The sequence below is a fragment of the Hesperophylax consimilis genome, chromosome 23, assembly GCF_061612785.1.
Source record: "Hesperophylax consimilis isolate HC1 chromosome 23, BYU_Hcon_1.0, whole genome shotgun sequence".
NCBI lineage: Eukaryota > Metazoa > Arthropoda > Insecta > Trichoptera > Limnephilidae > Hesperophylax > Hesperophylax consimilis.
The window spans coordinates 4,787,121-5,332,239 of NC_142858.1; the positions used below are offsets into that span (position 1 = coordinate 4,787,121).

Below are 545,119 nucleotides of genomic sequence, written 5' to 3' on the forward strand. Positions count from 1 at the left end.
GTTCGTTACCCGGATTCGGTGCAACAGGGGATCTGTTCAGAGTAGGTACATTTAGCATTTAGTCCAGATTTACTCTTGTTGCCAACTATACCCGGTCTCCCCTATTTAGTACCTTCCTACATGTGAAGAGGGGTGCATTCCATATACGCAAATAAGTACTGCCTACCCTACTTACACGCAAATTTTTTTTTTATTAAAATGTAGTGAAAGAAATCAATATATACTTTAAAAAAGTTCGCGCGAGGTTACAGCTATGAATGGCAGCGTTTCGCGCATCATACCGATCATAAGTTGTCAAAACAGAAACTAAGTATGCCAAATGTGGCTGATGTCAGAGTGTTCGATTTTTACATTATAATGTGATAGTGCTAATATTAAAAAAAAACATTGTTGATGTTTTTTTGTCATACAAAAAACCGAAATTTTAAAAGCAATAAAAATTATTTTGAACTAAACAACATCCATATAATAATAATAATAATGTTGGACAATTTGTATGGCGCCGCTTTTGTGAGATATCACCTCAGGGGCGATTATGTAGAATTATTAAAACTTAACACTCTATCACACTCACAAGTCATAAGCCGTCACTGCTTGTAATACGCATGGATGAATATTTTGGCTTTTGAAATCCCAACCAACTCGCACGAAAACTTACACGAAGGGAATTCACTGTTTTCCCTTCTGCCACCCTGATCTAAAATTCTGTGCACGCCACTGTACATATCGTTATGAATCATTTGAAAGATCGCACTTTTGAATGCATTTGTGCCCACCGGTAGTGGTTCAAATTTATTCAAAATATTTGTAATAACCCTGCACATCATTTCACCAGTAAGAATCTTTTTGTTTAGGTTTTTTAATTGAAATCCACCAGTGGAGTGGCGTGACAAATTTCAAGATAAAAAGTGATTACTTTGTGGTTAGACATTATATTTTTATATCACTTATCAATCATTTATCAATCACTTAGTATTTATATGTCTATATATATAACTATTTAACCATCTCTTAATATTTAGTTATTATTGAAGTGAAGCATGGCTTAAGCGAAACCGGTTGACGTTTAACCTTCCAGCGGGCACGCTGTCGTAAAATTTACGACAGACGCGCCTTATCGGTTACCCCACTCTTACCACTTAGTCGTAAGCATCAAGCTTTGAGCTATGCTATAATCAAATCAAATCAAATCAAATGTCAAACATTTACCGCAAGATAAAAGTGCTTTTCTCAAAGTGAATTACAGTCGGGAAGTTGAACCGATAACAGAAGAAGAAAACAGAAGCCTTCCAAAACGCGGTGTTTGTCGGTTATGTACACTGGATAAGAAAAGATCCTCAGCACCAATGAAATGTTGCCGTTGCCAGTCCTTTACATGCAAGAACCATTCTTCAGTTGAGGTGGTTTGTAACAATTGTAAGGATGAGAATATTGATTCTGACTAAATAGGTCGATAAAATATTTTGTTTTGAAATATTAACATGTTTAGAGTGTTGCTTCGTTTTTTTTTAAGAAAGTCAATTTTTTTTTAAAGTACTGTTTATTATCATTTTTCATAACCTTAAAGAAAATCCCTAAAATTTATATAAAGAAATCACCACTTACATGGAGAAAACTCGATGACGTAAAATTTACGACAAGCGTCCGCTAAAGGAAAATTTCTCAACGCGCCCGCTGGAAGGTTAAGAAAATACAGTTCGTGGTTAAATACTAAGTGCTTGATTATAAGGTGATGGTAGACTAGTGAAAAAGACACAGTGGACAATCGGTAAAATACTTTTACAGAACTTTCTATCTCTTTCACACTAGACGTCATTCGCACGGTCGTTACAGAAAGTTATACAATAAAACAACCGAAAAAATATTTTGCATGAAATAAAATTAAATACATAATATGAGAGATCACTCTTCCCATCTAAAATAGTTTCTCTTTGAAAAAATAGTATTCTTAGAAAACTGACATTTATGTTATTTTTGGGGATTGTAAAAACCGAAAATAAATTCACGGCACGTCTTTTCTATTGGATCTAAAATAAACTATTAGGTTTTTACCACTTCGATTTCGGCCACGCAAAATCGGATTTGAGCTCGTTTCGTACGTTACACTTTATTCTAGCATTTCGTTCTGATTTCATTACGCTTTGGTAAATTACCTATTAAAATGTTTGAAAAAACTGTTGATTTTTTGGTTGTTGAACATGCTTTTATCGCTGTGAATAAAAACAGTAACATCTTTTTTTATGATTTATTATTCAACTGTAAAATGCGGTCAAGGGGAACAATATTAGTAGATTTGATTATATAAACAATTCATCGTAAATCGTAATACATGTTTTCAGAGAATAAAATTGTACTTGATATTGGAAAATATCCCAAAATAAATATTATACTTAAGACAATAAAACATTCAATTGAACATTTGATTAAATAAAGTAGCCATTGGTTACAAAGTTTTCTGTCAAGCATCAAATTAGTCAGATTGTTCAACAATAGCCATTTTAAAGTATTGTGTATTTTTACTCCTAAAAATATATTCCTTTAAATTATTTGTTTAATATGTAAGTGAGCAAGTATGGACTTAATCATTAAAGAAAAAGGGTATACTTAATAAATTTAAACGAAACATGAAACAGAACAAGACATGTAAAATTAAAATGGTAACGGTCGCAACTGAGAATCGAACCCAGGATCTCGGTCTTATTGGGACAACGCCTTTAACCACTCGGCCACTAACATTAAGTAACATTTTAAGTATTTTTTTTTGCTTCGTATTTGAACTAAAATATCTGTGATATAAAACAATAATAACTTTCAGGAACAGCTTTTTCTTTTAAACTTATTTTGAAGGCTGTACCCTTAAATGTAATATATGATTGAAGAAGAAGACAATATTAATAAATCTAAATGAAACATGAAACAGAATAAGACACAGAAAAATAAAATTCCTTGTTGTCTGCTTCACGGAATTTAAATAATAACAGAACTTTTGGGAAATTGAAAATTAGCTTTGAAATTGTTCAAATTCTGTGAAATAATCGCTCCTAAGTTTAAAAAGATTTAATAATATTTTATAAATTATCTCTGATAATTTCATATTATCAGACATAAATTTTATATTTTTTCAATCATAACGTGCAATTCGTTAATTTGATCGTTTGCAACCATTGTTTATTTAATATTGTTTAAAACATCTTTTGAACCCATAGTCAAAGTCCCACGGGGTTATAAAAAGTGCTAAAAAAATACATATTTTGAATTATATGATTGTTTTATATTAAACTTTATGTCAAAAAACTACTTGAAAAAAACTACTTAAACTACTTAAACTACTTTAAAACTACTGAATTTTAATAAAATTAAAAGTTTGTTATTTTTTATAATTCATTGTCACTTATGTAATGCATTAAACTTTACTACCCATGCATACCTTTTGGAATAAATAATAATAATCGGGTTAGGAATAATTTGACAATATTTGGAAAACTACTACCGAAAAAAATTAAATACCTAAATATTTTTTTTAGTTTTATTACAATGAATAAAAATTGTAACTTGAAAATATTGGTTCTGAAATCAAAATAGCTATGGAAATTTTGTCAGAATTTGAAAGGTTTCGCTACTAAAAATAATGAAAGTTTAACTTATCTCATAATTATTTTTAACGTATTATGCATTTTATTAGGGCTTAACCATCACTATGGTAACTTGTTAGTCAGTTTATGCCTTAATATAAAGATATATTGATTTATCGCTACATAAAGTGAAGGTTTAAATAATTCACATGTGGGCGTCTTCTGGTCACAAAGAAATCAATTGTTCTCATACTAGAGCAGATATGTGTACATTTTATGCAGGTATCAACTTGTTAACTCTTTGACGGCCCATGAAAACGGTCAAATAGTTATGAGATAAATGTTGTGTCTCATGTCCGCCAAATGTCGATTGCTGTTGGCCCTATCGCGGTGATAAATTTAATGTTGGCAATAATAACAACTACTTAGGACGATTTGTTTCACAGAAATTCATATTTAACATTGTTATCAAATGGACATGCATATTAGATTTTTTGACAGTTGAAAAGTCCCCGTTTATTGCCAACAGAAGAGGATAACTATCGTGTTGTTAAGTTAGCCTACTTATTACAATTGGTTAGAAAGCCGAAACACGGAGAGAAATTAGTAGGGTGATTTATCAATAAAATGTGACTGCATGCCCATTTCCTAATAAAACATTCAGAATATTTCTGAAAGACTAATAAAAGCAAGTGGTCATGTTTTAAATACGAAAACATTATAATTTTTAAGAACACGTGTTCTGACTTCCCCTTAACATATTCGTGCTTTATTGATGATGTGTTATGAAACATGTCAATTCATTCGTTAAAGGCCTGTTTTTAACAGGAAAACGAATATTTTGAACAGATTTTGAATAAATAAACAATACTTTGCATTTTACATCAGAAAGTCTTCTCTGTGCATCTAGAATCGGCGTTAAACTAGGACATTTCAAAATACACAATAAAAACAACTACGGAAGAAGAAATTGACAAAATAATTAACACTTGAAAAACAATACTGGACCGGGAACAGATGAAACAACAGATTGCATTAAGAAAAAAATTGAAATATTAAAAGCTATAACACACTTGACCAACCTTAGTTTAACACATTTTATACACAAACGACCATCAATTATACATATACATATCGCAGAGCTTTTATAACTGCTTTAATTTTTTTTATTTGTTATGTTACTTTATTTTATTTCTTAATATTTCATTTAATTCCTTCAATTAACATAATTTCAATACAATTCATTTTTTATTTACTTACATAATTTGTCACAGAAAATTGTAAAATAAGGGCCGCAGCACGGGTAAAGCACCTAGTGAGGCTCACATTACCAAAACACATTTAAAAATATATATGTTGAAATGTATCTAAAAAAACAAATTGGCGCTGAATGGCTGAATTCAATTTGATGACTTTGTCACACGTGAATTTTTGTTTAACAACTGGGCCTCAAATAATTTTAACAATTCATCCAATTTCAAAGTTAAAATGCATGTTCTGTGACAGTTCTATCCGAGTTTAGTTATTACTTCATCATCGGCCGGATTTTTATAACAACAGAACTTTAATAGCAGAACTTTCGCAGTACTTGAATATTAAATTTGACATTTGATGAATTGTTCAAACAACTTGCACTCGGGACGGGTTGTTTCATAGAATTTGAACAATTCATCAAATTTGGAATATTAATATTCAAATTCTGTGCAAATTCAATTCACGGTATGTTATTATGTCAGTTCATTAAAGTAACTTGCCCACATAATAACAAAACTTGAATTGAACTTTCAAAGAACTTGATGAATTGTTCAAATTTATTCTATGAAGATTCTATTTAAGTTATTACATACGGCCAGCTGTTAAACTTAACTGAAATAGTAACATAACTTGAATAGAACTTTTACACAAATTGAATATTAATTTTGAAATTTGACGAATTATTTAAATTCTGTGAAACAAGTGGTCCAGCACTTTGCAGTGATAGCGGCTAGCTGCTGGCAGCGGCTAGTAGTAGAGGAGTAGTATACTAGTCTGTCTGTCTGTCTGTCTGTCTGTTGTCTCGCAGTCCGCACGGGCCAGTGTTCAGTGTTCAGTCAGTTCTCAGTTGTCAGTTTCTTGCGGTTTGCAGTTGGTCCACTGCTGGCTGGGCGAGCATCCACTATCCTCTATCGCTCTCTCCCCTCCGTGTTCGCACCATTTACCATTCCGGTACGCGCAACGCTACCGGCTAGTCGCGTTTGAGAACCGACCGCAATCCCTAATGTATCGGGCGCCGGAGTGTAAAGTCGCTTCGAATTAGGTTTTAAACTGGTGTTTTGTGAAGTGTTTTAAATTATTTTTTGTTCAGTTCATCGAGCAGGATGAGTAACCGCAAAGGGATAAGGAAACTGTCCTTCCTGGGATTCGGCACCGGCCTCGGGGTGAGTTACATTATTTACCATTCCGTGCTTGCCGACACATTCACGTATAATCAGCGCGTTTGTACCCTCAATCCAGACAATCTCACTTCATGTATAATGTATTTCGACGTTTACTTCAAACTAGAATCACAATTAAGCACTACAATAAATATAACCGTTAAACTCATATTACTAAAAACATGCTAGCACAAATTGTACTATCTACAACATAGATTTAGGGTTATACTACACAAAGGAAAAATATTTTTATTATTTATTTGTGTTTACAAATCAATATTTTTTTCGTAAGAATTGAAGAGCAGGTGTTCAATTTCAGTCATGGGTTCCAGTGACGTTTGCATACGGTTTTGTTTGTAAATCCCTAAACATCACAAGGGTTGGTCTAAGTTAATTAGTGGGTTTAGCGGGACATCCCTGGAGCCCATTTTAAACGAATCCGTGCCTTATTAAAACGTATCGTATGTAACTACTAAATGACCAATTATTGTTTACTGATTTTAAAAAGTCTACACAATTTTTAAATAAATATTCCACTCGGTGATAAATAAACATGTTTTGATAAAATCATATACATACAACAGATAGTAATCTTTTTTTACATGCAATATACCTGCCAGCTGCTTAGCACTTAAAAATCGGGCAAGTACCTACGAAAGGGACCTTTCTTCTTCTGTGAGACGAATAAATCATATAAACGACGTTTGCGTCTTTTGTTCCGCAAAAACTTTGAATGGTCACAATTATTATCTTGCGAAAAAACTAAATGCATATAAATTCATAGATAATATAGCACGAGCAACATGGGAATAAATATTTGTTTCTGTAATGAAAAATATTTAGCTTTCCCGTGAATACTTAAAATAAAAAAAAAATATTGATTTGATACTCGATTCTGTGATGCCTTTGATTTAAAACACCATTTATTTTTAAGCATTTTGCATTTCAATAAAATTTAAATCTTTTGGTAACGACTATTAGCAAATGACATTGTGCATTTTTGTGGCTGTCATCATGTTATAAATCTACTATTTTTGCTCGGGAAATTTCTTCATATCATTTTTTTCAAATTTAAATCATTTCTAAAATGTGCCGTCTTTTATATCATCGTAATTTATGCATTTTTTTGAAAAAATACATGAATTGGAAGATAACCTCAATATCATCCTAAACAAAGACCACCATCGAATTATTTGGTGACCAGATATGAATAGCCAGGTAATTCCCCACCTTCACCTTCCTTCTCTCCTTTCCTCCCTTCCACCACCACTACATTCAGTCACACAATCAAATAATATTTGTGAAAATAACTTTGTGTTTACATTCAACGTAACTAAAAAACAAAGATAATAAAATAATACGATAAAATCTAAATTTTATCAAAAAATTCCATTTATATCTATAACTTTGCTAACGCGGTTTTGTGTTGGTACCTACTTACTTAGTTCGTTTTAAACACAAATAAAATATATATCAAATGTGAGATACCTACCTAGATACTTATTTTTAAGTGTTAAGGCGATGCACTACGTCGTGTAATATTTTAAATTGAGCCGCTATCAATAACAACCCTTACGTAGATTGCGATAGGGTTTAATTTCCCGCTTAACACCATCCGCCTGTTTTTATTTTTGCAAGAAAAAAACAAGGCCAAAAAGTGCCTTTTATTTTATTTTGTGGATGTTCAGGGATAAATATTTAATTTTTTTCCGATAATTTTATAAATGACTTAATTTGCCACATTATACAATTAAATCATAACCGAAAATGGGTTCGTAAGAAGAAGATTTTGAACTTTAAAGCAGTTTTAGTAGGCCTATACATTATTTTTTTCTGGGCCTATAAAAGACTTATATTAAAAATACTCGATTATTTCAAAGGCCAAGATGTCTCGCAGTATTTAATTAAAGCATCTGAAACTTTTCTAGGCGATCAAATTTTCAAACCAAAAACACATGATTTTGCATTACTACGTATGGCATCGCCTTAATAGATATTTTTTACGGTAGTGATTTTACTTGAAAATTCCTTACTATCACTGAATTTTTACGAATCATTAAAGTAATAATGATTACAGACGGAGTGGCTATAATTTTTTTAATGACTTTCTTATATCAAATGAGTAGACAATGTTCACCTTCTCACTACTTACTAGACATGGGCAGATTCATTCACAATAATGAATCAATTCAGTCTTATTCACCTGGTCAAGTGAACTAATTCATTAAATTCATTCATTTAATTCCTTCATTCGACACTTCATTTTGGTTTTGTACCTAGATTGCTCACATTTAGGAAACTTAAAGAAAACAATAATGAACCATTTTTTCGCATTCACATAAATGTGTTCGTTTTGAAAAAAACATTTTAAATAAACACACAAAAAATATCAAATATAGGGATTTATTATGTACATTGCAGAAGTACATTTATAACTTTACTTAGAAAACCTGTATTTGTAAGCTTTACACTTTATAGCACAGAGTTCTTAAAGCGAGGAGAGCTTTGGAGTAACTTAAGTAAAAAAAGATATGTCGTTCCACAAAATAAACATGTTACAAACTTTTTAATAAATATGTTATTTTACAAACAAAAATTAAAAGTAATTTTACAAGCTACTAATAAAATCGTTAAAATGGGTGCCGCAAAGGAAACGGAAGGCGCAGGGCGCTGGACCTGGAGAGGAATAGTCGGATGTTTATTTTTTAACTGCCATTTCTAAATTGTGGAGCAATGCATCCCTCCATCTACTTCAGAAAAGTAACACCAAAGTTCGATCCTTTTTCTGGAATACATCTTGGCTATTCAATATGTTGCTTTTTCCTATAAAAAACTAAGGTAAAACATCATTAAACGATACCAAAAATAAAAAGTTCCACTCGATTTTTCTTTTTTTGCATAGAAAATTTTTGCTGGCAAACTGAATCCCAGAATAAAAATTATTATTATCTTTCTTCGTAAAACTATCTATATATTTACTACAAAAAGTAGGTACGTAGTATAACCTTTACATAAAAAAATATATTATTTTAGGGGCAATGAGATACGTTCTTAAAGCAATTATAAGAACTATATTATTACTATCCCACTTTTGTTTAACCGATCGGTTCACCTGGAATAAGCTTCAACCACATATATATTATATTTATTTATTTTAATGTTTGCAGGTACTTACCTCAATGGTAATTTTAAATCCATGCGCCAAATAAAAACTGATTGAACGTCTGAAATTGAGTGGCATACAATTCAGTACAAAAATACAGAAATCAAAACAAATTACTTGTTATCATCACCCATAATTCGACAGTCAACCGATCTCGTTTTACGTCTACAAGTAGGCAGGTACATAAAAAACATACTTATAAGAACAATAACGTAAATATCGTTTTGTTTCTAAGCGTATTGCATTATTTTCGCATGTGGAAAGGAGAAGAATACAGGAGATACTTTCGCTTTTTTACTAGAATTCAGATTGCGAAGTAGAAAGTTTTCACCTGACTAGGTACTAAATCGAAGGTTTAGCCACGCGGGAACTAACGACGAACCGATTGACAGCTGACATAGCGCAATGAATTAGGAACTTCTGACTAGTAAGTGTGTTGTGTCTATCTGCGACATTAATGAATTGCGTTCTTGCAGACGGTGCGGACGGACCTGTAACTAGTAAGGAAAGGGACTCGATTACGAATAGGGAATTGGGAACTCTGTCTCGAGTGTCACTGTCTCTGTCCTGTTTCACTTATTCCCTGAGATTGACCGCTTGTCCGGACAGACTCGGTACATGGGACATAGGATTTGTGTCACGACGCGTGACGTCACAACTGAAAACGGAATAAATTCGTTAATTCCTTGACTGGGGACTCGATGAAAAGAGTCTTTTGGATTACGGCGCGGGACGCGGGATACTAGATACGCGATTTAGTGCGACAGGGCACAGTACATATAAACTTCGCGGCGCGCCGCCATAGTACCGTAATAATATTTAATTAGATTTCTATGAAACACTATAATATTTAAATCATTTAAAGTGCACATCATTATTAATTATTACCTTATTATCATGAAATAATTTAATTGTAAAATGTTTAGAAAAAAATGCCAACGATAACGAATTAAGATTCAATTCCTTTTGAAAATGAGAATAAGATCGATTGTGTTACAAGATTGAATTAATTCATGGAATTAATTCAATCAATTTTGCCCACCTCTACTACTTACATAACTGTCCTTGAATTGTCACATTCAAGGACAGTTAAAATCTTGAATTGTCTTCATTTTGTGGATATACATAATAATATATACATATACATGCACAAAATTAATTGTGCACAGTAATCATAATTATTATATATTACTAGCTCAGGCCCGAGAAAAAATCACTGGACAGCCATAAAGGCACTATTGCGAAACGTATTCCACTAGCATAGTGATTTATTTTTGGGGTATTATGCCGTGTGGCGCTACCTCCTTCTTTAGCCAACGTTTCTATGTATTCCACTATTATTACGCGAGTAGCAGTGCGCGGGGACCAGATTCGGTAGTTTCCGGTCGTTCGGCGTTAGAGCGTAGGAAGTCAAATTGCACTAATTAGAGGTAAAAAAGTAGAACCATTTTTTTCACATCGTGTCTCATCTTTGGGGATAATCTGAATTCTCGACAAATCAGTTCCAATTTTGAAAACGATTAAAATAATTTTCTTTTAAATATATTACATATTCGTAACCGAAATTTTTATTTTTATTTAAGTATGTTCACTCTTTTGTATGTATTACAATTGGTAAAACCATGCAGGACTGTGTTCGAAATGTAGAGATTCGGAAATAATTTTGTCAATCGTCAGAATAATAGTAGAGTAGAAAAAATTATTTTAACATCTAATTATTTTTTTAAATCAGCGAAAATATTTCAACTTATGTTGAAAAATTACGATATTTACGTAAAAAAAATACGATATTATTTAATAAAAAAAATATTAAAAAAGATAAAATCGGCCACTGATAATTCTTGCATTTTTCTTACTTATCTTTTTTATTATTAATTTCAATATTTTATTATTACTTACTTTCATGACTTTATATAATTCAGCTAATAATCCCACACCAAACACAAGAGCCTTGTCTCTTTATGGAGAAGAATTGTTGATTTTATTTTCCTTTCTAACACGTAAAAATTGTATAGTTATTGTAAAAAATACAAATATTAAATAAAATAAAATATATTTAAAAAATGATTTATATAGGTGTAGTATTATTGCGTAGCTTGCCAATGCTAATAATTGATTTACCTAATCAAACGTGATAGTTATGGTTAAAATAGGTTTACCTTGCTTCATATGCTCTGCTGCACACGCGATTGTTCTACATAACAAGCAAATATAAAAAAATCATTTATTTTTAATTATTGTGTAAGCGTAGGTCTGATGAATTTGTTTTACCAAGTAATCTTTCTTTGAATACTGCCTTGCATGCGTACATACTCGTAAATATAAAAAAAATTGGGGTAGGTCATATTACGGGCTGCATTAAATACTGTGTATTAGATTTAAAAAATTACACAAAAGAATGAAGCAAGCAATTTATGTCTGAAAACCAGTAGGGGGTTCGTAGTCTAAACCTTTGAGAGTTCAACACATCAACATGCCATTTAACCTTCCAGCGGGCACGCTGTCGTAAAATTTACGACAGACGCGCCTTATCGGTTACCCCACTCTTACCACTTAGTCGTAAGCATCGAGCTTTGAGCTATGCTATAGTCAAATCAAATCAAATCAAATGTCAAACATTTACCGCAAGATAAAAGTGCTTTTCTCAAAGTGAATTACAGTCGGGAAGTTGAACCGATAACAGAAGAAGAAAACAGAAGCCTTCCAAAACGCGGTGTTTGTCGGTTATGTACACTGGATAAGAAAAGATCCTCAGCATCAATGAAATGTTGCCGTTGCCAGTCCTTTACATGCAAGAACCATTCTTCAGTTGAGGTGGTTTGTAACAATTGTAAGGATGAGAATATTGATTCTGACTAAATAGGTCGATAAAATATTTTGTTTTGAAATTTTAACATGTTTACAGTGTTGCTTCGTTTTTTTAAGAAAGTCAATTTTTTTTTAAGTACTGTTTATTATCATTTTTCATAACCTTAAAGAAAATCCCTAAAATTTATATAAAGAAATCACCACTTACATGGAGAAAACTCGATGACGTAAAATTTACGACAAGCGTCCGCTAAAGGAAAATTTCTCAACGCGCCCGCTGGAAGGTTAAAAAAGGAAAGAATTTCTTTATGACCATTTATTGAGTCTTCTATTTATTTCAAAAGTTGGTGCGGAGAGGACATATCATTTTTAGACAGCCTAGTAGGTATACATACGAGAAAAAGTTTAAAAAATATGTGTATTTGATATAATGAAAACACTTTTAATATGACCATTACAGTCTTTCACGTCAACATTACAGATTTTCACTTAAACTTTCAATTTGATATTTTTATAATTTGAAATCGCACAAGATCCCCAACTGCAGCCAGTGATACTATCTCATCCCCAATTGGGGTATGTTGTAAGGCTGAATGTAGTGTGGAGGGGAAGGAGATGGGTAGGAGGAAGGTACGGAAGTACCTGGTTAGTCAAGTTGCTTTGACAGAAAAACTTAATCGATCATTATTTGAACACATAATATACTTTCTACGGATGACCTTACTGATCACCGATCAATTATAAATATAAAAAATCTAATCCCGTAAATCTCCAGTGTGGAAGCCTTATCGATTCGCGTGCCACGGAGCAGCGGGGTTAGAGAAAAGTCAACGAATTATGTACCTACATACTTAATCATTGATATTAAAAGTGAATTATGGGCTAATATTTATCAGTCGCTGTTGACTAACTGTCTAGCTGTCGGTGACCGACCGATTTTTTAATCTTCGGAGTTGAATTTTTCGATTTGTTATTTTTTAATTCTGTCTGTGAAATTTATCAATTCTTAGTATTGCATTCATTTTAAAAGCCAATTTAGTAGCTTCGACATTTTAAAGTTTAACATGTAGCTGTGATAATCCAAGGGATGATTGATAACACCTCTTAACGATGTACACGTGGCCATCGATAATACATTACACTTATTTGGTCGATGTACGAGTAATTGATTGATACGAGTATAATTTCGTTGTGACATTCCCTGATGCAGCCTGCACAGTTTAGATTGCCCTTAAGATAACCAATAAATAAAGAACATCAGCAGATGAACCCTGCGTATCTAGTATGGTCGATCGATAAAACACCACACAAATCAATACGATATTGACAAAATTCACCTTCTGTGGTTAGTTGGCGATATTTGCGAGCACGGCCAGTATATGTGCTTCCGAACTGTCGATTATTAAATTTTTTAAATAAATTAGTTCGTCATGCAAAATTACTGGCGTACGTCGAACGGAGGTGAACTAAAGAAGCTCATAGAATTGAAAGAAGTTGTAGCTCGGAGATACTAAATTTTTAACTAATGAACTCCCCTTTTAGTACCGAAAAGAATACACGGACTTCCAATGTATATTAAAGTTTGGTATTTCAATTCTACATTGTCAAAATTTATTCATATTTTTAGGTTAATCCGCCAGTGGTTCAATATCAGTTTGGCTGTTGAAAGCGCGATTGTGCTCGGGATATCGATACAAAATTGCTGAATTGTTAAATAGTTATTGATTTGACTGCTAAGCCCCCTAGAAGGAGAAGAATAAATTACATTAAAATTGTGGCTGATTGATTTGGATGTTGAACCCTATTCCAAAAATTTCTTTGAAAACTTTTTATTTAAATGAAAATAAAGAGCTTTGCAACCGTCATAATTTGTCACAATTTCATAGATTTTCTCGAACAATACTGTTTTGAAACTGAGAATGTTATAAGCAAACAAGATTTTATTACATAATACTTATTTTCCCAAAAATCTTCCTAATAATAACTGAAGGATAATATTTTGAGATAAACAGATGTTTGTATTTTAGCTAACGATCGTTTTACTTAAATAATAGATATCTAGAGTAGAGCCGTAAAAATCACGGGATATTGAAAAGGCATATTATTATTGAAATTGTTTTTTTTATTTAAATTAATTTTCTTTTTGGGGAAGTACTACGGAGTAATACAAAATCATCGGTTTTTGGTTTGAAAATTTGATCTCTTAGTAATATTTTAGATGCCTTCGAATTAGTCGTCTAATTTTTTTATTTGTCTTCAAGCCCAGAAAAAATGTATCAGACTTGTAAAAATTTGTTTAAAGTTCAATATCTTCTACTTACAAACACTTTTTCGGTTGTTGTTTTATTATATATTGTTGAAAATGAAGTTAACCCTAGAATACTAAACATATTTTTTAGCCCATTAATGCTAAACTTCGCCTGTGAGGCGACTTTTATAAAAAAAAAAACATATTTTACTTAAAAAAAATACAACATATTAAAACAAAAACAAAAACACTTTTATTACATATTGGGTAACAAAAAAAAATAACACAATTCATTTTTTAAATACATTAAATATATTAAAAGCTTATTTTAAGATCATATATTTTGTTTCGTGGTATACAGAGATCTTTTACAAAAAAAAAAAAATCAAAAAAATTCACAATTGGAAATAAAAAAAAAACTTCTGGGTCTTATAGACCTGAGATGTACTAAGTCTATAAAAATATATTTCTCAGCTTACAACTTAAAAATATTCATTGAGACCAAAATAAAGTTTCGGTTTTTTCCACCTACTTTTTTTTGTCGCATTTGCAACAATTTGGAGACCGGTGTTCTAAGCAGTATGTTAACTTGCATTTTGCGCAGAAATAAATACTCATACGCCTCAATTTCGGGGGGCAGAAGTCACACATTGATCTTTTTCCCTTTTTTATGCATGGTTCATCTGAATCAGTGTCAGTATTATGACCAACCACGTCATGAATTGCAGAACGGACTCTTTTCTGCATACGTGGCCTTTCTTCCAAACGGATGGCGCACCAGTCGCTGCATAGGTTCTTGCTTAATATCTTGAGAAATTCTCTTCTTGACATTGGCTTTATTTTCAAAGCTTCGCAATTGGATACATAAATTACAAAGCTATTGAGTAGAGCCATATTCAACATTCCATAGAACATGCAAAGTGGCCAACGCCTAGTTTTACGGCTACAGCTTGAGTGACCACACATCTGGTCAAAAGTATCCACAGCACCTTTTGTTTCGTTATAAGAATGAATTATTGTCGGCTTACCGGAAACGGAGTCAACAGAAGGCTTGTCGTGCATCGTAGAGAGCAAAAGAACGGTCTTTTGAGGTTTTGGCTTGTAGCTAACAAGAGTGAGCTTTTCGTGGAATCCAAAAAGAGATGTCCCAACAGGGCGTGATGAATTATGTTTGAACTCTGGTGGAATTTCTTGCTTATTATTTCGAATTGTTCCAATAAGAGTAAGGTTGTATGGTGGTCGAAGCAATTGCTCAGCTAGCGGTATAGAAGTAAACCAGTTATCGGCAGTTAAATTACGATTTGTGCCATGTATAGTCTTTGTAAGCAGCTTACAATAGTAAGAGCCTAATGGTTCGTTTATAGCTGTACCGAGGTTTTTTCCCAAATACGGTGAGGCATCAAACATATATTTTGATCTAACATCGCACACTAAAACAATCTTTATTCCGTATTTGGCCGGCTTATTAGGAATATACATACGGAATGGACATCGTCCCCTGAATGCCAAAAGTTGTTCATCTATTGTCACGTATGAGCTTGGTTTATACAGATCTCTACATTGCTTGATAAAAATTTCCCAAATATTTCGGATAGGCGCAAACTTATCAGTTTTTTTTCTGTCGTCTCGAGTGTTACGATCATCGAAACGCAGACACTTTACAAGGAACTCAAACCGTTCACAGCTCATTGCAGCTAAATTTTGGGATCCACAAATCGTAGGATCAAACAGCTCATTTGTTGTCAAGTGATTATTTTTCAACGCTCCGCTCAAGATAAATATGCCAAGAAGCGCACGAAGCTCTTCTATTCTGACCTGTGATGTAGTAGTATTCTGAATTTTATACTTGGTAGCTGTTTGTATAATATATTCATTAGTCCGCAAAAGTACTTCGTCCATCAACTCCGAAGTAAAAAACAGTTCAAAACATTTCATGGGATCAACAATGCCCTTGGCGCCTTCTTTTGGGCCTGGCACAATATGGACTATGTTTCTCGAAGGAGTTCTGTTCGATTTTTGTTGTGACGAAGAAGGTTCTGAGGACCAAATATATTTGTTCTTTCCCCTCATAATCGATGCCGATGGCGTAATTATCCGATTCTCACAAGCCGGCTGCTCCCTATTTTGCGCCGTGGCTAAAGCTTCCTGAACATGAGTCGGTGTGGATTGTACATCGACATGAATTTGATTTGATACATGAATATTCTGCAAGTCATCGTCTAACTCAGTGACGTAATTGGGGTCATCCACACTGTCATCTGAATCAAAATCCGCTCCTAAATCGTCGTCCTCTTCACTTCCATCTACCGATATTTCCTCCAGCCATTTAAGTAGCTGCGCTTCAGACGTTGCCATTTCATAAAACTATAAAAATTATACTCAAACTTTAATTTTTAGCAAAAAATCAAAAAAAAAACCACAAACATATATGTACAAAAAAATTACCTTTAATGCTAAACTTCGCCTCACAGGCGCCACACGTGTCTGTATCTCAACAACGCAGCCGAGCAAATCCAAAAAACGTCTGTGCGCTAGCTCGTACAACACTCAACTGAGTTGGCGCGAGCGCATGCTTTGATACGAGTGAGCGATCAGGAGATATCACTCCAAAAAAAAATTGCTTCGCCTCACAGGCGATGTTTAGCATTCTAGGGTTAAAATAAAATAAAATAATGCAACACTTTTAAGCGCTGATTTTTTCTTGCACAAAATAAAACAGGGTGTTAAGCGGAAATTCAAAACTTATCGCCATTTAAGGTAGGTACCAACATAATCGTTTGTCTAAATCCTTCACACAAGCAGTTCCAATTTTGAAATTGATACTTAGATTCAAGGCAATTGTGAGTTCATATAATTAGATTTCACGGGAACAAGTAACCAGGTAACTGAATATACAAATTATATACAATAGTATTTTGATGATTTGTGCAGCTTCGTTTTCGTGAAAAAACACCTCAAGGGCACTATGCTTATTCCTATGAAAGTTTGCTCATGCAATTACAGTGGCTATCAAGCAAAGTCTAAGCCGCTGTGCAAAATACTTACTAGTAACTGTGTATTTCGAGAAAACGAAGAACGACTGTTATTCACATTTACTACTTTCCATTCAACCGTTGGTTTCGTTTGTACTTCCGCGATGCTTGTACCTAGATAATAATTTCCCAGACAGTGGTCAATAAAAATAACTTCTTTGTAAGGCTATAACGAGTCTGCTTTGAGGTATTCATAACTGTATTATGTGTACCTCCGTGAATAGTTTGAAACCAAATGTGGAATGAAGTTAAAGCAAATGGCTTATTACGCCATTTGTCGAAAGGGGCAGATGATTATGAGAGATGAGATGAGAGCACGATGTTACATAACTCCGTCTGGGCACAAGCCCTTTGGGATATTTCATATTTCAGTTCAATTACGAATAATATATATTTTTTAATATCACGAATCTAGGTTTTACAATTAATTAATTTATTATTATATTGTTGTCTAATTCTCTTCCATTAGAAGCGTTTGCTTGTGGATGCAAGTGGATTGTACAGTTCATTCCCATACAAAAGCCCCTAAAAACAGCGTTAGTAAAAAAATAAATATAGTTTTGTTTTTTGTCAATGTTGGTTACAAATTTAAGTACAAACTGTAATTTAACTGTAAGCTATTTTTAAAAAATATTCTTAATTAGACGGTAAACATTAAAAACATTATATTTAAGGGAACTTTATACAAAAAAAGATATTAAAGAACAACTTTTTTCGTAATGTAGTATATCACATGAAACAGAACAAGACACGGAAATAAAAAAAAGATAACAGTAACACCTATGAATCGAGCCCAAGATCTCTTGTCTTACCGGGAATGCGTCTTAACCACTCGATCACTGGGACCTAATTATTTTATGTCATATTTGTCGATCTCATATTTCAAATTCAGAATTAACAATATCATCTTGCAAACAATTTTTAACATATTTCTGGCAGTTACCTTTCTAAATTATCACAAAGCTCTAATGAATTGGTTTGTAACCTAGATAGTTTCTCAGATAATTTATATGGGATATCTATTGACTTTTCTAAAAGTCTAAATAAATATTTAGGAATAACTTTTTTGAACGTTAAACCTATCAATGTAATATATTATTATGTTTATTTGTCTTGTTCTGTTTCATGTCTCGTTTAGATTTGTTAGTATTATCTTCATCTTCGCTGTTATTTAAGTTAAAATGCGATAATTTTTATTTTTTAAGTGGATTCAAATTATTATTGGTAAAAACTCAATGATATTTTGTTGAAAAAGTGACAAACTAATCAAACACTACTTATATTTATGTGCTTAAAAACACATGCATCACATTTCATTATGTTTGCTTACACTCAATACATCATTGATAATAACAAAACTCTGGTTTTTACAAAATGTTTTTTTAAAGCTACGTCGATTAAGTGGGATTGAATTATAATATTTTTCTTAATTTTTATCTACGAAATTTGATTAAGAGAAACAGCTGCGGGCATTTTTCATAAATAATTTGGATTTGAGGTCAAAATATCCAACCAAACCGAATTATATTTTTTTACTCAAAAGATTTTCCATATATCTAGTAAAAATATGTGCTATTTTATTAATTTAATGTTTTAAATTATATATGTTTTCCATTAAAGAATTCATTTTTCTTTGATTTTAGAGGCAAATTTGACATCTTTTTATGAATTAATTGTAGTCATTGAAAAAATAATCTTACGTGACGTTTAAATACAATGAAAAATCAAAATAAAACTTTTGTAAAAATGTTGCTTTTTGGGCAGTAATTTTAATTTATATACACAAGTTCCAACGTAAATCCAATGTGTTTCAAATTTACGCCACTCAAAATGTTTTTTTTGTCGTTTTAATATTTTATTTTGTATTTAATCATGTTACTTAAATAATTTTAATCAGGCCTCAAAAAAGTTGGGCTTCTTGTACAGGGCTAGGAGATTCTTCAACAGTGACCAGCTGCTGACCCTGTACAAGTCTCAAGTCCGCCCAACTATTGAATTTGGGAGCCACCTTTGGGCTGGTGCCCCAAAATACTTGATAAACCTGCTTGAGTCTGTGCAAAGGAGAGCGATCCGTCTGATTGACAATCCGTTGTTAACAGACCGATTGCCTTCTCTGATGCATAGACGCAATGTAGGCATGATGTGTCTGTTCTACAGGTATTTCAATGGAGCCTGCTCCAAGGAGCTAGCAGCATTGATTCCTGATGCACCGGTGCACGTGCGCGAAACTCGACGGACACGAACTGAACACCCGTTCACGGTTGACGTTGGCTTCATGAGAACGGGCCGTTTTTACGACTCGTTTTTGTGTAAGTCGGCTCGTATGTGGAACGAGCTACCGGCATCTGTTTTTCCTCCCTCCTATAATCCGAGCCTCTTCAAGGCCCGCATTAACAAATCCCTTCCTACAGCCCCTACCTTACTCCGCGTCACAACGCCGCCCAACCGGGTGGTGACATAGTTCCCCTGTCTGTGCACTGCACAGGCAGGGACACTCTTGTGAGGTGTCACATAAAAAAAAAGTAAACAGAACAAAATAATTATTGTTTTTAATTAAACATTTTAATGACCTTTATTTTATAAATAAAAATCAAAATAACGAAAATTAAATATATCCGTACTGGATATTTTCTATAATTTGGATTAAAAAAGTATATATTTTCAGCTAGGTACGGTATTTTGGCTTCAAATCCAAATTGCAGTTTTGTATTTAAAGGGTCGTTCATCCGGGTCCAAAGTGAAATGATGCAACTTGACTACAATTTAAAATTACATAAATTTGCTTTAAATGGCTTTATTTTATTTCACAGTTGTATAGCGATAAACCTTAAAAAACGGATGGACTTTATTTTATATTAATACTAGTTTAATAATGATGCTTTGCCATTGCTAATGTCTAATTAATTGCCTGTTACTGTTAAAAAACTAAATTACACAGACTTTAATTCAACTCCCTATATTATTACGGTGCAGACAAATTGCGTTAAGTATTATTCGTGAGGCGTCCCCGAATTCTTATACCATTTAAATATCTCTAAACACTACTGGCACTAATAACAACATAGTTCCAAATTTTCAGCGATAATGGTCAACTACTTTTCTAGTTTTGCGAGCACAAATTTTATATATTAAGATTATAAACCAGTTAGAATTTAACTCAATCATTTTATATTATAAGATGTGTCTTTGTAGGGAAGTTAAAATTTGTGCTTGAAACTTTGAATTTTTATTTATTTTTAGATTTCGAGAACAGCACTTCCTATTTGATTCTAAACTATGATATATTTCAAGCTGGAACCAGCCATACGCATTCGGAAAATTTCATTGAAATCAGTTGGTCGGTTTCGGAGATTAGCGTGTACGAATTGATTTTTTATGTGATAACACATTTTCATTTAATATTTTTTACACTTAACTATCCCTTAGTAACTTCCTACTACGACTTCACGGTAATAATTCTTTCGTTGTTTATTTTTAAGCCAAGTTCGTTAAAAAATTCTTCTATGCTGCTCTTAGCTGGCTCCTCTTTGATCTTCTGTAAAAAAATTGTAGTTGGTGTAACTTTTTTCCTAGCAATGTCACTTCCCAAACCAAAAATTTAATTTTAAGTTCATTCAAACTGTAATGTTAAAATATTTTTTTGTTTTATAAAAAATAAGGGTCTTTCCTTCAGGCGTCTGCCCACTCTACTTTATTAAGTTTGTTAACTTCATAATACCATTATCTATTCTGGTATTATGTCGTCTTTGTCAAATCATACCCTATTATAGTATATACATCAAAGCAATAGTAAGAACATTAAAAAAATGTTTGGAACTTCTTTAAAATCATTATGTTATGAAAGATTCTCCCGGGAAAACGGAATTCTCACACCATATATTGTAAACAAATTCTATTATTAACGCCTCAATGAACGTCTGTTCACCTTTGTTCATTAACAGCCGTACACTGCCCGTGACTAGTTCGATCTTTTTGCCACATTTATTATCAAATATGGGCCATTTTTATGCTATTCACGTATTTAAATTTGTTCTTCAACCGGCGATATTTTGTTGTTTTTTGCCATTGTGTAACGAAAAATGCTAATGTTTTAATCAAGTGTCAAGACGTTTAAGAATAAACAATTGTACCTTGAAAAAAAATGGATAGTTTGTTTAAACACTTTTTCTACAAGTCATAACAGGCACTGAATAAAGATGGGTAGTTTCGTAGTCCTGAATTGAACTCACTTGACCAACAAGGCCAATGGCGGTTATCATATATATTTATAAAATCAAGTTCTCCATAAAACGGTTATGCACCCAATACACGAATATGGAAAAGATTGTAAATTTATGTTTATTGTAAAAAGAGGGCAGTTTTACTATTTTGATACATACGCCAAAAGGTGGTTGCTGAACTGTCTATAAGTTTTGTTTGTTATTTGTTTTTGGGGTGTTATGCCGTGTTGCGCTAACTCCTTCTTGAGCCAACGTTACAGTGTCCATCATCAGGGCAGATGTACAGATGTACAAAAACAAATAACAAAAATACTTTTGGCCGTGAAAATCTTAAATCATATTTGTCTGTAAGTTACCTTGAAAATGTCGATGGTCAATACAGAATAGTCAAGTAATAGGCACTTTCTGATAGGCAGAAGTCATCGCTTTCGAAACATAAATAAATGCATGGATTCTCCACTTGTTAGGCATTGCTGACCCTCTTACAAAATAGGTGAATTAAGTACGTAAGTATATTACGTTATTACCCAGCCGAATCAAATTCGGTTCGTCCACTACACTAAGGCACTGTAAAAAATCATTATTACCTTTTTTTGCTACTAATGAAAATAATAAGCAGAGTCAATGCAGTTATAATGTTCTACCATTTTGATGTGTGCATTTTTTTGTGAATCGCTTCAACAGGCAGTTTGATCATTTAAATTGAAGAAGAATCTGGCATTCAACAATTTAGCTTACCTAACTACCTATCTAGTTTTTGTTAGAAAGGAAACTTCAAAGTTCGAGATGGTAAACGGCATTTTGAGTTGAAAAGACTTGAGTGACCTGCAAATTTACAACTGGAAGCACTCACGTTTGAGAGAATCTAGTATAGATTTCCATTGTGAAATCATTAACATGTTTTGTTGTTGATGTTTATTTATCAGGGTAAATGTAGAAAATATAAAGTTAGATGAAAATATACGATGTTCCAGGTAGTAAATAAAACATTGAGTCAGGCCATACAAAATATTCCCAACATGACTTCCATTGAGATGCTTGGTGTAACTTTAAGTGACCAGCTCAGGCACGGAGGCTCCATTGAAGCCAGATTCAAGTTAGCTTCTCACAATCTGGGTGAACTGTATTACGGGTTTGAAGTGATTCGAGATCTCGTGCGCCTCGTTGACAGTTGACAGTTATTTCCTTTTCTCTACATTTCCGATAAATTTACTGATATTACTTGTAACTTTAAATGAACAATAAAAGTTCGATTATTCCAATAATTGTTTTAATTTATGGAGTCAGACAATCTATGGATATTATTGCTGAAGGTAAGCCGGCGATAACCACTTCTAACCCATAGTACAAATAGCAAGTGCGCCCAACTGTTGACTGTGCTCTCACTCCACCTCTGGTCTGGAGCCCCAAAATACCTGAAAAACATTGCAGAAACGGGCGGTTCGTTTGATAGATTCCTTTATCTTAACAAGCGAATTGCAACCTTTAGATCACAGATGCTATGCTATGCTGTCCTTGTTCTACCGGTATTACAGTGGAAGATGCTCCGAGGAACTATCGTTATTGATCCCTTCGGTACCGCTGTATAATCGATAAACACGTCAAATGCGCGCCCAACACATGTACACGGTTGATATTTGTCACATGAGAACGGGTCGCTTCTGCGATTCGTTCGTCGTTCTTGAGTCCAACAGCTCGTCTGTGAAACGATTTGCCGGCATCTGTGTTTCCTTCCTTCTACAACATGGGTCTCTTCAAGACCTAGGTTCACTTCTTCCTTTCCTCAAAAAGACCCTCCACACAGCATCCCCAGAGATGATATAGGCATTGAGGGAAATTATTTTCCTCAGGACCTCGTGTGGAGTTAATGTAAAAAAAAACCCACAGCGGCGGTCAACTATACAATAGTCTTAAGTGTCCGAAGCCAGGGAGAATATACGTAGGTATATGTATTCCCAATCAAGGTATATTGTGAGAGTGAAGAGAGTTATAAGAGGAAGAAGATGAGCTTAACGAAGGTTGGGAAGTTCCTAGCAATTCAAGCAATAACGTTTCGGTCCTCAATCATTATCTTTCACAAGGAAGATACTAAGAATATTAATTATTCTAGGGTTGTGGTTGTATAGAACAATGGTAATTTATACAAAAACTAGTTGCATTACGTTTCATTATTTCTAGCCCTGTAAATAAACTCAGAAATGGTTTGTTCATTACACCAATAAATTTACTTCGTTGTCTTCATAACAAAACTGAAGCAAAACGCACGTGATGTTTATTTTCGGATATTTCGGACGAAAGCCAGACTTAGCAACTTCACCCGGACTAAGCCGCTGCAATTTTATCAAGTCATCATCCATCATCAATAATTATATTATAATTACTTTAGAATCATCCATGTGCCACACGTCGAGATTTATAGTCGATCCATCAATGGATTAAAACATATATTAATCGATCATCATCATCGCTATCAGCAGACACAGTTTCATATATTTTTAAGGTTTTATATAAGCTTAAGCATGTCAATTTTTAGGAATATCATCATATGACTAATAATACATTTTTCATAAATGTATTATTTCACCCACAATTTCGATATTTCTAAAATTCTTGTAATCTTGTGATCTTATTAAATTGCTTGTAATCTTATGATATTTCCTTTTTTCTCTTTGTGTTTTTTTTACATTTGTTCCACACGGGATGCCATAAAGAAAATAATTTCCCTCAGTGCCTATGTCATCTTTGGGGATGCTGTGTGGGGGATTTTTTAAGGAAAGAAAGGATAGGAAGCTCTGAAGGAAAAAAAGGTATGAGGTATGGATAGGAATCTGGGGATAAGTATGTCCAGGAGTGACGGACGTGAATTTGAATTCATCCCTCCTATTGCGGTGCAAGACGATGGGTCGAGAGAGAGTCCGACTGAAAAGGTCAAAAGTTCTTCCTCAAACAGTTTCTCTCAATCCAACCCGCCACGCAGTAGGTGAGCAAATGCATCCTCCGCCAAGACCTAGACAAACCACACCCCATGAACCCGCGAACCCCTTCTAACTCACCAAACGTAGCGGACCACTTTCGATGACCTATGGCAGGGGTGTTGATTATCCAATAAATGGTTGCCGGGGCTGCGATACCCATATTGGACTCCCAAATTGAGTTTGAATTGTTTGCAATATTCATGTATTGTATCTTTTTCATTAATCTTTTAGCCGAGTATTTATATTTTGATTATTCTAACTCACGTGTGTAATTCACTCAATTGTAAAAATATAATAAATAAGTATTCTATAAATATATTTCCATTTCGATCATATTTAGAAGAATCATAATTAAGTCGTTTAGTAATTTATTTTCGTTTATTTCCAAAAGTAAAATATTATAATTAGTAGTCGGAATTCGATTTTATATGAGACTAGTGCAAAACAAACGACTAATGAAAATTTCTAAAAAAATATGCACATATATAAAAATTAAATATATTATCATTGCGACGGCCGATAGTCGAATTAACTGCTAGGCAACTATGCTGATCATTATACCACCGACTATTTTAAGATAATTAAGACCGCATAAATTCTAAATAATGAAAATCAAAGATATGTGTTTTTAAATAAGAATTGAAATGTTACAAAACCGAGATAATATTTTTATAATTATGGTTTCTAGACCAAAAACTTTCTTTACTTTGTTTTTTTTTTATAGATAAACAAGATTGAATCGATTTTTTACATATAGTTTATTTATTTGCGCCCCAGTGGGCTTTTGTTGTATTAAGTAAATGAAAGTAATATGATTGACTATTTTTTACGGTAACAATGGTAAAGCAAGCACATAGTATTGATTTGTAAAACAAGTAAGGCTACAAAGCATAACCCACGAGTTAAGCATGTACGAAATAATATGGAAAAACATACTTCTTTAAAGTAAGAAATAAGATAAGCAAATTAAATTAAATACCAGCCAGTGTAAAATATAATTTAGAAAAAATTTAAAATAGTTATCATGGAACAAAATATATGCACCGCGGAGTGGTAAAATGATAAGCCCCCGAATACCCAATTTATAACAAGTTTCTTGTTAAATCTACAAGTTCTTAAGTTCCAAAAAAATATTTATGTAAGTTTTTAAAATAATAACATTTGTTATGACGAAACGTTAATTGTATAAAATTCCCTCGATAGAAAAAAATTGGAAAGTAAGCACCGAAAATTATTTTAAAAAACTCGTTTCGTCTGTTATTCAATAAGTTATAGGTACGAAAAAATTCACAGTGTTTCTTTAAATTCAACTAATGAATTTGTGAAGATATTTTTGCTCTATTTCAAACGAGTCGTATTTTATTAAATATTTTCACAATTGTTGCTTAATTGTTATCGTTTTTTAATATTAGCGCGATCACTCTAACATTCGTATTTATATATCTCCCTTTCAGACCACCTTTGAACGCTTACTACGGGGCCTTAAGAAAAGTATTTTGAAGACTCCGTTTCTTCACTTACACGGAATCTCTAATGTCTACAAAATTCCCAAATCTATTACCAAAATTTTGCAGTCGATTTATAGATGTTCAAGCATGATAATTTATTTTGAAGTAAATTTTATTTTTCGCAAAAAATGTGGCATTTTGTCTCGTATTTCTGGCTGGTACCTACACATAACTTCATTTTAGCGACAATTTCAAAGCTGTCAATAGCATCATTAATAATTTTATTTAAGGAACAAGGCCAGAGTTAATCCGCTAATCTGGCAGCGTAATTAAATTCAGTTGTTTCATCGACGGACATAATTATTATTTTGAATTGGAATATGCAGCTTACAATTAATAAATCTAAGAAATTTGTGCTGTAACCTTTGTATTGTTGGAATGTATTACAAACAATGTGGATTAAAAAGACCATTTATACTCACCTGAATTCTTATGAAAGACGTGTACAGTGTTGTCAAACTTGTGAACTTGCAGTTCTGCATATTATAGATTATAGAACTATGCGTTTTTAAAGCTTTTGCGGAATAAATGTCAACCCTTCGTAAAATTTTATATGCAAGTCCCTGATTCGAGCGACTAGTGTCAATGTTGCAATATTTATTATATACATTATATGACTTTAAAAAACGAATTATTTGACACTTCTGAATATTAATGATTATTGGTTTCCAGAATTTGAACAATTCATGGAATTCAAAGTTGAAATTCAAGTTCTGTTGTGGGAGGGTTGTTTCACAGTAATTGGATAGTAAAATAAACTTGAATAGGCCTTTCACAGAACTTTAAATTTAACTTAGAAATTGGAAACAACCCGTCCTAAAAAATAAAGAATCCATCATGGACTAACGATATATTTTTATCTAAATTAAGTTGTAAAATATATTAATAATCAATTTTATGTTTTTTTTTAATATTTATTTTCAAATCATCAGCGAATAGTACAATTTTTAGATCCTATTTACATATACTGACAATTTCATTTATAAATATTTTAAAAAATTGACCCGATATTAGATTCTTGCGAAACCCCACTGTGGTTTCTAAATAAAAATTCTACTGAATTTATTTTAACACAAAGCTCTCATACACTAAGGTAGCTGTTAATCCAACTTAATAAATGGGCTGTTTTCTTGAGGCACACTTCTCGGCTTTGGAATGGAAACACCTTTTTTAAAATGCCAAAAGGTCTTAGTTTGTATAAAAAAATATATCGCTTAACTTTGTCAAAAGCTTTGGTAAAATCAGTATTTATCGAATCCACCTAATGTTTCAAGGAATTACATATACAATTTTAGTAAAATTATAAGTTACTCTGAGTAGAACTAACTGGGATGAAACCGGGCTGATTGGGTACAATTATATTATTGATTTGTTTTAACTAACGATTTAATAAGCTTGGGAATAGTGTACAATATACAAATTGGTCTGTAGTTTGACATATTGCTTTTATCTTCTTTCTTAAGGCTAGATATTAATAGCAATACAATAATTAGCATGTTGCAATTATTTATCATCGCAGTAAATCACATTCTCGAACTGCGTGATAACGTTTAGGAAACAATTTATTCAATTAAGTAGGTTATTATTGATTTTAGTAAATTATTGTCTGATGTGAGTGAACGATAACGGGATAATCGTGTGTTTGTGTTATCAAATTTTGTCTGGCATGACTCAAAAGCACGTGAGAATATATTGCATATTATTCAAAATGTTGTTATCTATATTTAAATATAATATTATTAGAAAAGCACATGAGAGGAATAATTTTATCTTACCAGTATATCTTCTTAAGGGTACGCAGGGCCGGTACGGTGCCAAACGGCACCTGGCGATAGGAAAAACTACAAGGCCGCTATATTATATGGTAGGTAGGCAGCGCCTTTGCTCCATGGTTCCTTAGCGCCTTGACAAGTCAGCGCCCGGAACGAACTGCTTCAATTGCGCCTGTACACGGCCAGCCCTGAAGACACCTTCCTAAATAGATGCATTTTACCCATAATAAATCTATTTAAATAAAGAATAATAAAAAGATTTGATTTTTATAAAAATCATCAGTTTTCCTCTATACATTTATACAATTAATCTTCAAAACGAGAAGAAGTCGTCAAGAACTGTCTAAATCTGATTCCTAAAAGCTTTGTATGAAGCCCGAACACGCCGAGCACTTCCGCTAGTAAATCTAATTTAGGTGGTGTAAGTGAATAGAAGTTATGTTTCTCACATAAAACTTTCCTGTGTTATGTATCTAACTAAAATTGAAATTTAATAATATTTAGTGCGCAAATAGATGCAGATCCAGGGATGTTTAAGGAAAATAAAGCATGCTGAGATGAATCAAATACATGTGTTGGATTATATCCAGAATCGAGTAAAGAGTAGTAAAAAGAGAGAATTATTGATACAATACAATGTATTAAAAATAATGAAGCAAAAACGAATGCCAGCACGTAAGTGAAGAGCGTGTTTGTGAAATGTAGCTAAGATTCCAGGGACATAGTTATTCAATTTTGATCAAAACAGTACTCTACAAACTTGTCCAAATATCATTGCCATTATATTGATTATATTAATTTCACGTGCAGCGTGCAGCATGGGAAAGCTGTCTGACAAAAACAAACTTCTCATGACCGTGTGCCACGAATGTTATTGGATGACTTTAAATTTTCAGCAACAGCTTCAAATGGTCGTGGTAGTGCAAAAAATATGCTCACACAGTTTGGTTAATTGCACCACAATCTATCGAACTGAACTATTACTACCGATGTGTAATCAATACAAATTAAAATTAAATTACAGTGAAAAAAGGCACTTCAATATTAAGTTTGCTGATAAATTTATATATGGTAGTTAATCCCAATAGTACTCATCAGTTTAATACGTTGAACATTATCAGAATATAAATCTACGATAATTAAGTTTTTTAAACATTTCTTGTTTTGAGTACATTCTCTATCAGACTTTAATTAATAATATTGAATAGTTTATTCTGTCTCTACAACTTGACATTACGTATGGTCAGTATTTACACAATGTATTTTAAAAGACCAAGTGTTAATGTTCAGCGGTTATCGCTATGTCAACAGTGAGCCACATTAACAAAGCGTACCTACCTAACTCTACCATCTGTCAATAATTCTATGGTAGATACATTTCAAAATAAATTTGTGGTGAATAACGTTTTTTAAATAGACTGCGTAAATAAAAATATGTCAAACCGAGACATTGAACTAGAAGTTTTGCATATACCCATTACACATTACTTGGAGAAAAGTAAATTCTGAATTTGAAAATATATAATGACGAAATGCGAAAATATTAAATTTTTTACTAACACGTTTTGCCACATCGTGATAATACATTCGAATTAAACTAAAAACTTATCAGAAAACCTATCAATGCATTCGTTACGGACCTGCAAACCCGTTTTATTTTTTGTGGGTACGGGTATATTGAAATGAATAAAAAAATTGTGAATCGTAGGGTTTAAAATCTAATGGGGGCTTTCTCTCTCTCTGGTTTCAATCCTGGGATTGGTTTGCAGCAATTTCATCTAATCTCCTCTTCCATTCTTCCCTGTCTTGTGCGGCTCTTTTGACTTCTGCATATGATGAGCAGAGCACGTCCACCAGTAAAAAAAAAGAAAAAAAGCAATCCGAATAATTTAGGAACAAGTTTTGATACCAATGAAAGACAAAGAAAGCTCTTCTTGTTTTATTTCTAGAATAATTTTTGGAATTCATTTCGTATTCGCCTATTGCCCTTTATCCAGGGTTGGTTAGCGAAGACCATGGGGCAAGTTGGCCGAAGCTTTTATTGTTTACTATCTGTCATGCATCTGACATTGCGTGACTTTTCTATACTTTCTACTAATATAATATATACTTATTTTATACACAAATCTTCCAGAAATTCTCTAAATGATAGTGAAAACGATATTAAAATTCGTCACGTAGTTTAGATGAACTAAGTGACAGTCAGACAGTCAGACTCGGATAGCGACTTTATTTTATACTATTTAAAGATTAGATAAAACATATATACATATACGTCAATTTACATGCCGTCAGGGCAGACCGGAAATTGGTCAAATAAGCGTTAACAATAATTTCGCGTTCTTCGGGTGTTCATCGTTCCATTGATTTTTGTCAACTAATTCTACAACATAAATGTCAAAACACAACGACATTTGACGTCATTTGCAAAAATTATGACACATTCACATTGTGACATTACTTTTGCCCCACCTTGTACTTATTCCACATATATGTTGACAAGTACCGAACCTACAAAAATCTTATTATTCTACGTTATTCTTTATCATTTAAAATCATAAATTTATAAATAATCTCGAATCGTAAGGTTTTCAACTAACGCGTGAGTTTTAGCAATCATGAATGTGCAAGCCAGTTCAAGAATAGTAACATTCATTCAATATGTTAAGGAATTGTAAAGTATATAAAATGATTCTGATTCATTGATGAAATGGTAATCACCTAACTTTTATAAATTAATACTGCACAGGTAAAGATTATAACATCATAGGTAATTAATTGTAATACATAAATATGTTATTTACACACATTATTTCGTGAACACAGACTTCTTATCAATGAAATTTCATGATGAAATTTTGTAACATGTTAGATTACACTTCTGGAAGTATAATATGCTTCATTCAATACATGAAAATCACGTGTCACTCTATTCGTACACGCTAATCTCCGAAACCACTCAACCGATTTCAATGAAATTTTGTGAATGTACCACCATAGGTTCTAGCTTAAAATATAGAATAATTTTGGACCCAAAAAAAATATATATCCACGATTTTTTTTCTGATGTCTCATCTAAAAATACATACGACCACAAATTTTAACTTCCCTACACAGAAGGCGGTCTGTGGCAGGACAACGTATTATATTATAAAATTCATTCCAAATGGTTGAGTTAAACTGGTTGCTAATCTTAATATATAAAAAAAGTTAGCCTGCGAATGTTAGTGAACGCAAAACTCGAAAAGCAGTCGACCAATATGGCTAAAAATTTCAAAGTTTTTTGTTATTAGTGACAGAAGTGTTTAGAGATATTTAAACTGTAGGAATACTTAACGCCATATCTTTGCACCTTAATGAGAGACGGAGTAGAATTATAGTCGATGTAATGTAGTATAACAAACGTAGTAGCGAATGGTGGAAGAATTCCAAGGCGCCCTAGAAAGAAATTAGCAATAGCGAAGCATTTAGGGGGATTCAATTGTAATTTTATATATTTGCATGTTTAGTTGTATTTATTAAATATATTTTATAATTGCAGAATTAGATAATACTAATAAATCTAAACGTATCATAAAACAGAACAAGACAAAGAAAAATAAAAAAAGGTAACAGTTTCAACTGGGAATTGAGCCCGGGATCTCTGTTTTACCGGAACAACGCCTCTAACCACTCGGCAATTGATCGATCTCATATTTATCCTGGTTATATTCCCAGTTGAAACAGCTTCCTTTTTATTTGCTTTGTCTTGTTTTGTTTCGTGTTTTTTATTTTTATTTTTTTCAATATAATTTAACTTACACTCTTAAAATTTATTGATTAAGCATTTAATTAGTTGTTTTAAAAAAAAGCTGGTATTTTATCACCTGAAAAGTTTATGCTTATTAATTAATTAATTAATTATTATTATTTTTTTTTTTATAAATTAATGTTTTTAAGACAAGATTTTATTTTATAAAAATAATAATTAATTAATTATTTATTTTATTTACATTCAACAAAAATAATGACTGCGGTGGAGTTAAAAAAATTCGAAGTAAATTTCAAGTTCTGTGAAAGTTCTATTCAAGTTCTGTTAATATTTCAGTTCTTTGAAGCAACTATCCCATTATGATATAAGTCAGAACTTGAATAGAATTTTCACAGAATTTGAAAATTAATTTAATCGGACATATAAAAGCGCTATATAAATTAGCCAAATATTAAATACCTACATGTTGGTGATTTATTTATTTTAAAAGTTTCTTTTAACCTTTTAGTTACGAAACATCTCATATTAATCCCTTTGAGATGTTTCAAATTAAAATTAAAAAAATATATATTCCAACTTCCTACTCGATTAACACGAAAACGAAAGCTCAAATAAAAAAAAAATTACAACATCTGTGAGTGGAACACATAAACATATTCCTTTTATTATATCTTGTGTTATAAATTATTATATTTTTGCGAATAATATATTTTTTTATCATCCAAAAGAGCTGCCTACGAAAAATTACAAACTCTGATCATCGGGATTCATGTAGACCTTTTTTTAAATCTCATTCTTCTGACAGTGTCGGACGTGGATATAATGGAGTTATGCCTGTTAGTTCGATAATATCTAGAAAAGTTTCCACAAAAAAACTCAATACATAAGCACGCAACAAGGTTCACAGAAAACTTATTAATCCCAAAATCAAACAAAACTATATTTCAAAAAGGACCACACTACATGGCCATTAAAGTATATAACAACCTTCCACGTAGCATCAAACAAATAACCGACATACTTAAATTTAAATCATCACTAAAAACATTTCTTTTAAACAAATTTCACTACACCTTAAATGAATACCTTACATAAATTAAATACTTCTGTTTTTTTTTTTTTTTTTAATCTTTACAAAAATTTGTCAACATGTAATTGTTGGGTTATGTAATATAATGTGTATTTGTTGGGTTAGCTGGAAGAAATAGGATGTATCCTATAAGTTATACCCTTTGTACTCTGTATTTTTGTGCAATAAATATTTTTTTGAATTTGAATTTGAATATCTTCATTTCGCGTCATTTATCGAATCGACTATTCCTTGTTAATTCAGTTGCCACACAGCTGACGTTCCTTATCTCTTGTCAATTATTCCCGGATTTGTTGTGTCTCATTTTATGAATGTTCCTACTCATAATATAATGTGTATATATTATCTAACACATTTACAATAGTAGGTAAGTGGTATGTTCGTTCAATACATTTTGCAAGCTGTAAGCTATAATAAAAACGTAGAAAAATTATCCTGTTAAAAAAGTGATACCATGCAAATTTTTTGATAAAATATTAGTTGTTCAGAATATATTAAGGCGATGCACTACATCGTGTAATATTTTAAATTGAGCCGCTATCAATAACAACCCTTACGTAGATGGCGATAAGGTTTTAATTCCCGCTTAACACCATCCGCCTGTTTTGATTTATGCAAGAAAAAAACCTGGCCAAAAAGTGCCTTTTAGTTCAGTAGCTTTTGAGTATATTATTATTTTATAAATATGTATGTATTAATTGCCAAAGTTTTTAGTTATTTCCCAGTATACGACAAGCGCATTATGTGACTGTCACAAAAAGTGGCGCTTTATTATTTATTATCTAAATATTATTATTGTTATTATATAGGCATTTTTATAACTTAATATACTAATTCATTTCCGATTAACCTGATCGATAAATCTAATATTATCGGTCATGGTTATTTATATCTCCGTACTTTGTCCACTAATGTGATTTTACTCACATGACCGGTCTAGATATCGATTGCTAATTCATAATTAGGTTAGATAACACACTCTAAATACGCCTATAGTTATTATCTAAAACCTATGTTAACTCTATTGGCAACACTGATTATATTCAGAAAATAACGTTATTTATAAGCCGACATTTTTTTCAGTCAATCAACTACTGAATTGATAAGCCGTGTGATTTATATTGGTTTATACTAAAATGAAAGAAAACTGATGTCTTCATTTCACATAAGACCTTTCGGCTTCTCGACCTTAGACAATCAGTTTGAACGGTAAGAAAGTATTTCGACGTTTCGACTGATTGACTTTTTTGGCGCGCCTAGGAGGGTATAATCAATTTTTGCGTAGCAAGCTTGGCAAGACGGGACGACACTATTGCGCGAAAAGATGCTTTGTCCGGCCAGCCTCGCGACTCGTCGGCTCTTTCTACCCGGCTGCCAAAACTCTGTGCGGTATATTTGCTTATGTTCTCACTAAAAATGGCAATATATCTATTCTTAATAATGATGAATTTATAATCTTTGCGTATCTCTAAATAGTATAAAATAAAGTCGCTATCCTCTATCTATTTGTGCTCTTAATTCTTCTAAACTACATATTGGATATTGATATTGTTTTCATCATCATTTAGAGATTTTCTTCCGAAAGGTTTATACATATAATATTGGCAAATTATATTTATAGAAAGTAGAGAAAATTTGATGTTTTGTAATATAGTCCTAGAAAAAAATACTCAAATATCTTAAAAAGACCTACAAAAAAATCTGCAATGGTATATGTCTATCTCCTAAGGATAACCTCCAGCAACCCCGGGTACACGTCAGCTACTATTTTAATAATAATAAAATAATCGTTTTGTAAAAGTAATCATCACATAAAAAATCAAACGTAAAAATTTGATGCGTGGTATCAAAAACATTACAAAAAATACGAAAGAAGGAAAAGAATGTAAAAAAAATTCAGTTTTGAAGAGCCATGTACACTTTAAAAAAGGTTCGTCCCTTTTCAGATATCCAATTCTAAACACCGACAGCAAATTGGGACAAAATACTGGATAACTTGACATCGGTGCTCGGTGCATTGAACATTCTGGAGGCGATGAACCAGAATTGATGTTTCAATGTGGTTCTTCACATGAGATCGCATCCAATGTTCGATGAGTAGCGCATCTGTCTTTGGTTTAGTGGAGCTTTATGGAGGTTGTTCGTCCATACACAGCACGGACTTATCTTTGGGATCTATTCTTATGTTGGGATGAATAATTGTTGCTGCACGGTACCCCCCCAGTAGGATGGGGGCATCCTACGATACCATTGGTTGCTACGGGTTGGAAGAGAGCAAAATAAACATTTAAATTAAGGGAAATAATAATTTGTTCTTCTTTTGTTCTCACGAAACACATGATAATTTTATCAATTTATTTCTTCAGTAAAATCAACTAACCAGTTTTTCGAGAGATTTGGGCTGTCTTCCGAAATTAAAGGAACATTTCGATTTCGAGAGTGGATTTTCAATTTTCCATGGCTAATATTACACTAGAAAATCATTAAAACTAGCTAAAAAATGAATTCTACTTGCGCCTTTTAGAAACAAGCCACAGGGATGTTGAAATAATGACGTAATAATTAAACGAAATCTTTAAATCCGAATACTTTCGTATATCATACGACGGATCACAACTTCTCACTAATGAGTTAAAATAAAAGCAATAACTTGAATATTATAATGACTTCATTTGGCTACCAATCTATCAATCATCAATAGAAGATTATAAATATTATTACTTGAATGTAATTTGTTTAACTAATTGGTGTGAATTTTTTTGCTGGATTAAGCTTTTGCTAAGGGGTTCATGTAAAAAATCTTGCATGTCGCATGAATGTAAAAATATTGAATCAAAACAAATTCAAGAACCAGTAATATTAACAAAGTTTGAAATAAAGATAAAAATATAGTTAAGGTATATTCACGTTTCAGAATGATATGTATTTTCAATATTAACTTTTTCAAATGAAATAAAATTGCACCGACAAACGTATATCTGCAAAAGAAGAAGTTTGCGTTTTTTGCTTAAGTGCTTGAAAATATATTGCAATTTTATGTCGCTGAAACAAGTTTTCATATAAAGCTACGCCAACTATAAATTGTTTTCAGTCATAGAATAAATAATGACAGTTGCGGGACCCACCTCATTCACGTCGTTTTATGAAATAATGTGATTAATTGATTTTTTGAAAAATTAATTTTTGATCAATTGATATTTTGATCAATTAATATTTTGATCAATTGATATTTTATCAATTAATATTTCGATCAATCGATATTTTGTTCAATTAATATTTTGATCAATCGATATTTTGATTAATTAATATTTTGATCAATTGATATTTTCTACAATTCATATTTAGATCAATTGATATACCTTGTAATTTAATCTACACGTTCTCCACAATGGTTACTCCTTTTATAATAAACACTAAAAATGACTTCCATTTAGATTTGAATGAAAACCGATGTCGCTACTGACTTAATATCTTTTGACTCTAGCCCATCTGTCGCTCTGTCACATGCCTGGCGTATATCGCCATCCCATTTAAATTTTATAATGATTATGATTCACAGTTTTGTAGTACGAAATATAAACAAAGAATGTTTGAGGTTTGGTATCGCGAAACAACAAAAGGCATTTCTTGTTTTCTTCTTTATTCTGACGCATATGAAATTCTAAACGCAACACGGGTACATTAATGAACGTTAGAGAACATTAATGGCTTTAGTTACACGACGGAGTTTGGTATTGAGCTGAGTAGGTATTTTATCGCTTGTCTTCTATATTTTTCACACAATCAGTTCCATTTTGAAAATTACGCTTAATTTCAGAGAAAATTTGAGTTCATTGAATAGACAATCAAAATTAGTATTTTTGATGATAATAAACATTGTTTAGCTCTCAGTAAAAAAAAACGCTAGTTGCAATGTGCAGGATCATCGATATAATTTATACTGTGTAAAATGCCCTGTCGGTAGGGTGAACACGTTACGAAAACGATTCATTCTATGACAACCAAAAGAAACCACAGTCCTAGAACCAGCTGGTGCGACTTGATAAGTCACAAAGGTAATGATATAAAGTCACGGAAGTCATAAAGTGATGAAAACAAACTAGGTTAGTTAAATTATTTTGGTTAGGTTAGATCACTTTTAATGAATTTATATAACTTTTCAAAAGAGTGTTGCCACTGTCCTGAGTTGCCATGGAACCGCCAAAACTTTTAGTAGCCAGATTTATGTGGCCAAGTTGCTTACCATCCTTCTTCCTTCCTTCTTACCTTCTGTCTTCCTTTCCATTTCCTACTGCTTGTCGTGAGATATGCGATAATATCATAGCATAATATTATAGTACAGTAAGCATGAATATTTAAACTGAAGACAGTGGCAATTCAAGACACATTTGTAAAGTTATATAAGGTCATTACAAGTGAATTAAAAAAGGCCAATAAACCTAATCAGTTTCATGACATTTCATCACGTTTCAAAAGTGTGTTGAAGTGTGAATTGCCACCGTCCCGAGAATAATATTGTCTAGAATTTTGAGCTTTAAATAGCTGTGCAGAACTGAAATTTTACATTAATTTAAACAACCTAATAAGGCTTATAAAAGGATTTTATTTAAAAATTATCCATGTTTGACTTATTACCACTTATGGTGGTTTTGAAGCTGGAGTCAGATAAATTAAAACATATAACATAAAAGTAATATCGAAACATTGTTCTTACCGTAAACAATCATAAATTGCGCTTTTAGTATCTATGTACACATTGTAACCCGATTCATCCCAGGATAAAAATTAGATACATTATACTGAAATATGGCTGCATGAACGAAAAGATTTAAAGATGGTTCGAATTGAACTGGCGCTGAAATAATCAACGTGGACCAATACATTTCAAAATTTAAAACCACTCTCGCCCGAAAACTAATTCAATTCTGATTTAAATAATATTCAATAACTTGAAAATGGCTTAACTGCTGGAGTAACGTATGCACCCCAATCCCTGATGCACTTTTTGTATAAATACAATGCAATTCGTTGTAATTTTAAACCCATGTCGTGGCCGCGTTGCGCTTGATGAAAACACAAACAAAATTAAAGGCAAGGGTAAAAAAGGTTTAAGTATATGAATGATTATTTTAAATACACATTAAACACGGTAATTAATGTTTGATGAATGTTCGTTGGGTAGTGTGGTCGTTGTTGGGATAGCCAACGTGCGTCCTTGGCCTCACTCCTTTAGGTACAAGGGCATCGTTCCGAAGGCCAATTCTCCGTCCCTTCTCTCCACCCCTCGACGATTCAGCGTATGTCCCCCTCTAACAGTGCTGTCTCCCTCTCGCAAGCGCATGCCTGGATGGCTGTTATCGTCGTTGCCAGAAGTTAATTTTATTTGATTTCTGCGAATGGGACTAATCTTCATTGGATAGCGCGGGTTGTTTTTGAATTTAATAATAATTAAAATACATCAAAAGATCATACACATCTGTACGTGTATAAATAAAGTAACCCTTAACCATAACTTAACGACTTTAGGGGTGATTCCGGTTCTTCTTAAAGATAAGAAATTGACCCTAACCTTAAAATGAATGACTTTTTTGTTAACTACGATTCTAGTTCTCTAGGATGACAACAAAAACATTTCAGAACCGGAATCGCACCTCTGGTAACGTAGCGTTTGACGTGGCAGGGGGTAGACAGGCCAAGATCTGATGCGCCTTCAGTGCAAGTTTGAACTTGCTAGAGTCAATTAGTGGTCCGTAACGATTGTTTCCGTGAACCAGATTTTTTCCAGTGCGTTCTGAAAAAGAGTGACAACTATTCGAGCAATGGTGCGCTATTAAGTTTTTTTATGCATAATGCAACAGTCAACAGATACGTTAGCAATTTTCTAACATCACTATGGAGATGTAAAGTTTTAAGATTTAAAGAATTTATTATCTTTATTTTAAGAAAATGATACTCTTGGTAAAAGACATTCAACTGCTACAAATGATGAAAATTTTTAATGAATCCAATAAATTTATTCGGTAAGATTGATCATTGAAGAGTTGAAAACCTGGTCCCTTGACAAAAAACTATCTCCCTAGAGATGTTACCTGACCTGACCTGTCACTGTAATATGGAATTTACATTCTGTGTGATATTGCAATTAGTATCGAGTTAAAACTCAACAATTACTCGCGCAATCACAACTTATACCACCTACGAAAAATTAATAGCCTTTAAAAAATTTCAAGATCTTTGCTAACATACAAAAATAAGTTATTACATTTTCGACGCGATATAAATTATATAAAAACTATTTGCACTTAATTTTTCACTATACTTTATTAATACATTTTTACAATTCGCGAGATTCGTGTGATTCTTGATTTAAACGTTTTCTTTTCATCTCTCCATACACACTTTCTTCTTATTTAGTACTTTTTGTTATGATTACTCATACCCACAATATTTACATCCCAGAAGAAATTACCAGGGCATATGTGAAATGTGTTTTAACTATGTTTAATTAAATATTCGGAACCTCATCACTTGCAGTAAAATGTACTGTGTTTGTCCTAATAAAAAAGTTAAATATAATATAAATAAATCAAAAGGATTGTTTTCACACTTAGACTTATAACTTATAACTAAGTTTCATAGCTAGTGACTTATAACTAGTGGCTTTTAACCAGTGGCTTTTAACTTACGAGTAGATTGATGTCGAGCGATTTACAACTAAGACTTTTAACTAATGACTTAAAACTATACAAATTTTTATGACCGATTGGGTATTTACACAATAACTAAGGGATAAACTAGAGATTTAAGACTAACATACATATATACGTTTACAAATATAGATTGTTATGATTTCTGCCCGTAGTGTCAGTGGTAAGGCATAAAATATTACAAAAGTAATTTACGCATAATAAATGGTTATTATAATATTAAAGTTGTCAATGAGAAAAATTCCCTGGACAGAGCAATGAAACGTTACTAAAAGAAAAAAATAAGGTCATTATTCTGGATACGACAAGTTGAAAAGGTGAGTCTTTCGTTTTGCTCTGAACTCAGATGAGCTGTCAATCTTTCGCAAATGTGAAGGGCGTTTGTTCCAAGCTGTTGGGCCTGCTACTTCAAAAGCCCAGTCTCCAAAATTGGTATTGGGATTGCGCATAGGCATAGGTACTGAGAGTGTATGAGAGAGGCTGTTGGAGATGCTGATTGCTTGTCTAATAGTAACATGGCTTGGAATGCACAGTTCCGACAAGTAGGGTGGCGTCATGTCATGTGCGATTTTGAAAACCATCCAGTAGAGTTTGAATTCTCTCAGAGAACTTAAGCCAGTGAGGAATGAATTGGGAACTGTGGCAATATTTGGAAACACTAGTTATTAGCCTTGCTGCAACATTGAAAACTAAATGAAGTTTGTCAGTGCATTAGATATACATTAGTTTATAAATATTCAAAGTTTCATTATAAAATTAACAAAAACAACAGTTTCCGGCAATGCTGGTTCTAAATAGGATTAAAAAACTAATTCTACATTGAATCAGTTGACGAACTATTTCTTGTGTATATTGCCACCCCTTCCTTGAAACACTTCAATGCGCCTTTACACGGATGTGTATAAACTAGAATAAAATAAATTTAAAAAAATACTATTCATTACATAAAAAGTTATTCTGTAACCCGTGTATTCAGTTAATTCGTTTATGATGTGCATTTTTTGTTTGGGTAAAACCACCACAAATATATCCGTATTGGTTGCTGATTGAATGCACTTATATGAAGAAGAATACAAGCCCCATCATCAGTGAGTCTTTATTTATTTTTTGCGGATCTTTCCGAATGGCATCCAATTATGTTTTATATAGAAAACATAGTGTAAACTATTTTCTCATTATGCTGTATAAAGGAGAAGGCTATTGGGGGTCCATTTTGTTCTACAAATAATTATGATTAGGCACCAATCTTCTGCAAAATATTATTAATGGTATTGATTTATTGATTGAGGAATGATTGACATTGAGATAATTATCAGCGGAAAAAACTCGCAAGCACGTGGGAAGCTTTTGGTAATTGCATGATGGTTTTCAAGGCAAAAAAATTCTTGTTTATGTAATTCTTTTGTATCACATTAAAATTACACATGTTCGTCTTTTATGGGTTTAATATAAGGACATCCGCATGCCAAAAGATTCGATTTTGACTTAGATGCACGTTTAGTTTTGTATTCGATCCGACAAGAGTCTCAACCTAAAACTACATTTCAAATACATAACACCCAAAATTAATTAAATGTCCGAATTATCATAGTCCATCGGTGTTTTCGTTGCAGTAAATATTTGTTATCGGTTATCATTTTATCGATGTTCCGTATCTCCCCGAGATTCCTATCAAAGAAGCGCTTGTCACCATAATATTATGATACACCAAACTTACCAGTTAAAAACACCGCGTGACATGACTGATACGCTGGTTTTAATAATTATAGAAAACACGCTTGCAACATAAGACCATTATTACCAAAATTTAATTTATAATAAGGTACTTAGGATATACATTAGAGTCCCAGTTGCAACTGTCATATTTTCTTTCGCTGTCTTGTTCCATATACATATTATAAATGAGAGTTGTCAATATTATTTTCAGTCCCTGTTTCCCCTTGCTCATATTCCATACTTAGGCGTTGTTTAACCACCGTAGTTAGTTATTTATTAGTAATTTGTAGATTATTTACTTTCAGTGTCAACAATTACAATACAATTATTAAGGTTAAACGCAATGCACGTTATAATCTACGAGTTCGCAGATGGCGTTAATTTAATTATTTTATTAAAATACACTTTTTCAAGTTGTGCTTTAGAATCTTAACACGAAGTTTTTGTGCCTGGACGTACGAATTATGAATATGAATAGATAGTTTTGTATTTTTTCGTATGTCAGGGCTTATGGACAAGTAAGTGACCATATTTTTACCTTTCTTTCAACTATTACAGTTTATATTTTTATAAAATATAGTAATATTTCACATACTACGATCAATCCATAGTTGGAGATACAATGTCAAAAGGTAAATTGAGTAAACTGATTTGAAAATAACTAAATATAATGGTTTAAAGGAAATATTAGAATTACCTGTATTGCCAGAAATTAGTTTACACATATAATTTTTATTCCAGAATGTAATTCAAATCGAATCTGTAAACTTATAAGTGAACCCAAAAAAACTCAACAGTGGACCTCGTGTCCAAAAAAGTATGTTTCAAATTTTTTCTTATTTAATACGAGACAATATCCTAAAATAACTCCAAAATCTTAACGACGTAAGTAAAGCAGCCGTGCACAAAAATATGCGACGCGCGGCCCTAGGGTATTTGACAGACCTGTGGTTGAATTTGCCCTATCAAATAAAGCGGGAATTTTAACGACATAAGTGATTAAGTCGCGCAAAAACAATATTCGGCGCGTGGCCCGGCGTAATATACGGACCTACAGTCGACTTTACCCCAGCAGGCCTAGAAAATCGATCTTCCCGTGGGGTTAATTTTTATTATTTCTGATGAACGTATTACTAAAATCTCAAATGGTTTTAGGCGGATCCTTCGGGAAGTCATTAAAAAATCTATAGAAAAATAAAGTCTAGTGCTTACCGCTAATTTTATAGTTGAAAAACGTTTTATAAAATTTTCAAACCGTTTTTCATAAAATATTTTAATGGTCATATTCTGTTTTAATTAATTTTAAATATAAATAACTCACATTTGTAGATATCCCTCTAGAAACATTTGAGATTTTTAGCAATATTTTCATCAGAAATAATTAAAATGTGAGCGTCGATCAAACCCCCGTTATTATTAATAAATCAAAATCAATCAAATCGGAATCATCAGATTTTAAGTAGGTACTTAGCTGTTAACCTACTTAATTGTAAAAGTATTTAAGTACCTACTTAATTATAAATTTTACATTTTATGTAATATTTTAAATATTTCAAATTTTCCATAAAAATGCCACTATCTTAATGACAATTGTTTTTCAAACTTTCTTCGGGCAGATACCATAGATGTGAAAACAAAACGAGAAAGTCAAGTGAAGTCAAGAAAAATAAAAGAAAGATGTGAGGATGCGCCTGCCAACTCGGCAGAGGTTGATTTGGATAGACCCTTTGACTTCTCCAACTTGTCTCTCGACCTGTCGCCTTCCGCCGCAGCGGGAGGGAAATATTTATATGTCACTCCTGGGCGCACTGATTCCAAGATTCCTACACGCCCCTGATAAATTTATCCTTCCCAGTACTTCCTCTACTTAAAAAAAAAAACTCCACACAGATGACTTAGGCCCTGAGGGAAATTATTTTCCGCTTTTGTATCTCATTGATGCTTGTATGCAAGCGAAACATCTATGTTAGTACGAATAAATAATAATAAATTTAAACTTTAAGGCGATGCCATAAGTAATGCAAAATCATGTGTTTTTTGTTTGAAAATTTGGTCGCCTAGAAATGTTTCAGATGCTTTCATTGAATACTGCGAGTAGAATACATCTTGACCTTTGAAATAATCGAGTATTTTTTATATAAATCTTTTTATAAGCCCAGAAAAAAATAATGTATAGGCCTATGAAAACTGCTTTAAAGTTCAAAATCTCCTACTTACGAAACCATTTTCGGTTATGATTTTATTGTATAATGTGGAAAATTAAGTTATTTATAAAATGATAGGAAAAAAAATATATTTATGCCTGAAAATCCACAAAATAAAATAAAAGGCACTTTTTTGCCATGTTTTTTCTTGGATAAATCAAAACAGGCGGATGATGTTAAGCGGGAATTTAAACCTTATCGCCATCTATGTAAGGGTTGTTATTGATAGCGGCTCAATTTAAAATATTACACGACGTAGTGCATCGCCTTAATTGTGAATGGACAAAAGTTTTGCATGTTATTTCTAGAGCTTCATAATATAAGTATATAGCGATGGAAACTATTATGTATTAAAAAATTAAAATAGCAAAAATTTCTATTTGAGAGTTTTCAGTGTGATATATAAAAATACGACTACTTATACCGTCTAATAACTAATACCTAATAACTTATAATTATTACCCACCATTTTAAAGTTCACTTCGGTCTCCAACTGCGTAGATTACTCGGAAAGTAGTATTAAATAATTAATTTTAGAAAAACTCCGGTAAAGAATTTCGAACGCAGCTGCGAAAGCCAGAACCGTATGATGAAATTTTCCAATAATAGCAATAATTATTATTGTCCCTGCCAAAACCCCAAGAAAGTGTTGAGAGCAGGTTGGGGGTATTTCTGATCTTTCACCAATGACGTGACTATTCATCACAAACAAATATTACCTAACAAACAGGCTAAATATAATCTTCACTGGTCACTTTGCACTATGTTGTTGAAGTTTTATTTGGCCGCGAATAAGTGATATTATTATAATACGCCATGTTAATGATTTTTCTGGGAAATTTCCGCGTAAAGAATTTAGATTTGGGCAACACCCACAAAATAAACAATATTTAGTGTTAAAAGAATCCGACAGAGGTGTCTGAATTCGTATTAGGAATAATTTTGGGGATTATTTAATATTTTAAATAACGAAATTAAATTACCGACATCTATTGCAATTTTAGAAAAACAGAACCATTTTTAGTTAGCACCGAGCAAATTACAACGAAGTCGAAATGAAGATGGTTCTCAAAATATGGGTTTTATTACGGATTTAATTAATTATTATTTTTTTTTAATTTTACAAAAAACATTTACGAAAGTTATTTGTATAGGTATACAAATTACTTTACTTTACTAAAATACTATTATCACTTTTATAAAAGTAATTTATAACTTTTATAAAATCAATAAATATATTTTTACATCAATAAGGTTTTTCTTATATGGTTATCTTTATAGGGTGTCCGGGGGTAAAGTGCTCAAACTTCAGGAGGTTATTCCAAATGCTAGAAGAAGTAAAAAAGAAATGGAAATTATTCGAATTTCCAAATTTTTTCCTCAAAAATGTATTTTCCGTAGAAGAAATTGTTTTTTTTTCTATACAAAAATTAAACTTTTTTACTCGAAAACTATCTTAAAACGTTGGAATTCCAAAAAAAGTTCTCTTTCTTTTTTACTTGTACTATCAATTAGAATCACCTCCCGAAGTTTGTGCACTTTACCCCCGACATCTTGTATAATATGCGCAATATAATATTTATACACGTGTAATATCTACTTTTGTACATTTATATAAATTATATACACGTTTACATTTTTATGCGCATCAAATTTGTTATATTATAAAGATAGATAGAAGGATCCTTAGTGCTTCCTGAGGACTTACAAATCAGAAGACTTTTTTGTAATTATTTATTTATTCATTTAAACAATTCAATAATTATAAAGAGTAATAAAACATGTAAGCAACATAAAATTACATTCAAAAATGTGAAAGGGGCTCTATTTATTTACATTTTTATGAAATTACTACTTTTAATAGTTTAAGCTTTCAGTGAACTTTCAATTTTATTTTTAACTTCTCTAAATATTATTTGTTTAAATTGTCAAATATAATTTAATCACAAACACAAGATTCACTCAAAATGAAAGATTGGTGGTTCCGAAATGTTCCCATAAATACGGTGAAAGAACCCTAAACATGCTTCGAGCGAAATGCGGATCTGGAAACCTTATCGTCAATCTGAGCAAAACATACCATGAACGTCAATATAGCAACAGCCTTTGTTCTGCTGCAGTTTCATTAAATGCCGAGAGATCCGTTTACAGTCTCCAAAAAGCAACACTGGGGCACAACCCTAGAAGCAAAGCTAAATGATTGGAATACAGAAAGATAAAAACACACCATTGTCAAAAACATCTTGGCCGTAAATGATTAAATAAAATTAGATTTATTCAGGAAGGCAAGCATTACGGTGATCGATGTTAAAAATCTAACATAGCCATAGAATAACTTCAGTATCTTTAAGAAACCTTTCTCTTAAAGCTCAGAAAAAAACTTTCCATGACAGTTAGATATACCACTCTACAACAAGACCGCGTACGGTAAAACTGTAAAAAAAAATAAAGTAATAAATAACAAAATAAATATTTCACAACACAATAATTTCATCGAAAATCTTAAATCCGTTTCACCTTTCTACATTTTCTATATTCCCCTTAAGAGTATAATCCTTAGATAATGCCTTTTTAGATTATTCGTGGAAGCTAGAAAAAAATAAAATCATTGATTATAACTGCACTTCAAGTGACCTTTTAAATAACAGTAAAGGGCTCAAATGATTTTATCATTACGTCCGTGCCTTTGCATCTTTACAAGACTTGGGCAAAACATTCTGTAGCGGAGTATAGATTTCACATCTGAAACATAATTAAAGAGTTTATTGAAAATAGAACACCAAGGTACGGTTAGTCAAAAAACGTACAATAAAGTTAATTCTGGGAAGAAATTGTACAGTTGACATTCAGGACAGGTTCACTCCCTCCTCCTCAAAAAAGCCCCTCTATACAGCATTCTCAAAGATGACACAGGCTCTGAGAGAAATTATTTTCTTCAGGGCCTCCTTCCGACATAAAAAAATAACATCACTGAACTAAATTAAATTCCCCACAGTTTCAGAACTTTCAATAGCTTCTTTCGCTCGCATGTTTATTATTTTTCTGGATTCCACGTTCGAGTATTGTTATTTGAAACAGATGGCCCATATATTATTATTACATCTTATATTATATTTCTGACATCGTTGCAGTGTGAATCATTAGAGCAGATGTAAAATGACGTGTGTATTTGTGTACGTAGAAAGTTAATTCACAAATAGGTAAATCACGATCGTATAGGTATTCCTCAACAAGAAAACTAAATTAATAAAAATTTACCCCGTAATTTCTAATGCATTGGAATTAGTTTTATTTCCCAAAGTACCTATTCTGAAAAAAATAAATTAGTAAATTTTTACTACACAATACATAAATAAAAATATGAATTATTAATTTTTATAGTAAATTATCGTTTATAATAAATATAAGCTTATAAATCAAATATTGTATTATTTTCTTCTCACCTATTAGATAGGATATAATTTTATGAGATATCATTTTTTCTTTGAAATACGGGATGTCTTTTGTGTATTTCCCATCTTTGAAAAAACAATATTTATTAACTGATAAACTTTACACGCTTAAAAATTATCTTTATAGATTCAAATATTTGCACGTAATCGCATCTCTGTAGATCATAAAACGTTGAACGACACGTCTGCCCCCAAAGCCCTCGAGTCGGCGAATGAAGTATTCAAAGAAAGATAGGTTAATCTTCAAGTCAGAGCGAGCGGGCAATAATAAATATGATTTAAAAGCAATAGGCGTAAGCGACAGTTGTGAAAATGTTTAATAAATCACGGCGTATTTCAAAAATAGCAAAAATCACGTTTGGGGTCTATTGAGTAGCATTAAAAAAAGGATTGTGATTTTTTTCATACATATAACTTGTAAAATAACAGAAATAAACGTGTTAATAATATTTTTCGGAGCATACTTTGCGATTTATTTCTATCGAGGGAATTTCAAATAATTACCGTTTCGGCTTTTGGAACAAATAGATACTATCTTAAAGAATAACATATATTTTTTTAAGAGCTTAAAAACTTCAAACTTTTAAGGAAAATATGTCGGAAATTGGATGAAATTCGAATAGTGGGCCCTTTTCGTCAGATTGTAATGTTTCGAATTTGGCACGGGAAGTAATTCCGCTCGTAGGGAATGCGTTCGTATTTTAAAACTCATATTCATGGTCAGAGAAAAGAAATCCACTTAATAGGTACCTATTAAGATATCCACTGTTTTCTTTTTGTTTAGTGATATTTTTTCGCGGTGAATTTTTTCCGCTGTTTATGTTCCGCGGTGAATTGAAAGCGTTTAATTTTTCGGATTAAGATTCGGAGTAAATTTTTGGCGCCCCTTGTCAAAACCTTTAGAAGCCTAGGTAGGTGATCACAGTAAGCAATAATTTTGGGATATAATTTGTATTTTGTGGTGCAACCGTTTTTGTGAAAATTAATCTTAACTGTTAGGTGTTAAGTATTATCAGCACTTTTGCGCCCTGGCAATTCGACGCCTGGAGCGGACTGCTTATGTAATTAAACATTAGTATTTCAATCTAATAATAATAATAATAATAATTGGATAATTTGTATAGCGCCGTTTTTGTGAGTTTAGTGTTAGGTGTTGTCAGTCACAATTCATAAAAAAGGTCGTATACATTCCAGATTCTAGGTCAAAAAGCCATGCCTCGTCGTTTGTGGCAGTTGTAAACGGGCGTTCAATGAATCATTTAAGTAAATTGTGATAGTGATTTCATTGAAGCGGGCATTGCGAAACCGCAGCCGGCAAGAACCAGAGGAATACTTATGTATTGGCAAATTAATATGTGAGCGATCGACCCCGTTTTACGGGCGCTATACGATGGTGTCTGAGGTTAATTAATAGCTCGGCGTATAGAGCAATCAAAAATATATGATCTAATCTCGTTTCAAACAAGATCTACTGGATATCCGCCATATTAAAAAAAATTAATCCTTAACTAACTTTGTGTGCTTTACTTTTATACGCGAACATGTGAATCGATTTGGGCGTAGCCGTAGCTTGGTCAGTGCGTAAAACCAATATTTATAAATTATATAATTACTTTTTTTAAAAACCTCTTTGATGGAAATGAAAAGATTTTCGTCATTTTTTTATATTTTTTTTATAGTGAATACCTCACAAGAGTCCCAACTGCTCCCGTCTGGAGCCAGTGAGACTATGGCATCCCCAATTGGGGGATGTTGTGAGGCTGAAGGTAAGTGGGGAAGGGAAAGAGGAAGGTGGGGAAGTACCTGGCTATTCAGATCTAGTCACTAAACACGGCTAAAGCCATTTGGAGCAACGTTTCAATTCTGAATGGTGGTCTTACACCAGGGCGATACTGGTAGTATCTTCCACTCTGGAACGTGCCGCAAATATACTATATATTATTTTAATTAATTAATTGTGAAATAACACAAATTAATCAAATAAAATTTATTTGCGCACGCCGGGTTCGAACCCGCGACCTTCGGAATGGCAGTCCAATGCGTTACCACTGGACTATGCCGGCCGTCATATTTGTATTCATCATCATTATAAAGGTGCTATATCCCTCTGTCAAAAGTTCTCACTTTCCTCTTCTTTCGCATCCAGTCATCCAGTTCTCGGTCCTTCCCGTCCTTCTCCAACCTTTTTCCTTAGCTTGCCTATGGGTCGCTTACATTGTTGAGGCACCAAATAATAGTTATTTTTGTCATGTTCGTATTATTAGAAATGTGTACAATGTTACAGTGTTTCATGTATTATTTTTTTTAAATTTACTTTCTAGCCATTTACAATCTTTTCTTGTAGGTATAAAAATGTTCAGATTCCCAACAAAATGAAATCCGACAATATACTTTCAATCTGCCCATATACAATCTCCTTTCCAATAGCATGAAAACAAAGAATAGCATGATCATATTTAAGAAAAAAAACTGAATTAGTGAGCAAAATAAATATGTATTTATAAGAGATTAATAAGTTACCTAGGTAGTAAATAATATTAATCAATTATTAGTAAATAATATTAATCAGAAGCGAGTCCCGGTACGATAAAGAGAGTTATATGGTGTGGTAGCCCTCTTTCCCCCATCCGTGAAGGAGGTTCCCGTTTTTACCTGAAGGGCGTGCTTTTAAAGATATAAGGGCTGGAAGTTTCACCCTACAGAAATTTCTAGAACAGTCCAGAACATTCAAGAGCATTCCACAACATTCCACAACATTCCACAACATTCCACAACATTCCACAACATTCCACAACATTCCACAACATTCCACAACATTCTGAAACGTTCGTTAAAAGTTGAGCAACGCAGGGTGTACGTCAGCTAGTAAATAAAAAAAAAATTAAAAGATCATTTGATGTGACTTTCAGTTTGATTAATTTTTTAACAAAATCTTTTGGTAGTAGGTAAATCTTTGTCGGAAAAAATAGTTTTTTTTTGTTCATTACTTGGTTTTATTGTGTATATATTAGAGGTCTGGTTTGTTTTTTTTTTAGTCTTGAGTAGGTGCGTTCTCACCTTCAATAGTTCAGAAAATATTTGGAATGCTGTATTTTAGGGAATTTAAAAAAAGTCATCTATTTTCATTTATGCTTATTATTTTAATTTTTCAATGTTTTTGAAGTGGAGGATGACAGTGGAGGTGAAGCCAAAATTTTAAACATACAAGACAAGCTTTCTGGTAGAACTGAACACGTTTTGGCTCTTGGCCAGAGTTCTTGGGTTCATAACCCAACAGAGATATTTATTTGTTTGTGGAAAATATGTATTTTGTCATTTTGCACTTATTTTCAAAATAGAAACAACGCAATTCAAATTGGCAGTAATAATAGTTCTTATCTTTAATTCGGAATGTGGTGAGATTAGTGCAATCCTAAAAATCTCGTATATAGTATATACAGAACTTATAATTAATAAAAAACGAGAAAAGTAAAAAGGTCAAAAGAGAAAATAGTCAATGCACAATAATATAAATTATTAATATTTTTAAAAATACATTATTATTATGCGCTTCTTAAAATAATGATATGAAAAACAGTGTAATTCCTAAGTGCATAAAAAGGCGCGTCTACAGCGACAACATTACCACAAACATTGAACCAACCGTTTTTGTGTTAGCCTGTGTTAAGAAAACATTCAGTGGCTTGTATATTTTAATATTTAACTTGGTCTCCAAGAGAGGAAATAGAGGAGGTATCATAAAAGAGCATTATTTATTAGAAATGAGTGGGCTTACATTATTAGGTTCTCCTACAATATATTTTTTCCCCAAGGATGATTGGTAAAAATGAATCTTTCATAAAATAAATGACGTCATTCGTGCTCGGCAGTAGTGGCTTTTCTCCATGCACCGGTACTGGGCCTCGATTCTCGACGAAGTCATTCCACTCGAACGATGAGTGGTTCGACCCACTCGTGAATTTTGGCGTTTGGCGTATGTAAGGATGTACCTTCGACGAGACTCAAAAATTAGAACGTCGACCAATGTATGTTCACTCAACGGCGATTCCGAGCGGCCTGAATTGGAGAATCGATACCCGAATAATTGATATCCGAACATGACGCATAAGTAAGGTGACCAGATTTGTTTGGCCTTAAAACGGAACCTTAATAGATATACGAGGAAAGGAGGTGAATCTGAATTTGGTTTTGACTCCCCCCCCCCTCCCCGAAGTCACCAGGACCATCTACATTTCGGATCCGCGATAACTACTAAAGATACAACACGGTGGAAGTGTGTTGTATGCCGAAGTAATGTCAATTTTACCTGAATCCAAGCGAACTAGATTAACGTTTAAAATATCGAAGTCTTTCTTGAATAGATACGCAAAATGTAAATGTCTGTCAGAGACCGAGGAGTCGTAAAAACTTATGGCTTATATAATTTTGGTACCTTCTTTATCGCTTGTCAGAATTGTTCCCACTATGAGTTCCAATTTCAAAAATACAAAATAATAATGAAAGCTGATAATCTTTATTTATAGGGTGTGTTATTATTGCCTTCTTGTAACTAAATTCCGCGCAGTTCAGCACACATACTATTTTTGAGAAAGCATTGCGAACTGCATGCATCTAGGTGCAAGCGAGTATCTAAATTACTCTGTAATAAACTGATATTGTTGTTGCAATGAAAAATAATTTTTGATTTTATGAACGTAATTAAGCTAAGTAAATCAGGGATGTCTAGAATACCATTAAAAATTTAAAAAAAATTAAAATAGACGGAAATAAGTCTATAATCTGAGAGTTTTATCATTTTAATTATTTCTTTAAATTGTTGTAATTTATGGTTTCTATCGGTAGGTAAACCGAGTTTATAGTTAATATAGCACGAGGGCATCAGCATAGTGTGGTTGTAGATAATTGACCCCTAATAAAAAACAGATATAAAAGACAACGAATAAAGAACTTAAAAAAAAAATTGTATCAATGTAAAATATGGGTAAAGTTAATTTTTGTTGTTTTGAGTTGCAACCCTATAACAATAAGCTGTGAGTCTAGGAGTCAGTCAGGCGATTGATAAGACGAGTTCGAAGGTACTGCAGCTGGTGATATTACAAGTTGTTGTTGCAAGCCGACCGACCTAACGCAATGCCAAAATTGATGATGGACGTCGAAAACTACTGGCCGATCACGATGGCTGCTGACACATGGACTATGTAAAGATGTTTGAACTGAACACATTCGGGATCAGTCACTCGGCCACTCCAAGAGTCGTCAAACTTAAACTGGCATGAGTGATATTATAGACACGGATTGTAAATCGTTGAATTATTAAATAACGCATTTGGACGTAATCTTTGCGAAACAGTTATAGTTACGGTAGACATAACTAGTATCTGATAATCATTAAGATAGTAATTATCTACTTGAGCGATTTTTGGCATATTATGTTAAGGCGATGCCATACGTAGTAATGCAAAATCATGTGTTTTTGGTTTGAAAATTTAGTCGCATAGAAATGTTTCAGATGCTTTAAATAAATACCGCGAGTAGAATACATCTTGGCCTTTGAAATAATCGAGTATTTTTTTCATAAATCTATTTACAAGCCCAAAAAAAATAAATTATAAGGCCTATGAAAAATGGTTTAAAGTTCAAAATTTCCTACTTACGAGCCAGTTTTCGGTTATGGTTTTATTGTGTAATGTGGCAAATTAAGTTATTTATAAAATGATCGGAATGCATTTAAATATTTATGCCTGAACATCCACAAAATAAAATAAAAGGTACTTTTTGGCCATTTTTTTTTCTTGCATAAATCAAAACAGCTGGTTGGTGTCAAGTGGGAATTTAAGCCTTACCGCCATCTACGTAAGGAGTGTTATTGCTGGCGGCTCGATTCAAAATATTACACGACGTATGGCATCGCCTTAAGTTTGCAAAAACGTTTTGAGAGATCACTTCTCATAATGTGCCAAATATATAGAACCTAAAAATATGGGATAAACAATGTATTCATTGGCTGAAGAAAAAAGTTTCATATGTTTCCAGGAATGGTATAAATTAAATTAAATGGTAATTGTGAATATGAGTTTAAATTATTTTTATACGACATCATATTTCGATTATTAAGTAACCTTGATTTGAGACTGTTTGTATTACAATTAATTAGGATTCTATGGAAATTGCAAAAGCGTAAAAGAGTTATTGCTGGTGAATGAATTTTAGCATTTACACACGATGCCCAACTGCTCCCAACCGTCTGGTGCCAGTGAGACTATGGCATCCACCAATGGAGGTATGTTGTAAGGCTAAAGGTAGTGAGGAGGGGAAGGATATGGTGAAGAGGAAGGTGATGGAGTACCTGGCTATTCATATCTGGTCACCATAGCCATTTCAAAAAACGTTTTAATACTGAATGGTGCTCTTACACCAGGGCGATACTGAAAGAATCTTTCTCTGAACTTTGAAGGGTGCCGCGAGTTGATATTATTTTAATTGAATAAAATGTGAAATAAAAAATTTACATATGCAAGCCGGGATTCGAACCCGCAACCTTCGGTTTGCTAGTCGAGATTTTACCCCTCAACCGTGGATGTAGATATGAGATTTATGAAGCGTATATCTGATAAATCTTTAACCGATAAAAGTTTCCGTTTTAAAAGTGAGGAGTTCCGGAAAAACTTAAACGTTAATGTGATGGTAATGGTTGATATTAAGAAATGGACGCTTAGATGGTTTAGGCATGTAAAGCAGATAAAAAAATAAATTAGTGTGAGTAGAATCTGTTATGATGCGGAAGTAAATATGATATACGAATACGAATGAAGTAAGCAGTGTGTGCAGATTCGCAGTTGTGTTATGGTTACTTAGTTCGTTGTTTAGTAAATGCGGAAATTAGTTAGTATGTGGTGGTAAAGTTACTTCATCTGGTATTTAAATTCAAATGTGGACAAATGAGACCAAACTAACAAACTGCACGTAACTCAGCTTTAGAACTGCGTTTGACTCCACTGTAATTACTAGTCGCGCGATAGTCGGTCGCAAAAATAAAACTCTCCTTTTCAAATGCAAGTGCACCCGTACGTGAATAAACAATTTGCACTAAATTTAAATCTAAATCTTAATTAATCGCAGTAGAGTCCAGGATTTAAAACATATCTTAGTGGAAGCCTTTCGAGAACATAAAACTGATTTTTAGATTCATATTTCCATTTCCACTTTATGCTTAGAAGATTTTTTATCGACATGGCCCTTGACGTGACATGAGAAAAGTTGGAGATAAAGTAATGACAAGTGTGAATGTGCCATAATTTTTGCAAATATTGTCAAATGTAATTGTGCTTTGACGTTTATGTTGTTGACAGATAGAGAATTAGGTGACAACAAGCAATGGAGCGATACACTCCTCAAACCGCGGAATTATTGTTACTCCTTATTTGACCAATTTCCGGTCTGTTGTTTTAATAATAATAAGAGTTTATTCCAGAATGTATGCAGGGGTAGTGCAAAGCAATATATTCCATATTTTGCAACGCAGATGGGCAAAAGTAATGTTGTAATGTGAATTGGCTGCCATTTTGTTAGAATTTTAAAAAGTCAGGCTCTGTTATTACGGAAAGTTTATTTGAAAGTTTGCACGAGGCGCTTAGCCAAGCGATTAATTTTTCACGCACATGGTGCAGGACTACGAGAAAAAAATCACGCTGCGTTAAGACAACAGACCGGATGTTGGTCAAATAAGCAGTAACAATAATTCAACGTTCTCCAGGTATATATCGCTCCATTGCTTGTCGTCAACTAATTCCATATGACTGTCTATCTGTTAAAGCCCAATGATATTTGACGCCGTTCGCAAACATTATGACACATTTACATTATGACATTACTTTCGCCCCACCTTATAGTAAATGTCTGAAGTGGTGGGTAGATCAGAGAGGTAGCTGAACACTTGACAACTTTTTTACTAATTTCGATGGTTGATACGAGTAGCTAAGTATCTGCGTTATGTTTACGAATAGTAATCACTTGCACACATGATATGTACATAATAATCAGCTCGATAGGAAGTAGTATGTCGGTATCCGCTGTGAGATTATTACCTAAACCGACTGACTCGTTTGCATGGCAATCCAGCCATCAAACTATGGTAAGTGCACCTCAATATTATATCTGTAAAAATATCTATAATAGTAGATACAAAAAAATAATATCCATCCATTCTGTACGCTTTGAAGTCGCGAGTTCGACCTCCGGATACACAATCAAATCAGTGATCTAATAACTGAACAACATTGGTAAAATCTATTAGCTAATACACCTAAATCCATTAAACTGATTCCACCACCAATAATAATTTAATTGAGAGACGAAAGCAATAACTATAAATATTATCGGCAATCAGACTTTTCGAGTCTCGACAAACCTGGGGCGAAGTTGGGCAACCGTCAGCCAGCCTTGGTTGTTGATTTTAATTCAAGTTATAAACTTTTCTGCGTCTGTCCACGGTCTGTGACGAACGCTCTAAATAATACCTTTTTTGGGCGATGTTCGCAATATCACATCAGACACTATCAATAATAATACGTCCTCTGGCTGCAATTGCACAAGGTCAAAATTACTCGTAGACGGTGGAGCAACGATTTATTTACTACAGATTGTTGTTAATGAAATACAACATTGCGTACGGTCTTGCACAGTGTTATGCAATATATGATTTATTAACTCTGTAGACACGTACTATAAAACTATTAACAAGTAGCATTTTACGGGAGTACATATTGCCAGACGGCAATTTCTTTAAATCTAACCAGATCATATTGGTCTTAAAAAAATAAAAAAGGAGCGTCTTTTATAAAGTTGAATATACGTGGAGAAAAACGAGTACTGTTAATTTATTGACAATCTCTTCAAATTAATAGTATATTAATAGTATAATCCGATTAAAATCGGGATTGCAGGCCTTACGAATAAATTAAAAGGTTTCCTTGAAAAATGTACATAAATTACAAATATATTTTTATTCATATATTATACGACCGTTTGGGCTTTTATGAACATGTGATAATTCGTGGACATTAATTCAGTGGAATAGTAAACAGAAGTTTAATCAAATATCACGATATTCGAACACATGTTCATAAAAATCCGAATATTTTCCGATTTCGTCATGATATATTATAAATTTAAATGCACGTGCATTTTTGCCTTGATAAAAAATTTCTTGCAATCTAATTTTTAACCGGAGTAACCAATAATATGAAGAGATTCTAAATAAATTAGAAATACTTATTTTTCGGCGTGTATAGGTAGTTATGTTATGTTAGCCATGTACGGAGGCATCATAAGGATTTCACTATTCCTGCATAAGTAGTTAACAATAATATTCAATGCCCAGTGTACCTGCGCGTTCAACACGCTCTTCTGTCCTGTTCAGGGTGGATCAATGCAAAACGAACTCTAAACAAAATTCTTTACTATTCAGAGGTGGATATTTTCAATTGCGAACTTACCAAATACAAGAGGTCGATAAAAGAATATTTTTCTGATGGTTTGTGAATAATGTTGTGTCTCTATTGTTTATATTTCCATTATGATTTTATTTATATCCTGAACCTCTATCCACGACTATAAATGTTTTGTTTTGTAACTAATTGTTTTATATAATCTTTTGTTTTGTATAAATTTTTGAATTCATATTCCTTTCTTACAAATTAAATTTACTTAATCCTTATTATGCTGTCCCAGGAGAAGTAAAGTCACAAGGAGGAAATCCATAATTGGTTTTATTTTGGCTGTATAATACTTGTGTACAAAATAAAATAAATGTAAATTGTCGATTTCCCAAAAATGAGTAAATAAATAATTTGTTAAAGTCGGAAGTACGGAAACGATGTTTCCGTACCCTTAAAGATCCTATAATATTTTCTATGAAACAGTTTTTTAACTTAGTTTTAAAAGTAACCTAACTACATCAAATTAAAAAATGTGACTATAAAAATAAATTAGAACAAAATCGGTGAAAAAAAATACCCCCTCGCAAGCGTTTAATCAAATTCATCAAATAAATATTTGAAAATAATATCTTGAAGTGAAATTACATGCTTCATTGAAGTGAGTACGTGAAATTGAAGTCTCATCTAAAACTAATAACTGGTGACACCAAGATTTATGACGAAGCAGTATTTTCGATAGACCAGACGGTTTGAATTAATTAATATTGGTACTAAAAATGCGTTGTAATTTCTTGTTCGGCTTGCATAAGGAAGGTATGAATAATTCGACTGCTTAAGTAATACTTTTCTAGTGTCGATTTACATAAAGTGAATTAATTCACGAAACGAAGTACAATCTTAATTAAGTAGGTACCCACCAACTCTCGATTTTCAATTGTAATGATTTGTTACCTCTGTAGCGTGAAGTATCAAATCTCTTGAATATTGAGGTATTGCGTCACGAAATTTTTTTGAACAGTTTGTTTAGGGTTTAGACTAAGGTATTTCAGCTCGAAAGAGTTATTTATCTAAAAAAAAATCGACATTTGTACGCATCAATTCTTTGAAATGCAAAATACGTCTACGTATTTTAAAGAAAACATAGGTCGAGAATTTACATTAGACTTTTCGACTACTGTTAACATAAAACAAACTGTTAAAATAAAATTTAACCGGAAGTAAAAAAAAAAAATTCGGCACACGGAGACGCCCACGTAACATTTATATCAATTTTTGTATTCAGCTATTTAGTATTCATAAAAAAAGCTGATGGTATTTATAAAAAAATATTACCTCAAGATATATACGCCTTTCGAAATAAAATGTACCTTTCAAAAAAAAAACAAAAGAAATACGCTTCGGTAATCAATAAAAATAAAATAGTTTCGGTACCTTCCTATTTATTATTAAATGTGGATGAACACGTAGCGATTATAATTTATCAGATCCAATTTTTAAAATTAAAACTACTCTAACTTGAATAATTTCACTTCACCCGAAAACCGAATTTAATGTATTTATTGTTTTTGTGTTTAATTCGTAGAACTCCATTTAATTTTAAAAAAAAAAACGAATTTAATGTGTTTCTAATGCATAAGTAGTAAGTAACTAGTGGTATATGACGAAGTTAACAAAAAGCTGTCATTTGTATTACAACATTGGAAATAAAGGTTCAATGAAGAAATATAAAAAGTGATGTTTTATTTAAATCTTGAAATAGATTTTTTTTTTCGAAGTATGTATATAACAATCCAAAGCTTTATTGTGCTGTTAAATTAATAATTTTATGAAAATATATGAAAAAGACAATGTGAAAAAATTTATAACAATTTTATTGTTTTTTTTTAATATTTCCAAAGGCAAAGTGGAAAAAACTATAAAAAAATTATTTCTTCTCTCCTTGCTTTCCTTCAGTAATCATTTAAAAATTAAAAATTTAAAAAAAACCACCTTTTTTATCAATGAATGTTATTTACTCAAAATATATATCCTCATATAAAAGCCATTTCTGGCCCAAAATGGGAACTGAATATTGATGTTGTGGTGCATAGTGTGAAAAAAAAATTAGTATGAATTCCGAATTCTGGCATATAATAGCCGCCCGAGTATACTCGGGCGTGGTCCTCAAGAGGTTAACATAATCATAAGAATTTTACTCGAAATTTTATCGGACAGTGTAAACATTTGTAAACAAAATTGCGGAATCTGGATTATAAAGATGGAGATTTCGAAAAAATTCAAGGCTGATGTAATAATCGTAATGATTAAGAATAAGAAATGGACGTTCAGATGGTTTCAGCGTGTACCTAGTAAATAGTGAAAAAACTGAGAAAGAAGTGTAAGGATAATGTATGACACAAAAGTTGTTGGTGGAAGAAGTCGGGGACGCCCGTGGAAGACGTGGCATGATCAATTAAATCAAATACTTGACTGTCCGTCACTCCTGGACATACTGATCCCTAGATTCATACACACCCATCAGACATTTTTGCTTCTCGGAACTTTCTCCTTAATTTCCTTAAAAATACCCTCCACACAGCATCTACAAAGATGACATAGGCCCTGAGGGAAATTATTCTTCAAGGCGTCCTGTGCAGGGGTTTATGTAAAAAAAAATTATAAAGAATTTTTGTTTAGATCAGCAAACTCTATACCACAAAGCCGATGGTACAAATGCGTTTATTTTTAGCGATTTTTGACTGTATAGACCATATAAGATTGAATGAGTATTATTTGCGGGAATTGTTTTCCAATTTGGTCATTATTTTTCTCTCTCTTTAAATTCCTTTGATAACTGGAAGGCTTTAGGTCAGTTTCCTCGTAACTAAATAGTCATGGTATTATGTATTTATATTACGTCCCCTCCTTGTCTCCAACATCAATAAGCTTAGTGAAGCTTATTTAAGCTTTGCTATTGATACCGTCTTCTTGTTTTGACCTTTTGAAAACATTTTTTTCCCTTTTGACTTTCATTCCAAGGTAAGCGAGAGTTTAATGTTTGTTTTTTTTCCCCTTGACTTCAAAATGTTCTCATAAGAATGGTTTTATATTTATAAATAAAAAATGCAGTAAATATATTTTTTTCTATTTATTTATTTACTATACGCCCATAAGAGCTTTTACAAACATTTGATAATAAAAACATAACAATTCAGTGAAACAGTAAACAATATTAAAATTTCCATTTAAAATTATATAGAACCTATAAAGAAGAATGGTATTATGTTAAACTTAATTGTTATTATAGCCTTATTGTAACTATATTCCGTGCAGTTGAACACATTTACAATATATTGATACTGATTGTAACTTCCACTCTGGAACGTTCTGCAAATATAAGTAGGTACTAAATATTATTTTAAATTCTGTAGTAAAATAAATAAATTAAATTAAATTTATTTGGGATTTGAAGCAGCGACCTCTGGATAGCTTGTCTTGTTGGCCTAACCCATCGACGCTACCCAACACGCTCTACGCAAGTAATGCATGCATGTATGTTCGACTCAACATTCACTGCGACACAGAGGTATAATAGGTTAAGTCATATAACTCACTCAGTAATAAAAATGGCCAATCTTAAGATAAAGATAATAAATTAGCACTCAACTTCGAAGGTTGTAGAAATAGCTGATGTATAGTGACCATCTGAAGTAATTAAATGTGCCGTTTATAACTGATTCGCGCGAATTCGTTAGAGTTTGTAATAATAATTAATATGTGGTTGAAGGTCCTACAATAAATAATATCAAACACGAACGGCGTAATGCTCATTGACCGATTGAACCGCTGCATGATATACATTTGATCGTTGGTATTCTAGTAGGTATCTACATATAGGCGGCGATACACATGCCTGTAAAATGGAACAGTAGCTTGCATGCATGTTAATGGCATGTACAAGTTACTGGCGCAATGAGAATACACATGCAAGTTAAACTTGCATGCAAGTTGCGTCTTGCCTTGCATGCCTGTATTTGCAAGACGTATACACATGCCAGTCACTAGACAGTACGTGTCTCAAATCACTCTGAGACTGAGTAGTCTCAAGCTTTTTGGCAATGGAAAACATTCGAAGTGAATTAAATATCATCGTATTGCAATTGGCAGTACAATGTGTGGCTAATTTATAGCCGGGAATACACATGCCTGTAGCTGGCACACTTGCATGCAAGCTCCTTGCACATGCCAGCTACTATCATGTGTATACGCTAACTTGCATGCCTGTACCTGCCTTGCAAGTAGATTGCACAACATTTGATTTACTGGCATGCAAGTTGAGGGAGGGGACGAGGGGGGCTATGAAACCGGCATGTGTGAACGTCGCGACAGGTACGGGCATGCCAGTACAGCATGCCATACGCTAACTTGCATGCCTGTACCTGCCTTGCAAGTAGATTGCACAACATTTGATTTACTGGCATGCAAGTTGAGGGAGGGGACGAGGGGGGCTATGAAACCGGCATGTGTGAACGTCGCGACAGGTACTGGCATGCCCCCCTCGTCCCCTCCCTCAACTTGCATGCCAGTAAATCAAATGTTGTGCAATCTACTTGCAAGGCAGGTACAGACAGGCATGCAAGTTAGCGTATACACATGATAGTAGATGGCATGTGCAAGGAGCTTGCATGCAAGTGTGCCAGCTACAGGCATGTGTATTCCCGGCTTATCAGTAGCGGCCAGTTAATAAAGGTTCCCGAGCGCCGAACAACCTACACAATTTCCGACATGGCTAACCACAACGCGAAACTCGGTTCAGTTTTAATAGCATCTCACAAAGATCTCATACAAAAATGCCTACTAAGAGTGCGTAACTTGCAGAGTAACTGTACCTATGTTCGTTTTCGATTGCGATCCAGAATTTTACTACTTTCTTTGCATATTCTGTGAAAAATCGAAAGCGTGGGTAGGTACATATATTTTTTTCCCAATTAGCATATCGCGGACGGCGTCCGAACTTTTACCACCACATCGAAAGGAACGATTTGTTCAGTAACATGTTTAATGGGAACGCGTTATGTGTCATACTTTGTCGATATTGTGTCTTCAATTTAACATCTACTCTTGTTCAAAATACCAACATGTCATTATGCTATGAGTGATTAGTTTGCAGTGATGCTATGTCTAGGGAGAAGTCCCCTGATCTGGGGGTTTTGAATTTTCAAGAGATAAAGGGAGTTTTTTTTTTTTTTTTTTAAATATAATCATATATTTTGTACAATGGCCATATGTCAATAAGAGGGTCATAGAGATTTTTCGTGACAAAAGAAGCGGGGAGTAGAGCTTCTTCATAAATATATATGTAGTAATAGAAAGTATTAATTTATTGTTTGACTCTGATGAACCCACGGATATTTTGATCACCGACCGCCACTGCTACATGTATTATGTCGAAAATACATTTATCATTTCAATATTATATCATTATTTACATCACAATCGGTGAAAACAGCATAAATTTAATGATCGTGGTTATTTTACGTCTTTCACTACTACTTTAATTTATCATTGAAGAAGACAATAATAATAATAAATCGAAATATTCACAATTTTTCAATCTCAATAATAATATTAAATTGAAATATTCACAACAATTCTTCATATTATTGTTAAAAACGGGATTGCAGGCCGTCTCCTGATAAACTTTGAGTAAATTCCTAACATTTCGGAACAAGTGTTCTTGCACCTTCTTTTGCCTTGATATCAATGACGAAATGCGGAAATGTTAGGATTTTTATGAACACTTGTTCCGGCAATCCATTTTACTAAAAATTTACCAGGAAACATTCGTTTCTTTCGTTAAGGGTCTGCAATCCCGTTTTTAATCGGATTACGAATAATTTTAAGAGATTATTATTAAATTAAAAATATTCAATATAAGTAATTGTTCTCTTTTGCCTTCAATTTGTTCTCAATTGCCACAACAGAATAATAAGAAAAAATAAAAGGTATCGGTCTCAATTGCGAATCGAACCCACAATCTCGTCTTACCGGGACAACGCCTCTAACCACTCTTCCATTGAGACTTGGGATCTAAATAGTTTACGTTTCTTTTTCGATCTCATATTTCAAATTCAGAGCTAACAATATTGTCATCAAATTATTTATCCAATATTTTTGCCTGCTATCTTTTTTAATGTTCCACAGAATTTGTTTGTAACCTCGATAGTGTCTCGGATGAACATATCCAATTTTTATTTATACGGGACACCTATTGACTTCAACTAAAAGTCTAAATGAATATTCAATGAAGTTTTCTTTTGAAATTATTTTTTTTTAATTGTTTGCTTGGTCCGAATTTTATTACTCATAACGAACAAAAACCTGATTCTGCCGATATTGATCATTGTTATCAATTGTCATATGACAACGGTTCGTTTCTACAACTCGTTCTTGGGTTAAACAGCTCGGCTGTAGAACGATTTGCCGACCTCTGTGTTTCCTCCCTTCTACAACATGGATCTCTTCACTACCCACTACTTTCTCTTCTCAAAAAGACCCTCCACATAGCATCGCCAAAGATACCATAGTTTCAGAAGGAAATTGTTTTCCTCAGGGCCTCCTGTCTGGAGTTAATTTAAAAAATTGTTTCAAGAACAATACGTTAACGCAGTCTTATTGTAGAAATAGATAGTATTAATTATGTTCCCATAGCCGCTGTGCCCACATGGTGCACAATTGGGTCTTGAAGAGTATTTAGCCTTAGATTTATTATTTTTCTTCGTTTGAGTTCCAACACCGTATTTTTGATTAAACCGTTCAAAATATTGACTAAAACATATATTGCGTCTTGCATGGAATTTTGACTGTCATGGAATATTTTAAACTCAATAAAACATGATGAGAAAGACATTGGGAGTATGAAAATAAATGTGATGACCTACAAATTCCAGACAGAGATATAACCAAGCCAGAGCTTACTGTTCGAGAATGTTTTAATATCAGATTCTCTGCTTGTTATTTTCAAGATGACAGTCAATCAGGTACCTAAAAATCGGTGATTCAACATTTATTCATCTAGGTTGCTTACTTCAGTAACTACTTCTTTAAAAAAATAGTTCTGGTCCATTTAGTTAGATACGCACGTAGAAGTTTCTGCGAATTGCTGCTCGGCAGTGGTCACGTTGAAGTTGGTGACTTAATAACATCGAGGACAGAGCACCAGAAGATTTGTCACGAGACTAGCAGCCACTGGTCAAGGGAAACAATTATCAAGGTCGATCGTGACTTATTATAGACGGGCGCCTGCATAAGGGCGTATGGACTAAGGATACTTAGAAACAAAACGATTGCAGAGGACATGGATATGGTGGTCTTACATCTTTCAAAAAAAATCTTGATTTTAGAGTGCAAATGTAAAAACAACTAAATAAATATTATATTAAAGGTACTATATTTTTTTCTTTATTTAACCACCCCTGTTTTCCTTACATAATTTATAATGCTCACGCACTGACTTCGCTTTTGTGGAATTTTTTTCGTCACTGTCTTATATTTTGTATAACTATATATGTACCCTTATGTATCAAAAAACTTTAAAAGTGTTTTTATCCTTTGAATGGATTTTGAGTCTGGTCATGTAACCACAAATACGGGTATTGGGAAAAAAGTTTTTGATAATTAATTTACTGCTTTGTAAAATTAAAGACTTCGTATGTATAACATTCACAAGAGAGTAAACAAGAGCGAAGTAGATGATATTTTTATACACGGTAAATGAGAATATAGGTTCATATAACTTATTTAACTTTAACTGACTAGACTCCCAGACTGGTCTCACACTGCTACGGGCATCGGCTGACGAGGATAAAATACCACAATTAAATTATAAATTAATCCCCCCTCCCCCTCGATACTCGTCCCTTTCTTTCTCACCGTCTCAAGGCAGTGGGACCCTAGTCTCTAGTGCGTCATTTACTTGATCAAATCCCAAGGAGAGAAGTGTAGACATGAAGAGCAGACGCAAAGGTAGGTAGTGTACAGACGTTTGCGTACGCCATAACCCAGTTTTACGGTGAAAAAACCGGCCGTCGCCGAAGAAATGCGCAGAATACTCTTTATATCCATTCATTATGATCACGAGTGGCTTTGGAGTTATAAGTCACACTAAATACATTGTACGTATTTAGTACCTACTCTTACAAAAAGTATTACAACTGGCCAAAAAGTTTGAGCACGAACCTGCGGAGGAATGTGACAGCGAACCCATTTTTTACAAGACGAATACGATCGTATCTAGTTCACAGAACCTGTCACATGCTTCTAATCATTACTTGCTCAAAATGCAACATCGTCGCTGCACAGGGACGAAACTTAATAGTAATTGCATTTTACATTGACCTAGGTATATACTTAGATCTAGGTATATTCATGCAGCTACAGTAAGTAGGTAACTCTTTCATGAAATACATTTCGACACTCTGCTCATTACGTTGGCACATCTTTTAACGATTATGTTTAGCTTAGCAAGATTTACTTGGTTAGTGTAAAAGCGCTATGAGCAGAATTTCGGACAGGTTTTGCCATACTTTCGAATTTAGTATGGATTTTTTGGATTATGGGATTCGGCAAACCTGCCCGGGCTTTTGTACGTGACTGTTAGCGAAAACATGATGCTGTACTGGTAATGTTATTCATTATATTACTAACTGGTATGATTTGATTTTTCACGGCTAAAAGTATTTTAGTGATTTGTTTTTGGGGTTACGCCGTGATTACGCATCTGCCCTGATGATGGACACCGCAATGCTGTCCGAAACTTTGGCTAAAGAAGGAGGTAGCGCCAAATGGCCCATAATATAATACCCCAAAAACAAATCACTATAAAATTACTAACTGTTCGTAATTTACTCACATTTCTGAATAAACTATTATGTTGTTTAATATACACGCTACTACAAGTACCTTCCCAGTGTCATAATCAAATACTGAGAGATCTCCTCGTTAAGACAAATAAAATAGACAATGTACGGTGTACTGTTACTTTCCTTCTAATTAGAAATACACTTGGGAGACTTTCATAACACTGCGGTTCGTCGGAAATGACTAGTTTGTTTATTATGGTGACGCATTTACAATGAATATCTACGTTCTATAGGATGATCTAAGCTATTCGGAAGCGGGAGGATCGCTTCCCGAAAACGCTCGTCTGTAGATCGGCTAATATCGGCTATTTTCGTATCTGACACCTATGGAGACACCTTAAAAACAAATATAATATATGCTAACTTAAAATTACATACTCTAACGACGTTTGTTGAGCGGTATTGAAACAACGTATATATTTACAAACAAAAGACCTAGTAATGATAATCTTATTGATTACAATTCAAAGAATTCGAAGAATAATTTTCAATAAATTGACTAATAGTTGAATAACAATTTTGCGTGTGGTATTGAGCTCGGATAAAACAAAATTAATATTATCAATCTTTATTATGTTTTTATATTTAGTATTAATTATTATTTTTTTTTGAAAAATTAATGTTTTTAAGACAAGATTTTATTTATGCATAGCACAAATAAAATAATATAAAAATAATATTTAGTATTGATTCAATGTTAGGTCCTGAACAGTTGTACTTCTCCAAGCAGTCAATACAAATAAATACGACTAAACCTTGAGAATATATCCATTCATCGTTCCCATTCAGACTTACTACATAACATTACGTGAGTTTTAATATTATAACATAGGTACTTTGCTTGAGTTTTACAGGGTTAATCGCCGCCTGCATTTCTACTCACGGTTCGAGAGCACAAACACTATTTAATAGAGTAAGGGGCCTTTATTATAATATTTGTTAATGTTTCTTAACATTTTTTTCCGCTGTTTTTTTATGTATGAAATGTGTACATTAGTAAATCAGAATGAGTTTTCGTTTAGTTGGTAAAAATGGATCGAATTAATGTTATATAATAATAGGGTATTTTTATTGTTCTTTTATATTCTCAAAACAACATTATCCTTTTATCCTTGAATTCGGCGGAATTGACGACACTCCGGGTGACGTTGAGGACAGCCGCCTTACCAGATATTGATGTTTTCTACGCCATAATGACGTTGTTGCCAGTCGAAACGGTTTCGGAATGTGCTGTTTTAGATCGTTTTTGAAATCAATGATTTTGAATGAAAAATGCATATTTACGATATTCGTAATCATAAAATTACTTCGACTCTTCCACGCATTTGTAACCGGATTCATACGTTGTGAAAATACCCCATTGGATATATTTTATAGTGCTGTTTTTCCAAAAAAAAAAATGCCAATTAAATTAATTACCTGGAAAGTATTTCGGTATTTGATAGTATTCGATCATTTCACCCGAAGAAGTATAAACTTGACTTTTGAAGCGTCAGGCAAACAGACACGCCCACAACATATTTATCGGTTTATCTCTTCAGTATTAAATATACAGTCCGGGGGTAAATTGTGATCACTTCGGGAGGTGATTCACGATGGTAAGAGTAGAAGTAAAAAAATAAATAATTTTTCGAAATTCGTATATTTATTTTCCTATACAAAAATATTTTTCCGTAGAAGAATATTTATTTTCCCCTACAAACAATTCAACTTTTTAGGCCTTAAAACTTTGAAATTTCTAAAAAAGTAAAAATCTTTTTTTCTTCTAAAATCATTTAGAATCGCCTCCCGAAGGACATATATATCCAGACACGATAAAACACACTGCAAAGAAGTTCAAAACGGTCCTTTTATGAATTCTGAAAATTCAAATGGAAAAAGATATTTTTATGTGTTGTAGAAACAGATAATTTCCCATTTATTGTTTTCTACAAAATAAACCAATATAATATTTAGGTATGAAATTTGTTCATGTATTTAACAACAAACATACTCTTTAGATGAGATATTAACAAATAAATGTATTGAAAAATACTTTTTGATAAGGTGTTATAATAATATTTATTCATAATCAAAATAAAACCTTGGTGAGAAGTAATTATTAAAGGCGGTTAGTTTAGGTTAGGTTTAATGAACCTTAATATTTTAAACACTTTTACGGTTATTAAACGTAATAAAAACATTCTGAAAAAGTTAGTAGGTACCATACTTTATTCCATTAAAACAATTATTTCAGTTAATTTATTTACAGCGTTTAAAAAAGACCAGTGTTATTTTTGGAATAATGAACGAAATCGATTATGTTGTTTATAGCCTTGCCCCAGTAACATAAATATTTTGTTAAAAAATGGAAACTGATCAATAATAAAGATAACCTTTTAGATGAACCAAAAAAACTTTTTTCTCACATTTAGTGGTTGATGATTATTTTCGTTTCGGTGGAAAACAAATCATTTTAAAATCTCCGAAGCCGACAAAACTATTTGCTTAACTAAACTCGCTCTTTTATCTGGATTGGGAGGTCTGAGGTAGTGACATTTGCACAACTTGTTTTTATTGTGTTTATCGTACAATGCAACTGTTGAACTGAAAAGTAGTTTATAAATAATTAACTTAAATTTTCAAATCAATGCGGTGGTTCCACAAGGATCTGTGCTATCTGACGGCCGGCGTGGTCTAGTGGTATACGCTTTTGACTACAGATCCGAAGGTCGCGGGTTCGAACCCGGCGTGCGCAAATAAATTTTATTTGATTAATTTGTGTTATTTCACAATTAATTAATTTAAAATAATATATAGTATATTTGCGGCACGTTCCAGAGTGGAAGATACTCTCAGTATCGCCCTGGTGTAAGACCACCATTCAGAATTGAAACGTTGCTTGAAATGGCTTTAGCCGTGTTTGGTGACCAGATCTGAATAGCCAGGTACTTCCCCACCTTCCTCTTCCCCATCTCCCTCCCCTCCCCAATACCCTCAGCCTCACAACATACCCCAATTGGGGATGCCATAGTCTCACTGGCTCCAGACGGGAGCAGTTGGGACTCTTGTGCGGTATTACTGTAAAAAAAAAAAAAATCTCCGACACGGTTTTTGTTCCTCATCAACGATGTCGTTGAATGATCTGAATCTGATCTTTTTGACAAGCATCCTGCCACTTTTCACGTTCGAACAGCTCGGGAAATGTTGAGACAAAACGTTGACCACCACCCCGAGAAGGTTTTTGACTGGGGTAGGGTCAACTTGGTCAGTTTCAACTCCTCAAAAACCTAAGAAGTGTCCATTTCACCAAAGATATCAGTTACTTTCTGGTACAATTTAGAGGAAGCAATAAACCGAATAAATACTCTTCAAGTACCTTAGTACCTAAATATCTCAGTCAAGGCGTCTTGCATACTATTAGCAGATTCTTCAATATTAACCAGCTGATCACCCTGTGTAAATCTCAAGTAATTTAATTTGGAAGTCACCTCTGGGCTGGAAACCTAAAACACCTGATAAACCGACTCGATTCTGTGCACACGGGGCGGTCCGTCTAATTGACCGTTGTTGCCATCCTTAATGCACAAACACAATGTAGGCAGGCTGAGTCTGTTCTACGGGTATTTTAATGAAGCCTACTCGAAGAAGCTATCGGCATTGATCCCTGCACATCGAAACTTGACGGACGCTAGCGGAACACCTGTTCACAGTTGATTTCGGTTTCATGTGGAACGAACTGTCGGCATCTGTTTTTTAATATTATAACTAGTGGCGGCTCGTGAATTTTGAGTGTTCAAGATTGCAAATATTACAAAAAAATCATTATTAATGTTGTTGAAGTTTAAAATACATTTTTGAAATTAAGTTTTTTTGTATGAAAAATTTCAGGAAATTTCAGTGTAGCTATTGAAAATTTTCATCGAATTATCGAAAAAAAAAAAAGTTGTTTTCAGCTACAGCATCATCAATAATGCCATAATTTGTAATATTAGCACTCTAGAACAACCAAAATTCACGAACCGCCACTGATTATAACCCAACTGTCTTCAAGCCCGGTATTAATATTCCTACAGCCCCTACCTTAATCCGTCTTACAAAGCTGACCAACTGGGTGGCGATATAGTTTTCTTGTCTTTCCATCATGCATACATGGGCGCTCTTGTGAGGCGTAATATTTAAAAAACGTTTATTATTTACTTTTAACTAATTTCAATTTTTTTTTCTAATTTCAGGTGAGCATTGTATTTTTCTTTGGACTATGACGGGAAGTAACTGTAAGTTTTTCTAATAATTTAATATAATAATAACTGAAGTGATTTTTTGGCTTATTTTTCCAATATGTGAAAAAGTTTCTAGAGATCGCGCAATATATATTGAACCTTAAAATACCAGGAAAAACGGCGAATTCTAGGTGGATTCATTCGCTTTAAAGCGCAGTAAGTAATTCCATGTTTTCATTTTAATATTATGAGGTATGGTATTAATCAAATAATATGGTAAATCCGATGGCGTAAAGATTTAAAAATTATTTTCAAATTTTTTTAATCTTTTGTAAAAATATTGCTCTCTAGTTTTTCGGCAGCAACCAGTAGGTAACTAAAATTATCATAAAGTGACAAACAGCAATTTATTTTCGATTGAGAAGCTTTGTTTTTGAAATCACGAAATGCACATTGCTGTCAGGAATTTATAGGCTAACTCAACATAGGGTTTTCCTATAAGAGGTGTTATTTTGAATAGCCCGCTATTTCCGTAATGTTACTTTTGAAGCTATCATTTTTAATTTATATACATAATAAAATAAAAGAAGTGATAAAAAGGTGATAAGAAAGTGATAAGAAGTGATGTGTAGTTTGTGGAAAATTTGTGTTTATGTATATAAAATAAATAAAAATTTAATTTATACACATAATAAAATAACACCTCTTATTGGAAAACCCTGTATATTAAGCTCATGTTGTTGAGTAATAATGATGGCAATGCAAGTCAGATGGAAACGAGTAAGATTATAAGATTAATACATGCAGAGCGGGTGAACAAAGAAGAAGGGATAATACTTATAATGGTATCAGAAGTCGGGGACTCCCGAAGATAATATCGAGCCGGGTTATGTCAAGAATCAGAATCATCTATGCTAGACTATGTATGAATGTGACTGGAGCAAGGAGTGTGTGTGTCAATACCGAGTTGTTTGCGTGTCTTTTCATCTGAATACCCCTTTTAGGGAAACGACGTTATAGTTAGTTAGTTATATTTTTAACATGCGATGTGGAGTTTTGCACTCTAACTACGAAAAAAAATCAATCCATTATTTAACTTTAATACTACTATTTTCGATTATCGACATGGTTGTGCATTGGGCCGGCTAATGGTTTATTTAAAAAAAATTGTTTTTGGTTTGACTGAGGAGTGAACTTTATTCCTCATGGACTGACTCTTAAACTGCTGTGAAACAATCTACCTCCCTAAGGACAAGAGTCAACCGCGCTAACAACTGCGCAAAACCCCCATTGGGTAGGACAGATATGTATTAACTGCTGAAATGTCTTCAAATATCAGAGAAATGCGTATATGCTCGTGCCACCAAAAATTGCATTGTCATCGACAACGAGTCTATCTGCCGTATTTCAGCTCGATTGGATGTCGAGAAGTGGGTTAATTTCCACTTCCAAGATTTGCATTCTTTCAATTACGAAAACAAAATCGAAATTCAAATAAGACATGCGGCATATACATTATACACCCATAGACATTCTTCTGACGTCAATGGGTATACTGGATAGAGAAACAAATAAGACATGCGGCATATACATTATACACCCATAGACATTCTTCTGACGTCAATGGGTATACTGGATAGAGAAACAAATAAGACATGCGGCATATACATTATACACCCATAGACATTCTTCTGACGTCAATGGGTATACTGGATAGAGAAACAAATAAGACATGCGGCATATACATTATACACCCATAGACATTCTTCTGACGTCAATGGGTATACTGGATAGAGAAACAAATAAGACATGCGGCATATACATTATACACCCATAGACATTCTTCTGACGTCAATGGGTATACTGGATAGAGAAACAAATAAGACATGCGGCATATACATTATACACCCATAGACATTCTTCTGACGTCAATGGGTATACTGGATAGAGAAACAAATAAGACATGCGGCATATACATTATACACCCATAGACATTCTTCTGACGTCAATGGGTATACTGGATAGAGAAACAAATAAGACATGCGGCATATACATTATACACCCATAGACATTCTTCTGACGTCAATGGGTATACTGGATAGAGAAACAAATAAGACATGCGGCATATACATTATACACCCATAGACATTCTTCTGACGTCAATGGGTATACTGGATAGAGAAACAAATAAGACATGCGGCATATACATTATACACCCATAGACATTCTTCTGACGTCAATGGGTATACTGGATAGAGAAACAAATAAGACATGCGGCATATACATTATACACCCATAGACATTCTTCTGACGTCAATGGGTATACTGGATAGAGAAACAAATATTTTATGTTGATAATTAAAATTGAAAGAGGTCGTGACATATGTCTACAATTTCACGGCTCCAGTGAATTTTCCAAAATGGACTCACTGCACTTCTGAAAACAACTGCAGTTAATATTTGATAGAATATTGATCTATCATTTTTATGCACTGCTACAGTTTGTTACAAAAGGAAAACGCTTAATTCGTCAAGAGCAAATTGGGCTCTAGCGTCCTCAAAAGTGTTCAAATAGAGATAAATAAAACAAGTATTCAAACAGAGTTAATTTAATGAAAAGGGTGCATAAAGTGTTTTATCCTTTAAAAGTACCACCTCTGTGGTGGTGTACGACCTTCCATGAAAAAATAGAACAGTGATAAAACAGAACATCGAAATAAAGTTATGCAAGAAAAGTAAATACAAAATAAATACATACCTAACCTGACTTAACTTAATCTACGTTCACATAACCTAACCTTCTAACCAAAACTAACCTAACATACTTCAACATAACCTCACATTATCTAACCTACTTAATCTAACCTACCTTAACATAACCTAACTTTACCTTACCTAACTTAACCTAACCCAACTACACCTAAACTAACTTAACCTGTTATAGGTTTTGTCACTGTTCTGATTTATCTTATAACCGGTTTGCGAAGGTATGTACATAATTTTTTTTACAAAGAAACACTTCAGAGGTACGAATAGCGTGAAACTATTTAAAATTTTCTACACCTATAATTAAAGCGGAGAATGTTGCTTATGCAATGATGGAGGAGCTATGTTCAGAGGATTTAACTCGCGACACGACCTGAACTATTTGTATTGTTGCTCGCCTGATCTCTTATAGTTATAATTTAATACATCATTGTGAATGTCAAATGTGCATTGGTAACATCACCAGCTGTTAAAGTACGACATTTTTAAGGCTTCGTGCAATATTTTAACCCCTTTACTAACACCCTTTTAAATTAATGCATCTATGTCAAAGTTAATTTATAATTGAAACTTAACAAAAGTAGGTACTCCTAAAAATAGACCAACCATGTGTAAAAAAATGGATTTCGGATGACGAAAATGATCTATTTCACACCCTACTTATCTATGCGATGATATTCTATTTCATGACAAACAATAAAATATTTATATATATATATTTTTTTTAATGTCAATATCATTATTCGTTTATGACCTAAAGTCAGCACTTCCTAGAAGAAAATTCACAGCGGATTAACGCAGGTCTCTTTCTTAAAGTAAATTTATGCTTGAATTAATTAAAACGTGAGCAATGACTATTATGATAATTGAATAAACATAACACCTGTTTATATTATTCACTTTACTGTCTAGAGCTAGGGGGGGTGATCCATGGTGTTAGATTTGGCATTATTTTTTAATGATAAACTAATATTTATATGACAAGGTTTTTTATTCAAAGCACAAAGGATAACAAATTATTATAAGCATTAATTAGTCGCCTGAAATATTTTTATTTTTACTCGGGAGATATTTTCAATTTGTATGGATATTTCAGGCGACCAATTATTGCTTATAATAATTAGGTACTTTTTCGTTTAGTTAATATAGTATTTTTCAATCATGCACGGAGAAAACTTACTAATGTGAAATATTGTTATTTTTTTTATAAATTTGGTCAAATTATTCGTCTACCTGTTATAAACGGGACTGGAGGCCTATAGCGAATGAATTGACGAATTTCATAACAAACTATCAGTAAAGCAAGAATATGTTATGAGGAATCATTTATTTATTTATACATTCCACCTGCATGAACACGTGTAGAGATATATTCTGAATAAATAATATTGAAATAGAATGGGAAAGGGTCATGTACCTAGTCACTTTTTTAACAGCATTGTAACGTATGCAATTTTAGGTAGGTACATTCCAATGTTTAAAAGGAAACGGTAGAGCAGAGATCTCATCTCATGATTGTGGGATTAATTTCCTGTCAAGTAAGTTGGGTGATCATAAATAATAAGAATGAATTCTTAATGGAAAATATATTGAAACATCAAGAGTTACAACAAAGCAGTACAGATGATAAACATTGTAACCATAGAAATAAATATAGGCACATACCCGATGGACTCCTGAATCAAACTAAACTAACTTAACGTGAAACGAAAGAACGACAACGGATGGCGAACGAAGACTTGCTCTCGGCAGCGGGGAACGGACCCGAGTCGAAAGCCAGGACATCCTTCTCTTGGAGGAAGCAGGAGGACGCAACTCCTTCAATGGACGCCTGCAGGGGCATCAGGCCTGCAGCACGTGGTAGTCGACCAGACTCTTCAACGGAGCCAAGACAGCAATCCGTATCCTTAGTGGCAGCGGGAGAACGCAGCTCCTTCAATGGACGCCTGCAGGGGCATCAGGCCTGCAGCACGTGGTAGTCGACCAGACTCTTCAACGGAGCCAAGACAGCAATCCGTTCTCTTGCGACACGGGGACACTCCGCCAAGAACAACCAGCCACAGCTAGGACCAAACCAATCTCGGTTTCAAGTCCGAAACACGAGCACTCCGACATGACCACCGGCCAACACTCAATAAAAGCGGGATTCCATATTCCCCACTAAAATAATAACAAACACGAACTGTTCGTGAATGGATAAACACCCCGCGCCTTTTTTAAAAGAAATAATAACTCCTATTCACATGATTAACTCAGATTGAAGCCCCTTTAAAGGAGAGTGACTGGATCCACCGATCCACCGGCAAGGCAGGCCGGGGAGGAAGTGACCATAAACAAAACTGTACTTCCTTCCTTCAAAATATTGCCAGAGTTTGAGAAAAAACACCATAGACAAAATAACCCCAATTAAGCAAGAACTAAACTTGTCACAAAATATTTATGTGACAATTCCCCCCTTCCCACAAAATGTTTGCCCTCAAACATGAACAACTAAGACCACTAATAAACTAAACTATGAGTCCATCAGGTGTCTAGAAAAATGAAAACATAAACAATAATTAGTAGTTATAATAACAACTTAGAATTAAGTTTCTTAAAAACTAAATTTCTTAAAAATAAATTTCTTAATAATAAAGAAAAAAAACAAGATCACTTTTCCTTGCACAGGAAATCAAGGCCAATTTGGCTTCACTTTAGGGTGGTTAAACAGCCCTCACTTACACTGAATTTACGCTATAATTAAATAGCAAAATGAGAAACCTATCTAACTAAGTCCATCCGGTTTAACAGTCTTATGACAAAAATCTTATGACAACATTCTTATGACAAAACTTAAAATTAAACAATCATAGATAATGAAAATATCTTTATAGATATACATTTTTTTTACAATTCAGAACAATGCAGTTCAAAGTAGGCAAAATTAGTACACAAGAAAATACTTTTCTGTGTTATAAGTAATATAGAATCAGTTTACAAACTGTCTATCAGACGTGACCAGAGTAGGGGTTTGTATTGGATTATTTATCCATCATTTTTTATCGTTCGTTATTGAACCAGGATTTACAATTCCGAAGAAATACCAATAAGTAACAGAGTCGTCAAACAAGAATAATATTCAAATTATCCATTTTGCGAAAGTCAAATCAGGTCAGGTTTATAAAACTATAAATACCTGCCGATCAAGGTGGACAGAATAGGGTTTACATAACACAATACCTATCTATTTATCAATCAGTTCATGACCAAAGTCAAATGGTACTAAAAAGCAAAACAGAAACTAGTAAGTTAAGCTCATACCTTAGGATATACAAAAATCCATATAACAATCTGCAGCAAACACTCAACAGAGTGACATTGATTGTAAAAGAAAAGAGACCAAGGCAATACCCAAGCTGGCATTCCTTAAAAAACACTCCAAGTGTAGACAAAACGTCAGCATTTCTTGTACAAACAAAAAAAAATTGTGTGGTCAACTATGGCTTTCAGTGAGCTGACACTATTCGAGGGGTGATCAATCCAAAATTTAATGAATGACACTAGTAATACTTAATTTATAGTCTAATACTGGTATTAACAGTAAGACTCTAATGTTTATCACATTTAGACTTAAAAACTAAACAGAAACACATTTTCCTGTATTAGAGGCAAAGTGATAATTCCAAAAGAATTAATTACTAGTTAAGCACGCCAAAGCAGTACTAACTTTGTTAGAGACAAAACAACTCTCTTATGAACTAAGACTTATATAAAGAACTTTTAGGAAAGCTATACCATACTTAAAGTTTATGAAATACAAACTATCAATAATAGAACTAACAGAACTTTTGTGCATCAGAAAGTAGCTCAAGTCTCTGAAACACAAAATTCCAAGATATACATTCTCAAGTTCCCTGGAGGTTCAATGGGCCGAAAAAAGGGCCTCCAGTGGACTAAAGAAAGAAGGGCATAAACTTTAAAATAAAAGTATTACAACATAATCCGTTATACAGACGGAACCAATAAATAAATAAATCAATGTGTGTGCATGTATATAACTAAGTGTATTATAACCAATATAATCAAATATTTGAAACTACCAAAATCTCGAAACTAGTGTATGTTATTAATAACAAGAAAAAACATAGTAACGAAGAAAAGAAAGACTTAACTAACAAAATTTGGGCGCCAGTGACCACAAGGATCACGTTCCAGTTTACCGAGGGTAAATAAACGGTTTATCGTCGATAAACTAGATTTTAGTGTCCGTACTGAGCACAAGAAATGGAGGTACCAAACTCCAAATCATGAGAACAGAACAGTCACAAAAGAATTATAATATATATTGCAATAATGTGAAGGCTTTGGTAGGCCTACACACTAAAACATTAGCCTCCTTAAAAAAAAACAAAACTAATCTACCTGAAGAAAAAACAAATTCTTCATTTTAATATTAATAAGTGGTCTAATAACTTGTCCACAATGAGATAGCGACACACATGCGTCCATGTTGTGTGTTGTAAACTTATATTTATTACTAGTAACTGCTGACGACCCTTTATCACCCCTGTACACAGAATGCAAAAGATCGTTGGCTTTTTGAATTATACTTAACAATAACTTAATTTAACTGGGGAAAATGATAATTAGAATTTTAATAATTATTCTTCAATAAGAATATTATCACTTATGTAATAATGAAATATAAATAATAATTTATTTATAACAGATCAATTACCAAACACCCTATACAAGTCAACTCGAAAAGTAGAAATTGTTTACACTAATACGCGTAAGAACAGTGCCGCCAACGTATTCTCCAAATAAATCAGTGCCGCCAAGCGACGATATACGAGTACTCCAAGTACAATTAAGAATCAAGGACAACTACTTTATTGTAATTTAATCAAAAAAAAACAATTATCCAAATTGTTATAATAATTGAAAAAGAAGAAGAAGATGCTCTTTAATAGAAATAACACGTCGTAAATTTCGATTAAATATCCTTCAAAACAGTTGTCAATGTTTGTAAACAATGTAGTAATTACTAGTATCAAATGTCAGATGACATTAACAACAACAACTTAATTAAGAATGACAGATGTTGGTAGTACATAATATTATGTTTGACACTACATTGATATTACTTTCAATAATTATGATTTGTTTAAGAATGACTTGTAACAAAGTATTTCGAAAGTATCAAAAGGAGATTTAAATTGTGTTTACGTTGGAATCTGTATTTACCCAGGAACGTAAACAAAACTACATATTATGATAACACAGAATATACCGAACTATATTTTGTAGCAAATAATAATGAAAGGTTTTACTAATCATTATTCAATTCGCATTGCGTATAAACAAAGATGTTTAATCAAGTTATTATTAATCAGTATGACAGGTACGAAACAAGTTTTAACCTTCAAAATTTTGACAACTAATCTTGTTCATAGATCAACAAGAGAATCATAGACAATCGATATTATATTTTAAGAAAAAATAATAATTAATTTACTCAAACACTCGAAAACTTCTAACTTCATCAGTAATAAGTTGTCTATGGTCAAACAATGAAAAGTTCTTTGCAATACAATGACATTTCAAAATGCAAACAACATAATTATTATAGGTTATGTATGAGGATACATGAACATAACATTAATATTAAAGGTCAATAGTAGACATTATGATGTGAATGTAAGTATGGAAATGCTAAGTGCACACACATTGATTCAACTCTAATATTATCAACTAGTATTAATGAAAACCCAACTTGACATGACAGAAAAAAGGATACTGCACCGAAAACGAAATATTTTAAACGTTGAGCGCCAAATGTAATGTAAGGAAAAGGCTGGGTCGCCAAATGCAATGTATATTGTTGTTACATTCCAATGTTTACAAAAACGGTAGAGCAGAGATCTCATCTCATGATTGTGGGATTAATTTCCTGTCAAGTAAGTTGGGTGATCATAAATAATAAGAATGAATTCTTAATGGAAAATATATTGAAACATCAAGAGTTACAACAAAGCAGTACAGATGATAAACATTGTAACCATAGAAATAAATATAGGCACATACCCGATGGACTCCTGAATCAAACTAAACTAACTTAACGTGAAACGAAAGAACGACAACGGATGGCGAACGAAGACTTGCTCTCGGCAGCGGGGAACGGACCCGAGTCGAAAGCCAGGACATCCTTCTCTTGGAGGAAGCAGGAGGACGCAACTCCTTCAATGGACGCCTGCAGGGGCATCAGGCCTGCAGCACGTGGTAGTCGACCAGACTCTTCAACGGAGCCAAGACAGCAATCCGTATCCTTAGTGGCAGCGGGAGAACGCAGCTCCTTCAATGGACGCCTGCAGGGGCATCAGGCCTGCAGCACGTGGTAGTCGACCAGACTCTTCAACGGAGCCAAGACAGCAATCCGTTCTCTTGCGACACGGGGACACTCCGCCAAGAACAACCAGCCACAGCTAGGACCAAACCAATCTCGGTTTCAAGTCCGAAACACGAGCACTCCGACATGACCACCGGCCAACACTCAATAAAAGCGGGATTCCATATTCCCCACTAAAATAATAACAAACACGAACTGTTCGTGAATGGATAAACACCCCGCGCCTTTTTTAAAAGAAATAATAACTCCTATTCACATGATTAACTCAGATTGAAGCCCCTTTAAAGGAGAGTGACTGGATCCACCGATCCACCGGCAAGGCAGGCCGGGGAGGAAGTGACCATAAACAAAACTGTACTTCCTTCCTTCAAAATATTGCCAGAGTTTGAGAAAAAACACCATAGACAAAATAACCCCAATTAAGCAAGAACTAAACTTGTCACAAAATATTTATGTGACAGCATCTTGACAAAAAATCCTACCTCCTCATTTTCTTGGTATGTGCGAAGATAATAAATTCTTCGATATTGTTTATCATATTTTAAAGATTTCTTTATAAATTTTTGTTACACGGAGAAAACTTACGGAAATAAAATATTGCAAATTTATTAAAAATCTGATCAAATTATTCGTATTTCGGTTAAAATCGGGACTGCAGGCCTTTGACGAATGAATTGACAGACTTTCTAACAAAAAACTTTCTAAAAACGCGAATGCGTTATGAAGACTACAAGACGACAAAAAATTCTAAAAAACACAAATGTAGTCGCATTTTGTCATTATATTTATCAGGAAAAGCACATCTTCATGTACACGTGTTCTATATATATATAGAACACGTGTACATTTATTATTAATTTTACATTCTATTCATGATATATTCTAAATAGATTTTTATAAATCAGCCATACTCATTTATCTTCGTGTATAGTCTATCGATGATTCCATGAAAGTCAACGCACCATAAACGTAAACATGTTTTATATTTAACCAAGCTTCAAATCCTTTAAATTTATTAACCTTATCACTGCTACCTTTGCCTCGAGAGTGAGTGGTATGTCTTCCTAGCTGCGCATTTCATCTAGCCTGTTTATCCTATAACCTACACATTTACCTAAAACAATGTAATATTTATAATTATGAACTAACTAAATAACTAAATGAAGCGTGGAATATGCTCGGTATGCTTGCATGACGTCATCAAAACAATAGAAGCTATTGACGATTTTTAAATTATTCCATCATCCGGTTTGCATGGCCGCCAGGCCAAAGAGCTTTATGTTTTAACTTGCAAATGCCGCCCATTGATGGGTATAAGCAGCCAACAATTCGAGGTCAATTGTCCCGCTGTAACAATACGAAATGACTTTATTCTATCCAATGACTAAAGAAAATACCCTAAACCAGGCATACCAATCAAAATTTTGTCTAAACGGTAGCACAAAAATGGCTGCTCAGATGGCGGAACCATGTTTCCATGGTTCATGGGACACTTGAAGGAAACAACAACGACTTTAAGTAAAACGCATTTTTGTACAATACTATATGTAAGTACGATATTTTTTTGGCAATTCTAGATCTCTGTCAAGGAAATCATAATAATGATCAATTAACAAAACGTGGATACATTATTGTTCATACTGTGTATTTATTATTCATTTTTAACTCCATAACCTAATACAATTAATTATACCGACACATTATGTTGTGAGAACTACTTCATCCATCTAGTTAAGTGAAATGTTCTATCGACGAAACGTTCTCCAAAATGCATTTTTTTCACTGCTACGGGCAAACCTGAAAAGTGCACTTATATAAAAAAACATGTTATACATATTAAAATGGCAGGTACTAAAAAAAATATATCGTAACGCAATTTAGGTGGGAACAATCACCATCTTTCAGCCTCATAACTTTGTCTTAGTCCTACTGAAAGCAGTGTTTTTTTCATGGATCTGCGTAATTGTACAACTAAACCATATTTGAAAAGGGGTTCAGAAGTAGTAGATTTGCACTTGAAAGCATTGTTTGTAGACCTGATACTACATTTATGTATAAAAAGAAAAATAACTCTATTTAAGCAATTGCCAAGATGTTTTATATTCGAATTCAAGTATTAAAATATTTCAAATTGACTTTAGCTCTTATTTGCTCGACGTGAATTTTACAAACAGTATAATTTTACATCATATCAGCATTTGGGTAAGTGACTCTTCAATAATTGTTTTAGGTCGTTTAAAGAACAGTCATTTACATCCAAATTCTTTGCTAGTTCGTTCAACAGCACCACTCCCCTCGTCATGCTATGCTTTGCCAGGACGTCGGTTTTGCCTTTTGGTACTCTAAATAAGTCATGGTATCGACTTCGGCTGTAGTGGTCTGGTACATATAAATCATAGCATCCCAAGAGGAATGGGCTATCAATAAAATTGTTCCAAATTTTGAAAGATATAGTGGCTAGGCTTGCTTTCCGCCTAGTTTCCAGACTCACAGAATTGGTTTCCTCAAGTAAGTCGATATGGTGCATGAACCTGGGATAGGTTCCATGCGTCCGCATATAGACATACCTGAGGAATTTCTTCTGGATTTGCTCTATCATTTCAATGTACTTCTGGTGGTACGGTGCCCAAACATCGCTCGCATACTCCAGCTTGCTTCTCAGTATGCCATCGAACAATGCTAACATAGCATCTTGGTTATTGAACTGCTTGCATGTCCTAATGACGAACCCAAGAAGTTTGTAGCAAGACTGAGTGAGCTGCGATATATGGCCAGAGAATTTCAGTTCGGGATCAAAGACGACACCGAGATCCTTTACGGAATTTACACGTGATAGTGTTTCGCCCTTTATCTTATAATCGTAAAGTATAGTGTTTAAAGAGCGAGTGTAAGACATAGTGACACATTTTTTTGTATTGAAATCTAATTTGTTTATCAACGACCATTCAGATAGTGCATCCAGATCAGCTTGCATTTTAAGACAGTCTTGTTGGGAGCTTATTTCCATTAGAATTTTAAGGTCATCTGCAAACAGTAGACATTTACTATTCTTAACATAGTTTTGGATGTCATTTATTAGTATTAGAAATAACAGCGGTCCGAGGTTAGACCCTTGAGGAATTCCAGATTTCGCTGAGAATTTTTTTGAATTATGTCCATTAACCGAAACAAATTGTTTTCTGGATTTTAAATATGATGAGAAAAAGTTTAGTGTTGGTAGGTCGAAGCCTAGTTTAAACATTTTCCTCAGTAAGATATCATGGTTAACACGGTCAAATGCTTTGGCAAAGTCGGTGTAAACTACATCTGTTTGGTGCCTTAAGTCTAAACCGGTGGCTATCAATCTCGAGAAAGTAAGCAGATTTGTGACTGTTGATTTCTTTGGAAGGAAACCGTGTTGATTTTCTCCAATGAATGGCATAATCTGGAGACTTAATTTGTCACAAATCATTTTTTCAAATAGTTTTGGTAGCACTGATAATACGGCTACCGGTCTGTAGTTTTTGACGTCTGTCTTGTCACCAGCCTTGAAAATGGGACTGACTCAGGTCAGTTTCCATATCTGGGGGAAAGTAGAAGTCAAAATACTGGTATTAAATATATGACAAAGAGCTTCACTTATCATTGGCGCTATGCTAATGATAGTACTGGAAGGGATTCCATCCGGCCCTGTAGCCTTGTCAGTCTTCAGTTTACGGATATAAGCTTCTACCTCTGTCGGGCTCGTTAATCTTAGGGAAATGTTACCTACGTTCCATGGGACCTCTGTTCGCGTAAAATCTGTACTAAGATTAGGGGTTTCACTATCATACACAGATTGAAAGTAGTCTGCAAATTTCTGACAGATAGATTCTGAGTCCGTTATAAATTTGTCTCCACTATTCAGGCCGTTATGTGACCTGGAGTTAGCTTTCTGTGATTTTATAAAATCCCAGAAGCATTTGACATTGTCTTTAATCCCGTCCTGAATTCTGTTTAAATATTGTCGTTTAGTTATGACAATATCTTTTTTGAGCTCGGATCGCATCGCAGAAAAAAGTTGTACTAGCACGGCGAATATTTGTAACGTGCTTACAGTAAGCAAGTACTCAAGTCGAATTTTCAAACCTAAATCACGATTTTGCATTACTTTGCATTGCATCGCCTTAAGGCTCTGTAGTAAGCGTTCAAAAATTAAAAAAAGAAGATGGTTTGAAAGGGATATTCTTCTTCTTTAATGGCGCTACAGCCCATTTCGAGCCTTGGCATCCTTTAACATGAGCCTCCACCGCCCTCTGTCCTCGGCCGTCGTCTTCCAATCTGCAACATGGAGTAGTCCTCTGGCATCTTTCCTGACATCGTCCTCCCATCTCAGCCTAGGTCTGCCCGCCTTTCGTTTGCCTCCCGGGTGTCCTGTTAGAACCTTCTTTGGTACACGTGTGCTTGGCATTCGGTGCACATGTCCGGCCCATCTTAGTCTTTGGAGCCGTATATGAGTAGAGAGTCTGGGAACTTGGTAGATGTCATATAGCTCCTTATTGTGGCGGATTCTCCATGCCTCTCCCTCTCGCACCGCTCCTAAGATTCTTCGAAGTACCTTTCTTTCGAAGGTGTCCAGCCGTTCCGCAGACTTTGCTGTCAGTGTTCCCGCCTCACATCCATGGGCCAAGACCGTTCTAATAATTGTTTTATACAGGGTTATTTTGGTTTTCCTATGGACGTTTCGGGATTTTAACACTGGCAGCAACGCGAAGTAAGTGTTGTTAGCGGCTGTGATGCGCTTTCTTACTTCTACTGGGTCTTCGTTGTCCTGCGTTATGATGGAGCCCAGGTAGGCAAACTCTTCGACCACTTCAAAGTTATAGGAGTTTTTAAAATTCACTTTATCTTTTATTCTGCGGTGTGGGGTTCTGGTTTGCATCATGATTTTAGTTTTGTTCTCATTGATTTGCAAGCCCACCTCTCTTGCTGCAGTCTCCAAAGGGTCAAACACCTCTCTTACAGCCTGTAAGGATCTTCCGACAATGTTAAGGTCGTCTGCATATCCAACTATTTGATTGCTTTTGTAGCAAATGTTTGAGTCGGTAGCAATCATTGTCTTCCTCACGACGTGCTCCAGAACAAAATTGAAAAGAGTGGGAGCTAAGCCATCACCTTGTTTCAGCCCCTGGGAGACGTTAAAATCCTCCGTTGTTTCACCTCCTATCCTTACTCGACATCGTGAACCAACCATCGTTGCTTTTACAAGCTTGACTATTTTGGGCGGTATACCAAAATTTAGGAGTATTTCATATATTTTCTCCCTATCTATACTGTCATATGCCTGTTTGAAGTCAACAAATAGTTGATATATGTCGATATCGAATTCCCAGCATTGTCAGGATTTGTCGAGTAGTAAAGAGTTGATCAGTGGTGGATCTCCCCCTCCTAAAACCTGCCTGATACTCTCCCAGCAAGTTCTCTGAATGACGTTCTAGTCTTTCTTTCAAAATTGTTGTGAAGATTTTATACGCTGTACAAAGTAGCGATATTCCTCTGTGATTTTCACATTGCAATTTGTCTCCCTTTTTATGTATGGGGCATATTATACTAGTTTGCCACTCTTCTGGTACTCTTTCGGCGGTCCATATTTTTACAATAAGATTGTGTAGCAGGTTTTTCAGATGTTCGTTTCCATATTTATAGAGCTCTGCTGGGATATTGTCTCCTCCCGGTGTTTTATTGTTTTTCAATTTATTTAGGGCAGCCCTTACTTCTGCCACCGATGGCGCTCTAGTCGTTTCATCATTATTTAGCTCATCCGGAATGTGAGTTGGTTCGACTGTCAGGTTGTTGTTGGGATTCAAGAGCTGTTGGAAGTATTCTTTCCACCTAGTCTTAATCGAAAGGGATATATATATATATGTAAATACAAATGTTAGAGGGAGCGCGCTAATATAAAAAAAGATTATAATTAACAGGCGTAAGCGAAAACATTTAATAAAGCTTGACTCATTTTTGACTTGATTTTTTATTTGATTAGATATATTATATTAAATAACAGATTCAGTGTTTTTGTAATTTTCGGAGCATGCTTTGCCATTTTTTTTCCAACGAATTACTTTTTTAGCCCGGCTAATGTATGGAGATTATCTTTAAAAAAAAGTGGGTGTGTCAAGCCTACGCAAGACAGAAGTGAAACTTCTAGTATTCCTCTCTCTCTATTTTCATTTCATCATCTCTATTTTCTCTCTTAGGTTAGTTTGAAAATTAGAGGTTAAATAATTCAACGACGAAGCATGGATTTGCTTTTTCTAATATTTTCTTATAGATGAATGACGTTCGATTAATGTATAGTTCCAAAAATTTTCAATTTATTCACAAGTATACAATATTACATAAATAACAATATTACAATTAAAAATTACAAAGAAATTACAATGACAATTTACCAATCATGTGCCATTTTCATTGTCAATTTCATGAATATCATTTCCTAATGTCGTGATAATTGGGTTATGGTAACTAAAGTGCGAGATATATACATGAGCACTTAAATCCTTAATGAATCGTGCAAAAACTGCATCGATTGTTGTCCCGTGTCGGGAGAGAACGTTCGTGAGCGGCTCCCCCACCTCAACAAGCGCATATGGTGAGAGAGGGACAGTGAACGGTGAGCGGTGGTGGGGGTACCCGCATTTTCGTGTCGATCCTGACTCGGTTTTACTCCGTCCCCGAATTACGCGCCTAAAGAAGTTTCACTTCAAAAACATATTTTTTATGAACCTAAAAATTAATGTGTTCATAGACAGTATGTTAATAATAAGTTGGTAAAAATTCTTAATTTGTGGTCAAAGCAGGCAACGCAACAGAGCTGATTACCTACCCCAAAAGTTGCAAAGAATAAACACTTATTATTTATTGATAATGTATCGATATATTGCTATTCCACATTTTTTAGTCACTATGAAGATTTACTAATCGTTGCAGTTTTGTAAGGTTACTAAAATATATTACAATGTTATTTGATTTTGATGTGTCGCAAGACGCGAGAATTGACAGTGTGAACCAACCGTTAAGGCGACATAAAACTCTAATAAAAGGGGTTTGCTCCACGCTCACATTTTAATTATTTCTGATGAACGTATTACTAAAATCACACATGTTTCTTTATGGATCCTTATGGATGTAAATAATTTATATTTAAGATTAATAAAAACAAGACATTGTCATTAAAATATTTTACGTAAAACGGTAAGAAAATATTTAAAATTTTTTCAACTATAAAATTAGAGGTAAGCAACATTTTGTTTTTTTTTTGAGGGATCCCTCTAGAAACATTTGAGATTTTAGTAATATGTTCATCAGAAATAATCATAATGAACCCCACGGAAACAATGATTTTGCTAGGGAAAAGTCGACCGTAGGTCCATCTATTACTACGGGCCGCGCGCCGAATATTGTTTTTACACGACTTCATCTTCATGTCGTTAAAATTCTTACATTATTTCAGAGATTTGATAGGGAAAATTCTGTTTGTCCAATACACAAGGCCGCGCGTCGCATATTTTGGTGTGCGGCTGCTTCACTTACGTCCTTAAGATTCTGGCTTTATTTTAGGGTATTGTATCGTCTTAACATTTAATAACAATCTCATCGCTGCTGTCGGCAACCAATAAATTATAAATTGTTTTTATTACTTTAAATGAACAGTGGAACGTATCGATCGGCCGTTAGCGTTGAATTCGTCTTCAGAATTATAACTCATGTCATCGTTGACGACTTTTCGGAAGGTTCATTTTGTTACCAGTTATTGTGTCTTACATAATTATCATTATTACAATTGCGTGAAGCAAACCATGAGAGTTCATGTCGTCTATAAATAAATATATAAATATTCTACGCAACAAAACAGGGAAAATTTCAAAGTAAGAAATCTGTGTGCGACACAGCAAAACTGAATCGAACGGTGAATTAGCATAACTTTGTTTGTCTGGAATATTTAGGCCGGCGCAAATTCTTATAGCTAATAATGTCATTTCCATGATGATCTATGGAATTTAGAAAAATATACGCTTAAGTTTTTGATAAATAATTTCTTAAAATATACAAAGAATTCCATTTTTTTTCCTTTACTCCAAAAAAAAAAGATTTTAAAAATAGATTTTTTTAAGCTCCGATGACGCCCTGTGATAAAAAAAACACATAAAATATAAACACAATCAATGTAAGATTAGGAAATACGTATAGATTATTAAAATAACCCATAATAACACCCCAAACACATATTTTGTGAATGTTTACCTAAACCCCTGACTCAAATAGTTGTCTCCATTAGATATTTAAGTTGAAATCAAGTGTTGTTTGTTTTTAAAGAGCCATTGTATGTAGCGGAAATTGACAAATTTACCAAATAAGTTTTTTATAAAATGTGACATTACCTAAATCATTTTTATGTTATCAAAACCGTCAATTGCTTTTATTTTTTTTATTTAAATATTAAGTCATGTTTTTTGGCTTTCAAATCAAGAACAATAACAAAAAACTACCTTGAATGTGCGCGTGTGTTTACCATCAAACTACTTTACTTCCATTATATTTGGTACCTAGCCAATTATAGACACAGACATTAAAAAAATCGACGTTTGTAAATGCGGTCAAATGTAACTCTGCCGTAGTACAGTAGAAATAGAAAAACAAACAGAAAATGAATGTAGATTATGTATTTTATAGGTTAGGAAAATTTACGTAGAATCAATAGAGTTTTTAAATTTTCATTGCTTGACAAACAGATCCAGGATGGATTCATATTCTCTCTTTCAAAATGTTTGTCACTGCCAAATGGTCGAACAAGAATTTCAAAAACAACTTTTAATTTTCTTCGGCAATTTTTTTAATAACATGATTATGTCGTCAAAAAAATATTTCGTATAACGTGTATTTTAAATACATTTATCTCTAACAGGATTTTTAATTAGGTAATTAAGTAATATTGATTTTCTACATTTCAAAGAACGAAGTTTCCACTCAATGTTTTAATTAAAATGTAGGTCGCTTAAACAGATATCATCTGAAACTTATTAAACTTCTTAAATTTGTCGCTAGATGGCCAACATCTCACGACATTGGTTAAGATCTTTGCTTCTGAAACCGGACCTTGGCTAACGTAGATCCTATAAAAAACAAAGATTTGAAAAAACTTTTTCAGCCAGTCACTTCGTATTTTTTCTTTTCATTTTTTAGTAAGGACGATTTTCTATCGCAAAACTATTAAAATTACAAACATTCTGAAAAGGTTTTAAACGTTATTATTGGATTTTATGTTTTGTTACAGTGAAATACATTAATACTTTTAGATTTTGTTATTTAAAATATAAATATATATTTAAAATATACCGTGTAAATCATCACGTATCTTAGAAATTTCAAGGTTAGATCTTAGGAAGGTCAATAATTTTATAGTGAAAAAAAAATATTGTTTGCTTATTTTAGTAAAATTATAACTTGCGTCCATCCTGAGTCAAAAAGTGCAAAACCTTTATATTAGCTTTCTTTTATTTATTGAGATCGTAAAACAAATAGGTTAAATTAGAGTGCCTAAAATATTGGTTCATGGGAGTAAGACAATGATGATTGTTGATAGCCCGGTTGTATTGTATTGTAAGTGAGTATTAGTGTGAATGTCGCAACGGGTACCGACTTACGCCTTTCGTGTTATTCAAAGTTTGTTAGTTAAAAAGCCTATTTTACATGTCTACGGTTTTCTTTAAAAATTAGTACAAAACTTCCATGCTTTTGTTTTCTTTCAAATTTAAACAACACAAGTATTCAGATTCAGATGGTTTCTGTAAAATGTTTTTTTAAAAATATTCTGAAACACAATATGATGGTCCATCGCGTTTGTCATGTTCAGAGATGTGCTTTATTTCAAATAAATCCATTTCAAATGGAAATGCAAAATGCAAATTGGGTATTTTCCATTTTGCATTTTAAATGCTTTTCTAAAAACCATTTTGCATTTTGCATTTTAAATGCTTTTCTCAATGCATTTTCCATTTTAAATGCTTTTTTGCAACATTCTTCCTGTTATCTCCATTCATCTTTTCATCATAGGCCCAGTATATCAGTCGGTCCTCAACCTCGCTATGAGAGATAATTTACGTCTGTCAAGTTGCTACCTGGTAGGAGCACTGGCAATTAAGTGATGCCATTAAAAAATACAGATTCAAATAGTGAACACGGGGCCATGACGCTGTAATATTAAATTTTAGATAGCATTTTTTTTTTTTTTAACATTATTCCCTCGCAATTTTTTTTGCGTTTTCAATGGTTTCATAATCTGTGATCGTGGTGTTTTTGAATTGAAAATCATGTAAGTACTGTAATTATTATTATTATATCTCATGTCGAACTATCTACCTATGCACGCTTCCTAAAGAAAACCAATATATTATGCTAGAATTGTAGAATGCTATGTTAGTATATTCAGTAGTTTAAGAATATACAAGTGAAGATGGATTTGGATGGATAATTTGAATGGCATTGCTTATCTTATTTCATTATATAAATATATGTACGAACTGCATTTTAACCAAATATTTTTTTTTTTGAGAGATATCAATACATTACCACAAATATGAAGTATTTGCTACAAAGATGTTACCATCATTGGCAGCATTGAGAATGGAAATGTTTCGGCCACTTACTCAACTTGTTCAAAGGTTTTAAAAGGAAGCATGGTCGCTACTACGAGTACCTAGAATTCGTGCTACAGTGTCGCATCCATTTTTTAAAATGAAGTACCTACACACCTAAAGAACAGAAGGACAGAGTCCGTTCAGTGTTTTTACTACAAATAAGGAAATTAAAAGAAAGTACCAAAAATGTTATGTATTAATCCACAAAGTGGAACTAATAGTACAAGATGAATCTTATTTTTTTCGAAGATAATGAAGATTTATCTGATTCTTCCGCAGCAACAGCAGGAACTCCAGATTTAGAAGCCTTGCAATACCTTCAAGACAAAAGAACCGATTTTGAAATGTTTCATGACTACCCTACTGTTAAGCACATGTTCATCAAATGCAATACTTGTCTTCCGAGTTCAGCACAAGTTGAATGTCTCTTTTCAAATGGAGGTATAATCATGAGACTTCATAGAAGAAAGATGAGTGATGATGTTTTTGAGAAGGTCGTACTTCGAAAATCTAATAATGGCTAAGGCTACATAATACCTACCTAATATAGAATATATATTGGTTTTCTCAAAGTTGTATTATATTATCTGTGGGTTTTCTAGTGCGCCTGCTTGGAGTTTTCTGTGACAATCTATGGTCAAATAATGGGTGCGCACTAGAAAACAACATTTTATATTGTCTGATTGTCTCACTGTCCTGTATTTCTTTATTGTTCACTGGTGGATGTCCCCTCACTAGAGAGTTACTACATAAATGATGATGGCCCTAGGAAAAAAAACATTAAAAATGAGAATATTTAGTTAATAATAGATTCTATTATATTCCACTCAAATTCAATTGTTTTTTACACAGTACATATCAGTATGTATGATTTGTTATTCCACAAGTTGTTCTACATTGATGTCCATAATTAAATGACAAAGTTTACAATTTCAATAATTATTTTAAACCTGAGAAACCATTTTGCATTTTCAATGCATTTTGAAAATAGGTATTTTGCATTTTGCATTTGAAATGCTTTTCTAAAAACCATTTTGCATTTTGCATTTTCAAATGGAAAAGTTTTGACCCATTTCCATTTTGCATTTCAAATGGTTTTGGATACCCATTTTGCACATCTCTGGTCATGTTATTCCAGGTAACCCTTTCAATACAAATTGACTAGCAAAAATCCGAACACCGAATGGAATTTCTGCGAAAAAAGACACAATAATTAATAAATACAGGGAAAATAAATGAGAGTTGATGTTTTATTTCATGCTTGTATGTATGTTGCCTAAACGACAAAATTATGCATGCGCGACTTCTCATTTATTCTGCCAGATTTTAAAAGTTTTGGCGGGCTTTAATATTTTAAAATTTATTTGAGTTTATGAAAAGAAAAACATCAAATTAGTCACCGGAGATCTAATTTTTATGCAGATTATTTTCTCCAAAGAACGTCAGGAATCACCGGTTTAAAATAAATCAAATACGTCCTTTAAAACTCTGTCTAGCTTGTCCTTTTCTGCGATCTGCAATTCACATTGCGTTCCAAGCGCCCTCAATACGTACATAAGTATTCTCAATCACAAAAAGCGCAACAAGAGATAAACATCGCCACTCACGACTTGTACGCTATAAAATGGTCAGTATAAATAATTTAAACGAACTTCAGCGTATGCTGGAATGACAGATTGTAATTCGAACCTAATTAAATCCGACTTCGCTTCGACGGCATTTAACGATAGTAGGGTGCTTGCTTGCTGGTTTTTTATTTCAAGCTCAGTTGATTGCATTTTTGAAGTTTTTTGAGCCATATCACGGGAAAAAATAAGCCTTTTGATTATATATTAAAAAAACGATCGACGATAGTCTAAGTTGACTTTCGTTAAATAATCGGTACACTAAAGATATTTGGAACCGGTTTTATTACTCCACACACAATTTACTATTAAAATCTAAACAAATTCAAAAAAATCAGCTAGGATGAAATAAAAAGATTTATATATCACCATGTAAAATGGTAAAGTTGAGGGTTTCAACAATTTTGTTTCCTAATACGGAGATAGTAGAATAATTCTCAGATGATTGTGAAAATTTTTTAATCAATGTTTAGGGGAGGGTTACACGCCATTAGATTAGAGAAGGGCAGTGACCATACCGGCAAAGGTAAAGAGTTACGTATGGAATGTGAAAATTATATGGCTGCTAAGTTCAGTTGTCAAACTGTATGGTAGAATAAAGAAAGGTTAAGAATGGAAACATAGGTCAAAATATGGGATGTGGAAGATGCTTTTATGAGCCAAAGGGGGTCATGGATCAGATTTTATTGATGCGTATGCCTACTGAGAAGTTTCTGGTAAAAAAAAGTAAACAGAAGCTTTTCGGGGTGTGTTGTTTCCTACGAAAAGCATACGATCGAGTCGATTTGAAAAAGCTGTGGAAAGTGTTCTACAAATATGAAGTGAATACGAATCTAATACAGGTTACGTATGAAGAAGTTTTTTTATGTATAAGGGTGAACAGTGGTTTTACAGAGTGGTTTGACATCAAAAACGGTGTTAACCAAGGCTTTATAATTTTGCCGTAGTTATTTCATCATTACATCGATGCATGAATTGAAAGAGGTGGGATTGGACATGAAATTGAGTAATCTGAAAGTATGTTGCTTGTTATATTCTGATGAAATATTTGGTGCTGATTTCTAACAGTGTGGAAGATCTACAGTCTCTCGCGTCTAGGATGAACGAATGTGAATGAGGCAAGGAGTTTGTGCCAAGACCGAGATGTTTGGTGGTCCGTTATCTCTGTCTATCCCTGCGGAGAAATGGCATGATGGTCGGTTAGTAATTGTTAGCTAAGTAATTAAAAAAAGTCTCGCTTGTGTCGAGTTGCTTCTTGTGCGCACCTCCACCGCATTGCATTTTAACGCAGCGAAGCAACTGTTGCCCGCAACTAAAAAAGTAATCATGTGCGCCTTGACAAATAATTATAATTTCAATTGAAAAAACATCTGACCAGAAAATTCACGAAGTGTTTAGAAAATAAACTTTAACTGCGGGTTGGCTTTATAGACGCTGCTTAAGTTCTTCGCAGTTCTAATCACCACCGCTATAATACTAAGCCTCTGCTTCTCATCACCTCGTCCCAATCAGCTAAGGTACTTTTAACTTTACATTAATAGTCGCACGTAAAGATGCCGTCGGCTTAGATCAGTCGAATCCTTTGGTTTTATGAAGGCATCTTCGTTTGCTGAGAAACGACACCTATTAAAGAGTGTGTTGGTTTATAGTTTCTCCACAAAAAGAAACACTGAATTTCGTCTAAATTTAAGCTCGAAGTTTGCAGTTTCCACTCATATTGGCGAACTAGTTACAGGCTTCTTGGTTGTTTCTTGTTATTTGAGTGAAGCTGTAGAAATAAGATCTCTGAGGCATATGTGTGCTAAAACCATGTATAATCATGTTATAAATTTGGAAATCCGCAAATAATGCAGGGCTGATGCTTATATGTAATGAGTAAGAGTAAGAAAGGACGCTCAGATTGATTGGGCATGTATAGCGAATTAATGGAAAAAGGAGTGAATGAGAATATATGACGCAAATGTGAATCAAATACTTGAATCGGGCCATGAAAAGAGTCAGAATGATAGAAGAGTATGTATGAGACGATGTATGGCAAGGAGTGTGTGCCAAAAAGGTCAGTCCCTCTGCCTGCCCCTTCAGGGAAACGACATTATGGTTAGCTAGTCCGAATGGATTAAATAAACAATGTTTTATAACTCGGCCTCGAATTCAACAGGGAAATGAATGTCATTAAAAGTAAATCAGTAATATGATACTTGTTAATTAATTCCACTCAATTTCCCCGGAGACTTGAAGTTACTCGTGGTCTGTGGTCTAAAATATGCGCACGCCCTTACCTAAGTCTTATTGTTATTATGCAGTGCACTGTTGAGAAACGGATTATTTAATCAACATTATCGATAGCTCCAATTCAATATTATTATTATTATCTGCACTCTCAACATAATTGTAACGACGCTATATCCCAAGGTGATCTATATGGCTCATACTTATTTTAGTACATACTTACAAATCTGATGTTTTGAAAGGAATTTCAGGTTTTGGAAAAATAAAAAAATTAAAAAATACTGTTTTGGATGCGAGTTACACTGTTCACAGAACTACTAGTTAAATTATGATTTTGTAACATTCATAACATCCAACCTTGTCACTGCCAAAATTTTGTTAGTTGATCCAGTTGGTTAGAAGGAGATTGGCGGGTGTGGGTTGGGTATGGTAAGGAGCCACGATAGCCATGTAAGTTCGCCCTTCGCCCTCCACAGAAGCGGGTCAAGCGGTGGGAAGTCCAATCAAGATTAATCCAACTAAACGGCTGCGAAGGGGGAGATATCTCTCTGCACTTGAATTTTATCAGAACTTTAACAAAGTTATTTCCTAATTATAATACTCTGTACCTAGTAGTTTTCAGTGACCTCAGTTACTTTTACCATTTTAACCACAGTGTTATACAGTTGCTTGTTGGCTTTTTGCGTATTGCAAATCAAAACAAGACAAGATGCCTACGACTTGAAATTCGCATGGCCAAAAGCTTTATCGTTTTGTTTTGATGTTCCTTTTTTAATTGACGACCTCCGTGGTCGAGGGATAAGGCTCTCGACTAGCAATTCGAAGGTCGCGGAATCAAATCTTGGCTTGCGTAAGTAAATTTTATTGGATCATGTTTGGTGACTCCCCCACCTTCCCCTACCCACAACTTTCAGCCTTACAACATACCAAAATCGGGGATGCCATGGTCTCACTGGCTCCAGATGTTGAGAGCAAGCTCTTATGTGGTATTCACATAAAATAAATAAATTAGAATAGGTAAATGAAAGGTATTGTACAGCACGTATCTGGAGAATTTTAAACAGATTTCTGAGCATATCTGGAGTAAAAAAGTACACGTCATTTGGCTGTCCAATGATATATTTCAATTAAAAAAAATCTATTAGACGTCGCTGAATAATTTCAATTCATTATATTATTTCATACATATTATTTATAGAGCTTTTTAACATCAATAGCTGTGGAGCAAAAAACTTATTATCTTTACTTAAGCTCTCAATTAAGCAATGTTTACACTACAATCTTCAATCGTTAAATCTGTGAGAAATAGTTAGGATGCAGGCAAATTCTCATGTTATTGTTTTACAAAATTATCTTTTAATTACTGTCTTTATCTGTGTTTTCTCCTTAGATAAATAAATAAATAAAAATAAATATTGACTGTTTCCTACCGTTTCCCACCCAGGGGTAGTGAGTTCAATTCCTCGGCTGGCTAAGTCCTCCATCACGATAAAAGCAACATTTCCGACGAGTGTGATTGAAGTAGAAGATTTTAAAATTTTGTCAGGTTATAATTGTAACCATAGAATTTTTGTAATTCAAAAATAAAAATCATAAAATATTTCCACTTGTAAAGGGAGTAATAAAGAGATGTTTATTTTCAATATCCTTTTTCTACCCATTTCATCTTGCATTGTCCCGAGATCGCCTGCAGAGCATTATCATAATTTGCAAATCTCCGTACACAGTGATTTCCGACAGAATGCAATTCAATGCTTAATTTTCCGCGAAATAGGCCGGTATTATGTTCAGAAACAAGTTTTCATAAGTAGTTCAACTAATGGAGTATTTTAAATGTAAAAATATGTTTATTTGTTATTTAAGATTTCTAACTGCGATAAAAATACCACACAAAAGTTGCCACGTGGCGGCTTATCTGCTAGTTCTACCTTTTTTTCACAATATAATTGGTAACTAAAAATATTTAAAATATAATAAATGAAAATAAATTATGTATTTGTCTCGTACATCTCTCTTTAACTGATTTTACAGGAGAGATTTTGCTAGACATTTGTGGTAAACTTTGTGCTTCTGTTCAATGTTTTACTCAATTTGCCATTTGTTGTGTTTCGATTAACAAACTTTATTACGAAATAAATTTTAAAAATTCATTAGCTTCCGATTGCGCATTATCCTTCAAGCAACTCACTCAAGGACGATGTGCCCAATGACATTACGGTATGCGCATACAAAACATCAAAAAATACTCCACTAACACGAGTATCTTGAATTAGTGCTATAAGTGGTAACAAAATACCAACCTTTAAGTGTCTGTATGTCTATAACACTTACAAATGCGCCACCTTGTTACTATTGACGCAACTGTACGCATCTCCGCTTAACTTATGTTCCTGCATTCCTCCACCCAACTACCCTTTACTCAATTACCTGACCCTGTCTGACAGTATGGAGTACCTGTATGAGTGAAATTGCAACAATTTATCATTACACCAGTCTGTTAAGAAAACCGTGTTAGTGCGTTTAATTTCATTATACTACGGAGGCTTGTGCAGTGATATCCAGCAGTGTCCCTCAAACTAATACAATAATATTTGGATGATTTTTATAGCGCCATTTTTGTGCAAAATTACCTCCAGGGCACTGTACAAATATCGTTCCAAAAGGTTAAGGATAAGTCAGAATCCTTTTCAATTCTCATAGTTACTCCAATAGTTGTGTCAAATATTGGAGTAACAATAAAATCATAAACTGATTCGCATACAATATTGCGACTCCAGTCACAATATGTAAGCAATCGCATAAAGCAAAAATATGAACGTAACTCATTTTTTAGATACACCAGTTTGTCAGCAGACCGGCGTACTGGGTAATAAATAGCTAACCGCCTAGTAAAGCACCCGATATTTCTCTCAGCAAATTGCAAGTTACTACCAACTAGAGATTACATAATCACTCTATTTAGTTTGTACGAGTAAAAATAATTAAGTGATGCTGCAACAGCGTTATTAGATACTTCTCGATGCCAGTGGAACTGTGGTACCTCTTTCTAAGGAGTTGGGGGAGAGAAGGATAAGTGGAGCTGTTGCCATTTAATTTAAAATCTCTTCACACTATTGGTAATCCGGTTATAACCTGGATTTCAAGCCGTTTCCTAACAAACTTATAGTAAATTCGTAATTGTGTCGAAACACATGTTCATGCACCTGCATTTGTCTTGAAAATTTATAATGATTTTTATGAACACCTGTTCCGACATCGTGAAAATACATTGGTATTTTACTACTAGTTTATCAAGAAACCTATCAATTCGTTCGTTAAGGGCCTGCAATCCAGTTTTAATAAATGAGCATTTAATACATTTTTGTAAGTAATTTTCTCCTTGTATGGTTACAAACATACAAGGAGATATATACAATATACATACGTATCTCTGCTGTTTTGTTATTTTCTTCTGCAAGCTGTTTTTGTATCTTGTGTTTCAACTTTGTAGTAATATGTTGTTTCTTAATTTACAATGTTGTATTACCGTAATGAGTTCTTTCTACCTCATTCGATTCGAATATTTTATGAACAGTATTTTTTTTTAATTATATAAGTAACCAATTTAAATAAGTAATTAAACAACCTTTTAAATGATAATCTGTTACGATGTTTCCATATCTCCCAAAATGTTACGTTAAATTTATCCGAAAGAAAATAACAACAAAACACAAATATGTTTTTTTTATTCGTTTCCGACATTAAGTTGGACAAATAAGCATATTAACTCGATCTAATAGAATCGAATCTACAACATATTGATTGATCTCATAATATAACTCACCTTTATTAGTTTTCGCGTCTCCAGCCTTGGACTTAGACATCGCTCAAATTTCTTAAAAATTTTACGTCTTGTCAGTTTTTTTCAAGCGGTCAGTCTGTTAACTCGTCATAAATGACCTTTCATCTCATGTACTTATATACTATATACCATACAGTTGTCAAATACAGAGATTATTCAAACCTTCACTACTTCAACACTGAAAGTTCACTGGACCGTTGTGCTTTTATCGTTCATAACTTAAGCTTGACATTGAAGTGTAGAGGCAGACTGTCTTGATAGCGGTTTCCATCTTCCTGCTTGCAAGTTCCCTCGTTATTTTATTTCCTCGCTCACTTCGTTAAGTTTAACGATAATCTGTCTAGATGCTATTTTCGGAATTGCAATGGACAGTTAATTTAACGTCCCGGCGAAAGAGAGAGAGTCTACTTAATATAGGTCTACTTATTATAATGGTACCTTTCACGATGAAAAGAATTTTCTTCTGTATTCGATTCGGATATTTGTTTATTTTATGGATGATAAATTGACTTTTTTCACTTTTTTCTTCCAGTTAACAAAATAAACCAAACGAATCGTTTAAATCGCATAAATGCAGCAACAGTTTTTTTTTGAGCTTTTGCACACAATACGCTAATAATACTAAAGGTATGCCTGTCTTTTTCCCCTAAAAAGGGTGCCCCCTACTAATTGAAGAATAAATTTCCGTCATCGCGACTTGAAGCACGCCGTCACCTACTCCCGGCCTTGCTTGCAACTAGAACCCCACTCGAGGCAAGGTGTGCGATACAATTCCCATGTCAAGAGCGCTTCGTTTCACGACCGGGCTTCGTATTGGTACAAGGGTTCGGCATTGGCCTATCCCCCTACCCGAGCATCTCGCTAAGGTCATGGCCAAGAGGAATCAATATTCGGCTCAGCATCCCCTCTCGCCTTACCATCTGCTCGTCTAACCTCGGCCGATACACGCTCGACATTCGAAAGGAAACCTAAATGTTTTAAACCACGATTAAATCAACTGAAATAATCTTACCTTTCTACGTATTGCCTGTCAAGGTGGGCGCCTGGCATCAAAAACAAACAAGCCGGGATCACAGCGGATCCACGTTGTTCATCACGTGCAAAAAAGACGGCAAAATAAGCCTTTTCAGCGAAATCGCGAAGCGTTTAACCATCTTAAAACTCAACAATTAAAGATTTTTGTGTTGAAAATTTTGTACTAAAATCAATTCGGTATAAATTTGAAGCAGATTCTCTGGTGTAGTTATTTTTAACAGCAAGTCATTTCGCGTATCAAAATAAGCCATTGTTAGAAACGTGCGGTTTTATTTTCGAGTATTTTGAAACTACTTGCTTAACTTGCGGTAAGTTTAACATTAAAACATTTTGTTGCAAACATCATCCACTCTTCAGGGCAGACATATAACTTTACTTTTAAAAAAAATTAGTATCTCCCACTTCTTCGTGACGTGAAATTTTATTTTGAGTACATATTTTCATTGTATGTATTATGGAGGCAATATCGGCATCGTTTATTTCTATTCATTCTACCCTCATATTATTGTCCTCAAATGCGTGACAGAATTAAGTTTTCACAACATTTATTGCCGCTTCCCACGTAAAACCTACCCTTTGTACGCTCAAGCCATTCACATGTATGTTTACACCTGAATGAACCACGTTTCGTCCCCTTTCGATCTCTACAAAGACTATTTTACAAACAAATTCTAGGTATATTTATCTAAGCTGATATTTCTGTGAAAGTAATATATGAAATCGATGACACATCAATGTAAATTCTTAATTAATGACACAAAAGAAAATCCGCCCAGGGTCACAAGAATAGTTTTTCTCATGAATAATGTAATGTCACAAGTGGAACAGACAAAAACTAACACATCATTGTAAATGTGTGTATTGGTATTCATCCTACTCACATAACAGAAAACCACAAACTTCCAGGCCCCATATAAATCTTTTCAAAAAAGAGATATGAAATTAAAAATAAAGGACAATTTTCACTAGAAGTTGGTAAAATTTAACCTTACTTCTGACACACCGGACACGTCTAAAATATGATCCATCGGTTTATGTCTTTAGTGATTCTGGCCGACGAAAATTATTCAACAACAAACATCATGTATGATCTACCATCAGGTCAAACATTGGGGAAGTCAGAAACGAAAGCTATTTTTAGAATAAGTGTTTATGAAGGATTATTAAAATATCTGACATGTCCGGCAATTAGTGTCACATTTGATGTTTTCTTTTTAGTACCGAGTCACGATGTTTTTAACGAGTTGGGTAACTTTTTTGCAATACACTTTTGCAAGGTGGTTTTTGGAACTTCTAATAATCGTAGGGTAATACTGAAATGTAAACATTAACTTATCACTTTTGTTACAAATAATAGAAATAATATACGTGTTAGTTAATGAAAATGTTCTAAATGAAAAATAAACTTTGTGGATTCATTCGTTTTATTTTTTTGCATAAAATCTTATTAATATGTTTTGTTTTTATTTCTAATCTTATAAATTAGAAATCAGTTTTTGTGAAGCATCAAAACAGACGAAAGAAGAGCTCTGACCCCATAAAATTTGCCCATTTTTCTGTTTCGAATGTCGATTCAACTGTCACAATAAAACAATGCCTTTTTTAAACGCATATAAGTTTTCTTGAATGAATGAATGAATGAATAAATAAATTAATTATTAAAATTGTATCTTGGAAGTAGATCCAGTTCCTGACATCCAATCGAACTGAAACTCATCAGATAGTTTCGTTATAGATGAAAATGCATTATTTAGACTTTTAGTGGCAATCACATCCACACCAGCGGACATTTACGCATTTCTCTGAAATTAAATAACATTACAATTTCTTAATTAAAAAAAAAAATTTTTTTGGTCTTAACCGATTGGCACTTGGCGTGATTGTTAGCGCGGTTGTCTCCAGTACTTGTGAGGTACAATCCTTTACTATTTTTTATTTATATTCTCTGCAGTTTAAGAGGAAGAACCTCGGGGAGGAAGTTTCAATGCTAAGTAAAACTAAAAAAAATCTTTGAAACAAGCTACTAGCCAGATCAAGAGATGACGCAACTAGGTCGAAAATTGAAAATAGATGAATTATATTTTCCAGTTTTGACTGTCTATTTAACTGTCACAATAAAACGAGATATTATTTTATATCCATATATCTAACCATCACAGCGTCACCCGCAAGAATATGATGCATAAAATGTCCACATACTTAAAACCAACTATCTATATGTAAAATATTTAATTGAAATAAAATTTGGGTTAACACTGCCTCCTCCAATTTGCGGCCACAATTTGTGATTTGTTCTGCCATCGCTAAAGGTCCGTCAAGCTAGGCAACTGTTTTCTTACCAGCAAGGAAGCACTTTATTTTCATTTAAATTTGATCCTCACGCTGTATGTAGCATAGGGTTCAACCATGGTTCAACATAAGAATGAAGATACAGAACACAATAATGAAGATATTTCTTCCGGAAGTACTTGCATGGCCCATGGCGATCTATCATTAAATATTCACAAACTATTTTAACAACGAAACATTAGCAGTAACTAGTGAAAACGAACCTTCATCGCATCAGAGTGTCTCGATTCACTTCACAGAATCAACAAATTACTCGGATGAAACTCATTATGTTTTAAAAAGGATACAACGTAACGTGTAATTATGTTCATTATACAAAAAAGACCGTTCGTAATATTCAAACACGTGATTGTAGGTTCGATTTTCACATAATGTCTGCGTCGAAAAAATGCTGTTGCGCAGTGTAACTTAAATCTACTAATTTTCATATAAACATTCTACAAAAAAATTAAACTGTTTTTTGTTCGTTTTTATTTTGTGTCTAGATTATATTACTGTGTAAGCATTTTTAAACAAGTTAATCATTAGTTTATTTGTAATTGAATATACAAAAGTTTACTTTTCATTTTCATATTTTGAAATATTTACGAACTTGAATTTTCCGTTGAATAGCGAGAGAGACCGAAATAATTGTTGGTCGGAACGGTCAATTATTCTTCCTGAATCCCCAGAAGGTTCGGTGGATTAGGTTAGGTTTCTGTTTACGGTTCAATTATTTTCATGTACTATTGTAGATATCTACGTTTTTTGAGATTTGAAAGTCACTTTACTATAATAATTAAATTCATTTAATTTTTCGGCAATATCGAAGAAATTTGGAGAATAAATGATAATGTTTGGGCCAGTTACGTGAAAAAAAAAGAATGACTTGGAAAGTTCAATAAGACAATTAGTAACATTTAGATTTTCTTATTTTAATATTACTATTTATTTATCAATGTTGCAACCTATCGCCTAATATTTGGCGGGGTTACATTTGCAAGTGCGGGGTGCCAAGGAAGAGAAGTAGATTTAAAAGTCCCGCTGATGGTTCGCATTGTCGCATTACATTGTACATTGACCATCGAAGTGTGGGCGCTTCTAGCCCATACTAGAACACAGTATTCAGCTGTTGATAAAACCAGGGCAATGGATGCCGTTCTTTTTGCCTCGGTTGGTTAGTTACTTAGTTTGGAAATACTTTACCAGAAACGATTATTCCAAACTTCTATCCACCATAGAATATAGTTTCATACAGGAAGTGTAGAGCCGATTTGAAAGATACCTGTTTTACTTCAGACGTTTCGACCCCGAGGTTGCAAACTGTTCGATGAAGTTATATTCATTTGACACTTTTCAGATTTCCGTAGGTCATATTTAACTGTATTATACTTCGAATAAGAACTAAAAATATTATCATTTTCTTAATGCATATTTTTATTGGCTGCTATCTTTATAATTATACTATTTAATATATACCTGCAATGATCCATCTTATTACCTTATTACTAACTATATACAAGACAAACAATTATCAACTTGTGGCTAACAGTGTACATCCACCGATTCGTCGATAAAGTTATAATAAATACACGAAGAAAAATACGTATTACTAATTAATTAAAACTCTCTTGAAATAATTAGTAATCTGGTTAAAAACGGGATTGGAGATCGTTTCCTGATAAAATTTTAGTAAATTCCTCATATTTCGGAACATTATGTTAAGAAATTCCAATTTTCATACACATGCATTTGTCTAGATAAGATATAATGACGAAATGCGAAAATATTAGGATATTCATGAATACTTGTTCCGATATCGTGATAATGCATTCGCATTTTAGTAAAAGTTTATCAGGAAACCTGCTAATACATTCGTTATGGCCTGCAATTCCGTTTTTTGCCGGATTTAATTTTAAGAGATTCTCAATTAATTATCAATACTCATTTTTCTTAGGACGGGTTGTTTCGGAGAATTTGAACAATTCATCAAATTTCAACGTTTATTTTCGGGTTCTGTGAAAGTCCTATTCAAGTTCTGTTATTATATCATTGTAGGCTAGTTACTTGACAAAACTGAAATAAAAACAGAACTTGAAAAAATCTCTCACAGAACTTGAAAATGAACGTTGAAATTTGATGAATTGTTCAAATTCTCCGAAACAACCCGTCCTTAGTGTATATTTATGTAAAAACTTTTTCAGTTTAAATAACATTCTGATTAAGCTTGACTGAAGCGAAACCGGTAGATGTGAAAATTAATAAAAACCCGTGGTTATTAAACAAAGTATTTTATTTAAATATAGAATGTCTAATCACAAAGTAATTATTGTTAAATAAAAAAAAAGTGTTTCAAACATAGACATATGAATATTAGTAGACCTGCCCTAAGTGATTAAAAGCGTATTATCCCCACTCCCCATACCGGTTCCATTGGAGCCGGCTGTGCTCGCGTATGGCCTCAAGTGAAATTTGAAAACGTGACGTCATCATTCTTGTGCGAACTATGGTCGAGGCATCATCGGTTCATTTTACGAAATAACACGGCAAAATGTTGACTTGTACTATGAAAACTTGTAAAAATAGATGTGAAAAGGAGAATAAACCCAATTGTCGTATTACATTCCATATATAAGCATTATTTTACTTTATTTTAAGCATATTCACATCGTATAATATAGATCAGTTTTAGAAACATATACTATCACATCGAGAAACGTCTGGACGCGAAACACAAAGCTGGTTGGTTGCTGGGAAGTAAATTATGAACATTTATAAAAGTGTCTTAACTAAATACTTAAACGAAATATTCGACTCTGAAAATAGAACCGAATTTTTTTGCCGAATTTGGACTTCGCAAATTTGTTCATAACGTGGCGAGTAATTTGCGCTCCCATGTAAAAATGTCTATTCATTCAAAAGCAGGTTTTACTTTTAAGAAGTAAATGGTGATATTATAATGCGAGATGCCTATTTACTGTCAGATTGATTTATTGACGAATCACAGTCAGCTTCACTCCCTTCGTTCTTCAACAGTTGATTTTACCCCTCGCCATTATCTTCTCGTCTATTAATTCCTATGTCTGTGGTTTCATATATTTAAATAATCCAGTTTATTATTGTTCCCGCAGGATACATCACTAATTAGGTATTTCTGCAAGATCTTTACCAATTTGTTTTTCACATTGCCAGCCTTGATTCCCCGATGTTGTTTGTTTGTTCAAAGGTATTTTTAATGCAAGTCATATTTACATTTTCCATGAATTTGCATGAAATCAACCCAAAAATTTGACTTGCAAATTGACTGTCGAGAATATAACGTGTCCTTGATTGGTGACTTAATTCTTCGCTAGGTAAATGTCAACTTTCTCACGGACAAATTAAAGTGGATTAAAGCGAAATTTTAATATACTCACAGGAAACACGCGGATTTAATATAAAAACCACAATCGTAGATACCGTAGATCAGTGGTTCTCAATTAATAGGGTCGTACTCCGGGGGTACGTGACATAGCTCGAAGGGGTTCGTATTTCATTCGCTATGTGATTTTCATTTTATATTATTATTAAATATCTGAGTTTCTTTATAATTAGAATTGGCATGCCATTAATAAGCATTAAGATTTTAAAGTTATGGCGACATAAGACTCTTGTAACGGGGATTTGCTCGACGCTCATATTTTTTGATAAGATTTTTCGATAATATTCTCACTTTATTTTAGAGATTTGATAAGGCGAATTCAACCTCAGGTCTGACGAATACACCCGGGCCGTACAGGCATATTTTTGCACACGGCTGATTTACTGACTTCTTTAATATTCTGACTTTATTTTAGGGTATTGTCTCTTCTTAATATGTGTAGAAAAACAATATTTTTATTATTAAATATTTGGCAAGAAGGGGTACGCGAGTTTGGCATCTTTTTGATGAGGTATACTTAGGAAAAAACTATTTGGGAACGACTGTCACATTTAATAAAAAGAAACGAAGATATGACAGATCGATTATCGCTGAGCTACGCCAGAGCCAAATTTAAGCGGTTCATTTGTAGGTAAAAACTAAGGTGGGGCGCCTCTAAACCTATACACGGATTTCAGTAGCATGGGTGAACGATGTTGGGGCACGCAATATGCATATGACAGACAAAGCTATAAGCCAGCTATAATTTTTCGTGGCTTGGCGTATTTATTCCCATTGGTAGTGTAATGTGTCGCCTACCTTTATGCGCGCGGTTTAGTACTATTAATGGTTTATGGCCAATCTCCCTAATGTCTATTTTCTGCAATTTGCTCGAAACTCAAAGAAAGCGACACCAAGCTCTTAAGGCAAATGCTCATCGTTGCTTTGGTGACATAAGGTTCAAATGCGGATGTAACGAAAATATTCATTGGAATTATTTTTCTTCTATATAAAATTCGGCCAAAGATCGTTCTTCAGTAGGTACTGTTACTCTTTACCTAAGCACTTATTATCAATATTTTATAAGTGCACGAAGCGATCTCATAAAATGAAATCTACTGAATAGCATAACATATTTCAGCTTCGGGTCTCCCTCTACAATATAAACACGAAAGCGTGCCTTTATTACGAAGTTTCTGCATAAAAACACATCACAAAAGCTTGTGACGATCAAAGGAAATATTTTATACTGGTAGATAAAATAACTTGTGTAAATAAAGTTGTCAATTTCGTGAATTTCTGCTGGGTGTTTATTTTTTCAAATTAAAGGCGCGGTTCTTAGAAACTGAAAACATTTACTTTCTACGCTTTCCATTGCCTTTTGTGTTGATATCAATTGATTTTATTTTAAGAATGTAAATCTGATTTTCTTTCAGATTTCTATACTACAGGTAATAACAATTACATTTTAAGAATGAAATTAATGTTTTAACATGGATTTTGTAAAAACTCAACTTTTTCGCTTTGATTGAGGATAGATTCTTCCTACGCAGGGGAGTCAACACCGCTAACACCTAAGCCAAATCCTTCTAGGATATTTATTTCCTATATTAACTGCTGTAAATCTTAAAATATAATGTCATCCAACCTCAGATAAAAGCGTGTGTTAGTGTGTGATCTTGCGTGAGTGTAATATAATGAATTGTCATAGACAACGAGTCGATGTGGATTCATTTCTACTTCAGAGATTCCATTTAATTAATTTATTCATTTAAGAAAACAAAATCGAAATTTAGGTCCTAATTGTTTTTTGAACTAGATTAATTATTGTGTACCATTTTTTTACGTGTCTCAACTGCTCCCAATTGGAGTATGAATTGAGGCTGATTGTAGTGGGGAAGGGAAGTAAACGTGAAATAGGAAAGTGGGGAATTATCTGGAAATTCATGTTAAAAATTCAAAACACGGCCATAGCTATTTCAATCAATGTTTCTGAATGGTAGTTTTTCACCAAGGCCTTTCGACATGCCTTCCATTGCTATGCTTGGTGTAACTTTAAGAGATTAGACCAGTCAAGTTAGCCTCTCAGAAGGTGTCAGGTATGTATGCTGTGCTTCTTCTACAGTGCTAGATGCTCCGAGGGACTAGCGTCATTAATTCCTTCAGCACCGGTGCATAATCGGAAAACACGCCGAATACGTGCCCAACATATACACGGTTTGTTACTTGAGAACAGGTCGCTTCTACGACTCGTTTTTGAGTTCAACAGCTCGGCTATGGAACTATTTGCCAGCCTCCTTGTTTCCTCCCTCCTACTACATGGGTTTCTTAAAGACCCATGTTCGCTCCTTCTTCTCCTCGAAAATATCTTCCACACAGCATCCCCAAAAATGGCATAGGCCAGGAGGAAAATTATTTCCCCCGTGGCCTCCTGTGTTTTTTTTTTTTATATTAACTCCACACAGGAGGCCCTGAAGAAAATAATTTTCCTCAGGGCCTATGTCATCTTTGGGGATGCTGTGCGGAGGGTCTTTTTGTAGAGAGGAAGGAGTGAACATGGGTCTTGAAGAGTCCCATGTTGTAGGAGGGAGGAAACACAGAGGCCGGCAGTTCGTTCCATAGCCGTGCTGTTGAACTTAAGAACGAATCGTAGAAGCGACCCGTTCTCATGTGACAAATGTCAACCGTGTACAAATGTTGGGCGCGCGTTTGGCGTGTATCCCGACTACGCACCGGTGCCGAAGGGATCAATGACGCTAGTTCCTCAGAGCATCTTCCATTGTAATACCGATAGAACAAGGACAGCATACCTACCTGACGCCTGTGCTCTAAAGATTGCAGTCCGTTTGTTAAGATTGGGGAATCTATCAAACGGACCGCCCGTTTTTGCACAGAGTCAAGGGTTTTTTTCAGGTATTTAGGGGCTCCGGACCAGAGATGGCTGCCAAATTCGACAGTAGGGCGCACTGTGTGGAGTTAATGTAAAAAAAGGTTATCAAGAAAGTATTTACAACTCTTGAAAAACGTTGCAAAAACACCATTATATTATTTTTGATGAATAAATTGTATTATAACACAAATTAATCAAATACAATATTCTTTCCCTACATGCATTAAAACGCGACCTCCGGATTCTTAACCACTCAATAACGAAAGCCGTATCAAAAAAGATACATTTAGAAAACCAGGTATATTTGTAACTACGCAAGTACAGTAAATTATATTCTTATTGCTTAATTGTTTATCAACAATCTATATTTATATCGTTTAGTTTATGTTGAGCACTTTTTAATTAAACGTTTTATTATGAATATGTCACATAAAAGTTATAATAATAAGAAAAATTATGGGTAAACTGTTGTTCAGTGTCATACCTTCCGCTAAAAATAACACAATGAGTTAATGATAATGAAAAAAATTATGAAAATACATTATTTCATATATTTAATTACTTTAAGTGATGGGTTATCTATCATAGATTAGTTACTACCTGACGTGTACCCGGCGTTACCCGGGGTTATGGATGGTTTTGAGTAATATTTTGAGGATGTGAATTTAAGTGTTTTGAATTGAATTGAAAATGTTTTTTTTAATTGATCGTACCATGACTTCCTATCATCCAATCATTCACTTCCATTTCATCACACCCCTTTCTGCGGTCATTACTTACGCCTCATTTTACAATGCCTAAGTTTTTATTTCCTTTAATCGTGCCTTTCACAGGCGTCTTTGACTCCTTCTACCATTCACATCCATGTCAGACTTTGTCGTGACACTGTTCATCACATACGCTACATTTAATAAACAGTAATTATTTGATTGATTCGGTTGTGTCGTTCTTCCTCGAGCGTCCAAGACTTCTTATATCATGCAAACCACTCCCTATACACCCTAGCACAAATTATAAGAACAAACTTTTAAATTTTTAGCTAAATCGGTCCCGTAGTTTTGAGTTTATAAGGCGCACACAAACGGACACTTTTATACAGGTAAGGCAAAAGTGGTGACCGGATAAATCATCACAATGATAATTCATCACATCTTTAAAAAGCATGGACAGTTATGAAACAAAAACTTTATTAACTGAGTTAAGTAGGTTTAGTTAGGTTAGGTTAAAAAAAAAAATTCATCGTTTCTAATGACTTTATATCACTTTTTAAAAGTGTGTTGAATTGTCACTGTGTTGAGTTATCATGGAACCGGCAAAAGTAATCACCCGATATTCTTTTGCTGTAATTTTTTTTATGATAAACTTTGGTACTGCTTGTGAAATTTGTTTTTTTTCGGTAAACCGATTCATGTCTTGTTGATTTGTATTCTGCGTTTGTTTACTTTACAAATGTTATAATCGAATTGACATTTGACTCCATTTGCAAAAGTTATAGCGTTTTTCAATAGGGTGATTACTTTTGCCCCAACCTGTGTGTGTAGATAGGTGACAAACATAAATTTTAAAATAAAAATAAACCGTGTGTCATAAAACAGGCAATGGATAATACAGTTTATTTACTGATGACGATTTACTTGAGAATTATGTTTAAAATAACGCTTATAAACATCAATGCAAAATGCATTTGTGTCACGCAAACTTTGAGAAACATAATCCCGTCTTGTTATTACTTAAGTTAGTGACAAGACGGAATTTTTAATTTCATTGTATTTCTTTAACGCAACTATGTAATTTCTAGATATTTTGATTTCAAAGAGCATTATTTTACAATTTAAATTTATTACTTCCACACTATGTTATTAATAAGTTTTTTTTCAGGGTTTCCACACTTATTTATTGTTTTCAAGTATTATTTTTAAAACTTCAATATTATTTAAAGTTTTTTTTGTCACAAAGCAAAAAACCTGTCACGCGCAACAATAATTACAAAGCATAATTTTGAATTTTTAATGAAGTTAATAATTTAGTTAATTCATTTTTATTACTTCATAATTTTTAATTAAGCGAAACAGCTATAACAATAACAAAAACCAAAAAATACTTGCAGAACTTAATAATAATATTATTAAATTTGATTTACATTATTAAAAAAAAAAAAACAAAATTTTGTTTCTAAATAAACTGAAAATCAATTAAATAATGATGTTAGACATTAAATAATAAAAAATATATATAAAAAAGTACTTCTTACTTGTCATACAAGTGTACCTAATTTTTTTCGCACCGCAAAGAGAAACGTAAGTAAACCGTGATGCTAGTTGCTTGAGATAATAAATTGAAAAATAGGAAATTTCCCCGGTGCTTTGCGACCCTATTAAAAACTATGTTATATTTATACATTAAGGGAATTAGTGCTCCAGAAAGCCCACTGTTTGACTTGCTAGGGTTTGGTTATCCATTTTTTTCAGGAACAAATATGATCCGATAGTTTCGATAGATGGAAAAATTGAACAAGTTTTATTTACATCCCAAGTGCTAAGAAGTGTTGTTAAATAGTGGTAGTAATTTAATCGGAATAAACTTTTCATATTAAAACAGCTAGGTAGTACCTACCTATACATAAAGTAACTGCTCAGACAGAAGAATGTATACATGAAAAATATTAAAACATTTTTTTTTGTTTTTGAGGTGTTATACCGTGTTGCGCTAACTCCTTCTTTAGCCAACGTTTCGCACAACGTCACGGTGTCCATCATCGGGTCATATGTGTGGCACATCAAGCACGTTGTCAGACTTTTAAGTTTTTTTTTCAATATTGTTTCTTCCATCTATCATCACTATATACTCAGCTGAATAACCAATTAAACCCTTAGCCCGACTCTTAACTGTCCAATATCTACTAATTTTTGTAATGTTTTTATTATAAAAAAATAAAAGCGATGGGCGAAAATTATATTTAAATGTTTTAAAATAATGTTATGAATCACTTGTCAAAGTAAGTCAAGTAGTCCCTTAACACCTTGTACATCATTTACCGAATAAAATTGATAGATAAGAGAGAATAATAGAAACAAATAATTAAAAAAAAAAACAACAACACCTACAACTATGATAATATACATGACAATATATGTAATATTTCTAGTAGTCCTACGATGGAAGAATGCGTCAGAAGAATTTGTGCTTTGTGGTTTTAAGCATTTATATTAGAAAGGGTCGGTTAGAGTGAGTGAGTAGTTATACCGATACGTAATTCTGACAAAAAAAGATTTTTTAAAGTTATTCTTTACACCAAATACCCTTGAAGTTCTTTCTTAACTTTCATTTACAAACATTTTAATTTAATATTTAAAAAAATAGTTATGATAACTTTTTATCTTCGTACTCGAAGACGTGTTATACTTTCATAACCAGCAAACCGCCTAGGACAAATGATGAAAAGTGGAGGCCATATTCTACAAACAATCCACGTTTGATATAAAATGGCAGTAAAATAAAAATAATGGTATATATATATGCAAAATGTTACAAGTGTTCCAGTGTAAGTAAGTAGTAGAAATTTCACAAAAAAAACATTGCTTAGCTCAAATTAATGTCAATTTTACTTATTTTTTTTCTTTTTTATTATGAATTCTTAACTTACTATCCGGAGCAAGCGGGACTAAGGCATTCCCAATTGGGGTATGTAAAGATGTTGAATGAGAGTCGGGTTGGGAAGAAGACGAGGAAGAGGAAGTTTGGAAAATACCTAGATATTCAGATCCAGTTACAAAACACTGATTCGTAAATACAGCCGTTTTTGGTTAACAATCCTAATTCTATGATTAGTATTATTTCAAAGTTCACATAAACCTGGTCGATATTTAAAATCTTCCAATGAACTAGAGGTGGGCGTTTGAATAATTTTAGAAATAACTGATACAGTTTCGGTTTCTCGTGGTAAATAGTTACTCGAAACTAAAAATTATGTTATAATTCGAAAAAAAAATCCTTATGTTTACATAACTAATTAATACTTAAATAAAAATAAAATAATCCTTTTAATCGCTATACTGTACCTAAACTACGTTTTTCATTAATTGCAATCATTGTACTCGTGTAATATGCCGTAATTCAATTAATTACTTAACAGCAAGATTTTTTATAGTTATCTTGACACAGAACGCTCTGGGAAAATAATTTCCTCTGGGGCAACTTTTCTCGGTAAACGTTCGCAGCGAAAGCGTCTCACGCGATAGGGTTTCCCTCGGCCCGCAGGACCAGGAAAAACCTCAAACAAACCCCCGCTAATTCATCAAACGGATCGAACCACTTGAGGTGATCTATGATGTAGGTGTTGGTTATCCAATGAACGGTTCCAGGATCAACGGTACCCATATCCGTTATGTGTAGTTTACATATTTTTTAAAACCATCATCCCAAAGTCTGCAAAACTGCTGCGACCGTTTTGGAACTTAAACGGTTATGAAAAAACTATTTCACTTTATTTTACTCACCCCTAAAAGAAACCGCACTAGTGGATTATTCTATCGACAGTGAATCAATTTGTACTTTTTACATAATGTTGGAAGGCCTCTGTTTCACTTCAGGTGCGTAACATCATTAAATTACTTACACAATTATTACACAAATATGAAAAAGACTCAGTTTATTCGGCAGTCGATGTTCCGCAGGTGAAATAATTTGTAGGTATTGTGTATCAAGTGTATGGTGAGTGTTTTTTAAGGTATATCAGTGTATTGTGGTGATATTTTCACTTTATTTGTTTTTTTACTGTGTAACAGTTTTATGGCGATCTCGTGGTGTTGGATTAAGTGTGGCAGGCGATGTTTCATGTTCATAGGTGCGTTCATTGTATGTGCGGTTCAATCGAGCACTGCATTAACTGTTTTTAGTACAACTTGCAAATAATTAATTACACGTAATTACTTAAATGCGTTTCGTGGATTTCTTTGGAAATAATCGCCATTTTGCCAACTCTGGGACTATCTTCTACCCTGGTTTTATTTGCCCACGTCGAGTTTCGAATCAGCTACTTCTGAGTTCAGAACTAAGGATTTTCCCGTTCTGACACGGAAGTGTTCTGGTTGATAACGGTAATTAATCATTTTAGAGATAATAAAAATAAGAATTGATATTTAATTATATAAATAAGTCGCCTCAACGTGGCCTAACCACAGTTTGAAAATGGCCATGAACGCCGAAACAGCTGTCACAAAAATATAAACTTAAATACTTGCAGAACTTAAGGCCCCGTAGTAAGCGTTCAACGATGGTTTGAAAGGGAGATACGTAAATACGAATGTAAAAGGGAGCGCGCTAATATTAAAAAAACTATAACAATTAAGTGAAAATATTTAATAAAAGACTACTTCTTTTGAAATAGAGCAAAAATCTCTCGACAAATGCTAGTTGCATTTAAAGATACCTGTGAATTTTCTCATACTACCACAGATCACTTTGCTACTTTTATTGCGCCCCAATTTTGCGCCTCTTCCTCTCGATTCGCGATAAAACAAAAGCGTGCGCGCGCAGTGTGAAAAGCGCGCGAGAAAGTTTACGATTTGAACCCGCCAAAAGATATCCGCGGGAAAGTGCCGTCGTTGTGAAAGTGCGGGCAAGCAATCGATAGCAGCGCGCGGGAACACACCGCGGCAGGTCTCCTCGGTAGGGCTCGCGGCGGGGCAGGCGGGCATCAAGAAGCACCCTCAGCGCCCCCGGCGGGTGGTCAGACTCTTTTACTCGGAGGCTCTACTGAGAGCGTCGCGACGCGCTGCGGCTGAAGGTTATGGCAACGATTGCCGATTGAGGGATATTCCCAGGTTCAGGGTAAATTTCACCGAAGTTAAACGACCGACAATCTTAAAACTATAAGTTTAAATGAAATCAATAACATTTATCACCGTTTTATTGTTTGACTTTAACAAAATAATTATCAAATTATAAATGGTTGAAGTATTTTTACCAGATTTTGAGAAAAATAGACAATTTTCAAATTGTGTAATTTCAATCATTTAAACCTCAAAATTCAATGCAGTGATTAGAGTTCCCATTTTAAAATATTACAGTTAAATTTTATAAACTAAGAAATTTATTGGAATTATGTAATTTTTTTCTACCTATTTAATTACAAAAACTAACCAAATCTTAATTATAAAGTCGAACTATAAAATTTCTTTCTTGCCGAATCGTTGGAAATAGACATCTGTTCGTTTCAAATTTAGGCTTCTCAGCTTTATTGAAAATAAGATATTTTTTTGTATGTTCATGTTCGTTGTATCGTTGTTTTTTTGATAAATTTACCCCAATAACCAAAAAAAAAATAGTTCGCGTGGGAAATAGTTCCACCATAAGCCGAAAGCTGGCGTCGCAGCCGGGGCGCGGAGGATCACCGTCACCACTGCCAGGCTCGTATAGAGGCTGCGCTTCGCAGTGCGGCTCGGCACCGCGTACCCGACGGACGTGCGTCCCCTACCACTTGGCGTCGCGACGCGCCAGTACCCTACCCGCTCGTACTACCGCACTACAACACCTCAAGGTGCCACTAGCTTTGCTCTCGCAGAAAAACACTAATCCGCGCTGGAAGACCAGGTAATTCATGAATGACACAAACACTCTCAAAACTAAAAACATTTAAAAAAAACATCAAAACAAACATTCTTAAAGACGAATTTAAGCGATTTTATAATATAATGAATTTTTTTTGAAAATATCTGTAAATAAGTAAGCAATTAATTTAAGTTCTTAAACATAAGCCAGCCACCCAATTATCGTTAATCGTATTTTTGCGTTTTTAAGTTTCACAATGTTCTGCATAAACATTGAAATTTTTTATATAAATTAACGATTATTAAAATCTATTAATTTAAGTGTAAAATTATATGTCAACATGTAGATAAATATGGTTAAAAGTTCGTCTTCCTGTCATCCCGCGCAATCCCGTGTCCCTGTGTCTGTATTTCAAGGGCACCCAGAGTTGTTTGCAAAGCGGGAATGTGAATCGCGCTGCGGCCTAAGGGATGGGGGGATGCGAAAGCACGCAAGCTGCTTGCGACACTAAATCTCTCGATGGAGTTGCTTTCGGAACTAACAGGAATAATTTATTTCTACTATGGTTTATTTTTATAAATTAATGAGTCGCAACAAATCTTAAGTACAGCTTATTATAATAAACCTCTATTATTTCCAAGATTTTAAAATTAATGTTGTCATGTTTTGTTCATGATCGCAATCATGAACAAAACTTGATCATTTTTAAACGTTATTGAGAGCTTTTAATTATTCTTTACTTACCTTTTAAGCTTTTGCGCTCTTTTTATGTTCAACACTGCTGTATTTTTTTACGTTCTACGAATCTTGGCTACGAAGGAGAAAATATCCGAATTTCCCTTCTATCTGAAATTTATAAGTAACTAGCTAACGTTTACCCAGAGTTTTTTTGGGTAAACGTCAGCTGGTTACTTATAAATTCTTCTAAAATTTATAAGTAACTAGCCAACGTTTACCCAGAGTTTCTTTGGGTAAACGTCAGCTGGTTACTTATAAATTCTTCTAAAATTTATAAGTAACTAGCTAACGTTTACCCAGAGTTTCTTTGGGTAAACGTCAGCTGGTTACTTATAAATTCTTCTAAAATTTATAAGTAACTAGCTAACGTTTACCCAGAGTTTCTTTTAGACTTTACATTACTTTCTATAAATATAATATGCATGTATTATATATATAAATGTTTCGGAAGAAATTTTATGGTTTATAGTGAAAACCTTATCAACATCCGTTGCGTAGTTTAGAAGAACTAAGCGCACAAACACACAGACGCTCATAGCGACTTTGTTTTATAATATTTAGAGATATCTATATAGAGATATCTATGTGGAGTTATCTACGTCAATCTATACAGAGATATAGACTGAAATTTGAGAATAAATTTTCTAACAAAATATTTTTATTTGTTCTAGTTTGTTACTAATGATTGGTTACAAAAATGTATCATTTTAAAACAGTCATCAGACCTCAATGTTATAATCCCTTCCTTTCTTTCTAAGCTTTGCGTTGTTTCTATATTCTTCACCATACTATTTTCATTTACGGTCTACTTTGGGATGCAAATATTTTCAACATGTTCACAAAATAATTTCTTTCTTCAGCGTTAGAACTATAAAATATCCAATTATCTTCAAAAATTAACAAAATGTTATAAACAATATACAATGTTTGCAACACGGCAATACCTGGTAGCAACTACTAGAAATGTAAAAAGTTTTTTTCGAAAAAATATACATTAATATTTTTCTCATCTAAATGTAGGTTTACAATATTATTCTACAGTGGCATGTTTAAATAAAATAAAAAGCCATATTTACTCAACTACTTACATAACCATTACTATTTCAAAGCGTAAGGTCAACACGCACAACTTTAAATCGTGCATATAAAGTTGAAAAAATGTATGCCATTTACGTACGACCCCAAGTGCAAACAATTATAAAAAATCGCGGCTAAAATTCCATCAGTTGTATAGTTACTGACCGCTTCCTATCTCTTGTTGCGAACGCAACTGTAATGAATGGACCATAATCTAGTATCCGTATTTAAAAAAGGGGGTCGGAACACCTTCGACAACTTTCAAGGTCAGTTTTATAGATGCTATCCTAGCACAAGCGTGTGCTAAATCTCTCCCCGAAATTGTTGAGAAATGGCGTCAATCAAAACAATGGGATAACTAAAAAGAATGTAAATGTATTAGGAATGCGTATAGAACAATGTGGATAATGTGGACCTCAGTGGGTATTACCCGTGCTGAGGCCCCAAATTTAACAGCTTAAAAATAATCAATAAAAGGATGATATGAAATGAAATAATAAATTGAAAATAAAATAAAACAGAGCTGAAATAAAATAAAATACAGATAATCAAGGCGGTAATGAAGAACAAAAAAAAGTTTGTTTCCTTCTACGAGGTACGGTTTGTGCATAATAACAAATTGTGTATTGCGACGGTGTTCTGTAATATGCATATATGTTGTGATTTTTTTGTAATGTTGTCTTTTTTGTTCTGTAATCCATCTTTTTGTTTTATCTTTAAAACGTTTTATGCTGTCCTCGTTTTTTTTTTTAAATATCTAATGGAATATTGTTGTACGCTATTATTGCCTGGTGTTTGTGGTTTATTGTATTTTATTGTTTTTTATGTTAGATTGATTTTTTGACTTTAGTACTTTTTTATAACGAACATTTATTTTTGATTTGAATAATACTATTATTGAATATACTTTATAAGAAAAACACAAAAGAGATAACAAAATAAAGGAGTAATTTGGACACGTGGAGTTGATACACGGGAAAGGATTCAAAGTAGAAATTGAACGCTATAAGGATTTGGAAACTTCCGGGGTTGTATTGGGACGCTCACGAATTGTTGAATCTAATACTCAAATAATGGATCATGTCAACACTTTCAGTAACAGAGACGTATGTTCGAGTCAAATGATGGCTCCTGTCAACACTTTCAGTCACAGAGGCGTATGTACGAGTCAAATAATGGCTCATGTCAACATTTTTAGTAACAGAGGCGCAGTACGTATAGAAGAATATAGCAAGGAGTGTCTGCAAAGACAAAGTTTTGTGTCAATCTATCATCGTGATGGTTAGTTAGTTACAATAGTTAGTACTGTACTAGCATTCATCCAACCCTAAAAGTCCAACTTTGGGGTGACGATATAGGTACAAGCTTCATTATTATTATCACAAAAATAAACCATGCACAAAGGGTTTGGTCGTTTATTTATCACAGCTAATAAAAATAACTTATAATAGACCTGTAAAAAATATATTTTATTGATAAAGAAGCAAGTTTATTAGGATTAGATTACGTTTGCCATGTAATGAGTACATGACAGATATTAAATCTGTGGTTCAGACATAGCCGTCTATTATTTATTTGTTTCAATCATTTTGTCTGAGATCTTAGACGTCGCTTCTATTTTGTGACAAATTTTATTGTTTACAGTAAAGAGAGAACATATGTGTTATGCATTTACAAATTTGATATAATCAGTATTATGAATTTTAACTTAACTTAAATAAAAGACAGACGGTACAATAATAAAATCTTTATGTACCTACATTTTTACCAAACTTGTAGCCCAGTTTTGGTGAAAAATCATTTTTAGAACCAGGAAAGAGTATAAGGATGTTATCACACCCTGATTGGAAAATGTTGGATGGCTTTGGTGGGGAAGAAAGTGTGGAAAATTAATTGGAAGTACATTACTAAAGGTTTAGTTACGTAGGAAGTCAACTTGAGTACAATTCTCCTGTCCCCACAACCCACATTATAATATACATGTAAAAGCTGTTGAAAGAATACAAAACAAATTCTTACGTTTTATAACTAGAACTACAACACTCTGATAAATTATATTAATATGCTCAAATCGTCAGACAGTTGAATTTTTACTGATTTGGTATTTCTATATGAAATTCTAAATGATTTAGTTGATTGATTGATTGATTTGAATTGATAAGCTTTCGGATTCCACAACGTAATACTAGAAGTCAGGATTTATTTCAGTGCAGATATTCTGGGACTAACTACCATATGTATTCCTCTTTGCCCAGAATACTAATGGAGTGAAACAATTATACCAAGTCAGCGGACATCTTCAATTTATCTTTAAACAAATATAAAATGTTGTTAATGAATCAATTCAGTTGAATAAATAATGTTCCTTAATATTCATATGTAAAAACCCCGAAAAGAGCCGTTAATTAATAAATAAATTAAACAAAGGTAGAGCCATTTCTAACAGGGTTTCAATTCTTATACATCTTCTCACAATCAGGATATATCAGTATATTCCACTAACGTCCGTGAAGATTTTATACTATGATTCAAATTTATACCACGAGTTTCCTCTTAGCCTCCCGTGTAGAATTCTGGAGGAGGCCCACCACTTCCCCGCCCTGTTTTAGGTACTGATGGTACCCCTTCAGAGCTCTCTCAAGGACGCTAATTTTTGTAGAATGGGTAGAATTCCCGTGTAGAATTATAAATTTCTTATAACTTCCTACCTTATTATGGTACTATTTTTCCGGAGCCTCAAACACGGCAAATTGGAGGTATATTGCAAGTAGCCACGTTGGAATATTATAATTAATTCTAGTAATAAGGATTTTTTGCCGCAAGTTTTCGGTCGTTATAAATTCTTATAATATCGGAAGTTTACTTATGGGTTGTTTTAGAGAATTTGAACAATTCATCAAATTTGAAAGTTCTGTGAAAATTCTATTAAAGTTCTGTGAAACAACTAGCCCATAGAACTTTCAAAGAACTTGAAAATGAACTTTGAACTTTGATGAATTTTTCAATTTCTGTAAAACAGCCCGTCCTAAATTTCTGTTTTTTTCATGAATTGTCGTATTCTAAATAACAATTTTCCACAAATAAAGCAAGATCAGTCACTCAAATTTAATATCGACAATGATTTAATCAAAACAACCCTCTCACATAATGTTTAACTCCATATCCACTATTACCACATATTGCTTATAATTATTTGTTAATAAAGCTTTCGATAAAATTCTTTCTAATTTCTCTTTTTTCTTCTCCCCTTCTGGATGTTACCGTAAGCGCAGCATAATTGCGGTTTTTGACGCAGTTTTTTGTAAATTTCTATATTGTTTATAAGAAAATAATATTATGTTTTGAACAGATAATTTATTCTTCTAAACAATGAGAAAACAAAACGCTTTAAAATTTTTAAAACAATTGCGTAAAAAAATATTTACAGAACCTCTATAAATAGCTTTAAGTTCGATTATATCCTTTAATTCTAAATGCAGAAGAATTTTAAATAAATACATTATCACCACGTCAATGTTGTCTAAACGATGAGAAAATAAAATTATTTTGAAAAGCATTAAAACAATGCTTAAATAAATAAAAACAGTTTTTTAATACTAAGATATTGTTCCTTGTATCACCGCATTATATAAATCACAACGCAAGTTATTTATCTTCAGTAACCGAGGTGAGTTCGACGTGAGAGCACGTTTCATTTTACAAAAAATAAATACGTAAATGTGTAGGCACATGAGAAAAGAGATCACACTAAAGGCTAGTCGTTATGTTATTATGTATCATTTCTAGCCCAAGTTGACTTTTTACTATAAATCTCGTTTTATGCAACACTTGGCCATCTGGCTGACTACCAGCGGCACAGAATATTAGAGAGTGCCCCTTCACTAGAATCGTATTCCTAGTTTTATTTATTCACGCCCTACTGTGCTTTTACATAAATTTCTAATTATACAGTTATATTAGTTGTAACAATAATTTATCTAATAAATTATGGTAAAATAAAATGAGTTTTTTATTAAGGAGTGGCATTCTCTTATATTTCAATAATTCAAGTGTTTGTGAAGAGTTCGTTTCATTACTGATACGGAATCCAAAAATAAATAGACAACATTCTCAAATTTATAACCCAGATTATGCCGTCGATTTATAGGTGTGGTAGTTAGTTTGAAAAAAAAAACACAGGTTATAAACTTTTTTGGATTAACTAGGCAAGATCAAAATGGAGTTAGTGGATAACACTGTCACTAATAAAATCGCTTTTGATTAACACGATAGTTAAACTTTTTTGATATATTTCGACATCACGGATTTTTTTAAAACGTATCAAATGATTAGTTTGACAGACCGCGTCGTTACTTCTAACATGTAGGTACGTTCATCATCTACAAATAAATACAAAAACCGACCTATATAATCCTTAAATCTTTTTTCCAGAGGTTACTAATTGTTTAGAATGGGCAACAAAGAAAAGAAGAACAGGTATTCGCTAGTAAGTAGGGCTGATGGTTTGTGAATAATGTTTATGTCTTTATTGTTTATATATGAATTGTTATTTGATTTGAAATCTACCACCTCTCTCCATGGCTATAAATGTATTGTTTTGTAAATTTTTCGTTTTATATAATCTTTTGTTTTATATAATTTTTTTAATTCATATTTCTTTCTCACAAATTTAAATAACTTATTCCATATTATGCTCTCCCAGTTAAAGTCACAAGGAGGAAATCCATAATTGGTTTTATTTTACTATATAATACTTATGTACAAACTGATTAAATGTAAACTGTCGATTTCCCAAAAATGAATACGCTCTAATGGGCTTTTACAAAAACAAGTAATACAGTTGTGTTAGGTACATAGTACTATATAGTATATTATACTCTCGGGCACGTCACCATAACATATTATATTGCCGATTGAGTCGTACAAATCTGTACCCGAATTCGCCCGTGGGAAGAGCGATACGCTATTTAAATATATTAGATAAAAATTTCGACATATTCTTCGGAAAATTCAATGAGTTTGTAAGGTTTTTGGCACTACATTCTCACTGTGAAAATGGTACTTTTACAATTAATTAGATAAAATATCTGTAATGTTGTTAAAATATTTGTACACAAATAAAATAAATAAAATTATATATAGTGTACAATAAATAATGTTTTATGATGAAGTAAATTAAATTTAATAGTGTGGATTATGGAAAGCAAAATATGTATCAAGAAAGATAGAAATATAAAAATAAAAGTGTATTCACTACGGAGTCGTGAATTCATACATCTAAGTAAAGTGATTAAAAATATATCGTTTTATAACTAATACGGTATATTTAAACATGTCTAAAATATTCCCAAATATATTGCCAAAATGATGTAGTCTATTTATAGGTGTATGAGCTTCATAGTTGGTTTTAAAATTGGCAAAGAAAACGGTAGTTCTTTGCCTCAAATTTCTGGTCGGTACGTAAAATTTTATTTTGGTGAGAATTTCAGGGTTGTCAATGCAATTATTAATAATTTTATTTAATATTACAAGTTCAGAGATGATCCGCTTATCTGACAGCGGTATTGTTAAGTTGTTTCATCAAAAGGACATAGTTAATATTTTGAATTGGAATATTCAGTTTAAAGTTAATAAATCTTAAAAATATGTGCTGTACCCTTTCTATATTGTCAGAAAGCGTTTTATACAATGGGGATCAAATAGGCGAATTATACTCTACCTTTTTTCTTACTAAAGAAGTGTACAATGTTTTCAAACATTCAAGTGACTTGAAACCACTCGCTGTTCTGCATATGAAACCAAGCATTTTTATAACTTTCTTTGTTATATCATTTACATGCAGATTAAATGTTAACTTTTCATCAAATATAACCCCCAAGTCGCTGATCTGAGCGACTGATGTCAATAGTACATTATTTAAAGAGTATTCATAAGTAACATGACTTTGGATTTTACGAAAACGAATAACTTAGCACTTTTGAATATTAAGAAATAATTAGTTGATCACACACCAATGATACAATTTACAATTTATCCAAATTAGATTGCAAAATATGGCAATCCTCTATAGTACGCATCATTCTATATATTTTCAAATCATCAGCGAAGAGCAGAACTTGTACATCTTTAAATACACCAACAATATCATTTATAAATAATAAAAACAGAGTTGGTCCGAGGTGAGATCCTTGGGAAACTTCACATATGGATTCGAAGATGTAAGATTCTACAGAATTTATTTTAACACAAAGCTTTCTTTTACTAAGGTAACTGTTGATCCAGATTAATAAGGTTCCTTTAATGCCCAAAAGACTTAGTTTATACACAAGAATATGTCTCCTAACTATATCAAAAGCTTTGGAAAAATCAGGGAATATCGAATCCACCCGATGCTTGTGGATAAAGGAATCAGTTACTTACATATTTTTCATAAATGATTAAGTTACTGAAAGTGTTTCTATCTGTGATAAAGCCGTGCTGATTGGGAACGATTATATTATTGATTTGTTTTGTAATGACATCTAGTAAATTATTTTTACTATTCCTAACTTATAAAATAATAAATGATGGTTTTTATATAAAAAATTGAATCTTATGCTTTTTACTTTTTTTTATTTTTAACTTCCGATTTAGTTGTCCGGGTTAAGTCTTCCCCAAAGGAAAAACTTAACCCTTCCACTCACTTTTCCACAAATGATCAGCTAGTCAATCAACACTATGTAAGTGCATTATATAAGTAAAATAAATACAAAACAATACAAGAACAACAACACGTCAAATCACCAGATATCAAATGGGAAAAAAAATTCACCGTCTCCAGATATTTTCATATCAGAGGGTTCGGCTCGGTAGAACTTCTAACAGGGCCTATAAATCCTACTGATCCCTCAACATAAATATTTAAAAAATCTTTTGTTATCCTACATGTATTCAAAATGACCGACTTTTGCATATTTATATATAAATTTTTTGATAGATCTAATACGCCTAAATTTTTAATTAGAGAGCTAGGTATAATGCCAGTAGCCGAAATAACGAATGGTAATATTTTTATAGTCTGAGAATGCCAAATTCTTTTTATTTCATTTCCTAAATCTGTGTATTTTCTTATTTTTTCACTAACAGATTTTTGAATATTACAGGAATTTGGAATAGCAACATCAATGATATAAGTTATTTTTTTAATTTTGTCATGTAAAACTATATCGGGTCTATTATGACTAATCGCTCGGTCTGTTAGTATAGTTTTATCATAATATATTTTATAAAATTCGTTTTCTAAAAATGAATTTGGTTCGTATTCATAATATGGTACTACATTACGGCAGTCAATCAAGTTATGTTTAATTACCAAATTTTGGTGAATTATTTTTAAAACTTGATTGTGCCTAAATGTATACTCGGACGGTGCTAATATAGAACATCCCGATATAATATGTTCTATAGTTTCCGGAAAAGCCAAACATTTTCTACACAAATCATCAATTTGATTTGTATCTTTGATTATATGCTTTCTATAATTTTTAGTATTAATGACTCTATCCTGAATTGCAAGCATAAATCCTTCTATTTCTGCGCTCAACTCTCCAATACTCAACCATTTGTTTGACTTAATTTTGTCAACATACGTTTGGTTGAGATAATTGAAGTGTTTTGCGTGTAAAATTTTATTTGACCAGGAATCTAATAATTCCTGGTTGGGATTTATAAAAATGTTGGCATTCTCATCGTATAAATTTAAAGGTGTAATATTTCTATCTGCCTTGCAAATTATTTTGTGCATTTCTGAGCTATGAGCTTTCCTATGGAAAAAAGTTCTTAGCATTTCTACCTGATTATGTTTCAAAGAAGTTATTTTGACTATACCTCTACCTCCTAAATTTCTAGGTAAATTAACTCGTTCTATATACATAATTATTTGTTTTACGTAACTTTTTTGCAAAAAATAATAATAAATATTGAAAATGACCGATATTTTATTTATCTTGCCAATATATTCAGATATAATTATGATCAGATATTATGAAAATAAATACCGTATTGTTTTGACATCTGTCAATGAAGAACACGTCGGTTACGAGACATAAGGTACTACTTACCGTCTAGCAGTGTAGTTGATAGTATCGATAATTTATCAAACAAGTTTGATAGAAATCTGATAATCTCATCTAAATCTCATAAAATCATGAGCTCCTTCTGCAATTCTTCTATCGAAATTTACCTAAAAAATGCAAACTCAACTTAATAAACTTTATTTGAAAGACGCTCATTATTAAGCGTTTCATGTTCAAACCTTACTCATGGGTACCATCTAGTGGATTTCATCGCTGCCGCTCGAACTGAGTTGACCAGCGCACGTCGCCGCGTGTTCCCCGTTCCAACTTACTTCATTCTTCTCCGCCCCGAAATATTATTTCGGTTTTTGCAAATACCCCCTTAACTGTTTCGCAGTTTGCCATTTTCACTTTTAATATTGTGGATAATTCTTTATCATACTTTTTGTTGTATTTATTTTATGAATATCGCTAGAACTGTTCTAAAGGATGTATGGTTATGTATTTGACTAAATTTATCTGCATTTAAGATTTTTTCACAATGATTAGAACTTTTACCGTAAAAACGTAATAAATACCAATTGCGAAAATCCTTAAGAGGAAACCCGGGCGCTGAGAAATTTGAACAATAGGTATTTTAAAAATCACTTGCTATTTCACTCTGCTCAGCGAGCGCGCTATCGATGTGTAGGTACCCACCCAACTAAGAGTGTGTGTGTGCATGTTACGCTCGCCTATTATTATTACTCCCGCCCCGCATCTCCCGTCTTCCGTCCTTCGTCATGTGTCATGTATCTTTCCGACTTATTTCTCCGTTACTGTTTTTGTCTCGGCGTATAATCTCTGCGAAATGGATTTTGATAGGATTTTCACTATCATTTAAAGATTTTCTTCCGGAAGGTTTACATACGTAATTTATAAATATGTATTATATTTATAAAAAGTAGAGGAAAGTCATTGTATAATCAATTGATTGAAAATATATTTTCGGGCGCTTAAATTGCTAACGCTGGCTAAACCTTGTGAGATACATCAAAATAATGTACGAGTACTACTTACTAATTAATTGTATTGCTCTTACTTACTTGACCGGTCAGTGGCTGAGTGGGCATCGCGTTTGGGTCCCACCCGGGCGTCCCATGTTCGATTCCTCGGCTGGCTAAGTTCTCCATCACAACACAAGCAATACCTTCCGCTTAGTGTGGTGGTAGTAGGAGTTTTTCAAATGTTAGGTTATTCGTAACCAGGGAATGTTTGTCTTTCTTTTAAAAATTAAAAAAAATCTTACTACCCATATAGGTACACCTACTAAAATATGTAGGTGCGTACATTTGAACTGCCTCCGTGGTTGAAGGAGTAAGGCTCTTTGCTACGAATCCGCAGGTCGCGGCGTGCGCAAGTAAATTTTATTAAATTAATTTGTGTCGTTTTGCTAAATTAATCAATTAAAAATAATATAAAATACTTGTTTGGACAGATAGTTATCTTTTTTGTTTATCAAAACTTAACCAAACCATTCAAGTTGTTTGAGAAAGGGAAAAGTATGAAAATAAAATATTTATTTTTTATTTTAGTAAAATTCCTGAAATCAAGAGGTTTTAATTCCCTTGCGATGTTTATTTGGCCAAAAGACCAATTTTTACCACATAAACATCGCAAGTGACAAATTTTCGATATAATATTGCAATTTTTCGTTCACTATTTTGTTTTACGAATCTTATTATTGTGTTTTGTTAATAGAGCCAACGCCAATGCTGTAATGTTTTTAACCGTCTACCCTCGCTTCTTAACTATTATTATTATTATTATTAACGTATTCAAAAGACAGAAATGCACTAAAGGAACACATCAATTATGAGCTCTAGGACCCGTCACATTAATTTAAATCGTTTCAAAACCAATAAATTGTTACTTCTCAAGTAAAATGTCCAATTCTTTGTTCAAAAGAATGTAACAAGAATCTTCCAGTCCAGTGGCGTGTCTGCCTACCAGTTTGTTCGGCTCCCAAAATATCAACACGGTCTAGGATGAATTAAATATCTTTTATTTATAAGTTTTATTTTTAAATCTTCTTGCAGGATTTTAATTTACTTAGGCAAATTCCAAACTCGTCCTGTTAAAATGTTATTTACCTCGCTATTCATAATTATAATTCGTCTAGATCCTTAGAAAAATTACGTAACTATATTTAACGGCGTATTTCCTACTTAGAAGTCACTTAGTAGCATTGCTCAACCTAGTTGAATTGTTTCTTACTGATCTTGTTAGGGTTTTTTTCTATCCGCCCCCTACACTGGCAAATTCGCTACTCCACTGAATAAAATCTAAGAATTTAAACCACCATCACGGAGGTCTCTGACGATACAGTGCATGTTCCTATTTTTTTTTCTCTACCCTAATAAATCTAAACACTTGTTTCTAAAACAGCTATCCAACATCTCTCAACATCCCTACTTCGTGAAATCAACTGAAAAATTCTTTCTAACCATAATAAATCAATAAACAAAAAAAAATTGTCCCAGGGCAAGTTCATCACAATGCCATTCGTTGAAATTTTGAAAATGACATGAAAGCCATAACACCCTTGCCAATCACCACACTGCAAATCGGATGGTGTGGAGGAAACCTCCATTTTTTTCCACTCTACCTCCAGACATGTCGGGGTTCTGAAAATCGGATCATGAGTAAAAATGAACTAGTATTTAAATATCCATGTAACTCGAAAATAATAGAAAATTTCCGATGCTCTGTAGGAAACTCGCTTGCACAGCGCGGGTGTAAACTGTGCACCCTAAAGTTTAAGTTTAGACTTATGGAATTCAATGTCATGATTAAACGGCGCAACTTTTCCTACTGTGTTTTGTTATAACAGATCACCACGCAAATGGCATCTTTTTAAAAATATATATTTAAAAAAAAAATCTTTATTAATTGTAAGTTGAGGATTTTTTGACTTTCATGCTAGGTACATGTCCGTGTTACGAACTAATTCTGTATCGGGTTGCTACAGGGTTTTGTTATAATACTCGTCCAAATAAGTCGCGTCTCAACTTGAGCGCGCACATACAATAGTCAGGTGGCTTCTTGCTGCTAACTCATCTCAGTCGCGTCGCGACTTGAGCGTGCGTTTAGACTGGTCTCCCGATCCGGCCTGCCACGCAACTGGCGGACCGATACATATATCGCCAAGACCCGGACAATCCTCACCCCCATGAACCCGGGCACCCCTGCTCAAGTCACCAAACGTAGCGAACCACTTGGGGTGACCTATGATAGAGGTTATCCAATAAATGGTTCTCGGGGCGGCGGTACCCATAACCACCTCCCAAATTGAAAATTATTATAGTACTTGACGTATACAAATTGAATTTGGTCCAATTTTAGTAAGATCGGCAAGTATGGTATACCTACTCGAAATAAGTCACTAAACCAAAAAAAAAACGAATAAAATATATCAATAACTCGGGAAAAGACAACACTAGTGCACCGACACAATTCGATATACTACGCTACATCGAAATAGAAGTTAAATAACAATATACATTATAGGTTATTGAAGAATTATAATATTATGCTAGTTACCCAAAAGTTATTTTTAAAAAAATTATCCATTTGAGTGTTTTGTATCCATATTGGCAATACGGAACGAAATCACCTCGGAGTCGGTCTGGCCGTAACGGATGTTTTTTTTACAGATATTATTTTACGCAAACATATGAAATTAAAGTAAGAATATCGGAATACTTCACCAAACAAACACAAAAGTGACCAAACGGAAAAAAATAATAAAAAAAACATCGATTACTCGGGACAACACAACACTAGAATATCGAACATCGTTTTATGACTACGTGACATCACTTCGCACAAATACATACGTATTTATCTAAACCCTGTCCCCCCGACCATTACCTCCCGAATACTGAGCGAAAGGGACACATGCAGCTCGGAATACAAATACCTAAATGAAATCTTCAAAATCGAGGTTTTGTATTCCCCATTTTTCTCCTCCAAAAGTAAACCGATTCTCAATTTTTTTTTACCTACTACATAAGAAGAAACTATTCTATGTCGGACCGTTTTGTTTTTTTTTCAAAATATATTTTCTAGTTTGTAGACTGAACGTCTTTTGACTGCGTTTAAATCAGGCAATTTTATTGATTTTTGGAAGGTCATAACTTCTATAAGAAGCAATTTATCAAAAAAAAACAAAACGTAGCGACACGCAAATCGCCGATATCTATTTTATGTTAAAAAAATATTTGCTCTAGGGTTAAAATCCAGAAAGATAAATGGGGACTACGTTTGTATGGAAAAATCAACGCCCGGTTACGTCTTAATACATTCTATAACATAGTAGGAGTCAATGTGACTGCTATTACAAATAATAAAATAAATAAATAAAACAGATTTAAATCCACAAGATGCGGAAGCTAATAAATTATAATAAAGCTGACTTTGATTTGAATTCACAGAGAGTGATATCATGTTCTAAGGCAAGTAATAACTCAAATAATATCTCTTATAATTTTCACTTAAGACGAGACAAGATAAAAGCCAGAAAATAATGAAGCAGCTGTGCACAAATATAAGTGACGCGCGGCTCCGGTGTATTGGACTGACCTGGGGTTGAATTTGCAGTATCAAATCTTCAAAATAAAGTGGGAATCTTAACGAAACAAGTGACTCGGTGAAATAGACGGATCTACGGTCAACATTGCCGTAGCAGATCTAGAAAATCGATCTTTCCGTGGGGTTTATTTGAAATATGTATGAAGAACGTATTAACAAAATCTCAAATGTTTCTAGAGGGATCCCTCGTGAAGTTACTAATCATCGTGTGGAAAAATAAAATCTGGTGCTTACCGCTAATTTTATAGTTGAAAAATGTCTTATAAATTTCAAATTGTTTTATTAAAAATATTTTAATGATAAAGTCCTGTTTTCATTAATCTTAAATATATATAACTTACGTCCGTAGGGATACTTCTAGAAACATTTGAGATTTTAGAAATACGTTTATCAGAAATAATTAAAACATGAGCGTCGAGCAAACTTCCTTTATCTTAGTCTTATGTCGCCCAAAAATGCTACGTCACTTTGAATGTCGCTTCGTGTGCATAGTTTTAATGGCCCTGTAGCCTAATGGAGTGCTCATTTCACTTCAATTCTTGAAGTTGCTGAATAAATCGTTTTCACATAATGTTTTTTTGGTCACTGCCTACATATATTCAATATACACTTTTACACTACACTGTATAACACCCCTATTCACATGACTACACAGAGGGAAAAAACCGCTACACAACTTTATCTTGAACACACTCTTTGATTCATTTGAGGACGTCAATAAATTCTCAGAGAATACGCCGAGCTCATGGGACCAATGTTCAACAAATATGCCTTAGCAACAGGATCTCTGGGTGACGATAAACGGCTAATTGGCTGGTATTCTATCTATCCAATCACTTACAAACCGTGAGGTTTGGAAATAAATTGTCTAACTTAGCAAAACTTTCTTTAGGGGTACCCCAGGGATCCGTTTTGGGTTCACTTCTCTTCATCCTTTTTGCAAATGATGTCGCCAAAATAATCGAGTCATTCGGTTTCTTGTCTCACTGCTACTCTGACGATCAGCAAGTTTATTTTTACTGTGCTCCAAACGAAATCAATAGTCTCAAGATCCGTATAACTGAATGTCTAGAAGCAATGAATGTCTAGAAGCATTTTCTTTAATTTTATTTATATATTTTATTTCATGTGCCATACAAAAATGTACCTAATTATTTTAAAAAGTAACTAAATAAAAAAAAAAAAAAAAAAAAAAAAAAATAACTCGTAGGATGTCTTCAAACAAGTTGAAGCTGAATCCATCTAAGACTGAGTTTCTCTGGGCAGCCACAAATAAACGTCAACATTTCATAGACGATTCACTTATTTCTATTTCCGGCAGCGATATCATCCCAAAAACAACCGTCAAACTTTTCGGTGTCAATTTAGATTCAGACTTTTTATTTTAAAGTCAAATAAATAGGACTGTAAGCACCGGTTTTTTTCACCTAAGACAACACAAGTCTGTCCGAAGAAATCTTCCTACGGAAGAAACAAACCTGCTTATCAACTCTTACGTAGTCTTACGTCTCGATTACTGCAACAGCATCTATGCCAGCTTTCCAAAATATCAAATTGACAAACTTCAATCAGTGTTTAATTCAGCAGCACGGCAAATAACCGGGGTTTCAAAATATTCACCCATTTCAGAACACCTTCGTAACCTTCACTGGCTCAAGTGCCCTGAAAGAATCCAGTACAAACTGTGCTGGATGGTGTTTAAATCCGTCAATGAAATGGCCCCACCCTGCATCTCTGAACTATGCGTCCCGGAAAACACTGGTCTGAGGCAGTCAACTCTTAGATCGGCAAAATTAGCAGTTGTAGGCAGACTGATGGAACCTAATCGCAAGCCAAATAGTAAGTTTGATGATCGCGCTTTTGGAGTATCTGGGCCGAAGTCTTAAAATAAACTTCCTTCGGAACTAAGATCCATAGCAAGTCCAACAGAATACAGGTCTGAACTAAAAACTTACCTTTTTAAGCTGTCATACGCTTAAATTAAATATACTATTCCTGAGAAGTCCAGTTATATCCAATTTTGTCCTAAATTCTGTATTTAAATTTGATACACAAAAAATTAATAATAAACAATTAGTTAATTTTAATTAAGTGTTAATCTCAAGTGACCTACCAGGTAAGTATTGTACTGTATATTATCTGCATATATAGTTAGTAATAGCATAGATCATTGTAGAAATGTATTATATATTTGTACAGCGCCTTTGAGGTGATTTTGCACAAAAACGGCGCCATACAAATCATCCAAATATTATTATTAATTGCTACGTGGAGGAGAAATTTACCAAGATCGCTGATGCAGCACTCAGGTTCATCGAGAGGCGTTGGACTTTGGAATCGATTCGCTGACACGATCTTGGGGTTTAACAGAGGCCAATCTCACCAACTGCAGTAGTAAAGCCTCTCATATTTTTATTGAATATGGAGTTATAATAAAGTTCAATATTTTTAACTACTCGCAATAAAAACCTTACTTGGTAAACACTAATGTTCTTCTCTTACCGTGGTGAGTCCCCTATACTGGTAGTATATCCTCTAGATGTTTCGGTAATATCTTGACGAAACTGCTTGCGCTGTTGTCGTCTTCTAGGGGTTGTGTATTGAGGAAATCTCCAGGTAAGCGAAAAATATATTTACTTTATATAGTACAACAACATCAAAAAATTATAACAAATATTAATTAAGAAAAAAAAATTATAACAAATATTAATTAAGAAAAAAAAATACTTTCATAATTTTTAGGACCGGATTGATATAAATACCACGGTGTAGACTGCTTACTAGTTCCATCTGCATTATCTTTTATATTTATTATCTTTGATGTCGTCTACGCTTAGGTATTGTAATTTTATGTTTTGTTATTTATTACAAACTGAACATTAAACCTGTCAAACATGCAAATAATCTCAATATAAATCACAATACGTTTATAATATAGACAATCTAAGCATCTGATCGCGAATGATATAAAATATACTTTTCATTTTCTGCCATGTCATATCTATTTCATATTTATGTATCTGGATACATTAAAAAATATTAGATATTTCAAACCAACGGAATAAGTATTTTAAAATAAAATGATATAAATTCTTATTTTTTATTACTCGGTTTCATGTTTCATGATCGTATAACGCTGCTTCGTGCACAACAATATTAAGAACTGACGTTTTTCCGTCGATCGGTTGATAACATAGATTAAAGTTAAGGTCTGTAGCCGATAAAATGTTTTTTATTTAAATTTAATTAAAATCAAATTTAATAAAAATTTAATTAAAATCAAATTTAATAATATAATTATTAAGTTCTGCAAGTATTTTTTGGTTTTTGTTATTGTTACAGCTGTTTCGGCTTTCAAGGCCATTTTCAAACTGTGGTTAAGCCACGTTTTTGACGACTTATTAATATGATTCTATTTTACCCCCTCCCAAGTTAAAATGATTTATTACCGGTTAAACCAATTTACTGATAAAAATTATTGTGACAGTAGATTTCATATTCTGTGGGGGTATTTTGAAGTCTGTTTTCCCCACATTAATGTTATCTTAATTGTTTAATAATGATGTAGCAGTTATTAATTTATTTAAATGTGTTATATTGCTTAGGTTTTGTGAACATACTTAGAAGCGGGGAATAAATAATTTTCCTTACTTTATTAATTAATGTTATATTAGGGTCATTGGTTCTTTTATTGATTTCTAATTGTTCGAGTAAATTTAATCTAAGGCCCTTTCTTTCTATGTGCAAGGGTTTAACAGAACAGAACATCTATTAGTAAATAATCACGTCCCGCTTGACAGCAATGAACTTAAAGGCGGAAGTCTGGCCCTGGCAGATATCGTGTGTTACGTCCGGGGGCCCTGAACTCGTGCCCCGCGTGCCAATGAGTAAAGACGGAACTGGGCCCCGGAGAGGACCAGCTGTGGGGGAGTGGGGGGGGGCAGGCAGCATTTGCTGAAAGGATGACCGTTAGATCCGCCCCTGATTGGTAATCATCGAATTATATACAAAAACAAATAAAAAACATTTGATTTGCATATTTTTTGTTCGGCATTTTAATAAAAAATTGTTATGATTGCTTTTTTCGCGGCTTTGGAAATTTTAATTTCCTAATTAGTTTTTGTATTATGAATCCATTGGATTTATATATTCTGCTTAGAATTCTAATTCGGGTACAACTATTGAAATACCATTAATTACCAGATCATTCAAGCATCCTTCTACAAACTAGTCATAAAATCACGTGCTTTTCACTACAGCGCAGCGATGACGTGGTTTTTGACTTGTTCTTTTAAAGTGTTTACTATTCACAATATTTCGATCAATAATTTACTATCGGATAAAAGAGTCGCTGTCTGAAGTGTTCAAATGTATTCTATGCATAGGATATTTCTATCAACCTATGTGTTCTTATTTTTATATCAAATGTTTTATTGATTTAGACTGCCCATTCCTCCTATGCTCTACTTCGGTCGACGTAATGGCAAAACAAAGACCTTATAATACGTATCCAAAAATTACCTTCGTAAGGGTAAAATAAAAACTTTTTTTTGAGATTTTGATGGTTTTGAATCCTGACAACTTTAGAGAAAAACATAGCTTGACACGCTTAACTTTGCAATCAGTGACATCGCCTCTATAAATATTTAGAACATAACAACCCACACAGAGAAAAAAGAGAATTGATTATTCATTAAGAATGTCTTCAAATTATTGATAATCTGGTTAAAAACGGGATTGCAGAACGAATGAATTAACTGGTATCCTGATAAAATTTTAGAAAATTACAAATATATTATAACGATGTCGGAAAAAGTGTTCATGAACATCGTAATAATATATTCGTAATTTACTAAAAATTTTAAGGAAACTTGTTAATTCATTCGTTAGGGCCAGCAATGCCGTTTTTAACCGGATTATCGGACTATCGAAAAATATGGTACTATTACACAGAATACAATACCAAGTGTACTGGACGGGTGTCCGCACAAGACTGTAGATTTAGGCGCCGGGTCCAAACCGTGTCTTCAACCGATGAGAATGCTCCTTTACGGCCGATGATGATGATAGTAGAAATATTTGATGAAATCTGCCTCCCGCACCCAGGTTTGGTGAATGTTGGGCACTGGGTGTGCTGTCGTCTCTGCTCGCTTCTGGCGTTGGCGGTTTTCCAGAGGAGGGCCGTCTTGTCTTGAGGAGGTAACACCAGAAGGTTTTGGAGCAGAAGACTTGGCGAGGTGAGGCAGATGTTGGGCAGGAGTCACTTGTAGATAATAAAACGCTTGGTTTCGGTGGTAAAGATGAACTGATTTATTTTAATTATGTGGCTGCTTATATTCAATAAGCATGACTCGCACCCGACATTGGGCTTTGAGTCCATAAGTGGCGGGGGATTGTACCCGCGCCAGTAAGGTGTTTATATGCCCCGGCAAAATGTTGCATATTCATTTTGCCGGCAGCATGGTCGAAGGTAGTCGCTTGAATTTGCGAGTTAGAAAAGATTTTGAGGGCTTACATGAATAACAATTACATAGTTTAAATGCATAGTAGTTATAAGAATGTGTATCTTGACAACTAGATTTTTTGTTTGTCAAGATACGATAAAAAATAAGAAATGTTTGTAAATAAATGTGTAAAAATGATCTTAAAGCGATCAAATTTGTAAAATATCGTTAAGTTAGTATTTTTCCCAGGTCCCCCGTAACATAGCGCTCAGAAAGAGATAAGATTCACTATGCTACGAGGTTCCTGGATTTTTGTACACGCAAAAAAGGTAAAAAATATTGTTCAAAAAATGGTTATACATATGTGTGAAAAACAGATTTTTTAGTAACTCCTCAGCGGTAATACATAGCGAATAGTGTTTATTTAACTACCGCCGAGAAGATGTAAAAATAAAATACAGACATTTGCAACATTTAAAAATTGATTTTTCCTAGTAAATTTTACATAGAAAAAAATGGAACATCGATCCGCTCGGCAATGGTAGACTCGCGATGCGGTATCCATGCCGTTCGGGGTCAAAGTTTTCAGGCCGCCTGGGCCGAAAATTGGAACAAAATGACCAGTGGCGGGGAGTGGTGATTTTGCCAGTGGCGTGGGGTAGGCACATTTTATAAATGTAAAACATTTTTATGAAATAAAATAAATTGGCCAACTACGTCCGTTACACTCCCCCCGTTTAGCTATGCTGAACTAAAAAATAGGACTTTGTTGGTACGGCGCAGTCCGCGGCGGCCAGTCCCTCTGGGATGGTGCTGGGCTGGTGGTACAGTTGAGGTTGCATCGGTAGGTGGTGCCGGCAAGATTAAAGCGAGCTTCACAGCGGGGCGGACGTAAATTCCGGTGCTCGTCTGGATCCTGGCGGTCCTCACTTGGCCGTCTGTAGCAGGGGTTTCATCAAGGACTGGACCGCGTGGCCAGCTGTTGCGGGGCATAGCGGGGTCCATGATGATCACGAGGTCATCCTTCTTGATGGGGACGACTGGCTGTTGCCATTTTTGGCGAGCAGCCAGGGTGGGGAGATATTCGCGGAGCCACCGTCTCCAGAACATATCAGCGAGTTGTTGACTGATACGCCACTGGCGACGGAGGCATACCTCCTCATCCTGCCTGTCGTATAGTGACAGATGAGGCCGGTTTCCGGCTCTTTCCAGTAAAAAGTGGTTGGGGGTGAGGGGCTCTTCGTCCCTGGGATCAACCGAGACGTGTGTGAGGGGGCGGTTTTTTACAGTCCACTCGGCCTCGGTAAACGCTGTCCTCGAGGTCTCTTCGCGTGGATTTCGTTCCCGCAAGATGGCCTTCAGGGCATTTTTTACTGATCGCACCAGGCGTTCCCAAGCTCCCCCCATATGAGGAGACATTGGAGGGATGAAGTTCCATTCGATCCCCTTTGTTGTCAAATGATCCCTCATCCGGGTATCATTTTTGAGTGATTCGATGGCATCCTTCAGTTCGTCATCAGCACCGTGGAAGTTCGTACCATTATCTGAGTACAGAGCTTTTGGTTGGCCTCGGCGCGCCGTCATGCGTTGTAAAGCCATGATGGCGGAGTCCGTGGTCAGTGAAGTTGTCAGCTCAAGGTGAATGGCACGAGTAGATAGACATGTGAAGATTGCTCCATATATTTTCTCCCGATGCCTGCATACGGTGACTTCCATCGGCCCAAAGTAATCGAGTCCACAGTTTGTGAATGGAGGAACATGGTGGGCTAGCCTTGATGGCGGCAAGGGCCCCATCAGTGGGGGGGCTGGCTTGCTCCTGCGCATCTTGCAGGTGGGGCAGTTGTGGGCGATCATCCGAATATTTGTTCGCAGTCGCAGCACAAGGTAGCTGCCTCGCACCTCAGCCATCGTTCTCTCCGTACTTGGGTGATCGGCTTCCTGGTGATGATGTCTCACCAGAAGTCGTGTATAGGCGTGATCACCATCTAATATAATAGGTGTCCGCACTGCTTGGGGCACTTTACTGAGGGCTTTTAATCTGGAGTTCATCCTCCTTAGGCCGTCAGGTCCAAGGAAGGGGCTCAAGGCTTTGAGCCGACTGTCACTTGGTAGTTGATCTCCTTTCTGGAGCGCATTTATGTCATGATAAAATGTTTCTTCTTGACATATTCTTGCCCATCGGGCCTCTGTTTCCTTGATTTCATCGCTTCTTAAATGTTTATCAGGTTGTTCGTGGTGTTTTCCACGACACCTTTTAATAAAACGGTGTATCCAGCAGGTAGTTCGAATAAGACGACGCCATGAAGAAAATCTGTTGATGTCGGGCAGTGTCTCTGCCACAGTTGTTGTGATGCCAACGTATTGAGGTTAGGCCCAATTAGTTAGGTGGAACCCTCCAGTTGACAGCACCTTGGCAACAGTAGTGATAAGTGCTGTCGCTTCAATTTTAGTATCGACCGCATCCAAATAGTCATCCATATAAAACTTTGTTTGGATGGCGGCTGCGGCAGCAGGAAATAATGTTGAATTCTCCTGAGCCACTTTGTTTCGCACGTACTGGGCGCTGCTTGGTGAACAGGTAGCGCCAAACATCATTGATGACATCATGTAAGTACGTGGTTCTTGTTGAGGTGTTGGTCTTCATAAAAACAACTGTGACTGTTGATCTTCACTTTTGATTTTCACTTGTAAAAACATCTCCTTGATGTCGGCGGCGAGAGCTATTTGGAGATCCACTCTCGAAACCGGAGTATGTTTCCTAACAATGAAGTCAGCAGGTCAGGCCCAGTCAGCAACTGATCATTGAGGGAGGTCCCTCGGCAGCGGCTGGCAGCATCAAACACCACACGGATCTTATTTGGTTTGTTGGGGTTCACTACGGCAAAATGCGGTAGGTACCATTTACGGGCAGAGGGTTTTTCTACCTCTCGATCCGTAAGTTCACGTGCGTGGCCTTGTGTTATAAGTCCGTTGATTTTAGCTGCATAGGCGGTTGCCAAGTCCTTTTCCTTCAATAATTTTCTCTCCAGAGACCACAGTCGTTTTAATGCACATTGCCGATTGTCAGGCAGTGTGATATTATTCTCCTTCCATAAAAGGCCGGTTTCCCATCGGCCGGTTGTCAGATGATGGGTTGTATCTTCAATCAGCTGATTTCCCTGCACTATGTGTGCAGTTACACGAGAGGCGGACGTGATCCCCAATGAGTCAATCGCAAAATTGTGTTTGATGAGATCACTCATGAGGTCGTCTCTGTGGCTCTCCTCACGCAGGGCCAGTGTTGTAGCCTCATCCTCGTGTTCAGGGGTCCCTCCGCCATGGGTGACCCACCCTAACGCCGTCCGTGACAATATTTGCGTAGAGTCACGAACGTCGCGCACTTCCCTCGAGACAATAAGGTGTACATTGTCTTTCCCGATGAGAAGTGTGGGGGTGATGTAGCGGCCGTGGACCCTCTGTTCAGGGAGGCTGAGCTGCTGGACGGTGTTGGCCTTGATGACGTACTCATCAGGGATTCCGGCGCCGCGTAGAGTGATTGGCACGCGGCGGGACGTCATGTCTGATGAGCACATGTTTTTTGCTCCGTGCAGCCGTAGCTCACGGGTAGGTCCGGTTGTGCCAATTTTCTGTGCTGTGGTGGCGTCAATAAGGGTGACAGTTGAGCCTTCGTCAAGAAGCGCAAAGGTTTTAATCTGCCGCTTCGGGCCCGACAATATGACTCCCACCACTTTTAACACGGCACTTTCGGTGTGGCGTCACATATTGTGAACATCTGCCACTGTATTGTTATTATCACGATAGTTTGGGTTGTGAAGAAGTCGGTGGTGGGGGTATCTGCACTCCCCCACGCCGCACCAGTCACTAACTTTGCAATATTTAGTAAAATGTTTGCCATTGAGGCATACTCGGCACAATCCGGCACTTTTCACTGTCACAAAACGTGAATTTATGTCTTTCGCGGCGAAAGTGCGACATTCGCTAAGTTGGTGGCCATTTTCACCGCACTGGACACACCCGGCGCGGTTATCAAACTCGCGAACTTCACCGTAACTGTTTTGCACTTTTTCCTCGCTTCGATTATTTTCTCGATTATTACCAGACAAAATTTGGGGCATTTGATTATTACCAGACAAAATTTGGGGCTTTCGATTAATTTTTGCGAACTGTTGTTTTTCACTAGAATCATTGTTATAAGTCTTGTTTTTCCGCGATAAAAACCGTTCTGACGCGGCAGACGTGTTTAAACTGTTGTCACAAGTGTCACTTTTGTTCGAATTGTTTTTTCGCGAAAACTTTTCTGACTCGTCTGACGTATTTATGAAACTGTCACAGGTATCACGTTGGCGGGCACTGTTTTTTCGCGAAAACTGTTCCGTTGTCGCGAGCGTGTGTTCACGGCGTGGGCGGGACCTCGCGGGGTCAACCAAACCGGACTTTGGGATGGCGTCCGCGACGGTTTTCAGGAAGGCGGCAAACTGGCAAATGGTAGCGGAGGCCTCGTAGTGCCGCACTTCCATCAGCCACGCCAACCGCAAGGTGGGCGGCATCTTCCCCGCGATGTCACTGAGCAGCGCTGGATTCGTCAGGTAGCCATCATTGTTGAGGGAGTGGAGTGATGCGACCAGGTTTTGAACTGTGCCAGAGAAGTCTGCGATATCCTCCAGAGAGGCCTCAATTGTGAGGTGGGGCAGCTTCTTCACTTTGTCCAGCATCAGAGCAGCGAGTGAAGTATTCCCTCCAAATCTCTGCTCCAGGACTGCTAGGATCTCCGGAACCTGAGCAGGTTCCATCAGAAGGGGGCCGATGGCTTCTCGGGCTTTCCCCTTGAGGGCCCGCTGTAGGCGGATCAAGTTTTCGCTGGTGGTCATCCGACATGTGGAGGTGGACTGGGTAAACTGTGCCCTCCAGGTGGGCCACTCCAGTGGATCTCCAGAGAATGGTGGCAGGTCCTTGGCCATTGATTGTCTGGCAATAAGGGCCGCCATTCGTGGATCGTCCTCGATTGTGGGACGGGGGCTGTCCTGAGCCCTTGAAGCTCTGATGGCTTCTGTCAGGGCGGAGGCCAGCTGAGCCATGGGACTGCCATCATGCTAAACCCAGGCTCTGGTATGTTGGGCCGTCTCATCCGCCGTAGGTTGGGGCGGGAATCTCGGCATGAAGCTGGTACTGGCTGTGGGCTGGCCATCTGGCCGTGCCGGCACGCCATACTCTTGTTCGCGCAGTGGTACGGGCGGCACATGTCCAGATGGTCCAGATGGTCCAGGCTGTGTCCATGGCACGTCCCACTGCTCCAGCAGTCCAGCAGGTGATCCTTGCATCGGCGCTGGGTACCCCGGGTGGGGCAGAGGTACGGGCAGCACAGGGCTATGAGGTCCAGGCTGCACCAGTACTGGGCATCCCTGAATGGTCCAGGGTGCTGGTTGCGCAGGGCCTGCTGGCTCTTGCTGCGCACGTGATGCGTACCTCTGGTCCACCAGAAGTACAGGTCCAGCTGACACTTCACGTACGGCTTGCCTCTGTTTTATCAGAGGGGCGGGCGGTACGGGGCCAGAGGGTCCAGGCTGCATCATGTTTGGCCACCCTGCATTGGGCAAGGGTGACGAGGGCGGGGGACCGGCTGGCCTTGGCTGCGCCGCCGCTGAGTACCTCTGGTCCACCAGAGGTACCGGGCTCGGTTGGCCGGGCTGCACCCATCCAGGGCTGTACCCTTGGAAGCGCCAGGGTCCTCCTTCGGCAGGATACCCTTCCAGGAGTACGGGTCCAGATCGGGCAGGCACTGCTGCTGCTGGTTCCTCGTACCTCTGGTCCACCAGAGGCACCGGGCTCGATTGGCCGGGCTGCGTCCATGCTGGTGGTGACCTCTCCGGGAGCTTCGAAGGTCCAGGAGAGGCAGGGGCTGCTGCTGTTGGAGCTGATTGAAGAGCTGCTTTGAGTCTCTCAATGTGCTCGGTTTGGCTGCGAAGCTGTTGTCGCAATGACTCCATCGCATCCTCTTGAGATGCATCCTCCCTGCGTGGGCATGGGGGTTACTTTAGGCGTGACGTGAACCACAGCCGTGGCCTGAGACCCAGCGTCCAGGGCATCTGCAGATGGTGTTGAGGATCCATCGTCTTGGATCCGGCTCGACCGTAAGGTTGGAGACATCCTGGTTGAAGGCGTGTGAGAATCCAGCTCGAAGGACCACTTTTACTGGACGGGTGTCCGCTAGGGCGTCCCTTATATGGTTGAAAAATTTTTTTTTTTTGATATCAAAATGCATACCCACTATTTCTTTTTGAACTACCCAGACTTACTTGAATACAAAATTTTATCTTCCTACGTCCACATTAACCCGTGCCGACAGAGCTCTGAAGATTTTGAAAATTGCTGTTTTTAACCCTTTCTGTTATGTATTGAAATCAATTGAAATAATGATAATAATAATAAACTTTTATTACACACAGGGAGTACACAGAAGGAATAAATCATGAACAGTACAAAGTAAGCAGTTTAAATATTTATATTTAAAAGAATATTTATTAAAAGAAGATAAAATTACAGATCAGGCAGGATATTTTCCTTTGAGGGTCTCTTTTTTACAATCTGGATACAGATTTCTATGCTCTTGCACACAGCGTAGCAAAAATTGCTTTTGTTCTTAATTTGAGTGATCAAACCATGGAAATCTTGCATAAGTTTTACAGCTCCTTCAGCTGTATCATTAACTGCCCTTAAAGAAAAAACTTTTCGTTTTGCCTCTATATAGGCAACATCTTCGTCCCACGTAGAAACCGGTCTCTGGAGGAAGTTCTCATCAATTTTTAATCGAGAAAATAAATTTGTGCTTTTGACAGACACAAAATCACTTAATAATTTTCCTGCAATAATAAATAAGTTTTATTATCAGTTTAGTGAAAACAGTATAAAAAATAAAACTATGTATTCCTACTTACCATACAAAAAATCAGACATATTTTCTTTCGATGGAATGTATCTCTTCCCAGAATCATACAAACTCTCTCTTTGTAAGTTCACTACAATGTTTCCCTTGGTTTGTGTATTAACTTCATCATCAAAGAGTGACAAAACTGCAATTTCTTCTGACAAGTACCAAAGATGTTGACTAAACTTGCTCAGGGCTGCTTTGGAGATCAATTTGTCAACAGTTTCATATTCCTTAAGCCTCTTTAAAAAGCACAAATCTTGATTTGGTGCCTTTACCGCCAGACTACATCCAAGCCATGGTTTCACATATATAACCGCAATGAATAAACAAACGTCTTGAAGTGCTCGTTTATCCTTGGCGCTAATTTTGAACTGGGATTGCAACAAACATATCTTTAAAGAGTAAATAGCTCTAGCCATCTACCTTGCTTGATGCATCGCTCCAGGAGGTCTGATATTAATTTTTTTCTCATTATCTCCTCCTAAGAAAATAATAGATAGTTCAATCAACTCACGATAATCGTCACGTACAATGGTTTTTTGCAGTTCTTGATTATAAAATGTCAACAGTTCTTCTATTGTTGTATTACAAAAATGTTGTGTGACGATATCGGTGTATGTTTCAATAGCAGCAGGATAAATAGTTTTCCAGTTGTCTCTAAACTTTTTGAACATTGGAATATCAGGGCTACTAGTAACTTGTTGGATTTTTGTTTCAAACACACATTTCAAAACCAGTTCGTAAACGTGATGGCGGCAAGCAAAGAGTAGTAATTCCCTGTCTAGTCTTTGTTCCAAAAGTACACAGGCTCCTTTCAATCGCCCTGTATTAGACGCAGTTGTGTTACAACACATTATTTGAACTTTGTCATCGATGTTCCAGTCATGAAGTACGTTTAACACAGCTTTAGCTTGATCCTGGCAGGAAGAGCTCTCCAGTTTGGGTACAGCCAGCAGTTGTTCATTTTCTCCAAATGAAATTAGAATTGGCAGGCGTTCTTCTTTAGAACTTCTCACGTCCAGTCCAGGTAATAATTTCCCATCCCAGTGAACGGTCACCATTTCAGGCATATTATTCTGAAAATCTGATTTTATAGATTCCGCTCTATCTTTTCTACTCTGTGTGCGAATGCGTTGAATGGACGATTTGTTTATCGGAAAATCATCACAGCTAAGGTCTAGCGCTTCTACTACAGCATGAAGAATATAGACAGAATCCCTTATGCTTAATTGACATCTATCTAAAGCTGCAACTAACTTAGGCGTGATAAAGTTTTTCCGTCCTCTTTTTGTAGTAGTTTCAGAAACCGTTTGAGAGGTGGTTGGCAAGGGTTCCTCGAGGCTTTCTTCAGAGCTGGTATGTTGATCGGTATGTCCTTGTGTTTGTATAAAATCTTGTGTAGTAAGAGATGACGATAAACTCGCGAATCACATTTGCTCATGTCTTTTCTTCTCTTTTAATTTTCTCTCTCTTGTCCTTTCTTCTTTTTCGGCTAACTTTTTGTCTACACCCGCTAAGCATCCTGGACGGCCTGGTTCTCTTTGTTTTTGTAAAAATATTTTGTCTTCTTCTATTTTCATCCGTTCCAAAGCATCAACGTGTGCTATATCGAATATATTGTTTAAATTGTTTTGAAAGTCCTCCTCACGGCGCTTGTAAACAAGTGTTTTTTTTTTTTAAATTTTTTTGCAACTCCCTCCAAGCATGGTGAAGATCCACAAGTTTTTTACACAGTTAGGTATAGCTCTGGTAGGGATTCTAGCTTTTTCCCAAAATATAATACACTCTCGAATGACGAGATTCGCGCTTTCACTAACAGTCAATTAAACTTCGCGAATGTTAAAAAAAGTACTGCAAGAACTTGCCGGTTAGACGGTAACTTTGCGCCTGTTATTTGATAATTTACGTCACCAACTAAGAAAATACTTTTTTATTGCTTCTTAATTCCACTGCCATCTTTTAAATGTAAAACAATACGTGATAATCACGAGAATAACTGAACACAAATGACAGATACCGCGAGTGCGCGCCGCTACTTCCTCGCAACTTGTATGAACATGATTCGGTGCAAGTCGGCACGGGTTATCGTGCTCCGAATAAGGTAAAAAAAAATCCGAGTGTTTTAGAAGCAAAGGAACAAAACTAAGACCTATGCATTAGAAAATAAAAAATTTGAAATATAAGGGACATATTTTTTTATCTATGACATCAGGATTTGGCTCCATCGCTTGTAAATAGGTCCCTGCCAGAAGTGCAGTGCTGCCATCAGAAGACCGTTTTCGCTCGCGGCTAGTCGTGTTCGAAAGCTGGTGATCCGTTTTTTCATTAGTGCTCGGAATCCGGGAGCACGCCCTTCTACAAACATCTCAGTGGCACTGCAGTACCAGGACAGCCCAAAAAGTGTTTGGTAGGAATTGTTGTACTGTACTTCCATTCTTTTTAGAGATGCTTTGTTGAAGTTGGTCCACAGCTCCGAGGTATATAGGCTCGTGCAGTATGTGTTAAAAAGTTGCCTTTTTGCTTTCGGGCCACACTTGTTAAATCGTCGAGAAATCATATTTGCTCTGATGCACAGTGATCTTCTCTATCGCTCAATATCCATATCATCATTGAGCTCCGCTGTTACGATGTGTCCTAAGTATTTGACCTCCGGTTTTTCAGTTATTTTTGTGCCGTTTAGGCTGACGGGTAGTACTTTTGTAGGGCCTGCGCCCGTTTTAAATACTAGTAACACAGATTTAGTTGGGTTGTAGACCATGTTATGTTCAGCAGCATTTTCTTCGCATATCTTTAATAGCTTTCTCAATGCTTTAATGCTTGGAGACAAAATAACCATGTCATCTGCGTACGCAATGTTATTTACTCAAATTTTTCCCAGGTAACAACCTACATTCGCCGAGGTGAGTTTATTGCTTAAATCATTCATATAGACGTTAAATAGGATTGGTGATAAGTTTCCCCCTTGTCTAACGCCGCATTTCGTATTTACTGGTACTGACATTTTATTTTTCCAGATAACTTGGTTCTCTTGTTGATGATGCCAGATCGCCAGAATGTTAATTATTGAACTGGGTACATTCCTTTCTTTTAGTTTTTTCCAAAGCAGTGCATGAGATACTCGGTCGAAAGCTTTACTTAGGTCTAGAAAGCAAGCATACACTGTTGTTTTTCTTGCCTTATATATTCGATACTTTGTTTCAAACTGAATATTGCCATATCTGTTGACAATTTAGGTTTAAAACCAAATTGGTTTTCGGACGTAAATAGTTTGGCTTCTATGTAAGTTTGTAAAACCCTTTCAAATATTCTGGATATTATTGTGGCTAGAGATATCGGCCTATAGTTGGAAGCACTGGATATGTCTTCTTGTCTGGATTTAACTAACGGTACTATAATTGTACGTGAGAAGTTTCTTGGCATAGGCATATGTTGAAGTATCTGTGTAAATAGCGTTGCTAGAAGCGTGTATATTTTTTCACCTGCATTTCTAACATGTTCAATGCTCAGACTATCATAACCGGGCGATTTTCCAGCTTTCATTCGTTTTACAGTTGTTTTGACCATATCTTTCGTAACGATTATGTTTTCGTCCTCATCTTCGCATGGTTTTTCTAAGATGGTGGATTCGTTTCTTTCCGATATTTTTGAAAAGTTGGTTATGAAAATATTAGCAATCTTTTCTGCGTCCGATTCTCCTTCAATATGAGTGGATATCTGTGCTTTAGTTTTTAAAACGTTGCCTGTTTTTTGCCAAAATTCTTTAAAGTCTTTGTTCTCAATTGCACCTGATATTTTGTCCATTTTTATTTGTTCCGTTGTTTTTTGACATTTTCTTAATTCATATTTAAATTTTCTTCTCAGTATTTTTCTATTTTCTGCCAAGGGACCCGACCGGGGTTTTCCATTTTCAATCCATTTCATAAGTGCATTTCGTGATGCTTCATAATGAATCGATACATTGTCGTTCCATCCAGGAATATGTTTGGATGTGGTTCTATTATGTTTGCGCCCACTTTCAAAGACGTTTTTAGCGGCAGTACTTAGTGACTCTACAATCCTCCCATATAGTTCGTCTATGGCATCTTTATGAAACTTATTTTTGCATCCTGACTTTTTACAGAGTTCGACCCCGCTGCTGCATTTTTTTTTATTTTTTTTTATTTATTCACATTTAAACCCGCTAAACTACTTATGTAGTTTGTCAGCAGGGACATAGAGACAACATTTATACATTCATAAGATACAATTTGAACGGTACATAATTACATAAATTGGTTACATTGCAGAAAAGTTTAAATAGCAGCATAAAAGCCTTATATAATAAGCAAGTAAAAATAAATGTATGAACAAATTAGTATTATCAACATAAAACATAAAAGCCTTATAAAATAAGCAAGTAAAAATAAATGTATGAACAAATTAGTATTATCAACAAGTACATCAATAGTTTCATAAATAGAGGTAGGTAGTCAGGTATTACAAAACGTAGTTAAACGTTTAATTCGGTTTGTTGAAAATGATGCAGTTGCAGAATAGGACATGATCTGCGAAGTATTATGTGCTCTCCATTTTACTGGATCTAAAGCCATCGGGGAAATTTCCTCCGTTGCGGTTATACCTGTTGTTTCTAAACAAATTGACATGGGCCGGTGATCTGTCCAGTCAACATCGTATTTACCGAAATATTTTTTGTCATCTTTTGAATTGTGGCCGTCCCTATACAGTGATCTAACCAGCTTGTTGTGTTATGTGCATCACTAACATATGTGTAAGAATTTTCAGGCATTTTTTCAATATCGATGCAGTGATATTTGTTTTCTTTGCAGAATGATAATAAATCTTTCCCAAATAATGTTCTTGGATCGGCATTAAAATCACCCATAATAAGGCAGTTCGTATATTGTTTATCTTCAATAAGTGAATGCAGGTTTGCCAGGCATCTTGAAAATTCGGGTATGTTATCATTACAGAAAGTTGGCATGTAAACTGTGAGAATGCACAACAATCCTTTATCCAGCTTTATTTCTATTCCCGATAACCTATTGTCATTGCAGTCGATAGCCTTGGCCCTTATTGCGCTCCGCCACAATACGCCCGTTCCGCCGTAAGGACGCCCTCTAAGTATGCCGGTAGATGTATCTATGGCAGATGTGCCCAAGCTTGAAAATTTTGGGTGTATTTCTGAAAGATAATTTATGTCAGTGGGTAATAATAATAATAATAATAATTGGATAATTTGTATAGCGCCGTTTTTGTGAAAAATCACCTCAAGGGCGCTGTACAATTTGTTTCCTAGGATCTACATTTGTTATTTAGACCAACTGTGCCAGCACGAGGTTCGTCATCCGTTCAGGCATGTGTCTGCCGCCAATATAGCGCTGACATGTGTCTGCTGCCAATAAAGAGCGCTGACACAACATTCTCACATAGACAACAAACCTTGGCATCACCGCTGTGACGCTCGACGAAGACAGAAGATGGAGACTCTGCTGCAAGAGTCCTAGGTAGCGAAGGAACTGTACCAGCTGCTGCAGGGAGAGAGACTACCCCGTCCACCAACTGTGCCAGCACGAGGCTCGTCATCCGAGGCATGTCCTTTCCTTTGTCTTTCTGCGCGAGGATTGTTATTTTAAATGTTTTGAACGGGGTCGGTTTGGATGGTTTGAGCCATTCTACGTCTATAAAAGATTGGTTCTTAGAAGTAACATAGTTTTTGAGGTCATCAGCACTCGTTTCTGTTGCAAATCTTGAGGCAAAGATTGCCGTTCTTAGAGGAGCTGCCTCGATTATAGATATGGGCCCTGTTCCCTTGTGATTTTTATTAATTTTTCGCTTTTTCACCTTTGTAAAACCTGTATTATCGTTGTTTTGATAATTCCGAAATATCTTTGTATCGGACCGCGGGCCGTTGTCTAACGGTTTCTGGGTTCCTACGTTTGATTTATTAGCTAGTGCATTAGAGTACGTCTTTTGTTTGGTGTGCGTACTAATACTGTCCTGCTCCGTGACCTCTAATGACTCTATCTCTTAATGACTCTATCCTGAATGGCAAGCATAGATCCTTCTATTTCTGCGCTCAACTCTCCAATACTCAACCATTTGTTTGACGAAATTTTGTCAACATACGTTTGGTTGAGATAATTGAAGTGTTTTGCGTGTAAAATTTTATTTGACCAGGAATCTAATAATTCCTGGTTGGGATTTATAAAAATGTTGGCATTCTCATAAATTTAAAGGTGTAATATTTCTATCTGCCTTGCAAATTATTTTGTGCATTTCTGAGCTATGAGCTTTCCTATGGAAAGAAGTTCTTAGCATTTCTACCTGATTATGTTTCAAAGAAGTTATTTTGACTATACCTCTACCTTTTAAATTTCTAGGTAAATTAACTCGTTCTATAGCTGAATTTGGATGATGGCAATTAAACTTTGTTAGCGTAGTTCTAATTAATCTTTCTAAGTTCTCTAAATCTGTATTAGACCATTTAATTATGCCAAATGAGTACGTTTATAGAGGTATTGCCCAAGTATTTATTGCTTTTACTAAATTTTTAGCAGATAGATTGCATTTTAAAATTTTCCTGATCCTAGTTTGAAATTTAATCCTAATATCATTTTTAATACTACTATGGTCTAATCTATTTGATTGTGGGTATCCTAAATACTTATAAACCTCATCCCTTTTCATGCTAGTAATTTGGAAATTTTTATATATACTCTCGTCCCCATCTACAATTTTGCCTTTCTCTATGTGGATCGTTCTACATTTATCTAAACCAAAAGTCATTTTGATATCATCTGAAAAGTTTTTAACTACCTCGATCATTTTCTCTAAATTTTGTTCAGAATTCGAAAATAATTTTATGTTATCCATATATAATAAATGCGAAATTGTACTACTCTCCCTTGTATTACCCTTAATTTTTATTCCAAACTTGCTTTTAATTAACATTTTAGATAGAGGATTTAATGCTAAACAAAACCAAAGAGGACTCAATGAGTCTCCTTGAAAAATTCCTCTTTTAATTGAAATGCCCGGTATTACTATTTTCTTACCTTTTAAATTGATAAGTAAATTGGTATTCCAAAAGGACATAATATTTTCCAAAAAGTTAATTATAATGGGATTAATTTTATATATATTTAATACTTTGATCAGCCACGAGTGCGGGACACTATCGAAAGCCTTTTGGTAGTCTATATAGCAAGTATGTAAATTACGTTTTCGAGTTTGAATATGTTTTAGAATTACAGAACCAATAACTAATTGTTCTTTACATCCCATATGTTTTCTGCGACAACCTTTTTGTTGTTCAGATAAAATATTTTTTTCATCTAAATGAGTATATATTAAATCTGTCAAGCAAGAGGTTAATATTTTGTATATTGTCGGTAAACATGTAATGGGTCTGTACTGAGAGGGATTATTAATATTTTCACTTTTGGGCAACATATAAGTAATGCCCTTAGTTAGAAAATTTGGAAAATTTTGTGGTTGACTGACAAATTTTGAAAGATTTTTTGCCAAAAGAGGATGTAAAGTAGTTAGACGTTTGTACCAAAAATTATGTATCCAATCGCAACCCGTGGCTTTCCAATTATGAGTATTTTTAACAATTTTGGTTAACAATTCAACCGATATATTAGAAAAACTCATTTGTTCAATGCCTGAAAAATGGAGTTCTTCATTTTTTATCCAGGGACTTGACTCGTTATATTTTATATCTTTACTCCAAATTTTAGTCCAAAAATCGCGCATATCTGATTCAGATGGCAACGGAATATTATTATTCGAAATAATATTTTGTTTATCGTCAAGTTTGGAATAAAATATTTTTTCATTTTTATGGAATAATCTGTTATTATTTTTTTTATTATACGTATAATTATATATTTTTAATCTACTAGCTTTTACGCCTAATTTTTGTTTTAATAAATCCAATAAATCATTGATTATATTTTCATTATTATGACTATCTATATTATAACCAAATTTTCTCCCAATTTCATCTATATGTCTCAAAATTTTCCTACTTCTATTCCCATTTTTATATTCTATTACTCTAGCTATGTTACTTCTTAAAAATACTACATCATTTTCTAATCTGATCTGCCATTCTGGTTTACTATGACTATTATGATCTATCATCAGAGGATGATAATTTGATTCCTAACTTATTACAAACAGTAATAGCAGTAGCATATACTATTGTATGAAGATCTAAAAAACTTATTTCGTCAAATATGATTTTTGGTAAAATTATGTTATTTAATTCAATTACATTTATTACTTTATTTAATCAACAATAATATTTTCGGTTGTCGGTGTGATAGACCGGCGTGAACTGAAGTTCAATGACCTCAAAATTGCTTTGAAATTAAGTGTCATTTTTTAAAATTGTAACTGATTTTGTGAAGAATTTGTACAAAGCATATTTTTTACTAACAGAGATAGAACAAATAATAAATTTTGATAGAAATAAGTAAGAACATCAGTAAGTGTACAGTAGACAGAGAGTTATTATTTAAAAAATGCAAAGTAATCACACAGTATGTGTATACGAGGGTGGTCTGAAAAGTTTCCGACCTCAACGCAAAGAGGGCGGTACTCGTCAATAAAAGCTAATGAATATAGTTGTGCATCTTTTGACAGTTACTTATAGACAGTCATTTGAGTGAGTCGATGTGTGTGTTTTTGTGAAAATGGAAAAATTGAGTATCGATCTGTTATAAAATATTTGATTATGAAAGGCAATACGCCTACGCAAATCAAAGATGAGTTGGACTCTGTGTATGGGGACTCTGCACCATCATTTACCACAGTGAAATTTTGGGCAGCTGAATTTAAACGTGGCCGTAGGAGCTTGGGAGACGATGAACGTTCGGTATATACCAACCGTCCAATGACGGTGTACAAGCGTAAGTTATTTTAAATGATCTGCATTAAGTGTTAGTATATAATATATGTTCCAAGCTGTTAATTGACAATATCTCGTGATTAGGGAGGGAGCATCGTCTTCAGTTTTTAACATTAAATAATTTTAGGAATACTACGTAAAATTTTTAAATAATTAACATATGTGTAGGTACATATATTTTGAAACACTGATTTTTTTTATATAGTAATACGAGTATACCACACAGTCAAATTAGTTTGACGTAAAGTGTATTTTAAGTTAATTCTTAAAATGTTCATAATTTTCTTCAGCTTGTATTTCTTTAGGGAGTATTGTGCCGTTGTTCCATTAATTTAGGGATTATTATTTGTTCCGTGGTTTTTGGTCTGGTGCTCAATGACTCTATCATTAGTTTATCGTTTTGGATTTGTAGTAATGCAAGTTTTTGATAAATTTTATTTAATGTTACTAAGATTTTTAATAATAACATTTTTTTTTAATTTTCTGTGAAGAATTAGATTATCCCTGTGCTGGTTTTTCCAAAAAAATATGTTCAAAGAATAGAAAAGCGTCAATGTATGGCATTGCAAGTCATTTTAATTTAGTTACTATAAAAAACCGCGAAAATAATTTGGCATTGGGAGAACATCTCTGAAACACAAAGAGGTGCAAAAAAAGTACCAAGCTAAGGCTTTCGACGGCCTCCATATTCGAGGGTTAAGGCTCTTGACTAGCAAGCTGGAGGTCGCGGGTTCAAATCATGGTATAATACAGGAAATTGTATTTGATAAATTTTTGTTATTTCGCAATTCACTTATTTAAAATAATATATATTATATTTGCGGCACGTTCCAGAGTGGAAAATACTCTTAGTATCGCCCTGGTGTTAAATCACCATTCAGAATTGAAACGTGCCTTGAAATGGATTTGGCCGTGTTCGGTGACCAGATCTGAATAGCCAGGTACTTCCCACCTTCCTCTCCATCATATCATTCAGTCTCACTGGCTCTAAACGGTAGGGAGAAATTGGGACTCTTGTGCGGTTTCAGATTAAAATGGCCCCCTTAAGAGGCGTTAAAAGAAATTCTGCAATAGGTCATAATATACCGGTAAATTTACGTTGCTCTATGTCAAAGTAATTGAAACCGACAGAAAACTATGGCCCTGTCAAACCTATGTTTATAAATCTTGTAAATTGAATAAACATTTCGATACTTATCGTAAACATCGTTATGAATGCTATAGTAGGTACAGAATCACATTACTTAAGAAGAAAAGTCTTTGAAACTATTCACATGAAATTACTGATAATTTATTTACATATCTTGATGATTTATTCACGTACGGAGTAGTACCTAATTAAAACGTATGGTTTTTTTTTTTTTTAAACAAAGACAAACATTCCCGGGTTAAGAATAACCTGACAATATTTGAAAATTTCCTTCTACCACCACAGTAAGTTGAAAATGTTGCTTGTGTTGTGATGGAGGACTTAGCCAGCCGAGGAATTGAACACACTACGCCTGGGTGGGCGTAGTGTGTTCAATCATCGCCAAACGCGATGTCAACTCGGCCACCGACCGGTCAATGGAGGCCACAATCGGATTAAACAAAACCACCTCAGCCTAAGCCAGGACACATAATCAAGTCGGCCTCTTGTTTATATTAGATCCTCCTACAGTCCATAGAATAATATTATAAGCCTACTACCTAATACAACCAGGTACTTCATTTAATAAGCTTAAAGTGTTATAAGGGGTTACCACCTTGGCACACCGAAATACGGTATAAAAATAAATATAAATCATGACGCAGCTATTAAATATGTAAAATAATTTTTATTTTTCACAAACACATAGTAGTGTTACGAATAATTTGGGATAATAACGAACAAAAACCTTCAATTGAAAGATGGTGTACTTATTTTCTGTCAACATCAAATGAAAAATAATTTAGTTTTTTTGTTTGTTAAGGTAATAGCTACGATATCCCGGGAGGAAATTAAAAAAAAACTGAAGTTTAAAAAATATATAATTCATTACGTGGCATTGAATCAAAACATCCTACGCAATATCTAAGATAATTTTATAAAGAATATACATTGAAACTTTTAACAAAATCGGTTTAGTAGATCTTGAGATATCTTGTACACTAGTGTTAAAAATGTTGTATCGATTAAAACGCGATAGAAAAAACAGTACGGCGTCAGCGACTTAAAACCATATATTTTTTAATTACCTTCTGCGATTACTGGACCTAACATGAGTTTGCCATTGCCGTGATGTCCACCACTCCTTTTGAGCAGCTCTTTTCAATTTCCTGGTTTATTTATTCATCTGTAGGGCTCTCATGTAAGCTTTATATACACGGTGTCCGGAAACTCGTAGTACAAGTGGGAAACTGGAGAATCTACACCACATGGGGAACCCAAAAAAACATAAAGTTTTTTTTTTTGAGCATTTTCAAAAAAAAAAAAAACCAAAAAAAAATATTTTTTGGCTATTTTAGGGTTAAAGTTTTTTCTGGTGTTTAGGGTTGAATAACAGATGTTTTAACCCTGCAGAGTAGAAATATTTTATGATTACACCGGGTTAAATGAAGGGTGATTTCAAAATAATGCTTCAAATCCGAGTTTCTTCATTTGTTTTACTTTCAAATAGTTTTAATTAGTTGGGTACTTTGATCTTCAGTAATAATTTATAAGAATTTGATTAAAAAAAAAAAAAAAAAAATCAACTTCAAAGTCGATTTACTCGATAACGAAAGCTCAAATAAAAAAAAATATACTACAAAATCGACTCCAAATGTGATGTAGATTCACCAGTTTCCCGCTTGTACTACGAGTTTCCGGACACCCTGTATATATCGGACGAATATAAAGAGTTTAGGGCCAACTCTGCCGCGCTCACTTCTACTTGCTTTATTTAACTTCAGAAATTCCGAGATTCTGAATTTTTAAATGTGTAAGCGCTTAAAATATTATAAATGAAAAATAAATAAAAATATTTCTTCTTACAAACAATTAATCTAAGCCAAAAAAAAAATACGCTGTATAGAGTGGCTCATATAATATTTCATTGCTTCTGTTTTTCAGTTTGTATTATATATTTGCAAAAGATTACTGAAAATATTTTTAATTAATTGTCATTTCTGTGCCAAGTAAATTTGGTTTGGTAAAAATATGAATAGCAAATAAAAAAGTTTTAACATTCTTCAATTTTTTCTCCATTATAACCGGACTAAATTTTAAATAAATCATAACCAGGTCAACCAAGTTTACCGATGCAAAACAAAGCAAATATTTAGCACGGTTGAGGTTTATCGGATATCATCTATTCCAGGAATCATCTGATCTGAAATTCAATTCGATAGATTGCTTCGACAACTGAGAAAACAAACCGTTAGAAGTATGTTATCCGTGTTCCCAAATAAAGAAAAGTTCTTGTTGAAATTGAAATCCTTGTGTGTAACGATATTTTTCTACGTATTATTTCAAGATAACTACTTGTAGGACATCGAAAATATGGAGAGAAAAATATAAATTATTTTTGACTGATTGTATTGAAATCCTCGACTATTTTGGCTTTCGTCTGTCTGTAAATTTGTTTGTACATTCCGGTTCCGTTTCAAGATGGTGGCCGTTTTATTGCTTCATAAAGATTCGACATGCAAATGTGAAATCTTCATGTTTTTTTGCACTTTATTAACGTTATGGTACCAAACTGCCCTTTTCTCTGGACAAATCATGGAACACATCATTTGAAATGAAATAAAATGTTGCATATGATATATGGTTTATAATTAAATAAATTTTGGTTTTGATTTATTAAATTAGATAAAATGAAAACACTCTTTGAACGTGGTGATAATCTGGCTTGTAAATAGCACAGACCATCAGGGAATATTTTAAATCCCTATGAAAAAAATGTATTGATCAATGAATTCACTCTGCAGTAGAAGACAACTTATAACCAGCCACCAAATACATATAAACAGAAAGACTCACCAGAGAATCCCACTTGCAATTGAGTTCTTCTCCTTGGTCTTCAAATTCGGCAGAAAAAATCGGCAGATCAGCACTATAATATATTTGCATTCGCACTAGGAGATTATAATATGTCACCAGCTCTCAAGAGAGTAGAATTATTAATAAGATGAATCAGCACATTGTAATAATACGCACTGCACATTATTGTCAAAAAATATTTCAAACATTTTAGTCGTCAATAGACCTCTTTTGACAAATGATACAACCTGGATGAATCCATCTGATCAATGCAAAGGTGTCGGTAATCCGCTATCACTCACCTGCAGAGCAAAATCCATCCAAAAATGACCAGAGATGTCTCTTTTGTCCATTATATATATTAAAAAATAATTAATTCACACTAATTTTAAATTTTAAATCGACTGCTTCTCCAGGACGCGAGATCGATTGTTCACTAGCTATCATTATTAATCAATTGTATTGTTCTGTTTGAAACCGACAATCGATTAAATAGGTGTTGACCACACTTTTAGAGATAATCTGTTCAGTGGTCTAGACGCCGTAAAATAATAATAATTATGTTTTTTGTTTGTGTTGTAAAGCAGTGAACAATGAAAATTTTCAATATATGCGCCCCTTCATAGGAATATAACTATTTATTAGACAATGGCGTGTTGTTGTGTATTTAGATTACATGAACTTTCCAGAATTTCAAATGCTGCGTAATTTATTATTCACTGGAAGATAAACTTCAACAATTTTTTTAAATAACAGAGGGCACCACTTTCGTTTACAACAATCCTAAACTGTACATTCATTAAGATAATAATACTCTAGTTATTCAGATTATTTTTTTTACTAATTTTACTGTCTCATCACAAACCTTTTTTTTAAATGACGTGTTATTATTCGATACATTTTTTTTAAATCGTGCACGGTGAAAAATGAGTATTGTTAACTATCCCTTAGCCAAGTGAGGGAGTAGGTAGTACCCAAAATTACTATCCTCCTTATATTAGCTTAAATACTTCACATATAATTTTAGTATTTTACGTATTCCTGCGCAAATACATAAGTTACCATTAATAATTGACGGAATAATTGGGATTTCTATAGTTTAAAAGCCCATAAGACATGGGGTCGTCGGAAGACCCACTTGGTTACATACGTTTTGTTTAGCATCTTGGCCTGTTGAGAGTTAACGAATGAATTCAGGTTTCCCGATAACTGAAAATTTTCATTAATCTGAACTAACTGCGTAAACTACCGAAGTTAAATAACAAAACTGCGCTATAAAAATGTTATTTATTTATTACTATTTTGATTGATTTGTTAATAGATACCTACTTTATTCTATTCTTGACTTTTCACACTATGGTTAATTGAAGGTATATTTTTTGACAAAAATACCAAATAGGTAGTAGTAGTTAGTGGAATATCTACAGATTAATTGAAACTAGACCCTTAATCTGAGTGTGTGATCTTGAGTATATTGAATATTTTGAATATATTTCGGACTGTATTAAAGAATTAGAAGCAAATACAGACTAAGGAAAATTAGACCCTTAATTTGAGCTCAGTGGTTTTGAAGATCACAGTGCATTTCAGCTGCGGCTGATAGTACCCTTTGTATTTATATTTTATTAAAATTGTTGTTGTGTTCTCGTCCCACAGTAGTAGAAACAGGAATATTCTTCAGTCAATATTTAAATGAAGAACAAAATTAATGTATTAATTTATTCATAGATATTTTATCAGTACATTCTCCGAGGTTTGTTTTCTTTCATCTTTATAATTTATTTTTGTGTAAAAAATATATCACTTGTTTTTTTCAATTATTGTGTCGTGGAAAAATAAAATAAATTACTGCAAACAAACGCTGTAAATTGTGAAAACAAAATTCAGAAAAAACTTGTGTTTTCCGATCATGAATAATATTCATCCCATGAAAGGGATCGCGCATGTCAACGCAACTTATTAGGGAACCGTTGGGACGATTTACCTCTCGACCAAGGCAATAATACAATCTGAACAAACTAGCTCAAACAGTCACAGATGTAAATTAGTTATAAATATTCTTTGTTTAGCAGCCACCTCTGATCTAGAGCCCTTCGATAGCTGAAACAACTGTCGTCATTTAAGTCAACGTCGTGAGTCGAAATATCTAATCAAAATAAGCTTCGGGGAAATGAAAAGACATCAGGTTGGATGCTGTTTTTGTTCCACCGATATTTCAAAAAAGGTGCTCCTAAGAATTTTTCTATTAGCACCGATGCTAAGTCGGGATATACGTTTTATAAGATCGATTTTAAAGATTGTTATTGTGATAAAAAGCTCTGTAAAGTAATTCTACAAAATGGATGTCTTCTCTTCTCGTGGAACATATGTACATTCTAGAATCACGTTTATTAATCAAATGCATTGTACCTACATACAGCTTTGAATTATTGATCGACGAAACGGCGGATGCAATCTGTTAGCAATATACTGATTATAGTTTGACTATTCGATATTTAGTAATAACATAGATTATTGTATAAATGTATCATATATTTGTACAGCGCCCTTGAGGTGATTTTGCACAAATACTATAAAAAAATCATCCTAATATTATACTATACATTGGTTCTAGACATTATTTTACTTGAGAAATTATTTTTAAAATACTTTCATTTATTAATTCTAAGATTATCGAATCTTTAAAAAGTTATTTTTATTTTAATGTTTAATACTTATCCTCGCTTCAGCTTATTTCCAATATACAATATAATAGTGATGTAAAATAATAATGGTGATAACAATTTAGGGTAATCTATCGGTGAGCTTCGTGTTTAATGCTAATGATCTTTAAAACAATAGATCCAATGATCTTCACCGCTGAAGCTATTTTTAAATTATGGTGCCAATTTTACAAAAAACGTTTTGAGCGATCGCTTGCCATAATGTGCCAAATTTAAAAAAACCTCAAAATACGGGATAGGCGGTGAAATCTGGGTGGATTCATTGGCTTTAAACCGCAGTAAGCAGTTCATATGTTACTCTATAAATATTTTGAGGAATGGTATTAATTAAATAATTTGGTAAATGTATATGACACCAATCGCTCGAATGGTTCAAAAATTAAAATGATTTCCCTTTTGAATCTATCCTCACTAGCGCGAAGAGAATATAATCGCTCACCAGGAGAACAATTATATTATAGAGCTTTTATTGCTGCAAAAACCAATGTCTACCATAACACGACTGAAAGACACACATTACGACAGAAGAGATTAATATTTATTGACTCAGTTTCAGCTTCCAAAATTTGTCATACGAAATTTTAGATTCAATCGAAAACTTATCACACAAAATTCTAGGAAAATGATAAGACATGATAGACCAAACCAACAACTGCAACCAAACTGAAAATGTTCAGTGATATTTAGAGACAACAATCTACTGCATAATCTGTTTTTACCAATGTTCTAGTGGGTGAGTACCTTCTTGTAAATTCCTATCTTGACTTTGTGCTTATGTGTATATCCCTGTCTTTTTTTTCTTCTAATTTCTTCTACTTAACCTCTTTTTTTCTATTTTTGTACTGTTTCGTACGTGTAACTTATAATTTTGATACCATTTTAAAATCGGACCTCTAAAATCCCACCTAAGTATTGTATCTTCCTCTAACCCTAAAATGAGTTTTGTAACTCATCGGAATCGCTCTAATAATAGTTTACACATGAAAATCAACCGAAAATTATAGATACTTATGTCAGGGTGGCAGCAATGTATTATTTATTTATTTATTTATTATTGGATAATTTGTATAGCGCTGCTTTTGTGAGATATCACCTCAGGGGGTGCTTTACAGTTGATGCAGGTATTACAGAAAATATGAATATTACAAAAATAGAGTGAAGTTAAGCAAAGTAAAATGAAGTATAGGAACAGGTGACACGAAGATAGAAGATGGAGACTCTGCAGCAAGAATCCTAGGTGGTGAAGAAACTGGGCCAGCTGCTGCAGCGAGAGAGTCCACCGCGTCCACCAATTATTACTGTCGTAGAGTTTTTTACTTTAGTAATTATATATTATTTAGCTATAAAATTTTACATTTTATATCTGTTATATTATCTACGTACTAGTATTTGGACTTTCTAAATATTGAGACATAATCCACGAAAAACCGCAAGAAGTTTAGCTTCCTTAACGTTTACAAGGAGTTCATTTAGTAAATATTGTTTTGAGTTGCTGATAAATTTGTCTTAGGCAGTCTCAAATCGCTGCAGCTTCTAGTAGGATAGCCATGGACTGTACTATTTATAAAATTAAATATAATTTATTTTAACATATATCTGGTAACGCTTTATTTTTGACTTATCGTATTATTGACTAAATGTTGCCACACAATTATTGAGTTGGCGTTGCATTTTTTTCATCCTAGTTTATCTGCTGCAGCGCAATATAGACCCTATGCATTTTTCTGAATTATTTCCATTATGTTAACCAGTTTTTTTATTAAAAAATTGCACTATCAGCATTATGTGGGTAATAGGTGTGGTTGGGAGGGTAGACGAAAGTTTTCTTCGAAGGGTTGCAAGCGAGCTGCAATCATTGTAATCAGAATTTAGAATGTTCAAAGGAAGCTTCCAATGTGTAATTATTGTAAGCCGCAACTGCGGTAGAGACGGAGATGATCGAGGCCGAGTTACTTGCAATGAAGCTAATTGTAATTGTAGTTGGAAGCACCGCATGGGAATATTTGTTATAAAATTGTGGATTCAAAGCATCTTAATATTACATAAGTATTCTTCTGTTAATCTCACTCTTGACATGACCCGAATCAAGTATACGATACACTTTATATCTTCCTCGGGTGTTCTCTACTTCTTGTCTTGAACATATATTTTTTATGAAAGGAAGCAAACACTTTGTGATGTGACATTATATATTAAATGAAAAAATACACTTTGTAAAATACCACTTTTATTAGAATTAATATTAACAGCCAACCAGATTTCGCTTAGCTCAAGCTTCGTCATATAATAAGCCCTGACGAAGCTTGAGCTAAGCGAAACCTGGTTGGCTGTTAATATTAATTCTAATAAAAGTGGTATTTTACAAAGTGTATTTTTTCATTTAATATATAATGTCATATAATAAGCCCTGACGAAGCTTGAGCTAAGCGAAACCTGGTTGGCTGTTAATATTAATTAAATAAAAGTGGTGTTTTACAAAGTGTATTTTTTCATTTAATATAAATTTTTTTAAATTTATCTTTTACCAACCCACAACAGTGTAGTCGGATTTAAATGTGTGAATTTAATTAAATCAAACACTGTATTTTTAACCGTGATTTTATATTATATTTACATCTATCGGTTTCACTTAGATCAATCATCGTCTGGATATAAATAATAACTTATTAAACAGTTATCCTGACGAAGCTTGATATAAGCTAAACCGTTCAATGTGAAAATAATAAAAACTAATGGTTAAGAACAAAGTGTTTGATTTAATTATAAATATAATGTCTAACCTAAAAGTAATTGCTTCATACGAAAAAAATGAAAATTTATCTTCACTGCCTTCCCTTCTCTTTGCCACTTTATTCAGCTTCACAACATATACCCAAATTGAGAATATTGAGAATTATTGTTGACGGGGAGTTGGAGCAATTTAGCGTAAATATAATGTTTCATGTAAGTAATTTCATCCCGGCAACAAGATATAAATAATTGAGATTTTCATCTCCGGAATCCACACTCTACATACTGTAACAGCACTAATTACGCTCGTTTAACATTAATACGGATCCCTTTGAACGTAGTTTTAGTCGCATATTAGTTAAAGCATAATGAACGCTGCTTGTCTTAATGAACTATTTCTAGATTTAACTCCATTGGTCGGAAACGAATTGTTTTTAAAATTATTATTTTCAAAAAAGGATACGGTCTGATTTTTCTGTTTCAAATTTTCGTTTAGAAATCACTAATATTGTCTTCAATATTTAAATATTACAATTTGAGGTTTTACTCGATAAAGTTATTCCGAAAAATAAATAAATTATTATTTTCATTTGGCTTTCACGTAACCGGAGAAGAATGCGTATTCGTAAGTTTTCCAAGCGTAACATACTTATCTTTGAAGTCGGGGAGGCATCACCAATATAGATATTTTGTCGTCAAAGAAATTTAATGCACAGATTAAAAAAATAGTTAGTTCATTCCTTAGTCAACGCGTGACAAGCTAAAAAGTACGTATCTAATATTTAGTTAAATTGAACATTTTTTTCTAAATCTTTTTAATCATGTCACGTTCTAACCAGTTTGCGGCACGTGACTTTATACTTTTTAGTGCTAATTTTAAAAAATTGCATAATTGATGTTGTTGTAGCCGTTTTTTTTTCGTAAATTCGGTTTTTTTAAGAAGAGTTTCAGAAAATCGAAAATCACGCACTAGTGTGTTTTATACAAAATATTGAATTTTCGAAAAAAATATGGTTTTGGATTAAACGGCATCAATAATTATGGGAGAACATTAAAAAAATAAGAATAATAAAAAATAAAAAATAGGAAATTGACTAACTACCCAGTTAGACATGAAAATAATTCTCCACTAATCGGGAATTTTAATTTATAATAAAGTTTGTTTTGTTTTATGCAAAAAAAATATGTAGAATTTTTCAAACTTAGCACTTCATCGAGCTCAAAAGTCTCGTGCCGTCACTTGTTATAACAGTTAAACGTGTATTCGAATAATGCGAATTGAAAATAGTGCATTGATCTAAACAAAAAAGTAAATATTCACTAAAGCTCAATGTTCGATAGTGTTCGCTGCTCCAAATGCAGTTAACAAGTAGGTCTGTTAGAAGGTGTTCTATTAAAGTCAAAAAAGTTAAAATTTGAATGTAACGCGTTTGGCTTGATACCTACACGGTCATAATGTTAAGATTTTCTAATACCTTTTTCTTTGCACTATTGACAGCAACCCGAAGTGACCCGAAGGCCTCTGGTTAGCGATTCATGGTCAAACCTTGATATTGGACAACCAACATAGTCAATATACTAAGTCTGTCAAGCGTTAATTATTATAAAGGTTGTCAAACAAATTAGTGTCTATTTACATCTTACGACAACCTACGGGTAGGTAGGTATAGGTACTGCACGATGCATGTGTGTTATGTATTATGTTGGTGCAGTCGCAATGAGACACACAGAAATAAGCAAAATAACTTTAACATGTTTCTCTTTAATTCTTTAAGTTTTAAGTTCCAAAAATGCTATTTTTGAAGATAATATCTGTACATTTGTAATGCCAGTAATTATATAAAATTCTCTCGATATAAAAAAATCGCAAAGTAAGCTCCGAAAATTATTAAAAACATGTTTTTTTTCTGTTAATTAATATGTTTTAGGCATGACAAAATTCACGATATATCTTTAAATGCAACTAAAGCAAGTGTCTAGAGATGTTTGCTCTATTTCGAACGATTCGTGTTTTATTCAATATATTCCCCATTTTTTTCTTAATAATTATATATTTTTTTAATATTCTCCCTTTCAAACCACATTTGAATGCTTACTACGGGGCCATAATATTTTCTTGGATCCATTGAATACCATTTACTATAATAAAAAAACGATAGTATGTAATTAGTTACATAATTTAGTAATTCCCCAAAAAAAAATTGTTATTTAGTGTCATTTTGTCTCGTAGTTCTGTGAATTGTAGACTTCGCGTGATGTTGATTATTCCGATTTGACAGCTCGCAATGATCATGCGCTCTGACGGAATTAAAAAAATACAATTATTAGGTTGAATTGACCGGAAACGGAATACATAAAGAAATTTACAGACAGACTAAATGCAAAGTAATCGAGCTAAAACAGAACTTTACTACACTCGGTAAATAACGCTGCATGAAAAAACAGCCCTTAATTGTTATTAAAACTCATCGAATCTTCAGTCGAATAATGGTCCAAATAAGTCACCAATTAATTCTTAGATTTATTAAAAACAAGAGGAAACTGGGTCGATTATGGAAAATGGAAATAAGTCACCTCTGAGTCCTCGCAGATGCCGTTCGCTCAAAAACATGGCCGCGGTGAGGGAAAGTGTTAATCAAGTATAAACATTTTATAGCTTAAACATTTAAATTCGGCGCCCTTGTTTGGACACCCAATATTAATTTTGAATTTGCAAGTAGTGACATCTGTTCTTCTATTACGTTAATTACTGTAAGTGCAGTTGTACACTGAATTACTTCGCTCAGAATGACATAGATGTCGGCATAGGTTTTCAAGTAATAACGTGTTCCATATATGTTGTTACAGTTTCTTCCACTTTCAGTTTCCTTTATTGGGTGATATTGGCGCCCTGTAGTCTGCAGTGTGCACAACTAGGCAGATTTTACTTTCCGTGAAAAAACCTTGTCTTTGCGGCGCTGTTGTCAGATCTTCGATGTTGTCGGATTTGATTTGATCAATAATAAACATTTATAATTTTTATATAAATAAATAAATCACTTTTAACTAATAAGTTGAGTAGCTTCATTAATACACACATCCTACGCACGACCTCTTCGAATAATTATAATATTTGGATGATTTGTGTAGCGCCGTATTTGTGCAAAATCACCTCAATTATATACCAAATACCAACACACAATTAAATTATTGTCGTAAATATATTTATTTTTTAATAATGTTATTTTTAATTTATAAAGGATAACTTAACGAGACAACTGTTTCGTCTTCCGAAGGCATTATAAAACTGGAAGGCGAAACAGGTGTCATGCGTAATAATAATTACATAAAAATAAACTTATTTATCATAAAAATAAATATTTTAATATAAAACTTTGAAAAATATATAAAAACTAACATAATTTAATAATTTGAGAAGAATATTAATACACTTTAACCAAACATAAACAAAAAATATCGATTATATTCGATTCCCGTGATGCGACCGTTCCCTTTTTCATTGTGTATGTCTTATTCTGCTTCACTTTTCATTAAGATTTGTGATTATTAACCTCTTCAATATTACTTTGGTTGTTAAATAAACATTATTTATTTAAAAATAACTTGATTCCGGGGGTCTAGCCCAGTTAAATCGATAACAACTTTGGTATCTCGATGCCGGAGCAGGATCAATTAATCGCTTCTTAGATGAATTAATTAAGTCTATAGATAGTTCATACGATTTTTTCAGTTCTAATAGCTTAGTTAGTTCACCCCAGTTATTTTATTATTATAATAAGCTAATTATTTTACGTAACGAACGACATTATCCAAAAAGTCGTGCCTATTGGCAGCTTATCCGACGCATCCGAGGCCGCGCTAAAAGTAACGGTTTTTGTCAACCGACTGTCGTAATCATATTCTGACCGTGCTCGCAAATATCGCTAACTAACCATAGATGCAGGATTTCCTCAAAAGGCATTGACAGCGCTTTATCGATCGTTCGTACTAAACCTCATGAACTTGCTATATTATTTCAGTCATTCATTCAGTACCTACACCTTTTGGCATTTTGATCAGCAAAACAATTTTTTTTTATGTGACCCTGCCTGTGCAGTGTACAGACAGGGGAACTATGTCACCACCCGGTTGGGCGGCGTTGTGAGGCGGAATAAGGTAGGGGCTGTAGGAAGGGATTTGTTAATGCGGGCCTTGAAGAGGCTCGGATTATAGGAGGGAGGAAAAACAGATGCCGTATGTAAACTGCGAAAATATTGCCATTCAACGTATTATTGATGGTATTATTTTCAACATCAATCATCTACCACGGCTTGAACACAATTCTAACTATTTCGAGAATAGATTGAACAGTTTATTAAAAATTGTGCCTTTTCAGCTATTTTAAGATTCTAATTTCAAAAATAAAAAAAGGATTTTTATAAGGTGGACTTCATTACTAGGAATTAGAATTTATATTACCGGTACCCGATACCCAGAGCCGGTGGTAGAGGGTAGGTAAGCGGGTCACGCACTCCGGGCGCTCGTAAATGATATTTTCTACCAACACATTTATACTATCGCCGACCACGAATTTCGTATTATTGCTAATTCAATGCGATAATGCAAGGTGATCCCAAAACAGGGAAATTTAATACTATTAATAATAATATAATATTTTAAAATCAGTCATTTTGAATACATATAGGATAATGAAAGCTTTTTTAAATATTTATAAGTTGAGTGATCAGTAGGATTTATAGGCCCTGTTAGAAGTTCTACCGAGCCGAACCCTCTGATATGAAAATATCTGGAGTCGGTGAATTATTTTCCCATTTGATCTCTGGTGAGTGGACGTGTTGTTCTTGTATTGTTTTGTATTTATTTTGCTTATATAATGCACTTGCATAGTGTGGATTGACTAGATGATCATCTGTGGAAAAGTGTGTGGAAGGGTTTAGTTTTCCTTTTGGGGAAGATTTAATTTTTTTAGAAGATTGGTATAGCGCGGTTTTTGTAAAAGATTACCTCAAGGGCGCTGTACAAACTAAGAATACATTTCTACAATGATCTATACTATTATTGAGTATAGAATAGTCCAACTATTATATTATACAATAAAAAAACTATATGTACAATGAATGCATTTGAACAATGTACGTGATGCTGAGTTAGAATGTAAATATAATATACAATACAGGCAGAAAATGTAGAGTGCCATACTTACCTGGCAGGTCACTTGAGATTAAAACTGTTTATTTCGTACTCGATTCTTTCAAGGCACTTGAGCCATTGAAGATTACGAAGGTGTTCTGAAATATGCGAATATTTAGAGACCCTCGTTATGAACCGTGCTGCTGCATTAAACTCGAAGTTTGAAGTTTGTCAGTTGTTATTTTGGAAGGCTGGCATAAATGCCGTTGCAGTAATCGAGACATAAGACTACGTAAGAGTTGATAGATATTTTTGTCGCCTCTGTAGGAAGGTTTCTTCAAACAGACTTGAGTTATCTTAAGTGAAAAATACCGGTGCGTAAAGTCCAATTTATTTGATTTTTAAACAAAAAGTCCCATCAAAAAGTTGTTTTTGGGATGATATCGCTGCCGGAAATAGAAAAAGGTGAATCGTCTATAAGTGTTGAAGACTTTTGTTTGTGGCCGACCAGAGAAACTCAGTCTTAGATTTGAAGATATCCAACGAGTTGTTGTTTCTAGACATACGCTTTTTAAGACTATTGATTTCGTTTCGAAAAATTAATAAAATTAATATTGTACCATTTCTTGAAATGGCTAGAAAAAAATGCACCAAAATATCTGATCCCGATTCTGTGACATCATACTCATCGCGAGCTTTGTTATTAGTTCTAACCTCTCAGGCTAATTTGTTTACTTTTATGAATAGCTCAGTCTTACAGAAATCGTTGTTTTTCCTCACGCTTAGAATATGATATAGGTACGGTGTTATAAAGAGAGAAAAAAAACACATTTTTTATCTTCAAATCTAGAAATTAACAAATGAAGAATCAAAATGTACACCTCTAAGAAATCAAAGGTTCTGACCGCAATGTAGAAAAAATTTGATTAATTTTATAAATTGTTTTTAGGTGCAAAATAAGGTGACAATAATGTTCAATCTGTCTAATAATGTTCAATCCGTCTAATAATGTTCAATCTGTCTAATAATGTTCATCTGTCCAATAATGTTCAATCTGTCTAATAATGTTCAATCTGTCTAATAATGTTCAATCTGTCTAGTAATGTTCAATCTGTCTAATAATGTTCAATCTGTCTAGTAATGTTCAATCTGTCTAATAATGTTCCATCTGTCTAATAATGTTCAATCTATCTAATAATGTTCAATCTGTCTAATAATGTTCAATCTGTCTAGTAAAATGTGTTTTTTCGTTATCAGTAATAATAGATCAGTGTTTAGACACAATAATCTAAGGTGAGCCATTTTTAAAACACTTTTAATATTTGCATTCAAAATTTTAATATTGACAACAGAATATGCCAGAAGCCTGAGGGAGGAGGTGAATGTGTTCAATTGCTGGAATCAAGAGAGTAAATGGCATCGACTTTTATTTTCTATTACCCACTTCAAGCGTCTTATTTCCCTTCGGAATTTAATTACAGACTTGGAAAATAATATATTTTGTGTATCCGATATGTTTGGAGATTTGGTATTTTGCAGCGAGAATGATTATTATAGAGAGTCTAAATAATACGTAACGAACGTAATGAAACGTCTCTCTAAAATATCAAAAGTTGCGCTGCTGGCTGGGAGGAAATCCACTTGGGAATAGAAAATGGGATTCGGGCGGTAATTGAGCAAAACAAAAACGTGACGACAAAATAATTACGTATATTGCTTATTTCATGTTTTTCTTTTTTTATTGATTATTTATCACGTCAGCTAGTAGTTTATAAAAATTCTGCCTGCTTATGTATGTGTTCGCAAAAAGTAGTCGACCGATATCGCTGAAAATTTGAAAGTTGGTATATATTAGTGCCAGGAGCGTTTAGAGAGTGGTTTTAATGGTAGAAGGAGTTGGAGACGCCAGAGAAAGACATTAGCAATAGCGAAGTATTGCGAGGTCTACTAGTAATAAATAAATAAATTAATGCTTGTTCCTAACCTGGGTTTTAATTTATTTTTAAAAATATATGCACAATAATATCGTTACTAGTTTTAATAGGCATCTGCATTTTTCACATTAACCCAACACAGGAGGCCTACGAGGAAAATAATTTCCTTCGGGGCCTACGACATATTTTTGGGATGCTGTGTAGAGAGTTTTTTTAATGAAACAAAAGGCGAGGAAATTCTGGGAAGGAAAGGGGTGAAATGAGGGTGGGAAAGAATGTAGGGGTCATTGTGTCTAGGAGTGGCGGATATGAATCCATCAGCTGAGGAGGTCAAAGGGTGTCCCAAACCGGTTCGCCACGCAGCTGGTGTGCAGGACCACCCTCCGCCAAGACCTTGTACACACCTCACCCGATGAGGCACCCCTGGGCACCTCCGCTAAATCACCAAACGTAGCCGCTCCGTGCGGGTGACCAATGGCAGAGCTATTGGTTATCCAATAAATGGTTTCCCACATACAAATATTCGCTTTAATTAAACGATGTACCCCATTTTTCTTTACAATCATTAAATTAAAAAGATAGCACTGCGTTTCTTCATCTGGTTTTGAATCACAAAAATGATTTATTAAAGTATTCGGCAAAAATATGAAAGTATTCAAACATTAGATAGGTAAACACAAAAATGATCTTATTTTGTTTGGTTACTTTCAATATATTTATGAACCTAGATAAAAGTACGAAAAGCAGTTCGCAATGGGGTATTTTCACGAACTGTGAATACCATTAAAATTGTGTACTTAACTTTTTTCAACCCACTTGTCAACAATCTATTTGTGATCTAGAATCTCATTTACAAAAAATGAGTTTTTTCTCCGAAACGCTTTAAAATTACACTAAAATAGAATTTCTCTAAACGTTCGTTGATAGAATAAAACGCGCAAATGCACTTGTCCGACTTTCATTTAAATTTGCATTTTAAATTTATCAGAATAATCAAGAAAAATATTATCTTTATTAGAGAAGATGATAATACTAATATATCTAAACGAAACACTAAACAGAACAAGACACATACGAATGTTATTAAGAGAAAACTATTACCAATAAAATTAAATATTCATTTAGACTTTTATAAAAGGTCAATAGGTGTCACGCATAAATAAAAATCGGATATGTTCATCCGAGACACTGTCTTATTTACAAACAAATTCTTTAAAACTTTGTAATCATTCAAAAAGATAGCAGCAAAAATATAAGAAATATTAGTTGAAGATAATATTGTTGAAATATTAGATAAATAATTAGGTTCCAATGGCCGAGTTATTAGGGGAATTGTCCCGGAAAGACAGAGTGTAACGGACGTTGTTGGCCACATTATTTAATTTCATCAAAATTAGTTTAAAATTTATAAAATGTGCCTACCCCACGCCACTGGCGAAATCATCACTCCCCGCCACTGGTCATTTTGTTCCCGTTTTCGGCCAAAACTTTTTTTTTTTTTTGATTTTATGGATTCTTTTGTAATCTTCTAACTAACTAGGGCTTATAACAATACCCTTCATGTTTCTAACTAACTAGTACTGCGGCTGATTAGCCTTATTACTATCACCATCTGATGGTTGTATTTAATTGACTGATTTTATGTTACATTAATAAGTTTTATGAGGAAAAATTCTTAACTGGATAAAAACCTCATACAAATGACAAGAAAAAGAAAAACAATAAGTTCTGAACTTTTTACGCTGTTTTACTTTGTGATTTACTGAATTTAAGTATTTCATTTTTTCATAATTTGGCTGCGTCCTTTTCGCTTCGGTGGTCCTGCATATCTACCTGTTGGGAGAAAAAGTTTGGGAGAGAAATCCTGTGGGAGAAAAAACATTTTGTTATATTAAAAAGGATACTATTTCTTCGCCGTCGCTGTCATTTTTCTCATGGAGCTTCACGGTGAGGTCTCCTTGAGAAGCTCCATTAGGATGATCAGTTTCTCTGCTTTGGATGAGCAGGAGGCCAGTCTTTCGCGTACCCTGATGAGGCCTTGCAGTAGGATCATTATGTCCTCGTCATCAGAGGGTCCGGTGTTTGGCGCTTGGCGTTGTTCCGGTGTGGCTCTTCGTGGTTCCTGTTGTTCAGGAGCTTGTTGCTGGTGGTTGCTTCGGCCTGCTACGTCTGCCCAGGACCGGCGGTCTACTCGAGCCGCGGGTCTCTGTGCCCGGGGCTTTGCCTCTTTGCGCCTCTGGGCGTTGGATTGCTCCTGTCTGCGCTGGAGAGCAGCTACGTATGCCACCCTGTTGGGGCGTTTGCCGTAGTTTGCGGGATGGGCTCCGCCGCAATTGCAGCAGACGGCCGGCTCTTCTCGATTGGTTTTGGGGCACTCCGGTGTGGCGTCATGTCCTTCGCATTTGACGCAGCGGGCAACGTGTGCGCAATTTCTGGATCCATGTCCGAAATTTTGGCATCTGTGGCACTGTGTTCCGTGTTGGAGGTGGTTGCTTCTGTACTTCCTCATAGTAACCCTGCAGTGGCACAGGCAGACCACTGCGGCTCTCAGGTGGCCCATGTTTGTTTCCTGGCCAAAGTGGGCCAGGTAAAGCGGGTATTCTGTTCCCGGGGTGGTCATCTAGACCACAGTCCTTGCCGAGAAGCCTTGATTCTCAAGGTCTTCCATTATGTCATCTGGTGACAACTTCGGGAGTCCCCTGATGACGCTCTTCTTTAATTTTTCCGCTTCTGTGGTAAAGGTGTGGAAAAGCTTCTCCTCTCCACGTAGGGCTGTTGTCAGTTTTTTGTGGGCTTCTACTGAGCTCACCACAACGCTGATTTTGCCTCCTTTGGCATACCGGAAGTTGAAGTGGGCACTTCCAATGTGCATCTGCACTTCTTCCGTGATATCGCCGTGCGTCATTGACCCTATGGTCATGATTATGGGCGGGACTCTTGAACTCTTCCCAAGAGCGGTTGTGGTCATAGGTCTTCGGCTGGTGGGCGCCTGGTCTCGGCTTGTAGACGCCACTGGTCCTGGTGGCGTCGGGCGTTTCTTCGTCGGTGGCGACGGGATTTCTTGCAGTGATTCGCTTACTTTATGTAAGGGTTCGTATTTGTTTTCGTGAACCAGACAAAAAATGGGCTTTGGGGGGGAATGGGGTCGCTTTGAAGCCGTAGCCTTCGTCCATTCCTCTACCATAGGTGATGTGGCTCTTGGCTATCCGGCTGCCGAGCCGAAGCCGGTCTGCGAGGATCCATACACGAATTTCTGCTCATGCGTATCTGGATTGAATCTCCAGCCAGTGGCTCCCTCCTGGAATGCCGTAGGCAGGGGCTTGTTGCGCTTGAATGTCGCTGTTCCTCTTGGTGTGTGGTGGTAAGGCATTATGTGTTGATTTGTTCTGTAAGAAACAAAAAAAATTAGTCATATTTGAGTATTTTGCAGAATGCCTTGAGAAAGGCAGTTGGGGCGAGGTGAGTGATTTGCGAAGATTGCCTTGAAAAGGGCAGTTGAGGCGCGTGCGCCTGCTCCAGGCCTGCTGGATTTCTCCGGCAGGCTGTAAGGTGTTGGGGCCTGGCTGTGTGAACACAAGCCAGACGGAAGCAGTTTTGTGGCCATGTTACAAGCCACGAAAAAACCACAAACTGCGCAAAATCCACAAACTACGCGACGCCTCTCATCCTATCGACCCTCTATCAATCCTTTCGGCCAAAGCGGCCTGAAAACTTTGACTCCGAACGGCATACCGCATCGCGCGCCTACCTCTGCCGAGCGGAACGATGATCAAATTTTTACTATGTACAATTTACTAGGAAATATCAATTTATTAAATGTTGCAAATCTCTATATTTTACTTGTACATCTCCTCGGCGGTAGTTAAATAAACACTATTTGCTATATGCTACCACTGAGGAGAAAATGCTGTTAACATATTTGTATAACCATTTTTTTACAATTAATTTTTACCTTTTTTGCCTGTACAAAAATCCAGGAACTTCGTAGCATAGTGAATCTTTTCTCTTTCTGAGTGCTATGTTACGGGGGAACTGAGAAAAATACTAACATAACCGTATTTACAAATTTGATCGCTTCAAGATCATTTTTACACTTTTATTTACAAACTTTTCTTATTTTCTGTCGTATCTTGGCAAACTAAAAATCTAGTTGTCAAGATACACATTCTTATAACTACTATGTAATTAAAATATGTAATTGTTATTCAGGCGAGCCTGTAAAATCTTTACAAACTCGCAAATTCAAGCGTCTACCTTCGGCTATGCCACCGGCAAAATGAATATGCGAAATTTTGCCGGGGCATATAAACACATTACTGGCGCGGATAGAATCCCCCACCACTTTTTGACTCACAGCCCAATGTCGGGTGCGAGTCAAGCTTATTGCATATAAGCAGCCACATAAAAAAATAAAAATTAGTTCATCTTTACCACCGAAACCAAGCGTTTTATTATCAACAAGTGACTCCTGCCCACCATCTGCCTCACCTCGCCAAGTCTTCTGCTCCAAATAGGCCAGTGCAATTAGCGCCAAAAAGGGGGTCGCGATCGAAGTAATTCCGGTAGTCCCAATTTTTTTATATGTTATATAAACTGATCCCCCGATGTAAAATCTGAGTTTCCGACCTTGGCGCACCTGTGCTCGCGCCGCCATTTTGAAAAAACTGTCCGAAATCGGGCCAAAATCTAGTTTTTCCCAAATACCTCATTTCCAATGCAAATTTCGGTTAAAGTATTTTTACAAGTATAATAGAAAATAAAATAACCTACAACTTTTGTAAAAAACAAATTTCTTTTATCTCTAATAGGTACCGAGGTAGAAAGTCGTAAAGGTGCATATATTTTTGAAAAAACAAGTTTTTTACGCGACTAGGTTTGGTTTTTTATAAATACCTCGTTTCCAGTGGAATTTCATGAAAATTTTATTGATACCAATTATGTAGAACATAAAATTTCAAAACAAGCTGTGCAGTTTTTATGTTAACATAGTTTTTTTACCGATATAAAGAATAAACAAATCTAGGTAGGTACGCACAGAAAATCTATCACGTTATTAGATTTTTGTTTGCATTTTTAAATACATACATCTATAAATTTACTAGAGGGCACTTCGGTATGGGGGAACTACCCCCCCCCTAACCCTTCTACTCCTCCCCACCAGTTTCCTTTAGTTGCCGTGTGGCACGTCTTGAGCCTGGAGCGGAGCTTCACAGCGTCAGTGTCACAGCAGCGTTCGTAAATTTTGGTCAGGGATTTGGTCTGACATGACTATCGAACAAACTCTGATGAGATCGATGAAAACATCTGGAGGTTTGACCCAAGGACGGGGAATCACAGACAGCTCTATCCTTCGTTGGACTACTGGATTCGTTTATCTGCATAACATTTGTGAGGGTATCGAGTCATTCTGTGGGATTGAATCAGGAACGTCAGAGCAACATGTAGAGATGAGGCCTAAAGGAATTAAAAGGGATGATCGAGACGTTCAAACTCTCATTGATTGGTTTGCTTGCTATGAAACATTTCCTAAAACAAACGTGATTATGTCTATTAGCAGTGGCACAATCGGGGATAGAAGTCACTTGTCACATGGCTGAAAAGATGGGGAAATTAGCTGTCTAAAGTTATCAACCAGAACTTTGGAAACCTACACATAAAACGTAATGATGCGATAGTTTCTCTTGCGGCGGTGACCAGCAGTGTCAAAAATCAGGGTGTGACTATGGCAATAGAACCATTAAAGCTATTCCATCGTAAGTGTATTGCCAAAAAGTCTGAAAGTGAACTTAAAAAATATTTTAAATATGAACTCTCTCCTGTGCCATTGTCCCTTTTCTCAGAGGAAGGCATGCGCAAAGGAACGAAGTCTATATTTTATTCATCATTCAACCCTCTACCAAATAATACAGAACTGGAAGCAGTAAAATACACGTAATTGATGGAGGATATTTACTGCACAACGTTGTATGGGGTCGAGCTCAACCTTTTTCAGTAATTTTCCAGCAATATGTCAGGTATGTACAAAATCATTATGGATCCAATGCAGTAGTGGTATTCGATGGATACCCAGATTTTTTGGAAAAGAAAATCATTAAAGGGGTGGAAATAGCACGGCGTGCCAGAGTTACAACTTCTGCTGAAGTTTTGTTTTTTGAAAGCATGCACCCACAAGTGCCACAGGAAAAGTTTCTGGGAAATGAGAAGAACAAGTCTCGTTTTATTTCCCTACTCAGAACCTCATTTGCACGATCCCACATAACGACAGTACAAGCTGAAGAGGATGCTGACGTTCTCATAGTGAACACAGCAAATTCGTTGTCATCTCAACATGATGTAGTCATAATCGTTGATCAAGATATTGATCTGCTGGTACTCCTCACAGCTCTCTTACCTCCCAACGTATATTACCAAAAAGTTGGAAAAGGTAAATCACCTAACGCGTTGTACTCGAACAAATGTTGTAAACACATTGAAATAGTTGAAAACATTTTATTCCTTCATGCCATAAGTGGCTGCGATACAACTGGAGCTCCGTTCGGTCAAGGCAAACACAAATTTTGTAATATTCTTCTCAAGAACCACTCAGTGAATGAACTTGTTCGTGTATTTCAAGGCCCAAAAGCAAAGACAGAAACAATCACTTTGGCTGTCGAACAACTATTTGCACTTTTGTATGGCGGCAACGAGAAATCAAATTTGGAAAATTTAAGGTACATCATTTTTGTCAAAGGAGTAAAAAAAAACAAATTCAATTTATCCAGGCTACCACCCACCAAAGATGCAGTCCAGCAACACGCCTCAAGAACATACTTGCAAGTGCAGACTTGGCTTGGTCACGATAAAGATCTTACTGAATGGGGGTGGAAAAAGGATGCTGTTGGGTTACTTACTCCAGTAACAATGTTGAAGGAAACTGCACCTCAGGCCTTGCTGAACTTCATATCATGTCAATGCAAAAAAGGTTGCGCTGGAAAGTGCACCTGCAGAAAGTCGGGTTCGAAATGTTCCCTACTCTGCATTCATTGCAATGGCAACTCTTGCGAGAATGCTGTAGAAGCCTTCGTTGATGACGATGACGAGGAATATGATGACCCAGTCGCCACAAATTTGGGTGATAAGACAGATGAAGAAGCTATTCAGGGCCAGAAGTAAGAAACTATAGTCAAGGGCTCGTACTTCTGTCTAAACTGATCTACCATTAATTTTATTTTTTGTTATGCTGACAACTTAACCAATAAAGAAAAGAATGTCAATAAATGTTAATTTTACGAAAATACCAATTTTTTATCTTTTTTATGTACCTTATCATCTTAATTGTATTAATAATCTTAAATGTATGTTGTGATTACGTTGATAGGCATGTCAGACCAAGCTGCGAGCACAAATGTAGTGGCTTGGCCTATTTTAGTGGTCTTCCCATTGGGAATGTATGGCGACCGATATGCTGAAATAGTCTATCTACTGTATTTATAGCTAGGTCTGACACAGGCATAACGATTGTTGTTAACGTATATGTTCTTAGAACAATAATTGTTAAAGAAAAATAAAATCAAGGAATGCCAAGTTTAAAACACCTAACCTCTGTTTCAATTTTTGGCCTGGTTTTGGTGGATTAGAGTTTGGATACGTAATAGAGATAAAAAATATAAATTATATACCCATTTCTTTAACGAAATTTTATTTTCTACAAAATTATTATCAATAAAATTTTCACGAAATTCCACTGGAATCGAGGTATTTATAAAAAACCAAACCTAGTCGCGTAAAAAACTTGTTTTTTCAAAAATATACGCACCTTTACGACTTTCTACCTCGGTACCTATTAGAGATAAAAGAAATTTGTTTTTTACAAAAGTTGTAGGTTATTTCATGTTCTATTATACTTGTGAAAATACTTTGGCCGAAATTTGCATTGGAAATGAGATATTTGGGAAAAACTAGATTTTGGCCCGATTTCGGCCAGTTTTTTCAAAATGGCGGCGCGAGCACAGGTGCGCCAAGGTCGGAAAATCAGATTTTACATCAGGGGATCAGTTTATATAACATATAAAAAAAATTGGGACTACCGGAATTACTTCGATCGCGAATCGCTAATTGCACTGGCCTAAAACCTTCTGGCGTTACCTCATCAAGATCAGCCGGCCCTACTCTGGAAAACCGCCAACGCCAGAAGCGAGCAGAGACGAAAGTACACCCAGTGCCCAACATTCACCAAGCACTGGGTGCGGGAGGCAGATTTTTCATAAATTTGTCCCAATTCAGACCGTTTCTTTTTAGTGTCTTCGTAGGTACTTACCGATTTGTTGAAAACTAATTTGTCGGGAACTCAAAATAACCTCTATTAAAGGATTTAAGATATTCAATGAATTACCGACGGATTTTAAAGAAGCTAAAAGCATTGCAGCTTTAGGTGGGTTATGCCTAAATGCTATAAAAATAAGTTTTAGATGTAGTGTAAAATGTGCTTAATTGTTGTAGAAATAAGTTGTTAGTTATTAGTAAGTTTATATTGGATATAAAAACGTAATATTTTTTTAAATAAATAAAAAAATAAAAAATTATTACAGGAAATTAAAGCTTTAATAAGACTTGAACTTATTTAAAAATACGTATTACTTCGTTCAGCGAGCAGCTGTAAGAAATCTATTTCTTACAGCTGTTAAACACAGTCACATTCCCATTAAAATATTGCTTGAGAGTTTTTGTTTTAGGTAGGCGACACATTAGGCTATATGCATCATGACTTGGTCTATTTCAGCATATCGCTCGCCATACACTACCAATGGGAATCTATGGCGAGCGAAATGCTGAAATAGGCCAAGCCATGAAAATTTGCTATCACAGCGTTTATGGTAGTTTTATTACATATATAACGTTAAAGTATGTATCTTCGACATTCCTACCGTCATGGAGAATTCTTTTGCTATGGGTACAACGGTAAGCGAGCCTCTGATTATCGGGGATTTGCATGGAAATGATTGTTCCGCATTGAAAGCACCAATTCAAATGGCTCCAATTTTAAAGTGGCAATTTAGTTCAAAGTGCTTTATTCGAAGGTAAATCCATTTAACCGTTTCAAACACTTGAAATACCTGACAATTTAATATCAACTGTAATCACTTCACAATCACCGAAACATAAGGGAAAACGACATTTTTCAGTGAAGATTAGTTTTACCGTTATTTAGTGTTTAACTTAGTTCACACGGAATAGCAGCGAAAGATGAGGAATAATTATGAATTAATTGGTGTTTAAAATGGTAACCTTATTTAGTCAATCGGATCTCAAATGATTCATGAATAAATATTGGATGATTCATTTTCTCTTGAATGCAAATATGTTTTTCCTCGTTGAGACAAAAATATTGTTAAAGATCTGAGAAAACATATTATTTTCTTTCCGTCTGATCGCAATAGCACTTTGAATTGTTTGTACAAACCATCTTCTGATTTACATGATATACAGGCATCGTCGCACCGCGGAATACAAGAGGATTGGAATTTCGGATATGCCGACTTACCTTTCTGTTCTTCTTCCGTTTTCTCTCACTTGCGCTTGTTCAGCACAATGCACTATTTACCACCAACATTACTCACGATGGTTTTACAAGTTTCGACATGGTCGAACAAGGGGGGCTCAGTAATCAGACATAGCTTAGGTGTTAAAAGGATTATGATTTCAATTGAACTGGACTTACAATAAGTCGGCTTAGGAATGGTAGGAATTAGGTAGGTGGGCAATAATAATATTCATCAAGGAAATCATAAGCAATAGTATAACGAGTCTAGATACTTACATTGGTAATTTCACTACAAAAGCAAGCCCCGCATACCCAATTTCTACCGATTTACAACAAGTTTCTCGTAAACTCTTTATATTTCAAGTTCCAAAATAAAATTAGTTTTTAAGATAATATATAAACATTTGTAATGCCAAAACGTTAATTAAATGAAATTCCCTAAATTCCGAAAACTATTAAAAACATGTTTTTGTTGTTGTTGAACCCAATTTCTAGGGTGACCGGATAAATTATCACAATGATAATTCATCGCATATTTAAAAAGTTATATAAACTCATGGAAAGTGATGAAACAAAAACTTTATTAACTGGGTTAAGTAGGTTAGGTTAGGTTAGGTTAAACTTTTTTATTCATCGTTTCTAATGACTTTATATCACTTTTTAGAAGTGTGTTGATTTGTCACTGTGTTGAGTTATCATGGAACCATTTCTAGATACATAAAAAATATTGATGTTTTAACATACACTAGTTAATTATGCGTGTAAGTTTGTAAGCAAACGGTATTTTTATTTTTTTATTTTTTATATATACAATAATATTATTATTGGGTTTATAAAAACAGTTTATTTTTAAACAAGTTCTGCTGTGTAAAGTTCTGCTGTTTAAAAATAAACTGTTTTTATAAACCCAATAATAATATTATTGTATATATAAAAAATAAAAAAATAAAATGGAGTTCTACAAATTAAACTTAATAACAATAAATAAGGTATTTTTATTGAAATCGATATTCAACAGGGTTCTTGGATTAAAGCTCGAATATTTATTTTCTATTTTGATCAGCTTTTGTATTGTTGGACAATCCTTCAAACTTACTCGATCCTTTAAAATGTCAATTGATATCGGGGAAAAAGGGTTAATAGAAATAGGGGTTGTATTATTATCTACAGTAAATGTTTGACATATCCACAATGATTTCAAAGTTTCCCTGACGGGTTATCGGGATTGACAGACATTCACTAGATCGCTTTCATAAATTTATTTAGGTTTATTGAATTCAGCCAGTAGATTCCTACCCCAAATTCAAGGTTGACTTGACATTGTGATGTAATTTTTTTACGAATATTATGAGGGACGTTTTATGTTTTACGTAAGTTACCCTTTTTGAAACAGATTGAAGACCTCATTAAAAACTATGATGACATTTCAATTCAGCTGATTTCTTTCAGTAACCTGAGTTCTCTATCGTAAAAGCGAACAAGAAAACGATTTTCTTTATAAAGTCTAGATGAGTTCTTCTTATATATCCGGATTTCTTAAAAGATTTCATAATAAGATAATAATTCTTTATAGTTCCACATAGATCCAACATAATACCTTAGTATTAGTGGTAGGTAGGTGCCACGCCAGAGTTAAATTGAATTTCTCAGATGTTAAGCGTATTATAAAAACTGTAACAGGTAGAACTGACTATTATCATTATAATAGCTGATCCCCTCACCAGCGTACTGGCGGCGTTAAGACTGGCCTGGAGCCGGAGGTGGTTGAAAAACGGGAAAATCTTTATACATATAACATAAAAATGCTGTATTTGTTCGACTGGAATTCCAATGAAAAGTGATTTGAAGAGCTAGCGTCATCGATGCCAGGCTGTGCACATCCTTTATATCAAATACTATACAAAAAATACATTTATTACTTACTACGCAATAGTAATGGTACTAAAAACTAAGTTTATTGCGTAAGGGCGTTGCCTAAGTTTTGTACAAAGTTTTACAGTTTTGACACTAATTTTCCTCCTACTTTGAACGTCAAGTGTGCAAAATTTCACCACGAAGTATCAACATTCTGCTTTAAGGGAATTTCGGACAAATAAGATAAGTTTTTTTATCGAAATTCCTCGTGTTTAAAAGATAATGTATGTAAAATTTAATTAATCTTTAAATAACACCGTAGATTTGTATAAAAAACAAATCCACGCCGCCTGTCACAGACAATCTTCTTTATAAAAATATAGGCAAGAAAATGGACGCCAGGAAAAAAGTAACAAAAATATCTAAACAGCGCTGCAGCTATAAATATCACGTTATTAAGGAGAGATTACATCAGGAATCGATTGATTTCCTTGTTGAATCTCTACTTATTGATGCATCAGATAAGTTGACACAAAAGCAATCAGTAACCCCCATTTGCCGCAGTAAGTAGACTTTCTGAAATCGCACAAGAGTCACAACTATTGTCTGGAGCCAGTGAGACTATGGCATCCCCAATTGGGGTATGTTGGGAGGCTGAAGGTTGTGGGGAGGGGAAGGAAATATGGAGGAGAAAGGTGGGGAAGTATCTGACTATGCAGATCTGGTCACCAAACACGGCCAAAGCCATTTAAAGCTACGTTTCAATTCTTAATGGAGGTCTTACATCAGGGCGATACTGAGAGTATCTTCCACTCTGGAACGTGCCCCAAACATACTATTTGTTATTTTAAAAATAGAAACTTGTGAAATAACACAAATTAATCTAACAGTTTTAATATGCTGCTAATAACGTCGTTTTCATAAAAAGAATCAGCTTAACAGCGATGAATTAAAATGATTAACGTTAACCCCCTGAGTTTCTTATATTTTTCATTTATTTTAAGCGAGTGTCAAAATGCTGATGGCGCGGGTGATATTTTCACATTAAATTATATTCCAGATAAATGTGCTGTTTTTTAACTTATTTAAAAAAATACTAAAGCTGAAAGACTCTTTCAGATTCAGAGACAAAACGCAATATGTAATTAAAATAGTTGAAATTTACAACGCAAACAGAAATATAGTTTTTAGAGTTACTTACCGATGGTCTTCGCTATCTAAACTATAATAGTTATCACTTTACGTGAAACAAAAAACCGTATTTAGTTAGAAAAAGGCATTATAAAAGTAATTGTTTCGTCGTTTTATATTTTAAAAAAAATTAAATTTGCAAGCATAAATGCTATTTGAAAGAATTGTCTCAAAATATTGGTGCGTATGTGGTAAACTTTTGCAAGCGCGGTGTTCTCTCTTTCTGGCACTGTTCGAATTATATACATCTACAAAAAGACTCTACGGGTGTTCGAGTTCTGCGAGAAATATCTGCAATAGTTAATGTTTTGTTTTGTAATTGCAGGGAGATAACCATGGTCCGGGGGGCACGGCGGCCTCGGGCTCCGAGGTGGTGCAGCTGGATGACGAGATGGACGACGTTTTCGCGCAGGCCGAAGCGGAGCGCTTCCGCGTTTCCGAGCTGCTGTCCGGTAGCACAGACGCCGTATTGAGGAAGCAGACAGAGTCGGGACATGACCGTGAGTAAAAACACTTTACTACAATCACCAGATCCATTTCCAGAAAATAGCCTTCCACCTCTCTATTCCTTTTTTCCAATTACCTGAAGTTAGTCAAGGTATTCACATTTAGGGAGAGTTGTGACAGCTGGAAATTGGGAGAAAGTCCGTCTTGTCAAGGAAACAGACAGAGTCGGGACATGACCGCGAGTTCAAACACTTTAATTCTACCATCAGATCTATTTCCAAAAAATAACCTTTCACCTCTCTATTCCTTTTTTCCAATTACCTGAAGTTAGTCAAGGTATTCACATTTAGGGAGAGTTGCGACAGCTGAAAGTTGGGAGAAAGTCCGCCTTGTCGAGGAAACAGACAGAGTCGGGACACGACCATGAGTTAAAATACTTTACTTCTATCATCAGATCTATTTCCAGAAAATAGCCTTCCACCTCTCTATTCCTTTTTTCCAATTACCTGAAGTTAGTCAAGGTATTCACATTTAGGGAGAGTTGTGACAGCTGAAAGTTGAGAGAAAGTCCGCCTTGTCAAGGAAACAGACAGAGTCGGGACATGACCGTGAGTTAAAACACTTTACTTCTATCATCAGATCCATTTCCAGAAAATAGCCTTCCACCTCTTTTTTCTTTTTCCAATTACCTGAAGTTAGTCAAAGTAAGTCAAGGAAACAGACAGAGTCGGGACATTACCGTCAGTTGTCATAAAAGTATATACATTTTTAAGAATATCTACAATTTTTTGCTAATTTCGGTTTAAATGGGATTGCAGGCCTTACGAATGAATTAACAGGTTTCCTGATAAACTGTTAGTAAATTACGAATTAATTATGGCAAATGCAAAGCGATTTACCTTTATATTACACCACTTTTTAAATTTTAAACCGCACAAGAGTTCCAACTACTCCAAGATTATGTCATACCGAATTACCGTAATTATTGTAATAACCGGGGACTAAAATATGACTCAAGACATTATACTCGTATGCAGTGGCGGCTAGTTCTAAAAAGAGTTGGCACAACGCACTCCCAAAATTTCGATCAATCTAAAAATAATAATTATCAACCGATAATAATAGTACCGAAAATCAAATCAAACATAAGTAATAAATGTATTAAGTTAAATTCAACCGTGGAATTCCATATCGCTCTCTGGAAACTTTACCGAGGAACATGAATTATCTAAACGCGCAGAGCGTGGATGCTGACCACAATATTGAAATTACTCCGAAACGTGAACGGCGCTCGCCAATGCCTCTTAAACTCTTGGGCGAGATGGCGCCACTTTAGTTTACAGTTCGCATACCGATCATTCCAGCAGGTCGGTAAAATCTTCAAAATTGCAAATACAACCCCCCACACCACACCATATCCATACCTTTGCACCCTTGATGCACGAAGGCATCTAGGCATATTAGGCCAGGCGTTAAAATATCACCACGACTTCGTTTAAAGGATTTCCGATGTATATTATTTTAACGGATAATAAAAAGTTGATGTTCACTAAAATTTGACATAAAATAATCTACTCGTATGTAAGTATTATATTTATTATGTAGGTACATAAAATACCTAACATAGAATGTTTCGGAAATACGTCAGTGTCGATTTTATAACTCAATAAACCCGAGTCGATCGCGGTTAACTTAATATTGGAAATTAAGCAGACATGAAAGCTTCACAGAATTCTCAGTATTTTTATACGAATCCTGTATTATTTACAGTACTTTTAGAAACAATATTAACTGTTTTCCGAATTCAATTCCAATTCACAATTCATTCACTTCAAACACTGTTTATTTCCATATTAATTCAAACACTGTTTATTTCCATAAAACATATTCACAAAGAATGGTTACAATGCTTATTTCAATGAATGGATTCAGTTTTAATTCTTGAAACCATTGTTTTTTGTGCTGACTTTTTGTGAACTTCTGAGAACAATGTGATATAATAACATTTTGTTAGAATAACGAAAAATTATTCATCAAAATAACTTCATTTTTGGATTCTTGCTCCGCGCAGTAATTAATAGTTATTACTGTTGAAGGATAAAACCACTTCAGTTCGGTAATTCAGTATTTTTCACTTGAGTTAAGTTTTGTCACAATGATAGAGGTATCTTAGCTCTATAACCATTTGCATCGGTAGAATTGCTGCATCCATTGAGGCAGGATCTAGTTCATTGATTTTTACTCAGTAATTAGTTTAATTAGTGCTCTGATCATTATTATGAATCTATTGAGTGACATAGATTAGTCTATTTGGAAGAGTTTACAATAATATCATGTTTCAAGTTTACTCTCGGTTAAGCTTTTTATTTTATTTTAGTAGGTAATTCACGAAAGCGCGGTGGTAGTCGAAAGAACACTGAAAGAAGAAACCTTGATATCTGGAAGATAACTCACTTAGCCGTAGAAAATAGTTAAATACGATATAAAATTGTCTCAAGAGGGAATTAGGAAGTAAAGGAACACTTAAACAAAACCAATGAGAACTAATATGAAAAATCAATTGCTTTGGACACATGGCGGGGCAGGACGATCTAGTCACGGTAGAATAGACGATAGATACTTTTCTCGGGACGGTACGGCGAGATTCAAGAAGCAGCGTGAGCGGAGAGTGGGAAGCAAGAAGCAGCTAAAACAGAAAACGTGAAACATCGGGAAACGGAAAGGAAGAAGCAGAGGGAAGCAGATGCCTATCAGAGGCGGCTCGTGACAGATTTTGCCAGCAGTACATTTCACAAATAATGGTAACATGTAAAATAGGAAAATAAAGTGATTTAAAGGGAACTACATACCCAGTACAAATAATTCATTTGTAGATAAAATCCATTCGTCGCTCTTTCATTTGAGAAAATTCTTCAATTACAAGATTATTAAAGTCTGGTATAGACGAGATCAAACTTTTTTCGATGCTCATCATTGATAAAGCATTGAGACGATCTTGGGACATAGTATTCGTCAGAAATGTTTTTACACGTTTCAACGTAGAAAAACACCTTTGGCACTAGACAGTTGTCATCGGAATAGTACAAATTATTTTAACAGTTTTACTATTTCACTAAAACACTCCACCAAGTTACACTTGTAAAATAATTGTAAAATTGATATTGCTCCGTCAGCATTCGCAAAATCATCTCTAGTTTGTTGGGATTAAATTAACTTCGGTTACTTTTGATAAAATCAATGTTAACCGCAATTTTTTCACTAGCACTCATTTTTAAAAAGCTTTTTGCACAGCAAAACTCGTAAAAACCGTTAAAACGTCGCGTCAATCGCCAATAATGAATACTGTCAAGTTTGCAGATATGTAGATCGCGCCGGTAACGCTAGAATATTATAACATTGTTAATTAGTTCGAAATCTGTCAATCCTAACTAACGCATTCCAAACGTTTTACGCATGTTTAAGGTTTTTGATATATATCAGGATGTTTCGGCGCATGCGCCGATAATGCACCGACCAGCTTCTATCTCCACTGCTCTAACACATCAACAGCTGTTATGGGTCTCTACCTGTCTCGCTCATTTCACGGTTCCGACGTCTAGAGACAGTGCCTATAGAAGGTACATGGCATGTCTCGGGCAAAGCCGAAAATGCACGGGTTGATATATTACACTGTTTTTCGCATGCGCGGGAGTCTAGTACAAACTTTGATTGGTAAGAATATTATAATGATCTGGCGTGAATTCTTCGTGAGTGGATATACGAATTTACATTTCTAACGTATATCGATGTTTGGCAGTGCAGTGCACAAATGCACTAAGGCAGGGACCGCCTCTGATGCCTATTCTATAGGAAATCATAAAATAAAGTGAAGCTGGAAACGGGAAGCAAGAAGCAGCGGGAAGCAACAAACAAAAATGGAAAATAATACGCGGAAAGCCGGAAACAAGATGCTGGAAGAGGGAAGCTGGATACTGGAAGGTGCTGTCTTTGTTATACCGGTATTCTCCGGTCATTCCTTCGGAACCGGTGCATAGTTGGGAAACACGCCAAAGGCGCGCCCAACATATGTAAACAGTTGACTTTTTTACATGGGAACGGGTCGCTTCTACGACTCGTTCTTGAGTTCAACAGCTCGGCTGTGGAGCGGTTTGCCGGCCTTTGTGTTTCTCTCTCCCACAATATGGGTCTCTTCAAGATTTTAATGTTTATAAACTTTTAAAGTTCTAACGTAGGTTTTAAAAAAAAAGTAATTTATTTATGTAGAACCGCCTCCCACAGCTACTGCACTTTACTGCTAGACACCTTATATTTGTAAAATTTAGATTGTGTTAGTCTTAACACATTATCGTCGTTATTAGGGAACAATATCACGAGTCAAAATATGGTTGTTTGACTCTCATCATCATCGGTGCCACAATCCTCGTAACCAAAAAACTGAAAAAAAAATATTTTTCGTCTCTGCTTTCAATCTACCTATAATCCATTAACATTGATTATGTTTAGTTGTTTTTAAAGGTTATTCCCGCACAAAGGAGAACACTTTAATAAAATAAAAACTCTGTTGAAAGATGAACGACAAAGGAAAATCATTCATGATACAAAAGGAAAAAAAGAGTGTGATTGAAAGGAAAACTGTAGACGATAATAAAAGCTGTAGAAGATAATACAAGAGAATTGAAAGAGAGTTTGTAACGCGCCCTTGAGGTGATTAAGAGGTAAATATTATTATAATATCATATTGCATTATAGTCGTATCTACATACCTAACTGTGTTGGGGCCAACACGTGGATTACTTCAACAACATAATTAATAAAATCACAGCTAAGTAAGCAGATAAAGACATTGTTTGAGTTTCTAAAATCCACCGCTAACAGCTACTGCTGTTTGAACAGAGTTTCTGAACTGTTGTCTTGTTTGAATTGTTGCTCCCCTACATCATACATTACACCCATTGGAATTTGCTTTATAATTATGGTAAGAATGTCTGGTTATGACTTATAAGTGGATGAAAAAATGCACTAGGACATATTTTGTCATTCCGGTCAACCTTACCCGAATAAATACAAACAGAAGATGAGTTAATATACCTGTTATACTCTTTATTTTTTTTAATCTGATTTTCTTCCGCACAAAAATGTCCCCTCCAAACCCTTCCCACCAGACAACCAATGGATTGTATTCAATTTATTTAGGTTTACTTACTGAAGCATACAAATTTCAATGTAGAAGTTTTTTTTAATTTATTTATTCTCATTTCTTTACACATATAATACATAATAACAAATAGTAATTAATAACATAATATAAAATAACAAATAGTATAAACAAGAAATGAAAACCCACTAAAGCACTGCCTGAGTGTGGGTAATATAAAAACGATTACTGTATTTCCAAGTACCTAAAGTATTAAATACATTGGTAGAATAAGTGAAAAAGTTTTTTTTGTTTTTGTTTTGGGTTATTATAAAAAGTAAAGAGATAACATAATGTAGGTACTACAATTTAGAAAGTTACAGCAAGTGAGTTGTAGAAGAATAGATAAATTTATAGAAAAAGCTTTTCAATATCTGCGTCATTCAGCCATAATTTTACCTTTTTTACATATTTTATCATTTTATTTTTACATATTTTATCATTTGAGTTTGTAGTGGTAGAAAGTTAAATGTACAAGGACCAATGAAACTGCTATGTGTCTGCATTAATTTAGTATTCGTTGGGGGGTGTAAACTATATTATTTGTTCTTTTGCTCATTCTGTTTTCATTTATTTTGAAATAATTTTTGTTTTTAAATACATATTTCATATTTTGTATAATTTAGATTCTTTGTATACTAAGTCGGTCAAGAATGTTTTATTTTTGTGATATGTGACTTTAATTATGTGTTTTTGAATTATTTGTAAAGGCTTAATAAATGTATCAGGTGCACAACCCTATCCTATTATGCCATCAGTGATTATATGAGTAACTCTTATGACAGATATAAAGAAACACATATTAAAAAAAGGAAACGTCGCCAAGGTGACTCGAACCTAGATCTTATTGTTTTACAGGGATTCGCGTCTCTGCCGATTTATTGCTGTTGATATCATCTTCTTCAACGATTAAATTAAATTTATCGCGATCCTCGATATTTGAAAAAAATGACTTTTCACCCAGAAGTTTGAAAAATTTCCCTTAAACTGGGTATACCAAACACGCCCACAATACAATCGGTGTATTTTTTCAATGGTATTCATTCGAGCATACAATTTCAAAGCAAAGACTTTGATCGCGGATATCAGAAAAACGTGACCTCCCTACGCAGAAAATTCGATTTTTAAACTCCAAATCCCATTGAAATTTGAAAGCACCGCCGTTTATTTCAAAATGTCAATATTTGTATAAGTCCCACGTTCTTCCAATTCTAAGAGTAAGAAGCAAAGCTTTTGTACTCTGTTTTCTGTTTTTTTATTTATTTGATTTTTCTTACTATTGTTGTAATACCATTCATTCAGGGCACTTTTATCAAATAATCGTTATTTTTATAAGCAATAATTGTTCGCCTGAAACACTCATCCACATTGAAAAAATCTCCTGATAAAAAATACATGACGCCAACGGGACTCGAACCCGTGTCCATTCGATTTCCGGTCGAAAGCTCTGACCACTGAGCTATGGGGGCTTATTTCTTACCCGAGAAAATATTCAATATATGCTAGTGTTTCATTCAACAATTACTGCTTTTTACATTTTTTCACCTGAGAACAACCAACTTTTTTTTTATATGAGAAAGGCATTGTAAGTGCTAAATCTCTCACTAGATGGCGTTGATACAAATTGTATACATTTTTTAGGTGAAATACTTGGACTTGTCAAATATTAATTATTATTATTTTTTTTAACACGGGTTCGAGTCCCGTTGGCGTCATGTATTTTTTATCAGGAGATTTTTTCAATGTGGATGAGTGTTTCAGGCGAACAATTATTGCTTATAAAAATAATTGTTATCCTTTGTGCTATGCATAAATAAAATCTTGTCTTAAAAACATTAATTTATCAAAAAAAAAAAATAATAATAAAATAATCGTGTTCAAAATTGAAATAGACCTGGAAGACCATCACGGACGATCGATAAAGCCCAATATCAATTTGGTATTGACGAAATCCGTCATATATGGTCAGATAGCGATATTTGCCAGTACAGTCAGAATATGATCCCGACAATCGGTAGACAAAAATCTTTCAATATGCTCAATTTTTTTGATAATGTCGTTCGTTGTGTAAAATAACTGGTTTTTTAATGATTGGGGTGAACTACTAAGCTGTTATAACTGATAGAAATCTTATACACGATCCATATAATTAATTAATTTTTCTAAGAAGCGATCAATTGATCCCGTCCAGCATAGTTAATGTTTAGTCATCAGTTATAACTAATGACCTCATGAACTGAATTTTTACTAATAAAATAAAATACTTTTTTTGTTTTAAAACCACGATATTTATTAGTTTAAGAACCGACCGGTTTCGCTTTACTTAAGCATCATCAGGGTACAAATTAATACTAAACAAGAAGTACATAATGTGTGTATATATATAACAAAATATAGAGGGAGACAACATGATACAAATATAAGCAACACAAAGACGGTCATAAAATACATTAACATAAGTGCACAAGTAATGGAAAAACCGCTAGATAATTATGTAGACTAATGGGTTATATCAATAAATCGGGAGAAACAAAGCATCAACTGGCATCGTGGTAAGGAGGGAAGGAGAACTGGGATTTTTTATGGGTTTATTGGAAACAGACCTAATATTGGACTACTTGATATGTCTAATTGATTATTAAGTATCTGACTTTTGGTTTTTACAGCTTTTTTAATTTCTAGTGCCTCTAAGTTGTTTAGTCTGTTACCATGCCCGTTTTTATGTAAGATGTTAGCACCGGTGTTATGACAGAATGTATGATCTTTATCGATCAAATGATTTGCGAATTCGGAAAACCCGTTATTATTGAGGCAACGAAGATGCTCCTTTATCCTAATATTAACATTACGTGATGTCTTACCGATATAGAAAGCCGAACAATTATTGCAATTTAATTTATAAATCCCCGAATGACTTAATTTATCGTCCTTATCTTTAGAATTAATTAGAAATTTACCTATATTGTTATTAGTATAAAAGGCCGGTTTGACTTCAGAAGGTTGTATCTGCGTTGTATCATGTTGTCTCCCTCTATATTTTGTTATATATATACACACATTATGTACTTCTTGTTTAGTATTAATTTGTACCCTGATGATGCTTAAGTAAAGCGAAACCGGTCGGTTCTTAAATTAATAAATATCGTGGTTTTAAAACAAAAAAGAATTTTATTTTATTAAATATGTCAAACCACAAAGTGATTGCTTTCTACAATAATAATAATGATTTTTTACTGTTGAAGTAAACAAATTCCAATGTACACTAAAGTTATTATTTCAATTCGACATTGTCAATTTATTACTATTTTTAAATTTTACTTTTTTTTTATATTAACTCCACACAGGAGGCCCTGAAGAAAATAATTTCCCTCAGGGCCTATGTCATCTTTGGGGATGCTGTGTGGAGGGTCTTTTTGTGGAGAGGAAGGAGTGAACATGGGTCTTGAAGAGTCCCATGTTGTAGGAGGGAGGAAACACAGAGGCCGGCAGTTCGTTCCACAGCCGAGCTGTTGAACTCAAGAACGAATCGTAGAAGCGACCCGTTCTCATGTGGCAAATGTCAACCGTGTACAAATGTTGGGCGCGCGTTTGGCGTGTATCCCGACTACGCACCGGTGCGGAAGGGATCAATGACGCTAGTTCCTCAGAGCATCTTCCATTGTAATACCGATAGAATAAGGACAGCATACCTACCCGACGCCTGTGCTCTAAAGATTGCAGTCCGTTTGTTAAGATTGGGGAATCTATCAAACGGACCGCCCGTTTTTGCACAGAGTCAAGGGTTTTTTTCAGGTATTTACTTATCCGTCTGACGTTTAGAAATGTCAATTCAAAGACAGATGCGCCAGTATATGTCGATTTAAATTATCGATATCGGCCTGGATATCGATAGTTCGACCATGCTAAGGCAATCGATGTGAAATCGTCGGTAGTTACGCCCAACAATCCGAAATTGTAAAATTTTCAATTTCACTGTACTAGACCCCCTGGCAACGGTTATTTATTATCCCTGCGAATCGAACCACCAACCTCTTCGGAAAGTAAAATAAAACAATACCACGGAGATTACAAACTTTGAAAGTTTCATCGCAATCGGGTGAATGGTATAAGAACGCGTACGGGACAAACAAAGAAACATTAATTTTTATATATGTAGATTTATTTATATTAAAATATCTGATAATTCTTGTAGTAATATATCTTTTTCTTTCCAAGCAACAAATGAACTAGAGCGAATCATCATTCTTAAACCTTGAATTGGTGATATCCCTTTAATAAATAAATATACGTGCTGGCGCAGAACAATAAAATGTCGCGGGAAATTATAATTGTAGCATGTGAATCTCATTGCCTTTCAAAAACAAAATTTTATCATTTTTCTTTATTTTTTGGGAAAAATCAACAGTTAGTAATATATATGTCACTGAACCAATAGTATAATTTAAAATAAAATAGCAACTGTAAATCATGAAATGTGATATGTTTTAATACAATGTCCTCTGCGTGAAAAGTCATATCTACTCTAAGCTTAAGCTTAAAGCTTAACTAAAAAATTACAAATTGACCTGCCAGGTAAAAAAAAATATTTTGTTAAACAATATAATTATATTTAGGTACCTACATAGTACCTAGTACTTACTATATCGCCAGTCTGAATAATCAGTTAGAATTTTGAAAATGATACTTGAATTCAATGCAAATTTCATTAAGCGGGAATATTTCACATCATGCAAAACATCACATATAAAAAGGCAACCCAAATTAGTGCCTTTCGAATGTCAAAATTTCTGTGTGATCATCGATCTGATGGTCATTAAATAGCGTGAGTATTGGAAAAACTTCAAACTCAGGCTATATGTAATTAACAGCAGTTTATAATTAATATTTTACTACCTTAATTTGAAATAATTGTCGTTCTTCCCCTAAATTGAATACGTCAACACTGAGCATGGAAATGTGTTACCTGTCGTTAACTCGCGTAACAACTAATTTTCATTTTAATGACTCCTATGTAAATTCAATAGAATAATTTGAAACACATAAAACACCATTCAAAGGGAAACAAATTGTCCAGTGAAGATATTCTGATGCGGGGTCATCGCTCGGCCGTTTGCACCGAGTGACGTGAGCTTTTGTTTTTCAATGAGCCAATTGCCGGTGACATTTTTTTAAACATTTTTTCCACTCTTGATACTACTTGTGTTTGCTACTACTGTTAAATACACATAGAATTCCATAATATAAATGTAAAAAAAACAATAGGACAGTTCAACCATGAATTTCTCGGAGTTAAATTTTTTAACTCATTACCATGAATGTAAATATAAACGAATTCAAAAGCCACCTTAAAAAGTATTCCGAACAGTTGAACTGAATCATATCAAATATAAACCAATATAACAACACTCCCATACACACCAGCTCTGCTTATTTATGGGGGTACATCAAATACTTATATTATATAATTAATAACAGTACCATATTCAATATTGTGTAATGTAATTTGTGTATCTTGTCATACTAATAAATAAAAAACATAAAAATAAAAATAAAAAAATGATTTATCACTGTTGGTATGAGAACCTGTTCAGGAGTATCTACTCTATATTATTGTCCATGAATGGTACTCTCTATTGTGTCTACTCTCTACTTTACAGCTGTCTCTTTTAAAACGTTTTTTCGACCGTAGTGCTCCAATTAATAATATGTGTTTTTATAATCGTGTTATAATTTCACCCCAAGCAATAATTCGGAATCTTCTAAATCAGAATGTAAAGTACACAAAAATATATAGCGACACTTATAAATTCCAGTGTGACGAATGTATCGTTGTTCATGATGGACAAACTAGCCGGTCCTTTAAAACTAGATACAATACAAAATAAAGGCCGTAAACTCAATAGTTTAAAGCAATAGGAAATTGATAAAAATTCTAATAGTCTTAAAGCTAGATAGCTATATGATAAATATAGTTTGATTTTAAATTATCATATAACAAAAAGTACAAATTCGCATGATCATTGTACAGAGAAAAAGAAACCCCTGAATCTTCCAAATTCTTCATTTAGAAACACCTTACTTTTGACCTTTAGTCAAATATAGACAATAAATGGGAAATGTAAAGTAATTAACTTTTAATTACCATTTATAATTTCAGAAATTTTACTCGGAAATCAATAAGGGCGCATACGTGATAAAAATAATATGATACAAATATATCTATTGTCTGTAAGTGACCTAACCTGTCTGATTACGTCTAAAAGGGATCCAAATGATAATCTAGTCTCCTTCAACGGAAGCAATCTTCCGAACAGGCCTTCCATTGATATGCTTGGTGTAACTATAAGTGACCAGCTCAGGTACGGGGGCTCCATCGAAGCCAGAGTAAAGTTGACCTCTCAGAAGCTGGGCGTACTGTACAGGGCCCGCAGATACTTTAATAGTACACAACTGCTGACCCTGTACAAATCGCAAGTGCGCCCTACTTTCTCATTTGGCAGCCATCTCTGGTCCGGAGCCCCTAAATACCTGAAAGAAACCCTTGACTCTGTGCAGAAACGGGCGGTCCGTTTGATAGATTCCCCAATCTTAACAAACGGACTGCAATCTTTAGAGCACAGGCGTCAGGTAGGTATGCTGTCCTTGTTCTATCGGTATTACAATGGAAGATGCTCTGAGGAACTAGCGTCATTGATCCCTCCGGCACCGGTGCGTAGTCGGGATACACGCCAAACGCGCGCCCAACATTTTTACACAGTTGACATTTGTCACATGAGAACGGGTCGCTTCTACGATTCGTTCTTAAGTTCAACAGCTCGGCTGTGGAACGAACTGCCGGCCTCTGTGCTTCCCCCCTCCTACAACATGGGACTCTTCAAGACCCATGTTCACTCCTTCCTCTCTACAAAAAGACCCTCCACACAGCATCCCCAAAGATGAAAATTATTTTCTATCTGAGGGAAATTATTTTCTTCAGGGCCTCTTGTGTGGAGTTAATATAAAAAAAAATAACCACAGTTTGATAATGCCTTCAAAAGGTGAAACAAAAATAATTACACGTAATTCAGTAATAATTTTATCGAATATAAGAAAAACTTTGAACTTTTAAAATAAGGATTTCCTGCATATGTATTTTATTTTTATTTATCTAGTATATTTGATATAATACTGACAGTCTTCATACGGCTTGACGTACTCAACTTTACTTAACTTCAGCGACGTAGCTAGTGCAGTATTTTTTTTTTGTTTCTTATACTACCTTTACTATACTCCCTTTTGTTCGCCTGCAAAGTTACGTTTGTATTTCTGTGGCTAAATTAATCTTAGGTTGGTAAAGATTAAGTCCCTTTAAAAAAAACTCCTATTACGAGTGCAGTTTTAAAACCAGTAAAATATTTCTCATACGAGTTTTTTAAAATTAAAACCCTCACAATATAAAAAAAAATCTCTAGGCCTATGTCATCTTTGGGGATGATGTGTGGGGGGTTTTTTTTTAAGGAAAGGAAATAGAATAAGTTTTGGGAAGGAAAAGGGTTTGAGGGGTAGGTAGGAATCTAGGGATCAGTGTGTCCAGGAGTGACGGATGTATGAATATAGGCGAGGGGCCGAGAGACCAATGCAATGGAGAGGGAAAAGGCTCGCTCCAAACCAGCCTCTCCCGATCTGGCACGTCACTCAACTGGTGGACAGGCGCATCCTGAACACTCCTCACCCGATGTACCCGGAACCCCTGCTAAATCACCAAATGTAGCAACCACTGGGGTAGGGACCTATAGCAGGGGCGTTGGTTATCCAATAAATGGTTCTCGGGGTAGCGGTTACCCAAACTCGCCTCCCAAATTGTAAAAAATATACGTTGTGGAAAATTCATTAAATTGTCTCAAACCTTTTAATACAGTAAATCCAAGTTTTTTAATAATTAGAGTATCTCCACGATACCGTTACTTTTTTGCTTGAAAACTTCTATTGTTTGTCACTGGGTATAATTTATGGGGATGAATATAAATGAAAGTCGCATTTCCATAAATGTATTTATTTTATTTTGGCTAACAATAACATTAAATTGTATACAGGGTAGTGAAAAATTATTCATATTATGTGAAACAGGAAATTTTATAACGTTTTGTAAACTGTCACGAATTATTCACACATCTTTAATATTCTTTGTTCAGCTTTCTTTTTAGAGAACCTCAAGATCTACACGACGATGCTCTTATCTTACCCTTTTATTTGCGGCACGTTCCAGAGTGGAAGATACTACCAGTATCGCCCTGGTGTAAGACCACCATTCAGAATTGAAACGTTGCTCCAAATGGCTTTAGCCGTGTTTAGTGACTAGATCTGAATAGCCAGGTACTTCCCCACCTTCCTCTTTCCCTTCCCCACTTACCTTCAGCCTCACAACATCCCCCAATTGGGGATGCCATAGTCTCACTGGCTCCAGACGGGAGCAGTTGGGACTCTTGTGAGGTATTCACTATAAAAAAATAAAAAATAAATCCTTAGTGCACTGACAAGCAACGGGCAATAGTCTATTTTTATAGTTAAATTTACAAACCACTGGCGCCACAGCCCTTGGGCCATGAGATATATTTAAATATTTAGCCACAACAAAATAATGTCATCGCTAACTGACTGAGCCTTTTTAAACACACCAAAAACACGGTTGGGTAGGTAGGTAAAGCGGTACGCTTAGGTATCTACTTTTGTTGTAAATTTAGGAGCATGTCGACCGTGCAGTTTCCTGGGAATCGTGGATTACCATTCATATTTTATAATCTACGGGTAGAAAATTGGCAGATTACGCACTCTGAAATCGGAATAAAGGCTATTCATTGGCATTTTAATTAAAATCTGTATTCAATTTTGTAAATTAAAACCAAAATTCTTGCAGAAATTAATAATAATATTATTAAATTTAATTTATATTACAATTAATATGATAAAGGTGGCTGATAAAGCTACCCTTGTGATCTTATATAGACGACTCAAACTCAAACAATAACAATTTAAAAAATAGTTGAAAATTTGTGGTTTAACCAAAAGTGCTTGAAGTACATACAGCAGCCATAGCTACTGTATAGAGAATATTTCATCTGATTGGCTTTCATGCATTTCTGGAAACTATACTCCTAGAAGTCTTCTCGTGTAAAAACTGCTTTTACAGACCAAATGGAAGCTCCAGTTGCATAGGGAATTAATACTCAGCATTAGAACTTTGTTTAATGGTGGCCTCGCAAATAGCTAGTGTAGATTTAGTAGACAGAAAACATCAGTTGTCAGTTGGTTAGTCCTTCCGCTTGCAATGATAAGACTGTCAAGGTATAAACACAATATGAAGGTGTTTGATTATAAAATAATGACAAACATACCTACCGCAATATTATGAATAACGTATTATTTGAAGTACCTGGCGGTGTAAAATATTGTGCAGATAGCTTTATCAAAATAGACGTAGCATTATTCATCACGTCATTGAATCAATGCTGCTTATTCATAACAATTTCACAAACAGTTATTTCGGTTTATAATGTTCTCAAAATAGATTTTCTACACCGTTGATTTAAAGCGAACATCTAAAGTTTCGTGGAATCCAGAATTGTCGAGAGATGCTTTCTCTCTTGAAGGTATGTTTGAATTTTGTGAAAGGAAGAAGTGAACCTGGTAAAAGAGACCCGTGTTATAGGAAGGATGAAACACAAAAGTTTGATAATATTCTGCGGATGAGCTGTTAAGTAGAAGCACATTAAAACGACCGGATATCACGTTGAAAACTTAAACCGTGTGAAATGTTGGGTACAGGCATAGAATAAGGAAGTTCCGTTGATCTACCGGTAGAACAAAGTATTTTTACAGTTGTTTGAAAAATTCTTCGATCGATTGTTTATCGAACGATTTTTTCGCTCCTGCAGGTAGTCGAGTCATTTCTATGTGTTTTTTTTATGATAAACATTCGACGTTTTCGTATTTTCAGTCTTTTTCGTTTTCACAAAAGACGTGTGAGAAGGGAAATAATAATTATTTAAAAATACTGCAAAATAATGATTGTTTTTTATTACTTACGACGGATCGACAGAATATCGATCGGATATCGGTTTTTAGAAAACAGCTACAATCCCTACAAAGGTTTGTATAATAGACTCAATAGAGCACAACAGTTATGGTATTTTCTATTGAATCGGATTTAAATAGTAATGGTTTTGTTTTCTGCTGCCTGTTGAACCAGTAAAAATACGCTTTACTAGTAATTGAACTGCTATATTATTCCAGTGGCTCGGGTAAATGTCGACATGGATAAAAAGAAATGGACTCTTACGACCTGTTGAATTATCGGTGAATGCTTATGAGCAGCTTATTTGTTATTCAACTAGTTTGCGTATTTATTGAAAACCTTTCTAGAAACTAGATTTTTTTTCTGATATTAACCTCACTCAGAAGGTCCTGTGAAATGTCATCTTGAGGAATACCTTGTATTGTATTACATATTAAAACTGCTGTTACATACAATGGTTTGTGGTAGGTATTTAGAGATAACTCCACACTAAAAAAACTGTACATCCGTAAAGTGGCAGTATAAAAATAATAATAAACATATTATTACAAAAGACAGGTTTCTTGTCGTCAGTCTGTTTTGATTTACTATAGTAATACTAATGATAGGTAGGTTTATCGAGTGGATACTGACTAAATGCATCACATAATAAAATGCAAGTCAGTAATGTAATATTCTTGGATCAATTGAGATGAAATAACACAAAACTGCGCTTTAAATTTGTCTCCTTCCTTTTCTTCATCTCCTTTCCCTCTCCAATACCTTCAGCCTCACTACATACCCCAATTGTGGATGCCATAGTCTCCGTTGGGAACATTTGGGACTCTTGTGCGGTTTCACATTAAAAAACCAATGTTAATATACTATTCAAATTTGTGATAAGTTGTAGGTTAGATATATTTGAGTTGATTTTATCACGAACATGGCAGTGCAGAGTCATACTATTATTATTATTAAAAGATTTTATTCCATAACTGGGAGGCAAAATTCTTCGTGCTGAAAAGTATAAAATAAAATGGAATTCGCCATCTCTATATTGCTGCACGAGGCAGCATTATATAAAAAAATATTATTATTATTCCGAGATTATCTTATGGTAATGAAAAAAATAATTAAAAAGAATTTAAAATATTGTAAAAATTATTATTGCATGCATAAATAGGGAAACTACGGCAACTTTCAAGGGAGGGTGTCCAAAGAGTTTTCTTCTTAGTCGCCACTCCGTATGGAAATAACATCTGTAACGTAAGATTGATTGATCTATAACCTCCGTGGAGGTCGCGGCTTCTGAATAATTTTAATTTGATTAATTCGTGTTTTTTCACATATTACTAAATTAAAAATAATATACAGTATACTAGCGGCACGTTCTAGAGTGAAAGTTGATCTCATTATCGCCCTGGTGTAATACCACCATTCAGAATTGAAAAGTTGCTTGAAATGGCTTTGGCCGTGTTTGGTGACCAAATCTGAATAGCCGGTTACTTCCTCACCTTCCTCTTCCCCATCTCCTTCTCCGCCCTGCTACGTTCAGCCTCACAATACACCCATATTATGAATATTGGGGATGTCATAGTCTCGCTAAAAAATAAATAAAAAGGACTAACCCCTTCAATCATAGCACATGTACTTCTTGTTTTGCGGTGATAACTCGTTTTGCTGTAGTATACATTTACATTTACAATATGGATACCTACTTCCGATTTCCCGGCTGCGAGCCAACATTTTTTCACACATTTTTGATGATAATAATTTGCCCCGGGGCGGCCGATAGTCTGCCCTCAGTCCTGCCAAGTTGCCTTGGGGCCCGGCCAGCCACCGGCCTGCGAACACCGGCAGGAATTTGACTTTGGCAAAGAAATCTAACTAGACTTTAAACGTGCCGTGACGACACAACATGTCGTATTTTATTTTTATTTTTATCCAATGAAAATATTGAGCTAAAATTAAAGTGAGACAATGAGCGGTTTCCGGGTATGAGTAATGGGCCACTTGCATGATATTTTTACAGATTTGGTCCTTCAATTAAAGATATACTTTAATTATTATTCCAAGATTTGTTTTTATGCGTTGTTTTTAATTGTGAGCAGTTTAGGAGACAACATTTTTGATTGTGAGAAATGTATATTCACTAGAATTTACAGGGATTATTATGTAAAAAAAATGGGAGATCATTGTATGAATCTAGTAAATTGGATACAATAAAATTATATAGTCAATAATTTTTAGTTTTTGTGTGCTAGCTAAAGAAAAAAATTTAATTTTTTAATTCATAAATTTTAATCGTTTTTTACCTATCAACCAACTAAGTCTGTTTAACAGATCATTTTCATATTATATTGACGTTACGAGTTAAAAATATGTCATTTTTATCCATGACTTTGGTGAATGGCGTATAATTAAAAATTACAATTCTATCACAGGATGCAGCAAAAAAGACAGTGCAGTTTTGAAAGGCCGTTACATCCCGTGTGGTAGGAACCTGGGAAGAGTCTCATTGTGACGGGAGGGTCATACCGTTTTCAGTCGTTACTTATGTTTGGTCTGGTCGCCACCGGGACTTTACCGTCCGTACGTTTCTTGAAAATGGCCTTCCATCTTTGCGGAGAGGTGAATAAACAAAATTTTCGGTACTGGGCTGAAAATAACCCAAGGTACTTCACGAGAGACCACTTCACTCCCCAAAAGAGATCATGTGGTGGTTTCCAAATTTGGGGTGATTGGAGATTATTTTTTTTGGAGAATGGACAAACCGTTATGTTTTCATGTTGGAATTTTTTTTTAACATCTATAAAAAGAACTAATGAGGAAACAGATTTGGAACACATCTAGTTTCAACAGGATGGTGCTGCGGCTCATACTGCTCGAGTTTCTATGACAAATGACGATGTTTCCTGCGCGCCTCGTCTCTCTGAGGGGTGACGTAGATTGGCCCGCGCGCTCACCCGATTTGAGTAGTGGGGCTACCTTAAGGAAAATGTTTTTAAACATCTGTCTCACACCTTGAAAGAACTCAAGGATCGAATTAACCGCTATACCTATACTATAAATGCGGCTGACAACTTCAGAAATCGCCTTCATCAATGTATCGCTGCTTCGGGGCATCACCTTCCTAATGTCATTTTCACGACTTGATGCATAAAACGGCATGATGTACCAAATAAAATAAAATATACCTTATTTCTGTACGGTGCGCCGTTTTTTTAATAGCCCTTCAAAACTGCACTGTCTGTATTTCTGCACCCTGTTCATATTATTAGGCCGATTGGATGTATCTTTAGACAATACAGACAAGTATTAACAATTACAGCGATACATATTATCTGTAAATTATTTTTTTTAATCTTTTCGATATTGTCATATTTATTTTTGTATTTTTTATTTACTTTCTTTTTTTCCATTTGTTTTTTTACGTACTTCTTAAATAACTGAGTTAAATTCAGTTTGACTCTCAGAAATAAAAGTAATTTTTGTTTCTAATATATGAATATATTTTTACATACGAACCAAATTTAGATTTATTCCTGGCTACTTAAAATTTTATTTTAGTACATTTAAATTAGGTTTTATTTCTAACTACTATTTTCTGCGATATGTATTTATGCATATTTCGTTATTATATTTCCAATACGCACAGAATTATTTGTTTTCACGCTGCTACGGAGGTCGCAAGACCCGACTTTTGATTTTTCTTTTAAAGTAGATTGCTCTTTATATGTCTTCAATGCGTTAAACATTTCAGTTATTTTATACCTCTTATGATTTTTCTAGGCAAATTAAAATTGCATACAAGAAGCTCTTTTTGAAATCTAAAATTCTGGCACACGAAATAAAATCGGTAATACATGCTATATTCAATTGTTTTCTTTATATTTTTACGGCCACCGGTATATTCTGCGTTACCATGCCACCCCGTGGGGTACTGTGAATAGTAACAGTGTCGCCTTACCCTTGGAATCAACTAATGAGTTTGATAGTCTTTCACGCTGATACGCAAATTGCCTATTGGCAGGCGCACGCACGTAGTTTACTATTAAGCCTGTTTGCACGATTATTTTACACACTTACAATTACAAATCGTCGAATTAAAAATATATTTTAGTTCTAGTATAGTTGTTATTTATTAAATTTATATCTAACGCAATATTTAATATACATATAGGTTCACATAACATTATTGTTTAGTTTGGTTCAATTTTGAATAATCGCAAAAAAATGCTACTTGTACTAAGCTACTTCGCCCAAAAACCACTTACCGCATCGAACATTCGATATATATGGAATTATCACGTTTTTGTTCTTGGTTGACAGGTAAATAAATACTTCAACATTTCATTGATCATTTAAACAATTAATTAAAAATGTTGCGTTCGAAACCCGCTGCAAAATTAATCACTCTAGAGCTTACCGATTTTTTTATGAGACAAATTAGTTTTTCTACCTCAGTTGTCAAAAGTATTAACTTAGGGTATCAGAAGTGATTTTACATGATGGAATAAATAAAAAAGATAAATTTATTTTTTGCACATGTTGTTTCACCTCAAAGCGACTGTTCAAAGAGAAACACAATACATCTTCTTGGAAAATGCATACAAATCTAATTGGAAAATATTTCTAGTGTTTAAATAATTTGCTTTCATTCTTACCGCTTCTGATTGTTTGACACGGGTGATTTAAGTGACAACCGAATAAAATATTGTCGGCGTATGTATTGAGTGCCGGTTTTTCAGCATAATACGTCTATGTCACGTTGAACACCATGTGATTATTACGTGCTACATGTCACCAAAGAGTCTTAGTTACCGACACGTAGTTAGGTGGGTTGATGGTAGATTGGCTGGTCAGAAACCCACAAATATATTGAAAGGGCTAATCTTTTAATTATCATTTGAAGACCGCACATCCTAACTGTTGGAGCCAATGAGACGATGGCATCTCAAATTTAGACGTGTTGTAAGTTTTGAGGCTGAAGGGATTGGGTTGGGGATATAGGGAATTGGGGACCGGAGAAATACATTTCTTCTTTCATTATACGCCTTTAATAATAATAATAATAATAATAATATAGCATTTTTATAGCGCAGTTTTGTCATTTTTCTTCAAGTGCGTGTTACTATAACAAACTTAAACATATTTATTTAGTATTGGGGGTTATGTTCTTTAAATGATTCCTGCAGTGCGCCTTACCCAATACAGAAAAAAAATAACACTAAATGTACAGTTTATATAAAGCGATGAAAAAACTAAGAATAACAATAACAGCAGGACAGGATAAAACAAGAACATTGAAACATTATATAAAACAGGAGGCAGTTTGTAATCAGAAATGAGAATATACTGAGTAGACATTTACAAAAGGTACAAATAAGGAGGCAACCGAAACCAAACAATTACCGGAAGTTTTAAAATATGTCTTATTATAAAGATGTGTGGCAGAGCGGTAAAAACCTTAGCTCTGGATCTATAAATTATAAGTTCAAAAACTTTGGAAAAATTATTGTTTTTTTACATGAAGTTAACTAAGAAGCTAATTAAGAATCTAATAACTAAAATAAATACTGAAATATAATTAAAATCTTGTAGGTAAATGACAGACTTATAAAAATATACTTACACAAAATATATCGATATCCCCTCATCCCCTAAAACCCTCGTCGCGGTTTCAAAACTTCAGTGATTATTTTTGAAAATAACAGAGGGCGCCACCCCGTTTACAACAACCGTTTAAAACAACAGTCATTAAGATAATATTAGATACTATACAGATATGGACATTTCAGAATCACTCAAGATTCTCAAAGTTCCTAGAGATCGCTTTTAAGAAATGAAACATTGCTTGGAACTATTTAATGTAGTCAGGTAGGTACTTCTCATCCCTCTTCTTTGAATTTTCTTCACCTCCTTCATAGACACGAAGGTTCCAATAATTTTGAGCAATTTGAATGCCGTTACAGTATTATAATACTTTTAAAAAGTTAAATGTGTTCGTACCATCATCAGTAATTACTTAATTTAGAAGAACTGAATTGACTTTCACTGCTTTCCTGAAATTAAAATTTTTGCTTTAAAATTATTAGCAGATGGCGAGCATAAAAGTATGGCCATTATGTTTGACAGCTGTTAACAAATTCATCACGACGGACGATGATTCAAATGTCAAAAAAACAAATTAGCGTTGATCGTTGATTTGACGTCATGTGGTGTAGTTTGAAATACTACAACCTTCGTAAAAGTTTATTACACACATATATTCACATATATTTATACACATATATAGCTAACTTCGTCCTAGACATAATAATTGATAAGCACCCACTTGTATCTTGACTTCTGGACCGAACCGACACGCGAAAGCGTTTAGTTTGAGACAAAATTCAGGATATAAGGCCTCTGAAGATGGACAGTGAGATATGTCCGAAACGTCAGGAATTAAAAAGTCCTTTTAAGGACTACGTTACGCGGGTAAACCGAGAACAACATATAATATGAGTACATAAAGAATATATTTACATTACAAAATATATTTATGTTCGCAATCTCACCAATGAAGAAACTGGTTCTTGTGCTTGGTGAGAGAGTTACACTAATTATAAGAAATATAGAATCATTTTGCTATAAGTAAGTATATATATGATAGGAACAATATATAAAGAGACAAAATCTAAATACAGTGGAGATGAGTATAGACTGGTAATAAATATCAATGAATATCAATGAAGGGAAAAACAGGCAATTATTTAGTTGATTATTTCTGAAAGAGTAACTTTAGTTTTAGTTTAAGTATGTTAATATCCTTTAATTTCTTTATTTCAATCGGAAGGTTGTTGAAATGCTTTATTCCTAAATATTTATAGTTAATTTGCATTTGTTTGGTATAACATTTTGGAATTTTGATATTGTATTGATATCTTTTAGATAAGTGGGTTTCAAATTTTTTGATTATATTATCTTTATAAATTTGGATAATTGCATTTTTCTTGAATATATCTTCTACTCGGGGCACCCCGAAATCTGTAAATAGCGTTTCTGTTGGATACGTGGAGGAACATTCTACATATACAGGGTGTATCGGCACGTACCCGACAAACTTTAACCAGCTATTCCTTAGCATATTTGGAGTAAAAAATCTTATGTGCACTTTGCTGTCCGGTAACGTTTTTTTTTAATAAAAAAATTATTATTCATATTTTCACCACATGTCACCACTGTTTTATCCTTTGATAAAGTTTGAAAACCCATCTGGCAAATATTTTATTCGAATTCCGTTGAATAATGCACGTGTGTACCTATATTGGCGCACGTTTACAGTCACAACGAAATAGCACGGCACCATTCGTCTCATTTTTAACTATTATTGTTTAGTGTGTGCGAAAGAGCGAAGACGCTTTTTGACACACTTGCTTATAACAGCTGTTTAACACGAAACGCAATGCCAATGACAGTGATGTAGTGTGGAAATTTTATTTTTTTTTGTTTTTAATTGAAAAAAAAATGCTACCGGACAGCAAAGTGCCCATAACATTTTTTACTCCAAATGTGCTGAGGAATAGCTGGTTAAAGTTTGTCGGGTTAGTGCCGATACACCCTGTATATATATATTTCTAACACAAAAATGTAACGCCACTTTTGCTCAACATCATTACATATATCTATGGAAAAAATACTTCAACAGACTACCCACAAATATCAGAACAATAGAAAACGATAAACACCTACTAAAAGCAATTAAAGAGAAGTTCAATGTAAAAGTACCAAAATGATGAAACTATCTTTTTAAGTAATTATAAATTTTACTTACAACTTACTTACAAACACTAAATATTCTTAATCTTGATGCTCACCACTCTTCTAGACACAAGCGCCAGCTTCTATAGAAGAGATACATTAAAAAATCAAAAGCAGTGAAAACTAATTGTATGAATTATTTTTGAACATTATTGATTATACTCTGTAATACTATTATACTGTAATTGTATGAATTATATTATTTTATATCTACATCACTTAAGTATTTAAGAAGTGTCACTCTTACAACATTAAGATCACTCTGTTGAATTTCTGAAAGATCATTCTTGTCAGTCAGAGGTTTTAGAATTATTTACTCGACTACACCTTCGATCAAACAGAACAGTGAAAAAAAGAACATTGTAAATAGTATGTCAGGTTGGGTTAGGTTAGTCTAGATTAAGTCCTTATGTCCTTTTTAAGTAAGGTTAAGTCCTAATGTCCTTTTTTGTCACTGTTATATATTTATCTTCGTAGGTATATTCCAATAGGGACGCGACTTTGTCGAAATGAAAAACTACTTTCGGTAAATGTATTGGATTCAGCATGTTTGATACTAACTGATACTAATTGTTTCCACGGGACTGTTTTCCGCAAAGCCTTGCTAGCCAAAGTGGCCTTCCAAGGAATCTAATTAACTTCATTCTTTGATATCTCCAGAAATATTCAATGGAATCAGACGAGTTTGTTGGGAAAACATGAGCGCATGCTTGTAATTTGAACTCATCATTTCGTTAGTTTTATAGGGTACTTACTTACATTATTATCTTTATCACTACCTACAACTACATTAGTGTGAATAGATAGAAGTTGATACTTTTTGCATGTAAAAGCTACCTGCCGAACTTCTTACACTTTAACAAAGGTATTGTTTTTTAACCCTCCGATGGGCAATGTGGCCTGGCCAAGCCATTTAGATTTAGTTGATATTTTGGCAAGCTGTATCAATATAACATATAACTCGACGACCTGCGTCGAATGGTGCTATTGCCGATGAGTTTGCGTTTAATTGGTAGAATAAAAAAAAATAAAACAAAAACTTCAAGATCTGTACCACGTGGCCTGGACATGTCATCGCATATGGCACCAAAGTCTGGTGGGTCTGCAATTCCAACTACCCGCTCAGAGGTCAAATTTACACCGGAAAATTTAGAGATGCTGGACGTAGATGGATTTAGTTGACAAGTATCGCTATACCAGCCAAACAGAATACTATTTAACTATTTTACGACACTCGACTTTGAATTTGGTCAGAATTCTGATGGAAAAAAGCCATCGTTGGTACTGTACGCGCAAACAGGGTATTTTTCCCGTCATATACACATATACAACATGTATACAACACAATAATTGTTACTTTATCAAAAACAAGTTTGATAGCCCATACCTCTTATATGGCCTGGCCAGGCCACATTTCCCATCCATTAAAAGTACGTTGCCCATTGGAGGGTTAAACGGTCATTTAAATCAAATAATAATATTTAGTTCTTGAATACCTATTTACAAATTCACTTTGTGATGATTTTTGTTTTTAAATAGGGGTTTAAACGAATTTTATTGAACCAACTTTTCTTTATTTTTGAAGATTACCCATCAATGAAGTACTAACGTATTTAACGAAACATGAAACAGAACAAGACACAAAATATACCGCCATTTTCATGATTTTATAATTTATTTTCTATTCCATATCACTTTCCCCAATTGACTTCTTACTTCGAGTTATTTCTAGTGGCCTCTAACTAATATCAATAGCTAGTGACAAACAACTGAGACTTAACTAGTGGCTTATAACTAAGATTAATGGCTAGTGACTTAGAAGTAAGACTTAAAACTAGTGACTTAATTAAATCTATTCATGTTGTTTTGACCAAGTGGTTATTTACACAAAACTGCTATAAGATGACTTACAACTATAGCTTAAAACTAGAAATTTACGACTAACATACTTATTTACTTCACAAAGTAAAATATATATCTGTTGATGTTTCGCAAATGTGAGTAGAGTTTATTCCAACCCGTTGGGCCTGCTTTTACAAAAGCCCATCTCCAACAATGGTATTCCTTGAAATCGGACCTTCCTCTTAAGTTTAAGTGTACACAATTTCATCAATCTCGGAATAAAGCTGTAGATTTGCTCAAAAATCAAATCAAACAGTTTTGAAGATTATTAGTAAGTTTCAGAGACAGCGTACTTTTTAATCCAGCATAAAGCCTTTTTGTGAGATTCGAAGCATGATATAAAGTAATTGCGTCTGCTCGAGTTATCCAAGAATCTCTAAGGATTGGTATTGTTATTATGAATCGAATTACGTCTTGCACTCAGCTAATAAGTTGCCCTAAACAACGTAAAAAGGTTATTAATAATACATGTTTGCAACTAAAATATTTCTAACTTTGACCATCAGTGAGTATTCGTAGTGTTATTAATAATTTAATAGGGTAGAAAACTGTGCTTAAATTTTTTATTGGCAAAGGTGTCAATCAAATGGTTAACGGCTCTTATTTTGTAGCGAAAACGCTTCCCTCAATAGGCTGTATTTTTTATCGTCTTATTTGTTACGTCATTTGACAAACGATTTTTTATGATGTTTTTAGGATATTTCGATAAAAACGACACTTTACCATCACTCAAGTTCAAGGGTAAGAAGGGAAATTGTGCTGCGCTGACTCACCCTTTATTTATGTTGAACATTATTATTCATCGGCGTAAGAGCTTCGGAGATTGGTTTATAATAGGATGGCGAAGGTAAGTGGATATTGTGAAAATAAGTAAAAGAACAGTAATAGAAAAAATATATAATGGCACAGTAATAACGACAGAAAAATAGTAGGTATATTCAAATTGTACATAACTTGTCTCACTAGGCGAACCTGTATTAGATATTATACTGTATATCTGTATGATATTTACCAAACTTATTTTTTTTTAAATATTTTTCTACACTAACGCCACATACTCTAAACTAAAGCAATATATCTTTAATCATCAAACTTTTTTTACGAAGTATAACATGTATTATATCTGGTACGCAGTAGTACAGATTTGTTACTTTTAACGCGTTGTTAGGTATTATTATAGAATCAAGTTTTTTGACGTGAAACATCTTTTGGCGTGCCTAGGCGGTAAAATCTACTCTTTTGAGGTAACCATGGCACGACGAGAAACGGAACGACCCTTTATTTAACGGTGCTTATGTATGGCTAATATTTTTATTCATTCCAAAGTAATGATTTTTGTTATGCAGTCTTTCTTCAATATCAATATTTTCACTATAATCATAAATATTTTGAAGAAATCTGTGGTATTTCCTTATTAAAAAATTTTTACCACAAACTGATGATACTTCTTAACCGCATTGTATAATTGTTTTTTGTCGTTTTTTTGTTTGTGTAAAATTTAATCAAATTAAAATAATTGTTTCATTATCAAAATATAATAATAATAATAAAAAAAATTATTTGACAATCATTTTTACATGTTTGCATATAGAGTATACATACATTTAGATGATTATATTGCCAAAAGGGCAATATATAAATACTTGCTTACTTTCATTTGCACTACCTTCAATACAAATCAATTTTGATGTTTCACATATGCCAGGCGTCCTGTGACGACTATTTTTTGGTAACATACATCGTTACGTTACTCTCACTAAAAAATAATATTGATTTGAGTATTTATTTTAATTTAAAAAAAAAACTATTGCAATAAAAATATATAAGTCTTAGATCCAAAACTAGTCCCGAAATCGTCACTGTTTAAGGTGCATGGTTCGTGGTTTTACATACAAAAATCGTATGCAATGTTTAAAAATGTGGTTTTTATGGGACAGTGGTTAAAAACACTCAAAAACTCTCAGCATAAGTAAAGTAAATCATTAAAAAACCATAAACCAACGCCCGGTTTCCTGTCAATAACTTTGGTAATATTTTATTGAGAACTAAAATAAATGACTTTGAACTTCGCTGGGAATTTGGGAACCCGATGCGCAAACCCGCAAGACATGAATTATTATTGTTTTTCCCCACGCGAGAACATCAATACTCTGCTGATTGCGTCATTTCATTCTCATTTTTATCATTTCTGCTGTTATTGTAATAATGGCCGTAATACTTTAATAATTCCAAAACCTTAATGTATTCACTAACTTATTATTGAACAGTGCTGATTGAAATTTAGTAAAATTGGTTCTTCATTTATAAGTTTTGAATATATCGTTGCAATTGGTGTATATAATATATATATATATATATCATTGTAATTGGTTTATATAATATATATCTATCATTGTAATTGGTTTATATAATATATATCAATTGTTGTAATTGGTTTATAGAATATATATCTATTTTTGTAGTTTGTTTATAGAATATATATCGATTGTTGTAATTGGTTTATTGTGATTGTGTTGATATTGCCTCATTATAGAGATCATCAAGTTCTCTTGCTTAACGAAAATATTATTTCTTCATATGAAGCGGTTACTTTGTGATGTGACATTATAATTTAAAATTAAACAGTAACTTTGTAAACATCACTTATGGGTAAATACTTAATGCCGACCGGGTTTCGCTACAACCGTAGCCTCATCAGGGCAGTATAATACTAAAAATCTAAAAATTAAATTAACATGTGTAGATATCACGGTAGGTGGACAGTCTGAGCTACAGTGGAAGAGGTAGGGATAGTTGGGAGATTGGGAGGCGAGTGTTCTTTGTCAATAGGGAACAATCTGAGTATAGGGCTTTTATTTAGGTTTATTTGGTTGTTGATGACTTTGCTATTGACGTTTATGGCTTTCCTTAACTCTAACGCTTCTAAGTTATCCAACCTAAGACCTATTCCGTTTTTATGTAATAGGCTGACGCCAGTATTTTTGTCGAACGTATGGTTTGTTGCTATGAGGTGATTTGCAAATTCGGAGAATCCATTACTGTTTAAGCATCTTAGGTGTTCTTTGACTCGCGTTTTGATATTACGCGCTGTTTTGCCTATGTAAAACGCGGGACAGTCACTACATTGCAGTGAGTAAATACCTGAGTGATTTAACCGATGTTCTTTGTCTTTAACGTTCATCAAAAATTTACCTATACTATTGTTAGTGTAAAACGCTGGTTTGATATCTGGTGGGAGGTTTTTTATGCTTTTTTGAGAGAAATTATCGATGTGTACAATTTTTAGATTTTTAGTATTATACTGCCCTGATGAGGCTACGGTTGTAGCGAAACCCGGTCGGCATTAAGTATTTACCCATAAGTGATGTTTACAAAGTTACTGTTTAATTTTAAAGAAAATATTATTATTGTAAATGTATTAGTATCGAAACAATGCAATTTAATAATAATAACATTTATTGCAGAAAATTTTATTTGCTTAACATGTTTTATTTATTGAATAGACAACAAAACGCCGCTAAAGAAAACCTACTTGATATAAAATGACGTTGAATTTTTGCTGCCGGCTCTCAATTTATAAAGGTTTTCTATAATCTACAACCTAGGATCTAAACATAGTTACTTCAATGTTCATTCCTATTTTTCATTGTGTGTATTTCTGTTTCAGATTTTCGTTTAGAAATCACTAATATTGTCTTCAATATTTAAATATTACAATTTGAGGTTTTACTCAATAAAGTTCTTCCGAAAAATAAAGAAACATTTATGGTTATTTCAACAATCTGGTTCCTACCTAAATTTCACTCTCCTTGTTTTTATTCAATATCCTAAAGGTCTTACCTTCGAAAAAAGAGCAAGAAAATTTTAAAAATAAAAGACCAAAAGCAAATATCTTTTTTTATTGGTGTTATTTTTCATCGTTGCATGTAGTTGTAATGCCCTTCGTAATAATTATCGAAAAAAACAATATAATTATCAGCCCCAATAAATAAATATTGTATATTATCGATCAAAAAACCGTTTATGTGGTGAAACAATATTAGATGTACATCTATAAACTGTAGTGCCCACAGAACATTCAATAACAACATCAGAACTTTCAATTAAAGCCACAACATTCAGAAAGTAAAGACCTCCTTTCCCACTCCTATTTTTTTCTCGTGATAAACACGATTGTTCATTCTTATTTTCTTGTTAAATATTACAGTCGATTCGTTGAGTACCTACTTGAGTTGAGTAATGTGAACAGAAAAATTCAAGCTGATCGTAATATCGTAATATACTCCTCACTAGTACTTGATTTATGTTTTTCAACAAAGGTATTTATATTCAGAAATACCATTTCGCGACATCGCGAATAATCTAATGAGGGAGTCAGTTTCCACGAGTAGGTAAGTTAGTAAAGGTCGAAGGTTAAATATTGTATCTCTTTCGATCCGTTTTTAAGTATCGTGACACAGGGAAGTACATTACAGCGAACCTTCAATTTAACCTGTTTGAAAACTGAAAAGCACATTTTAGTTTTTTAATCACTGTTGTAATCTATGCATGTTAATATAATTTTTTCGCAAGGCTATCGTTAAAAGAAATGTTATTCTCGAAATTATCGTGATACTATATCTCGTTGACATGCTCATGACATTTGAAACTTGTAAAACGTTTAGTAGGTGAGTGGTTCTAAGAATCGGGTTCACACTCAAGCATCGTGGGTTATAACTTTTGATAACTCCTTCCACCTTCATTTTAGATGCAAAATTTTCCGCTTATAGCAATGGTAGTGAAGGGAACCCAAATAAAGTCATGTTATTCGCACCTAACTATAGGATTGTTGTTTCATTTTGAAAAAAAAAATAACTGACTGGTTTCGTTTATTCAATAACAAAACAATTATTTTGAAACTCGTTCGGAGTCTTCGAAGAAAGATGTTGGTACATTAAACAATGCTTCTCGGATTTTATATGAAATCTCAATAAAAGAGAATTTTTTTTTTGCAAAATATTACGATCGCAGCGAAAACAATTTTTCGCAAAATATTCCACCAAAACAATTTTCCCAAAAATAATGTAATGTCTCTGATGTTGCACGCGTATCAGGCGCCAGTCTGCGCATAGCGCGTCTTCTCGTGTTATTCCAGCTTATCAGCTAATTGGAAGTGCGCGCGAGTTCATTATTTGCTGCCTTTATCGTTGGTTCTATGTGCCTTTTGTGTTTATAATATCTTGTTTGTACCTTCAATTTTGTGTTTATTCTGTTGGTATCTTCACTATACTTTTTTTCTGTTTATTTTGTTGGTACCTACACCTTTTGTATGTTTGGCGACGGCAAACGAATGCGAAATACGATGGTCCCCGTTTTCATTTATCAGCTATTTGCAGTTCTTGAAATTATATCTACGACATTTTATTTCTTGTGGCTTTCTTAGATTGTTCGTTATTATGTTTGTCTTGATTAAATACAACATAATTTTTCTTTATAACTGCAGTGACCAATTTTCTTTGCTACTTGTCAAATACGCAACTAGGGGATCGATAGCCCAGTGGGTAAGACGCTCGGCTAACGGTCTGTCAAACCTAATCCAATAACTCCATTTTCAACACTTCTTTATCCTTAGAGAAAATGCCCTAAAAGTTACCCCTGAACTCAGCAACAAGCAGGCTGAACATAAATAAAAAACATTCATAATTAAAAATATTTGCCAGAGAATAAAATTAAAAGAGTTGGAAATGTGTAATAATCCTCATTGTAATATTTGTCGATGGGTTTGTTTTTAGTAGTTATTTCACGAAATATAATTGATATCGATTAGTTTCGTATACCAACCAAAACAGGCACATAGAAACATTTTTGATTTTATGCTCTCAGAATTGCTATTTGACAATAAAAAACGTGTCCTGTAATACAATCGTGTGGTCTTCCATAAGACAATAAAGTAAATGTCCAGTAATATACTCGTAAAGCCTGCTCCAAGGCGCTACAAATGTCTTTACTGAAAATCACAAGCAAGTGTTAGAGCAGTTATTGCTAAGTTCATATTAAAATAATTTACATACTTATTGCTCGGTACCCCACCCAAAAATATATGTAATAATTTGTTAGAAATACAAAACTATTCCTATGGATCACTGTGGAACATTGTAGAACTGCCCATATGAGTGCGTTTGTTCCTCGCTAGGAAACAATTTCAATTTACTAAGGCTGTTTGCATAACCCATCCATGTACATTACGTACTCGGACAATAAGGGTGTAGAGTATGTGAGTCATGTGATACCATTCAATGAAACTATTGGTTTAGGTTCAATTTCTCCAAGCTTTTTCTTCAACGAGTTTATCTGCCTAGTTTCAGCTCGGTAGGATGTCCGAAAGCGGGTTAATTTAAACTTCCCAGATTCCACTTCGTTCATTCATTATTAATATATTCATGAAAACGAATTCAAAATTCAAATAGATGTATTAATTTTTTTTAACAAAAATACAGATTTTGTCACAATTGGAAATATTATTTACCAGTATTTCCCATGGGGTATATCTCACTACTTGTTAAAGTATTTTAACATTTATTTTAATTACCATGTTTATTTCAAGCAATGTTTTTTAAAAATTATTTTAAGCAACGTTTATTTTAAGTTATTTATTACGCCGTATACGGATTATAACGAATGAACGATTTTATAAAAGTTTTTTTTTTAGAAGCGGTATTTCTTAAATCCCTCTATTTTATTATTTTTGTTATTTCATTTTAAATGCCACGGTGAACGTATTTATGAAATGCGAAAATAATTTATGTCTAAATCAGGCAACCGAATAATGAAATATGAAAGGAAAAATATATTTCACTTTAGAATTTAATTTGAACAATGAAGGTCGGATTATTTTAAGCTTTCCTTCGTATTCTTGGTGTGGGCTGAACAGTGGGATATATTTAAATATCAATATTTTATGTTTTTTTACATTTTCTAAATCACCAGTGGCCATAACAATACCTTGAAAAAATGTTTAATATGATAAATGTTAGATCAATGCATTTTCTTTCATATTTTTCTTACTTTACACACTTAAGTTAGGTAGTAAGGGTAAGGTTTAAGTTTAAGTTTAAGTTTTTTTTTTTTTTTTTACAGGTCAGTTTTCAATAAATCGTAAATCTATACCAATTTTTTTTCATCTGTTGTCATGCACGAAAAAATATATATTTTTTTGTAATTGGTCACATTTAAACCTACTAAGCCTAAGACCCAATAAGCTATACGCATCAACGCTTACTTGGGAGTGGCTGCTGCAGATTATATTTTGAGGTGTCATGCTACGCTATAATCTTCCTAAGGATAGGGAGTCAAATCATTTTGGGAACTGCCGCGGAATATCATTTATTCGTATGTTATCTGTCACCTCTATAGATGACAGCCGCATGATTACGGCGCTTTGTAAATTTATCTAAACCCAGTGAACTGAGAGGGTCGTCTTATTTCAAATATTGCCTGGATAGCAGATCATGGTGTATCATCGTCGCTACGCCCACACTTAAAACACATCATATGTAAGGTGGAACAGGTCTGTATGGGATCGTATGGCAAGCGATATGGTGTTATATAAAACGCTTTGATGCGTATAACGTAATGTGTCTCCACCAAAAAAGGCTATCGATATTTTCCAGAATTCGGGAATTTGAGTAATCTGAAAGTATATTGCATGTTGTATGCTGATGATGCGGTGCTGATTGCTAAAATTATGGAAGATCTACAGTCTCTCGTGTCTAGTATGAACGGAGTATGTGTGAATAATGAGTTAATGATGAATGTAAGTAAGTCTAAAGTCGTGGTGCTTGAAAGAGAGATTACGAAAACAGTGTGCAATATAGTTGTGAATGATGAATGAGGTTGTTTATTTAGGAAATATATTTACGAGAGATGAGAAGGCTGACAGAGAAATTCAAAGAAGGGTAAATGCAGGTAAAACCATTAATGGCGGACTGAAAGCAGTCGGGCTAAAAAGAAAATTGTCCAAAGAAGCGAAGTTAGCAGTCCACAATGGAGTGTTGGTACCTACCCTGATGTATGGAAGTGAGGCATGGAACTGGCAAAGAAAGGATGAAAGTAGATTGAATGCTGTTGAAATGAGATCAATGAGGCGTATGTGTGTTAAAACCATGTATGATCGAGTGAGGAATGTGGAGATTCGCAAAGAGTGCAAGGCTGATGTAAGCGTAATGAGTAAGATCAAGAAAGGGACGCTTAGATGGTTTGGGCATGTAGAGCGAATGGTTTGGGCATGGAGTGTAAGGAGAATTTACGATGCAAATGTGAATGGTAGAAGAAGTCGGGGACGCCCGAGGAAAACATGGCACGATCAAGTGAATCAGATATTTGAGTCGGGCCATGTTAATAGTCACAATAATGGAAAAGTATGTATGAAACGATGTATGAATGAGAATGAGGAAATGAGTGTGTGCCAATACAGAGTTGCGGAGAAACAATTTATAGTTAGTAGTTATAATTTTTGTCGTACGCGTCACCCTCAGTACATTTCGAAGACAATTTGGATCCTTGAAACTGCTTAAAATTAAGGGGACATTACCAAACAAATTAAAAACGGGAAATTAAAAATATCGTTGACTGTTTTCGTGAATCACTAAATCGATTTTTCCTATAATTTAGGACATTTCCCCCTGATATTCCACAATCAATTTATAAAGATCAGTTTTTAAAATAAATTTTGCGTTTTTTTCTATGTTTTTCATTTAAATCGGAAAAATTATCAATCATCTAAAACAAATCAGCTTCTTCCCAGTGTTTTCTTCTCAACTTCTTAATTTAAGTACTAATTTCTGGAAATGTAATGTAAGAAAATATAATATCCCTTTACTATGGGATATTTTTCTTCACATAGAACACGTGATTGCAGGCTATCTACATCTAGTTTCCTATTAAAATATTATGGCTACCACAAAATGTGGCTTAGAAACGAACTTGTAAACTACATTAAAATAAATACCTAAAAAAGTTTTTTATTGTAAGTAAAAAAGAGTAATATAATATAAAGATTCTTCTAAAATTAGATATTGCAACGTTGACAGATAATTTACCAATATTATCTCTACTAAAATGATTTTTTTTTAAATATCTGTATTAGTTATGGTTCAAATACTGTTACAATATACTGTCAAATTACCCATCTGGTAAATCATCTAATACTCATTTTTTCTTTAATTTTGAAATATTTTGTGTTTTTATGTAAAATTACTTTATGTTTGTGATACTCTTATGTTTGCTTCACTCAAATGTAAATTGTTAACCTCGATACAGGCTTAGTCCTAGTGAGGTCGATTTTTATGTGAAAAAAAGTGTTTATGTATAGTGAGATGCAATAAATGAATAAATAAACTAAACATAAATATAGAAACATGTACAAAAAAAAACAATTTCAATTTTTAACAATAGTATTATTTCAATCTTTAAACCACATTTAGCAACGATATAGATTAAGAACAGGCAAATTCCTTCCATTTCCACCGTGAAGAGTTCAATTTCCATTGCGGGCCAAGAAGCTATACTTTCAGGGGACTGAACCAAAACCTCCTAGATCACAAGGCCTGGACACTGAATCAAATCAGCCTCCTAACTTGTATGAGAACCTTCAAAAAATCTATTTTTATTCATGTTTTTAAATTAACTGATACATTTTAAGATGTTTTTGTAAATAAGAATAAATTGAAAAAAAAAATGAAAAAGAAAATTTCTGTGAAATCGCGCACAAGTTAGGAGGTTTCTTTAAATGAGTCTCCAGGCCTTGTGATCTAGCAGGTTTTGACGGAACCCGCAGAGCGGCGCATGTGCGCAAATCTGGCACTTTGAATCACTTGGCCGTAAACCCGTTTTATGTACAACAGATGTTTAGTTATTATGTCATACTTGTAACACTAAAACAGTTTTTGGTCATCTACCTACCTAGTTGGCAATGTTCCAATTAGTGTGTACCTTTTTCATTCAAGAGGAACGGCTGCCAAAAAATAATTGATAATAATTTGATACCCTACTAATGTTGTACTCTTAGCAAAAAATTGTCTCAGTGGCCTTGTTTGTACGTCACTACATCACTATGGTCACATATATTTTATTTAGCTCGTAATCGTCGAACGATCAGGCATTCGAGCAACTTTAGTTGCGGGCAGTTGCGTCGCAACAGTTGCGCGCAACAAAATCAATAACTGTATATTATGGAGGGGATCACACTCGAAAGCACAGACGTGATGACGTTTTTTCGGCTGCCAAAATTCTGTGCGAAATGTTTTCTTCTAATTTCATTAAAATTGGCAATGGATTTGTTCTAAATGATTATGAATTTTTATTCTGTAACATATTTATTTGTGTACTTTTTAACAACATTGAAATAATTGATTTATTATAAAAATATAAATACTTGTTCACTTACATATTTACTTCCTTCAATACAAATCAATTACGATGTTTCACATTAAGAAAAAAAAATCTACTGTCGCCGCAACTCTCCATTAGGTAGGTACTACAAAATAAATATTGTCAATGATTTTCAATTAATAAATTTGTACTCCGTAATGAGAATCTGCAATCTACTTACTAAAAAGACGTTGTGTAATTCTTGTAGTCTTTTCTTTGTGTTTTTTCATTTTATATTTTTTTTATGAATTAATAGAAATTCCTAGAACTGAAATGTTATCACTATTTTCTGAATTAGTTCCACATAAGAGGCCCTCTGTTAAGTAATTTCCCTCGGGGCCTGTCGTCCTTGAGGATATTGTGTGGATGGTCTATTTAAATAAACAAAGGAGAGGAAATTCTAGGAAATTACAGGGTAAGAGGGATGGATAGGAATCTGGTGCCATTGTATCCAGGAGTGACTCACTCTTAAGAGAGTAACCCTAAGATGCAAGGCAACAAACGTGTTGAGAGACCTGCTGAAGAAGTCAAAATGTTTCCCTTGGCCATTTTATTCCGATCAGGCCCGCTACGCGATAGGTGAACAGACGCATTCGTAGCCAAGACCTAAACAAACCTCACCCCATAAACCCGGGCACCCCTGCTAAGCCTCCAAATGGTTCCATGATAAATAACACATCGACAATTCAACACACCTTTAAAAAGTGATATAAAGTCATGAGAAACGAAGAAAAAAAAATTAAACCTAACCCAACCTATCCTACTTAACCCAATCGATAAAGTTTTTGTTTCATCACTTTCCATGACTATATATAACTTTTTAAAGATGTGAATTATCGTTTTGATGATTTATCTAGTCACCGTTTTTTTCATTATAGCAACCCTGAGATTTCCGTCAGCTTTTTGAAGTTGACATTTAACAATTATTCATTTAAGCAGAAGTATTTGCACTTGTGTTAAGTGCAACCTGCGAATGTTTATTTGTGGAATTTTAAAGGAATCTTTTGGATTTTATAATATCTACAATATATTTTACGATTTGGATCCTAGTTATATGAATCATTTTTTCAGCAATAAAACGCAGTGTCCACGCTCCACGCTATTTTAATTTTAATTGATAAATAAATCGAAGTCGGTACGGCTTTCAAAGTAGGGTTGCCAAAGCATATGTTCAAACTCCTCACAATTTCTCCCTAGGTTCCTGAACCTCCAAAATAAAACGAAATTCTATTAAAATAAGCATACGAAAATACAATAAAAAAAAACACAAAATGTCTGAGAATTTTCGGCTAAACCGGCCTATGGTCGAGCAGATGGACTAAGATAGTGACAGGAGCAGAAATCGGGAACGTCCATTTTTCGGCATTTTCAAGCAGGTAATTGAGTATAATATAAAAACAGAAAAATATTTAGGAAACGATGTATGAATATTTATGTAGCAAGGTTTGGTATGGAGGCCCATTCTCTCAGTCTTAGGAAAACAACGCGATGGCTAGTTAAATAAAAACATAAAAATGTAATACGATGTATTTAATTAAGTCTACATAGTTTTATTTATTTATTTAAGATTCAAATTTGTTAAAATTAGTTGTGAATATGAATGTCTATTTTCTAATTCGTGATTAAATAAATGATCTTAAATACATCTATTTCAACTATGATTTTGTCATCTTGACTGAATGAATAAATGAAGCGGATTCTTGGAAGTTGAAATTAACCCACATCCCGATGTAGGATTCAGCTGAAACATTGCAGACTCGTTATCAATGACAATGCATTCTACCATTTTGGTGGCACTCACGCACACAAACACGTTCCTTTGAAATTGGATGTCATTTAGAGCAGGGAATATATCTCTAAATAAATTTCGGTACCATCGAACTACGATTTGGTTTCATTTCATTTTAGTCAGTCCTCGGGGAGAAAGGTTTGATCCTCAGATAAACATATTTTTTTGTTTAAAAAAAAATACAGCAGTTAAGATCCTGTCCTTGGGGAGGAAGGTTCAATCCTCAGGAAAACAAAAATAAAAATTAGTAAAAATATTTGTATTATGGTAATAAAAACATTGTTGATTTTGTCTATTTTTCGTAAACTTTTAGGTGATGTTTTTCTTTCTGGTCCAGAAAGTTTTACTATTTTAGTTATCAAACTGTATTCATAGGGGACATAACACACATATTCAGTAAATTTTCTTATATCGCTACTTTTACAAAAGTTATTGGTGATGTGGAGGGGGAGTATCTAAGACCTCAAACATTATGATACATACAGATTCGTATTATTATAATTTAATATAGATAAATAAGTAACATCTCAACTCTGCTTGAAGCCTTAGGGTTTAGACGCACAGCATGCTATATATGTATTTAATTATTACAGCTTTTATTTGGACGCAATCCAAAATTGCATTAATATAAGAAAGAAGAAAGTTATGAGCAACATTATAGATTTTAAGGTAAGACTTTAAAACATGAATTCTACTTCCAGAAGATCCTCAGGAAAATAATTTCCCTCTGGGCTTATCATCTTTGGGGATGCTTTATGGGGGTACTTTTTGGGGAGAGGTAGTAGTGAAAATGAGTCTTAAAGACAAGGAAACACAACCGAGCTATTGAACTAAAGAACGAGTCGTACAATCGAACCATTCTCATTCATCGATGGAGCCACAGTGCCTGAGTTTTCACTTAGAGTTACACCGAAAAATATTTATCAATGAGTATCAACAGATCTTAAACACCTAAATTAAAGACATTTTTTTATTATGTGCATAATAAAAAGTTGGCTTACGGCTTTTTGGTTTAGTGTATGCAGTATCTATTTGTAGATCTTGTTTCTCCATTTAATTAATAACTTCCTGTGATAAGGTTACTTTCTTCTTTAATTTTTGCCAAATTCTCGAAAACTTTGGTTGGTTTTATTTTAAAAAATCATGAAGGTGAAAAGTAATTCAAAACTGCACAGTTTTTTAGCCAAGAACATATATCTAAGTTAGCCTACAAATAATTAGGAAATACGAGATAGAAATGGCTGGGAAATCTTTAAGACGCTATTCAACTGGAATAGTAGAGTTCTCCCAGATATTGCAAATAGAAAAGCTGTGTAATTTTTAAGACACAATTCAACTAGAATAGTGGAATTGACCTAGATATTGCAGATAGAAAAGGCTGTATAATTTTTATGATGTTCGAATTCATTGAACAATATTTGCACACGAGGTACCTAATGGTATGTGTTTGAACCAGTACATTGACAGCCTGTGCGGTCGATGGGTAAGGCTCTCGAATAGCAATCCGAAGGTCGCGGGTTCAAATCATAATCTCACTGGCTCAGCTGTTGGGAATCTTGTGAGGTATTTACATACAGTTTTTTAAACAATAAGATAAACCCATAAAGGAGTGCTGTAGGTTTGTTTGTTTGCCAGAAGTATGCTCAATTCTTCCTTCATTCTTATGAAATAGAATAACATTTTCAAGAAGGTATGGAAATTCTTTCTTGTTCAAATGATCAATTTCAAAGAGTCGAGGGTCTTGTTGACACCCGTTTTTCATATTGCTACAGATCACCCTTTTGATGGTTATCTATTCAATGGACTATGAGGTGTGAGTCAATATCCATATGATATTCGGAAGACTCCAAAGATAAGAAAAAAAGGGTAGGAAAAAGTTCAGAATCAACATCCCAAGATATATCTGCCGATATCTCATCCATAAAAACTAAATGTTTTATTTAGAATAAGAAGAATGTTGTAGACGCCCTGCTATTTGCTGACGACATAAACATATACAAAAAAATACGATATGTATACAAATGCAAAATTTTTCAGACTAACTTACAACAACTTCATCAATAATGTGAACACAATGCTTTATTTTTGAACATTCAGAAATGTTAATTAATACTATTTTCCAAAACTTCTTATAATATCTTACATTAAATAATATTAAATTGTAATATTCGATGAAAACTTGACATTCATTGCCCACGTCAGCTACATAACTAATAAGGCTTTAATAATGCTTTGCTTCCTTTGCAGAATTTTAACTGATTTTAAGCCCTTAGATAGAATTCTATTCTATTTTGTCCTACCATCTATATTTCATTAGTCAAAAGTCAAGTGGATTAAAATTCATCAATTTGGTCCCCTTTGTATAAAGTTCACTCTAACCACATAGAAAGAGTTCAGAAAATAATTCTTAGAAATACATTTTGAGCTCAAAATTCCAATTGAATACATTGATTATATCCATTTGATGAATCAATTGCATTTAATAACACTGTCTGATATGTGAATTATGTTACTCCTAGTTGTATTACACAGAGTCATTAACAATTAATTGACAGTCCTGCCATCGTTGCCACTATTAAATTCCATGTGCACTAGACAAAATGGAACACTAGACAAAATGTAACATTATTATGCAATACATGCACAACCAACTATCAGACACACTCACTAACCAATATGATGCATGATCTTGGCAACAGGTTTAGGGGTACTATTGATATATTATTTGATTCCATTTATACAACAAAGCGTCTATACCAGTACTTTTTTGAATCCTTACAAATTATAGTAGCGTTGGTAATTTAGTATTAGTGATTGATGTGAATTGAGTATTAGGGAAGGCTGACAGAGATATTGAAAGAAGAGTAAATGCAGGTAACTCCATTAATGGAGGACTGAACGCAGTTGGCGCTAACAAAAAATTGTCCAAAGAAGCGAAGTTAGCAGTCCACAATGGAGTGCTGGTACCTACCCTGATGTATGGAAGTGAGGCATGGAACTGGCAAAGAAAGGATGAAAGTAGATTGAATGCTGTTGAAATGAGATCCCTGAGGCGTATGTGTGGTAAAACCATGTATGATCGTGTGAGGAATGTGGATATCCGCAAAGAGTGCAAGGCTGATGTAAGCGTAATGAGTAAGATCAAGAAAGGGACGCTTAGATGGTTTGGGCATGTAGAGCGAATGCGCGAAGAAAGGAGTGTAAGGAGAATATACGATGCAAATGTGAATGGTAGCAGAAGTCGGGGACGCCCGAGGAAGACATGGCACGACCAAGTGAATCAGATACTTGAGTCGGGCCATGTCAAGAGTCAGAACAATAGAAGAGTATGTATGAGACGATGTATGAATGTGAATGAGGAAAGGAGTGTGTGCCAAGACCGAGTTGTTTGGCGGTCCGTCCTCTCTGCCTACCCCTGCGGGGAAACGGCGTGATGGTTAGTTAGTTAGTTAGTTATTTATTTCACATATACGGCACAACATGTGCCATTCACATACTAATTTACAGAGAATAGTACAGTAACATAAGGAATGCAACAATATAAATGTAAGTATAATGGTATAATCAGTAAATAGTAAGTAAGGTTAAAAGTATGAAAAAAAGAGATATAAATATAATATAAGTAGCAATCTGTAGTATAGTAATAAGTCAAAGTAAGAAATTATATGTAATAATATACAATAAAGTGGTATAAGGAAGAATGAAGTGCTTATAAAATGTCTAAAAGGCATTAAGAGTTTGTAAAAAATAAAATAAAAGATATTAGAAAGGTACATACTATTAGAAAATGAAAGGAATAAAATATATAATTATACTATTATAATATGAAAAGGAAACAAAAATAATAAATTACGTAAATCTACCGGGAGAATCGCGTGTATAATAATAATGTGCGACACTGCTTGACAGTCCGATAAAGTTTTACATAGTACCTTTGATGACGGTAGAAGCTGATATCAGTGCATTATATTATAATTCACTGATATCAGCTTCTACCTATCGAGTACTAGTAGTTTTTAATCTGAAGTACATAATTATTATGATGGTACGGTATTACTCGACATTTTTTGTTTTATGCATCTTTTATATGATAATAGACAATAGGGTGTATCGATTTTTAACTTTTTTTTTGTTTTCAAATTCCAAGTTAAAATAAAGTTGCTACTAGGTACCACAACTTACCACAAAAAGTTTTGGATTTTAAATTTTTTTCAAAAAATAAATTTTTTTTTTAAATTTAAAAAAATAAAATCGAAACTTTTGTGTTTATTCCAAGTTAAAAACAGTAATATTAGGGCATAAAAATAAGTAAGAAACGATTTTCTTTTATAAAAAATGGATTTTAGGTCTCCCGCACAAGCCCTAAAGTTTGTTAAATTTGATGAAATTTTGTAATTTTGTGTACATATATCAACCATGTTTTTTTTAAGTTTAAACCACCGGAATTAATTGTACTTTTCTTACAGAAGGCATAATATATATACATACAGTAAAAATATATACCACATATATACTATATATATTTAATATGTTTTATACCTGAAAAAAGATAGTTGGACTGTGTAAATTGTATGAGAAAGGTGTTGAAAGAAACTAATGTTATTTGCTATTACTGTTGTTTATTACAAAAGTATAAAAGTTTATAACATGTCATAAAATGTAGTATAATAACTAATAAATAAGTACAAAATGTTGCTGATTACTTTCCATACGACATGAGTGGCAGTTTTCTTGTTCTACTGCAAATTTACTGACTTGTTTAATTATTCGTCCTTTCATCTTGGCTTCAAAACCTTAAATCAAAGTTATGTATAGTATTTACATAGGCCTAGTGAAAATTTTATAAATTTTATTACAGTTCCCAAATGAAATTTCAATTTAATGTGGAAGACAGTATGATAAAGACGTTATTTAGAAACATTATAACTACAAAATAGTCGAATAAAACTTTGCAGAGGTTTTGTACTGGCTCTTGGTCTCGAACGTAGGTAGCTCTTTACGGTCTTCCAGTCTGGCACGGATAAAACCATCTCTTTCGATCAGCCCACATACTCGCTTCGAAGCTTCTGTGACTTCCTTGACAATTCGTTCCACCGCTTGAGTGTGAGAAGGAATTCTAAATTCAACCCTTCTACTTTTGCCAGTTTCCGCAATTGACCCCAACTCTTTTAGGCTCATATCAGTAACAAGAGGGGGTTCGGTTACTGAAGTGGATTGCCAGTCAATCATATCTATATAGTCTTCGGCATCAAAATTGATCTGAGGGGGTTTAAATACCCTTACCCCTTTCCTTTCGGTTGCGCGAGCTTTCTGGATTCTCTTAAAAGCCAAGGCTCTGATATGTTTTCGTTCATCGAACAGCATAGCTATCAAAACATGCTCTGGGTGAGCCATGAAAGCATTTCTCTGTAACGTTGCATGGACGACGTTTCTTAGCTCATCTTCCAAGTATTTGCTGAAAAGAATTATTTTAAAAAGATGTATGGAAGCTTGCGGGATTTGGGGATTGCACTTAATTGAGAACCATGATTTTATGTAGACCTTCATTATGAACTCTGCAAGCTTTCTTAGCTGAGGGGTCGGATCATCGGTGGCTACATACAAACGAAGGACTCGATTTGCCAGAGTAAGCCACCTGGCGTGCGAGATGTTTCCGGGGTTTCGTTTGGCCAACTCTTCTGTACATATGCCTGTTGATACAGCTTTGGATATTTCGTACAGATACTTTTGGTCTCAACTGTTTAAGATCAACCTTTGGTTTATCGCTTTCAATTGCAACAAAATTTACAACTTCCAGATTTTGGCAGCTTAAGAGTTGTTTACCAATAGTCCCACTAAATGTGTTCGGTCCAGAAGTTGGTCCATCAAGAGCAACCATAACTTTTCTCAATGGTAATTCGTTCAAATGTAGTAGACACACAACTGCCTGCAGTTGCTGTTCTATTTTATTTTCAAATAAGGTTATAACATTTGAAAATATAGAAAAGTACAATTAATTCCGGTGGTTTAAACTTAAGAAAACATGGTTCATATATGTACACAAAATTACAAAATTTCATCAAAATTAACAAACTTTAGGGCTTTTGCGGGAGACCTAAAATCCATTATTTATAAAAAAATTGTTTCTCACTTATTTTTATGCCCTAATATTTTAACTTGGAATAAACACAAAAGTTTCGATTTTATTTTTTTAAATTTTAAAAAAATTTGATATTTTTTGAAAAAAATTAAAACTTTAGGCCTTGTGCGGGAGACCTAAACATTTTTTTTAAAAACCAAAACTTTTTGTGGTAAGTTGTGGTACCTAGTAGCAACTTTACTTTAACTTGGAATTTGAAACCAAAAAAAAAGTTAAATATCGATACACCCTAATAGACAATCAGCGTGATCGATGTTGGAATATTCATTGCCTAATCTGTGCAAGCGATGGATTATTGAATTTTATTCTGCGTTAGTTCCAGTATTTTTGCAATAATAAGGTGACTTGAGTCTAGTTGGTATACAGGGAACATGGTAGTTTATCAACGAAGTTAATTCAGGGGAGTCAAACCGGTGATTGATTATTTTAAATAAAAAAATTATGTAATATATGTCTTATGTGTAGTATTTTTCTATTTCTGTATTAATTTATGTTAATGTTACATGTTTTACTATTATTATTTCATAATCAGTTTATCAGTTTACTGTCGTGCTTTAAAAATATTGTGTATAATTTTTAAAAGCACGACTGAGCGTAATACCAAAAAATACTAAATAACAGGATTACCTTCAATTTTACTAGGAACCATTACTTTTATATTGTTTGCCGCGGGAATATTTTTTGTTTGCGTTAGGGGCCAAAATTAGGTTTTGAGATCACTTGATCTAGGTGACCTGTTGTAATATGAATATGCAATTGCCCTCCATTCACACTCGGGCGAGTACAAGGTTGTGCGCCATACATTTTTTTAAAATTTTAACCTATAAAACTAGAATCTGTTTACCTAAAAATGAGTCGCTAATCTTCGTTCTGATCCCCGCATACATATGTATATAGTATGTATTTAGATCGTTTTAACTGCATGAAACATTTTATAAATATACTCAGTTAAAGGTAAATATAACAAACATTTTTAATTGTATAGCGAAACTGTTTAAATACAACAAAACTGCGCAAACCGCAACCACATTCTCATCGAAGGTTTAAAATTTGTTTTTTTTTTATTTGTTGTAATATTTGTTTGAATTGTTCGTCATTTTTGTTTGTTATAGCCAGCTAGTGACCTATTTTATGGTGACCTCTTCTATTGGAGGTATGCTATCATCAGGAAAATACTAGTGGAAGGGAAATATAATTCTAAATTAGTTACCTTTTTTAAGGTGACCTCTTCTATTGGAGGTATGCTATCATCAGGAAAATACTAGTGGAAGGGAAATATAATTCTAAATTAGTTACCTTTTTTATGGTGACCTCTTCTATTGGAGGTATGCTATCATCAGGAAAATACTAGTGGAAGGGAAATATAATTCTAAATTAGTTACCTTTTTTATGGTGACCTCTTCTATTGGAGGTATGCTATCATTGAGGAAATATTCTTTCTGCAGACTGCAGCCCCGATCAAGTATACTCGTACAAGTCATCTCAAGAAAAAGTGTTTTCCTCTCATTCGTCAAATCCCAAATAGCTTTTATTTTTTTTTCAGCTTATCCTACAACAAAATTTCACATATTTTTACGTGTCATATTAATAAGAACATACTGAGAACACAACAGAATTTTTGGCAAATACCTATATATAAATTTTTGGCCATCAACATGTAGATATTTGCGGCCCACCAAAAATCTTGCGATTTCACTGTCCAAGCGCGGCGGTACTGCAGCACTGCCATTCACAAGACACCATTGCATATGTTTTACCCAAGTTCACTTTAAAAGCTAATAACTTCGTCACTTTTGGAGATACAGAAAACTTTGTTGACGCCAATAACTCTATAAATGAAAAAAAATTTCAGAAGACGACATCTTTGACACGTTTAAACTCTATGATATAGGCCTATAGCAAAAATTCTTGACGGTTTAGTTGCTCATAAAGTCGTCAAGCATGAGTTTAAACCGTCAAAGCTGAATTTTTATAGAGAACATACTCTTTCGTGAGATACGAGTAATCACTTGCATCAATAAGCCATATTAGTCATTAAAATGTAAAACCCATTACTATTACTGCAAAGGCTTATTCGTGTTAATAATTTTTAATTTCCTATCCAAGGCTTGGTTCTGCATACAAGCACCGTTGCATGTTATTCGCGACGGAAATTAAGTAGCGAGTAGAGAATTTCACCCTACACAACTTCTACATTGCTGATATCCGTTGTAATTTTATATTAAACGGCAGAATAATATACTGTTAATAAAAACTACTAACCAACCACCGTCCTGCGTCGTTTCTCCACAGGAGCAGGCAGATAAGGTGTACCGTCACACAACTCTGTCTTGGAACACACTCCTTGCTTCATTCACGTTCATATGTTGCCTCTTGACACAAGTATTTTAGTTTTTTTAGTTTAAAAGTGACAGTTTAACAGTGATTATGACTTAATTTTCTGTGGCTGGTGGAGTCGTGGATTTGATTATTTATACAAATCTACATCTCATTCCGAGATTGATGAAATTTTGAACACTACATTAGATTTTGAAAAACTCTGCATAAAGTTAGTTGACAAATAAAATCGTATACTGCATTTTTTCATTCGTGTGTACCACGCATAAGTCCTCAATGAAGCTTGCTCCAGCATTCTGAATTTCTACCGATTTATAAGATATTTCTCTTGAACACTTTTTAAACTTAGAAATAAATGTTATATTATTGAAGTAAAAATCTATAAATTTTTAATTCCGAAACGGTAATTATATAAAATCCCCTTCAGAAGCTCCGAAAAGCATTTAATACACTTTTTTTCTCGTGTACGTATGAAATAATTCATAATGTACTCGTTTCTTCAAAGGCAATTTAGAAATTCGTCGAGAGATTTTAGAGAGAGTAAACGAGTCATGTTTATTTCATCATTTTTTCTTAGTTATTATCATTTTTTGGTTTCATTGTAACTCAACACAGTGACAATTCAACACACTTTTAAAAAGTGATATAAAGTCATTAGAAACGATGAAACGATTAAACCTAACCTAACCTAACCTACTTAACCCAGTTAATAAAGTTTTTGTTTCATCACTTTCCATGACTTTATATAACTTTTTAAAGATGTGATAAATTATCATTTTGATGATTTATCCGGTCACCCATTTTTTTTTAATATTAGCGCACTCCCTCTAATATTCGTATTTACATATCTCCCTTTAAAACTATCTTTTCTTTTTTTGAACGCTTACTACGGAGCCTTAAGGAACTAGGGTTAAAAAAAACACAATACAGTTAAATCCATTTCTATCAAATTTCTATTCTGAATATTGGTCTTTTAGTGTGGCGATACAGCGAGAATCTTCACCTTGAAGTAAACCACTAGCTGAATATTTCTGAAGTCACTCTGTTTTGATGGCCTAGGCTTTTATGCAAATCCTATCCTTTTTGTGTTTGCCATGATGACAAATGACAACCTTGGCAATATTATTGTATAGTTTTATTAAAGCATCTTTAATTTATGTCAATTCTAATCTTAACCGATTTGCAATATAGTTAGACTCCAATTCGTTTACTCCTTGGTTCACTCCCTCCCTCCCACAACTTAGTTTACTCCAATTCGTCCATGAAATGAATTGATTAAATTTGATCAAGTAAATCAATTAGTTTTGTTCCAGTTGGACTGGTCAGTTCAAACGAAATGGTGAACCCTTGGACACTGTGGGGAAGTCTGCTTCCGATCATTCCAATTAATGTTAGTCTATGGACTGCTGCAGGGAATTTGATTTAAAGCCCGGTCTTGTGTTTGTTAATTTGATTGTTGATGTAAACGGGCTTCATTAAGAGTCTCTATTGTTCAAAACACTGTAATCTGCTCGTGTGCGCATTGTACGTAAACTTCCGATTAAATCACGTCATTGTGTCAATTTATTATTTAGGTGTCTTTCGCCCTTACATCTTTTTATAATCTAACTACGGAATCCGTTGTAAAGGGTGATTTTTAACAAATTTTCTCTAAAATAATTGCAAAGGTACATTTTTGTTTTTCCACTAAAAACTAGCAGACAAGTAACTCCGGCAATTTCGAACTGCAACATTTCGTAAATTTATTTACGGTATTGAGGGCTTCATGTATCTTCAAATTTCCGCTAAAGCTCAAAATTGTTTATAAACTATTCCGTATATATTTATGTTTAAATTTTGATCTCAACTATCGGAACCTCTGCTCGTCGCTTTTACCAAAACCCCATTTCGTCCTTTTAAAACTTTCAAAGCAAAAGATAATATATATTTTTTTTATGTTAATAACCCAGGAGAGTTCAAACTACTCCGGAGCCGGTAGAACTATGGCATCCCCCGTTATTAGAGTATTTTGTGAGACTGAAGGCAATGGTAAAATGAAGGAGATGGGGAGGAGGAAGGTCGGGAAGTTATTGAGTAGTCCGATCTGGTCACTAAACATGGCTAAAGTAATTTCAAGCAACATATTGATTTTGAATGGAGGTATATCACAAAGGCAATACTATCGGTATGAGCAAATATTTCACACACTATAGTATTTAAAAAATATATATATGTATATATTTGCGCATCTAGAGAGTCAAATCCGTGACCTCTGGATTTTTAGTTGGGGATTTTAAGCGCTGCACTACGTAGGTCATCATAAATAAATAGTAAAAAAACTGTTATTCATTAAAAAACATGTCTTATATTTATTGGTTCTAATCAAAAGCCATTGATACAAACTAACTCAATGAAACATACCCTTTCACGCAAGAAAACTAATTTTAATTTTATATAATTTTCAACTCATTTTTACTCCCTTTCTCAAAAGATGTGATCGTTATTCGGAAATGCGAAATCAGTTTTAAAAAATCCCGACCAACCACAATAATTATAATAGGACCGGGTTAAAGCGTTCTAAAAATAACCTTTTGAATTCGAAGATGACCCCCGTACAGAACCCGCGTACGGGATAAGCTTTCAAAGTAAAGAATTTGGATGTAGGGTAAACCTTGTGACGTCGGCTATAAGCCTCGACCCTCCCGTCTCCTCTTACCCCTCCCCTTGGCCACACTCGCTACGTCTCAGTTGGTAGATTTTGAAAGGCAAAGTTTTTACGCTAATTTATATTTGATGGGAAAATTATGAGAAATTTCAGAGTCCCAATTTGAATAGTAATTCTGTTATTCTAGAATTAAATAATTACGCATTTCATGTTTCACATTATAATTTAAAATGACGAAATTTTCGTAAATACAAAATTTTCTAAGACGAAACTGTTACTAAGTGTGCGTGGTTTCTTGGTTGATTTTAGTCTAATTTTAATTTTAATTATATTCTCATATTATTTATCTCAAACTAGTTGTCAAATATTATACACGGTGTCCGGAAACTCGTAGTGCAAACAGGATACTGGTGAATCTACATCACATTTAGAGTCGATTTTGTGGTATAATTTTTTTCTATTTGAGCTTCCGTTTTCGAGTAAATTCAGTGTAATTAAAATTTGTTGAAGTATAAACTTGGCTTCAAAGTGTTTTAAAATAACCAAATAACCAAAAAATCCATTCGAAATTCTCAAAAAAAGATTTTTTGGAAACTCTATGACATATGGATTTCCATTTGTGTATGTATATATTATGTCATTAAAGTTAAATTAATTACATCACACATTGAATTAAAATTAACGTTATAATAGTATTATTATAGTATCATGAGCAAAGAATCAAAATAAGCATAAGAAGAAAATAAGAAAATTAGATAGAAACAAAATGACTTAACGCAATACTCATCGATACAACAAATACAAAAAAGAGAGAACAAAGAAAATAAGGTATGCCTTGAGTAAATAAAATAATTCAATTTAAATTAAAAAGCGAATAAAAAGTTAAATATTTACATAAAAAAGTTTGTTACAGATAATTTAATATAATAATATTAGCAAAACAAAATTTTAGAAATTACTGATTTAATTTTTGTATTGAACTAACAAAAATATCAATGGAACTAAATTAATTTCCAAGAATATGTAGCCTTTAGACCGGATAATTATTAAAATACATAGTTATTTTTACACGAATGAACAAAGAATAACTAAGGAAGTCTTGTGTTACGATTTGGTAATTGTAACTTTATTAGTTTAGTTAAGTCAGGTGCATCCACTAACCCATTAACTAATTTAAATAAACGTATCAAATCGTTCATGGTTCTTCTGCAAGATAAGTCAGTTAAATCCATTCATTTCATTAAATTAATATAATTAATTTGGTCAATGGGCATGTATAGTTTGAAATTTATGAACTTTAAAAATATGTGTTGAACTCTCTCAATTTTAATTTGACTTTATTGTAGAATTGTATTTTAAATTACTTCTCACCAAGGTAGTGAAGAAAATCTTAAAAGAATAGTGTCTTCTAATCTTAAAAGTAGAGTGACGTTAAATCTTTTACTGTTCTAAAAATATCTCCAAAACATTTCATTACCTTATTTGTTACTTCATTGATGGTGGGACAAATGTTAAACTCTCATCAAATAAGATATATAGATCTTTGATATGAGATATATTTACAAGTGGAACATTGTTGATGCTATACTGAGATATATTAAATATTTTTAGAGAATGATAAAATAACAATAATAAGAACAAAAAAATACTTTGATCATTAGATAGATAGGGCCAGCAACTTTCTCAAGTGTGCTGTGATGCTTAAGTATGGACTCTGGCGGGATTCCATGGAAATTATGTTTTTGGGGATGTTTGTCCTCTAACTTAAACCTGCTACCCAGACTCCTGGTACTCGTGAGCATTTTGGAAGCGCTGCAGTATCTGGGAAGCCAAAACATCATACGGTAAGCATTTTTATACTGCAAGAGTAGCCTTTCCATGCTGCTCTTCTTAAAGTTGGCTCAAAGCTCCATGTATTCCATAGAATAAAAAATAAAGTGATTTTATTTAATCGTTGTGCTTTTCAATTGTTAATAAGAAAAATAATTTTTAAATTCTCTTTATCATGAGAAATATGTAAATTTATTGGGAAACTCTAAAATTTGAAAACGGCTTGGTATTTCGATTTTGCTTTCTTGATTGAATGAATAAATGAATGGATGAAATGTGAATTAAATGAAATCTTGGAATTGGAAATTAACACACTTCCCGCCATCCAATCGAGCTTAAACTCGGCAGACAGACTTGTTATAGATGAAAATGTATTACTGATGGATTTAAATTTCCCGCCCTTTTGTAGTAACTCTAACTTGACCTTGTTGTAGGTAGAATATATGTACTCCTCTTCTCTTCTGTGACATTGCAAAGCGAGTGTATAACAAATGTACTTCTTATCAGTTAATAAAAGCAAATCATACAAAATAAGAGTTTATTTCTGTTTAAATCATTAATTACATTTAGAGGCACCCATAAACGCGCGCGCACATACACATTTTTCTGAAATTTATGTAATACAGCAGATAATATAAGAAATAAATGTCTCTCCTATCAGGTTTTGGCATAGGTGTTAGCAGTGTTGACTGCAGTCCCTGTGGAGAAAAGTTCAGTCCTTAGTTAAACCTAACTAAATAAGAAATTATTATTTTTTATATATATCTTAATATATAAAAATCACATGTCACTGTGTTCGTACACGCTAATACCCGAAACCGCTCAATCGATTTCAATGAAATTTTGTGAATTTGTATGATAGGTTCCAGGTTGAAACATATACCATCCAAAAATACATGCAATCACAAATTTAAAATTCCCTACATAGAAAGCGGTCTGTGGCAGGACAACGTCTTATATTATAAAATGCATTCTAAATTGTTGTGCTAATTCTAACTGGCTTCAAATCGCAATATATAAAAATTCAGCCTGCGTATGTTAGTGAACGCAAAACTCGAAAAGTAGTCGACCGATATCGCTGAAAATTTCAAAGTTTATTGTTATTTGTGCCAGGAATGTTTAGAGATGATTTAAATGGTAGAAAAAGTCGGATCCACTAGTCTATTAAAAATAAATATATTGTTGTATAAAAAAAATTACAATTTTTTTTGATTATTTTAAAACATAATATTGCTTTAATATTTTCTACTTGTCTGATTGTTAGGTTTCAGTGGCGAAATTAATTTATATTGACGCACGTAAATGAGATCTGATTTACTTCATACATTTCCCCCATGAAAACAACTTTATTCTTTTCACTTTCTCGACAACTATTGCGGAGAAATCTTTTTTATTAGATTCCGTCGTGCCAATGAATATAAATATATATTATGAGGGATGTTTTATTTACAAACCACGTTTCTTATGGTTCGGACGGACATTATTTTTTACATCACAAGCTATAAAAAATAAATCCCAAATAAATGTCATGAAAATATGTTGACCCGTAAGTATTGTATTATTGGTCGATAGATATATTTATTGCAGAATTATTGATAATATTTTTAAACATTGACGCATTATCAATGAATTGCACCATGTTATTGTAAAAGGAATTCTATAAAAAAAACGTTATTAAATAGTACCTATAAATTCCAGCAACAAAATGTAATTCTTATAAAACGATTCTCTATCTACGGGTTTTCCGATAAGAAGTGTTATTTTGAATAGCCCGCTATTTTGGTAGATGTTACTTTTGAAGCTGTCATTTTTTGACACTTGACAAGTAGAAACTACGTCATTAATAAAAATGGAACAATACACGCTTCAACAACGCATTGAAATTATTAAAATTCACTTGAGTGAATCAAATGCAAATCATCTTGAGTGATGAGGCCCATTTTCACCTCGGTGGCTTCGTCAACAAGCAAAATTGTCGCATCTGGGGCTCGGAAAACCCAAGAGTTATTGTTGAAAAGCCTCTCTATCCTCAACGTGTGACTGTTTAGTGCGGTTTATGGTCCGGCGGAGTCATTGACCTTACTTTTTCGAAAATGAGGCCGGAGCAACAGTTACGGTGAATGTATTGGGCTATCGAGCAATGATTAATGATTTTTCATGGCCGGAATTGGATGGTATTGATCTGGACAACGTTTACTTTGAACAAGTCGGCGCTACGTGCCACACAAGCAATGAAACCATTGATCTTATACGATTTAATATCAAAATAACACCTCTTATTGGAAAACCATTTATTTTATACACCAATCCTACATTGCTGCGCAAAACCAATTTGAATATATTCAACACTATAATAATGTGTATAATGATGGTTCACCCGGTGGGGAGGAGTATATTGCTCCTGAACCAAATCTTATTATATAAATAAATATTATTTCATTTTGGGAGGCCGGTGGTAGCAGAAGTCGGGGACGCCTGAGGAAGACATGGCTCGATCAAGTGAATCAGATACTCTAGTCGGGCCATGTCACGACTCAGAATAATAGTATGTATGAATGTGAATGTGTGTGCCAAGACCGAGTTGTTTGGCGGTGCGTCATCTCTACCTACCCCCGCGGGGAACGGCGTGATGGTTAGTTAGTTAGTTAAGACCTCTGCCATAGGTGCTTCGCTAGAATTAGTGATTTAAGAGGCAGGATGCGCCTGCCCATCATCTGCTTGGCGTGCCAGATCGGGAGAGGCTGGTTTGGGGAAACCTTTTACTTCTCCAAATGATCTCCCGACCCATCGTATTGCACTGCAGCGAGAGGTATATATTAATACTTCATTCTTGGACACACTGATCCATAGATCCCTACCGACCCATCATACCTTTTAGGCTGGCCGCATACATACGTTTTTCGTATTCGATTTCCGAATTCGTTTTCCGTATTCGGACATCCGAATGCACGGAATCAGTAGAAAATACATTAACTGCCGCACACGTTCGTTTTAGTTCCGAACGGAACAAATTCCTTACGCACGTTCCGAATGCGAGCCGGCGCGTTCGGAGAAAACGAATGGAAAAAACCTAATGACGTCATGTGGAACGCAGCTATTGCATACAGTTTGTTTGTGCCGACGCAAACGTACGGAACTTTCCGTTCGTAATTCAGTGTTGCCAACGGATCTTGACCTAATATCGCCGTTTCTCATACATAAGGTAGCGTAAAGTAGCCGAATTTGCTGTTAGGTGGGACATGTTTAAAATTGATGTTTTTACGTGAAAATAAAAATTTCGTGGGGGGGGGGCTAGAGAATTTCAAAAAAATAAAATTTGTCCCCAGAAAATAAAAAAAAAATTCATGGGGAGGGTGGCTAGAGAATTTCGGGACATTGTTAAAATTGATGTTTTTGAAGTAGCTTAATTGGCGACCAGTCGCCTTTTAGATTTTTTCGGCGCCGATTCTCGCTCTGAGTAGCCTAAATGGCGATATATCGCCCTTGTTGGCAACACTGGTACTGACGTTTATACATTCCGAATGAAGAAAAACGAACGTTTGCGCTAGTCTCACGGAATCCCGAATACGGAAAACGAATTCGAAAATCGAATACGGAAAACGTATGTATGCGGCCAGCCTTATTTTTCCAAGAACTTCCTCACCTTAAAAATACCCTCCACACACTATCTCCAAATATGACATAGGCCCTAAGGAAATTATTTTCCTGTGTGGGGTTAATGTAACAAAAAAAATTACATATTTATATTTTTTTATGGATATAATATATTAAGGACGGGTTGTTTCGGAGCATTTGAACAATTCTTCAAATTTCAAAGTTAATTTTCATAGTCTGTCAAAGATTTTTCAAGTTCTGTTATCATTTCAGTTCTATCAAGCAACTAGCAATAATAATATAATAACAGAACTTGAATAGGACTTTCACAGAACCCCAAAATTATCGTTGAAATTTTATGAATTGTTCAAATTATTCAAAATAACCCGTCCTTATCGTCAGTGAGGAGAGATTCATAACTGAAATCCTATTGATTCTTGAAATTTAATTTAAATTATTTTTGCTAATCTCTTTTAAAATAATATTTCATATAATTTTTTAATGTATTCAATTTTTTAAATTGTAAAATTAAAAAATAGGTGTTTTATTATTGTCTTATTACTATTATTATTATCAAAAACTATTTTTCTGAAAAACTTGTAACTTTCCAGGGAAATTAACTATCAATCTCGATGAAAGGCTTTAAGTAATATTTTCCTTAATATTAATCCTAGCAACCAAGTTGCGCAATCTTAACCTTTATAACGACGTCATTATTTGTAATAAACTTTCTGAAGCTTGATGGACCCTTAAAATTTAACCAATTTTCGCGTTTCTTTTCGCTTAGTGATTTTATGGGGGGATGCAACATATTTTTTTACCTCCAGATTAGTTAAGGTTATCCAATAATTCCATCTTTTACCTATTTCATGCCGTCGTTAATTTTAAGCTCAACTACACTGTGCTTAGTAAAGAATGTTCTAATAAAAAATGTTATTTAAAAAATCAAGCCTCGTGAAACGTTTCAATTCCTCTTATAATTTAAAGAGAAAATTCATCGAATTTTCTCTTTAAATTATTCAATGATATTAGACCTCCAAGCTATGCAAATGTGTCAACATTTTAATTTTGTATAGTGAAATGGTTAACTGCATAATATATTTTAACAATTTTTTTTAATGAATAATTAATATTTATTAGACAAAGTTTTTTATGAATAGCACAAAGGATAACAAATTATTATAAGCATTACTCGCCTGAAATGTCGATACAAATTGAAAATTTTTCCCGAGAAAAAATTGTAAATTGTACCCGCACCTTCTGATGTCCAGTCAAGTGCTCTAGACCACTGAGCTACGTCGGCTTATTCCCAACCCTCCAAATAATTCAATATGTACAAATACCTCAATCGACAATTACTGCTTATTTTTTTTTCACCTGTAAACAACCAAATTTATTTTTGTAGGTAAGGCTTTTTTAGTGCTGAATTTCCCACTAGATGGCGAAAAGATACATTATATCTTATTTTTACTCGATGGGCGTGGTGGGAGTAGGAACCTAGGGGGTCTCATTGTGTCGGGAGGGTCGTGCCGTTTTCAGTCGTTACCATGGTTTGTCCGGAAAACACCAGGGCTTTGCCGTTCGCACGTTTCTTGAAAATAGCCGTTCATTTGTCGCCACCCAGCGGGTCTCGGCGGTGAATAAAAAAAAACTCGGTACTGGGATGAAAATAACTCAACGCAACTTCACGAGAGACCTTTTCATTCCACAAAAGTGACCGTGTAAATTGCGATTTCCAAATTAAGTGATTAGACTTTATTTTTTGAAGATAATGGACTAATCGTTATGTTTCCATGGTGGAATTTTTTTGATAACGTCAATTGAAAGAACTAACTGAAGAAACGGATTTGGGAGACATCTGGTTTCAACAGGACGGTGCTACGGCCCATACTGCTAGAGTTTCAATGACTAAACTGCGACAGATGTTCCCTGTGCGCACCCTCTCTCTGAGGTGTTACTTGGGAAGGTCCGCGTGCAATCCTGATTTGAGCATTTCCGACTTCTTCCTGTGGGACTACCTGAAGGAAAATGTTTTTAAACATCAGCCTTGAAAGAACTCAAGTACTGAATAAGGACGGGTTGTTTCGGAGAATTTTAACAATTCTTCAAATTTCAACGTTAATTTGCGAGTTCTGTGAAAGATATTTTCTAGTTCTGTTATTATTTCGTTTCTGTCAAGCAACTAGCCTACGCTGATATAATAACAGAACTTGAATAGGACTTTCACAGAACTCGCAAATTAACGTTGAAATTTTATGAATTGTTCAAATTCTCCGAAGCAACCGGTCCTTAGGGAGGAAATCGTCGGTATAACCGTCGGCATGTGCCAAAATGCGGCCGAAAACCTCAGAAATTGTCTAGTAAATGTATTAAAAAACTTCAATTTCATAGAATTCTAATTAAATTTACGCGGTTACATTGAATCAAATAATAATATGACTGAAATAACCTCACCTTTTCAAGAACTTCACGTGTCAGTCTGCTGAAATGCGACATTGCCAGTTCTATGGGTGCACCTAAAAGATATTTTTTATTTGTACCAACTCGAATCTAAACTTTTACAGTCTTTATACTATGTGTAACACAACACCGTTTATCGGTTGTGAAGTGATTTTTTTTAGTAAGGCTGAGACATGTTCCTAATATTAACCCTTATCATGACGTCATTATAAGACATAGTGTATTGTGCTTCTTGAGACATGTTGACTTACGTGTAAGACAAACTTTCTTAATCTTGGTGAAACTTTAAAATTTATCCCGTATTCTAACCAATCCGTGCAACCTTAACTTATATAATGTTATCACGTCGTTATATGACGTAAAACCTCATTGTGCTAAGTGAGACGTTAATTTATATGAGATAAAATTTGTCAAGTTCTGTGAATCTATTTTAAGTTCCGTGAGTTTTACTAATATTCCTCTGTACACAAAACTAGTTTCGACCAAACCTCCGAGGCCACATCCTACCAAGTGTGAGCCGAACAAACTTAATGTGACTACGATGGAACCGAGATTGAAATTAGCATAGTTCCCGTCGCCCTATCATTTCGCGGAGAATTCTCTCCACTTATCCGATATTAATAATCAGCAAATTTTACGTTGGTAACATGAAGTCTTTAAATGGGGACATTGCAAACATTTGTTTTAAGTGTCGTTCAAATTGTTTGAAGTCAGTTGGATTATGGCATATCGAGGGGTAATTTGTGAGATTGAAGGGAGTGGGGAGGGGAATGAGATGGTGCGGTAGAAGGTTGTTATTGCTGGGATTCCAGTATTACTTATAATTTTTATTGTTGTAGTCCATTTATAGTTTATATTTAAACTGTAGAATTAACCCTACCCTTGAAGATAACGTTATAAAAATAATTTTATTATACGGTTCAGCTGACGGCCGGCATAGTCCAGTAAATAAATTTTAATTGATTAATTTGTGTTATTTCACAATTAATTAATTAAAATAATATATAGTATAATCTGAATAGCCAGGTACTTCCCCACCTTCATCTTTCCCTTCCCCACTTACCTTCAGCCTCACAACATCCCCCAATTGGGGATGCCATAGTCTCACTGGCTCCAGACGGGAGCAGTTGGGACTCTTGTGAATTATTCACTGTAAAAAAAAAAAAAAAAAAAAAAAAAAAAAAAAAAAAAAAAAAAAAAAAAAAAAAAAAAAAAAAAAAAAAAAAAAAAAGCTGAAAAAGAATATTTAAAAAGTCTGTAGCTCATGTCGAAATTATTTGAGTTGACGATATATACCTTTAAAACACATTATATAATTTGTGCTATTTTCATGACCCCAGAGCTCACCTTTCGAGAGATTCTGCTGCTTTAGACAAACACATAATAGATTCCTGCATTATAGTTAATTAGCTGATACCCCCGGAGTGGACCGGGCTTTAGGAGTAGTTTTAATCTTATTTTAAAGTAGATTTGTACAAAAATCAAATCCATAGACAGTCTTCTTTATACAAATCGATAGATAAATATAAATTATGCTGTGTAGTTTTAGTTACAAACTACCAAAATGACGTCGTACAATGAATCACCTAAAAATTATGTAATTTTAGTTTCAAACTAGTATGTATATCTTATAAATCGAAGTTAAATATTTTGCAAACATAATATTTTCCCTATTCTGGAAAACTTTCAGATAATTTTTTTACAACAGCTCATTTTGCAACTGCCCGTCTACAACTAATTAATTTAAAAAATATATTTATGATAAAAAAATGTTTAAGTGTCTAGGTTTTTTAGGCATAGCAAAAATGATACATATTATTTTTATGCCATAATTATTAGCCTGAAACACCCATATTGAATATATCTTCCGAAAAAAAATACATGCTGCCGATTGGAATTGAACCCTTTGCCTTCCTTATTTTCATTAGATTATCACTTTAAATAATAATATTTGACAAATCAAAATATTTTGACAAATAAATGATGATATAATATGTCTCGACGCAATCTAGTGGAAGATTTAGCATTATTAAATCCTTTCCTACAAAAATGAATCCAATAGGGAATAATAAATAGACCGGTTAGTGGCTGAATTGGCATCGCGTTTGGGTCCCACCCCGGCGTAATGCGTTCCAGTCTTCCATCACAAAACACACGCAACATTTTCCGCTTACTGTGGTGGTAGTAGGAGATTTTAAAATAAATATGTCAGGTTATTGGGGAATGTTTGTATTTCTTTAAAAAAACAATTAAATTAAATTAAGCAGTTTGTTAAACTAATGACCCAATATATAGTTTCTTACCTATTCAACAATAATAATTTAATATTAGATATATGCTAAAGCTAAATTTTATTGCTAAATAGGGTGTGAATTTATATACACATTGACATATTATAATTCAAAGTCAAAGTGAAAAGGAAAACATCGAGCTGCGTTGTATAATTTGACAAGGCACTTTTGTTGACGCAACGTTAAACAGGTAATCGTAGTTCAACAATCGGTAAATCTTATTTACATATCAGAGGGATAAATTTCCTCTGCATTTAATAGTATGCTGTCCACTCTTTGACATTTCACTTGGTTAAAACTTAATGACGCGAGGTCTAATCACCACACTTCCGTTTTAATTACGTACTGTGTAACAATAAAAGTACATGACAATTATTGCTTTGCTGTTCATGATATATATCACAATTTTTTTTTTAATATACGTTGTTCTTAACAGACCTATTTTAAAGATCTCAAAAATCTAATTAATCAACAGGTTTAGAGAGTATAGACTGCCACACTACTCTACCTCCGACCAAAAAAACATTTCAAATTATACTGTAATACAAGCTCTTAGAGAATTGGAGCTGGCGATTCGGTATCGCAACCTTCGAAATCATATTTGCCCTGATTATTGACACTTTAATGCTGTTCGAAACATTGGATAAAAGAGGATGTAGAGCAACATGGCATAGTGCCCAAAATATAATACTTTCGCCATGAAAATTTCAAATCATATAAAATTAAGTAGGTAGATTACACGTGTAATGATCAAGTGATTCAAATACTTGAGTCGGCCATGACGTAAGGAGTATGTGGTGGTCTATTCTCTCTACATACATAAAATTACATCCCCACAGGTCTCCTCAATGTGACAAGCCCTTGGGGAAAATTCAAAACTTTTCTCTTATGCGCAGTAAAAATTAATTAGAAGTAAAATCATCTCTGGCAAGGTGACTTCAAACTCGGTAAAAAGCTTCTTGAATTAATCATACCCGTGTATGGCATGTAACTATTAAACATGAATAGATATTTTATTATTTTTTAATGATAAACTAATGTTTATGAGACAAGGTTTTATGCATAGCATAAAGGATAACTTATTGTTTATAATTATATGTTGATTGAGGTACTAGTACATATTGAATCATTTGGCGGGTTGGAAATAAGCCGACATAGCTCAGTGGTTTCAGAGCACCTGACCGAACATCAGAAGGCATGGGTTCAATTCCCTTTGGCGGCATTAATTTTTACTCGGGAGATATTTTCAATTTGTATTGATATTTGATACGACTAATTATTGCTTATAATTATTTATTAGATATTTTCTTATTCTATCTGAAGTCCCGGCTTTATCCGGGCTTTATGTACAGTTTTTCGAAATCAAATGCAGTCATTTTCCTCTTATTCTGAACGTCAAGTGTGCATAATTTCATCATAAAATATCAATTTCTGCTTCGAGCGGTTTTAAAGACGGATAGAGTGTTTTTTTAGAAATCTTCTAACAGTGAAACAGTGAACTTCCTCTTGTTTTGACGGTCAAGTGTGCAAAAAATCATAAAAAAAAAACTACCCCTCCATAAACACTCTTCTTCATTATATTATTTACAATTTGAAGTAGACAGTTAAAAAAAAATTATTGAAATTTAAATTCCAGTCTCAAAAATCACAAAAGCATACTCACCCCAATGGAAAGCCTATTGCGCAGGCTACCTCAAATCAAATTATTAATGTCAAGACTGCCTCAATTTAAGTATTCGATTACCTTCGGAAATTATGAAATATTCTCATTTTTAAATAGGTGTATTTGAATTCCACTTTTGCTTACAATAATGAACTTCCCAACATCCGATCTAGTTAAAAATCTGCGGATAGACTCGTTATCGATAGGAATGCGTTTTTCAACTTTTAGTGCTCATGACGTATATATTCGCGGACATAAAGCTTTTCTCGGACGATATTACATATGTAAATATTCGAAATAAATGCCTGTCCTACACAATAGAAAGGTTCAATAAAGTTTTTTGTTCAGATTTTTCCACCGCCGAAGCATTTTTTTAAGTTTTAAAAGATATTTTAAAATAGTTTAGTAGTAAAAAAATTATTTTTGCATATTAATTTTTTAAATACATGAATTTTATCCAATTATCTTAATATCATTTCATTTTTTTTAGAAGAATACAAACAACCTTTCTCTGTCAAATATTTATTTTTTCATTAATATTCTCCCATCCACTCAACAAATACTCTCTGTTGTTGGCTTTTCTACTGGCTTACTACTTCCAATTACTCATTTCCAATATTAGAATAACTTTTGCACGAGTATGAATCATGAAATCCTGTCCATTTATCGAATATTGCTCTACAATCTTGAAACATAATTTTTAAAAGTTAGGTTGTTTTTTCCTTTCAGAGCACCGCAAGAGAAGTTACCCGCACGCTCACGTGCCGCTTAAAATCAGGGGCGCGCGGCGCTACTCGGGCCCGTCGCACGCTCCCGCGTCCATCCCGCTGATCGAGAACTCGCCCGCGCCGGTCTCCGAGAGCGACGTGGGCGAGAACACGCTGGCCTCCCCGCTGCTACTATCTCCGGGGAATGGCACAGTGTTAGAGGAAGACCCTCACATATTGAGTTCAGGATCTGATCCGGTGAGCATTTTTTTTTTTAGCAACTTCTCATTTAAAACATCATGGCGCTGCATCCAAAGATGGGTCTTGGCCTCCTCCGCAAATATTCTACTGGATGCGATCCCTTGCCATTCGCCTCATTACCTAGTAACAGTCGTTACTGTGCACCTGCAAACCAGTACCACGCAGTTTATCCACTTATTCTTCGGTCTTCACTTGGTCCTAATTTTCGGTATCATATCATCTAGCATTCTTTCTACATATCGTCGCATTAATTCGTAGACTGCGTAACTCCAAATTTTTCGAAAATACGCTTTTAATGCCATCTGGTGTTAAAATTAGACCCGCATCGACTAGTAAAACTCGAAAATTTAAAAAAAAATTAACCTTTTAGATAAACACAAATTAGGAAACTGCGTAAAATTATGGTGCAATTTTTACTCGCGAATACTTCGTAACTCCTTAATTCAGTATTGGCCGGCGAGCCGTGCACGCTTGTTGTGTTTTTGACTGAGGAAATTTATTTACGGTGTAATAGTTTTACGGTGAAATTAACTGAGATAAGTTGATTAATCAATTTTGAACATTTTATAACCTTAATTTTAATTGTGAAGTCACGAATAGTGTTTTGTATCTGTAGTCTAAACTGACGTCTTCTGCACCGTGTGACGCTCTGCCGTAGCTCTCTTGTTTTATGTGCCTCTGCGGTTGCGTTCACCGCTTTTACAGTGGTACCTGCTTATCACCACACGCCCTCCTGATGTCATCATCACTGCACGAATTGATTTAACTAACCCGGAGCCCTTCGCGTCCTACCTAATAGGTCGTTGTTCTGTGATTATCTCTTCTTCAAGGTCACCATCTCTTTGCAAGTGGATCTCCTCCTGATGCATATCCGGATCCGGTTCTTCACTGTCCTCTTCAAACAAACCCAAAATATTTTCGGTGGAACGTGCGGCAATTCCATCTCGTCTCTCCTCAGACACAGTCCGTTCTCTGTCATGCATCTTCCGCGGGTCAAGCACATGTCTTGGTATGCCATCTACTTCGATGTTGTTGACTGAAGTAAGTCCTGTCACCCTTCCATGCACGATGTGCATCTCCCATCTACTGGCTTAACCGCAAGAAGATCGCCCACTTAGAGCTCAGTCAATACTTCCTCTTCTATATTCACTTGCGCAGAAGGGTGTCTCCACGAGTAAGTGTGAACTATACTAGACAGCGCAATACCTCGATCATCCTGACTTTTTGCAGCCAAAGATTGTACCGAAACACTGCCTGCAGGGGATCGCTTCCACTTCTGGCTGCAGTTCTCTTTATTGTTTGATGATGTCGTTCAACTATACCGTTTCCAGCTGGTCGGTATGTCGCGCAAAATCTTTGACGAACATTCCATCTCTTACACTTATCTGTAATACTGTAGGAACAAAATGCAGTACCATTGTCCATGAGAACTACTTTGGGCGGGCCTCTTTCCCGAAACACTTCTTCCAAATGTCTGATAATCGAAGCTGCATTACCTGACTCGATTTCCCGCCACATGGCAAATCTACTTGGACCGCAATCGATAAATGTGAGTAAACATTTCCTACCGAAATGAGTAACATCAACTGCCAAGCGACTCCAGGTTGTCACAACATTAAGATTACCCGCTTCATGGGATGATGGTGGAGGGTCAATTGTCCTGCATTGTACGCAGGAACGCACGCATCTATCGACGTCCTTTCTTCTCGCCTCGGGATCGACCAGCCGGGCAAGATGAAGCGTTCACTTTACTCCAAAGTGATGCTGAGCATGAAGAGTTTCTACGCTTAAAGCACATGTTTGCTCACCAGTTCCACTTTCAAGTCTCTCCCACCTATCTTCACACTCTGAGGAGTCTCTTTCACAACGTTTCCTGTCATGGCTACTCTTTGCCCGGGTCTTGCAAACCCTAGTAAGTACATCAGTTTTATTTCTACAGGACAACAAGGGTGATCGACAATGTCAGATCAAATTCTTCTACAATCTCCTTCATCAACCCCAAGCGTCACTTAACGAGCATCTCTGACACGACTACTCCCGGTCAGTGTAGATCTCACCCAGCACAAAACCGTCGCCGAATCTGTAATGATCTCCAGAGTTTGAAGATTTAATCCCTTAAGGAAGGAAAAGTACCAGCATTTACAAGACTTAAAACAGACATTAGAAAAGGATTACCACTCCTTTAACGATAACCTTCCGCATCATTAAAATCATTAAAATGCATCTAAATAGACTGCCTCGACATACACATATATTGTTGTGTTTTATTTTGTGAATGTAAAATTCCTATCTCCCAAATTTTCCGCTAGGTTGTTCATAAAACTGTTCGCAGAAAAGTATGTATCTTTTGTAAAATACGTATCTCCATTCTCGGTTTTTATGTAAACTTCCTAACTCCGATTTGAAATAGAAAGCCTTACAAAAGTTTAATGATTGAAAATAAATTTCGAAATATATTATATGTTCGAAACGTAAATAAAAAGAATGAGCCGTCTTTCATTTTTTTTCACTACGAGGTTTTTTGTGCCTCCTGTAAAATTTTACATTTGGTGGTTACGCATTCTACGAATTAATGCGACGATATATAACAGTACTTGGTACCTATATAATCTTGCAATCGACTCATGCTCTATACATTTTTTTGTTGTTATGATTGATTTTTATCCTATGAGATCCATTTTGTAATGTACGTTCTAAGATTTTTGTATAATTTTAAAACTTTTTTTTCGCATTTTGCATTAGGTACCGCGTCTCACAACCATCTCTGTCTCTCTAAAGTAGATCTGAACAGTCGAGCGCATCTAAGCTACGTATCTTTCTCCTATTTTTCTTACCCTTCAATATTTATTATTCCACCATCGCACAACGTATTATTCTGTTATTCACATAAAGCATAAACCGTTTAAAAAGTGTATTATTTTCGTTTTTTTTCTTTTTTAATTCAGTTTCCAATTAAGTTTTTATATTGTATTATATTTGATTGTAGCCATCCAGAGCGCATTCTCCCACCGGCAGTCTGGGAAATCCGGATGAGAAACGGGTACAGTTTCTACAAAAGAAAATAGAAGCGGAAGATTTGGAGGCACTAAAGAAAAAGAAGAAAAGGTTTGTTGCCTTCATTTATAAGACCGATTATGAGAATTAGGTCACTTTGCTTTCACCGTTATTATTTTGTTTTCCGTGTATAGTGGTACTTACAGCAGATGTATTTTATATGTATTATTATAATCAAGTATAAATATTATATACATAGATAGATGATGTTTTAATGTGTGAGTATTAGGTATTAGTATATTTATTGTTTATATAGTAATGAGTAACCTTTTCAACAAAATAAATAGAAATGTGTAATAACGTTACACGACTGTTATAATACATTAGCAAAGACCCGTAAGAAATCACGAGATACTATGACTAATTACAATTATGGAATATAAATGTGTAATAACGTTACACGACCATTATAATACAATAATCTTGACCCGTGAAGAATCACGGGGTACCATGGATAGTTCCAATTTTGGGAAACTCAAATTTTTTTAAAAATCCGTTCAAATATTATATATTACAGGAAGGTACCTAATTTAACGCTATTCTGAATTATTCATTCCACAAGCAGTTCCAATTTAAAAAAATAACACTTACATTTGAAGCAAATTTGAGTTCATGAACGTGAATAATTTGAGGCAGGAACATTTCACATTTAACACACGTACAACCGAAATTAATATTATAGACATTTTTAATAAATACGAAGGATTAATTCATTTTTCAACCTTTAGCTCTCTACGAATCGCGTTATTTCTGCTTCTGTAATAATAACAGTAAACAAAATTATATTCTCTGTTAAATCTAGAATACACTGGTACGGAACTAATCATTTAGAGAATCGTTTATTCGATTTGCTTTGCGTTTCGATAATAATCAGAATAAATACGGAATCGTTTATTCGATTGAGGGCAAAAAACATGAGAGCAAACAAATTTGAGAGCAAACATTAAAACTATTATTTTGTATAAATATATAAGAACAGACGATGTTAGGTAATGAACATTTTCTTTCATTCAAAAGTTTTAATTTAGTAAGATAATTTTTATTAATCAACTTACCATAATACAGTGTTATTATAATTGCATTTATATTAACACGCCTAGTGTTTGTATTAATTCACTGATGTTTTTATTGTAACTGACATTTTTCTTTTTAGTGTTAATGTAAAAATTTCCCAATAAATGGATTCCTGCAAAGTGCGTAGAAAGCCAAAAAGTTTTTATATGAAAACATTTCCTCGCTGTTCTGAACAAGCTTTTGAACTATATTATTATAATGAAGCTTTTCTGCAAACTTTCTATAATATTATTCAAGTGGAAAAGCTTACATATCAAGTTTCATCATTTCGTATTCTGATGAAGTATATATAAACCGAAAGGCTTATTTAACTCTGGGTTCATCAATTAACATTAATAACATTTTCCAATATTTAAATACAACATATTTTTAAATATTTATTTTTATTAACGTCCTATTGGGCTTTAACAGGAAAATTGATACTTTATTAGAATAAAAAAATACATGGACATATAATATATCGATGACCAAGCGTACACTTGTGTTAAGAGCAATTTGAAAATTAATTTATAAGAATACTCCAGGTTAATTATAACGCATAACGCAACAAGATTAATGAGAATTTTCGTTTTTTTATCCATTCAATTTCCCACGAAACATCTATTTACAAAGTAAGTAATCTTAATAAATGCGCTACAAAACATGAATTTTTTTTTGTTACAACTGCACTTAACACATGTGTGCGCTAGGCCATTGATTTATTATAATGTGTAGTATATATAGCATATTTATTTTATTTTATTACAAGATAATACATTACAAAATGATAACAAAGTAATAATGTATTATTCCCAATGAGTTTATAAAACTCATTTCGGGAAAGACAACATTAGAAAGGACAAGGCAAATAAATAAAATACATTAAAATAAATAAACGCAGATGTTATTATGGAGTACCAGAGAAAGATTGTGTTGGTCATTAATGAAACTGCTAAGGAAATATCTTTTAAGAGCTTTTGTCAATGTTTTTTTGTTTGTTGCCGGAAGTTTTAAATTACTAGGTAATGCGTTATATTGTTTATGTGCAATATTAAATTCAAACTATATTAAATTCATACAAATACTAATACTATGATTAAAATAGATTCGAAATAATAAAACCTGATATTGTAAATAAATCAAAGCATAAAATATTAAAGTAAGTTAGTACATACATATATGTATGCAATTATTCATGTTTGTTGCGAACCAGTTAAACAGAAAACAAGAAATAATTTACTCATGAGGTGTGTACTAATATAATAAGAGAGAAGAATTAAAAAAAGAATATAATCATAAACACGTATATTAAAAACAAATCAATAAAACTTAAAAGGAGAATGTGATATACTTATTGGTAAGGCATAGAAGAGTATTTTAATTTTATTAAATAGCAAATAGGTCTGAAATTAGCTGGCTTTTGAAACGCACAATATTGACGCCCACAAAAACACCAAATATATCAAGAAGTTCACTGTGCTTGTTTGGTGATGAATTCTTGGAATTTGGTGAATAAATAGACGTAGTTTTGAGGTTATTGTTACATTTAAAAGTGTATTGGCTTCGAGTTTGCTTTGCAGTTAATTTACATTCATGTAAATTAATTCCAATCATTCAGAACTAGTTCAGTTGGAGATTTAATAATTTTTAATAAAAATAATATATTGGCTAAAACTCTTCTATCTGATTTGACAAGTCAGGTTTTGGTAAGTAAGTTATTATAATTTATACATTAAATAGGAATATTCATTTTATAATTGATGTACCGAAGTATTTTATTTTGTACCTTTACTAATGCTTGAAAAAACACACTAATTTGGAATTTGTAGTACGGTGACAATACTGTTGAATAATATTATAATTTATTTCTTTAAATTTACCCCCATTCTCAAAATAAAACCGAGCATTCTCATCGCATCGCTTGTAATTGCATCGGCGTATAATTGAAACTGCAGACTCTTGTTGAAGAAGTCAACGCGATATTGCGTATTGCGTTAGATTATCTTATAATTATTTAAGATATGCACCGTGATGCGATATGATGATCTGTTTTGTTTTGTATATCTACCCTGTATCAAGTGTTTCAGTGTATTAAAAAAATTGTTAAGATTTCCAACAAAAGTAGACTCTGTTTGTAAGAACTACCTACATTTATAGAACAGGAATCGTACCTACTAACTTTTTAGGCTGTAACTTGTAATTATTTTTAAATTATTGTCAATCAAACACCCTTATTTTATTTTTTTATCTGAACGCAGCGCCCTTTTTACCGATTGGCTCAATGAAATTATGAGGTATGTGTGTTTTATTATGTTTATCCAATTTTCATCAAAATGCATGACTATTTTTAAACATTGTTTTTCTGATTGATTCTGCTTAGCATGTTCTCCGCCTAGTAGTAGGATTGTAACAATATTGATTTTAAATATGCACGTTCGTATTGTTTTATTTTTTGTAGGGTTTTCATTTTTCGTGCTTTTTTCAGTGTTTATGATTATTTTTAGATTTGTTTTCATATTTTTTTGAAATTGTGGCACGATATTTTCGTGAATAAAATATCATACACTGTAAATGCGCCAAACACAATTATGACAATATTTTTTTTTTCTTTTTTTAAAAAGAAAGACAAACATTCCCAGGTTACGAATAACCCAACAATGTTTGAAAATCTCCTACTACCACCACAGAAAGCCGAAAATGTTGCTTGTGTTGTGATGGACGACTTAGCCAGCCGAGGAATCGAACACGCGACGCTCGGGTGAGACCCAAGCGCTATGCCCACTCAACCACTGACCGGTCAAATATGTTATATATTGGTACTATTTGAGTTGTTTCGTTAATAACAACAATCTAAAGCTGCAGAGGAAATGACCTACTCTTAGTGAAGTGCAAACTCTTAAAATGGTTTACAAATAGAATTCTGACCGTACTAATCACAGAGCAAACTGTTTTCCATAAAATGACTGTAAGAAGGAGGTTATTTTTGTAAATTCAAAACTGTCCAACATGTTGACATATAATATGTGTAAAATAAAGAGCAATGAGATCTTGTAAAAGGTACAATGAATTGTTAGTCTATAGACGAACCAATTGAACAGATATTGAAAAGTTGAGCGAACTCAATTTGTCTCGTTATTTATAATCGTATGAAGGTATTGCTTAAAACGGACCTTCCTGAAAATTGACACAAAAACCCTGACAGACGAATATGAGCTAACAATAAGGTCAATGACGAGAGTAATGATGATTATAAGTTTTACAATAATTTGTAATACAATTAGGTGTAATTTGTTTTTTACCCAACTATCGCTTTCGTGCAGACATTTGACATCCACGTTAAGACCATATTTCATAAGGAAGGGTGAGCCGTTACTTTGGATTTTTCAAAGTATCGTCGAAGTTACCTAGGTCGATTTAACGAAACGTACTGCAATTGATTAATGGATACGTACAATCGTTGTAACGATTTCACATTCGCTTTCTAAAGTGATTTTAGGGATTTTTGTCGGACACTCGCTACTGGTTACTGACCAGACCAAAGAGCAATCCGATACACATTGGGCGAACGGCTTTTACTTAAACCGCAGCATTTCTTTTAAAACTATAAAATCTTTAATATTATTATTTGAATCATTGATTGGTTGAATCTTGCAAGCATCACCTTTATATTAACGCACTGGGTATTGCACGTTAACGCAAATCATATAAACTAAATGTCATTGTATAGACATAATCAACCCTGACAATTTTTTTTTTCTTTCAGAGAATCGACAGCAATTTTTACATATAAGAATGGTATCTATGCCAATTATGAACCTGCTGCTGATATGAAATTATACAAGTGATGTTATTTTATTATAAAATATGTTGAATGTTGGTGGGAGAGATAAAGGTTTAGGATAAAGAGACGAAGGACGGGAGTAGATGAGAAGGTAGATTGAGTGGTATAGTTTTGGCGCGATAGAAGTGAAGTCCCGTAGATTCGAGTTAAAGATGTCAATGTCACAGTAATTTAAGTTAAATGAATCTGTTAATCGGTAGATAAAGGAATTTTGTTTAGAGTTGGTCTTGCAAAGAGAGAGATTAAAGGTAACCGAATGTCTGCTGTTGCGATTTGGATCATGGTATGATAAGCGTTGCAGAAGATCAGGACAGATTGTCATGACCCTATACTCCAACAGTCAATTCTCTCTGCCTATCGCTAATGGGAAACGGCGTGATGGTCAGGTAGTTAGTTAATATAATTATTTAAAGGGTTACGATATTTTAATTCATTGAATTCGTTATAGTTAAATTGATCATTTTTCCTCCCTTATCATGTAACAAATTGTTTATCACGAAGTTTATTTTTGGTTCTCCGAAATGCTGCCTCCGCAAGTGCCGAGCTTCCCAAACATGTTGAACTTTGTAATGTTTGGGTAATTCTGTTAGCCGGTCTAAAAGTAAAACGGCGAATTTTCAATTCTACGATTATCAGAAATTTCAAAACTACCATCAAGTTTGGATTATACTAATAACTATGGTCGATAGATAGAGCTAGTTGACTGATCGTAGCAAAGTCCTTTTTATACTGGACTATTTGGCATTTCAACTATCTGTAAATACTATTCTTATGTTCCGGATCCGGTTTCAAGATGGTGGCCGGTTTAATGGTTCAGTAAAGATTATTTTATCAAATGTGAAATGTGAAAAGTATTTATGAAGATCTTATTATTATTATGTTTCTAAGGAACTTTTTGGTTTTGATTTAAAATAAGAGAAAAATAAAAACTGTTTTTTTTAGACCTGAGGTCCACTGATCACAGGTGTTAGTAGCTACTAGCTACTTTAGACTTTTTTTCAATTTGATATTGTATGTAAATAGAAGTATATATATTGAGTAAATATGTAATTGTCTCAGCCAAAACTCTTAAAAGACATAATCTCTAACAGCAGGTTCGGTTTTTTTAGCTGAGCCTAACTATGTTTTGTTCGCAACGTCACTTTGACATTAGCTTATGAGTTTTTTGATATCATAAAAAGATGAAGCGATAAATCATTAATTTGTTCCATATATTTCAAGAATATTGTTCATTTAACTGGTCATTAATATGTATCCATACCAACTCGTTTATTAATTTAGTATAAATATGAGTAAAATGTTTTTTCCAGCTATGATATCACGTTAATAAGATGGCATTTGCAAATAATTAAGCTAAAGGCCCTCGAGCTATAAGATAGCCATACTATATGGAACAGTATTACCAAATTTAATTATTTAGTACCTGTAATTTACCTACAGGTCAGTGAAAATTAACTGGTCTGTAATTTGGAATATAATGAAGAAGAAAAGCCCGAAAAACACATTTTTCCAGATTTAAATTCCGGTGATAAGCTGGAATTTTTCTTGTCTCCAATGACTAAAAATCAGTTGCAGCTTATCCATAAAACCTTTTAGTAAATTGTTTTATGCTTTTCGGAAATGCTTTGAATTGAAATAGGTCAGGGCACATCTTTCCTGTCTTACGGACCATGAATGAACTTAGAAAGCAGCCAGTCCACATTTTGTCAAAAATAAAATATTGTTTACATCCGGCAGATTAAGATCTATTATATATTCTATTAAAACCAGCCAGGCTGCTCTCATATAAAAATTCATAGTTATCGCTTTCCAAAATATTTGTTGATCGCTTTAAGAACCATTTTAAAATGTGCACAAAGCACCCACGACACTCAATACTTTGTGGATATTTGTAAATTTCTCAATAATTAGCTATTGTGGCTATTTCTCAAATAACATTAGCCAGAGTCAACTGATCGACTTCAGCATTATGCTTAGCATTTGATCAATGATATTTATTACATGAAAAAAACACACTTTGTAATACACCACTTTTTGTATTGAATTAATATTTATTGACAAGCAACCAAGTTTCGCTTATCTCAAGCTTCATAAGAGCTATTATATTTTACTGTATTAAATTAATATAATAGCCCTGATGAAGCTTGAAATAAGCGAAACCTGGTTGGCTGTCAATAAATATTAATTCAATACAAAAAGGTGTATTACAAAGTGTGTTTTTTCATGTAATATATAATGTCACACCCTAAATATTTCCTATTTGCTTACTTCGAAAAAAACAACAATGATATTTACCTAATCAGTAGAAAACATTGAAGGCGTTTGTATAATACCTACTTATTCAGTGTTTTTTGTAGCTCTGGCTGTTTTCTGCATAACTTACATTCACTACAAAAAACAGCCAGACCTGAAGAACAACAATTAATTAAATTAAATTCATTGTGAGAAATCGATATCTACATATTATTTATAATTTTTTGAAAACATTCTGTGTTTGTTTACACTAGATTATTCAAACTTTAGACAAAAATACTTTTACCTAATTGTAAAAAGCATTCACTTTGTGGCTCATCATAATTTATAATAAAAACACATAAATTTGTTACTATCGTGGTCAAAAACAAATTTATGTGTTTTTATTATAAAAATACTTTTAACTCAATTTTTTTTATGGCTAGCTGTTTTTGTGTAACTACGTTCAAATGTTCATCTCTGAAAAGAGTATCCACTTTTAATACCTTCGGTTAGAAAATACGAAAACTGAAACATAATACAGTCTCTAATATACACGACCTTAGTACGGTCAAATCATTTTAAAGAGTGCACCGTTAGTATGGATGGTTTAAAAAATCAATGGGACTAGTAAGTCATTTGGATTGAGGAATATCTACAAATTACTAAGAGACAGTTTCGCAAACCGACTATTAAAATATTTAAACTCTTGCTATCATTATTCAAAAATAATTTAATAGAAAAAGATAATAATAAGAATGATTCGTGTGTACTTTTAAACCATTTTTAAGAATGACATTAAATAAAAAATAACAAAAATAAATAAATTTATCAAATTAAGTACCTAATTTATTTTAGTAGATAAATTTTTCGGCAGTCTCTCAAACTGAACATTTTGAAATGTAATTATTCACTTTGCTTTATAAACTCGATTAGGGGCAAAAGGTTAGTCGGAATGCGAGGCAGATTATTCGAAAATAATAAACTAATAGAGGCAAGGTGCCCGCTGGCCAAGTCGATCAGAGGTCAGAAACTAGACTCCACGGCAGTAAGACTTTTCCTATAATGCCGTGGTAAATAAAAACACAGTATCTTTCTGGAGACTCTCAACGAAGACACTGTGTTTTTAGTTACTTCAGCAGTATAATCCAAATTTGTTAAACGATTAAATCTAATAAGACAGTAAAGTATGACATTTTAAGAATGTTGTATAAAATTTTCACGGAGAAATATTAAAAAACACGGCAATGGCAGCAATTATTCGGACGTGTCTCAAAAAAAAGTAGAATGGCGGTGACCCTCATAACTCGGTGCTGGGTCATCTGAAATCAAAAAATCAAAGTTCATTCGTTAGATAATAGTTTTTCTCAGGTAACGCTGGGAGGGTTTTTCGAAATTTTGATTTTTCACTTTTTTGGAACATTTTGAAGGGAAAAACGCTATATTTAGTAAAAAAAATCGGCTAATTTGTTATTGTAAAATAATAATTATTAACAAATTTGAAAAAAAACTCTCTAACGTTACCTCGTAAATTATGTGCAAAAATAGTTTTCAAAAATTCAAAAGGATCGGTGCAGTAGTTTTGAAGTTATGACGGTCACCGACTTTGAAAACGTGACTTGTGGGAAAAACGCTATAAAGTTTTGAATACTAAAAAATCTGGTATTAAACGTTTATAAGCAAATTTTATCGGCTTACCTCACACTGAATCATCAATGCCAGGTACATTAAGGATGTTGCTATCATCCATGATGTCTAAAGCACCTTTTTGCTCCTGTCTACGACGAATCCTGCCTTCTTTAGTTTGTTTCTCAGCTTCCTGCTCTGCTCGGGTTATACGTATGGTCGGGTAGGGATTAAAATCCGACAGGTATAAAAATACTCGTAACTTCGTCAATTTTGCTCCAATCAACTTGAAATTTGAACAAAATATTCTTAACATATTAAGCATTTATTTAAAAAAAAATTTAAAAAAAAATGCAAAAAATTTTTTTTTAAAACCCTAGCCCCCCCTTAACTGATCAAAAATATACCAGACTAAAGATGAATGTAATTGAAACGGACCGGTTTGATAAAATAAAAAAGGTATATACTCATTTCAAAATAATTTTTTTAAAGACGTTGTTGATTTTCGGTTTTCACGAAAAAATCATAAAGCAATTTTTATTCGTCGATTTGTATCTTCGCAAATTAAGTGACAAGGTTAAATAATATTGATTTAGTTTTGTATTACTATGTACTGCGGTAACAAGTGGCGTGCATTGCTCTACGACCAAATTAAGGATATTCGTAGTGTGTCAAGTTAGGATGTGATTTGTACATTGAATGTTTGAAAATTATTACATTATTTAATTTAACCTTTACCAACTTTCGATGGTCGTGGTCAACTGAATAATTAATCGAACAATGTAATATATTTCTGTTTCTTTTTTCTTGTTGGACAAGAATTTAAACCTTTATGAACTACACAATACTGACGGGTGTGACTTATTATTGTTTTATAGAATTTCAATTACAATCTGCTCCACCTTTCAGGAGTAACTAAGCCGCCCCATTTGAATTTCATCACGCCCTTTATCAAGAGCATCAAATTGCCCTGAAATGTTACTATTGTTTACCTTGGGGTTGTAGTTATCTTTTTAATAGTCATGTACAGTACAAGAACCTCGTGTTATATTCTTAATTGTTAATTGATCTCACTCCTGCTGCCAGTTTGCCATAATCCTTAAATCGGGGGTTTTTAAATAAGTACTGCTTTCGGTAGTACAGGGCCGGCACTGAGCCAAATTGCACATGATGCTAGTAAAAATTTGAAGGGCGTTAGGTATTAGGTATTACCAGCATCTTGGCGCCTTGACTGCTTGGCGTCTTGGCAAGTCGGAGCCCGGAGCGGACTGCCCTAAATCCGTCTTAGCAGGGCCAACCCTGTGTAAATGTAGATACTCCACCCAATGTTTTTATTTTTGTCGGATGTTTTGAAAACATTTTGTTCCTGGAAACGCGCCTTATAATGCAGTGCAGCTATAATCCTGCGAAAGTGTTATATTATAATTTAAGAAACGTGCAAAAGGAGTTTAAGAAAAGAAATTCTTGAAGGAAGTAGAGTTAATGAAAATAACTACGAGGCGTATCCAGAAAGTAAGTGTAATCTGTTCAAAGAAAACTTTAAGTTGTATTGTAGAGAAAACTGGAAGAATTATTTACCTGATAAGTTTAAAAGTTCTTCAAGTGACGGTGATTCCAGCTGCTGCTAATGATTATGTAGCATTTAGTTATGGATTAAATTTAAGTTCAATCACCATTTCAGAAAACAAAAAAAATCTACGAAATGTAATGTAATGTCATCGTAATGGGTACTGTTGATGTTTACGATATATTACTTATAGAATATGATTACGCCCTTGAGGTGATTTTTCACAAAAACGGCGCTCTACAAATTATCCAATTATTATTATTATTACAGATTTTCACGTCTAAACGTAATATATTAAATAATTTTTAGATTATTGATTTGTGTTACGCTACCTCCTTTTTTAGCCAATGTTTCGGACAGCATTACAGAGTTCATCATCACTGGACAATGCAATGTTGGCCGAAACGTCGGCTTAAGAATGAGGTAGCGTAACACGGTATAATACCTAAAAAATCTCCAAAGTGTCTCCTTGTTTTTACTCAAATCAACAACTTTAATAATAATAAGTTCTGTAAATAAAATACAGACCTTTCATTTATTAATTTTCACAGCAACATTGATATTTACATCAAATGAATTAATTCTTGGAATAACTTGGAATAACTCATTATACAAGACTTCTTTAAAAACTTCCTTATGCAAGGGTTATTTTTAATCTTTTGATAAATAGCACAGGGCCAATGCCCTATGGCAATGCCAGGGCATTGGCCCTGTGCTATTTATCAAAAGATTAAAAATAATTTTTTTCCTGTTTATTGAAACAGTTTTGTTGTTATTTAAAATCATTACATCTCACCTAGAATTACATGTATATCTACTATAAATTATTTCACCGTGAATTGAAATGTCCAGTTGAGTTTGGGAGCCAACTCTGGTCTGAGGTTTCGAGATTATATATTTTTAAATACTTTTTTATTTCGATTTGTTTTCATGAATGAATGCATGTACATCTTGAAATGACAATTAACCCACTTCCAGATATCTGATCTAGCTGAAGCTCTTTAGATAGACTCGGCGTCGATGACAATGTATTCTAATCATTTAATAATATCTATGAAATCCAAACTTATCTATTCAAATCTCACATGGCATACGGGTTTTAATACTTAATTAATCATCTAAGATTTAATTGTAATGTCATGTAGAATGACCTCCCGAAGTTTGTGCATTTTACCCTCGGACACCCTGTATAACGCTTCACCCGATTCTGCAAGAGTGACAGTGGTCTATCTTCAGAAACTCAATCGTAGACCGCGTGGACATCAAAGTGTAATAATAATAATATAATAGTCTGCATTATATGTTTATATACTGCTATAGAGCTGTTCCCGAGACCTCGGTTTCCCCGATCGTGACAATGAAAGACCGATCCAATATTGGCACTCGCTGCCAAAAAACTGACATACCGACGAGCAGTGTATAATTTTCCCCGGCACTACTATCTTACATTCGCAGATAAATGTTGGATTCTCTATCAAGTTCTGATTTATAAATAGAAATAATTATTATCATTTTGTCTGTCCAATCCGGTATAATCTCCATCGTCACGTGGAAGAATCGCTTTCGTAAGAGGTAATATAAACATTTCTTTCTACTAGGTGTGTAATTTTGATTGTAGTCGTATTATTAAAACTAGTAGTTCTTTGAACAATTCCTGTATCTCGCGTCCAAAATGGTTTTTTACGAATTTACTCCTATTTAATAAATAAATCCAAAAATTCCTTCGAAATAATTAGTACTTTCTTAAATAACTATTTACATAATTAGAAACCATTCAGAAAGGTGTGTTCTTACCATAATACTGAAAATGCTAATAAGAAAGCATAAACACGATGACTTCGCATTTGAAAATAGAATCTTTACTGAACCATTACAACGGCCGGGAAGGTACAAATAAATTTACAGACAGACGAAATGCAAAACGAGTTAAAACGGAGCTTTGCTAGGCTCAGCCAATACATTTTTTTGTATTTTATCCATTTAATGTCGCACCGATCTTTCAATACTTTCCGAAAATGATCTTGTGTGACTTTTGGGATATTTTACCCATCCTGCTCACGGCAGATGATTATTTAAACATCGAAACCCGTATGCCATGTGAGATTTAAATTAATTAAAATATATGATTATTTTTTATTGTTATCAAGTTTAATTTATAGACTCCAAGTTTTTTTTATATATCACAAATATTCCATTTATGAAAAGCAGTTTACGTATAAACCAGTTCTACTGTGTAAATATTATTACGCGTAACAGCTGTTTCGCCTTCTGTGAGATTAAATTCTCGATCGCGGTCCAAACCTAAACTATTTCGAGTTGGCAATGTGTGAATGCGGTGCGATGCAGACCACCGAACATGGGGTTAAATAATGCCCGCTGCATTCATTCCCCGGCGGGATTGATAAGGTCCACAGTGTGATGCCTGAGACCCTAACCTAGACGTCCCCCCTGACTCCCACAACTAAAGAAGAAGAACATTTCCTCTCCATTATCGTTGTGTTGCGATTTACGAAAAATCAAAATTATGAATTTTTTTTTTGCAAATAGTAAGTTATGATTTGCTTATCATTTTCAGACTTTTCATGCACTTTATTAGGCGTCTAGATACTTTTGCAGCAGTCTAAAATCTCAAAAAAATTGTATAATTCATTACAACTACATGAAGTACGCGAATGTGATATTTGGTTCGACGAACCGTAATAACGGATTACTCTATGAACCGTTAACTCTGCCAAATCGGATTCCTCTGCTTGAACAAGTGAGACCCATGATTTACCTACGGAAAACTAGAGATACATTGGCCCGGTATATCAGTCGGTCCGTATCCTCGCTATGTGCGACATTCCTCGCTCAAATTTCATCGAGCTAAATCGGCTGCTCAAGCCTTGGTAAGCCGTAGAATAGTTCACTTTTTAGACAAAAATGTCAAATATAACGTTTACGTAAGTAATTCCGAACTTCCATCTCATCGAAATTTACGTAAATTGCCTAATTTTTTCAGTTTGGACTATTATATTCATCGAGCGATGAAGGATTTTTATGTTAAAATTACTAATATTGAGATAGACTAGATTGCTGGACAGGGCATGGTTTTTAACGGTTTATTGGTAATTATTTCATGAACATTGAGAATTTTAATTACTATTTAAAATTAGTATTCTTACATATAGCACCACGCTGATCAGTGGGGAACTTTATAAAAAAACAACTCGTAAATCAAACCCGCCTACAACATTTGATATTTTGAAAGCTCAGGATCTCAATCTCAGGAAATAAAGAAGCATATTCCTCTATTAAAATTATATACAATACGTGTAATATTTCAACATTATTCGGCATTCCAACCAAGTCGAGCTTAAAATCAACTGATATACGGGGAATACACGGATTGAATTAAACACGTGTCAAGTGTATGTATGCTCCAACCTTCTCAGTGGGCTTATATCACCACATATCATGATTAATTGGTGATTTATCGTGTAAGATGTGATGTGCGTCAAATATATTGAGCATCTGTGACCTCATCTATCCCGAATGCTTAATCAGTGAACGAATTATTCCTGCAAACCACCGAGTGACAAAGCAAAAGCTCTTCGAAAAAAAATTTGTTAACTCAAAAAATATGTTTATGTAAGTTTAATTTATCAATTTGGAATAGAAATGATTACATCTACATAATAATCATTTTTCAAATAAATTTTTGGCTACCTCATATCAAATTGACATCACTTAAATGGTTTATTTCCACCTCCTGTCACAAAAATATCAAATTGGCCCTTGTGGGTTTCTTTGAACATACTAAAAACTTCTTACAGTATTATTGTACATTAGTAAAACTAACAGTAAAACTGATACCTAACCAAATAATCACCACAAATACCTGCATGTTAAATTGTATAATCCAGGACGAGTTACCGATCCTGAACATAATTCATCAAAACATTCGAAGTATTAACAAAAACTTCGAAGATTTCACTGTGCTGATAAATGAATTATATTTAGAACCTGACTTATTAATCCTTACAGAATTTTGGATAAATTCCTCAACAAATGTGCATAAAAACATCAACAACTACAAAGTCTTCAATACTAAACTTCACAAACATCAAAAGGATGGAGTAATTGTATATTGTAAAAATAAGATGGAATGCAAAATAGAAGAAATCGAACTACAAGACGCAAACTGTTTGAAAGTAAAACTCGATCAAGCTACATGCATCTTCGCTATCTACAGATACTCTTCATCTACAAATTTGTCACCATTTCTTGAATCACTAGACTCCATTCTACTTCAAGAACGAAACATCAGGAACTAGTTCATCATAGGGTATATCAACATTAACATACTGGATACTGGAAGGCAACATCCACAAACACAGGAATACCAATTACTCCTCCTCTCCCACTGGATGACTGCCGCTATAAAGGAACCAACAAGAGTGGATCACAAAATGAATAAATCAATCCCCTCACAAACCTGACGAATAGACTATAACGAACTAAAAAATTCACTACAAACTGAAACCTGGGAATTGATATATAAAGCTGAAGACCTTTTTGAAGATTTATTAAACTATTGCAATTAAAAATACATAACCACACCTCCATAAAAACTTACACATATTCACACAATAAAACTATCAAAAAAACATGGATCACACCTAGCCTACTAAAATGTATAAGAAAAAGAGACAAGATCCATCAGCAAGTAAAAAACTATCCATACGACCTTTCCCTAAAACTATTTTACAAAAATTATAAAAACATCTGCTCCAATCTCACTAAATCGGCCAAACAAAATTATTACAGATCTAAAATACATCAATCCAATAATAATCCAAAACTAACCTGGCAAATAATTAAATAAATCACCTACACAAATCAAAACAAAGCAAACCCATTGGAAGAAATCAACACAGAGAACGGTACACTCTCACTCAACAAAAACGTACATAAACTAATTAACTACACAAACAATTTTTTTGCAAACATCATAAAATAACCAAACCCCAACACTATAACCCGAAAATAAATAAACACCCAAATCCACAAAGGTTTAAATTTGCTCTAAAACAAATCACTAAACAAGAACTAATACTAATATTTTCTAAATTCAAACCAACATCTTCATCTGGTAGTGATGAAATCACAATGAAAACATTAAAATTTATACAATATTACAGAACCGATACTCTTTCTAATAAACAAATCTATTAAGGAAAGCAGATTTCCATCACAACTCAAAATAGGGACTATTACACCAATCTTTAAATCAGGAAATCGTACAGATATCAATACCTACAGACCAATCACAATTCTGAACACATTATCTAAAATCTTAGAAATAGCAGTTAAAACTCAACTCGTCGATTACCTAGAATCAAATAAACTATTATCACCAAAACAATTTGGTTTCAAAAAAAATCTAGGAACATCCAACGCAGCCTTAGTAATTGAATATATTAAAAATTCTCTAGATTCACATAAAAAATGCATTTGAGTATTTCCCGACCTTTCTAAAGCCTTCGACACAATAAATCACTCACATCTTTTTGAAAAACTAGAGAACATAGGGATCACTGATAATGAACTGATATTCCTTAAAAGCTACATGGGAAATAGAAATCAAACTGTGAAACTTAACAACATAACCAGTGAGTGTATTGATGTCAAATTCGGGGTGCCTCAAGGAAGTATTCTGGGTCCGATTCTGTTCTTAGAAAAAAAAGAAAACCTTAACTTGAAAATTCATAGCCCGCATCACTTAAATGAGCATTGTAATTGTCCCTCATTAGAAAACGTTGGCCATATAGCGTATTTGGGTCTAAAAATAGATGGAAATTTAAAATGGACCAATCACATTAGCTATTTAGATAATAAAATTAAAAAACTAAGATATTTTTTCAAAACTATTAGGAATGTGCTCATTAAAAAAGACTTAATCAAAATCTACATGGCTCTCTGCCTATCACTGTTAGAATACGGTATTATCGGATGGGGCAGTGCAAATAAAAATATGCTAAATCCACGAATTAAAACTCAAAAAGCCATAATGAAAATTATACTGAAAGTTCCTGTAAGAACTAGCACTGACGAAATTTTCACCAATCTTAACATCATGTCAATTAAACAACTATATTCTAAAACTATACTAATTTATATTCATAAGTACAAAACCCAAGAAATAACAACAAACACGTACAATAGAAACACTAGATCTCATGGTCAAAAACTTATCCGACAAATAACTACTAATACAACTTTTGGGCAAAAAAGCTTCTTATATCATAGTATTAAACTCTACAATAAAATACCACTCTCACTCAAAAACCTCAACATTTAAATCTCAAATAAAAAGCTGGATTTTTTTTTTTTATTTTTTTTTTTTATTGAATAAATATTTAATACATAATATCAACAAACAAGTCCTGCTAAGCCGATTGAATTGGCTTGTCAACAGGTGCTTAAAGTTAGTTTCAAATACATTTTTTAAAGTTATAATTTACATCTTATATCTACAGAATTAACAATTTTTTTAATACAATTTTTCATACATATTAAAATAAATATTTTTTTTCCGATAGCCAATTTTTCACCATATATTTAACCTTATTCATAGATTTACATTGCTTTATAGTGTCAGGTAATAAATTAAATATCTTCGGTATGTTGTATTCAAACGTTCTCTGTCCGTATTTAATATAGTGAGATCTGAAATAGAAAATTTACTGAAATCAAACACAGACTAAAACAGAATCAACTGAACTATACCAAAAAGCACTATCTTACATATTTTAATTATTAAAAAAAAAAATTATACTACATGATATATGTTCATAATTAAATTCATATGTAACTTTGTTGGAATATTAATTTTCTTATAATTAAATTAAACATAAAATGTAAATGAAATCCTCAGCACGGGAGATCCCAGTGAGGATATCATTATATCTATTTGTTGCAAAAAAAAAAGATAATAGAACACGTATTATTATTATTATTATTGTTAACTTCTGCGTTCGTTTATTTCACCCACAGTCAAGTGAATATTAATAAATAATTTGAAATAGGATATAATATGTTGTTATATGGACCATATGATTTTTTATCATAATTTATCTGGACATACTAAATAGATATAAGTTTTGAATGGAATAATTAATAAATTAAGCTTGAAGCAATATAAGTGATAGTTTACGCGTGCTCTGTCATCAAAGTGTAAGAGAATTTCATAGCACGGTTGTATAACATGCTGAAACCTTAAATCATCTCCTTCGTATTTGACTGCCCAGAAAGTCCTGGATTATAATAACTAGTAGTTATGTGAACAGACCTCGCGTTCATATAATATATTTCTTATTTTCTCTTCAAAATCGAAAACCAACATTTTCTCCGAACTTATATAAGTATAAGTAGATAGTTTAATACTTACATACTTAATCACAATCCAAAAAATAAGCGTGGCCTAGATCGAATTCGAAGCTTCGTGAATAAAAAATACATGGATGATTAAAATATGAACACCGATAACTGTGCAATATTATATTTTCACAATTATCGGGATGGGGTAAGTATACCAAATAATGAATAATCGACCACGTGTAATGTGTAAATACTCTAAACATCAATGTGGCTAGTTAAGTAGGTATATCAACATAAATATTCAGTCCAAATATTGCCTAATAATGATAGTGATAAAATTGAATCCATTATAATCCATTCTGTATTGTGCTTGAAAGACAATGTGTATTGAATTAATTACACTTCATTTATGTGTATTTTATCTAAACGGAATAATATTTAATGAATAATCCGCTTTATTCTCTTAATCCTCAACGCCAACAAAAAGATTTATATTTTGAAGACATTATTTTCGTAGTTAATTCCAAAGAAATACACGAAATCATAACTTGCTTGCGTAATTAGTAAAATCAAATAAGAAAATAACACTTGCGAGTTGCGTTGAACAAAAACCCTTCAGATTTGTTATTTATTACTCGCCTCTGCCGTGTGCAAAATTTACTCGTACAACGAATAAGCCATTTGTACACTCCGTTCAAACAGAACTATCCAAATAATAGCTGGGAGCCGCGTGGATAGTGTAATAAACGCGGGCTAAAAGTCCTTAGTTTTTCATTTACGAGCCGACTATTTGCCGCGGGAAAATATGGCGCTTAGCGTCCTCGCAGAGCGGCCCCGGCGAGGCCCGGCCTCGTCTCCCTCACTGCAGAGAGCGCACTTGTGACGCCGACGCCCGCTGCAAGCCAGTTCGGGTAGTTCGCTCGCCCTGGCAACTTGCTGTGCCGTTCAACAAGCGCGCTCTGATCTGCTCTGCTTTATTTCTCTTCACTTTTTTTAAATAATGACTGTCGTCGAAGGGTTCTAGTGACGCCTTTCCGCAATTTTATTATGTTTTCAGACTTGGGTCCTCTTTACTGGAAGACATAATTTCTTTTTAAACTTTGACTATCCCTTAAGAAATTTATTATAAAAATACTGATAAATTTTCTCGTGAAGTAAATATGTGTGCATAATTTTGGAAACAAGTTAATTTATGATTTCTTTTTATCTGTGAGTCGAACATTAAAATAACCAAGATGCCTTTAGACTTTGATGATGCGTCAAAGGCATTCGATTTCGAGGATTCCCCCCTGCCACTGCGTAGGCAGGACGATTTGGCGGGAGAACGGTAAGTGTCCCACTGTGACATTATTTTTTGTCGTGAAATATGAAAGTATAGCATTATTGGTAAACTTTTGCTTCCGTTTTTCTTAAAATATAAGCATAACATATTCCAAATCGAAACTTTTCATTTTTAGACATTATGACATGGAAAATATTATATTTGCGGATTAAACAGAGGCTTGCTTTTATTTTCAAGAATTATGTTTTTTCCGGAGTAAAAAGTTTGCGGTTTGTATTTGTTCAGATTTTTTACTTTAATTTTCAGCTTTATATGTAAGAGAAACTGAATAGTAGGTATCTTGGGTCCTTTCTGAAAGAGTAGCTTAAGGACAATTTATGTTAACAAAGATCGTACAAAAAAAGTATACTTACTTAGATTTTTTTTCTGATAATATTAATATCCTGCTTGCATCTTCTGATCTCGCAAACTCGCGAAAAACTGTAAACTTGCCTGCTACCTATGATTCTGACCTGCTTTTATATAATTATTAATGTAATTGGAGCATTTGGAGCAAATACTTTCTATATGTGTGTTATAAAAGCAAATAGTTTATATATTTGTATTTTGAAGGCAAATAGCTTATACATTTGTGTTATAAAAGCAAACAGTTTATAGATTTGTGTTATAAAAGCTCTTAATTAGACATAGTGATATATATATAAGTGTGATTATTTATATTGAGTTTAGTGAAACAGCCAGAGCCAAACCCCTCAAGCCAAAAGTATTGTAAATTGTACTAGCAAGCGAATATCTTTATTTAAGTCACACGTTAAAATGTTCAATTTTTAATTATACTCCAGTAAATTACACAACTGCTAAACAACCATTTTCGTGTGGTAAACTGTTGTTTATCTGTCTTGTACATTCTAAAACACGTTTATTATTAAGGAGTTATTGATTAGTGGTTAAAGCGTTTCGGTTCGCATACAGGCGTCGCGGGTGGAATCCTATGCTGGCCAAGTCCTCCATCGTCGAACAAGCTTTCCCACCTATAATGATAGTAGTAGAAGATGTTCAAATAATGAAATATATAAACACCTTAAAAATTTGTATCGTGACAAAAAATGTACAAAACAATATTTAAAGTAAAATCATTTTACCGCTAGTGAAAAAGATTTTTGCTGTCGTTAATGGTTGGAAATTTGTACTCATTTTTAATAAATTGCATTCACGTGATCTGGATTTATTTTACGGTACCAAACTAAAAAGGATATAGTACGTATATGGTCTGTTTTCCATTTTCAACATTGGAAATTTAATTTAGAACGGAGAGCTGTCATGGATCGAGAATTTTAAACGACTTTTGTCAGGTGAAACATTTAGCTCAACAAAGTTCCGCAAAGTAAATTCCATCATAATATATATTGAGCTTTTATCAAATTATACTGCCTAAAATTAGATAAAAAATGGATTTTGATTAAATGGTGTTTAAACCCAAACAAAGCAAACTAACGAGTATACTAGTCCATAGTCTATAGAGTTTGTACGTAAGTCATCGACAATCCACCTCTTCCTTCTCACATGTCTTATATGATAACGAAAAAACCAGATGTTAGTAGAACGTTGACGTCACATAAGCCTTTTTCTGGTACTAGCATAGCCTTAATAAATTGTAATAAAGAAGAGAAAAATAAAATGCCAGTAATTATTACTTATTTATTTATTTATACTGGGTTTTTACAGACGATCTCACTTACGTGAGAACAATCCAGTTATAAAAACTCAGCTTACATACAAATACACATACAAAGACACATTAATTTTCATATACCTAAATAAAGATTAAAATATAAAACAAATTAAAATTAAAATTAAAAATATATATGTAATACAAATATTACAGAAAAGTAAGAGACGCAAGTAATACATAATATAATCAGTGCAACATATTATTTAATAATAGCAAATTTTTTTTTCTGAATCCATATAAATTATCAACAAAAATATCAACTTCAGCACACTCAATCTTACTATACGGTCGACACATTTGGGTCAGAGGGCTAAAATAGGCGATATTATTTTTGAAAATATTCAGGTGAAAAATGCTACGGTGTCTTAAACAATGGGAATTATTACGATTTACGTTTATTATATAGTATATTTATATTTTCTCTGAGTGTGTTGTCTAGGTGTTGAGAAATTTATTATATTTTAATAAATAAATCAGTTAAAATAAATTCAAAAGTGAGTACCTATTAAAATTAAATGTTAATTGCTTAATTCATTTTTCATTCGGAGAAAAATACGCTTTGCTAATTTATTAAGAATCTCTTCAAATTTGTGGTAGTCCTATTGAAAACGGGATTGCAGGCCTTTAACGAATGAATTAACAGGTTGTTTAGAAAACCTGTTAATTCATTCCGATTTTAACAGGAATAACAATACTTTGAAGAGATTTTTAATAAATTGGCAATACTCATGTTTCTCCATGTATGGCCGGTTGGAAGTTACGTAATAACCACTTAACACGTAATAATAAATAATTTTATTATTTTTAACCTTTACGTAGGTACTTGAAGGTAAAAATCTTTTAAAAGGAGATCTCTAGGACTGGGACTCTACATCTCAGATGGTAGTTATTGCCTAAGGTTTTAACCGAACACAACCACCTTTGCGCAGCTGGCTATCATTAAGTTATGCAAAACGATAAAAGAGCTATGAGTCTAAGAGTACAATTATGAGCGTAAGCCAAACACAATTTTTTTACAGCCCTTTCTTAAAAGCTTGTTGATTATAAAATGTTATGGCGATCAAGGAGGGGGAGGGGGTAGTAATTTCGTTGGAATCAGATAATTAGTATGTAATATCTTAAAAAATGCAAACGTATTTCCCCCCTACAGTGCGTGAGGATCAGAGATGTGCTTTATTTCAAATAAATTCATTTCAAATGGAAATGCAAAATGCAAAATGGGTATTTTCCATTTTGCATTTTAAATGCTTTTCTAAAAACCATTTTGCATTTTGCATTTTAAATGCTTTTCTCGATGCATTTTCCATTTTAAATGCTTTTTTGCAACATTCTTCCTACTATCTCCACTCATCTTTTTTTCATAAACACCAAATATCAGTCGGTCCTCAACCTCGCTATGAGAGATAATTTACATTTGTCAAGTTGCTCCCTGGTAGGAGCCCTGGCAATTGAGTGATACCATTACAAAAAATACTGATTCAAATACTGAACATGGAGCCATGACGCTGTAATTTTAAATGTTAGATAGCAGTTTCTATGTTTTTACGTTGGCAACATTAGACCCGCGCAAATTTTTTGTGGTTTCATAATCTGAAGTCGTGGTGTTTTTGGATTTACCATCATGTAATATGTTTGTTCTACATTGATGTCCATTATTAAATGACAAAATTTTTGTTATTTGTTTTTGGGGTGTTATGCCGTGTTGCGCTAACTCATTATTTAGCGCAACACGGCATAACACCCCAAAACAAATAACAAAAATACTTTTGGCCGTGAAAATCTTAAATCATATTAAATGACAAAATTGTTTAAAAATTATATAATTATTTTAATTGTTTGACCTGAGAAACCATTTTGCATTTTCAATGAATTTTGAAAATAGGTATTTTGCATTTTGCATTTGAAATGCTTTTCTAAAAACCATTTTGCATTTTGCATTTTCAAATGGAAAAGTTTTGACCCATTTCCATTTTGCATTTCAAATGGTTTTGGGTACCCATTTTGCACATCTCTGGTGAGGATTAAATATTTTTTAAAGGTGTTCAGTTAATATTTGTATTCCCAGACAGTTAAAATGCAGCAATAACAAAACCGCTGTTCATAAATAAAAACATATATACTACCTATTTGTATAAACCGCCCTTATAAAAAGCACAGTTTCCATTTGCAATGAAAATCGTAGATTTTTATGATAGCGTCAATTTAACGTGTCATCGTTAAGTTTACGCAAAAAACGTGAATTAATCAATCGTTCCATTGATGTTATTTAAAGTTTTTTAAAGGATGAAAAACAATTGTTTCCTTCTAGAGTGTGTTATGATATTCCTTATTTTATTTTTTCTGTATTAATTACTTTAAATGGTAATTTAATCTGAAAAGTTGTGTATGATCTTAATATTGAATGAGAAAAGCTTAGCCGTAGTAGTTACCTTTGAAGTAACACAAATATATGTCAAATAAAGTTAGCAATGAACATCACCAGTCATCAGTTAAAAGTGGTAAAAGTAATTCTACCTAAGGCTGGCCGCATACATACGTTTTTCGTATTCGATTTCCGAATTCGTTTTCCGTATTCGAACATCCGAATGCACGGAATCAGTAGAAAATACATTAACTGCCGCACACGTTCGTTTTAGTTCCGAACGGAACAAATTCCTTACGCACGTTCCGAATGCCAGCCGGCGCGTTCGGAGAAAACGAATGGAAAAAACCTAATGACGTCATGTGGAACGCAGCTATTGCATACAGTTTGTTTGTGCCGACGCAAACGTACGGAAATTTCCATTCGTAATTCAGTGTTGCCAACGGATCTTGACCTAATATCGCCGTTTCTCATACATAAGGTAGCGTAAAGTAGCCGAATTTGCTGTTAGGTGGGACATGTTTAAAATTGATGTTTTTACGTGAAAATAAAAAAAATTTCGTTGGGGGGGGGTGGCTAGAGAATTTCAAAAAAATAAAATTTGTCCCCAGAAAATAAAAAAAATTCATGGGGAGGGTGGCTAGAGAATTTCAAGAAAATATAAAATTTGTCCCCAGAAAAATAAATTTCATGGGGGGGGGGGGTGGCTAGAGAATTTCGGGACATGTTTAAAATTGATGTTTTTGAAGTAGCTTAATTGGCGACCAGTCGCCTTTTGGATTTTTTCGGCACCGATTCTCGCTCTGAGTAGCCTAAATGGCGACATATCGCCCTTGTTGGCAACACTGGTTCTGACGTTTATACATTCCGAATGAAGAAAAACGAACGTTTGCGCTAGTCTCACGGAATTCCGAATACGGAAAACGAATTCGTAAATCGAATACGGAAAACGTATGTATGCGGCCAGCCTAAAAACTGTACTCTGCTCACGTGCGTACGCGTGAATACATTTGTTTGAACACGTTTACAATATGTAGATAGGTTTTAAAATATTGGTGAAAAGTCTAATTCATAAAACAAGTTGAACTTTTATTCGGATTTAAGTAAAATTTTAGTAAAATAAAAAAAAATTAAGTCTATATACAGACTTATGAGAGTCATGTAAAATCTTCAGATTTTAGAGTTCAGAGTTATGTAAAATCTTAGTATCATTAAAAAAGACCATATACAAACGGCTTTACTTTTATTCAGATTTAAGTAAAATCTCAGTATCATTTAAAAATTAAGTCTATATGCAGACTGCTTTACTTTTATTCAGATTTATGTAAAATCTTAGCATCATAAAAAAATAAGTCTATATTTAGACTGCTTTACTTTTATTAAGATTTATGTAAAATCTTAGTATCATAAAAAACTTAAGACCATGTACAGACTGCTTTCCTTTTATTCAGATTTAAGTAAAATATCAGTATCATAAAAAAAAAGTCTATATGCAGACTGCTTTACTTTTATTCAGATTTATTTAAAATCTTAAGTCTATATATAGACTTCTTTACTGTCATTGTGAAAACCAAAAATAAAACGCACACATTTAATTTTTAAAGGGTGGGTAAGGTAAGAATTTTTTTCTATTTTTGATTATAATAGAAATTCAGTTGATAAAAAGGTAATAATAATGAGAAATGAAAATATATTTTGTAAACATTGTTTATGTGTGATATATTGTAAAAAAATGTCATGAAAAGTTCCGTTTATTTTTTGCGTAGGTACCTGATAATCGAAATTCCGGAAAACTCTTGAATAATACTTGTATAAATATGTGACCCATAAACTTGGACAAAGCCCAAATGTTATATAAAATGAATGAACAGGGTTTTTTCTCTTCAGTTCCGTGTTGTCGATACACGGGGAAAGACCTACAGGAAGTCCTGGTTTCGTGCCTTTAACTTCAGTGCTAATTGCTTTAAATTATTATTCAGTTACCTTTACAGGAACTAAGTAAGTATGAAAAAAAAATTACATTTCGAATAAGAGTTATGTTCACTCGATTGCTCAACCGTTTCGAGCCAGGAATTCGTTCACAATCACAGGCATAGCCTATTCTATTAGTTAAATGTAATGTTTCAGGCTCAAATTACATTAGTTTCAAAATAAGTCTTATTTCTAGGTTATTAAAACAAATTCAAGTCATGGTGAACATTGACTTTTAATTCTATAAATCAATTTTCTTCTCCACACAGATTTTTTCTTTTCATGAAAAGGGCATTAACTATAATCATTTGAAAAATTTACCATCGTGCAGATTTTTTTTTAAATGAAATTGGTTGAAATTTGTAGTACTTTTTTATCTTCTTACCGCTATTTGATTGTAAGCATATATACCTGTTGCATATTAATTGTAATATGCAAATTAACTAAGCCCGCATTAATGTAAATGTTGATATAACTAGTTACCCAACAGTGTTTACTTTATCTTTACATCTTCAATCAACAAACTTAGGTATGAAGATACATAACGAAAAGAATAAAAGCTCATATTGAAAAAGATTAAGCACATATTGAAAAAGATTAAGTACATCAATATGTATCTTTTCAATAAAAGATAGAAACATTTGTTTAACTTTATATAAGAAGCCACCCATATAATGGAACTCGAACTACGTATGTACCTTTATCTACTATGGGTTGTTATTTTTTTAAAACTTTAAGTGGGAAGCGTGCAAACTTTGAACATAACTACGGATACGGATATGAAAAGCTGCTCAAGGATAGGCAATATTGTTCAACAAACTGAAACTCTGGAACGCTGAACATGTTTAACTGTGAAAAACATTTGCTTATGTAGTTTTGAACTTTTAAATATAGCTGCAATAAATATATTTATTGTATTCGAAGAAAATTAGAATGACACCTGGCCTTGCGAATTTTTCAGTAAAAAGTTCAAACATTATAACTTAATATACGAAACAGTATTGGTAGGACTGTAATTTATCTGTGTTTACTTTTGTGCCGGTTTAGTTTACAGTCCAATTGAGACTGACTGTGCATTGAACTAACATAATATCAGCTACAAAAAGTTACAATTTAAATTCACCCCAATGGGGGTGAGTTAGTACAATACGACTTTTAAATTGCTTCTGCGATTGCTGGAATTATTATTATTATTATTTTAAGCTCGTCTGTGTAGTGGCGTTTACAAGACGTTATATTTTTTCTAGTACTACAAAAGATTCCTCTTTCAATTCTTAGTGAATACCTGATATGTAGCGAAGACAACGAATGAAACTATTCATAATGCTGGATTATGATGTTTTATAAAGTCATTTCTGAATCACAATTTCATTTATCATCTTAACAATTCTGTGTGTAGACAGGGTGGGAGGATTGACAGCGCAATTTCTGGACTATTGTCGGCTTGCATTAAAATTTTCACAAAAGGTCTGTTAAATCTTTATATTTGCTTACGCAAGAATTTCTTTAGCCGACCACGACTTTTGCTTCACTCAATTACTATTGCGCGTGGCTAGTTATTATAGGAAACAGCTGATTCTAGTAACTTGCGTGTGTGTGCATATTATATGCGAATAATGAACTTTTGTGAAATAAGCCATTAAGCTGTAGCTGTCAAACGACGTGCCAAGATTTCGTGACGTCACAAGCGTCTGATTTTCAGCATTTTCAAATTTAAAATATTTCTTATGGAAATTTTCTTCTATTCTCTTTTCTACTAATTTGATGCTAATATAATAAATACGTACATTTTTTAATCCAGCTTTTTTTTATACTTAAACGTCATATATATATATATAATACCGTCATAAATGGGAAAATGTGTTTGTAGGTTTGTCCTTCTTTCACGTCATAACGGAGTGGCCGATCCACGAAATTTATTACAAAGGCATAATTGGAGAAATGGGAAAGTGACATAGTATTTATACATATATTTTAGTATTTCGGGAAACAACCTAACATCCTACCAATATAACAAAACGTCAAATGCGTTGACTCCACTGAGAAGAAATCAAGTGGTCATGTCCTTAAGCCTGAAGAATCTCAATTTTTCCTTATTTGAAGAACATTAAGTTTCTTTCTTGAAAAAATGAGAACTTCATGAGGAGTCAATATGATTTATGTAATTTGGAGAAATAGGTTTTCTTGTGAATGTATGCAGTCTAGTTGTGAAAATTACTCTGCAAAGTCTAATTCTATCACTAATTTAAAAATGCTAGCGTGTCATCCTCCAACCAAACATTAATATAAAACATCTCGTATTTTCCCAGATTATTACCAAAATATTTCTTATCCTTTCAATAACGTAATGATAAACAACAATACAGTTCTATTTCTTTGACTTCGCGAATAAGTATTTTCATTCCACGTGTAGGGTGTAAAGGAGCTATTACTTTTTCTTCGTATTTTCTATCACAGAAAATATCTTTGCAACCAAGGTCGTCAAACGACAACAATGAGAATATTATTATGCGTTACAGTTCGAACCTAATGTAAAAATCATACAAATACATGTTTGGGTTTTAATGTGAAATGTAATTTATTCCAAAATTAGAAAGATACATACGTAAAGTATGTTCATAGTATATCGGTATTATTTGGAATCAGTGTTTTTATTGTATTGAAAAAAAAAATTCCAATTTCTGATGGGAAACATCTTTTTAAACGCCTAGAAGAGTTAAACCGCGTAACTTGCGTAGCGAGGGTGGCAATACAGGACGACGCTCTTGCACGGAAACGGAACGACGCGAGTCGTTATTTTACGTGATACATCTTTTGGCGTATATAATACAACTGGACAAAGAAGCGCTAAAGTTTTAGATGTAAAGTTAAGTATCTAACTCCCACCCAGTATCAAACAATTAAAAACAAAATATATACATTCACCATGCCAACTCTTGGCTTTAGTATTTATCGAAACAAGAACTAGTATTTTAAAAACATCTTCGTAGAAGATACTGAAAAAACCCTCCAAGCTATGAAATTATACCATAGAAGTCACTGAAAACCAAAACGTAGTACCCCTCAGCACAGGATCTCCTAGAGAGGTGGACTATGAAAACATGCTACGTCTCTTTTATGTACATTTTTCATATTATATTCTTAAAATGTTAAAATTATAATGTAGTGATTAAATTATAAAAAAAGACGATATCAAAAATATTGATGTTTCTTTCAGATAAATTATTTTCCTATTTTTGGAATCCAACCCAAAAACTACATTGATTAATCTTTACCTTCCTTTATGAAAATGTTTTAACCTTCAACATAATATAAATTACGAAATTATATTTTTAAACAAACCACATTTTTCTGTTAAAAAATATTACCTAAATACCCTTTTCAGGAAAGGGTAAAACTTTTTTATTTTATTTTGACTTTTTATAGATTAAAACACCTTTATTACATTCTTCCACTTGTTTCATTAATGACTGGACCGGTTTCCTCTAATGACGGGCATCTGCAGACTGGTACAATTTGAACTAGATCTATGGTACTAGATTTTATAGATTAAAACACCTTTATTACATTCTTCCACTTGTTTCATTAATCACTGGACCGGTTTCCTCTAATGACGGGCATCTGCAGACTGGTACAATTTGAACTAGATCTATGGTACTAGATTTTATAGATTAAAACACCTTTATTACATTCTTCCACTTGTTTCATTAATGACTGGACCGGTTTCCTCTAATGACGGGCATCTGCAGACTGGTACAATTTGAACTAGATCTATGGTACTAGATTTTATAGATTAAAACACCTTTATTACATTCTTCCACTTGTTTCATTAATCACTGGACCGGTTTCCTCTAATGACGGGCATCTGCAGACTGGTACAATTTGAACTAGATCTATGGTACTAGATTTTATAGATTAAAACACCTTTATTACATTCTTCCACTTGTTTCATTAATGACTGGACCGGTTTCCTCTAATGACGGGCATCTGCAGACTGGTACAATTTGAACTAGATCTATGGTACTAGATTTTATAGATTAAAACACCTTTATTACATTCTTCCACTTGTTTCATTAATCACTGGACCGGTTTCCTCTAATGACGGGCATCTGCAGACTGGTACAATTTGAACTAGATCTATGGTACTAGATTTTATAGATTAAAACACCTTTATTACATTCTTCCACTTGTTTCATTAATGACTGGACCGGTTTCCTCTAATGACGGGCATCTGCAGACTGGTACAATTTGAACTAGATCTATGGTACTAGATTTTATAGATTAAAACACCTTTATTACATTCTTCCACTTGTTTCATTAATCACTGGACCGGTTTCCTCTAATGACGGGCATCTGCAGACTGGTACAATTTGAACTAGATCTATGGTACTAGATTTTATAGATTAAAACACCTTTATTACATTCTTCCACTTGTTTCATTAATGACTGGACCGGTTTCCTCTAATGACGGGCATCTGCAGACTGGTACAATTTGAACTAGATCTATGGTACTAGATTTTATAGATTAAAACACCTTTATTACATTCTTCCACTTGTTTCATTAATCACTGGACCGGTTTCCTCTAATGACGGGCATCTGCAGACTGGTACAATTTGAACTAGATCTATGGTACTAGATTTTATAGATTAAAACACCTTTATTACATTCTTCCACTTGTTTCATTAATGACTGGACCGGTTTCCTCTAATGACGGGCATCTGCAGACTGGTACAATTTGAACTAGATCTATGGTACTAGATTTTATAGATTAAAACACCTTTATTACATTCTTCCACTTGTTTCATTAATGACTGGACCGGTTTCCTCTAATGACGGGCATCTGCAGACTGGTACAATTTGAACTAGATCTATGGTACTAGATTTTATAGATTAAAACACCTTTATTACATTCTTCCACTTGTTTCATTAATGACTGGACCGGTTTCCTCTAATGACGGGCATCTGCAGACTGGTACAATTTGAACTAGATCTATGGTACTAGATTTTATAGATTAAAACACCTTTATTACATTCTTCCACTTGTTTCATGAATGACTGGACCGGTTTCCTTTAATGACAGGGATCTGCAGACTAGTACAATTCGAACTACATCTATGGTATATTGCATATTTTTAAGTCAGGAATGAGCTTTATTGGCTCTATACAATATTGTTCATTTATGACTCGTTTTGTTTTATCGTTGGCAGAGTGGTTTTATTAAGTTTAAACATCCCTTCTGGTGGGTTTATTACTTTCTGGGAGATGGGTTACATTGTATTGGGTTGAATGAATCTATGATTTTATTTAAAAATCTGTTGATTATTTCTTTTTTTTCTACTCAGAATTCCATTTAGTACGTTCCAGGTCGGTATTTTCAATATTTCACTCAAACTCACGCATTCCTGCCCTCATTGTATTCTTTTCAAAATTAAAATAAATTTCGTTTTAGAATGTTTGATGCACGTTCATTTTTCAATTTCAGTTGTTCAAATATTCAAGGATAATTATTTTGCTGAAGTGCCCGGTGTTCCCGGGCTATACGTAAAGTTTTTCGAAATCAGATTTATTTATTTATTAACGGACATCGTCCAAATTACAAAATAATAACACGAATAAAGTAAAATGAAAAATACAGTAGTAGACAAAGGTACATGAAAGCAAAGACATATGGTAGATAATATAAGAAAACAAAGTGACAAATCGAATCAAGTCAAGAATACGCCGTTGGTCAGGACCACAGGACACTTATAATATATCGTCACTTGTTTAGCGACTGGCAAAAATCATTCAGACTTATCCCAAAAAAGGTAAGGTTTTTACTTGAGTTGACCAGTCCACACATTCTGGACAATGGTGAATAATATCCATAATTTGTTGAATGATGGTTGAGGAAGAGCAGTTCGTTATTTCTGAGTCTTTGCGAGGGGATATTGAAGAGAATGAGTTGCAGTAGAGTAGGTGAATCAATAATAAGCAAATGAGGTCATTTCTTTCCCGACGGACTTCCAAAGGAGAGAGGTTTAGAGTTAGTTCAATTTCATCATATGAGTATTTGCCTTTTTCTAAACTTAGCCTCCTAGCAATCCCTCTTAAGAACCGATGTTGAACAGATTCAATGCGTCGAATGTGGACAGCATAAAAAGGAGACCAAATAACACAAGCGTATTCAAGATGGGGGCGAACCAGGGAGCAGTAAAGAGTTCTAAGGGTATTTATGTTTTTGAAGTCCGAAGTGATTCTAGTGATGAATCCAAGTAGTTTGAGGGATTTATTAACGATTGCAGTTATGTGATCCCGAATAGAAAGCTTGCTATCAAGAGAGACACCAAGGTCTTTAATAGATGTAACAGTTGCTAAGCAAATATTATTAAGTTTGTATTCGAAGACAATCGGTTTTTTTGATCTATAGAAGGACATAATTTTGCATTTATCGACATTTAGTTTCAAACAATTATTTTTACACCAATCATTTCTATGATTAGATATTCGATTGGAAAAGAAGGCAGTTGTAGACAGATGTAGACAGTTACCTTGCTTTTGTTTTGAAGTTTATCAAAATTCCGCTTTAAGGGGTGGGAAAAACAGAGCCACGCACGCTGTTCTTTATATATTATACAGATGTATTATTTTGTCGATAAATAGGGCAGAGTTTACTTTCACTCAAGTTATTTCCAAAGAGTATCCCTCGTAAACATAGAACGTTTGAAACCTGAAATAATAATGCCTTTTCGACAGAAAATATATTAAAACCTTATGGTTTCAAAAGTTGTACAAAATACTTTCTATATATTATATTAGCTTCATAGCTATCCATGGCTCATTCTGCTGAATCGAAATCCGATCATCGAATTCCGAAAATCGATTATATTGATAAAAAGAATAGCAATTCACACAGTATTCTGTTGCAAACAAAAGACTTTAAATAATATTTGCACATACTATTTCGGTGTTTGCTAACATCTCGCTCCGTTGACTGCATTACATGCTACATTGGGCATGCTTTCATCCATTCTCCGGTATCTCTAAGTTAGTGTGCATACGGGTATGTATGGTTAATGAGTGTCAGCTAAGATTTCACCGTCGAAATCCTCTACAGAGAATCCCGCCTTACCTTGGTGGTTCTTGGCAAAGTTCAAACACGTTCGCTACAATGTCGCATTGTGTGGGCGTATTTTATTTAAAAAAATAATTGTAATGTCACTGTTCGTATATTTTAATTTACGTTGAGAGAGCTTTTTCGATATTAATTTTATTATCGAATATAAATACTAAGTCTTGCATCTTAATATACGAGGAAAACATAAATTTACTTTTATCAATTTTTTCTTCTATGATAACTCTTATCAAAATTATGATTTCACTTTTTTTTAAGTAAAGCAATATTTTTAGATGTGCGGTCTGGAATGATGCCTTCCATCTTAATAGTAGGTATAAAAGGTAAAACTAGAATAATTATATTTTTTTTAACATTAAACCCACACCTACGTCGTCTTTGGGGATGCTGTGTAGTGGGTCTTTAAGAAAGGAGAGGAAGTTATGAGAAGGTAAAAGGTGTGGTAGGTAGGAATCTATGGCTCAGTGTGTCCAGGACTGACCGACGTATGCATATATCCCTACTATTGCGGCGCAAGAGAGACCAGTCTGTCTTTGAGAGACCAGTTGGAGAGGTCAAAGGGTCTCCCTAAAGCAGTCACTCCCGATCTAGCACGCCACGCAGCTGGCGGGCAGGCGTATCCTGAACACAGCTCAGCCGATGAACCCGGGCACCCCTGCTAAATCACCAAACGTAGCGAACCATTCGGTGTGATCTATGTTAGAGGTGTGCGTATACAATAAATGGTTGCCGGGGCGGCGGTACCCTAAACCATTCCCCAAATTGTAAATTGTGTGTTTAAAACACATATATAATTTTAATATACAGGGTGTCCGGAAACTCGTAGTACAAGCGGGAAACTGGTGAATCTACATCACATTTGGAGTCGATTTTGTAGTTTTTTTTTTTTTTTGATTTGAGCTTTCGTTATCGAGTAAATCGAGTTAGAAGTTGATTTATTTTTTTATTATTATTTTTTTTTAATCAAATTCTTATAAATTATTACTGAAGATCAAAGTACCCAACTAATTAAAACTATTTGAAAGTAAAACAAATGAAGAAACTCAGATTTGAAGCATTATTTTGAAATCACCCTTCATTCAATCCGGTGTAATCATAAAATATTTCTGCTCTGCAGGGTTAAAACATCTGTTGTTCAACCCTAAACACCACAAAAAACTTTAACCCTAAAATAGCCGAAAAATATTTTTTTTTGTTTTTTTTTTTGTGGTGTAGATTCTCCAGTTTCCCGGTTGTACTACGAGTTTCCGGACACCGTGTATAGTAATTACGTAGGTATTATTTATTATAGGTACCAATATTGCATTTTTATTAGTGACGTAAACTTTTAAAATAAAATTTGAAAATTTCGATTAATTTACTCGCAGTACCTAAGATAAGTATAGTACGCGCCGTAGACCGTAAACACGTAGAGGTTCGAATGGCCTTTTGCGAATGCCATGATTTAAGCGCACTGTAGATGGTCAACATCAATTTTCAACGTTTACGTGAATTTAAGTAATTCATGCGATTAACAACAAATTTCTAATTGATTGTTTTGAAGATTTCAACTTCCTATTGACGGGGGAATGGTGGTTATTTTTTGAGCTCATTGAAAAGCGCCATTGACATAGCGAAATGGTCCTTTAGCTGTGCGTTTGACATTCGCATTACACTTTGCGGATTGGAATTGAGATTCATCTAACTAAAACTAGATTTTGCTTTATTTATTGCATTGTACAAAAAAATTCAACATGATAGTGAAAACCCGTTGCGTAGCTTAGAAGAACTAAGGGCACAAACAGACAGACGCGAATAGCAACTTTGTTTTATACTGTTTAGAGATTAATAAATGATCACTGTAGGTAGGTACTGTTTTTGCGGAAGTCAACAAAGCAACTGGACGAAAATTTTGACGGATCAATTGAATTTCTGCTGATCGCATTTCGATTCAATAATATGTATTGTCAATCGCGTATACACTCTGTCAGTTGATATTGATCGTCTCCGGAGCGCGTTACAATTGTAAGCCTGGTAATTATTAATGTTAAACCAGTCATTATTTTTGTAAGTGGCATGCAATGAAAGTTGCAGTAGAAATTTTTTTTTATTGTTCAATAGCCACTAGTTTCTGTTAAAAAACCTAAAATATGTATTTAATAAAGTTCAATATCTCTTACATTAAGTTTCACTAGGTTTGTACTATATTTATAATATGCATTACTAATTATACGTACAAGTTGTGGTTACAGTAAATTATAAGGTGATAACGCCTTCGAAAGGCGAAACGGTTGTCTAGCATAAACATATTACAAACCTAACAATATAATAAAAAATAAAAATGATCTTAAGCAACATTTTCCAATCTTATAATTTATTTAATAGGCTGATACGAATATACTTTTTTGTTGTTGATTGATTAGAAAGTCAACTTTAATCCTTTGCATCATGGAATTAAATATTTTAGAATACAATTTTTGAGTATACGAGCGATTTTGGCGTCGATCAAAATGGTGCTGTTAATGCGGGAGTTTCGAGGGATTTTGGCGTCGATCAAAATGGTGCTGTTAATGCGGGAGTTTCGAGGGATTTTGGCGTCGATCAAAATGGTGCTGTTAATGCGAGAGTTCCGAGGGATTTTGGCGTCGATTAAAATGGTGCTGTTAATGCGGGAGTTTCGAGCGATTTTGGCGGCGATAAAAATGCTTCTCTTAAGGCGGGAGTTCCGAGCCATTTTGGTCGCGATCTAAATGCTTGTGTCAGGTAGACCAGAAAACTCAACATGTTTCAACCAGATTAACGCAAGTATGTGTGCAAGTTTGCAGCGTAAATTCAGCATTTAACGACATCTGACGATGTACCCGGAAGTACTTTACCAAATCCATGTTTAGGCATTGGTTTTTTTTCGAAATAGAATAATCGCAAACCCATGCACAAACACAGTATAAACCTTCAAATACTTGAAAAAATGTATCTTTCCTATGTTTTCATGTAGCACTGCATATTTTCAATATGAAAAACTGACTTTTTCATTGCATCATCGCCTTCATTATTTATCAAATTATTATTCTCAGCTTAATTCATAAAGTAATAAGACAACTGTTACTTTTATTAACTAATTTTATAATCTCACATGAACACTCTACTTTACTGTACTCCTACACCATTAAACACTGACGATTAAAAAGTCGCCACTTTAATTCAGCCTTAAATTTATATTTCTTCATTTATACCTACCTAAAATTACAAAACGAATTTTAATATTTTTTAGATATTTCTAATTTCAAAATACACAAACTCTACTACTTACCTACCTACTACTGCATTATTCAATGTTGCACTTAGGGTGTCCCATAAGAAAAGGATCAAATGAAGTGGGGTGACAGGGGAAGTCTTACGCAATCAAAAAGACCGAAAAATGTTGATGTTAAATTCTTAACCCTTTCAATGTTGGTAAGTTAAAAAAATACAAAAATGATATACTCGTAATATTGAAATGGTTAAGAACTGGACCACCACATCTGGTCATTTTGCAAACTGTTGGTCTATTGCAAAAAATCTTTAAAAATGTTGTTGTGAAACCTTAAACTTCAAAGTTTATAATAAAATAAAATTCAACTTTATGATATTCATATTAAAAATCATATTAATTTAATGAGAGTGACAAACGAATTCCTTGCTGGAATCATCATAAACTTAATAAGAGTGACCAATGAGTTCCTTTCTAGAATCATCATAAACTCAATAAGAGTGACCAATGAGTTCCTTGCTGGAATCGTCATAAACTTAATGAAAGTGACCAGTGAGTTCGTTGGTGGGATCATAATAAACTGCAGAAGTTTTTTTGTCGTTTAAAGAAAGGAAAAACCCATTGTTGATGAAATGTACAAAAATTGAATACCCTTAACAAACAAAAATTCTTAACCCCTTTAATAATAGCATTAAAAGGGTAAAGAATTAATCCACAACATTTTCGGTCACTTTGATTGCCCATAAACTCTCCCATCATCCCACTTCGTTTGATCCATAGCTTACGGGACATCTACATATACATATACATTATTATTCTCATTCTGAGATTTTTAAGCACATCCAAATTTTTCAATTATAAAAACAGATTCCACACTGTCCTCATACCCTACAAAAAGATGACAAACAAATCGTTGTCATGGCCTTTACGTGTTACATAATATTCTTCTTAGAAGCTTGATACCTGAAATAACAAAATGAATTTTAATATTTTCTTCATTTACGTAGGTATTCAAATATTTTAAACATAAAATTCTACTTGTGCTGTACTAGAGTAAACAAGAGCATGCGCTTAATAGTCGATGCGCAGAAACTCATTTTGTTAGGAGCCGTGGTCAACTGGAAAAAATCACCATTCACCACTCTGATTTTTCAAATTATTTTCCTATTATTCAAACCAATAATTTTACATTGTTTTAATAAAGCTCTTTTCATCTTTTTTAGTCGACTGCTTACTTTTAATTTTATTTTATTGGTTTTGTAGTCAAATCAAATTTCGACTACCATTATACAGGAATGTGCCTAGTTTGGTAGCCGAAAACCGTTTTAAAAAACTTGTAAAAAAGAATTGCTTATTTTCCATATTACTCCATGCAAAGCTGCGCAGTACAAGAAGGGTTGACTCTTTGGCGCATTGTTTAGTTTTTCCCAGCTCTTTAACACTATTTAAACATGAGGCGTGCCTCGTTGCAGCCGGCGTTCGTACCAGCAGCACCGCGGCGTGCGGAAATACTCGCTGCAAGAGGAGCCGCAGTGGAAGCGCGAGGGGCGGCGCGTGTCCGTGCAACCCGAGGACGAGGCTCTGAACGAGGCAGACCTCGAGGATCTCGACAGCCACCGGTCCGACGACCCCCGCGGCCTGCGCAGACCCAAGATACAGCGGGTATTTATGTTAAATTATATTGTATTTATGTTAAATTGATGATAATTATATTGTATTTATGTTAAATTATGCATTTCTTGTGAATTATGAATTATTGGAGCAAGGGGGTGAGTTTGTGTATTTGGGAAGTATGTTTACGAGATATGGGAAGGATGATGAAAGACGCCACAATACTGTAAAATAATGTCGATTCCGGGCGTTCCCAACGAGCAATAATGATTATTATTGGTAGCATTAGTTAGGAAATAATAATATTATGTACATGATGTCTAGAAAATCGTGATAGCTGCGGAGGAAAAATGTGATCACAAATCCTTTCATGGTTATTTTTTTTCACATTTTTTTAAAATCTGAATGATGGTATTTCACTAGGGCGATACTGAGAGTACTATATACCACTCTGGAACGTGCCGAAAATATATACAAGGTGCATGGTGATTGTACAAGTAATATTTTTTTCAAAAACGAACGACTATGGTAAATGCAACAGGATACTCTATATCTTTCGGGTTACCAAACCAGTAAGTTCGCGGTTTAACCTTTCCTTACCGGTGCTGTCAACTGAGTGAACATCGTCTTCAATTTATAAAATATCTCTGTAAATATACTAAACACAGAGTTCATTTTTAATTGTATTCCTCCTATTGCATGAAGTAATTACAATATAAAAATATTTACTGGACAGAAAAGTTTCGAAAGAAACAGAGTAGTCCCCCAGGTCAAAATTAATCTTTACTAGAGGTATATTTTTAATTAGCTCGGTTGGAATATATTACTGATTTCACAGATTTTTTTTCAGAGGGATGTTAATGCAAGTTTTAATTCACATAGAAAAATAAAGACCGGTTCTTGAAAAACGATTTACAAATTGTTGTCATAGTTATAAAAATTAATGGTAATTATTAAAACACAACACTTAATGAAGAATTAATGTTTTTTATTAATCAAATATATAAGTAACTTACTTCCCGTGGGCATCCTTGTTCAGAAATACAAAAATTTTACTTACGAATTTGTGGGAATCAATTATAATGTTAGCCTCTGGCAAAATTCCGTTGTAGATGGTGATATCTCATCTTGATGAAAAACCAAAACAAATCTCAGAATTATAAAAATCCAGAGATATAATATTATAATGAATGAATTAAAATGTACTTCCAGAAGCGTAATATAACATGTTCTAAAATTTCCTAACGAAATTGTGATTTGATCCTTAATTAATGAGTAGTCCGTGCTCACGAAATAATTTGTGTAAATATACATAGGTATGACGATTCGGCATATAATCTTTCCTGCACGATATTAATTTATAAAAGGTCGGTACATTAGTGGAATCAGGTGATAGCAACTACGTACTACGTTACAACTCATTAACTTATTGAATCAATATTACTATTTTTGAACTGGCGTAGGTACGTGTTGCACGTATGCCAGAATTCAGAGTTGAACACCTTCAGTTTCGAGATTTTTTTAAATATATGATTTGGAATGTTTAAAGTAGAATGTTATGCTTTCTTGATATAGTACATACTTATCAAAAAATATGACTGTTGATTATCACTGTATAATATTTTCAAACAGTTATAATTATTTTTACGGGATTTAAGTTATTCATTACAAAATACACTGAAAGCGCTTTCTTTTAGATAGTTCCATTGCTTATAAATATAGAATAATAGTGGTACAATATCTACCTTATTTAATTGATTATTTACTCTTATTTTTGCCAATACATATTTGTAATTTTTAACTCACTATAGCTCTATTTAAATAAATCTATTTTAATCTCGATTTTTTTTTCGTGAACGAATGAATGCAAATCTTGGAAGTGGAAATTAACCCACTGCCGACATCCGATCGAATTGAAACTCGGAAGAGATACTCGTTATGATGTATTCTATCGTATTTTGGTGGCACACACGCGCATGCATTATCTGAAAAAGGATGACATTATATTTACAAATTTACAGTAGAAATAAATGTCGGTCCTAGCCAATCGGGATTTGACTCAGGTGTTAGCGCAGTTGATTCCAGTCCCTGGGGATGAAGGTTCAATCTCAGTAAAATACTTTATTATTTGATAGTTTTTCAAAGTTAACATCTTTTAAGAGCCAGTCCTCTAGAAAGAAGTTCCAATTCTCAATCAAACAAAAAAATAAAAACAAATACGTCTATCAATAAAAATGGGTTTACCGTAGTAAATAACTTTGTTTTTTTTAAGGGTTGTTTTTTTGTTTCTAATAATGCCTTACTTAATATTATTATTTATTTGAATTAATATATTTATATTATCTGTGACTGTACATAATATTTGCATACATGCAGGCGTGTGCCTAGTTCTTTTAGAATAAACTAAAGACCCTAATTGTCTAGGCCAATATCTCGATTTCGGGTGATTTTACTCTGGTCATATTTAAAAAAGGTTTACGGAGGTTTTTTATTTTTTTTTTGTTCTAGGGCATTAACTATGTAACAATTTCTAGACATTTTGTTTATAAGAGTTTTATTTCATTTATGTACATTTGTTACATTTTTTTAATACAATTAATTAAAAAAATAATATAGTTTAAAAAATAGTAGCACCCTGTAAGTCACCTTTATTGACAATGTTCCGTGTTATATAACTTCTCCCACCTCTCTTTCCCCCACTCACCCCAAATCATCCCTCCCACTATTCTCACGTAATAAAATCTAATAATTCTGTACTTGCATAATTTTTAAGATTACTGTTGAATGACACGGATGTGTCAAAACCGGTAATAAATAAATAAAAATCAAATAACAAATGTACACGTGACATAAATCTTGTCAAAACAAAATAATAATTTAAACCTATTGACTGAATGATTATATTTAGGTATCGAGATTAGTCAGGTGTTTGGCCTCCGAACTCTGCATTATTCTTTTTTTGAAACGTACAATTATCATAGAATTATTGACAGATGATAGAGTTATGTACACTTGGCGTAATATGGCGATAACCAATGAACATTAACACCTGTTATTTTTTAGTAAATTGCGTAAATACTGACCATGCGCAACGAAACGTAACGTCAATTTGTAGGGTCATTCAATTCAGAATGCGTTAAAACCTTGATTTTTAATGATTAAAAGTTTGGTGTTGGAATGAAGATTTCTTTTTTGGAAAGAATTCGTAAAAAGATTTCCAGAAAAACTACAGTCACTACATACAACTACATTATTGCTCCACGTTTTAACTACTGCTCAACTCTTCTTTTCTTATGTAAAGACAGATAATAAAATAAGTTGCGAACTCTCCAAAATAGAACAATAAGAATAATACCTAGGCGAAATAGATTTTTAATTTCAAAGGAACTAAATTGGCTGACAGTGAAACCGATTCTAACCTTGAACACGATGATATTTATACATAAAATAATAAACAACCAATTACCAAACGACATTACAACCAGAACATTCACAAATATAATATGGTAATGGTATTTTGAGAGGCTAAATGTAGTGGGGGGAGGAAGGAGATGGGGAACAGGAAGGTGGTGAAGTACTTGGATATTCAGATCTGGTCACCAATCACAGCCAAAGCCATTTCAAACGTTTCAATTCTGAATGGTGGTCTTACACCAGGGCGATAATGAGAAAATCTTCCACTTTAGAACGTGCCGCAAATATACTATATATTTTTTTTTTTTGTAATTTGTGGAACAACACAAATTAATCAAATAAAATTTACGTGCGCACGCCGTGATTCGAGCCCGCGACCTCCAGCTTACTGGTCGAGAGCGTTACCCTTCGACCTTTTCAAATACATTTTTAATCTTAATGTTTTCCAGTGCTAAGAATTTTCACAAAAATTACGAAGGTTTTTTCATAATTTTAACCCCATGGAGGACGCCCTGAGGAAAATTACTATCCTCAGCGCCTATCATCTTTTGGATATTGTGTGGTAGGGCTTTTTTAAAGAAAGAAAGGAAAGGAAATTCTGGAAAGGTAAACAGTATGAAGGTTGGTTAGGAATCTAAGGATCAGGTTGTCCAGGAGTGACTTGAATATATCCCTCCCACATCGGCGCAAGGTGATAGGTCGAGAGACCAGTTCGAGAGGTCAAAGAGTATCCCTAAATCAGCCTCTCCAGTTCTGGCGGGCAGGTGCATCCTGAACACACCTTACCCGATGAACCCGGGCACCCCTGCTAAATCACCAAACGTAGTGAACCACTTAGGGCGAACTATGGCAGAGGTGTTGGTTATTCTATAAATGGTTCCCGGGGCGGCGGTACCCAAATACGCTTTCCAAATTGAATAAAGGTACTTGAAGATTATATTCGAATAGTATTGTAAATTTGCATTGATGACATTCGGTGGAAATAATATAGTTCAACGGATTAACTTTGCCTATTGTATACATTTTTTGTACTATCACGACCGCCTAAAGCCTTAGGAGTGCGGTAAATTTAAAGTTATCGTGGCACAAATTCTTTTGAATTTTGTATGTGCCAGACAGCCTTTCCGTGCCATACCATAATTCCAGAAATGTAATCTATAATGGTATTTGAATAATTTTGAACAGTGCCGTTTAGAAGAAAAATCTGCCAACTATAGCTCACGTTATTCTATCTGAAAGAACACTGAATGAAGTAATGAGATCTATGAGGTGTGGTAAAACATATAGATATGTGTTACTTTTTAGCCGGGTGTGCGCTTCGAGAAATTTTAAACATTATTAAATAGTTGATATCAACATTCTGGCGTATTTTTTTTTAATTTGTTAAAAAAAAATTTCAAATCAAATTTAGTTTTACCACAAAATACCCTAATGTGATGTAGATTCAACAGTTTCCCGCGAGTTTCCGGACACCGTGCATACAACTCGTAAATAAAAGTTTTTCTTTCTTCTTCTTTAATGTACAAATAACAGTTTTGCAGAATTTATCACTTTAAGTTATTTTTTTCCCTCTTAAACAAATTACTTTATTGATATCTTCTTGACACCATCATATTAAAAATTTAAAACGAGGTTTTCAAAATTACCCATACATTATTTTAATTCCAGATCAACGAGCGAAAAATACTAAATTGTCCAACAACCTTATTCATATAGAATATAATGAATTTTAAAAAGCATAAGTTAATCACTTTCAAAGTCGATCTTATGTAACATCATATTAACGGTCTCCTTATTATTATGTTGTGGGGTTGTAATTCAAAGTTTGACGAAAATTAGTTATTATTTCTTAATTTCGAAGATAAGCTCAGTATTGTCCTGTTAAATACTACCATTAAAAATTGAAACATAACTTTAAATGGCTTTTGCCGTGTTTGGTAAGTTCTTACCCACCTTCCTCATCCTCATATCTTTCCCTTAAGCACTACCTTCAGCCTCACAACATATCCCAATTGGGGATCCCATAGTCTCACTAGCTCTTGACGGTTGTGGAACAATTGGGACTCTTCTGCGGTATTCACATAAAAAGTAAAAAAATATTCGAGAGCACTGAATCTATTTCTGTCAATATTTTAAATAGGTTCATTTTTACATTTTTTAATGTTCTCATAATCTTTTCATGCACAACAAACTGTTTCCTATTTCTATGGTTATTCTCATTTGATGAACCATTTGCAATACAAATTAAGTGAAAATAAGTATAACAAAAACAAAAATCTATCAGATACGCATGATAAAATTAAAAAGGGGATAGTCGACTTTGAATAATAACCCAAGATTTTTTACCAACCTAGTTTGTATATTATTTAAAAAATAGGCACATTTAACTTGAAAACTTTCATATTAACACCATTGAAAATTTCCTTGTGAGAATATGAAGCTTCAACAGCTTAAATGTAAATAGTAAATAAATTAGTCACGCTGTCATGTTATCATTAATACTTATGTATTGTGCTAACTTTCAGATTACTGGGACTTATTTTGAAGTAAGTACCTAACAATAATTTTAACATAATGGCACTTTTTAGTTGTAGGTAATAAAAAATTGGTTTTTTGAAAACATTATTATTTTTCAGTAAAACATTTTTGAATACAATTCAATTTTTACAATTGGTTAATTTATATCTTAAGATTTATACAACTCTTCCATAAGAAACACTTGATTGTGGATGGAAGGAGAGTATACAGTATACATTGCATAATTTGTGAAGTTATGAATAAATTTCAATTTGAATTAACATTTTTTTAAATTGTAATATAAAGAATATGAGTTCCATTTTCATATATATAAAATAAAAGCATTGTTGGTCTATATATATATATATACCTTATAAGAAAAGAGGAACTATTGTGCCTGATAAGGGAGTCATGATTCTTACTTTTGTTGTATATTTTAATATATTATGTACGAAATAAAATTTATATTTTTTTAATGGACATTTAATGTTAATATTTACATCATAATCATAGTTATGAAATTAAAGATAATACATATTTGTTTATTTAGATAGAAGAAAAAATTATTTTGGAAGAAAAATATAATGTTATATTAAATTGATATTTTATTTATATACACGGTGTCCGGAAACTCGTAGTACAAGCGGGAAACTGGAGAATCTACACCACATGGGGAACCCAAAAAAACATAAAGTTTTTTGATTTGAGCATTTTCAAAAAAAAAAAAAAAAAAACCAAAAAAATATATTTTTCGGCTATTTTAGGGTTAAAGTTTTTTCTGGTGTTTAGGGTTGAATAACAGATGTTTTAACCCTGCAGAGCAGAAATATTTTATGATTACACCGGGTTAAATGAAGGGTGATTTCAAAATAATGCTTCAAATCCGAGTTTCTTCATTTGTTTTACCATCAAATAGTTTTATTTAGTTGGGTACTTTGATCTTCAGTAATAATTTATAAGAATTTGATTAAAAAAAAAAAAAAAAAAATCAACTTCAAACTCGATTTACTCGATAACGAAAGCTCAAACAAAAAAAATATATACTACAAAATCGACTCCAAATGTGATGTAGATTCACCAGTTTCCCGCTTGTACTACGAGTTTCCGGACACCCTGTATATATAAATATATATTGTTTTAATGATTTCACAGACAGATTTCAATATTTGTTTTTTATCATTTTCTTCTGGTAATTTATTAAAGAAACATTTTCCTCGTTAAATCTAATGGTGTTGAGTAAAAGAAGTGTTTAATTTAAATACTTAAATATATATTTCAATATATATTTAAGTCTAGAATGATTTTCAGTTGTGAATGAGTATTTTATAAATCTAAGGACGGGTTGTTTCGGAAAATCTGAACAATTCATCAAATTTCAACGTTCATTTTCAAGTTCCGTGAAAGATTTTTTCAAGTTCTGTTTTTATTTCAGTTTTGTCAAGCAACTAGCCTACAATGATATAAAAACAGAACTTGAATAAGTCTTTCACAGAACCCGAAAATGAACGTTGAAATTTGATGAATTGTTCAAATTCTCCGAAACAACCCGTCCTTATTCTTTAATAATTTGAATAATTACGTATGGCAGAAATCATAATAATGTATTTATTATTTTTAAGAACACCATTTCCTTTATTATATAAACATAATGTTTATGGAAATTTTTTATATTAAAATATAAAACATTTTTTAAACTTCCATTCCAGCCTCTTTCTGGAACAGCATTTGTGCGAATCGGTCGCAAGGGCGGCAACGACAACCTGCAAACTCTATTGACCCCAACCACAATTCGCAAGATGTACGACCATAGTCCTCATGCTGTGAGTATTTTTCTACTACATACAGAATCCTGAAACAAATATGTTAATTTATTATTATTATTCATTCCCAGCTCTTATTATGTTATGTAAGGTAGTAAAAAGCAAACAAAAAATATTGTATTTTACATTATGCAGCTGCTTTCCTTCGTGGAAACACTGAAAGATCACCTTTTATTTGGTATACCCATTGCTGATAATATCCGATAAATTGGTCGCTAACTCGGTAAATATAGCAATTGTCCGGAAATCGATCAAGACTTGATTTTATCTATCTGTTTATCTAAAATAAAGACTTTCACAGCGAATGTGTAATTTCCTAATTCTATGTAAGTATATATCTATCTTAATCCTAGAAATGACAACACATGAAAAGCTGAAACATTCAATAAATGATTTAATTATGCATTTCTTTTGTGGCACTAAGAATTTTTTATTTCATACGTACACCTAATGTGAAAAACAATTTTATTTTTTGGCACTTCAATCATCTGCTAAACTTAGTCACTTCATCTCAAAATACATATTCGTGGTACTTTTTAATGAATATAAATACATGGACGTGAACTATGCAGCCTGGTTTTCAGGCAACGACATGATTTTAAAATTATTATCAAAATGTATTCCACTTCACGCACTCACGCACTGTCGCGGCAGCTAGTCCAGAAACAGTAGGTGAATCGAATAATATATTTTTTTTCTTTTTTCCCTTTGGTTCAAGAGATAAATAATAACTGCATCTTCCATGTCCGTATCGATCCAGCATTGAGTACGAACTGGTGACATTGGCTGCTACAACTGTCTGCAAGATTTAGCTGTTCCTAATTGTGGCTGGCGGCCTAGAACAGCTACAAGCTCCGATCTAGAATCATTTTACTGTCATAGTTTTTTGCTAAACTCCATCACTAAATGTTCCAGGTGTTCGTCCAACTCGATGAGCTTGTTGGAACCGGCGACGATAAAGAATGGAAAGAGACGGCCAGATGGATCAAGTATGAAGAGGACTTGGAGGAGGGATCTGACCGCTGGGGTCGACCCCACGTGGCCTCCCTCTCCTTCCACTCCCTGCTGAACTTGCGCAGATGCCTGCAGTCTGGAGTGGTGCTACTGGACCTCGACGAAAAGGACCTCACGGGAGTAGCTTACCGGTAGGCACTATACAAATGTAAAATTTTCATGGTGAATGTAATTTGGATTTTAAAAATTAACTTGCAGATACATCTAGTATTCGCCATCCGATATTCGGATTTGGAAATTTATTCAACATTCTTAACAAAATATTTAATACAGTTGATTCAGTAACGGTTACATCTTGTAAAAAGGGGGAAATTCCAAATCCTTACAACAGGAGCAGAGATATCTGGTTCAAAATCACTTTCACGGAAAACTAAGTTGATCGACTATTATTTGCTTTAATTCATTCTTTCTTTATAATAAAGCTATATGTTTGATTTTTCTTAATAATTTGTCGTCATATATTTTGTTATTTCTCCTTGTCGCTAGCATCTCTACCTATTGATAGATTAACCATAAACTATGCATCCTGTGAAAAAATTTAAATGTTTTTTAATACTTACGCCCTTCCCAATCCTAATTTTATAAATATAATTATGTAAATACTCAGTAAATGTTCCAATGCATTAAATAATCTAACAATGCTCTGCGGTAAAATATAACAAGTAGGGTAGACCGAGGCTATTCGGATCATTTTTTATGTTTTCTTGAAAAAAAATAAAACTAATGCATTTTCGAAAAAAAAATTTATTTGATATTAAGCATTTGACATTTGTATATGTTTTAATTTTAATGATCATAACATAAAGTAACTTTAAAAAAACATATGACTATTACTGTAGACCTCTCCACTGATCCGAATCACCCCATATATATGTGGTGATTCGGATCAGTGGTGGGGCTACTCGGATCAAACCCGAAAAAATAGTTAAGTATGAAAAAAAAACAAAAACCAAAAATAGGTTTTAGAACCCATAACTTTTATGAAAGTATCATGATACTTATTACACTCTTATTGGCTTACCCACCGCACAAATAAAAACTTTCTTGTCGTAACATTTTTCGTGGCATCATTCTCCGCAAGAAGAACATTGAATCCAATCTTCCTTTGGAGGATGTACAAAAGCTTCATTGCAATAAATGCAAAACCACTTTCTTGAAGCCCCAGCCGGTGAAGAAGCTGTTACGGAAGATTTTTTAACTTTAAGTCTCGGGGTACCTTTTCCTTTGAACTGTAATTTTGGGTGGTTTTTTCTTTGCGTTCGAGGCTTTTATTTTTTCTGCAGTATCTTTACGCAATTTGGAAACGTTTGGAGATGTAATATGAAAAATTGGCTCCTTTGCAACGCGGGAGTTCTTTTTAGCTGGCACATCCTTTTCAGGAGGATGTGCCAACTAAAATTGTCGTGTATGGGATTCCGTAGCTCACAGCAGCACTGCGTAATCCCATTTCACCGGATTTTACTTTCCTAACGGTTTCATCCATTGCAATTTTCGATGATGATTGATTAGTCGTCTTTTTCACATAGTTGCGCACCATCTGCTTCAAATAAAAATATAAAACAATTAACGCATCGAATTTTAAAAGCATTAAAATATGATCCAAATAGCCCCCCTACCGTCGGTCCGTTTAACCTCACATTTATTAATTTGATATTTACTCAAAGTAAAGTACAAAAACATACAAAATGCAATTTATTGCGCTTTAATTCTGTTTACTGTGCATTTGATTGATAAATATATAACATATGAATATGACTGAATAGCTTACCTTTTCAGAAAAAAACACTAAGAACGCAGAGAAGAATATTACATCAGGCATTTATTTGAGACTTAACTTGTACGATCTTCACACATATCGATTTTTAGCAGTCAACCCACGCAATCTGTAATATCGGTAATTTTACTATTATGACATACGGTAGATGGGGACGCTATGTCCAAATTCTTTCATTGTCATTTGGTTACAATAACCGAGATATATCCGTATTGCTTAGCTTGATCCGAATAACTCACCCGATCCGAATAGCCTCGGTCTACCCTAATTGTAATGTTACAATTCGGGGCACCTTTATATAGGTGAATTTTATTGTATTTTATAAATAATCAGCATCTTGGGGGCACCCTTCATGCAGGTGAATTTTATTGTATTTTATAAATAATCAGCATCTTGGGGGGCACCCTTCATGCAGGTGAATTTTAATGTCTTTTATTAATAATGAGCATCTTGGTGCACCATTCACCTATTTTATCTCTCTTTCATTCTCCCGACCAAGGACTTCAACCTAAGTTATTTTAATTTTAATGGTCATCTCTTTGTCAAGTTTCGTGCCTTGTATAGTAATCCACCCATTTGGCTTTCTATCTCATAATCATAAGGATACAAATATCATATTATTAGTGGTTCTTTCTATAGTTAATAATAATCATTTTTACTTACAATAATTTTGGGGACAACATTTTTGGTGAAATTCCATATTTGCTCTCCAAACTGGTACGAACTATGATAGTTAATCTATTGCTGTTTACCAGATTATTAAGTAGCCATGTATTTTTATTTTGTTTGTATGGATCATATATTTTTTCTTACTTCTAGTATCACCGAGCAGATGGTAATTGACGAGCTGATTGCTGAATCTGACAAGGCCACAGTCATGCGATCGCTTTTGATGAGGCATAAACACGTCAATGAGCATGACCGCGGCTGGTTCGTCAAGAAGCACAGCAGCTACACCAGCCTACAGGTACAGTCACCTAATTGTAAGAAGCTGCCATGTAGAAGGTACATAGTGCACATTCACCTAATATTCTCTTCTCAAGAATTCTCAAAAATCACAATATGGATTTATGGAGGAATTCTAGAATGAGACTACATCTCAACCACGGTCATAATTTATTGTAATTGAAGTGCAATAATAATTTTAAAATACTCAACTTGCAACAATTATATTGATCACTTTAGAGATACATCTTTTGGTTACTTACTTAACCACTTTTTCAGAAGGTATGTACAATTAGGCACTATTGTTTTTACTGGTCTGCCTTCACAATAAGTATTTTGCTGATTCACTCCACTAGTTACTTGTCAAATAATAATGACTTAAAGCACTTGCAAGCAAACAGTTGTCCGTTTCAAAAGCACTTGGCTTTCCATGAAAACAACCACTTTGATTTACTCATTTCAGTGTACCCGTATGTAAAAGTTTTTTTTTTAAATTTAGGTAAGTAGGTATGTACCTAACACAATGAAATTTTCTAATATTAATATATATGTCTTCATCTTTTCTTCAACGCAATCGACTGTATCCAGGACCCAGAGGTTCGTTAATTTAAAAATAAATGTTGTTACTTTGATATATTATTATTGTCAATTGAATATTTTGTGGAGGAGCGATAAAGTGAAGCGAAAGGACATTGTAAAGTTGAGAGTTTTTGGCTATTCAAATCACAATTATGCTAAGTGTTGGTTGTTAATCAGTGCAATGCTGAAAGTCACTTAAACACTAAGCCAAGTTTCTTTGACAAAATACCACCAAAAAGATATCATTGTATTATTTTTTTCTGAAAAACAAATCAAATATTGTAACGTTTTGTTATTTTAAAAATTGCACAGAAAATGGTAACACCTTGAACTTGCAATTTATTTAGAAAATTGAATTACATATCTAGGACGGGTTGTTTTGCAGAATTTGAATAATTCATTAAAATTCAAGCTCTGTGAAAGTCCTTTTCAAATTCTGTTCTCATCCAAGTATGTACTGTGAAACAAACTACCCGCGATAAATCTTGAATAGAACTAGGATTTAAACATAGAAATGTTACTGAGTTGTTAAAATTCTGCGAAACAAGCTGTCCCTAATAATTGTCTAATTTTCTCCAAACTAAAATCATATTGTTATGAGAAATTTTTTTTTAAACTTTTAAACAAGTTATATGTAACCAATCAGGTATTTCATTACTATTCAATGATTTATTTAGTGTTTCCATTTAACCACTCGAGCGATTTTTGGCATAAGTGCTTGCCAAACTGTATAAAACCTAAAAATATGGGATAAATTGTGAAATCTAGGTGAATTCATTGGCTGTGATCCACACTAAGCAGTTTTATATGTTTCCAAGTAATATTTTGAGGAATGGTATTAGTGAAACAATATGATAAATGTATATATATATCAATCGCTTGAATGGAAAAACCACTTGTCAAAAAAGATTAACCTTTGGAACACCAGACCCTTTTTGAGCGAAATCAAATACGGAATCATAAATGAACTATAAAGTGTTTCAAGTGCAAGCGATTCTGTTAAAAAAATGTATGCACTTTCTCATAGCGTACAGGTTTAAATCGCATATCAAAAAATTTCAGCTAGGGCGAATTTCCAATGCCAGCAGTGCATGAACGGTTTCTTGAGGGGAAAAATTTCTCGTCACTGGTGCACAAACGGTTTTCAAGGGGTTAAATTAATATTTTTATTGACTTTTCAGTGAGATTTAAATATGTACAAGCATAGGTAATAGAAGTATAAAGTTAGTGTAATTAAGTTTATTATTTTATAAATCAGAAACATAGACAGAAAATTTGAATGTAACCTACAAAACCTTGAATGCAATAATATTTCACACAGAACAGCAGATATTAAGATTCTAAGAGAATCTCAATGTTGTTGCAACGAAAGGTCCCTAAAAAATATGCTTGCCGTGTGGAAGTTATGAACAGCTGGGTAAAATTTATTTAGTTTATTAACTTACTGCATCTGGGAGGAACAAATACTAAAGGGCATAAAACTAAAACACAAAATTACAAATCTCGTTCGACTGTTTGACAAAAATATTGAGCTTTGTAGAACGCCTTAAAGTTGCTTGCCAAGCTCAGAAGCTCTCCAACCGCCCTTAAATATAACAAAACACGTATTAGAATGTAAGTATGTATAGACATGATGTGATAGTATAGATACTGTGTGTATAGTGGATGTGGGAGCATGCCGGCGCCAAGGGCCGGCGCTCCACAGTGGCCGTGGGTCGCTGCTCTGTTTGCTCCACCACCAGCCCTGTCTCCCCACCGCGCGTCTGCCGCCGCCACAGCGAGAACATCATTGTAACTGCACATATTCTCTGCCTGACTCTTGCCTCGTGTTTAGTTTCCGCATCACCCCGGGTTTTATTTATCATAAGACATCTTTGTTTTCAAAGCAATCTGTTCTTGGACATTTTAACATATGAAATTGATGACTTTTCATTTATGACTAATGTGTAAAGTTAAGCTTTATTCCTTCAACATAGTTTTTTTTTCCAAACTTATTATTATTCAGATTATTCTTTGAAATTTTATCATACATTTAGATAACAATGTTTTTTATGCACCACTTCTACAAAATTGACTATTGAAAAGCTTAAGATCAACTCACACACATTACCTATCAGACCGGATTTTCATAATCTAAAAAATTGTACTGCCACCGAAAACAATGTTGGAACTCACGTTAATGAGAAAGAGGTTGACCTGCAATGCTTTCAGCATGCTTCTACCCATTAAGAAATGTTTTCTTTATTTAATATATTTCTTGCTGTCCTCAAAAGAAAACATTACTTGGAGGTGCATTTAGTCTTTTTAAGTGCCATCTTAAATGTTAGAATCTTTTTGAAATACCTCAAGATTTTTCTCATTGGAATGAAGACATATTAATTTTACTCCTGTTTGCCCAAGAACTATTACTTTCAAAACAATAGCTTATGAAATGGAATCATAATATTATAATAATATGGAATTCTTCACAATTTTGTGACAATTAGAGTCATGTTCATTTTTCAGCCATGGTAGTAAACATAGCGGTTTTATTTTGTAGTTTTTTGTACCGGTTTAGCTTACAGACAATATTGCCTATTTATCAGCATGCTGATTGTGTTTTTTTATCTACCATTTGATCCATTATTTATATTAAGATGTGTGGCAGTGAAACATAGAATTGGCAGAGAAAGGATGAAAGTAGACTGAATGCTGTAGAAATGCGATCTCTGATTCGTATTTGTGTTAAAACTTTGTACAGCCGTATTAAAAAAGAGGAGAACCAGATAGAATACAAGGATGATGTAAGCTTAATGGCTAAGATTAAGACAGCGCCACTCAAATGCTTTGGGAGTGTAGAGCGGATGAACGAAGAAAGGAGTGTAAGTGTAATATGTCTCAGAAGTACGTAGAAAAAGTCGGGACACCCGAGGAAGACATGACACGATAAAGTGAATCAAATATTTGAGTCGGGTCATGTCAAAGAGTCAGAATAATAGAAGACTATGTATCAGACAATGTATGAATGTGAATGAAGCAAGGATTGTGTGCTGGGACAAAGTTGTGTCAAAGAAATGGCACGGTGGTTAGTTACAGTGGTGCCTCACACAACGAACTTAATTCGTTCCAGGAGCAAGTTCGTTATGCGAAAAGTTCGTTATGTGAAACGTGTTTTCCCATAACAATACATGTTAAAAAAAATAATTCGTTCTGTAGCATAAAATATGGTAAGATGACATAAAAAAAAGATAAATTTTTTGTTATTATTTTTATTTAGATACATCTAAAAACATAATGAAAAAAACACACATTTTTTAATTTTAAGAAATAATCGAATCTTGCACATCTTCATCCATTTTCCGCCGATGGTGCGCAAAAGAGAAATCACCTTCCTGCTTTTTTTAGAACCCATCATATAAAAAAAATGTTGAGTTTATCTTAAAAGGACGACTGCCGTGATACGTGTGCGATTTAATTTGTAATGAAGAACGATTGCTGCGATACGTGCGTAAGTTAAGCGTACTACGCAGTGACTAACGAGTCTAACGACTGCCTGCGCGGGAGGATGCAATTAATCGGCAGTGATCGTAGAAGATCGGGCGACTTCGTTGTGTGAAGCGAAGTTCGTTGTGTGAAGCGAAGTTCGTTGTATGAATCGTGAAATGAACGAAAAGGAAGTTCGTTGTGTGCAGCATTCGCTGTGCGAGGCGTTCGTTGTGTGAGGCACCACTGTAGTTAGTTACGAAGACTTTCATGTAGAACAATCATTAGTAATAAGCATCATCAATGGTATTTCAATATATGTGACAAAGAAACATTATTTAATTTTTACACCAAATATGACTTCCTGGAAAAATATAATTTCAATTCGTTTACTATTTAAAGATAAATAATATTTAAATTGATTACCTGGACTACAAACTAGACACTAAAGCAGCATTTTTCTGAAGCTGCAATACTGTCAAACGGCAATGTTGTTAATGAGAAAACTTCGCCGCTTTCTGGATTTTTTAAATTAACTGAACTGATTTTCATTTCAACTATCTGGTCTAGCAAATCCTAGCAGAAAAGGCTGCACAAATTGTAAGCCTGTTACAGACCACGTTATAAGCAAGCTATATTTTCGTGGCTTGGCCTATTTAAGCATATCGCATTACTATTGGTAGTGTATGGCGAGTGATTATAAATTATAAGAGGATTAACACACGCAATCATTTCTGCATACATAAACACACACTTCATCATAATCTACACATCTGCTCTGATGATGGATACTGAAACGTTGGCTAAAGAAGGAGGAAACGCACCGCGGCATAATAACCCATTAATTAATCTTGAAAATATAATATATGTTTCCAATTCGCCTAAAATTGACATATTTCAATTTGTAAGGCATAACAAACATTCTATTTTACTTGGAGGATATATTATATCATTATGTAATGAAATCCAACCACAAAATATAAAAGGAGTGGTTTTTTTTTGTTAAAAATTGTTTATTATCTTGTTTTGTCTTTGAGTGCCGTTTGATTTTACCTGATTTAAAGAAATGTTTTTAAACAAAAATTCCATTGCACTTAATCAACACCCTTTTCCATTTCACACACTGCATGTTCAATCTTACAAAGGTTCAATCTTATTGCAAATGAATTGGTAGAATTAATTAATTATTAATCAATGCTTTTATTTCATGTACATTATGTTTGCAAAGCTGAATTGTATTCATTTTCTATTACAATAAAAAGTATTTAAAAAAAATTATTTATGTATAAATCACGCATCGTTATGCTGTAAAGCATGGAACACAATTTTATTTTTGTAAAAATATTATTTATGTGAGAACACACACATTGAATACACACATTCTGGGACCATAATCATTAATTTCGTTATTTGTAAACATGTGGTTCAATCACTACCACCGTTACAATTATGTTCTTGAATGCTGATTTTATATAATTCATATTATAATTAAGTATATATTCAATATATTGGATAAAATTAATATTCTCATTTCCTTAAAATATTTTTTTTCAATACACCTATTTGAGAGAAATTTTGATTTACATAGTCAATTAATATTTCATGCATAAATTTATTTATAAAACACCAATAATTAAACATTTTTCACTTGTCTTTGGTTTTACGTGTAAATTATAATATTACATTATTTTTACAGAATCTCACCGAGCAAGAGAAAAGTAAGACCAAAATGATGCACTCGGAAAATGAAACAAACGGATCACCAGGCTTCCACCGTGTTGAAGATGGTAGCACTAGAATCGACATGAAAGAAGAGACCTACATGAGTACATCGCAAGAAGATCTGAAAAGGGCTCATAATGAGACCATTCTGAAAAGAATTCCAGAGGGAGCTGAAGCCACCACGGTCCTGGTTGGTTCCGTAGGCTTCCTAAGCCATCCGACCATTGCATTTGTGCGGTTGGCACAAGGAATTTACATGCCAACCATCACTGAGGTGACCATTCCAGTACGGTTCATGTTCGTCCTTCTTGGACCTAGTTCTGCAGATTTAGATTACCATGAAGTTGGAAGGTCCATTTCCACTCTCATGTCTAACAACTCCTTCCACCAAATAGCATACAAGGCTGAAGGTCGCAAAGATCTACTCTCTGCTATTAACGAGTTCTTGGATGACTCAATTGTTCTGCCACCTGGCAATTGGGAGAGTCAGGCTCTGCTGCCCATTGAAGAACTGAAGGCGAAATCTGAAATGATTATGAAGAGGAAAAGGGATGCTCTTCTAAAGCAAAAGAAGGCTATTGAAGATCGAAAACCAGTTGAAGAAAAACGAAAGGAAGAGTTTATTGTAGCAGATAAAGACGACCCCAAGAAGCAACTACCATTCGATCCTTTGGCAAGAACGAATCGCTTATTTGGAGGTAAAAATATTAAATGATATTCTTAGTCAAAAGAATTTACCAATTTTCTTATTGAACAATAATTTAATGCAATTTTTATTTTTCAGGTGTTATTAATGACATCAAGCGCCGCTACCCCCTATATATTTCTGACTTTACAAGTGGTTTCAATGGGCAGTGTTTTGCAGCTGCTATTTTCATGTACTTTGCTGCGTTGTGCTCTGCCATCACATTTGGTGGACTGATGGCCGATAAGACTAATAACTTGATGGGAACATCAGAGACATTGCTGTCAACTTCAATCACTGGAATATTGTTTGCTCTGTTGTCGGCACAGCCTATGATGGTTGTCGGCGCGACTGGTCCATTGCTACTCTTTGATCAGAGTTTGATGATGATATGCGGGTCTATGGAAATAGATTTCTTGACCATGAGGCTGTACATCAGTTTTTGGATTGCAATTATCAGTACTGTTGTGGCTATGGTAGAAGGCAGCGTGCTGGCAAAACAATTTACAAGGCATGTGTTTTGATTAAACTTAATTTAAGGGTGCTCAGACGAACCAAGGAGGGTTTTTTTGTCAAAGAGAGTGTTTAGCTCCTAAATAATATTAACAGTGAATTATCCATTAACGTTGTCAGGAAAAGAGGTACACAGTCAAAAAAAAAGTAGTGTCTTGCAAAACTCACATTGAAATTTAGTAATGTTTAAAAACTTAATAGGTGACCTTCTGTTACAAGGTTTCTTGTTTACTATAATTCAGTTTTACCTAAATGCATTTTTAATGCCGAAATATGATTTTTTAGGTTTACCGAAGACATCTTCTCCTCTTTGATCAACGCCATCTTCATAATTGAAGCCCTGACCAAACTCCACGCCGTCTACATTATCCATTCAATCATGAGTGACTACTGCTTGGACAATCTCTCAACTGCAGCACTGTTCTCCGGCATTACACCGCCTTCTGCAGCTGTTGACAATAGCACCAATGGTCTGATGATGATGGACGACCCTGGAAGCGTCGTCAGCAATTTCATCATAAACAGCACCTCCATGGAACCCATTTTGCAGGAAGTACGGGCCAATTTGGAAGATGAAGATATAACCAAGCAGCCCAACACTGCTTTGTTCTGCACAGTGCTAACCTTGGGAACATTCATCATTGCATATTTCCTGCGCATATTCCGCAACAGCAAATTTCTGGGAAGAAGTGTAAGAATGATTTTTTTATTTTTATTGAATATTGTAATGCGCACTTAGCACAACTCACACAAGAAACTTTCGTTATCAGTTGGATCGCAACAGTAGCATGCCACAAAATACATTATAGTATATGGAAGTGCAATGAGGCAATGCTAGAGAGACTTTTTTTTAATTTTGTATTGTTTTTAAAATGTTATCAACTTTCGCCGCAATTAAAGTTGCCCTGTCCATAGTGGAAATAAGTTCAAAATTGGTTTTCGTTATAATTGTGTATTGTATATAATTAATTTCAAAGTCCTCCACAAATGTTCTGCATCAGCCCTGGTCCGTAGCCATTATTTTACAGGCCTTACCACCCAATTTTCAATCCACCTCTTCCTCGATTTTCTTGGTTCAATTTTTTGGATTGGTGGAAGAAACTGGAAAAGAACCTTGTCATGATTTTTGGTGTCCTGCCTCTAATATTCCTTTCACACGGCCTGCCTATCGTAGTCTTTGGAACTTTCTGAATCAAACAGTGGAATCATGCTCAATTAGGATTACAAATTGATGGTTCATTATCCGTCCAAAAGTTTTGAGATATTTTGAGACAAAGAATTTTGTCTTTTATTTCGGTTTCTTTGTTTTCAGTGCAGATAAATACTTTCTTGGTGACAATTTGACAATAACATAATATTATATTATTTATATTCAAGGCACGTCGAGCACTCGGAGATTTTGGAGTTCCAATTGCCATAATCTTCATGGTGTTTTTGGACAGCATGGTACCTCAGGTATACACGGAGAAACTAAAAGTTCCCGAGGGTCTCACCCCCAGTGACCCGACCCAGAGGAATTGGTTCGTATCTTTCATCGGATCTTCAGACAGCCCATTCCCAGTGTGGGGAATGTTTGCTGCCGTCGTACCCGCTCTGATGGCATACATTATAATTTTCATGGAAACACATATTGCTGAGTAAGAACACATTTATATTTCATTTAATTTTTACTTTTGATTAACATACTTTGTTTTGTTGCATATCAATTGATGCAGTTAATGCAAGATTCAAAATTGTTCCTATAAGTTCTAACTTACATACTTCGTAGGACATTGTGACGATTTCCTGCAGATGAGGACATATAAGCAGTACTTGCATGATTGTACGCGAAGTTGCCATCACTCGGTTCATCAAGTGTTTTTTACATCAATATGTAATTTTATCAAAATAGTTTTATCTCCCCGCTAATTTAAAATTTGTCCTGCAAAGGAAATATGAAAGATTTTTTTTCATATGTGGTTTGTTTCCTTTATAATTTTATTTAATAATTAATTCTTAAGTTCCAGCTATGTCAATTTATTGTATTGCTAAATGTCTCAAAGAGTTCAAGACACTTTTAATAGTGAATTGCATGTTTTATGTTAAATTTCTCGTTGTTATGATTTGCCTATTGCATTGCGAAAAAGTTTTCTCAACAAGTTCTGTTAAAAAAATATTTTAAGATTGATTGCTGCACAAAAACAGTTTAATTTAATTTTAAATGTACTTTTGTATAGCAATTTTATATTGAATTTAAATACATAACTTAAATTCAATTTCAATAAAATATCTCATATTTATCTAACGGCGAATAAAATTTATTGGCGAATGTATTTATAAGTTACCTTTTATTATTTATTTTAAATAGCGAGTGTATAGATATTTTTTAAAGCGATGCGAAAAACCTTCAATGCGAAATGTCCTTATTCATTCATTTTAATATTTCAGTATGTAGAAACTCCTTTCTGAACATGTTTAACAATTTATTTCGTTTTTATTGATTTTGAAATCCAATTTTAATCAGGTTGATTGTGGACAAGCCAGAACGCAACCTAAAGAAGGGATCAGGGTTCCACCTGGACATCGTGGTGATATCTTATTTGAATATTGTCTGTGGGCTGATTGGGGCTCCCTTTGTGTGTGTAGCAACAGTGCGCTCGCTCTCACACGTCTCTGCTCTGACTATCATGTCGGTAACACATGCTCCTGGTGACAAACCCCATATAGTGGAAGTCAAAGGTAATACCTAACTACTGATTTATATATAGGATTTTAAGGGAAGTACTTCACTTACTTTAATCAGTGATTCCTGACATTATTTGGAGTACACGAAATTTTATAATCCGATGTTTTTTTTTTTTTTCAAAACCATGCAAAAAAAACATCAATAATGTCCAGATTCTTAAATTTTATTCACATTTTTTACTGCAAGTAAGGTCAGGAATCACTGGTAAATATAAGTGAAGTACCTCCCTTAACACCCTTGATTTTCAGTCATTTGAATATTATAGTAATAAAGAAAAATGTATGGGTTCACTCTCCAATTTCATTGTTCACAATATGTACATAATATTATGTAATTAAATTACACAGCCTTTCAGGGTATCTATTCCCCAGTCTCGATCGCTCGCAATTTCCGCCGAAAGTACATACACTGGTAGAGTTTGTTATTCTTGAGTCTCACCGAAAGTACATACTACACGCCATATGTCAAAATTCATTAGACTTAAACAACGAGTGGGTCGAAGCAGTAGAGATCGGCAGAACTGTCAAAATCTCATTGCATCCTGGTGAATAGCCTTATAAAAATAAAAAAAAAGATCGTTTCACGCGCACTTTTCGAAGTTGGTATCGGATTCGTTTAGTTCTGCAAAGTTGTTTTAACCATTTTTCTGGCATTTCGATATGTATCCACCACCGCCATTCATTTCAGAAAAAGTGCGGTAGCAAAAAAAAACATTGACAGAACGACGCGGCAACGGTTTGTTTTTGACATTTCAAATTAACTCCATAGAAACCTCAAACACATCAGAAACATAGACAATATTCACAGGGTTGCCAACACAGTCATCTCTTCAACCGTGCGACACTCAAGAATGTATAAATATAGAACTTTTGACAAAAGTCGTAGAGATTTTCGTTCGTAGATGGCGCATAGCGAGTAATTTATGGTAGAGACTCTGGAATAGATACCCAGATATGCAAGGGCGGAAATGTCAGGCCCTCACCAAGTTCAAAATGCGTAGTCATTGCTTGCTTTATTGGTGTTGCCTGGACTACCACTTTTTCTGTTGGATTGTATTGCCATAAAAATATCCAAATGACACAATACCTAATAATTAATTTTCTTTTAAAAATAACTTGTACAAATATTGTAGAAGTTCAAAAAATATAATCTCTGTTCACATTTATCATGGTTCCCACTATGAGATGTCAAATCGAAATAAACAATATTATGAGACTTACTACCTGCCTAAAGAAAGATTGAAAAATAATCATTGTCATTGGGATGGTGACGTTCTTGGAACAAATTGAATAATTCCTTACTTGAAATAGAATTATATTATTTAAAAAAATAATTAAGTGGGTATGTATCTAAGTACCTACCTACTCACAAATTTTCTTTTAGTTGTGATTAATTGAAGAGAAAATAAATTAGAAGCATGCATTTTACTGCTGTCACAGAGTTCACAGTTATTCACTAGTTATGCATCGTAACACATGATCGATTTATCTTGGAAATAGGTATTATTATCAATACGCCATTAATTTTTGTAGGAATGCATATTAATTAATTTTATTAATCTGATGACCTGTTTAGAATCATAATAAAAATGTTCTTCTATTTCAGAGCAACGTCTCAGTGCGCTGATTGTAGCGATCCTGGTGGGTGCATCCGTGTCTATGGCATTCCTCTTAAGCTTGGTTCCAATGGCTGTACTTTTTGGAATCTTCTTGTATATGGGAATATCTTCAATGACTGGAATACAAATGTTTGAGCGCGCAGTTCTCTTATTCGTGCCAGTGAAGCACCACCCACCAGTAGCTTATGTCAAAAGAGTAAGTAGATTTAAACCTATTCCATAGTACTTAACTATTTGTATTTCTCTATGTACATCCAAACACTAATACCGAGAAACTTTGGAGGGTTATTATTCATGACACTCTACTGACGGGTTGTTTAACAAAATTTGAATAATGACTTAAAGTTCATTTTCAATTTCTGTGATAGTTTTTTCAAGTTCTTTTATATTTTCAGTTGGGAGAAATGACTAGCCAATAATGATATAATAACAGAACTTTTACGGAACTCGAAACTTAACATTAAAATTTGATGAATTGTTCAAATTCTGTGAAACAATGACATAAATCCCAATGAAGTTTTTTAAATAAAGCAATTCTTACCATCAAAAAATTTTGTGTAAACATACCTTTATTTTTGCTAATCATAATACACATGTTCATCTGGAAGGCAGTAAGGTAGTAACGTAATCTAGTAACGGCGGTGATGCGAGGAGCAATAATAATTATTATAAAGGTGTGTTTGGTCAAACGTTTTATAAATTGCACAAAATAAGAAATTTAATTTTGGCTCTAATGAAAAAGATGTCAACCTATTTTTAATGATTTTTTCATAAATAATCAAGCCTCAAAATTTTCGATGGTTAAAAGACGCTAGGTAATAGAGCCATGTTTTTAAAGATGTTCACTAATTTGAGTTGAATATCATCCTATCGAATAGAAATTCAAACGGTTCAAGTTATTTTACATTATCCCCCCCCCCCCGGATACCCAGTATTTCAACTGGCATTTTTTATTTTTTTTTTTTTTTTTATTATTGATACATTTTTTTTACATTATTTCATATTTCAATTTAGTAATGTTGGCCTCACTGGGTTGTTTACCCGTGCTGAGGCCCCCATGTTATAATTTAAGAATTTATACATTTAAAAAAAAATTAAAGAAAAGAAAAACAACATTAAAATAAAGATAAATTTAAAATAAAAAATAAAGATTAAAAATTAAAATATAATTATAACACTAAAAGAAAAATATCAAAAGAGAATGTAAATCGGCATTTATAATGATATATGTGTTTGTGTGTGTTGTGTGTTTTATATTTTTTTTTTGTGTTGCGTGTATATGTTTTATTCTTTTATGAGTATTTTGGTAATAATGTCTTTTTGTTCTTTAATCCATTTTTTTATTTTGTGTTTGAATTTATTTTTATTTTCCTCAATTTTTGTTTCAAGTGGAAGACTGTTGAATGCTTTAATAGCGTGGTATTTATGGTGTCTTTGTCCAAAGGTAGTGTTTACCGTCGGAGTTTTTATGTTTTCTTTGTACGCTTGTCTGACCGGTCTATTAGTGATATTTTGTGTTTGTTGGGGTTTGTTTTTTTGGTCGAAAATGTAGTTTAGTAGTGTTTTAACATATAATTGGCGTATATCAAGTACGTCACAGCTTTTAAATATTTGGTCTGTGTCGGTTAGTTTATGTTTTTTGAGTATTACCTTTAATATCGTTTTCTGTGCGATTTCTATTTGAGCGATAGCTGCGTTTGTCGCTCCTCCCCAAGCAATTATTCCATATTCTATTATTGATTGGCATAGTGCATAATATATTGTTTTCAATTGTTTTATTTTATATATGTTTCTTATGTTTAGGAAAATGTGTATTGTTCTGAGGAGTCTATTTGTGATTTGTTTGATGTGATGTGTCCATCTAAGATTATGGTCAATTAGGATTCCTAGATACTTTATTTGTTCTGTTTTTTCTAGAGGGGGGCAATCGCAGATGTTGGTGTTTATGCATTCGTGTATTTTTATGGTGTTTGTATTGTTTTTTGGCTGTCCTGTGTTAGTTATGCTGTACGTTGTGAATTTTGTTTTCGATATGTTTAGTGTGAGTGTATTTGAGTCCAACCATTTTTTCACTTGCGTGATTCCTAGATTCGCTATGTTATAAACCTTATTCCAATCCTTAGATTTAAATAATAAAACTGTGTCGTCTGCGTAACTAATTATTTCTCCATCTATTTCCATGCTGCAAAGTTCATTTATGTAAATTATGAAAAGAACGGGCCCTAGTATGCTTCCTTGTGGAACTCCGTGTGTAATCGGCAGTGGTTTGCTAGTATAGTTATTAATTTTGACTTGTTGTGTTCTGTCGCTCATGTAGCTTTTTAATAGTTGTAGTTCTTTGTCTTTGATACCCATATTTTCTAATTTTTTAAAAAGTGTTTTGTGGGATATTGAATCAAAGGCTTTAGCCAAATCTAAATATATCGCTTTCTTTCATTCTTTCTACATATACCTAAAGCAGTCTTTGATACCTACATAATCTTACAATCGTCTCATGCTTTATAAGATCCAATTTGTATCCATTTTCTAATGCAGGTCTAAAGATTTTTCATAGAATTTTACACTCAATGAATGCAAACATTTGTTTTCTTCATTTTGCCTTAGGCACCATATCACTCAACTGCAGGTAATAACTGGTATTATTTTCGTTTTATTAATAAGCAGATTCTTTTTTGCTTAATAATTTCTACCCCATTAGTCCCGTACAGGTACGGTAGCATCATTTACTTCCAGTAAGTAAATGGATTTTTAGCTTCTCCATAGTCCTGTTCAGTGTATTGAAGTTAATATCCAGGTAGGTACCCTGTCATATACCTGCTCGCCTACACTGACATCCCGGATTGTCTCCTGCCCACACATGCTTACCAAAAGCATACGTAGATTTTGATGTGTTTATTTGTTGTCTAAATTTTTCAGCTTCTAAGGGACTATGCTGAATCATGGTCTGTATTTAATGGTCTGCTGGTAATCAATATCGACATTTTGCACACCTCTGCGATGTACTATAGCTTATACAGCCCTTTATATTTACTTTATGTAGGATGGTCTCGAACACCAGATGGAAAAGTGTAGAGAACGCATCCCCCGGTCGTACTTCGGACTTGATTTCAATGCTGGTGTTGTACATTTATGACTGTTTTAGATTTCTATAGTGTGATGTATATTATTCTGACTAGTTTTAAAGGGACGCCCCGTATTTTTAGATAGTGGATTAGTTTTTATTCCTATTCATATTATATTCATGGGCCTTTTTCCATGGTTTGCCTCAGGAAATGATTGTGTTCAAAAGTTTATTTTATTTACTTTAATCTTTTTTATTACTTTAACCATGTATTATAACAGCTGAAGCAAGTAGGATTCTCGCATCTCCAAAATATCATATAAGTTTGTGACACCAAGATAATGGGAGAGGGGTAGGGGAAATGATATACAAGAGTTCTGAGTTAGGGTTTTCAGATTTGAAAACAAAAAGTTAATCAATCATGTTTCAATTCTGACAGAAGCATCCCTCAACTTGAGATTTGGTAATTTGCCAGTATCACCAGTCACTCTTTTTTAAGTTACATAATTGATTGGCAGTAATTATATTGTGTAGTAATCATTACATAATTCTGTTTTAGGTTCAAACATGGAAGATGCATATATACACCTTAATCCAGCTGGGATGCTTGGTGTTGCTGTTCTGGATCAAGTACACCAGCTTTTCCTTGGCTTTCCCATTCTTGCTCATCATGTTGATTCCACTACGTTGGCAACTCAAGCACTTTTTCACGCCTATGGAGCTTCATGCTGTAAGTACCTAATGCAGAAACATAATAATCTACATATTTTCGCCCTTGTGCTGTAACTGTGACAATTGTGCAAATAATAATTTAGACACGATTGGTCGCCGGTGTAATGCAATAATCTCACGTACAAGTTCAACCACTCTAGGGCCAATGTAACATGTTTAGTAAAAGACAATGAGGATTGCTTTGTTATTGAATAAAAGAGGTACGATGATTAATATTATATTTATTCAAATAACAAATAGAGCTAGAGACTCTCAAATAACAAGATTAGCATGAACTCAAGGGGTGTGCGACAATTCAAATAATTGATCGCACGTAAGGAATTTAGTAGAAAAGTAGAATAATAGTTAAAAGTGTGACATTGTGTATAACATAAAATATCTGACCTGATTCACCGAAATGGGTGCCATACAACTCTTAGAAAAGAATTGTAAATAAGTGAGAAATTGACATGATGACCAGCGATTAAATATAACTAGCTATGTCCGCCATCAGCGTCTCCCGTGAAATATGTCGACTGGAGCAGTTGCTGAAGGCGGTCTTGGATGGAGTTTGTTAAAGTTTGTTTAAGGTTGTCTTAAAACGGTAGCGGGGCAAAAGTGAACTACAGTGCTTAATTGTCCAAATGGCCAATTAGCAAATTCTTCAATCTCCATTTTAAAACTTAAAATAAAGTACCGAAAGCGAAGTCTATTTTTCTAAGAATTACTTAAGCTAATGTAACCTTAACCTTAACGAAAATAGCTTCATCTTAAACACTATGTATTTTGATTCATTGAAATAAAGAAAGAAAACTGCCTCTCCTGTAAAAATTGCTAATTGGTCATTTTTACAAATAAGCAGGACAGCGACGATATATAGAATCAGGTTCTTAGCACATTCACGGACACAGTGTTTATTGACATCATTTTAGAGGAAATGTGATATGATGCAACTTAAATTATAATAAACTTTTAGTCAGGGACACAATAAGACACAAGGACACCTGTCTATTTGTGTCACAATGCGAATACTTCTATACTTTATAGTGTCACATCAAAGTTTACATTTTTTATTATGTACTGATTTTCATAGACTTCACAAAGCACATGTGTGTCATATGTCAAAACACATGTGACACATAAATAAAGCACTCACTCGTGTCATATCAGGAACCTCTTGTTTTTCATCATTTCCTGTCAAAAGTCTGTCAATGTGTTAACCTCTGGAAAACCATTTGTGCAAGAGTGACAAGAATTTTTTCCGGCCCACAAACCGTTCATGCGCTGCTGGCATTGAAATTTTGCTCTGGCTGGAATTTTTTGATAGCGATTTAAACCTGTATTATGTCATAAGAAAGTGCTTAAAAAATTTAACAGAATCGTTTGCATTTAAAACATTTTTTATTCCATTATATCCCTCAAAAAGGTCTGGTGTTTCACATGTTAAACAAACAAATTAAAAAAGTGAAAAACTTACGAAACATTTCATCGTTGTACATCGATATTCTAAACATAAAATATTGACATATCAGCAGTGCAATGAGAGAGGTGATCGCCAAGCAGTTTACTGGTTTTAAGTCAATCATTTGTTGTAGCCATATAAAAAGTATTACCAGTTTAAACCCCAAACATAAATTTCTTCCCAAATAAAATATAATGTATCAGCAAAAATATGTGAAGTGAAAAGAGCTTCATCTGAGAAAATTAGTGAAGTATGTGGATTTTATCACTCTTTAGTTTTTTTTTTTTTTAATGGTATACATATTGCATTCAAATCAGAGTGTGATATCAATTATACCAAAAGAAGTACTAATCAATTAACAGATTATCTCTTTATCTTGTACTAACTTACGACTTACGTCTCATTATATTCATTTTACCGATTAGTAACAATTTATTATTTCCTTTTTAGTTGGACGGGAAACAACCAGAATTGGATCTTGAAGATGAACCAGACTTCTATGAAGAATCAACGCTACCTGGTTAAATAGCAACAACAACAAATAATGGAGGCTATATCACCATTATAAAAGAAGTAAAAATTGTTGAGTGATATGTTACGGGCCTTATGAAAGGAAGATGGAAGATAAAAATTATATTATAACAAAAATCTATTAAAACTCCCGTTCTGAAGGGAGGTAATACACTTACCCTAAATGAGTGTTTTGTGCGATATCTAAGTTGTTTTTACATATACTGTTCTATGACTTTGGTTATCGTAGTTAAACTATTTGGTACCTAATTAATTTAAATTTTTTTAAATAATCCCATCACTTTTTGAAATATTAGATTTCTATCAAGTCCTGAACAAAATGCCTAGTAGACATTATTATGACATTATTTGAGTTATTTAGAGCCATAACCTAATATTCAGTAGCCCTTTGCCTATGCACTTAAGCAATCCATAACACTACAATTTATGATATCAGTCAGCGAAGTAAAAATTGTCATGAAGCTCTAATCCATTTATCCTGGAAGTAAGCGTTCAGGAAATGTTATAATCTGAGCGCTGATAACTGCGATTAAGAAGTTTTGCTGTAAATTTTACTATATGGACCTAATTACGCTGTACTTAAAACCAAATTTATGACCAAAACCCACCAGCGTAAGATACATGATATGTTAAATGCTACTATTTAAAAATGTAATATATATCTTTGTCAAATAAATAATATTTAATGACCAAATGAAGTTAATTTCCAGTTGAATAAAATATCTATAATTAGGTAATGATAAATTCTAAATTATTTTCTGAACTGATTCATTGAGCTTTTCTATCATGTCTTGTAAATTTATTGAGTGAAATTTAATATATATCAATGTTAATGTTATATAATGTAAAAGAGCTGATACTTTCCTTTAGGTTTCTTTCATTAGAATGATTTATCTAAATATTTTCCATTCAACCAAATATTTTTGATATAACATTTCATTAGAAAACAATTTATAAACGTATGTATTTGGGCATTAAGCATCATATAATTTGTTATTATATTTATCATAAAATCAGTTTTTTTTTAAATACAAAACAAGGCTTATCAACGATATTGAAATAGTTCTTACTCGAAGTACCTGTGATGTACGAATGTTGTTAACAAAATACATACCTACCTGAATATATTCAATTTTCTTATACACAAAAATATTTTCAAAAAGTTTTTAACGAAGAAAGAATATATTTAAAACAACATGAGAACATACTTTCTTTAAAAGATCATTTTTTAATCCGAGAAACGGGGCCATAAAATATTATATTTCTGATAAAAATGTTGAAATTTCGATTAATAAAATTGTTATTACACTTTGATTTTATAACATATTTGACTCCAACGGACTATTATTTTGCAATATGTTCAAGAGTATTAACATCTTATGCAATGGTAGTTAGTACTCCAAAAAGACGAAAACCTATAATATCTGTTTTCTTTTTATTGATTACAGATTAGCTTTGGCCCATGGCCGCATTTTATTTAAATTCATGATGTTATCATAAGCCTACGAACAGACATTAATTTTGAATCTGTTTATTTGTTAGGGAGTAGTTTTAAAATATGGCAGCTTGTGTACGCTCATTTAAATCAAAGTGTTGGTGCACATGTTTATATACAATTTGAAAAGCTCAAAACTATCAACACAATCTGTAAATTTCCATTCTTCGCAGTTATAGTCAATCATATTCAAGTTAAATTATTGTCAACCTCATCCAAACCACTCCAAAGGATAAAAGATTTAGAATTGTCATGGTCATTTTATGTAAACTTATGTAATTAAATAAGCATAGTTTAATGTACCAATGCTTTGGAACGGTCTAACGGGTTGCGCCGCTACTAACACTAACTTGAAGAAGATACTGAGATGCTCCACTAGGATATCTCCAATATTATTTACATTAAGATAAGTAAGTTAACTGCTTTGTAGATTTTAGTAATAAGACATTGTCAATTCAATTTTTGTGAAATCGTTTTCAACTAAGGAAGGATTTATTTTCGAGAAACCACTCTATATGCATTTGTTATAATTTATAATGACTGTCCTAATGTTAATGGTTTTGAATTTACATTTGTTTCCGAATTAGTATTGTCTGCAGTTTGTTAATTAATTTATATATATTAAGGATATGTAACTAAACATATAATATGTACTTTATATGTATACTGTAATAATAATATGTATTCTCATATTACAAACTTTGTCCTATTGTAGTGATATATCTTATGAATTAATGTGGTAAGAAAAGGTTAGGAGGGAGTTGTTGATGGATTTAAAGAATGTGACTTAATAAAATTAAAAGATATACTATTATTAAAAACATTATGCGTTATAAAATATTCTAAATGTGTAGATTAGATTTTAAATACATATTGTGATGTTGGCAAGGCTGGCTCTGCTCAAATAATAGTTGAGACTTGATGTGTTTCAATGATAAAGTGCGCTCGCACTCTAAATGTTAATTAATTCCCAATTCCCAACTCCAAACCCACAACTTGTTGGACTCAAGTTGACTTCACAAGATACATTCTCTTTCACATTCACCAGTCCGCCTGGACTATCTTATTCGTTTTCAATAATAGTTACAAAAATAACATATCTACTGTATAGCTCAACCCTTAACTATACATTCTACTGTACATTTGAAAAAAAAAACTTACTATGTTATTATTTATGGTATGATAGTATGAAAAAATTATGGCCAAAAGCCCTTTATTAAAAAGTATTTAAAAACTAAACTTCATTTGAACAGTGAACAGTATTGTTTCCTGCGTGTGAAGTGGATATATTGCACATACGTGAAATAATCGTACACATCTAGTGATGCGTACATTATCTTTGGTGCCAATTACTCGGAATTAGGTTTGAAGTTGATAATCTTCGTAGACTAGGGGTAGATAGTGGATATCTCTGAAAGGTAGATGGGAATATTATTTCAAGTATTGTGTGGTCGCTTGGGGGGGTTGAAAGACTTATGTATAATATTTGTATTATTTTGTGAATGAAATTGGTTCTTTTCAACTTATTAGTAAAGTTGGCATTTTAGTGGCCTCTACAGTAAAACATTTTGAGGCAAAACTATTGAAAAGAAATTAGTCAACGGGTGACACTTAAGTCTATTATTCTCTACCCTACCAAGACCCATTCTCAACAGCTCGTTTACTTTCCTTGCGTGAAAGATTTACTGTATGAAAGATGTTTATTTAAATTTCTCTTATTTTGCACAAAGCTTTGCGATTGTTTTTATTTCAATATTTGCGTAAAGCATATTATCAGTATCAGTATTCTTAACATCTTTAAATTCTAGTTTCTAAATCAGAAAAAAAATTACAGCATTTTTTATGTCAAGATGCAACAATCACTATTTACTGTAATATCTGAATTTATATATTTTTTACAAATGCCCGGTATCAATTTTACATAAATATTATGTGCTAAAGAAGTGTTTTTTTCAGTTTCATGATTTCTATTAAAAAATATGATACTGAACTGAATGTGAGATATTTAAAATTGACTGTGATTTTTATGTACAATAAATAAAACTCTGTTTCATTGCCAGATAGATGAAAATCAGGAAATATATTTATTTTCAGTCTAATATTGAAGAATGTTTATTTGCTTCGGATAAAATTCTATTTTGCATGAAATAAAATATATTATATTTACATAATTACGAAGGAAAACGAATGTATAGAAAAAAAATTCTCTATAGAATTAAAGATTTGACTATCCTTATTTTTGATGACTGTTTGATAAAATTCAAAAAAATGTGTTTTCCAAAATTATAAAAACTTTATGAGTCCCTTCTTGTAAATTTATTTTTAGAGAATTAATTAAATATATGCATCATTCAAATAGGTACCTACTTAGAAACTTATTAATTATTATTTAACCAAAGCATATATTATCAAGATTGTCTTCACTGTAAAATCATTATAGAATACAATGTAATGTTACAGTAAATTCTTGGTATTACAGTGTTCACGGTATTCTTATAGTGCATAGAGCTATGAGGGTACACTTTATTATATTTGTAGTGTATTGCCTAATGAAGCCGTACAATCTTGACTATATATTATTTTATGTGTCTGTGATGTAGAAGGCAAGTTGTCTCTCAGTATTAATATTTAATCATATTATGATCATTTTCTTTTAAGTTCTGGTTGAAAATAATTATTTATAATTATTTTAGTGTACCATCACAATATAGTAAGTACTTGCAGAAATCATAAAATTTATAATTTTATGTCTTTTCCAATATACCTACTTATTTTTATAGATTTTAATTTTTAAAATAAATATTTCTTCACTAATGTTAAACTTGGTGTAATTTGTGTAGATGATAATAAAATATAGTAGGTACATAAATTATGGATATGTTTGATTTTCATACCTTAATTATGAATCCTGTATGAAACCTTAATATTTTCTCCAGATCATTCTTCAGTATCCTCAATATCTACTCAATAGCAGTATTCACCAATATGCATTTTTACTGCTGGGTATGTTCTAATGATCACAAAATATTGATAGATCTGTGAACGACATAACTTTATTGCTGATTATTCTGATTTAACAGCTCATAAAGCTCATGTGAACTCTGGTGGAGTAAAACGGTACATCCGTGGCTCAAAGTGTCAGACATATAAATCCATCCCTACCACTGCGGTGCAAAGCATGGGTCAAGAGAGTCCGGCTGAAGAGGTCAATTCTCTTTTGATTACAATACATTATGCATTGCCTATACGCTTTTAATAGAATAAAAATGTATAACTAAAATTATTATCAGAAAACAAATAACTACATAGTGTCACCGTACAAGGACATGTCAACGAACTTAAAAGGTTAAATAAAATTAATTTACTAATCACCACGCCGTTTCCAAGCAGGGGTAGGCAGAGAGGATGACCGACCGACACAACCCTGTCTAGTACTTGATTCACTCGATCGTGCCATCTCTTCCTCGGGTGTGTTGAACTTCTTGCGGTTCAGACCTATTTTCTGATAACATTTTAAGTATGATAACAATTTTGTATTGTGGTTTTGGTATTCCTCTCCAAGTCATCATGTTTTTGACCCATTTCCCCATTGCTTTATGAGCTTAATTAATAAAGGGTTTGTCGACGTTCTCATTCTGCACATAGTCTGATGTAACTAAGGCTTAGTTTCATGACTGTTCAAAGTTTGAAGCTCTAAACTTTAACACTCTTACCCCTAGAATCCTATTTCAAGGTATAATTTAGAGTTTAGACATCTTTGGTGCCTACATACTTCTAAAAAACAACTAAAAACAGATTTAACCTCCCCTGAACTTTATAAGGAAGCTTATTCCATTCCAGGTACCATAGTTTTTGGAAGCCAGTTTTTGATAAGTTTTCATGGACCGTGTGGTTAGAGACGTCGTTTCGGTAAGACAGAGATCCTGGGTTCAATTCCCAGTTGGGACCGTCACCTTTTTAATGTCTGTGTCTTATTCTATTTCATATTTCTTACTCTTCAATGAATAAATTAATTAATAATTAACACAAACCTCTTGCAGTGAAAACCATACTATGACATTTCAATTACAATACTTTTTACCAAATTTATCTGAAATTACTCATAAAATATATGCCATCAGTTTTCTATTTAGTTTATATTAAGGTGATAGCTGTTTTGCCCTTCAAATTCATTCTTCTGAAATTGCTTCTGATTCATATACTCTCCTTACACACCTTTCTACCTTCATCCGCTCTACATATCCAATTCATAAGTATCATTTTCTTATTCTTAACCATTACACATACATCAGCTTTGCATTCTCTCCGGATCTCCTCATTTTTAACACAGTGTTAAAAAAACCTAACAACACATGCCTAAGAGGTCGCATTTCTACAATAATCAGTGTACTTTCACTCTTAGTCTGCCAGTTCCATGCCTCACTGCCATATATCAGGGTTGGTGTCAGCACTTTATTAAGGACTGCTAGTTTCGCTTATTTCGATATTTATTTTGTCAAAGTGGTAATTGTATTCAGTCCTCCATTGAAAATTCGTATTTGTTTTCGAAAAGCAATGAGATTCAAAAATCCGTCTTGATTTTTCACGGGTCTGCGCTAGTTAATTAAATAGCTAATTGAGAAAATTTCCAGAAACTTTGATTTGCTGTATTACAATTCCAAAATCAGCAGTATTACAAATAATTCTCCAAAATCCCTCTTTCGGATACTTCAATTTACACCTTCCTTCCTAGACACCAGAGACTATAGATTAAATATCATACAATTATAGTTTGAAAACCACAGTGACTTTTGGTTTTCATTTTATTTATATTAAATACTTAGGCAGGTATTTACTTACTAACAAAATAAAAATGGTGGTTTATTTATTTTTGTAAAATATTTATATTAGATTTTCGTTACAAATTTAATATATTAGCTTTACAGTGGTTAAAATAAGTAATAATCTACTTTTTCTTTAAAATCTTGTACAAATTTAATAGGTTAAGATATTAACTACATTAGAACATGGAGTGCAAGGAACTAAGTTAATCATTATACATAAATAGAATAGAATACACCTTCCTAGTAATATTTCAATTATTTTAGAAAAAAATATATTAAAGAAGTAGGTAAGTGAGAACCAAGAAATTTCTCTAATGTTCACTTATAAAAAATCAGCTATTGTTTTTCAATGATTTTTTAAATATTCTTTATTAATATTTGTATTCAGAATAGAGCTTAGAAAAAGATGGGGAAAGGAAATAAGAAGGGAAGAATGTTTTTATATCTAAAAATAGCAGAGCAATTGTAAATTTAACCCCCATAAAGATTTATTTTATATTTTACATTAGTTATACTAGGTTAAAATGTATATAATGAAAAACGATTTGGGAAATCTGTAGTATTTAGATAATTTTAGTAGCACTGTTTCTTTAAAAAAATTACACCCACAGATAAATCCAAAAAAAAATCACATCCTAATATTCAGATTTGTATGCGAAGTAAATATCATTACATATTATGAAAATTTATATTTGACTGAAATTTTAAGACATAAATTTGTTCTGAAAAATATACAGCCATCTTTTCTAGGACGTTCACTGCCGGATTTGCCCATGAACACACTTTTTTTATCGCATTGCTTTGTTCAATGGATATATTAAAATAATTAATTCTAGTAAAAATAATTGGATAAAATTGAAAGAGTTGTCGTACATCAATATCTCACTGCATAGTGGTCATGCTGATTGTAGCTACTGACTCATCACAAAAATATCTTAATATAATAAGTGTTGGATTCAATTGGTGCATAAACAATGTTATAGAAGAGATGTTTTAGGGCTTTCGATTAATTTCAATTTCCACCATTAAATATTTCCATAAACTTAAATACTTCGCATTATCTACACATATGCACACAACTGTCGCAAACATGCTTCATCATTTATTGTAGTAAAATTTAAAATGTAATATATATAAAAGACTAACAACTGCTGATGATAAAATTAATAAATATAAAACTAAACTTATCAATGAAATGGAAAAATCAGTCTGTCGGAGGCTTTTTGGTGAACAATGAAGGAATCTTTTTTCGCACCGCACTATTCACTTGACGATACATTGTGAGTCCCAAGAAGGGCAAGGCTAACCGCTCGTCCTTGAACAAATACAACCAGAAGGCGACGAGCAATATGAACACATCAATGATGTAGTTTATGACGGATTTCACGTTACTTTCTGCCTCAGCATTCAACTCTGAAAAACTTTTAGAAACTGAAACAGTTTCAATATGGGCGGGCTGTTTGGCGGACGCTGGGGGCTTCTGAGGATCGTTTGTTTTGATTTGTGGTTTGATTTCTTCCTTTTTAGGTGCAGATGCTTTTGGCGAAGCAACTGTTTTTTGGGGTACACTTTTTTGGGGAACAACATTTCTTTTTATTACAGCTTTGACAGAAGCTTGCTTACTATTCATAACATTGGAAGCCTTTGCAATTATTTTATTTTGATTAGCAGCAGCTTTTTTCAAGTCGTTGGTGTTTGTATAAAGTTGTTGTTGAGGCTTTTTATTGTTACCGTATTCCTTGACGATGTTTCCATAGTGATCAGCCACAGTCCGGCCTTCATCTTGAACCGGTTCCAGTTCTTGTTTGACTTGTTTTTCTTGTATTGGTTGTGGATCTGGTGTTTCAAGATTTTTCTCCAGCTTCTTCATGTCTTTTTTGTTATTTTTCTTTTTATCGTTAAACCCATGTTTTTCTAAAGGAAACTTTGCAAACTTTTTGAAAATGGGTACTTTATTTATTAGAGGCTCTGGAAATTTGGCTGCTTTTTCTAAACTTATAGGATCTTTATGTGGAGAGGAGTGTATAACAGGTTCACGTTTTTTCAATATTGGTTTTGGTATGAAGTTTGGATCTGGCAAGGGGGCAGGTTTATTTAACACTTCAACAGCTTGACTAGATTGAGAGCCACCTCTATACGTGGTCTCTTTTGAAGGGTGGTAAGTGGCATTTTCCTCAATTCTGTTTCGCAAACCATCTACGTCTTCATCCAAACTGTCGGAATCAGAAAAATCACTGTCACCCGTTGAAACAGTACTTGCTGTGTAGTCATCTCCAAAATTGCTTCCGGTTTCTTCATTTGTATCTTTATTCAAGCTTTCATTTGAAACGTATTCACCATCATGTGACTTGGTGTTTAAGAAACTGTTTCGATCCTTACCAATGTTTTGGTTGAGAGTATTATCACTATATCTTTTCAGATTATCTTCTTTATCCTCCATTGAATCAATTTTAATTTCTACTGATGCAGGTAAAGATATATAATCCTTTTTTGCTTTAACCTTTTCTGCTTCCTTCAGAGCAACTACTTGGTAAAACCTATTCATTGCCTGCTCATGGAGAAGTTCAGTGGAACTAACAGAATTTCTTAAAGGTCTTATTGGAAAAAAATTATATCCCAATTCCGGAGCAGACAGAGATAATGGAGGAGGAGACATGGCATCCTCCAAATCCAGCTGAAATGATTTTCTTTTTTCTGCAAACAAATTTCATAAATGAATTTCAGAATAAAACAAATTCATAATGCTAATAAATTATTAAAATCGCTTAATAGTGTACCTTCAAGCTACTTAGTATATTGTTGGTATTAGAGGTGTAATGGAAACTCGACAAAGGTAAAAAATTTTTTGTTCTTATTTTCATAAATACTTGTTATCATTTGAGTTTTTTTTACATGTATTTAACTTCTTTATTAAGAAATAAAAGTATTCCCTGGAGGTCTAGCACGGACGATCGGAAAAGCCCTTTGTCAATACAATATTGACTAAATTCGTTATCTATGCTCAGTAAGCAATATTCGCGAGCACGGTCAACGACAATAGACAAAATAGCTTTCCAAATCTAACGCTGCTCCTTGGCTGTCAATTCAATTTCGGTTGACTGTTGATATACGCAACTTCGTTAATAATATCATTCTTTAAGCAAAATCACTGGTTTATTAATTAACGCAATGATGTGGTAAATACTTTTCATCACTGGCTTATTAACGAACGGAGCTCTTGAGAATAGAAAGAATTTGTATACGCGGCAAGTAATCCGTTCAGGCCAATGACACTACATTTGTTGGGGCTCGAGGAAACGAAATTTGCTCGCCTAACGATTTGTGAATAAAGACTTCGTTATCTAATTAACTACCTTGTTAGCGCCTAATAATAATAACTATATCACGTTTTATGTTTCGGATTGTCGAATACCTTTAGTGTTGCGAGTATATATCAATAACTTTACAATATCGGATCTATAGGCGGAACTACCGTCGATTTTTTAGCGATCTAGCTAGCACGATCGCACTATTGATACGCTGACCGATATTGGCAAATCGACATACGCTGGCAATACTGGCGCATCTGTCAGTGAATTAACGTCAGACGACTACGTAAAATTTATAAATACTAATAAATTGACAATGTTCAATTGAAATATTAACTTTAATATACATGGACGATCGAGACGTGATCAATTGATTCCGTTCCAACTTGGAGGAACAAAAGTTGTTAGTCGTTAGTAAAGAACTTGTGAACTAATTAACTCCGTTTTGGCAGTCCGCATGTATTTTTTGACACTAAAAGGGGAGTTAATTAGTTAACGACTAACAACTTTTGTTCCTCCAAGTTGGAACGGAATCAATTGATCGCGTCTCGATCGCCCTTGATCGTGTATAAGTTTCCTTTCAACTCTAAGAGCTTAGTTAGTTCACCTCCATTCATAGCCAGTTATTTTGCATTACGAACGACATTAACAGCTTATCTGACACCTTGAATGGGAGGAAATCAACCACATACAATATGCACATATATCTATATAATAATAATAATATTGGATGTTTTTGTGAAAAATCAACAAAATACCTACATAATAATCGCATTTAGGTCGCACAATATAAATATAAATTATAATAAGTAGCAGGTTTACAAATGAATAAAGAGTTTTTATACTTAAACTATTGTTCTTTAGAAAAATTTCATAAAACATTTTAATATTTGTGCCTGAACTTAAAATACAAAACACTTTTTGGCTTTTTTTTCTTGCATAAATCGAACCGGCGTTAGGTTTAGAAGGGATTTAAACCTTATGGCCATCTACATAAGGGTGTTGTTGTTAGCGGCCAGATTCCAATTATTACAAGACAAAATCCCATATTGCTTATCCTAAAAAATATTTGATCAAAAAAACGCAATAATAGTTGATACATAGTAAAAAACATACGTAAAAATAAAAATAAATTCCGTAATATTTGAAATTTTCTGATTATTATGAAGTTTATAGATAAATTACTACTCTTGCGGTTTTTATGAAGAAAAATATGAATAATGGTATTTTAATGCAATAAATAAACAAAAATAAGTTTTACCACCCCTTGGTTTGTTTATCCTGAAGCAAACTCTGCATACATTGTAAATAAATTATGTCATAAATATACTTCCATACATGTCATCATTCAAAGGGGTAGTTGCAAAATTTCAGGATTAATTCATTGGAAAGAACTGCGTTACATGATTAGAAATAAGATCTGTATTATACGTTGTCTGTAAATAATTTTAAGTAGATAACAATATTAAAAAAAAAAAAAAATGTTGTCATTTTTCGAGGAGAAGAACCAACAGTATATAAAAGCGAAACTTTACATTATAAGGTCGCAATAAACATCGCAATGTTGTATTTCAATAAACAAAATGTTAAACAGTACATGAAAATTGCGCAACAGATGTAAAAATGTAATAGAATTTACCTGAATTGGGTTTTTCTTTGTCGGGATACAGAACCAACATAAACTCTGAGCTTCCATGTTTCATTTTATCAACGTCCAATGAATGCTGTACCCTTTCGGTATTAGAATTCTTCAAATGGTTGTTTCGCTCAAAGCTTGTATCAATATTTCTGTTTTTTTTGGGTGGGAAGTTTGCTGGAATTTCCAAAGTAATTTTCTTAACATTTTCAGTATCTTCATCAAATATCGGGGATACGTGTCGTTTCCTTCTAGGCACAGCTTGAGGGGTCTCGAAATCACGTTTATTACTTTCGTGCAATACATCATCATTTAGCATATCCATGTCATTAAAGGAGGAGGAACTCGCTTTGCCTGGTATAAATATTGATCGCGTCTCCTCGCTTGGTTCGCTCATTCCGTAGGGACTTTCCGCTTTTACGCGGAATCGATATTCGGATCCTTCTATCAAATCGAACAGGGTGGCCGTTAACGTTCTACTTGTTCCGGCTTTTAACCAAAAGTTCCACCCGGTTCTGTAGTAATCTATAACGTAGTTGCTGACCTGACAGCCTCCGTCATCATTGGGAGAAATCCACGTGAGGGAAACTGATTTATCGTCATTCTGGGTGACTGTGACTGATACGGGGGGGTCTGGTCGAGCTGTGATTGTCACCAAAAAGGAGGCAGAGTCTTCTCCCACTGCATTTTTAGCGTTTATTTGATACTCCCCTCTGTCTTCTCGAAGGGCGTTTTCAATTCTCAATGTGGAAAACTTGTCGGTATTGGATATAATAATCCTTTCAGTCGAAAGAAGAAGGTTTCCATCGTGCCTCCATTCCACAAAGGGAGCCGGCTTACCAGCCACGGCCACCTTCAGGAAAATAGTCTCATCGGTCTCGTACAGGAGTCCTTCCTCGTACTGGCGGGGCAGGCGGATCCTCGGGGCGGCCTTCAGCGTAAGGCGCGCTCTGCACACGGCGTGCCCCCCTCTGTTAGTGGCGGTGCACTTGATCTCTCCCTCATCGCTCAGGGAGGTCTGGTGGAATATCAGCGTGCTACTATTGCCTTCTGTAAGGATGGCCGTTCGCCGGCTACTAAATATTTCGAATCCGTCCTTGAACCACGAAATGGTAGGCGGAGGAGCTCCTTCGAAGAAAACTTTGAATTCTACTTTATCGTTTTCTACACAGCTGGCGTCTACCAGGGCCCGGATGAATTTGGCGACGGAGACGGGTGCCTTGTCAAGCGACACGGTGAGGATGTCGGAGATCGGTCCGGGCGCGGAGACACCCACAGGGTTGCAGGCCGAGACGCGGAACTGGTAGTGGAAGCCGGGCTCCAGACCCGTGAGCAGCAGCTCTGGGCGCGCGACGAGCGGCGGGGCCGTGCGCACCCACGCTTCGCTGCCCAGGCGGTTGCACTCCACGCGGTAACCCGTCAGGGTGGCGCCCCCATCCCTGAAGGGCGGCGCCCAGCGCAGGGTCACCCCCTCCTCCGGCCCGCCCGCTGGCACCAGCTCCGGTTTCCCCGGCGGGGTTGGACATTCTGAAATCAATAATAGGTGGCAGTTGTGAAAAAGGACACTAACGATGCCTTCAATTAATTTCTAACATGACGTCTAAAAATACAAACATGAGTTCGAAAAACGGGTGTGGTAACTTTAAAGTACCTATCTGTTATAATATAGTTACTAATAATGTAAATAAGCTATCCAAAATATTTTACAATTGTTTCAATGGATTTCCGACCAATTTTGTTTGAATGGTGAGTTTTTGAAAAATAAAACTCCAAAGTGGTTTTAGATGTCGCGCAAAAACGCAAATTATATTGTGTACTGAAGAAAACACGTATCTAATTAACTACCATATTGCGTAACGAGTGAAGCATGAACCATCAATATTCTATTTACGTTCAACAAAACACAAGAGCCGCTGAATCTTTACTGGAATTAGCTTTGATGGAGCTTTGAAAGACGAAATGTACATTTCCATCGGTATTCAATTTGGGATTTCCACGACATCATCAATGACTCCGTGTACAAAGATTCAAAATTATTCCTTCTATAACTCTACAAGACAATGAAGAACAGTTTCGACACAACGCAAGGTTGTAGCAAATAACGATGACATTTGATATTGGCAAGTGATATTGATTTTGTATCGCTGCACGAGCTGTCGGTCACAGATTTCTTCTTGATTGTCTATGAAAATACATATTATTGCGATACTTCTGAAAGCATTATTCTTCACAAGTCCGTAGCTTGAACGAGGTAACGGAAAACATCTAAAAACAAACATGATCGTAAATTACATCATCGAGTGAAAATTCAATTTTCTAATCTCTCGTGGTGTTACAAATCAAGTTTCAGATTGCATGATAGTTTTATTAACAGATAGATTAAAAACAATATAAGTATCATCTGAAAATATTATTAGACGCAATTTTCCCAGTTTCCATTGGCATGTTTACATTGTGATGAACGGTTTGCGGATATTTCTCAAAGTGTTACAGAGCGGATATAAATAATAATAATAAACATTACTCGTTTCCACTGAAAAATCTCTGAAGCATCTTGATAAATTTATGCAAAGTGCTCATCATGTTGTAAACATGACAAATTGATGATATAATACAGCAGTATCATATTATGTCTCACTAAATTTCCTGTAGGAAAATGATTTAGGAAAATCTCAAAGTTTTACGATGTCCCCGTTATGGAAACATAGGCATCGGTTCATGAGAAATGTTAGATTAGCTCCATGGAAGAACAATACTTTCTCACAACTATTCCAATGTTTACTATATATAGATAAAAGCAATGAAGAAGCCCTTAAGACATTCCCAACAATGTTACATTTGCTCCATGGAAGAACTTTTTTTCTCACAACTATTTCAATGTTTAATATATATGACATAAGAGCAATAAAGAAGCTCTTACGACAATCCCAACATTTGTCCCAGAAAAGTCCAGTGACTTTCTTATTCTTGAGAACTTTCTTATAGGTACTACTGTTGGTGTCATTTTCGCGTTGAAATTTAATGGAGAAGCATCGATTTGCTAATATCAAAAAACTACTACAGCATCCGTGTTACGTCTGACGTTCCCTAAGTTGCATGTTTTTGCCCCAACCTGTACGTGCCCGTTTATTGATGAATGGTGAATGAAAATACTGAAAAAATGGTTTGTGTGTTCGCCTCACTATCCCTGATAGCTCTCTCATTATGTTGGTCCACATAATTAATGACAAAAAATATCATTCAAACTTAACTCTGCTTTGGATTCCTGGACATGTTGGCATCGCGGGTAATGATATTGCGGATTCCTTGGCAAAACAATAAGCATCTAACCCTTTCATACCCCTATCTGACTTTTTTTTTCATCCTAAAAGATAGATCCCGCAATGTTTGGTCAAAGTATTGGCACATTGCTAGTCAATCCAGGGGAGCTTGCTATGCCTCAATACAAAGGACTATCCCATCAAAAGCGTGGTTTCGATAAATTCCCTTTTTCCAAAAAATAAATTTCCTCATTTTTCGACTGATTATTGAACATTGTTCCGTTCTTCACCTTTTTAAAATGCACGTGCTTGACTCCTCAGATTTTACATTATGTGGTCTAGACATGGGAATTTTTGATCACATATTTTTTGGCTATCCCCCCTCTAAACTAATATCCTCTCTTCTATCAAGCCTTATCTAAAATGTCCTCCCCTCCGTTCAACATCGTATCTCTTCTAAGTCTGAATTGAAATTTGTAAATTAAACAAAATTAATATAAAAATTCACTTTCCCTCTCTCCATTATTTGAAATTATGACGTAGAAACACTTGAAGGGTGAAAGCCATAAATATTTCAATTCGAAAAATGTTTATATATAAAGTTAATAATGTAAATGCAATCTCGTTTTGATTAAAGACAAATAAAGGCTTTACACAGTTTTGGCCAACTTTTCTAAAACCAACCAACAGCGATCATTCACTTTTACTACAGAAATTTAATTTAGATTTTATATTCAAATGATTGTCGGTGTTTGCAAGTATATTTCATCAACCAAATGAATATCCTAATAATAATATATAATATGTTAATAATAATATCACCGCTACAAAAAAAACAATTAGTGAAACTGTTGTGTCTATTGTTAAAGAATAAGAGTGGATGTCACCGGGGATTGACAGTAGTTAATAATCATCTTATATCGCTGCTGGGCAATATAATAATACTTTGAAAGATCCAAAAAGCTAATGATTGTGTTCGCCTTGACAACTCAAAATCTTGGCTCGATAATACTGTTTGACGTGATAAGATTACGAAAAGAACTAGTGTGGCAGAATTGCGAGGCATAGTTTCCAGGAACCGATGGCGTCCAGGTACCCGAACACCTGTTGCCGTGGTTGACATTTAAATATTTAGGAATGGTAGTGAGGATAGTATTAATGACGAGAATAATGCCATCATAAAATTAAAATTAGGGAACGTCCAATCGTAATCACGGAGACTGGCCGGCGGGCGAGACGCTAGACTCCCGCGACGCTGTCTCTATAAATAAGCTAAGGCGTCCTCTGCCTCAGCCCGATATAGCGTATCGCGTTGGCGATTGCATTCCTGGCGATTGAAAGGGAATTTTAATAAGGAACGATCGTACCTGCGGATTTCCAGTGCACATTTTTTCTCTGGCGACGGCTCGAGTTGGACCCTGAATGGTGGTTCCCCATGACGGCGGCACACGCGCCGCGCGGCAGTCGGCCACTGCTGAGCGCTGGCCGGACCGCGGGGCCAACGCTAGGCGGTAGCGCCCGCCTCCACCGACCGAGCACCGTCGCGCCGTGACGCGTGCCGCGCACACGTGCACGTCCATCCCGTCACACCTCATACCAGTCAATCATTCCACCAAAATGTCCTTTCCGATTCTGATAACTTGGAACATCTTGGCTCCTAAACATGGAAGGGTCTTGTCTACTCTCCATAAAATGGAAACACAGTAAAAGCTCTTTTGTCGCCGCACTTACATAATATATATCGTGCTATGTATATAGAGTACAAGTAAAAAAATACTTATAGCATTTTTTCAATCTCCGGGGAAAATATTCACGTGATTCACAACAAAACCAAACGTTGCGAGTGAAAGTGCTTCTAAAGCATATATTTCCATAGAAAATATATGGATTTCAATTAGTTCAGATATCGTAATGCGCTTCTTATGTAGTGTACGACGACCAATAAACAACAATAAACACATACATCAGTATACAGTTTACAGCAACCTTGAGGTGATTTGTCATATAAACGGCGCTATAGAAGTTATCAAATTATTATTGTTATTTAAATAACTATCTAGTAAAATAAAATTGTTAAATTTCCATACCCACACCAGGTAATATGACAAGGGATAAGCTTATCACCGATCCTTTTTTACGTCTACATTAACAATTTAAGCGATTAATCATCTCGGCAAATGTAGGTTGTCACCTGGGAAACAACATTGCGTATGCAGATAACGTGGTCATTTTGTCGCCAACCATTTAGGACATGAGAAAGCTGTTAAAGATATGCGAAGAATAGGCCGCAGAGCATAATATGATCTACAACCCTACTAAATATGTGTTGCTAGTATTCAAGTCAACGGAGGCCCTACCAAACCACACGCGTTAAATACACTAAAACACACTAAAAACACAAATACACATGATAATAACAGAAAAAAATCCGACATCAAATACTTAGGACACATCATAACAGCGGAGCTAAATGATGATTCTGATATTGAGCGACAGAGGAGATCACTGTGCATTAAGGCAACTATGAAATAACAATTGTAGCCCAGAAGCAAAAATACAACTTTTTAACACAAACTACACTAGCTTATATACCGTCGAGCTATGAACTTACTGCAATAGAGCGTTTCTAAAAAGAATGAAAGTCGAATACAACCACGCGTACCGTATGCTTTTTGGATTGTTCCGGTACTGCAGTGCCACTGAGATGTTCGAAGAAGGACGATTTCCCGTATCAGAAAACGGATCACCAGCTACAGAACGTGACTAGCTGCTCTTATGATGACAGCACCCAACTTCTGGTAGGGTCCCATTTACAAGCGATCTAGCCAATTCCTGTTGTCATATATATCTAAAAGTTTTACTTTATTTTCATTTTCTTATTTTTTTTTTACTCATTATATTTTCCGACTTTATATCCGGGTAAAATCTTCCCCACAGGAAAAACTAAACCCTTCCTCACACTTTTCCACAAATGACCATCTAGTCAATCCATATTATGTAAGTGCATTATACAAGCATAATAAATACAAAACAATACAAAAACAACACGTCAAATCACCGGAGATCAAATGGTAAAATAATTTACCGACTCCAGATATTTTCATATCAGAGGGTTCGACTCGGTAGAATTTCTAATTGGACCTATAAATCCTACTGATCCATCAATATAAATATTTAAAGAATCTTTCTTAATCCTACATGTATTTAAAATGACTGATTTTTGCATTTTTATGTATAAATTCTTTGACTATGAATTTTGAACGAGAGAGCTAGGTATAATGCCAATAGCCGAAATAACAAATGGTAATACAATTGTTATAGTCTGAGAATGCCAAATTCTTTTAATTTCATTTCCTAAATATGTGTATTTTTATTATTATTATATCATTATTTTCTTTTCTGTCTTACAATATTTTTATTTTTACTTTATATTATATTAAATGGAATTCGTGGGATTGCACCACCCTCCCCAAGATTTGGAATAAGATTTTTTTTAAATTCTCTCAGTAAAAGTAATCGTTGCAGTTTATAAATTTGAAATCTCCCTAATGATAAGTTATTATATTACACTCTGCAATGACAGCGAATTTTCAGTCTCGAATCTTAGAAATGTCGTGCATTCATCTATAACTATATTTAGTAAGCAGAAAGTCTATGATACTTATATCAAACGCATTTCACCAGTTTCAAGAAAAGCATTCATTAGATAATACACGATGAAAGATGATCCTGTTAAAAAAAGTGATAGTATGCCAATTTCCTGATAAAATATTAGTCGTTCAGAATATATCGAGAACACGTGTTCTTTTTCTAATAAATATCATGATGGAATGCGACAATATAAGTTCGTAAAAAATAAAATTGCTATCTGTATCAACACGTGTTCCGACATCCTCAAAAATCTTCGCTTTTAACTGATACTTTGTTGGGAACTCTGTCAATTCATTTGTTAAGGGCCAGCAGTCCGGTTTTTAACAGGCAAACGAATAATTTGACCAGATTTATAATAAAATAACAGTATTTTATATAAGTAAGATTTCTCCGTTTGTGAATATTATTGATGCGTTCATGTAGGCGGAAAAGCTTAACCTAATTTTTTTTCGTTTTTTGCTTTTTCCCATAGCTCGCAAAAAAGCTTTTGTTATACCAATCTTTAAACAAGAATGTAAACATTACATAAACAGCTATCTACCAATAAGGCTACACAGGAAACTTTTTCAAAAATATTGGAGAGAATATTAAAAAAAACAACTCCTCTCCTAATTACAATATTATGGGAAACACAGTATAGTTTTAGGGACAACTGTACTGGTTACGCCATTGAAACTATTATAGATAATATATGGTCATTCATCATTTATACGTATATTATACTTTATACCTCCATTATGTACAAACTTTGCAATTCAAACTTATAATTTTTTTTAAATAATATATATAATAAGCTTGAGCCAGGCTAACTGGATTAGTCGATAAAATATAAACAAACACGCTCTTCCCTCATTTCCATTCTCGAGATAATAGTATATTTAGAGAAGATATTGAAATAGTCTTGTTTTCTGACCTTCGTTCTGTCATCTCAATGCTGTTTTTTGTTGCGTTTTATTCCATCATCGTAGCAGATGGAATAAAACATTAAAATATTGGCGCATTTTCTTACTTTTTGCCATCAATTTTAAGTCAGTCAACAAATCGACAAGAGTTTCCAAATTTAAAGCTATCCGTAGTTGATATTGTAATATTATTTTAACCATATTTTTAAAGACTGGATAACTTTTATACGATAAAAATAGAGGAACAATACGTAAAAAGTAAGTAACCCACGACGATACAGTTCCGAGATAGTCGCAAATCAATTGAAATCAAGAAAATAACGAAAAGTACAGTGGAGTATTTAATTTGCATGCCTATTTGTTTCCTTGTTGGTTTTATAGATAGCCCTGATTTACTTATCCTAATTACCTTCCATTTACCAACTAAAATTACTCGATCAAAAATTATTTTTAATTGCAACAATGTCAGGACTGAGTCATTTTGATACCCGCTAGTGCGTAGAATGCGTGCTGTTGGCAATACTTTCTCAGAAATAGTAGTTGCATTCAACTGCACGGAATTAGAATCGGTTACAAGAAGGCTATAATAACACACCTGATAAATAAATATTACAATCAGGATTTATTATTATTTTGCTTGCGTTCTATTTTACAACTTATTATTATGTATAACAACATGTTGTATTTACGTGAAATATAAATAAAATAAAATATACAGAGTGTCCGGGGGTAAAGTGTGCTAACTTCGGAGGGTTCTATTCGAAGATTCTAGATGAAGTAAAAAAGATTTCGAATTCCAACGATTTAAGGTAGTTTTTTGAATAAAAAAAAAGTGAATTGTTTGTATGGGAAAAAAATATTTTTGTATGGGAAAAATCATTATATCAAAAAAATAATCCTTACCTGTGCAACTTGAAATGAAGTTTTTGCTAGTATAAAGCCACCTATATAGCTTTTCATAGATATACCAACTTTTTTTGTGGAGTAATATTTACAGACTTTTAAAAACAAAAAGTAATTTTATCGAGTATCAGTTTTTGTGTCACTCCCATAGACATATGAACTAATATTCATATGTCTATGGTCACTCCTCTCTGGTAGTGATGATGATTGGTGCAAAAGAAGGGGGGGTGTCATTAATTTGTTATGCATTTGATTTCTCATATAATTTTGATCCTAGTTGGAAACAACAACATTCATTAGAAAAAAATATCTAATGAGAGGCGCCATGTAACCTGTGTTATAGTCACATAAAAATAGTCTCGTGGTCGGATGTTCAAGTGATAAGGGTGTATTATAAACTCTGGTGTTTGTTTCCAGAATTTAATTATGTTTTTAAGAATGTGTGATTATATGGGAACCAATAGGAATATGACATGCCGGTTTGGGATTTATTTATTTATTTATTAACGCCCTTTTTCGGGGCTTTTAAGAAAGCTTTTATGAAAGAAACTAACAGCTTTGCCAATCATAAGAAAAAAAACTTATTGTTTAGATTTGGGTATTTATTTTTTTTTTTTTTTCAGAAAATAAGAGTTTAAGCATGAAAACTGTAAAGATGTGGCTTATAAATGAAAAATCTGTATATCTATAAAAAAATAGAGCAAACAAAGAAGAAAAGGAAGGACATTATTTGAAAGTTTTAATTTTAATATAAATGAATGTATTTTTTTTTCCTTTCACTAACAAGCTTTTTATTTCCAGAAAAAAAAATTAAAATAACAATTTTCACTTAGTTAACTAGAATTTTAATTCTATTGCATTGTGCTACAGTACGATGTTACTCACTTTCAATGTGTGTTATCGTATATGTATTACTTTTGAATGTGTGTTATCTGGGTGCTATATTGTCTTGTACTTTTGAATGTACGTTATCGTATTGTCATTCAAAGTGTTTGTGTACTTGGGACGCTTTAGTTTGTTTTGTTTGTTTTTGAATCTTTATTTAGATGTACGCAAATTTTTTCATACATCTAGTAGGAAAATATAAAAAATACAAAAAATAACAACTACATTTTAAGAGAAAAAGATAAATACACAAAATTATATTATATAAGATATCTAGGTGACTAAAATAATATTGGTGAGTATGTTCAACAATCAAAAATTATTTTTTACATATAAAGCACATGTCCTACGAAAAGTTGTGGCTTTGTGGCTACGAAGGCTTGTGGCTTCCTTTATGACATTTGGTAGGTTATTATAAAGTTTTTGCCCTTTATAAAACGCGCTGTTTTGTGTGCATGAAAGTTTAGTTTTGGGAAGCCTAAAATCTCTGCGTCTTCTCGTAGGATAATTGTGAACATTTTCATGGTACATAACATTTCTTTGCAGATAATTTGGGAGCATATTATTTTGAAGCTTATACATCATTGTTAACGTATTATATATTATATGTTGTTTGGTTGTCATCATATTTAAATTTTGTAACATAATTTTAACTCTAGTAAAAATATAAGTAAGTTAGTTAAGTTATTTTTCTAGTAAGTTCTATGATTGTATGTAAGAGTCTGTTATTTATTTTATATAACGGGAGATATTGAATTTAAGATAGAAATATTGTATTATAATTGTATATTGAGATAGAACCTGCAGACAAGCAGCCATGTGGCAGCTTCGTGGGACTATCTACACATTGTCTAAAAAAAAAATGTAATAAATTTCAGTCAATAAAGGTCTTTAAAAATTCAAAAAATGTAAACATTATTCTTATGTAGTTTCACGAATTCATGTATTATTATAGTGGTAGGAGTTAGAGGGAGATAATTAGCGAGGTCAGCCTTGGATGGGAAGCCGGGAGCGGATTGTGGTTGAAGGGGATAGATAGTAGCTCACGGAAACCGACGAGATCTGATGGGATCCAGTGGGAGTCTACGATGGGCCCTGAACACTGAAAAATGATGAAAAAACCTTGATGCAAAGAGAAGGCCGTTTCTAGAAGGCAGATAGAGATTTCTACAGATATTCTCGAAGTATGGTGGCACCGTGGATTTAGCGCCCGACCTAAATATAAACTCCATGGCAACCGGAGAAAACTAAAGCTCCGACCACACGGCAGGGGTACTAGGTAACGCACGCCTCGCGCCATCTGGTACAGGGGGAAAACGTACCGATACAAAATATTGCAAATTTATTAAAAATCTCGTAAAATTATTCGTATTCCTGTTAAAAGTCCGTTCAGAATTTAAAGATTGGTTGAATTGGCAATAGCCGTGTTTAGTGACCTGAAGACTACTTTAGTAGGTTCTTTACAACCTTCTTTTTCCCCACTCCCTTCAGCCTCACAACATACCGTAGTTAAGTATGCCATAGCCTCACTGTTACCGAATAATTGGGAGCAGTTTTTCTTAAAAAAAAATAAAAACGCGACGGCCTTGTGACACATTTGGTGTCAGGCAATGATCGTGCTCCGTACTTTGCTGAAGAATTGTGCTGATGTCAGAACTTCAATAGCCGGCTATTACTAACCGCGTCAGTCTTTCCGAGACATGACGAAATGTCAACCCATCGACTTTTTAGAATGTGTTTATTGATAGAATGATATCAACTGATTTACATAAGCCAAATTTACTTCCTACACAATAAAAATCTTTGATCCCACTATTATATCTTAACTGGTACTAACCTAATATGCATAAAATACTTCCTCGTCAAACACTGCATCTTCCTTGAGAATCTTAAGGAGGATGCTGTGTTTTTACTTATGACGGCATAATGTCCTATAATAATACTTTACATAAAACATGCAAACACCTCAGCAAATGTTCTTCTAGTGAGGTGTTTACATTACTACTAACCCATACAAGTTGAAATTACTAACTTTTTTTTGTATAACCGGTAAACAGTTTGTTAGAATAGAAATGAATAAAGTAAAATCAAAACTGATCAATAAACTATTGCTCCAGATGAGTTTTTACCTCCGTTGAACTCCAATATTATAATCATCACAGAATCTGGTCGAAACTCCAATGCCTTCTGAAATACCTCCATCGAGATATATAGGCAGCTGCAGGTCATCACCCAGTAAATTATGTAAATCAGCGAATTGGTGGACATTGCTTTCTTGAACTCGATGAATTCGGTATAAATGAAACAATAGTGTTTCTGCACCTATTGGCCTCCTCACACTTCCTAATGTGTCATCGGGCGTATGAGGCAGCTGACCGCCTCATACGCCTGGCTCGTGCCGTTTGGTCGAAGCCAATGACGTCGATGCAGATGGGACACTGAGCCTGCGTGATGCGCTTATTGATTGAGGCTCTACCCAGCGGGTGTTGTTATGGCTACTGGCTATCTACATAGTTCAACAAGTGCAAGTATAGGAAGCCCAATCAATAAAGCTGTTTGGATGTGTGCTGTGCGGATCTGACCCTGGCAACTGAAGAGTCTGTTCAGACTATGCGTGTCTTACATTTATATTTTATTAAAAATATGAACGATGAAATTTTGCACACTTTACAAGAGGAAGGTCACTGTCTACATCTGAGTTAAAAAAACCTGAGCAATGCCGGGGACTTCAGCTAGTAATAAATAAACGCTTAACTTTTTCGATAAATAAGTTATATGTTTTTAAAAAAATAAGGTTTCTAAATAAATAAGGGTGTTTCAATAAATTCGTTGAATAATATTGGTAAAAACATGTACAATAATTGTTTAAAACTTATAAGTTGAATAAGTGAAATGTCCTTATGCTGTTTTAGTGCTTTCAATTTTAAACTTTTTTTGTGAAAAACTTCTGATGTGTTACAAGTTACATTTTTTCTAATCTTCGCACTGGACGATTTTTTTTCCGCACTGGATCGATGTAGTCACGCTGGGTCGGTCTTGTAAATTTGACTTGGGCCAATTTGAACTAACGGTGATAATATTGACGTTTTTTTATTGTTTACATTGTTTTCACGAAACTCATTTTTAAATTTGACTATTTTACTCGTAATATCTTACCGAAAAATGACAGCTGTGGACCACGTTGATTTATCAAAAATAACATTTATGGTTTCTAAAAATGCTTCATTTTGTTGGTGTAAAAAAATTTGACGTAAAATAAAACGATTAAAATCAATAAAAAAATACTGATCGTATTAGAAATCCAATTCAAATTAAAATAAATTGTCATTGAAGTGGCTCATTTTTCATACATTCATTGTTTGGTAGGTCTAAATCAGTGGAGGGGCAACTGAAGCACAAAAAAGTGGGTGTGTCAAGCCTACGCAAGACAGAAGTGAAACTTCTAGTATTCCTCTCTCTCTATTTTCATTTCATCATCTCTATTTTCTCTCTTAGGTTAGTTTGAAAATTAGAGGTTAAATAATTCAACGACGAAGCATGGATTTGATAGGATATTTCCTCTTGTGCCACTGATGTGTTCATCACCTCTATCTCGTCACTACTCATTTTTAACACTGAAATTCTGTACCAAACCGTATGAACCACAATCAATTACGTATTTCACTCGTATTACACTCACGACGCAGTATACTAACCAAGCAGCTGATGCTTGGCGTGGCGCAGTTCGCTGGTGTCTGAGAGAGAGGAAAGAAGAGAAGAGAGAGAACGTTCGTGAGCGGCTCCCCCACCTCAACAAGCGCATATGGTGAGAGAGGGACAGTGAACGGTGAGCGGTGGTGGGGGTACCCGCATTTTCGTGTCGATCCTGACTCGGTTTTACTCCGTCCCCGAAAATCCATTACGCGCCTAAAGAAGTTTCACTTCAAAAAGACAAACAACAAATTACTTTGAGATCGTGAGAATGTAAAAATAAAATTACGGATGTGGATACTTCTGCAGACGCATTTCGAAGGAAACCATTCTCGTGTTTGAAGTGCAGTTTTTAAATTCTAATTGCATACTACGTGCTGCAGTGTAGTTTTAATTAAAGTTGGGAACTCGCACAAAGATTCAATATTAAGTTAAAGTTGTTTTGTCTTCCGAATGATTCCAGTTACGGTTTCTAAGGAAACCGTTCGCATGTTCCGAGTGGAGTTTAATTTTTAGTTTCACACAATATGCCGCAGAATTTCGAGGAACACTATGTGCTTGTCCCACGTGTAACGATTATTAAGGCTCACGGACTCTTATGCAGAATTAATTACTCTTTAGTTTAAACCAGTCTTGTGTTTTGAACGCAACTTTAAATTTGATTTGAGGACTCATCTGCAGAGGCAACTTAAAGGCAATTATTCTGGGGTTCCAATAATACAAAATACTTGTCGGTTAGTCTTTACTAGAATCTATAGAAAGGAATTAAACCAAATATAACACAAAATAACCAGTTTATTAAATATTACCAACCATAAACTAAAATAATCAAAATAAACAATTATCTTAAAACAGTGTTTAAAATAATTGATCGAACCGAGCTCCATAAAAGTAATAAAAATTTAAAGGTAAGGTAGGTGGTAGTCTCACTGATCGCAGCCGTAGCCAGATACGGACGCTGAGGTTCACAAATCAGCAGCCGAAAAACAAGTTTGGTACAGCGCGTTTACGTGTAGTAAACAGATCGGTTGATGACAACCTAAACATTCGTAATTCGTCATCCTCCTACATCCTAATTCAAACACGCATATTCCACACTTTCGCCTTTTGGGAGGTGTTGGAGGGAATGTGGGGTTTTTTTCACGTTCCTCGTGGGGCAAAAACCTTTTCAAGCGAGTTTGCAACTGAATCGGCATTCCACTTGTATTCAGACTTCGCCGAGCTAGTTGTCCGATGTCGCTCTCATCGCCTAAATCTTCAAACCAAAGCTGGATCTTCAGAAGCATCATCATCGAGAATAAACTTTACCATATCATCAACATTATTGCGTTGCGTGTATATAAAATGCCTGAAAAGAGGAAATTATAATTCAATCGGGCGCACTCTGCCTGAAAGGCCAGGGTCCAATACAGCAATGACATTTATTTCTCAAGATACTGATGAATTTTATACAGAACATGCATAATTGAGTATAATGCACATTACAATATCCATATTCAAGCGATTGAAAAAGTCCAGCATAGATTCCTTAGGTATATTAATTTTAAATTAGGTATTCCAAGAGAATCCGTGGACTATAATTTGTTATAGAACTGGACTAATCTCGTAAATTTATCAGATCGCAGAAAAATCTGTGATCTATTAATATTATATAAAATAATTCACTCGGTCCTGCATACCCCTGATTTAATAGAACTAATACGATTTCATTGCCCTGGTCGCGCTAACAATAGACTGACTCTACCGTTCTACTATAATAACACACATACATTATCACATTATTACTCACCAATCAGTCGATTACACATTTTGGGAAATGAACATGCCAACATAGGCGACATTTATTTCTTAAAATTAGCGCAATATAAACATGCACTCAAAAATTATTTTTCCATAATGTAACTTTATATACGCAATATGGACATGTTGAAATGAAATGATGATATTTCTCATTGTTCTTTTTTTTTTATTTTTGGTTGTGATACACAAAATAATTGTATGTTTTTTTAAGTTTAAAACTACTATTATGTAATGATATTATTTTTCTTACTTTGTACTCTATTATATGTTTATTTATAAAAGGCAGTATAGCCGTTTATGTATTTAAAATAAAATAAATAAAATAAAAAAAATAATGAACAACTGCAAATAAAAATATTCTGAAAATCTCACCTTCAAAATTGTGATGCAATCGGGCGCAGGCGGCCTGTGAAGCCAGGGAAGGTGTAAGTGAGAATCGTAAAGACCGACGACTGACTGAAGACGGGCGCCGTGTGAGGTTCCTAAAGTTAGGCGAGTAAAATGAGGGAAGGAGCGGGGGGCGCCTTTGAGAATTGGAGATGGAAAATATGTCTTTTGTTGGCCTCTGAGGCCGGCTGCGCCCGACGTAGGGTTAATTTCAAATTCAAAACTGTAAACCTATGATTCGGCGAAGAATTGTTAATTAACTATAAATGGTGTAGAAAAAAATATTGGTGGTTTGGGTAAAAGCGTGAGGACCGAGTATACTATAATGCAAGTACTGGATATTCAACTGCGCAAACGCCTGTCAAGTGCATCTCCCGGGGAAATCTCTATTCAGCACTGCAGTTTATCATACAGTGTCTTGAATTAACAGTGCAAACTTCTCCAACCTGTTAGGCGTCAATTAATACATCGCATTTGTATTTCAAGTGAATAAGTACCAATGAGCGTCGTAATGACAAAAATAATCAATCTGACTCCCGGGATGAAAGGATTAAACATGAAATTTATAATTTTAGAAATCAGTTCGCCTGCCATTACGAAAAGAAAACGGGAAGTGCGGTGCGTTAAGATCGCCGATGAGACGGGCAGTGTAAACATGTCGGTCTGGGATTACTTTGGAAAGACGCTGGTCCCAGGGGACGTATTCCGTATCGAAGGGGGATACTCCTCAACGTGGAAAATGCGTCTCACCCTCTACCTTGGGAGGAAGGCGATTTCGTACCAAATACCCCGGGACGAGATGATGCCATTCCGCTATGTGGTCACCCCCTACATGAGTAAGGCAAACCCAGCGTTCAATGTCACGTATAGAGGCAAAAGGCGGAACTGGTCACGTCGTCGCTACAATGTTGTGGCAATAGCTCCCGCGGCGTCTGTCAGAACCGGGGCGGTTAACTTTCCGCCAGCACCAATAAGACCTCTCAAGCAAGAATATTCACCAGCATTTGAGAGAGCCGGGAGGTCAGTGGATCCACCGTTTCCAAGCCTACCCTTTAGACCTCCGCCCCTCCCGGAAAACAGAAGCCCACAAATAACCGCTTTACCTATTAGCCGCCCAATGGCTATAGCCGCAGCAAGTGTGGTAGTTGCACCGGTGGGAAGATCTGAGGCAGCCGAGGTGTCTGTGATGCTCGTGGAGCAGCCAGAACCTGCGCCAGAACCCAGTCCAGGACCGCTGGTGGATTGCTACAGGCCTCACCGTCATGGCCGAGGACATTGAATTACTGCGGAAAGAGGTAATATTCTTAAACGAAAATAAGAAACAGAAAAATCATAAATGGGTACGGTCACATCTAGGACTTGAATCCTAGACTGACTCCCCGGCAAGGCGAGGGTCATGGTCCTAGAAGATCCTAGATGTGACCATACCTTTTTCTGATTTGTCTATTTCAAATTTTCTTTTAAGAATCGCTAAAGTTGTCGTCAATGATCTATATATTAATTACACGTAGAATGCAGGTACGTATGTTACAGGCTGCAGTTCCCATACATGCTTGGTTAAGATGATGGCCGTTATTTAAACCTGTTGGGCGTTTTCTCTAACTTCGGCAGCTCCTTGCATAAGTGTTATTATGCCTGAGTTGGTTGGATACAGTAAAAGAGAGCGCCCTTCTGCGACACCGTCTTAAGTAGAAAAAACATCGAATAATAAATTCACTATCTACGTACTTACTTCCTGAACGGTCACGTTACATACCTACTCTGATTTTAAACATATTATTTGCGAAAAATGTTATGATTGATAAGATTTTTAATTCTGCTAAATTAGCCATACAATGTATGTGTTTAAATATAAATGTTCTGTGTGTCACCCTGTAACGATGTTGTGATTTAGCTATAAGTGAGCGGTTTTGCGAATCAAATATTATAATATTTATTTAAAAATCAAAATAATTTAATTATTACTGATATAATAAAAAATTAAGAGATTTATCTATATTTAAATTGTACCTGGGTTACTTATTTAAGATAACAAATTAATGTACTTTTTTGAGTTATATAATATTATTGTATCTACAAGTATACCTACTATAAGTGTTAAAACTATTTATAAGAAAAAAAAAAACAATCATATTTTATGTTCTTTCCTCCGATTTGCAAATATTTATCTATCTAAAGGATACAAATAATTATACCAAGCATTCCTAACATTTCAGATGACAGGAATCTTTCGTTGACTATAATAATATGACAAAATAATTTAATAAGGACGTACTATTTTTGATACATCCCATTTATGATATTTATATTGGCGAATATTATGAATTGTATATTTTATACTGATTTTTTAATAACTAATGAAATGAAGGAAATTAAATTATCAAATGAAAATTTTAAAAATGTTATTCATCTTTGATCTTTTACGGAATTTTAGAACTCTTTAATAAAAACATTAAAAAAAAATTAACATTGGGTAAATAATACATATAATTTTTATACCTTTCTTAAGTTGCCAAATTGGTATAAGTAATTTTTAATCAAACTGGCGATACGAACAATTTTTTTTCTTATTTCCGTCACTATGCGATCACAAATTTTATAAAAATATATAAAATATCAGAATTAAATTGTTAAGCAATTTGTTCTTCCAACTGATTCTTACAAAACATGTCATTTTTTTTACAAAAATACACTATGATTAATCAAATAATAATTTAAACCACGTCACTGTGTTATAATATCTTTAATAACTGGGGTATTTTCACAAACTATGAATACCGAAAAACATGTGTGGAGAATTTAAGTAATATTTTCTGATTTTCTCATTCTTCGCATTATTTTTATTCATAATTATTGATTTCAAAGATCTTAAACCGCGCTTTCTGAAACGGTTCCTACTGGCCACAACGTCATTATGACATAGAAAACTGTCTGTAAATATTGCTGTCACCAACGTCACCCGGCATGACGTCAACGCCGCCTAAATTGCACATTTTAAATCGTTATAGATAATTTATTCATCAACATAAAAATAAAATAACAATACTATTTTTTTTAAGATATTTAAAAAGTACCCTAGTGTAAGTACCCTATTGATGTTGTTGATAGATTACGATCCAATATGTGTGTAATCCCAGTAGTAAACTTGACGTATCGTGTCTCGGTGTCTAAATTAATTGAATTAATTGATTAATAAACTATTTTGTTGTATTTGAAATAAGATATTTTTACTGTCCGCCCCCATATTCCTTTACAGTGACTGGTAAAATTGTATGTCTTTATGTTGGTAAGATTAAATTTGGAATGTGGTTTGGGGTACCGCCGCCCCGGGAACCATTTAATGGATTACCAACACCTCTGCCATAATTAACCCCAAGTTATTCACTCCTTTTGGTGATTTAGCAGGGGTGCCCGGGTTGAAGGATGTTCAGGATTTACCTGCCCACCAGCTGTATGGCGTTCCAAATCGAGAGAGACCGCTTTGGTGAAACCCTTTGTCCTCAGGGATACATTCATACGTTCGTTACTCCTGGACACACTGATCCCTAGATTCCTATCCAACCATCATACTTTCCCAGAACTTCCTCTCCTTCCTCTCCTTATAAAAGACCCATCAAACTGCATCCAAAAATATGAGAAAGGGCCTGAGGTGGATTATGTTCCTCGGAGCTTCCTGTGTGCGGTTATTATAAAACAAACAAAAATTATTACAAAGTTGTACAGTCAGTAAACGTCCTGTCGGCAAGTTGGTAAGTTGGTAAACTGCTAATTTGGCAATTCGAAAATTGTTAAGTTAGTATACCGATGAGATGGCAGGTTAGCTAGCTGATATGTTGACATGTCGGAAATGAGCAAATTGGCATGTTGGTAATCTGTTAATTTGGAAATGGACAAATCGGTAAGTAGGTAAGTTAGTAAGCTGAAACATTTTAAAGTTAGTAATCTGGTAAGTAATCAAGTTAGTATTAGATTTGACAAGTTGGTAAGTGAGAAATTCAGTAAGCTGAAAATTTTACAAGTTAAATAAATAAATTAGAACTACCGTAAAAAACTTACTAATACGTATTTATTATAATTTTTCTTAATTTTCCTGTCAAAAATGGTCACGAAGAAAAAAAATTACTTGTAATAAAAACATTTATAATTTTATTACATAACGAATGAGCTGAAACCAATTACTTAATTACAATTCTTTTATATATTTTTTACATAATAAAGTACGACAATAATATATTATATTTATTACGTACACTCTCCTAATAAAGATTATGCTTGGGCTTAGAGAGGAGTACTTATATATAATAGATATATAGAATATTATTATATATAATTAATATTCTATATGTACTTATACTAGTAAATCTATTATCTATAAGTACATATAGAATATTACTTATCTATAATGATAATAGAGATGACAACATATTCTTCTTCTTAAGTATTTTAATAAGAAATGGGATATTTTTAAGACAATATATAAAAGTAGTAAACAATATGATAAACGAAAACATAATATTTCAAAACAAAAGTAAAAAAATCTTAAAATTAGGTATATGGTGGTATGATTGCATTATATTATTATCGTTTATCGACGGCCGGCATAGTCCAGTGGTAACGCATTGGACTGCCATTCCGAAGGTCGCGGGTTCGAACCCGGCGTGCGCAAATAAATTTTATTTGATTAATTGATTAATTTAAGTTATTTCACAATTAATTAATTAAAATAATATATAGTAATATAGTATATTTGCGGCACGTTCCAGAGTGGAAGATACTACCAGTATCGCCCTGGTGTAAGACCACCATTCAGAATTGAAACGTTGCTCCAAATGGCTTTAGCCGTGTTTAGTGACTAGATCTGAATAGCCAGGTACTTCCCCACCTTCCTCTTTCCCTTCCCCACTTACCTTCAGCCTCACAACATCCCCCAATTGGGGATGCCATAGTCTCACTGGCTCCAAACGGGAGCAGTTGGGACTCTTGTGAGGTATTCACTATAAAAAAAAAAAAAAAAAAAATTCAAAAATCGTACCTACAATACATAATTAATATGTATTCATATTATGGATTAGAATTTTCGCGTTTTGTTTTGTGTCTGGTTTGTAAAAATCAGGGGGATGAGTTATCATAAAGACGGTAGACAATAACATTACTGTAAATAAAACCTCCCTTAAAATGAAATCATTGTACCTGCATAGCCCAGCCATCTTTGAGCGTAGTCAGTAAATATAATGATTAAGACAACCCTCGAATGAATATCGATGGCAATTTTCCAGAGTTATAAAGGCTACATTTATTTCCACCAGGAAAACACAGTTTCATGACAAGCTCTCACAAAGTTCGCCTGTAAATCCAGTAGATGTCGCTAATGTTACAAAAAATATAAATTATTTTGTTTTTTCGATTGTAATCGCAGATACTTCTCAAATTAGATACCTTCGAATAATCTATGACTTTGTATTTATTTTTAATTTTGATCTCACTCTGTTCGAGAACAACATCACGGAGATTGTATATTTATAGGCAAACAATGAAATCACAGATATCGGATGGCGTTATTTTAATTATGGAAGAATGGTATATTTTTAACAAAACGAAAGTTTTGGTGCATTAAATTAAAACATACAAATCAGTTTAATGTAATTTTTTGTTTATTTGTCTAATTACCTAGGGATTATAATTTAATAATATTTTTAATGAATTTCAGCAAAACGTGAACATATTTATATAGTACGTACATATATTATTGTTTTTAATAACACTTTAAATAAATTTAAAATCATCCCAAAAATTCAGTGGTGTGCAATAGTTAAGAGTTAAGTGTAATAGTTAATTGTAAGAGTTAAGTGCTAGTTAATTTATATATCCATTTTAGTGTATAGAAGTAATTGGTTTATTTAAATCGCATTCAAAATCCATGGTTACTTATATCATACACAATGAATAATTTAAGAATTTTAGCAGGTATATTTATACTTTTGAAAAAAAATCAATAACTTGTTTTACAAGGTAGTCAGATCTGAGGAGCCAGACACTTACTAATCTTCCCCTACTCCTTTCAGTTTCGTAACTTACCTCATTTGTAGACGCCATAATTCCGCTGAATGCTGGCAGCTACTTATGGTTTACTCTTTTGCATATTCATAAAAAAAACGAAGCATTGGGTAAGATGTTTTGTTTTGGACCGAAGAAAATTACTACAAGTTTTGGCAACATTCTCTTAATATAATTAATATTTGTAGACAGAGTTCTAAAGTGAGCCAACTTCATCGAAAATCAACTCTAGATTTCACTAATTAATTTTTTTTCGGATTTTGACCAATTTACTTTCTGACCCCCCCCCCCCCCCTTCCAATTTTGTATATATTGAATATAATAAACATTTTCAGTCAGATCCTATCCTGAGAACACTCACAATGTATTCGTTGTATCTAAATGCGCGGAATAGCCTCGAAATATAAGAATAGATCTTAGTGGCACAAATTGTATTCATAATTTCGGGACATTTGATTTACAGAAGAATGTTTTAAAAATATACTGTAAAGATAGAAAACCGATTTTGTTCGTTTATAACTTTTTTTATGAGAATAGCGCACATTAGTTCCAACTGCTCCCAACTTTCCTGGGCCAGTGGGGTTATGGCATCCCCAATATTTTAAAATGTTGTGAGACTGTGAAATAACTAATATTGGAAGGATAACGGATTGGTCATATTTTGAACCCTTAAGACGAGACAATACCCTAAAATAAAGCCAGAATCTTAACAACATCTTTGGGGCTGCCATTTTAATGCCGTAATGTGGGCCTCACTGGGTGCTTTATCCGTGCTGAGACCGCCATTTTACAATTTAATAAAAGTATAAAATAAATTCAAATAATAAATTGACAATAAAACAAACAAAATTAAATAAAAATTAACAAAAAGTAATAGTCTAGGCGGGGAACGGAAATTAAAAAAAAAACTGTAATTTTGAGGTACGGTTGTACATAATTGTAGTGGTGTTGTGTATTATTGTGTTATGTTGTGGCTGGGATGACTTTAGCTTTGAGCTGATGCAAGTGCAGTTCCGCTGGGTTGAGGGTATAGCCTGCAGGAATAAATCACTCTGATGATAGCCAACCTCCTATGAAGAGCGCGCCAGAAGAAGTAGAATAAAGCAATTTATTTGAAAGTTATCTTTTATTTATTTATTTATTTTGAAAAGATACATTACATTTTATGGAAGGAAGCTTTTGATTGTCCAACTAGAAAGGATTCCCGTTTTAGGACAGTAAAATTAACAGGTTTCTAATTATCATACATGAACACAATTACAATTACATAACAGTAACATAACAAATACATAATAGTAACACAATTACATAATAGTAACACAATTACATAATAGTAACATTATCTTATTGAATAATATGACAAGCAAATTGAGTGGGTAATACACTAATGGCAAATATAACAAAAATAAAAAAATTGGGTAAAATTTAAAAATCTAAGGACGGGTTGTTTCGGAGAATTTGATCAATTCATCAAATTTCAACGTTCATTTATGGGTTCTGTGAAAGTCCTATTAAAATTCTGTTATTATATCATTATAGGTTAGTTGCTTGACAGAACTGAAATAAAAACAGAACTTAAAAATATCTTTCACCGAACTTGAAAATTAACTTTGAAATTTGAATAATTGTTCACGTTCTCCGAAACAACCCGTCCTTAATGTTCGTTTGTTCAAAATCTTAAATCTCCGAAAATGATGTTTTGAAAATTTGACACAACTTTGCACTTTAAATACGCGTATTTATCATTATTACCTATGACAGGTAAAAAACAAGCTTTTTTAAACAACGCCATCTGTTGGACGTAAAAACAACACGCGATATTGTTTCTATATCTGCAGAGACAGACTGAGCCCACAGCTAGTAGTTGAATATTAAAACCATGATAACTGTTATACTTTGTTGAGAGAACTAATTAGAATAAAATGTATTTTTGACTTGATGCATAATGAAGTCTTTTTTTCTCAAAAAGATGGTAGATTGAACTGAGAGAGATAATTATTACTCGTCTTTGAAGACAGGAATTCTGAGTGGGTAGGGCAGACCGGAAGTCACTTAGTACATTTCACTTCTGCTTTATCTTTATTTATAACTAAAATATACATTTGAGATATGTATCTTCAACCGCTCTTCAATATTGACCGTTATATTTCTAAAAGACACTATCAGAAAGTCTGAGAATTTGGGTGGAATATTTATGAAAGTATCCGTAAACTAAAAATTGTTTTTGAAAGGTGATAAAATACGTTTTTAAATATTATTATTAGAAATCAATCGTAAAAAGTTTTAATAAAATGGCTCACTTTACGTTTTTTCATTACACTGAACTAAAATTAATTTTGCCACCCCACTTTTTTGCCGTTTCGTATAAAAATAATTAGTAAATAATTAACATCTGTCATTTTTTTTTCTCAAATTGCGGTCGGAACCTTTGGTTTCTTCAAGGTATAAATTTTAATTCTTCTGTGGTTAACTTCTAGACAGAATAAATTAGATCAACTTCACCAATGGTGTAAACAAAATTATTTATTTTTGAACATTCAGAAATGTCAAGTAATATGATTTTCAAAACTTATTATTATGTTTTACATGAAAATGCATTAAATAATATTAAATTAAACCAGTGTCATCAATTCGTGACTTGGGGTGTATTATTCGATGAAAAATTGACATTAATTGCAATATACACAGCGCCCTTGAGGTGATTTTACACAAAAACAGCGCTATACAAATCAAACAAAAATTATTTTTATTATTATTAAATATAAAGCTTAGTGTTTTTTCTTCATAAAACCGTTTAGTACACATTTATCCTTATGGCTGTAATGGGGAAACAACGATTTTTATGAGACCATATAAGCTGTTCCGAAAAGCGAACAAATCTAATGACTCCGCAGCTCTTTATTATCTACTCTAATAAAAGGGTTCCATGATAAATCAACGGTTCCATGATAAATCAACACATCGACAATTCAACACACCTTTAAAAAGTAATATAAAGCCAGTAGAAACGATGAAAAAAAAATTAAACCTAACCTAACTTAATCTAACCTACTTAACCCAGTTAATAAAGTTTTTGTGTTATCACTTTCCATGACTTTATATAACTTTTTAAAGATGTGATGAATTATCATTTTGATGATTTATCCGGTCACCAATTTAATATTGATTATTGTCATCGGTTGGGTTATTTGGTTCGGCAAAGAAAAGTATTTGAAACAGAAGAAAATGAAAACAAAATAGATCAATCTATTTTAATCATTGATCGGATGGATTGAAATAATTTAGCTTTTCTGTGCCATGAAGCCGTCACTTAAATAAGAGGAGATCTATATTCATGTCAACCTCTAATGACTCTGATGAATCGCGTAAGTACCAGTGAGTATTTTTTAGATATCTCGGCCACGCCACTTTCATTTTCGACTGCTAATTTTAGAAGGTAAAAAAATCGATAATATTTGTCTTTGTCTCGTGTCCTCGTGTCTAATTAATATACATTTGACAGAATTTCTGAATATGTAAATAAATACATTTTTGTAATATCTTGTATACTTATCAATCAACAATGTACAACTCCCAGACTCACAGTAGAAATATTTAGATGAATAATTAAGTATTAACACTTAATTAGATTATTAATCGATTAATCTAATTATGTCACTGTCTAATTTGTAAGGCATTTTAAATTTTAAAAAATAAATAGTTCTAGTTTGTAGTTCAGTGCACACTAATGATGATTATTCCGATTTGACAGCTTGTAACGCTCACGTGAACTCTGGCGGATTGAAAAGGTACTATCCAACATGACTACCAACTTGAAATAACTGACTACACATGGAACATACCAACTAATTTACGGACAGATTAAATGAAGAGCTCACGAGTTAAAACAGGCCAATTAAACTGGCTAATACGCTATTTTTTTCGTTTGAATTGAAATGTTGAAAACTCGTGCTCGGTAGATAGTCTTAGTTTATCATATTTTCATGAAATAAATTTTTAAAGAAGCAGTTAATTTATTTTATTATAAAAATTTACTGATATTTTAGACGCCCACCAAATTTTGCTTCTAGAAAAGCTACTTTCAGATCTGTGTCATACGGCAAAGAATCGATGTTGAACGTTTGGCACAAATTAAATCAGATCTAAAATTTTAATAAATTTAATTACTAAATGGAATCATAATAAATTTTGGTACCAGCTTTATAATGCCATGCCACAAAAAGGTTTCATTGCAAAAAAAAATCACCTCTTGGAATTTTTTCTCGTGTTCCGCGTTTTTTAACAACAACCCGCTAAAATGTATAAAAATGCAACAATAACGGTTGCAATGAAAATGTATATTTATCGCGTTGCGAATTTTTCTTCGATTGTGTATACAACAAGCGTAAGTTGACTGCTGACATATAATTTCAAGGTGGAGCAACAATCTCTTGGAAAAGTTCTATAAGACGCCCGGGAAAAACCCACCGCCTACTCGCGCTTTCTGCCACGAGCCATGTGAAGGAGTAGGCCTCTCTTGGCAATGAACAGGGTTGCTACTATTGAATGGTTACAATTATTATTTAATTTTTTAAATTACTGTTTTATAAATTGTTAAGATTAAATATATGAAATATAAATATAAAAGATATGTAGAATATTCTTTACTGCTCCTCACTAGGAGATCCTGTGCTGAGGGATACCAGGTTTTGGATAGAGGGGTTACAGCTTCTTCTGTTGTAGAACTTCATGATTTGGAAAGGGTTTTTTCTGTAAATTCTACCAATAAAAACACCAGTCATTTCTTTTTCCGATCTTTTTGGCCAAGATTTGATTAACTTACTGTAGTTATTTTTTAAACTTGTCTGATACTGGATGGAAGTTCATTACAAAAGTTTACAGCTCAAAATTCAGGTATATTTATCTTGCCTATGTGTCTTTTTTGAGGAAATGAACAAGAATATTTATTATGCAAATGTTTTTGTTGTTAAGGTTTTTTTTTTTTTTTTTTTTATATTTACTCCACACAGGAGGCCCTGAAGAAAATAATTTCCCTCAGGGCCTATGTCATCTTTGGGGATGCTGTGTGGAGGGTCTTTTTGTGGAGAGGAAGGAGTGAACATGGGTCTTGAAGAGTCCCATGTTGTAGGAGGGAGGAAACACAGAGGCCGGCAGTTCGTTCCACAGCCGAGCTGTTGAACTTAAGAACGAATCGTAGAAGCGACCCGTTCTCATGTGACAAGTGTCAACTGTGTACAAATGTTGGGCGCGCGTTTGGCGTGTATCCCGACTACGCACCAGTGCCAAAGGGATCAATGACGCTAGTTCTTCAGAGCATCTTCCATTGTAATACCGATAGAACAAGGACAGCATACCTACCTGACGCCTGTGCTCTAAAGATTGCAGTCCGTTTGTTAAGATTGGGGAATCTATCAAACGGACCGCCCGTTTCTGCACAGAGTCAAGGGTTTTTTTCAGGTATTTTGGGGCTCCAGACCAGAGATGGCTGCCAAATTCGACAGTAGGGCGCACTTGCGATTTGTACAGGGTGAGCAGTTGTGTACTATTAAAGTATCTGCGGGCCCTGTTCAGTACGCCCAGCTTCTGAGAGGCCAACTTTACTCTAGCTTCGATGGAGCCCCCGTACCTGAGCTGGTCACTTATAGTTACACCAAGCATATCAATGGAAGGCCTGTTCGGAAGATTGCTTCCGTTGAAGGAGACTAGATTATCATTTGGATCCCTTTTAGACGTAATCAGACAGGATTGGGTCTTTGAAACATTAAATTCGACGAGATTATTTTTACCCCAGGAGGAAATACTCTCGAGATAACCGTCCATTCTCTGCTTCAAAGCCCTCCGAGCCGTTGGAGTTTGTGTGCCCTTTGGGGGCTTGTCAAACAAAAAGCTATCATGAACTGTACTGTCATCCGCGTAACAATGAATCGGTGCACATGTCAAAAGGTCATTGATGTGCAACAAAAACAAAGTTGGAGACAGAACCGATCCCTGTGGGACGCCAGCATTTATGGAGTGCGAGGAAGAGGTGAAACCGTCAGCAACCGCCTGAATCGACCTATCCCTTAAAAAGTCAGCAATCCACGTACACAGGGATGCGGGAAGTCCGTAAGAATGCAATTTGTTGACAAGTCCTCGGTGCCAGACCCGGTCAAAGGCCTTGGATATGTCTAGTGCGACCGTTTGGGTCTCACCGTGACGTTCCAGGCACCGCCCCCAAACATGCGTCACATACGCGAGAAGATCACCGCACGAGCGGTTCCGCCGGAATCCGTATTGACGGTCGTTGATAATTTTGTTCTTCTCGAGGTATGTGAGCAGTTTGTCGTTGATCACACGTTCCATCACTTTGGACAGAACTGATGTGATCGCTATGGGGCGGTAGTTGGCCGGGTTGGAGCGGTCACCTTTCTTGGGAATAGGGTGAATTACCGCTTTTTTCCAACCAGAGGGCACAGTGCCACACTTCAGGGACATTTTGAAGAGCTTTGTCAAAACTGGAACTATTTCCGCAGCACACCTCTGCAATACCAGGGCAGGTATTCCATCAGGTCCACTAGCTTTGTTAACATCGAGCCCCCGTATGACGTGGAGTACATCCCGATGCCGGATCCTCAGCTTTTTCATATAGAAGCCGCAGTGAGGAACCGACGGCGGAACAGCACCCCCGTCGTCGAGGGTCGAGTTTTCCGCAAACATTTTCCCTAAAAGGTTTGCCTTTTCGGTGGCGGTGTTTGCTAGTGAGCCGTCGGGTCTGGTAAGAGGTGGCAAACTGGGTTTGCAAAAATTTCGACCTATTGAGCCCGCAAGCGACCAGAATGCTCTGCTGCCATGCGGGCAGGCAGCCAGCTTTTTGCTGATCTGCAGGTCGTGTTCGAATTTTGACCTATTGATGATTCTCTTGCATTCCTTTGCCGATTTGTTGTATGCTGATCTGCTTTCGGGCGTTCGAGATGTGTTGTAGGCTCGGTAAGCCGCGTTTTTTCGTCGAACTGCTTTGGAGCATTGTCGACTGAACCACGGCTTTGAGCCCACACCAGTTTCTTTAGTAGTCGATTGTATGAAGCCATCCATCGCCGAATTGATGACTTCACCAATCTCCTGGGCACATCTTGAAGGGTCCGAAGTCCGAAAACAAACAGCTGACCACGGAAAAGCATTGAAATGGGCCCGCATACCGAACCAATCTGCTGACCTATAGTGCCACACTTTTCTCCTCAGCCTCTCATTGGTTGGTCTGAGGCTAACGGGGATTGATGTCGTCACTAGGCAGTGGTCAGATGATCCCAGAGGCGCTGTGACGTCAATCTTATAACCGTGTGGCACAGTAGTTAAGAATAGGTCTAACAGATTGGAGCGGTGAGTCTGGACATCAGGAACCCTTGTAGGCTCCTAAACCAATTGCTCTAATCCGTAGCAAATGGCAAAGGATTCCGCCTGTCGGCCAGCCGAGTCCGTTGGGCCTGAGAACTTCAACCATGGTTCGTTATGAACGTTGAAGTCCCCCAGAACAACAAACTCGGCCGAAGGGTAGCGGGGCAAGAGATCATCAATAGTATCGCTCAAATGTTTGAAGAGCTCGGAAGTGTCTGATTCGCTATGGTTCGGTGAGCGGTATAGACATGCGTAGAATCTTGCCGTACTGGCAAGATTGACGCGCACCCACATTACGTCGAATCTGGAGTTTTCCAGACTCAATAGTCGCACACAGTTGACGTCAGCTCGACTATAGAGGCAGACTCCTCCTTTCAGTCGGAATTTGCTTGCGAGGGTAAAGCCCGGGCAGCCCAGATAGGAGGAGTCTGGCGGCTCGGCAATCTGAGTTTCGGATAGGAAAAGAAGGTTGGGACGTTGGGACAAAAGATGGTGATGGACGGAATTTAAATTTGTGTGCAGGCCGCGAATGTTGGCAAAATTTACCAACAGTTTTGGCCCGCACCGGGGACGCCTGCTACTCGCCGCTGTAAAGATGTTAAGTTTGTTTTTATGTATATTCATGATTTTAATTTTTTTTTTGTTTTTTTTTTGTTTTTAAGGGTATGAAGTGAAAGGAAGGTCTGGAATGGAAAGGTATGAGGGGTGGGTAGGAATATGGGGTTCAGGCTGTCCAGGAGTGATGAGCGTTTGGTTCCAGCCCACCCACTGCGATGCTAGGCGATAGGCTGGGAGAGTCCGGCTGGAGAGGGCATCCAATGCGCCCCAAACGCTGCTGCTGGGTCCCCTCCGGTCACGAACCGGCACAACAGCAGTGGCGGGGTTTTTTCACTCGCTGATGGGGCAGCCCACCCTTAGTCGTGAGCCTGAGGGTCGGGCCCCTGTACTATCGAGCGGCCCGGACAGCGGTAACCGGTTGTAAAGGGTCTCCCTCAACCAGCATCTCCCAACCGGCCCGCCACGCAGAAGGTGGGCCGACGCACCCGCCACCAAGACCCGGGCAAACCTTAACCCATGAACCCGGGCACCCCTGCTAAGTCACCAAACGTAGCGTAGGTTAAATGTGACGTTCTTTATATTCCACGTGTTCATAGATGGCGTTAATTAATGTATTTTATTAAAATACGCTGTTTTCAAGGTATTGCTTTACAATATTAAGACAAATTATTTGTTTGCGCCCGTACATATGCAATATGAAAATGAATAAATAGTTTTCTGTAAAAATACTCAATTCTTTCAAGAAAGGTATACAAATACAATATTGGATTGAATTATCGACTTTTTCAAAAGAATTGGGTTTTTAAAAGAACACAACTATTTATTCATATTCATATTGCGATGCTACGGACGCAAAATAATAAATTGATCTTGTTATTGTACACATAGATTATGTATACCGAGCGTCGCTTTTAATCTTAATGTCGTTATGGGTACACCTTCAGTATGGTCTTCATGATGTATTTCTGAGTTATCTTTATTCGTTATGGGTACACCTTTAATATGGTCTTCATGATGTATTTCTGAGTTATCTTTATTCGTTATGGGTACATCTTTAATATGGTCTTCATGATGTATTTCTGAGTTATCTTTAGTCGTTTTATGTGATTTGATGCTGCTGAGACCCGTCCTACTATTTCATTTTCCGAATTATGGTAAAAGTGTGTAATTAAATATTTTTTTCAAACTTATTAGAAAATTATATTATCAGCATTGGCCACCATTTATCTGCTGCAGGAAAAACGCCTCCACCACGATTAGATTATTTGTATGGCGATCATTTTCCTGGTATATGGCATACTAATGCTAGTTCTTTTGTAGCCTCTTTCTATTTCTCATAAACGACGTTTGCAACAGAATTAGAGGTAAAAAACGGAGGTTTCCGAAGAAAACATGGTTATCTCATGGACACCCAAGTGGCCCTATTCTGTTCTCTTTCTCTCGTTCTCGTTCTCTTTCATTTATTTTCTCGTTCTCTTTCATGGCATGCAGCTTTCTCAAATCCTTCCTCTCGTCAAAAAGAATCAACGCACAGCATCCCCAGAGACGACATTATTTTCCTAAGGGAAATTATGTTCTTCGGGGCTTCATATGTGGAGTGAATGTAAAAAAAATATCTTTACATGAGCGCGTTAATATTTAAAGTGTTAAATGTTCACTTAACTGAATTAATTATGGTAAAAAAATATATTTGTTTTGAGATTTTATTAACCCTATTCGTCTGAAATATTCCACGAAAATCATCTTAAATTCAGTCTGCCTCGCGTCACGCAATGGGGACATAACTTTAACATGTTATTCTTATTTGAGTGCGCACGATCAACTGCGTTCCAAATAATAATTTGGTTTCCAGTTATTTAATATCGTTATTTAATTATATAGGATTTCCAGGAGAAAAGTTTACTATCTTCGGGAGGTGATTTTTCATTATGGTTGAAGTATAAAATATAAATGACTGTTCGAAATTCCATAGTTTTTTTCGTTCAAAAAATGTTATTTCATATAAGATTGTTTTTCACATACTAACAATTCCACTTTTTTATTCAAAAACTATCTTTTGGCATTGGATATTCGAAAAAATTTAAGTATATTTTTTCAAAACTAGAGTACTTCTCTACCCCCGGGCAACTTGTATAATACATTCTGAACCAACTAGTTTCCTTAAAATGTTTAATCGTTTGAGTGTTTACTAATGAAATGAAAATATAAAGTAACCACATTAGGTATTTGTTAAAAATGATTTCCACGTAATAAATATAGCGCCAATATATTTACTAGTACGTATTAATGAAACAAAGAAAACCCTATTATTTTGAAGAAAGTCACAAGAACTTTGATATAACATGCTAATTCAAATAAAAAATTTCGTTTGTGTCTGTAACGCCGGTTTATTGAGCTCTAGGAGTCGAATTCACTTTGAATTTAAGTTGTATTTCCAAAATTGGAATAGGTACTTGAACGGAAAAAAAACGACTTTTCAAAATTGGAATTATAATATCCCGACAGCCTAAGCTAGTAAAGAAGAAAACTTATTTCCCCAGTTCAAATAATTCTTTTTCAGTCCTAGAGTTCTTAAACAAGTTTAATTAATTTCACTAAATAAAGGGTCAAATTTGCTTACTTAGGGAATATGCACTAACCCACAACTCGTTTCTAACGGTTTGTGTCTTTAGTGACATTTGCAAGCGGAGACTGTTAATTTTTTTGTGACATGTTAATTCCTTTAAAATGCAAACATTATAGTTGCTAAGCAACTTTTTGTCTACATATTGTACTTTAGTACCAGCTAGACCCGGAGTATTCGAATATAAATAAGTTTACTAGTTATTAAAGTTATTTATTTTTAGATATTATACCGTGTTGCGCTTCTTCTTTCTTTGGTCAATGTTTCGGACAGCATTACAGTGTCCACCATCATTACACGGTATCACATCTACACACATAAACACACACTTTAACACAATTTTCTTTTACACATCTGCCCTGATGATGGAAGCTGTATGAAACGTTGGCTAAAAAAGAAAGAAGCGCAACACGTCATAATACCCCAAAAACTATAAAACTTTTGGCGGTGAAAATCTCACGTTTATTTGTCTTAAATGAAATAAAATCAAACGGTGCGGTGTTCTATCGTGAGGTTAATTATTGTAAATAATAATGATTATTGCTGATTCAGTAATCTGTAAATGTAAGCGGCACCAGATTGCTTTAGTGATGCAAAAGCTCGGATATTGCGGTGCATTCCGCTCTGAGTAGGATGCTATAAATACGCGAGTGAGAAAACGCGTCGAAAATAAAAACGACGCCAATCGACGCCGACGCCCGAAAGGACAGAGCTGGACTCATGAGACTTATCCACTGAAACTTGATACTTTCTGTCACCCTTTAGTGCAACTTGCTAGGTGGAACTTAGCAACTTATTGACTACCTCAACGGTTAAACAGGCCTATAAATTGGTTTAAAACTGCAGTGTAAATTTGCAATTACACAATTTCAGAGATCATAATTCAGAATCAATAATTCTACTTGTATTTATTGAAATATTTATTTATTTATAGTTATCTACTTTAATATTATTTTAGGTTAACATTTTTTTACGCAATAATAAATTTATTTATAACGCGTTTGTGTTTTCTTGATATCTAATACATGTTAAAAAAGAACAATAAAATAGTACACGTAAATAACTTACTCATATAAAATATAAATATTTGATGATATAAATATATTGTACATTCACACATGTCTACAGTGAAAACAATTTTATTAGTTTGATGGATTCACAAAACCTATTATTTGGCTTATTAAATAGCTGTGTATTATAAATGTTTTCGGTTAGACTTTTTCAAATCCTTTATTGTTTCCTACTGCTTTCAGACAAACGATGTACATATCTGTACCTCAGAAGTCAAAGGTCGGTTGTTCAGTTTGTTTGTGAAAATGAGTTATGTATGAGACTTTTTAGGCCAGTGCAATTAGCGCCAAAAAGGGGGTCGCGATCGAAGTAATTCCGGTAGTCCCAATTTTTTTATATGTTATATAAACTGATCCCCTGATGTAAAATCTGATTTTCCGATCTTGGCGCACCTGTGCTCGCCCCGCCATTTTGAAAAAACTGGCCGAAATCGTGCCAAAATCTAGTTTTTCCCAAATATCTCATTTCCAATGCAAATTTCGGCTAAAGTAGCTTAACAAGTATAATATAACATAAAATAACCTACAACTTTTGTAAAAAAAAAATTTCTTCTATATCTAATAGGTACCGAGGTAGAAAGTCGTAAAGGTGCGTATATTTTTGAAAAAACAAGTTTTTTGCGGGACTAAGTTTGGTTTTTTATAAATACCTCGTTTCCAGTAGAATTTCATGAAAATTTTATTGATACCAATTATGTAGAACATAAAATTTCAAAAAAAGCTGTGCGTTTTTATGTTTATATAGTTTTTTACCGATATAAAGAATAAACAAATCTAGGTAGGTACGCACAGAAAATCTATCACGGTTTATTATCACGTTATTAGATTTTTTTTTGCATTTTTAAATACAAACATCTATAAATTTACTAGAGGGCACTTCGGTATGGGGGGGGGCTACCCCTCACCCTTTTACTCCTCCCCTCCGGTTCCCTTCAGTTGCCGCATGTCACGTCTTGAGCCTGGAGCGGAGCTTGACAGCGTCAGTGTCACAGCAGCGTTCAGTTCGAAATGATTCAGTGCAATCGAGTATGAAAGATTTACAAAAGAGGGCTACTTTACGATCCGACGGTCTCATAAATTTTGGTCAGGGATTTGGTCTGACATGACCATCGAACAAACTCTGACGAGATCGATGAAAACATCTGGAGGTTTGACCCAAGGACGGGGAATCACAGACAGTTCCATCCTTCGTTGGACTGCTGGATTCGTTTATCTGCATAACATTTGTGAGGGTATCGAGTCATTTTGTGGGATTGAATCATGAACGTCAGAGCAACATGTAGAGATGAGGCCTGAAAGAATTAAGAGGGATGATCGAGACGTTCAAACTCTCATCGATTGGTTTGCTTGCCATGAACCATTTCCTAAAACAAACGTGATTATGTCTATTAGCAGTGGCACAATCGGGGATAGCAAAGTCACTTGTCACATGGCTGAAAAGATGGGGAAATTAGCTCTGTCTAAAGTTATCAACAAGAACTTTGGAAACCTACACTTAAAACGTAATGATGCAAAAGTTTCTCTTGCGGCGGTGACCAGCAGTGTCAAAAATCAGGGTGTGACTATGTCAATAGATCCATTAATGCTATTCCATCGTATGTGTATTGCCAAAAAGTCTGAAAGTGAACTTAAATAATATTTTCAATATGAACTCTCTCCTGTACCATTGTCTCTTTTCTCAGAAGAAGGCATGCGCAAAAGAACGAAGTCTATATTTTATTCATCATTAAACCCTCTACCAAATAATACAGAACTGGAAAGCAGTAAAATACAGGTAATTGATGGAGAATATTTACTGCACAAAGTTGTATGGGGCTCGTGCTCAACCTTTTTCAGTAATTTTCCGGCAATATGTCAGATATGTACAAAATCACTATGGATCCAATGCAGTAGTGGTATTCGATGGATACCCAGATTCTATGGAAAAGAAAAGCACTAAAGGGGTGGAAAGAGCACGGCGTGCCAGAGTTACAACTTCTGCTGAAGTTTTGTTTTTTGAAAGCATGCACCCACAAGTGCCACAGGAAAAGTTCCTGGGAAATGAGAAAAACAAGTCTCGTTTTATTTCCCTACTCAGAACCTCATTTGCACGATCCCACATAACGACAGTACAAGCTGAAGAGGATGCTGACGTTCTCATAGTGAACACAGCAAATTCGTTGTCATCTCAACATGACGTAGTCATAATCATTGGTCAGGATATTGATTTGCTGGTACTCCTCACAGCTCTCTCACCTCTCAACGTATATTACCAAAAAGTTCTAACGCGTTGTACTCGAAAAAATGTTTTAAACACATTGAAATAGTTGAAAACATTTTATTACTTCATGCCATAAGTGGTTGCGATACAACTGGAGCTCCGTTCGGTCAAGGCAAACATAAATTTTGTAATATTCTTCTCAACAACCACTCAGTGAATGAACTTGTTCGTGTATTTCAAGACCCAAAAGCAAAGACAGAAACAATCACTTTGGCTGCCGAACAACTATTTGCACTTTTGTATGGCGGCAACGAGAAATCAAATTTGGAAAATTTAAGGTACATCGTTTTCGTCAAAGGAGTAAAAAAGAACAAATTCAATTTATCCAGACTTGGCTTGATCACGATAAAGATCCGACTGAATGGGGGTGGAAAAAGGATGCTGTTGGGTTACTTACTCCAGTAACAATGTTGAAGGAAGCTGCAACTCAGGCCTTGCTGAACTTCATATCATGTCAATGTAAAAAAAGTTGCGCTGGAAAGTGCACCTGCAGAAAGTCGGGTTTGAAATGTTCCCTACTCTGCATTCATTGCAATGGCAACTCCTGCGAGAATGCTGTAGAAGCCTTCGTTGATGACGATGACAGGAATATGATGACCCAGTCGCCACAAATTTGGGTGATAAGACAGATGAAGAAGCTATTCAGGGCCAGAAGTAAGAAACTATAGTCAAGGGCTCGTACTTCTGTCTAAACTGATCTACCATTAATTTTATTTTTTGTTTTGCTGACAACTTAACTAATAAAGAAAAGAATGTCAATAAATGTTAATTTTACGAAAATACCAATTTTTTATCTTTTTATGTACCTTATCATCTTAATTGTATTAATAATCTTAAATGTATGTTGTGATTACGTTGATAGGCATGTCAGACCAATCTGCGAGCACAAATGTAGTGGTTTGGCCTATTTTAGTGGTCTTCCCATTGGGAATGTATGGCGACCGATATGCTGAAATAGTCTATCTACTATATTTATAGCTAGGTCTGACACAGACATGACGATTGTTGTCAACGTATATGTTCTTAGAACAATAATTGTTAAAGAAAAATAAAATCAAGGAATGCCAAGTTTAAAACACCTAACCTCAGTTTCAATTTTTGGCCTGGTTTTGGTGGATTAGAGTTTGGATACGTAATGGAGATAAAAAATATAAATTATATACCTATTTCTTTAACGAAATTTTATCTTATTCTACAAAATTATTATCAATAAATTTTTCACAAAATTGTACTGGAAACGAGGTATTTATAAAAAACCAAACCTAGTCCCGCAAAACTTGTTTTTTCAAAAATATACGCACCTTTACGACTTTCTACCTCGGTACCTATTAGAGATAGAAGAAATTTGTTTTTGCAAAAGTTGTAGGTTATTTTATGTTCTATTATACTTGTAAAAATACTTTAGCCGAAATTTGCATTGGAAATGAGGTATTTGGGAAAAACTAGATTTTTGCCCGATTTCGGCCAGCTTTTTCAAAATGGCGGCGCGAGCACAGGTGCGCCAAGATCGGAAAATCAGATTTTACATCAGGGGATCAGTTTATATAACATATAAAAAAATTGGGACTACCGGAATTACTTCGATCGCGAATCGCTAATTGCACTGGCCTATTTATAGTTTTTTCAGTGTCTTCACAGAGGTATAAAGACGGTTGTCCTACGACAATTTGAAACTAAGTTAGGTCAACATAAAAGGTCTAGTATCCCCACAATGTTCAAAAGAAAAAAAATAGTATATCCTCTCTCCTAAACAATTTAAAAAATGTGACAACCGACCTTTGATTTCTGAGATACAGATATAAACTTAAAGTAGTTTGTATTTTTATTTTTTTATTTTTATTCAGTGAAATGTATATTACAGTTATTAGGAATGTTTAAAACACCAAGCTAGGCACATGACTGTGTTGTGGTGGTTATTTATATCCAAAGTACATTAAAATCATATATCAAGTAGATATTATATATCTTATTACATTTAAAATGTTGACCGATCGGTGGCTGAGTTGACATCGCGTTTGGGTCCCACCCAAGCGTAGTATGTTCAATTACTCAGCTGGCTAAGTCCTCCATCACGGCGCAAGCAACATTTTACGCTTACCGTGGCGGTAGTAGGAGATTTTCAAATATTGCCAGGTTATTTTTAACCCGGGAATGTTTTTCTTTATTAAAAAAAATAATAATAAGCTTGAGCATTTGGTAGGTACCCTCCTGTTCTATAAATACAGTATCATTAAAGAACTAAAATAAACTTTAACGCCGAAATTTTGTTATTGGATTATATCGAGCGTAATGTGTTTGAACGCAAATTCATGAATAAAAAATAAACGAAATACAATTTTTGCAATATTTGCACGTTGTGGAGGTAACTAATTGTTAGTACGTGGTATTTCAGGTAAACTTAACATAATTACGTACCAGTGTGTTATTTACCATATACAATTATTGTTATTCGTTCCCGAACGGTCGAAAAATAACATAGTGTGTATAAGCACTTTCCTGCGGTCTAAAATTAGTATTTTATATTTCACTCGGTGAGATCTTCCTCGATAAATATTGCAGCGATACATGTTCCAACTTCCAACTATCATCGTGGAGTCTAATAAATTAGTGTCGATTTCAATTATACAATGCACTTTGCCAAAATAAATAGAGTGGAATTATTATTTTTGACCTTCGCAAAATCATCGCATCTACGAACACCGAAAACCATTACAACTTCCTTCCATCAAAACAGGCTGAAAGATTCATTATCTATCCCTCCCACTAAAGTATGTTGAGAGCATTTATGTATGTCGGGAATACGCTCTTTTCTTTTTAATTATCAAAAATTTTCGATTATTTTTTGAACAGTCAATCAACTTCATTGGCCCATCTGAGGCCTAGTGCTCGCAAGGTTTTATGTTAATTGGTAACATCAGTTTTCCGTCGAATCGGTATAGACTTAAATTCTTTGGATTATTTGTTCAGTGATCCCTTTCCTACAATACGTTAAAAATAACAATTCATCTGCTCATGTATTTCATGATATTATTTATCAGATGGTAAATTCTCTATTAGCTTAGGTGCTAATAGGGCCTTTATAATCCTTAACCACGAATCCCTATTAAGGCGACATAAGACTAATAAAGGAGGTTTACTAGACGCTCACATTTTAATTATGTATGATGAACTAATTATTATAATCTCAAATATTTATAGAGGTACCTACGGATGTAAGTTATTTATATTTAAAATTAATAAAAACTGGTCTTTACCATTAAAATATATTATGTAAAACGGTTTGAAATTTTTCAACTATAAAATTAGCTAATAATTATAAGCAATAATTAGTCATCCGAAATACTAATACAAATTGAAAATATCTCCCGAGTAAAAATAAATGCCGCCAACGGAAATTGAACCCGTGCCTTCTGATGATATTTTCAATTTGTATTAGTATTTCGGATGACTAATTATTGCTTATAATTATTTTTTATCCTTTATGCTATGCATAAAACCTTGTCTTATAAAAGTTAGTTTATCATTAAAAAAATAATAAAATTTGCTGTAAGCACCAGATATTATTTTCTTGACCATAAATTACTAACTTGCCGAGGGATTCCTCTTGAAACATTAGGGATTTTAGTAACACGTTCATCAATAATAATTTAAATATACCCCACGGAAAGATCGATTTCTAGACCTGCTAGGGCAAAGTCCACCTTAAGAATATGGTTTTTACATGACTTCATCAATTACGTTGATAAGATTCCCATTTATTTTACAGATTTGATAGGGCAAATTCAACCGCAGGTCTGTCCAATACCCCGGAGCCGCGCATCGCGTATTTTTGTGCACGGCTGCTTCACTTACGTCGCTAGAGCGTAAGCATCAGAAGTTAGGAACACCGCGTTCAAAAACTCCACATCATCTATCACCTCAATTCATTTCCTATCCCCTTTCCAAAAGACATCGTATATTTAATGCAGAAATATCTCCATAAATAATTTTATTTCAAATAAAAATTCGATTGGTTTAAGGAAATTAGCACCGGATTTTGGCTTTGGATTTCAAAGGAGGTACTGTAAGATTGTGCGGGTAGGTAAGGTGTAATACTCTGTTGTATTATTTCTCCTTACCCAGTTGTCGCAATGCTGAACTTTTTCATCCTTGTCCTACCAGTTTTTGTTTCATTTTTTACTGATAAAAAGACTTTTAGTTAAAATTATTGAATTTCATTACATTTTTTTTTTTTTTTTAAAGAAAGACAAACATTCCCGGGTTACGAATAACCCAACAATGTTTTAAAATCTCCTACTACCACCACAGAAAGCCGAAAATGTTGCTTGTGTTGTGATGGAGGACTTAGCCAGCCGAGGAATCGAACACGCGACGCTCGGGTGAGACCCAAGCGCTATGCCCACTCAACCACTGACCGGTCAAATAGTTAAATAGTTACGTGCAAAATACCATTAACGGATATCATTAACGTGATTTGTTTTTGGAAGGTGTACGTTAAAATAAAAGTTCCTTCCGTGCAGATTTGAATGAATAGCCACTATCTTAATAGGTACTACAGAATAAAGAAGAAACCTAGAAGTGCCTTGAATGCAATGAAAATATAGTGCTCTGACTCTCTTCCACTGCCGGACATCGTATATTCCATTCCATTTGATTAGAATTTGGGAGACAGAAAATCGGAATTTGAAATTTACGGCTTGAATGCCAAGACTTTTGGATCACGAAAAACACACACACACACGTTTCTTGTGTTCTTCATCTTGTTGTTGAGGTATTATGCCACGTTGCGATCTACCCTGATGATGCATACTGCAAGGTTGACTGAAAAGTTGGCTAAAGTAGGAGGAAGCGCCATCCCTATTACCTTAACTTTCATCGCGATAAAATATTTAGTTTCTTAATTGTAGTCTCCCGCCAGGAGTAGTATGAAATTGATCAAACAAATAACAGACTGTGCATCGAATACAAGACAGGAAATAAATTATTCGTCAAGTCCCCCGATTGCAACACGTTACTCGCACATAACATTCAACGTTATGTTGTGTGAGTCGGTTTAGAGCCAAGATCCTTACTCTCGCAGCTCGCACAATACGGCTAGCTATTTTTTGTCTCCGCTGCAGAGCAAGTGTACCGCTGCGAGTGAGGATTGAACTCAGACGTTGCAGCAGTGCCAAGAGATCTGATGAAAACAGGAGTTGTTGTTGTTGAATGACTCAATCGGCGCTAGCCACATTTATAACGACCGAGAAACAACTTTCTTCTAGATCATTTTTTCTTCAGATAATATCTACTAATTCAAATTACCATTATATTATCTTGCACACACCTTAATATTGCTAATCCGCTGATGGATTCACTACCACGGATCACGTCTAGCAATATGTTTGTTTTCTTATATTTTCATCTATCTATATTATATTAGTCTGGTAGAATTACTATAGTATATATATAAAGGTATATATATAGTAATTTTTAATATAGTAATCTTTGTAATTCTACCTATTGTTTAACCTATCTGTATTAAAATTGTCTATTACATATATATAGTAATACTACCTATGGTTTCACCTATCTGTATTAAATGTGTCTATTACTTATATAAAGTAATACTACATATGGTTTCACCTATCTGTATTAAATATGTCTATTACCTATATATAGTAATACTACCTATGGTTTTACCTATCTGTATTAAATGTGTCTTTTACCTACAAATAGTAATACTACTTATGGTTTCACCTATCTGTATTAAATATGTCTATTACCTATATATAGTAATACTACCTATGGTTTTACCTATCTGTATTAAATGTGTCTTTTACCTACAAATAGTAATACCACTTATGGTTTCACCTATCTGTATTACATGCGTCTATTACCTATTTGTAGTAATACTACCTATGGTTTTTATGTTTCGATAAATTATTATAGGACTTCGATAAATGGGTAAAGACATATTAAATTAAAAGAATAAAAACTGATATTTAAATAAATTAATTTATAGAGGATATTATTTGGCTAGATTCCTGCCTACAGAGTGGCATTAAGAGGACCGAAACCAACTAGATCAGACCCTAGATCACAAGGCCGGGATACTGAATAAAATCAGCCTCCTAACTTGTATGATAACATTGATCACCTCCAAAAAACGTATTTTTATTTATTTTTTTAAATTAACTAATACATTTTAAGATGTTTTAATAAATTTAATTTTGTTTGTAAAATACCTTACAAATTAGGAGGATGCTTTGAATTGGTGTCCCGACCTTGTGATCTAGGAAGTTTTGACTCCGCCCAGGCAGCCACAGCAAGTATGGTTGGATTGGCGTGTGGTTTATCAAAATATATTCTGCTTATTTGTAGCAGAGTGTAATCCAATATTAAAAAGCTGTAGTTAAAAGTCTTATTATAATTATTTGTAAGGAATTTTATTTGGATAGCTAGATTGTATTTATGTAGATAATAATAGGCACTCGTTAAAGCGATGGGTGTTATGTTTGTGATGGGCGGAGGAAATTGAAGGCAACTATCCAGAATTCTTAAATAAATTCTGAATCAATGTTTATCTTGCAAAGCGATATCTCAGTACTAACCTACGCTTGTGCGAAAATATTTATGTTAAAAATGCATATATTTATTTTCCAACGTTTTCAAAGGAGTATTTTTGAGCTTTGCAAATTCGATCACATCCCAGAAAAGCGCATATGTTTACACTGGCTTCCCATCAAAATACGACCCTGGACCATAAAGGAAGATACTTTTAGTATTGCCCATTTTGCTTGTATGTTTAGTGACCAGATCTGAACAGCCGGGTACTATTCAATCTTTCTCTTCCCTATCTCCTTCATTTCATTACTCCCTTAAGCCTTGCTACATACCTCAATTGGGGAAGTACATACCTAGTTGTGGACAGTTGGAGGATGTTGGGACTCTTGTGTGGTATTCACATTTTTAAGAAGAAATCATCTATAATTAGCATGATGCTCTGCTACCACTTCTCAACGCTAACCAATTGATAAAGATTAAAATATTTACCCAGAATTCCTTGAAAATTTGAAGTCTATATTTATTATATCTTCAAAAGCAATATCTTGGTACGGAGGTACTAACCGATGCTAACAACGAAACATGCTTAGAAGATTTGTGTAAAAAATGAATTGATTTATCATTTCCGACGTTTTAGATCGATTCTATTTGAGAATACGCTTTCCATGAATTCTGAAATAAACAACCGGTTAATCATTATTTGCTTTCAAGTCGCAAAACGCAAAACAAAAAAAATCATTTTCTTTTCAGAGGACCGTTTTCTGCACAGCCAGACATCCTCAGAAGTGTGATCTATACCAATTTGAAAGAAAATTGATGTCGTCAATTTACATTGAACATTTCCACTCCTAGGACCCAGACAGACCAATAAAATTGACTATTTGTTCAAAAAAGGAGGGATCAGTAGGATTTATAGGCCCTGTTAGGAGTTCTACCGAGCCGAACCCTCTGATATGAAAATATCTGGAGTCGGTGAATTATTTTCCCATTTGATCTCTGGTGATTTGACGTGTTGTTCTTGTATTATTTTGTATTTATTTTGCTTATACAGGGTGGCGCAAAACTACCGATATGGTTTGAATGTGTAATAACTTTTTTATTTAATGGTTAATTACTATAATATTTTTTTGTTATACAGTATATTAATGGGGAATATTTTTGGTTTAAGTGTGAAAAATTATATCCCGCAAGTGGTGGCCATTTTCGGCTTCGCACATTCGTGCTCTTTCCAGTAGATTTTGCATAACTTTTCGTAAAATTTCCGGTGTTATGGCTGGAATTTCATTGCGAATATTTTTTTTAAGCTGTGATATGGTCGCTGGCTTATTTATGTATACCCTTTATTTCAAATAACCCCAAAGAAAACAGTCTGTCGCTGTTAAATTCGGTGAACGTGGGGGCCAATTGAAATCGCTTCTGCGTGAAATAATGCGTTCGCCAAAGAGGTCCCGTAACAGAGCCATTGTGTCCCTTGCAGTGTGGGCTGTAGCCCCATCTTGTTGAAATCACAACTGTGGATGGTTTTCTATAGCTGGATTCAAAAAAATGACCAGCATCGTTCGAAATTCAGCACCATTAACCGTAACTGAGGCGCCATGTGCATTTTCAAAGAAATATGGACCAATGATCCTTTCAGATGATACACCACACAAAACAGTACACTTAAGTGGGTGTAATTTGTTGCTGATGAACTGTTTTTGTATTTTCCGTAGTCCATATTCTGCAATTTTGCTTGTTTACAAAACCATTCAATTGGAAATGGGCTTCATCGCTCATTATCAATTTTAAATGAAATCGAGATTTTCTTCTGCTTTTTGTCGGAATTAAATGTCATAATCAAGCCGTTGTTGGTAGTCTATCGGCTTCAATTCTTGCACAAGCTGAATGTTATACGGGAACATGTGCAATGTGGCCAAAATCCTCTGAACGGACCGCCGCGATAGCCCCAGTTGTGCCGAATGTCTTCTTGTTGATGTTTCTGGACTGTCCTGCACACTATCCATGTTGGATATTTTCTTCTGTGTGGACCGGACGTGGTCTTCCGGTACATGGAAGGTATCTTACTGTACCATGTTGTCGAAAATTTGCAACCAGGCGGTTTATTGTTGATGCTGAAGGTCTAGTACGCACATGTCCAATACGTCGTGATACAATTAGCTGGTACTAGTCAAACGAAATGATTGATATTAATCTACAAATAGAAAACCACGGTAACGTGATTTCTCCTGAAACCCATGATGCCTCAAAGTGCATAAATATTCTAAAACCCTATAAACAATAAAAATATTCTCAACAAACATTCGAAGCATTAATAAGAACTATTATGACCTACTTGTAACACTTGCCGATTTGAATAATATTTTTGACATAATAATTTTAACTTTAATTTTAACAGAGCCAATAAACCTATTCAGTTTGAGTATAAACTAAATGGTGCTTGTCTATCAACTGTCACATCCATCAAGGACCTTGGGGTCACTCTTGATTGCAATCTCTCTTTTCGAAATCATATAAATAACATCGTAAATAAATCACTGAAGCTACTCGGGTTCATTCATAGAATTACCTCAGACTTTAAACATATAAGAACACTTAAAACTCTATATTGTTCGTTGGTTCGTCCTCACCTTGAATATGCCAGTGTCATTTGGTCTCCTTTCTATGCTGTCCACATTAGTCACATCGAATCTGTCCAACATCGCTTCCTACGGCGAATTGCTTGGAGGTTAGGACTTGAAAGAGGCGATTACTCATATGAGGAAATTGAACAGACTTTAAACCTATCTTCATTAGAAAAACGTAGAAAAGACTCCGATCTAATTTGCATATTTAAAATAATCAACAGTATAACCGACTCACCTGAACTGCTACAACTCATTCAATTCAACACCCCATCCCGTAGACTCCGAAATAATGAATTGTTGTTCCTCAATCACCACTCAACTAACTATGGGTACCATTCTTCTTTGTCTAGAATGTCGAGACTTGTAAACTCAAGTCAGAGCATTGAATTTTTTGATGTAAGTCTAAATGACTTTCAAAAAGCGATACGTAATGTGTAATTTTTCACAACTTAATCGTTATTGATGCTATGACTTGTAGTTATTTTCTATATGAACATTTTCTATTTTACATTGTCTTTGCCCTTCACATTCATGTACTCTCCATTCACTGTCATCTTTTTTTTTCTTATTCGTGTCAATATTATGGTTTTAATGGACATATTGTCCGTAAATTAATAAATAAATAAACTGAATGTTGGATCAAATCAAATTACACTCACAAAAACATTACAGGATTTACAGTTTTCAATACACAAAATAATAAGACACAGTCAGATGGAGTATTGTCTATGTAAAATCTGAGCTGGACCCGATTATCTCTGAATTATTCATTGATAATGCCAACTGCCTTAAAATAAAAACAATCCAAACCACAATTCTTGCACTATACAGGTCACCTAAACACCTAAATATTTCATCCTTCCTTAAATCCTTAGACTTGGCCTTATTTAACTGTACACCAAATGAAGAGCTAATGGTGATCGGTGACATTAACATAGATTTACTTAAACCAAAAGCATCACAAACACTCGACTATAAAAATCTCATGACTCAACACGGGCTTATTTCTTATATTAATGCTCCTACTAGAGTAACTGATACTAGTAACTCATGTATTGATCACATATTTCTACGAACAAAAAAAAAAGCAAAGGGAATTATATATCAATCAACCATAATGGACCATTTCTCAATAGCAATTGGTCTTATGCATAATAAACCCACTACCGGAACGTCACCTAGTAATATAAAAAAGAAACACATTAATCTCGAGAAACTAACTTCTAAAATTATTTTAGAAAATTGGCTCTCCACTCTAAACTCCACAGACGTAGACATTGCTTTTAATTCCTTATCTGAAACTCTCTTGCAACATATTGAGGATGTCACTGAAGAATCCCATGTGAATAATTCAAAAAATAAAAAACTGAAACCATGGATAACAAATGGCCTAATTTTTTGTATTAAAAAACGGGACAGCTTCACAAAAACTTACTCAATAATCTAGACATTCAAGCCCAAATATTTTATAAAAAGTACAGAAATATATGTAATAATATCATTAAAACCACAAAAGAAAACTACTACAAAGAAAAACTGTCCAGAGTCGGTAATAATAACAAACAAATTTGGAATATCGTCAAAGAAATATCTAACACTGATCACCTAGTACAACCAATCAATAAATCAAACATCAACGGCCAAGACACCTCCCTAAATGACCATCCAGACACTGTGACCAATCACATAAATGAATACTTTTGCAATATCGGTAAAAATCTAGCATCAAAGATTTTAAATAAGACATCAACCGATGAAAATGCCCTTGCCGACATTATCAATCAATGTGCCACTGAAACAGATAATATACTCACCTTAAACCCGACCAACTACGATGAAATTTCTCAAACTATTAGACAATTAAAGCCCTCTCATTCGTGCAATCATGACAAAATTTCCTCAACTATACTAAAAACAGTTGAACCCTTTATAATCCATCCATTAGTACATATCATTAACCTCAGTCTCACTAAAGGTGAATTCCCAAACAAACTCAAACTTGCCCTAGTTCAACCAATTTTTAAGTCCAGAAATCCTACTGACATAACAAACTACAGACCAATTTCTATATTATCATCACTATCAAAAATTATTGAAAAAATAGTTAAAAAAAGACTTATCGACCATCTTACAAAATATAACATACTCTCGTCAAACCAGTATGGCTTTAGAGAAGGCCTAAATACAGATTCAGCTATTTTAGAACTAACATCACATATAACACAAGCCTTAGACAAAGGTGATAAATGTTTGGCAGTATTTCTTTTATTTGGGGTAAGAGAAACAGGCTGAACCTCGCTCCCCATAAGACCGTGGGACTCTTGATGAAGGGTATGTTCAGTCGTGCCAGAAACCCTACCATCAGAATGGGAGGCTCCACTATTCGTTTCGTTGAAAGCACCAGGTATTTAGGCGTCACTTTAGATAGATCTTCTTCGTTCCTAGCGCACGTCAAGAGCGTTTCTAGTAGGGCCCAGGCCCTATTCTTGAAATTGAGAAGGCTCTCAACGGCTGAGTGGGGATTGCGGACTCCGGCACTTCGTCTCATATATAGGGGTGTTTACGTGACGCATGTCTCGTATGCAGCTTCTGTGTGGGAGCACCGGCTGGATAATGCATTTATCCACTTGGCCCTCAAGCGAGGCCAACGGACTCCCCTGTTGGCTCTTTCGGGCGCATATAGGACTGTGGCTAATGATGCATTACCGGTTCTGGCTGGTACACTGCCGATTGACTTGGAAATTAGGGAAGTTTTGACAAAAAAGGCATTGACAAGAGGTAAGGCCGCTGTCCGCCTGGGAGTCGAACTGACACCCGGTGGAGCGGTGTCCCTTCCTGGCTTATTGAAAGCCATGCGAGATAGAACGCTGAGTGTATGGCAAGAGCGATGGGATAGGTCGACGAAGGGTAGATTGACTTTCTCTTTCTTCCCTTCAGTTAAAAGCAGAATGGAAGGGGCGCACATAAAACTGGATCCGGTCATGGGGAGCTCAGGGGGCGGCTACATAGTCTCGCCTTGTCTCCTCATCCGAACTGTTCATGTGGTGACACTAACCAGACAGCCGAGCACATTCTGTGGCACTGCGAGTTGATGAAGGATGCCCGAGAGGAAATGTTTGATGGCTTGAGAGGGATTACAAGACCGGCATGGAATGCCGATCTCGTGTTGAACAGAGAGAATTTTGAATGCTTCAAAAAGTTTGTAAAGTCCTGGGTAGAGAGATGGCCTGTGCTTAGAGTTGCTGATTTAGATTAAAATCATCTTTGTTTCAGGTGCCAAGCGTATTGTTCCTGTCACTCCACGGTTACTCCTCTATAACAACTTTAATATTGTTTATGCGCGATTGCTTTGTGTTTTATTTTTATTTTTATATACTCATTGGTTTTACTTTCTTTGTCTTATGGCATGATCGCAATGCATTTATTATTTTATTTGTTTGTTTTATTATTTCTTATTCATTTATTGTGTATATTGGCTTTTTACACCGTTTTTGCCAGTTCTTTACACTGTTTTTTTTTATGTACATTCTTCCTTTTACTTTTGAATTTGGGCCTTATTTATTTATTAGGAACGCGTTGATAATGATAATACTGTTTTTTTTGTGTTTTAGCTCTTTAATACTATGTTAATCTTTTTTTTCCCTTCTTTTTTTCTATTATGAACGGTCAATTTGTTGTTGATCACAACTTATTTTCTACGTTTGTTATTTGCCTTTTTATTTGTTACTAACAAATTGGTTTATGAATAGGTTGTCGAACTGAACTCTATCGTACTGAATTGTTCATTTCCCCACCACGGGGGCGGATAGACCCTGTTCCTGCATCCAGTAAGGTGACATTAATCCGGGGCGGTTGTCCCACGAACCACGGGTGCCTCCCCCGGCATCATGAGCGGGCCTGGGGAATGTTTGCGCCAGCCCGGTCCCCTTCCGTCCTGCCTCCGGTGACCTGAGGCTCACTTCATTCCCTAGGGTCTTTGGGAGTATCTCCCCCCCCCCTCCCCCCATTTACATTTCTTCAAAGGTACTCACGGAAAACTGGTTAAGGGACGCGGGTGCTTGGGATCGTTGTGGCCAGGCCACTTGCCACGCTCATTCTTGCCGGGACCGCCCCGTGATAGTGGGGTAAACTGCCCTCGATACGCGGCTTATATATTTTTATGTTTCAATCATACTTCCACTTATAAAATTTGTGCTCCTTATTTATTATTTAATTTTAGATGCCAAACCACCAGGCGAACACATTTCATATGTGTTCTTATTTTGTGTTACTATTAATGTAAGTATGCATACATTATTTCGTACTAACAATCATGCATGCAGGGACATTGGAGGGTCTAGAATCGTTTTAAAATAAATGTAGCTTCTTTTTACAAAAAAAAATTAGTGTCCTGGCGTGTGCGGCTAAGGAGGTTAAACAATCAGTTTCCTCACACAGCCGTCGGGAAAGGGTGGGTCCCCTCCAATGGTAGTATTTCTGGATTTAGCTAAGGCATTTGATACAGTATCTCATCCAATCCTTCTAGCCAAGCTCAAAAAAATCGGAATAAAGAATAAGGCATTTGATTGGTTCAAATCGTACCTCATAGACAGAAAGCAATGTGTTAAGCTACCATCCCATAAACCATCCCATTCAACTAGCATTAACTTTGGTGTGCCACAGGGCAGTGTTCTCGGTCCCACACTTTTTCTTATTTATATCAATGACTTATGTAAACTATCTATTATCGATGGCAATATAATCACTTTCGCCGATGACACTGCCCTAGTACTAAAAAGTAAGACATGGGAAGAAACATTTCATAGAGCGGATCTAACATTGCAAATTATTAAACAGTAGTTGGATGATAATCTACTCAGACGCGGCCCGTGACTGTAATTACCAGCAGTGCATTTCACTTTTAAAATGTACCTAGTCTGTAATTTAGGTGGAGCAAATTAATGAATGGGAACACCTACTGCAATTCATTCTATTTTCTAAGTTATATTTGTAAAATAACTGATTAAATAATACAAAATTATCTTGAAAATAAAGGACACTCAATTCATCGTTGAAAATATAGCGAAACCGTTTGATTTCACCGCGAACGAGTTCCAATGTGTTAATGTTGTTGCGTTAACATTGAACATTAGTATTTCTAAGCGAATCCATTCCAAACGCATTGGATTACGCATGATCAAAGTGATGCAAAATTCACTCGCCGTCAAAGCACTTCGATAATGCACGGATGGGTTATGTATCTGCACTGCTCTAACACGTAATTTGACGTTAAGAGTGTAATCTGTCTCGCTCGTGTCACCGTTTCGGCTACTTCGGGCTGTCTCGATACCGCCCGATGCTGTTTTAGTAGTATGGTAAAAGTTGGTTCTGTGCATATCTGGGTATGCACGACCGCTTGCTCTTGTGCGGGATTTTTTTACTAGAAGATAGCTCAAATAATGACCTGACGGGAATTACGAATTTCTTACATCGATCACTGGGGCACAGATGTCGTTGTAATTTGTTATGTGGAGATTGAAGACAAGCAGTGCAATGCACAAATGCACGTACCAAGGAACCGCCTCTATCTACTCACCTTACACATAACTAAAACGAAATATATAACGTTTAGTCTTAATATTCCGAGTCAGCCTTCAATCAATCATACACTAAAAATACATTCTTGTAGAGATAACTCTAGTTGTCTGTGCAATCCACTAGAACGAGTAGATTCCATTAAATATTAGGGTGTAATAATTGACAATAAACTACGATGGGAAGATCACGTAATAAATGTTACAAACCGTATACGGAAACTGGCATATATCTTCAGGTCACTACGAAATATTCTAAATAAAAATACACTAAAAACGGTATACTTTTCTTTATGCCAATCAATTATATCTTACGGTATAGTAGTCTGGGGAGGATGCTCTAACACGATATTAGATCCATTAATTAAAGCTCAAAAATTGATAATGCGGACTATTTACAAAGTACACTATATTCACCTCACGAAGGACTTATTTAACGACTTCAAAGTACTCAACATAAAATCCTTATACGTCAAAAACATATCCTCCTACTATAAATTCAAACATACGAAAAAAAATATTTTTGAATCGACCCATAATACAAGATATTCCAACAAATCCAATTATACTATTCCCCCAATAAAAACCTCAATGGCACAAAGACAATTTAACTTTCTTGCTCCAAAAATATTCAATAATTTAACGTTAGAAATAAAATCAATAGCCAAATACGACAGTTTCAGGAAAGCGCTCGGGGATTTTTTGATGTGTGATTGTTATAGTGTTAGTAGCCTATTCCAAGTACTCAGATAGAGATGTATATATTGTTTATATGCGTGAGGATGCGTCATATAGGTGTATGTATACATGTGTTGTTATATGTATGTAGGTATGTCTGCTGCTATATACACATGTGTGCTTGCATGCACACATATTAAAAATTATATATATAATTATGTATATTTTTACAATCTAATGCTAATTTACTTCTTTCTCCTTTCTAATTTCTATCTTCTACTTTTTATTACAATTTTTCCAAAATTTTAGCTTCATCTATAGTTACTAATTTCATATGTTTACACTAGATTTCATATTTCATACAAAGTAATTACACTCAATTGGTCACCATGAAACAGGCAGCCGCCTAGTATGGTGATTCATTATATCTACTTTATGTAAATTTCAAAATAATGTAACATGTATTAAATAAATAAATAAAAAAACGACGATAAGCACGCTGCGTCAAAACAATTGACCGTTGATTTTCATAATAAAATTCAACAATTGTTGGTCGCTGTTCTGTTGTGTAGTGTTACATTTCAAATTCCCCAAGCTTTCTTCACAAAACTCAGAAAAAAAAATTTAAACAAATTAAAAAAGTTATTAAAAATTTAAACCATAACGGTAGTTTTGCGCCACCCTGTATAATGCACCTGCATAATGTGTATTGACTAGATGATCATTTGTGGTAGGGTTTAGTTTTTCCTGGGGAAGATTATACCCGGACATAAAGTCGGAAACATTAAATATTTGATAACAAATAATTATAAGCAATAATTAGTCATCCGAAATAATAATACAAATTGAAAATATCTCCCGAGTAAAAATATATGCCGCCAACGGGAATTGAACCCGCGCCTTCTGATGTCCAGTCAGGTGCTCTGTATCCACTGAGCTATGTCGGCTTATTTCTAACCCGCTAAATGATTCAATATGTACTAGTACCTCAATCAACCATTACTGCTTATTATATTTTTTCATCTGAAAACAACCAACTTTATTTTTGTAGAAAAGGCTTTGTTAGTGCTAAATTTCTCACTAGATGGCCTCGAGACATATTATATCTTCATTTATTGGTGAAATATTTTTGCCTTTTCAAATATTATTATTTTTTATTGATAAACTAACGTTTATAAGACAAGGTTTTATGCATAGCATAAAGGATAACAAATAAAAATAAGCAATAATTAGTCATCCGAAATCCCAATACAAATTGAAAATATCTCCCGAGTAAAAATAAAAGCCGCCAACGGGAATTGAACCCGTGCCTTCTGATGTCCGGTCAGGTGCTCTGTATCCTATTGCTTATAATTATTTGTTATGCTATGCATAAAACCTTCTTATAAACGTTAGTTTATCAATAAAAAATAATTAAATATTTGGATTATTTGTATAGCGCCATATTTGCCAGCGGTTATTCCTCAGCGGTTACGAGTACACCATGGGGTCCGTAGAAACCATTGATCTACTTAACCTATTTCGATACGTTCTAAAATAAACAACCCATTTCAAAAATGATGTGCTTCCATATCGCTGCGATGCCTTGTTTATTTTTTTAAGATTTCAGAAAACTGATTTCTGCATAACATCAACAGTATGAAAACCTATGTCACCTCCTGTATTATATTAAATGCGCAGTATTAATCTAAACCATGTCAAGGTGATAACGGCGGTTGCTTTGGACACATTCCCCAATAATGAGAAAACTGAATAAATGGAGATATACATGAGCTAAGATTCCCGATTCGTTGTTTTCAGAAAATCTATTGCGACATTAATTTACGTGTTCTGGAAGAACGCAAATCCAAACGACTGCAGGAGCCTTTAAAATATGGACACTTAATGCAAACCGTGGTTCTATGTCCACGTTCGGGAAAAATCGTCGTGTGAAATATGCCCACTAATTGCTACCCGGCTTGAGTAGATTTTGTCGCCAAATTAATAAAACTTATTTTGCAAATTGAAAAATTATTGTAAAATATAGTATCTTGTATAATTTTATTATATTTGTCTAATTGATAAGCCAAAATCCATAAGGTAACACAAAGCAACAAGAAAATACATAGTATTTTTATAACATCACACTGCAAGAAAAATAACATCACTCAACACAGCACGAAATGAACCGAAACTAAAGCTAGCAGGTAATACTATTTATGTTTTAACAGCTATTCCTGTTCCAGCGGCGTTGTCTGTAGCTGACACTGGTGACACAGATGATGTTTATAAATTAGGTGGGGCGGGGAGAGTATCGCCAAGAAATTTCCTGTAATTCATTTTCTATTTTCCGAATCGCGTGGGCCCCTCTCGCCGAAAGGTAAATTCATCTGCCGGCTGCGCGCACATCACCAGACCACAAAGGTGGTGTTTGTCCATCGGGGATACAATAACCACGCGGGACGTGTTCCTTTTTGATTACGATTTTTTATATCTATTCTTCTTCTTCATTTTTATCTTATTCAATCCTCTTCTTCATTCCTCTTATTCTTCATTATTCTGCTTCAACGTCAATCTGATTCTTAATTCCTCATATTCTTCACTTTTCTGCTTCTTATTCAACCGTTTTCTTCATTACTTTTATTCTTCCCTATTCTGCTTCTTATTCAATCTTCTTCTTCATTCCTCACATTCTTCACGATTCTGCTTCTTATTCAATCTTATTCCTCTTCATTCCTCTTATTCTTCACCATTTTGCTTCTTATTCCATCTTCTTCTTCTTCATTCCTATTGTTATTCACTATTCTGCTTCTTATTCAATATTTTTCTTCATTCCTCACATTCTTTACTATTCTGATTCTTAATCAATCCTCTTATTTTGCTTGTTTTTCTTCTTTGTTTCTCTTAATCTTAATTCTTCTACTTCTAATAAACTTCTACTTCTAGATTAATATCTTCTACAATCTTATTCTTTTCATTTATTTTACTCTCCATTCTTTTTTTTCCTCATTTTTCTTCTAGTTACTTCATTCTTCTTCTTCCAGTTTAACACATGTGTCTTCCGGATGTTATTCTATCATAGAACCGAAACTGGTCATCAGATAAAACAGGACATGATAAAATAACAGTTCTGTTGTGGATCCGATGAATCCCCTGCAAGTCTACGACCTGCATTGTCCATAAGCTGATACATTGCATCAGTGTGCAGGTGGCTGTCCAAGTATGTATTCCCAGCTTCCGCAGCGTAAAGGCAGATCGCGCTACGTGCCTCTCCCGTCGCAATGTAATCCCAGGAAGCAATCACATAAACTACCTACTCCGAACAATAACACTAACTTTACATTTAAACAATAAGTTTGACATTTATAGATGTAACAAAAGTTTCAATATTGGCAGAGTGTCTTGAAATTCAAGGAATTATATAAATTAAATTCATAAAATTGTGTAATACAATAAAATGTTTACTTGTTATTGCGTGAATCGTTTATGATTTTTAAATAAAAATCGGAACTATAACTATGTCTTTTTAACATGCATTTTCTTTCCCACAAACCAAGTCGTAGGTAGGTACCTGTATATTTATTGAATTTTCTACAGGAATTTCCGTATTTAATCATCTTTGTCAAACTGTAAACATTATATTAAACCTCCTTGGTAAAACTGTTCGAATATTCAAATTCGGTTAAAGTTTACACTTGTTGCCCCTTCTTCGTTAAAACAATAAGTAGACCTAAGTTTTTCAAATACACATCTATCGTGTGCATTTCTACATATCACAATTCTAAGAATGTTTTGTTTTCATCAACTCTAATTGCGCCATCTATATATTTTTATATATAGATATTTAACATTAATTTAAATATATATTATGAATAAGAAGCAATAAATATATACATATATATGGAGTCTAATGGAGTTTAGACATTCTTTGCGAAGAACCTTAACCCAGTACCCAGAAGATAGAATTCTGGGCTCAGTGAACAGTGACGACGTGACATGATAATGAAACTAAAATGTTTTTTTTTATCAAAAAAAAAAAAAAAAAAAACCATAAATATCACTGGAAAGCAAAATTTTGCTAGCGTTTTTAACTAGAAATAATTTCAGAAATCACTGGTTAAAGTATGTCAAGTATGTACCTAGAAGACATTTTATATATTTTTTTATTATTTAATATTCAATGTTTATTCAAGGTGTATAAAACGTGGATTTAACAATAATTTATTTAACATCTGTAGTTTTACACTAAGGACCTTATGTAAACCTACTTACATTGAAATTGTACGCGGTTACATGGATAGTTTAAAATTTTAACCCGGCATCGGTGGAATGGGGTTTTGTTTTATACAGAAGAAAATAATAATAACATAAATACTCAGTTTTTAAATAGATACCTACATCTATTTGAATTGCGATTTCGAATGGATGAAATGAAACCTTAAATAAATGAAAATATACACATTTTCAGTACAATGATCAGAATCAGAAAAATAAACTTTTAGGACGGGTTGTTTCAAAGAATTTGAACAATTAATAAAATTTCAAAGATGATATTCAAGTTCTGTGAAGGTTTTTTTCAAGTTTTGTTATTATTTCCGTTTTGTGAAACAACTGGCCCGTAATGATATAATAACAGAACTTGAATAAAAAGTTCTGTTATTATTTCAGTTCTGTCAAGCAACTAGCATATAATGATTTAATAACATAATTTGAATAGGACTTCCACAGAACCCGAAAATTAAAGTTGAAATTTGACGAATTGTTCAAATTCTACGAAACAACCCGTCCTAAATATTACCCGTCCACAAATTTATAACCGTATTAAAAATTGTGATAATTCCCCACTCCAGACGAAATTAAAAAAGATATTTCATGGCCATCTTCGTGATAGGTATTATAACTATATAGTTTTATATATAGGTACATCAAATACTAATATTATGTAATTAATAACTGTACTATATTGTGTAATTATATTATGTAATTGTTATAATATGTAATTTAAAAAAAAAAAAAAAAAAACTATGTAAAATGTTAAAATAACTTTTCACTTGCAATAAAATTGGATATGTATAAAAAAATAATTTTAAAAACCCACCTCACCCACGGTTAGCAGTTCAAAATGGATTTCTTATAAATGGCTGTGCTTTATTTTCTCATAAACCATGATTATCAAACAACCCAACCCGTTTATCTAGAATTTTAGACGAAGATATGCTGACTAATAGCTGGATTACTTCAACACCATAAACATTATAAGCGGACACTAACGATAATCATTAGTACCTAGTTGTTATAATGTCTATGGGTGGATTATATTCACCTATTCCTTACTGAGATGAAACGATTGATCGATGAAACGTATATGACAACACCAATAACGCCTATAAGGACTTCAGAAACGAAGCCGTATTAAATTATGAATTTAATATTGACTCTGAGCAGATTCACACAGCCAGGTGGTAGGTACATCAGCGAATATGTGTATTTATGTCAAGATTGATTTTTAATCCGACTTATAAATATGATCAATATTATTTCTGCAGAATTCAAGAACACATTACCGGCAGCCGTGATTAGTGAGTTATTGTTCATGCTCATATTATGTAGAATTTCTACGTTTAGGCAAAAATAGTTCTTGGTGTACTTGACATGAGAATGTGTGAATGTTAGATATTTTCCTTTATGCAGCATTCAGAATCGAAACGTTGGTTAGCATTCTAGCTAAGGTCTCTCTAGCTATGGCTGGTATTTGGAGACCAAAGCTGAATAGCTAAGTACTTTTCCTCCTTCCAGTTTCCCATTTTCTTCACCCCCGACTCTCTTCAGCCTCCTAACAAACCTACCCCAATTGGTGATCTCATAGTTTCCCACTGTATCCAGGTACTTCTCAAACTCGCCCTCACGACATAATTCAAACGGGGATGTCCAAATGTCTCCGGACAATCGAATACAGTCGGGACTATTCGTATAATTTGGGAGGCGGGTATGGGTACCGCCGCCCGGGGAACCATTTAATGGATAACCAACATCTCTGCCATAGGTCACCCCAAGTGGTTCGCTACATTTGGTGACTTTGGTTGCTTGTCCGTGTTTTGGTGGCGGATGTGCCCAACAACTCTGCTGTGGTAGGCCAGATCGCCAGTGGGAAGGATGGATTCATACGACCATCACTCCTGGACACACTGACCCAGAACTTCCTCTCTTTGTTTCCCTAACAATACCCTCTACACAGCATCCCCAAATATTACATAGATCCTGATAAGAATTATGTCTCTCAATGCCAACAGTGTGGAGCTAATGTAACAATAAATCGGTGCGATATTAATGTTACAAAAGAAGTAATCCAAGGTAATTACAAACATTACTCGTATCATAGGGTCATTTGAGTATTATTTTATAACGAAACATCCATTTAACAGAAGTCTTTTCTCAAGTGCATGAAGAGATCGTGTGCTAATTATAGAAGTTTACCAGTAGGTGGGTTTAACTTGTTGAGTTTCTTGCTAAGAAACATTGATAAGAAGTCAAGATAATACGCAGAACGTAAACTGATCTTGTTTTCCCTGTTCCGATACGACGTTTGTGCCTCTTTAAAAATAGAAGAGATGTCTTGAGATTTTTCAAGATGTGTTTAAAGTAGGTATCTGTGTTTTTTGGCACTGATTTAAGTTGTTTCACCGCTGAATCAGAGAAAAATAAATACATTCGCTTTTTTTCGCATCAGAATTTTTCTAATATTATATTCACTATCCATTTACTTAGATTAGATTTATACGATCCGGTTCAGCATGTGTATAGGTAAGCCGGCCTTGAGCTTGGTTTAAAGCCGGCTTAATCGTTCCTAAGCGGTGGCAATAAGTCAAGTTTTTCACTATCCCCACCGCGTTATATTTACATAACGTTTGTTTAAAGGGGTGTAGGAATATTTTTGTTATAAAATAAAATTAATGTAAACGATGCAAAAAATATCATTCTTTGAGTACACTGAAGAGATATACCAATAGGATTTTGTAATGGGCGTGCCCGTGTTCGCGAAGTGGACATTTGTTTTCTTACATCTGGAGAGATTTAAAACGTTTTCAAATATCATATTACTTTCTCGAGCAGATAATTTTTTCGACCAGTCTACGTCATAAAAGACGTTTCGATTCATATTTCCGAAATCTGTTTATTCTCAAATTGGTATCACTTCGAGGGATTTTCAGTTCAGTGAAAACAGGTTTATAAGTACAGATGTAGATTATTTTAAATAAAAGACAAATAGAAAGAAGCAAAATAATAATTTAAATTAATTTAATAAACTTTTTTCCTTTTTCATCGTGATGATAAGGAATACGTCACCAATCACCAATCCTACAAAAATATCTCACCTACACAAAATAATATGAGGGTTGTAACTTATGACTGCGCAGCCTTCATGAAGAGAAAAATAAAACAACCTACATCGCCTTACTAATAAACGTGTTTTAAATTTTACACAACTGACATTAATGTATAACCATTAATGTATAACAATTAATGTATAATAAAATGTTGTTTTACCAGTTGCGTAAAATTTAAAACACATTTATCAGTAAAGGAGTCACATAATAATATTAAATGAAGTGAAACAGATTATTATTCTACTGCGCACTTTAAAGTCTACTTTTCTTCTCTGCACTATTTTTGTGGACTTTCTCACTGATAAAAATACATTTTGGATGCTCTAGTTGTTTTCTAATGTAGCATAATTTTACGAGGCGTACTTTATAGCCACGAAAACACACTTTTAAGGTTTGTTTATTTTCTAAAGGTAAATTAGTTTTATAGATATTTTGCTGTTTTAAAACCACAACACAGAATTTACATGGTTAACCGGATGATTTTGCTCTCACTCCATATTATTTGTTATTTCAGATGAATTACTTACGCAGAAGTGGGATTTATGCTGAATGGAAAGAAAACTGACCAATTGTCAATTTACGAACCAAACATAAATTTATTTTTATATTTCATTTTAGAATTTATTGTAATATATTTTATACTTGGGGCATATTTAATTTGCTAATCATATTTATTATATACTAGCTGAGGTGTACCCAGCGTTGCTCGACTTTCTCTACTATCTATAAATAAAATATACATGTATTATATAAATAAACCTTACGGAAGAAATTTTCTAAATGATAGTGAAAGCTCAATCAAACTCCGTTACAAATCTAAGCCTACAAACAGTGTAAACATGTATTGTCGTGATTACTAATTTAAAATTTTTTTATCGGGAAACGGCCATGTAATCACGATTTTAGTTCATTATGATCTGGGATGTTTCGGGATGTTTCCGGACGTTCCAGAGTATTCCCGAACATTCTACAATATTCTAGAATGTTCCGGAATGTTCTGGAATGTTGTGGAATGCTTTCAAATACTCTCAAATGTTCTCGACTGTTCTAGAAATTTCTAGAGGGCGAGATTTCCAGCCCTTGTATCTTCAAAGGCACGCTCTTCAGGTAAGACAGGAACCTTCTTACCTGAAGAGCGATCTTCTTGGATATGGGGTAGAGGGCCACCACACTGTATCATACATACACTTGATCGTACCGGGACTCGTTTCTGAGTTGTAAACTTAATTTTATATTTTATTTATTCATTTTTATTTAAGGTTATTAACAAAACCATGTGCGCTACCCGACTCACTAGACAATATCTGTTCTGAGCCGGGTAGCAGTATAATCACATATATTTTGTAGACAAATAAGGGCTTAATAAAAATACAAAAGAATACTTAATATAATGAAGATATAAAATATTACATGCATATATAAAAAAAAATTAACAAACTTTAGTGTGATTGAGATGGAGTAACCCATAAAAACTTGTACATATATATTGATTTACTTAGGTACATATCTAATACATAATTTGGCGAGTTTTTAATAAGCCGACCTAGAGTAGAGCACCTCATTATTTTTTCTCGTAATTATTTCCTATTTATTGAGGGATTGCTAGGAGGCTAGGATTAGAAAAAGGCAAATACTCATATGATGAAATTGAACTAACTCTAAACCTCTCTCCTTTGGAAGTCCGTCGGGAAAGAAATGACCTCATTTGCTTCTTCAAAATTATAAATGGTATTATTGATTCACCTACTCTACTGCAACTCATTCCCTTCAATATTCCCTCGAACAGACTCAAAAATAATGAACTGCTCTTGCTCAACCATTATTCGACAAATTTTGGATATTATTCACCATTGTCCAGAATGTGTAGACTGGTCAACTCAAGTCAAAACCTTAACTTTTTTGGGATAAGTCTGAATGATTTTTGCCAGTCGCTAAACAAGTGACGGAATATTATAAGTGTCCTGTGCAGAGATGTGCTTTATTTCAAATAAATCCATTTCAAATGGAAATGCAAAATGCAAAATGGGTATTTTCCATTTTGCATTTTAAATGCTTTTCTAAAAACCATTTTGCATTTTGCATTTTAAATGCTTTTTTCAATGCATTTTCCATTTTAAATGCTTTTTTGCAACATTCTTCCTACTATCTCCACTCATCTTTTTTTCATAAGCCCCAAATATCAGTCAGTCCTCAACCTCGCTATAAGAGATAATTTACATTTGTCAAGTTGCTCCCTGGTAGGAGCCCTGACAATTGAGTGATACCATTACAAAAAATACTGATTCAAATACTGAACATGGCCGACGCTGTAATATTAAATGTTAGATAGCAGTTTCTATGTTTTTACGTCGGCAACATTAGTCCCGCGCAAATTTTTTGTGGTTTCATAATCTGTAGTCGTGGTGTTTTTGGATTTACCATCATGTAATATGTTTGTTCTACATTGATGTCCATTATTAAATGACAAAATTGTTTAAAAATTCTATAATTATTTTAATTGTTTGACCTGAGAAACCATTTTGCATTTTCAATGCATTTTGAAAATAGGTATTTTGCATTTTGCATTTGAAATGCTTTTCTAAAAACCATTTTGCATTTTGCATTTTCAAATGGAAAAGTTTTGACCCATTTCCATTTTGCATTTCAAATGGTTTTGGGTACCCATTTTGCACATCTCTGGTCCTGTGGTCCTGTCCCACGGCGTAGTCTTGACTTGATTCGACTTGTCACTTTATTTTCTTATATTATATCTCCCTTATGTCTTTGCTTTCATGTACCTTTGTCTACTCCTGTATTTTTCATTTTATTATATTCGTGTTATTATTTTGTAATTTGGACGATGTCCGTTAATAAATAAATAAATAAATTAAATAGGTGTTTCAGGCTAATAATTATTGCTTAAAAATAACTTATGATCCTTTTTGTTATGCATAAAAAAACTTGTCTCTTAAATTTTAGTTTATCATCAAAAATAATATTTATTTTATTTTAAGAAGCACATTTGTTTTATTAAACCAATAACATTACTTTTTCTACCATTGCTAAAATAACAAATATTTAGGTATGTAATAACAATTATACGATATTAATTTCACGAAAAAGCCTACTGAGGCGTTTATGAATAAATAGAATTTACGTATTTGAAAGTTTTTTGGTCAATTTGACGAGAAGTAAGGAAAAATGAGCTTACTGCTGGCACACCAACACGCTCACATTAAACTTTCAACGGTTGACCTAAGTGCCAAAAACCCTTTTAATGAACCTAACCTAACCTAACACTTCTTTAATTCCTCTTACTTCCATCATTGTAAGCAGAAAAGTTAACAGTATTGTTTGTGCAACGATGGAGGACTGAAGTTTAAGAGACTTGAACCCGTGATACCTGGATGGGAACCCAAAGCTTTCATCCACTCGATTAATAACACGTAACACGTATCATTTATTAATTAACAAATGGTGTTAATTTGCAACCCTGCTAATAATAATTAATTAATAATTTATTAAGGCCAGAAAATTTTTGGTTTTCTGCGCTACACGGTGAAAACTTACTGATATAAAATATTGCTTAATAATTAAGAATCTCTTCATATTAGTCATAATCCTGTTAAAAACGGGATTGCAGGCCTATAACGAACGAATTGTTAGGTTTCTTAATAAACTTTGTGTATCATACGTATCCAGACCTCCAGAATATTTCAAGAGAATTCATATTTACGCCAAAATCTTTTTTTTGATTTTATGGATTCTTTCGTAATCCTCTAACTAGCTAGGGCTTATAACAATACCCTTCATGTTTCTAGCTGACTAGTACTGCGGCTCATTTGGCCTTATTACTATTACCATCTGATGGTTGTATTTACTTGACTGATTTTATATTACATTAATGAGTTTTATGAGGAAAAATTCTTAACTGGATAAAAATTTACGCCAAAATCACAAAAACACTTCAACCCCGAAACCGCTCGATACCGTGTCGCCGACACATTTGGAAAACTTTACATCAAAATAACTCAATCAAATGATGTATTATATGTGATTAATCAAGATAATTACATAGGAATATAATAGCAGAACCTGAAAAACATCTGAAAATAATCATCCAGCACCTCCCTCGGACACACCAACCCATGAAGTGACCACGGCTAGGAGGGCTACCCAGTATTTACGTAGGACCCCCTCCACTACTCCCCGGATGGAATTCCATGATGGCCGCCGTCTCCAACCAATCACAGCACGGCATATCACCTTGACTTTCTTATCAAACACTGATAACAGATTCAAATGTGATTAATTGTGATATCATCAGACTGGATTTACGGGAAAAAGATGCAAGATATAACTACGAAATGAATATCAACATCAAGAAATGATTATATACTAATATATTTGCATGAATAATTATATCTAACTATATTTGTTACCCTTTGGGAAATGTTCAAACCAAAGATATTTAACTTCAAACCCAATATGAAAACTTGTATAATTATTTATAAAATAAATAAACGGGACTGCGGGAGATGGTTTTGGTAGATTGAACTGACTTGGTGAAAGGTATCATATTAAAATATAACTTTCCTCTCAACAAGATAATTGCAGAGAGGAAAAATACCTAACCACTTTACTCCTCACGAAAGAGGATAGAACACCTCCGAGAGGGTTCGATTTGAAAACGTTCTATAAATAGAGAACCGAATTCCATACAAAGTCAGTTCAACAACTACCTCTGAAAGAGAATCCTCTCTCCTGAAGAAACCATCTCCAAGTCTCCAAAGTCTCAAGAAATATTTTCAAGTGTTTTATTCAGTAGTAAATTCAGTTTTTGCCAGTAATAAATTCCTTTCGTCAGTTCAGATCTGGAATAAATTCCTCTCTGATCGTGGCATTAAACTCCACCACAAAGGCTCTACAACATCTACCAAGACTGAAAACGCTAAAAAGTGTACCCAGCTACCTTCGTATCTACAGTTATTGTACGGACAGTATATTGTTTCGTACACTTTGAATAAAAGAAGAATGTGTTTTCGCATTTCGTCATTGTATTTTATCAGGACACACGCAGGTGCACCGATATATTATGAATTTAATAAAAGTTTATTAGAAAACAAACTACTTTGCCGTTTTTAACAGGATTTTAATAAATCGGCAATACCCATTTGTAGTTCAGAAGTAGGGTCCTCTGTTTTGAGTTCAGTTGCCAACAGGTAGGAGAGATTGGTCGGCCATTTGCGTCATCAGCTCACACTGGCACTGAGGCGAATTCATAATCACCCAGGAACGCCTACCTAAAGTATTTTCTACATTGTGTGTGTGAATCATATAAACAGACCGAAAATAAACGTGATGATAATTCTTTCAAATATTTAGTTTCGCCAGCACTCTGCATTCTATCACGATACTCCCTCTAATAATAAACTTCTGAATTACCTGAAAATGCAAGATACCTGCGAACCATCTTCGCAAGTATTTCAAGAATAATAATTCTATCAAATTAATTACAACATCACTTGCATAATACAATTCTTCGCAAGCAGCTAGCCGTACCATATGGTATTCTCGGTTCCGTGCTAACTCAACACAGTGACTATTCAACACACCTTTAAAAAGTGATATAAAGTTTAAAAAAATTAACCTAACCTAACCTAACCTACTTAACCCATTTAATAAAGTTTTTGTTTCATCACTTTCCATGATTTTATATAACTTTTTTAAGATGTGATGAATTATCATTTTGATGATTTATCCGGTCACCGGTATTCTCATTTGGGGTAAGTGAGGCTGAGTAAAGTGAGAGCGGAGATGTGTGTGGAACCTGTCTAATCAGTTCTAGCCATTACCATAAGCCTAAAAACTATTTAATTAAACTTTTTTGTAACAAATAATTATAAAAATAATTAATCGCCTGAAATATCAATACAAATTGAAAATATCTCCCGAGAAAAAACAAATACCGCCAACGGGAATTGAACACGTACCTTTTGATGTCCGGTCAGGTGCTCTGAAACCACTGAGCTATGTCGGCTTATTTCTAACCCGCCAAATAATTCAATAGGTACTAGTACCTCAATCAACAATTACTGCTTATTATATTTTAATTTACTATCTCAAGCAATTACTGCTTGAGATATTTTCAATTTGTATTGATATTTCAGGCGACTAATTATTTGTTATCCTTTATGCTATGCACAAAATCTTGTCTTATAAACTTTAGTTTATCGGTAAAAAAAAAATAAAAAACCTTTTTTTTTAAACTTTTCAAGCTGTTTGTCGACAATCTGACGCCATTTTGTTTGATCCATAATTTTTTAATAATTTTTCAATTTAATAATATCGTAAAACGAAGAGAGAGGGTTGAAGTTCTGGCAAAGCCAAGTAAAATCTGACAGAAAACTAAATTAATGAAGTCATTATAATATCATGCATCTAAATGTCGAGCAATGGAAGTAAATAAATATTACTTTGAGTAAATAACGAATAAGTAATGTCGGAACACGTGTTCATGAAAATCCTAATATTTTAGCATTTCGTCATGCAAAGACAAATGCACGTGTTCCGATATATTACGAATTTATATATATATATATATATATATATTTTTTTTTTTAAAGAAAGACAAACATTCCCGGATTTCGAATAACCTGACAATATTTGAAAATCTCCTACTACCACCACAGTAAGCTGAAAATGTTGTTTGTGTTGTGATGGAGGACTTAGCCAGCCGAGGAATTGAACACGCTGCGCCTGGGTGGGAACCAAACGCGATGTCAACTCGGCCACCGACCGGTCAAAATATGAATTTATGTATAACAGAATTTGAATAATTCATCAAATTGCAAAGTTAATTTTCAAGTTCCGTAAAAGTTCTATTCAAATTATGTTATTATATTATTACGGGTCAGTTGTTTCGCAGAACTTAAATAAAAACACAACTTGAATAACACCTTCGCAGAACTTTGAAATTTGATGAACTTTTGAAATAATGTAAAACAACCCATCTTGAAAGTTTATTTGGAAACAGATTACAATCCCGTTTTTAACAGGATTAGCAATAATTTAAAAGTGTTTTTACAGTTTCCGCTTCCAAGATTTAAATATTTCATTTATTCAATTCAAAAAGATGTATTTAAAAAATGAAGAAAGAATAGATGATATAAAATATATATTATAATAAGAAATATGGAAGTGATGTAAGTTTTAAGATATTTTATCGGTGTATAGCTCTTAAGGAGGTTAAATTGTAACTAATATTCACATCTACATTGTGAAAGCATTGTTTTCTATTTGGGTCGCTAGGCCTCGTCCTCGAGTGACTGCAAACTATTCCGAGTGTCGATTAGCGGGCATCGGAATCTCGAACTTCCTCAGCGCTCGGAGCTTTGGGCTGCTGCGTAAAGAACCAATTTTTACGATGCATTTCTTAGTCACTGCGAAAATATAACGCCTGCCGCTGCTGCCAAGTGCCGTGATATAATGCTAATCCAACTGAGTAATATTTCCTCGCGTTGGACCGAAATACTGACGCCATTTCTAATCTCTTCTTCTTCTTATTCTGCGTCGTGAATAATAATCGCGCGAATGATTTATTGTTATATTTTAAGAGCTTCATTATTGTTATTGACTAACTTTTGATTCATGATTCATTTCATTTCGATGACTAATCTTCAGGAAATATGCAATCTAGATTCTAGAAGAAATTCACGATTTATGTAGGTAGGCATATATTATAACGGTAGGTATGTATAATATATAGATATGTGTATTTGCATAAAATAAACTATGATTAAGCACAAATGAAGAATTAAACACACATAAGTGAAAATATTAATATATTTAGACAAGCGTACAAAGAAAACATAAAAACTCCGACAGTAAATTCAAGCTTTGGACAAAGACACTACAAATACCATGCTATAAAAGCTTTCAACAGTGTAAAACTTGAAATTAAAATTGAGGAAAATAAAAATAAATTCACACACAAAATTAAAAATGGATTAAAGAACAAAAAAGACAATATTACCGAAATTTCATAGCATAAAATAAAAATAAAACCTACACGTAACACACAAAACCAATATAAACACACATCACTCACAAACACACAAGATTATTTTCATTGTATTATTTTTTAATTTTAAATGTATTATTATGTATTTCGTATTTTTAATTTTAAATTATTATTTTCTTTTTGAATGTTTTAATTTCTCTTTAAATGTAATATGTAGATTATATTTTCATATAATAAAATGAAGGCCTCAGCACGGGCAAGCCACCCAGTGAGGCCTACATTACTGGAAAACATAAATTGTAAAAAATAATGTACCAAATAAAATAAATAAATAAATATATATGTAAGATTAATAAATTAATACCTGACAAGTTTGCAAATTACGAGACCACTGATATTATTTACAAAATGAGGTAAATAATAATAAACTACTTTTCGAGAAATTCTGCCGACTTTTTAAAGTGTTTTCCAGATCAAATAGATAAAGCAGACTAATAGACTTATTTTTTCGTAAGAACACACAGCTTTTTAATGTATACCTACACACATATTATATACATAGGAGGTTAAACAAATGTTAAGCCAAGAAAGTATCTTACCCTTATAGAATCATACAAGTAAGAAATAACTCTAACCTGTCATACAAATTCATGGCGACAAGTGGTGTACCTCAAGGGTCCCATTTAGGTCCAATGCTTTTTTTTACAATTTTTTTAATGATATCGTTACTGAATTTGATAATAATGTTAAAGTGTTGCTTTTCTCCGATGATCTAAAGCCTTTTAAATATAAAAAAAAAAACTATTGATGATTGTATTCACATTCAAATAAATTACAGGATGAGTGCAAACTTAACTTCACTTAAACATTTGCAAATGCAGATACCTAATGAGATTTTTTAAATAAATCAACGTTTCATCTTTCAATTTAAAATTAATAATGTTTTTCTCACCTCTGTTAATGATGTTTAAAGTCTTATATTCTTCTTTAGTTAAAAGTTAAGTCAAAAATAATTATTTTATCTGGTCCCCTCACTTTAAAATCCACTAAGATTCCATTGAAAAAGTCTGCATAAATTCCTAAGTTATTATTAACTTTAAACTCGGTCTACCAATAGATACTTTTAATTCCAACCACTTAATTAAAGAATTAAAATTATTAAAACTCTCAGATAGATAAACTTCTTTGACTTTGATTTTTAAAATTGTTGATGGAATTGTAGACAGCCCTGATTTATTGAGCCTTAAATCACCTTGAACATACCAACCAGAACTATTCGATCAAAAATTCATTCAAATTATAACAAAAATATCGAGACTGAGTCATTTAGATTGGATTAGATTAGATTACTTGTACCTAGATTGCATGCAGTTGGCAATAATTTCGCAGAAATTGTAGATGTGTTTAACTGCACGGGATATAGTTACAAGAAGGCTATAGTTACATATATCAATAATATTAATATATTTATATATAATTTGTACATTTATTTATAACAATTACAGGTAATAAAGCCTAAGACGTTATAATTGTACCATTTATGCAGTGTATATGCAATGCCAAAAATCTCGCAAATGCGCTATAGGACACAAAAAATAAATCTAATTTTTTTTTTTTTTTATCTACCGACTAATGACTAAGCCAAGCATAAAACTATTCTTCTGCGTTTAATTTCTAAATAACTAATACCAAACTTTTATTTCTTGATGACTGTTGTACTAAACTATTGAATAATGGCGTCGAATAATTAAGGCAAATGCAGGTGCACGAACACGAGTTCCGATATATTGGGGATTTACTAAAAGTTTATCAGGAAACGGCCTATAATATTGTTTTTAACCGGATTATCAATAATTTGAAGATATGTTAAATAAATTAGCAGTACTCATTTTTCTCTGTATGATCACTCCCGGTCCACTACATATTTATAAAAGTATGTAAAAGTCCTTATAGGCGTATGTATATAAATAATATATTATTAAAATGAAATTATTAGAGGTTTACGCAAAATATCAAAACAGTGCAACATTTCATGCTCTTAAAAACAATAAACACATTGACACGAAACATTAACAGCTTCAATGAAAGTATATTTAAGTTAAGAACGGAACTTTTTGCGTTTGCGTTGTTCTCTCTTTAAATTTATAACCAATATACCACAGACTTCTACACAGATTGTGCTGTATTATTAGTGTTATTAACTAGTATTGTAATTGCCATTCAATTCACAATCTTTGCCTCTCTTCAGTTGCACTTCTTGATAAATTTACATAATAAATGCAATGAACAGAAATTGATTTTTAAATTTTAAGCCGATGTACCGTACGTGAAATATATTGTCGTTTTTTGTTTGTATAATAATTACAAAACACACCCGAAAAGTTTTGATCTTTTAAAAATTAATAACTTTCGGACGCACTTTTTGGTTTAATGTCCACAATACAAATCGAGAATTAAAATTTAAATGTCATTTATTTTCAGACTTTTCAATAAAATAAAATCATAAATTTGTTATCTTCTCGGGCTTTTGTGATTCCTCAATTCTAAAGATGGGTCTCTTTAAGACCCTGGTTCACTCCATCTCGAAAAAACCCTCCGCAGCATTCTTAATTATTCTTAATCTCATTCTACTTAATCTTGATGATGTAGGACTGTTATAAGGTTAATCAATTTTACTATCAATAATAAATGAGGTTAATCTGTCTATCTTTTTGTGTAAATAAAAATATAAATATTCATTATTATTTTTTTGGTAAACTAATGTTTTTAAGACAAGGTTTTTTATGCATAGCACAAAGGGTAACAATTATTTTACAAGAAATAATTATTCGACTGAAACACTCATCCACATTGAAAAATCTCGTGATAAAAGATACATGACGCCAACGGGACTCGAACCCGTGTCCCTTCGATTTCCGGTCGACAGCTCTGACCACTGAGCTATGGCGGCTTATCTCTTACCCGCGAAATGATTCAATATATACTAGTGTTCCATTCAACAATTACTGCTTGTTACATTTTTTCACCTGAAAACAACCAACTTTATTTTATATGAGAAAGGCATTGTAAGTGCTAACTCTCTCACTAGATGGCGTCGAGATATAAATAATAAATAATAATACTATAAATATTCGTTTGTTCAAAATTTTAATTCTCCGAAAGTTCTTCACCGATTGCTTTGAAATTTTGACACATAATATAGGTATATTAGTTGTACATAATATAGGTATATTAGTTGTACATAATATAGGTATATTAGTTGTACATAATATAGGTATATTAGTTGTACATAATATAGGTATATTAGTTGTACATAATATAGGTATATTAGTTGTACATAATATAGGTATATTAGTTGTACATAATATAGGTATATTAGTTGTACATAATATAGGTATATTAGTTGTACATAATATAGGTATATTAGTTGTACATAATATAGGTATATTAGTTGTACATAATATAGGTATATTAGTTGTACATAATATAGGTATATTAGTTGTACATAATATAGGTATATTAGTTGTACATAATATAGGTATATTAGTTGTGCATAATATAGGTATATTAGTTGTGCATAATATAGGTATATTAGTTGTGCATAATATAGATATTATGTAGGTGTCACCTGTGACAGGTAAATACATCCTTTTTTGAAAAACAGCGCCATCTGTTGGACGAAACGCAACACGCGCTATTGTTCGCAATCTGCACAGACAGACTGAGCCATAGCAACGGTGTCGGGGTACGGCTAGCATAAAATATAAATCGAATGTTTAATACAGAAAATTTATATCACTAATAAAATAAAATAAGACATTATTATTTTTTTAATTTGTTTAAACTTCATCCACCAAACTTGTTTTATCTAGAGAAGGAACTTTTGTAAGCATCTAGAGTCACGTGGGGTAACCGTGCGCAATTTTTACATTGGGATTTTTGTATTAAAAAGCTTTAGGTATTTTACTAATTTTTGTTTTGTTTATTAATATGATCAATTATTAAGGCATCTCAAACAACCATAAAAACCTGATATGGTTCATAAATCAAACAGTTATATAAAAAAATTTACATGCATGTCGATTGCGTACACTTACCCCGTGTGCGGGGTAAGTATACGCATACCGTAGGGTAAGTGTTCGCACCGCGAAGAGTTACCCCCCATTGCAATTATCACACTTAAATTGCCCCTTATCGTAGTCTGTGCAGTTCTCATGCCACCATGTTTTACACAAAATACATTCTATTCAATATTTTGTTGGTGGATCTCGATATTTCTCCTTGCATTGTGGGCAAAAATAATCCTTAGAAGCCTGTTTTTGTGCTCTCTTTAAACAGTTATGCACGCTGGAATCTCCCGCCTTACGCTTTGTGGTGTGACTTTCTTGAAAAGAGGTGGTCGTCCGATTTCCATGGTTTTAAATATTGGTTTTCGGACGATTTTTGCATCTGCATCTCTCTACTTCTGCTGAAGTTTCTTTTTATAGAGACTTGAGGTAATTATTTCAGACTTGCAAGCATTTTTTCGTCGTTTTTGTGTTTGTGTTGCTTTTGGCAGAGGACTTACTACAAATATTGGGACGTGAAGGACTGATGTTGCATCTTGTGGTGGAGAGCTGGCCTGAACTTCAGTTACATCTTCAATCGGAGTAGTAAGAAGCTGACGAATAATATTTTTATTAGGTCTGACAGACGTTTGTGGGCTGCTCGGTGCTGCGTGTATTTCGGCATAGCAAGATATCTGATTGTTCAGAATATCTGTCCTAATTATTGATCCTATGTCATTTTTCACTTGATTAGCTAACGGAGAGATAATGGATACGTCAGGTTAGGGCTCTAACATATCAGTAACAGAAGCAGCTGCAAAATCAGCTTCGCTGAAGAATTCACTGTCTAAAGGATGTATTCCGCTTACTTCAAAACCTGATTCCGCATTCCCCACAGTTGCAACATTCTTGAAGGCTTTATCGAAAATCGAGACAATTTGGTATTGGTTGATTGCTCTCCCAGGATGCTGACCCATCCATCTTTCGCATTCCACTGCGTATTGACCTTTAAGACGACTGAAAAATCCCCTGTCTAGTGGCTGCATTTTATGGCTACTATGAGGCGGTAATGTCGGTAACATTATCTCCCCATTGAAGTTGCTCTTCATTTTAGTTTTAGGCGTTTACGCATTTTGGCTTCACTGATCCCAACAATATCTGCAGCAGCCCGCTGACTCTTCCCCTCTTTCATAAGCCTTTTTGCAGTTTCAATCTGCTCTTGAGTGCAAACTGACCTCTCCGGGTGCTTTCTCACGTACACACGCGGCATATTTCACTGTAAAAAAATAACGAGAGTTGAAATATTATGCTATAAAATCAATTTTATCTATCGGGGTAAGTGTTCGCACTCGTCCAACTGCGAACGCTTACCCCAGCACACTTACCCCATCACACCAAAATTAAATAAACTTTAAAAATCAGATTAGTGGTTATCTTTATTAGAATTATCACTTTTCACCCGTATAACTAACAATATTTCACTAAAAATTATCATAGACCACGTCGCTCTGACACAGCTGGTTACACAATAGCACACATCGGTAACGGAGATGAAAAATTTAAGAAAAGCACGAAAAAAAGTAATTTACCTACCTGTTTTTATTGACAAATCAGCATTCACTGTACACATGTCCTTCTTCGGCGCGATCCAGAATGCTACTGAATTAAGGAACGCGCGGGCGCTTAACAGGCACAATCTTGTCGGAAACATCACTGCGAACACTTACACTCCGCATAAGGTTACCCCACGTGACTCTACCGCCTTTTATTTTAAATATTAGGAATTTTGGAACCCATATAATTCATGAGCCCTATGAGAAGACAGTTTCTGTCGTAATATACCCGTATAAAGCTGGGTCGGTTGGTTAGTTTCTATAAACATCGTTATCCTTACGTGAGCCGTTAAGGCGATGCCATACGTAGTAATACAAAATCATGTGTTTTTGGTTTGAAAATTCGGTCGCCTAGAAATGTTTCAGATGCTTCAATTAAATACTGCGAGTATAATACATCTTGGCCTTTGAAATAATCGAGTATTTTTAGATAGGTCTTTTTATAAGCCCAGAAAAAAATAATGTATAAGGCCAATGAAAACTGCTTTAAAGTTCAAAATCTCCTACTTACGAACCCATTTTCGGTTATGATTTTATTGTATATTGTGGCAAATTAACTTATTTATAAAATGATCGAAAAAAAATTAAATATTTATGCCTGAACATCCACAAAATAAAATAAAAGGCACTTTTTCTTGCCTAAATCAAAACAGGCGGATGGTGTTAAGCGGGAATTTAAACCTTATCGCCATCTACTTAAGGGTTGTTATTGATAGCAGCTCAATTTAAAATATTTCATAACGTAGTGCATCGCCTTAAAGACCAAACTTCGAATAAGAATAAAATCAAAACTGCTAATTATTATGATTTATGAACGTAAAGCAATCCGAATATTTCGGAGTAAAATAATAAATCATTGCACAGGTGCATTTCGTTGCCGCGATAGGTTTTGTCTGGTAATTGAATTTCAGTTGGCAAGTAAACAACGTGCACGCCGTTCTGAATCTTCTACAGTTAGCTATGAATAATTTTACTATCGTGTTTTATATGATGCATGTTGGAAACGTCGTTTTGAGCAATCAATGTCTAATTAAGTTGGATAAATGATGTTTTCGCCGAATAACCTTCGCCAACAACAATATTAATAGTCTAGTTTCCCGCACTGAAATTGCAGTAACCGTTTTTTTTATTATTAAACTTTTTTGAATCACAAGAGTATTTACATTTTTCTCCAGTCTAGAAGTTCATCTATCCTATGGAAGACATTTTTAAGAGTAAATTTACTACGGTTGAATTCATAAAAGTGGCAATATAAATTTATTTAAACAAAAACCTAGTCAGCCGCCCTAACAACTGAACCAAATCCCGACTGGGTAGGATTGACATTTATTTCGTTTATTAACTGGTGTAATGTCATCCAATTTCCCAGGTTACGAATAACCTTAGAAAATTTCCTGCTACCATCACAGTAAGTGAAACAAGTTGCTTGTGTGGTGGTGGAGGACTTAGCTAGTCGAGGAATTAAACTCACGCTGCCTGGGTAAGACCCAAATGCGATGCCAACTCAGCACAAAATATATTACCTATTACCTATATTATTATATAAATTAGGAGGATGGCAAACCAGTTTTAAATTATATTTCGAATTGTTCACCTTTAGAAGTTTTTAATCATGCAGAAAGCATAGAGCTACAATAAGAGGTGCTTCTGCGTACAAATATCTGGCCGAAACTTTTTCCACTATTAGAATGCGATAAGCGGTGCGCGTAGACCGGATTCGGTAGTTTTAGTTAGAGCGTAGGGAAATTTGGAGGTCAATTGGAGGTAAAAAAGAGGAACCTGTTTTTTCGCTTCATGTCTCAACTAAATATAATACATCAATGGTAGGAATTGAATTGCAGAGCTTAATGAACTGCAATTTGTAGTGTTTTTTTAAGGATGTGTCGTTCCAAATACAAATGCGTTGATCCTTAATTTTCTCTACAAATATGATACGAAATGATGATATAAGAAATGATTTGAAATTTAATTGAGGACGTACTTGGGATGTATTTGTGAGGTGTACATATCTTTTTGAAGATAAAGAATAAATTAACACCGGGTGGCCAAAAATGCTCACACTGTTCAGCCCTTTTGTAGTCTGCAAAAAAACGACATCATAATATGCAATCTGCACGTGTTGTGTCTCACACATGTTTACCAGATCTTGAAGGCTCAAAATGTGAAAGAATTCTATCAATAATAACACAAGCTCTCCTAGTGATGTGTTCACAAAACGTTAATAATACTCAATTATTTACATACAATTTGTTTAATTTTAACACTCTACTACCATGTTTTACATTCGAACCATATTTGTACAACTTTCACTTATTATTTATTAAGTTAAATTGCATGTACGAGTACCTATATAAATGCATAAATAATAATTATTAAATATCGGATATGTTTATTCTAGACACTCTCTAGGTTACAGATCAATTTGATTAGAAACTTTGTTTCCATTAAAAAGGTAGGAGCCAATAATATGGGAAATTTTGTTGCAGGACGATATTGTTAATTCTGAATTTGATATATGACGTTTATAAATAGGTCCCAAAGGTCAAGTTGTTTAACCATTTCAGTACCTTCAGCACATTTGTTCAGTTTATTTTATATATATTTGCTATATACATCTTATTTTTTAATTTTTCGCGAAAACAAATACTCTTTTAGAAACTAGATAAAATTATCTTTCCGATGCATGCATTTAAAATATGCATGACTATTTCTAAATAATACAATTTCAATTTGAAACAATCATATAAAAAAAGAAAGAACACGATATTTTGAAAACACATTCGTTTTATTTGGGGAATTTGTAAGAAAACTGTACCTTCACTTTTATCTCGTACGTATAATTAAAAACAAGAAATAATTTTTAAAGTTAAATCGATTGTTGCGATAGCGGCGGGAAATATGAATTTATAAGTATTTTCTCTATTTTTAGTATTTTATTAATGGATTCCAGTATCTATAAATATTTGAGGGAAACTGGAAAAAAATATTATTTTTCTCTCTAATGTCAAAAAAATATGGATTTCCGCATAATAGAAGAAAAGATAAAATTATTTGTATAAAATATTGAATCCCGGTCATATATGACCCTCAAACGCTGGAGGGGTTAATACGCCTATTCCGGTAAGACGAGAGATCCTGGGTTCGATTCCTAGTTTTTTTTTTTTTTTTTTTTTTTTATTGTGTTTATTTCTTGCTATAGCAATCCCGATGAGTAACAGAACTCATTTTAGGACAGGAGGAACTTACAATTCATATGTAGGAGGTAGTAGGAACAATTTTACAACGGTATTTTGATATCAAATATAAGATTCACATTCAATACAGCATAAAAATTAAAAATTAAAATAATGACATGTTAAGTAGAACAAACAACAATAGAAAACAAGTACAGAAAGAAGAAAAAAAACATGGATAAGATACAACAAGAAATGACAACACAGTTACATATTTTCATTTTTAAATGTAGTTAAAAAATATTCTTTTAAAGCATTGCTTTGCAATTTTTTATTGTGGTGGATGTGTTTGTACATATCTGGAAGCGAATTATATAGTGTATAGGCAATATAGTTCAGTGATTTTAACCCATATTTTGTAGTGTGTGTTTGAGGAATGCGGATTTTATTGTTATTTCGAGTATTGTGGTTGTGGATGTCTTGATTGTAAAGTGGCTTGATGTTGGTGTGAGTTGATTTTTGGGTAATTTGTAGGATGGTGCTTGTGATTTCATATTTAGGAAGGATTGTAATTGGAAGGATACCAGAAACTGAATAGATGTCCCTAACATGAGTGTCCCATGGAAGTTCAAACACATTTCTGAGAGCTCGGTTTTGAGCCACCTGCAGGTCAGCTATCAATTTCTTTGAGGCAAAACCCCAGATACAGCAGAGATAGGAAAGGTGTGAATGTACCATGGCATAGTATACTGAAGTTAGTAAAGGAATGGGTAGTAACCCTTGAAGCCTATATAGTACACCAGTTATAGGGGTAATTTTCTCTTTTATATGATTTATATGGAGATCCCACGTGAGTTGGGAATCTACGATCAGACCCAAATATTTTGTGTTCATTTTCTTTTCGAGGCAGTTGTCTCCAATTTTAATATCGAGGCTGAAATTTTTCTTGTTACCGAAAAGTATATAATGGGTTTTTTTTACGTTAAGAGTTAGTTTGTTTATATATTTTTATACATAGTTGTGACCGTTATCTTTTTATTTTTCTGTGCCTTGGGTCGTTTAGATTTCTTAATATTATTTTCTTCTTAAAAAATTATTATGTTTTTTTAAATACTTAATTTAAAGATTATTTATTATCACGTCATAAATTCAATCCACTCTTAAAATCAATGTAATCCATCGTAATTTGCTCATTGGTATTATTTTTATTATAGGCACGTACTATGTGACGTTATGCTATGTGTATATATTTTGTATACTTGTTATATATATATAATGATGTAACTAAATAAATCATCCAAAGAATGTTAATAAAAATAAATTTGACTAAGCCATATGGTTACCCCACCATCAGATTATTTTAAGAATTTAAAGTCCTTTCACTACATTTTTAGGTTCTAAATCCTTTTATAAATCCACCAATATTGTTTCAACAATAAAAACATAACACTTTTTTCTAACTGCAATGGACCAAATATTTTAAGCTCTATAACTATCCCGTGATGTAACACCACTACAGCCCAACAATTCTACAAATGTAGAGAAATGGTTTATCGAATTACCAGTTAATACGAGTATAATATTAGAAAAAAAATATACAGAACTTAAAAGTACAATAAAATAGAGATAATAATACTTTCAATAGTATTCCGCAATTATTGTACTTTCCAATATAATACAACCATCTGGAGCCAGTGAGACTACGGTGTCCTTAATTGGGGTATGTTGTGAGACTAAAGGTAATGGAGAATAGAGGGAGATGGGGAAGAGGAAGGTGGAAAAGGACCTGGCTATTCATATCTGGTCACCAAACACGGCCAAAGCCAGTCCAGAGTGGACGATTCTCTAAGTAGCGCCCATGTCAATGGTGAAAGACCACCATTCTGAATTGAAAATTGTTTGAAATGGCTTTGGCCGTGTTTGAAGACTAGATCTGAATAGCCAGGTACTTCCTCGCCTTCTTCTTCCCCATCTCCTTCCCCTCCCCATTACAAACAGTATCTCAACATACCCCAATCGGGTATATCATAATCACACTGCCCAGACGGTTGGGTGCAGTTGGGACCTTGTACAGTTTCACACATAAGAAGCAATGTTTCAATTATGAATGGTTGTCTTGCACCAGGGCGATACTGAGAGTATTTTCTACTCGGGAACGTGTAGCAAATATACTATATATATAGTATTATGTGAAATAACAAAAAATTAAGTTACTTGTGCATTCAAATTTGTTCGCGATCTCCAGCTTGCTAGTCGAGAGCCTTACCCCTCGACAACGTCAATACTAGACATCTTTTTCTTTTCTCTTTCGTATTATGTTCATTCGTTATACTTAGAGCCCTTAAAAAACTTAAATAGGGGGTATTAATTATAATATTAGGGTAAAACTTAATTTTCCTACGTTCGTTTCTACTTACCTCTAATAAAAGTTGTTACATTATTATTATAAAAAAAACATATGTATTGTTTATTGTGAAAACAGTGAATCCAATTAATTTTCACAAAATTTAAAATCAATAAATAACAGTAATTACATCAGTTGGCGTCCCAAATAAAGAGTCGAGTTAAATAAATATATTTATTGAAACCGTGAAGTGTTAAAAATTAACTGAAAAATGTCTCCTAACAAGAAAGGCGGAAAGAGTGTAGTCATCTACTCAAAGACTACGGTTATATTATGTTTTTACTACTAGTTATTGTACTTCAGTATGGTGGATAGATGAATGGATTGTTTGGTTGGTTGGGGGTGAGAGCAGACGACAGAGCAGATGACAGAGCAGATGACAGGGCAAACGACAGGGCGGAAGGACGGGAAGGGGCGCTCTCCAGGCTCCAGGACACCCGCGCCACGTATCGCCGGGGGCCGCGGCTAAAAGCAGCGCGCTATTTGCGTTCGCCTCCCACCGCGACTCGCCCGGAGCCGCACTATCCGCTCACGACTCGCGGTCGACCGACGTCTTGGACAAGTCTCGGGGATGACTTGACTTCTGCTAAATGAACTCGTGGACAATAAGAGTGGTTTTTTGAAATGAAACTAAGAACGAAACGATAAGTTATCATATAAGACGATTTTATAGATTTTTTTATTTTTAATATAAGTTCTCGCGTGTGTTTCCTCCCGTGTTTGAGTGTACATACAAAGTGACAAAATGCATCAGCAAAATTCGGAAGAGAAAACTTTTAGCTCTGCGGAGCAGACTATTAACCGCCAGGAGCAGCGCGTTAGTCGCACGGAGCAGCACTTCACGCGCCAGGTTACCAGCCAGCAGCGAGGTGAACATCCACCAGCATACTCCTTACCAATCAACCTGTCCTCCTATCCTCTACAGACACTTTCTCTCTGTCCTCCACCATTATTATTTCCATACTTTCATTGAGGTCACAGGTTATATGTAGATGTGGAACGGATGCCAAAGTTTGCATCTGATATTATGTTAAAATGCGAAAACAGAATTTGCGAAACATGTATGATGATAATTTTTTTTACTGTACTATTTGTGGTGACTTCTTTTCAGGCAACTCCAGAAGGCAATGCGAGTTTCCTCTACGAAAGGGTAGGAGAGCGAATATTATCTGTATATTATTTTTCATATTTGAATTTATTGCGCAATATATATTTTGTCCCACCATCTAAAAAATAAGTATGTCACGGTTATTTTCACCGAGGCGTTTTACAAAAAAAAAAAAAACATAAAAAATGCAAATAAATTTCTGATATGAAACATATTATTTTTGGTACAAATAACCCTCATATGATTAGTAATTAGAATTTCCACTAACTTATTTTTCTATGCGATTTTTGTACATATTTATAACATTGTTCCTTGTAGCATAATAAATGCGTTGATTTATTTTTTATAGCTGATATATATTATGTAATATAATATTTTATAGAATCCACCTAATAAAAATGCTTATTTCACGAATCATGAAAATCAGTCAAAAGGTCAATTAAAATTCTGGCAAACGAACAAGCTCCTGCCATCTTGTAAAACATAAAACGCAGAATATTATTAGGAAGAGCTTTGTGACTATGAATCTAAATCTGGAGCGTCGGGTGAAATGCCCAATGCCCAACTCACACTCGAGTTCATCTACTTATTAACTTCATTCTAAAGATTAAAATGAGAAGTACACACCGTTTCCCATGTTGAAATTTACTAAAAGAGAAAATAAAAAGAAAATAATGAAGATGAAAACATACATTTATCTGAAGGGAAGTATACAAAGAACATAACTCCGAGAATTCATGTTGATGGCATCCTCTCAATGATGGGAACTGCAAATGTTATTCTTCTTGTTGTTGTTTATTAACACACTATTTTAACTTGCTGTGTTTTTATTGCATTTTCTAATATACTAATACTTAAGCTGAGCGCCTTCTGTTTCTCATAATGTGGCGATTATTTAATTCGGCGTAAGGTAAGTGCGTTACATCTTTTTAATTGATGCAAAATCATTTACATCTAAATTTTATTTCCCATTCAACTAAAAAAAATTGTTCTAAAGAATTAAAATATCAAGCTTCTGTGGCAATATGTCGTAAAACAAAACAATATTGTACTTGTGCTGTTGTTATTCCTTGATTCAGTGCGAGACACTAACGGGAAGGCACGAAACAAACACCGAGAAGATTATGCTAGAGAATGTAATGTTTATTTCACACGTGAAGTTATTCATTCAAACATCGTTTGATTAGAACCCTGACGTAAATAATTATGCATCAATTTTTTTTAATATTTTACATGTATTATCAAAATGTATGCGGTAGCTGCAAAGTACACAAGAACAATAATAATTTCAACTGTACTTTTTTTGTAGGTTTGCATAAGTAGGTACCTTGTATTGTAGTTTGCATCGCCGCTAGATATTTAACCAGTGTGAAGTCATTACTCCAGCTTAACTATGTATGAACAAACCAAAATATTAAATGTATTTAGGGTACCTTTGTTCTGAGCTAGCTCTTATTAGGTTCAAGTCATAAAACGAGAAGTTTATTGTTGTTTCTCAAGTTTATGAATATGTATACTTGTACCTTAATATTCTAATGTAGGTTTGTTTTAAATTTATTTACCATTAAGTAGCAACATGTATTCTAATATCACAGTTTTTCACGTTATAATACCTACGTATTAACCTTGTCCACTTACTTTCCGATTAAAAATTAAAACCGTGTCCAATTAATATTACCTACTTTAATTTATGTTAAAAACTTTTAGAAAAAAAAACATTTTAGCAGTTAAAGAAATTAAGCTATTGTACCATCTAAAAACATGATAACTTTAAAGCGAAAGTTTAGCAATTTAATCGTTTTTGAATCTTAGGCAACAATGGATTTTTTTATCGTTATGAATATTCACTTACTGTACGAAACTAGTTTCAAAGTCGGAAAGATGCTCTCAATTTCTAAAGGCGGTCTACCTTACCATTACCTCAGACGTAATCATTGTTTATCTAAACTATTCCATACGAATTAGAAGACGCGTTGCTTGATCTAGTTGCCGATAAGAAGCTCGGATACCTATGGATTTGGGGAGATACTCACTAGACGTATCGGAGAGCAAAACAATGCCTTTACTTGCCGTGACCAAACGTGATTGTCCCGTATCCGAATACTTATTCTTGACCCCAAAAAATAGACAGATGTTTGTTTAATCCGTAAACTCTGCAGTGATAAATAATTATATCTCATATTGAGTAAAAGCATTAATCAAACACAGATAGAATAGATTTAGAAATAAAATCGAATTGGTTTATTGTGAAACTTATCGTGAAATTATACAGTGAAATGCAAGCAATTGTGCCGCCTAGCCGGCGGCAGGTATTTCGTTAATAGCGTAATTCTGGACGCAAGAACAGGGAACATATATTCTTTATATGCGTGTGTTAAGTCAGAAACGATTACTCACCATCTCCCCCGAAATAGAAGATGCAGGCGGGAGACGGGGTATGCAATAACCGGCCATAACCACCTGTATCCAGGTGAGCAGGCGAGCCAAATTACCCTAAAACCGTCCCGATTCGCTGAAACCGATACACTTATTTTTACCTTGGAATTCCTGCGCACTTGGGCGGGTGGGTATATAAGTGGGTATGGGCGTAATCTCCCATCGCGTCATTGGAGCATCTCTCGCTAACAGTGAAAGATAAATACATTCCGCGGCAATTCACGGCCCGCGAGTGGATACCGAACAGTGAACACCGTCCCTCTACGCATAATGCGCGCAATTTAACTTTTCGGCCAAAGTGAAATAATTAACGTAGTTCCGTTAAGTTTTGATTATTTATACACGTGCCTAGTTATGTATTCCGAACAAGGAGGTAACTCAGCACACAACACTACATTAAAAGGGCTAAATCATTTTTAACAGTAGGATTAAGAATATTCATGATTTTTTTTAATGAACATTAGAGCGTATTGTTTATAATTTGCCACATTTTAAATGTCACGTACGTGTCTGATGTAGATAATTAACTATGAAACGTGAACGACAGAACATAATGTAAGACAATATTTACAGATATTCCAGTATACCTCTACTTATATTTTTTTAAAAACAACTTCGTGTCAAATACATCAATTCCTATGCATCATGTCCGATACGGATAGAATAATTTTCGCGCATATTATAAATGTTGCAAGCAGATACTGCAATAAATATAAAATGCCGATCATGTCCTTCAAAGTAAAACCAAGCATACGGCTAAAGTTAATACCTATTAGGAAATTTATTTCTTTGGTTAAATATTGTCGATTTATTATCGAAAGCAATAAACAAATAATATGGTATAATTATTTTTAAACTTCCACAGTAACTAAGATTAACTTAAGATATTGATTGTAGAAAAAAGGCCATTATGTAAAAAAAAATTCTCAAAAGAATAAAAAATATATATATATATATACAAAAAATATATACCTATGTATGACACAACCGTACCAATAATTGCATAACGTTGAAAAAAAAATTATTAGTGCCTTATTTTTATTACTTAATTTTATTTTATTTCTTAGTATTTAATTTAAATTAATTTAAATGCAATATGTTTTATTTATATAATAAATAATTTGCAGGGTCGTAAAATAAGAGGTTAATAATTTTACTTAGATATTTAATCATCATTAAAAATAACAAACAACTTGAAGTAGCGAATAAAATAAGTAAAACGAGAATTAATGCACTTAGTTTCTAGGTAGCGCACTACACAAGACAATTTAATTTTCTTAGTCAATTTAGTTTTCTTAATAAACGGGAATTGAACCCGTACCTTCTGATGTCCGGTTCATAATAAGCAGTAATTTTTTATTGAGGTCTAGTACATATTGAATTAATTGGCGGGTTGGAAATAAACCGACATAGCTCAGTGGTTCAGAGCACCTGACCGGACATCAGAAGGTACGGGTTCAATTCCCGTTGGGGGCATTTATTTTTACTAGGGAGATATTTTCAATTTGTATTGATATTTCAGTCGACTAATTATTGCTTATAAAATAATTTGATTTCAGAGACCACAATACATAAATATTTATTTTTCTCCTATAACGGTACAAAACAGGTGTTACGTTTTGATAATTATGCACATAAATGTGGACCAAAACGGTTGTGTTTTTTTGCGTAATATAATAATTATATGCCATATAAAAAAGTTGATTAAAAATAGTTTTAATTAAATTTGTGCTAATGCGGTATTTGCTCTCAAGTCCGCGGTACCGTTTCGCCAATGATAAAGTCAGTCAACTCGCTGAAGACGGTGCCGGTATCGCGAGAGAAAATAATTTCATACTCGCCGTTAACGGGGGACATCTTGACGCTATAGAACTGGTCTTACGAGACAGCTCTTTTGTAGATATAGGGCGCCCTTATTCCTGAGAAAAAGTGTCTCTGTCATATTTTATTCAATTCGCCAATAGCGCAATGGTGAACGCGATAAGTGGTTGAATATTAGTAGTAGTAAGTGTAAAAGTTTATTACTTTTAAAATTATCAATTGTTGTTTCTAATGGAAACCATCATGCGTAATAAATAATTAATATTTTATGCTATTTTTGTAAAAAAACATGGGGTTAAAATTATACATTTTATTATTATTATCATATTTTACAAAATGTACTTTCATCTTTTTGTAACGTGAAGAAAGCATATGAACAATTTTTTTTAAATCAAAAATCATTTTACCCTGTGTGAAATTATATTTATGTAATTCGAACGATTTTATTTTAGGGTATGTAAATAAACGTCTGTACATTTGAGTTAATATAATTCGATGACAGTGAAATTAATCCGAACCAGCGAAAGCGACTTAATTGAATTATTGCATTGTTTACATCAATGATATTTGTCGTGTCGATCTGGGGCACGGTGTGAAAATCAGAACTGCACACAACTGCACGTCAGTCAAATCTAACAATAAATCTCTTTGGAAAAAACATGTTTACTTTAACAGTTCAATAAATACACCCATAAAATCTTATTGGTAAACAAGCTGTACCCCGCCACGCTTTGATGTTGCTCAGTCTTTCTGTGCGGATAGAGAAACAATAGCGCATGTTTCTTTTACGGCCAACACATAGCGCAGATTTAAAAAGTTTTTACTTGTCACAGGTGACAAAAAAGCATGTTTTTACCTGTCACCGGTGACATCTATATAATATAATTATATAAAAATACACCAGTATTTAAATGCTACGTTGTTTAAAAATTTCAAAGCAATCAATGATAAACTTTCGGATATTTAAGATTTTAAACGAATGATTTTACATTAATGAAATTTATATGTGCATTTACCACCTTTATTCTGGCCCTACCAACGAATCAGATGTTTTAAATGTTACCTTAGCTATGATTTTGCATTACTAATAAATAATATTCCATACTACCAATAAATCACAGCAGCAAATTAGTTTTAATTTTCAATTTCATTCGCTGTAAAATCACAAATAATGTATATTTTTCATATACTGTTTTTTAGAAAACATCGGTCAATCCTATAACAAAATCAAATTGGTAAATAAATATTACTTTACCATTAAATTGACCTTCTATCAATAAGTCATGCCTATTGCTATAAAATATTACTTTGGAATAGCATTCCTCATAAAAACACATTCACAAAACAACATAACATTGGCTTTACATTCCATCTAACTAAACAATAAATCACAATGTCGCATATATGTTACCATAAAATCATGTTCGCAAGTGAATATTACTTTAGAAACTAATTCCCTCTCTTTATGAGCAAATCAGCGACCCTAGCAATAAATTACACTGGCAAATAAAATTAACTTTAGCATTGCATTCACTGTAAAATCATTGCATTTAGTACCAAAGTGCACACCAGCCAACCCAAGTAATAAATCACATTGGCAATTAAATGTTACTTTAGCATTGCATTCACCATAAAATCATACGGGCAAAATTAGTTTCATAAGTGTTGTTTGAATTTTCATTTGCTGCCTTCGGTCTTTGTAATGGAATAATAAATTTTTTTAAACGTATTGATAGCTGTTTCATGGTGTTACCAAGTAGAAGAGTTGCAAAAATGACTTATGTCAAAGTTAGGGTGTTCATCTCGGAGTTCTGTTCCGAAGTAAGACCGTTCTTGAATACTTCGCCAGTCTCGCAATACAAATTTAATAATTATTTCTCCCGACTCGTGAACATAACACGAGACGTACAGTGAACACGTTTCTGTCGCCATTAAAATTTTCGCAATTATCCATGCATTCTTTCACACTGCTTCCATTAAACATGCGTCTGTGTTGTTTTAAGAGCGTGGAAAGCGACCGATTGTTTGTCAATGTTTTAACGCACCAAACAATAAAAACATGTTTTTTGTTTTATTTTAACTATAAAAAATAGCCTCTAATTGCAATGTAGAAAATAAGACCCAGAATTTTCTTCATCACATTATTTCATTAATTACTTTCTCAATTGATGTGATATATTTTTATCGTATGTGTTTTTTAATTAATTGTTAGCTTGATAAATGTTCATGGTTAGCTTGATACAGATAATAAAAGTTATAAAAACCAGTGGTTGTTAGCAACAAAGTTAAAAAAAACACAAAAAACTAATTGTTAGTTTGATAAAGTAAATAAATGTCAAAACGTTAATCGGTAGCTTAATAAAAACATTAATGGTTAGCTTGCTAAAGTCAGAAAAAAAATTCATAGCTTTAGTAGTTAACTTGATAAAAATTCATTGAGAGAGTTATTATAAACTTGTTAGTTTGATAAAGTTAACTTTAGGGTTAACGTTTTCTGCTAAACCAGAAGCGAACCCTTGAATTGAATGATACCTTCATATTATATTGTCTCAGGTCCTTCTGAAAACTATAACTCGTGTTTAAATTAGCGTTAGTGTTAACGTTTTCTACCAGAACATAAATAATATGCGTGTAAGTAACATAATACACGACGAGTTCAAAGCGGTTATGACCCGAACAATAATAACAAATAATGCATTATTGAAAGTTGCAATATGAGCGGTAGTTTTCCCATTGTGCGCTGGGGAGAGCGTAGAATGCAGAGATGCAACAGTATCTATGCTACGGTAGGAAAGACATACGCATCTCTTACGCGACACTTACGAGTAGTTGGCACCGCCAGGCAAGGCAGACTCTATGCATCGTGGTCCACGACGCTTGGCAGAGCCTTTGCACTTCGCGGCAGTATTACATCGAAAAATTCCGTTAATTTAGCGTTGGAACGGATTGCAGAAGACCGGCTGAGGTTCCCGTTAGCCACACGGCATCGTCCTGCATTCAGTCATTTATTGATGTCGTGGGGCAATTAGAAAAAATGCGCGTTTCTGTTGCTCGCGACGATTACCAGAACCGGCCAAGTGGAGACGCCCTTACGAACCGAGGCGTCATTTTATTTGTTTTCGTTCAGCAGAAGAGTTTCGAAGGAGTGATCTTCGCGAACCGAAGGCTCTCAAATATTTACCAAAATGTTAAAATTCAATCGCGCCGCGTACAACTCGCTTGAGCGAATATTAAAATGAAAAGGTAGAGGCCATTATAATAGCTTTTAATTAATTAATATAAACATTTTAATCTTAACATATTTAGATTGGATTTTAACAGACGTTCTCACTTAAATGTAAACAATCCAGTTACAAAAAATCTGATTCTAGATAATGCTAGAAGCAAAAAATATAAATAACTTTTTCGAAATTTCAATGTTCATTTTTCCATAAAATTTTTCCATATATTTATTCATCTTTTTTACCTAAAAATATAAAAATATCTGAAAAAAATGGTTCATATTTTTTACTTCTAAAATTATGTCAACATCCCCCGAAGTTAGAGCACTTTACCTAAGGACACCCTGTATAGGGTGTTAAGGGACCTACTTAACATACTTTATTTAACCAGTGATTCCTGAAATTAATGGAGTAAAAAATGTTAGTGAAATTTTAGTCTCCCGGGAAGTTTTTAACTTTAAAACCAAATAAAAACAAAAAATCTTCCACATGTCACCACTGGTCACTCAGTCGTTTAAACTCCCAACTCCTCATCTCCGCCCCACATGTTTAATACCTTCTGATTTTTAATGTTTAAAAAAAATCGCTTTAGTTTCTTCTACGTTTCATTTGTGAGGAGGGTAATTTTACGCCGGATCTATCAGCGGTACGCTTTTGCTGTTAATTTCTATTTCATCTTCTGAACAAGCTTAAAATCATTTCACCATGTTCCATGTTATTATCGTTCAGCTTTTCAGTTGCTAACCGGTAAATTTTATTTTGAGATGTCTATTCGTACCTCCAGACTGTGTCAGTGGAACGCGCAATTTTACACTGGAGTCCGGATAATGGGGTATTAGCGTAATGCAATATCATTGTATCGGTAATTAAGCTCATTTGGCACATCAGCTATACATAATAAAACATATATGAATTACTTCAGAAATCTTAATAATATTTAATCTCTAAATAAACGCGTTTGTGCGCTTAGTTCCCATGCAACTGATATTGATAGGGTTTTCACTATCGTTTAAAAAATTTCTTCCGGAAGGTTCACATATATACATGCATATTGTATTTATAGAAAGTAGAGAAAATCGATGTTTTATAATCAAGTGACAAAAATATGTGTTGGAGCACTACATTGCTAACACTGGCTCAACCTTATGAAATACATCAAAATAATTTACTACGAAATTATATATCTTAAAAAGGCCTACAGAAAAGTTCGAGGTGGTGTTTGTCTACCTTCTAAGGATGACCCCCAGCAACGCCAGGTCAGCTAGTTAATAATTAATTTGTGTTAGTGATATTTGCTTCTCTCTCCTGCCAAGTATTGTGTACGAGGATTTTTTGCAAAAGAGTTTTAATTTAAATTTAATGAACTTTTAATTTCCTTACTAGAGAAAAAACACTATCCTAAAGGCGTAGTATTTGCAAAAGTAAGGATTGTGATTATATGAGATAAATGAGAGAAAACTTCATTATCAGCAGTACTTAATTATCTTATATTGTATATATATATATATATATATATATATTCACTTTATTTCTTCGCCCCTTTGCGTTTATTTTGTATTTACTACACGACATCTATATTGCACATGCTTGATTGCATATGTTGATTAGTCTACACAGGCAGCCCTTTTTGTCTTCCAATGGTTGTATTAGTTCGTTCTACTTATTATATTCCTTCATGTTTTAATAATTATGTTTACTATCTAACCTATGTGATTATTGAAATGCTACCTTTGTACTACTTGCACAAAAACCATAAGAGCCAGTTTGCTCAACCTTTTAACCATAAAACTCAGAAATCAGTACGTTAATCAAGATATTTGTAAAGCATCACGCGCCACGTTTGTGAAAGCCTCGCCTCGGGCCAATAAACCCGCATGCCGATGTAAAAACGCTAAAACCTCACAGGAATATTGGCCTTTTATCCCTCTCATTTCCTTTGCTCTATTTCTGCAACCTTACTGTGAGTAGATTCCACGGGCAGAGTTATATGACTGCAAACGTGTTTTAGAACGCACTCCGATACCGGTCAACCGAAATCAAGACCGTAGAATGCTGAACAAACGAGATCCTTTGGCATATATGTGGTAAAATCAAGTAAGATCAAAAACGAGATTGCAGTACTGAAAATTAATAAGACTAAGAAAGAAGATTATATGGATTGAAAGAATAGTGTCGGGGGAATTAATGCTTGGCAAGTTGATGGCAGAAGAAGTCGGAGACTTCTTAGAAAGGCGACATAATTTAATATCAATTAAACCTTTTATTAACACTACCAAGCATGATGCAGAAATGGTTAGAGTAAATGATTTGATAGATTAGGAAAGAGTGATGAAGTTAACAGAATAAAGCGTGCGAAGGCAGGTCACTAGAGCGCCCAACCATTTATCTATAATGCAAACTGGTTTAAAGAATAATGTTATTGGTGACAGTTATGAACACATGACAAGCGTCGTCAGAGGAATAAAACTTTGTTTATAGATTAATCACTGTATGTACACAGATGTATTCAATTATTTTTACAGAATTTTAGATAGAATAACACTTCAACCCTGTCTGTTCAAAGAACTTGAACAATTCATCAAATTACAAAGTTAATATTCAAATTCTGTGAAAATTATGTAATTATCCATTATATTACGTTATTTCACAAGACTTGAATCAACTCACAGAACTTGAATAGAACTTTCAATGAACTTGAATACTTTCTTTGAAATTTGATGAATAATTATTCTTCAAGTTCTTTGAAACAACTAGACCTTTATGTGTCAACCAAGTAAAAATATAATTCATATAATAAAAGCAATAGAGATATATATTTTACTATACGTACTTTATTTTTAGTAACTAGATCTGAATAGTCGATAACTTTAACTTTAATTTTGCCCTTTTCTCACCTTTCTATTATTAACAGTGCTCAAAACAATGCAGACTATATGTATTTACATACAAAAATAAAATAAAATACATGGTTAGAAAATAAAAAAATCAACAATAAGAAAGTGAATAATTGTGACTAAACGTTATAGTAAATATGTCAAAGTTAAAATAATTGATGGTAAAAAAAATGCCTTTTGTGGGAGAGAAAACTACATATACTAAAAATATTACAAACTGTAACCCATTTTTCAGCGATGCGATGGTCCAAATTTCAGAATGTGTTTGAGCTTTATAAATAGACCAGCTTACGCCTCGTGCCGCTATCGTCCTCAGAGTTGAGCCGAGATATTAAAAATCATTAGTAGAGTGTCCTAAGCTTGAGACAAAGTTTGGACCAGCCTTTAAGACCTATCGCTGAAAGATCTTTATATCAGAAGCCGTTTCAATACACATGCGTCAATTAATCTTCATTGGAATGATTCAATATCTAATACATAAAAGCTTTGATGCCATCAAGTCGCGTATTTTAAGTTCCAAGCAAATGTGCTTAAAATAACTGGTCAGTGTTGTTTAGCCGCCGACTTTAAGAAAATAATAGCGCTACTTAAAAATTAATTATAATTATTAGAAATTAATAGCTATGCCAGAATTAAAAAGATAAACTAGAATTGAATAGCTAATCTAGAATTGCAAACAACCCAAAATAAAGTTGCCCTTTTTAACATAAACTTAAATTCAAAAAATAATATATTACTTTGGAATGAATATTTCTTGCGATCTGGAATTTCAACGGGATAAAGTGATATCTTTTAAAAACTTTACTGCACCCAGCTTCTAAAATATCAATCTTCACAACTATTATTATAACTGCAGCTTCTTCACCAAAGCTTAGGAGACATTGCATGTCAGCATTTACCGTCTTGATTGAGCTAGAATCATAAGACGTATATTAATGATAATAATTATCTACGTCAGATCGTCAAGGTAATATTTACTTCCGTCGGAATTGCGATACAATATATCTGGGCCAGATAATCTGGCTAAAACAATAATACATACACGGAATCTTAGAACAGTTGCTCTGTATTTCGCGTGGTTGCTTATAAAACAATTTAAAGAAATAATAATCACTATTTATTTGTTGATATACTATGTTGTTGGAGACGAGACTATTTTTTATTTTAGATTATTTGTATAATTGTTTTAAGTATTTTTCGATTTGATTTCTATTAGTCCTCTATTACATCTGTAAAACGTAGCAGAACTCGCCGATATCGATTAACATTTTTTTCTTTGTAACTCTTTGTATATAATAATTATTATGTGTCATGTACTTGCTCATTGGCGTAATATTGTTATTTGTTAATAAAGAATATCTGTGCATGTCAAATATTAATAACACAGCTAATTCGACGTTGTATTGATTTAGAATTTAAAGCGATCCCTAAAAACGTAAAATATGAAATAAGATTTACGATTCGTATTCTCAAAATATTTTGCAAATATTATATTCTGGAGTTATTTTTGTTAAATTACAAGTTGTATTGATTTAAAAGCCGGCGCTCAGTTTGCAAACACTAACAAACAAAGTATTTGCAGATGTCAAATATTGTCCGATGACATTTTACAAATTTTACTATTTAATGAATTAAAAACTACAAAAACTGTATTTTTCCTTAACACGTCGCCTCTGGGTACAAACTAGCGCATCACGCGATACAAACTCCGTCTCGGTCTATCAGCACCGTACATACGAGGCAGAACGCGTATCACGTGATCTGTTGCAAATTGTGGCAGAGTACTAAGCCGGGGACGTGTGATTGAGAGATACACAATTTGTCTAATTTTTTTTTAATTATTCCATACATTTTTTTTTTTTTTTTAATTATTTATTAACCAATAAATTAACATACATTTTTTTGGTATAATCCACATACATGCTCGGGAATATAGTAAATGAATATGAAATAACGCCGGTTAAAGTTTTTCGGCTACATGCTGACACCCTTATACTTATATAATTTGTAAAATTATTGCTTTAACTTTAAATTAGAGATTGCCACGAATCTAAATAAATTATTTCAATCGTGTATCGAGTTGTGTATTCTTTGGTTCTCCTTTTAAAGTATTAAATATGACCGTTATTTAGGTTACCCGACGACTAGATTCTCCATATAAGGCCCAAGTCTCACTCAACTGTTGGCATACTTGGCTTGTCAATTACAATGTCGGTTGGATTCATGCTGCAAAAGGAAAAAAATGGTTGTGAAACACAATTGTAATAATTACCTCATAACACACCTGTTTCTTAAATTTGTCGCAGAGGCCAGACCTTCCCGAATTCGTACAAAATATGAAAAATTCGAGCACCAAACGCACTTATAAATCATCCGCACCTTTAAAATGTAGTTTACTTGGCTTTTAACAGGTAGAAATTGATTTGAACATTGACTTGAACACTTTCACTGGCTTCACGCGAGGTACTTTATGAGAAAATAATTATTATTACTCTGGCGTATTTTAGTATAGGTCAAACATAAACTGTGCTTACATCATAATAATATATTAAGTTCTTGGACATTATCTCGGTGCACTATAATGATCTACGAGGATTTAAGGTTTTTGCAACATTACTTGGTGTGAATATATTTATTTATTTTAAAAACCGCAGTCATCAGTTACAGATTCTAGTACAACCATGCGGATTCACACCATTTCGATTTAATTTTTTTTTTGCTGTGTGCAAAAAATAAATCACGTCATGCTTTTTCCGAAAAACTTTAATACGTTCCATGTTGAAAACACTCTACTAAAGTGTTTTTGGTATATTTTTATTTTTTATTGTGTTTAACAGACTGCGTCCATTTACAATACATAACAGTACCCAACAGAAATACGGTGCTGTGTTATTTCAAATGAGTTCTTAACCTCTTGATACCAGAGACTAAACCACTCACCAGAAAAAAAATTGTAATTTTTCTTTGTCGTTAGAGTTAGAAATATATTTATTTTTATTTTTCATTGTTATTTTCTCGTACTTAAATTATTTTCAGATGTAATTTTCTTCATGTCACAATATGGTAAAAGCATATTATTTTAAAAAATTGTGTTAATCAACACTTTTTTCAATTACAAATTAAAGAAAAAACGTTTAGGTTCTTTTCGTGATTTTTTTTACACATTTTTACGAACAACACAAAAAGAATATTATACTTACCTAATGATGGAAATTTATGAGGTATTGATTTCAGAACATTTTGGAGGGTTTTGCCTTCCTTGTTAGGGGTTCATCCATTTGTTGATATTCTGAAACAATAATTATTAAAAAATATATTAGTCAAAGGAATCTCCATTTTGTGACAATATGTATACATTCTTGTGTAAAAAAAGAAAAAAAAGTTGTGTTAAGTCATATTATGTTATATAACTACAAATCGCTGCTAAGATAATATTTGTAAGACTATTTGACACAAGTCTGGATCTGAAAAATTATCAGTAGTACTGATGAAAAACAGTTTTACTTCAAATTTTTTTTTGGTATGAAAATTCAATTATTTTAAAATGATGAGACTTGAGGTTTACATATCATGTATTCTCTTATGATGTTTTGTCTATCCACATTTGAAGGTGGATATCCATTCTATTGAATTACTGTATATTTTATCTGTTGTTATTGTTATGTTGAATTTGACCTACATCGATTATCTAATGCCACAGGTTGATTTGGGCAGCTGTTTTATTCACCGCGAGATTTAAGTGTACAAATCATTCTTAATTATAAGTATGAATAATATGTTGAGTGCCAACTCTCTCACATTTTTACCCTATTTGGTAGCATGAAGGCTTCGAGCTGGTTGTCCGATAGCGACTTTATATCAAATGATTAATTGCAATTTTTCACTGATATGTATAATTTTTATCACTTTTTTTAAACACGTTATATTTACATGCGTTACATGCTAAGAAAAATAACGAAACATTTGCGAATTTAAAAATATTTTTTTTGAAATTCTAGCTATAGTGAGAACATTTCAGTAATTTAATGTACCTATACCTTACAAAATAGTTTGATAAATCCTTCTCTCCCGAGTTTTCCGGTGAAGCGGAGATTTCAATCATTTCTGTAAACAAGAAAAACATTGATCAGTTTTAAATTGATGTTCTAAAAACTAATTTATAAGGTATTTTTATCTGTCCCATTTAAAACTTGCGAACGTATTTCTATAGCGAAATGATATTTTTTACAACACATTCTGCTGCAAAATTATTGGAAGGTGAATGTAATTGTGTGTTGTGAAAACGATTTTTTTTCTATCTCGGGATAAGAACCTACCAAGTTGCCATTGAAATATCCACTAGATAAGTTGAAATTTAAATTAACATGCGATCAATTCATTTTCATGCCAGGAATGGCTTCCATTAAATTATGTGTCACAACGAAACGTACTAGCGGATGAAATAAATTCAGTAAAAGTGTTCAACTACACGAATACATACACATATTACGGGCGAAGTCGGGTACGAAATCAAGATATCTTTCAAAGAAACTTTCTCTCAACAACTGATCACAAAGAAGAGCAATTCTGGTATGTTACAAATAAGATAAACTTACATATTATTATTTGTTACCTACGTCGGAATAAGTTCATCAAACCTTTACAATAATTAATGTTAGTGCAGCAGAAGATTCATTCCGTTGAATACACATTCTCACGGTACCACGGTTGTCCCTTTCTTTGTTCTGCAGACAGGTGAAATCCGCCATTAATAAAATGTACAACTTATCGTCTTTACGATTTTTCAACGTAAACAATTGTAAATTGTTCAGATAATACTTTCGAAATAACACATGTGCAGAGGTAGGTACGTTATGTAGAGCTGGAAGTTTATGCAAAAAAAAATTACAACTCGGAAGCAAATTACGTCGGTTTTCCATCTTGGTAATTTGTGTAAAAATATCTGAGTGAAAAATGTTCGGTAAGTGGATCTCGGTAATATTATTTGAACTAAACTTGCTTTTATCTTAACTAATACCCTAAATTCAAGGAGAAAACTTGCCGATATAAAATATTGCTAATTACTCGTAATTCAACATATCTACAAATTAGTCGTAATCTTTTTAAAACAGAACTGCAGGACCATAATGAATTGATAGGTTTCTTATTAAACTTTTAGAAAAGGAAGAATGTATTATGGCAATGTCGGTACACATGTTGGTAAAAATATTATAAATATTTTCACATTTCGTCATTATATATTATCAAGGCATGGTGCAGGTGCGTAAACACGCCTTCAGATATATTAGTTATACCTATTAGAACCTATCTATTTGACACCAATCGTTGGTATGATTGAAGAAAAAAACATTGTTTCTTTTTTTACCACTCGTAATTTTTATCTGAAATTATAAATATGTAAATATAGGAATTGTCAAGCTTCCAATTATTAAAATACTATTTTTAGGGCAAAAAAATATCATGCGAATGGTGCATTATCTAAAGCTTAAACGATTTTTTTACTGCGATATATAAGATGTTTTCTGGCCTACTTTTATAAAATCCAACCTAGGTAAAAAAGGCGTTTTTCTAGGCGTTGATTTTTAGACCGTATTTTTCAACGGTGTTTTCCCTTATAACGGAGAACTCTTTTATATACTATTATTACATACTACTATTATTATCATAACTCTATTTATATTCATAATCGTAAAAACTTGATCCAAGAATGCAAATAGATATTTTATTGTAGCTTACAAATATTTATACAATATTCGATTAGTTTCGGAACTCTAGAATTGTCTATTGTCCTTTAGAACTCCTCTGGCTTTTTGATACATTTTTTCAGTAATAATATTATTTTTCCTTTCTTTTAAAATTATCTTCTTAATCCAGGTTGGAGTCCACAATAAAATATTGATTTCATATTTAATCAAAGCAGAAATGATTGTGAATCAAAAATCGAAACATTCGATTAATTTCAAAGTGAGGGGGCAGCATCCATGAGTCGCTCCCGAGTCCGTCTCAGGTGACGGCGGAAAAAATAACTTTAGAGAGTTATGAAAATACGCGGGTATTATGGAGAGCGCCGGAATGCGGCGGCGAACGGGCGGCCGCCTAAAATGGATCCCAGTAACGCGATCACATCCAGAAATAGAATGCGCATGCGCCGACTAGACCTGGATCGGCCGCGCTCCGAGCGCTCAACGGCCATACACTGCGACCCAACCGACGTCCCACAGGTGGAAACAAATCATTTTCATTTCGTGAATTTATAAATTTCAATCTAACAATGATGTTTGATCTGATGATGTCCGGATGCATAAAAAAATATTTCAGGAGCTTTAAGTAAATATCGATCACTAGTTAAAGACCCGGGCTTTACGCAGAGTTTTACGAAATCAGATGTAGACAGTAATTTTCCTCATATTTTGAAACGTCAAGTGTGAAAAATTTCGAAAAGAAGTATCAAAATTTTGCTTTAAGGGGGTGGAAAATATGATCGGAGAGGTTTATGAAAATCTCAGACAGTAGACAGTCACTTCCTCTTTTTGAAGGTTAAGTGTGCAAAATTTCATCAATCTCGGGATAAATCTGTAGATTTGCATAAAAGCAAACCCACCGGCGCTCCACGCCGCCACAGACAATCTTGTTTGTATTTAATATTTTACATACTTACAGACAGACGATTATATTTTATTTTTATTTTTAAGCTCAAATACTTTATCTGGCGGAAACTGCAATTACAACACCTTTAATTACCTTCAATACCTGCACTTACATTACCTTCCAACAAAAATAAATAAAAGAAAATTATAAGCAAGTTGCTGCAAATTTTTCGCGTACGAATTTTTTTTTCTTTCCAGAATATTGAAGGATCTGATGTAGAATACAGGTACAAAAATAAATTCATTAAAAAAATACTATTTTCAGTGATCTTAAATACACACAAGTGCGATATCATTTTCAAATAATACTTTTAAGAAGACATAGTTGAAAAATGTTATATCTGTTCAATTAGGGGGAATTGCCTTTTTAGGACAAGCAAAATTCAAATAAATTTACATATACCTATTATGTACAATTAAAGAAAAAAAAAGAGATGAAAAGAAAATAAAGAAACGAAAAGAAAAAAAAATATTAAATTAAAAAACACAAAGAGTTGAAGTTTGATTACCAAACTTATTAAAATAAGCGATACATGTACTTAATAATAAAGGATTAAAACATAAAGTTTGGAACTTTGTATAAAGTATCATCTGCAACAATTGTTCCACGATTTAAAAAAAGGAAAGTCGAAAAACTTGAAAATTTAAAAATTATCGTAGGATATTCAAGTTGGAAAATTTTCATTTTCTTGCTCAAAATTTCCGCGGATTAGACTAAACTTGTGGTTCTAGAAGAAATTAAAATTTTCATAAGTGGGTAGTAAATGAAAATAGCATTTGATTATTTTGCGTCAGATTTAGCAAAACATTATGAGCAAAACATATTTCTTTAATGACGCACATACAGGCGTCTACTTAGTACACTTAGGTATATTGAAACATTATTCGGCGAATAAATTATGGTGATTATAAATAAGTACAGATCGACATACTTAAATTTGCAGCCAATGCATAAGAATTGGAGAAAAAAATTATTTAAAAAATGATCATTCGTTAGTTTCTTTTCTGACCGCGTGCAAAGTTGGATATTGTGTAGTACGGATTATTTTTAAGCCTTGTAGCGAGCTGAGCGCCATCTATGAGAGACAATTGCAAGCTATATCTGTTATAGGCGGCTTTGAAACGAATGTTTAAAAATATATTTTCACACTGTTAATACAGAGCGTATGTGATAATATTTTATGTACAAAATAAATTTTAAAAATATAGTTAGAATGTTATCAACGTAGTGGTATTACTAACAATTTCAATTACATTATATAATATTAAAATTATATGCTTGTGGAATGAAAAGTCAAATTATGAATTTTTTATGATACTTGTACTTGCCGAAACCCTGCTGCAGAAAAAAAATGTTTTCTCCAGATTAAATGGGATTCTCATACGTAACTGGACCGTAAGAACAGAGATCACACAATTATAAATATTATTAAGTTCATTGTAAGTTATGCTCGTATGGAGTGGTCTAGACTTAATTCAGTAGGTACTAATTATTATTCTATATTAAGAACATGAGTTTTCACAGTTCGTAGACAAATCAAGGAAAATAAATAAAGGGGAGAATCCTTACCTAGCTTCGAGAAAATTCTTCCATTGACTCACATTGAGAACCTCCACTCTATAAATCTCTTTTAACCGTGTTAAGTTATATTACAGGTGTAGTAAAATATATGTTGTATGCATTCAAACACAATAATTATTATGTATTGCGGTATGTTTTTAGTAACTATTTTGCTGTTTTTGCCACGAAATCTCAGATCTGAAAATGTTTTGAATTTAATTGGGTTTCCAGGTTCCGACATATACATCAAATTCTGTGACCGTACCAATGAAATATGGAAAAAATTATTGTGGTTGTAGGAAAAAAATGAAAGTTACATTTAAATTAATACGCTATTATTTAATTTGGAATTAAGTTTTGATTACAATATGTTGTTATAAAAAATGGAAGCAGTAATTTGTTTTCTCCGTTTCCAGTTGAAGGGAACGTGACCGGACTCACACAGATCACGTCCGGCGTCACATCGTCCGGCGTCACATCGTCCGGCGGCACATCGTCCGGCGTCACAACGTCCGGCGTCACCTCGTCCGGCGTCACCTCGTCCGGCGTCATAACGTCCGGAGTCTCATCGTCCGGCGTGTCGACGTCCGGTACCATGGAACGCAATGTGTCCTCCATGGGCACAGTCGAGAGAGTTCCCCTCAACAATAGGCCGGGTGACCCATCACCGCCGATCTTTGAGCAAATATTCAAAAATGCTCGGTTCGCGCAAGGCGGCAATGCTAAATTCGAAGGAAAATTACGCGGAAATCCAAAACCAGTAGTGTCATGGACTCGAAAGAAAGCTCCACTCGTCGAGTGTAATAAATATAGTATGAGCTACAATGAGCAGACTGGTAATGTGTCACTAGTGATTAAGCAGATAGGGCCCGGCGACGAGGGCGAGTACACTTGCACGGCTAGGAACAGGTATGGCGAAGCCATCTGCTCGGTCTACATCCAGCCCGAGGGGATGATCATGCCTGCGGGCCCAGCCCCGCTGCAGCGAGACTTCCAGGAGACCGTTGAAACCTCCGAGCACAAAACTGTCGGTTCTCAGGTGCGATCTTCTTACGAGAAGGTTCAGAAGACTGAAAAGTCATCTTCTTACGCCAATGGAAATACTTTCACCAGCTCCGAAGACTTCAAGGTGGACACGTTTGAATATAGACTCTTGCGTGAAGTATCCTTCAGGGAATCCATCACGAGGAGGCAATTCGGAGAATCTGACATTCAAATGATCACTGAGGTCGATAGGCTAGCAGGACCACCTGCTCCACCAAAAATATCACAGAAGCCTAGAAATTCTAAACTGCAAGAAGGTGCCGATGCCGTTTTCCAGGTACAGATATCTGCCAATCCGAAATCACGCGTCACGTGGTTCAAAAATGGACAGAGGATCGTTAATAGCAGCAAACACCAGATATCAACAACAAACAACCAAACAGTACTTAAGATTAACAAAACACACAGTTCAGATACTGGACACTACACTCTTTTGGCAGAAAACCCCAACGGTTGTGTAGTGACATCTGCATACTTGGCTATCGAGGCTCCCCAAGAAGCCTACAGCCAACAAGATCAACGAGTACTCGAAACAACACAGGTTGAAGTTGAAGAAAGATCCACAGCGTCTGAGAAAGCGCTCGCACCCCAGTTTGTAAGAATATGTCAGGATCGTGATGTTACTGAAGGAAAATTGACAAGGTTTGACTGTCGCGTAACTGGCCGGCCTTATCCCGAAGTAACGTGGTATATCAATGGTCAACAGATCCAAGATGATTTCAATCACAAGATCTTGGTCAACGAGTCTGGCAATCACGCACTCATGATTACCAACATTGAAAAGCACGATTGCGGAGTTGTTACATGCGTGGCACGCAATAAGAGCGGTGAAACATCGTTCCAGTGTAATTTGAATGTTATTGAAAAGGAGCAAGTAGTCGCACCTAAGTTTGTAGAGAGATTTACAACTCTTAATATTAAAGAAGGAGAACCGGTAGTTTTAAACGCGAGGGCGGTCGGAACCCCCACACCACGAATCACTTGGCAGAAGGACGGAGCACCAATAACCCCCAACCCCGAACTACGAATTTCAACAGAGAGTGGAGCCTCAACGCTGGATATCCAGCGAGCCAAGGCGTCGGACGCAGCTTGGTATCAGTGCACGGCGCAGAACGTAGCGGGCTCCACCGCTACGAGGGCCCGGCTTTTCGTAGAGACTCCCAAGGGGCCAGCGCCGGAACAGAAGCGCTTGCACCTTCCTAGACCCACGAAGATAATTCAACCCGAGTACGTCCCCTTTCTGTTCATTCTACCAGTTACCAAAAATACTTATCACTTGAAAATACCTATTAAATTACTTCTACCGGACTAACTTTTTATAATACTCTCCAGGAGTCATATTACAATGCAATATTGTTTTATATGTATTTAGATACAAAAAGGGCAGTAATTCCCCCCCCCCCCCCTAAAAACATATATTCCATATTCAATGGTAGCGAAATTGGTAGCGAAATTTACACTATTCTTCATTTTTACAAATATTTATTTGCTTTCAAATTGTTACAGGCCCGCGCCAGGCCCAGAAATTATTTACCTACGTCACGTCGAGAGGGCAAAGCCTTATGCACCTCCCGGAGACGAAGACAGAGTTTACCCACCACCTCAATTTATCATCCCCCTACAGAACATCAGTCAAATAGAGGGTGGGAAAATTCACTTTGAAACAAGAATCGAGCCTGTTGGTGACCCCACCATGCAGGTGCAATGGTTCAGGAACGGACAACCTCTGGAAGCAAGTGAGTACTAGGTGTAATTTATGCACGAAGCCAAAAAAGTTATTTCTTGGAATCGATAATATTTATGAAAAATATCATTTTAGGTTCTCGAACAACGTCAACATTCAAGTTTGGATACATCGCTTTAGATCTGATGAGCTTGATCATCAGCGACTCGGGTGAATACATTTGCCGCGTCGTGAGCGCAACTGGTGTTGCTGAGACCAAGGCATATCTCCAAGTCACGCCGAGAGCTTCGATCGAGAAATCAAGCCAACATCCAGACAGTCTTCAATATATTCAGCAATTAGAAGACTATTCTAAATATCAACACGTTGAATCAGTTGACGAACAAGCAACTCACCGGCCTCAGTTCATAAGGCCACTTCAGGAGTTGGGTGAACTTCAAGAAGGCAGAAACGCTCATTTTGAAGCTCAACTTACTCCAGTCAGTGATCCGACGATGAGAGTGGAATGGTACAAGGACGGAAAAGCTATTACGGCTAGCTCGCGAATCACTACAATCTTCAACTTCGGCTACGTCTCCCTAAACATCATGCACCTACGGGCTGAAGATGCTGGTTCGTATACAGTGAGAGCCATTAATAGACTAGGAGAAGCTATAAGTACCGCCTCTATCAGAGTCATTTCTAGAAGTACCGTAACCGGTGACTTGGGAATCCCAGAACAACAACGTTACATTGAAGAAGTCGAACGCCTAGAGGCATACCAACAACAACATCATCAAAAGTATGTCCAGGAAGTTCCTGAGAGCATTGCACTTCCAGAATTCAAGACACCAATTAAAGATCAACTTAGTATCCGCGAAGGAGGATTCGCTCATTTTGAAGCACGCCTGGAACCAATTGGAGATTCAACCCTTAAAGTTGAATGGTTGAAAGATGGGAAGCCAGTAGAAGCCAGTTCCCGCACAACCACGTTCTTCAATTTCGGTTATGTCGCACTTACGATCAAGTACGTAACAATCCATGATATCGGAAGGTATTCTTGCCGCGCATCCAACAAAATTGGTCAAGCTGTGACTGAAGCCAATTTGAGTGTTATCACAAAGAAGGATATCATAGTTGAAACACAACACCCCGGTGGACTCGAGAAGATTCAACACCTCGAAGATTCCAACCGTATGGCGAGAACAATCTCGGAGGAAGTTAAAGTGGTTCAAAAACCAAGATTTTTGGGTATCCTAAAAGGAACCACTAAGATTGTCGAAGGCCAGAGAGCTCATTTCGAAGCCCGAGTTGAGCCCCAGAGTGATCTGACAATGACAATTGAATGGTATTTCAATGGAAATTTGATCAAGTCAGCTAATAGAATCCAAACCTATCACGATTTTGGATATGTCGCCCTGGACATTGCCAGCGTCAGAGACGAAGATGCTGGAACATACACCGTGGTGGCTCGAAATGCCTCCGGTGAAGCTCAACTCAGCGCATCAATGTTGGTTCAAAGTGAGTAAATAAATAAATGTATTACTATAAAAAAAACCTACACCAATACAATTCATTTTTTGTGCCCATCTTCCAGATGGATGAAACTCATAAAAGATTCCTGAATACCAGAAACCTAAAGTAGTTTGTTAGACAAAAAGAAAATGTTTTCTTGTGATAAATTCATACAATTATTTACCATTACTTATTTCGGTAGTAATATGGCAAAATAAGCAATCTGCATCAATATGCAAGTAAAGTTGGTGCAGATGGCCCCTTTTGCCATATTACTACCGATTTCGCATAATAGTATATAAAAATTAATAAATAAAAGTTCATTCAATAATGAAATGCTAATATATGATATTTGGTGTAACGTTTTTTTTTTTTTTATTTATTATATAATATTTTCAACTAATGAAATATTGCATGAATTCATTTCAGCTCGCTCAAGTATCGATACATCGAGTATTCACAAAGGACTGTATGAAAAAACCAAAGTGCTGGAGAGCTCCAAATTTGTTGAGCCCCAGTATCACATTGAAGAGATATCGAAATCGAAACCAATATTCGTTCAACCCCTTTCGGATCCAAACCCCGTTAGTGAAGGTAAAAATATCCACCTTGAGTGCCGTTTGGAGCCAATGGGTGATCCAACCATGAGAGTAGAATGGTATCAAAACGGTCGCGCAGTTACGGTAGGATCTAGATTCAGAACTTACTACGATTTTGGATTTGTAGCATTAGACATTATTCATGCTACATCTATCGATTCTGGAGAATATACGGCCAGAGCTGTTAACCACCTCGGCTCCGCTCATACTTCTGCATGTGTAAGAGTCATTGAAAGATCAGACATTTTAACTGATACGCAGAATGAGCAAGCTATTGAACAAATCCAGATGCTTGAAGATGCCTCACGCAAGACACGTCAGACCACCGATGATATAACTGTGATGCAAGCACCCCAATTCTCTAGGTCGTTGCACAATATTGAAATCATTGAAGGTACCAATGTTCACATGGAATGCAGACTGCAACCAATTGGTGACCCAACCATGAGAGTGGAGTGGTTCTGCAATGGACGTGCTATTAAGACAGGTCACAGGTTTAGACCAGCTTATGATTTTGATTATGTTGCCCTTGACCTATTGAGTGTATATCCTGAAGATTCTGGTGTATACACATGTCAAGCTCGCAACCAGCTGGGTGAGGCTGTAACTTCTTGTGCCTTGAGGGTCCATGCCAAGAAAGACCTGTTCCTTGAATCTCAACATCCTTCCGGTTTGGAAAAGATTCAATATTTGGAAGATGCTTCTCGATACAAGAAGAATGAATTAGTCGATGAGATCATGACTGAAAAACCTCGATTTGTTACAAAACCGAAATCTCTGGAAAATACGCTCGAAAGTCAACACGTTCACTTTGAATGTAAATTGGAACCTGTAACTGATTCCAACTTGAAAGTTGAATGGTTCAAAAATGGACGCCCAGTAATAATTGGTCATCGCTTTAGGCCAATTCACGACTTTGGATATGTTGCATTGGATATAGTTGATTTGATTGCTGAAGATTCTGGTGTTTACACCTGCCGCGCTGTTAATTTGGTAGGTATGGATGAAGTTCAGTGCACATTAAGTTGCCGTGGAACAACTGAAATTTTGAGAAATACCCAAAACGAAGCTGGATTACAACAAATTCGATCACTTGAAGATCGTTCTCGTTATCAAAGAACAGAAACCATCGACGAAATAACTAAACAAGTTCCTATCTTCACAACTTCATTGAAGAACGTCGAAATTAAAGAAGGACAGCGCGCTCACTTCGAATGTCGCCTGATTCCTGTTTCCGACCCAACAATGAAAGTCGAGTGGTACCACAACAATAAGTCACTTCAGAGTGGATCCCGTTTCACTGAAACCAACAATTTCGGCTTTGTTGCTTTAGATATTATGTCGTGTTTGCCAGAAGATTCAGGTACATACACATGCAGAGCCATCAATGCATTGGGTGAGGCTGTGACATCTGGAGTATCTGTTGTTCACTCAAAGCGCTCAATCTATCTCGATTCACAACACGAAAGCGCTCTCAACCGTCTGACCCAGCTTGAAGATACATCAAGATATCAAAGACAGACTGTACAAGACGACTCGGTCACACAGGCTCCAGTTTTCACGTTGCCCGTGAAAGATCTGCGCGTGGCTGAGAATCAAGCTGCCCACTTTGAAGCTAGGTTGATTCCTGTTGGAGACCCAAAGTTGAGAGTTGAATGGTTGAGGAACGGAGTCCCTATCGAATCATGTAAGTAACAATTTTATATTTATTGATAACTTTAAAGCAAATATATTATATGAACGTATACACAGAACGCGTTACTCAAATGACTTATGTTAATGAATAAAAAATTTTGCAGCCAATCGTCTGACAACAATGCACGACTTCGGATATGTTGCCCTCAATATGAAGTACGTGAACCCCGAAGATTCTGGATCATATACATGCCGAGCAATTAACGAGCTGGGAGAAGCTGTAACTTCATCCACGTTATTCGTCCAATGTAATAATATTTTTTTACTTCCTCCGATTATTTGGAAAAGTTGGTGATCATATTTTGATGACATTAAAGTACTAAATATTACCTGTTTATGTTTATTATAGCCAAGGCATCATTGCAATTGGAGAGCCAGCACGAGAGTGCTTTGGAAAAGATTCGTCAACTTGAAGACAGTTCCAAATACCAACGTCGCCAAGAAGATGACCTAGTAGTCAAGCAAGCTCCGAGGTTTATCACACAACTCAATGGACCTACAAATCTAGTGGAGGGCCACAGCGCGCATTACGAGTGCCGCATTGAGCCTTATCCAGATCCAGACCTTAAGGTAGAATGGTTGCTGAACGGCAAACCACTCATGAGCGGCCATAGATACAGAAACACGTACGACTTTGGATTTGCATCTTTGGATGTTTTATCCGTATACGCTGAAGACTCTGGAGAATACACCTGCCGTGCTACCAACAAACTAGGAAAAGCGACATCTTCAATCAAACTTAACGTGCAATGTATGTTTGGATTCCTCTTAATACTACAAATAAATTTGTTATATGAAAATAATTAAACTTAACCAATTAGTGTTATAACTTACTAATGATTTTTAATTTATATTATAGCTAAGGCATCGATCATAAGAGATACTCAGCACGAGAGTGCTTTGGAAAAGATCCAATATCTGGAAAATGATAGCCGCTACAGGCGCGCAGAAAAGGATGACAGTTTTGTTGCTGAAAAACCACAATTCGGAAGACCGCTGAAGAATGTCCAAGTCAATGAAGGAACTCCAGTGCACCTGGAGGCTACTTTGACTCCCGTCAATGACCCAACAATGCGCATCGAGTGGTACTGCAACGGTAGACCCATTCAGCAGGGACACAGATTCAAAACTACATACGATTTTGGATTCGTTGCCCTTGATATTCTTTATGCCTATGGAGAAGACACCGGCACTTACATGTGTAAGGCAATCAACGCTGTTGGAGAAGCCGTTACTACTAGCTCTGTGAGAGTTGATGGTTAGTATTATCATAAATTGTTAGTTATGTTGTCCTTTCGTGCTGTAAATGATAATCCACCTGATATTCATCATATTTTTTTAATTTTCAGCAAAGGCCGGACTATACCTAGACACACTCGATGAACAGCGTCTCAAGAAAATCCGCGAACTTGAAAACTACGAGAGACCGACAAAGGTCGATGTTGAAAAACCAGGTCAAAGGCCCGTATTCCTAACTGCTCTTACCAGCTTAGAAAATCTCAAGGAGAGTGACAGGGCCCACTTCGAGTGCAGAGTTGAACCGATCAATGATCCTGACTTGAAGATTGAATGGTTCTTGAACGGAAACCTCATCCGCGCTGGACATCGTTATAGAACTACACACGATTTCGGATATGTAGCAATGGATATTCTGTACGCGTATTCCGAGGATTCGGGAACCTACATGTGCAAAGCAACAAATAAACTTGGAGAAGCTGTAAACACATGCAATCTCAAGGTTGCAAGTAAGTAGATTTTATTTTAGATGTTTTTTCTTTCCACGCTACACAAAGTTCACTGGCGATAGTATTTTTAATGCCTCTTTTTTAATTAAATTCTTAATTGTTTTAAAACTTTTTTAGCGCACAAGAGTATTATCTTCGATACACAACATCCCAATGGTCTAGAAAAGATCAGGCTACTTGAAGCTGCAGGCCGACCATCCAGATTAGAGGTAGAAGAACCAATTGTTGGACCACCGAGGATGGTGACTGAACTTCGTGGTACCACTCACGTATTTGAGGGACAAGCAGCTCACTTCGAATGCCAAGTCGAACCTGTGCATGATCCTAACTTGAGGATTGAATTCTATCATAATGGAAAGGCATTGCAATCGGCTTCTAGATTCCATATCACATTCGACTTTGGATACGTGTCTCTGGATATTCAGCATGCAGTTCCTGAAGATGCAGGAGAATATTCCGTCAAAGCCATCAATGCATTAGGACAATGCACTTCAGCAATTTCCATGACAGTTACTGCTAAAGGAAGCATTATTTCAGAATCACAGAGGCCAGAAGGTCTGGAAAAGATTCGCGAATTGGAAGCAAACGAGCCATTTAAAAGGCCTGAAGTTAGTGACCCAGTCACAAGGCAACGTCCTGTTTTCACTCAACCCCTGCAAAATATAGATAATATTCTTGAATCGCAAACTGCTCACTTTGACTGTCGACTTATTCCAGTCGGCGACCCAACTCTTAAGGTCGAGTGGTACAGAAACGAGAAGCTGTTGGAAGACAGTTCAAGAATCACAAAAACTCATGATTTCGGCTTTGTTTCCATGACCATTTCCCACATTCGTGAAGAAGATGAAGGAGTGTACATTTGCAGAGCATCGAATGCACTAGGTGAAGCTGTTACCACAGCAGCAATGAGGATTAAATGTACGTATTACTTTATTCATCTAACAAAATTTTTAGTAATTGAATCGGATGAACTGTAATAATTCTCATATTTATATAAAACCCACTTTTGTATTTTTTACTTCACTTTTTTACAATCTCATTTATTTACAGCTAAGGCCGCCATTCAACTGGAAACGCAACATCCGGAAGGAATGAAGAAAATATTGAGACTGGAGGAGGCTCATCCCGAACGCGCTGAAGAGCCAGAACAAAAATTCGAGAAGCCAATATTCACACAGATCTTAACTGGTCCGTCCGAATTGTGGGAAGGGCAGCACGCCCATTACGAAGCCCGCGTGGTACCAGTCGGGGATCCCAGTCTCAGATTTGAGTGGTTTATAAACGGCGTTGAACTAAAAATGGGTAAGTTTAACTCTACTTTAAGTAAATAATAATAATCATAGGCCAATAGTATCAAATCCAAAACTCTGCAAAGAAAATAATCGATGTATTCTAACATGAATTTACTTTCAATATTAAAAAATAGTTAAAAGTAGTCGGTTGTCCAAATTACAGAAAATGTGAATAATCAATAATAATAAATTAAAAATAATTTTCCAGGTTCACGATTCCGAACTACTCATGATTTCGGATTCGTTACATTGGATATCAATTCGGTTGTATCTGATGATTCTGGATTGTACATGTGCAAGGCTATCAACAATTCAGGAAGCACTGTTTCTTCTATTGCTTTGAAGGTTAAATCCAAATCAACAATCATTGGTGATTCTCAGCGACCAGAATCTTGGGAACAAATTCAGTTGAAGGAAGCCGCAAGGAACCGCGTTCCCGACATGTTTGTCGATACTGCCCCATCCCAAGCACCAATCTTTACAACCCATCTCTTGAGCTACGACAAGTTGGTAGAAGGACAACATGTGCACCTCGAAGCACAAGTTGAACCAAGAACTGATCCGAATCTCAGAATCGAATGGTTCAAGAACGGAATTTCTCTAACTACCGGATCAAGGTTGAAGAGTACTTTCGATTTTGGTTTAGTAACCCTTTCAATTAATGGATTACGCGAAGATGATTCCGGTATATACACATGCAAAGCTACTAACCTTCTTGGCGAAGCTGTATCCACATCTTCTATTAAAATCGAGGATCGTCACTGGCTTCTGGGAGATACTCTCCACCCAGAATCTTTGGATCGCATCGGCAGTCTAGAACAGCCGAAGTCTGCCAAACCTGAAAGTCAAGAACCAACTTATGAGTCTCCAGTATTCATAACTCATCTTAATAATATTGTTTGCCAAGAAGCCGACAATATTCACTTCGAATGTAACGTTGAACCATCTAGAGATCCTACACTTAAAATTGAGTGGTTTGTAAACGGAAAGCCTCTTCCATCAGGATCCAGGTATAAAACTACACATGACTTTGGATACGTGTCATTAGACGTTACACACACATATGAGGAAGACTCAGGAATTTATACAGCAAAGGCAACAAACAACAGAGGCTCAGCTACAACTTCTGGTACTCTGCGTTGCACTGCAGGTGAAAATATCTACAGACAAACACAACACCCGCAAGGAAAGGCTGGTTTAGATGCAGTCAACGAGGCCGAAGGAGCTATTGCAAACAAATATGCTCGCCAAACTTCGGCACCTGATGCAGATTTCGATAAACCAACATGGGTCATTCCATTCACATCGGAAATTGAACTTGTAGAAGCTAATGCATTGCATTTGGAAGGACAAGTTGAACCCAAAAATGATCCCAATCTTAAAATCGAATGGTATCTTAACGGTAAGGTATTGGAGCACGGTTCTCGTTTTAAGATGACCAGTGACTTTGGTTTCGTTACATTAGACGTGACTGATATATATGAGCGAGATAGCGGAATTTACACTTGCAAAGCATACAACAAAAGAGGAGAAGCCTTCACATCGTCGTCTATTAGCTGCATTACAAAGGAAAATCTTATTGAACGCACTCAACATCCTAAAGGTGCCCAAGGAATGGAAAAGATTCAAAGCCTGGAAGACTCGTTGAATAAACCTCAAGATAGACCTGATGATATTGATGGTGGCAGAGCTCCAGAATTCACATCCGTATTCCAAGATTTGACCGATGTTAGCGAAGGTCAAATAGCACATTTCGAAGCTTCTCTTATTCCTACCGGAGACCAATCTATGGTTATTGAATGGTTCTACAATGGCAAGTCTATTGAAGCCAGCCACAGAGTAAGGACAGTATACGCATTTGGAATGGTTGTGCTGGAAATTCTAGGAACCAAGATTACCGACTCAGGCACATACTCTTGCCGTGCTACGAACAGGTGGGGACAAGCTGAAATAAGCGTCAAATTAGAATGCGTTGATAAATCTAAGGGTGGACCACCTAAATTCACCACTCACATTCAAAATTTGGAAGGATTAAAGGATGGACAATCTTCTCACTTCGAATGCACGCTTATCCCTGTTGACGATCCAGACATGATCGTAGAATGGTTCCATAATGGCGTGCCACTCAGACATTCTACCAGAATAAAGATGGTTTCCGATTTCGGATTTGTTCTGATGGACATAGCTTATGTACAATCGCACGATTCTGGTGTTTACATGTGCAAAGCCACAAACAAATACGGATCCGACACAACTACAGGATCAATTAAGTGTTTCGGCAGAGGAGGCGTATATTTGGACAGCTTGCAGCCCGATTCATTGGCTAAGATAAGAGAACTAGAAAGCCTGCAAGGTCAACAGGCACAATCTCCAGCTGCTCCTAGCTCTCAACCACCCAAATTCTTGACACAAATAGCCGATATAACAAAACTGGTAGAAGGGCAAAGTGCCCACTTCGAAGCTAGATTGATACCGGTTGATGATCCAGACTTAGTGGTCGAATGGTATTATAATGGCAAAAAATTGCCGCACGGTCATCGGTATCGTACATTCCACGACTTTGGAATTGTTATATTGGATATTTTGTACTGTTATGAAGAGAATTCAGGTACATATGAATGTATTGCCACTAATAAATTAGGACGTGACACAACCAAAGCAGTGTTGAAATGCCTATCAAAGGAAAATCTTATCTTAGATTCCCAGCTTCCAAAGGTAATTTGTTCGTATTGTACTCCTTGATATAAATATGGAAATATAGTATGAGCCTATTTGAACTAGTAAAGTGTTTCAAAGCTCATTATAATTCTTAATTTTTATTTTTATTTTATTTTATTGCTATTCCTTGAAACATTTCTTCTTGAGGTGTTAATGTTTCCAGGAGTATTATTCTAAAGCCAGAAGACTGCATATACATTAAATTAAAGATAAAAAATCATTTTATCATTAGTACTTAATTCTCAAATTATTCTACAGGGAATGGAAGGCGGTCTTGAAAAACTTCAAAACTTGGAGGATGCGATGTTGAAAACAAAGGATGAGAAAACGGTCGAAGAAAAGGGAAAAGCTCCCGTATTCACTGTTCCATTCTCCAATCTGGATAGCCTGCGTGAGGGAGAAAATGCTCACTTTGAGGCCCGTCTAACACCAACTGATGATCCTAACCTTAAGGTACAAATTAAATTAATCTACCCACCATCTATACACAAACTTTTCACAGAAAAACGTTAATTAACTTAAACCTAACAAAAAATAAGTACTAATTCATTTATATTATTTAAGGTGGAATGGTTCTGGAACGGAAAATCTTTAAGAACTGGTTCAAGGTTCAGAACTTTCTGTGATTTCGGCTTTGTCATCCTAGAAATTTCTCCAATTTATCCTGAGGATTCTGGAGAGTATTCATGCAGAGCTATTAATAACTTTGGCCAGGCAGTTACAACAGCCTCAATGAAGGTACAAGGAAAACGCAATATTATTTTAGAATCCCAGTTGCCTAAAGGTATGGAAGGTACGATTGATAAAATTGCGGCCCTTGAAGGCTTATCTGGGGCACCTGGACCTCTTTCCCCAGAAGAAGATATCGGCAATCCACCAGAATTTATCACCACTCCTAGCGATTTGGTTCTTGGAGAAAATTCTCTAGCCCACTTTGAGTGCAGGCTTACTCCCGTTAATGATTCGAGCATGAGAGTCGAATGGTTCCACAATGGAAAGGCATTATTGACTGGATCGAGAGTCAAAACTATCAATGACTTCGGTTTCGTAATTTTAGAAGTCGCTGGAGTTTACCAGCGTGATTCCGGACTTTACACATGCAAAGCTACAAACAGGCATGGAGAAGCTACGGTTTCGTGCAAACTTCAAGTTCGTGGTCGCCAAGGAATTATTCTCGAGCCGCAATTACCATCTAACTTCAAATCTGGAACTGAAAGTATTCAAAAACTGGAAGAAACCCTACATAAGCGTGATGAAATCACCGTCGAAGAGGAAATACCAAACCCACCAAGATTCACTGTTGAAATCAAGGACAACATCGATGTCCCAGAAGGCGGCCCAGTTCATTTTGACTGCCGCCTTGAGCCAGTGGGTGATCCAACGATGAGAATCGATTGGTTCTATAATGGTAGACCTTTTGCCACCGGTTCTCGTGTGCACATGCTCAATGACTTTGGTTTCATCGCCTTAGATATTGACTACACTTATGCGAGAGATTCTGGAGAATACGTTTGCCGTGCAACCAACAGGTGGGGATCTGCTACCACGACAGCCACAGTTACAAGCACCTCAAAGAGAAACATCGTATTGGACTCACAGTTGCCTCAAGGTATGAGCGGAGAGAAAATTAAGGAATTGGAAAGAGGACCCATCTCAGAAATTCCCAAAGAAGAGCCTGCGATGGCGCCGCCTAAATTCATAACACAGATTCAGTCACATACTGTAGAAGAATCTGAAGCCATTCGTTTCGAGTGCAGAGTAGAACCTAAAGAAGATCCCAACTTACGAATTGAATGGTACCGCAATGGAAAACCTCTGCCGTCTGGACACAGATACCGAACTGTATATGATATGGGCTTCGTATCTCTGGACATTTTGTATGTGTACGCCGAAGATTCTGGCGAGTATACCTGCAGAGCCGTCAATAAACTCGGCGAAGACTTCACTAGAGCAACCGTATCATGCAAAGGTAAACTCTTCAATTTTACTCTGAATCAAACTTTTGTGAAATAAACATAGCTAAATTGTATTTTACTAAACTTGTACGATAACTAAATAATTATTTTATTTTTATAGAATTGCCCTCAATCATTCTTCAAAACCAAGTACCCAGAGGCATGAAGAAATCAGACGCATTAATGCAAATGGAGGCGACCATCAAGAAGTACACCGCAGAGATCTTCCTGACCGAAGATGACCTATACGACCCAGACAGGAAGCAACCGCCCCGATTCGTTACGCAAATTGATGACCAAGAAAACCTCGTCGAGATGCAGTCAACCAAATTCGAGTGCCAATTGGCTCCAGTTGGAGATCCGAACATGAAGGTGGAATGGTTCCTGAATGGAAAACCATTGCCTTACAGTGAGTACTTGATTATAAAATATATATTACGTAACATGTATAAAACAAACGAACATTATCGACGAAAAAAGCTCTAATTTAATGACGTTATTAATGTACTTTCTATCCTTATCAGAGAACCGATTCACTCCAATCTACGACTTTGGATATGTAGCGATGAACTTCGGCTGGGTCTACCCCGAAGACAGTGGAGAGTATTTGTGCAGAGCGACCAACTTGTGGGGAATGGACGAGACACGCGCCGTCATCAAGACCGCCGGAAAGCCTGGAATCATTTACGATTCTCAATTGCCTAAACACATGAAGAGTATCGAGAAAATCAGGCAAATGGAAGCCCTTTGGCAAGTGTTAGTATATTTTCAAGTAAAATTAATTTATCCGTACTAACACCTTTTAAGTAGGTATTGACGAAAAATTAAGCACCAAAGTGCATACATAAAAACTTGACCATTCCTAATTTAAAAATACCAATAGGTGCTGTGAAGATAATAAATACCTTCATATTTAAAATTAAATTTTATGATTAATCTAATTTAATAAATTGTGGAGTATTACAGTAATATCTTTTTCGGTGTTTCAGGTTTAGGCCATTTTGACCTGGCTGTTAAAATGCTAGGGCTATACTAAAACTAGTAAAACTTTCTAAGAATATTATTTATTTAACTATGTGTCAAATATTTTTATAGCTAAATTAAATAAAATGCTAAATTCTAAATAAAATACGTCACGTAAACGAATAAATCAAAGATTTTTTTCTATCTCTTTACAATTGTGTGAAATGAAGATAATAATCAATCACCATAAAGTTATCTAGCACAAAATGATTAGAAGTAGTTTCAGTCGCTAGTAATTTGATATCTGTTTGCAGTGTGCCCGAGGAGCCGACCGACGACTCCAAGCCGAGGACCGCGCCAGTGTTCGTGAGCAAGCCCGAGCCGGCCACTGTGGAGGAGGGCGAGATGGCCCGCTTCTGCTGCCGTGTGACCGGACACCCCAAGCCAAGGGTCATGTGGCTCGTCAACGGGAACACCGTAGTTAATGTGAGTTAAACACATACTGTTTACTGATTCAATTTAATGTCTGGCCTCAACTTTTTTCTTATATACCACAGATTCCGCACCAGTAGGTTTATTAGTGTACTATAATCGTCCGACAACTTCAGGACAGGACTTTCAATTTGTATAGCTTTACTACCTGGGTTCTACTTTGAAAGATTTCCTGCTTACGATTAATGATTACGCTTATTTTCAAATTGAAAACCTTATAAACAGACAAAACAAAACCTTTACATGATGTAAAGTAATATACTTAAAGGGCTTTATGAATTTATCATTGAGATAGTTGAGTATATGATGCTTATAAATGTTTTTTAATTGCAGGGTTCCCGTTACAAGTTGACTTATGACGGCATGTACCATATGGACATCCCCAAGACTCGCCAGTACGATACAGGAAAAATTGAGGTTATCGCCAGAAGCTCTGCTGGTCAGGCCGTGGCTTCAACTGAACTTAAGGTTGTTGCCCGGCACGACGATTATAGAGGAGTTCTCAAGAACTCCCCGAGACGTAAGTTATACACAACATACTGGAATACTTCACTGCTTTCACTGAATATCATTTCAATTAAACATTTCATTTTTCTTGTACGTGTTAGTTAATAGTAACATAACGAGAATTAAGGTCAAATAAAATACAGCACTTTGGTCACTGTTTTAAACGACGAACCTTATTATTTGACTACTGCTTGGGCTATCTATCAATAATATTATTGTTGTTGTGACGGCTGAAAATATTTCGCACCTTACTTATGATTTTATAATCTAATCAAAATGTCTAACATTTAAATTCAGATTAATGTATTTTGTTCAACCCTTTGCTAATCAAAAAGCTTAAAAATGATATTTTGAAACGTATCTAATTTATATCTAAAAATATGTGTATACAAGAACAAAAGATAATTTTCCACGCTGAAAAAAAATAGTATATTATTATAATAACTTCTGTTAGAAATTATTTATCTAATCAATTGTTTCAACAATAATTACATAATACTTATTGTGACCTGCTTTACGTAATATTTCACTCACTCGTATGATTGCAAACATTCACATTGCTTTAACACTGGACATGCTTTTGACTGATACAAACATAAAATACATCACATTCCCAACCAAAAAATCTCCATCCTTGCTTCCGAATGCTGTCAGGCAGCTTTAGTCCATGCGCAGGCAACCGCATCTCAATAACTGCTCGTGAGTTTCGCTTTTCGCTATTTATGGAGAATATTCAGGTACGAAATGAAAATATTCAATATAAATTGCAACTCCAAAGCCGTAAATCAAACACTAATAAATATTTTATGTTTTACGATAGCATGGTACGACTACGAACTAACGCAGTATCAAAAAGATCGCAGCGAAACTGAGCTTGAGAAAACGTTTGAGGAACGCCAGACATTGGCTCGCCAAGGAGGCATCGATCACCGTCCGGACATGAAGCAGAAGACAAGCAAAGAGCCGGAGACAGAGTGGCAGCAGTCTGTCAGGAGGAAGAAGAACGAAGACTACTACAACAAGCTGCAAGAGCTGGACAATAGCCAGGTTGTGAAGGAGTCTCGTTTCCGCGAGTCTACCCATCAGTTCGCTATCCCCGGAGAAAAGGTTGTGCAGAGCTCCATGGCCAAGGGAATGGCTCAAAAATACCAAGAAAATCTGTAAGTTGGAAATTTATTCATTCTTCGTAAAAAAATATCATTAGCGACGATTGCTAACAAATCCGGAATAATTATTCGGATCAAATTAAGATTCTACTATTAAAGTCAGAGCGAATTTTACTTACGTCATTTTAATAATTACAACACTATTCACAAAAAAAAATCCAAGATAAAGTTGAATGTATTAATAGTACTTTTATAATATTAACATTATTATTTTCTATTTTCGCAGAGAGCAAACAGATGAAACCAACATTGAATCAACTGAAACCAGAACGATATCAAAACCTAGAATTCCAGATCCATCGGAATCTTTAGTCCACGGCAAAGAAGTCCATGTTGCTAAACAAAAGCAAACTCAGAAGGAGGTTGTTGGTGATACTGAAATTACAAGAAAAATCACATCCACAGAAACAACCGAAGTTGAACATAAGGCTAAGACTCAAGAAAGAATAGTCCAAGGACCAGTAAAGCCGTCTAACCCCCCTGTCTTCACAAAGAAAATGCAACCTTGCAGGGCATTCGAGCAAGAACAAGCCAGGTTCGAAGTCGAATTTGACGGAGACCCAAATCCAACCGTCAAATGGTTCCGTGAAAACTTCCCGATCAAAAACTCGCCAGATTTTCAAATACATACTTTCAGCACGAAATCAATTCTAGTGATTAGGCAAGTTTTCATGGAAGATTCTGCTGTATTTGCGTGCATAGCTGAAAATCGTGGAGGAACTGCAAAGTGTAGCGCCAATTTGGTGGTAGAAGAACGCAGGCGCCAAGGAAGGGGTGGAGTCATCCCCCCGAGCTTCACTGTCACCGCACAGAATACCAACGTGGCAGCAGGCCAGCTAGTAAGGTTTGACACTAAAGTGTCTGGAACTAAGCCAATGGACGTTTACTGGCTAAAGAATGGCAAGAAAATCACCCCAGATATTAGGAATAAAATGCTTGAGGAAGATGGAACATATACCCTCCTGATTATCGAAGCGTTCACTGAGGATTCGGGCAAATATGAATGCGTGGCCATCAATAGTTCTGGTGAGGCGAGGTGTGATGCCGAATGCTTTGTCATTGCACCCACTTCACCTCTCAAGAGCAAGACCGCTTCTACTGCTGGAAACAAGGGACCTGAGATCCTTCTGCCTCTGAAGGACAAGACTATCGTCGAAGGTCAATCAGTAGACTTCAAGTGTAAAATATCTGGAAAACCAAGTCCTTCCGTTCAGTGGGAAAAGGGAGGCAAGACCATCAAGCCTTCTAAGTACTTCCAAATGACAACACGGGGAGAAGAAAGTACCCTACACATTTCTGAAGCGTTCCCTGAAGACGAAGGCGTTTACAAGTGCATCGCAACTAACACCGCTGGAAAGATCGTCACATCCGCTAACCTGAAGGTGGCAGTTCCCGAATCAACAGAACAGCTTCCTGTGTTGACACCACTGAAGGATGTCATCGTTTTCGAAGGTGCACCGGCTCAATTCAAGACGCAAGTGTCCAGCAAAACCAAGCCGAATATTCAATGGCTACGAGAAGGGGCGCTCATACCAGAAACACCCGATTTCCAGGTAATATTTTACTTTCATTAAACTTTCATTTGCTTTAAACTCTAACATTACTTAGAGCTTAGAGCACATCCGTTTTATTAAGGGTCATATATATATTGTTCCTAAAATCATATTACCGTATCACAGCACTCAACTAAACCGTCACAAATCAAAATACATATGTCAAACTGGGAATATGGAATTATAAATATTGCATCTTCATGCGTATACATGAAGACTTAAACATGAATCAAGATTTTGAAGTTTTCATAATTTGAAAGTATAAATAATAATATTATGTATGTCTAAATACTAAAGCTATACATAACTGTGCACAGTTAAGTGAATCTAAATAACAGTTTAACAAACTACAAAACGAGTGCGTGTAAAAAGACTTCAAAGTCCAGTATCCCATTATGATAAAAATTTGGATTTTTTTGACAGTTTAGCTGAGAAGATGCGGTTTGTAAGTTTTTATTAATGCATCTGCAATAAGGGGGAATGAAAACTGGAAGTAATTATTATTTTGTTATTATCTCGGATATGAGGAAAAAAATTGAAAAATAATCGACGATACACATGTCTCACAACAAAACCTTTAATATATGTTTTTTAAATGTAGGTTAAGTAAGCGATACAGATTTATTTTATAAAAAAAATATGTTTTATTGTTGACTTTAAGATCGTAGCGTGCTTCAACCGAAATCGAATAATTCTGAATAAAGTATGCAAGGTTAAGTGCAAAAACTTCGAGATGCGACAAGTAAAAAATATAAATCACTTTCTTCGATATTCAACGAAGTGATTTCCAGATTTGAAAGAAGTTGTTGGTATGGAAAAATTATATTCTTCTATGGAAAAAAAATATTTTTTATTGAAAAAACAACGGAATTTAGAAATTCCCTTGAGTTTTTTTTTACTTCTACCAACATGAATCGCTTCCCGAAATGTGTTCACTTTACCCCCGGACACAATGTATACAACAGATTTTTTTAAATAAATTATTTACAAAATTTGTAAATATGTAACAGTAGCTGTCTAATATTTTTTTTATATTCATTAAAATAAAACATATTTATTTGTAAACATGCAGACAGGTACAATTTAAGCTATGTGCACACGCGCGACTTCTGTCGCGGCGACAGTTGGACGACTATTTCAAAATACATTGCGGTATATGGAGGTATATTGCGCACACGTGGCGAAGCGACATTAGGATGATTTGTTTTTAATTTGTATGGATTTTTAATTAGTTTTCCAACTGTCACCGTGACATAAGTCGCTCGTGTGCGCCTGACCTTACCTTGTTTTTCATAATGATAATGTTCGAATTTATTTAGGACGGGTTGTTTCGGAGAATTTGAACAATTCATCAAATTACAACGTTCGTTTTCGGGTTCTGTGAAAGTCCTATTCAAATTCTGTTATTATATCATTGTAGGCTAGTTGCTTGACAAAACTGAAATAAAAACAGAACTTGAAAAAATCTTTCACAGAGCTTGAAAATGAACGTTAAAATTTAATGAATTGTTCAAATTCTCCGAAACAACCAGTCCTTAGTCAGGGTCGTTTTATTCGATCTGTTAAATTACAGATGCAAATTCTAAAATATAAAATTGGTTGACAAAAGAATGATTGGTGGTTTGAGGTTAGTTTATACGATTGCCTGTAATTACTACCCGGATTCGCAAGAGTTTAAACATTTGTTTATCGATATTTTGTTTCTTATTGTTCAACAAGAAACCAACATCAAGATGCCTAGTCTCATTTTTTACAAGGTGAATAAATATGCAAAAATCATAATTTTAGATGAAAGCTGAAAAAGTAAAGTTGACCTAGAAATTCCAAATAGAAAAGCAGTGCAAACTTAAGAACGCCAGCGCTGACTGTGGTTCGAGAGCTTTGTAGCAATAGAAAATATGTAGATGGATCTGCTTTGTAGCAAAGATTCGTGTTGGTAGCTCAATTTGGGCGTATTAAACGCATTCTCATGAACTAATAAATTTTGTGCCGAAATTGAATTAACTATACAGGGTGTCCGGAAACTCGTAGTACAAGCGGGAAACTGGTGAATCTACATCACATTTGGAGTCGATTTTGTAGTATATTTTTTTTTGATTTGAGCTTTCGTTATCGAGTAAATCGAGTTTGAAGTTGATTTTTTTTTTTTTTTTTTTTAATCAAATTCTTATAAATTCTTACTGAAGATCAAAGTACCCAACTAATTAAAACTATTTGAAAGTAAAACAAATGAAGAAACTCGGATTTGAAGCATTATTTTGAAATCATCCTTCATTTAACCCGGTGTAATCATAAAATATTTCTGCTCTGCAGGGTTAAAACATCTGTTGTTCAACCCTAAACACCAGAAAAAAATTTAACCCTAAAATAGCCGAAAAATATATTTTTTGGTTTTTTTTTTTTTTGAAAATGCTCAAATCAAAAAACTTTATGTTTTTTTGGGTTCCCCATGTGGTGTAGATTCTCCAGTTTCCCGATTGTACTACGAGTTTCCGGACACCGTGTATATGATATGAATATAAACAAAAATTTATATTTGTAATGTTCTTAGAATATTATCAGTTGTATCCATTTAGTATTAAATATGTTGATACTTTTTTTCCAATTTTACAGAAATTAGCCATGATGTTGTTTATTTTATTATAATTTTTAAAAAACGTTTATAAATCATATATTGTTAGCGATTTAAAAAAAACTTTGGTAGATGGCATTAGTATTTGCATAAAGTGACCACTATCGGAGTTTGACTGTCAATGAACTTGTTGGGCATGTGCACTTTGCTCTATATTTTATATCAATGGTAGACGTAAAGCCACCAAGAACAAAATTAGGTAAAACTGCCCTTGAAAATTAGGAAAAATACTGTTTTTATCGTTCAAAAAAAAATTGCAAACGGAAAAATCACCTAGCGCAAAAATGTAATTTCAGCGATACTTTATTGGAGGCGCGCCCAAGAATGTGTAAGCTTGAAAGAATGAACTCGCTTGTGTTATGGATGGCAGTGATGAGACATAATGTGATAATCGAACCCTCTCGTTCTCCACAGATGATCCACGAAGGCAACAACGCCGTGCTGCTGATCGCCAACACGTACGAAGAGGACACCGGCACCTTCACGTGCCGCGCTACGTCGGCCGCCGGCCAAGTGGAGACCTCCGCGCGGCTCGTGGTTAAAAGTAAGACATAGATATTGATCCGTGCGGCCAACCAACCACGCGCAGTCAGTCTCCCTTATAGAAGGGAATGGGTGGACAATGCAAAATTCTATTCCGTTCTTATACCTACATTTGCCGAAGTGTCCATTTGCTCGTGATTACAGGACACTAATAATATAAAGTATTTTTGTATACCCTTAACCTGTGGATAATGAAATTTACATATTTTTGATGTTAAGTTTTTCTATTCATTAAAAATTAGAGATATAAATATGCATTGATCCTAATATAGAGTATAGTTTGAAATTGAATATAATCGGCACTCCACTGTATTATTGACCTTCGCAGAAGTGTTGCATTTGTATGAATCCCTGCACCGCTACTGATAAGAACTGAACCAACTTGTACTTAATACTTAGACTTACTGAGCGGAGGCCTAGCTGCCACCCACTCCCTTCAATAAGACACAACAAACAAACAAACTCTTAACTCGCAAGAACAAACATGCAAACAAACCACGAATTTTGCTCTTTTTAAGTGGACATTTATTATTATTTTATAAACTTTTTTTTAGATTGTAATATTAATACCTTGAGTGAATGGAAAATAATAAAACCTAATAAATATTATTGCAAGAACAAATATTTATTTTTCTATCATAATCACTTTACTATTAATTAAAATAATAAGTTTATTTCAAACCGCTTTATAGGAATTAATATCCATTTTTAAATATATAAGTGCCATATCATAACAAATACTTCTATTACATTTTATTACTTGTAGCATACATCAAATAATCACCAACGACTTTTCATAGACCAGAGTAAATTTGGATGCATTTTTTTCTTTGTCAGTAAGTTGCAAAATTCTTCGCTTAGATTGACGAAAAGTTTTATGGTTGTTTTACAAAAAAGCTTTCATCAATAAAACGCTTCTGTAAGTACGAGTCATGTTAAAAACGTATCAGTTCTCTCTTGTGGCCAAATATCAGTACACAAGTTCTCTGAAACACGATTTGTTCCTTTCAATCGAAGAAATAAGCTCGCATTTTAAGTGGGACACACCACTTATCACATGAACTTTTATCACTATTACACTATCTTGTCAATAAAAAGGTTACTTCAAATCCACTCGTTTTGTTTGAAAAAAATCTGTACAATTGAACGAGTGTGTGAAATACTTAAACGAAGATTTAAAACAGGAGCATTTAAGAAAATTTTAATATTTATTAAAATAAAATTATAATATTTATTAAAATAAAATTAAATTAAAATTTTCATTTTAATAAAACAAAAATCGGTTTTGTATATCTGGTTTGAGACATAATATTTAATACACATTTGACAACCGACTTGTTAGTGAGATTCACGGTCACGTGTCTTGATTCCTGTGAATACGGATGGGCAAATAGTCAAAAGTTAACCTTTTGGATGAAAATATTTTTCAACTGACGACAAAGCACAAAATACATTTAAAATGTACTCTGATTATTTATAAATAGTGTAAGGAACTGTTGGCACTGTCCATTTTTATAAATCACCCACAAATTGTTTTAAGATCACAAACAAAAATAATTATAAATGGATAAAATGTTAAATTTTTCTATTCATTGCTTATTGATTTCCTAGAATATAATTCCGCACGACAGTTCGCTTGAATTAATTATTTTAAATAACTACTTAATATCAGTGTGTAATTATTAGTTTCATAGTTGAACTTTGTTTTGTTATTTAAATAGGTATTTTTTCAAGTTTTAAATTCTCTTTGCACTTCTTTGTATTCTGCACTTTGATTTGTAACAAAAACATACTCACACAAACTGAAGTGTGCATACAACACACACACACTCGCACACATACACTCACACACGCACGTTTAAATGCTAAAATTAATTAAATTTATATAATATACCAATAAAAAGCTTGACTGAATTTTATTTTGAATAACATTATTTTTAGTGATTCTGTTTTTATGTCTTAAAAGAGTTCAGATTTAAACAAACTATACCTAATATAACTTTGTACATTCATTATTTATTAAAAATTGTTACCAAAATTTACATTTAAAAACGATTAATTAAATTTTAAATTAAATCACACCTTCCATCAAACATGCCACATCGTTTGTGAAAAATATTTTATTTTAAAAACATAAGCAAAATTTTAATAATTTCGATAGTGTTTCATTTAAAATATTAATAATAATAAACATAACTCGAAATTTCATAATAATAAATTTTCAAAAAACCCTTGAAATAAAACAAAATAATGAATAAAATTGTAAAGTAAAGCTCACCGCAGACGTTGGGGGAAAGTGAAGGGCCGATTAGAACCCATTGTTACATAGAGCCAAATGTATCACATCACCCCAATAATGTACCTATAGCAGATATTGAATAAGACTTTTAACACATCACATGCTGTTTGTGGCGATCCACCCTACCGACGTGGACCAGCATACATACATACATACATACTAATATATTCCTAAACCTTCTGCATTGTTCATGTGAGTTCAGAAACACATTTCTTTATAATTTATTGTTTTGAAAATCTTATTCTGTCTGTTACAAATCAATCTGTCATATTAACTGTATAAACATACATTATATAAGATAAGGAAACGTGATTTTCAAATAACATTGTTAAGATACAGTAATGCAATCCTCATAGAAATTTGTATTTGTTTTTTTTTGTATATGCAATGAAAATATGTTTTGTAACTAAGCAAATGAAACCAGACATCTATGTATTTTAAGGTTGGTTTAAATAAATATTGAATGATTGAATTTTCGCATTTTTCAATAGACAACTCAATGGCACTAATTAACCTTTGAATAAGCACCTCCCGCAAAGGGAATTTGTTTGACATGAACAGTGCTGACCTGACACCGACAGAGGTAGGGCAATGGGTAATGGGCAATGGGCAGTTTGACAGGCAGGCGCGCGAGAAGGTGCGCCAGTCACTGCGGTCGCCAAACGCGTATGGCGGGACTATTAATACGGGTGAATCAACGAATCAGCCACGGGCAGGTGAGCAGTCCGCGTGCACACGGCTCCGCTACCGCTGCGGCGCGGCGTGTGGACATGACTGGACGCCAAGAATAGGATAGCCCAGGTGCTACTCCTGCACACGCAACCAAGCGGCTTACATTACGCTCTAAATTAGGTGCGCCTACGTAACCTATGTATCAAAACACGCCCAAGCCGACAACACAGGTTCGCCTTGAGCCGAATTAGATAAACACTCATACAGGTGCATCACCTTCTCTCCGATTGCCAAGCGATGATTCACCGATCTCTCGCAAATATCGCCGGTGGGGGTGTCTGTCATGCTGCTTATAATCTGGCGTCAGATTATTACCAATCATTGTACAGATAATGGAGGAAAACTTTGATCTCATGGGAAGAAATAGACAAATCCAAACGCAATTTGTGTAGCACATCTATTTATTAAATAAACACAGATAATTCAACGTATAAAGAGTCAACAATAAAACAATGTAAACACTAAAACGAACAGTATAATAATCCTCATACCGCGGCAACTAGTTAAATAATCAATTTAAAAATACAACAATTAATAGTCACTAAACTATAAAATGACACAAAATAATTTCAAAGTTTTCGTGTTTTCATTTGACACTTGGAACTGGTGAGAATCACAGACACGTAAGTGGCCCAGGCCGGGAACGGGAGCGCTCTTCCCGTGGCACCAGCCCGGCCCGGCGAGAGTGGACTGACTGACTGACCGAGTGACTGCCGCCGTCGACTGAGCCGCACGCGCATTGCCGCCCTCCGGCTGTGAGAGGGGCGACCTCTCCACCTGCTCGGCTCTGCTCATCTCACCTGTGCAAGCAGACAAACAAACACCTCAAATAAACATTCTCCATTCATCCACTGGGTGAATGTACGCCAATACATGACTCACATCTTACAAATAGGGAACATTTGTTGAAAATGCAACATACCTACCTTCCTACATAAAATATATCAATAGATTCATAGTTTTACAAACATACCAACATAATTACATTGGTATAGGAACCACATCCCTTTCATTACAACAAATTCAATGTTAAATATATATATATAAAAATACATAATAATGTGACCGGTCGGTGGCTGAGTTGACGTCGCGTTTGGGTCCCACCCAGCCGTAGTGTGTTCAATTCCTCGGCTGGCTAAGTCTTCCATCACAACACAAGCAATATTTTTCGCTTATTGTGGTGGTAGTAGGAGATTTTCAAATATTGTCAGGTTATTCGTAGCAAGGGAATGTTCGGTTTTTTTTTATAAAAAAATGTTTAACACCTTGTTGACTTTTATACCAACACAATTTCAATTTAACTGGTTATAGATAAATGCTTATTTGAAACGCATGATATAATTCATCTCTCGGGGGATTGGTGTGAACACTATTGTATCCAACACCATTATTTTCCAAAAATTATTGTATTATAATACATATTTACATAATCAAAGAATAATAATCAAACTTTTCTCATTTTTTTTTTCTTAAATACCTAAATACACATATGGTTTCTTCCTACCCGGAGAAGAACGGCTGAAGAAGCATATTTTGACGAGAAGAAAACGTTTTCACATAATTACAGTTTCCTGGTAACTACGCTTTTTTGTGTTTACGGTAACTGATTAAGGATTAAAACATAACGTCCTACAATAAATAATATGCCTGGAGGAAAACTAATAACACATAAATCTCATGTAACAGTTATCTAATTTATCTTAAACCTGTTTACTTTATTCCAAAAATATCGGGGTGTGTCAAATATTATGATCCTTAAACCTGTGTTTTTTCAGAACGTATTGGCAAGAAGACGAAGACCGTTGTTGGTGATGATGAAGAAATAGAAATGGACATCGATGAGTACAACAAAACTTTTACCACGGATACAGATTCAAGTAATATTCTTAAAATAAAGAAACAGGCACAGGATAGTATAACGAAGCGCGAAGTACCGTGGAGACAGCGACGCACGGTTCATAAAAAAGCAACCTCACATGTGACGGAAGAAACAGATGAGAACACATCTGTGGGTCAATATACAGAAGATATTATTGGGGTGAAAATTGACATAAAAGAGGAAACTATACAGCGAATCAAGTTGTCTCCCGCACCCCAACCGGATTTACTAGATGAATTACCAGCAAATTGGAGAAAAAATATCAAGAAGACTGAAAAAATAAGAGGTACTTCCGAAGAAATTAAAGAAAAGTCATGGACTGATGAAACAATTTCACTTAAACCAACTAAAACTATTAAAAGTAAAATTGATAAACCTGCTTTAGAAGATGTTAAGCTAAAATCATTGCCAAAATCTGAAGTCGAAGATGTTTTAACAGAAGACATCGATTCTACATCCGAAATTATAGTGAGAGAAGAAATTATGACGGAGCAAGAAGATTCGGTTATTTTAAAAATAGACTCTAAAGAAACGGAAGACTTGGAGAGAAAAAATAAGGAAGGAACAACACGGCGAAGAGGGATAAAAGCAAGAGAAACATCGGAGCAATTAAAAATTGTTGAACAAAATATAGAAGATTATGAAAGAGAAACCGGAACTCGTACTGAGGATGATAGCTTTTTGAAAATAAAAAAGGAAAAAACAGAATCAACAGAAAATAATACAATAACAGAAGAAGTCTTTACTCTAGAAAAGCCAATTGAGGCAAAATTATGGGAACGTGGTAAAAGGCGTCCAATTGAACACACGCCTAAGGAAGAAATAACCCTGAAACCAATTCCTAAACAACAAGCTGTTTTGGAAGAAAAGCCTGAAGAAGTATCTCTCAAACCTGTGCCAAAGAAGGAACAGCCAAAAGAAGAGATTCTGGAAGAAAAGACCTGGCCTAGAGGTAAAAGGCGACCTATTGAAGAACAGCCTAAGGAAGAAATTTCGCTTAAACCAATTCCTAAAAAGGAAAATGAGGTAGAGAAAACCCCGGAAGAAGTGCCAATTAAGTCACTCGAAAAGAAAGAACCATCGAAAGAAGAGGTTATAGAAGAAAAAACATGGCGTCGGGGAAGAAAAATAATGAAAGAAACTGATAAAATTCAAATCGATGAAAAACAACAAGTAGAGTTCGGAAAAATTCAACATACCGAAGAGGAAGACTTACTTAGAATTCAAAAAGAAACAATGGAAGCAGTCGAAGATAATAAAATATCAGAAGTCTTTACTCTAGAAAAGCCAATAGAGGCAAAATTATGGGAACGCGGTAAAAGGCGACCAATTGAACACACGCCCAAGGAAGAAATAACCTTGAAACCAATTCCTAAAAAACAACCGGTTTTAGAAGAAATGCCAGAAGAAGTCTCTCTCAAACCAGTGCCAAAGAAGGAACAGCTAAAAGAAGATATTTCGGAAGAAAGGGCGTGGCCTAGGGGTAAAAGGCGACCTATTGAAGAACAACCCAAGGAAGAATTTTCACTCAAACCAGTTCCTAAGAAAGAAAATAAAGTAGAGAAAATACTTGAAGAAATACCCCTTAAACCCGATGTAAAGAAAGAGGAACTGAGAGAAGAAGTTATAGAAGAAAAATCATGGCGTCGAGGAAAAAAGGTATTGAAAGAAACCGATCAACTTAAAAGTGACGAGAAATGCTTGGATGAAGTTAAACAACCCGAGGTTGGAACTATTCAACACACTGAAGAGGAAAACTTACTTAGACTTCAAAAAGATACAACTGAAACGGAACAGTTAAAAACAACTAAAATCCCGGAACCGGTAGAAGCAAAATTATGGGAAAGAGGTAAAAGGAGAACAGTTGAAGAGACACCAAAGGAAGAAATAACCCTAAAACCAATTTCTAAAAAGCAACCGATTTTAGAAGAAGTACCAAAGGAAGATATATGTCTCAAACCAATTCCTAAAAAACAAGATACAACAACAATTGAAGAAAAAACAGAAGAAGTAACTCTGAGGCCAATCGAAAAGAAAGAACAACCAAAAGAAGAGGTGACTGAAGAAAAAACATGGCGACGAGGAAAAAAAGTTTTGAAAGAAACAGATCAATTACAAATTGATGATAAACATGTCGACGAAAAACAACAAGCCGAGGTAGGAATAATTCAACACACCGAAGAAGAAGACTTACTTAGAATTCAAAAAGAGTCTAATGAATTGATCGAAAATAATAAAACATCTGAACAAGTTCTAGAAAAACCAATGGAAGCAAAATTGTGGGAAAGAGGTAAAAGAAAGCCAATCCAAGACACGCCTGAGGAAGAAATAACCTTGAAACCGATACCTAAAAAACAACAGGTTTTGGAAGAAAAACAAAAGGAACAGCCAACGGAAGTACCAGAAGTAAAAACGTGGCCAAGGGGTAAAAGGCAACCAATTGAAGAACAGCCGAAGGAGGAAATCACACTCAAACCGATACCTAAGAAACCAGTCGCCGCAGAGGAAAAGCCAGAAGAAATACTACTCAAGCCTGTCGTTCAGAAAGAACAACCGAAAGAAGAAGTTCCCGAAGAAAATACATGGCCAAGAGGCAAGAGGCGACCAATTGAAGAACAGCCTAAGGAAGAAATTTCGCTCAAACCGATTCCTAAGAAACAAGTTGCCGTTGAGGAAACGCCTGAAGAATTACCTCTCAAGCCGCTTGTAAAGAAAGAACAACCAAAGGAAGAAGTTCCTGAAGAAAAGACATGGCCAAGAGGTAAGAGGCGACCAATTGAAGAACAACCTAAGGAAGAAATTTCACTCAAACCGATTCCTAAGAAACAAGAAGCCGTTGAGGAAACGCCTGAAGAAGTACCTCTCAAGCCGCTTATACTAAAAGAACAACCAAAGGAAGAAGTTCCTGAAGAAAAGACATGGCCAAGAGGTAAGAGGCGACCAATTGAAGAACAGCCTAAGGAAGAAATTTCACTCAAACCGATTCCTAAGAAACAAGTTGCCGTTGAGGAAACGCCTGAAGAAGTACCTCTTAAGCCGCTTGTAAAGAAAGAACAACCAAAGGAAGAAGTTCCTGAAGAAAAGACATGGCCAAGAGGTAAAAGGCGACCGATCGAAGAACAACCCAAGGAGGAAATAACACTCAAACCGATTCCTAAGAAAGAAGTTGCCGTTGAGGAAACGCCTGCAGAAATACCCCTCGCGCCAATTGTAAAGAAAGAAAAACCAAAGGAAGAAGTTCCCGAAGAAAAGACATGGCCAAGAGGTAAGAGGCGACCAATTGAAGAACAGCCTAAGGAAGAAATTTCACTCAAACCGATTCCTAAAAAACAAGTTGCCGTTGAGGAAATGCCTGAAGAAGTACCTCTCAAGCCGCTTGTAAAGAAAGAACAACTAAATGAAGAAGTTCCTGAAGAAAAGACATGGCCAAGAGGTAAGAGGCGACCGATCGAAGAACAACCCAAGGAGGAAATAACACTCAAACCGATTCCTAAGAAACAAGTTGCGGTTGAGGAAACGCCGGAAGAAGTACCTCTTAAGCCGCTTCTAATAAAAGAACAACCAAAGGAAGAAGTTCCTGAAGAAAAGACATGGCCAAGAGGTAAAAGGCGACCAATTGAAGAACAGCCCAAGGAAGAAATTTCACTTAAACCGATTCCTAAGAAACAAGTTGCCGTTGATGAAACGCCTGAAGAAGTACCTCTTAAGCCGCTTCTAATAAAAGAACAACCAAAGGAAGAAGTTCCTGAAGAAAAGACATGGCCAAGAGGTAAAAGGCGACCGATCGAAGAACAACCCAAGGAGGAAATAACACTCAAACCGATTCCTAAGAAACAAGTTGCCGTTGAGGAAACGCCGGAAGAAGTACCTCTTAAGCCGCTTCTAATAAAAGAACAACCAAACGAAGAAGTTCCTGAAGAAAAGACATGGCCAAGAGGTAAAAGGCGACCGATCGAAGAACAACCCAAGGAGGAAATAACACTCAAACCGATTCCTAAGAAACAAGTTGCCGTTGAGGAAACGCCGGAAGAAGTACCTCTTAAGCCGCTTCTAATAAAAGAACAACCAAAGGAAGAAGTTCCTGAAGAAAAGACATGGCCAAGAGGTAAAAGGCGACCAATTGAAGAACAGCCCAAGGAAGAAATTTCACTTAAACCGATTCCTAAGAAACAAGTTGCCGTTGATGAAACGCCTGAAGAAGTACCTCTTAAGCCGCTTCTAATAAAAGAACAACCAAAGGAAGAAGTTCCTGAAGAAAAGACATGGCCAAGAGGTAAAAGGCGACCGATCGAAGAACAACCCAAGGAGGAAATAACACTCAAACCGATTCCTAAGAAACAAGTTGCCGTTGAGGAAACGCCGGAAGAAGTACCTCTTAAGCCGCTTCTAATAAAAGAACAACCAAAGGAAGAAGTTCCTGAAGAAAAGACATGGCCAAGAGGTAAAAGGCGACCAATTGAAGAACAACCCAAGGAGGAAATAACACTCAAACCAATTCCTAAGAAACAAGTTGCCGTTGAGGAAACGCCGGAAGAAGTACCTCTTAAGCCGCTTCTAATAAAAGAACAACCAAAGGAAGAAGTTCCTGAAGAAAAGACATGGCCAAGAGGTAAAAGGCGACCAATTGAAGAACAGCCTAAGGAAGAAATTTCACTCAAACCGATTCCTAAAAAACAAGTTGCCGTTGAGGACACGCCTGAAGAAGTACCTCTTAAGCCGCTTCTAATAAAAGAACAACCAAAGGAAGAAGTTCCTGAAGAAAAGACATGGCCAAGAGGTAAAAGGCGACCGATCGAAGAACAACCCAAGGAGGAAATAACACTGAAACCGATTCCTAAGAAACAAGTTGCCGTTGAGGAAACGCCTGAAGAAGTACCTCTTAAGCCGCTTCTAATAAAAGTACAACCAAAGGAAGAAGTTCCTGAAGAAAAGACATGGCCAAGAGGTAAAAGGCGACCGATCGAAGAACAACCCAAGGAGGAACTAATACTGAAACCGATTCCTAAGAAACAAGTTGCCGTTGAGGAAACGCCTGAGGAAGTACCTCTTAAGCCGCTTCTAATAAAAGTACAACCAAAGGAAGAAGTTCCTGAAGAAAAGACATGGCCAAGAGGTAAAAGGCGACCGATCGAAGAACAACCCAAGGAGGAAATAACACTCAAACCGATTCCTAAGAAAGAAGTTGCCGTTGAGGAAACGCCTGCAGAAATACCCCTCGCGCCAATTGTAAAGAAAGAAAAACCAAAGGAAGAAGTTCCCGAAGAAAAGACATGGCCAAGAGGTAAGAGGCGACCAATTGAAGAACAGCCTAAGGAAGAAATTTCACTTAAACCCATTCCTAAGAAACAAGTTGCCGTTGAGGAAACGCCTGAAGAAGTACCTCTTAAGCCGCTTCTAATAAGAGAACAACCAAAGGAAGAAGTTCCTGAAGAAAAGACATGGCCAAGAGGTAAAAGGCAACCGATCGAAGAACAATCCAAGGAGGAAATAACACTCAAACCGATTCCTAAGAAAGAAGTTGCCGTTGAGGAAACGCCTGCAGAAATACCCCTCGCGCCAATTGTAAAGAAAGAAAAACCAAAGGAAGAAGTTCCCGAAGAAAAGTCATGGCCAAGAGGTAAGAGGCGACAAATTGAAGAACAGCCTAAGGAAGAAATTTCACTTAAACCCATTCCTAAGAAACAAGTTGCCGGTGAGGAAACGCCTGAAGAAGTACCTCTTAAGCCGCTTCTAATAAAAGAACAACAAAAGGAAGAAGTTCCTGAAGAAAAGACATGGCCAAGAGGTAAAAGGCGACCGATCGAAGAACAACCCAAGGAGGAAATAACACTTAAACCGATTCCTAAGAAAGAAATATCTAAGGAAGAAATAAATATTGAAGAAGTTGCCCTCAAAGAGGTTATCTTAAAAGAAATACCGAAGGAAGAAATTACAATAAAGGTAATCAAAAAGGATATTGTGGATCAAATAGTCGAAGAAGTTTCTCGTAAGCCAATACTTAAAAAGGTGATTGCAGAAGAGGAAATAATAGAAGAAGTGGAAACATTAAAAGAAGTAGTAAAGGAAGAAAAACCAAAAGAAGTGGAGCCAGAAGTTAAGGCTTGGCCGAGGGGTAAGAGGAGACCCGTTGAAGAACAATCTAAGGAGGAAATTACCCTTAAACCAATTCCTAAGAACACGGTATTAGAAGAAGAAATAGTTGAAGAAAAAACTCTGGAAATAACAAAGAAAGATGAGCCTAAAGAAGAAAAACTCGAAGTTAAATCTTGGCCCAGGGGTAAAAGACAACCAAAGGAGGAAGAACCAAAGGAAATTGTAACTCTCAAGCCAATTCCTAAGAATGAAGTGTCTGAAGAGGAAATCGTTGAAGAGACTACTCTTAAAGAAGTTACGAAAAAAGAAAAAACAAAGGAAAAAATTTCCCCTAAGCCAATCCTCAAGAAAGAAGTGTCACAAGAGGAAACCATTGTCGAAGAGGTCATTTTGAAGAAGGTTACGAAAAAAGAAAAACCAAAAGAAGAAATAGTTGATGAAGTAGATTTTATTGAGAAGAAAACAGAAGTGGTATTGAAACCCATTCTCAAAATAAAGAAAGAGTCTAAAGGTAGATTTTTAAAATGTTGCTCGCATGTTTTAACTTTTCATTTTTTATTTAATTATGCATGATCTTATATCCTTCGGATAGTATTCGTTTTACACCTTACAATAAACAAAAGTCTTGGACAATATTAACATTTATTTTCGAAAATAGATCGGTTGATGTAATATTGAAAATACAACTCTTTTCATAATAAATTGTGTATTTCGTAAGAGAATGCTTTAATAATGCCTAAAGTTATATTTGCTATATTATTATTTATTTGACTTTGACTACATTGTGTACTTAATACTATTGAAAATATCACAGTTGGTATCTGGGTTAGGAATGCTCTTTAAAAAAACCTAATTTACCTACTCGTACATACTTACAGTTTTTTCAAATTCGCATGGAACAATTGCATTAGTTATGACTTTTTATCACACGTTTTTCTCGCCTTACTTTGTTCGCTTAGTCGTGTTTTATTTGCACACCAATTTGGAAATTTTCAATATGGGGAATGCCTAACTTCAGCAAGTATTTAAATACATCTTATAACTACTCATTCCGATAACAGAATGGAATCAAACTCCATGAAAGTAACTTTAGAGATTAAGCCAGATAGAAATTTTGATATCTGGCTTTTTTAGTTTGAAGAATGAGTACATCCTGCATCCAGTTATCGATTGCCCAATGAGAGCTTGCATGTGAAGCGTGGAGATCGGAATTTATTTGATTTTGGACTTTTTTCTTTGATCTAAATTAAGACTCAGGTCGATTTGCACTAAACTTGCACATTTTGAAAGTGAACACTTTTATTTGAGTAACTTGCATTGCCACAATAATAACGATACTGCCAAAAAAATTTGGTGTAAAAAAATTTAATGATTTTCAAAACTTCCAGATGAACCGACATTAGTAAATTCAGGTTCTACAATAATTGTGCCCCTCGAGGCACAAGTCAAGAAACTTGGTGAAGTTGTCAATCTGGAAGTCGAATATTTATCTAATTCTGACACTCAAATTACTTGGCTCAGAAATGGCAAAGAAATCGTTAATGATGAAACCTTTAGCATTGAAACTACAGAAGGAAAAACACGCCTCAATATTTCTAATCTAACTAAAAAGCAGAGTGGAAAATATGAAGTTTTAGTAAAAGAATCTAAGAGTATTTCAAAATCATCAAGCTCTGTTAACATAGCAAGCGATGATTTCAGCGATTTGATTCCACCGAAATTCATCCAAATATTCACACCACAACAGGTTACTGCTAACGAAGTGTTTATATTAGAGGCAGTGGTAGAAGCTTATCCTAACGTATCTTTCCAATGGTTCTTGAACTCAAATCCGATTGTAGAGAAGGAGAACATGCATATAACAAGTATGAACAATTGCAGCGTGCTTATGGTAGATAGCGCGGACGAAAGCACTCTGGGAGAATTCACATGTCGGGCGGAAAACGTAATTGGATCGATAACGTGCACAGCCACGGTTTCGGAAGTAGAGCAGCCGTCGGAGGGCTACGCGCCCGAGTTCACGGTGAGCCCCACTCCGGAGCGCGTCATGGACGGGGAGGAGATCAGGCTCTCCTGCCAGGTCATCGGCAGCCCTATTCCATTGGTAAATTGGTCCCACAATAAAAACTTGCTCAAACGAGGAAACGACATTATTATGGTCCAAAATACTAAGGGAGTGTGTCAACTTATTATTAAGGAGGCTTTCCCAGAATTAGGAGGAGAATATGAATGTCATGCAGAAAACAAATACGGAAAGTCTACTTGTCTCGCTACTGTCGTAGTAGAAGGTACGCCGAACACAAATATTTATAAACATTCATATTTGAAATACTTCAACAGAACACACATAAGCAAGGGCATTCCTTTCTCAGCCAAAAATTAAGATGTTCGTGAAAGAACAAGTTATTTTCAACGTTCTTTAAATGCACAATGTACTAAAATTAGATGATCAGGATTTACTTCCTTATTAATTTAGGATTATATTTATGTTTTTTTTACTAACTCTTTCGATGTCGATAAATATTTCTATGATTTATATGTTTATTTTACAGCATATGAATACATTCCCAGCGGATCGGACGAAGAAGTTTTGAGCGAAAAGGTATATTAAACACATTTTAATTTTATTGACAAATATTACAGATGTAGAAAATAGTTTTTGAAAACTGTAAAGGTAATTAATTTATTCTTTTTTGAGTTTCAATTTTAAAATTAATGTTATTTAGACATTATTGTTATAGTACCAGGTATATTTGCATATTACATCAATTTTTCGCAATTTCAAAAAAATATATATTATAATAATGGTATTAAAATACGTAAATATTATTTTAAAGCCACTAAACATATATAATACTAATATCGATGGTTCAGTTAGTGAATCTCTAAATTGTATAAAATAAAGTCCCTGTTCGTGTCTGTCTGTTTGTGCGCTTAGTTCTTCTAAACTATGCAACGGATTTTGATAGGGTTTTCACTATCATTTAGAGATTTTTTTCCGGAATAATGAATTGAATGAATTGAAATGAATAATGAATTTGTCTATATTTAATACATGCATATTATATTTATAGAAAGTAGAGAAAAGTCGATTTTTTTTTTAATCAAGTCGTAAAAAAAATATTTTCGGATGCTTACATTGGTAAACCTTATGAGATATCTTAAAATAATGTACTACGGAATTGTATATCTAAAAAGGTCTACAAAAAAGTCCATGACGGTATATGTCTATCTTCTAAGGATAAACCCTAGCAACGCCGGGTTCACATCAGCTAGTCAGACTTATTACTATGTTTTGAGAAGGTGATGAAAGTAAATGGTCACTATAAATCTAATGTGATTTTGTAGAATAAATTAACTTCAGGCCAATGGGCCTATGGTTTGACCAGATATAACTCAAATTTGTGTTTGGGATTTGTCTGACTAATAAACTGAAAAATATTTACTTCGAGTACAGTGAAACAAATTTAAAATTTTATTCAATTTTTTTTCTGACTGAACTGATTTCAGACAATCGCATTCATTTTCGACAAACGGTTGAAACAATAAACTTTAACTTTAAAAAATTAGGTCACAGTGGCCGAGTGGATTGGTGCATTGTCAGTTGTGACCATTCCTTTTTTATTTCTAGTGCATTATTCAGTTGCATGTTTCGTTTTGATCTATTAGTATTATATTCTTCTTCGATGATTATTTTTTACTGTAATTTAACTGATGTTAGAAGATTAAAGTAAATAAATATGTGAGGTCTTTAATCAATGTACAATAATATATTTATGATTAGGGCTAATATGAAAATTTGGCTGTGTAAATTCAAACAGTCAAACTTATTCAGTTTCACTTTTCAGGTAAAATTAAAAGCTTCAGTGTTCTGAGAAATTTACATATTTGCACTTATCACACACCAAAAAACACAGATATTTTTGGGAGAACAATTTAGCAGTTTCACCGCAGTCAATTAAATTGATTAATTTAGTTAATTAGATTGATTCACCGGTAGAATAATAACAGCTTAATTAAATTAAAATGTCAGTAATTTCACCCAATGTCTAAATATTTCATGTATTTTAGGAGGTTATTGAATCGGATACAGAAGTGGCACCAAAAATTGTGAAATTCCTCCCAACTACCATTACTACTCAGGAAGGCCAACTTACAAGGTATATATCATTATATAAACCGATATTCATTATAAAATCTGTTCAGATCAAATCTTTCAGTGTTGAAAGCAATATTTTATTTGAGTGTTTAACTACTTCTACAGAATTGAATCCAAGGCTATCGGTAAACCTAAACCTGTAGGAAAATGGTTCAAGCATGGTAAGGAAATCAAACACAGTGAAGAGTTCATCATCGAAGAATTTGAGGATGGAACTTCGATACTGACAATGAAAGAGGTTTTCCCAGATGATTCAGGTGAAATAAAATATGAGGCTTGCAATCCTCTAGGTGTTGTTTCCACAGTTACCGAACTGGAGGTTGAAGGTATGTATATATATATATATATATTTATTGTGTTAATAGATTGAAATTTATGTTAAGGATTTTACAACCTTGTTAAGGACTTTGAACGGAAAACTCCATTTTAAAACGCACAAAACGTGTCTAGCTGGGATAATGAACTTTGAAGTTTTGCTTTTGTTTATAAGCTCATTTATGGAACCTCCCTGTCTCAATATTTTAAAATTTATTTAGGCTCAATCAATTACGAATTCTATTAAAATTTCTAGAACAACAAAGATTTTAACAACAGTAATGTAATTATTACAATTTGTATTGACAATGTCTAATAATTTATTTTATTTTCAGATAATGAGAAATGTCCCTATCTTCTCCTTAAAATCCTTCCAATATCTATACATATACCTACCCAAAATACTATACTTTACATTGTTCAAAAACATGAGCATTATAAATCACACTCAATTATTTATTGTTTCTTTACATTGATCTTTTTCACATTAGAATTTTGAACCTCACTAGGACAAGCCTGTGTTGAGGTAATTAAATGAAAGCTTGTAGAATATGTAGGCGGAAATGAATGGTTCATATAATTTACAGGAATTTTGGGCACAAAGGAATATCGCAAACCAGAATGGGTGACCCACATGGAGGAGTTACAAGCAGCTCTCAAAGGTATTAATAAACTGTTGAACTCTTTCCACTACCCCTGCATACATTCTGGAATAAATTCTTGTTATTATTATTATTTCCGGATGTAATGGGCAAACTGAGCACTGTTATAAATTAAACGTTCTGCTCTTCAATTTCAGCGACGCAAGCAGTACCGACATTTGTCAAGGAAATATTCGGTGTGAGAGCTCAGGAAGATGAGCCTGTCAAATTCGATTGTCAATACTCAGGAAATCCTATTCCAGGTATCCCCTGTTTCCTTATCAAAAAAAATTGATTTTTAAATTGTGCTTTCAATAATTAATTATTACTATTTTTTTTCATTTCAAGATATAATTTGGTATCATAATGACAAAATAATCCTCAATGATGAGAATACTAAAATCCGGATCAAAGACAACAAGACGTCCGTCACTATTCATAAAGCTCGCAAAGAAAATGAGGGTCTCTACATATGCAAAGCTACTAGCGATATTGGTATGGCAGTAACTAAAGCCAAATTACAAGTGTCTTCTCCTAGTGATGTTCCAAAGGTGAAAAAATCTAAAGGAGAAAAGACCAAGTTAGAAAAGGTAACGAAAGTTGAAACGATAGAGGTGTTGGTTGAAGACCAACAAGTTACAGAGAAGATTGTAGAAAGCGATAAAAAGGTTGCTGACACAAGAGATGTCCAAGTGGTAGAGTCGACATCAGAAATTGAATCAGTACAAAAAGGAAAAGCTAAACGAGTTGTCTCAGTTCAAGATTCTGTTGGAACTACAGATGTTGCCACCTACAAGAAGATCGACGAGAAACCCAAAACGCAACCTGAACAAGAAAAGGCAAAACGTCTTGTGCAACCACACAAACACCTTACAACATCAATAGTTCAAGATGATGAAATCGTAGAAGAAATCATTATTGAAACTGCTAAGAGGGCAATTGGAGATGTCGAGTCATCTGAAATTCGTGAGTATATGGCTACAGAGGTCAGCGAAATTTTAGAAATGATAAACGCTAAAAGCTTTGGTCCTGGTGAGAGTCCCCTTAGAGACTTGGCCAGGATCGGTTTTCTCGTTCGAAATGGAGTGAGTGTTCAAGAGATAATAACTTTGTATGATTCATCCCGATTCCCTGCTCTTAAGACTCCTCAATCACAATCAGCGCTGGTGCAAGCAGTAGAACGCCAAGGGTTCGAGTCACTCATCACGGAAGTTATGACAGAAGAAACGGTTCATGATGAAAAGACGCTCGCTTCAACAGTTGGGTTCCGAGCATTCATGAAGATGGTAGACTTAAAGCATGCCACGGTGGAAGAAGTTATTGTTCAATTCTGCCCTGAAGATTTTACATCCCGTGAATGGGAAAGTAAACAAATAGCTCCGGTAAGAATACAAAAATTATTTAAATATTTAATAAATTTTATATCATAATTATTATGTACCTACATTGAATTGAACTACTATAAGAAGTAAGTGGGTGGTTAATAATAAGGTTTGTTTTATTTTCAGGTTACTGTTGAAAGTGTGGAAAAACAATATGTTGTAGAAGAAGAAAAGCAAATAAAAATTGGTGAGTTGATCAATATTATTAGACAATAAAAACTAGAACCTTAAGCCTCCTTGCGCGTAAAGTGCTAAATAAATTGACAGGTATTTATGGTAAACTAAAACCAATATAGTCAGTGGTGTGCATTGCTCTATGATCAAGGAAAGCAGTGTGTTGTTTTCAAGTTCAGGTATGAATTTTATTGTGCATTGAATATTTTGAAATGGATATTTTATTATCATATTCCGTTAATATTGTGGTGGCAAACTGAATAAATGCTTGTACAAGTTCCAGACCTCTTTGTATATAATATGTATTGTAATTTAATTTGCATATCCGTTAAAGAAAATTCACAAATAAATCATACAAAGTTTCCAGAAGTTTTCGATTTGTATGGAATTATTTCAAGCTGTTATTTTGATAGATTTCGTTTACTTTGTAAATGTATGGGAATTTGTTTGAGATACACTAAGTTTTTCATCTTGAATATCCCTAAAAAAAATTTGTAAATCAAATTATGCAAATTTTGATGTACTACACGGCACTGCTAATACTGAATTACAAGATTGCCTCCTAAATATAATATCATATATGCAGTACCTACCTTTCATTCTGAAACCCATGGATAGTCCTAAAGCTGATTTTTTTACAAAAACTCAAGTTATAAAAATTATCCAATTATTATTTCCTAACACATTATTTATTTGGTAATTCATTAAAATGGGCATATTTTATATTTCAGATAAGAAAAGAATACTGAGAGTACACGGTGAAACGTCAACAGGTAATTTCCATTTGAATATTATTTCTGAGAATTTTAACTATAAATATTATTCAAGATGACTTATTTGATGCAATTCATAATTCACTGGAGGTTCTATTAAAGTATAACAAAATAAATCCAATTTTCAAGTCAATTAAGATTTGTTCGGATTGGATCTGGATATTTAATTGATAATCTTTAAATTATCTAAGATTTATATGAAATTTGAAGAATCGCTATCACGACATTAAAAGGAACAAAAATGATAATGGTATGAACTAGTCAGTTGTCTTCAACTCATTGAACAACCTAAGTTAAGAAATAAAACTGAATTAAATTGAACATTAAACAAAAACAACTCAGTTAAAAGTGTATTCTACACATAATAATTAGTGGTGGCATTGATGTTTTTGTTGTGTGGAGTACCGTCAAATAGTGATTTTTTTAAAGATAAATCCTAAAAAATTTGAGTATCAGAATTTTTTTCCAAAAATTACTATGTTAGTAATGTAAAAAGACTCGCATTATTCCACGGTTCTCCAAATCAGTAATAGTAGAAAGTATTACCAAATAGAGTATTGCTTAATTAATTTACCAAGCTAAATACACTTTACTGCTTCTTTGTAGATTGCTTTATTGGGTGTAATATTATCATTATTGTTTCAAGTTAGCAAAACTTAATTAGAAACCAAATATTGTCAGTTATTACAATCATAAAATTTTGCAAAAGATGTATTAAGCTATAATATTGATGTTTAATGAAAAATGATTATATTACACTTGATACTTTTATTATCAGGAGCTTACTTTTATGAATCAACGCATTATTAGCTATTTTTTAACTGTAAGTACATTAATACCTGTTCCGAAGACCAAATTATTACTGTCTCAAATAATAATTTCATACTGACAGATAAACTCCCAAAAAATGAGTCATTTTTCAAATACAAATACCTTTACTGATTAAATGAAGTTACCGAGTTTGTTGATCAATTAGAGCATGACGATACAAAGTGAATTTGCGATTGTTGAAGAAGAAATTAGTGTATAAATAGCCAATATTACTTGCAGAGTAAAGCTCGGATATTTGCTGCTACCCCAGTCCGCCCATGCTTCTCTTAAAGATATATAAAAATATTTAAAATGGTCAATACAGTTAGTGATAGTAGAGTATTTATTTCACAAAATGAAACTCTCGGGTCTGTGGGAGACTTGGCTTCCAGAGCCCAACCCCATCTAAATATGGATCTACCGCTTTAGTAGTTATAGTTTCGTAACCTTTTTCTATTACGTGCGTCGTTTATGAAGAAGAGTATAGCAAGGTTAGCTTTTACCGCGAACATCTCCACACTCGAATGGATTTGTCAAAATTTAAACAATAAAATCATTTTATATTTTACCACGATCTTTTGTAGGTTATAATTTTCAGCCAAAAATAGTTTTTACACGGCGTCAGTCTGCTTATTTCCTCTTGCTTAACTCGCTATAACAGTAACAATGTTAACCAAATAGTTTTTTTTTTCAGTTTTGGCTTTGGCTTTTGTAGAAGTTTTTTTTAGTGGCTTAATTAATAAAAAAGTGCATTTGACGCAAGACTCTTCTGAGCTGCTGTTGTGTCTGACAAAGTAAGTATAAGCTTATTTCATAATCGCATGAAAACTAACATAAATATAAAATAAATTTAAACATAATAAAAACATATATTAAATACCATCATAGTTAAACAGGACATCTAGAGCAGATGTCTTTATTTAATTATTCAATGTATATATTCAAGAATACCTACATAATTACAATCACTAAAAAAACAAACAACAAAACTTAAATATTAAAATGTTTTAATAAACTCTTTTTATAAATAATACGGTTCAAAAAATATTAAAAAAAGGAGACTACAAATTAATAACAGTGCCGATAGAGTGAAGCTAGATGAAGGGGTAGAAAATTTTCGACCTTGATTGCCTAGGGCCTAGTTAGCTGAGCTCATTCTATCAGCTAGGCTTAACTTATCACATAAATAAAATAGTGATCCAGTAGAATAAATGCTCATAATGGATGAGATTTTATAAAAAACTTCCACATACATTAAAATACGTTTCCACAGTTCCACTGAATAATATTAAACCAAATATGAATATTTTACACGGTTAATGTACCGCACTATATCTAAAATGTACTCGCCTAAATTAGTTGGTTTCATGAAGTCATCATGCCATTATTGGAACCAATAAAACTTTTCTAATTCGTAAACCATGACTGAGGTAATTTGATATTTTTAAATATTAAATATCTCTAAATTCTTTACATACTTTCACAGAAATCAAAGAAGTCGTTGACCAAACTCTTTCAATAGAACAACAAGAAAGAAGGAAGAAGTTCCAGCATCTTAAAATAGAGAATTCATCCGAAAGGATTGAACAGGTGACGGAAGAGAATACTAACGTGATTGATTATCTACCAGAAATAGACTCCATGACTGGAGTACCTTACGATATTAGCTCCAGCATGGCTGAAACTGTTCCACTAAGTGAAGTTACAAATATGTTATTACCCAAAAAGGAAAAGGAGGAAATAGCGCTTGTGACAATGAAAACCTTCAAAGCTGTTTCAGAGAACACTATAGAGTCACAGCAAGATGAACTAGACACTATGAATTTACATAAGCATATTGAAGCATTTGCTAAGTCTCAAATTTTACCTGCTCAGTATTTAGAAATAAATGAAGTATCGGCTCAATCACAAACAGATGATTTTAGTGCTAAAAAAGAATTCCTTCAAGTACAATCAAAGGAGCGCATAACTTGTAATGACAGTTTGATAACATCCGAAACTCTTACGAATATGACTACAACAGCTATTGAAGCAGTTCCTCGAGTGGAAGATTATGCAGATGCCCAGCTAATTTTACAAGAAGCAATGAACGTTACTGAACCTATTATTTCACAATCAGAAGAGGAGTACAAACCTTATAAAGTCACGGGGGAAGAAAAAGCTCGTGGACACATGATTTCACAACAGTCAATAGTAGTAACAGAAGTACGGGATGAAATGAGGGAAAAAGAACTGGTCAATAAACAATTAGACATGCCCGTTCTACCTATCATTGGAATGTCCGTAATGGAACCTTTGGAAATAAGTTCAGTGTTTGTAGATGATAAATCTGGCAAATACTATCCAGAACTATTCGTACCGACTGAAACGGCAACAACGAAAGTCATTTCGGAAAATCAATTAGTTACACAAATCATTAATGCACCTGAATTTGAGGGAAAATTTTCTCTGGAAAAGTTTCCTCCAAAACAGGCAGCTGATTTAAGCTTTAATGTCGAGGAAGGAATAATTATATCCGAGCAAAATGTACAAGACAAGGAAAACATCTTTACTGAAACGGCAATACCTGTCTATTTAGAAGCTAACTCAGAATATTCTCTTTTAAAAAGCATATCAAATTTTGTACCAGATGTTCAAATGAACGAAAGTCCGTTCCCTAAAATTGAAACGGATGAACGGAAAGCCGATGTGGAATTGATAGAACAACAATACTTAACCAACATTGTCATTCTTTCAACGGAAAAAGAAAATCAGTATGATGGTGATAAGATACAAGCCAAGGAAAATGCTGTTACAACATTTAATCTGATGGAAAGTAGTAACATATCTTCAGTTTTAGTCCAAGAATCAGAAAATGAATTGGTACAAAAGGAATTAAATAAGGAGGTTAAAGCATCTGTTTCAGTAAGTGCTAAAGAACACATATCAACCTCTGAGGTACAAGGAATTGATGAGCCCACAGAACTACAGAATAACTTTAAATTGGTAAGCGAGGAAATATCTCCATCTATTGAACCTTTTAATGCCAAGCAAGTGTCATTTACTGTTGCCCATGAAAACGAAATAGATGAAGAGTTCACTATGACAAAAACGCAACAAGTAACAACCAACTTCACACCTATTGAATATTTAAATGTTACTGACACATCTGTATCAGAAAAAGAAGATGATTTGAAAACACAAGCTGCGCCCCAACATCAGTTCAGTAAAGTATCACCAGCACATACCTTGCAGACGACCCTCGTAGAAGAAGTCAATTTGGCAAGTCATACAGACATTTTGCAAAAAGAAAGTATAATTGAAAGCTACGCTTCAAAAAATCAATCTCTCCATAATGAACTGTCAATCGCAGAATCTATAACATCTGAAAACGTACAGCCCACACAGGAAAACAAGCGAGTGACCATAACTGCCCAATCTGAAATTTTAGAACATGCGGGATTGAACATTCAGCAAGTCATGTCAAATGACAAAGAAGAGGCATTAGTAATGGACTTCATAATAAATGAGAAATTTGCTAAACCAGATATATCATCAAATCACATAGTCGCATCTACCATGGAAGTGAATGTAGAGCCATTTACTTCACCTATTGAAAAAATGGGTGAAGCAATTGAAAAAGCCGACCGCCTACAAACAACATTGCAATCCATTTCGGTGAGTTCACAACAAGCAGTGGAAAAAGAAATAAGCCTAGATATTTTTTCAAAACCAGAAGAAAAGTTAGTATCTTCATCAATAATAGAAGATGTACATGAACCTATCAAAGTATCACAGATAATCAGCGGTGAATCAGAAGGTGCTTTCGAAAATAATCTACAGTACGATGAGTGCCAAGCTTCTCCAAATGTGACGGCAAGGAACATTGCAATGTCATCAGAGCCAGACACAAATGTGGGGATCGGTTATATTAAACCCATGGATGACCTTTTTCATAGGAAAGCTACACTCACTAGTGACGTTTTCAATGAAGTCACAGTATTACAACCCGATTTTCAAGAGAAGATTTCGAGCTTGGACAACTTTATTGAGCCAAAAGGCATTGAAGCCAATGTAAACATAATTCCTGACGTGAGTATTTCTGTTGAAGAAATAGTAGCGAATACCAATGCGATTGAGCTATCTCAGTCTAAAGTACCAGATAATGAAAGAGCCACAGTGAACATGACTGAAAAAGAAGCTATAGTTAGCCAAGAAACAATGTCTCACGACAATACAAGTGCAATGAGTATTGCTAAGGTTCATAACGAAACAGCAAAACCGCTTAATGAACCTCTTACCATAGCTTGCTCCAATGAAGTAATTGCGGCTGAATTTGAAGGAAGACATACCAAGGATCAAATGCCAGACCAAATAAAGATAGACTTCAATTTTATTGAACAACGAGGAATTTGTATATCTGAAATATATCCTGATTCTAAAGAGGACGTACTGACTTTGAAAAGTTCTGCAGAATCTGTTTTGGCTACACAAAACCTGGAAAGCATGGGAAAAGTGGCATCAAAGGATGAAATCATTTTATCTTCGTATACAGAAGAATTCAATGTAAGAAATGAATCTGCTTGCATAGCCACCACTCAACACGTACCTCTCACATCGGTAGAACAATCTGAATGCATCAGTGAGGAAAGAGAAGGTATGTTAAATTTACCGAAAATTGATTTAAGTGTGAAAGCAGAAATAGATATAACAAAAGAAGAGAGTTTAGTGACAACAATAATAATAACGGACGACAAAGAAACCAAGCTGCTACAAAAAGAAAAACCAAAAGAAGCAACGGCAACATCGGATGTAATTCTTCATACAAGTACACAAAAAACACAAGTTATTCCAAACAACTCTCTTTCAGATTTAGAAATATTACCCGTTCAAACATCGACCGCAAATTTACAACACACACTTCTTACTTCATTGGTCAACACAAACATATCTTCCGCAGAGCTCGAAGGTATATTACACAAAGATATTCTTCCAAACCAGAAGTTTGCCGAGTCTCTAGTAGACGGGGAGCATGCTGCAATCACTACTGAAACATTCGTACAAGACAAAGAAAGCTATATTAATTCTGAAAAAGAAATTGTACATGAAAAAGCGACAACTGAATTTTCAAATCAAATGGTTGCGCAAAGCTCGGAAGTTATATCTCAAGATTCAACAACAGATATTGTCGATCAAATTCAAATTGTTTCGGAAGCAATTCCATCCCATAGAACATTTGAGGCTATATTACAGACAAAACAAATTCCGATTGAAAAGGAATCGGAGTTTCAAACTAAAAATGATACATTCATCAGTAAAGTTCCGTCATATGAATATGAGCTTAAAAAATCTCTCAATGTAACCGAAATATTCTCTCAAAATGGAGAAATTAACGAAGCTGATTCCATCGCCGAATTTAAACCTGCAATCGAAAATGTAAACATCAAAGATTGTGTCACTGGAATATTCAAAGTTGCCCAAAAATCAGAAACATTGACTGAAGATAATATTAGCAATGTATCACCGCTTATCCAAAGTCATGATAAAGCATTTTTAAAGACTATTCCATTGGAATCCTTTGAATGCTATGAAGTGCAAACTAATGAAAATGAGAAAGACTTTGAACATGTAAATCTTGGAAAAACCAGAGTAGCCGAACAAAATATTAGTGAAATCGAAAGTTTGAATGTGAATACTGTTATATGCGCAGACAACACAGGAATATTAAATCCAATTAATCTCCCTAATGCAGAGGTAGCAACAGCCAACTTAACATCTGGAAAAGTGGCTGAACAATCAGAGGTGATTCCTTTGTATAGTTCCAAAGATTTTGAGACTCCTGTTCTAATTTCAACAGTTGCTAAATCAGCCCAGTCTACTTTAGACAGCGTTCAGCAGTATGAAACTATAATTAATGACAAAGAAATATCATTCGAAAAAGACCAAGAACCGTTTAAAATACTGGCGAATATTGAACTACAGTTTGATCAATCAATTATTACGACGGAAACCTATTTTTCAGAAAAAGAAACAGAATCTCATGAAAAAGAAAATGAACGGAAAAACGCACTTCCAACTGTGGATGTCAATAAGATGATAGCTGTTCAAAGTTCAATAATTCCTGACACGCATGTTGCAGAACACCAAAATGTTGTCACATCAAGTGTTAAAGCAAAAATAGTTCAAACAGAATCTGATCACATTACAATTGATGAGAATATTTTACCAGAATCGGAACAAGAAATCAAAGAAACCTCTATTCCATCAAAAAGCACAGCAAGCACAACAATACAAGAGCATGACTCTAAGACTGTAACTGAAATTATTCCTCACAGTAAAGAGGGTTCAATGACAACATTTAAAATTCCGGAGAAAATGATTGCTACCTCAAAATTAGATACTTTTGATATTCTGGAACAAACTACCGTCGATGCTATAGAAGCAATTGAAAGGCTACCAACAGAGGAAAACAGTTTTAAAAGTGCTAATATTATACAAGAACCATCATTAAGTTTAACTTGCGCACAACTAATAACAGAAGAGAGATCGTCCGACTTGCAAGACATATTCCATGAAACTGGTTATGCAAAGACACTCCTTTCAGAAAACTATAGTCTATTAGTATCGAGTTCTAATTATGAAGAAAAAGAAAATGAACTAGAGTCGCCCAAACAACCAAGAGAAATAACAGCGCATACCGACTTCAAAAATAAATTACCTCTACAACAGCAAGAAGTTATTTCTAATGAGCAATCTGTTAATTTTGAAACTGTACCATATGATAGAGAAAGGGGAACTCCCAAACAAAAACCCAGTGAAAGCATCATAGTATCAGAAAATATCATACAAGAAAATGAGGGTGAAGGAATAACTCAAATAGAATTTAATACATGTTATCCATCTAAAGAAGTGATAAATCTATCTTCCTTAAGTGTGTCGGAAACTGTTCCTGATTATTGTGAAGGAAAGCTAAGTTTAAATAAACCAGCTGAACTTATAGCAGAAAGGCAAATCATCCCTAGTTTGCATATTACAATATCTGAAACCAACCCAGAATCCAATTTGATGAAACTGTATGAGAATAAATTTAAGAAAGAAAATATATCAATCGAATATGTACCTGAGACTGGAATAAGTGTTGAAGAACATTTCGTTAATGACTCAGAAGATACCTCTACTGATGTAAGTAAACTACCGTTGTTGCAGAATGCAAAAATCAATATTAATGAAAAAAGTTGTATAAGCGTAACTGAAATAAGTTTGGATGAAAAGGAAGAATTGATCGATTCAGGCTCAGTTACAGAAAGTAAAACTGCAATCCCGAATATTATTGAATATTGCGCTGTTCAAAATGAAATAATAATTCCAAACTCCAATGCAGAAGTCATACAAAAAGATGCTATTTTGCAGTCACAAGCTCAAAAAACTCACATCGTCGCACAACATTACTCAACAACAGAAACGCCTATTTTACAAAGGGAATCTAATTTATGCGACACCAATAAAGAAATGCAAGTGCATTCAAATGTCACTATTGAAGGAGTTTTATCCAGTGCGTCCACTCTCGACGTTGTGATAGAAGATAAAGAAAAACTGTATGAATCGAAAATACAACCTGATAGTCAGGAAGGTGTCTTGAAATTGGAGACAATAACTGCAATTAGCAGCAGTCACAATGTTATTTTAGAAAGTTTTCTGTCAGTTAAAAATCAGACAATTGATAAACCTTTACAAATTTATCCAAAACAAGATGAGATGAATAGTGTTACACAACAAGAAACTGTAACAAACGATTTCAATAAGGCATTTGACATAGAAAACGTGAGACCACAGAATGCTCAAATAGTTATCAACGAAAATCAAGGATTTAATGTCAATGAAATTTATCCGCAGTATTGTGATGAAGAATTAGTGAATATTTCGGATAAACCAGTAACAGCACAAGAAGAATATATACCAAATAAAACGGCAATGACATCAGAAATAATAACAGAACACTCTCTGAAACCAATAGAATCTAACAAAGAAACCCATTTGTTTGCTAATGCTCACAGTGAAAAACCTCACGAATCTATTGAAATTAAAGAATTACTTGCATTTAATAGTTGTGAAACCAACACATATCCTGATACAAAACCTGTTCAAGCTAAAATTAATATACACGAACACTCTAACATTTCAGTTGATGTTGTGTCAATTCTGCATAAAGAAGGTGAGTACCAAAAATTGCAAGAAAATAACAACGAAAAAACGGTTTGATTGATTTTTTTTACAACTATGATTAATTTTTGTACTTGTGTTTATTTATATTTTCTGATTTAAATTGTTTTGTAAATACATACCACAACAGATACGTCTGGAACACGTGCCTGGACAGACAAACAATGACTACTCAAAAATATTAACAAAACTCCTCGGTAACCATAATCGAGAAAAAAAAATGATGACAGAACCCAAATCATTGTGTGCCAGTAAAAACAATTAACTAACTAAACAAACCAATAATTACTGATCACATATACAACAAGCCTACACTCGTTCAATAAGCAAGCATATACATGACACTAAAGGGGATACTTTATTTAATTTCAGAAAACACACACACTATTACAACACCGATACAAATAACACAACACCCACAACAGATATCACAAACACAAATTAACATATCTATGGAAGAGAAAATCAAAAACATACACTCAAAACCCACACATAAACATAATTCATGTGATAGCGTGTCTCATAAAAAAACTAATAAGCATAATGAAAATATAATAAATTCCGGTAACCATCCAAACACTACCTCGGTCGCTATTGTTGAAGAATTTCCAGAACACGTAACCACTGTTTTTGAAAATGATGAGGAAAAAATTGTATCAAAAATTATCCGAAAACGTATACTTAGGAAAAGGACTGGACATAACGAACAAATCACCGAAATCATAACCACACAAGAAGATAACATGGAGCCTACAACTGCCGTCTTTGTTACAGAGAATGTCTTAGACAATTCTGTAGAAATAATAGAACCTATAAAAGAAATTATTATAGAAATCCCAGAAGAAATTACCACAATACCTAAAGAAACTGAAGATGGAAATCAAGCAAAAAAAACTATTCGAAAACGTGTACTGAAAAAAAAGAAGGGTTCCAATGAAGATGTCACTGAAATCATCACAACGGAAGGAGATAACATGGAACCCAAAATAAGTGTTTTCGTAACTGAGTTAAGTATTGATAATGAAGCACCTTTAGTGAGAGAATTGCCAGAACAGGTCACAATAACCATAACTGAAAATAAATACGGCAACGTGATAATCAAGACTTTGAGAAAGCGCATTCTGAAAAAGAAAAAGGGTCCAAATGAAGAAATTATAGAAATTACGACAAAAGAAGAAACTGACGTAGAACCAAAAACATTCGTGTTGGTAACAGAACAGTTAATTGATGAATTTGCACCGATCGTTGAAGAATTACCAGAACAGATAAGGATTACACTTTTGGAAAACGAAAAAGGAAAACAGATCACACGAACCATTCGAAAACGTATTCTTAGAAAGAAAATAGGGCCTAAGGAACAAATCACTGAAATTGTAACTACACATGAAGACGAAATCGAGCCATTTACAACCATCATTATAACGGAGCAGTTGGTAAATGAATCCCTTGATGATATCAAACCTCTAGCTGTTGTTATAGAAGAAATTACAACTATAATTAAAGAAAATGATGATGGAAAACCAATGATCAAGACTATTACAAAGCGAGTATTAAAAAATAAAAATGGTCAAAAGGAAGAAATCACCAAAATAACCACTACTGAAGGAGATCTTATCGAACCCAAAATATGTGTAGACATAACAGAAATAAGAATTGATGAGGCAACTCCTATTATTGAAGAATTACCAGAACAGATCATGACTATGGTAACTGAAGATAAATATGGAAAGACGACAACCAAGACAGTAAGAAAGCGAACAATTAAAAAGAAAATTGGACCAAAGGAGGAAATCACCGAAATAACCACGACAGAAGGGTCCATGAAGCCAGAAACATTTGTTGTGGTAATGACAACAATGTTAAATGAGCCATCCCCCAACATAAAATTATCTGAGAAAATTACAAACACCGTTAATAAAAATACAAACATTAAAGAGCCTGTTGAAAAACATGTTGTTAAAAAGAAAAATGCGCCCAAGGATGATATTGATAAAATATTCTTAAATTACAAAACCGAGCAATTAGACGCATTTGTTGAAATATTTGATGCATCCTTTGAAGAGTCAACAGCTATCGTCGACGAATTACCAGAACATTTAACCACAACTATAACAGAAAATTCTGAAGGAAAAACTGTGATAAAAAGAGTCAGTGAACACACACTTAGAAAAAAACAGGGAAGAAATTAGCAAATCACCAATACCACAACCACACACGAAGATAACTTGGAACCATCTAACGTTGTCATAGTTACAGAAAATATCTTGGACGGATCAGAAGAAGCAATCGAACCAACATTGATTGTTACTATGGAAGAACTCCCAGAAGAAATAACAACAATTATTTATGAACCTAATGGTGGAAAACAAACATCTAAAACAATTCGGAAGCGTATGTTAAGAAAAAAAAAGGGAGATATCGAAGAAGTCACAGAAATCATCACAACATACGAAGATAATATAGAACCCAAAATATCAATTTTTGTAACAGAGTTAAGAATTGACGAGTTTGATAATCCCATAATTCAAGAATCCTCAGATCAGTTCACGACTACCATAACTGAAGATAAATATGGAAAGACAACGACAAAAACATTCAGAAAGCAAAATAATAAAAACCAAGAAATCACTCAAAAAGCCTCAATAGAAGAGCCTAACATGGAGCCAGAAGCACTTATCATGGAAATGAAAAAATCCATAAACGAGTCATTCACCATCAATGACGAAATACCTGAACAAAGTACAAAGACCAGAAATAACCGTAAAAATGAAAAGGAGTCCAAGGATAACATCAATAAAATAATAGCAAAAGACAAACCTAGCGAGCAATTAGGATCGTTTGTTAAAATATCTGACACATGCATTGAAGATTCAGCAGCTATTTTTGAGGAATTACCAGAGCATATATCCACAACTGTTATAGAAAACGATAAAGGAATATTTGTAGCAAAATCAGTCCGTAAACGACACTTAGAAAATGTCAGGGACAAAAAAAAGAAATCACTGAAATCACAACCATACAGGAAGATAATATGGAACCTACAATAATTGTCATCATTACAGAAAATATATTAGATGAATCTAATGAAGCATTTGACCAAACGTTAAATGTCGTTATGGAAGAACTCCCAGAAGAAATAACAACCATTATTCATGAACCTGAGAGCGGAAAACCAATATTCAAAACAATTCAGAAGCGCATATTAAAAAAGAAAAAGGGTGATAAGGAAGAGGTTACACAGATCATCACAACTCAAGAAGATAATATGGAACCCAAAATATCTGTGTTCGTAACCGAGTTTAGAAATGATGATAGAGCTTCTTTAGTGGAAGAATTACCAGAACAAATCACAACTACCATAACTGAAAATAAAAACGGAAAGACTACTTCAAAGATGGTACGTAAGCGCCGTCTGAAAAATAAAATAGGAGCAAAACAAGAATTCTCAGAAATTCAAACCAAAGTAGAAAGTGATACAAAGCCGGAAACATTTGTAATGGTAAAAAAGAAATCCGTTCATGAATTAGAGGCTGTAGTTGAAGAATTACCAGAACAGATATCTACAATTGTTACAGAAAATGTTGATGGAAAAACTGTTACAAAAACCCAGCACAAACGTTTGATTAGAAAAAGAAAAGGGCTCGATGAACAAATAACTGAAATTATGACAACATATGAAGATGATGTAGAACCTTTTACAACCGTTGTTATAACAGAGCAGATGGTAAATGATTCTGTAAACTTAACCAAGCCTTTGACTATTGTTTTGGAAGAACTTCCAGAAGAAATTACAACAATAGTGAAAAAGAACGATGATGGAAGACAAACATCCAAAACCATTAAAAGGCGGGTTCTAAAAAAGAAAACGGGTCCCAAGGAAGAGGTCACCGAGATCATCACAACTGAAGGAGATGACATTGAACCCAAAGTTTGTGTATTCGTAACTCAATCTGAGGTCATTGAGTCAACACCAACGGTTGAAGAATTACCAGAGCATATCACAACTACCATAACGACAGATAAAAACGGAAATACAACTACGAAAAATGTACGAAAACGAATTCTGAAAAAGAAAATGGGCCCGAGAGAAGAAATCATAGAAATCATAACAAAAGAAGAAAGTGAAATGGACCCAGAAACACATGTAAGGGTAACGATGAAATTAAATGAAGCATTGGCAGCTATCGTCGAAGAATTGCCAGAAAATATATATTCAACTGTAACAACGAATGACGAAGGAAAAACTGTTACAAAAACGATCCGAAAATGTGTACTTAGAGAAAAAAGGGGAAAAAATGAAAAAAATACTGAAATTACAACCACGTATGAAGAAAAAATGGAACCTACTACCGCTGTTGTTGAACAAGAGAACATCTTAGATGAATCGTTAGAAGCAATAAAACTGGCATTAACTGATGTTATAGAAGGACTCCCAGAACAAATTACTACTTTAGTTAATGAAACTAATGACGGAAAACAAACAACTAAAACTATACGAAAACGTATACTGAAAAAAAAGAAGGGTTTCAAAGAAGAGGTCAGTGAAATCATCTCAACAGAAGGTGATGATATACCAAGCGAAATAACAGTTTTCGTAACAGATATTGTGAGTGATGAGTCAGTTCCAAAAATTGTAGAATTACCGGAACAAGTCAAAACTATTATAACTGAAGATAAATATGGAATGACAACTACAACAACTGTAAAAAGGCGCATTTTTAAAAAGAAAAGGGGACAATTGGAAGAAATTACTGAAATAATCAGAAAAGAAGAAACTAACATGGAACCAGAAACATTAGTAGTGGTAAAAATGAAATCCATAGAAAAGCCACATGCAACTGTTGAAGAATTGCCGGAAAAAATCGGAGCCACCATAATAGAAAAAAAATTAAGTAATCCCGCTAGTAAGATTATTCGAAAGTGCTCACTGAAAAATAAAAAAGAACCTCAGGAAGAGGTAACCGAGATCATCGAAACAGGTGAAGATAAGGAACCAGAAATATTTGAAGGCACAACAGAATTAAAGAATTATGTGAAAACTTCTACAGTTAAAAAAATACCAAAACAAATCAATACTGCCATCATAACCGAAGATAACAATAACCTTGAACCAAAAACAATTGAAATGGTTACCGGAAAGTTATTTGATTTATCAGAATGTGAACATAGAATCAACAATATAGTCACACCCAGTGAAGATTTTATTCGCGTCAACACATTAAACAATATCCATAGTTCGGTAACTGATAAATATAGTACATTAACCACAAATCATAAAATACACACAACAAATTCGTACACACTAGAGGCTACTGAAGGCATATTTCACTATTCACTAATCGCTTTTTAACACAAAATATTGACAATTTAATTTATTTTTAGTGACACTCATTTATTATTTCAGATACTTTTGATGTCTGCACACCTACAATAACACAACAGAAAACACTGACATTGAAAACACAAGATTCTCAAACAAATGATTACAATAGTGTGAACATATCACAAACACAAATACAGAAACATTTAAAGATACAAAAAACAGCTACAGAAACACATTCACTTAACCAGAAAACATTATCTGCGGAAGAAATTACTCAAATCACAACATCAACAATTGATAGCGTAGAACCCATAACATCGCTGATAGATAGAGAACAAATAGATGACATTGTTGAAAATCTACAAGAAGCGACGATAATGGAACCTGGACAGGACACCCCAAGCACTCAAAGTATCCGAAAACGTATAGTTAATAAGAATAAAGTGAGCATCGAAGAAGCCACCGGAACAATAACCAGGTCAGAAGATGATATGGAACCCAAAGCATATATGGTTACAACAGAGGTTTTCGACGAGCAAGCTGAAGTTTTACAGGAGCTGCCTGAAGAAGTCAAAACTATGGTAATAGAATCTGTATCAGGAAAAACAATTACCAGAACAACAAAAAAAAATATTTTGAAAAAGAAAAAAGGACCAAGTGAAGAAATTACTGAAATCACGACCACAACAGAAGGAGATACGGAACCCAGAGTGTCCGTTTTCGTTACGGAAAAGTTTACTGAAGATTCTTTGGAAGATATCAATTTCAATAAATTTGATCACAAGAGTGCTGTAATCATTGAAGAATTACCGCAAGAAGTTACAACAGTTGTAACAAAAACTGAAGAGGGAAAACCATCCATCAAGACCGTCAAAAAGAGAATAGTGAAAAAGAAAAAGGGTTCAAAGGAAGAAATCACAGAAATAACTACAACTATAGAAGACAATATGGAACCGATAACATCTGTTACGGTTACAGAAAATACAATTGACGAGTCAGAAGTCATTGCCAACGACACTCCTGAAGAAGTCGAAACAATTATAATAGAATCTGAACAGGGCCCACGGACATCTAAAACAATCAACGAAAAGAAAAAGAAAAAGGGTGGCAAAAAAGAAGACACCGAAACAATTACAAGATTAGACGACGGTATCAAAACGAAAACTATTTTTACTACACAGAAATTTATGGATGAGCCGGCCGAAATGGTTCAAGAATTGCCTGAAGAGGTCATCACTATGGTAACAAAATCGGTAAAAGGAATACCTACCACTAAAACCATTCGAAAACGTACATTGAAAAAGAAAACAGGTCCGAAGGAAGAAATAACTGAAATCACAACCACAACCGAAGGTGATATGGAACCCGTAGTATCGGTTGTTGTCACAGAGAAGATAACAGAAGAATACATTGAAGACATCAATTTTAATAAATTTGATGACAATAATGCAGTAGTTGTTGAAGAGCTACCTCAAGAGATTATAACAACTGTGACAGAAACTGAACAAGGAAAACCGTCTACCAAGACGGTCAGAAAACGGATAGTGAAAAAGAAAAAAGGTCAAAAGGAAGAGATCACCGAAATAACCACCACAACGGAAGATGATATGGAGCCAATCACATCAGTTACCGTAACCGAAAATACAATGGATGAGCAGGCAGACTTTGTCGAAGAGCTTCCTGAAGAAGTCACAACAACTATTACACATTCAGAACAAGGCGCCCCGATAACTAAAACTATACGAAAGCGAATTATGAAAAAGAAAAAAGGAGGTAATAGTGAATACACCGAAACAACTACAACGTCAGAAGGTGATTTGGAACCCATTACTTCCATTGTTACAACAGAGAAAATATTGGATGAGCCAGCTGATGTAGTTCAGGAACTGCCTGAAGAGGTTGTTACTATGGTAACAGAAACTAAAGAGGGTAAACCGACTACTAAAACTATTCGAAAGCGTATTTTGAAAAAGAAAAGGGGACCCAAGGAAGAAATCACTGAAATCACTACCACGACCGAAGGGGATTTGGAACCCAAAGTCTCAGTCGTGGTCACAGAAAAAATACATGAAGAAACTCTAGAAGACTTTAAATTGACTAGCTTTGATAATAAGAACGCCGTCATCGTCGAAGAACTACCACAAGAAGTTATAACAACAGTTACAGAAAGTGCACAGGGAAAACCATCTACAAAGACAGTCAAAAAACGGATAGTGAAAAAGAAAACAGGTCCCAAGGAAGAGATCACCGAAATAACCACCACAACGGAAGATGATATGGAGCCAATCACATCAGTTACCGTAACCGAAAATACAATGGATGAGCAGGCAGACTTTGTCGAAGAGCTTCCTGAAGAAGTCACAACAACTATTACACATTCAGAACAAGGCGCCCCGATAACTAAAACTATACGAAAGCGAATTGTGAAAAAGAAAAAAGGAGGTAATAGTGAATACACCGAAACTACTACAACGTCAGAAGGTGATTTGGAACCCATTACTTCCATTGTTACAACAGAGAAAATATTGGATGAGCCAGCTGATGTAGTTCAGGAACTGCCTGAAGAGGTTGTTACTATGGTAACAGAAACTAAAGAGGGTAAACCGACTACTAAAACTATTCGAAAGCGTATTTTGAAAAAGAAAAGGGGACCCAAGGAAGAAATCACTGAAATCACTACCACGACCGAAGGGGATTTGGAACCCAAAGTCTCAGTCGTGGTCACAGAAAAAATACATGAAGAAACTCTAGAAGACTTTAAATTGACTAGCTTTGATAATAAGAACGCCGTCATCGTCGAAGAACTACCACAAGAAGTTATAACAACAGTTACAGAAAGTGCACAGGGAAAACCATCTACAAAGACAGTCAGAAAACGGATAGTGAAAAAGAAAAAAGGTCCCAAGGAAGAGATCACAGAAATAACCACCACAACGGAAGATGATATGGAGCCAATCACATCAGTTACCGTTACCGAAAATATCATTGATGAGCAGGCAGACTTTGTCGAAGAGCTTCCTGAAGAAGTCACAACAACTATTACACATTCAGAACAAGGCGCCCCGCTAACTAAAACTATACAAAAGCGAATAATAAAAAAGAAAAAAGGAGGTAATCGTGAATACACTGAAACAACTACAACGTCAGAAGGTGGTTTGGAACCCATTACATCCACTGTTACAACAGAGAAAATATTGGATGAGCCAGCTGATGTAGTTCAGGAACTGCCTGAAGAGGTTGTTACTATGGTAACAGAAACTAAAGAGGGTAAACCGACTACTACAACAATTCGAAAGCGTATTTTGAAAAAGAAAAGGGGACCAAAGGAAGAAATCACTGAAATCACTACCACGAGTGAAGAAGATTTGGAACCCAAAGTCTCAGTCGTGGTCACAGAAAAAATAACTGAAGAAACTCTAGAAGAATTCAAATTGAGTAGCTTCGATAACAAGAATGCTGTCATCATTGAAGAACTACCACAAGAGGTGACAACAACCGTTACAGAAAGGGCACAGGGAAAACCATCTACAAAGACGGTCAAAAAACGGATACTGAAAAAGAAAAAGGGTCCCAAGGAAGAGATCACAGAAATAACCACCACAACGGAAGATGATATGGAGCCAATCACATCAGTTACCGTTACCGAAAATATCATTGATGAGCAGGCAGACTTTGTGGAAGAGCTTCCTGAAGAAGTCACAACAACTATTACACATTCAGAACAAGGCGCCCCGATAACTAAAACTATACGAAAGCGAATTGTGAAAAAGAAAAAAGGAGGTAATAGTGAATACACCGAAACAACTACAACATCAGAAGGTGATATGGAACCCATTACTTCCATTGTTACAACAGAGAAAATATTGGATGAGCCAGCTGATGTAGTTCAGGAACTGCCTGAAGAGGTTGTTACTATGGTAACAGAAACTAAAGAGGGTAAACCGACTACTAAAACTATTCGAAAGCGTATTTTGAAAAAGAAAAGGGGACCCAAGGAAGAAATCACTGAAATCACTACCACGACCGAAGGGGATTTGAAACCCAAAGTGTCAGTAGTAGTCACAGAAAAAATAACTGAAGAAACTCTAGAAGAATTCAAATTGAGTAGCTTCGATAATAAAAACGCTGTCATCATTGAAGAACTACCACAAGAAGTTACAACAACCGTTACAGAAAGTGCACAGGGAAAACCATCTACAAAGACGGTCAAAAAACGGATATTGAAAAAGAAAAAGGGTCCCAAGGAAGAGATCACAGAAATTACCACCACAACGGGAGATGATATGGAGCCAATCACATCAGTTACCGTTACCGAAAATATCATTGATGAGCAGGCAGACTTTGTTGAAGAGCTGCCCGAAGAAATAACAACAAGTATTAAAGATTCAGAACAAGGCGCCCCGACAACTAGAACTATCCGAAAGCGAATTGTGAAAAAGAAAAAAGGAGGTAAAAGTGAATACACCGAAACAACTACAACATCAGAAGGTGATTTGGAACCCATTACTTTCATTGTTACAACAGAGAAAATATTGAATGAGCCAGCTGATGTAGTTCAAGAACTGCCTGAAGAGGTTGTTACTACGGTAACAGAATCTGAAGAGGGTAAACCGACTACTAAAACAATTCGAAAGCGTATTTTGAAAAAGAAAAGGGGACCCAAGGAAGAAATAACTGAAATCACTACCACGACCGAAGGGGATTTGGAACCCAAAGTCTCAGTCGTGGTCACAGAAAAAATACATGAAGAAACTCTAGAAGACTTTAAATTGACTAGCTTTCACAATAAGAATGCTGTCATCATCGAAGAACTACCACAAGAGGTTACAACAACAGTTACAGAAAGTGCACAGGGAAAACCATCTACAAAGACAGTCAGAAAACGGATAATGAAAAAGAAAAAAGGTCCCAAGGAAGAGATCACCGAAATAACAACCACAACGGAAGATGATATGGAGCCAATCACATCAGTTATCGTTACCGAAAATATCATTGATGAGCAGGCAGACTTTGCCGAAGAGCTTCCTGAAGAAGTCACAACAACTATTACACATTCAGAACAAGGCGCCCCGATAACTAAAACTATACGAAAGCGAATTTTGAAAAAGAAAAAAGGAGGTAATAGTGAATACACCGAAACAACTACAACAATAGAAGGTGATTTGGAACCCATTACTTCCACTGTTACAACAGAGAAAATATTGAATGAGCCAGCTGATGTAGTTCAAGAACTGCCTGAAGAGGTTTTTACTACGGTAACAGAATCTAAAGAGGGTAAACCGACTACTAAAACAATTCGAAAGCGTATTTTGAAAAAGAAAAGGGGACCCAAGGAAGAAATCACTGAAATCACTACCACGACCGAAGGGGATTTGGAACCCAAAGTCTCAGTCGTGGTCACAGAAAAAATTACAGAAGAATCTCTAGAAGACTTTAAATTGACTGGCTTTGATAACAAGAATGCTGTTGTTATTGAAGAACTACCACAAGAGGTTACAACAACCGTTACAGAAACTGCACAGGGAAAACCATCTACAAAGACGGTCAAAAAACGGATACTGAAAAAGAAAAAGGGTCCCAAGGAAGAGATCACAGAAATAACCACCACAACGGAAGATGATATGGAGCCAATCACATCAGTTACCGTTACCGAAAATATCATTGATGAGCAGGCAGACTTTGTCGAAGAGCTTCCTGAAGAAGTCACAACAACTATTACACATTCAGAACAAGGCGCCCCGATAGCTAAAACTATACGAAAGCGAATAATAAAAAAGAAAAAAGGAGGTAATAGTGAATACACCGAAACAACTACAACGTCAGAAGGTGATTTGGAACCCATTACATCCATTGTTACAACAGAGAAAATATTGGATAAGCCAGCTGATGTAGTTCAGGAACTGCCTGAAGAGGTTGTTACTACAGTAACAGAAACTAAAGAGGGTAAACCGACTACTAAAACAATTCGAAAGCGTATTTTGAAAAAGAAAAGGGGACCAAAGGAAGAAATCACTGAAATCACTACCACGACCGAAGAAGATTTGGAACCCAAAGTCTCAGTCGTGGTCACAGAAAAAATAACTGAAGAAACTCTAGAAGAATTCAAATTGAGTAGCTTCGATAACAAGAATGCTGTCATCATTGAAGAACTACCACAAGAGGTGACAACAACCGTTACAGAAAGTGCACAGGGAAAACCATCTACAAAGACGGTCAAAAAACGGATACTGAAAAAGAAAAAGGGTTCCAAGGAAGAGATCACAGAAATAACCACCACAACGGAAGATGATATGGAGCCAATCACATCAGTTACCGTTACCGAAAATATAATTGATGAGCAGGCAGACTTTGTCGAAGAGCTTCCTGAAGAAGTCACAACAACTATAACACATTCAGAACAAGGCGCCCCGACAGCTAAAACTATACGAAAGCGAATAATAAAAAAGAAAAAAGGAGGTAATAGTGAATACATCGAAACAACTACAACGTCAGAAGGTGATTTGGAACCCATTACATCCATTGTTACAACAGAGAAAATATTGGATGAGCCAGCTGATGTAATTCAGGAACTGCCTGAAGAGGTTGTTACTACGGTAACAGAAACTAAAGAGGGTAAACCGACTACTAAAACAATTCGAAAGCGTATTTTGAAAAAGAAAAGGGGACCCAAGGAAGAAATCACTGAAATCACTACCACGACCGAAGGGGATTTGGAACCCAAAGTCTCAGTCGTGGTCACAGAAAAAATAACTGAAGAAACTCTAGAAGACTTCAAATTGAGTAAGTTTAATAACAAGAATGCTGTTGTTATTGAAGAACTACCACAAGAGGTTACAACAACCGTTACAGAAAGTGCACAGGGAAAACCATCTACAAAGACGGTCAGAAAACGGATAATGAAAAAGAAAAAAGGTCCAAAAGAAGAGATCACCGAAATAACCACCACAACGGAAGATGATATGGAGCCAATCACATCAGTTACCATTACGGAAAATATTATTGATGAGCAGGCAGACTTTGTCGAAGAGCTTCCTGAAGAAGTCACAACAACTATTACACATTCAGAACAAGGCGCCCCGATAACTAAAACTATACGAAAGCGAATTGTGAAAAAGAAAAAAGGAGGTAATAGTGAATACACCGAAACAACTACAACATCAGAAGGTGACTTGGAACCCATTACTTCCATTGTTACAACAGAGAAAATATTGAATGAGCCAGCTGATGTAGTTCAAGAACTGCCTGAAGAGGTTGTTACTACGGTAACAGAATCTAAAGAGGGTAAACCGACTACTAAAACAATTCGAAAGCGTATTTTGAAAAAGAAAAGGGGACCCAAGGAAGAAATCACTGAAATCACTACCATGACCGAAGGGGATTTGAAACCCAAAGTGTCAGTAGTAGTCACAGAAAAAATAACTGAAGAAACTCTAGAAGAATTCAAATTGAGTAGCTTCGATAATAAAAACGCTGTCATCATTGAAGAACTACCACAAGAAGTTACAACAACCGTTACAGAAAGTGCACAGGGAAAACCATCTACAAAGACGGTCATAAAACGGATATTGAAAAAGAAAAAGGGTCCCAAGGAAGAGATCACAGAAATAACCACCACAACGGGAGATGATATGGAGCCAATCACATCAGTTACCGTTACCGAAAATATCATTGATGAGCAGGCAGACTTTGTTGAAGAGCTGCCCGAAGAAATAACAACAAGTATTATAGATTCAGAACAAGGCGCCCCGACAACTAGAACTATCCGAAAGCGAATTGTGAAAAAGAAAAAAGGAGGTAAAAGTGAATACACCGAAACAACTACAACATCAGAAGGTGATTTGGAACCCATTACTTCCATTGTTACAACAGAGAAAATATTGAATGAGCCAGCTGATGTAGTTCAAGAACTGCCTGAAGAGGTTGTTACTACGGTAACAGAATCTGAAGAGGGTAAACCGACTACTAAAACAATTCGAAAGCGTATTTTGAAAAAGAAAAGGGGACCCAAGGAAGAAATAACTGAAATCACTACCACGACCGAAGGGGATTTGGAACCCAAAGTCTCAGTCGTGGTCACAGAAAAAATACATGAAGAAACTCTAGAAGACTTTAAATTGACTAGCTTTCATAATAAGAATGCTGTCATCATCGAAGAACTACCACAAGAGGTCACAACAACAGTTACAGAAAGTGCACAGGGAAAACCATCTACAAAGACAGTCAGAAAACGGATAATGAAAAAGAAAAAAGGTCCCAAGGAAGAGATCACCGAAATAACAACCACAACGGAAGATGATATGGAGCCAATCACATCAGTTACCGTTACCGAAAATATCATTGATGAGCAGGCAGACTTTGCCGAAGAGCTTCCTGAAGAAGTCACAACAACTATTACACATTCAGAACAAGGCGCCCCGATAACTAAAAGTATACGAAAGCGAATTGTGAAAAAGAAAAAAGGAGGTAATAGTGAATACACCGAAACAACGACAACGACAGAAGGTGATTTGGAACCAATTACTTCCACTGTTACAACAGTGAAAATATTGAATGAGCCAGCTGACGTAGTTCAGGAACTGCCTGAAGAGGTTGTTACTACTGTAACAGAAACTATAGAGGGTAAACCGACTACTAAAACAATTCGAAAGCGTATTTTGAAAAAGAAAAGGGGACCCAAGGAAGAAATCACTGAAATCACTACCACGACCGAAGGGGATTTGAAACCCAAAGTGTCAGTAGTGGTCACAGAAAAAATAACTGAAGAAACTCTAGAAGACTTTAAATTGAGTAATTTTGATAACAAGAATGCTGTAGTCATTGAAGAACTACCACAAGAAGTTACAACAACCGTTACAGAAAGTGCACAGGAAAAACCATCAACAAAGACGGTCAAAAAACGGATAGTGAAAAAGAAAAACGGTCCCAAGGAAGAGATCACCGAAATAACCACGACAACGGAAGATGATATGGAGCCAATCACATCAGTTACCGTTACCGAAAATATCATTGATGAGCAGGCAGACTTTGTCGAAGAGCTGCCTGAAGAAATAACAACAAGTATTATAGATTCAGAACAAGGCGCTCCGACAACTAAAACTATACGAAAGCGAATTTTGAAAAAGAAAAAAGGAGGTAATAGTGAATACACCGAAACAACTACAACAATAGAAGGTGATTTGGAACCCATTACTTCCACTGTTACAACAGAGAAAATATTGAATGAGCCAGCTGATGTAGTTCAAGAACTGCCTGAAGAGGTTTTTACTACGGTAACAGAATCTAAAGAGGGTAAACCGACTACTAAAACAATTCGAAAGCGTATTTTGAAAAAGAAAAGGGGACCCAAGGAAGAAATCACTGAAATCACTACCACGACCGAAGGGGATTTGGAACCCAAAGTCTCAGTCGTGGTCACAGAAAAAATTACAGAAGAATCTCTAGAAGACTTTAAATTGACTGGCTTTGATAACAAGAATGCTGTTGTTATTGAAGAACTACCACAAGAGGTTACAACAACCGTTACAGAAACTGCACAGGGAAAACCATCTACAAAGACGGTCAGAAAACGGATAGTGAAAAAGATAAAAGGTCCAAAAGAAGAGATCACAGTAATAATTACAACAACAGAAGACGATATGGAACCTATTACATCTGTTATTGTAACAGAAAATACCATTTTTGAACCTGCAGTTATTAATGAAATCGACACACCACATAAATGTACAGGTGCACTAATTCAAGACGATTTACACAGAAATACTAATTTTACAAAGATTCACAATACACAAACAAAAATGATTCTTGTTGATTCAATACAAGGTAAAAACACAAACATAACACTAAATTAACCAATTAATAAACGATACCATAAAATTTCTGTTTTTAACAATTTCTTTTATCATTTCAGAGCAAATAGATGACTTCACACCCTTATCCAAAACTACACGAAAAACACCAACACAATTATTACACGAGGAGCCAAATGCTGAATGTAATATTGTCGAAATTATAACCATCGATACACTAAATAAATCTGAAATAACACTGCCAGAAAGAAAAACCACAACCAAAAAAATACAATCAATAACAGAAGTCAATATTGAGGACGATTCATCTGTAGTTATTGAAGAAATTCCTGAAGAAGAATCTACTTCTGAGATACAAAGAGAAGATGGAATAACACAAACTAAAACCATTAAACGGCGAATAATCAAAAACAAAAAGGGTGGGAGAGAAGAACGAACTGAAATTGTTACCACTGTTGAAGGTGACGAGGAACCAAAAACATCAATTACTGTGACCACAACGCCCATCGATATGACATCTGAAGAAGTAGTCTCTGAAATAGTTCCAGAAGAAAAATATAGTAGCCTAACAATTGAAGAATTGCCAGAGGAAGTCAGTACATCCACAGTTAAAACATCAGATGGAATCACTAAAACAAAGACAATGAAAAAGAGAATTATTAAAAAGAAGAAGGATGGCAAAGAAGAATTCACTGAAATAGTTACGACTGTGGATGGAGACGAAGAACCAAAGACATCAATAATTGTAACAGAAAAGATTATTGATGATACAACAGAACTTGTAGCGTCAGAAATAATTCCAGAAGAGAAATATAGTAGCGTTACAATTGAAGAATTACCAGAAGAAGTTAAAACAACAACAATTAAGACAGAAGAAGGAGTAACAAAAACAAAGACGGTTAAAAAGCGAACGATAAAGAAGAAGAAGGATGGAAAAGAGGAATTTACGGAAATTGTTACTACTATCGAAGACGATGAAGAACCACAAACATCAGTTATTATAACCCAAAAGCCGATCGATGACACAAAGGAAGCAGTTGTCTCTGAAATCATCCCTGACAAGAAATTCAGTGTTTCAACAATTGAAGAGTTACCTGAAGAGGTAATTTCAACAATTATTGAAGCCCAAGATGGTACTTCTACAACTAAAACAATCAAAAAGAGAATTATCAAAAAGAAAAAGGGAGGGAAAGAAGAACGAACTGAAATTGTTACCACTGTTGAAGGTGACGAGGAACCAAAAACATCAATTACTGTGACCGAAAAGCCCATCGATATTACATCTGAAGAGGTAATCTCTGAAATGATTCCAGAAGAAAAATATAGCAGCATAACAATTGAAGAATTGCCAGAGGAAGTCAGTACATCCACAGTTAAAACACCAGATGGAATCACTAAAACAAAGACAATCAAAAAGAGAATTATTAAAAAGAAGAAGGATGGCAAAGAGGAATTCACTGAAATTGTTACGACAGTGGATGGAGACGAAGAACCAATGACATCAATAATTGTAACAGAAAAGATAATTGATGATACAACAGAACTTGTAGCCTCAGAAATGGTTCCAGAAGAGAAATTTGGTAGTGATACCATTGAAGAATTACCAGAAGAAGTAAAAACAACAACAGTTAAGACAGAAGATGGAATAACAAAAACAAAATCAGTTAAAAAGCGCACTATTAAGAAGAAGAAGGATGGAAAAGAGGAATTCACAGAAATTGTAACGACTATTGAAGATGACGAAGAACCTAAAACATCAATTATTATAACCCAAAAGCCGACCAATGACACAAAGGACGCAGTTGTCTCAGAAATCATCCCTGACGAGAAATTCAGTGTTTCAACGATTGAAGAGTTACCTGAAGAGGTAATATCAACAATAGTTGAAGCCCAAGATGGTACTACTACAACTAAAACAATCAAAAAGAGAATTATCAAAAAGAAAAAGGGAGGAAAAGAAGAACGAACTGAAATTGTTACCACTGTTGAAGGTGACGAGGAACCAAAAACATCAATTACTGTGACCGAAAAGCCCATCGATATGACATCTGAAGACGTAATCTCTGAAATAATTCCGGAAGAAAAATATAGTAGCGTAACAATTGAAGAATTGCCAGAGGAAGTCAGTACATCCACAGTTAAAACATCAGATGGAATCACTAAAACAAAGACAATTAGAAAGAGAATTATTAAAAAGAAGAAGGATGGCAAAGAAGAATTCACTGAAATTGTTACGACTGTGGAAGGAGACGAAGAACCAAAGACATCAATAATTGTAACAGAAAAGATAATTGATGATACAACAGAACTTGTAGCCTCAGAAATAATTCCAGAAGAGAAATATAGTAGTGTTACCATTGAAGAATTACCAGAAGAAGTTAAAACAACAAGCGTTAAGACAAAAGAGGGAATAACAAAAACAAAAACAGTTAAAAAGCGCACTATTAAGAAGAAGAAGGATGGAATAGAGGAATTCACAGAAATTGTAACGACTATCGAAGATGACGAAGAACCTAAAACATCAATTATTATAACCCAAAAGCCGATCGATGACACAAAGGACGCAGTTGTCTCAGAAATCATCCCTGACGGGAAATTCAGTGTTTCAACGATTGAAGAGTTACCTGAAGAGATAATATCAACAATAGTTGAAGCCCAAGATGGTACAACTACAACTAAAACAATCAAAAAGAGAATTATCAAAAAGAAAAAGGGAGGGAAAGAAGAACGAACTGAAATTGTTACCACTGTTGAAGGTGACGAGGAACCAAAAACATCAATTACTGTGACCGAAAAGCCCATCGATATGACATCTGAAGAGGTAATCTCTGAAATAATTCCAGAAGAAAAATATAGTAGCGTAACAATTGAAGAATTGCCAGAGGAAGTCAGTACATCCACAGTTAAAACACCAGATGGAATCACTAAAACAAAGACAATCAAAAAGAGAATTATAAAAAAGAAGAAGGATGGCAAAGAAGAATTCACTGAAATTGTTACGACTGTGGATGGAGACGAAGAACCAAAGACATCAATAATTGTAACAGAAAAGATAATTGATGATACAACAGAACTTGTAGCCTCAGAAATAATTCCAGAAGAGAAATATAGTAGTGTTAAGATTGAAGAATTACCAGAAGAAGTTGAAACAACAACAGTTAAGACAGAAGAGGGTGTAACAAAAACAAAAACAGTTAAAAAGCGCACTATTAAGAAGAAGAAGGATGGAAAAGAGGAATTCACAGAAATTGTAACGACTATCGAAGATGACGAAGAACCTAAAACATCAATTATTATAACCCAAAAGCCGATCGATGACACAAAGGACGCAGTTGTCTCAGAAATCATCCCTGACGGGAAATTCAGTGTTTCAACGATTGAAGAGTTACCTGAAGAGATAATATCAACAATAGTTGAAGCCCAAGATGGTACAACTACAACTAAAACAATCAAAAAGAGAATTATCAAAAAGAAAAAGGGAGGGAAAGAAGAACGAACTGAAATTGTTACCACTGTTGAAGGTGACGAGGAACCAAAAACATCAATTACTGTGACCGAAAAGCCCATCGATATGACATCTGAAGAGGTAATCTCTGAAATAATTCCAGAAGAAAAATATAGTAGCGTAACAATTGAAGAATTGCCAGAGGAAGTCAGTACATCCACAGTTAAAACATCAGATGGAATCACTAAAACAAAGACAATTAAAAAGAGAATTATTAAAAAGAAGAAGGATGGCAAAGAGGAATTCACAGAAATCGTTACGACTGTGGATGGAGACGAAGAACCAATGACATCAATAATTGTAACAGAAAAGATTATTGACGATACAACAGAACTTGTAGCCTCAGAAATAGTTCCAGAAGAGAAATATAGTAGTGTTACCATTGAAGAATTACCAGAAGAAGTTAAAACAACAAGCGTTAAGACAGAAGAGGGAATAACAAAAACAAAGACGGTTAAAAAGCGCACTATTAAAAAGAAAAAGGATGGAAATGAAGAATTCACGGAAATTGTTACGACTATTGAAGACGACAAAGAACCTCAAACATCAATTATTATAACCCAAAAGCCGATCGATGACACAAAGGACGCAGTTGTCTCAGAAATCATCCCTGACGAGAAATTCAGTGTTTCAACGATTGAAGAGTTACCTGAAGAGGTAACATCTACAATAGTTGAAACCCAAGATGGTACTACTACAACTAAAACAATCAAAAAGAGAATTATCAAAAAAAAAAAGGGAGGGAAAGAAGAACGAACTGAAATTGTTACCACTGTTGAAGGTGACGAGGAACCAAAAACATCAATTACTGTGACCGAAAAGCCCATCGATTTGATATCTGAAGAGGTAATCTCTGAAATAACTCCAGGAGAAGAATATAGTAGCGTAACAATTGAAGAATTGCCAGAGGAAGTCAGTACATCCACGGTTAAAACATCAGATGGAATCACTAAAACAAAGACAATTAAAAAGAGAATTATTAAAAAGAAGAAGGATGGCAAAGAGGAATTCACTGAAATCGTTACGACAGTGGATGGAGACGAAGAACCAATGACATCAATAATTGTAACAGAAAAGATAATTGATGATACAACAGAACTTGTTGCCTCAGAAATAATTCCAGAAGAGAAATATAGTAGTGTTAAGATTGAAGAATTACCAGAAGAAGTTGAAACAACAACAGATAAGACAGAAGATGGAATAACAAAAACAAAGACGGTAAAAAAGCGCACTATTAAAAAGAAAAAGGATGGAAATGAGGAATTCACAGAAATTGTTACGACTATCCAAGACGACGAAGAGCCTCAAACATCAATTATTATAACCCAAAAGCCGATCGATTACACAAAGGACGCAGTTGTCGCAGAAATCATCCCTGACAAGAAATTCAGTATTTCAACGATTGAAGAGTTACCTGAAGAGGTAATATCAACAATAGTTGAAGCCCAAGATGGTACTACTACAACTAAAACAATCAAAAAGAGAATTATCAAAAAGAAAAAGGGAGGGAAAGAAGAACGAACTGAAATTGTTACCACTGTTGAAGGTGAGGAGGAACCAAAAACATCAATTACTGTGACCGAAAAGCCCATCGATATGACATCTGAAGAGGTAATCTCTGAAATAATTCCAGAAGAAAAATATAGTAGCGTAACAATTGAAGAATTGCCAGAGGAAGTCAGTACATCCACGGTTAAAACATCAGATGGAATCACTAAAACAAAGACAATTAAAAAGAGAATTATTAAAAAGAAGAAGGATGGCAAAGAGGAATTCACTGAAATCGTTACGACAGTGGATGGAGACGAAGAACCAATGACATCAATAATTGTAACAGAAAAGATAATTGATGATACAACAGAACTTGCAGCCTCAGAAATAGTTCCAGAAGAGAAATATAGTAGTGTTACCATTGAAGAATTACCAGAAGAAGTTAAAACAACAACAGTTAAGACAGAAGATGGAATAACAAAAACAAAGACGGTTAAAAAGCGCACTATTAAAAAGAAAAAGGATGGAAAAGAGGAATTCACAGAAATCGTTACGACTATTGAAGACGACAAAGAACCTCAAACATCAATTATTATAACTCAAAAGCCGATCGATGACACAAAGGACGCAGTTGTCTCAGAAATCATCCCTGATGAGAAATTCAGTGTTTCATCGATTGAAGAGTTACCTGAAGAGGTAACATCTACAATAGTTGAAGCCCAAGATGGTACTACTACAACAAAAACAATCAAAAAGAGAATTATCAAAAAGAAAAAGGGAGGGAAAGAAGAACGAACTGAAATTGTTACCACTGTTGAAGGTGACGAGGAACCAAAAACATCAATTACTGTGACCGAAAAGCCCATCGATATGACATCTGAAGAAGTTATCTCTGATATAATTCCAGAAGAAAAATATAGTAGCGTAACAATTGAAGAATTGCCAGAAGAAGTCAGTACATCCACAATTAAAACACCAGATGGAATCACTAAAACAAAGACAATCAAAAAGAGAATTATTAAAAAGAAGAAGGATGGCAAAGAAGAATTCACTGAAATTGTTATGAGTGTGGATGGAGACGAAGAACCAAAGACATCAATAATTGTAACAGAAAAGATAATTGATGATACAACAGAACTTGTAGCGTCAGAAATAGTTCCAGAAGAGAAATATAGTAGTGTTACCATTGAAGAATTACCAGAAGAAGTAAAAACAACAACAGTTAAGACAGAAGATGGAATAACAAAAACAAAAACAGTTAAAAAGCGCACTATTAAGAAGAAGAAGGATGGAAAAGAGGAATTCACAGAAATTGTAACGACTATTGAAGATGACGAAGAACCTAAAACATCAATTATTATAACCCAAAAGCCGACCAATGACACAAAGGACGCAGTTGTCTCAGAAATCATCCCTGACGAGAAATTCAGTGTTTCAACGATTGAAGAGTTACCTGAAGAGGTAATATCAACAATAGTAGAAGCCCAAGATGGTACTACTACAACTAAAACAATCAAAAAGAGAATTATCAAAAAGAAAAAGGGAGGAAAAGAAGAACGAACTGAAATTGTTACCACTGTTGAAGGTGACGAGGAACCAAAAACATCAATTACTGTGACCGAAAAGCCCATCGATATGACATCTGAAGACAAAATCTCTGAAATAATTCCAGAAGAAAAATATAGTAGCGTAACAATTGAAGAATTGCCAGAAGAAGTCAGTACATCCACAGTTAAAACACCAGATGGAATCACTAAAACAAAGACAATCAAAAAGAGAATTATTAAAAAGAAGAAGGATGGCAAAGAGGAATTCACTGAAATCGTTACGACACTGGATGGAGACGAAGAACCAAAGATATCAATAATTGTAACAGAAAAGATAATTGATGATACAATTGAAGGAGTAGCCTCAGAAATAGTTCCAGAAGAGAAATATAGTACCACTTCAGAAATAATTGAAACTGCATATATTGAAGATAAGCCCATCAAAAAAGCAATCAAGAAGAAAAAGGGTACGGAAGAAAGAGGTGGACTTCCAACACCAATCATTTCCAAGGAAGTTGAAGAATTGATTATCACAGAAGACGAGGGTGTTTCAGAATTTTTCCCTGAAGAAAAATTGAAAACTTCATCAATTGAGGAAACAATGTTTGAAGGAGCTAAAACAACATCAATACAAACAAAACAAGGTGACATAGATATTCCTTTACAAAGAAACAAACATATTTCTCAAAGCACAATAACATTTGATCAAAAAACACAAACCATTCAAACAAACAAAAGTAATACACAAGAAATACAACTCGTTGACAAACAAACACTCCTTCAAGACAAACCTGAACAAATGACACAAATCATTAATGAAATACTTGAAACACAACCAGTACAAAAAGATATAACAACAATTATTGAAGATATTCCAGAAGAAATTACTTTAATAGAATCAATAACAAAAGATGGAAAACCATCAATGAAAACTACCAAGAAACGCATTATTAAGAAGAAACAAGGCCCCAAAGAAGAAGTTACTGAAATTGTTACAACCATCGAAGATGGTAATGAACCGCAAACATCCGTTATTATCACACAAAATGTCATTGAAGAAGAAGAAATCATTATTCCATTAAGAAAACAGGAAGTCAAAGACGCTAGTGTAACGGTTGAAGAAATGCCAGAAGAAGTTACAGTTACTGAAACAAGAACGGAAGAAGGCAAACCTTCAACAAAAACAATCAAGAAACGCATTATTAAGAAGAAACAAGGCCCCAAAGAAGAAGTAACTGAAATTGTTACAACCATCGAAGGTGATAATGAACCGCAAACATCTGTTATTATCACACAAAATGTAATTGAAGAAGAAAAGGTTATACCATTAACGAAACAGGTAGTCAAAGACACTGGTGTAACGGTTGAAGAAATGCCAGAAGAAGTTACAGTAACTGAAACAAGAACGGAAGAAGGCAAACCTTCAACAAAAACAACCAAGAAACGCATTATTAAGAAGAAACAAGGCCCCAAAGAAGAAGTAACTGAAATTGTTACAACCATCGAAGGTGATAATGAACCGCAAACATCTGTTATTATCACACAAAATGTAATTAAAGAAGAAAAGGTTATACCATTAACGAAACAGGTAGTCAAAGACACTGGTGTAACGGTTGAAGAAATGCCAGAAGAAGTTACAGTAACTGAAACAAGAACGGAAGAAGGCAAACCTTCAACAAAAACAATCAAGAAACGCATTATTAAGAAGAAACAAGGCCCCAAAGAAGAAGTAACTGAAATTGTTACAACCATCGAAGATGATAATGAACCGCAAACATCCGTTATTATCACACAAAATGTAATTGAAGAAGAAAAGGTTATTCCATTAACAAAACAGGTAGTCAAAGACACTGGTGTAACGGTTGAAGAAATGCCAGAAGAAGTTACAGTAACTGAAACAAGAACGGAAGAAGGTAAACCTTCAACAAAAATAATAAAGAAACGCATTATTAAGAAGAAACAAGGCCCCAAAGAAGAAGTTACTGAAATTGTTACAACCATCGAAGATGATAATGAACCGCAAACATCCGTTATTATCACACAAAATGTAATTGAAGAAGAAAAGGTTATTCCATTAACAAAACAGGTAGTCAAAGACACTGGTGTAACGGTTGAAGAAATGCCAGAAGAAGTTACAGTAACTGAAACAAGAACGGAAGAAGGCAAACCTTCAACAAAAACAATCAAGAAACGCATTATTAAGAAGAAACAAGGCCCCAAAGAAGAAGTAACTGAAATTGTTACAACCATCGAAGATGATAATGAACCGCAAACATCCGTTAATATCACACAAAATGTAATTGAAGAAGAAAAGGTTATACCATTAACGAAACAGGTAGTCAAAGACACTGGTGTAACGGTTGAAGAAATGCCAGAAGAAGTTACAGTAACTGAAACAAGAACGGAAGAAGGCAAACCTTCAACAAAAACAATCAAGAAACGCATTATTAAGAAGAAACAAGGCCCCAAAGAAGAAGTTACTGAAATTGTTACAACCATCGAAGATGATAATGAACCGCAAACATCCGTTATTATCACACAAAATGTAATTGAAGAAGAAAAGGTTATACCATTAACGAAACAGGTAGTCAAAAACACTGGTGTAACGGTTGAAGAAATGCCAGAAGAAGTTACAGTAACTGAAACAAGAACGGAAGAAGGCAAACCTTCAACAAAAACAATCAAGAAACGCATTATTAAGAAGAAACAAGGCCCCAAAGAAGAAGTTACTGAAATTGTTACAACCATCGAAGATGATAATGAACCGCAAACATCTGTTATTATCACACAAAATGTAATTGAAGCAGAAAAGGTTATACCATTAACAAAACAGGTAGTCAAAGACACTGGTGTAACGGTTGAAGAAATGCCAGAAGAAGTTACAGTAACTGAAACAAGAACGGAAGAAGGCAAACCTTCAACAAAAACAATCAAGAAACGCATTATAAAGAAGAAACAAGGCCCCAAAGAAGAAGTTACTGAAATTTTTACAACCATTGAAGATGATAATGAACCGCAAACATCCGTTACTATCACACAAAATGTAATTGAAGAAGAAAAGGTTATTCCATTAACAAAACAGGTAGTCAAAGACACTGGTGTAACGGTTGAAGAAATGCCAGAAGAAGTTACAGTAACTGAAACAAGAACGGAAGAAGGCAAACCTTCAACAAAAACAATCAAGAAACGCATTATTAAGAAGAAACAAGGCCCCAAAGAAGAAGTTACTGAAATTGTTACAACCATCGAAGATGATAATGAACCGCAAACATCCGTTATTATCACACAAAATGAAATTGAAGAAGAAAAGGTTATTCCATTAACAAAACAGGTAGTCAAAGACACTGGTGTAACGGTTGAAGAAATGCCAGAAGCAGTTACAGTAACTGAAACAAGAACGGAAGAAGGCAAACCTTCAACAAAAACAATCAAGAAACGCATTATTAAGAAGAAACAAGGCCCCAAAGAAGAAGTTACTGAAATTGTTACAACCATCGAAGATGATAATGAACCGCAAACATCCGTTATTATCACACAAAATGAAATTGAAGAAGAAAAGGTTATTCCATTAACAAAACAGGTAGTCAAAGACACTGGTGTAACGGTTGAAGAAATGCCAGAAGAAGTTACAGTAACTGAAACAAGAACGGAAGAAGGCAAACCTTCAACAAAAACAGTCAAGAAACGCATTATTAAGAAGAAACAAGGCCCCAAAGAAGAAGTAACTGAAATTGTTACAACCATCGAAGATGATAATGAACCGCAAACATCCGTTATTATCACACAAAATGTAATTGAAGAAGAAAAGGTTATTCCATTAACAAAACAGGTAGTCAAAGACACTGGTGTAACGGTTGAAGAAATGCCAGAAGAAGTTACAGTAACTGAAACAAGAACGGAAGAAGGCAAACCTTCAACAAAAACAATCAAGAAACGCATTATTAAGAAGAAACAAGGCCCCAAAGAAGAAGTAACTGAAATTGTTACAACCATCGAAGATGATAATGAACCGCAAACATCCGTTATTATCACACAAAATAAAATTGAAGAAGAAAAGGTTATTCCATTAACAAAACAGGTAGTCAAAGACACTGGTGTAACGTTTGAAGAAATGCCAGAAGAAGTTACAGTAACTGAAACAAGAACGGAAGAAGGCAAACCTTCAACAAAAACAATCAAGAAACGCATTATTAAGAAGAAACAAGGCCCCAAAGAAGAAGTTACTGAAATCGTTACAACCATCGAAGATGATAATGAACCGCAAACATCCGTTATTATCACACAAAATGTAATTGAAGAAGAAAAGGTTATTCCATTAACAAAACAGGTAGTCAAAGACACTGGTGTAACGGTTGAAGAAATGCCAGAAGAAGTTACAGTAACTGAAACAAGAACGGAAGAAGGCAAACCTTCAACAAAAACAATCAAGAAACGCATTATTAAGAAGAAACAAGGCCCCAAAGAAGAAGTTACTGAAATTGTTACAACCATCGAAGATGATAATGAACCGCAAACATCCGTTATTATCACACAAAATGAAATTGAAGAAGAAAAGGTTATTCCATTAACAAAACAGGTAGTCAAAGACACTGGTGTAACGGTTGAAGAAATGCCAGAAGAAGTTACAGTAACTGAAACAAGAACGGAAGAAGGCAAACCTTCAACAAAAACAATCAAGAAACGCATTATTAAGAAGAAACAAGGCCCCAAAGAAGAAGTAACTGAAATTGTTACAACCATCGAAGATGATAATGAACCGCAAACATCCGTTATTATCACACAAAATGTAATTGAAGAAGAAAAGGTTATTCCATTAACAAAACAGGTAGTCAAAGACACTGGTGTAACGGTTGAAGAAATGCCAGAAGAAGTTACAGTAACTGAAACAAGAACGGAAGAAGGCAAACCTTCAACAAAAACAATCAAGAAACGCATTATTAAGAAGAAACAAGGCCCCAAAGAAGAAGTTACTGAAATTGTTACAACCATCGAAGATGATAATGAACCGCAAACATCCGTTATTATCACACAAAATGAAATTGAAGAAGAAAAGGTTATTCCATTAACAAAACAGGTAGTCAAAGACACTGGTGTAACGGTTGAAGAAATGCCAGAAGAAGTTACAGTAACTGAAACAAGAACGGAAGAAGGCAAACCTTCAACAAAAACAATCAAGAAACGCATTATTAAGAAGAAACAAGGCCCCAAAGAAGAAGTTACTGAAATCGTTACAACCATCGAAGATGATAATGAACCGCAAACATCCGTTATTATCACACAAAATGTAATTGAAGAAGAAAAGGTTATTCCATTAACAAAACAGGTAGTCAAAGACACTGGTGTAACGGTTGAAGAAATGCCAGAAGAAGTTACAGTAACTGAAACAAGAACGGAAGAAGGCAAACCTTCAACAAAAACAATCAAGAAACGCATTATTAAGAAGAAACAAGGCCCCAAAGAAGAAGTTACTGAAATTGTTACAACCATCGAAGATGATAATGAACCGCAAACATCCGTTATTATCACACAAAATGAAATTGAAGAAGAAAAGGTTATTCCATTAACAAAACAGGTAGTCAAAGACACTGGTGTAACGGTTGAAGAAATGCCAGAAGAAGTTACAGTAACTGAAACAAGAACGGAAGAAGGCAAACCTTCAACAAAAACAATCAAGAAACGCATTATTAAGAAGAAACAAGGCCCCAAAGAAGAAGTAACTGAAATTGTTACAACCATCGAAGATGATAATGAACCGCAAACATCCGTTATTATCACACAAAATGTAATTGAAGAAGAAAAGGTTATTCCATTAACAAAACAGGTAGTCAAAGACACTGGTGTAACGGTTGAAGAAATGCCAGAAGAAGTTACAGTAACTGAAACAAGAACGGAAGAAGGCAAACCTTCAACAAAAACAATCAAGAAACGCATTATTAAGAAGAAACAAGGCCCCAAAGAAGAAGTTACTGAAATTGTTACAACCATCGAAGATGATAATGAACCGCAAACATCCGTTATTATCACACAAAATGAAATTGAAGAAGAAAAGGTTATTCCATTAACAAAACAGGTAGTCAAAGACACTGGTGTAACGGTTGAAGAAATGCCAGAAGAAGTTACAGTAACTGAAACAAGAACGGAAGAAGGCAAACCTTCAACAAAAACAATCAAGAAACGCATTATTAAGAAGAAACAAGGCCCCAAAGAAGAAGTAACTGAAATTGTTACAACCATCGAAGATGATAATGAACCGCAAACATCCGTTATTATCACACAAAATGTAATTGAAGAAGAAAAGGTTATACCATTAACAAAACAGGTAGTCAAAGACACTGGTGTAACGGTTGAAGAAATGCCAGAAGAAGTTACAGTAACTGAAACAAGAACGGAAGAAGGCAAACCTTCAACAAAAACAATCAAGAAACGCATTATTAAGAAGAAACAAGGCCCCAAAGAAGAAGTTACTGAAATTGTTACAACCATAGAAGATGATAATGAACCGCAAACATCCGTTATTATCACACAAAATGTAATTGAAGAAGAAAAGGTTATTCCATTAACAAAACAGGTAGTCAAAGACACTGGTGTAACGGTTGAAGAAATGCCAGAAGAAGTTACAGTAACTGAAACAAGAACGGAAGAAGGCAAACCTTCAACAAAAACAATCAAGAAACGCATTATTAAGAAGAAACAAGGCCCCAAAGAAGAAGTAACTGAAATTGTTACAACCATCGAAGATGATAATGAACCGCAAACATCCGTTATTATCACACAAAATGTAATTGAAGAAGAAAAGGTTATTCCATTAATAAAACAGGTAGTCAAAGACACTGGTGTAACGGTTGAAGAAATGCCAGAAGAAGTTACAGTAACTGAAACAATGACAGAAGAAGGCAAACCATCAACTAAAACCATTAAGAAACGAATAATCAAGAAGAAGCAAGGCCCTAAAGAAGAGGTAACAGAAATCGTCACCACCGTTGAGGACGATAATGAACCGCAAACATCTGTTATTATCACACAAAATGTTATTGAAGAAGAAGAAAAGGTTATACCATTTGATAAAGATATTGTAAAAGACACTAGTGTAACGGTTGAAGAAATGCCAGAAGAAGTTACAGTAACTAAAACAACGACAGATGAAGGAAAAACATCAACTAAAACTATCAAAAAACGCATTATTAAGAATAAGCAAGGCCCTAAGGAAGAGGTAACGGAAATCGTCACAACCGTCGAGGACGATAATGAGCCGCAAACATCCGTAATTATCACACAAAATGTTATTGAAGAAAAAGAAAAGTTTATATCTTTTGATAAAGATATTGTAAAAGACACTAGTGTAACGGTGGAAGATATGCCAGAAGAAATTACAGTGACTGAAAAAAGGACAGAAGAAGGCAAACCAACGACTAAAACAATAAAAAAACGCATTATTAAGAAGAAGCAGGGACCTAATGAAGAGGTTACAGAAATTGTTTCAACCATGGAAGACAGTATTGAACCTCAAACTTCTGTAATTGTCATACAAAATATCATTGAAGAAACCCTTCCAGAAGAAAAGGCTATTCAATTTGAAACACAACCAATTATCAAAGATACTTCTGTAACGGTTGAAGAAATTCCGGAAGAAGTTATACTAACTGAAACAAGGACAGCAGATGGAAAACCATCGACCAAAACTATCAAGAAACACATTATCAAGAAAAATCATGGTCCTAAGGAAGAAGTCACTGAAATCGTTACAATGCTTGAGGATAGTGAACCATTATCATCTATCATTATTATGGATAATAATTTGGAGGATACCCAACCTGAAGATAAGCTTGTTAAATTAAAAACAAAGGAAGTGTCGGAAGATGTTTTTGAATCACATGAGGAAGAAAAAATTGTGAAAAAACGTATTGTGAAGAAGAAACAAGGTTCCAAGTCTGAGTTAATAGAACCAGAACTTGAGGTAGCTGGTGAGTTTAAAATACCTAATCTGACACTTGTCAGTTCATGTTTTACACTTGTTAAAGATTATACTGTTGCGTCTGCAATTGGTACTCAGTCTATTACAAACATTTCAGAATTCATCAATCCACTAGATCAGTCGAACACAGAACCTTCTTTGGAGAATCTTCACCCTACACTGAACAAAACTATCTTCATTGAAGATACTACATTACCATATGATCAAATTATTCAACCACAAGCTCCAAATACATCAGAACAATACACACACGAAATTACAACTCAAGGTAAAATATCATTATATACAACCCTTTTATATAATTTTAAAAAACCTTCCACTTATAGAAAGATCTGCCTGAATTCATCGTATGTATGTACATTTTTTATTATTAGAAGAAATTTTACTTTTTAAAAATTATTATGGATTTTTAGAATTAATACTATTTCTACCGATTTCCAGACACTCCACAAGATGAGGATAATATAACTGAAATCATGCACACGATAGACGATATAACATCGCCTCAGTCATCAGATAATGAGAAAACAGAAGAAATCGTGACCAAGTTCGAACGATCACCCGATGGACGAGATGCAAAGAAAGTTACTACTAAAAGAACAATTCTACGGAAAAAGGGAAAGAAAACTGCATCTGAGTATTCCCCAGGTGATAAGGATAATGGTGATGTAATAATTGAAGAAATGTGGGATGATGATTATCAAGATGTTAAACAAGATGAAATTTCACCTACCTATGATAACATTAGCATCGAAGAATGTGAATCCAATATCGAAGAATTCAATTCACAGGTTAATGAAAGATCAACGGTAGAATTTGAAGATGATGAAAATCTTGTTCTTCCTGAGTGTTGTGAAGTTGTAAACATTGAAGAAATTTTCCCTGAAAATGAAAAAAAAGTAGAAAAAATTATTCCATCGAAACCATTAGAAGATTCTTTAACAAATAAAATTGTAAAAAAAGTGGTCCCGAAAAAGAAAAAGGGACGTGAAGAAAAAATTGAGACTGTAACATCATATGATTTTGAAGATGACTTGATGACATCAGTCATAATTGAAAACGAATACTATATTGAACCCGTTGATAGTCCAATAAACATAAAGAGAAAAAAATCTACTTTCGATACAAAAAAATTGACAAAAATGGGTCTGGTCCCTTGTAAAATAGAACATAAGCAACAGATAGCAAAGAAAATTCAAGTCACTGACACCTCTGAAATAGCTTCATTCGCACTTGTCAAATTAAGTAAGACTCCCAGATCTCAAAAGCAGGAAGTGAAAGCTACAACAGTTCCCAAAATTTTACTTAAAAGCAGAATAAAATATGTAAGTGATTGGCCGCCTGCAGAATTGCACAGCGTTACTACGTTTATTGGATCTATGAAAGATGTTGGTATTCTGTCAAGAAATACCAAAGAAGCACTGAAAATTAAAAGAAAGCAATATAAACCTGTGCAGCTGCCAGATTTTGAGATTACCACATTAGAAAAGCCCAGTTTCACTATTGAAGATATCATAAAAACAAATGAATTTCAACTTCCTGAAGTCAGAAAAATTGAGGGTGTAAATGTAAAAAATGCTGAAATTGATGAACCAAGGCAATTCACAATTAAAAAGGGGGTAATTCCTAATCAAGACGATACTAATGAAACGATAACGCTCAAGAAAATTCCTGTGCCTAAAATCCCTGAAGAAGAACATGATATTGTGACCAAGAAAATAAATGACGAAAATATCGAAGTAAAGGTGGTCAAACTTCCGGAAAAACCAACAGAATTTGATGAAATTCCAAGCCTAGATTTTGATATGAACAAAATTGATAAAGAAATATATGAAAGGTCACCAGAAAATGATAAAATCCTCGAGAGTAATAAAGATACTGAAAAGTATACTCGACCAGAAAAGAAAAAGAAAACACCAGAAAGCATACCAAGCGTTCTTAAAAAGGGTATTCCTAAAGTACCTGAACCGGATGAACAAGAAAATGTTACATTCCGGAAACCAACTCCATCTCCTATTGTTGAAGAAATTGAAAAAATTAATTTGAAGCCATTTGATAAAAAATCTGTTATTGATGATACTGAAAAAGTAGAAACCTACGATCTCACCCTTTCTCCGATCACCGGTACGGAAGGTCTTGAAGTAAAGCCAACCAAACCACTGCCACCAGTGGATAAAGTTAAAAAGCGTGTAGTCAAACAAAAAGTAGGTGCAAATGATGAAATTACCGAAATAACCACAATAGAAGTAGAAGGAGAAGAACCATTAACAAGCATTGTAATAGAGTCTTTAGACAGTGATAAGCCAGCTGAACACCCAGCATTACAGGAAAATATTCTTGAAGAACCCACGTCAATTGTATCTCCCATTGTAAAACAACCTCAAACATTTGAACAAATTAATGCTAATATTGATACTTTAGAAACACTTGAGCAAAGTGTACCACTTGTAATGGAATCTGTTGACAAAATATCTGATTTCTCAATATCCTCTAAGAAAATTGGATTCAATCTACTAGAAAATGAACATTTTATTACAACTGAAACTAACACTGAAATGAATACTGATGTATTTGAGGTTGATGAGGCAATTCTTGGAGAAGTGGATGAAGTTAATTTAGAAAAACCCAGCATCGATTATAAAAATATAATATCTACCCAGCCTCTTACAAAGGAGGATATTCCAATGCAAAAACAAGAACAACAACCAGAGGAATCTGAAACTATTAAGCCCAAATTGCAAGTTGATTCGGAAGATGTTGAAAACTTACTAATTATTCCTAAGAAAACCACAACAGAAGAAGAAAACACAAGTGTAAAGATTAAGAGAAAAAAGAAAGATAAGAAAGAAGATATTGCTAGTGATGTAATAGCAATAATGAAACCAGTCGTTCAAAAGGAAGAAACCACTACTGAAGAAGAAAGCGTTAACGTTAAATTTAAACCCCGTCAAAAAGAAGAAGATGTCGAAAATGTAATAATACTTCCCAAGAAAAGTTTGACAGAAGAAGAAAATGCAAGTGTAGAGATTAAGAGGAAAAAGAAGGTTAAGATAGAAGAAGTGGCTAGTGACGAAATATCAATAACTAAACCAGCTATTCAAAATGAAGATTTACCTACAAATATTGAAGAAGAAAGTGTTACTAACGTGAAATTTAAACCTCGCCAAAAACCAAAACAATCAGAAATACATGAAGAAGAAGAGGTCACCATAAAAAAACTAAAGCCAATTAGAAAAGTTTCCGCGCCAAATATTGTGGAAATAACAGAACCAGAGTCTGTCACTTTTAGACCAAAAAGCACTAAAACTAAAGAAGATGTAGAACAGGAGTTTAAAATTCATCTAGATAGTTATGCTGAGGAAGAAATATCAATGTCTAGCAAGGTGAAACTCAAATCACAAAAACTTCCAACGTTCACTGAAGAATCGGGAGAAGCATCCATAAAAATTGTTCCTGTCCAAGAAGAAATCGATGAAGAAATCATAATTGAGGAAAATAAAGACATTTATGATGAGAATGAACCGATTGAGGAGATAGAATCAGACACGGTTACATTGAAACCTGCGGTAAAAAAACCCAAGGAGGATATAGAACCAGATACTATAATAGTGAAGCCCAAAATCACTAAGCTAAAGGAAGATGTAGAACCAGACACTGTTACATTGAGACCTAAAATTACTAAACCTAAAGAAGATGAAGAGCCAGACACAATTACATTTAAGCCTAAAAGTAGCAAATCCAAGGAAGATGTGGAGCAAGAGTTTAAAATTAAATTAGATTCATATGCAGAAGAAGAGATTTCTCTATCGGGAAAAGTTATATTGAAACCTAAAAAGCAACCAATATACAATGAGCAGTCTGAGGAGACATCTATTCAATTAAGGCCAGTTATTGACGACGATCAGACTGAAATTGTGACTGAAGAACAAGAAAATGTCGGCGAAGTCGACAAACAATTTAATTTGAAACTTGCAAAAACCAAAGACGAAGACACATCTCAAGAATTTAAATTAAGAAAGAAACCCAAAAAAATAGACAGTGGTGAAGCCAAAGAAACGGTCACTATTAGGGCCCTAGTTGATGAACCAGACAATGTAAATGTGAAATTGAATTTGAAGAAAAAGAGTTATAACATCCAAGATGAAGATGAAGTATCATTTGATATTAAAGCGCAACAGGAAATGAATAACGAAGAAGATGTATCATTGTCTAGTCAAATCAAAATTAAAAACCGAATTCAGCCATCATATTCTGAAGAAACTGGGGAAACATCCATTAAAGTAACAAAAGAAATAGAAGACAATGGTCCTTTCGTTGACGAAATTATACTGAGTGAGTCTGAATCCGAGGAGCACAATATTGAAATGGTACTAAAAAAGAAAAAACAAGAAAAGAAATACCAGGTTAAAGAACATGAAGAAGAAATAATGTTAGGTATAAAACCTACCCGAAAAATTTCACAAATATTCGACGAAGATAATTTGACACTTTCGAAGAAGAGACCAGCACTAAAACCAGCATTCGACCAAGGTTACTGACTCTACTTGCTTTATTAATAATTTTAAATAAATTATAATGAACAAATCTTTTTTATTTCCTTGTTTTGGGTAATTTCACGTTGAATAACTTATATGCAACAAATACATGTTACACTAATTTATTGACTTGTGTATTTACAGAAGCAGCATCGATGAGCATAGCACGGGAAGCTAACGTTATTGAAGGTAACTTAATAATTTGGTTCTTTACTTTTATTGTATGTATAATTTACTAGAATCAATAATTCTTAAATAAATACATCCCTATATTATATAGATACTGCCGATATGGATATACGTGAAGGGGACATTGTGTTCGCCGTCTACTCTTACGTGGCAGAAACACCTGAAGCTATTAACTTGGTTGAGGGAGAGAGGCTCTACATATTGGGTGTGTATTCATCATCAAGTCACTTTTCATTAATTCATTAACATCAAACAATAAGATTTACTGCATTTACGAATTATATTTGGGTCTCATCCCTTTTGATAGATTGGATAAACCCAATTCACATCAGTCATTTGCCAGCCATCAATGCATGGCTTTCTGAGCACTTTAATTTTATGTTAATTGTGCCGATTGATAATAAGGAATTCCAATGAAAAACAATACAAGCACATAACTTTTTTAAATATTCATATACATCAACAAATATGCATTTAGAAGAATGTGGTTATTATATTATTTTGTTTTGTGGTTCACTTAGGCAGGCCGCACATAAGAGACTTTAGTTAGATTTTAGAATAGTTTCCAACTGTCGCAGCAACTAAGACTCTCCTGTGCCGTCTGCCTTAATTCACAGAGAGATACAGCTGTTTATTCCTACACTATTGTTGGGTAGCGTATGCACGGGGGTTGGAAAAATCTGGGATTCTAATAGGAATATGTTGTATTTAGTATGTTTAGGAAACTTACAGTTATACATTTGAATTAATTAATTTACATTTAAGATATTGAGTATAAAATAAACCAGTTAAGTTTCATTTACAATTTTTTTTTATGGTTACAGGTTAGGAAGAAAGTAGATATGTTAAGCTATAAGTGAAAGAAAAAGTTTTTCTTCATTTGTAAAGAGTGATAGGGTTACATTGATAATTTTCAGAGCTATACAATAGGTGTTTCAAAAATATTGTCTGAATAATTAAATTCGGTTAAATAAGTTTGGTATTGAGCATTCCAAATGACAGAAGCAAAGATGAGATCTTACGTATGCCATATATAGTTCAAGTGTAAAATGTTTATTGAATGGTTTTGTATTGCGTAGAATGAACCCCGTTTGTTTGTAGACTTATTCTAAGATGTGTTCAACATGATCTTTAAATAACAATTTGGAATTAAGTAAAACTCCAAGGTCTCTCAAAGTCTGATTTTTTTTTACTCGTTAAAGAGGAATGTGGTTCAGGTGGTAAGTATGGATGATTGGGTATATAATACCAGTACACTTTGTTGTTCGTGTTATATCAAAATCACATAAAAAAAGACCTTGTAAAAACAGAATTGACTGTAAATTATTCAAAGAAATAATAAATTGTTATTTATAAACAATCAAAATTTAATATACAGAATGTAGCCTCACTTACCTGAAGGATTTTAACCAACGATTCCTGAGCACATTTGGAGTAAAAATGTAGATTTCATTTTGTGGTCTGATGATATTTTTCATGTAGAACATCGCCATTGGCTAGTTGGGTACAGCCTGCGCTCTGTCTCGTCTGTTACTAAGCTGCTGGATATTGCATGTGATGCTAAATACACTTGGGGCCATTTAAAAAAATAATACTATAAAAGTTTTAAAAAATATATACTGATATTCAAGTTAGATCTTGAATACTGAAAAAAAAACTCCGCATTACGAAAAAAGATTTCACAGATGTTGCTTATCTCAATTTTGCTAGTGTATAAAGGATCCATATATTCATATACATTATTATTTTCTTCCTTTCTTAAAATTTACATCTGTTTACAGAAACACATAACCAAGATTGGTGGTTTGTCAAAAAGCACTTAACTGAGGAAAAGGGTTGGGTTCCAGCACAGTATGTCATGGATGAAGCTAATTATACTGTATACTTGCAAAAGAAACTCAATGAAAAAATTGATAAGTTGCCTGTGTTTGAAAGTAAGTACCAACTGAGTTGATTTAAATATATGGATTCTAGATTCATTATCAGCCATAAATGGCTGAAGCCTAGTAAGGTCCCTACCTTAAACCGCCTCACAACGCTGCCCACCTGGGTGGCGATATAGTTCCCCTGTCTTAACACTGTGCAGACGGAGGGTGTTCTTGTAAATTGTTACATAAAAATAAATAAATTTAAAAAGGCTGTCAAGTTACATAACTACTCTATTACAGAACCATCGGCTGAAGAAGTTGCGGTGGCTCCTAGGTTTATTGAAAAATTGCGTCCCAAGCACACACCTGATGGCTACACAGTACAATTTGAGTGTCAAGTTGAAGGATACCCAAGGCCACAAATTACTTGGTTTAGGCAAACCGCCATTATTAAGCCATCGCAAGATTTCCAGATATATTACGATGATGACAATGTGGCAACCCTTATTATAAGGGAAGTGTTCCCAGAAGACGCAGGGACATTCACGTGTGTTGCCAAGAACGCAGCTGGCTTTGCGTCCAGCACCACAGAGCTGGTAGTGGAAGCACCGCTCTCTGACCATGGCTCTGAGATGACGATCTTATCACGAAAGAGCTTATCCAGGGAGTCCTCTCTTGCAGATATATTAGAAGGAATCCCACCAACATTCTCTAAGAAACCCAGAGCGCAATATGTCGATGAGGGTACACAAATATTCTTGGAGTGTCGACTTGTGGCTGTTCCCGAACCTGAGATTACTTGGTTATATGCCGGGAAAAAAATTGTTCCAAATGACAGAGTTACTATCGCAACAGAGTCCGACATGCATATGTATTGTAGTGTTCTGAAAATAGAAAATGTTAAAAAGTCAGACGAAGGGACATACGAAGTCGCCGCAGTTAATAGGGAAGGAGAGGCCTCCCTACCAATCATTCTTAAAATCAAAACTGGGAAGAAAGAGAAACCTGAAGTAATTGAGCCATTCACAAACTTAACAATCCGAGAGGGAGAAAGTGTTGTACTTACCACTCAAATAGTCGGAAACCCAACACCAAAGATATCTTGGTTCAAAAACAAAAAAGCCATTAAAACATTATCAACCAAATCGGATGGAGATACCCACATTTTAACACTGGTTGGTCCCAAAAGGGGAACAGATGATGGAGTGTATACCGTAAAAGCAGTTAACAGTGAAGGCAGCGCTGAGACATCCGCATTTTTAACTATTGAAGGTAATATTTAAAAATAAATGTATGTTTTTCGATTATTGTAATGTTAATAATATTATTTATGTACCTGCATACCTGTGGTAGGATGTGTATTTTTAACAAAGCATGAAATCTTTTTCTCCATAATCAGACCCAATAAAAAAAATTATAATTTCAGAACCAACTCAAGAAAATTGTGAACCACCACTTTTTGTTGAACGTTTCCAAGAATGTACGGTTCCCGAGCGAAACACTATTGTGTTAACAGCTAAAGTGATTGGCAACCCAGTTCCAATAATAACCTGGTTAAGAAATAACAAAGTTCTAGAGTCTACCAGTAGGGTTAATTTGCAGTTTGACGGTGAGAATATAGCTCTCAAAATAGAAAACGCTGATTCTGAAATCGATTCTGGAGATTATAAATGCATAGCATCTAATCTAGCAGGAAAGATTTCCCACGGAGCCAAAGTAACAGTTGATGTGGAGAAAGTTACTTTTGTCAGAAATCTCAATAAGACTTATGAAGTGGATGAGTGTGAAACAGTTACTTTAGAATGTGAAACATCACATACAGTTTCCACTAAATGGTATCAAAATGACAAAGAAATTAGTGGAATGGACCACAGAGAGATAATACAAGAAGGAAGAATACATAAGCTAAGAATAAAGAAAACTAAAATTACAGACACAGGTAAAATAAAATGTGTTGTGAAAGGTCAAGAAACCAACACTTACCTTCTCGTAAAGGAAACAATTCCCGAGTTCACTAGGAAATTGCAAGACTTTGAAGTTAAAGAAAAAGAGGTTGCTATTCTTGAGGTAGAAATATCTTCAGAAACAGCCGATGTTGTATGGCAAAAAGATGGCAAGATCATTAAACATAAACAGAAGAAATATGAATTTGAAAATAAGGGCAACCTAAGGAAACTACTGATTAGAAATTCTTCAGTACATGATGAAGGAGAATACTCGTGTATCCTAAGGGACCAAGCTTGCTCAGCGGAAGTGACAGTTGTGGAGCTGCCCCCTGAAATAACAAGCCGGATGAAGAACATCAAGATATCCAAGGGGGAGAAGGCTACATTTGATATAGAACTCACTAAAGGGGATGCCCTGGTGCGATGGTTTAAAAATGGTACAGAAATACAGTTTTCTGATCACATCCAGTTGAGCATTGATGGAAAGAAACAAAAACTTAAAATTTATGACTGTACACTGGATGATATGGGAGAATACAGTTGCAAAGTAGGAAATGATGTATGCATTGCCAACCTGACTGTAGAGGACCTAGAGGCAGACTTCACCCTGAAGCTGCCCGAGTCGCTCACGGCACCCATAAACTCAGATGTGTCCCTCACCGTGCAAGTTCCTACTGATGACATGGAAGTGCAATGGTTCAAGAATGGAAAGCAAATACATCCATCTGATCACTACACCATTACCTCGGTCAATGTACAGAGAACTTTACTCATTCGAAATGTTACAGAAAAGGATCAATCTAGCTACACTTGCAAACTCAATAGTGTGAAAACCACCTGCAAACTATTCATTGAAGGTGATATACAAATCTTTTATTCAGACATTGCCTTTCATTATTACTTTGTTTTTTGTGTTTATCATCTCACCCTAAAGAAATATTTCTAAATTTAATTTTCATTTTCAGTTGTTGAGTCTGCACCAAGAATACTTGATTATGAAAAAATATACCGAGTAGAATTTGGCAAAGATGTCACTTTCACGGTTAAATATTCATCATTACCCAAGCCAAAGGATGAATGGACCGTTACCGGTAGAGTATTGAAAAAGGACCAGAGAACAGAAATAACATTACATGAAGAATCTGCAACACTCACAGTGAAAAAACTGCAAAGATCTGATTCCGGATCTTACAATTTGTCTCTTTCAAATAATTGTGGAGCAGCCCAAGTTGACATTCAGTTGCTTGTTTTAGGTAGGTTTTTAATACATAATTTATAGATCATGCATTTTATAAAATGTTATGTTACCCTTTAAAACAGAGTATAACCAAGAGTATTATTTTAGAATGCCCTGATAAGCCAGGTGTCCCCGAACCTTTGGAAGTGGGAGATGACTTCGTCACACTTCATTGGCAGAAACCTGAATTCGATGGAAACTCACTACCCCTTATATACACCTTGGAATACCGTAACAAAAAGGACACTTCGTAAGTCTTGACCAGAGCTACTGCTTTAGCTGAGAATGATTCATTTTGACTCTGTAAATATTTAAGTAAATAACAGACAATATTTTAATTCAAAGTAGACTTACAGCAGGACCATAAAATACCATTTGATAATGTTTCTATCTATGCCCTTCGAACCTCAACACCATATTAACGCAGTTCATGAGGACGAAAACAAGGATCCCATTAGAGAAAATGGATTTTGAATTACAGAACATACAGATCAACACATCTTTTAAAATAATACATATATTTTAATAGAAAATTTTACATAGTACAATATACGTACAATATACGTACAATATAATATACAATATACATACCCCAACGATAAAATTACTGTCCGAATTTTTTTTTTCCATTCTGAAAAATTATCACAAAAATATTTTTTAAATTCCATCTATTTTTTATACATCTTCGGTAAAATAAATGTAAAGATGTGTTACCCGATCTACGAGTTTAAATATACTTTCCTTTACAAGAATTTGAAGATGGGGAAGACTTGTGCAGTTGGGACCCTTACAAAGAGTTTAATGTAAAATTATGGGAAAGCAATGCCTTTTATGTCATTCAAGTAAGACTGGTGTAAAAGGTAGAACTACCCTTTTCCCACCCGAAATGTGTTAATATAAAATCTTTATCTTTATTTTAGATGGAAGAAAATAACAGACATTAAGAACACGTCTTATACTGTGAGAAAGTTGTCTGTGGATAATTATTACTTATTTAGAGTAACTGCTCACAATGAAGTAGGAGCCAGTCAGCCATCAGAAGCCAGTTTGGAAGTGTTGATAAAACGTTTGGCAGTAAATGAAGCACCCAGTGTACAGCAAGCCCTGCATGACATCACATGCACATTGGAGCAAACCATCACGCTCTCGTGTCTGTTCAGAGGGGTTCCACTCCCAACTGTGGAGTGGTATAAGGATGGCAAGAGCATCAAGACCAATCTCAGTTACGAGAACAGGACTGCATCACTGACTATCCATAGCACAACAGTGGAGAGCATCGGTGTATATTCCTGCAAGGCGACCAATAGCCTTGGCTCGGTGGAGACTAAGTGCAGCTTGTCTATTGAGGAGAAGCCAAAGATTAGTATTGAAGATCGTCTGATATCTCAGACAGTAAATGTTGGCTCCCAATGGAGCGTTTTTGCTAATATCAAGGGATATCCAAAACCGAGCGTCAAATGGCTGAAAAACAACAGCTCGATCAAAACTACTAAAGAAATGGAAATAACCTATGAAGAACACTCTTCCACCATATCAATTGCATCCAGTAAGAGATCGCACTCTGCAAAGTACATTATAGCCGCAGAAAACTTCATCGGCCGTGACGAACTGGAAATATCTCTCAGAGTATTTGGTAAGAACTTTGCATTAAAGATAAAATCTTTCAACTCAACAATTATGGAATATTGGTTAGGATTTACAGAATTAAACAAAAGTTGTAAGAAAAATGTATATGTGTGTGCAACCAAGCAGACATCATCAACACATGATATTAATATTATTTATTCAGAACAGACAAATATTTCCTATATTATAGATAACAACGAGAAGCGAAGTAAATCAAAGAGCCCTGATAGAATTGGTAAAAAAACTATCTCATTTTTGTGTACAATATTGTAAACTTTCTTCTCGCTATAATCATTACATACATACTTACAGGTTGAAAAAAATGGTATTACAATATCGAAAATGTTTAAAACAAACAAACTATAAATACATATTAAAAAGTATTATTTGTTTAAACATGTCAACCCTGAATTATGTTAATTATTGGTGTTTTACTTATATGTATATTTATTAATGTATGAGACCTAAAAACTATTTAGAAAATTTATCCACTCGAGCGAAAGTTATTCGGTTTTCAATTTGACCATTTGATTTAATTAATATCATTCCTCAAAATATTAATACATAAACATAATGAACTGCTTACTGCGGTTTAAAGCCAAATGAATAAACCTATATTTCACTGTTCACCCCATATCTTTAGGTCCTATACAAATTTGGCGCATTATACCAAGTGATTGCTCAAGACGTTTTGCAAACTTTCACTAATATGTCTAAAATCGTTCAAGTGGGTAACATCCCTAACAATAAAAGCATAAAAAATATGTGAAAACTTAAGTTCGATACGTAATCATTTTGACCTCACTGTTTTAGAAAATAATATCTAGAGCTATCGATAGATTATTACTGACCTTCTGCATTCATTGGGTCACCTATGGCTTATGGCTTCTACCTACTTAGTTTTGGAGTTTTACATTCATTAATTCGTCTGATTTTGGACATCGAAATGAGCTTATCTGAATGCTGTTTCCCGTTCAAACTGAAGTATGTAGCATTAGTGATAGGCACCAAAGAGGCAGAAACCTTAGATCACAGTCAACAAACTATTTAACTTTTACTTCTATTACTATTTACATATCGTAAAAATTATTACTTTATAATATCAATGTTGTTCTAACATTATACATTTATTAATTCCGCAAAAGAATTCATTATGTTTCTGGATCAAAAAAATGAAATTAGATTAATTGGGGTGATAACTGTTATATTTTGATTAATGTTTTTTTATATCCTATGTGGTTAGTACACTTTATTTTGGGTTTGGACTTTATTGGTTTCATATCTATCACTGGGAAAAAATGTATGGAGTTAAAATATTGATTTTCAATTTGGGTACCTATAGTGAATGCTAATTGCAGTGGCATAGCAGGTGACGAAAGGGATTACACATATTAATCATTCAAGGATTATACATACATAAGTAAATTAATCATTAAGGGATTATATATACTTAATTAAATTAATTATTCATGGGAAATACTGTTGAAACATTTTTCTATTATTATCGAAAATACATAAAATGACATACTATTCACAACTTTTAATACTGTTTTTTTCTGAAAACAGACAAACCAAGTAAACCTGAGGGTCCAGTAATTGTTAAGGGAATTGACAATGAATCTGTAATGATTGAATGGAGTCCTCCTGTAGACGACGGTGGAATAGAATTGACTAAATATGCCATTGAGAAACGAGACCCAGAGAAGCAAGTCTGGACTCGGGTGGCAGATGTGGACAAGAATGTGATAACATATTGCATCCAGAAGCTGAACGAAAACTGCGAATACCTCTTCAGGGTGATGGCTCAGAACCCCGTGGGTTACTCAGAAGCCCTGGAGAGTGAACCTGTGGTGATAAGACCTGTCCATGGTGAGATTTAATTGCATTGTTTATTGTAAACAAACCCTTCATTGTTTTATGATTTACTTGGTCTAACACCAGCACTCTTTTTGTCCTATTCACTAATTTCGCTCAAAGATCCCATATTTTATTATCTCAAGAGTGTCATTTTACAATATATTTTAGTTAGTAAATATTCATATCATCACACAGCACAAACAAAATAACTAAAAAATAATGCAGAAGAGCACTTTAAACAATGAAATTGGAAATATTATCAATATGGAAAACTGCCTCTTTCACATTATTTGTGTAATAATATATGTAATAATAATCCAAATGTAAATAATAATTGATATTTACGTTTACAATGTATTTGCTAACATAATGTGCCCCCTTAATACAGACGTCCCCTCTCCACCCCTCGGCCCACTGAATGTGAGTGCCATGACCGAGTCGTCCATGACAATTTCTTGGTACCCACCGGAGAATAACGGTGGCACCGAGATCATAGAATATCTGGTAGAAATCAAACAATTGAACAAGAAAACATGGAAGTCAGTTGGATCCAGCAAAACTACATCCTTGTTCATAGACAACTTGAAGAAAGGAACTTCATATGTTTTCAAAATAATAGCTTGCAATGAAGTCGGTCAAAGCTCTCCTTACATAGTTGACGATCATATAACTGTTGGAGTGACTTTATGTAAGTTTTTTTGCTATTTATTTTTACAGGTTAATTTTATTGAGGCTGCTTTTTACTATACTTTCTTTATCGAAAAGACTGGCATTAAAAGTGATAATCAAGTTATACCATATTGACTAAACACTAGTAATAATGAAACATACTATTCATCACAAATTTTTATTCTACATTACTTTAAGATAAATCACATCTACCAATCTAATCATAACTACATTTTTATACAGTCCAAGATATTAACAGACAACGCAACAAAAGATTTATCATTATTGAGACTTTGATGTGACTCGTCACAAAAAGGCTATACAAATCATCCAAACATACATATATGTACCTTTTTGTATTTATTGTTAAATTCATTATTTTTTTCATTTTAGCAACTCCATCTGCTCCAGTAAATGTGTTAATTGCAGACACAACATCTCGAAGTGCTACTGTACAATGGTCCAAACCTCTCCTAGATGGTGGATCAGTTATTCTTGGTATGTACATACCTACAAATGCACACATCTTTCTTAAATACTTGTAATCATGTAAATTAATTTTGTAGGCACTTCAGGGGGCGGTAAAAGAGGGAAACTCATTAGCATATTTTATTTTCTTAAAATATTTTCAATGCAATACATCTTTGCAGTAGTTTTTTTTGTTAAATAGACAAGGTAGTTTGTCCAAACTAATTTAGTCAAATGTGGTAATTATAATATTTTAATTCTCTAGGATATGTTTTGGAATACAAGTACGCTGCATCTGAAAAATGGACCAAAGTGGCTACAATCGACGCCAACGTACTGGAATATCGATTTGAAAAACTGAAAGAAAAATCTGATGTGATGTTTAGAATCTCTGCTGAAAATGCCGTTGGTCTTGGATTACCGGCCATGTCAGAAATTGTAAATCTACATAAGCATGCCAGTAAGTAACAATATTTCAACCAATATTTCTTAAACATTCTCATGGGTGTAACGAGTTCAACTTTCTGAAAGCTAAAGCTTCCAATCAGTGTCAGGTTCTTCGAAACCCAGGAATGTTTATATTTATAAAATTTCAGTGGCTACCAGCTAAAAGTAACTAAAGACCCAGTAAAGCGCCACTATGAATTATCGACAAAGAATGTTCAGCATGCAAAATTCTTATGCAATAATTATTTTTCTTCTCAAATGTCTGCATGAATTTAAAAAAAAAAAAACAAATCTATCAGAATAGCTTATCTTTAATCATATGCCCATAGAAACTGAGGAATTTTTGTTCTTTCTGAATTGTACTCTTTTATTGTGTTGAATAAAATAGTTATGAATGGTCACCGTTATCAATAATTTAAAACAATGTAAGCTGCAACATATTATGACTTCTTATTCATGAGTTGTATGATTTGTTTGTTTGTTTCAGCGGTACCATCAGCCCCGACCGCCCCACTTGAGATCAGAAGCACGGGACCCAATTCAATTATCATTGAATGGGGCCAGCCCGAGTTCGACGGAGGCTGCCCGCTGCTGGGCTACAACATCGCCATCCGCGACACGCGCAAGACCATGTGGATGGAAGTCGGTCGCGTCTCAGCCACCACACAGAAGTTCAACATAAGGGATCTACAAGAAGATCACCACTATCTCATCAGGATTTATGCAAGAAACGAAGTCGGACAAAGCGAACCCCTGGAATCTGATGAGCCATTCAAAGTAGTTGTCTGCCAAGGTAAAAATTCTCAAATATTATAAACCCATTGGCCCTGAATTATGAAGCAATGAAAATGGCCCTCATCCTTGAATTAATTTTGTACCAAAAATTGGAAAATTTTCATTGATACCATACTAAATCTAATATAACTTTCAAATAATTTGTTTAAACAATATACTATTTACTTAAAATTTACACATGTTTTGGATCACGGTATCATGTGTGTCAATTAAATTCTGTAGAAGAATAATAATTATATTATTTGGCTATCGTTATAATACTAATTCTCTAAAATTGTGTATATTGAATTATGTTTGCAGTTAATTTCTAGATTGAATTATATTTGAAGCTAATTTAAAGATTGAATTATGTTGAATTACATTTATTGTTTTTTAACAAGACTTTGAATACTGTTCACACATCACCTTTTAAACATTATTTTCTTTTTGTATATACTTACTCCTTTATGGAGTAGTAGAATAATTAGGAAAAATTTATATATTTATTTTGCATACAGTTATAATTTGAAATCTTATTATTTTGTAATAAATAAATATTATCTACATTAAGAAATGAAATAATAATCTCACCATTGTTCTGTCCAGAGCTGTGTTATTGCTGGGCATGTGTTGTGTGGGCCTAAATAAATATGGTGTTGGATGTTTCAGACCAACTCAACACGGAGGAAGCGCTGGAGCTGACAGAGATGACGGAGCCAACGGGCTTCAGCACGGAGACCAGCACCTCGTGGATGAGGGAGGCCAACATGGACGCAGACATCTGCAGCTACGCCAGGGGATCTCTCTTAAGAAGGGATGAATACTTCTTTAGAATATGGCACTATGCCAAGCAATTATTTAAGTAACTTATTAACTAACATTGAAGCAACTCTTGTATTTATTTAACTTATGTAAATACTGTGATAAAAATTTTATATTTACATGTATTTATTTGGAAACTATATGTATATTCTATGCGTATATAAATATATATTACTTATATGGTATATAATTATATGCAAGTTATTTTGTGTACATGTATATATACTGATATTGGATTATGTCTGCTAAGGGAGACGTAATATAGGTGCAATTTATTATGATGTGTAGAGAATGATCCATATATCGACTTATGTGTACATGTAGATATATAATATTTTTTAAATTAAATATTTATTCTAAAATTGTAATTCCTGGATTTCATTATAAAATACCTACCCAAATTCATTCACCGTAAAAACATGAACTTCAAATATCAATTTCTTTTAACACAATTCGCACTATTCACATTCACTACTCTCCAAATTTCTAACCCAGGGACAATGGAACAGAGCGAGGCATTACCAAAAATCGGTGCGTCTGTTTGAGAAGAATCCAGTGGTAAAAATTTATTTATTAGAATAGCAAACGAACGACTATCGAGTTCACAGTGTATTTTGCTACCTTGGGGGTGACATTGTAAATATAAATAATATGCTATAAATAACAATAGTTTCGCAATAATTATCTCTCATCAAATGTTTGACATTTTATATTGACATTCATAAATAAACCACCGATAAACCACTTTCAAACAAACGTTTCATTGTTTGACGTTTAGCATGGCGCGCATATGGCGCGCTTTGTCTGTGAATTTCTCGGAACTAGTGATGTGCATAACCGAGATACGAATTTCTAAATTCCAGCACACAATATTCGAAATATTCATTTTTCAAATAAATAAAATATTATCTTCATAAGACGTGTTTAGATTGTAGAAAATGTATTAAAGCCATTAGAAAGCAGTAAGGAATCAGCATTGAAAAACAGATTTTTACCGTAAAGTTTTCCCGCGACCGTCCCGGAAATATATGAAACTGCTTACAGCGCGCAGCTGTCCTAGTTCTTGTATGTTCAATAGACCTTTTTTTGCAAAACTGAGTTATGAATGCCAATATGTTCATTAGCCTATTGCGCATTAATGAAGTTAAAAAAAAACATATTTTTTGGTTTTTAAGTGACATTTTAAGCATTTTTCGAGTGCCAGTATCCACTCACGGAATAATTTTTCAGTTCTTATTTGTTCAATCTCCTGGATATTGAACATTCAAACACTCAAAGTTATGAATATAATATTTTTAAAAAAGTACATAGATATTTGTTCAACATCCCGCAGAAGGTTGAGGTCTTGAATGTTCAATCTCCACTGTCAACCAATCAGGAGCCGGCTAGTTAAAATGTGCGGCCGTGTTCATTTTTAGTTGTTTTCTAATATCGAAATTGTTTCACTTAAAATACGTTCAATTGCGAATATATACTGTTATTGAACTAAAAATGACTTCACTGACTCCAGAATCAATAAACCTTAGAACAGTAGCTCAAATAGAAAGGTAAGTCTTAAAATTATGTCATTTACAGGCATATTCACCATATTTTACATGTACTTCTTGAATTTGCTAGGCAAATATACAGGATGCTTCATTTATTATTTATTTATTCAATTATGTATTTACTAACTTAGGACTTTTGTCCTTAAAAAAAAGTCCTAAGTTAGTAAATAAAAGTTAGGTAAACACCTAAAATGAATATTAATAAATTATATTTGTGCATTAAAACTTATTTTTATTCAAGAAATACAACAAAAGAGCCAGGCAATGGAAATGTGCAAAAAGTCGACTGTCCTCATAGTCTGATTGAAAGACATCTACGACACATATTTTGTCCGTTATCACTGCTGAGATCGCTGATGAAAACGAAGTCCAAATATTTCAATTTTGAATTCATTCAATTAAAAGTTTCTGATTTTTCGTTTTTTTTAGTCACATAAAAAACAATAAACATATTCTTATGTAGGAACTACAATAAAACCAACTAGGCAAAGACTAACAACAATAAATGTAATATTAAATAGCGCACACCCATAACCCAAATCGCGGGATATTATAATTTTAGGATTTTAAGAGCTGATAGTATTTAAAAAAATAATATTTTACGTACGATAATCAACATAAATAATAAGCTCACGGCAAATAAGACCTTCCGAAAGAAAAAAAAATCGTTCTAAAGTAAGTAAACTTTAAAAATTACATTTATCAAATGTAGGTAGGGAATACAATCCCGGTATACCGGGATCCCGAAATACCGAGATCCCGCAGACATTTTGCGGGACTAATCTCGGTCGAAAATTTTGCGGAATCCCGCTGGACTGGCGGGATTACAGAGAAGCGCAGCTTATACATTTAAAAATTCGCCCACAAAGAACGATCTGCTGCAGACTTACATGACAAAAGACGTGGGAAAAAATATTGCTTTACTATTGGACTGTAAAACAAAAGCCTGTGCGAAATGATATCAATATTTAACAAAGTAAGATTGGGCGTATCGAAAAGTCTGGTTGACTTAGGGCTCGGTGCAAATCTTGACTACTTTTTCACTGAAGAGGAATATGGTGTGCTGAACGATCTGGAAGGAATATTACAGCCGGTGAAATTAGCAGTCGAAGCTTTATGTAGGCGAGAGTCAAACTTGATTACTGCGGAAACCACTTTAAAATTTGTTATTAGCAAACTGAAAAATATTAATTAGCCATTAGCCCAAAAATTTGTTGATTCTTTGAGGAAACGGATTTCAGAGCGGCGAACTAACTTGACAGCGGTTTTATTATACTTATTTTAATTTTACGATCCATATAAGTACAAAGAAGACAGAAGTCAATTTTAATCAGAAGACACATTTAGTCTACCTTCAAAAAGTGTAATACGCAAGGCAATCAAAACTATAGTCGAAAGGCTAGAGTACACGGACACGGGTAACAACGCAGTAGCCTCTGCTCCTGCTGACCCTGATGATCCTTACGATGACGATGACGACACTTCTTTCGCTAATCTGGAGACAAACGCAGCAGCAGCAGAAGCACCAATGTCACTTCAAGACGAACTCGAACTTACTTTGATTAGTATGAAGAGTTCGAGATCAACAGCCCATCAACAACCTACATCTGGCAATATGAGCAACCTTGAGATTTTGATAAAGAAGGAAATTATTTACTTCGAGTCCGGTGGATTAAAAGGCACATACCTTCAATTCACTTACAATGCGCTAATGACTATTGTGCCAACCAGCGTGGAAGCTGAATGAGCTTTTTCAGCCGCTGGCTACCTTGTGTCCAATATCAGAAGCCTTTTATCAGATGACACAATTAATACTTTAACTTTTTTACGAAGCTATTTCCAAAATAATGTTTAATTAAACTTATGATGCTCATTGTACAAGAATATTTTTTATCGTGTGAACGTTATTATTTAAATTTAAGTTTCAGTTCAGTTTCAGTTTCAGTACCGGCAATCCGGGCGTTTATTTTATTTTCATTTGTGTACATATATTTCTTTTACCCACCTCACTAGACAAAGTCTTTTCCGAGGCGGGTATGTTATGTAAATTTATGTCTTATCTTATTCTTTGCCAATTTATGACTTAAACTTTACCTATGTCTAACTAAAGGTATACCTATTAATAAATCATTTAAAATTTCCCAAAGAACTAGTTTTATTATAGGTATAAATTTAAAACTCTAAAAACAAGGTTGGTAGATCGAGGTATTATGTCTTTATTATACGATTGATTAGATATCTAAGTCCACTCTGCTGGATCCCGCAAATACCTGGATCCAGCGGAACTAAGATTGTTCAGTCCCGCAAATACCTGGATTGACATTTTCTTGCGGGATTGCATTCCCTAAATGTAGGTAACGAAACAATAAAAAAAAAACAAATTTTCAACTGAAAATTGAACTTATAATTTTACGCATCACTCGGGATTTTTTTTTATGGAATACCGCACACAGTCTCAACTTATCTTCCTCTCTGGAACATGCCGCAAATAGACTATATTATGTTATTTTAAATTAATAATTTGTGAAATAAATAGTATAAATTAATTAATACTAAAATACTACTATCGGTTGTCGGTGCATGCGTGATGTGAAATATTCTTACATCGTACGTATTACGGCCTCCGTGGTCTAGGGGTACTCTTGACTAGGTAACTAAGAGTACCCCTAGGTGACCAAGAGTACCCCTAGACCAAGGAGGCCGTAATACGTACGATGTAAGAATATTTCACATCACGCATGCACCGACAACCGATAGTAGTATATTAGTACTTATGCATTGTTTTCAAACTTCCAAAACATTGGATGATTTATATAGAGCAGCTTTTGTGAAAAATCAACTCAAGGACTATGTTTGTATATTTTAAAGTAATACTTTAAGTCAACTACAAACTAAGATAAAAGTAAAGTATTTGAAATCTGAAATTCACCCTGTATATAAAATTTACCACTAATTTGCTAATTGAACAAAAAATACCTCAAACTTGGGAGCCGAATTGTTCAATCTCCAGACGATATGTTCAAAATCCAAAATAATCATTCATCATTTTCAAGCCATGTTCAACGTCCACCTTTAAAGTCATAATATGGGCATATTATAGCTTCAATCTTCGAAAAATGATCTTTAATAATTTCCTGTTACACATATGTATTATACCGTATTCAGAGGCGGATTAACTGTTGAGAGCGCCCTAGGCAAGCACCTTATCGGCGCCCCTCTAGCGACCACATATTATAAATTTTAACAAGTACCTAAAGTAGCCGAATTTGTAGTTAGGTGGGTTTTACGTGAAAATAAAAATTTCGTGGGGGGGGGGGGGTGGCTAGAGAATTTCAAGAAAATAAAATTTGTCCCGAAAAAAAAATTCATGGGGGGGGGGGGGTGGTGGCTAGAGAATTGTTTAAAATTGATGTTTTTACGTGAAAATTATGTTTTTAACTTGACTCTGAAGTAGCCCGACCAGTCGCGGCTGACGGAGTAGGCAGCCTGGACAAATCGTGTTGTTTAGAACTAGTAGGAATTTCACATTGAATAGACTCGGTAGAAGACGCACTGTGAATTGCGTTAGAAAATTCCGAATCATCACTTTTTAATTTAGAAAAAAATGTCTCAATATGTTTCGTATGCTTTATAATAGTTTGATTTTTTTCTTCTTTTTCCTTAGCCTTCCTTTTATAAGCTGCACCACTAGGTTTCTTCTTCAATTCACTCATTATTTGGGTAATGAACTAAAACGCAATGTACTAATTAATTCACACAAATACCGCTGCGAGTACATAATCAATAGAAGCGCGTGTAACCGGCGACATCCAAGCTGAAAGTGATGAGTGTGACTGTCACCCCGTCATCCGTTCGGAAGTCCGGTGCCGGCCGCTTAGCCCCTGCCCCCGCTGCGCCCTTTGCCCTGCAATCTAGCAACGCCCGCGAACGAATCCACGAGCGAGCGGTTTTCTATTAAAAAATCATGCGATGGAGGCATGGAGGAATAATCAAGAAGGCGAGTATGCTTTGGAAGCTCTGCATCTCTACAGAAGTAAATAATCTTTTATATTGTGTAAGCAGGTGCATACTTACTTACAAAATTAAGTTTATATATATATATTTTTTAATTCTAGGGGCGCCCGCCGGCGCCCCTTTGTAACTGGCGCCCCTAGGCACGTGCCTACTTTGCCTTAGGGTTAATCCGCCACTGACCGTATTATACGAAATGACCAAAATCGAGAATTTTTTAGAATTGCCTGTAAAAACAAAAAAATACGTCTCCTGTAAAATTTGCTAAATGGTCTATTTGAACACACAAGAACTACGGCAGCTACGGCAGCGTGCGGTAACCAATTAAACCACTTATATTTCACGCTTTATCTTTATTCCATATTTTTAGGTTCTGTAAATTAGGCACATAATGGCAAAACGTTATCGATTCTGTCCAAAATTATCACACAATCCGAGACAATCGTTTTGAAACGTCATCGAATAAGGAATCGATTCTGTCAAAAATCATTCGAATCCACAGTCGTCACGTCATTGGTCAGAATTAATCGATATAAAAGCTGTCAAGTCATTTGTCATAACATGGTCATAACTATAATAAGTTTTTTAAACAAAATACAATTTGTAACAAAACTGAGTCAAAAGAACTAATCTAAGAACTAGAACAAAGACAATTAAAATTAATGTTATCACCTTTGAAGCTTCCATTATTTTTTTTTTGTAGCCGGATTCTCATCGGATGGGATTGATACTGTCATATTTATTCAAAACATATTTGATTTATTTAGCTAGGTCTCAAACCATTTCTATTTTGGTGAAAAATAGTGGTAATTTATTGACTCCCATAGAGGTAAATTATTTCGAAGGCAAAATTGAACAAAATATTTTAAGATGATTTCGTTAATAATTCTTTCCTCTTCTTCAACTAGAAGTTCACCTAGTAACAGCCGTTTTTGGCTTAATGGAATGTATAAAATAAAGGATATTTTAAAATCAGTTCGGTTTTGGTTAAATTTGTTATACTTACCTAAATATTATAGTGTTAATAAAATCAACCATAAATATAAACTGTCAATACAAATACTTCTATGTGCAGTCAGGGGCGTAACTGCAGTAGAAACCGTGGAAAAAAATCTATTTTAAATTTGTTAATTACTTCCTCTCCATCCTTATGATGCAGATGTGAATGGTAGAAGAAGTAGGGGATGCCCGAGGAAGAAATGATACTTGAGTCGGGCCATAGAGTCAGAATAATAGAAGAGTATGTATGAATGTGAATGAGGCAAGGAGTGTGTGCCAAAACCGAGTTGTTTGGCGGTCCGTCCTCTGCCTATCCTGCGAGGAAGCGGTGTAATGGTTAGTTAGTTAGTTCTTCATTTAAAATCTATCATACTATTTTACAAAGTATTCTTGACTGAGCATAGCAAAGTCCTGTTTATACTTGACTGTTTTACATTTCGTCTGTCTATAAATTTGTTTGTAAATTTCATTTCCCTTTCGAGGTGGTGGCCGTTTTTAGTAAAGATTATTTGGGTTTTCTTCGCATTTTTCAGTATTATGGTACTTACCTGACTGAAGAATGTTTGAAAAAGAATTTTTGTTGAAACAGTGGACGCATTTAATAGTTTATTTTTTTAAATTTAAAATTGTTACATAAAATATTATGGTTTATAATTATGCAAGTAGTTACTTTTTAATTACCTACTTAAAAATATTATGATTTCAGTAGAAATTTTTGTATTGATTTATTAAATTAGAAAAATGCTCTTTTGGATGCAAGTTACACTGTTCACAGACCTACTTGTTATTTACATAAGCGTTGCAATGAGGAGACATTAAAATTTAATAATTCAAATATAGAATCATTCAAATATTTTCTAAGTTTGCTTTATTTAAAAAAATATATTAGATAGAATTAAATTTAGTTGAGGCTAAATTGAAATGCACTGAAAGTTTCACTACATGATTATTTTAATCATCAATTAAGATTATTTGCTTGATTATTAATTTTTTACTGTAAGCTGGTTATTATTTGAGGCCCTCTTCAGTGGGGGTGTTTCAACCTCCATTATATTCGATTAGAAAATCAGTGTTGTTTAGCATTTTTTTAAATTTGAACGGTCCTTCCCAAACTCCAACTTTCGGCCCATTACAGCTTTCAATTTGTGATCAACTGTCAAGTACAGCAATCATGGCGTTATTTCAATTCGTAATCAACGGTCAAGTATAGCAATTGCGGCGTTAATTGATATAATTGCATTATCATAATTATATCGTATTAATCATTATCATAATAGCTATAACTTGGTACATAGTACCAATGGTAGTAATGCTGCCCCGGAAACCATTTATTGGATAATCATCAACTCTGCCAAGTGGTCCGCTGCCCGGGTTCATGGGGTATGCTGTAATAATAACCTTCTACGTAGCGGGCCAGATAGCGAGGGACTGGTTGACGGAGACCCTTTGGCCTCAGTAGGACTATAACGACCCATCGCTTTGTATCACAATGGGAGGAATTGATTTATATGTCCATCACTCCTGGACACACTGACCCCCAGATTCGTAACCACCCGTCCATACTTATTTTTTCCCAGAATTTCCTCTCCTTCCTTCCCTTAAAATGACCCTCCACGCAGTGTACCCAAAGATGATATAGGCATTGAGGGAAATTATTTTCCTCAGAGCCTTCTTTTTTTTTTTTTTTTTTTTATAGTGAATACCTCACAGGAGTCCCAACTGCTCCCGTCTGGAGCCAGTGAGACTATGGCATCCCCAATTGGGGGATGTTGTGAGGCTGAAGGTAAGTGGGGAAGGGAAAGAGGAAGGTGGGGAAGTACCTGGCTATTCAGATCTAGTCACTAAACACGGCTAAAGCCATTTGGAGCAACGTTTCAATTCTGAATGGTGGTCTTACACCAGGGCGATACTGGTAGTATCTTCCACTCTGGAACGTGCCGCAAATATACTATATATTATTTTAATTAATTAATTGTGAAATAACACAAATTAATCAAATAAAATTTATTTGCGCACGCCGGGTTCGAACCCGCGACCTTCGGAATGGCAGTCCAATGCGTTACCACTGGACTATGCCGGCCGTCAAAAACCTTCTGTGTAGAGCTAATGTTAAAAAAAATCAAAACACACGAAAAGCAAGATTATCGCCCAATTGATAAGAGCCTAGTAACAGGAAAATCAAATATTTAAAGGTTTTTCAAGGGTGTTAATATTTTTTTTTGCATATTGTAAGATTTTATATAGAAAATACTGAAAGAAGTTTTCAAATCAGAAAGCAGAATTCGGAAATGGTAAAAATTGAGTACCTAAATCTTATCTTATAAATCTTATATACATTAAAAATGATTAAGTTTGTGTGATGGAACAGATTTTCTACAGAAGGAAATAATATAGTACACAAATGAATATATATTTTTTTTTTATACGGTGTGAAGGATGCCTTTACATAACGACTCGGAAGTAAATAATTATAACACTACAGAGGATGTAAAATACCATAGAATTAAAAGAATTCATTCACAAAGTCTGGTTTATTCACATTTTAAATAAAATAAAAAACACTTTTAATTTAAAATTAAACAATAACACCAGTTTAATTTTTTGTACTTAAAGCCGACCGGGTTTCGCTACAACCATGGCTTCTTCAGGGCAGTATAATAATTCAAAATTCTTTAATTTACAAGTAACACGTGTTACCAATATATTAAGCTTTCACATAGGTTGCAAAAAAATGATAATGAAGGAGGTAAACTACAGTTGTAGCTTCTTTAGGACATAATACTGATCTAAAATCTAGAAGAAACATGTTTTGTCAATATACGTATTAATATTTCACACAGGGTAGTCCATAAAGTGGAGGAGGTAGTAGGAGCAGGTAGGGGGGTTGGGGTACCTACTCGTAGTGTCTATATAAGTGTAATGAATGTGTATCTAAATGTATGAAAGAGACAGCATGATTAGGCCGAATAGTATAAATGGATATAAAGATATAAAATATAAATGGATGTTTTATGTCTTTTTACCAATAGCTTCCTTCTAAGTAACAGGTACCAGTAGTGCGACAATAAATGTATAAATAGTGTACCTACACTCCAGTATTATTATTGTAAAGCTACCCATTACTTATTATACGAGATCACCCACTGATCTCTCCAGAAGATAGTGTATAGCGCCCTTCGTGGCAGCCGGATGAGTCCTCTAACGCGTCCTCAACCGTTTTTGTTATTTTAGTATTTTCAAGGGAAATGAGGCAAATCCCATTGGAATTATTTTTAAAATCAATCAATCAACATTTTAAATAAACTTAACAACCAGTACTCACAACTTTATAGTAATGTGATTTGAGTGCAGTGTGTTAAAAGTGAATAATCGAAAATTTTGATAAAAATATTCAAAATTCGCTTGCGATGAACTTGGGACACCAGATGTACTTACTGTACGCCAGATGTTTTCAATGAAATTCGCGGAAACTCTGAAGGCCCTAGCAAGTGTTTCGCTAAGCCCAGGGTAATTTATTATCCCGACCGTCGCTTTTTATTGCGGGCACAATGCACCACTAACTAACACAATCACCAGGAACAGGATTAAATGAAGATGAATGAAGGACTCGCCGAACGTCACAGCGGTGCTGCCAAGGTCTGTTATCTATGTGAGGATATTTTGTCAGCGCTTAATTAGCAGCAAACACATACTTGGACAGATGACGAACCTCGTGCTGGTGGACGCGGTGTACTCTCTCGCTGCAGCAGCTGGTCCAGTTTCTTCACCACCTACGATTCTTGCTGCGAGTCTCCAAATTCTATCTTCGTGTCACCTGTTCCTGTACTTCTTTTTACTTAACTTAACATCACTTTATTTTTGTAATATTCATATTTTTTGTAATACCTGCATCAACTGTAAAGCGCCCCTGAGGTGATATCTCACAAAAGCGGCGCTATACAAATTGTCCAATAAATAAATAAATAAAATAAAGAATAGACAATGTATTAGACACAGAGGAACCGGTCCATTACAAAGTGAATCAGTCATAAGCAGTGGCGGCTCGTGACTTTTGAGTGCGATAGAGTGCTAATTTTGAAAAATTCGACATTATTTATGTTGTTTAGTCCAAAAAGATTTTTTTTTATAAAATTTTTCCATTTTTTTTAATGAAGATTCAGGAAATCCGTGCGGTGCATGGTCAAACTGAAATTTCCGTTTGACCATGCATCGCACGGATTTCCTGAAAATCTTCATATAAAAAACATTTTCGGATACAACAATATCAATAATGCCATTTTTTTGTAATATTAGCACATTAGTAAACCCAAAAGTCTTGAGCCGCCACTGATCATAAGGCCCAGGCTACACGAGCGGTTCTCCCGCCGCGGCCGCTCGCGGTTCACGGGCGGGAGAAATTCGACCGCCGCATGCAGCGGTTCTCCCGCAGCGGATAACCGCCACGTTCATGCTACACGAGCGGTTTCCCCGCTTTTGCTCATTCCCTGCGAGAGAGCGTTGTTGGTCGGTCGTGCGCGTGAAGGATTCATGTTACAACATGTTTGATACGGAGCGATTCATAATAGAAATACAAGATCGGCCTGCTTTATATGATGCAAAGTTAAATGATTACGCCAAACGAGAATCAAAAGCAAAGTTATGGATGGAGATAGGACAACAAATGATGGATCATTGGGATGATTTAGGACCAGAAGATAAAAACAGATCTAGTGAGTATACTTTTTATTCTTATACAGGGTGACCTCAAAAATGTTAGAGAAACTTTATAGGATGGTTTTGTATCGATAATGAACATTCTAGATCAGTTCCTATTAATTGAAATATGCTTGAAATTGTTTGGTTTTGCGATGCAGTTAACGTGAGTATGAATAAATGTACGCGAATTTGACGATTATAATGAACGCTTCTCCATCTTGAAAAGTTTCACCAATATTTTTGGGATCACAGGGTAACCATATGGCATTTACGAATATACAGTTTTTTAAAAATCATAAACGCTAAATAATAATGTTATAATAATTGAAATTTAATGTTAGTAACCAGCGTCTTAATGAATCATCCTGTTTTGCCAAGGAACGGCACCAGGACCATTGAAGTATCGAATAAACGAATCTCTTATTGTAATGCCAGTAGATCGGCCTGCAACTGCCTGAACTACATCGTATTCTTCGAAATCACATTCAATCGTGTCTTCAAATCGATACCCATCTCTGCGTCTTACAAAGTTGTGTAGCACACAAGCTGCTTTTATAATGGGTATGGCACTCGGTGGATTGATCATGATGCTTGAATGAAAAATTCTCCACTTTGCGCTGAGAATACCAAACGCACATTCGACAAAACGGCGAGCTCTTGATAATCGATAGTTATAAATTTTCTTGGGCAATGTTATGTTTCGTAAAGAAAATGGTCTCATAACATTTTTGTTTAGACCAAACGCAGCGTCACCTACAAATACAAAAGGCACAGGTGGTTGTCCTATATTGTCAGGAAGATAAGCGGGCTCTGGTAGATCTAACTGAGAATTTATTAACTTTTGCCCAAAATTTGAACTTTTGAAGATTGATGAGTCAGCTTCTCGACCTGGAGCACCAATATCAATGGATGTAAAACAGTAGTCTGCGTCCACCACTCCAAATAAAATAAGAGAATGGTATTTTTTGTAATTAAAATATTTAGATCCACCTTTCGGAGGGCAAATAATTCTAATATGTTTGCCGTCCATGGGGCCAACGCAATTAGGGAAGTTCGCTTCTTTGTAAAATTTCTCAGCAATATTGATCCATTTTTCTTTATTTGGTTTTGGCATTTCTAAAGGTGCCAGTTCTTCCCAAATAGCTTGACATGTTTCTTTTACAATAAATGGTATGGTTTTTCGTGAAATTTGAAAATCGTATTCCAAATCTGTGAATGTTCCTCCTGAAGCCAAATATCTGAAAAAATAAATCATTGTCATCATCAGCCAATATTGTCTACTGCTGAACATAGGCCTGTCTCAGAGTTCGCCACAACGTAAAAAATAATAGATGCATTATAAATATAATATATTTCTTTTTTTTACAGTAAAAAATCTCATGAAGAAGTGGAAGAACATCAAAGACAGTTATATGAAAGAAGTAAAGTCAGAAACCAACACAGTGTCGGGACAATCAGCACAAAAAAAAAAAGATATATTTATTTTGACCTCTTGTCCTTTTTACGCCCTACTGCTGCCAGTACTTCAGACGAACGTGAGTCTAATATTTCTCCTGTGGTTTTAACACAAAATCAGGAGATAGAAGCAGATGTTCTAATGAGACCACCTCAAGAAAGACAAGTTTCTATGAAGAAAAACCAAAAAGAAAAAAATGCAATTCCTCAAATAACCAAAATTTTGAACGAAAGTTTGCAATTGCAAAAAGATAACAAGGATAAGGATGAAAAGGGAAATCGTGCATTTCTTATGTCGTTTGTACCCATTATGAATTCGATGACACCAGATTTGGCTATGGAAACCAGATATCAAATCACCAGTTTATTCAGAAATATACAAAGAAAGCAAACAACCTACGCAAATAATTAAAATACAAATCCTGATATTCCCAGCAACTTGTCTGAATTTATTTACCGCAGAAACCAGGATGGGAGCTCAGGCTCAAGAACATATTCTGAAGCATTTTCTCCAATAAGCAGAGTAGCATCGCCACAAAATGAGACTGCTTCTGACACATCACAAGGAAATGATGATTATTATAATATTATATCTTACCTACCTCTTCAATAAATTACTCTGGTCTACTTTTTATTAATAATTTTTTTTAAATAAAATAATAAATAATATTATGTGATTTTATTTACCTGAGTGTGATAGCCAAGCGTTCTGCAGGTTTGATGGATCGTCGCATGTTTGTATCTTGTTTGTTAATACTATGGCTCACAATTGATAGAAGTTCATCAAACGAGTTCACAGACATTCTGTAGTATGTGAAGAACTTTTGAGGATTATCTCGGTGTACACTAAACATTAAATGAAATATTCCGGAATTTAAACGATTACTTAATATTGGTGCCACCCAAACACTTTGTCGTTTTTTTTTTTAATAACTCTATTAAAATAAGCGCTGCAAGAGCAGTGATAATTGGCGGATCCATTTTGAAGAATGAACCAAATAATGTCCGCGGTCGCTTTCTCGAGCGGTTTCCCGCGGCGGGAGAACCGCTCGTGTAGCCTGGGCCCGTCTGTAGCGGTTTACAAGCGGTTCTCCCGCCGCGGGAGAACCGCTCGTGTAGCCTGGGCCTAAGACACCACAAATTGGTGAAGTCGATAGTTCACTACAATAAGTAGTGTTTACTATGTTATTGTTTTATTTTAAATTATAATGTCACATCACAAAATATCTGCTTCATATGAACAAAAAAAAACTTTTCATCAAAATTCATAGTTTATTGATAATAATTCATCAATACATTTCATATTTATATATGTATAAGAGTATATAGATGACATATAGTTTGCAACAGGGTAGAAAGATAATATTAGACATATTATTGTTACTGTAAATTTTTAATAAAACAATGACTTTAAATGTATAGCAGGAAGGTTATAATGTCTCATTGGTCATGTAAATTAAGTGAATTTAATAAAAATAGTATAAAAATGTTTATTATTTTTATTAATGGACAGATCTACCAATTAAGATAATGTAAAAATTAATATTTCATACAGCAATTTTCAAAATTACGCTTAGCCCCACCTACGGCTATAATTAATTTAAGCGCTATATAGTTTAAGTAGAGGTTTCCATTGCCAATCAAGTTAATTTTCAAGTTCTATTTTATGAGAAATTAAAGCTAAATGGAATCTCGGTAATTTATATGTAATGCTTTAGTTAACACTACTTATCTATATGGCGCTTTATAATAGTACACAAAAAGTTAAAATAAGAACAATAAAATGCTGAAAAAAGCGGGTAAGTACTAACTCTAAATTAAAGTTTTAAAAATTTACAACAAATAAACCTTTTATATACGTATATACATATATAAGTGGTTTTTATTTGTAAAAAATTATACACCATGCGCCAACTCGCAATCGCTCGCTTGCAAAGATAAATGGGGACAGGGACAAAGGGATCAAATATTCATATGACAAGTCATCAAAATAAGGTTTAAAGAACAGCTAGTCACAAGCGGTACATTCACAATTGCAAGAGACGCAGTCAAAATATGGGTATCTACAATAACTATTATTAATTATTCTTGGAATTACAATATGCATAGTTTAACATCAAGCTGAAATATTATTTTATTTAAATCATGAAAATAGTTATAAACTATGCACCACTAATTCTTTAAACAAATGCAATGTGAATTTAATTTATCATATTTTTAAAAAACTTTATTCAATTTTACTGGAAAGGAAGAGGGCATCTATTTGTTTTAGTTTCAAGTTTAAATTTGCATCAATATAAAAACCTGAATCAGGTTAGTAAAATTACAAATATTATGTGTATACTCGGTAACATAGATCTGTTTCATAGTAATACTGTAAAAAACTATAATATGAATATTCAGTAAGTAATTTTCTAGTTTGACAATATATGAAACTGTCATACAAATTTTACAATACATATTTAATAAGATTCATCAATTATTTTTATGTATAAAAAAATCACCAACACCTATGGCCAAAACACTTTTTGAGTTTAAATATCAGAATCTAAACAAAATAAACCGCACAAACTAAAATGCAAATTATAGGCAATGCTTATTTATTCTTACACTACTATTTTTATACCAAAATTAATATAATATTTCTTTCAGAATTCATAATACATAGTCAAATAATATACACATTGATGGATACATGATTGAATTTTAAATAATTATGATTAAATAGTTTTGTAATATGTTACATGTAAACAATTTAATTTTTAATACTTACATTAAAAATAAAGGTAAAAGGTATTTTCTTCAAAATTTATAATATCAATGTGTAAAAATTACAATGGCCAAAATCGCCAAGATTATCACAACTATCACTATCAAATACAGTTTTTTCTTCCTCAGCTTGGTCTGAAAAGAAAACAGATAATAAATTATAATTAAATCCCATACACATTACACATTTTGTTCCAGTTTAACATGTTTCCCATATGATAAGATTTCCCTGCTAAAGATAACTTTAGACTTTACTTTCTAAAAACCGATAGTTACTCGCCATTTTGGCAGAAATGTATGGATTTGCGTGCTTCAACATTACTTATGATTATTAATCATTGTGATATTACAGAATATGATGACAGTGATGATGAATTCCTTTTCCAATTAACGTTACAGCGAAAAGCGAAAACATTTCGACTACGTAAGCGTAAATAATACGTAATTTGGAATGATTCTAAATTTCTACCGCGATATCGTATGTCGAAAGGTCTCTTGTCACTTGGTGACGGTGGGAGAAATAGAAAAAGGCTTAAATTAATAAATTGTTTTTTTGTATATTTTTACTATAACCTTTGTGACTTTATTATATTACACGTCACAAAATTAAAAGAATAGGTGCAGGCATGTTGGAATTGCTGTCCCAGACCTCATGCTTTTGCTTGTTGGTGCCTGAATCCATTGAATTTGAGTTCTTGTTGAATATAATGTATATCACTGAGCACTACCATCCGAGTATCTACCTAATTCGCAACCAGTTCAACATCGTAGTTTCTTTCCAACAAAAATTGCCAGCCTTCTTCAGGTAATAATATTATCATAATATTTAATAAGGCCATGTCAATAAACAAGTAGAACATATTTGTACTTGATATTATTTGAGGATATTTTCTAGATCCTAGAAATTTGTTACGATACAAAAGTAAAAACCGCGGGATATTTTGACAGTAAAGTTGTCTGTCACCATAGATCACAGATCAAATCATCGGTGTAGCAGTACTGAAAAAGAATACAGGTGTTTTTTCAGATAATTTTGAGGAATTTTCTGCTTTTACACTGGCCACACTAATAACTATAACTTTGGCAAAATTATACTTGAAACAGTCCGTGATTCTATTTAACATCCTCGTTACATAGTTAAATGACAATACAGTCTGCAACCTGGCAGGCAACGGACGCGTGTAACTGTACGTTAGTCGCACTAACACGTTGAGACCCGAATACAAAACAGGATAAATAAAACGTTGCGATGGAGGAAGAAGTTGATCCGCATGACTACATATCCAAAGCTAAGAAAGAAATTGCTGAAATGACCGCATTATTCGATGAATCAAGAATCACAAAAGAAACAAAAATAGAAATCTCGAAAAAAATGAGCTCTATTATGGAAAATATTTCGCATATGGCGATAGACTTAGCAAAACTGAAAGAAAAAAATACAATGCTGAAGGAAATGCTAAAAACGAAAAATGAAAGAGTAACGTACGCGTCAGCAGTAAAAACCAACTATCACCAAGAAGAGATTGAAGAAAAAAACTTTCCAATTATAATAACATCATTAAATACGAACCAAAATCAAGACCAACTTAAGGAAACAATACAAAATAAAATTAAAATATCTGCTCTGGGCATCGGAGTAAACAGCATGAAAAAAATAACTAACAACAGATTAATTATAACTTGCCCTAAAAAAGAAGATGCAACCAAACTGAAAAATGAAATAAACAAAATATCAAAAAAAGACATTACGGCAGAAGAAATACAAAGAAAAAAACCGTGTGTAATATTCAAAGGAATACAAACAAATTACACAAAAGAAGAATTTTTAACAGACTTAAGTCTCCAAAATGATGACATTAAAATAATGACAGATCAAAATCCTGATATATTTCAGGTGAAAGCTATCACCGACAACAAAAGAAATAAGTCCCACAATATAATTGTCGAAACAAATGGAAACATGAGAGATTACCTTATAAGAAAAAAACGTGTCAACTTAGGATTCTTGAGGATATATGTTGAAGACTGCTACCCTTTAACGCAATGCTACCATTGTCTAAGATTTGGCCATACTGCACATAAATGCCTAGATAAAATAAAGGATCCAAGATGTATGCACTGCGCCGGAGCTCACCAATACCGGGAATGCAAATCTCTGGACTGCCCCCCCAAATGTGCCAACTGCTGGGATTCTAATCAAAAGAAACAAAAAAATTTCCCTACGGATCACCTACCAAATAGTATAGCATGTAAGTTTAGAAATTATATGTTAAAAGTTGCCAAACAAAAAATTGATTACAATGCAGAATAAATTAACTATTTTAATTAAAATCAATAATTTAAATATTCAGCCTGACGGCATAGTGTTAAACAAGCCATTTACAAATCATGAGTCACTGCCGATTGCTTATCAGCGGCAGCACTCTTATTTTAAATATATTCAGACGACAATAAACAAAAATAATAATAGAGGTGTTGCAGTACTCATTCTGAAGAAATTCATTATTGTTAATATTTTAGATTACCCAATATTTCTTACAAACTGCATTCAAATTGAAATAAATATAAAAATGACATATGTAAACCTACCTTTCAATCATTACTCAAATAAATACTTAGGTATAGTAACCAGAGAGGTTGTAATAAATTATCATATTAATAGCACAGAATTTGAACTAATTATTTTATAAAACATTGCTTTAAGTAATTATCTAGAAGAAGATAATGAAGTAGATTTTTTAAGAACTAACGATCTACAACAGTGGATAAATATTAAAAAAAGTGATGTAGGGGAATTAATTTGTATTCATGTAAATATCAGATCATTATGTAAGAATTGGGATGTTTTGCATGTTTATTTAAGAAATTGTTGGGAGCGTATAGATATTTTAATGATTAGCGAAACAAATATACAAGCTGACCAAATTAATATGTATGAGATTCCGGGCTATTCAAATTACAACTATTGTCGTAATAATAAATCAGGTGGGGGCATATCGCTATATATAAGAAACAGTATGGTATTTAAACAATCACCACTAGAATCAAATTATTTTGAAAATGTTTTTGGTGTAATTACTCTTCCAAATAAACAAAGTTTGAGTATATTAGCGATATATCGACCACCGAATCTTAAAAAACTATCTTTTATCAGGGAAATTGAATCTATTCTGACGGATTTCATAGGCCTTCGAGACAATGTTTTGTTCTTTGGGGACACTAATATAAACTTGATGAATTTTAATGATCCTGTAGTAAACTCATATGAAAATATTCTTGCAAGCAATTATTTGATCAAATGCATAGACGGTGTGACGCGTGAAGCAATTGTTAGCGGGCGCATAACACAATCATGCATAGATCATATATACGTTAGGTACAGTAACGGGCTTAAACAAATGGACTCGCTATCAGCGTGTGTATGCGAGATTTCCATAGCAGATCACTATATGACAGCCGTTAATATTAAATATGATGTGCAAAAAGAACCATTAAAAAACATGAAAAAGATAACAATTTTGTCCCAAAAACATATTGATAATCACATCCGAGAAATACATTGGAATTCTTTACTCAATGAACAAGAAAGTACCTTTTTGTATCATCAAATTAAAAATAATTTCATTAATTTATATGAAAAAAGCACTGTGTCATTTTTTGAAAAACCAACCAAAAGACCACATGCGATCAAAAAATGGATAACTACAGATATTTTAGAGTTAATAAAAAAAAGGGATTTATTGTTTCGAAGATGGAAAAATTCTCCTTGTAATAAAACTTATGAAAATGAATACAGGTACATGCGAAATAATGTCAACAAATTAATTACTAAAAGAAAAAATTGTTATTTTAAAGATAAATTCAAACGTAGTTTCAATAATACTAAGCAAACATGGGATGAAATAAATAAATTGTTGGGAAGAAAAACTAAAAGTAATTGTGATGAAGTCATCTCACGATATGTGTTAAAGGAACAGACGGTGGAAAATGTAACAAACCAATATGTAAATTATTTCTCAGATAGTATAAGCCAAATGTTGCACAGATGTGATTTTAAGGCATCCAATGTTAATCAAATAGAATTACCTCACAGTATGTATTTACCAAAGGCAACTCTCACTGAGATAAAAAATATTGTTAAGAAAATGAAAAATTCAAAATCCTTGGGAATGGACAACATAAGAATGTACGACATAAAAAGACATATAGATATTTTAGGACCTATTATAACGCACTTAGTTAATAGACTTATTATAGAAGCTGAATTGCCAAATGATCTTAAATGTGCTATTATTAGACCTATATACAAAGAAGGAAAGCACTCAGAAATAGGAAACTATCGACCTATCAGTATAATGCCTGCACTTGAAAAAATTTTTGAAAAATATATTTCCTTAAAATTAAATAAATACCTAGAAAAATTTGACATTATAGACCAAAAACAATATGGCTTTCAAAAGAAAAAAAGCACAGAGCATTTATTACAGGATTTTTCAAATTATATTAATAATGAATTAAACCATAAAAGACATGTTTTAGTACTATTTGAGATTTTTGAGAGATGTGAGGCACAAAATGGAATTAAATGAGAAGCTTGACTATCCATCGAACATCGAACCCCTACTCTTCACAGAAAAATCATAGATGAGTCTGGTGGCCTGATATTTTAAACTAAACACCGGTAACCGGTAATTTCAGAGGGAAGACATCCAGTTGGCCACCCCATACAAAGTTGGAGAAAGAAACTCTAGGGGCTGTGAGAGGAGGATGGGCCTGCAATGAACAGAGGCCGCACAGGTAGCCCAGGACAGGGACTTGTCAAAGTGATGGGTTCCTGATCCGAATAGGAAAGTGGAAAGAAGATGATGATGAACTAAATTTTAGTAATCATATGTACTTAAAACAGGCATATTGGCAAAATGAAAATTTTATCCCTAGTCCCTTAAAAACTTCAACAAATATTTGGACAAAAATTTAAAATCATACCTGGTAATTGGATGTTTGTCGAAGTTGCTCCACACCCGTCTCCACATGTCCCGATGAACTCTCAATATTTGCTTCAATGGAATCAATGACTGAGGACTGATCATGTATGATGGAGCCCAACTCCTTGAAGATGTCATTCACACTGGTGATGTTCCTCTGAAAAGAAAAGAGCGACAATAAAATTATTACACAGCACAGCCGAGTGACTGCGGAAAATGAGTAAAGTCATGGCATGCCATGGGGATTGTCTACAATCATTCTAGGCTTGATTTATTGTTGCATTGTGTACAAGCAAGTACATATTTTCCCCTATTTCCGCTTATAAACAGCCTTGAACGGTGTGCAGTGACATCAGACAAGCAATGCACTCTAGACAGAGCTGTGTGCTGATTGTGTTTTTTTTTTCTCTTGTAAATTTTGTCATATATCTTTAAATTTGGTAAATTTTCTCTGTTTAAAGATATCTAAAATATTATACACATAAAAACTTTAATACATGGTTAATGAAGAAAAATGGAAATTCCATAACAAGTTACTTGCAAACCGTTCCTGTAAAACATAATTTTTGAGTAAATGTAATTTTTACACCGAAAATGGTTTCTAATGTGTCTCCCATATATTGAATACTCTTTTTCTCTCTCTCTTTTTTTCTTTGTTGCATTTTTTCTTTCCTTCTTGCATTGTATTTATTATGGGTACATCATTTATGTTGAGCAATTGAGCGTGTTATTATTTCATTTATTTTTATTTTTTACACCTACACAGACTATTTTACTGTTTCTAATGTTTTAAATGCAATTGCTAGCATTTTTCCTACTTATTTTTATTTTTAAATGCAACTTTACTCTATACATATGATAAGTTTTTATGGGGTACTCCATCTAAATAAGAACTCTCACACTAAAGATTGTTCAATTTTTTATATATGTATGTAATATTTTATATCTAGATTATTTTGTATTTTTTATTAAGCCTTTCTTTGTTTACAAAATATATGTAATGATACTGCTACCCGGCTCAGAACAGATATTGTCTAGTGAGTTGGGTAGCGCACATGATTTGAAATTTATGTACCATTGTACCATTTATGTTTATAAACAACCGGATAAAAAAAAAATCTTAACTTCCTTACCTCAAGTTCTAATACATGCTGTTCTTGTTCTTCGTAATTCTTCAACTCCTGTTCTGTCGGCATCTGCAGTTGTTCTCTTCGTTTTCCAGATGAGGATTCCAGCTCAATAAGTTCACTGGCTGCGTTGCCTTCAATAAAGAAAAAAATTAAAAACACTTTAAAAATAAACCAAGGTAATTATTTTATTTTTAACTTTCATTGATGTAGTATTGTATAAAAATATTTAACCTGAAGTTATCAAGAGATGTTTGTAGATAAATTTACAAACCTAAGTTGAATGGATCAGCTTGCCTATTATTCTTTTGGGCCTGTTGTGGCTTGTGTCGTCGAACCTCCTCGTTGGTCTTTTGAGCAGCAGTTCTCTGTGTTGCCTGTAGAAAAATACATTGTTAGAATTATGAAAATATTCAACGTCCAGGCGCATGCATTCCATACAGGCATTAGGCCCCACCTAATTTACCTTTTTCGCCTTAAAATATGAAATAATATTAAACAAAAAAATTATTACTAGCAAAAATTTGAAAAAATTGTTGGATTTATAAATGTTTATATTCTTTAATATTTTAGCACGAAAAAGGTGAATTGGGCAGGGTTTAATGCCTATGTGGAATGCACACGTCTGTCAGCACCTTATATAAAAGTAATTAAAAAAGATAAATCAAATTAACCGGTCAGCAACGTAAGCAGATATACACGATAAAATAACGATAGCAGTCAAGTACAATAAGCGTGTTTACACGTCAACGCGTGTCTCTCCATAGAAATCGTTCTTACTCCGTTATTATTTTAGTTACATCCCTCAAACAAAAACTAAAAGGTCGATTATAGATCAAGCTACACATCACTACCAAGTTGTCTATGGAAATACAAAACAGGAATCTGCTGACAGTCGCATAATTGACACAACATTTTTACCCGCGCAAAATGTCTGCCGGTAGCGCCGCGCGCTTCACATATTAAATTTTTATAAAATATTTTTATATGAAATGATAAAAAAATGAGGTGATAAAAGTGTTTATTACACATATATACAATAGAATAAATATTTTTGTTTACATAATCTGTGATTTTAGTACCATTTTCACCTAAAAACATGACGTGAGTCATTTTTAACCTATTTTTAATGTTTGCGTTCTAAGTTTTAATATTTAAAAATGCTAATATTTATTTGTAATATAATAATTTGAAAGCTTATTTTGTAACTTTTCTAAAACAGTTTTTACTATTCGGCTACGTTCAGAAATGTTTCATTTATAGAGCTTTAATTGTGAAGCGGTAATAACAAAAAGTTTTCGTAAAATGTCATTTCGTTAAAGACAGTTAAAGTGCTTACATGGCGATTTTCGGAGGGGTTAAGAAAGTTTACTTGAAGTTTTTGAAATTTTTTTTTATTTTTTTTATTTCCCTTATTTTTTCCCAATTTATATATTTGACATTACAAGTTTTATAATAATAGGAAAGGGAACCCACTAAGGCGCAGCCTGTGCGTGGGTAATATAAGTTTATACATTAGATTTTTGTACCTAAAAATAACAGTAAGCATAATAAAGAAAAACGGTAGGATTATAATTAAAGTTAGTCTAAAAGATTGTGCAAGAGGTGCATAATAATAATAAATCAAAGTAAAAATAAAGATTGTAAGATAATATATATGAATTAAAAGAAAACAAAATAAAATAATAATAACTATACAGAAACAAAATAGAAAAAATTAAAAATTAAATGAATAATGCTTCAACATTTGCATTGTACAGCCACAACATTAATTCTTTTTGGTATTGCGCTAGTTTAGTTGTTAGTTGCAGGTAAAGAATGTACATAGGTTTACGAGTGTTGATAGTGTCAAATATCAAGGTCTCAAACAGACGGGAGAAATTGATAGAAGAAGAGTAGGAAGTAAAAAAAAATCTTATTTCAATTAAAAGGAAAATTAGGAATGTTCAGAAGGAATAAACACAATAAATTTATGGATTACAGAAAATCATAAGTGATAAGTAACTCACTTGAAAAACATGCAATGCACTAAAGAATTCTTCTCCCAGACGCTCTCTGGTAAGCTTTTGTTGGCGCTGATCGGGCCCTTGCAGAGTCATGGTCATTATTCTCTTTAGCAAGGATGAAGTGTCTCTTGCAAGTTGTTCTGTGTAATGTTGGATCTGCTGACTGGAAATGATAACTTCATTTTGGAAAACAAGTCGCCTCTGGACAATTTAATCTCTATTATTATGTATTTTATTTCATCAATTATTTATTTGTGTACATTCAACTAGCTGTCCGAGCGTATGAATAGAGGTTGAAGTAAAATGCTCAAAATCTTTTACAAAATGTCGGTGTTCTGCCGAGCATAATTTGGTTTTAATATAAGTCAAAAGGTGTAAGATAGAATATAAAAAGGCAAAAACAGGTAGCCATCCTTTTTCATATGGATTTATTGAAGAACTGAAAACATTAAAACTATTATGTGCTTACGAATTGTAATTAGGAGTTCAAGTGGTTCACTACATTTGGTGATACAGCAGGATGACTGGTTTCGTGGAGTTTGTCTAGGTATTGGCGGCGGATGGATCAAGAGAGACTGGTTGAGGGAGGCCTTTTGACCTCTCTAGCTGGACTCTCTCGACCCATCGCCTTGCACCACAATTGGACATAAGTCCTGAGGTAAATTATGTTCCTCAGGGCCCCCTGTGTGGAACTAATGTTAAAATTAAGTAGTGCAAGCTCAGGAATCACATATATATACCCTGCATATGAAGTAATTTGGATAAACAAAAACCATCAACCATTTTGGCCAATTGATCAATTTGGGATTACAAAATAAATATATTTTTTAATTAACTTTGCAATTGAAACTCAAGTGTTTTGTCTGGGCCTATTATCTTATCTGAGTTGATGCTATGCACGGAATCTCACAAGGAGCTGGGAGATTTATCTGTAGCTGAGAGCAATGAAATGAGTCATCTCACCTTAACATTTCTCATAGTACGTAGTTGCAAAAGGGTAATTTACATAAATTATATAGGTTAATGGGGTAAACACTCACAATTGATTACGGATGTCATTTGAATCTTGGGAGGAATTGAGTTGGTTGACCATTTTCTGCATAGAAGATACTGTAAAATAAAAAGAATAATTGTTGTACTATCAATATTAAACAATATGTAACAGTAATTACAGATCAACTAAAACGCAAAGAACGTAGCTTGGAAGTTAAACAAAACTTCTGTAAAAAAAAACCTAGTTTTGGACGCGGATTGCAAAATTAAACAACTCTTTAAATGGAATACAACTAACGAATTTAGATGGTTCTGCACTAAAAAATTGCCCTGAACATCACTTTATAGTCTGCTCCGCTCCAGTACTACTGCAAATGATTTATCGATTTGTTTATTTTTATTTACTATTGTAAATTCTAGGTTAGTTAAGAAAATGTATATGTTTTCCAGTGACCAAAAACCTCAAACTGTAATGTTTAAAATTCTATGAAATACAACAAAATGTAAGTAAAAAGTGCAGTTAGAAAAGCAGTGAAGACATTTTCGAACGTTTGACCTAAAATTCCGGTACTTATTTTATAATGTAGAATTAGAAAGTTTTCCAAAAGCAAAACGGTCCAAGAATTTTTTTCGCTGGAAACTTATACTTTTTCCTAACTAGCCGTAAATCATTCATCGTATTTCTTACGTTAGCAGACTAAAAAGTGTGTATGTTGACCGTTAACTGACATGGACAGCTTGTCGGCCAAAAAAAATAAATGTCACATGTGGACAGCTATTTATGTTTCAGTTCAGTTGACAGATGTACAACTCAAACTAAATGCAAGCAATGTTGTTGCCACGGGCGGCAGCCTTTAACATGGCCAAGCCCGTCCACAGCTTGCTAGTGAAAGTGGTCGGAGGCAGTAGCTGGCATCATCGCATTCTCCTAGTGTATCGAACTGTCAGTGGATGCAGCGGCTGCCAACGGCCACTAGCTGCATCAGTCTGTGGCCTGAACTGTCCACAAAAAAAAATCACGCACAAAACTCTTTGACTTTTTGGACTTTTCAATTTGGGATTCGGTTACACCAAACGGGGAAGGGTTTCATAGTGAGTAAAAACTTCCAACCTAAAAGGACGATTCTTATTAACAACAATGGTTTGATAAACTGCCATGCCTGTTCAGAAGAAATAATATACAAAAATATATATGTCCCAGACACGAGCATAAACCGTACCCATCACAAGGTGATAAAATTGTAATTGGTGACCTTAATGCATAAATTAGCAAAGAAAATGTATTCTTTTCCCCTATAGCAAAACATAGCCAACATGTTATCATTACTTATGATAACGGCTGATGACTTAAAGAGTTTTCTGCATCATGAAACCTGGTGATCAGATCAGCAACGCATCCACTTACATATCTCCAAAGAGAAACGTGGCACACACCACATTCAAGGTTTGTAATAACTAGTAATCTAATAGACGAAATATATAATAGAAGTCTAATAGGAAGCACATCCAGTGGTGTCAAAGCATACCAGAATCACCATCTCGTACAATCACAAGTAAAAACTATAAGAACGAAACCAGAGAAATGCAGCTGCCAGTGGGAAAATATATAATATAATGTCACATATATTAAAAGAAAAATCCAACATAAATACTGTCCATTTTAATTAAAGTATGATTTTGTTATCACTATTGTATTTTATTGATTGTTTATCTTTGATCTGTGAAAAACAATAAAAGTGGGTGACACAGTGGCGTGCACAGAGTTTTTACTCAGAGTTGACAGTATGAAAAACAGATAATTAAGTGATATATTAAATTATGCACACACGTACATGCTAAGTTTTTACTTAGAATGGCTAAGCTGCTGGCTTTAGCCGGCGTTAGTTGGGGATTATCTAAGCCATATCGAATATCCAAATAACCTCTTCTTTGATGCATGTTACAAGGCAATTAATTACTGGATGTATAAAAATACCTTTTTTTTCGATTGCACTTTTTTTGTACGAAAGAAAGTAAAAAGTAATTCATTAGCAAAATTGTCCTAACTAATAGAGGTACCAACAGATATCACTGATTGTCGTTGAATTTGTACCCATAAGCATTGCCTAAACACTAACCTATCCACAAACACATCATCACTTGAATGCACACACAGCTCAAAACATATACGTGTATTATTACACAGCACAGCTGAGTGACTGCGGGAAATGAGTTAGGTCATATGTAAACATTGAATGATCTACTCTGACGTTGGTGGCATAATATTTATGGTGCATTTTAGTAGGGCGGTCGGTGAGGCGTATGCTTCGATGCGTATTTTTGAGAGTGTAGATTTATTTTTCCAATCAAATAAATAAATAAGTATATTATTAACACTGGGTAGGCAGTGTTTATGTGCCTATAAAGAATGCAAGCCCCTGGGTGATAGCTAAAAGATACTACAGTACACTAATATGGTGAACTACCAAAAATTATGACAATGATGATGTGTTAGAAAACAAATGGATCAAGTTAAAAACAGCAACCTTTTGGGGTGGACTTAGGAAGAAACCTAAATCCAAAAAAAAAACAACTGATTGGACAATAAATCTTTAAAAGAAACTAGCATAAAGAACCGAAGTTATAACATTATTAGGAGGAATCATGCAGCATAATAAAATTGCTTTTAAATAAAATGCTTTTATAATATTTATTTTAAGAGTGAAAAGCTCACAGTAATAACCGTCCTAGCATCGAAAAAATGTTTCCATTGATCGCTATTGTTGCAACATAAATTGTTCTCAATGGGCGCTTTTATAATTCCCACGGCAATGGTAACAGTGTTTTATTTCTTTAATACGTGTGAGGTAGATGTTTGATGATGAATACATTTTTTCTTTGGGTAGCAAACATATGTATATTAATTGTCTCATTAACAACATTTATTTCTTATAGATTAGTATTTAGTGCGTAAGAAAGAACTGCACCATTATAGTGATAAATAAAAAACGTTTTATCCTTTTTGTGCCATTGCCATGCAGCAACGGTAGGATTTATAAAAACACCCATTGGCTAGATGTACAGGGCATTTTTCAATGTCAAAAGACCACATCACAAAAGCCACCGTCAAACTGAAATATTAAGTTATTAGTTTCTTTGGTAAGATGGAAAGTAATATAATAACGTTTTACAGAATTTTGACTCTAACTGACTCCTAATTTCATATTTTTTTTGTTTCATTTGAAACAAACAACTGCCCCATCAGGAGCCAGTGAGACTATGGCATCCCCAATTGTGGTATGTTGTGAGGTAGTTGGGAGGAGAAGGGGATGGAGAAAGGTGGGAAAGTACCAGATAGTAACAGATCTGGTCACCAAACACGCCTAAAGTCATTTCAAGGTGCCACAGGGCAGCTCTTATAGTCTAGTTTGATTCATAAAAAGAAAATGCTCATGGTAGCAAGAATACTTATGTTACTAATACATAAGTTTAGTATTATATTATGCTGTATTATTTATGAAATATTATTAAAAACAATAATGTTTCAAACATCAACAAAATTAATCCAACTATCCTCACAACTCATTTGGATGCATAATATGATAAAACTATATAGTAACTCTACTTTGCCTACGTACAATAGTCATTTGGAGTTTGCATCAGTTGTTTGGTCTCCATTTTACAAAATCACATAAACAAAATCGAAGCAATCCAAAACAAATTTCTAAAATATCTTTGTTACAAGTCATTTATAAGATTTAATAATTATGCAGAGGTAGCTTCATACTTTAAAATTGATTCAGTGAGTGTACGGAGGCATCATAAGGATGGACTATTCCTGTATAAAGTAGTTAACAATAATATTCAATGCCCAGAGTTGCTAAACAAGATTCCATCCAAGGTTGATATTCTCAGTTCCGAACTTACCAAATACAAGAGGTCCATAAAAGAATATTTCTCTGATGGTTTGTGAATAATGTTTAGGTCTCTATTTTTTATATCTCTATTATGATTTGATTTATACCTACAACCTCTCTCCATGGCTATAAATGTATTGTTTTGTAAATTTTTCGTTTTATATAATCTTTGTTTTGTATAATTTATTTAAATAAATTATTCCATATTATGCTGTCTCAGTTAAAGTCACGAGGTGGAAATCCATAATTGGTTTTATTTTACTATATAATTCTTATGTACAAACTGATTAAATGTAAACTGTTGATTTCCCGAAAATGAATAAATAAATAAATAAATAAAACGTATTTAAATGCATAAAGGGTGGTCCAGCGGGTATGCAGGGTTTATATTTCCCTCCATTTTTTTGTATTTAAGTTGACTTTTAAGGCGATTTTTACCTGTGGGGTTTTTTAAAGTCCAAGGTCTACCCTAATAAACCACAAGCAATTCCTGAACTGAAAACAGAGATCTAAGGCATTATTTCTGAAATTAAGCAAACTGTCTTGAACAAAGTCTTCAAAATTTGATCAAAAGGGTCAAGGTATGCCAGCACAGCCGAGGTTGCCATTTGGCCGACAACGTATTCCATAACTAATGTCAATATGTCTACTTTATAAATCAATTAAATAATTATTTACGATGTTTCATTAGAAAATTAAATCCGGCGTATCCGATGGACCACCCTATACATTAAAAAGGTCTTTGTTTAAAAGAACTAATCAATGAAGTGATAAGGAAACAAAAATATGCAGGGCTAAGCAATAAATAGTCAATATGTTATGTTAGGTTTGATTATGAAATAGGTTTGATTTCGAAACAGTTAACAGTGAAGAAACAAGACAATATTATGAATGAGCTTACCATTCTGTGAAATCTTCTGTATATTGCTTTCGATTGTCTGAGACAATTTTTGGAAATGTTGTTGCGAAGCGGGGCTGCTGACAGCCCCGTCGGAATGTAGTCCCTCCATGGCTGCGGAATAGAAACGGTACTCGAAATCACTAGAGGTATTCTCTGCTGCTGTCCTAAAACGGAATTACTAATGGCGCAAGCAATTAGTCACTAAATTAAGCCTACTACAATAACACCTAGAAATTGCACTCGTATTTCGCATGACACTCCGATGACACTTATCATACACTTATCAATAAAATCATAAACATTAATTTGTCGGAGAAGCATAGACAACGCGGGGAAAATAATTAAATCAGTAAAGTTTATAAAACTAGGATTAGTTGTGCTAGGCTTGAACACTTTGCGTCATACTTTGCGTTCTACCTGATTTACGCGATACATTTTTTACACCGATCCCCACATCGGGACCCTTCCAAATCTTTTTCGCTTTACACGATCATTATTTTCATACAGATAGTTACCATTACCCACGTTGTAAAGTATGTAAAGTTCTCGTGTATTATTTCTTCAAAATAAAATGACAAATCATCAAACATCCATGCGATATTTATAATATCTAACATCATCATCAGTAATAATTAAATATTGTAGTATTTACTTAGATGTTTTTAAATATTTTAAACGCAAAATGCAACATTTTCACGTAATATAGTTACGTAAAACAATGAGAGATCGCAAAAACAAAATGTCAATCAACAATCCTACACGCGAAATTCACAATATTTACAGTAATACACATTCAAAATCAGTAATAAATAGATATTGTAGTATTTTACTCATATTTCAAATATAAAACTGACTAGACTGACTATAGTTACGAAAAACGGTTATAGTTGACAGACATCAAATAATGTCCGCCATCTTAAAATATACTAATATTGGAAATACCAACAAACGTCTATCATGGTACCAACTATAAAATAGAACTCGTCCCTTTTTTCATCCCGATTAGACAAACAGGATGAAACAAGGTGTCATGTAAAACGGCCATTTTTTGGCGGATTTCTTTGGATTTCTGATATTTTAAATATACGAATGGCATTGAAGCCAAATTGACTGCATGACTAACTTCTGAACTGATTTGTATGCAAAGTATATACTGATCTATGTTAATTTTATTTCAATGTTGTTATTGCAGTTAGAACGGCTTATAATTTGTTGGGGGGGGGGGGGGGTATTTGATTATACATGGAATGGCGTATGTCGTTATAAATTTACATTCGTTTGGCATTTTTCATTCGTCTTCCCGCTCACCGCATCTTCATTTTTTTCTCGAATAGTTCCGTCCAGGGCTTATTAGGTCCATGTAACAGAAATAAGAAGAAGAAAACCTGTTAAGAGAGGCAAAAATGTAAATAAAGCAAGGGATGTGTGCCAAGACCTAGTTTTTTGGCGCCTCGTCTTCTTTAACTACCTCTACGGGGGAACGGCGAGATGTAAATAAGTATGTATTTATTTCCAAATTATTGATTAAAAACTTAACGTAGGAAGAAGATTTTTAATTCAAACAATGTTAATTAGAAAAATGGTCAGAAAAGAAAAGATTTTGTCGTCTGACATTTTTCATTTCTTCATTTGGATTTATTAATATTACTGTTTTAATTGTGTAATTAAATATATTTTTGCTTGTCAGTAGTTCATTGCCATTATCATTGGTTCTAGATAATAGATTTCATTAATTCGGAAGCAGTTTCGGATGCAACAATTACAGTAACAATATTCATAATAAAGACTAAGACTTTTGAAAGTTCAGCAGGAGGTTTTAATAAAAGAGAAAATCACGTAATGTATCTTCACTATTGTTTATATGTAGATGAGAATGGAACGAAAAAATAGGTTCCGCTTTTTTAAATACCAAATTGCTAAACCCTTAACTCTCCCAACGCTCTAACTAAACCTACAGAATCTGGTCTACGCGCACCGCTTATCGCGTTTTAATAGTGGAACAAGTTTCGACGAGATATTAGTACGCAATACTGCCTCTAATTATAGCATTATGATCTTCACTTGCTTAAAAATGTACTGTTAAAAATGATTTACATAGTCAAAAATCTAAGTGGTTTACATTGGTTATATTTAAATTGCTGAAACTAAGTTTACAATAATGTTCTTTTATCTAGACTTAATTCTGAGTCTACATAATTTATACCTATTTATATAACTGAAACTTTCCCATGGTTTGCCACGGTCAGTTCAGCCCGGTTGTCTGGGTGGGTTTTATTGCCCCCTATTATGTGGTTTAGGCATTCCCAGTATTTTTAGTTTGTTAGAGAACCTTGGGTCGTGTTGCCTTTGTTCAACTGCTGACTTTCTAATTTAATTATGGTTTCCACTTCATCCATCAAACTAACTGTTAACCTATTGTCAGGTATAACGGCTGCAATCCTCTGCTGGTGAATTTACTAGGAAATAAGCTAGCAGATATTTAGAGTTGGGTTGTTCTCATTGATAATACATGAATGGTTGTTCTGTGAATTCCGGCCATTGTAAATACATAAGGTTATATTACCATAACTGTTTTCAGATAGATAATAATTGGAGATAAAACCGTAGGCTACTAAAAATTCCCACTATTATTGTACACAGGTTCCGCTTTTTACAAACTAACTAACCAACCATCACACCATTTCTCCGCAGGGGTAGGCAGAGAAGACGAACCGCCAAACTACTAGGTCTTGGAACACACTTCTTGCCTCATTCACATTCATACATCGTCTCATTCATACTCTTCTATTATTCTGACTCTTGACATGGCCCCACTCGAGTATCTGACTCACTTGATCGTGCCATGTCTTCTACGGGCGTGACCGACTTCAGCTACAATTCGCATTTGCATCATATATCCCCCTTATACTCCTTTCTATGCTCGTTCGCTCTACATGCACATATATGCGTCCCTTTCTTCATCTTACTCACTATGCTTACATCAGCCTTGCACTCTTTGCGGAGAATCATACATGGTTTTACCACACATACGCCTCAGGAATCGCATTTCAATAGCATTTAATCTACTTGCATCCTTTCTCTGCCAGTTCGACTTCGCTTCTTTGGACATTTTTTTGTTAGCGCCAACTGCGTTCATTCCTCCATTAATGGAGTTACCTGCATTTACCCTTCTTTCAATATCTCTATCAGCCTTCTTCGTCTTTTGTAAACATACTTACTAAATACACACCCATCCACTTGCTCAAAGTATTCCTCAGTCACAACTATGTTGTACACTGTTTTCGTACTCTCTCTTTCAAACAACATTACTTTACACTTACTTACATTCATCATTTACTCATTCTTCATGCATACTTTGTTCATCCTAGATACAAGAGATTGTAGATCTTCCATAATGTTAGCAATCAGCACCGCATCATCAGCACACAACAGGCAACATACTTTCAGATTACTCAAATTCGCGCCCAATCCCACCTCTTTCAATTCTTGCACACAATTATCCATGTATAGATTGAATAACCACGGTGACGTTACGCAGGCTTGTTTAACACCTTTTGTGATACAAAACCGAAAAATTGAAAACAGAAAAACCATTTCTGTACCGTTTAGATAACTTTTTTATAAGCATCTGTGTAATGGTCTACATTAATTTGCTGTGTTTATGAATTGTTGGTCTTTTACTTGTAACTGTTTTTTTCCAGCCCTGTAATGTTTATGTTAAGACACTCTTTTAGAATCGTCTGTATGTTTGTTTACTCTCATATTCTGAATTTTTAAAAATAGTTTCTCTATTCGATGTAACTGTAGTTACATCGAATAGAGAAAAAACGAAAACAAATTTTAAGAGAAAATGTAAATTTATATGCCATTTATTTAAAGGCCAAATTAATTAAAATCAAAATAAAT

General features: G+C 34.3%; 4 protein-coding genes across 7 annotated transcripts; 2 read left to right on the forward strand and 2 right to left on the reverse strand.

The window, feature by feature from the left end:
• The first annotated feature begins 5,788 nt into the window (after positions 1–5,788).
• Ae2 (anion exchange protein Ae2) lies at positions 5,789–312,147 on the forward strand. Of its 4 annotated transcripts, XM_089646039.1 has the most exons (19): positions 5,789–5,989; positions 178,057–178,231; positions 238,994–239,229; positions 242,219–242,337; positions 245,598–245,633; positions 279,131–279,320; positions 285,209–285,229; positions 286,907–287,020; positions 287,936–288,165; positions 290,628–290,775; positions 292,995–293,123; positions 296,491–297,214; positions 297,301–297,712; positions 298,000–298,405; positions 299,092–299,351; positions 300,218–300,432; positions 302,045–302,253; positions 305,678–305,848; positions 307,742–312,147. In XM_089646039.1, exons 1-19 carry the CDS (start codon positions 5,930–5,932, stop codon positions 307,814–307,816), a joined length of 3,930 nt encoding a protein of 1,309 aa, XP_089502165.1. In that variant the 5' UTR covers positions 5,789–5,929; the 3' UTR covers positions 307,817–312,147. The 4 variants fall into 4 exon arrangements, with proteins under 4 accessions (XP_089502165.1, XP_089502166.1, XP_089502168.1 ...); XM_089646040.1 differs by lacking the exon at positions 285,209–285,229; XM_089646042.1 differs by lacking the exons at positions 5,789–5,989; positions 178,057–178,231 and adding an exon at positions 178,773–178,786.
• Positions 312,148–314,304: 2,157 nt separating this feature from the next.
• On the reverse strand, positions 314,305–323,845 carry MnM (myomesin and myosin binding protein). The gene is made up of 3 exons (XM_089646136.1): positions 323,712–323,845; positions 319,088–320,611; positions 314,305–316,834 (listed from the first exon to the last, which is right to left on the reverse strand). The coding sequence occupies exons 1-3, from the start codon at positions 323,779–323,781 to the stop codon at positions 315,345–315,347; spliced, it is 3,084 nt and encodes a 1,027-aa protein (XP_089502262.1). The 5' UTR covers positions 323,782–323,845; the 3' UTR covers positions 314,305–315,344.
• A 73,212-nt stretch (positions 323,846–397,057) lies between these two features.
• Positions 397,058–512,197, forward strand: sls (sallimus). Its single transcript, XM_089646111.1, has 50 exons — positions 397,058–397,390; positions 416,626–418,480; positions 418,760–418,989; positions 419,073–420,437; positions 420,861–422,717; positions 422,830–422,973; positions 423,075–423,476; positions 423,585–423,983; positions 424,075–424,470; positions 424,588–425,388; positions 425,521–425,772; positions 425,971–428,477; positions 428,739–428,933; positions 429,045–430,449; positions 430,557–430,844; positions 430,960–431,191; positions 431,713–431,884; positions 432,224–432,410; positions 433,218–433,557; positions 433,790–435,116; positions 438,163–438,292; positions 443,098–449,805; positions 450,683–451,582; positions 451,847–451,896; positions 453,366–453,454; positions 453,559–453,779; positions 454,356–454,430; positions 454,568–454,672; positions 454,758–455,791; positions 455,918–455,978; positions 456,697–456,738; positions 459,035–465,739; positions 471,152–480,889; positions 480,978–495,380; positions 495,489–495,659; positions 495,833–499,921; positions 500,071–500,115; positions 500,207–500,320; positions 501,897–502,049; positions 502,284–503,255; positions 503,410–504,786; positions 504,895–505,182; positions 505,275–505,416; positions 506,087–506,799; positions 508,359–508,661; positions 509,038–509,337; positions 509,712–509,816; positions 510,052–510,246; positions 510,721–511,026; positions 511,677–512,197. Exons 1-50 carry the CDS (start codon positions 397,267–397,269, stop codon positions 511,871–511,873), a joined length of 64,209 nt encoding a protein of 21,402 aa, XP_089502237.1. The 5' UTR covers positions 397,058–397,266; the 3' UTR covers positions 511,874–512,197.
• A 13,663-nt stretch (positions 512,198–525,860) lies between these two features.
• Syx7 (syntaxin 7) lies at positions 525,861–541,519 on the reverse strand. Its single transcript, XM_089646101.1, has 7 exons — positions 541,214–541,519; positions 536,464–536,533; positions 535,427–535,586; positions 533,692–533,794; positions 533,424–533,551; positions 532,292–532,447; positions 525,861–527,440 (listed from the first exon to the last, which is right to left on the reverse strand). Exons 1-7 carry the CDS (start codon positions 541,320–541,322, stop codon positions 527,354–527,356), a joined length of 813 nt encoding a protein of 270 aa, XP_089502227.1. The 5' UTR covers positions 541,323–541,519; the 3' UTR covers positions 525,861–527,353.
• Positions 541,520–545,119: the final 3,600 nt, after the last annotated feature.

What these genes read in the sequence shown, in the direction of transcription:
- sls (XM_089646111.1), top strand. Translation starts at nt 397,267, where the DNA reads ATGCATCAGCAAAATTCGGAAGAGAAAACTTTTAGCTCTGCGGAGCAG. An exon ending in CGTAACAAAAAGGACACTTC is followed by an intron (nt 505,417 to 506,086) that starts GTAAGTCTTGAC and finishes TCTTTATTTTAG; the next exon opens with ATGGAAGAAAATAACAGACA. An exon ending in GGTGATAAGACCTGTCCATG is followed by an intron (nt 508,662 to 509,037) that starts GTGAGATTTAAT and finishes CCCTTAATACAG; the next exon opens with ACGTCCCCTCTCCACCCCTC.
- Ae2 (XM_089646039.1), top strand. Translation starts at nt 5,930, where the DNA reads ATGAGTAACCGCAAAGGGATAAGGAAACTGTCCTTCCTGGGATTCGGC. An exon ending in GCAGACCCAAGATACAGCGG is followed by an intron (nt 279,321 to 285,208) that starts GTATTTATGTTA and finishes GCTAACTTTCAG; the next exon opens with ATTACTGGGACTTATTTTGA. An exon ending in GCCACAGCGAGAACATCATT is followed by an intron (nt 293,124 to 296,490) that starts GTAACTGCACAT and finishes TTATTTTTACAG; the next exon opens with AATCTCACCGAGCAAGAGAA.
- Syx7 (XM_089646101.1), bottom strand. Translation starts at nt 541,322, where the DNA reads ATGGAGGGACTACATTCCGACGGGGCTGTCAGCAGCCCCGCTTCGCAA. An exon ending in ACAGAAGATTTCACAGAATG is followed by an intron (nt 536,534 to 541,213) that starts GTAAGCTCATTC and finishes TTTATTTTACAG; the next exon opens with TATCTTCTATGCAGAAAATG. An exon ending in GACAAACATCCAATTACCAG is followed by an intron (nt 527,441 to 532,291) that starts GTATGATTTTAA and finishes TTTTCTTTTCAG; the next exon opens with ACCAAGCTGAGGAAGAAAAA.
- MnM (XM_089646136.1), bottom strand. Translation starts at nt 323,781, where the DNA reads ATGGGGAACCACCATTCAGGGTCCAACTCGAGCCGTCGCCAGAGAAAA. An exon ending in TGTGCACTGGAAATCCGCAG is followed by an intron (nt 320,612 to 323,711) that starts GTACGATCGTTC and finishes TATTGATTTCAG; the next exon opens with AATGTCCAACCCCGCCGGGG. An exon ending in CAAAGAAAAACCCAATTCAG is followed by an intron (nt 316,835 to 319,087) that starts GTAAATTCTATT and finishes ATTTGTTTGCAG; the next exon opens with AAAAAAGAAAATCATTTCAG.